This window comes from Podarcis muralis, chromosome 10 (genome assembly GCF_964188315.1).
Source record: "Podarcis muralis chromosome 10, rPodMur119.hap1.1, whole genome shotgun sequence".
In the NCBI taxonomy this organism is placed as follows: Eukaryota; Metazoa; Chordata; class Lepidosauria; order Squamata; family Lacertidae; genus Podarcis; species Podarcis muralis.
Genome location: NC_135664.1, coordinates 53,154,207 through 53,645,123, shown reverse-complemented (window position 1 = coordinate 53,645,123; position 490,917 = coordinate 53,154,207). Strand labels below are relative to the sequence as shown.

Below are 490,917 nucleotides of genomic sequence, written 5' to 3'. Positions count from 1 at the left end.
CTTAATTCGTTCCGGAGGTCCGTTCTTAACCTGAAACTGTTCTTAACCTGAAGCACCACTTTAGCTAATGGGGCCTCCCGCTGCCGCTGCGCCACCGGAGCACGATTTCTATTCTCATCCTGAAGCAAAGTTCTTAACCCGAGGTACTATTTCTGGGTTAGCGGAGTCTGTAACCTGAAGCGTATGTAACCTGAGGTACCACTGTAATGCCAAGCCTGGCTTGGCTACAGTGGTGGGCCCAATTCCAAATCCTTAAATGGCTCAGGACCGCAATACCTCAAGGAATGCCTCTCCCCATACGAATTGACTCAGACCCTGCAATCGTTATCTGAGGCCTTTCTTTGTGTGCCTCCTCCACGAGAGGCCCAGAGGAAACACAACAACGGCCTTCTCTGCGGTGGCTCCCCTCTTGCGGAATGCTCTTCCCAAGGAAGCTCGCCAGGTGCCTTCATTACATATCTTTAGGTGCCAGTCGAAAACATTCCTCTTCTCCCAGGCCTTTGGCTAATTAAGCAATCAATGGCCTTTAAAGCTGTGTTTTTGTTTTGCGTTATTATGGTATGTATTTTTATATTGTAAGCCTCCCTGTGATCTTTGAATGAAGGGTGGTGTAGAAATTTAATAAATAATAATGATAGGGTTTTTTGGAAGAAGGGAAACAAATCACAAGCCCAAGTTCAGATCTGATGCTAAGCTTAGCTATGGTTAGCACAGCAGCAGCAGGACCAGGGGAGGAGCAAACCAGCTGCAATTTTCTAAGTGCATCAACACACTTGGTCATCTGCATTAATTCATGGTTTGAATTAGCATTGCATGTGAACTGCAGGCAGCTCCATTACTGGAACTCAAGGACTGTCTCCAGGATTTGGAGAATATATTCCATGTGCTTAGTTGAGACAAGGGCAAATCAAGGGCTTGTACAGGCAGTAATTTTTTTATGGTCACTGCAAATTGCTTCCTCCTTAGTACTACCGTGGCATTAGCCATCTTCTTGCAATAATAATGTGATGACTGGACAAAGGTAACAGACAAGGGTAATAGCTGTGCTGTGGAGGAAGAAGCCAGTTTGCTCCATTAAAAAAAAGAAAAAAGTTCCCCAAAAGGAATATGTATGCTGTAGTTCAAGAGCAGGAGAGCACTCATATTTCATAGAACAGTTGATTGATTTTTTAGGAAAAAATCTTGAGATGATGAAACATAGCTGTAGTAGTGAGAAGCTTTGTCCTTTTTCACCCAGGGATATATGATTCTACTGAAATGAGAATTAGTAAATCATAAGCTAATAGTGAGAATAGTAAGAAAGAGAAAGCAAAAACCTTACAATTGCAATGTACTTTCTGCCTTCATGCCCTTGATAGTATTGAGCAGAACCAATTTAAAGCAACCAACAGGCCTCCAATGTTTTGGTCTTCCTGTGGCACCTTGAATTTAAAAGATGGTCCCTCGTTGTTGTGGTTTCAAAGCCTATCCTTGGAACAAATCAAAATGTTAGGGTTACGTAGAGTGCACTAAGTAATTTAAGGGCACCTTCAGACATTCTTTTTAAGTGCATAAGAAGAGCCCTGCTGGATGAGGCCAATGGCCCCTCTAGTCCAGCATCTTGTTCTCACAATGGCCAACCAGATGTCCATGGGAAGCTCACAAGTGGGACCTGGACACAAGTACTCTCCCTTCCTGTGGTTTCCAGCAGGTAGCATTCAAACAGTGGGGGGCAGAGTGTTGTGCATTCACGATATGCGCTCATTATGGTATCAGGGTGGTTCTGTGTCATCCCTGCAAATGTTTTGGGACGGTGACGCAGCTTTCGTTTCCGTGTCCCGTAACTTCTTGCTGAAATCCTGTAGCTTTTTATATGTCCCAGATGTCCCAGTTTTATCGTTTTGTCTCACTTCCGTTGCGTTATAGTACAAAAAAAGTATTTCAGATGAAAATAATATAACAACACTGGGTAAGGCTTGCAGAATACCTAATAAAGTAGAACGGTGTGTGGTTTAAATCCACTCCCAATACACCGCTGTTGCTGTAGTGAGGTGTTGCAGAATACACCTAAAAAAATACTCTAGTCTAGAGGAGCCCTAAATGTATAAGTGAATGTCTGCCTCTCCTGTCTTAGGTCTGTCTATCTCCCCCTCTACCCAGCCATCAAACTGGAACAGTAAACAGCTTTCTGTGTTACAGAGTCATAGACATTTCCCCACCAGCCCGCAAATCCACCCTAAATAAACTTAAAAATACTGTTCAACTTTCTACAGTAGAATCCCACACAAGCAGCGAGTGATTATGCTGTGTGCTCTCTAGAGAAAAACCCTTTGGGTTTTTCCCCTTTCGTGCTCACGACACTAAAAGAAATAATAAGCACCCTTCATCAGTCTGATGGGCTCTATTTATATACCAAGTCAGGAAGGAGGGGAGAGGTTGGAGAGCCCCCCCCCCCCAATTTAGGATTTTGACTTTTTAATTAGATTTCCTCTCTCACAATCACCCAGCTGTCTGGGTTTGAGCCACAGATAAGTGGAGCTAGAGCTGATAGCAAGAGCAGCAGAATTGGGCGGGGGGGGGGGGGGGAGAGGGAGCAAAATGAAGTAATTATTATTAGAAGAAGAGTACAATGCATTCATATGTTTATATACATATGTACAATTTTCTCAAATTAGGAGGGTTGGATTAAAGCCCATGTTGGATTAAAGGTGACTAATGCTAAACTATATTTTTTATACTCATGTTTGACCCTTTTCTTGTATACAGAAATGGGAAGGGTCATGGCTCAGTGGTAGAGCATATGCTTTGCATGCAGAATGTCCCACTAGCATCTTCTGGTAGGACTAGGAAAGACCTCTGCCTATGGCTTAGCTCTGTGTAGTGCACAGCAGCAGGGCAAGGGGAGGAGTGACGTGATTTCTGATCCATGAATTCACATTGCTTGCTTATTCACCAGTTGCCCATGCCATCCAAAACGAGCCATCTCTGAAACCCCGGAGAGCCACTGCCAATCACTGTAGGCAGTACTGAGCTAGATGGGCCAATGATCTGACTCGATATAAGGCAGCTTCCAATGTTCCTAAGGCCAAGGCACAGTCAAGGCCAGACATTCTCAGGGCCTGAGGCACTTCCTAAGTCATGGTGAAGGCTAGCCAAGTTATTCTGCACGTGATGCAGAAATCCCGCAAGCACCTCCTTCCACGCCTAGGAGTAAAGATACAACAATAAGCCAAATTAGTCACAATTTGCCACCCTTTTATGACACCCTAAATCAGCTGTCTGAGGCACTCACTCCACTCAACAGTGTTTAATTCAATTTATTTACCTATTTGAAATATTTCTAACCTGCCCTAGATCTCAAGGTGGGGTGCATATTTCATTTAAAACAGCATGCTGACACACACACACATATTATATTATTATTATTTTATTTTACTGAATTTCTATACCACCCATCATCTGATGATCACAGAGCAGTTTGCAATATAAAAACACAAAAATGCATAACATAATAACAACAAACAAAAACAATAACCTCCTCACACAGTTATTATTTATTAAATTTCACACAGTAAACAAAAAAAATCAAAAATTGTGTCACACCCAAATGCCACAGGAAACCAGATTTTAACCTGGTGCCAAAACAAGGCCACAGGTGGCACCAGGTGATTCTCAGAGGAGAGTACATTCCATAGCCATAACAGGTAACCCTGGTGTTCTGCTGGGCTAATGGGAGAGGAAGCACAAGCACTGTTTCTGTGGGCTGCATCCAATGTTCTCTGGCTACTAATGCAAAGGCAAGTTTTAAAGTTGCATAACAGAGAAATCCAACGTAACAGCTGTGCTAGCAGAAACTTGCTGCTGAATATATCGTACTGTTGGGCGTGCAACAAAATTTCTAGCAACCTGCTTATGCATTCTCTTTATGCAACAACACTCTGCTAGCACAAAATATGTGTAACACTTAAGCCACCAAGTGACTTTAACTTAATTCTGCATTAGATCCAACGCAAAAGAAAAGGGAAGATGCAGATATTCCCTGTACATCTTTCTACACTTCAGAGTCTGTGGGATATATACACATCTTTTCCCTTTAGATAGAACTCAGAAGTGTAAAGAAATACTACTCCTCTGGTTCAGCCTCTGGAGAACATGCAAAGAGATTTGTCTTTTCCTGCTCCACACACCCTACACCTGTAATCTACCGTGAGATTTCGCAACTCTGTTCCTTTTGCTTTCTAAATGCTATATCCAGGATCAGAGGCACCTCTGAATATGTGTTGCTGTGGAACATGAGTGAGAGCTCTGCTGCCCTCCTTCTGGGTTTCCCATGGGTTGGCCATTGTGGAAAACAGGTTACTGGATTTTATAGGCCTTCAGTGAGTGGCAGCAAGACTCTTACTTACGTTCCTAAGCTGCAAGTTAGTTAGACTTTCTCCATAACTACATATGCAGGGTGTTGCCATCTGTTCATTACTTTACGAGTCTGTCCAGCAAAATCATGTGCTGGCTGATAAAACAGTGTTAGGATCTCACACAAGACAGCAAACCTTAGAACTCGACTGATAAAAAGAGTTTGTTTGTTTCACGTGTATCCTGCCTGTCTCCAATCATGGAATACAAAGAGGTTATCAAAGGTCTTGAAGGTCACCAGTTTTCTCTTGGGAATCAGCCATTCTGGGAAGGTCCCTGAACCATGATGAAATTGTGAGAAAACACACATGGTTTCTGCCAAAATATTTTGACCCCAGAATAAATCTATTGATGGCTGAAATCTCTCGCCTGCTTTTTCACTTTTTCATTTTTGCAAGCTCTGAAAAGATGCCATTGTCAGCTTTTCCTCCCCTGGTATCTGGGATTATGAAATTTTAATTATTATGTTTTCATTCTATCCAAAAGTGCTTTCTTGTGACCAGCAGGATTAAAGGCCAGAAGACAGGTTTGCTCTAGGAGGGTAAACAAAATCAGGATAATGTTTCCTGCATAGCTCTTTTTCAGACACCTCTTTTCTTCTCCTAGGGTGGTAAATGTTTCCATGGTTCTGATGTAGTTACAGTGTAATTAGAGCTAACCAGCTGCCTGTGAAATAACCAAGTGTGTTTATCTATGCAATCGGAAACAAGGCATTGTAACGGGTAAATCATAAACAGATGGGCATGCTGCCCTGTGGGGTTTGAAAAGGGGAGAGGATGACGTGGGAGGGGGAAACTCTTGCAGGATGGGCACAAATCATGGATCTTACGATCTCCCTTGGAGTCAAATCCCAGTGTGATGTTTTGCACCATGGATGTCTGAAACTGTTCTGCATGAATGGTCATCCATACAGCTTAACTACAAATAACCTCCTAAACCACGATGGGCAGAATGTGGCAACAATCCTCATGAAAGGATGTGAAAACAGATTCATACAGGAAAGGGGACGCGCACAGTTTAGCTTCCTAGAAGGGAGAGTTTTGACAATTTACTTGCCTTCTATCAAACCTTTTTGGAAGAAAGTTTTATTGAAGTTAAAAGCCCAATTCGGATGGGCACTTAAGGAAACCTTCCCCAACCTGTGACCCTCCAAATATTTTGGATGACACCTTCCACCAGCCCATCAAGCAATGTCAATGTTCAGAGATGATGCGAGTTGTAGTCTAAATTGTAGAATGCTGATCTAAATCACAGTGAAGCCTTGAACTTGGTCTGATGCTCTTTCCCTTTCCCTCTCTTTCTCTTTGGTACATGAGATAAGAATACCGACAGATTCTGTTTCCACTTTAGAACAAACCACAGTTTCAGGTTACACCAAATTTAGGGAACTTTGGTTTGTCCTAACCAAAGCCATGGTTTCAGTTCCTGTTCATTTTGAGTAACATCAGGTTAAACAAATCACAGTTCTTCAAATTCGGATGTACTCCAAAAATAGGGGTTCTTCTAAGTGTAAGCAGAAGTTTTCACAGTCCTCCTGTGTAGAAATGGTGATGGAGATGGGAAAGGCCATGGATCAATGCACTTCATTCCCAATCATGCCAATGAATACATGCATTCAGGAGTAGCTTCTTCATCTTGCATGCCTAAAGCATGGTTCCTGGAACTATCTAGGCTGAACTGAAGTCAGCAGTTTCAAATTCACAACCTAACTTCCAGCCTTTCGTGGACTAAAGCTTAAATCATACAACCCGAGGGAATCCCGTTCTTACAAACTCAGGGTCTGAAGTCAATCTCCAATGTTTTAAGCACTTGATGTAGGCAATTCTGCTTTTCGCCTTGTGTAAGACAGAGATAATGTGTACTTTATAGTTCCTAACGACATGAGCATGGAGAAGACTATTAATTATATTCATCTCTATCAAATGCTTCTAAGCACCTCAGACAAAAGGTGCTATACAAAAGTGAAGTGGCATTATAAAATGCTGTAAAACTATAAGTTGCCACAGAAATGCTTGATACAGAATTATGAAAATGAAGTTTCCCCTTGTCAATGTAAATAATAATTATTCTCTGTGGTGGAGAGTTCTTGATTTTATTTCTGTTATTATGATTACTTGCCTTAATTCCCAGGAAATCTAATCTGGATGTATCGACATACTTGCCCAATAGAAGAGAAAAATTGCTATGCTTGCTGTAGAAAACTATTTACAAATACCTATGGGAGGGCCCCACAGCCCAGCCTTGGAAGGAATGCATACTTTGCATGTGTTGGGTCCTAGGCCCAAGCCTGGGCTGCTTTTCTCTGTTACAGTCCCATTTTATGATCCTTCCTATGGTGAACCTAATGATGAAGCTGCTACGGTGTCAAAGCTCAGAAAAAACCTTTTGAGGTTATTGTTGAAATACACATTTTCCTGTAGTCTGTAAATATAGTTTGGCACTCAGAATGTGACTTCCATATGTTTTCACTGCCACACTACATTTCCCTTCAAAAGTAACAAAAGGTTTTCAAAATTCAGCACATGCCAGTGGTGAGATCCAGTTATGAAACATGACAGCTTGGTGTCAGGCTGAGAAGCACAAACTCCAGTTCCTTCAATTGCATTCTGTACTCATCAGCATTCGGTACTCATGGCTGTGTGGAACAGCGAGTCCCCCAGTGGCAGGGGTGTCTCTGTGCCCCACATCTCACTACTGAAGCTGATGGTGGAAGCCTGGGCTCATGAGAATTATCACAGTGCCTCAGGTCCAGAATGGAATCAGATGTCCTGATCTGGCCATAACGACAAATGGGCAGTCAGGGCCTGGGGATGGCCCAAACTATGTCTAAATGAAGAAGATCCCTGCTGGATTAGGCCAAAGACCCACCTATTCCAGCATCCTGTTCTCACATTGAGAACCCTCCCAGCAGGACCTGGTTGCAACAGCACTCTCCCCTCTTGTGGTTGCCAGCAGCTGGAATTCAGAAACATTTCCTACCTACATCTATGGAGACAAAGCATAGTTGTTGTGGCCGGCAGCCACTGACAGCCTTTTCCTCCATGAATTTCGTCCAGTCCTCTTTTATAGCCATCCTTTACAAATTCTCCTGTGGGAGGTCGGTGTGGCTTAGCAGGTGGAAACAACTACCTACTTAGGTCCCCTTCCCTCTCCTGTTGCCCCTTCAAAGCCAGACTTCCAAGCAAGGGTGCACATTCCCACATTGTGCAGGTGTGATGGGCACTTTCTCTCCCTTCTGCCTCCAGTATCACATACAAAGGCTTGCAGATGAGAAAACACACACACACACACACACACACACACACACACACAGAGCAAAAAAACCAACAACACTTGAAAGGGAACCCTGTTCAGAATTCACATGACAGTCTCTGTTGTGTGTGTGGAGGGAAGGGGGAGAGATGAAAATTCACACCAGTGCTGATGCCTTTTAATATAAACATAAACTTGAGGAAATGAACATTTGATTAAACTAAACACATGGGCCTTTTATATCCACAGACCTTAATTTAAAGCGTTGTCACCTCCACGCTGCCAATGCCAGCTGGAGGAGAAATGATTTAAATTTATCGTCTGACTTCTAAGTGATTCCACAAAAGTCTGCTGAGAGGGCGACAGGGGAGGGGGTGGCTAGGATAGTGAGGTGGGTGGGTTGAATATTCCTTATTTCAATACATCTGCAGTAACTACGAGAGAATGCTCATATATGGCAGGAACGTTCCAAGTCTCAACTTAAACTACAATGCAAAAACGGTGTGCTACTGAGCTGTTTGGGTGCTTTTGGGATGTATCTTCTTTTAAAAAATAAAAGTATTTACTTCATTAGGTTTCTGGGCTGCTTGCAGTTCTAGTTTTATTGTTGTCCTTTCCCTTCTTTCCGAGACTGTTTGCCATTCAGAATTTTCTGCCACCCAAGTTTACATTTTGTACATGCCAATCAAAGGTAAAGAGATTTTTTCCCTTTAAAACTGTACCTCCTTGAGTATATGGAGAGAATGGAAATGACTTTTTGGTGCGAGTGTGTGCTTTTAAAGAAGAAAAATGAAACCTTGTAAGGTAATATTTAGGAGTGTAGGATCCAGAATTGCAGCTTCCCTTGTACGAAAGGCAATGCTGGAAATGTCAAATCATTTTCACATACTTTCTGCTGGGATAGGGTGGCTAAATATGTCAGGTCATCCCAACCTGGTGCTGTTGAGATGTTTTGAACTACAACTCCCATCAACCCCGACCATTGACCAAGCTGCTTGTGTTGATGGGAATTGTATTAACTTGGGCCCATGATATCTTTGCAGATGACCTCCCATGGCACAAACCAAGTCGATCTTTACAATCCTCTGGGCATGGGACAAGAAGTGATTCTTCTAAGCTAAAAAAAAAGAGAGTGACTCAAACTCATTTTCATAGTTGGGAGTACTTGCAGAGTGAAGTGCACCCCAACACAGAGGGATGTGCTTCACTCCCCAGTGAATTGACAGACTTAGGTTTGTCATGGCTAACTTGTTCCATTCATTTTAATTAACATTAATTTATGTGGGGCAATCATGGAAAGTATTTCACGAGCCATATAATTGACAAGTTACAATTTGTTTTCATGAATTTCAAGGGTGTAAATCCAAAGCCAACATAGATGTGGGGAATTTCCTTCTAGACGAGGGTAGGGCAGACTCCAGGCTTGTCTGGTTCACTTTGCTTTGTACCAGAATGCCAAGATCTACCAACCAGCCAGGTACAATAGTTAGAATTAATGTACAGAGTGCAGCTAGCCCATGAGTTTGTTTTCAGACCTCAACCGATCACACAGCCATTCCTTTTCCGGTTAGCTTTCTTCATTTCAGCAGGCTACCTTAGATAGGAAAAGTTGATTTGTTATTGAGACTGTCTGGAGTCAGAAACTCTTGCAGACCTTCTGCAGATGACCCAAACACCACATTTTACCTTTTGCCCACTCCTCTTCCAGACAGTTAAGTGTCTCTTTTTTCCACGGATCTCAGCTGAATCCTCTACATCCAGTGGCGTAGCGTGGGTTGTCAGCACCCGGGGCAAGGCAAGTAATTTGCGCCCCCTAACCCATGGATTTGCGCCCCCTAACCTGTGGATTTGCCCTAACCCCAGATGTTGCGCCCGGTGCGGCCGGCCCCCCCTGCACCCCCCACGCTACGCCACTGTCTACATCAGACCATTGGTTTATAAATAAAAAGGTATGGCAAGTAAAACAAGGAATTCAGTTGGTTTTGCTAGGTGTTTAAACATTTCATTCATTGAGCAACAGTGAAATGGTGGAAATACACAAAACTAGTTTTAGAGAGGGGGAGAATTCTCTGAAAGTGGTATTAGTGGAGGAGCAATAGGACAAAAGCCAGTATTAAGTAAATGTCATGTTTCCTTCCTTCCTTCTCCCTCCCCTCCCTTTTACAGAGTCCTTCCTTCTTGCAAACTGTAGGATTTTAGATTCTTTATTCTCAGGTTTAGGGATGATTTACATATCCATGCATGCTTCTTGTGATTGCAATACTTCAGAATGCTGTTGGAGCAGTGAGTCCTTTTATGTCTCCTTGGGGAACCCTCCATTCATAAAGGGAAAAAAGTAGTACATCAAGGAGAACATTAGGCCCATCTGCAGTACTGTATCACCTTAAACAGCCATGGTTCCCCCCGCACCAAAGAATCATGGGAACTGTAGTGTACAAGGGTTTCTGTTAGGAGAGCCTTATTTCCCTCACAGAGCCACAGTGCTGAATGTGGTTTAATAAACAATTCCTCTTCCCAAATAACTCCAGAGTTCCCTGCGTGAAGGGATTGGGAATTGTAGTTCTGCGAAAGGAATAGGGATTCTTCTGACAACTCTCAGCACCCTTAACAAACTGCCGTTCCCAGGATGCTTTAGGGGAAGCCATGACCAATTAAAGTGTTGTGAAACTGCTTTAAACTGGAGGGGGCCTTAAACTGGAAACCGCTTTCCCGCACACACTATATTTTCTTTAAGTACAGTGGTACCTCGGGTTAAGAACTTAATTCGTTCTGGAGGTCCGTTCTTAACCTGAGGTACCACTTTAGCTAATGGGGCCTCCCACTGCCGCCGCCATGCGATTTCTGTTCTCCTCCTGAAACAAAGTTCTTAACATGAGGTACTATTTCTGGGTTAGCGGAGGCTGTAATCTGAAGCGTCTGTAGCCCAAGGTACCACTGTAATGAGCTTTAGAAATGGGAGAGAATTCAAATGTTCAAAAAGACACCTGTGCTCTGAAGTGGTAGAGTCTCAGGGGGACCGAAGTGTGTGCTTTTTATGAATACGTACATGTTTTTATAACATAGGAACATAGAAACCTGCCTTATATTGAATCAGCTCCTTGGTCCAACTAGCAGGGTTCCCAACAGGACTGTTGTAGCCTTGCTGGAGATTCTGTGCATTGAATCAGGAACATTGGCATGCAAAGCATGGTCTCTACCATTGAGCTGCAGCCCTTCCCCTTCACAATCGGCCATCATATTCCTTCCCCACGATTCTCACAGCTTCCATACTTCTAAAAGTCCAACCTTTGCATTTTAGGTGGACTTTTAAAATTCATTATTACCGTCTCTCTGCACTCTCTTTAAACACAAGACCTGGTTAAGGGCAAAGCCCTGCTGCAAAATACTGTATGTGTGAGAATTCTGCTCGGTCTGTAACCCCTTGCATCTATCAATAAGGTTATTGCAAAAGTTTGCAGTGAAGCACCTCTAATGTTGCCTAACATTATCAGGTTTCCTTGACCTCCGTTGGCCTGAGTATGAAATAGAGATGGATCTAGTTTTGTTGGTAGATTATCCTGCTCCTAGAAGCTGGCAAAGGTCAGCTGTCCAGGCTGCATTCTTTGATCTCTCAGTAGACTTTGATCCATGTGATCAAGAAATATTGCTGGCATTTTTGCTGACCCTGGCTGCAGTCAACAGGAATGCATTTCAGGGAGGAGGACAATGAGGTCAATGTTGATCCTAAATATTCTTTTACAGTGCTGGATTCACACACACACTTGCTATCACACTTGATTTGCAAATTTGTGATAAAAGTCATTATCTTGGACTGTGTTAGGCAAGACCCAGGCGCAAATCCACTCTCTGTTGGGAAGCTCAAGCAGTGACTCTCAGCCTCATGGGGATTTGGATGGGCTGGGAGGGAATTGTGTACTGAGCAGTGGGGATTAAAAATGCAATTACAAAAAACGAGGAAGCAGAAAGTATACAGATAATTTGTGCATTGTCCCTCTATGCTTTTCCTGCATGTCACGTGGATGTGTCATTTATGGCTCTCCCTGTCAAAGTGAAGACAAGTGTATTTACCATTGTGGTGGCAGCACAGTACATAGAGGCCTAGGTGGAAAACACATGTGCAATCTTGATTCATGCCTTGCTTCCTTTCAACATGTGAAGCAGATTGGAATGGGCCCTCATTTTTCCACAAGTTCAGTTCTCCACATCAATTTGGAGAAGTGTGAATTTTGAAGGATGGCTGTGTTTCAGTTTTCAGAATCATTTCAAGAAGTGGAGATTGATAGATTTGTCCTTAAATGTGAACTCCACTGAATTCCTCCCCCATTCCCAGGTCCATATTCAGCAATCATGGCTGGATGGAGTCGAAAGGATAAAGTCCCCCAGGGGTGTGTCTTCACCCTTATCCATTCCTGCTCTTGATGGTGAAAAAAGCCACATAAGTCACTCTTTGCTTTGCTGCCTCATTCCTCTCTCTTAGCACTAGGACTGCGTCTCCTTTGTACTTTTAATAATGTGTGAGACGAGATCAATAAAGTATGCAACAAAGCCAAATTCACAACTGAAGGAACAACAGACCATCTTGGATCCCATGATTAAGCCCATATGGGCTCCCTCAAATCTTCATAGAACGTTTGGCTTATCTGAGCATAAGGTGTCTTGTAGCAGTTTATCCTACGTGAATTTTTAGGAGAGCCTGCTAGAATTCCAAGTGCTCTCTGCTTGATTCGTCAAGGTCTTGCGTATAGTTTTGCTGCCCTCGCCTGGTAAGACAGAGCTGTAATTTGTGCTGTTGAAGCAATTTCCCTAGAGGAGGAGGAAAGGGAAATTACTCATATGCCTCTGGGCCTTTCCCAGCGGCAAAAGTGGGCAGGAATAAGTCAGGATGAAATACTAGAAAAAATGTGGAGTTCTGGGGGGGGGGGGGCGGCAAATATGCCACCCACATTCTGCAATATTTTTTTTTTAGCATGAGTGTATTCATCATGGGAGTTCGGACTACGGAATGCATAAAATATAGGAATGTAGGAAGCTGCCTTTGACAGACCAATTGGCTCACTACTGCCTACACTGACTGGCAGCAAAGCTCCAGGGTTATGAGCAGTGGTCTTTCCAGCCCTGCTGGAAGATGCCAGGGACTGAACCTGAGACCTTCTTCTTTTTTTTACAGAAGTATGTGTAATGTCTCTCATGTTTTTTCCATGTAACATTTTTACAAATCAGTTTGTAAAAGCGGGTGGCGCTGTGGGTAAAAGCCTCAGCGCCTAGGGCTTACCGATTGAAAGGTCGGCGGTTCGAATCCCCGTGGCGGGGTGCGCTCCCGCTGCTTGGTCCCAGCGCCTGCCAACCTAGCAGTTCGAAAGCACCCCCGGGTGCAAGTAGATAAATAGGGACCGCTTTATAGCGGGAAGGTAAACGGCGTTTCCGTGTGCTGCGCTGGCTCGCCAGATGCAGCTTTGTCACGCTGGCCACGTGACCCGGAAGTGTCTCTGGACAGCGCTGGCCCCCGGCCTCTAGAGTGAGATGGGCGCACAACCCTGGAGTCTGTCAAGACTGGCCCGTATGGGCAGGGGTACCTTTACCTTTACTTTACTTCATTTGTTGAGACATTAGTGGGGGGAAAGGGGTGGAGGTGGGGGAAGATGGGTGGGGTCGGGTGGCGATGTTTCTATTTTGCTTAATGTATGTAGGGTTTCGTGTCAGCGTTGCTCATGCCAGTTCTCTGTTGTTCATTTGTGTTTCTTTGGTGGTGAGAGAGATTGGGGTTGGCCTATGGTGTGGTAAGACGCTCCCCTTTATCACATACACAGCCCAACAAGACAATGACAATAACCCACCAACAGCATACAAATCAATATGGCTATCCTGATCCAAAACACCCACCCACCCCACGAGAACCTGAGAGCTTCTACATGCAAAGCAGATGCTCTGGGCCTTCCCCTATGTGGGTGGGGTGAGCAGTAAAGTCTAGCTGGCTCGGAGATTGTCTTCTTCTGCATCTCTATGATGGTCCTTTATGGAGGTTCTTACCACCTTAAGGGGTCCCATCAGAGAAAGTAAGGTGGAGATAAATATCTTAATAAAACATAGTAAAAAATAATTACCCTCACCCCCACCTTTTACAGGGTCTTCCTGACTACGAAAACATACATGAACTCCCCTACTTGGACATGGTGATTGCAGAGACTCTGCGCATGTATCCACCAGCATTCAGGTTAGTAGAAATCCCTCTTCCAGAATCTGTTGTGCATGCTTTCTCATGCCAGGACTGGGTATTCAGAATCTGGCAGCGGCTGGATTGCTGCTGCTGCGCTTTATTTGATTTCAGTCCTGCCATTTGATCCAGAAGGATTGCCAAAGCAAGATTGTATAACATAATACAATATAAAAACACTGGGGCTGTTTTAGCCCCTTCCAAAGGCTTAGTGTTGCTCTGGGATTGGCTGAACAGGTGCCGCTGCAGAGAGGAGAAGGGACGAGATGTCTGGTGCGTAATTCCTTCAAAACAAGTGCTTTTTGAGCCCTGCAGGGCTGAGATACTGTGACTGCATAGCCTGTGCCGAGGCCAACGTTTATTTATTTTCTTTTTCTTAAAAATGTCTACCCTACCTTTTTACCAGCCAGGTTGCCTACGCTGCCGACATTTGATTTTGAAACAATGCAAAGATGAACTTTCAAAACAGACTGAAACAAAACAACCTAAAAATATTCACAGTTCAAACGGCAGCAACTAAAAATAGAAAGAGGCAGGTTCATCTTATCTGATATTAAAAGCTTGAGAAAGAGAGGGCAGCTGTAACCTGGTGCCTAAAGGATAACAAACACCAGTGTCAGATGAATGTGGTTGGGAAGAGACCACAGAGGTGGCCTGGTCCTTGGCGAGGAAGGGGAAGCAAAGGTAGCGGGACCTGGAACAAGGCCTCCTCTGAGGATCTTGGCATATGGGACATGGCAATACTTAAAGATGCGCTTGCCCCCAAGCCGTTTAGAGAGATTTTAAAGCAGAAATACAACTAAGCCAAAAGGGCACCCAAATTCTGCTGACATATTTATAGGTGCAAAACTGGGAGGCAGGGTTTTCAGGGGTATGGTGGGCAGAATGAGAGGAGGATCTCACATTAAAAAAAAAAGCCTTGCTGGATCAGGCCAGTGGTCCTTCCTAGTCTAGCATTCTGTTCTCACAGTGGCCAGCCAGATACCTGTGGGAAGCCCACAAGCAGGACTTGAGCTCAACGGTTACTCTCCCATCCTGCACTTTCCAGCAGCTGGTATTCAGAAGGATACTGCCAGGGAGAGCTGCTGTGGGTGCCATTTCACCCACCCCACTGGAATTGACAAGGGGGTGTTCCTCCCACTTGCTTCTGCTCTAAACACACACACACACACACACACACACACACACACACACACACACACACACACTTCAAGGGGAAATATATTTTTGTTTCCCAACTACTCTTTGAAGTGTGCTAGAAAACAAACTGGAAGCCAATGGCAGTCCTTTTTAGTGTCAAAATATGCTCCCTGCAAGCAGGTTGCCAAACTAAGTGACCTGGGCAGCCACTTTATCTAAGCAGCCTGCTCTCTCTCCACTTGGGAGTTTCCTTTCAGTGACCCTAGCCATGCTTCCCTCACTCAAAGCAACCCACCCTTGAAAGGTTTACATGCAGAAGCTTCTCCAAGTACGTCTTCCCTGTGCATTTGTCTTTGCATTCTTGAAACGTGCCACCTTTGCTCTTGTAGGTTTACCCGGGAAGCAGCAAAAGACTGCTTAGTTTTGAAGCAACGTATACCTGCTGGTGCTATAATGGAATTTGCTGTTGGACACCTCCATTACAATCCAAAGATCTGGCCGGAACCTGAGAAGTTTATTCCTGAGAGGTATGTGGTCTGTTGAACATTCTCCCTTTGATGAGACCCAGTAAAATCAAACCCGGTTTCTTACACAGCCGATAATGGAAGGGCATTGATTTGTGAAAGAGAGACAGAAATAGCTCACTTGGTGGGCCTTGATTTCTCCATTACTTCTTCTGTAGGACCAAGGATTACGGTGCCCTCTTACTTTTGCAGGCTTTGGCCAGGTTCACGTGAGCAGTTATTTTAACCATAGTTTCTTATAGACCAGGCCCAGGTGTCAAATGCTGCCCTGCAGACCTCTCTCTGGCCCTCGAGATTCTCCCCAGGCCAGATCCCCACCAGCCTTACTTCACACCCTTCTTGAGACTTGTGTCCTTGAATTCTGATCTGGACCCTTGCTGGCTTGGAGGGAGGATTGACAGGGGTGTTTATAGTAGAACTTTACGTTCATTGATACACCCAGCTTAGCTTCTGGCTCTGCCCACCCCTGGCCTAATGCACTTTTACTCCCACCAAGATCTAGCCTACAGGTCGCTGTTGGGACACAGTCACCCAGACAGCGGTGTCTGTAATGTAGCCAGCTGGGATAGCTCAATTGGTAGAGCACAAAGACTGTTAATTTCTTTTCTTTTTCTTTTTTTAATAATATTTACTACTTTTACAACAATTTAAACACTTACAAAAAAAACACAAAGAAAAAACAGTACATTACAATACAAAAACACTACATAACACTAAAACATTAAACTAACAAGACAAAACAAAAACAATTTAAAAACACATTAAAAAAAGAATTTTTTTCCAATATCTTATCTTTCTTTCACTTATTTCCACGGCCTCCTCACACCTCCCTTTTTGTATTCCACTTCTATTAATTATTTCAGCAATTCCTTTCCATCTTCCCCTGTTTTCTATCCTATAATTATCTTAACACATTTTAACCTTATTTTCCCTTTAATACTCTATTAATCTATTTATACTTAATTCCTTATAACATTTCTACTAAAGCCATATAACTTCATTCCAACATTCTTCTAATTTCTTCTGTTAATTTCAAGGTGATGGGTTCCAGACCAACGCTGGGCCAAATATTCATGCATTGTAGGAGATTGGACCCTCATGTTCCCTTTCCAACTCTACAGTTCTGTGAGTGCTGCTCTGCACTTTGCCATTAGGTGCAGGATGGAAATGCTGGTGCAAATACTTTTTTTCACAGTACTACTTTCACCCTCATTGGCTGCTGTACGGGGGTCCTGAATCAACCATCTCCTGTGCTAGCCTAATGCTGTACATATTCCCATAATACCTTTGGCCACCACACAATAATTTCTCTTGGTACGCATCCCTCTAGGTGAGAGATAGGGAATGTCTGAGGCCCTCCACATGTTGTTGGGCTCCAACTTCCCCCAGCCCAGCATGGCCAACGGTTAGGGATGATGAGAGCTGTCATCCCACATCTGGAGGAGCAAAGCTGTTCCTTTCCCCTGCTGTAGACCTCTCGCTTTCTGTTGAAACTGGCAGGAGTGACAACATGGTGTCCTTTCCCCCATTAGGTACAATTACCATTGCCTCAACCTGCTAAAACTGGGAAGATGCATGCATGAAACGGGCGTGGCTAGCTACTTAAGACTTTGGGAACAGGCCCCCAATTTTGCACATGCTAATTTATATGTAGAGATGCAAATTTAAGCTGTTGGGGTGGCTTGCACTGTTGGTGGGCTGGTCCTGCTGTCCCACCCTTAATCTGTTGGCAAGAGGAGCTGCTTATGTGTTTATTAAAAATGAAGAACAAACAAACAGGCAGATTAATGTGGCTGGGGTCTCACTGGCATTCCATTTTGCTTACAAGAAGATCGGGCACACTACAAAGTGAAAAAATACAGTTTTAAGTTTTTTGGTTTATTTTAATCAATTGGTTTTCTTGCCTCACAGGTTTACAGCAGAGGCCAAGCTGCAGCGTCCCCCACTTTCTTACCTCCCCTTTGGGGCTGGCCCTCGTGGATGCATTGGCACCCAGCTGGCTTTGATGGAAATAAAGGTGGCATTTCTGAGAATCTTGCAGAAGTTTGAGTTCAAAGCCTGCTCCAAGACAGAGGTTTGTAGCGATTCCCGGAACTATGTCTCTCTGCTCAGCGGAATATTATAGAGGGGAACTGTGTGTGGGAATTGGAGTTGTTTTTACAAAGGAGAAGTCTTTGTTTGCCTGTCTTCAGCACAGTTGTGCGGATCTCTAACCAATCTTTCAAAAGCAGATTTGGCACCCCCGTATATGGTCCTAAGTAGAGTACTGCAGGATTGGACCAAAGATCTACCCAGAAGAGCATCCAGTTCCCCAGAGTACCCAACCAGACATCAATGGCAATCCAATGCGAAGCCCACAAATAGGAAATGAGCACATATTCACTGCATCTACCGTATTTTTCGTCCCATAGGACGCTCCGTCCCATAGGACGCAACCTAGTTTTTTTGGGGGGGAGATAAAGGAAATTTTTTTCCCTTTATTTCCCCCCCCAAAAGCAGGTCGGGGAAACCGAACCAGGTCGAGGAACAGCGGGATGGCGGCGCTGCGCCTCCCTGCTGTCCCCCATGCTTGTGGGGCTGGCCGATGTCTGTCCGGCGGGCGGGGCGCTCTGCTTCAGGGTGCCCTGCCCGCCAGGCTGCTATCCGCAGCATGGGGAGCCCTGCGTGGAACTCCCGCAGGGCTGCCTAGGCTGTGGATGTGTTCCCGAAGCCTGGAGAGCTCTCCAAGCTTCAGCGAAAGCCTGCATTCGCCCCATAGGACACACCCAGATTTCCCCTTCATTTTTGGAGGGGAAAAAGTGCGTCCTATAGGGCGAAAAATACGGTATATTCCACCTTTCCTCTAAAGAGGTCAAGGTAAAGGATTCTCCCCGCTGAATCCTCACAACAACCCCATGAGTTAGGTAAGGCTGAGAGTGATTAGTCAAGGCCACCCAACGAGCTTCATAGCTGAATGGGGGATTTGAACCTTGGTATCCCAGCCCAGTGCTCTAACCCCCTACTGTAACCTTCATACTTTCTACACTCATGGAACTTATTTCAGCATTGACACTTGGGAATGAGGAACCTCTGCAAAGCTACCATTTGCATATAGCTGGAGATATATGACTTATAGGGTGTGCCCATCAGTTCAGCAGGAAGCTGGCCAGGTCTAGCGTAAGGTTACCAGACATCCCCGTTTCCTGGGGACAGTCCCTGGATTTACAAATCCCCTGACAAAATGCATTAAAGTTTAAAAGTGTCTCCAGATTCATTGAAAAAAATCTGGTAACCTTAGTCTAGCTTCTGCTGCCATCTCCACACATTAACTGAGACTAGACTCTCAAACACACCCAACACAAACCCAGCAGAAGAATGAAACAAAGGAAGATTGGTTCTGCCCAGTGCTACCCCCTTCCTCCCCCCAAAATAGGTGCCAGTAACTCACCATGAAGTTGAAATATATAAAAAAATTGTCCATTAGCACCTTAGAGACCAACTAAGTTTGTTCTTGGTATAAGCTTTTGTGTGCATACACACTTCTTCAGAAGATTATACCAAGAACAAACTTAGTTGGTCTCTAAGGTGCTAATGGACATTTTTTTTAATTTTTTAATATATTTTGACTGCGTCAGACCAACATGGCTACCTACCTGAATCTCACCATGAAGTTGTTACAGTGCCACACCTCTCAACAAGAAGAAGTACCCCTTGGTGGGGGGGAAGCACTGGTTCTGCCATTTCTGGTCTTCTGATTGGGAAAACCCTGAGATGGTTTCAAGGAACTCAAGCTTCTTCTGCAGCAGCTTCATGACTACAATTCTAGCCCCTTCAAAGCTCACACAAGTATTTTGCTGGAAGGGAAGGGTGGGAACCTTGCATCCCTTGACAACTACATTCATCTAAGGCAGGTATAAGGAACGTTTAGCCCTCCAGATGCTGCAAAGCTACAGCTTACATCAGCCCCAACAAACATGACCCATGTCTGGGGTGGTGAGAGGTGTAGCTCAGCAACATCACACCTGTTCTAAGGAGACCTGCCTGGCATTTAGTGAGCAGTGGGCTTAGGGGAAGTTTACCTCTTGTTTTTTGTGTTCTGTTTCTGCACCCAATCCAGATTCCTTTGAAGGTGAAATCTCACATGACACTCGGACCACAAAATGGAGTCTACATCAAGGTGGTTCCTCGATAGAGCAAAACGGCCAGCAATCTCGATGTGCCTTCTAAGGAGATGCCAGCTTGCTGTGTGATGTATGACTGCTGCAAACTATGTGCTGGAAGAGCCTTCCCCTTTTACCTTCCTTGAAAATAACAGGTGCCTATTGGATTCTGCCATATCTTAGCTGGGCCAGAAAAGATTTGTAAGACAGCCTTGTATTTAAGAACTCACTGAAAATCCATAGCCAACCAGGAATTCCATGTGGGCAAGTGAACTGAAGGAGAGGGTGATTTGCCCTCCTTACACCAGCCCATTTGGTAAAAAGGCACTGTAAAAAACTAGGCTGCTAAGAGGCTGGTATCCTCCATTTCTGTGTTGGGTGCAGAGCAGGCTAACTTTATCAAAATTGCAAGGGGGGCTGCCTTAAGAACTAATGGCAAAGTTCAGAATACAGGTAGGCTAATGAGCTAGCACTCCCTTCCAACCTCTGCCACAGAAAGCCAGTCCATACATGCAACAAAACAGAAGAAGCAGTGCAAGAGATCTGCAATTCTTGCTCCACTTCTGCTGCAACATGGATGTGGATGCTTGAGATCCACTTAGCTTCCGTGATGACTTGTGCCCATTCTTCGAGTGTAAATAACTATTGATTTGTGCTGGCATGTTGATCAGGCAACTTCTCCTAATGGTTGTCTACAAGCAACAGCAAAATCACTTTGTCCTCAGCTGGTTAGAAATTGGTGATGGCAATGCGCAGGTTTGATCCCCGTAAGGAACAGCTATATATTCCTGCACTGCAGGGGTTTGGACTAGGCGATCCTCAGGGTCCCTTCCAACTCTACAATTCCATTACATAATTAGCAGTTTATGATCTTTAAAAAGGAAAACTTACTTACATTTCCTTAGAAGAGAATTTCTATGACAATTACAAGAAATCTTAGGAGGCCAAATTGCCCTATCCAGACCAATTCCTGCAATTCTACAGGGAAAACTCAGGACAAAATGGAAGCTCAGAAAGCAACATAACATACGATGCAGAAGGTGAACTTCTGCGGAAAGGGCCTTCGGATGTAATCATAACCCCACTTACTAGGAGCAAGTGCCATTGAATTCAATAATGTTGGGGAAATATCGCAGTCAAAACCCAATACTTTGGGTGCTGCCTGGAACAGCCAACAGAATCCAGACATCAATTACCAGTAAAACAGGGGGGGGGGGGAATTTAGGTGTTAAATGGCCAGTACCACCTCAACCAACAAGTACTCTGGAGTGGTACACCAAATATGAAAACAGCACAAACATTTATACACTTACAAGCAGAAGGGCAGTTATGACCATATCTGACACTTGCTTCTACTGGTTTAATCATGAGGCACAACGTTATCTTTCTCTCCTGCCTTTGTACTTAACAGTTATAGCAATAGTTCCTGTATACATGTTGTTCTGTTCTCTCATGGTTTTCTTGCAAGCACAATCTTCAGAATCCAACCAAGCCCTTCTCTCACACATTTCAGTTTTCATTGTCTAATCACAGAATCAGAGTTGGAAGGGACCGCAAGGGTCATCCAGTCCAACCGCAAAACATGGGGCTAGGAGTCTCATGCTCTACCAACTGAACTATGCCCAAAATCAATAATTTCTCCAACAATAGGATGTGTGCATCTGAGTAGACATGGGTAGCCATAGCAAGAACAGAGGACATTTTCCAACTAGAACTGTTTTACCTCTAGGTGTCAAAATAAGAGAATAATTTTACCCCTGAAGATTATGTTTTCCTTTGGAGCACACCAGCGAGGCCAAGGGCACAGGACCTCCACACATGCTGCCCAGGTTGTGCCCCAGGGAAGTCACTTTAGTGCTGCTAACACAGTTGTTTGACTTCACCCTTGGAGACACACTCCATTGCCTCGTGAGACAGACGGGTGCCAACAATCAGGCAGATCGCACGTTACTGACAATTTTCATTTTTGAGATGTACTCTGAAAAACTTTTGGTTTTCCAAAACAGGCCAGAGTTTGAACTTGGTTGTGTGCATGTAAATAAATAAATAAGCAGAACTGGCACCCAACATATATGCTACACTGATAGTATTTTATATACTTTGGCCTCAAATTTAAGTGCTATCCTGGAGCTAACCAGACCAAGGAACAAGGTGGAGCAATTTGTTCTGTTTATCCAAGTAAATCCTTTGTGCAGCCATCCTATGTGAGTGTCTGCAGCACAGGTATGCAATTGATTATAGCTATTTTGAGAAAATAGTTACAAATCCACATTGGCCTTAGTAGCAGAAAATCTACAGCAGGCATGCCCAAAGTCCGTTTCGGGGGCCTAATCCGGCCCCACCAGTCGGTTTAATCCGGCCCCGTGGCAGTTTATTTCCTGGGGTAAAATCCTAAGAAAAGGTTAACAACTTTGGTTAGCCCTTCGGTCGGCCCTCACGGCCCTTCACTTCATCAAATCTGGCCCTCTTTGAAAAAAGTTTGGACACCACTGATCTACAGCTTCTTACTGTCTTCTATAATAGGAGAGGAATGGTTTGGTAGGTTTAGTTTCCCTAGGGGTGAAAAGGTTACTTTACAAATGAGTAGCAACTGCAAAACTGCAGTCATTTTATGCCACAAGAAAAGCCGCAAAGTAACATTTCCCCCTCCTTTTTGAAAGCAGAAAATTTATGTTCTGTTATCTTGAGAGATATCAAGTAAATTGGGCTACTGTTGAAAAATACTTAAGGGGGCAAGTTGTATTACAATGCATTCCTGTCTGCACAAAAATAAGGCCTAGTCGTTTCAGTGGCCTTCGACCAGAGAATACAGGAGCTTAAATGGGGTATTTTAAAACCAAGCCATCGAAAGTACAGTTTTATGAGGATATCCTCCAGTTCCCAAAGTCAATCTTGACAAATGCAGTTTAACTGTCTAATCTTACCAAACAATGGAGGCATTTTGTGAATGTTAACTGGCTGCAGAAATAGTCTATGATTTAGAGCACATTCATTAACCTTTTCAGTTAATGGGCTGTCCCACGAATTGTGCTGGAAAACGTACAAAGCTCCCTTACACAAAGTCAGACCAGAGGTCCAAGTATTATAAGATTATGTGTGTACTCTGGCTAGCAGCAACTCTCCACTGTTCCAGGCAGGAGCCTGTCACAGCTGAGATGCCAGGGACTCAGCCTGGGACTCTGTGGATGCCAAGAATGCACTACATCACGAAGCTATGGCTCTTCCACAGTAGAAGGCAACTTTTAAAAACTGAAAATATTGAGAGTGGTTAACCAGTTACAACTGCAACCCTCCCAACACTTTCACTCAGAAGTGGCACCTGCATCAATCAACTTGAGCTTACCTTCCAAGTAAATCAAGATTTTGTTCAGTTCCTAGTGAAAAGCAAAAGAAATCAACAAATAAGTCTCTGAAATACATATTCACAGTGCTTGCAGTACACTACAGGAGTGACATAACAGAAGTGGACTTTTGCTTGTGGAACAGGAAATTCCTCTCTCCACCTTCCATTGTGCTGTGGGGCATTTACCCTGGGGGTGGGCATTTAGGCTTGCAGGCCAGGAAGGGGAACTGCTTTTGCCCAATCCATTCTGCTGCCAGACAGGCACGACTGTATATTATTCTAGGATTACATTCTCCAATGCCAGTTACTGAACTGACATATGCTGGTAATGGTAGCGCCTTCTTCCTAAAAACCTAAATTCACAAGAATAGTGTAGTTATGTTGAGGTATAGGGGGCACTCATGAACAACACAACTGGAGCTTTACACAACGCCAGATGTATAACTTAAAAAGCAGGGCACAATTTTCCTTATGAGTGCTGGAACTAGAATGTGCCCCTCATTAAAGAATCTCAGGGCCAAAATGAACATGACTTGTGCAGCCGTATTTGCTTAACCTTTTAAAATTATTATTAGCAATACAGCGGTGTGCGCGCCTCAACTATTAACAATGAAACAGGTACATAAGTGAGGGGAGCAGAGACCTCTCAAAAATAAACTCCACTATTCCACTGCTTCACACATTTTTCTCCCAAGGCTGTCTCACTTCTGGGATCAGAGCCAACTATGAAGGATGGGTGTGGGGAGGTAATTCTGTTAACCAAGTGCAGGGAGACAAAACAGGTGAAGCTTGCATAATCTGCATACCCCCTTTTTGATATCTGCATCAGGCATCTCCTCCTAGCCCTCTTCTGATGCCTGAACTAGACAGACATATATGATTAAAGATCTACAGCTCAGCTCCCACTTACTCAGCCACAAGGTAGTTGGCAATGAGAAAGTCAACACATCACATTAATTTGTCCATTGGATAATTACAGCATGCGCAGTAAGCACTATAGACATGGCAAATGGCAACACAATTTCTGAAAGATCAAAGTGTCATCAAGTTTCAGGGTGGCAGAACTCTACTATGAAACTTTCACATTAAGATCTCAGGGAGGAGGAGGAGGGGGGCAAAATATAGATGTTTTTGGAATGTGTGTTGTTTTGGCTGAAGTCTGCTCCATACAAGATGCTTTTCACATGGATTTGTGGCTAATTGCCAGAAAGAAAAGCAGAAAACCTGTTGCTGTGACAGAGTGATTATTTTAGTTGCTATGATTATTACAATGAAGCACCTTCAAGGAATTCTTTTGTCTCTGCTTTAAACTGCACATTTAATAATAATTGGGGAAAGGAACTGTGCTTCTTCATGATGACTCTAACAATACTTTTCTGAGTAAACAAGCATTTAAACTGCTATTATTGATTACTAAATGTGAAGCATTTGTATATTTGCTTTTACTGTCTAATTGACAATTTTTTTACATTTACAAAATAAAGGTATTTTGAAAGAGTTCGTATATACACTTATCGTTTTTCCTGTGTTTCTTTATGGTGCTATTTTATCCTTTGGCAGAAGTAGCCCATCTTCATCACAACTCTCCCCAAACTCACATGGTTATCTTTTTATTGTAGCCCTACAGAGCACCTCTGACCGATGGCAGTACTTTCTCCTACTGGAAACATCTTCCGTGGCCCCAATCCAACTCTAGCAGCATAAAGCTATATGTAATTAGTTGCACCAGAATGAACATCCAAGTGAAAACAATGAAGTATGAATGGGTCACCTTTACATTAGGATGTCCAACTACTGTACTCCCAACACCCACTAATCCAGAGACATCAATATGCCAAAAGCAGCTTCTGTATATGGCTCTCTGGCTTGGAGCATGTATATCATTCTCCCTTTCTAGGCAAGCCCCTAGTTTCTCTTTCCAGTCCCCCAAAATAACATCTTTTCAAGAAAAGTTATTTACTGGATTGCCCATAAACTAATGGCTTCCATACTTTATCCTGGTTAATGCCAACCAACCACCACTCTTTTCTACTCCTCTTTCTTCAAATATTATTTTCTTTCTTCTTCTTCTTCTTCTTCTTCTTCTTCTTCTTCTTCTTCTTCTTCTTCTTTTTTAAATGATATTTATTAAAGGTTTAATAGTTACAGAAAAAAGAAACAATAAAAAGTTCACAATACATCAAAAATAAAAACAAAAAAACAATACAGCAAAACGATAAGAAAAGCAAAAACATTTAAAAACAATCCAATATCTCCATATCTCTACCTTTCATTTACTTGTATCATCGACCTCCTCACACCTCCCTTTTTTGTATTCTTGTTCAATTAGCTATTTCAGCAAATCCTTTCCATCTTTCTTAATTTTTGTTCTATAATTTATCTTAACACAATCTAACCTTAAATTTCCACTTTGACCCATTAACCATCTATTTTTACTTAATTCTTTATAACATTTCTGCTAAAGCCATATAACTTCATTCCAGCATCCTTCTAACATTCATAAATATTATTTTCTCTCTACAGCCCTATTTGCAACAATGTAATTCGCATCCTGTACGCAGCATATCGATTGATGCCAAATGAACATTAAGTGGTGGTGTCCTGCTGTTGGGTAACTTACGGAACACAGAAACAGAGATCTTAAAAAGCAAAAACAGCACCACAAACTCAGGAGCCTTTCTAATTCCGGTCCTTTTAATTCACTTAAAAAGACAGACGCATTCCAAGAAAAGGATCAACCCAAATGATACCAGACAGTATCCACTCGAAGCTCACAATATTGAAATGTTTTACAGCTATAGCTAGAGAGGATGTCAACTAGAGTTTCAACAGAGTCTTGAGGAACTCAACGCAAGACCAGCAAAACACATTCACTGCTTAAAAACTGAGCCATTTAAAAAACCAATCCCAGTATTAATCAGTTATTCAACCAATTAGGCCCCTCAATGGGCTTAAGTTGAATGATGCATCCAACCAACTATATCCACCAAGTTGTACCAGCTAAACTTCAAGAGTGGGTTGGCAAAGGGCAGGATTTCAGAGAACAGCCAAGAGTTTGTAGTGATCTCCCGATTGTTCCTTAGCTTCCGCATGCCCAAACTATTGCAGCCAGATTAAAGCCACCTTTGTTGATATAGCACATGTATATATGCGATGGCGAGTTTCCGAAACTTTTCCAACACTGATTTCCCCAGGTTGCTTATGATGAAGGCTGTCATGCAGATAAACTAAGGGGTACTGTTTCAGGAAAGGGAAATCCTAGCGAGTACATTTTGTTATAGCATGGAGTTGGAAGGGTTATCTAGTCCAAAGCCCTGCAATACAGGAATCTCAGCTAACGGTACCCATGACAGATGGCCATCCAACCTCTGCTTAAAAGCCTCCACGGAAGGAGAAACTACAACGTCCCAAGGGAGAACTGGAATCAACACTGCTAAAATAAAAGGGCAGAAAAGTCATAGGAGAGTAAGCTGGGGCATTTGGCTTGCTGGTGGAAAACAGCAGTCGTTGCCTAGAGTCATAAAGTACTACTGACCCAAGCCACACAAAATATTCCACTGTTGGGAATGAAAATAAATGACACTCACAAGTGGCACTGATGATATCAAGCTTCAAGGTGCATACTGCAGGGAGCAGGGCAGGTAGAAATGGAGGCAGGGATCTCTGGATTGTGTAGCAAGTCATTACGCAACCATTTCAAGAGGTTTCACATAAGACCTGTTGCACTTCACTAACATAGGTAAAGGGACCCCTGACGGTTAGGTCCCGTCGCGGGCGACTCTGGGGTTGCGGCGCTCATCTTGCTGAGGGAGCCGGCGTTTGCCCGCAGACAGTTTTTCCAGGTCATGTGGCCAGCATGACTAAGCTGCTTCTGGCGAAACCAGAGCAGCGCATGGAAACGGCGTTTACCTTCCCACCGGAGTAGTACCTATTTAAGCACTTGCACTGGCGTGCTTTTGAACTGCTAGGTTGGCAGGAGCTGGGACAGAGCAACAGGAGCTCACCCTGTCGCGGGGATTTGAACCGCCAACCTGCTGATCGGCAAGCTCAAGAGGCTCAGTGGTTTAACCCACAGCGCCACCCGCGTCCCTCTCACTAACATAGTCTTAGTCAATTAAAGCTTGTATGATTAATCAATCAAATCTTTTGCTCACAAATAAAAAAATAGCCATGGTGAAGGAAGAATTGCTTTGAGACTATCTCAAAGAAGTTATTCCCTCCTGTGAAAGAGAAATTAGGTCTTTTCTAATGGAGTGCTTACCACCCACAGATGTGTCAGGAACTTACATTAAAACAATTATGGTTTGGTGTTTGTTTGTTTTTTTTAAAAAAGGCTGCCCAAATTAACCAGGAAAGCTTTTAAAATATCTGTATCTCAATAAGTAAAACACCACAGTCCTAATATAAAATGTCTGCTGAAAGCAGCCCACAAGCAACGTTATACGCTCCAAAGTAAAGCTCCTCCTAATTTCTGTATTCTATGAGGTATTCAGGATAGATCTGGTGCTTCTCAAAAATGACAAAGATGGATGGATTCTGGGTGCTATTCACACAACTATCATAGAAGACTGAGTTCTGGCTGTCTTTGGCAGGAGGGCGGAGGTAGGAAGGCACACCATTCGTAAACTCCCCAACCAACACTCTGGCCAGAAACATGGTCTTGACAGAAGAATTGCTTTTGGTGTAGTTATCAGAATATGAAGCATCTCTTGCAAAGTAACTTCCTGTAAAGGGGAGAGGGAGTGGAAAGAGACAAAAAAGAAGCAGCGCAGAGTAAGGCTACTGACTATTAGTTCAAGGCGGTACAGCAGATGTAACATTAGCAAATCATCCAATAGAAGCTTTACTGTAAGGCCAAAAAGTAGAATGTTCTTCAAGTTTTCTCACATCAGCTGCCCATCTAGGCTGCTCACTGTCCTGCCTCTAAGGCTGCAATCTAAAGCATACTTCCTTATAAGCCTCACCCTTCTTTGCAAACCACCCTTAAATTATAAACAATCCACTTTTCCTTCTTAGTTTTAACAGAATGAAGTTACCTTTGCCATAGGCTGTGCCATGGACGCCGCAGATCCTCCAGTCAAAGTTCTGCTGGCAGATAGCATCAATGTGGTCATTTTTGGTCCCGTGAAATAACTGTCTTTCATCCACATCCTTTCCCCCATTTGCCTTCTTCATTTGTTCTTTCTGCCTACAAAGAAGCAAATATTTCAAAGTTCCCTAATGCAGAAACACCCAGGATCTGACAAGAGAGAGCACTGCTTTAGCATAAGCTTCATCCACCCAGGGCTCAACTTCCAAAATGCACCATGGCCTAGTTCAAAGCTTCTGATGGGAAGTTCTGTGCAAAATCGACCACCTGCAAAATCGACAAACCTGCAGTATCTCAGAGACCTCCGAGGGGGCTGGTTGGATATGTGTATGTTCTCCCCAAGGGGGAAACAAAAAGGAGGGAGGATAGATGGGGAAATGGCAAGGAAAAAAGACTTGGAACTGCCCCCATCCCTGCCCTCCTCAACACCATGGTCCTGGATCTATCTCAAGCTTAGACGCTTGCAATAAATTTAGGCATGGCTGTCCTATCATCTTCTTACTTGGCCCAAACACCAAAATATCCCTGCACTGCAAGAGGTTGGACTAGGTGGTCTCATGGTCCCTTCCAACTCCACAGTTCTCTGATTCTATGAACACTGCCTGAGTATTTAAACACTGAGGAACACAAGAGGACTTCAATCCAGCACTCAAGAATGTTTTCGGACCTCTGCTACGCAGCAGTAAATCTGGGCTTTGGAAAAGTAAAGAGGAGCAATGAATTTGCACTTACCACCGATATACTTCCCACAGAGCCAAATTCTGGATTCTTTTGATACTCATAATCAATGCTTTTGGCATCGTGCGCTGAAAATTAACCTGGACATTTCTGTACTCCTTGGAAGATGGGAGAAGGGTGATCAGCTGCAGGGCAAAAGGTACAAAGATGCTTCATGAAAACGGCAGCAAGAGTAACCCATGCAGCAAAGGTAATTCCAAATGTGCATAAAGAAGATTTGGAGTAGCAGGCCAGAGGTGCAGGGCCCCTCAATAGTGATGGCGGGGGGAGAAGGAGAGATAGGTTTTTGACCAGACATTTAAAAGACAGTATCTTGGGTCATCCTCATCTCTGGGGCAAAGTATAAGACTACTGATGCTGAATCGTTCTTAAAATATGACCTATTTTGTTATTCTTTAATCTTTATCTGTTGGTTCAGGAGTATAGAAGGTATCAGGCTTGAGAGATGTGCTCCTTGTAAACACAGTTGTTCAGCAACAGGATGTTACTAGATATGGAACACAGATATAAGCCCTGCTATCACACAGTAGGTTTTTAGCTACCTTTCTGAATGGCAAGGCACAGAGTTCTCATCTACACTCACCCTAATTCTTTGGTGCAGTGGCTTCCTGAATGGGAGAAGTCAGGGAACACTTATCAAGTCAGGGAACCCTTCAAAGACAGTATTTAATGCTGTATCCTCACACACCCCTTGCATCTTCACAAACCATTTGGCTAATGCATCTTGCCTTTCTCCTGACTTTTGGGAGACTGGCAAAACATTTATATTCTTTGAAGGGGTACATAACTGCTAACATTGCTCCCCAATGTTCCATTTTACTGGTTTTGTTCTTGAATTTTATTGGATAGGTTAGATATCACTTTATGGAAGCCATGAGGGATGAAAAGGAAAGCTACGAAGGAGGGAAATAGATAATAATGCACATCTCTCATCCTATCAACTTGCCAAAACACAAATTATGGTTCTGCAATAATCAGACTAAACTAATCTGAAAAGATGTGAGTAAAAGCGAATAGTTCTGGAGCGCAGAATCTGCCAAGGAGAGTGCTAAAGCTGCCCTTTCCCTTTGGCAGAAGCTAATCATCATCTTGCACATCTTGACATAATGTCAGTAGGGAAGATGTCATATTGTGTATTGAGGCATTACAGGGGCAGCCTGACCCCACACACTTCAGAGTATCCTACCTTATATCCAAGTTCTGGCAAGGCTGACTGGTCCCAGTGAGCTGGAATGTGCGTGTTGTCTCCTGTTGACTGCTTGGCCCCACTTTGCGATGGGAATAGATCAAGCAATTAAGAATTAATGCTTACATATAATATTAAGCTGCTGGGGGAACACACACCTGCTGAATATGTGGCTAAGTGAACACATTCAAGTTTTGAATATTGCCTTAAAACCAAGTGTTAAGACACCAATTAAATTAAGGAGGAATTAAAGTTCCTGTTCAGCAAAACACCCGTGCCAGAATCATAACCTCTCCGTCTAATCAGGTGGTTAAAACCCTGATCAGCAACTCGCGTTTCCTAGGAAGTTGGTTTGAAAAGCAAGTGATGAGAGCTGGGCCAGCCCTAAAGGCACATTCCTGCCGTGGATACGAAGTTCTCCACACCTCTTTTCCTTCCAGAATCCTTTATTTATTTATGTTTATATCCCACCTTTCCTCAAAGGAGCTCAATGTAGCTTACAGAGTTCCCCTCCTCATTTATGCTCACAGCAACCCTGTGAATTAGGGTAGGATGAGAGTGAGTGACTGGCCCCAGGTCACTCAGTGAGCATCGTTGCTGTGTAGGGATTTGAACCCTGGTCTCGCAGATCCTAGCCCGACACTACACTGGCTCACTTTAGAGGACAGGCTCTCCCAGGAGCCTCCAGTTGCAGACCTCTCGCTTAAAATAAAGGTCCACAACAGGAAGGGGGAAAAACCCTAGAAGACAAAATACTGAGATTGGTTGGTACTCTCAACTATTGCAAAACGCTCTTTAGGTGTTTTAGGATTTCCTTTATTCAAAGGGTCTGTCCCTGTGCACTTTGTTCTCTATTGTTGAACTCAAAACTATGGAACAGCCACAGTGGCCAGGCCTTATTACAGGTTGTGGCAACAATGGGAAAGGCAGACAGCAAGGATTAGATGCTTCCTTCTTTCCTGAAATCCTCACTGATGTCCTTTGTAGTGCATAATCTCTATACAGTACAGACTTTGGTCACCAACCTTTTCTTCTTCTTCTCTACTTCCTTTACAGACACAAACTTTGGTCGCCTTCGAACACTTCGTTCTGTCAGGTAACGCAGGTTTTTCTGTTTCATGGCTGGGGAGGAGGGGGAAGCCACAGAAATATTTAACAGTGCTTACATACAGAAGAACATTTATTCCATTTAAAAAGATATTCTGCTGCCAAAGTCATTTATACTCCCTCTTAAAAGAGATCTGAACACCACTGGTTCCGATTTATAACTTAAAACTGAGAAGAGCCAGAAAACCTCAAGAGAACATTCCTTCCTTCAAAATCTTTTAGAATATAATCTGCAGGAAACTTCATCGCTGGCTTCTGAAGCAGAGGTGAAACCAATTCATATGGGGCAAAATGGAAAAAAGGCCTATTTGGCTTCTGAAGCAGAGATTATCTACTCCTGATTTAGAAGATAGATCTCCATGCATGGTCCATTCTATACCAGTATCACAGAAGCCATCTAAGCACCCAGAAAAGACCACCGCCTTCTCATAAACAGAACAAAAAACCCTCTGCTCAACAGGAGGAATTATTCTATCTTGGCTTAACAAAATATGAATTACTCTTCTGGCTATGCATGCAGCCCCTTCTCTCTTCTTTGAAATGAACCAAGGAACAACTGACTATAGTCCAAACCAGGAAACGATGGTTACCAACTTCAGAACAAGCAAGGATATCAAGACATGGCTTAGAAGAAGTCCACCTGATTTTGTTTGCTCACCTAAGTAAAGGGCTGCATGCAGAGACACAAGGCTCATTCATACCTTGGTTTATTAGGTGGAAATTTGTTCATCTGAATGTGGCCATTGTGTGACCTTAGTTCAATGGTAGAGCATATGCTTTGCATGCAGAAGGTTCCAGCAGCTACAGTAAAAAAAAGATACTAGATAGCATGGCTAGGAAGGACCTCTGCTATGGAGAGCTTTTTAAGTATACATTACCAGGCTAGAGGGATCAATGGTCTAGCTCAGTATATGGCAGCACCATGCAAGGGCCAGATCCTTATGACCTCCCATGGGCCAGATCCTTATGACCTCCCATGGGCCAAATATGACAAGAGGCCACACACCTGTCCCTGTCCATCACCTGATGTCACAATGACATCATGCAATGTTTCATGGGATTTGGGACTCACGAAGAGCCCTGTGCAGGGCTGATCAGCAGACTTTGAAGTCACCACCTATCAACTAATGGGTGGTAATTTCAAGCCGGTTTTCTTCATGGGTAGAGCTTCCCCCAGCAGCAGGGAAGAGAATTCTGTCGACATCAGGGTTTAAAGAAAGGGTTTGGAATGCACTTCAAAGCCTTCCAAAGAACTAGACATCTGCATGGATATGATGCATGACGTGGATCCAGCTGTGTCTCTACCTGCTGCACAACTGACATCACATTTGACAGGTGTGTAGGAGTGCAAATATCCAGTGTGGGGTCAGGTGGGATTACTATGAGGAATTATTAAATATGCATCAAGCCATTGTGTCCACGATGAATGCGCTGTGTTGACTGGGTTTAATTCATTGACAATAATTTCTGATCAAATCCCACAACCCTGTGCATCTCTGGACATTTTCTCTACTGCCCATTTCTCTTTCTTGACAAGTCACGTATGCAGCCCAGTTGCTTCGCCAGGCAGGCATCCTGGGCCATAAAGATAGTGGGCAGGTTTCTTTGATGTAGCTTTTCTGTTATGTTAATCTTAGGGCCAGGAAACAGATCTCACGTGATCGCTGTCTTCCTGACCATCCTTATCATGTATATTGCTTGTTTATCACCTCTGGGGTTGCCAAATGCACTCCTTTGTAGTTCTGTGTTGTTTACCTCAAAAGTATGCGTGCTTAATTAGTTTTGGTAGTTTAACTTTGTCCCCACGTGGGGTTTGTTGAAATGCTCAGAAGAAATCTGATTGGTTCTTACGAACACTCTGTAAAAAGTTCTTTTGTGAATAAAACGACCTGGGCCAGGGGGTGGACAGAGACTATTATACGCACCATTCCCAGAGTCTTGCTGATTCAAGCCTCTGTGTGTATTCTTATTAATCAGAGTTCAATCCTTCCTTTACTTTGAGAACGCCTCACAGGTGGGCAAAACTGGGACCCATGCCAAGCCAAATCTGGCCCACAAAGTGTTCCTTGCCCCTGTTCCAGCAGACTGTATTTAAGCACACCTCAGTTGATTCAATGAGACTTACCTTTGAAATCAAGCTCATATTTGTGTTTTCCAGCTGAAAACGCGAGTGTTGGAGACGCTTCAGACTGATAGGCTTTTTCCAAGTCAAAGCAGGACACTGTGGCGGCAGAGTGATCAACGTCCTAGCAGCAGGGAAGAAATCACACCCCCTTTTAAAAATAGATAGCCAAGAACTTTCTTTGAGGAAACCTTACAATCTACAGGGGTCTAAAGCGTGAGATATACTGGACTGTACACAAAAATATTCGCCCTTTATAAGCAAGCATACATGGGATGGATTTGCAACAACTGCTCAGAACGTTAGAGAGTCAAGGAATGACTAGAAAGCAAGACAGTGTTTCTCCATTAAGTGGAATAGATTTTCAAAGTTCGGCAGAATCAGGTAGTCGAAAGGCACAAACTCCACTGAGAAACTAAAAAGATCTTCAATTAGCACCACAAAGACTGCAAAGGCAGCACCAGGTGAGCCTCCTTGAGGAAAACCTTCTGTAACAGTGGCAACACCAGCAAGAAGGCTCTTGGTTATTTTTGTTTTTTGTTTAGTACCGTTCCTGCTTTATTTGTTGCACTTTTTTCAAAAAAATTGCTTCCTATTTTGTTTTGGGAACAGCAATACTGAAGGACTGGGCAGAAATGTTCCAAATAAATAAATCTGACCCACAGCTGTGGTTTTAAACAGAGTTCTGATCTACTTCAAGGAAGACTATGCAGAAAAATGTTCCAGCAGCTTGTGAAGCAAGACAATTGCTGAGAGAGGGATGCCAACTAGATTTCAAGCTCGTCTATCTGCACCAGTTTACAATGCTCAAAAAGGGTCACCACAATATGACTTGCTTCAGCGCAGCATGATCCCATGTTACTTACTTCCTTTCCATATTCATTCCACACCCCATATTCATCCTTCCAGTACCAGATCCAATCAGTTGTGAGAATATAGTGAGGCGCCATGGTCACAGAAGATGCAGTGGAGAGCCGTCTAATTTTGGCAGTGCCACAAGTCATACTGGAGAAAACAATGTCTGCAGCGCTGTTGTAGACAATTCTGTGAACAATTGGGTTTTGAGCGGGGGTTTAGAGTGCACTTGAAAGATTTACAAAGAACTAAATATTCTTTACTACTAATAATGTCGAGATCTGCTACTTTCTGCAAGCCAGCATGGTTTTTTTTTTATTCCACCCTTAACCAAGAGTAATTCCATTGTTAAAAGCATTTAAAGCAGTGACGCTGTACTGCAAATTCTCCCTTTTTCATGAAGAAGTTTCCAGGAGGCTGGTGTGCTTCTCCCCCAAACTCCCTGAAGCTTAGATTGTTTTTCACAGATGCACTACCCCAGTTGGCTACTGCTGCAGCACTATTGCTTTTTTTCCCTCCCCAGACTAGCTTTCTTCCTAACAATAGTGACTAGTCAATTTTGACTAGCTCCATGAAGTTCTGTAATGATGTTGCCGTGAAAATCCTGGGAACTGTAGTTTGTTAAGGGTGCTGGGAATTGTAGCTCTGTGCAGGTGAATATACAGTTCCTAGGATTCTTCGGGGGAAGGCATGTGCTTCAGATGTGTGTCGAACGTGTTTTAAATGTACGGTGTGGATCTGCCCTCACTTTCAGTGGGATATTATTCATGGTTAAAGTCAGATCATATCCCAAGTCTTAAAAATGCATGCAGGTGCCACAACTGCAAATCCCATTCTGCCATCTTGAGACCTAGAACCCTCCCTTTCAACATCAAGATGAAAAAAACAAAAACTTCCATGAATCTAAGATGACTTCTAAGACTGCACAAATATGCCTTTAAAAGAGCCCAAACACACACACAATGCATTTTGGTTCTTTTCCCCACATGAAGCCTAAGCCGATTTCAAATGTTTCCCCACCAGCTTAAATCAAGGCTCTGTGCACTACAAAAGCAGTTAAGCCATTAAAAAGACAAAATACAACATTCAAGTAGTAATCCACCAGCAGAGTTAATTACTAAAGAAAATATAAACAAACAGCAAAGAGACCTGTACCACTAAAATTCAGAGCCAAACAAGAACGTATTATTAATGTATCTATACCTGTCAATAACTGGGTCACAGTAGGCCTGTTCAATTTTCTCCATATCCTTCAGATCTTTCCACTGGGTCCCATTAAGTATTTGCCATCTGTATGGCAAATGGAAGTGATCTCGAATACACTTATCTAGACAAATAAAACCAAGTTGTGTTAGAACCCTTGGGCATCTACCCATGGGCTTTACAGAAGAAACACTGAGGGGCTGGTGCTAAATATACAGGATGTGAAGCGAACGACAAATGCTTGCAGGGAGAAAGCTGGGAGAAGACGTTCAGAATTTTCCATTTAACCAGTTGTCTCCATCCAGTTGAGGAGAGGGAAGCCTGGAAATCCATGGCTCACTTAGGATTGATTTATCTACATTCATACTAAACATGCAAATACAACCAAGACATTTATCATTTGAAGTTACTACGTTCATATGGTGTACTCAAGCACTCAAGGTGGTCTGCAGTTTAAAATAATGGATTGCAAACCAAGAGACATGACACAAAAGGAAAAAAGGAACCGCAAGGGAAGAGGAAGGTAAGCACCTATCATCTGGACCTTGTTCATGGCATGGAATGTAGGACAGCACACCTGAAACTGGCCTACAGGTTATATTATGCACAGGTAAAAGCATTTGGATTTTAGGACTACTAGGAACATGCCATCTCCAGATGGACCAAGGGGGAGGGGAGGACAGGTTTCTACTCCCCCATTGCTACACATGAGCCAGATCAGGCTGAAGATATTGTCTAAACCAGTTACATAACAACTGCGTGGAATGGCTGGAGCAGTTCTGGGAGAGGGCTTGGCTGACTCACCTTCCAAAGCAGCCAGGTGTAATGGTTGCTGATGGCATGATAGTCCAGATGTAGCCCTGCCAGTATAAAGATATTAATACTTCCCTGTCTCTATTAGAATTGATTCTACTGCTGCCTGCTGAGAATTCAGCCTGCCTACTTTGCAGTGAGTCATATGGGCAGCTTAGTCACCTTGAAGTTAATCTAACAGCCAGCCATTTACAATATGGTGCTGAAGTGCAGAAACTTAATGCTACTGTAGGAGTAACAGAAGAGCAGCACATTTTTATTTAAAGTTGGTTTGACAGAGGGAAATTTTTTTGAAACTTTTGTTTTTAAACAAATACAGTAAAAATGTAAGAACCATTAAACATCCAGCAGTATATTTAATGGCCTCTAAGCCAGTGTTTCCCAACTTGGGTCTCCAGCTGTTTTTTTGGACTACAGTTCCCAGCATCCCTAGCTAGCAGGACCAGTTGCAAGGATGATGGGAATTGTAGTCCAAAAACACAGCTGGAGACCCAAGTTTGGGAAATGCTGCTCTAGACATAAACATACACATTCAACATTCAAATATTTTACTTAATGTAACCTCTCTACTGAGAATATTGAGCAGTTGGTATAACAAGGTCTTATTCTGGGCCATTAACATGGGGGGGGGGTTTAAGCCCCAAAAGTAAACTGATAAGTTTAGTAAACACTTAATAAATCAACACGGTAGAAAACAGAATAGCAAGGATGCTTAAATATTTGCAAATAATACCTTCCCATCGCAAATGGATGGGAGACCTCTTCTACCAAGCAGATCAGATCTTTGTCTCCCGCCACTCTGTGGGTCAACAATGACAAGTGAGTGGGGCCACCCATACGTCAATCATCTGACATCATGGGGTAACACACTGGCAAAGCAGAATCTAGCAATACAGTACTCTCTGATGAAGGGTTTCATTCATCTTGCTCTCTGCCAGAGCCTGCAAACCAGCACCCAGCAGGACTGAGACTTGCCTTCCCAGCCAGTATCTGATGTCACACATTGGCATCAGATGATTTAAACGCTGGCATGATTGGAGAAATGGCCTCATGGGCCAAACTGGACTCCCCTGGTGGGCCAGAGATTCCCCACCCCTGGCATAAGGGGAATTATTATTGCATATAGTCCATGTCGGGCCATTTAAGAGACGCCACTCAATTCATATGCTCAAGCACAGAATAAAGGGGTCTTCTTCAAAGTGCATCTGTTGCAGGCAGGGCCAAGGAAAAGAGAGAGGCTAGCAAACTAGCTGACATTATTTTTCAAGTGGCTCAAGGCTAAATAAATAATAAAGTTTAAATAATAATTTCTTAGGGAATGATGCCAACAGGTCATTTTTGCAAAGTTTGAAAGTGCATAAAAACAAGGGAGGATGGACAGTGATACATACGCACACATGCAAAAGAAAAGCTTGATAGAATCCAACACAGGTTTTATTTCACTTACCTTGAAAGCTACAACTTTTCCTAATGTGGTATAAGCATATAAAATCTGAATCTTCGCTGCTGTTTGTGGTTGATGCTACCTGACCGCTGCTCAATTTTCTTTCTGAGAAAGCAGGAAAACACAGACTCTAGCTCAGTGTTTCGCAACCTGCGGATTGCACCCGGTAATTGGACTGCAAAGCCCGTGCAAGTGGGTTGCAGGCTTTATAAGTAAACCCAAAATTATTGCATGTAATCTTCAACTGGTATGATGAATACTTCTTCCAACATTTTGTTCTGTTAGCATATTCTTAGCATCATGACTTATCTTTAGGCGCCAGGTGAAAACATTTATGGTTTAACCTTTGATTGATGAACATTGCATGGCTTTTTAAATGTGTTTGTGGGAAGGGGGTTATTGGTTTGTTTTTATTTTATTATGTATTTTGGGTTCTCTTTTTGTATTTTTATGTTGTGACCCACCCTGAGATTTTCAGATGAAGAGAGGTATATAAATTTAGCAAATAAACGTCTTGACTGTTCTGGGTTCCTGAGTACTTCGAGATCTGAAAACCCAGTTAAAAGCTGTCTTCCTCAAGTCAGTGCTTGAATAATAGTCATGTCTACTAGACATTTTAAATGTGGCAGTTGTTCATATTGTGCACAAGCATTACAACTTAAACAATGCATTCAATTCTGTAGATGGCAGGTTTGTATTGAAAAGTTCCACTGTTGGCCAATTAGTTCATATTATACATCTTATTATGTCCTTGTTCTTTAACGTATATAGGACAAACCAGAAGAGACTAGAATGTTTGCTTTGTGAGCATCAAAGCAAAATCTCTGCACACATCATGGAAGCCCAATTAATTAATGCAAGCCTACTCCTAAGGAGTTAAAAATATATTTTTTGTTACAGAACAAATACACGGGTCTTTGTACAAAGTGAAAGATCCCCATGTAACATTAAGTAAATGTGAGGCATACTGGGTTTCTACGTTTGAGCTCTGTAAATCCTAATGGACTCAACAGTAAGTCTGACCAATCTGCATTCTTGTAACATCTGTTTCCAATTACTAATAATTAGTCACAGGAGGTAGCAGGTTCACAGCTATTACAAATTATGTTTCATGAAAGTAGTGGTTATGCTGTTTTAGCCCTGGGAAGAGTGGGAGAATGTAATGGGTGAAATTTCCTATTTGCGTCCTTTATAAGGGTATTTGTTGCATATTTTGAAAAAGTATATGATATATAACATTAGGTCATGTTCACAATGAAGAACTCATGATGAAAGCAGCTGCTCTGGTTAATGAGCTTTTATCAGTCAGAGGTGCATTTAAAGAAACTGGTTACAGCCCACAAAGAAGTTTTGTTGTTAAAACTCTTCCCAAGGACTCTAGATTACTTTGATGTGAAAAAGGCCAATTAGCTGAAACAGACCAGTGTTCTGTCTCCAACTATTATGCCATATTTATTTTACTCATTTTATTGTTTATTCTTCCTGTACAACTCAGCTTCCTATGTTCACAATTCCAAACTGCTGGCCAACTTAATAATTGGTCACATGGCCCCACTATTTTATCTGAAAGGTTCTCTTCTCCTTTCTTAGAAGGCAAGCCAAGATAGCTCTTAAAACTCGCAGTGCAGGAGCTACAGACCCTGCCTCCCCATCTCCTTCACTGGGCAAAAGATTATCAATATATTCACAGTATTGCTATATTGATCTGGCTGGGGAAACCCTGTCAGATGGGCAGGGTATAAATAATACAATTATAATTATTAACCTTCTGTTCCTGACGTTCACAGTGAGTAGCAGCTACTGTACTAGCAATATTGGGGATTTCTATAGTGTTATAAAAGAGAATGAAGCACTCTACCTCTGCTAGTTGATGCTGTTGAGCTATTTTTGATGTCATATGCATTCCTGTAGATCAAGGGAATTTTGGTGATCGTGGCGTGGCTCATTCCTCGCTTCTCCAGCTTCTCGTAACACTCCGAGTTAGCAATGTCATGTGAGCGTTTGCAGGTACTCCCAAACCTGCACTCTCCTTGGAGGTAGTACTGACAAATGTGGAGTTTGACACAGATCTTCTTAAAGGTGCAAGATCCATAGGGTCCGCCCCCTTTGTTATAGTATGGACATATCTAACAACAAAAAGGAGGAGAAGAAGAAATCAAGACACATAAATTCATTTAAAGCAAATAGACCAGAGTAAGATGTAAACACAGGACTAGCAATGCCCAAATGTTTTCAAGGATCAAGAGCAACGCGAATGTGGCCCTGTAACAAAACTGCTGCAGTGTGGAGTGACTTTGTTCAGAGCTCTGGCACTCCCTTCTATTCATATCTGTTTTCTGTCTTGTCACAGCACTCACTGAACATGCTCAGTCCTTATTGGCCTGCTTTGGAGTGTCTCCTCCCTTTCCTGTCTCTTCATTCTATACTTCCTCCCACTTGGCTGTCAGTCTCCACATCCCAACTTAGTCAGCCAACATTCCATGCCAATGAGTTATAATGGGCTGTCTGCCCCCTGCCCAAAGGTTCTTTGCATAACTGGAAACCTTGGGGATAACCTCAAGTCTGCTCATAACTTTTTCTTGTGCATGGGTGGTGCTGTTTTGGCTTCATGTGCTCAGGCGTTAGAAGCTATGATTTAGTATTAGGAATGATTAATTCTCAAAATCTGAGGAGGAAAGCTTTTGAGCAGTAAGTAACTTGGCTTTCTTGGACTCCTTTCTGTGTCTAGAATTAGCAGTCCTGGGGGCTGCCATGTGTGTCATTACCAACCTATCATACTGGCCCAGTATGTTAAGAATTACAAATCTAGTTGCCAACATGGTGACTTTTCAGTTGTGGCCTTCAGTTGTGTCAGTATTACTCCATCATACACATGCGCCCAGTGTTCCAAAATTCCCCCAGGCGCCACGTGGAGATCTCTGGACGCCAGGTTGGCAATGGACATCTCCATCTGGCTGGCCTTTCCAGCTTTCTTATGCAGGTAAGCAGATGAGAAATTGCATTTATTTCCCACTTTTTTCTCCAAGGAGCACATGGTTCACCCCTCTCTTCAGTTAATTCCTACAATAACCCTGTGAGGTAGATTAAGAGGCTGTGACTGGCCCCAAGTCACCCAGTGAACCTCATGACTGAGTGGGGATTTGAACCCTGATCTCCCAGGTCCTAGTCCGACACTAACCCAGGGGTAGAAAAACTAAGGCCTGTGGGCCGGATGTGGCCCAATCGCCTTCTCAATCTGGCCCGCGGATGGTCCGGGAATCAGCGTATTTTTACATGAGTAGAATGTGTCCTTTTATTTAAAATGCATCTCTGGGTAATTTGTGGGGCATAGGAATTTGTTCATTTCCCCCAAAAAATATAGTCCAGCCCACCACATGGACCGAGGGACGGTAGACCGGCCCGCAGCTAAAAAAGGTTGCTGACCCTTCCTCTAACCCAGTGTTTCCCAACCTTGGGCCTCCAGCTGTTTTTGGACTGCAACTCCCATCATCCCTAGCTAGCAAGACCAGTGGTCAGGGATGATGGGAATTGTAGTTCAAAAACAGCTGGAGGCCCAAGGTTGGGAAACACTGCTCTAACCACTACACCACACTGGCTTCCTAGGGCACATCTGCTATGGGGCAGCTCTATAAATTAAGTAGGTATATAGATATGGTGAAGGCAAAATGTCACTTAGAGAAGGATCTGAAATATCTTCATTGAAGCTTGATTTTTTTTATTCTGGATTGTTTTATTTGATGTTTTAATGTGTTGCATACTGCTTTGATAATAAATAACGAATTTCATGGTAAAAAAGGGTGCCTAGACATTCCATTGCAACGATCATAACCTAGGTTTAAGCTGCCATTTGGCAATTAGCTTATATATCTGTTTCTAACACTGCCTACGCCCTAAGAGGAAGCAAGCTGCAGAGTTTTATCCCTTGCTGCCAGGCAAAATTAGATAACTTTCATTACTAACTCACTTGAATAAACAGTAATATTCAAACACAACAGATGTTCTGTAACAGAATACTTGTTACTAGAAATGTGAAGTCTTGGAAAGGGTGGATTAAATTTTTCTCCAACCCAGGTTTTTTTTTTGGGGGGGGGGGGGGATGGAGGCTTCACATCTCTATTACCAAGGCTTTTTTTCCCAGCCAGAACTCAGTTGTGACACCTCTCAGGTGGGCACCATTGCCATTCTAAGAGAACAGGGGAGGGGTTCATGGTGAGTTCCACCACCACTTTTCCTAGAAAAATAGCACTGTATTACTAAAATGAAACAAGGGCCCTCTGGCTTAACCCCCAAGATGATTTTTCCTCTACTTTTGAGCAAATGTGAAGCAGAGATGACACGCCACAGGTGCCAATCTTTGCCTTCCATTCCAACTTACTTATTTTATTTCCCCCTCAGAACAATGACAACACACCTGAAAACACTACAGTTTGCACCAAAATCTACATCCACAGTACATAAAATCATTAAAACACATGGAAGTAATTGGATTACAAGAGCAGCACATTTTAGCCAGCACCCTGTCTTGGACTAAACAGCCAGTGAGATTTCAAGGAAGTTCACAAGGCAAGATGGCAACTGACACCAGCTCCAGGTACACCCTGCGTCCAATCATGGCCATTTCATTCCCAGCTATTGCTGCTAAGAAGTAAGCACTTGTAGACCCATTTCCTCCAAATATTCATGGCAAAGCCATTTATAGCATCATGTGGCAATTAATACATCTTATATAGAGTCTGACCATTGGTCCTTCTCACGAAGTACTGCCTAGCAACTCTCCAGGATTTCAGATAGGAAACATTCCCAGACCTACCTGAAGCTGCTGGGGATCAAACATGGGACCTTCTGTATAAAATGCTGGTGCTCTACCACTGAGCGACAGCTGTTCCCCAACCATTGTTTCATTATCAAACACACAACACGTCCAATGACTCTTAACTACTTCTCATTATGAGAAATCCAGCTACACCGAGGCCCTTGAGCCATAAACTTTTTTATTTATTATTTATTTTCCACTCATAATTTCAATATGGTTTTTCAAGGCAACCCAGCAATTGCCTTTACTACTGGTGCTTGAACTCAAGGTATTATAATCTTAAATCTGCCTTAATTTTTCATCTTCTTGTACATTTCCTTGACTTGCTGTTGGGCAGAAATGTATAGAAATAAAATAAACAAACTGCTTAAAAATGAACAAAAGAGAACCAGCCATAATAGCAGAGATCAACTAAATTCAATTTAAGGCCACTGAATGCCCTAATGAAAAATGTTTTCAACTAGCATAGAAAGAGCCTGCTGGATCAAGCTTGTGGCCCATCTAAGCCAGTATCCTGTTCTCACAGTGGTCAACCGGATGCCACTGAAGTGCCAAACAGGTGCAAGGAAGCAACTGTGAAGACCTCTCCACTGTATTCCACCACTCTGAAGTGGAGAACATCTCCAGCACATCAGAAATATCCTAAGCTGCAGAACTAACTTAAGTAACAACAAACCTTGTAAACAGCCAATTGCCTATACTGACAATCAGGCAGTGAAGATTTACCAAACATGCTCCTTCCATTTGGAACCAAAAATAACCAACAAAGAGGCATGCATTTGCACTAGTAATTTCTGAAGGACTTACAGTGGTACCTCAGGTTACAAACGCTTCAGGTTACAGACTCCACTCACCCAGAAATAGTACCTCAGGTTAAGAACTTTGCTTCAGGATGAGAACAGAAACCGTGCTCCGGTGGTGCAGCAGCAGCGGGAGGCCCCATTAGCTAAAGTGGTGTTTCAGGTTAAGAACAGTTTCTGGAAAGAATTAAGTACTTAACCTGAGGTACCACTGTACTTGCAAGGCTGTAGTAACACACAACTGACATATCCTTTTCAAGAATGTGGGGGATGCATACACATACAAATCATTAAAGAGGGATTTCATCGCATTCTTGCAATGCTTTAGGCAGGGCATATTGTAACCTTTTCCTTATCTCTCTAAGCCAAGCAAAAAGCACATTCCTTTCACCAGGAAAGAAACACATTGAACTCAAATCACAACATGCTGGTTAAGTTTTGCTCACACAGTATAATGGCTATCTCAAGTTTACAATAGCTGTAGAACACCGCAGCTACATGGTCTAATCACTTTCATTTAAAATAAATTAACGGAAGTACAAGCTGGAGTTCTCTAATCAAGTTCCTGAAAGGTCCAAAGGTCCAGATATCTGGTATGCTCACTGGTTGTTTAGAGATTCATTAAAAGTATCATCATTCACGAGTGAAAGTCCTCACCTCAGGTAAGAGTGAAGAATCATTCTGAAGCAGAAGCTGACACAATTCATCATCCTTTAAGCTTTCGAGCCCATGCTCTTTTAGGACAGGGAGGTTATGGGGTGAATGAAAGTCATGGATGAACTTGCATGGCTTCCTGTAAATTTCGAAAACATTAAACATGCTTGTAATTGCATTCTGCTTTTACCATCAAAGATGAACTAAAGCTGCATGTTGTTCATAGCCAAAGGTAATCATGCAGCCCAATTCTGTGCAAATTTACTTGGAATAAATATCAATGTGTTTATTGGGGCTTACTCCCAGGTAAGTACATATAGGACTACAGTTTCAGCAATCTTTGTCCAACAGCATTTTGGATTATATATATATATATATATATATATATATATATATATATATATATATATGGTAAAGGTACCCCTGCCTAAATTAGGTAAAGGGCCAGTCTTGACAGACTCTAGGGTTGTGCGCCCATCTCACTCAAGAGGCCGGGAGCCAGCGCTGTCCGCAGACACTTCCGGGTCACGTGGCCAGCGTGACAAGCTGCATCTGGCGAGCCAGCGCAGCACACGGAACGCCGTTTACCTTCCCGCTGGTAAGCGGTCCCTATTTATCTACTTGCATCCGAAGGTGCTTTCGAACTGCTAGGTTGGCAGGCGCTGGGACCGAGCAACGGGAGCGCACCCCGCCGCGGGGATTCGAACCGCCGACCTTTCGATCGGCAAGTCCTAGGCGCTGAGGCTTTAACCCACAGCGCCACCCGCGTCCCATATATATATATATATATACACAGCTTAATTGCTGAAACCTCTAAATGGGTTTCCACAGAACATAAAAAATACATCAAAATTATAAAAGTCGTAAGTTAAAAACAGGTTGAAGGTAAAACTATGGGTTCTGTTTTTTAAAGCCCAATTTATCAAGTTTCATCATCTTGAATTACCCTAAATTCGAGAGATGCCTGAAAAAGGAGAAGTGCATGATTAGGACAGGACAAATGAATGGAGAAAGCAAGCAGTGTCACATGAGTTCAAGCAAAATGAAGTGGACTGTCTCACAAAGGCTTATAAAATTTTAAAAGGTTATTTTTTAAAGACATTGTAAGGCTGTTGTTTTTGCTGCAACAGACTAACATGGAAAATGAGTTCACATTATGTTTTAAGATCTCCTGAGCAAGGAGGTAGAAACATAGCGAAAAAGAAAGATAGATGGTGGTAGTTTTAGCAGCCACAAACAACTCATGAACTCCAAAGTTGCAATTTCCTTTACAGCACTATGTATTAGTACTTGTATACAGCTTAGGTCCAAACTATCTGAAGGACTGCATTCCCTTATAGGAACCTGCTAGGGTTTTGAGGTTTTCCCCCTACGTTTTCAGTAGTTCTCATTTTTATCTATCAGTTGCCTTGAGTCCCGTCTAGAGAAAAAGACATTAATAATAGTATGCAAACATGATGTACTGTAAAACTAATGGCAGCAATAATCACAAACTGTCCTTTGACTGGTCGTTTAAGTCTTTGGGAACTGGGCATAACAAAAGCAAGCTAAATACTTCATTTAAAAATTAAATTAAAATGACAAAGACACCTTACCAAAGACCACCAAATTTAATTTTTATAGTGAAAAACCTGAATGATTTGCATACAGGACATGTACTGGTGTTCCATAGTAAAAAGTATGGTGTTCCATAGTAAAAAGTAAAAGTCGGCAAATGTGTCCTCTTTTTGGCTCTTCAAAATTATGCAACCCTCTACAGAAGATAAACTCAACTTATTTCCATTGCACATACTAACAGAATGCAAAAAAGGCAACGTTTAAAACCGTACGTACTTCCTTAAACGTCCACATAAACTACTGTATAGATTAGGACTTCGAACAATGGTAGCAAGAGAGGCTCCGCCCCACACTTAAAAGTCGGGGAAGATGGACGGAGGAGTCTCGCCCCCCACAGCTCAAACATGCTCTCTTGAACAACAACTCGGAGCTGCCCGCCCCGCCCCAATCCGGCTCCTGGGCTCGGGATCTACAAACCGGTTCAGCTTCTCCCGTCCACGCACCGCAATTCTTTTGCTACTCTTACGGTCCCGACCCTGGGCGCAAAAGTTTACCCGGAAGCAAGTCCAAACAGAGCTCATTCAATAGCAACCCTAGTTTTTGCGGGAGTGGGGTCGCTGTCCCGCTTGCACGACCCCCTTCCTGGATAGTAACCCTCCGCTCCCCACCCACGGCAATCCTAGACGACGCTCCCTATGGAGTAAAAAACCCCACCCCATTAACTCGAGGGGTGCGTCTTGCTTCCGAACAAACACGCCGGCGATGAAGCATTTGGGGTTTTGTTTTGTTTAAAATACTTTTATTAAGTACAAATTAGAAAACATACATATTTACAACAAAAGAAAATACAAAAGAAAAAGAAAATACATATAACCAAGGGGAAAAGTTAGAGAATACTTTGTCTCTTTTCATATTTAGTTATTTATACCTCTATAAAATGCTATTCACAATAAAGGAGTGAAATGAAAGATATCAGAAAAAAAGAAAAAATAAAGGTGAAAATTTTTAAAAGTAGATAAGTATTCACTATACATAGCCGTTTCCCATAGCCGATGAAGCATTGGGGGGGGGGGGTTTGAAGGGGGTCTCCGCCGGCCTTACCTGCCGTCCAGGTTACGGCACCCGCCGCCCACGAAGTAGCGGCAGACGTGCAGCTGCCGGCAGTCGCCCTGGCACTTCCCGCTGCCGTGCTCCGGGCACAGCCGCGCCCCGGTGGTGGCCACCACGACCTGGGCATCTCCGTCTTCTTCTCCTCCTCCTTCGGCCGCCGAGGGGGCCTCCTCCCGGGTCACCACCGTGAACTTGCGCGCGTCCTGGAACAGCGGGCCCAGGAGCTCCGCGCTCACGCCGAGGGCCACGCGCCGGCACAGCTCGTCCTGGCGCAGGCAGCCCCCCGACGTGCACAGCTCCCGCAAGGCCAGGGCGGCCAGCCTCTGCGAAGTGTAGCGGTCCATGCTGGCTGGGGGTCAGCTTTTGCAGAAGGCCGGCGCCCCGCCGAAGCTGCTCCTCCTCCTCCTCCGCTACTACTAGGAGGAGACCCGCCCGATTCCCGCCTTCGCTAGGAGACGACGACCACCGTCCCTTTCCCCACCTCTCCACTTCCGCCCCTGCCTCCCGTGATCTCTCTCCGGCCTGAGGGAGAAACGAAACCGAAAGCCAAGAGTTGCTAGGGCGACGGAGCGAAGGAAGAGGCGAGGCTTGCTTATGCATCTAGCTCGGTGTTGTGTACACGGACTGGCAGCCGCTGGCCAGGGTTTCAAGCAAGAGGCGCGCTCATACAGGATTGAACCCGGGACATTTTGCTCTCATGTGTGCTCTGTGTAGAATCATAGGACTGAAAAGTTGGAAGGAGTCCCCAAGGTTCAGCTGGTTCAAACCCCTGCAATTTAGGAATCATCCATGACAGATGGCCATTAAACCTCTGCTTAAAACCTCCAGTGAAAGAAAGGCCACCACTTCTCGTGGGAGTCTGTTCCACTGGCGAATAGCTCTTACTGTTAGAAAGTTTTTCCTGATGATTTTCCTGCTGCTGAGCAGTACAGAATTAATTGGGGATTATCCCATTGGATTCATGTGGACTTTGTTTTATTCATTTACTAGATCAAGGCAGCACACAGCTTCCATTTTATCCTCAAAACAACCATGTGAAGTAGGTTAGGCTGATAGGGACTAGCTCAGGTGAGCTTGGTAGCTGAATGGAGATTTGAATCAGTCTCCCTGGTCCTTGTCTAGCACTCAAACCACTACACCATAGTGGCTTACTTCTGAGTAGACATGCACAGAGCTGCACTCCAATGGTCACCATTAATAACTTCTTTTTTCCCTGAGTTTTTTTGTGCTCAGGCAAATGTGTACTTTTTTGGAAAATGCCAGGGCTTGCAGTCTTGTGCTCCTTTATTTAGAACTCCTTGAAACTCACTTCTGAATAAGTCTGTATTGCACCACATTGAACGCTTTTACACAAGTGAGTTGAACAATTAAGGAGTAAATCTACAATCAACACAGAACACAAATTCACAATGACACAAATTCATCAATTACATCTAGCAGCCCCAAGCAGAAGTTATAAGACCAATGGCCAGCCACTTAGGTTTTGACACTTGCTTCATGAGACCAAAACATGAGGGAGATGCATGGAAAACATTTCAGCAGCAGAAACCTACTTTTAATGGATTGTTAAGAAATACTTTTAAAGAACTGATTCCTTCTCACAACTTACACTTGAAGTCAGACATTAGTGCGAGCAAAGATCCTATGCACCAGATAGAATGCTTAAACATTTGGCTTAGAATAACACAGCATTTGATAAGAATATTGGTACCGCTTCGACGGGAAGGTAAACGGCATTTCCGTACGCTGCTCTGGTTCGCCAGAAGCGGCTTAGTCATGCTGGCCACATGACCCGGAAGCTGTCTGCGAACAAACCCAGGCTCCCTCGGCCTGTAGAGCGAGATGAGCGCCACAACTCCAGAGTTGTCCGCCACTGGACCTAACGGTCAGGGGTACCTTTACCTTTTTATAATTACGATTACAGAAAAGGCCAAAGGATCATTATCCTTCCAACAAAAGCTATCCAGTGGAGGTCTGCTGCAAATACTCCATTTTAGCATGATTGGGCCCCATTTTCTGCTCCCTGCCCTAATTTTTGGCTATTGAAAACATCTGGCTAACATTTTGTTAGTGTGGGTTTCTGGTGTTGTCATCTCCCAGGCTGAGTGCCCTCAGAAAAGTTACCGTATTTTTCGCTCTGTAAGACGCACCAGACCACAAGACGCACCTAGTTTTTGGAGGAGGAAAACAAGAAAAAAAAATATTCTGAATCTCAGAAGCCAGAACAGCAAGAGGGATCGCTGCGCAGTGAAAGCAGCAATCCCTCTTGCTGTTCTGGCTTCTGGGATAGCTGTGCAGCCTGCATTCGCTCCATAAGACGCACACACATTTCCCCTTACTTTTTAGGAGGGGAAAAGTGAGTCTTATAGAGCAAAAAATACAGTAAATGAATAACAAAAAGATGCAGCTTCAAAAAGGGGTTTATTGTGGGATCAGTATTTTTTGCCGCATTCACATGATATCATATCCTAGGCATCAAAATGTGAACACATATCGCCCCCCTCCCAATTTAATCCAGGTTTACGCTTTTTAGGGGAAACTTGATAAATTAAAACTGTTGCCAATGAAGCAAGAAGTATTTCTGTCACTGTGTTGATTGACTTTCAAGCCACAAACTCTCTAGAATGACCCTTTGCGATATCAGAATGACCCATCTGTAATATTAACCCCTTTCTAGAAGCACCCTTCATTTCTAGGGAATTTATCAGTAAATGCAAAGCACCTATACAACACATAGACTGTCATTTCATACCCCACAATTACCAAAGTATTGATGTCCTGAGCCACTTAAGGCTTTATTGATTAAAACTGGAACTCGGAATTGGGCGCAGAAATGAATTGGTAGCCAATGCAGTTGTGCCAGGATTGGTGTAATGCTTTCAGATCATCTTGCCCCAGTCTGACGCAGCTGCATTTTCCAAACTGTCTTCAAAAGCAGCCCCACATACAAAGCATTGCAGTAATGATGATGTACTTCAGCTCCCAAACTTTCCCTCTGAGCAGGGAATCAAGCAGATTCACCAGCGTCAGAATAGCAAGTTTTAGTCAGATGACTGAGAATCAAATAGTGTGGAGACACACTCAAAGAAATTCAGGTGAGACAGGGAGTGGGTTCTTCAATATATGCTTATGTCACATGAGTGAAATATATGACATTTGTGTGTACCACACACAAAATCAGATGCAGTGCTACAAAAAGGCCACATTGTGGAGCTAGTGTCTTTCCTTCGTACATCACAGCAACTTGAGAAATTGATGGATGGAATGTTTGCTGCTTACAAAAGCAATGGTTGTGTCTTCTTGCTTCTGGTTCCCAGGCATTCACTGAAAAAGATACACAGAGAAAATATAGCAACTGTGTTCTCAAACAAGGTTTTGTTTGGATTAGCTTCTTCTTTTAAAACCAGCATTGTGAATACTGCTTTCCTGTCATGCAAAGTTCCCTCACCCATTAAGCTTTAACACAGCCCAGCAACTGATGGGGTCAACTAATACTATTTATTTACTTACTTTTATACACATTGTGAAATCCAAAGCAGCACACATTCCCAGATGGTCTCCCATTCAGGTAGTGAGAAAACCCAGATCTGCTTAGCTGCTACAGCTAAGTGATATCCAGGGACCATTAGCTAATAGGCAGTTGTTCACAGGCATATGGAATATGTTGTTTAGTCGTGTCCGACTCTTCATGACCCCATGGACCAGAGCACGCCAGACACTCCTGTCTTCATATGGAATATACCTTGAGGCATATCCAGCTATTATTATCAATTGTCTCCAACCTTTTCATACCTGAGCCTTTGGCCAAAACATGTAGTTGGCGACCCACTTCTTAATGTTTTCATTTTATTTATGTATTAAATCTGTACACTGCTCTTCATGAGAGCCAGTGTGGTATAGTGGTTAAGAGCGGTAGACTCGTAATCTGGTGAACCGGGTTTGCGTCTCCGCTCCTCCACATGCAGCTGCTGGGTGACCTTGGGCTCGTCACACTTCTCTGAAGTCTCTCAGCCCCACTCACCTCACAGAGTGTTTGTTGTGGGGGAGGAAGGGAAAGGAGATTGTTAGCCGCTTTGAGACTCCTTCGGGTAGTGATAAAGCGTGATATCAAATCCAAACACCTCTTCTTCTTCTTCTTCATCATCATCATCATCAGATTCCAGGGCAGTTCACAACAGAAAAATACAAAATGAGAATACAACTGCTCTCTACTGTTTTTTTAATTTTTCAAGCAGACTTGGACCACACAGCCCTACAGACAGAAGGCTCCTTCAAACAAAGAACTGTTCTGTAAAGTAGGACACATTACCACCCTAAAGGGCCTTTTCAGTGGTGGCTCCTTGACTGTGGAATGTTCTCCCAGGGATGCTTGCCTTAATGTCATTTTAGCTCCAGCTATAGTCTTTTTATTAATTCTTGTAGGCTTTCAAATCCTCTGGATGTTGCCTTTATGCTGCTTTGTGTTTTTAAAATTCATTTGACTGCTTTTATTCTGCTTTTTTAAAAATCTTGGGGCATTTGAATGTTCTTGGTTTGATTCATTTTATGGTGATTTAAACCCTGAGATGCTAACAATGTATAAACAAAACAAATGCTTTTGTGAGCTAGCTCTGTGTTGCAGGTAAATAAGCATAGTAAAGCTACTTTTAAAAATGATAATAATGGTGGGACACATGACCAGAGTGAGACTAACAACCAGTGCTTTTTTCTGGGGAGACGCAGGGGTACACATACCCCTAAACATTTTGTGAATCTTTGTCCTTTTGTCCATTTACTGTATTCCCCCCCCCCCCAATTTGAACTATAAAATGGTGGGGGTTTTTTTGAGTCAAAATGAGAGTACTCCTAAACATTTTTTTGAAGAAAAAAAAGCACCTCTAATAACGGAACCTAAATTCCGTTAATTTCAGTAGATTCCATTAATTTCAGTAGAAATTATAAAGGTATGAAATTACACCTGAAGTTTACAATCCTATGCACAACGGGTTTCTGAGTAAACATGCATTCTGTAAGGCTGCTTTGTCCTCTTGGTGTAACAAATGTATATCAGGACTGGGGAGCCTGTGACCTTCCAGGTGTTTTGGGACCTCAATTCCTATCAGCTCCAGCCAGCTGCCAGAGAAGATGGGTGCTGTGGTCCTCAACAACATCTGGAAGGCCACCTTTGATGTGCATTTTAGGGGAATATGCCCCGCTCATGACTTCCTTGTGGATTTATGTGCATTTTAGATGAGCATCCTCTTTGCTTGGAGCAAAATATAATATTAAATGTGGCACTTCAACCAAGTGCAAAACAGGTGGGACATTTTTTAAAAAATTGATGGATGATTAATCCAGATATGCTTGGCTAGGTGTATTTTTGGGGTGGCGGTGGATAGGAAATGAACAAAAGAAATGATGCTCTCAGCATCTTTGAAGAAAAGTAAAGCATTTTTAAAATAAAAAAAATGGTATGTTCAGATCTGTTCCTCGTTGTTGCGGTTTTCAATTGTTCCCTTCTCAATGGGACTTCCCAACAGAGGGCACTGCCTTGGGTTATATGGTGCCACGGAAGCATTTGCCAGAGAAGTACTGCTGAGTAGGAATTATCCTTGAAAAAGGCTACCTTGTGGCATTGGGGAGATGTACCTATATGATGTGTGTGCATGAACATGCATTGTGTGTGCTGCAGACATCCCGTCCATGTGCTGATGCAGCCCCTCCAAGTTCCTTCTGGAACTTGACACTTGCACTAATATAATAAAATGGGAGAGTGTGGTCAATGTGAAACTAGGACCAGCTCTACCATTAGGTAGAATGAGGTGAATGCCTCAGGCAGCAAATTCTGGGGGCACCCAATATATAAACTATCAAATAACGTATGCTCCCTGTTTAGGTCACAAGAAATAGAATAATTAGAAGGCAACATTACATTACAGGAACAAAACAAATAAACGGCTGCATAAAACTTTTTTAACCAGCAGAGAAAATTGGGGGGGGGGGGGAGAGAGTTTAGCACCAGAACTATACAATCAGTTATATATTATACAAGAGTCCAGACACAAAATGCCCCACCTCCCTCAATGGCTACCAAATACAGTGGTACCTCGGGTTACATACGCTTCAGGTTACAGACGCTTCAGGTTACAGACTCCGCTAACCCAGAAATAGTACCTCGGGTTAAGAACTTTGCTTCAGGATGAGAACAGAAATTGTGCTCTGGCGGTGCGGTAGCAGCAGGAGACCCCATTAGGTAAAGTGGTGCTTCAGGTTAAGAACAGTTTCAGGTTAAGAACGGACCTCCGGAACGAATTAAGTACGTAACCAGAGGTACCACTGTAGTCATATCAGTAGGCCTTCTGTTTCTTCAGCCATTGCAAGGCTTTCAAAACACTGTCCATAATCCGGCCAAAGATGAGCCATTTTAATCTCCATTGATTTCCAAAGACAGCTTAAACATGAGTTTCATTGGGTGTAGAATTCAACAAGAATTAAAAGCACTTCATTTGGTCTTAAGCATGCTTCTTACACTAGACAGAACCAGCTTGTTAAGTTCGGTTGAACAACTTACAAAGGAGAATGGCAGATTGATAGGAAATTTACTGCTCAGTCAGCTTTGGTTCCAAATCCCATGCCGAGTCATCATGCCTCACATTTTCAAAACTCCTTCCGTTTAACTATTTTTGGTGCTTGAAGTATGTGGCTCACACAGGCCTAGACTTTGAGGGTGGGAAACAGGAAAAAGCATTCTCTATCTCTTTTGCCTATTAGGGTTTCCACAATAAAACAGGACCTTCTCTTATTCCCCCTCCCTTCTCTCTGTTCTCTTCCCCCCAACACCCCTTTTAGTTATAGATTTCTCATTTCTGATGTTCAGCTGTTCGGTACATGGCTAAGTGCTCAAGTTCACATGCTCAAATAAAGACGTGTGCTTCTCAGAACAGCTTGCTCAACTGCTCTGAGAAGCGCCTTTGACCCTGTTCCTGCCTGGGCCGCCTGGCACCACCGCTCTTCCATGCTCTCTTGCCGGCCGTTCATCATACTGGAGTTGCCATTGCCGCAAACTACAGAGCATGACAACAGTCTTACATTTATATGTATATAGGAAGATATGTGTTTGTGTGTACATATAGACACACACACATATCTGCAAGCATACACAGGGATACAGAAAAAATGACAAGGGATACATTCTCTCTTCTACATTATTTTAATTTTATTTCATTGCCCACTCTTTACCTTAAGGTCCCAGGGCATTGCAGGGAATTGGACTAGATGACCCTCCAAGTCCCTTCCAGTTCTACAACTCCATGAATTTAAAACACATTAAAAAAGTTTAAAAGAAATTGAAGTCACAAGAAATATATATATCTCAAGTGTCCAAGGCTTAAAGAGGTGCACCTTCAAGCATTCACAGAAAACTGTATAGTGAAGGTGCCAGATGAAGCTGTGTGTGGAGGGAATTCCGCAGCTGGGGAGCTGCCACAGATAATGCTTTCTCCTGGGCCAGTACCACCCAGAACTTCTCAGGTTGGTGGAACTACCAACTGTTAAAGCTGTCCTCTTTCGCATTTAGCCCTCTAATTCAAAAGCTCTCTCTCGCTTTGCAGTTGGTTGGTTGGTTGGTTGGTTGGTTGGTTGGTTGTAAGCAAGGGGGCAGGAATAGGGGGTTGGTTGAGGGCAGACAGAGCTTGGCGGGGCAATGCCCCAGTTGTCCTAATGAACCAGCCTCTACTGCCTAAATCCTCTTCCATTTCAGAGCCAGTGTGGTGTAGTGGTTAAGAGCGGTAGATTCGTAATCTGGGGAACTGGGTTCGCGTCTCCACTCCTCCACATGCATCTGCTGGGTGACCTTTGGCTAGTCACACTTCTCTGAAGTCTCTCAGCCCCACTCACCTCACAGAGTGTTTGTTGTGGGGGAGGAAGGGAAAGGAGAATGTTAGCCGCTTTGAGACTCCTTCGGGTAGTGATAAAGCGGGATATCAAATCCAAACTCTTCTTCTCTTCAAAGCATTGATTCCATTTCTTTCCAACAGAATAGCTAACCTCGGGTCCACCTTCATGCTTGCCCTAGCATTAAGAAACTTCCTTCTTCTTTCTGCCTTTCCCCTTTGTTCATGAAAAGGTGGCAAAAACGCTTTTTTTAAAGCTAAGGCTGAAGTGTGCCGCATCTTTTGTTTTAAAGAGAAATCCCCAATTACAGAACTTCCCCAAAATGGGTTATTTAAACGCAGCCCCTATGTGGAGTTAATTTTCTCCTATGTTGCCTATAAGGCAGTTCCTGGGCACTTCGAGTCAGCGCCGTTTCCTAGGTAAGTGTTTCCAGAATAAGTGCTGAAAGATTTTAGCTCTTTTATCGCCTACTGTCACTTGGCTCCCATTCAAAAGTACTGCTGTTGAGTGAGGACATCCAAGGGTGGGAAGGGTGCGATGTGTGTGGCAAGCAGCCAGAATGTGGTTGGGTGGGCCAAGATAACTTGGGGATAGCTCAGCTGGTAGAGCATGAAACTCTTAAGCTCAGGGTTGTGAGTTCAAGCCTCACGTTGGGCAAAAGATTCCTGCATTGCAGGGGGTTGTACAAAATGATCCTTGTGGTCTCTTCCAACTCTACAATTCTATGATTCTATTATTCTAAGTGGCGGCTATGAGCAGCAGCACCTCTGCTGTTATTATTTTCTTAATGCCAAGAAAGGGGTCCCATGGCAGCAAGGATGGGTGGAAGTTGGGCATATGCTCCAGTGCACCCTACAGGGCTGTGTGGACACCAGCAGCTGCCCACATATAACGGATGCCCAGGATGATGAACGGCAACTCAAGACCCTCCAAGTGTCCCTATTTTCTTGGGACGTCCCTCATTTAGAGAAGCTGTCCTGATTTCTGATTTGATCCCAGAATGTCCCACTTTTCCTTAAAGGTAAAGGAACCCCTGACCATTAGGTCCAGTCGTGACTGACTCTGGCTCATCTCGCTTTACTGGCCGAGGGAGCCGGCGTACAGCTTCCGGGTCATGTGGCCAGCATGACTAAGCCGCTTCTGAACCAGAGCAGCGCACAGAAACGCCATTTACCTTCCCACGTCCCTCCACTTTTCCTTAGGATATCCCTATTTTCATTGGAGAAATGTTGGAGGGTATGGAGTTATCCAACCCCCAAGCTATCTGAAGGCAATCCTGTATAAGGAATAGGTTTTTTTGTTAATGTTTAATGTTTTATTATGTTTTTATATATGTTGGAAGCCTCCCAGAGTGGCTGGGGCAACCCAGTAAGATGTGTGGGGTATAAATAGCAAAATTATCATTATGGAATGGGACGTCCCTATTTTCATCAGATTAATATTGAAGGGTATGCAACTCTTCTTCTGAACCACCAGCTCTCTGAAAAAGTAATGCCTTTCTAAAGCCAGTGACTTCAGCTGATTGCAATGTGACCAGGTGTGAAGTGGGACAGGGGCTCCTGTGCCCTAAAGGTTTGCTTTTAAGCAACAATCACCTTTAACAACAGCTTGATCTGCGGATATTAGCTACAAGCCTTACAAAGCTTCACTTGCTCATTCCTGTTCATAAAATCACTAATAAAGGCACAGGAGGAGGCTGGCACATTTCTTTTACCTTTTTGATTGACAGTCAGCGAGAAAAGAATTTTGACAAATGATCAGCTTGTTGTCCAGCAAGAAGAACAACAGTTTTTGGCAAATTCACCACCCCATGCACTGAGCAGAAGCCAAGGCTTCCTTTGTATCTAGTCCAGGGCTGTCTCTGTGACACAGCTGGATGTGTCACAACCTGTTTTTAAATACCCCAGTGTTTTCATTTTTTTACTGTGCGTGGCAAATTGCAGAGTCACAATAATTGTGGCTAGTGAAATCTAAATTCACCAGTAATTTTAAACTTCCTTCCTTCCTTTCTTTTTGTCTTTCCATTGTCTTTTGGGTGTGATTATGTACACTCCAGTAAAACATCATTATTTGTTTTATTTTAAAAAATGTATATTCCTCCCATCAGTAGAGATGAGCAAATATGTGAATTTTGGTTTCTCTCAGTTTCTTATTTTTCCACTCTTAAATTCAGTTCGCCACATTTCTACAACAGCTTTTTTAAAAAACCAATTAAGTCTTCATGAAAATTTGTAAGCTTTTTTGTGTGTATTTCTCCTTGTAAACACATTTGTATATGCATTTTTGCCTAATATTTACATTTTTGCAAAATAGTTTTCTCTAATATAATTCAGGAAATCCATAAAGCATTTACATAGTTCACTGATATCATACTTGCAATGAAGTAGGATTAGTTTTTCAATAAAGAATAAAACTCTCATTTTGAGTTTATATCACTTTAACAGTCATGGTTCCCCCCCAAAGAATCCTGGGAACTGTAGCATGTTAAGAGTACTGGAAATTGTTAGGAGACACTTAGCACTCTCACAGAACTACAATTCCCAGAGCTTTCTGGGAAGAGGAACTAAAAAGCAGTTTAAGTCTGTGCCGTAAATAAATGGGGAAAAGTGCATAAGTAAATAAACTAAATTGGTAATAGGGGTGGAATCTGCCATCAATTATGGAAGAGAAATTATACCTCAATGTCATTTTGAATTTTGAACAGTAACTCCAGCTCTAAATAAAGCTGTTTTGCTTTCACACAGGCTTGAAGATCTGATACTTGCTTTTTAAAAAAAGAAATGGTAAGTTTGCAAGCCATTGGTTCCTTTCTTTGAGAAAAGCTTTCCAATTTTTCCAAGGAATTCTTTATGAAGTCACTTTAATTGCTGTCAATGCTTAGTCATTCTTCAGCTGGAGATCTGCCAGATGCAGAACAGTGTACGCTTACGAAAATTACCGAAATGTGGTGAAGATATAAACTTTGTCCGCCACTCTGTAGTTTAATAGGCTGTCGGCTGGCTTCATGATTTTTCTCGCATTGTGATTTTTGCCAGCGCCTGCTCTTGTGATTCATTGCCTCCTGAAGGAGGCAGGGGAAAGATGAGCTGGCAGAGTTAACGGGGGCTGCAGGAATCAAGAGAAGTATTGGCTGGCTTCATGGTTTCACCCACATTGTGAGTTTTGCATAACACACATAGACTCATCATGATTCGCGATATATTACCAGGTCAAAAATTATGAAAGCATTGTCACGATATGGACTTCAACCCGGTTTTGTATGACATATCAATATACCGCCCAGCCCTAATCAAATCTTCTCTCGGAAACTCATCACAGTGAATGCAACGGTTGCATGTCTCTAGATAGCTGTGCCTGGTGAACTGCAAATTATCCTGCCAATTTCTCTCCTAATTTGGGCAGCAGCCTTTTAGTCATTCTGTAAAATGCCTCTCCCCCCCCACCCCAATTTCAGAGCAAGTCTGGCAACTCCCAAATAGATATTTTGGAAATATATATATATAATGAAGTGGTGTATACAAAACTGCATCTTGCACATTTTCAGTTATATGTTTGTCACAGAGCTTTACAGACCAAGACTTGCTGGGACAAGCCCTTGAAGATGCCTTGGAGGTGTTGCAGAAACATTCCTATGGCGACTGTAATTATGCGCCAGGTAAAAAAGCAATACTAGTTATATTCCAGCTTTGTTTTGTTTTATTTGTTACATCTTTATCCTGCTGTTCTTCTCAAATGAGCCCAGAGTCCCAGGTTCTGATTATGTGTAAGTTCCAATTATTTCCGAATGTCAGAATATACATGAAAAAGATGCACTGTCTGTTTCCCCACCTGTCCCCCAAATCTGATGTGTTCAGCATAAAAAAATTACGGTAAATTACATTATGGACAAAGAATCCAGCAAACAATTGCAGGAGTATAATGTGTTTTAAATCTAATTATTTGTAGTTTCATTTCCACACACATCCTGGCTGTTCCTTGAAAGACCTCAGGATGGCATACTTATTCCTTCCCATTTTAATCTGCACAACAGCTCTGTGAGATTTGTTTGGCTGGGGGATTATGGTTGGTGCAGCACCATCTTCTATTCAGCTTTGTGGCTGAGTGAAAATCTGAACCTAGGCCTTCCTAGTCCAATACAGTAAGGCATACCCATCAACTGCCCTGGAAAAACTGTGACATCCCATTTCCCCCCATGAGAGTATGGTGGCCATTTTGGGTGCCTCGCTCTTGCGTGATTTTGGGCCAAGATCTTAACCCAGGAAAAAAAAAAGATCAGGCACTTTACACCCCAAAAATGTTATTTCTGGGTCCATGATCTTGCATGGGTCATGCAACTTGTATGGGGTATTGGACTTGGAAAATGGTGTCCTGGATTTGGGCTGCGTTGTGTAAAATGAGACACATCTCAGAGTGAGCTCTCCAGTAGAGTAGAGTTTTGGACAGCCCTATTCAGGCATTATCCTCCATGTGGAGATTATTTTCTTTTATACTCTTAGTTTTAAACTGTTTGTGTTCTCTGCTTAGCATTTTATTGCTTTTAGTTGCAATTTAGCATTTAACTGTAAGCCTCCCAGCATATTGCTATTGGACAGCAAATAAATATTGTAAATGAATAAATGAATGCCCTGGAGCTTATTCTTTACCTCTTATTACACTTATTTACACTTACACTTATTTACACATCTTTTTTTACCTCTCGCTGACATATTCTGTTTATTTTCCCCAAGAAGACTTTAAAAACTGTCTGACTTACCATCACCATTCTCTCCAAGCAAATCCAAGTTACCTATCAGATAAACCAATATATAGCTGGAGTGAAGCACCGACTTTACTAGTAAGTAAAACTCAGTATTTAAGTGCAGGGGGGTGGCGGAGAAATGAAAAATGCATTCTATTCTATTGCATTCTTGACATCAGAGCTGGGAAGCCTGTTTCAGCCCAAGGGCCATATATTCCTTCTGGGGGCCACATGCTTATAGCGAGTGGGGCCAGAGGTAACAAGCAATGCCTATGCCCCACCTTTGTTCAGTAGGCTATATTCTGGTCACACAAAATCAGAAGTTTCTACATGTACACAACCCACATCTCTCTATCCAGGCAAGCAAGAGGCATCGTCAGAGTTCAAGGATGCTTTCCAGTTGAGCAAAAGCAGGAGGAGAGTGCAGAACAGGACCACTGATGTGTGGTGTTATGTATTGAAGTTCTCACCCTGGCCACCAGGGGGTATTGTGTATATAGTTTTCACTCAGGTCCACGTCAGTTAATTTAGGCAGGAAACCCTGGGCTGTTGTTGTTACAGTGTTGACAGCTGGCTGCCTATAGAAGCAGGCTGGCTGAGCTGTGTTCAGTTCAGTTCAGTTCCAGCTTACTTATAAAGAACTACAGTGGTACCTCGGGTTAAGTGCTTAATTTGTTCCGCAGGTCCGTTCTTAACCTGAAACTGTTCTTAACCTGAAGCACCACTTTAGCTAATGGGGCCTCCTGCTGCCGCCGCGCCGCCGGAGCACGATTTCTGTTCTCATCCTGAAGCAAAGTTCTTAACCTGAGGCACCATTTCTGGGTTAGCAGAGTCTGTAACCTGAAGCGTATGTAACCCAAGGTACCACTGTACTTGGAGAAATCTCTGTGTCATCTGCTTTGTCAACCCACTACTTAATAGGTGGGACCCAGGGAGGATGTGTGGCTTTGAGAGAGTCTCAAGTCTCATCCCTGACTAGTTTCCCCTGCCCTGCTCCTACCACCTTCACTTTAGCATAAAACTCTGAGGTGGAGAAGTCTTTGCATGTAGACCTCTACGTGTGTAGACTTCCCTAGAGCCTGGGGCCCTGCATGATCAGGGTTTCAGAGCTTTCGGAAAGCTGCATGCATAGAAGTCTATGTGTGAAGTCCTCCTCACCTCAGAGTCACAGCATGGGCATAGCCAGGATTCTTGTTAGGGGGGCAGACCTTTTGCTGGGGTGGGGGGTAGAACCTCAGTTTGCTATGTATTTTTATTGATTTAGGGGGGGTAGCTGCCCTTCCCTGCCCCCCCTCAGCTACTCCCATGACAGATAGCCACTGTGGGATTAGCCAAAGCCCTTCATCATCAGAGGCAAGGTCAAAAGCATAGCTTCACAGACCTTTGCTCTTTCACTTGAAGAAAGCTTGGGTCACTGTGGAATTCTAGAGAGCAGATAAATAACTTCACTCCGTTTCATGTCTCCTCACACTATTATTGTCCATTTCTTTCAGAATACAGAGGCAGATTTTTATCTGGGTGCAGCTGAGTACCATACTCTGCAGACTGTTCCAGAAAATCCAGAGATGTATGTCATACCTTTGCAGCAAAAAGGCAGGAAAGGTTTGTGAACATTCTGGCAATTACACGTGTGCATTCTGGATCAGGGTTCATCAACTTTTGGAGCGAGTGGCCACATCTGGCATTTGGACTAAACACCATGGGCACCGGGGGATGCAGGTGGCGCTGTGGGTAAAACCTCAGCGCCTAGGACTTGCCGATCGTATGGTCGGCGGTTCAAATCCCTGCGGCGGGGTGCGCTCCCGTTGCTCGGTCCCAGCGCCTGCCAACCTAGCAGTTTGAAAGCACCCTTGGGTGCAAGTAGATAAATAGGGACCGCTTACTAGCGGGAAGGTAAACGGCGTTTTCGTGTGCGGCTCTGGCTCGCCAGAGTAGCTTCGTCACGCTGGCCACGTGACCCGGAAGTGTCTGCGGACAGCGCTGGCTCCCGGCCTCTAGAGTGAGATGGGCGCACAACCCCGGAGTCTGGCAAGACTGGCCCGTACGGGCAGGGGTACCTTTACCTTTTTACCTTGGGCACCAGTCACAAAATGGCAGCTGTGGGAGCATGACATAACACAAAATGGCTGCCATGGGGATGTGGCATAACATAAAATGGTTGCTGAAGAGGCATGGCATTATGTCTGCCACATCTAAATGGGTATCTAAAATAGCAGAAAGAGAGCTTCCCAAAATTATATGGGCATGCCCCATCAATTTTATGGGCGGTGGAAGGCACTTATATCAGCTACCGCTGTGCTCACTCACACAGATAAGCTATTTTCACCTCTCCTCTGTTCAGAATGGAAAGGAAAGGTAGGTGTCAAATCCTGATATCCAATGAGATCTGGGGTCAGGGGTATTTTACAATTTGGCCATCGTGAGGAGAATTTAGACCACTCAATGGACCACTGTGAACAAGTCGTTCTGCACTTCGCTGACAAAATCACTTGGATCCATTCTGACTTGGATGCTATAGTTGATACAGATCTGGTGGATGTAACTGGCCTCTGCTTGTCCAGTGTTAATGGATACTTTTCAATTTGTACAGCCCAAGAATGCTAGATCCTTGTCCTTCCTGGCTCATCAAAAGGGCCAGTGGGGGACGGGCTAAGTGGATGACGGGAGCGGTCAGTGCCTTCTTCCAGCAAGGCATGGTTCTAGCATGCCTGAAGGAGGCAGTTATAAGACCTCTATTGAAAAAGCCTCCCTTGAATCCCACCATGTTGGATCAGCCAGTCTCCAATATCCCATTTTGGGGCAAGGTATTGGACCTGTTTAATTATTATTATTTTTTTAAACTTCCTGATAGGCAGGAAGAAGCTACGCCTGTTTGAATATCTTCACGAATCTCTCCATAATCCAGACCTGGCAAACTGCATCCAGTGGTTAGATAAGCCCAATGGCGTCTTCCAGTTTGTTTCCAAACACAAGGAGAAATTGGCAGAACTGTGGGGGGAACGCAAGGGAAACCGGAAGATCATGACCTACCAGAAAATGGCCAGAGCTCTGAGGAATTACGGAAGAACAGGAGAAATAATCAAAATCCGAAGGAAACTGACCTATCAGTTTGGTGCCATAGCTTTGCAAAGGCTTTCTCTGGCTTGCTTTCCTGGGAAAGAGGGAGATTTTGATCTCTATCATCAAGGTGATCAAAAGTGCCACTATGCAGACAGCTGGCTTTCTTATCATTATTACATGTATAACAAGGATCATGAACTACAGCAGCTTTATAGCAATACAAATCCATTCTGTTATGAGTCTTAAAGAAACTTTGAAGGACAGCAACTCTTCTCCAGCGTATATTCCCCCAGCCCCTTGAGATATCACATTATGCATCTGCACGTTTTTTCTTTTCTTTTTTATGCTCCCTAAACTATTAACTCACTAGAAACCTGAAAACATATGCAAGCTTTCAGATTCACGTAAACCATTCTTCAGTCTTAGCTGGGATGGTCGTAGGAGATGTTTAAGGCTATACTCCACATGTGCCTGAGAGTAAGTCCCACAGAAACTTGGCAAGGCTTGCCAAGACATATATACACAGACATATACACAATTGTTCTGCAAAGCTCCTAAAAGAAGGAGAAAGGGGAGATCAATAACACAGGGAACAGACTATTGTAAGAACATCTAAATTATAACAGTATTGATTTAGAGGATCTATTTATTTCAACAGATCTTTCCTCCAATTAACTGCACCCTCTTAAGCATGTTTACTCAGAAGTAAAGTCCACTGAACTGTATCCCCAGTAAGTGTGTACAGGTCTGTTGCCTTAATGGTAGAGTTTAATGGTATATTATAATCACAAACCCAAATATTAAGATCTCTGAGCATCCTAGTGCATATAACACATCAAGAATTACTGTGGCTTGTGTGTCTACAATGGTTTATGCATTTAATTTGCTTCTTACTGTATGTATCTCATTAAATATCACTTTATCTAACAGGCATTATTATATGGGAGCTTTTTGTTATTAATATTCAGCAACAGCCAGCATGTACTAAAATCCTCATAGGCACAAGTGGGTCATTAACTATTACAGTTCAAAAATCTTCAGAAATGTTGCTTGCATGGAAGTAATAATAATTAGCCCCTCCAAATAATTATGGTTTATTTTATACATATTCACATCTCAAGCCTTCAATACAGAAACGTCCTAAAATACTCTCCTGTCCCCCTTTTGCACTTGAAATAAATAGATCCAAGGGCAGGCCTTTGATCCTTGCTGCAAATCCTTCCTCCCCTACTGAAATCCCTTTGCCCTGCTCCTGCAGAAACCTAAGACAGCGCCTCTGATCTAAAGGCTTGTTTAAATATTTTAGTGGTAGTCTAAACTCAGTCATCACAAGTTATGATCATTTAGAGGGACTTGAGGCTAGCAAATGATGATTGGCACCAAATTAGAAAGAGGATTTGCAAGTAAAGTAATATCACACTGTATATGGGTGAAATTACTGTGTGTTGCTATCAGATGACTCCCACAGTAACTTGTGAGAGATGTAGCAACCAGATTCATAGCATAATACAGTCTGTCTCAAGAGGTTTAGGTTTTTTAAAGTCTCTAGTATTATGCCACATGAGAAGCTAGCAAGCACAGTAATTAGAAAACAGGCAGCTGAACTCACACCAAACTTTCCTCAAGTTTGTTCTTAGTGTACCCATGAAACCCATTTAAAGACGTATCTAACTTCCCATATCAGCGATCACTGAATTTAAACATAAGCAAGCATTATGAAAGATTTCCCCACTCCACACTAAATCAACTGAAATCTATAATAGGTATCCTATACCTCTGCTTTGATTGCAGTACTGCAACAAAAGTTTTCACACATAAGGTGTAAATCAACTGTGCACTTCTTTTGTGCAATTTACACCATTAAGCTGCTCAATGTACATTTCCCATTTATTTATTGTATGATTATTCCACCCTTGCTCAAAGGTTCTTACGTGGTTCTTCTTTTTCTGTTGCCCTCACTACAACCTTGTAGAGTAGATTAGCATGCACAACGCTGATTGGCCCAAGGTTACCCACTGAGCTTCATGGCTGTGTCGGCATTTGAACCTGGGTGCTTCTTGGACTTGCTGATGGGAAGGTTGGCAGTTCGAATCCCCTTGACAGAGTGAGCTCCCATTGCTCTGTCCCAGCTCCTGCCAACCTAGCAGTTCAAAAGCATACCAGTGCAAACAAATAGGTACTGTACTGCTGTGGCAGGAAGGTAAACAGCGTTTCCATGCGCTCTGGTTTCCGTCACGGTGTTCTGTTGCGCCAGAAGCGGTTTAGTTATGCTGGCCACATGACCCAGAAAGTTGTCTGTGGACAAACGCCAGCTCCCTCGGCCTGAAAGCAAGGTGAGCGCAGCAACACCATAGTTGCCTTTGACTGGACTTAACTGTCCAGGTGCATGGGTAGGCACACTAAGGCCTGGGGGCTGGATCTGGCCCAATAGCCTTCTAAATCTGGCCCGCAGACGGTCCGGGAATCAGCTTGTTTTACATGAGTAGAATGTGTCCTTTTATATAAAATGCATCTCTGGGTTATTTGTGGGGCATAGGAATTCTTTCTCCCCCTCAAAAAAAATATAGTCCAGCCCCCCACAAGCTCGGAGGGACAGTGGACCAGCCCGCTGCTGAAAAGGTTTGCTGACCCCCTGGTCCAGGGGTCCTTTACCCCCCTTTTTTAAAACCCCCTGGGCCAAGCCCAACCCTCTAACCAACACGAGAGCAGACAAGCCCTTGTTTACATTGCAAAACTAGCAAGTCAGAAAAATAGCACTTTAAACTCTCCGTATAACCACTCCCACCTCCTTAAACAGTCATTTACAGCAACTAAGAGGAGTTTTGGGCATAAGAGGTCAGTGACAGGAGCATGCAGCTGGTGGTGCTTCTTTGTAACATGCAAAGGGGGAACCTTGCTTCAGGAAGGATCTGCATCCATATCTGAACCTTGCACATATCCTCATAGGAGTTTCCCTTTTGACGATGGAAAGAAATGCTGCCGGATAGAAGTCTGGGGAGGAGGGAAGAGGCATAGCTCTGTGATAGAGCACCACCTTCCCTGCAGAAGGCCTCAGGTTCAATCCTGGAATCTCCTGGTAGGGCTGGGAATAACCCCTACATGAACCCTTAAGAGTATAGACCAAGTATTGTACACACAATACTTTCAACACACATTCGAGTCACATTTCCCCTCTCATTTCTGGACCCTGTAGATTGTAAGTAAGAAGGCTGGTGGGCTTTGAAGAATTGGGTTGGTGGGAGAGTGACTCATTTGCCTTAATGGACATCACAGGCCATTGCAAGAAGATGGTGCTGGCCTAGATGAGCCTTTGGCCTGATCCAGTGGGGCTTTTCTTATGTTTCTTCTTAGGCAAGAAGAGGGATATCAGCCTTGTCAGCAGGAGCCCTTGTGCCGGACAGGTATGCTTTGATAGGAACAGGTTGTGTGTATGCTGGAATAGCAATGATCATAGAATCATAGAATTACAGAGTTGGAAGGGACTCTGAGGATTATCTAGTTTAACCTCCTGCAATTCTGGAATCTCAACACGTGGTCCTCCATCCAGTTTGAAACCATGCTGGACCCTGCTTAGCTTTGCAAATGTGCTAGGCATTTTATTGAAAAGAGACTGGATGGTGATGGTCGCTACAGTGCAGTTCCTACCATGGATGTGAGGATACTACTTGTGTGGCTTTTGCTCCAGCATCTGGACCTTTAGGGCTGATGGTATATAACCAGCTATGCCGACACAGTAGGTTGAGTGAACAAGACCTTATATTACTGCTTTAATGTTGTCAGATGCCACATGGTGGTGCTATATGTCAACGTTGTTTTTAAGCTAAACTGGTTTCATTCGGCTCTATAAGGACCAACCAAACTAGACTTGAAAACATGCGGGATTTTGCAAAACGCAGATTGCAACAGTTCGGAGGCAACTGATAATTAACAGGGCCAGAGTATGCATGGACCACTTCCTCCTGTGCATCAATCCTGAAGAAATTCCTTCTGAAGCTGGTATTTGCTTTGGAAGGTAATACCCAATTGGTGGAAATGGGGGAGTTCCTAGCAATGCAACTACCCCCTTCGAAGAGAGAATTTCCTCAAGACAGTAGCAGGGAGAAGGAATGCCTGCCCTGATCTCCTTAATTATCACTTTCTGCTAGCTGATGTATTTGCATTTACAAAAAAAAAAAAAAAAAAGAGACACATTAAATGCAAGGCCCCCTTTAACATCTGGTTTGGCCCTAAATCTTGCTTGCTTGTCCTCCTTATCTTTCAGCATTATTTCAACTACGGTACATCCACACAGGGCTGTCAGCTTTTGAACCAGACCCCTCTGCAGCTTTTAACAGCAGTTTTACCTTCAGCAATTAACAGGTGGTAACATTTTTTAAGGAACAAAGAATCTTGTGGCACCTTAAAGAGTAACACATTTATTATGACTTACCTAGGTGCCGTGCACTCATTATATTAAATGTTTAATATTGAAATGCCATCCTTTCATGGATATTTTTAAAGCACTAGTTGCTGGATTCTGCATACCTCTTAAAAGAACTGATGAAGGTGAGGCCACACACCCTCCCTGCCCCACCAGTTGGCATCCCATTATCCAGCTAGCTCATTCATTCCTGTATAGGTCCAAAGTCCACATTCTAAAAGGAAGACACTCCAATTTCATAGACTCATAAAGTTGAACTGGCTCACACAGGATTTGTAAAGTCTTTGGTCCTCCAGATGTTGCTGCACTACAACTCCCATCAGCCCGAGCATGGGTGGCCAATGGTCAGAGTTGGTGGGAATTGTAGTTCAGCAACATATGGAGGACTTAACCCACACCTGAGCTACTGCAACTGTATAATGGGAGGACTTCAGACAGTTGAACAGATCCTGTACTTAGAGATATACCTTTGGCTGGAGATGGGTAATGGTTCACAGGCTGCACATTGACACTGTGCATTTGAAGCACTATTTAAAGCGCATGGCTCCCCTAAAAGAATCATGGCAACCACAGTTAACCCCTCACAAAACTACAATTTCTAGCATCTTTAACAAAACTGAAGCTCCTGGGATTCTTTGGGGGAAGCCACGTGTTTTAAATGTATGGTGTAGATGTGACTGAATCATCAGTCACATGGCAACCTCCTTTGAGTTGTTAGCTCCTAATTTTCATTGGGACTTTAGCATGCAGGGACAGGAGGTTTAGATTTTCTTTTCCCGAATGGATTCCTACTGAAATTTTCCATACACAATGCAGTTAAGACTTTAAGGGGGAAAGCTCCCATTGGCACCAATGGGAGCTTTTTACTAAGAGCAACTACAGCATATGCTGGATGTGGTGCTTTTCATTTAAATTACAACAGGAGAGGGATGAATAAGACCTCCCTTCATGTGCTATGGTCTTAATAACATCCACCCACACACCTATGCATTTTTTTTTTAATCCACACTATTAACCCAACATATAGGCTGACTCTGAAGGAAGAAGAGGAAAGATGCCCATTTTCACTATGAACAACATGGGGCCAATATTTCTCATGAGAGGAAAGAGCTATCTTATTAAGAATGTGTGCATGGAACAACTTCTGTTAATACTGTGGATTAGAAGATGAACCTCAGTGCGACTGGACTGTATTAGCGAGATGCCATCGGCACGCAGACAGAGTGTAAATTGGTGGGTGGAAAAACAGATCCCTTTGGACATTCCAAAGTCACATAATACAAGCCAAGGGCCGAAGACCAATGGAGAAGTAAGAGAAAAAGCAGCTGGCCACAAGTCCCAGAAGAATTGCTGGGAGGAAAAGAATCCCTGGAAACCAGGATAATTGTTACTGTATTAATCATCAACCCCTCCGTGGTGAGTGTGGATCAATAGGTAGCAAAAATGGAACCATACACACACACACACACACACACACACACACACACGGGCATTGGCAGACATGGGAGAATCCCACAATTTGCAGAAGTGGAACAAATCTTTAGAGGGGGGAAACTGAAGTGGGAGAAGACATAATTCATAATCCCTATGAGGACTAGGGATGTAAGAAGGTGCTGTTTTCCACTGTGCTGTGTATTCCTCACATACAACACCGTTTCTGTCCTGCTGCAGTTCATCTTCCACCAAAGACTACACTATTTGTCTTGCTGTCTGCTGTGGTGAAACTATGTAATTTGTGTAACTAATTACCTTGTCATGATGTTGTTCCACCCTGTTCATTTCAATGCAAAGGAAACACCACACTAATGGGGGGGGGGTTTGTAATCAGTTATGTAATGTGTGCAGACTGAAAGCAGCAATAATTTCAGTTCCCTTTCCCACTTTTGTTGGAATTCTGTGGCTTCCCTAATGAGGGCTGAGCATGTTGAATGGCCACAGGATACTGATGAGGGCAGGCAGAATAAAGGGGGAATGAATTGGAGTGGCTCGAAACCTGAACAGAAACACACTGCATTGCAACAATTTGTTGCAGGTTCCCTTGAATATTCTTTTCAAAGGAGTTACAAGGTCTTCATAGCATAAATCGCTGAACTGTGGGTCACAATTTAATGGACTATCCTGGAAAATCAACCTAGCATTCCAATAATCCAAACTATATATGTTTCTTCACCATCCATTAACAATCTTGAAACTATGAGACTTCCAATATCCCTAAAGTTAGCTACCATATAATTGTTATATATTGTGAGGATTTGATATTTGACTTCAAGTCCTTAATTCCGCTTCAATAATATACTACTAATTATTATCATTAAGAAAATGTATTTCAGTTCATTTTGTTACCTATTAAATCCTGGGATTGTCGCTTTGAATGATTAGGCTTTATCCCAGCTTAGGTCTGGCTCGTATGATGATACAAAACTTATGAGTAGGGATGCTGAGGGCTGCCACATACCTACTGTCTGTCCATTGGGCCCTCCAGATATTGTTGGGACCCCAAAACGTCTCACTGCTTCGGGATTGGAGTGCACTGAGAAAAGTTACTAAATACATTCTAGAATATTCCCTCTACCAGTGGTGGTAGGGTTGGTGGCAGGGAGACTAGCAGTCGATGGAGACAGAACCAATGACAGGCAAAGACACCCCTTGACTGGCTGTAAGGAAGAGATATATAGGTCACCATAATCAGTTCAACACATTATCACTGTATGATGCATGAATGTAGCTGATTTCCATTATTCCTGTTGGGATGTTGGAAATGTGAATATTGGCTGAACTTACACAGTAAGAGAATGCCTATAGGGCTGATTTACCTCAGTGGCTTGCAAATGATCCACAGAGGCACACAGAGTCCCATGGGTACTAGTACCTTGTAGGTATGAATGCTACTGCCATATCTGGAATGTATTGTATGAACAAGTATTTAGTTCAGGAGGAATAAAAACAAATAATCTCCACTAGTTCCATGCATTCATTATTGCACAGTGGTTTCTTTTCAGAGATTTTGCTCTATACATTGAAGTTTGCTCAGTTTCTGAGGTGTTTTCTTCAAACCCTGAACAGTAATTCACCTCATGGCTGTCCTGAAGACTGGTGAGAAAAGCAACACCTAATTAATCAGTGGCAGATGCTGTTATTACGGGAAGTCGGCAAACACCCAACAGTTAAGGTAAACTGTAGTGTAACATTAAGCTTAGCTGACAAATTTCCAAGTCTTCTGATGGTAGGAGCTGAGGAGTGAAGCTACATCAGAGGTAATGTGAAACACTTCTATATGCCTATGACAGAAGGGAATGCTGCTTGATTCAGAACTGGAATGAGATGCATTCTAGAATATTCCCACTCTCCTCTCCCACTCACAAAACTTCCAGTCCAGCCAGAAACAAATCATGATTGCTTTGGCTCTGGTGGCAATGGCATCAAAAAAGCTGTTGTTGTTCTCCACCATCGTTGTCTGCCGAATGTCACGTTGGAGCTTTTCCGAGTGGTCAGTGGTCTTTTAAAATACGACACAGTAGGAAATAGCATTTGTATCTGTCACAATTTGGACTCCATATTTAATTCCAATCAGTGGAGGTGTCAGTGGCATTGTCTGGTTTTTGTTTGTTGGATGATTTTCAGTTCTTAGGACCTGAGAATGTGGAAAAGGTGTTTGTAGAAGCCCAACCATCCACATGTATACTTGGACCCTTCCCCTCCCCCCAGCTCATTGCATCTAGCAAGGAAAGGATAGCTTGGTTGGTCCAGGAGTGGGGAATACCTCATTAAAAGATGCTATGGTCCTATGCTCCTTAAAGGAGGTGGTAATGTGATCACTCCAGAAAAAAACTTCATTGGATCCAGAAGATCTTAACAAATATAGGCTGGGAAAGGTACACAATACTTCTGCTACTGCACTGAAAGAGGCTGATACTGGATCCTGGTTCTACTTAAGTGTTGACATTTATCTTTAAAGCCTTTCACAGTTTGAGCTCTTGAAGCATTGCCCCTTCTCACATGTGCCTTCCTATCTATGTCTTGAAGCCATTCTCCGAGTGCCCCTTTGAGCAGCAGGTGACCAGATGTGAAGAGGCCTTTTCAGCAATGGCCTCATGGCTGTGAAATGCAGTCCCTTCACTGGGCACCTACATTGATGGATTTCTGGCACAAGGAAATATCTTTTCTATTTACCCAGGCCTTTAAATGTATGCAGTAGTTTACCACGAATTTCCCTTTGTGAAGTTGTATTCTTTTGCTTAGTGTTTTTAACTTACTTAATCTGTGGTGACCCTCTGTTCTGTTTTTTTTAAAGTGGTCTTTCTGATGCTATAGTTGTGTTTTTGCTTGCTGTATTTTATTGTATCTTTATTGTAATTGTGTTTAACTCATTCTTATCTTTGTAAGCCTATCCAGAAAACCTCAATTATAGGCTGATCTATAAATAGTAGCTTATGCATGAATGCAAAAATAAATACACAAGTCATACTGGCCTTTCAGCTTCTCGTCCACAGAGAGAAATCCTGCCTGTTTAGTTTTCCCTGTAATTAGGGTCTGGGGTAAAATACAAGAAGAGGCCTGATGGCTCAAGCTAAAAGCCCAGTCTCTAGACCAGTCTCCCTTTCTCAGTGGCCAGTGACATGCCTCTCAGAAGGCCATAAGTACAACAGCACTCTTCCCACTTGCAATGCCCAGAAACACACCACCTTTGACCTTGTAGGGTGAACATAGCCATCACTGCTAGCAGCCACTGATAGCCTTATCCTCCATGGATTTGTCTAATCCTTTATAAAAAGTTCTCTCTAGCTACGAGCCAAATAACTGTGGCCTGCCTGGGACAATGCTGTGTGACAGAAACATTTACCATACTTATTAGCCACGTGTTGTGGCTGTATTTGGGACAATGCTGTAGCAGCAGGAGGATATTGCCATTATTTGCATCACCACTGTTAATTCTGCATTACAGGAGCACGCTGCAAAGTTAAAATATAAAGCCACCGCTTGTGTTGCAACAAGCTCTTGCCCTCCACTGCTGGATCATGCTTGGTGTTAGCAGCACTCCCGGCTCTCCTCCTCACCCTCATCTGAGGGTTACATACTTCCCTAATGGAGGCAGCTCGTCCCGTCCCAAGTATCTGGTGCCAACATAGCTACAATTCCGGATGAGCTCCGTCTCTCTGGGACACCTGCTGCCAGAGCTCAAAGTGATGACGTCAACGGCTTATTGGTGGGAGCTCAAGCTCTAAAACCCATGTAGCTCTGCTTGGGGAAGAACTATGATTTGGTATTAGAAGGAGGGAATCTCTCCAACTTTGGAATAAGATTGCTCAGATTTTGCAATTTGAAGGTCACAATGGATGTGGCGTGTATAATTAGAGAAGGGTGATCATTAAGATGATGTTTGTATATTCAGCATATATTGAGGTGGCACTGGAAGACAAAATATCCAATTGATTTGCCAGTTAAAACTTTTAGCCTCCTGGGGTGGTAATGCAAATGAGGGCATAGATGCAATGCATTAGAAAAAGGGATCTTGTGTGAACCTTATGAACAAGGTTTGAGAATGCATTGATTTATAGATCTATTAGAAATAAATTGATATCTCCTTGGTAGAAAATATGGCCAATTATCTGTTAGACAGAGGAATAACATTTCCCCTGATAATAAAGGATATGACCAGGGATGTACTCATAATGCCTCTGTAGCAAACATTGTCACATCAGCAGAGCTTGTTTACCAACCTGGCACCCTCCAGATGTTTTTAGACTACAACTACAACTCCCTGCTGTACTGGCTGGGGTTGATCGGAATTGTAGTCTAAAATATCTCCAGGGCACCAGGTTAGGGAAAGCTTGTTTAGAGCCACTTCATATAGTCAGGTTAAAAAAACAAAAAACTACTGTGAATACAACATCTTCTAAATATAGAGCTAAAAATTTAAACCTCCAGTCTAGTAGTGTGTATTTGGGACTATGCATGTATAGACTTTTTTAAAAAGCTGAAATATCACTAACCAGCTGTTTGAGAGTGAAGGGAAGGGAGAGGGACTGAAACCCAAATAGCTGATCACCCAGATTTTAGCCAGTGTGGTGTAGTGGTTAGAGTCTCAGACTAGGACATGGGAGACCAGAGTTCAAATTTCCACACAGTTATGAAGCTGGGCCAACCACTCCCTCTCAGCCTAACTTTTGGGGATTAAATGGGGAGGGGGAAAACCATGTATACCACCTTGAGCTCCTTGGAGAAAAAGGTGGGATATAAATTCAGTCAATCAATCAATCAATCAGTCAGTCAGTCGATCGATCAATCGATAGATAGGCCAGGGATATGCATGTGACTGTCGACTTATATGAGTGCATGGTCACTAGATGGATCGTGCATGGGCATATGTATGCTGTAGCTGCACTCATAAAAAGGGAATTACTTAAAAGAAAACTAAGGGTGCAGTTGTCACTCCACCTACCTGGGAGTGAAACCCATATGGAACTCAATGGGACTTTCTTCTGAATAGCCCTGTATAGGATTGCTCTGTTAAATAACTTTCCACAATTCATCAAACCTGAGTGAAATTTCTTTAGGGCAGTACATCATGAATGAGTATTTTTAAATGGGCTGTAAATCAAGCTATAAGAACCAAGCTCTTTGAGCAGTGGAACGTGAGACCAGCAATACTTTCTGAAGGCAAAGCTGCCCCCCATTTGTCCAGCCACTTGTGGACCCACATGAGTGATGATAACTTAGGAAAGTTCCTCACATTTCAAAACTCACACAGTGACTATCATGTTCTTCCTCTCGCTATCCTAGCCCCCACCCTTTCTCTCATACTGTGTACATGTGTTTGGAAACTTCAGCAAATGCTGACAGTGAAGGCTTGTTTTTTGTTTTAAAAAAATCACAATGCAAAACATAGGCCATATCCACACCATACATTTAAAGCATTATCATAACACTTTAACAGTTGTGGCTTCTCCCAAAGAATCCTGGGAACTATGTTAAGGATGCTGAGAGTTGTGAGAAGACCCCAATTCCCCTCACAGAACTAAAATTCCCAGAGTTCCCTGGGAAGAGGGATTGATTTTTTGACCACTTTTGAGAATTATTATTTCTGTGAGGGGAATAGGGGGTCTCTGAGTGGCAGGAGCCTCTCAAAGCTTTCTCTTTCCCTGCTGTACTACCTTGGATACATTTATCAGGATAGGGTACTGAGAATTAGGAGACCTCAGTTTCCAGAACTACAATTCCCAGAATCCCCTGAGAAGATGGATTGATTGTTAAACCACTCAGGGGCCTCCTAACAATTCTCAGCATGCTGTAGTTCACACAGGGGTGGACTTTGCTGATCTTTCTTTATATGGTGCCCTGTGCAAGGCCTGGATGGGCTGAGTCACTTCAGAGACAGGGGGTTATTCATCGAGAAGGCTGCTTAGTGAATCAATACACCTGCATGCAGATCCAGCATCTCCAGGCAATCAATTTATTTAAATGCCCTTAACAGTCTTGCTCTCTGTAAGCTCTTTTCATCTTACGCTATCATTGATATTAGAATCCTTTAAATATATTCACTAGGCTAGGTTAGATGCAGGCTTGGCCCCTTTTGGGGCTTCTTTTTCAACTATCCCCCCTAGCAGTCTCTTCAATAGCAATTTGATCTGCACTAATTTGACCAGGTTGAGCTCCATGTTGTGAAAAACGTTACCTGCTAATTTCTCCATTCTCTGTTAAAAGAAGAGCGCAACTTGGAAGAGTGCTGATAGCTGCACGTCCTGCTTATTGTCTTCCCAGAAGCATTTGGTTGGCTACAGTGGGCATAGGATGCTGGATTAGATGGACCTTTGGTCTGATCCATCAGAGCTCTACTCATGTTCCAAAGGACAGGAATAGGCTGGTCTCACTGTTGCCCACCCCACCCCCCTTCAGTGTAATTACATAAAACAGAAACAATTTGTGCAATTGCTTGCCTAGTCAAATAATCAAAGAGTCCTGCACTGTATGTTCCAGCTCTCCGTGTTCAATTTATGCTTGCGTTTTTCCCCAGTTGCTTATTTGGGGGTGTTAAAGAGACTATGGACTGAATCCATGGATATATATTGCCTCTGAACTGAAAATTCCATATAGCCATATTGTGTATTTAAAAAGAGGAGTTGTGTTAAGATTTTTGCTGAGGACACCAGAGCCTATATTCTTCAAATATACAGTAATCTGCTCTTTCTGTTCTTCCTTAGACAGGTATTTGCCACAATGTCACCTTCACCACCCTGCGCTAGCAATTATTTTAGCTGTTCCTTCTCCATAGCCAAGAGTATGTTTGTGCGTGTCAAGTGCAATGCTTTTATGATCCAAACTGCCCACATGCTGGAGAAGGAACACAACCACCCACAAGATGTCAGATTACATATTGGCTGGGTCTCCTTAAAACATTGTGCACGAAAGCCCTTTGAAGCTTTTTTGTTGTTAATCTGCCAGCTATATTCCCATCAAGGGATAGACTGATGGCTCTAAGGTTGATCTACCTGAGCATCACTTTGTAATCTAGCCTAATACTCTTTGTCTTTGTTCTGGTCAGTTCTGAGCAGAAAGATATGATTGGAACATCTCATATGGTGTGGCTTATTTGGCATAACAGGAGGGGAGATCTCAGTTTCATAGAAACAAAGAATCTTAGAGTTAGAAGGGACTCTGAGGGTCAACCATTCAAATCCCCTGCAATGCAGGAATCTCAACTAAAGCATCCCTGGCAAATGGCCATTGAATCTCTGCTTAAAAACCTCCAATGAAGGAGAGTCCACCTCATCCTAAGGAAGTCCATTCCACTGTCAAACAGCTCTTACCATCAGAAAGGTCTTCCTTATGTTTCGTGAGAATCTCTTTTCTTGTACAGTAACTTAAATCCATTGGTTCGAGTCCTAACCTCCGGAGCAGGAGAAAACAAGCTAGCTCCATCATATGCCATCATTAAACTGCTTTGAGATAGGCTTTTTGTTCAATGATAAGAAAGGCTTTTTGATGTTGCCACATAAATATTTCCAGAAAGCTTCTGAAACATTGTACTCCTGAACACTATTCAGGATCAGCCCTACTATTAGGTAAAGTGGAGAAGCTGCCTCAGGCAGAACATACTGCCCCTGCCCTCCTGAGTAAAGAGTGGCAGGAAAGTGTTCAAGGAAAAAGTTGTATGTGCCACATGGCCTGACTTCTTTCTCCTAAGCTAGCCTGATGACCTCAGATGTGATGGAGAATGCTGCCCCCATCATCAGTGAGATTTAATTGCCAGTCTGTTTGGCTTCTATACATGGAAAGGGTTGGTGGTGCTCCATCTTTTCCCTCACTCCAGGCAACAAAATGTGTTAGGCTGCCCCCATGCCTATTCCAACCCTCTTTCTATTATTCTCTTCTAATATCCAGCTCAAAAAATAATCTATATGCCAGGGAGAATTCACCAATTTTCCATTCCATCTTTCCATTTCTAACAGTTCCTACAAATCAGGCAAGTTACCTAAATGAAGAGAATGGTATATTTCTTTTCATAATGACAGGTTGTTTTCCCCCCAGTTTAAAGGCTTCAGATTACTGTCTGTTGAAGACTTCATTTTGATTCTTCTCACTTTCCTTGTTACAAAATTCCACCTTCACCTACCAAAGAAAAATACTGACTTTGTTCAGTAGCTAGCTCCAAAACCATGACATAGTGATTATATTGGCTAGTGGACAGCAGAAAACGTCACTAAAGGTTTTTTCCCCATGAAAAAATGGGGGAGGAGGGCACATGGTAGAATCATGTCCCCTTCCCTTCCTTGTAGCAACTAGGACTAAGGAAATACATCATCTACCATGGTGTCACTGTGCTCCTCATTGTCCCACCCTCAGAAGCTAACAGCACATGATATGTGAGGTGCAGGCAGGATGATGCCCAGTGCGATGACACAATGGCATGCACTGCATTTACCTAGAATTTAGAAGGGGCCGGGGGAGCGATGCCATGGCTGCTTACACACCATATATTTAAAGCTCATTTACAGCACATCAGCTCAAAAAAACAATCCTGAGAACTGTAGTTTGTTAAGGGTGCTGTGAAATGTAGCTTTGCAAGGAGCAAACTACAACTCTCAGTTTTCTTTGGGGTAAATGTGCTTTAAATGTATGAAGTGTATGCAGCCACGGAATTGTGACAGCTCCATATCTGTTGTAATATCCCTATGTTGTAAAGTCAGTGATTAGGTGAAACTTTGTTATTTGTCTCTCCCCCTCCCCCACCCCATCCACCCCCTGGTTCACATAGCTTTTTTCCATGAAACATATAGTTGTTCTGCCTTGTACTTCTTACAGTGAACAAGATCGTTCTGCTTAAGGTTTGCTGACAGATTGGCAGGAGCCTATAAATCTGAGCCAATGTTTGAAGCCTACGGACCAGCGTCTAAGGTTTCTGTGACCGGGCCAGGAGACCCTGGCAGCAGTTAAGTGTCAGGGCCCTTGAGAGACCTTTTTGGAGTTGGCAGTAGAGAAGCATACATGTTTCCTTTCCCTGGCCCTAAGACAATCTTGTCTGTCCAATAAAGTGCTGGGCATAGATTGTATGCTTAGAGCATGGTGTATAGACCCAGGTCAGCTCAAGGCTGCATACACACTATAATATGTCACAATGAGGTGATTGGCAGGTGGTTGCCCACTTACTTGTCAGATTTAGCCTGCCAGGGGTGGGGGAGATAAAAGTTGTCTCCCTTTAGCCAGAAAATATTTCTTATCCCTCCTGCACTAGACCTTTTAAGTATATGCTTCCTCCCTCAAACAATTCTGGGCACTTTTGTTTACCCCTCAGAGTTTTACATTCCCAGACACCCTTAATAAACTACACTGCCCAGAACTCTTTGCTGAGGGAAAATAAGCTTCAAATGGACTTTAAAGTTGTATAGTGTGTTCACAGTCTTTTCCCTTGTCAACAAATATTCCCTCAATAATGCACAAAGCATGAAAGACTGTCAGCTGTTCCTGCTCAGTTCCTGTTTGCAATGGTTCAGTCTCTGATATTGAACACACCCTTAAACATGCCCACATTTCCTTGGGTGCCAGGATTAGACCCTATCTTCTGTTCTGAACAGGAGAGAGGGACACAGAGTGTCTCTCTGTGAGTGAGCACAGTAGTAGCTGAGTAATTTAACTTTTTCTCCTTGATGGGGGATGCCTGCACCATCTGTGCTCCTCACTCTCTTTTTGCTGTTTGGATGTGGCAGCCATTTTGTGTTTTGCCACGCCAGCCATGACAGCCATTTCATACCCTCCAATATTTCTCCGATGAAAATAGGGACATCCTAAGGAAAAGTGGGACGTTCTGGGATCAAAACAGAAACCGGAACGGCTTCTCTAAGTTAGGAACATCTCTGGAAAATAGGGACACTTGAGGGGTCTGCCATTTTGTGCTACTGTATGTCACATTACCCACTGCAGTCCTTTTGTGACTGGGGCCAGTGGCAGTTTATCAAAATACTAAATGTGCCCCCTAAATGTGTTAAAAGAGTCAGTGTTTTATTATACTCTCAAAATGCTTTCCTTATTTTTGAGCTCTTCAGGTGGAAAGCCCAAACCAACTGAAATTTACTTTTACTTAATTCTGTATGACAAAACACATCTTAGAATCCATTGTCCATAATCACTGAGAAAATGGAGAAAGTCACTTTTTTTGTCCTTTATCAGAAGACTGCCACTCTCTTTCATGAAAAAGGCTTGAATAGTTAACTGAGTAATTGCTTGTTGGCCAGAAATTCAGTGGGTATGTAGCATGAGGAGAACAGTTGGAATGAATTGACCAGGACCTTTTCTTAGTAGTTCCACCCACTTTGGTGTCAGACTTATTTATTTCAAAGCTGAGGTAAACCTCTGGGGAGGAGAACAGCAGTAACTGCCATTTTGTCCTCTCTAGAAAGCCCAGTTCTGAGGTGTTTTTGAGTTTGGGAAATTCAGAATGGCTGCCACTCTTTACAGAATATGTGGATCATGCCAGGAGCAACTAATTTTCTTCCAAAGATGTAAAGCTAAATACCACTGAAGAAAAAAGCATTGACTGAAGCAGACTTGTTAAAAAATACTGTGTCATGGACCACTGTTCCCTGCAACCCTGTTTTAAACCTAAACTATTAGGAAAGCATTTGTTTGGATTTTTTTTTTTTAAAAAAAATAAGACAGTCTTGTAAAAAAAAAACCCAACTTAAAAAAACCATAAAAAACTAAGATGCATTGTTTGAAAGTAGAAGTAAAGGTTTGAGAACTCTCCCAGACAAGTTTATTGGGGGGGGGGGGCAGAGGAGAAGCAAACGAGAGATTAAAACTGCAGCCTTATGCGTGTCAATTTCTTACAGATGCAAAACGGGTATTAAGTGGCACCTGTAACACTGCCAGTTACTGCAATCAAAACAGTTAAGAAAGCAGATATGGGGTAAGGCAAACTGATCCCAAGTTGAACTCAGGTGTTATATGCTGACAAGGTTTCACCTCCAACAAAATTTTGTGGAAGTTAACTCCGCTGTTTGAATATGCACTGTGTGCCTCACTTGCTTTTGTCAACTCTGAATTGCCCACAAATCTGACTTATTGGAGTGAGAAAATTTTCTCTTCCTCTACTCTCGCCATAGCATGAATAATACTGTGTACCAGTTACACAGTCATCTTCATGCAGAGTTTGTTTCATCTTAAGGACCTGGTTCTGGTTTTTGTGTGTGTGTTTTTACACAGTTCTACTATGTACAGTATCCCAAACATTGTTGGTGCTGCTGCTAATTAAATGTTAAATAGTAGCAGTAACGAAATAGAAACTCCATTTGAGAGACCCAGTTCTGTGACACATGTCAAACAGGAAACCTCTGAGGCCTATCAGATAACAAGTTATGGGAATCCTATGCTAACTATGGCTTCCTCTACTCCTGCGGGATCTTCTGAAAGGTTTGCTATTACATGCAGGACCTTGACAATCCCAGCAGCAGTATTTTAAGCTATTTTAGGCATAGCCATTCGCACAATAGTTTTGTATGGAGGAATTGTGACTATTTCCCACTGGGATATGGTTTGATAGTGGATATTTGTTGTTATTGGCCTTTATTGGCATAAGTTTAAACAATAAAATCATACCAAGCCATCCAAATGCATTAATAATCCAAACACATACAATATATAAAAGACTAGATAGCCACCACTGAGTAAATCAGGCAACTTTAGATTTAGCTTCAGAAATCTGGGCTAAATACCCTGAAACAATCTTGGTAGTTTCATACTCCACTTGGTAGTGGAGTATCACCCTGCAACAAATACTGGATTACAGACTCTTTGTAAATCAATATTTTAAGTTGTGAGGGAGTCACTAGGAGATCTCTGTGAAGGGTGTTGAGAAGAGCGCAATCCAAAATTATGTGATAATAATATATAATAATAATTTATTATTTATACCCCGCCCATCTGGCTGGGCTTCCCCAGCCACTCTGGGCTGCTTTCAACAAAATATTAAAATACAGTAATGCATCAAACATTAAAAGCTTCCCTAAATAGGGCTGCCTCCAGATGTCTTCTAAAAGTCTGGTAGTTGTTGTTCTCTTTGACATCTGGTGGGAGGACGTTCCACAGGGCAGGTGCCACTACCGAGAAGGCCCTCTGCCTGGTTCCCTGCAACTTGGCTTCTCGCAGTGAGGGAACCGCCAGAAGGCCCTCAGCACTGGACCTCAGTGTCCGGGTAGAACTATGGGGGTGAAGATGTATCTGGTGTTGTATCTGGTGTTTTCTTACTACAGGAGCAGAATCTGTTCTGGAAGGTGTGTTTTTTTAAAAAAAAACACCTTCCGAACAAAACAGATGAGGGAAATGCATTTAGACGAGCTAGCATAAAAGCTCTGTGATATGATAGGGTATCTAAATTGTAAAAGTCATTAGGCATTATTCCATGGTGGGTCTGTGATGCTAAGTAAGCAGATGAACTTACAAAAGGCTGGGAGGGGTAGAGTTTTTGGATTTCATGGTCTAGCAGTCTCTGCTTGATGAGAGAGAATATATGTGATTCATCGGATAGAATCCCTATTTGCCTGAGTTTGAGGATAAAATCAGAAACCCATATAAAATTATTTGAAAGTCATAATCCAGTCCCTATATTCTAAGAGATCCTGACCTAACTCTGCCCACATAGCCAGACAGGAGACACATTTTGGGGCTCCTAGAATTTTTGGCTTTGAATTTGAAATGCAATCAATCCTGTAAATAAGTGTTCCCATTGAACAGCGTCCATTATTATTGCTTAATTTTGCTATTCAGCGCTGTAAAAGAAAATCTACAGGATGGACTGCGAGCAGATGCTATATAACCAATGCATTAATGGAAGCTATAGTGAAATTCATAGGAGTCAAACAGAGAAGGGCTTCTGTGGTGACCATAAGATTTGAGTAGGTTCATATGGGGTGGTTATTCAATTCCAATCCCCATCATGACCAACAGTTAAGAATGATGGGAGTTGTAGCCCAACAACATCTGGAGGGTGAAGGTTCACCACCCCTTGCTTAGGTCATGTATTCTACACCTACTGCCCCTCACTACTCTTGGAATTGCCCTTTGCTCAGTTTAACCTTTCTGAAAGATTTTATAAGGAATCTTACATTTGTCAGAACTTAGCACTTTTCTTTACTGAATCATCCTAAAGCACATAATTAAGGAGGCAGCAGGCAGGAATCTTCCAAGTTCCCTTAGTATACTGCATTTTGCAGGCATCCACTTAAAAGTACCTCTAGGGAAAATGGTGAGCCCACCTTTATTTAGGTACAGTCCAACGAGAGGTTGCTATTTTGGGGGATGCAGTCACTTGGGATTCTTAGACAGTGAGTTAGTTTCGCTCTGTATCTTGTGACCCTGAAGCTGGAGTGAGGAGTTTGCTGTCACAATTTCCTTAAAATCAGCAGGAAGGGGAACAGCTGGTTTCCTTTTAGTACTCTTTTTTGTGACACAACATAGACGCCACCTGAGCATGTCACAAAGTTTGTGCATGTATGTGTGTGCGCGTAGGAATATACTCTGCTGAAAACCTTAACCGGTAATGTGCAGCAGGTGAACACAATCTCCATCCCCTCTCTGTTGTGTACAACAACATGCAAAACGCAACCTGAAAGACAGCAGGGGCAGGGGGTGGAATGCCCTTGCTGCATTTTAAGCTGCAAATTAGTTCATAGCCTAAATGTTTTGCCTGTTGTTTAAGAGGAGTTCTGAGCCTTGCCAATTTTTATTCTATGCAATGGATGTTTTGTGTTGCCTTATAACAGTCGTTTAAATTTCTAAAAGTGCCCCTGGGGCCAAAAAAAAACTGGGGACCCCTACATTGAGATAGCACAATCAAGAATCAAAGGTTAACAGGCTGCAAGTCTATAGTGCCACATCCTATGTGACTGACTGACTACACAACTCATTTATATGCTGTGTTAATGTATCCCGAGCATATTCAAAGCTGCTAATTAAGTCATTTATTTATTTAAAATCTTTTATACCCTGGCCTAAACTTCCATGGCACCCAATAGTTAACCGATCACGCCAATTAAAACAACTCGAATTAAAAATTAGAATCCTCTGAAATTCTGTAGGCTGGGTTTGAGGTGATTCTAGAGCCAAGCGTATTAAGTTAGGTGCAAAAAATGGGTGTGAACTACCTTGTTTTTAATTGAGTCTCAGAGAAAACCCATACTTTTAGGGGAAAACCCCAACCACAATTCCTGTTGGTTGGTCTACACCCATTGCTAAGCTATAGCTGATTAATGCATTGCACCAACTACTTATACCAAATAAGTATAAGCCCACTACAGTTCATATATCAAACGCTGACAACAGCCTGTATTGCTGCAGAGTAACCAGAGATGATGTAGCTGTCATGGAATCATATATCTTTGGTCAAACATAGGGAGACATATTAATTTACAACTTAAAGCTTGGGGTCGGGACAGTCCATACCCTCCATACATCTCAGCCAAGCACACTCTGCTCCTTTGGCACACTTTTTGTGGGTGCTGAGATTAGAATTCTGCCATGTTCTCACATCTGCTATGGCAATATTGACTATTAGTATATTTTAGCAGCTGGCATGTGATGCAAATCAGCTTCTCACATATCTGCCACACATTAGTTATGTGCTCTGAGTTGGCGGTACTTTGGGCAGCACATTCGGCACTCATCTGCTAACTTGCAGAATGCTGATTTAAAGGTTTTTGGTTCCTCTTACATAAATGAGACTGAGAAGTCAGACCACTGGTCCATCTAGCTTAGTACTGTCCACACTGACGAACAGTGACTGTCCAGAGTTTCAGCAGAATAATTTCCCAGTCCTACCTGGGGGTGCCATGGAATAAACCTGAGACCTTCTGCATTTGAAGCAGATGCTCTATCACTGAACTACAGCCCTTCACAGGATTTTCCCTGTTAGTATGGTTTTCATTATTTGTACCCAGGCATATACAATACAAAATGCACATCCTTATGCACATTATTATTCTGATTTCTCATTCTGGTAACAAAGTCATTGGGGAGGAATTGGAAAAGCAAATATTTAATAGAATTTTCTGGCCACAAACCCTATTCTTTCACTCAATCTGTGATTTCTTTTGTTAGCATCCTAGGAGTATGGTGGGGGGCATGTGCTTTTGGCCAAGAATATCACTGCAGAGTTCAACATAAATAGAGAGATGTTTTTAAAAGCCTATCAGTTTTCCACAATGTCAGGCAAAGCACTTAGCTAAGTTATGTGTGCCAATATCATCTTTCCCATGGCTGGCTTGGCATTAAACATTAGGAATAAAGGATAATTTTAGCAAATGTCACATAATTTAGAGGAACATCCCTTGACCCACGAGCCCAGGATTGTGCTATTCTATCACTCTCTAACTTGGCAGGATCTACAATGAGGTTTTCAGAAGAGGTGGGCAGTAATTGTGTACTGATGCCCAAAGTTTTAAGAAATCAGGACAGAGTAAGTTTTTTGATTTAGACTGAAAGAACAAACATGATAGTCCTAGCTTGGGGGTGGGGGGTCTTGGTTTTCTTTAGTAAAAGATCCACTGATTTCATCAGGGCCACAATCCACTGAGAAGTTCTCTCATTCATTTCAACTGGATCTTGAGCAGCAGAACTTCATAGGAAACTGCTTTATACTGAGTCAGACCATTAGGTCATCCAGCACAATGTTGTCTACATTGACTGGCAGTGACTCTCCGGGACTTCAGACAGGAGTCTCTACCAGCCCTATCTGGAAATGCCAGGAATTGAACCTGCGACCTTCTGCATGTAAGGCAGATGCTCTTCCTACTGAGCTATGGTCCTTCCCAATGAATTAAGCTCTGGATCCACCAAGTACATGTGTGACTTTCCAGAAAACAGGGCATGTATCAAATAGATGTAAAATTTCTATACTTTCCTGTTGTTTCTCAGTGACTCATTCTCATTCTATTTCTAACAACACTGAGTTCATGATTAAAGGGACAGATTATGCTTCTTAAAAAAATGAGTTTTGTTATGTGATTGAAATTGTTTTACTATATTTATTGCTATGCAATGTAACTATAAACACACACACACACACAGTTATGTTGCATTGCAATAAATATATTAAAACAATTTCGTTCACAATACAAAAGACATGAAAAAGCATAATCTTTCTAATAGTAAGCACAGCACCACAATTCTGACAGAAATGGAACCCAAATGACCCCCCCCCCCCGGAAAGCAAGTGGGAAGTATCAGCATACTTAGGGAAATCCCAAGATTTAGAGAAGTATAAGAAATCTAAAAACAGCAACACCAAAAGGGGCACCTCCCACCTCAAAATTGCCCAAAAAGTGCTTGGTGGTCACCAAGAGATACTTAATGTTGATGCCAATTCGAAAAGAAAATATTCCTGCATGTGACACTGGCCCTTGAGATATTCCAATAAAGTATTCCTTACCATCCTGCTGCCAGAGAACTCTATGTTTGGTAGTGATGTATGAGTGGATATTTTCTGTAGTGCCACCCTAATTCTGGGATACCCTCACTCACCCTAATTCTGGGATACCCTCTCTCACAGAAATTCATTTGATATCCACACTAGTGGCATTCAGACGCCAGGTAGAAATCTAACCATTTATTCTGGTTTTCAGCCTGTTATTTTATATTTTTGGTATGTGTTTTTTAAACTGTGTTTTCTCTTTAATAATAAATAATAATAATAAATTTTATTTATATCCCGCCCTCCCTAGCCGAAGCCGAGCTCAGGGCGGCTAACAACAATAAAACAGTACAAAAGTACAGCATAAACAACACTCTAAAATCATTCATTATAAAATTAATTAATTCAAGCCACTGGCAACCATTGGGCCAGAGCTCCGCGAAGATTGCCGAGGGAGGGAGTCAGGCTGTGCCCTGGCCAAAGGCCTGGTGGAACAGCTCTGTCTTGCAGGCCCTGCAGAAAGATGTCAAGTCCCGCAGGGCCCTGGTCTCTTGTGACAGAGCGTTCCACCAGATCGGAGCCACAGCCGAAAAAGCCCTGGCTCTAGTTGAGGCCAGCCTAACTTCTCTGTGGCCTGGGACCTTCAAGATGTTTTTATTTGAAGACCGTAAGTTTCTCTGTGGGGCATACCAGGAGAGGCGGTCCAGTAGGTACGAGGGTCCTAGGCCGTATAGGGCTTTAAAGGTTAAAACCAGCACCTTAAACCTGATCCTGTACTCCACCGGGAGCCAGTGCAGCTGGTATAGCACCGGTTGAATGTGATCTCGCAGCGAAGACCTCGTAAGGAGTCTCGCTGCATTTAAACTGAGATATCGTGTTTTTTTAAATTAATTTTATTATGGCCCATCCAGCGATCCAAGTATATAGGGTGGGCTACAAATAGCCTCTATCTATCTATCTATCTATCTATCTATCTATCTATCATCTATCTATCATCTATCTATCTATCTATCTATCTATCTATCTATCTATCTATCTATTGACATACAGGCTTTCCCAGGGCAGATATATCCATACCAAATTGCCAAGTCCTGCCCTGATGGCACCGCTGGTAATATGTTCTTAATTAAATGACTTCCTGATCCATTGCAAGGGATGGTGATGGCCCAAGGAAGATGGAGACCAGTAGAGCCTGGATTTTGGAATGGGCAGGAAGCTTAGGCAAGACAAGGTCAGGACCTTGGATAAGGACCAAGGTGCTGGTTCAGGACCATGGTTAGCAGTTCTGCAGCTGATAAGTAGTCAGGATGAAAGCCCTGCCTCCCAAATACTGTACTGCTCCTGGCCAGTTGCTCCTGGCTGGTGCCTTTTTTGTAGCTGTTGGCTTCTTTCAGATTTCAGGGAATGAAATACAGGCTCGAGTGATAGCAGAACAACATTGGTAAAACTGAATCCCTCTCTCCTTCTGGGAAACTTTTGTAAGATCACTGTTTCTTAGGATTCCTGGTCCTGTGCCATAACAACTGGGAACAGGGAACTTCTTCACCCTCTTTTTTGAGTTCATGTGCCAGATGTTCAGGAATACAACTCCAGATCAGCTGGTTAAGATATACCAATTGGAAAGCGCTACCAAAAACTTTGTGCAGTTGCCTGCAGATGGCACCCAGTCTCCCCTGTTTATCCAGCTGATACTCTTAAAATAATACTGCTGCAGCAACTCCAAATGGATTGTTGAGCTTATCATAACAAACCAATGACCACACCATGCACAAATGCCACCCAGCCTCATTTGGGCTTATCGTTGGCTTGTATTGTTATGGTTCCAGACTGCTAATACCCTTAAGCCTCAGGCTCTAACTTGAGCAGGATGGGTTTATTTTGGGAAGAAGAATCTTTCCCATAGATGAGTGCCTATAATTCCAACAAAAGTCCTTTTTAAAAAAGCAGATATACTGTACTGAATTGTTTAGTCTAAAATTAAAAGAGTGTCACTCCCATGACTTACAAAAGAAGACATTGTAAAATCACTTGTCAGCAGTGAGAAAGATTGCAGCATCACCCAGAGATAGGATGGCCAGGGTAAAAAAGAGAGAGAGAGAGAACAGGGCTCCTGTATCTTTAATAATTGTGTTGAAGAGAGAATGTCCTGCATGACAAGCTATGCCAGCTGAAATTCCCTCTTCTACACAACTCTTAAAGGTGCAGCATCTCTGAACTCATTTCATCTGGTCACCCTACTGTCAACAAAATTCCGGCTGCGTATGTCATTCTGCTATGCCCGTAGAATTGCTGCCCTAGATGCATGGACCAATTAACTGTTCTCTTGCCCCTATGAAGTAGAATGTTACCCCACTTCTTTTCAGGCAAACCTATAACTATCGAAGGCAGACCTAGTTAAGTTTGGTATAACCATCCCACTTTCCTTTCCCTCCTGTTTTCATTATTCCCGTGGTGACCATGAGAAGGGCCATAGCTCAGTGGAAGGGCACCCTTTTTTCCTGCTGAAGGTTCAGTCCTTGACATTTCCAGGTAAGATTGGAAAAGACCTGTGTCAGCTCCAGCCTGCTAGGACTGTTAGGATTTGTAGTCAAAAATATTGGAAATGCACCAGGTCAATGAAAGCTGAGCTAAAAACAGTAACTTAAAAAAAACTGCATCCAAATAAATCTCATCAAGAGAAGTGTTTTTTAAAAACTGGGTTCTTGTATAAACTGTCAAGGAATTTTGTCAGCTCTTTCCAACTTGAACAGCTCTATCTTCCCTGCATGGTCAAAACATTGCCACATTTAAAGTTACAGGGGTGACCAGATATCTCTCATTCCTGCTCAATGCTCTGCCACTCCTTCTAGCTAAACCAGCTGTCAGCCCCTGTGGCGAGTGCTCCCATGTGCAAAGATCCACTGTGAGAAATGAAATCCTAGGACTGTTACAAGACACTCCTTCCTGACATGTGCTACTTGTATAGTAAGTTCACTGTTTGGGTGGCTGTCAGGCAGGAAGTATAACCATTGAATGGTGTTTATCTGCCAAACATATGCCATCCATTAAGTGAGATGATGTCAAGCTTATTTGTACTGAAAGAAAACAAAGATCAAGGTTGTAGTTTTTCCCATCCATAACATTTTGTATCCTTAGTATGTCTTATTTCTATGGTTGCAAATAGGGATGGAATTTTCCAAAAGGCTCACTTTGCGTGGATTCCCCCCCCCCCTAATGTCCATCTTGCTCCTTGATCTCAGTTAGAAATCATTTATTTTTTACAGGTTTCACCAAAAATAGAAATAATTATTACTTGCACCATTATATTCATCATTATGCACATTATAATATGTACAATGTTATATTTTACCAGGTCTGTGAATGTTTAAGAAAAAATTATTGCTGCTGTTGTTCTTATTGCTGTAATATTACATACATGTTACATGTGTATACACTCCAATATTCCTAAAGCAACCAGCACATAAATTGATACAACAATACATGTAACTGTATAAAAATACTCATGTCTTAATACTTGCAAAATCATGCTGCAAAAATACAGTTCCACACGAGGCCTGACTTTTATAATATACATTTTCACATAATTTTGTATATGATTAGGTGGGCTTTAAAAATAATATGATATGACAAATATACAAGCACCTCAAGCATAAGCAGATACTCGATGCAGGAGGTTGTCCAGCGCAGGCAAAGGTTGATTGGGTTGCAAGCCCTAAATTCCATGTATAAATCCATTTAAAAGGGATTCCTCCTCCATCCCTAGTTGTAAACATTGGCTTAGATCTGAAAGGGCTGTTGCACAAGTGGAAAGCACTTCCATCCACACATAGTAAGGACACTGAATTTTGCTAGTACCTCCTTTGCCTTCACAGAATATGCTCTTGAGGACTGGGGGGCACAGCAAGGAGTGTTGTCCCCAGCACCTGCGATTGTCATGGATTGGATGGGTGCAGAGGAGTGGTAGGAGTCCTCAAGGAAGCCCCCAAGGGAACAAAGCTCAGAGTCTTTCAGGATTGCAAGCCAGAAAATTAATGAAAAAGAACTAGGTTTATTTATTTATTTTAATTTTGTGGTTTTTAACTCTCTTCGAGGTGTTATTAATTCTCTTCGAGGTGTGCATCCGGTACAATCCTATGTATATTTGCTCTGTGATAAGTCACACAGCAGTGGGGCTTACTCCCAAGTAAATGGGCAGAAGATTGCAATGTTTGTACCCCCCCACACCCTTTTTGTAAGAACATATCCAAAGGCTAAAGGCTAAAGTACTGTGGTTTCAAAAGAAAGCTACGCAGGCCAGCATACTAATTGGGGTGGATGAAGTGCGGCTTAGAGTTTGCTATAAATTTAGCAACCAACCTAACAGGATTGGGCCATAAGTAACTTAGCCCACAGCTTAGTTAGCAGCCATTTTGTAATAAAAGCATGCTCAATAGCTGAAAAGAACTGTGCAGAGTTTCAAAAGAATATCCATAGAGGCCAGAAATATCAAAAGATTAATTGGGGCAGAGTCCATATCTGGTAGCTTAGGAAAGCCAATGTTCGGTCAATGAGGTGCCAGAGAAGGGATCTTATGATGGGATAGAAGACCCTAAAGGGGATAAAGAAGGATTGCTTATGAACCTGGTCTCTTTATATTACAAGGGTAAAATGCAAGGTCACATGCTAAATTAGGGAAGGAAGCATATCAAGTTGGATACTTTTGATCCACAGAATGTCTAGCATGTTGCATGGATTTGCCTGCACATAAAAACCAGAGACTTGGGGAATTAAAGCATGTTAATTACACTTACTAATTGTGGGTGAAGGCAGGCATTGTGTGTGATAATAATAATAATTTATTATTTATATCCCGCCCATCTGGCTGGGTTTCCCTAGCCACTCTGGGTAGCTTTCAACAGAATAAAACTTCAGACATTAAAAATTTCCCTAAACAGGGCTGCCTTCAGATGTCTTCTTAAAGTCGGATAGTTGTTTATTTCTTTGACATCTGATGGGAGGGCATTCCACAGGGAGGGTGCCACTACTGAGAAGGCCCTCTGCCTGGTTCCCTGTAACCTCACGTCTTGCAGTGAGGGAACTGCCAGAAGGCCCTCAGCACTGGACCTCATTGTCCAGGCTGAACGATGGGGGTGAAGACGCTCCTTCAGGTATACTGGGCCGAGGCCGTTTAGGGCTTTAAAGGTCAGTGTGACTGGAAATGGCTTGAGCACGCATTTTATTTCCTCAAAAGACACATCTTAGAATGGATGCTTAAATTGCTTCCACCACACTTAAAATATTAGCCCACTTCGCACATGCATTGAGCCACTGTGGTGTAGTGGTTAGTGTCAGACTAGGACCTGGGAGACCAGAATTCAGTTCCCTACTCAGCCATGAAGCTCACTGGGTGTGCTTTGGCCAGTCACTGCCTCTCAGCCTAATCTACCTGACAGGATTGTTTTGGGGATTAAATGAGGAGAGGGAGAACCATGTGAGCCACCTTGAGCTCCTGGAGAAAAAGGTGGGGTGTAAATGCAATTAGTAATAACAATAGCACATAGAATGAGGCTGTGGGGGCCCTACCTCTGGCTCTTTTCCAAGGCCACAGGGAGCCACTGGTTTTGCCTGACACCCACATGTTCAGTATAGATGTCTGCAAGGAAAAGCCGATACACAAAGACCTACACAATTGTCATTCCAGAGCAGAGGGAAGTCTCCTTGGGTGAAGGTCAATACACATAGGCTTTCCATTGCAGACGTCTATTCCTAATGCATGGATGTCATGGGGCCAGTTGAACCACACAACCTCAGGGACAGAGATGCACCCTAACAACTCTGTTCTCTGTGTAATTCCACTTCACTGGATTCGTGTGAAAGGGAATATAATGCCTGCCTTTGTGCTCTGGAAAGTAGGCTAGCATTATTATTGAAGCTGAGTTATGGGCCCTGTCTGCACTACATGTTTAAAGTAATATTACAACACTTCAAATAGTCTTGATTTCACCCAAAGAATCATGGGAACTGTAGTTAAGGGTGCTGAGAGCTCTAGGGAGACCCCTAGTTCCCTCACAAAGCTACAGTCCCCAGACTTTGCAGGGAAGAGGGATTGACTGTTAAACCCCTCTATAGATTGTAGCTTTTCGAGAAGAGGGGTCTACAGTTTTCAGGATTTTTTGGGGAAAGCCATGACTATTTAAATTGGCATATTACTGTTTTAAACGTATGGTGCAGAGGGAGACACAGCGAATTCTCTAAGGATTCCAAACAAATTCAGACTCAGCTGTGATTTGAACCAGGGCTCTTCAGTTCATCATTCATGCTCCTATACCAGCTGATATTCAAGTGAGCTGCAATGGGAAAAACCCCAAAAGGATTGGTTCAGTCATTAGGCAGAGTAGGCAGCTGCCCCTCAGGCAGCTGAAATAAGGGTGCCAGCAAATTAAGCTTTTATTATTGTTTGTTTTTACTTCTAGGGATGGAGAGAGGTACTTGTGGCATTTTCTGACTTAGGTGCCAAAATAACTTGGCTGGTTTTGGGCACTGTGGATCTTGACTTCAAAGGGTGGGGTGGGGACATCATTTTGCTGCTGTCTCAGGCATAAAAATGTATTGGGCTGACCCTGATCCAGTTTATAAGCATAATCTGCTTGCAGACATGCATATCAATCAAGGAGCTGCTGTGTTTTTCTGCTTCAGCCTGGCTTCTCTCTGCCCCCAGTCAAGCACAACAGCAAAATGGATAGACATTCCTGCTGGCCAATGAACTGAATGATGATTGGCCATTTGTCCTGCCCCTTCCCCAGGCACCAGGGAGGCTATTGGCCTTTTGCAGGGGCAGGGGGAATTGAACACTGTATGCACATGCATTTGATTAAATGTGCATTCATGCCCCACCCATTTATGAAGAAGAATCAGTTTTCAATATGTTGAAAAATTGCTTAGGGGAGTAAGGGAGAAGTTCCCAAGCAATTTATGCCCACCAGTCTTCAAACAATCTGTGCTGTGCCCTCAGTAGGGAAGAAAAACATCCTTTGGAACAAGAAGCACTGACTGTGTTTCCACCATGGGCCCACTCTAGAGCAGGGATGGGGAATCTGTAGCCCTCCAGATTTGCTGAAACCTAACTCCCATTAGTGCCAGCCAGCAGGGCCAAGGGTCAAGGATAATATAGACCAACAGCACCTGGAGTGCCACAGGTCCCCCATCTGAATCCATAGTATTTCTTCACACCATGCATATGTCACTTATAGAATTTATTGCTATCGCATGTAGGGATAGCCACAGGCTTGGAAGGCTTGAAAAAACAAACTGGGCAAATTCACAGGGAAGTCACTGGTCATTAACTTAGGGTGCTTAAGACTGATGGTAGTATATGTCCAATTGCAAGATGCTGGGGATAAATATAAGAGATGTTTAGAATCATCAGAGTTTGCTTTCACTGAATCCACCAAGGCAACAGTGTTCTATGTCAGCCTGTACCATAAACATGAGCCAACACAGTATAGAGTGTTGGTGGAAATCAGGCCTAATTAGCCATGACAGGCCTCTCTGTTTGGCATGCAAGGCTGATTTGGCCAAACACTGACAATCAGGATTGTTGGAGCTAGCAAAGCACTATGCAAAAATGGACCACCTGACATCACTGGGATGGATGCCAGGTGATTGCCAGGTGGGCAGTCCCATCCACCTGTTAAACTGGGCCCAGTGGGGAGATAAGGATCTGGCCCACTGGCCAAATCCAGTTCCCCAGTCCTGGTATACAAATACGGTCCTCTCAGTGGTGGCACCTATACTATGGAATTCCTTTCTGAGACATAGCCAGCAGGCACCATCTATTTAGTATTTTAAGGATGTTTTATAAACTCATCTGGTTTGTTGGATAGCCAGCTGCTAGGGTTTTTGTTAGTGTCTGGGTTTTTGTTTTTTCTGATTGGGCTTATTTAAAAATGACAGCTGTATTGGAATTTAAATTGTCGGTTATTGACGTAGTGGTATATTTGCTACTATACGAGCCTCATTGAGAAGGTGGTGTCTGGAAAGGCAGCTTAGAAGTATTTGAAATAAACAGATGCTCCAGTCTCTCCAACTATTAGCTCTGAAGAGCACCCTTCCATTAGCATCAGTGGGAACTTGGGAGCTTCTTCAACACGGATAGCAGCCACCACAAGGTGTGGGCTTTTGGTCAGACTGTGGCAGGGAAGGAAAGTGTTAACCTCTTCCCCAGGTGTTGATGAAAATGCTGCCCACTAAGCAGAGCATTAACTTTTTTTATGTAACCAAGCAGGTTTAGCCCACAGCCTGTCAGGGGCTAATGGGAGTTGTAGTCCAAAAACATCTGGAGGGCACCAAGTTGGTGAGTTTTGCAGTGAAGCAGGAAGGCTAGCAAAGCTCATGTTTTATTGCAAAGGTGACATAAACAAAGCTATGTGAGTGAGCTTAGCATTACTGAGGGACTGTTATTAGAAATTATCCGGATGCTATCTGCATTCCTACCCTTTTGCTTCCTGGGACAGCAGGGATAAGGAGTGCTGCACAAACACGATATCCCTTTCCAGAGGACAAAAGAGAAGTTTCTCAGCAGTGACCTTTACACTCGGGCATGAGAATCCTCCCAGTGATACATACAGTGATACATTCTGAAGTGCAGGAGCTCCTTGTGGCACAGTCCACATAGCCACTACCCTGAGGAGGGTCCAAAAATGCAGACAGCGGAGTTGATCCATCATACACATATGTACACACACACAGCAAATAGCAGTGTTGTTGTTTTTTAAAAAAAACGCTCAGTCCATTAGGATCAGTATGACTGCAACACTATGCATAGTTTCCTGGGAGTAAGCTTCATTGAACTTGGTAGTGCTTACTTTTGACTGCATGTGTTCAGCTTATAAAACACACTGAACTTTAACTAAAGGTACTGAGCCAGCTGAATGGAAATTTTAGCTCTGAATTAGAAATCCAATCAATTGTGTAAAGAAATGTTCCCATTTAAACCACTAGCATAAATAAAAGTATCTCTCTTCTCTGCTTGATTATTTCCCTCATTTGCTTTACGACGTTAACGTTACCAGATTTTTTTCAATGAATCCGGGGACACTTTTCAACTTCAATGGATTTTGTATGGGGACTGATTTGTAAATCCAGGGACTGTCCCCAGGAAACAGGGACGTCTGGCAACCTTACTTTAGGTCCTCTGTCCTAGTCTACCACAAACAATAGTGAAACTTGAAAGCTTCATTCACATTCACTTACCAAAATACAACCATAGAATTGTAGAGTTGGAAGGGATCCTGTGGGTCATCTAGTCCAACCCCCTGCAATGCAGGAATCTTTTGCAGAACATGGGGCTCGAACTCACAGTTCTGAGGTTAAGAGTCATATGTTCTACTGATTGAGCCATCCCAGATAAGTAGTTGTTGTTGTTTAGTCGTTTAGTCGTGTCCGACTCTTCGTGACCCATGGACCAGAGCACGCCAGGCACTCCTGTCTTCCACTGCCTCCCGCAGTTTGGTCAAACGCATGCTGGTAGCTTCGAGAACACTGTGCAACCATCTCGTCCTCGGTCATCCCCTTCTCCTTGTGCCCTCCATCTTTCCTAACATCAGGGTCTTTTCCAGGGAGTCTTCTCTTCTCATGAGGTGGCCAAAGTATTGGAGCCTCAGCTTCAGGATCTGTCCTTCCAGTGAGCACTCAGGGCTGATTTCCTTCAGAATGGAGAGGTTTGATCTTCTTGCAGTCCATGGGACTCTCAAGAGTCTCCTCCAGCACCATAATTCAAAAGCATCAAGCAGATAAGTAGTAGAGTGTGTCAATTACCCTGCTGCTCTAATGGATGGCCTCATCTCTCTTGCTCTAAAAAGTCCCAGATCTGCACCCCCTTGTGTTTTCAATCCTCTCTACACCATTAAATATTTCTGGAAAGAAAGGATTCCAGCTTTTAATATCTGTCAATCTGGACATTACAGTATATTCACCATGGGGATTGGAATCTCCACTATGTGTTCTCTTGCAATTTGTGTCAGTACTGTTTGTTGGGTAGGTGGGTGGGCTTTACCGGGAAAAATGTATTACCTGATGGCACTGATTTACTCAGTTAATTGATGATACATGCAGAGGTGGGATGGGAAAGACACTTTGATTATAGCAATTTCTGTGAAAGACATTACATCCAGGCCACCTCTACAGCCATTATGATGCAACTTATTATGGGTCTCTATATGCATTGAAGATTGTGTCTATAGGACACACTATTTTTCCTGCTTTACTTATGCTGAGCAGTTTTTGAAGCACTATCCCATTATCCAATGTCACTTCCTGACAATCTGTTCATTAAACATTCATCCCAATTTGTTTGTAGAGAGATCTGACAACATTGGCTATTTAATGAGCATTCATCCTGATTTGTTTATGGAGATATTAGGCAACATTGCTGCAAACAATTGTTATCCCACCTTTCCAGTGCATTTTCTCATCACTTTCCTTACTGCAAAAAGTCCAGTGTTTGGGGGAAGCAGGTTTGTTTCATCAGAGCTTTAAATCAGTTTTAATTGTGCAGCCTGAGTTTTCTGGTATGTGATTGAATCCCTCCCAGAAATAGTGGCAGTCTGGAAGTTCACCAAAACATGCAAATCATGTTTGATCAACAGCATAGCGAGAGAGAGAGAAATCCAACCAAGGTAATGCAGGCAACATGTGGCAATATTGTCTTCAGATCTCTGAAAAACTCTCTTCTGTTTACAACCTATGATTGTCACTCATCCAGGAAAGAAAACTCCCCAATAGCATTGAAAGTACAGTGTGGTACCCAACTACGTTTTACTTAGAGTAGACCCATAGAAATTAATGGAAATACATTAGGTGAATTCTGAGTAAAACATAGAATTTAATGTGAATTTGCGCAGAATAAAACTGACAGACCCCCTACCATTAGGTAAAGTGAGGTAGCAGATTTTGAATAGCACTTGGTTTTAGATATTGTAAAGGGGCATCAGTTTTTTAGTGATTTAATATATTAGAGTTGTCTTAGAGAGGGAGAGTTTTTTGTGGAATTTTCTGCCCTGGGTGCTGAGTTACTTGACTAGGAGGGCAGCAAAATATACTGGGCCTCCTTTGATGATTAGCCTATTTCTTACATAGAGTTTGGACATGATCTTTTTACTTAAACATGCACCTCTCTCTGTTCCATAACACACTATTTCCATGATCTATTAATCTCACAACAACCCTGTGGTAAAGAATAATATCATGACCATTCCACAGCAATGAAATAGAAATGGAAGATTGTCAGATAGTTTATAACCACTGACAAGTCTGTTAACATTCTACATCTAATTTTAGCTATTGATCAGCACAGCTAGCTGGGGTTGATGGCAGTTGATGGAAGTTGTTGTCCAAAACATATTGTTGCATGTCATCCAAATCTCTGGCTGCTGCTGCAAAATTCCTGGGGTTCCATGCACTTACCCAGGGTTTGGTTTTCTTGGAATGAAGGACAGCAGAGACTGTGGTGTCTTTATGATATATGGTTTATTTACACTTTATGATATATGGTTTATTACAACCTGAGCCTACAATGGAGGAGTTCACAGCATTAACGCCCCAAGAGGCTTTTGCTTTTCCTATAGCCACAGCCTTGGATTTCAGCAGAAATCAGGCATGGTTCTGTCTCCCAGCTGCCCAGCCTGCAGCCTGCCAGTTTATAGCTTCTAGCTTGCACACACAACTCTCAACTCTGGCCTTTGTCTTTCTAACAACCAGTGAGTTGAGGGAGGGGGTCCCACTCATTTGCCATGTGGCACAGAACAACTTTCTTTGTTACCTTAATGGCACATACTTAGAAGGCCATCACTGGCTATTCCAGGATTTGACTCCATGCTGGATCCAGGAATTAGTAGAGGGCTTAGGCACTTACAGGAGCGAGCCAGCAGTAAATCACACTGTGCAAGTTGGAGTTAACTCTTTATTAGCAAGAACACGATCTGCACAGGAATGTCAGGCCTAATGAGCACAGCAGCTCATTTCTGGTTGGTCTTGTTCTCATGAAGCAGTTGCTGAGAATGAAGATTCCCACCTCCCCACAATTGCCCAATTCCCCTCCTTTCCAGAGTTTTCCCCAAGCAATCTGAAGCCTTCCCAGTTTGGCCCAGGAGGCCATTTTGAGCTCATCACACTCACTTCTCATTCAGCTGACATCACCTGACATCAGGCACTGGATAGACCTGGTCACTGTTGAATGCAGTGAATTCCTTTATTCCGAATAGGATTCCTCACAAGAAAAGGGAAAAGTTGACAGCTATGTCAAATACCCACACAGTTGCTCACAATTTGATCTGCCCCACTGTCTTAAAGTAGTTCCTCTCCCCACCATTAGTTGGTGGTCACATGGCCCTTCTGGTATCATACACCCTCCTATCCACTAGAGGGTGCACACACTCTGTTGCTGTACTTAGTGTCCTACAAATGAAGGACACTCACATTTTTTGTTCCCACACCAGTAGTGGCTCTGAATGCAGCTCTTTACCTTCTCCCTGACACAAAATGTATTGATGTGACTGCATTCCCACTGACTCCAACTGAAGGAGAAACTAAACATCACTCATTACAATGCCCTTCACGTGTATAATATATAGTTGTGGTCTGTCATATTCTATGCTCTGACAATAACAACAACAACAATTTTATTATTTATACCTCACCCATCTGGCTGAATTGCCATAGCCACTCTTGACAAGGATGGATATTTCACATACCTTGATTTAGCCTACAAATTGCTAAAAACTGCCAAGCAGTATTATGTGATCAAGATCAGGTTAGCTGTTTCAGTTATCAACCATGGGAAAAAGACACACAGGTGCAGTATGTCATTTAGAACATATATTATGAACATATAATCTGCATATCTGAAAGCCCTTTGATTGTCTGGCAATCTATTTTACTTCACAGATTGGGGTGTGTGCGCACAAGAGAGAGAGAATCTGATGCTTCTGAATTTAGAAAGTTATAGCCATTCTCCTCAGCCCCATGAAATGCAGCAGAGATTCCTTCCTAAAGCCAAGAGGGCAGCGGCTGTGAACAACAGATGTAAGCAGAGCTCCCATAACTGTCAGTTTTCGGAGGGTATGCATTGAGAGGAGAGGAGGTGCTATTTTGATTGATATTTCGCTGCTGTATATAAAGCCGAGGAATTATTCTCCCCCTCTGCTTGTCACACTGGCCTGCATGCTCTCCACTGGACTTGTGGCTCCTTGCTGTTGCATCTGACACATAATTGGGAATAAAGAGGAACAAAAACAATGCCGGAACCCACCAAAAAAGCCGGTAAGTGTCATCGTATCTCCCTTACGTGTTTTAACAAAAAGCAAAACATGTGTTTTGAAACCAGCTTGTGACTGAGCAGAGAGATCAGAGAAGGCAAAAGAAGCTGTTATCCTTTCTTGATTCACCAAATTTGAGATCCATGAATAGAGTCCACTATCACTGAAAACAGTTGAACAACTTAGTGATGAAGGTTAGAAAGCTCAGCTGAACTGGAACATTTTAGTTATGGTTGTGCAGTGCTAGATTATTGTTATTGTTGTTGGTACAATTTACTTTTCTGAAAGCTCCTTTTTAATTACCATGTGTCTGAATGTTTATAGGGGTAGTTCTTTGTGTTTTCAAAAAGTGCATAAAGCTTTACTATTGCAAATGAATCTCATTTGTATGTTAACAGGAAGAGTAGGTTTATAATTCAGTTTTACAATTTGCCTTGGATATTTGGGTATTTCTGATAATAGCATCCTCTTTACCTTATTCACTTTGTATCAAATTATGAGATTATTTTTCTGGCTGGCAAAACAGAGATGCTGTCATTATGAATCCAAACTTTGGAGGACTACTGCCCTTCCCAAGCAAAGATTTCACAAAGTTGTAACATATTTAGAATCCAGCGCTGCATAATGGGAATATTACCGAGACAGAAATATTTCCTTTAAATAGTCCACTTTTTAAAAAAAGTATTGGGAAGAAGGTTCCTCAGCTTTAAAAGGTGCAGTTTACCAGTAACTCAAGTATTCACTTATTATATTAATAGCACAATCCTTAAACTGTCTACTCAGAAGTAAACCCCACTGAGTTCAATGGGACTTACTTCCAGGTAAGTGTGTACTGTATAAGATTGCAACTTAAGATCACATGCACACCATACATTTAAAGTACACGGCTTTCCCTGGGAACTGTATTTTGTCAAGGATTCTGGGAATCACAGCTTTGTAAACTACAGTTCCTTAGATTCTATGGGGGAAGCTACATGCATTTAATGTGCTGTAAATGTATAGTGTAGAAGCCTAAGTATGCCTTCCTATATTAATGCTTCTTTTCCTACACATATAATCAATCGTGTGCATGAATGCTTAAGTTACAGTTCGATCCTGTTCATGCTTACTTGGAAGTTAGTCCTATTGCATTCAATGGAGCCTACTCAGTGGGCATAGGATGCTAGATTTCATCTTTTTCCTCTAAGCGAAATCTGCCCAGTTCCCTCGCCCTCTTGTATAGTCTACTCCCTATAACATCTCGGTTGCAATCTTCATAAGGTCACTATATGCAATACAGTGGTACCTCGGGTTACATACGCTTCAGGTTACATACGCTTCAGGTTACAGACTCCGCTAACCCAGAAATATTACCTCGGGTTAAGAACTTTGCTTCAGAATGAGAACAGAAATCGTGCTCTGGCGGCGCGGTGGCAGCAGGAGGCCCCATTAGCTAAAGTGGTGCTTCAGGTTAAGAACAGTTTCAGGTTAAGAACGGACCTCCGGAACGAATTAAGTACTTAACCCGAGGTACCACTGTATAGCTTTTCCTATATGGATTTTCGGGGGGGGGGGGGACATATATGCTATGTATATACACTGTAACCTAGGGAAATTCACAAAGAAAAAAACCAAACTTGTAAAATCCCTCCTTATTACCCAGTAACTTTTCTGCATGGAGGTGATATTAACAAAACTTTCCCCCTTCATTCCTTTGGAATGTTGAAAAAGGATACTAGTATGCTAAGGAGCTAACAGCAATTTTCTCTGTGTGCTATGTTTGCTTCATGCTCAGAGCATAACTCACTTCCATATTTAGGATCAAGGATATATCCTCAGGGCATATTGGATGGTGGCTCTGTGGGGTTTTCACCTTGTCTGTTAGCGTGTGGTATGGATGTCTTGAGTGTTTTACAAGGTAAATCAATTACTGGTTCAACCTTTGCCTTTGACATGGTGGATTTTGCTTGTCCCTTCTCATATTTTCTGGATAATGTGAACAAACTTACTTTACAGTATTATGGATATATTGCTTATAGAAGCCTTTGCATGGCACAGAGGATTGGATCAGCTAATTTTCAGAATAAGTACAGGCCTAGAATCTACCATGCTTTTCTTGATAGCAGTGTTACCACTTCAGTAAGAACTGTCAGCTTTGGGTCGCTGTTGTCTCAAAATGTTTCCAACAATTTTTTGGGGAAATGGATTGAAAGTACCTTTTTATCATATGTATTACTTACATGGCCAGAGATATACTGCAAAAGCGTGGAGCCAGTGTGGTGTAGTGGTTAGAGTCTCCGACTAGGACCTGAGAGATCAGGGTTCAAATTATTATTATTATTATTATTATTATTATTATTATTATTATTATTATTATTTTCAATACATCCAAAAATCACAGGATAGTTTACAATATAAAAACACAAAAATACAAAACATAACAAACAAAACAAAACAATAACCCTCCTCATACAGTTTAAAAGGCCATAGATTGTTTACCATAATTATTCCAAGTTCTGGGAGAAGAGGAATGTTTTTGTGTGGTGCCTAAAGATATGTAATGAAGGTGCCAGGTGGGTGTTCCTGGGGAGAGAAGTCTACAAGTGGGAAGTCACCACAGAAAAGGCCTGTTCTTGTGTTGATGCCCTCCGGACATCTCATGGAGGAGGCACACAAAGAAGAGCCTTAGATGACGATCACAGGGTCCTGGTTGTTGCAGGAAAGGTGGTCTTTGAGGTATTGTGGCTCTGAGCTTTTAAAGGCTTTATACAGGCATAGGCAAACTGCGGCCCTCCAGATGTTTGGAAGTACAATTCCCATCATCCCTGACCACTGGTCCTATTAGCTAGGGATGATGGGAATTGTAGTCCCAAACATCTGGAGGGCCACAGTTTGCCTATGCCTGGCTTTATATGTCAAAACCAGCACTCTGAATTGAGCCCAGAAACTAACTGGCAGCCGGCACAGTTGGGCCAGGACTGGTGCTACATGTTCAAGTGGTCTTGTCCCAGTGAACAACCTGGCCCCTGAATTCTGCACCAGCTGAAGTTTCTGAACTTCTTCAAAGGCAATTCCATGTATAACACATTGCAGTAATCTTACCTAGAGGTTACCAGAGCATAGACAACAGAGGTTAGGCTATCCTTGTCCACACAGGGGCACACTTGAGCCACCAGTCGAAGCTGATGGAAGGCATGTCACTAAGGCCACCTGAGCTTCAAGGGACAGCAATGGATCCACGAGTACCCCCAAGCTCAGCCCTCCAGATGTTTTGAGACTACAATTCCCATCATCTCTGACCACTGGTCCTGCTAGCTAGGGATCATGGGAGTTGTAGGCCAAAAACATCTGGAGGGCTGAGATTGAAGAAGCCTGGTGTAACCAGTGGCGGAGCTTCATGCTCTGGCACCGGGGGGTGTGGCGTGCTGCCCGCAGGGGCATGGCATGCGTCCTGGGGGTGGGGTGCACTGCCTGCGGGGGCATGGCACCCAGCACAAGCGGGGGGGGGGGCTGTGAGCTCCCCCCGCACTCCTATTCTTCCACCAGTGGTTATAACTCCATCAAGAGCAGGCAATCTCCAATCCATCCAGTCTGGGGAACCACCCACAAACAGTGCCTCAGTCTTATCTGGATTGAGCTTCAAATGGATTGGCTCTCATCCAGTCCATTACCAAAGCAAGACAACGGTCCAGCACATCCACTGCCACACCTGCAGATGTAAGGAGAGGTAGACCTGTGTGTCATCAGCATATTGCTATCCCCAGTTGGCTATTAAGCTCACTTGGTGACCTTGGACCAGTCACTCACTCTCAGCCTAACCTACCTTATGGTGTTGTTGTGGGGTTTAAATGAGGAGGTGAACCATATAGCTACTTTGAGCTCCTTAGAGGGAGGAGTGGGATAGAAATGCAATGAATAAATAAAAAATAAAAATTGCATTATTTTCTTCCCTTTCTTTTGTTTTAGTTTTATACTCAGTTCTGGCTAAGTATTTCCTTGAGGTTTTCTAAGACTGTTTAGACTAGGGCTGGGCAGCCTGTGGTCCTTCAGATGTTGCTGAGTCCAGCAAGTGTAGCCAATGTTCAGGTTCTGCACCCCTGATTCATACAGAATTCCAATCTTCTGCACCAAGTAAAGCATTTACAGCTGATAATACCATACCCTTCACATTAATTTACAAGGTTTAGAGCTTATTAGCGTTCCTTAGTTGCGTGGATTAGGAGTTTCAAAATGAGGATGTATTTTTGATGCAGTCAGAAGCAGTACAAAAGAAATATATATTAAAGGGATTTTAAAATACTTTTTAAGAACAATACTTATTTGTGCAATAGGAGCATCCCAAATCTGCTAACTGACTTTAAATTTCTGAATTGAAGCCTATGTTCAAACTTTGGTGACATTTTAGGGTAATCCACCTACAATGACTTAAGAAAACTTGGTACTGTACTTCCAAAATTCTGAAACTTTGAGGTTAAACCTCCTTAAGGGACAGAACCTCACTCTAGTGTATGACAAGCTCATCTGCAGCTCATGAGAAATGTTCATTCAGCTTTCAGGTTTAGTTTTAACAGATAGTTCTTTTGTTTTCATTAAATCACTACTTAACTTCAAGACAGGATGTCCTAATTGGCAGACTTTGGGGAGACATAGTAGTATCGATATTGGGAAGAAAGTTGTTCAGGATGATCATTTAGGCCTTTGCAACTTGACGGTGTCATAGAAACATTGCAGAGTTTGTGAGGAACTAGCAAGTTGCTTCTTTGCTGTTGAATATTGTTCATTTGTGTGTATGTGATTTGATGGAGAATTTGTTCCAAACGATATGGCTGCTGGGCTATTTAGTTATTAAGTTTTCTGTTCTTGGGAGAGAGAGAAGAGGTTAAGGAGCTTTCTGTAGGATATAAGGGTTTTAGCACCTCAAGTGGGATCCTGCACCTTACAGGACTGAGCCCTAGGCAACTAGTGTTGACAAGGCTGCAAGGATCAGTTTGCATCCTGGCACTGCTGCTTAGCGCTGGAGGACAATAACGTATGAAGTATCCTACCCAAAATAGCTGTACCAAATGTGCACACGAATGTGAGAGAACCTAAACCTGCACCCAAACTACTGCCAGCCTGCCTTGTAAAGTATCCTATTTGCCGTACAGACAGCTGACATATATCTTAACATCAATTCTGTTAGAGACGGTATAACACTAGAGATAGTACTGACTTTTATTTATTAGTTTAAAACATTACTCTTCATTGCAAACCAATCTCAGAGCAAGTTGTGATTAAAACTGAAGCATAGAAGACAGTGATTGGGGATCTAAGGTCAGGGGGCTAAATGTTGCCTTCCAGGCCTCTCTGTTTGGCCCCTGTAATTCTCCCCAGGTCATGTACACGTAAACCTTGAGTGCTTTTGTTTGTGTCCTTGAACTGTGATAATGTCTTTTGCTTGCCTGGAAGGATGATGGAGGGATGTGTGCTTGTGTGTGCATAGAAACCTCTGGCATTTGCATGGTTGAAATGTAACCCACTCTACAAAGAAAAGATTCACACCCATTGCTCTGCTTACTTTTGTATCAGTCCCCTGCCCACCATTACTGGTATGGTGGTCATTTTTCGTGGATAACCACTGAAAGGTGGCCCTTGAGCTAAACAGGCATGTTCCCACTCCAATCTGCCATATTTAAAACCAATGTTTTATTTTTTTAAAAAAAGAGGCAGGAAAAAACAAGCAAGCAACAATTAATCACCAAACACGAAGCAACAATAACCAATGACCTCAACACTAATATCTCATAAACTTGAGTTTTGAGCTGGCACAAAACATTCATAACAGTTGGGTCCAACCAAATCTCAAAGGAGAGGTTTGCTTATCTCCACTAAGAAGGCCTTCAACCTCATTGCCATATAGAAAGCTTTGTCCGGCTGAGACATGACCAGGAGAGCCACCACAAAGATTTCAACAGCTGGACAAGTCTATGTGGGAGTAGGTGTTCTTTTTAATATCCAGCACCTTGAACCTGACTTGGTAAAATGTTATTTTATAAAAATCTATTTTGCAGCATGTAGGCAAAGATATATTTTGGCTGACTTGTGGGTTGTTTAACTTGCCGAGTTGATTAAAGCTGTGTGTGAAGTTGATTGCAGAAGAGAATGTTACCTCAGTAAGGCAGGAAGGCTTATGTTCCTATGATGTTTTAATGCTTCCCCATTAAAATATCATCAGAACATAAGCCTTTCTGCTTTATGAGAGCCTCACCAATGGGTCCATCTAGCTCAGATAAATCTATGATTGGATCAAAATGTTTCTGTTTCTGGCTTTCGGACACCCCACCCAAAATATCTCTTTTATCTTCTGAGTGTTCAGTTGCCATTGTTGAGAGATTATTATTAGGCTTCTTAATCATAACCTTTATAAGTGTCATAAAAGCCCTTCCCAGTTAAAAAAGAGATCATGTCATTTGAGGTTGTTAGGGTCCCAAGATGGCTACTTACTGTATTTTTTGCTCTATAAGACGCACTTTTTCCCTCCTAAAAAGTAAGGGGAAATGTGTGTGTGTCTTATGGAGTGAATGCAAGCTGCGCAGCTATCCCAGAAGCCAGAACAGCAAGAGGGGTCACTGCTTTCGCTGCGCAGCAATCCCTGTTGCTGTTCTGGCTTCTGGGATTCAGAATATTTTTTTCTTGTTTTCCTTCTCCAAAAACTAGGTGCGTCTTGTGGTCTGTTGCGTCTTATAGAGCGAAAAATACGGTAATTTTGCATTAGAGCACAGGCATTAACTTTTTCCAGGGTGAATGTTATATTCCTGGGAGGAGGAATGGTCAGGCTACACAGTGAGGTCAGCAGGCAGGGCCAAGCAAAAGGGAAGGGATACCCCTTCTCTTTCTCTTCCCTTTGTTCTCTCTCACCTTTATGCATCATCCATCTATTTTATTTCTCTCCCCCCCCCACACACATATATACAAGCACCCACTGGCCCATGAACCCCAGCACCAAATGGAAATTGCTAAATGCACAAAAAGTATACACTTCCTACAAAAGAAGAAAGTGGCACAATGCCCCAGAAATTTCTCCTACATAGCTTTGGATGCAGTTGATTTCAGATTTGAACCCTGGTGGCGCTAGCTTTAAAAAAAAAAAAAAAAAGAGCAGGAAGCAGGTCATAGAAGAAGACACTTCTCTGCTGCTGATCAGAGTACATAATAATAGGCTAGACAAAAACAGTTTGACCTGGAATAGGGCCTCTTTTTGTGTTCCATTGAAATGAGATTTATGAGTACACCAGCCTATTTCCAGTCTAGTTTATCTTTTGTCAAAGTGGGCCTCATACCACACAACCATGTCTATGCAGATCATAGATCTTTGGTGTTGGCTGTCTAGTTTTAACATGAAAAAAGAAGAAATAGCCCTAAAGAAAAGGTTAAAAGTACTATAGAGTTTCCCAGATAGTACTGCTTTCAGCTCTCCAGATAACGATACTACTGTTCATATCTTTACCCCCACTGAACAGTGTTGTGTTGTTGTTTTGAAAAGAATCTGTGTTAAATTCTTTTTGGCAATTTGCCTCCATAGTAGATCCAATTGCAGACAGAGGGCCTGCATTCTGCCACAACACATAGGCAGTCTCTGCCACATTCAAATATTATTTTCATTTCCACCACCTCCCACACTTCCTTCCGTGATATCAGGTTAATGCTGACCTTCAACCTCCCACTCTTTGCTTCTCATGTGTTCTCCTTTTTCTGCTTGGAAATGAATCCCAGTGAACAATAGCCACCTTAAGTTAACATCTTGCCTATTTTTACAAATTTAGTGAGCAAGCAAGATGTTGTCATTTATTCCACTATTCAGAGCTATGTCACACACTTCTAATGGTTTGTAAGCAAAATGGAACACTTCCTATTTTTCTTTCATATCATTGTCATCATTTGGTTTCAAAAGTATTTTCCTGTGTGTGGTGTGGGGGTATGGGGGTGTATGCCTGCCACTTGACAAACACAACTGGAAGGCTCAGCTGGGCATGCAGAGCATGGCTGTTTAGTCTGAGGTGTGAAGTCATAATCCTTTATCCATTTCCCCCCAGGGTAGGGTTGTACCTCAGTGGTAGAACAACTGTCTTGCATGCATGCAATCCCTGACATCTCTAGGTAGGGCTGGGAAAGCCCCATCTGAAACCTTAGAGAGCTGCTGTCAGTGAGTGTAGACCAATGTTTCCCAAACTTGGGTCTCCATCTTTTCTGGACTACAACTCCCATCATTCCTAGCTAGCAGGACAAGTGATCAGGAATGATGGAAATTGTAGTTGGAAACAGCTAGAGACCCAAGTTTGGGAAACACTGGTTTAGACAATACTCAGCTAGATAGGACGCGGGTGGCACTATGGGTTAAACCACGGAGCCTAGGACTTGCCGATCAAAAGGTTGGTGGTTCGAATCCCCGCAACGGGGTGAGCTCCCGTTGCTCGGTCCCTGCTCCTGCCAACCTAGCAGTTTGAAAGCACATCAAAGTGCAAGTATATAAATAGGTACTGCTCCTGCGGAAAGGTAAATGGCGTTTCCGTGCACTGTTCTGGTTCGCCAGTAGCGGCTTAGTCATGCTGCTGCTACTTTTCTTTTTTTAAGTTGATAGTCATTTTCTCTTCCTTTTACTGTAGAAGGAAAACCAAGTATTAACATTTGAATGGACTGCAGATGCACCCAGAAATGAAGCCCGAGAAAGAAAGCAATGTCCTTTTGGAGTGAAATTATTCCTACTTTTAGGCAAGGCTGGCCCTTCCACCAGGCAGGGGGAAGTGGCTTCCTCAAGCAGCAGGTGCAGGTGTGTTTAGAGAGTGGTAGTGACATGTTGGAGAACAGAATTGTGTGCCAGACAGCCTGCTTTGTGCTCCTTAAGTTAGCCTGCTGTGTTTGAGGACCTTGTGCCATCACGAGTGTTAGAATAAGATTCAACTGCCTGTCTGGTGAGCTTCTGTGCATGGACAGCAGGGGTGGAGGGAGAAGCTCCATCTTGTCCTTTGCCTTAGGCACCAAAACGTCTTGGGCTGCCTCTGTTTTAGGCTGAGATTGCCTTTCACAAAAAGCAGTGTGGAGGATACATCATAGTGCAATGCACTTGAGTTCAACTCTTAGCATAGTAAGGGAGGGCAGCAACAAATGCAAACCACCTTGGTATTAGTAAAAGAATTTAATGATTCACGCTGGTTTAGTAAAAAGCTATTTTACAGTAAGAAGTAAATCCAGAAATCAAAACTGAACGCTTTGAGAGGTTCTTGAAAATGTTTGTTTATATTGTCCTTTTTTTACTGGAAGAAACGTGCATAATTCAATTGACAGTATATTTGAAGTGGATAAGGAAGTTCCTGTACTGAGTTTTTGGCTTTACGAAGCCCATTAAAATCCCATCCGAAACAAAAAAAGAAAAAAAGAAAAGAAAAAACGAACATCTGACAGATACGGTAGCTTCATTTTCAGAACACTAGAGGGTGCTCTTTATGAACAGGACGGCTCACAAAAGCTGCTTTTATGCTTCCTTTTGATGCAGCTGTTGGGCAGATAACTAGTCAATTAATTCCCTTCACCTTCATAATCCCTAAATATAATGCTTAAACAAGGTCTTGTGGGTGTGCTTTAAAAAATATACTGCACCACGTCTCTCTTCTTCAGTGGTAGGGTATCTGCTTTGTGTGCCGTAGGTCCCCGGTTCAATTCTCATCTTCTCCAGGGTTGAGAGAGAACCCTGCCTGAAATGGTTGAGAGCTGCTGCTAGTCAGCATAGACAAAAATGACCTAGATGGACCAATGGTCTGACTGAGTACAGGCAACTCCCCATTTGTGCACATTCAATATGTGACCAAAAAAGTGACCAAAAAACATCACAGAGCGGGGCGGGGGCAGGCAGGGTGTTTACAGGCTTTTTCAATGGTGTTTCAAATATACAGGATTTCACTGAAACGTATGGTGCCTCAGAATGTAACCGCCACATAAATGGGAGGTTGCTTGTATAAGGCTTCATCCCATGATCCTATGTACCCCTTAAGGAATGCATTCACAGATAGGGGTTGCTGTTAGATCTAGCTTTGCTTATGAACACTTACTTGGAATCAGTACCACAGAGCACTTTTGGCAAGTTGGTATACCAGCTACAGCATTTCCTGGATAACCATAATCCTGCCACAGTTTTTCTGTCTTAACATCAACACTGTCCTGTGTTATATACAGAGCTGCTTGTGAAAAGCATACAGGAACCTCAACTGGTTCAGAGCCCAGCAATCATGTTATTATTAACCAGGGTCCAACGTGATGAACATATCACATTTATATTAAGATGTTTTCATGGCTTCCAGGTTGTTCTTGCAATCAGGGCACAATTTAGAGCACTGCTATGATGTGCTCTAAATGCCCTAAGGAATCTGAAGCAAGGAAAAGATAAAGCAAGGAAAGATAATTAGATCAAAGTCAGTAACCTTGATATTTGTAAGATAGGTCCACCAACTTCCTGACAGTCTCCCTAGTTTGGGACTTCCACACACCTGCCATTCCAAAGCAAGCCTCCAATAAATCTTCCTGCTGGTTATAGTCTTCTGTTTTTTTGTTTTTTTTTAAGTATACCTAGGTTACCATTATACTGAGTCCTGACTCTTTCTAATAAGGAAAAGTTTGTAATAACAAAACAGCTTCTGCAGCCTGCAGAATATCCTGGGCCAAGAACTCAAGCAGTGAAGGAAAAAGCAAGCAGTGAGTTTTTCACTTTTGTGTCAACTGCTGGCCAATAGTACTGTGACATGAATTATATAGCAGCAGTACATAGAAATAACGATATCATAAAACTACATGCAGGGTACACATGTACCAGGCCCCAAGCCAAGAGGGTGCCAGGCTTCCTGATTTTTTTTTAAAAGAAGTAAACTAACTGACATCTATAAAAAAAGTTAGGAGACAAAACGTGGAGGCAATGTTCTCAGGCAGATATAGAGAAACTCCTGTTGCTAAGGGTACTTAATCATTTAATCAATGTTGCAAAGCACTGGAGGAAGGAATGCTGACCACCCTCACCTGGGACATGGGAGCGGGGGCCTCCCTGAGCAGCTAAAAAACCCAAGCAAAGCTCATTGTTGCTGGTAGCCTGAAGCAGCACTTAGGAGAAAAGACCACCTGTCTACTGGGGTATGTTTATTAGTTGAAGTACTTTACTCTTTGTCCACGTATTTCATTATTTTGCCAAGTGTGTTGCCTTTACAGTAAAAACCACAATTGACCATCTTGGGTATGTTGAAATACATGAAGCTTCCTTCATATTGATATTACATTGTTCCCTCTTCCCTAGTTTTCCATGTTCCCCTCCCAGCCATTACTGGTCTGCTTGTCACTTTTACATTATTAATTAATATAATTACATAAAAATATATATAATGAATCTGCAAATTCAGCCATAAAAATAATCAAACACCTTAAATACTGTAGCATTAAAATTCCTACAGGCTGTACTTTAACACGAGGATAATTTTTTGGTTCATTAGGGTTGGCAAAATGTTTTTTGTGAAATGGCACATGTTCAGAGTATTTGCCGCTTGTTGTATATTTGTATTTTGCTTTTCTTCCCAGGAGCTCAAGATGGCATACATTTGTCCTCCCCTCTCACCTTTTAGCTTCACAATAGCCCTGTGAAGTAGGCTAGGATGAGAGTTAGTAGTTCAGATACCAAACTTATGAAACTGCACACATTTAAGAGTATTGGCGTAATTTATCAGGTTTGGTGAATTTTGTTTTGCTTTCGTATTTTGCTGTAAATAACAGGATTGTGAGATATTGTTCAAGCAAGGGGGTTGCTTTTCTGACTTTGTGCATTTTAATTTGTCTATACATTATCTGTTTTTCTTTACATGATCTTGCGTTTCTTCTCAGGAGTTCAAGGTTGCGTACATTATCCATCCTCACATTTTTATCTTTGCAACCTGTGAGGTTGGCTAGCCTAAGTTGATATGTGTGCTTAAGCAGCAGTTCTTGCCACTAGATTGCTGGGACCAGGGACTCAAGAGGAAGAGCTGGAGGTGGCTCCCCCTCCCTCCACATGAGGTGCTCACTTTGCCTTGTGGTATGGCAGGCCCTGGCAACAGCACAACCAAACTTAGCCCTGCTCTCCTTCTCAATAAAGTTCAAGTGCTTGAGAAATGAATGAGTGAATAGCGCTTTAGCGGTTCAGCAGTTGAGTAGAATGCCACCTGCCCATTTCCCCTTAAATCTCAAAATGAAGAAAATGCTAAAGACGTCTTACATGATTTAATGATGGGAGCCAGTGTGGTGTAGTGGTTAAGAGCGGTAGTCTCGTAATCTGGTGAACCGGGTTCGTGTCGCCGCTCCTCCACATGCAGCTCCTGGGTGACCTTGGGCTCATCACACTTCTCTGAAGTCTCTCAGCCCCACTCACCTCACAGAGCGTTTGTTGTGAGGGAGGAAGGGAAAGGAGAATGTTAGCCGCTTTGAGACTCCTTCGGGTAGTGATAAAGAGGGATATCAAATCCAAACTCTTCTTAAAATTCTAGAAGTCGCCCGGAATATTCCGCAGGAAGCCAGCTTTTTTTGCAGTGTGGCTACATGCCTGATAAAATTTGTGGCTGTTTTCATGTTGTGACAACCTCTTTTACAAAAAGTAGTAACTAGAAGTGAGCACCATGCCCTCATTCAGAACTCACCAGTTCCTGGTTATCTGTGAGGTTATCATTTCCTTCCACATCTTGCATGCATTGGTTCCCTTTGAGTACAGAATTGGAGAAAACAACTCTGCTTTACAGTATTCATGGTTGCTCTGTTTAAACAAGGGCTGGCCACCAGTAACCTCCTTTTGCAAGCATTGCTTAGAAAACCCATTCACTATACAGGCATAATAAGAAAGGGCATGTTTATAAGACAGATAAATAGATATGTCAGTCATTTTCTTTCCCCCCAAGAGTCCTGGGAAATGAAGTCCTGTGAGGTGAGGAACGATTTCTAACAGGCCACTACAGTTTGCAGCATGGTGTAGTGGTTAAGAGCGGTGGTCTCGTAATCTGGGGAACCAGGTTCGATTCCCCGCTCCTCCACAAGCAGCTGCTGGGTGACCTTGGGTCAGTCACACTTCTCTGAAGTCTCTCAGCCTCACTCACCTCAGAGTGTTTGTTGTGGGGGAGGAAGGAAAAGCAGATTGTTAGCTGCTTTGAGACTCCTTAAGGGGAGTGAAAGGCAGGTTATCAAGTCCAAACTCCTCCCTCTCCTCCTCCTCCTCTTCTTCCTTTAGGAGAAGCAATGGTAGTTAAAATGTCACAGACCTGATATAGGCTTGTAGTGTGGCTACAGCGTCAATTATATGCTGATATTCTTCAGGTATACAGAAGTGGTGCAAAAGCAGCAGTGGAGAGGCCTTCAGCCATGTAAAAAGTCATTCAGAATCACTGTGGAGATCACAGCTCACTGTCAGACTTATTTTTTCTTGCACTAGATGGTGCCTGAATTTTTTCTTTAATACATAACCATTATATTGCTGCATGGCACCCCAATGTGATATTCCAGGGGTTCCAGGTGCGCAGGAGTTCCAGATGGGAATAAGGCGCAGCAGAGACTGTGGTGTCTTTATGATACATGTTTTGTTTACACATATATGCAACCTGAGTGTATGATAGAGGGGTTCACAGTATAATCCCCCAAGAAGGTCTTGTTTCTCTGATAGTCGCAACCTCTGGCAAAGGTAGAGTTTGAACTAGAGTTTTAGAGTGGACTGTGATGTGACCTAGGGGGAGAAAGGTTGCAAGTTGAAAAAGGCTGAGGCAGAGCATGATGTTTGCTTTCAGTTTGAATCCAAAGTAGCAAAACCACAAAACCCTCTAGGGGTGATTATGCTGTGAACCCCTCCATCGTAGGTTCAGGTTGTAAATAAACTATATATGATAAAGACACCACAGTCTCCACTGTGCCTCATTCCCAAAAGGAGACTCTGGGTAAACCCCCTGGAGCCCTGGAAATCTTGCACTACTCAGAGACGAAGGTGGCATGCAACAATATCTATTTATTAAAATTAGTCTTTTCACCTCTCACTTCCGAGTAGAACTGTATAGGATTGCAATGTGCGAGAGGTTGTTATTAACTTCAGTGCAAACTGGAAAACATATAAAACATATCATTAACTTTAGTGGGGCTTTCTCCCTGGTAAGTGGCTCTAAAATTGCAGTCACGTTGACTTTTGCAGTTTCTGCATTGACAAGTGAATGAATCTGATTTTTCTTAATGAGTCCTGGTTGTTGGGAGAATCAGTCATGCACTGGACCCTTTCAAATGAACCTGTTCTTTTGGCAAATTCACGTGACTAATAGTGCATGCCTAGTCAGAAATACGTCCTGTTGAACTCAGTGGGGCTTACTCTCAAATAAGTGGGGTTAGGATTGTAGCCTAAGATGGGAAATTTAGGCTGCAGTTCTGTGCCTGTTGACCTGGAAGTATAACTGAGTGCAGTGGACATCTCAACACAGATGGGATTGGGTTATGAGTAGTGTCATTTTTCTAGAAAAAGAGGTGCTGGAACTCACCATGAACATTTCCTTTGTTCTCTTAAAATGCCAATGGTGTCCACCTGAGAGGTGCCAGCTGGGGGAGGGGGGAAACCCTGCTTATGAAAATGTATACTGAATGGATCTTTGCAAAGATGGTAGAGTGTTAGCAAGCTTCACCCAACATCCAGCCTGAAATCCGCACATCTAACCTGAAAGTATTTTTCCCTACCTTAGTCGTGTAATTCTATTTAATTGTAAAGGCATGGCAACCGCAAAAATCAATTGAAATGAAGTAGTAAGCTATTTCATATTTTGAACAGATAGGGATATATAATTAACAGCTTGCTAATATTTCTAATAGAAATTCAAGCAGATGAGTTGTGGCTTACTGCATACATATAAATCAACACATAATGAATTCTGGGAACAAGGCCCCTTGGGTAACCTGGCCCTTTGGGTAAATCTGGATCCATAATCCGCTCCTTGGCAGCGCTAAGACATGAAAGCATTTCTGTGTATACATCTATGTAACAGCTGTGCTTTCACTGTCTCAGTTTGATGATACTCCTGCTAGTCTTAATGCAGCAATGGGTAAATTTCCAGCCTTGTTGCAGAGATGGTTGTCTTCAGCACAGTTGTCTTTGAAGCTTCATAACATGAGGGATACAGATTTAGGTTGCAAACATATACCTGGTAGTAGGTTGCATTATTACCAGCACTACTTCCTTCAAAGGAAAAATACGTAGGAGCACACTGCAAATATACTTTTCTCAGATATTGCCTGGGGGAGCTACCACTGCAAAGGTTACAAAAGGCTAGTTAACACAAACGGCAAAACAGGAGAGAAATAGCTGAAGGAAAGCTGCATTATATTCTATGTCCTTGCGTGCATGGCTCCCATATCTGAAAAAGAAATGTTCTTTTCCTTATTGCCCTTTGGCAGGTGCTAGGAGGTAGGCTTTCCTTCTGCAGCACAAGGACCCCTACAATTCTTCTTATATATTTATAATTGTTTTAGTCATTTTCTATTTTTACACTGAAGAACCTTTCCTGGCTTGATCTGTATTGACATTTCACCAACCTTGGCAGCTGATGAGGTTCATCATGATTCAATGAGGAAAACTTCTCTCCCGTGGTGATGGAATGCTTTGTCAGGCATTCAGCTCAAAGATTTGAGCCATAGTATAGTTCCTCACAACACCTAGCCAGGGAGCCTTATAAGGCAATTGGATGGCAGAGAATGGCATCTGGGAACTCCATAGAGCATGCTGGATCAGGAAAGAACAGAGCAGCCGCCACAGTTTGATGTCCACTTGTCTTTTTATTATTGGCAGAAAAGTCCATCTTGAGAGATTTATTAGCCTTGGAGACTGTGGGCTGTTAGGTGTTTTCTTACTGGACTTCCTCAGAAGTGAAGCTGATAGCCAAGGATGTCTTGTTGTTGGTAGATCAAGGGCAACTTGAAAGAGGGAATTTGTTGGAGATCTGTTCCTGCCTTCTTAAATTTGGCAGGTGGGGTGGATACTGGCAGCATGTCTTTTGCCTCATGTTCCAACCATCCCCTTATACCAAGGAGCAGCCCCTATTTTCTGGTGTCTCTTCCTAGTAAAATGACCACTGTTTTGTTTTTGCCTTTGTTGGATGAATAGTTAACTTTTCTTAGTATGAGATGTTACTGTTGTCGATTTTCAGGTTTCAGAGGTGTCACTGCATGCATATCCATGCCAGGGATGAGGGATAAATTCAGCTGAATATATCAAATTTCTGAAACAAGATGAGAGCCGAAAACAGCCACCCTTCAAAATCGGCTCTAATCTGAAATGTCCCGTGCAGTTTTCCAGCCAAACAATGTTTACAAAAATGCATATATTAAGGGAAAGTGTGGATAAAAATGAATATATTGGTAAAAATAACATACAAAAATGCATTGTATCCGGTGATATAACTTTCAAAAATGGGTACATTAATCAAAACTGCATACAAAAATGTGTTTATCAGGAGATATTCACATAAAATGCTGGTGACTTTTCACAGGGATTTTTAAAAAGAAAATTCGCAAATGTGTATAAACAAATTTAAGATTGGAAAAATGAGAAGCTGAGAGAACTGAAATACACAAACCCTTCCATCCCTAAGGAACACTTCAGCACTATGTAATGCCCACAAATGGTGTCCTTTGTCAGAGTGAAGAATTGGGCGACCAGGGTCTGGAGAACCCAGGAATGCTGCTGCCACTTTCTGCAGTGACTAATACTGTTCAGCAGTAATAAAAGTTTAGCAGCAAATGGTTATACTTTAAACCTTTCAAACAGTTTTTGCTGCTGTGGCAAAGCAGCATCAGTATTTTTCTGTAGCAACTACTGATAGCTGCTCCACACTGCAGGCACACTCTGGCTTTCTCCAGACGCAGCAGTAGACAGACCTGCACCCAATCTGTGACTCCCAGCCACTGGTATTCAGAAGCATACTTCCACTGACAGTAAAGCTTGAACATGGTCAGCAGGGTTAGTAATTACCAACAGCCTTATCTTCCATGAATTTGTCCAGTCCTTTTTTAAAGCTTCCCAAGTTGATGGCTATCACTATTAAAAGAGTATTCCTATTTTTGTTTGAGAAGTGTTGAAGGATACGCAACTCTGTTCTGAAGGAGGTGTGTCTGACTAGCTTCCCTCAATTTTTTAAAAAATAAATGCCTTTATTTTTAGACTGCCATTGCTGAAGATGCTTTTTTGGGGACTGGATGCGTGGGTTGTGCCTCTTTTATTTTTCCTTTCGGTTCTAAGGCTTTTAATATTGTTAGAGGTTTGTTTGTTTTCTATTTTTTATTGTTGGGTTATATTGTATTTTCCCTGCAACTTTGGCTGAAAAGCAGGTAAATTAACCTCGGTGTTAAAAGAGTTCTGCAGAATCAAACTTTTTTATAGAGGAAAAGCTGTCACACATACCAGTGCTGGCATGAACCATTAGTATCTTTGGGCAGCTGTTGGGACCCAGCACCCTGTTGACCCTTGACCTCCTTCTCTTTCTGCTTGTTTCTTTCCTCATTGACTCAGGTGAGCAAGCAGGTGTAGCAGCAATGGGCATTAGCCACTTGGCTGCTTGCTTGATTTGATAGTGCTTGGTCTGATATGTTCTTATTTTCACTTTTATTGTGGTGAGTCTCCTTGATAAAAGAATGCAGGTAGCAACCAATAAGTCCAGGAGCCCTGCTTTGATCCATGTGCCAGGGCCCTCGGCAGAGCATTTTGCTCTGAGCCCCCTCAAGCCTGATTCCAGCTTGGAGCAGCAGCATAAAATAATTAAATATAAATCATAATTGGAAAATTGGATCTCTTTATTCTTTCCCAATCACTACTACCAAGTTTGCTGTTGGAAAATCTAGCCATTTAAACCACACATGTGCTATTCACAGCTGATGGTGAAGTCTATAGATTTTGTCATTTAAACTGAGGTATTTTGTGAAACCAAGATTTAAAATGAATGATTTGCCCTAGGGATGGCCATTTTACTTGTTCTCCTCGACTAGGGCAATTAATGTCTAATGACTGACCCACTTGGACTCTTGCAGTGGACAAAATGGGGTATAGCCACATTTTAGTGACAGTGCATTGTTTACATTACATTGTTAAATGACCATTTTAAAAGGATCACACCATCCCTAAAGATAATTCCATAGCCATTACCTAGTGAAAGTCAAAAAATGCAGGCTTCTACACCCTCAGATACAGTACACACACTAAAGAACAGCAGCACATATAATGCCTAATTTATTAGGATTGGCAATTCCATGCCTAGGTTCTTGGGAGTAGGTTCCATTGAGCAGAGAGGTGCTTGCTTCTGATAGCATAGGTTCAACTTAAAACATGCTGAGAAAGAACTTCAGCCAATTGAAATGCAACTTTTAGCTTTGTATTAGAAATGCAATTTTATCTTACGAAGCAGTGTTACCCTTTAATTTGTAGTATGAAGTAGGAACTCCTTCAAAGAAAAGGAAAGAATTGTCCAGCCTAAGATTGATAATTTTTCACATTCCTCTGTGCTAATTTGTTGAAATAACTTTCAAAGCCTCATTATCACCTTGCCAGAGCAAGGAGGGTCCATCAGTTAACCCGGCATTTCAGAAAATGATGTCATCACTCCTGCTCTGGGGGGGAAAGTATTCGACCTGTTCTCCCTCCACTCCATCCTGGAAAAGGCTATCGAAGTGCTGGAGAAGGTGCATAAAAGGGCAGCCTAAATTATCCAGGGATAGAGCTCCTTTCTTACAATAAAATGACAGTATATGACAGGATTATAAAGTTATGCATAGTCTGGCAAAAAAAAGTGGATGGGATAAACTACTCCAGTGAAACTGGCAGTAGACTGAAGACACACACATTCTTTACTTTTCCGCACAGCATAAACTTAATTTATGGAATTCACTGCCCCAAAATGTTATGGCCCTGCCAAGCTGACTTGAAAAGGGGATTGGACAAACTTGCTGATCAGTGACTACATTTGCATGATAACTAAACAGAACATCCATGTTCAGGGCAATATACCGGTACCTCTGAATAACTGTTGGGGAGAAGGCAGAGGCAACAACAGAGGAGGTCTGCTGCCTTCATGCCATGCATCTAGTTGGCCACAGTTGGAAACAAAGTTTTCTTCAACGTAGACCCATTGATATTAAGGAATATGACTAAGTTAGGGTCATTAATTTCAATGGGTCTCCTTTGAATAAAACTTGGTTAAATATCACCCAGGGTGTTGTCTACATAGGCCTTTTGTTTGATCCCACAGGATTTTACTGTGTTCTTAAATTATTTCACACATTGTACTCAATTCCCCTCCAACCCATAGTGTTTCTTCTTCATAAAGCACACACACAGAGGGAGAGGGAGAGGGAGAGGGAGAGGGAGAGTCAAGATGTACCAAGAATGCATTTTACACTTAAGCCTGCCGCCAGAGGAGAAGGCTTACCAGGATTCTTACTGGAACAGAGAACCAACATCACTAGCATGCTTGAGAATATATTTAGTCTGTAGAGCCTCACTGTGAGTGGCCAAAACTGAAATGTTATTTCTATTATTTGCTCAAGGGGTTCACTGGTTTTATAATATCTTTGGTCACATGGAAGAAGCTGGTGTGGATTGATTTTCAGTGTGTAAAGTTTAAGGGTACCTTTACGTGCAGCTCTGCTCAAACCACTCAACATTGCAAGCTAATTGGATAAATATGGAAAACCACTTCAAATAGGCTTTTTGCCTGGGGGAACATGAGTTTGTCTGAACAGGGCACACAGAAGCTTCAGCAGCCCTATAAACCTGCTTGATCTAAAGCTGTAGAGCAAATAGTAGCTCTTTTTAAAAAGTGTTTATTGAATTTTCAAGACAACAACATAAAGACAAGACAAACAGTAAAGAAATGAAGAACACCAACTATGTGAAGTGTATTATTGCAGTTGGAATAAAATAAGCAGAAAGTTCAGTACACTTTTGCAGCAATTGTAATAAAATAGATTCTGCAAAGGGGCATTTTGGAAGTAAGAGTCATGTATCAGTCAGGGAGCCTCACCACATAGAGACATGTGCAAGCTGGCCAATGTGTATGGTGGTCCTGGGCTGCCCAGACGACAAGACCCCCCTCTCAGCCTCATTGATGTGTTCCAAAGGAAAGCAGAGCAATACATTTGACACTAGCTTGGCTGCAGGCATTGCTGGAAGGTGGCATACGTGACCTTGTCTTAGGGATTCCACTCCAGATTTCTGTAGGACTTACTCCTTAGCCTTTTCTTCCCCCGGAGATGTCGTGCAAGGCAGTGGGTATGGATTTTTCCTCCTGAAGCCTTTCTCACATGAGAATAGGTGCAAGGCAGTGAAGGCTTAGGATCAGAGTTTTCCTTCTCCTAGATAGGCTAGCACCTCAGGTTGACGAGCCCCCTCTGCTCCTCATTTCCCTCTAGAACATGTGCAGAAACTCCCTTCTTGACCATTGGACCCCCTATTAGTCTTGTCCACTCAATGTGCTGGAGCCAGTTTTCACATGCAGGGGAAGTCCCTAACTCACTGAGAGACAGACCCATCAACTTGCCCTCACCAAGTTTAGCTGATCAGGCAAAGCTGTTTCCCAGGGTGTGGCTGCTGTCACATGCTGACAGCTTCTAGGAGACACAAGTGAGAATTGAGTGCAGGGTGGGGACCAAAGGTGGGCAAACTACCCCAGAAGGAGCACATGTCCCCCACCAGAGGTATTATCCCTCCCCTAACATCCCATACACCCAAAGTAGAACCATTGAAATAATTGGACATGATTATTTGAGTTAGTTAATTTCCTTTCCAACTTAACAAATGTTCTTATGTATGTTGATGAAATATTATTTGCAAAAATGTTATTTGTAAAATAATGATAATGCAAGGAAATAGCAAATCAATTTGGTATTTGTTGCAGGAAAATAAAAGCAATGTGAACCAACTATTTGGTGAGACAGTTCGCTGCTTTCATCTGTACAACAATGAAACAATTTGAATAAAACCTAATAAATTAGTGGGTTATACACAAGACCACAATAAACATCTACAAATCCATAATGGGAAGGCTTTCATGTATAGCATGAAATTCAGAATTTGTCTAGCTCTTCAAGCTGTATTCCGTACTGTACTAGAACATATGTATCTATTCGTATACATTTATGTTTCTAAAAGTGCATCCTCTATCCTTTTCAGATGAAACAGAAGCAGAGACTGCACCACCTCCAGGTTAGTCATTAGAATTTGTGGTTTTGGTTGATATAGATATGTGTTGTATAGGCGTCATACAATACACAGAGAGGTGACTGTTTATTGGATTAATAACTTCACTTCTACAAGATTAACAGTGCAGTCCTTTGCGTGTCTTCTCACAAGTAAGTCCCACTGAGATCAAGGGGCTTATTCCCAGGTAACTGAGAGCTTAAACTTGTTTTAGGGTGCCATTTACAATGATAATTTACTGTGAGGATGCTAGGAATCCTATATATGTCTACTCAGCGGCAAGTCCCATTGAGTTCATTGGGGCTTATTCCCAGATAATTGGGTATAGGATTGCAGGATTAATTCCCTTGGCTCCCCTGCTCCCCCACCCCACCCCAAGCCCTGGAAATTGTGGGTATTCTGAGGATGCTAGTTCTTTTCTAAGATTTATTTATTTATTTTGACAGAAATTGCACATAGATGTATTTAGGGAGATTTGGGAGCAAGGAATTGATCCAGTGAATGGAAATAAGAAAAAGAGAAATATTTTGCCTCTTCGCTTTGTTATATATGAAGGGGAAGGAAAGGGAGAGGAAGAAGGCCTCATGTTAGAAAAGAAGGCCTAAAGAAAGTGCATTATTTCATATTTTAGCCCATGTGGTAGCTGATGAATATGGAATCTAGTACAAACAACAAGCAAACATAGATTTGGGGTAAATACTTATTAATAATTGAAAATTCACCAGATTTCAAATATTTGAGCATTTCTGCTCCAACCCTACATTTTTGTTTTAATATTAAAAATAAACCTTGTGCAACTAATCCTAACTGCTGTTGGCTTATCCCTGCAATGCATGCATAACATTTCAAGGCACATTTCACATAGTAAACCATGTGATCTGTGGCATTGGAAATCCTTACAGATCTTTTGAATTAAATAACAAAACTGTGAAAGAATGGAGTTGGGAGTCCTTCTCTTTTCTCCCTGGAAAGAAACATTTGTAACACTAATAGTTACAAATGTGGCAGATTGCATAAGTGGTCACTGCATTCCAGTGGTTTTGATTTAACAAAGAACTTTGAACCTGGAACCTGCTCCACCAATAGTTCTGGGGCAAGCCCAGTTGATGCTTATCAGTTGATGTTTGGGAGGATATCCTTTGACCCAGTAGCCCCGGCAGATTCAGCAGAAGCCTTGAAGCTTGCACAGCTCTTCTAAAGATGCTAACTATGTCCCATTTGGTATTTGGGAAGGTGTAGAGAGAGTCTGTTGATCCTCCTGCCCTTGGGATATCTTTCTGGATATTTTGAGCTTCCTGTGTACACGCATATGCACACACATGCAAAAACGTGAGCACACAAATGGTGTTAAGCCCAGATTGTGGCTGCCACATCTAGAAGCTTGCTGTGTTAAAAGTATACAGTATGTGACCACATATGCAGAGGGGGAAGGGGGTAGAAAGAAAATTTGCTACTGCTCTTCTAAAACTTGATTATTATAATTCTGGATTCATTCCCGTGTACATACACTAAATAGGGGAAATGTTGGTGCAGGATAGTTCGGAGTTACTTTCAGGTTGCAATCCTATGCATGTTTTCTGAATGAGCCCCACTGAACAAATATACATAAGATTGCACTGCTACTCCAGGTTCATAGGTCATAGATTTGTAGAATTGGAAGGGACTATGAGGGGGTCATCTAGTCCAACCCCATGGAATACAGGAATATTTTGCCCAACGTGGGGTTCGAACCCACAATCCTGAGAGTCTTATGCTCTACTGAGCTATCCAGATTGTTTGCATATATGTAAAATGAGTGGGACCTCAGCAAAAAAATAATAATGTTACGCTCTTGAGGGCTTCTGTTCAGGGTTTCAGCCAGGCATGCCCTTTTTCAAGATACTGCATTCCACCACCCCTTCCCCATTCCAGTATCAATTAGCATTCTGTGGTCACTGAGCATGCTCAGTTCTCATTGGGCCATCATGGGGTCCCACCCACTCCTGGCAGAATTTTTGTTTATTGCTGTAAACCTTGCCCACCCTCACCTCTAAAGCCAAGTGTTATCTACTTTGAATGGCAACAGCTCTACTGGCTGTCAGACAGAGGCTGCCTATCCATCACCTGTTCAGATTCCTTTTCCATGACCTGAATCTGAGACTTTCTGTATCTAAAGCATGTGTCCTCCCACTGAGATATGGTCCCTTTCCTAACCAACAAGCATTGACATGCTAATAGGATCCAGTTAATTTCCATTTATATTAATGGTCTAACACTTTCAGCCTCTGGCAATTAATTCCCCGGGGCGTAGTGGCTGCTGTGCTTGTACAACATCTAAACATGTTGTGCCAGCATTGCAGGCGGGTACGCCAGCACAAATGTTGATGATCTGGGTGTTTTCTCTCAAAAAGATGTTGCTTCTACTTCCTACACAGAACAAAATAAACCTGAGGAAGATGGAAATGCACCTAACCAAGGTGAGTGCAGTTGTTCTCCAAAAGCTAGAAGGAGGCAACATATCAGTAGATGCTACAGCAGTATAGGTCATATGTATGTTTTCTCTTCTTTCTTCCAGTTCCCCATACAGTTTTGAATTTTATTTCATTTCATTGGTATGATTTCATATGGCTTCCTGGATTCCCCCACCGCCAATGCTTTTCCCCCTTCATTTCCCCATTTACTTGCTTCAGCTGGTATGCCCATTCAACCCATCCTTGGAGAGGGTAGGCCTAACCACAGCCATTTATGATTTAGTGCAGGGGATAGGATGTATTAACAATGTGCAGGTGTAGTTGGACTCCAACTCCCATCAGTCTCAGCCAGCATGGCCAATGGGCAGGGATAACAGAAGCTAGAGTCTGGTGCCATTCAGAGGACACCATGTTGGCCTAACCTCTGCTTTAGTAACTTTGACACAGGAATATTGCCTGCCCTTGAAAAGTGTCCAGTAACTTTTATTGATGTGCAATGCTGCTGCCAAGCTGTAGAGAAGAGCAGCAAAAACGTGTCACTCCAGCTCTTGCTACCTCTTTGTTTCCTGGTTCAGTTTATTACTTCATTTATTGCAAAAAGTAGATAAATAGGTACTGCTCCAGTGGGAAGATAAATGGCATTTCCGTGCGCTGCTCTGGTTTCGCCAGAAGCGGCTAAGTCATGCTGGCCACATGACCCAGAAAAACTGTCTGCGGACAAACGCCAGCTCCCTCGGCCTGTAAAGCGAGATGAGCTCCGCAACCCCAGAGTCGTCTGCGACTGGACTTAACTGTCAGGGGTCCTTTACCTTTACCTTTTATTGCATTTATGGTCTGCTTTTCCTCCAAAGAGTTCAAGGTAGCATGCATGTTTCTACCACTAATTCTGCATGTCAGGTGGAATCCTTAAGACTTTCTGTCCTACAGTCTTCCATGATGCCCTGCAAACAAACCACGCCGTGCCCCCCCCCCCAGCCTTCCACAACTCTTAGGGGAGCCTTGTCCAACCTGGTGAGCACATGCTGACTAGGATCGATGGGAGTTGCAGTCCAAAATATTGGGATGTTACCAAGTTGGGCAAGGCTGCCTTGGGGTATGCCCTGGGTAACTATTTGTTTCCAAGTAATGATGGGGATGCAAGCTTCAGCGCAATCCATACTACATAGTTCTAAATTTTGTGTTTTGAAGCAAGGTATTAATTTGCATTTATGGAATGCTAGATCTCTGTCATCTATCTAATATCTATTTTATTTACAGAATAATTGAATGTACAGCAGCCTCACCAAACTCACTATGTTATCCTCCAGTGACTCCGTTCTACATTTCTGTTTGTCCAGCATTGTCATGTGTGTCTACGTAACTACCAACGTACTCTCACATATTACATTCCACAATGTGCTTTCATTCATCTTCATTTTTGTGCTGAAGACATAGCTACCAGAACTGCGCTCATTTCCTGAAATAACAACATAAAATTAATGTGCTCATTTCTTTCTTTAGGTTCCATCCAGGTATCCACCCATCTAATAAATTACCTGCATGTTCCATTTTCATCTGTCTAGGTTCTGTGATCTACTCAAACATCTGATTGTTTCCCCTGTGGTTTTGATTGAAGTTTCCATCAAAACTCTGTATAAAATCTCAGCTGTCTTTTATAGACATACGTAGGCGTCTATATTTAAAGCTAATGAGCAACCGTAGCAGATCTGGCAAGTGGACATAGATAAAATTTCATTAGTACTACTGGAGCCTCCCCATCAGCAACTTGCAAATATGAAAAAGCACACTCTCCTGCTACATTGATGACATACTGCAGGGATGGGGACCCTTTGGCTCCCCAGATGTCACTAAACTGCAACTCTCATCTACCCCAGCAACCATGACCAATGGCCAGAGATGATGGGAACTAGAGGTACCCCATGCCTGACATACTGTTAAAAAACCATTTGATGTATAGTAAAGAGGAAGGTAGACCATTCCATAGACTTCTGGGGAAGTGTTGTTTTCTCATTGATTCTGCTGAATTTGTTTGTTTGTTTGTTAAATTGCTCATTAGCCCTCTAATGCTGCTCACCTCCCATCATGACACTGGAGATACTAATATTTTTATCCAATATTGTCTAATTCCCCCTTTCAAGTCATCATTTTGGTGGCCATCACTACATCTTCTGCTAGCAGAGTGCTGCCATTTTAACTGTGCAAAGAAGTAGTTCATTTTGTCATTCCCAAATCTCCTACCATTCAGCTTCAATGGATGACCCTGGGTTTTTCTCCTTACCTACATTCTTCCTACCATGCATAATTTTGTATATTATGTTTCCCCATGCTCATTTTTTTCCATACTATTTTTTTTTTATAGTGAAGCCTTTCCTCCCACCCCTTGATCATTTTGGTTGCCATGTTGTTATGATAATGCAGATGTGATTGTATTGGCATCCACGATTGTATTGGCATCCACTCATGTAAGGGAGTAAGGGAATAAGAGCATATTTTTTGCAAGCAAGGATGCTGTTGAAATGGGCCAATAGTGAATCTGAGCCATTCTACCAGGTCACCTCCATGAAAACGACGATCAAGTGGACTGTAGGCCCCTCCAGCCATCTTAGACCATCATTGCAATGCCACCTCCCTAATTTTTCAGAAGTGTCCTTGGCAAGCTCCAGCATTCAGGATGAACAGGAAATAACATATAGACCACATTGCAGTACTGCTGGCCATATATTGTAACTACTTAAAGTCTTAAAGTCTAAGTATGATGCTTTGCATCTGCTGAGTATTAGCAAATTCCCATCATGAAGCAAACATCAGTCAAGGTAGATCTCTTAGGTGGATCTGGACTGATGAGGGATAAGATGGGCTTTTCTAGATGAGAGGTCAACTTCAGTTGTGATAATACTGCATGTGTAGAACTACACTTGTACTTTTAGATAGAAGCTCCCTTTATAGGTGGGCTGACAGACAGTGGCATAGCTTCATGCTCCAGCACTGGGGGGTGGAGAGCAGGAGGGGGCAGGGCTGGCACACATCCCGGGGGCGGGACACCCAGCACAGGCGGGGGTGGAAGCCATGATGGCACCCCGGGGATTGCGCTGCCAGGGGCGGTGCGCTCCCCCCGCACTCCTCTTCCTCCGCCAGTGCTGACAGAGTGGGAATAGATTGGAAAAGGTGGTTAAAGTTAGGTCAACTTTCTTCAATCAAGTGAAACTGTTGCTTTAGTGAATCACCTGATCTACCCAACTGGTATACGTCTTTTTGTGGTAAAGAAATCTGTTTGCACCAGAATGCCTTCCTCTTGTTTAGCTCTTTTCACAAGTTCCATTATTAAATATATTTATATTCCATTAAAATTTTACTTGCAGAAGAAAAGGAGAGTGAAATAATGATCGTAATTCTACCATCAGGTCTGATATTCTTTGGGTATTTGTTATCTTTTGAACAGATGATGTTGCTAACATAGATTAGATCATCACTTTCTCATTTTTAAACTGATCGCTCTTGAATCATTCTTCCATTTTGATTAAACAACCACTTCATCCAGTTCTAGCAACTAAAGAATTAGGAAAGATGGATTGCTACAGGTTTTTTCTCCATCCCATCTGTCAAAGTAGTTCTGCTGTCGTATGTTACCTTGATATCCATAGAGGTTCACAACACATTTTAATGTCCTGGGGGTATACAGACTGGTTGGTATTAACTTTTTTCTGCTTAGAAAATATAAATGGCACTGACTGGTGAATCTGCAGTTGTCACCTTACACACCAACCAGCTGCTTTTTGTTCTTCCAGTTTCTCACATCATTCAACAATATAATAACAAATTAGACCACTCTTTTGTGTGATGATCATCTTCCACTTGGATAACAAGCATGACATCACATATATTGTGCTGACTGAACTGAGCAGATTACGTATTTCCTTCATGTTTACATTGACCACAACAAGAACACTATTGTGAAGAAGACAGATGAGTGTGAATTTATGTGACTTTGATTAACTGCCAGTCTTGGAGCCAGTTGTTGCATTCTGATCAGTTAGCACAATATTCATATTGTTCACTCATTTATCATAAGGCTATCATTTATCATGATCATAACTCTGAAGATTAGCATCTTCAGGCCATCTTGCAGCTCATGGAATTTGCAGGTGTTCCAAACCTAAATGTACCCAACAGAAATAATTGTTATTGTTATTATACATCATTTTCCTGAGATCAAACAATTCCTTCTGTGTACCTTTAGTGTGAGTCAGTGCTTTGACTTCTTTTGTAAGGGTCAACAGGCTAATAGTTGGCCTCAAAAGCAATGTCTCAGTACTGTTGAAAACATTTTTTTAAAATGCAGTTTGCTCATCTTAGTGGTTCATGGGCAGTGTATGTTTAACTCTTTCCCTGTTCCATTTTCCCAGCTGCTGTTTGCCCTATTGTGGTGGGAAATATGGTGGTGTTTTCCCATGTGGGACAAAAGTCGCTGAGGAGGAAGTTTTGATTGTGAACAGAGCATGGAAAGAAGGTTAATATAACTTTCTCCACTGCTGCTGCTAGCAAATTGACAGCTGCCTGTATAGCTACATTTCATTATAAAATAAAAGTCAGGAAGGTAATAACAGATTTACAGTGTAATGTGTAGTTTAGCCTAAGAAAATCACAATAATTTTGAAGCCAAAATCAAGTCTGATTCCTGCCTTTTTAAAACTTGTGTTAATGGGCTGCTTGAAAATGCACTTGCTCCATATATAGAACTGCCCTCATTTCAAAAGCATTTACTCATATGAGTAACATAATCTTCAAATTTTTGATTAGAAGCATACCCTGATTCAGGGACACCATGCATACTTCCATGTTTGCAGGATCGGGACTAATCACATAAGTAAGAGCTTGACTACTCATGTGATTGAAAATGTGACATCCTGGCTCCAAGTAAATAAACAGAAGTCAAGTCACTGATTATTATGGAGCCAGAATTCACCTTTTCTGGATGATTTCACTTGAAAATGCTTTTCTTACATGGGTAAGTGGATATAATGTTCTGAAATTTTGAATTATTCTGTTCTTCATACTGTGTGCCTTTTCTTAAAATGGCTTGATTCTTCTCATCAGGAACTTCTTTAAATCATTTAAGTGTAACTTATGGATAGCAAATTTCCATAATTATATTAAGATCACTTTAAAAACAAAAAGACAGAGTGTCAGACAGACATCCTAAAATGTGATGGAAGTGGTTTTCACGCAATGTATTTGAAAGTCTACTTCAACCATGTGGGAAATGTCTTCGTCACTCGTATTTGTTCTGTGGCCTTCCACGGAGGTAAAACATAAGTTATTCCAGTAATATTTATTTACAATATAAATATTGCCAGTGACCTTTTAGCCTTTTTCCTTTCATTTGCCCATCTTAAACTTTAAGTTGTTATATAATTGTAATAGTGGAGTATTGGGGGATGTGTATTTTGTCATGGAATTAGGATGACCTAACATGCATATTTATTGGTTATAGCTCAAGATATTAACATCTTAAATCTAGACCACTGCTAATTATCACATCAGAGTATATATGTGCTCTTCTGCTCTCTAGATTACAGGAAATATGTGAATTCTAAACAGAATTCTTATTGCTTTATTATTTGCAATAACAAATAGGTGGACTCTTAGGCCCTGTTAACTTAGGATGGGAAAGAGCTAGATACGTGCTTAAGTCTTCCACTGAAAGGAATGGGACCTAAGAGTCTTGATTTTGACCAAGTCCTTATTGATCATGTAAGTGATATAGTTTTTATCTAGGCAGTTTGTTGGAATTTGAAAGAAGAAAAGGTAATGGTTGAGTCTCATTAATTTGGAGCCATCTTCTGCCAAGTGATGGAGTCTTTTTTTCCTAATTATAGTGGGTTTTTTGTGTGTATATATATATATTTATATAAAAAATCCTTTATGTACACATTTTACTTGCAGACGGGAACGTCAGTGAAATGACATCCTCTTCAGAAGGTCAGATCTATGGTTGACCTTGATTTTCATTGTGGCTTTTTTGTACTCCATTCCCCCCCTCAATATTTCTAACATACACAACCACTCTGAAAACTCTCATTCATACCCATGTTTTAATAATAGATCACACATTACATCCCATTTTTTTTGTTCTTGCGTGAAGCATTGAAGTTGACCATTCCAGCTGCTCGATCCCATAAAGCTTTCTCCATCAGTTTGCAGTTTTCATTACCATTGTTTCCAGCTATCATGGTTTCCCTTCCTTCTCTTGCAGGTTCCTCATTATCATTCATATGTACTAAAAAAAAAAAGGATAACTTTCATTCTTCCTTTTCCTTGCTTGCTTTGTTTTACTTGTTATGTATTTCTTTTTACAGATGAAGATGACACTTCAACTGCAGGTTAGGCGGTCTATTCCATTTCACAGTGTTTGTCTGCTATGATGAGGAGAACTAACGAGAACTGGTTCTTCTGTTGTCAGCCAGACATGAGCCCATCTAACCAGGGGGTTGAAGGCCTGTTACTATTTCTGCAATAGGATCCCTGCATTGTCCCCATCTCCAATGTCCTAGAGTCACCCAATAAGCGTGTAAAGGGAGTTTCTTAGCCACTATATGCTCCAAAGCTAAGCATTTAGGAACACTGAAAGCACAAGGTGCTTTTGTTTCTGGCGAATGGTGTGCAAGTTCTGTTGCATACAATGGAACTTCAAGGGAAACACAACTTGTCACTCTGAAAGAAGATAGTGGATTTATATCCAGTCTTTCTATCTTGCTGGAACTCACAGTCCCCAAATTGTCCCCTAGGGCTGCATCCAGCTGGAGTAGACCAACTGAAATGAGCAAACCTAACTTAGGCATGTCCATTAATTTCAGTAGGTCTACTCTCTGCATATGACTAACATTGGGCAGTGCCCCTAGGAAGAGCTCTGCTGGATCAGGCCATTGTTCCATCTTGCCTGGTATCCTACTTTACATAGTGGCCAGCTAGATGCTGCTGAGTATATGGCTTCAGAATATGAAGTTTCCATCTACACATCATGGCTATTAGCCACAGATAGACCTATGTGCCCTGATAATGCCCTTTTATTTATCTTATCCAGGCATCAATCTCACCCTGATGTGCTTAGCTGCAGCAATGTTGCTGGATCTTATGTCTTCTTACTAGCCCCTAGGAAGTTTCCCACTCTCCTTCCACTGGTTAGACAACCCCATTAGTTCTACACCCCCCCCCCTTGCAGCATATGACAATAGCTCCCAATCCTACACAGCCAGTATAGTAATCAAGGTATAGTTTTTGATTTGACATCATCCGGTTTACTCTTACCTTTCAGGTGGGACTAATCGGTCAGGAGAGAGAAAGGACTCAGGTGAGATTTTCTAAAACAGAAAGGAAAGGAGGAAGAACAAAGACCCCCAAACATTCCAATTTTCTCCTAATGCAATAACTATTAATGAACTATTTATTGTAGCTTACTTTTCGACAGATGCGGTTGCCGACTTTTGTACCCTTCATGCTAACCTTTGGTTTTTGTTTTATATTTGTTTCAGATCTAGAAAAAAGATCCTGCTTCAAAGCTTCATGAGGTTCCAGTGCACAAGCAGAACTCCATGTGAGCAAGGACTTCTCCATGCACTTCACTGGAGTGAAAAGAGATGCGTCTGCTCACATGGAGCTCTGGAGCACAAAAGTCAGCCTGGTGTCTTCCTGGCGCCCACCAGATGTTTTGGACTACAACTCCAATTATCCCTGGACATTTGCCATGTTGTCTGGGGCTGATGGGAATTGTAATCCAAAACAAAACCACTGAGGGCAGCAGGTTACATGAGGCTAACATAGATCATTCCAGAAAATAAATCTGGAAGACCTAGGCACAGACCTCTCCTTCTTCTTTTTCTTTTTTTTTAACAGATTGCAACTAATTTTTACAGTGGGGATGTAAAAAAACCAACACAACAACCCAAGACTCATGTTAAACATTTGACCCTTGGGCACATATGTCTTACATACCTTGTTTGACAAAGCATGCTGTTCCTTAGAAACTAGAACAATGTTGATATTTTCATGGAATTTACTTTGCATGGAAGTTATTTTTATGTGAAATTGTGTTATTTCCACACACAACCAGAATCAAACTGGGAATGATGGAATTATAGAATCATAGGGTTGAAGAAGACCCCAATGCCGTAATGTTTAAGGCATGCCTCTGTACAGATACTGTTTCTCCACAGATGAGCTTACACAGTCTTTATTGGTTACTGCAGGATTAAGATCTTAATTACCAACACTTGCAAGAAAAACTATTCAGCTGTTCCCCAATTAACACTGACATTAAGCTTTTACAGTCTGTTTTAATATATCATCTATACAGTATATATCTATTAATATACAACTATTTCTGTATTTATTTGCTGTGAAAGCAATGACACAGACCAGCACAATATTATAATTTTCCATCACCACAGACAGGGCATTTCCATTCAGAAAGTTGTGTTCAATAAGAATTTTCTATCCTTTTGCTTCCAATAACATCATGTCAGGCTGAAAAAATGTGACGGAGAACGTAAGTACCCTTTGAAGTAGTTGTAGTTTAAAGGAAGGGCATGTTAGAGCTAAAATAAAGAAATCAGATTGCAAGGTTTATTGCAATAAGTTAATTTCTCACCTCTTTCTCCATATTAGTATGGTCTATGGGAGATGGCCCTCAGGAAGAAGGAGATAAGCAAGACAATTCACAGAAATCCCTTTTATTTGTTGAAAAACCAAAGGGTGGAACAATTAGTGTCGGTAAGTGCTGTAACAATTTTTTAAAATATATATGTATATATTAATTTGTCTATTACACATACATGGGATTCTGAATAGGGCTATACCTACTTAGCTTCAGCAAATGCTGTAGTTTCTGGTATTCTCAAATGATCAATTAGTCCTCCATTGCCCCTCTTCCCAAAAATATTTAAGACTGAAATCTTATGCATATTTGCCTGGAATAAGCCTCACTAAACAAAGTGGTGCTTGCTTCTGAGTAAACATGCACAGGATTCAGCTATACACTTATGCTTTATGAAGCTCAAAAGACTTTAACATATTGAGATTACACTTTCAAATTTCATATGGAAATAAATTTTAATGGCTGATTAATCCAGGAGCACATATGAAGCAGCAGAGCCCTTTCTAGAAGTTAAAATTCAATCATCTAGCTCAGAGGTCAGCAACCTTTTTCAGCTGTGGGCTGGTCCACCGTCCCTCAGACAGTGGGCTGGACTATATTTTGGGTGGAGAAATGAATGAATTCCTATGCCCCCCCAAAATAAAAGGACACATTCTACTCATGTAAAAACACGCTGATACCCGGACCATCTGCAGGCCGGATTGAGAAGGCGATTGGGCCGCCTCCAGCCCCTGGCCCTTAGGTTGCCTACCCCTGATCTAGCTATTTAGAGGAAAACAGGAACAATCGGGGGGGGGGACTGGATTCAGGCTCTCCTCCTTTTTCTGGACAGCCAATTGCTGGAATGTTAGTTTTTAAATAGGGGAATCTATGTGCACAGCCTCACATATGTGCACAGCCTTCTGTGGGTTCAGCAGGAAAACCATACACACAGCATCTTTTAAAAGACAACTGAAGGCAGCCCTGTTTAGGGAAACTTTTAATGTCTGACGCTGTATTGTTTTAAATATTCGGTTGGAAGCCGCTCAGAGTGGCTGGGGAAACCCAGCCAGATGGGCGGGGTATAAATAAAATTATTATTATGATTATCTAGTTGCAACATATGGGTTACATGCCTGTTTCTAGAGACCCTGCTGAGACCAAGAGAAAAAATGCTTGCTCAACTAATTATGGGTTTATGTAGTTTTGGAATGTATGGGATTTTGGTCACTGATAGCTCAAATATAACAGATGCTCTTACAACTAAGGGGTTCTTTGATGGCACCTGATGTATGTATATTTTTTGAAACTGTATATAGTTTGTGTTAAGTTGTGGGCGAACATATCAGACGACACAGCGATTCTTCAAACAGCTCTTCTTTATTCTGAGGCCAGAACTGAACTGAGCTGAAGGGCTCAGTCAGCCTGCTTATATAGAGCTCCAGTACCTTGTTACTGTAACAACTTTCTAAAACTATCCAATCACTGAACGTCACTTTCGATCCTTCATTTGCATAACTATCTACAGTATCCCCCTGCTGGCCCAGGGTGAGAACTTCAGTACATAACAGTTTGCATATGGGGGAGAAGTTAAATTTTGTTTGCATTTAAAGGCAAACCTACCCAATCACACTTCCTAAACAGTACACAAATTACCATCCTCCAAAATTAATCTTTCTCCAAATTTTATAATGCAGTTTTTCACCCATGTGACATGTACAAAACCACACGTATTTTTACAAAAAAATGTGTGTACTAGGCAAAATGTCTATACTAGGAGAAACAAAAAAAATTCCTTCCAGTAGCACCTTAAAGACCAACTAAGTTAGTTCTTGGTATGAGCTTTCGTGTGCATGCACACTTCTTCAGATACACAGGTGCTTTAAGGTGCTAATGGAAGGAATTTTGTTTTGTTTTGACTATGGCAGACCAACACGGCTACCTATCTGTAACTATACTAGGAGAAGTTTACACTAAAATTCTAATAAATCTTCATGAGGATTTAAAAAGTTCCACAAACATATTACTACTCTATCATATGAGTAGTAATGTTTCTAATGTGACTAATGTTTTCTTTTGTTTTCCCAAGGACAAAATATTACATTTATAGCAAAAGTTGAAGCCCAGGATCTTCTCCGAAAGCCAACTGTTAAGTGGTTCAAAGGGAAATGGATGGACCTGGCAAGCAAAGTAGGGAAGCACCTTCAGCTAAAGGAGACATTTGAGCGCCAAACCAAGGTATGGAGGGATGGCAGGACTCAATTTTACCTGTTTCTAAAATCCAGACTTGGTAGTAAGGACATAAGCTCAGGGGGTGAAGCCCTGACTGAACTGGACATTTCGTGAGAGCGGTAACATTAAAACAGGTTATCTCCAGAAGTAGCTCAGTGTGTGCTTATCAAGATGGACAAGGTCGTGGAGAGGTTGGCACAGTGCAAACACACCAGCAGAACCAATCTGGTGCTCCTACCAGTGCATTTGCACCAGAAGTAAATCTGGCATTTGAGCAGAATCTCATGTACCCATTTATCAGGGTTTGACCCAGACATGCCAGTTCAAGGACTCTGACTGGTTCAATGGGACTTGTGCCCTCTTCTCCCCTTATGTGCTCCCCATGCCTTTCCCTGCTGTAGGGAGTCAGGAGAACCCCCTAGAACAGCAGTAGAGGAGAGATCATTCCACCTGGCAAGCAGAAATGTTTGTGATGATGGAACAATTGTGTTAGCCCACAACTGGATTCCACCTAGGGCTTGTATTTTCTCCTACTATGAAATTTGGTGGTTGAACAGTTTGGTGTCTAGCAGGCCCTTCACGTGGTGGGGGCTGAGGGACTTCAGACTTCCATTTTTCAAGGAGCGGGCTTGGCTCCCCCAAAATCCTGTGGCCCTGCTCCAATTCTTCCTCCCCGCCAATGTCTTGCAAGGATTGTTTGATATTGAATAAAAATTAAAGGTAATAAAAATTCAGCCTCTGACATCATTAACAGTGCAGTCTCAAATCCTATTGAAAAAAGGCTTAATTCTGAATAGTCATGTGCAGAATTGCCTTGTAAATATACAAAGAAGCAGGAACACCCCAATTCAAGCCCCTGATTCCTTTTCAGCGTGGCTAAGGGTCCTTCCCTAAATAGAAATACTTGAGGAATTTGACCTCTGTGGATTCTTGTATGAAATTATCGAAACCATCAGAATATAAGACGAGCTTGCTGAATCTGACCAATAGCCTGCCTAGTCCAGCATCCTGTTCTTTGAGTGGTCAACCAGGTGCCTGTGGGAAACCCAAAAGCAAGACCCCAGCACAGAAGCATTCTGCCCTCCTGTGGTTTGCAGCAACAATCCATCCTTCTCGGACTAATGTGTAGATTCAAACTTAGGTTACCACTGTTTTTCCATTTCTGCAAATACTGAAGCACAGTTCTCAACAGCTTAAGCGTATCAATATTTGCATTTGAATATATATATTGAAAGAAAATACACATTTAAATAGGTTTTTGATATTTGTATTCCAATAGGATTTTTTTTAATTAGAATTTTTGTTGTGGGTTTATTGCTGTGACAAAAATTACAACAGACGACTCAACAGCTTTAAAAACCACAGAGCAGAATTTGGGAGCAGAATAGAATTATGGCTAAAAGTTGTGCAAAAGTAAAGACAGTAGTAACATCCGCTCATCTTTAATCCTAGTAAATTAATGTAGTATATAATATTTGTAGATACATGTGTATGAATGTGTTTTCAGCTACTGAGAATTTCCCTGAATTTAATTTAACAATTGCACTGTATGTTTGGATTTCAGATGTACACATTTGAGATGCAAATCATTAAAGCTAAGGAAAACTATGCAGGAAATTATAGGTGTGAAGTAACGTATAAGGATAAGGTTGATAGTTGCTCTTTTGATCTGGAAGTCCATGGTAAGGATCCCTTTTATGTTTTCTTTCTTTAACACAAAATATCTAACAGAATTTCAGGTCATGTTTATCTGAACTCCTCATGCCTATATCTAAGCCTGCTTCAGAGGCCCACTGAAAGGTGTCTATAGGTTTCAGGCTCCTTTTTCTTATTTTTATCTCAACGTCAGCTCATTTAGAGTTGTGCTAATTATTTTGATGCAAACATGAGCAGTTAGTGATATAATCTTGGGACTGTCTTGGAAGAAAGACTTGTGGAGGCTGAAATGTGTCAGTGAGAAGAGAGTTCTGCTGATGTGCTCTGGGCTCTATCCATTATGGGCTTCTCTTGGACTTCGCGTAATTGAGATGAGCCTGGGTTTATGTCTACCTAGAAATGAGAGCATCTGGAGGACATTAAGTTGAGGCATGCTAGGACAAAAATTGAGGTGAAGATATATTCTGCTGTTTCTGTTCACTAGGGAGTCCTGGGATGTGTAGCTTTGAGAAGGAAGGGGTTCAAAGGACCACTGATAGAGAATCTCACCATAAGAATATGAACCCTGCTGAATTTGATCAAAGCCCACTGGGTTCTATCCCACACTGCAGCAAGGGACTTCAATGAGTGCAACAGAACTTCATGTTTCTCTCCTGTCTCCTCCATGCACCCTCAAAACTGGGGAACCTGCCAGAGCAGATTTGGGGGGGAGTGGAATAGAGGAAGTCTCATTGTACCAACAGGACCCAATTGGTGCATCATTGGATACCATCCACTGTTTCCCACAGTGGCCTGATGCCTCTAGGAAGTCCACAAGGCAGTAGCCACCCCCACCCCAGAGGTTGCTGCTGTATACAGTACTGCCTATGAATATAGAGGTTTCATATAGCCATTATGGCTAATACCGCCCCGCCCCCCCGGAAATACTTATCCTCTGTGAATTTATGTAATCTCTGCTTTAAAGCAACTTGGCACTTTCACAGAGCTCCAGCAGGCTACAAATGACTCAGAAGATGCTTTGAGTCAGTGAAATCACATTAAGTTCTCGAAGCAATTATTTGAGAAGCTTGCTGAAGCTTGCAGTTTATATTTGGAATAAAATTTATATGGCAGTGATGACAGCTCAAGACTCTACAAATTTGTCCATGACGTAGGTCAAAGAAAGGACTCCCCTTCACCTCACCTCAGGCTTAGCAAGGAATTTGCCTGCTACAAACCCATCATGAGGCTCAGAGAGAGAGAGAAAGAGAGAATACTAAGTTCCTGGAATATCACTGTCCCACACTCAGTTGGAAAGCAATTTTATAAATCTTTGCAGAGAAGAGAATGAAATGCAATGCTGGCAGATCTTATGGTACCACAGTGTGCATATGGGGTGTGTGTATTTGGTTACAGGCAGGAAGGGCTTTCATCATGAGGTATAATGATCCTTTTTTTTGCAGGATGAGTATATAGAGCCACAAAAGTCCTAAACACTATTCAACTCTGTCCTGTTCACTTTGACAGAGGAGGAGTTGACAAAACTGTGCACAGTTGCACAGTTTATTCATGTGAACAGGCCAAGAACATGGACAGCTCTTTCTAATGGGTTTGAAACATGCGGAGAGCAAAGCTGGATAGACTTCACTTATTGTCTATTCTAGACTGTTCCTACAACTAACGGCTCAATCTGTTTTTTCAAAGATCCACAATAACTGTCGGCCACTGCCACTCAAAGTTAGATTAACTATAGATTGTGGTCTGTTTAATCCCCATGTGTATATTCAATGTATAGATATGTGGATATGAGCACAGGACTCATAAAATCTCCCCTGACCACAAAAGCAGCAGTGCCTACACAGACATGGCCATGTGAGTGGGGCATTGGTCAATATTAAGTTATGCCCTCCTGCATGTAAGATCTATACACACAGTTGAAGTATCTGCTGTAGATGAACATTTGTTTACAAATGGAAAAAGCTTGCATAGTGAAGTATAATGACCTTCCTTTTTGCAGGATGGACATTTAGTACCATAGAACCACCAAAGTAAAGGGAGGTCTAAAATTATTGAAATTTTTTGGCAGAGGTTTAGAGAGACTCAGACAATGATGGGGTGATAGCCACTCCCCCTGGTTTCATAGAACTGTAGAGTTGGAAGGGACCATGAGGGTAATCTAGTCCAACTTCCTGCAACGCAAGAATATTTTGCCCAACAACCCTGAGATTAAGGGGCTCATGCTCTACCCACTGAGCTGTTTATCAATTACTCAGTTTGGGGGTGCTGCTGTAAAACGCAGTTTGCACTGCAGAATAACTGCAAAACCTTGGCACCAGTTTGCAGGGGATTCCAAATTTCAGGGTTCATAGTTAATCAATTTATTCCAGAATGACTTGGCCCCAGATAGGTCAGCTGTCGGAACCTGGGAAACAGCAGCATCAGCATCACAGTGGATTCCATATCTCCATCTGGTGGGATTTTAAAGCTGTGGTGATGACTTTCACCCTCTGAGAAGCTTTTGAAGGACTAGGCTTCTAAGTCTGGGAAATAAGCAGCCATTGTAATTGTAAGCGCAAGGCTTAATATATGTCAAGCACCTTTACATTTGCAGATGTGTGCAGTCTCATTGATCCCATGGGATTGGCATTAACATTTCCTTTATTTGTGTACTAAGACAAAAACAAAGCCTATCCAAGTGCAAAGGACCTTCTCTGTCCCTCAAAATATTACTGTTGGGTCCTAAAGCCTGGTCACCTGGCCCTGTGGCTTCAGCTGCCAGACACATCTAGGCAAGCTTTCCAAATATCCCAGCCTTGCAGCAATCTGGCAGCTAACCCAATAGATGTTCATCCTAGGAAAACAAGCCTACCAAATTACCAAGGTCAGAGTGCTCATTAATCAGACAGGGAGGCAGGACACAATTAATGGAATGTCCAGCAGCTGACTGCCAATTAACCAGACAAGCCTCAAAGTCTGTGTGCATTCAGTAGCTTGTAGGCAAGGAGCCAGCCTGTCTGCGTGCATAAACTTTCTATAGAAGTGAATTGTTTTATCTGATTACATGTCTAATTTACACTGGGTGAAATTCAACTCCATGTTATTGACCATATTCAGATCTCTTACTGAGTTGAATCAGAAGTTGTATTTTCATTGGGGATGAAGGAAATTTTAAGTGATGCCCAGAGCTTAACGCTTAGAAGTTATTTACTTGGTTTTTCTGATCATGCCATGCTATTGTTTCTTCCTTGTTCCACTGCTATTTTTAGCTTTAATAAAAAGAAGCTCCTTCCAGGTGAAATCAAATTACGGTACATCCAGTGTTCATTTGGGATTTCCTCTTGTGTATTCCTTTGCTCTAAAGCATCAAGTTCTGGTTAATTGTTTTAACAAGTAGAAGGCAAGTTGTCGACTTACTTCTATAAAAAGTGGCATGAGAGCCTTCTTCACCTTTGTTGATTGCAGTGAGACTTACTACAATGGCTTCATTGTGGTTCACACCTGTTGCTCAGGTAGTAGATAGAGGCACCATCAAAAGAAGGTCTCAGGGTTGTACTGGTTTAAAGAATCCAATTGTAGTACATTATCACCACCCTAAAATCCACACATGTATGCGTTAAAGAAGGCTAACGAGATCAGAACTAGAAATGCTATATTAAATACCAGAGTAAAGGATCTTTATTTGGAAGTTTTAAGAAATATGTAGAAAATGAAATATATACATAAAATCATACCTCCCTACATTAAAACAGAACATCTAAAAGACTTGTTGAGATTGTATTTTATAAACCAAACATTTAACACTGTGGTGATAATATCTGTGGGTAGATATTAGGATTGCTCCTCTTCCAGTACAGTATAAAAGTTCTTTAAATTAATCCACAAAATGGAACATAGTTTTGTTCTTGCCTTAGTTGTATCCATTCAATACCCTTCATAAATTACAGAAACCACTTTTCTCATTTTCTTTTTTTTATATATAGAAACTTCATCTGCACCATCAATCGATATCCGGTCTGCATTCAAAAGAAGGTAACTTCAAGTAGTTATCTTGGAAAGTTATTCAATTATAGGTGGTGAAAGCAGCACATGCCCTGAAATACCTCTGGAAATCAAGCTGGTTGGAAAAACACAGCCAGAATGAGCCGAAATAACAAGCCTTTAGAAATGGCACACTAAATTGAAAGCAGAGTATATGTCATAAAGGAGAATGTCTGTGCTTTTGAGATACTCTCTCCTGCCCACTGCCGAAAAGTTAAAATGGCTACTCCACTTTCTGTAACCTATAATTGGTTTACACATTATTGTTGTTATGTGGAGGTTGTTCTTACTTGCTCCATGTTTCCACAAGGGAAACTGTTCATATATGATAACAAAGCAGAAGTTTTCACCATTCCACTACAGATGTGCACAAAAAAAGCATGCATCTTATCACTTGCAGCCCACAGATGTCTCACCATGAGATAACAGCTTCCACAATGTAAAACACTCACCATGTAGTAGTCATAATATGTATGTTACCATGAGCGGTGAAATTCTGTGAATGTTGACAATGCCAGAAAAAAATGGATGAATATCTGAAAACTCAGATAAGACCAGTGAATGTTTATAATCAATGAAATGCTCTTGTTTATTATTTATACTGTGCCTTATGGATTGACATAGGCTAAATGGACAGGACCCTCCTCTAAAGTACCTTACATTAGAAACAACAGAGGGAAGGAAGGAGACAGAATGGTTGAAAGGGAAGAATGTGGAAAATCTTTAGTTTTCTTTATTGTTTATGTCCTACTTTTCTAATAAAAATAATAACCAAGGTGGGTTGCCATTTCAAAAAGAAATCAAAGCCATAAAGTAAAACAAAATCACAATATGAAATTGCACTACGAACAAGACTCAACAGTAATTAAAACAGAGACAGTGGCCTGGTCCCCCATGTAACACTAAACTAGGGCTTGCTATACCTGTTCCCACATTCCACCTCCTAACCAGGAGGAAATGGGAAGGTTTCACTTCCATTTTCAACTAGCAATATTTATACCTAAACCCAGACAAACTGTGGTTAGTGTTAACTATAATTTAGGGAGACAAGCCAACTTCAACCCAGGATTTATAATGCCGACTCCTTATATTAAACCATAAGCAATTAATCCTGTCCACAGTTTGGACAAAGCAAACTGATTTGCTGTAATTTGAATACGAAAGTGAAAGCTTCTGATTTTGCAGCAGGAGAGGAGAGGGGGAGTGCACAGGCCTAGATCAGCTAGGCTTGTTCCTGTAGTACTGCTCTGTGGTTTGGTGTTTATGTCCAAACACAGCCAGCCGTTCCTCTGGTGCGTTTGCCTTGGGGCAAACTCACTGTGGCCCTCCCCACCCCAGTATGCTGCAGTGACTCAGCCAGATAGACGTCAGGTGCAAAGCAATCATAAAACATCAGTAGAGACATCATAAAATAGTAGGTCATTCCTTATTATATTATTTTATTTATATTTTAAAGTCTTTTTCCATTTGCTGAAAGATAAGAAGACCAGGAGCCTGGCAAATTACAGACAAGATCTAAGCATATGTCACTCTAAATGTATTGATGCCCTAGTTATTTTAAAAGTTTCTGGTTAAATATTATTTCTCCTATATGTTAATGCTTTCCACTGTACTAATAAATCAATATTACGGCATCAGACCCTAGGTAATTGCAGAAAGCCAGTTGAGCACCTGAACTTCTTGGGGGTCAGTATCGACCACTATCCACCCTGTTCAGATAACATCCATCCTCCCCCTCTCAAATTGGGTTCTGTTCCAGGATATCCCAAATCCTGATTTCAGAATAAATGAGACAAATCAAGTAACTTAACTCATTTGCTCTCCTTCCAAGATTAATTTTAGAGAATTTGGTGCTTGTTTTGTTTTAGCAAAGGAATGGGAATGGAGGGAAGGAACAGAATAGAGATGGGGGTTAGACAGGCAATAGTGTTCAGGGTAAAGAAAAGTATAGCTATGGGACAGGAAAAGAGTATTGTGCAGGCCACTGTTGCCCCATTCCCTGACTGAAAACCCTTCCCAGCTCTTGTTTTCTTTCTTCATTAGTCAGTGGCCCTGTTCCTACATAATGCTAAGCCATGGTTTGTTCAATGAGTGATGCATCCTCTCACCGATGGGCAAGCCAGTCATAGCTTGTTTCACCAAAGCTTGGTTTGTTTTCCGGCTGCTCTAGATTTGTGCCTTTGTAGTTTTGAAGAGCATCTGGGATGGAGTGGTCAAACAAACTATGGTTAAGCAGGCTGTCATATTCAGACACAATGTCAAACTAAGGTTAAAACAAGCAATTGTTTGTAAGCCAACAACAAACCATGTCTTCACATTGTGGTTTGTTGTCATCTCAACTAGGGTGCTGAGCTGGGTTCGAACAAACTACACCTTGGCTGAACAAAGAACCATGATGTAGAACCATGTTCAAGCCAGGCTACTACCTACATTTTCCCACTTATTATGCTACCAGACAAAAATGAGGCTAGGAATCTTCTACTTAACCTGCTCTCCTCTCCCCAAAGATTAGATTATCAGGATGCCAATGCCCAGGGAACTCTTAAGTCTCTGCAAAGTATATTAACTCCTGTCTATAAGTATTGAAATTATATTGTTATTGCTCAACATTCTAGAAAGAAATCCACATTTTTAAACCCACCCCATCTCATCTTTAACATCATACAACACACTGTGTGCACTCAATGGATAGGTTCTCCAAATTTCCCCCTTGCTGACAAGTTTAAATGAAACTTTACTACTGGATATTTTTACATGGTTGTGCATTGTTCTATGCAGCATAAACAACAATGCACATCTTTGTTTTACATATGCAACTGAGTTCAGCACAAGCCCTTTGTTTTGTTTCAGTAGGCACTTGGTAGAAGTAAAAAAACAAAGCTCTTTGTGCCGACTCTGTTTGAAACACATTTGTGTTACAGGAACACAAATTTAGGCAAATTTGCAGATTTACAAGAATTTGCCTGAACAAGTGTCACAAGTGCAATGCAAACCTTTGTGTTCATTTTTCACAAGTGCTTGTTAATGGGAGTTGTAAATCCTGTGAAAAAGAATACAAGTTTGTGTTGATGTAATCTTCTTACTTGCGTGTCTCTATATTGATTGCGTTCGTAGGGCATCTAGAGTGTATGCAATGTGTGTTGTCCAACTCTCTGGGTATTAAACAAAGGTTTGATTTTGATTTTTTTTATTAATAACAGCGGTGAAGGACAAGAGGATGCAGGAGAACTTGACTTTAGTGGTCTCCTGAAACGTAGGTGAGAACCAAGCAATGAAGTGAGAAGGTGTGGATTGGAAATGGGTTAGGCTTGCACAACAGAAAGCGTCAGGTGTAATCCCGCCCCCCAAATGTTACCATCCTTTCCTTTTGATTGATGTTTATAAACTTTTAATTCTTAAGGTAAATTTTTTGCTGAGAGCTAAGCCAACTCTGTTAGCACGTTGACAAGATACCACAAAAGTCTTAGGATATTGTACACTTTCTAAGGCTGCTGCCCCGTATTGTGACTTAATGACATAGGAGTGTCTCAGAGAAGCATTCCTGTGTCACTAAATTATAACATGGGATGAGGTCATACTGGCAGGTGTCAGTACTGTATATTGGTGTTTGTTTTGTGCCTGCATGTTTTCCCCACCCATCCTATCTAGGGATGAGAAATTCAGACAATTGATCTTTGGCTACACCCATCCCCCACAGAAAGAAAGAAAGAGAGAGAGAAAGAGAAAGAAAAGAAAACCATAACAAAACTGAACTCTGGAACACTTGTTTTCAAAGCATGCAGACCACAGATGTACTGCAGCTTTTTTGGCTCTTGAATTCACCCTCCTTCTGCTAAGGAATGATGTGAAATGATTTACTGAGCTCCGATAATGCATGCATTCATTATGTGCCTGAAAAACACATATGCTGTGGGCTCTTAAAATGGGAAGTCTAGTAGGGCTAGGAAGCAACTTGCTGGGTGGAATCTGATAGTGTATTATAAAACTGGAAACATTTCAGAGGGCACATGGAAGCATTTTTTGAAATTCAAAATAATCCAAGAAGCTGTTAGCTGCGCTTTAAATCCCCAGATATGAATAACAATATGAGCAAGTGTTCAGACATTTGCTTGTCCTTTATATGTGGTTTCAGTTTTCAGTACCCTGTTCTAGTCATGAGGCTTCAAGGACAATTCTGCCCATTTTAGGTTACTAGACTGAGGCCCTGTTCAGACCTATCAAGCGGAGCTATATTTGTGTTGCAAGAAGCAGGCACACATAACCCTCCCAAAAACAGCACAACACGCACGATCCAGGCACTCCACATAGGACCAAGTTTTGCAGATGCATGAAATTTGCCCTACCACCTTTTTGAGACAGCTTCTTGGTAAAAGTTTCTATATTTATATTTTTATCCACCTTTCCCTTAAGGAACTGAGAACGGCACACATGACCCTCCCCACTCCCCACTACATCCTCACAACAGCCCTGTTGGATAGGTTAGGATGAGAGTGACTGTTCCAAGGTCACCCAATAAACTTCGTGGCTGAGGAGGGATTTGAACCTGGATCTCCACAGTCTTTGTCCAACACTCCCAACCACTATGCCATACTAAGCTTATACATAGGTGACAGGGACGTCATGCTTCTTGCTGGGTCACCAGGGCTTAGGAGGTCACCCTATTGTCACTTTATCAGAATTACTAAAATTGTCATATTCTTCTATTTTCAAAGAGCCCTAGTGTGAATTCACTAGGCAATCTAGGGTCCTGCTATAGCCAAGGTGGCCTGGGAGAAATCTCACGTGGCTCTGGCAGTTTCTCTAGGGAAAAGGGTATGCTTGATGAAATAACTATCAAGCTTATTGAGTGGGGGGGGGGAATCAAATCGTCACAAGATTGGACCAGAATAACTTTGTTCATTGAGCAAGAGCAGGGAAAAAGCAGGCAGCTTTTTTTAGATGGATAAAATTCACCAAATAGTCCATTAATATATCATTTATATAGGGTGGAATCAAAATTAATTTTGAAATGATTTAACCAATTATTTAACTGCAAAGGATGCTGGAAGGTTATTTCTTACATTTATTTCTCATGTTTCTTCCATGGAACTCAAGGAATCATAGAGTGAGTTCCCAGGTCTATCATGCATGCATCACTGACTAGGGTCAAGGCTCTCCTTTCCAGTAGCTGCCTTTGCAGTGAAGATCGGGCTCAGCCATGCCTGTATTTAGTTTAAGAAAAAACAAGATATATAGTTGCACACTGTGTTTAGATGCAATTTTACTTTGGCTTCAGGAAGATGGGTTTTCAAAACATGAACTGACCATGTTTCAAAAGTTGATCCAAGTAAATGCTTAGATGTTATTTGAACAACAACAACAAAACTTTTTAAAAATCTATTTCATGCTTGCCAGATCTCTATTTTCTCTTCCCTAACTAGGATCCTCAGTTTGACATGCACTCATTGTAATATTTATATTAATACTAGTAGATATATCTATATCTACATATGGAAATGCATTGGCTTGGTTTGATTTTCCATTGATGTTTCCTACTAATATACAGCTTGTGTGTGGAAAAGTTTTAGTGAATTTGGGAATTATCAGTATTATTGCTACATTAATTTTGTTGTGTTATATATGGATATATATGTGTGTGTATGCATATAGATGTATAGAAATGTAACTCTTGAGTGGATAATGGGCAAATCAGATTTTCAGTACAAACTGATTACTTTATTTCATTGCTAAGAAATATTGTTTCATTTCATTGCTTAGAATCATGTTTATTAGAATAGGTTTTCTTATCTAGCTGTACATACAGCATAGTTAAGTTACACCTAACTGCTTTAAGAAAACGTAACTGTGGGAAGGATGAGTCCCACTAGTGAAAGCCACTAGTGCAACATGGCTTTCCCCTTTCTCATCTCCCATGCACCACCACCCAAAAAATTGGCTTTCAGGAGAACTCCCAGAAGAGCTTGTGGAAGGAAGGGGAATAAGGATCATTCTGTCTGGCAAGGTAAAAAGCTTAGACTGATGGAACAATTCCCATAGTGCTACTTAAACTTCTCCTTATTTATTTGCTTCTTATCATGCTAAACTTTATTTCACTGGCTGTACTGAAGGCACTTAATTTTTCATCAGTAAACCCTTTCGGAAAAATCTGAATGCTCATATTATACATGCTGACTCTGCAGATTTTAGGTGGAAATACACTGGAATATATAAACTGCTTAAGCCTCTTGAATGACATTGACTTCAGCTCAAATCAATTTACATGGAAGGATGTCAGATTTACATTGCAGCTTATGTTAGCATCTAGCAGCCAAATAGTTAGAACACATGACTGCATTCCTGAAGGCTGAGAGTTTGTCTTACATCTAATGACCAGGTGCAATGCATCTAAACTGTCAATGGTACGCTAATCCATTGAATTGCAGTGACAGCTGGACTTGGGCCTGTCATTCCCTCAAACAATAAGTTTCAGAAAGTGGCTTGATTTAACTGCTTGGATGTAAATGAACTTTCATTTCTGCATAAACAAAGTGAAATTCCAAGAAAGAAGAAAACTGAAGTATTTAACTGACCTTTAAAAAAGTATATATTTAACAATACATTCACTAAGATGGGACAAACAATGGGATAGATAGGAGAAAAGAGGCAAAAAAAGATCCATATTGATGAAAGGTGGCATTGCGGCCTGTTTCTGCAGGTTCTGTAAGTCGTGCCTTGTATCTGTTAAGCTGTGTTTTTATATTTTTATTGGATGTTCTTAATTGGTTTGAATGTAAGTCACTTAGGGTCACTCTTTGAGAAAAGTGACTAACAACAACATGTCTCATGCCCATTATCCACTCAGCCATTTCATCCTCAGGACAAAGTTTGTTTGCTCAAGGATTTGTTCTTCAGTTGAACAAGGTAAATGAAGAGGGTGGATGAGTATTTCTTATAATGGGTTGAAAATCAGGACGCACCAATCCTCATTCTCAACAACTGCCTAATGAATGTTAAAGGGGAACATTCTCATCTTGGTTCCTGTTGATGCATGTGCAACTGAGAGGAGTTGCCACAGTTAGGATGGCCAGCCTATTAAAATGAGAATTCATCCCCTTAATGCATGTCAGCTTTTGGATATGTTTGCATTTTTACATGACCTTTGGAAAGGTAGAATCTCATTGACACAGCAGTATTTTGCAGTAAGTAGCCGACCTTTGTAAACTGTAAGCATGAAAAAAGTGAAATAAGAGGCCATATCATAAAGCTACACCCGTAATATGTTAACAGACATATTGCAGTACATTTCAGTACATCATAGAATCATAGAATCATAGAATCATAGAGTTGGAAGAGACCAACTCTTACAGACACTTAAAATAATATTGTTAATGCCATAAAATCCATTCGCAACAGCTGATTCATATCAGTACATTATATGAACATTTTGCTAGGATCTACAAAAAATGGCCAAGGATCTTTATAAAATGTTACTATAAGGCAAAGTACTCCTTCTCACCGCAATAATTTAGTGGTTCCATTTCTTTAAATGAAAAAGACACTGCCTACATCATCATCATCATAATTTTATTATCGTTAATGTTTACTGCTACAGAATTAAAATCATTCTAATTAAGACACAGGCTCAATATATTCCATGTGGTAGTCTCACCATAAGGTTATCATTCATTTTCACATGTCTATGTCTACTCTCCTTGTAGAGTTCCCAATTGCTATTGCAAAAATTATTTTTTATGGGGGGGGGGGGGGAGACCAGTTACTGTTTAAGGAAAAAAACATTGGTGCCTCTGCAACTTGTTGCCCTAAGCTACCAGATAATTTTTACAAATTTACTTTTTGAGACAAGGGTATGTTCACACATCATGGCAAACCATGGTTAATAGTTCCAGTGAACATGCAGATCACTCTCAATTTGCTCCTCTCCACAAGTGGGAGCAACAAGTCACAATCCATAGATTAATGTTACATATGAACTGGGGATCATGAACTGAAGGTAATGTTTGTGCTTGGATTACCACTCTCCCTGGTTTGGATTTAACACTAACTCGGGGACCCTATTTCCTGTTTTCACTCGCTAGTGGGGAGGAGAAAAGCTGGAGCAATCAGCCTGTTCACAGTAAGCTGCTACCCTGACATGCCAATATTTCTTAATATCAGACAAACTATAATAGTAAAATTCTCAAAATGCCTCCTGTGTTTATGGCCTGACCCAATAGGCTACTTCCTGTTAATCCCGGGCCTTTAAAAAATTATATTTTTCAAAATACATCTCACAGTTTTCTTTCCATCAGTTGAAGCCCACACATGGAAAAACAATAGATTGGTGCAGAAGTCCAGTTTCTTTCAGGTGAAATCTCACAGGTTTGAATTCAAAAGTCTAACTCAAGATCTGTAAAATGTTACCCTCTGAAGACAGGGGTAAGTATACATCCCGCTACTTCTCTCCCCTTCTTGGATAAGGACGTTTGATTGCACAAGCAACCTTGTTAGCTCAGGCACGCCCTTAAGCCTTTGACTTAAATGACTAGTCTTATCTAAAACAACAACAACAACAACGTATCCCACTGGGAGTTGAATTCACATGTGTCCTCTTCATGACGCCAACTTCTGGCACATCTTTTCTTTTTTCTCTCCTTTCCTCCCCCATCTCTTATTCTGATCAGGGAAGTTAAGCAGCAGGAGCCTGAGGAGCCTGATGTAGATGTGTGGGAGATCCTGAAGAGTGCAAGCCCCAATGACTATGAGAAAATTGCCTTTCAGTATGGAATCACTGACCTGAGGGGCATGCTGAAACGTCTGAAGCGCACCCGCAGGGAAGAAAAGAAAAGTGCAGGTAGGGGAAGCAAGGAAAAGCTGTTTCACATCTGCCAGGGAATACAAGTGACACTTTTCCTCCTGAAAGATTCTCACAGACAGGAATTAGTCTTGCAGTCCTCATAACAAGGTCTCTAATTCTTTCCTAAAGAGAGCCATTCCCTTTTTAACAATTGAGCCATGTGAAGAATTCACACACACACAGGCTTTGCATTGGCTGGGTCCATGGAGGGCCCAACCATTTAATGAGCAGACCAGAAAGGAGAACCTCTGGTTCACTCTGATCTGATGGCACACCTCCCCATTCCCCTGTGCTGCTTTCTGATTGGCCGTGAGTGTAGATTGGCTAGTGCCGCCATGGTACAAGCTGATCCCAACTGGCCAAATGATGCTTTCAGTCCTACTTCTCCCTGCTCTTCACCCTATCGTGGGCACAAAGGGAGCTCCATGACAGCAAGGAACCAGGCGTTTCAAAGGAATTTGCTATATTTTTAACAGTTGAGGCATATGAAGAGTTTTGCCAAGTATGGCTTAATTCTCACTGGAGAAATCAGGCTTGTTAAATTATTTTCCTGTTGCCTGTTATGGTAACTAGGCTTCATGACCTGCAAAGCTACAGTACAGTTTTGGGGGGTCAGACAACTCAGAATTTGTGTTTATTTTAACTCCAGGATTTGAGAACAGATAACACATTTTAAAAACAGCAATATACCATTTGAAACACCTTAAGCAGAATGGCTGATTATTCCATATTTTTCAGGGCTCATCCTAATGGGTATCTCCATTAATTCACTGATGTCCATATGACAATCTCTTCCAAATCACTGCCTTCCCACACTTTCTCTGACCTCAGTCTGGATTGTCTCATGCCAGGGATGCTCCAAAATGGAGTGTGAGGAAATCTGGATTGAGGGAGATGAAAGTGTGGGAAGTCTGTGATATGAAGGAGAATGTCGTCTGGACAATGGAGGTATGGGAATCTTACAATCCACATTGAACAACAGTATGAAGGCGCCTTTAGACATTGTAAAGTTTCATGACAGAGTATGGGATTCCACATATTTTCTGTCTGTGTGTCTCCACTTCAACATTTTTATCACCCAACAGCTTTTGCTAAGATTCTGGATCCTGCATATCAAGTGGATAAAGGAGGTAGAGTAAGATTTTCAGTGGAGCTGGCTGACCCAACGGTGGAACTCAAGTGGTATAGAAATGGGCAAGAAATACGTCCAAGTGGAAAGTAAGTATTCCCATAAACCCAGCTTTAAACAACGTTTCATATTCAGTTCTTGTATCCTTAATTAAGAGAATTGGGTGTTTTATTGCAGGTGTATTCTGCAGTATGTTGTTGACGTATACTGTCGTGTATAAATTGCAAACTTGTATATCCATGTCTGTTATATATTGACAAGCAGAGCCTGTGGGAGGGTGGTGTGGCAGGAGGATGAGATGCTTCTGAGGACTGGATGTGTCCAGGAACTCTCTCCTCCTCTGCCATTGCCAGCCACTCTGAACAATGAGCCTCCTAGGACAGAAAGGAAGAAAAGTCGTGAGGAGGAGTTTGGGTCACTAGAGTAGAGTCTGTGTTCATAATCGTTGCCTGCTTCCCTAAGGTCTGTACGTTCTCTCAAGAAGCCAGATCGTCTGAAGATACTACTTTGCGTTTTTCGGGCCACCAAGCAGCTGTTAGATGCTAATGAGCTTTGGTCATTACTGACCTGAAACCAATGTGAACCCGTGACCTCAAGGTGAAAGGCTCCATATCCCATTACCTATCCCTTGAGCCATCTGGCCTACCAGTAATGTTGGCTCCTTTGCCCCAGCTATTATTGTACTTTCTGAAAAAATGATAAGAGTGCTGGAATGAAACCTGGGCTCCTGTTACAGGTTATTTCCATCTTCACTGATCTAGGGTTTCAGAGACTGCTCTGTTTGGGCCTCTTTAACTTTGTGTTTGCAATAATCCTTCCCCAGCTTCCTAGAAATAACTTATTCTGATAGTTTTAGGGCCACATACATTAACATACAGGTGTTAAAATGCAAAAGGAATAAGCCGTGGGGTGGAGGGACGACAACTGATAACTATTAATAATTGAAATAGGTCTCGAGGAAAATCTCTCTTCTGAAACTTTGTGCTTTCGGGTGTGTGTGTCAATTCCCTGTTGACACTGGGGGGGGGGGGCTTTCCTCAAATCTGTAGCAGGAAAGGAAATGGTTAAAATCCACACCACCAGTAGCAGCAATGGCTACAACCCTACCATAAGCGAAGGCTATTTGCTAAAAACACACACACACACACACAAAAACACGACCTCTATGCCTCCCAATAACATTTTTTTTTCTGGGTGGCTTACAGATAAAAAACCATTAAAAATGCAATAATGATCATAGAACAATAAAAGCGGCATGCAAATTTCATGATAAAAAATCAATTTTAAAAATTCCATGGCAGAAAGTATAAACAGGTAAGAGAAATACATGGCACCTTTTTAAGACATTCTGTTGCATAGGTTCTTCCTCCACACTACCCTTCTATTAGATCAACAGAACCCTGTACAATTCCTAGAAACCTGGCCATAATTCCACGTTTGCTATTTTGCCATTTTCCAACAGATACATATTTGAGCACAAAGGTAATGAGAGAATCTTATTTGTCAACAACTGCATGCTCACAGATGACGCCCGCTATCATGTGACTGCTGGTGATGAGAAATGCTCTACAGAACTCTTCGTAAGAGGTAAGCAAGATTACAAAATTTCTGCCAGTTTCTCTGCTAATATGAAATAGCACAGTTTTGTGGTTTATTAGTTCTGCATGGGGATGACAATTCAAATAGATGAAATGAGCCACCTGCACTTGCTATGGCTTAGCTACAGTCATGGGTGCCCAGCTACACCCTGGAGCATGTGAGGAAGGAAGACCAAGGCCAAATGGAGTTTCCCCATCTCATTTGCTCTTCCATTCCCATGACCTTTCCACTGCCACCAGGTGGAAGTCTTTGTTTTCCCCAGGTTGCCATCACCAAACAGCTTAAGCTAACTTTGGTCTCTAGTAGGCAGTGTGGGGTTTGGCTCTGAAAGGTCAGGTGTATAAAACTGCAGATAAAGAGACCATATGGCTTAAAAAAATTATTGGTGGGGGGTTAACATCTGAATAGTTTACACACATAACAATCCCAAAAAAGCTAAAGGGTGATGAAGTTAAAACAGGATAGACATATCCAGTTCGTCTTATTTAAATGAATTCTTACTTGCTAAAATTCTGTTAGGCAAAATTATTTCCGTAAGAGTTCTTCCCTCTTCTCTCGATGTCTCATAGAGGATCACTTTTTCAAATTATTATTATAAGAGGTTGTAGAATCAGGGAGCTGAAAAATAAATAAATGCTACAGACAAATAAGCGCTTGTAGTCTGAAAGAAAGAAAGAAAATGGGGACGGGGGGAAGAGAAGGGAACTTTTTCCCTTCACTGTTTTGATGTACTGCTGCAATATAATAGGTCAGCTGATAGTGACTGCACAATGCTATGTGGGGGTTTTATGTTTTCCAATCTAAGTCCATCAGTTTTACACCACTCTTATGTTCTTCTTTGCTCATGCAATGGATCATAAGACTTAGGGCTCCTAGAATGCTCCAGCTCCAGCTGGTGTAAGATGTGGAAACTTGAACTTGCTGATTCAAAGGAGGTTGCAATGTACAAAACCATCTGATGTTATGATTTTAAAACAGAGTGTTCTTTGTTCCTCTCCCCTCAGAGCCCCCAGTGATTGTGACCAAAGGCTTAGAAGATACCAAAGCTTATATTGGTGACAAAATAGAATTATCAGTTGAAGTGTCTGAAGATGATGCAAATGTGAAATGGTAAGCCACCTACATCCTTCTTTAATTAATATTTTTCGTGGCAGGGGGGGGGGAGGGCAATCCTGCTGAGATTAGTTGTGGTTAATGTAACAAGTTAGTCATACCCAATTTAAGTTCCATTGCTTTTAACTGGGCATGGTCATAATGGATTTTAGCTAGATTGGACTTTTGTTAGCCTGAAATGAAGTGCCTGTCAGTATAAGGGTGTATTGTACAATTTATCCTGTTGCATTTTTGCCTAGGTGGCTGCAAACATACCTTTAAATCAGACTTCCCCAATGTGGTGCCCCCCAGTTGTACTGGCTGGGGCTCATGGGAGTTGTAGTCCAGAGTATGTGGATGGCACCATGTTGGGGAAGGTTGGCTGCTTTAAGAAGCAATTCAGGGGTAGCCAGTGTGGCGCCCTTCAGATGTTGGGCCTTCAACCCCCAACATCCCCAACTATTGGCCATGATGATGGGGGCCAATGAGAGCTGATCCAACAACATCCAGTGGGCTCATTAGCTACCCCTGCAGTAGTTAGAGGTAATTCACTAGAGCCACATATGAATATTTCATAAGGTTGTGAATTTTTCACAGAGGAACAGCAGCCAATGAGGGGAGATGTCAGCTGCCATGGAATTTACTAATTTTAGGTGTTCCAAAGGGCAGACATGGCAGTTTAGCCGCTTTGGATCATGTGCAAATGTCAACATGTGCACATGGAGTTTTGTACAAGCAAAGGTTTATGCAAGGAGCATCCCCTGGCACTGAAAAAATAAGGTTTTCCTTGTTCAGATCAGCTTCAATTTCAATGAAGATTGTGTCCAGGTACACCTAAACCCTAAGATAAATGGATTTGGACAAATCATATTGCTGAATTAAGTTGGGCAAAATATAACAGAAAAGCTTTCCAAATGCCAGTTATGCCATTTGCATCAACAACATGGTAAGAGGACGAAAGTGTAGGTGTTCATGATTGCTCCATATCTTTGCTGAGTGACCGCGGCCATATCCATCAACTTTTTGATTGCCGCTAATGGCTTGTTCAGCTTGATCAGATTTAAAAATGGCGCGGAGCTGCCCCTTGATGATAAATCTCTATTTAAAAAAATGAAGATTGAAGATAAAAAAACTCACCTTGATCATTGAGGAACAAAGTTGCAACTATGTTCAATTTACTGTTAATCCAGAGCTTGTAGGACAGAGATGTCTTTGATAATAAACTAGCACCAGTGTAATGAGACAACCCTTTCACATGATGATTATCACATGAAAAGCTATTCATTGGGGGGAGGGATTCTGCCACAGAGATAAACATTATTTGTGGTCAATGAAAAGCTAATTGCAATAAAAAAATAAAAACTGAACATCTCATAAATGTAAAAATAAAATCTCTCTCTCTCTCTCTCTCTGTGTGTGTGTGTGTGTGTGTGTGTGTGTGAGAGAGAGAGAGAGAGAGAGAGAGAGAGAGAGAGAGAGAGAGAGAATATATGAATATTGTGAAAGCGGCAACTTATATTTTAAATGGGGAACCTCTTTATGGAAATATTTGCTTTTGTCTTAACAGCCCTACCATTAGGTAGAGGCAGGTGGGTGCCTCAGGCAGCAGGCGCTGAGTTGGTGGGTAGAGTGGGGACAGGGAACAGTAGCAGCAGAAGCAAGGTGCTGGAGGACAGAGTTCTATGTTGCACATGGTCTGCTCTGTGTCCCCTGAGTGAGCCTCCTGCTCTCAGGTGTGCTGTTCTGTTTCCATTATTGAAGTAAGATGCCACTGCCAGTCCGATGGGCTTCTGGCAAGTGGAACGGCACAGGTAGGGGTGTGCCTTGTCCTTTGTCTCAGAAGAATGTCTTTCAAATCTACCTGAAAGTTTTTCCGGGGCGTATTTCCAAGCAGGAAAGATTGTGAGTTCTTATCAGCAGACAGTCACCTTTTTGTTTTGGTTGTTGTCCCTGAACAGGTTCAAAAATGGTGTAGAGCTGCCTCTTGATAGTAAATCTCGATACAAAGTGAAGGTTGAGGGTAAAAAACACACTCTAATCATCGAGGAAGGAACCAAAGCCGACAATGCAACTTATTCAGTGATGACAACGGGAGGACAATCATCTTGTAAACTAAAAGTTGACTGTAAGTGTGGGGGGTGGGGTATGGTGTTCTAGTTGTGCTAGAAATCGTATATGTGATGCCTTCTGAAGCCTCCGAGTTCTACTCAGCACACACATGCGGGACAAGCAAGTGAAAGTGTCTCCTTTTAAGCAACTACTGGGGAACATGAACATTGTACTAATTTTTTTATTCTACTCTCTAAGCCATTTATTTGCATGCTTATACCTTTTATGCTGTTAACTGAGAATTCAGTTATGGACAGCACTGCTAATAGGCTCTGCTTCTAACTAGACAATAAATTAATTGCATAAATGCAGTCAATTTACATATTTGAATGAATGAATGAACTTTATTACGGTCACAGACCAGGATAAAAAACAAACAAAAAAACCCACATATAAATAAAATAGCAGTGAGGATTTTTTTTTTAAACCGATAATTGTTAGAGCAAATAAGAACAAAGAAACAAGCATAGGATAAAACATCTGAATAAAATACAAGATTACATATTTGTTCTGTACATAGCAGACTTGGGAAAGATTGAGCAGCCTCAGGAGGACTGTGGAGCTGGGGAGAAGTTCAACTCTTTCTCTCCCTGCCATGAACCTAACAAAAATTGCTTATCTGAATCGGCTATTTGTGGCTGCTACTTACAAAACAAAAACATGCATGTTCATTGTATTCAGGCAATTCATGTCTTGCTTGACCTTAATACAAAACTTGGTAGGTTCTTAGATGCACATTGGAGCTCACAGTGTGAATGTACACAGCAGCTTCCTGTGGTCCAGATATGCTCCAGTTCAGCACCGCTGACATAAACAGATCAGGATGAACTGCTGCAATAATTTTTCTCATTTCTCTGTTTCAAAGTGAGGCCACTTAAGATACTACATCCGTTGGAAGACCAGACTGTGAGGCTTGGCAAAGAGCTCTCCCTGAAATGTGAGATCTCTGAGAACGTAGAAGGGAAGTGGTACAAAAATGGGCAGCTTCTCCAACCCAGTGACCGCATTAAGATATATCACAAAGGAAGGTAGGCATGCAAAACAGTAATCCTTGAAGATCAGGGTTAAAAAATGCCTGGAGCCATTCCTTTACTACAGGTAGGTAGGGTTGCCATATGTCCGGCAGGTATTCAGCCCTCGTAAGCAGCATGAGGGGCGGGATTGCTGAAATGTCTGGGGAAACTACAAAAAAGCTCAACAACAAGGATAAAGGTTGTTGATTTCAAATGACAGCCACCTTGGGACATTCTGGTTATGAAAAACAAGAAAGACCCATATATTTATAACCAAAAAAAGGGGCAAACTAGATGAGTAAAGGAAGACTCATAATTAACATTTGCGTTTTAAATTAATAACTAGGTTGGGGGGGGGAGCAGTCAGATCAGTGCTGCTACATGAGTGCTTCTTCTATTCTCAGGAGAGTAGATGAGCACCCAGCTGCTAAAGTAGTAAAAATGGTATTGGTATCATAATTTGAAAATCAAAGGGCAGAAATCATTTATAGCTGCACACACAGGAGGAGGAGCCCATAAATTTTAGTGGCATCCATCAGTTCTTCCTCTTACAAACTTGATGGTATGAAATGTCTGTAAAAATGTAGGTGTAAACTCATCTTTGCATTCAGAAATATGAAACAATTTGGGTCTAATTCATAAGACATTAGAATTGTATTGTCATATAATGCAGTGTATAGTATATGGTCTCATACTTTAAGTTCTTGCATATTTTTTCCCTTTAAATTTTCCGTCTTGATTTTCCACAGAATCCATCGGCTAATTGTTGATAAATCACTCATTGAGGATGATGGAGAGTACATGTTTGTTCCAGATGCCTATAATGTCAACATCCCCTGCAAAGTGCATATTATAGGTAACTTTTGAGTTCCTGTTTGTTCCTTTTTTAAAGTGTTTCATGTTCAGAGGCAGGCCTGCGTGGATCATAGGGATAATGTACTGTTGGCCTTAAAGCAGAGATTGGATCAGCTAGATGATTTGCTAGTGGTTGCTTTTGTTTCCTGCATTTGAACATTTGTGTCATACTGGGAAATTGGTAGAGCTGGAAGCTATGCCTGCAGTTCACTGGGGCTTGCATAGTGAGATACATTCGAGGGTCAACCATGTGTATCTGTTGTAGCAAGAACAGCAAAGAGTCTTGTGGTGCCTTGTTGACTAACAACAAAGATATCACACACACACACACACACACAAAGAGAGAGAACACGTTTGTTTTTTCACAGTAAAATTGATAGTTTTAAAGATCCCACTGGATTCCTTGTTCTTTCTGCAATGCTGCTACTCATCTGGAACACAAGGGGACAGAAGAGAGAGCAGAACATTTATTGTAAAAGGTATATGGAGGGCTATATTTAGATCCTGCATTGAAAAGAAGGTTGGACTAAGTTAAGGATGTGACTCTGCAGATGCTGTTGGCTGACTGCTTTTTAAAACCACAGCACAGCCTATAGTTGCTTTTGTTCAAGGTCAGGTGAAAGGTCCGCCACAAGCCAATATTGCAGTTGAACAAACTTCTGAACAGTGGGATGACTTGCAGGATGTTTTCTCATCTTTTTCAATGTGTTTTGGCTTTGACCTGCTACTCTCATATCTCCCTTAGAACCTGGGGTTTCCTCCTGGTTCTGGTGGGTTCCAACAATCTGTGGAATAGGAAGCTGGTATAATGTCCAGGTTTGGAGCTAATGCTGCATCATTGCCTGGTTTGGCCATTAGTCTGGAGTAGGGCCATAACTGGGGGGTGGCGAGGTGGACCACAGGGGCGCAGGCAATGGGGTATGTGTGTGAAAAAAATATGTCCAAAAATATAAATATTTATTATTGCCTCATAAGAAAGTTTTTAATAGAGGGTGAATTGAATGGGGGTTGGGGGTTGGAGGAGAGGCGAAAAGAAGAGCTAACTTGTCCGTGGCTAGGAGGCGCAATCTGGATGGTTCTGCCAGGTGTGCAAGTACACCTAGCTACAGCTCTGGTCTGGAGAGCATCACTGCTTCCCTGACTGGTGAGATGTTCTGTGACATCCTTTGGTTTTAGGTTGGCTTTGTTTGGACCATCTTTTCTAAGAACAGGTGTGGGGAACCTTTGGCCCTTCAGGTGTTGCTGAACTACAACTCCCATCATTCCTGTCCAGTGGCCACGCTGGCTGGGTTGGTGCTGTAGTTCAACAACATCTCAAGGGCAAAAGGCTGCCCATACCTGCTAAGAGGGAGATATCTTCTTCAGTATTGCAGAGGACAGTCTTATGAAGATAAGTATGCCATAAGACACATATGGTGAAGGTATACTGAAGCTGGGGAAAACCTGTAATATTCCTGATTATAACATATGAAAGAACCAAAAATGTGTAACATTTCTGAATGCACCAGATGAGGGAGCCAATTGTTGTATGGATGGCTAGCTAACAATGTTTGGGACAGCATATAGGACGGGATGATTTGTCAATTCCAGGATTCAAGCATAAAAAAAATGGTCAAGTTTAGAAAGTTTTCATCTGCTGCTTTCTGTACTGTTAGGCTTTGTACATAATGAAATGTTCTTCTCCTTGTGCAAATTCCTCAGTGTCTCAATTTTGCAGATCCTCCTAAAATCCACCTTGACGGGCTTGGTGATGGCAATACAGTGACAGTTGTAGCAGGAACCAAGTTACGTCTTGAAATTCCTGTCTCTGGAGAGCCTGCTCCGAAGATTATGTGGAGCAGAGGAGACAAGGTACAACTATAACATAGACATATATCTGCAATCTGATGTCAAGTATTTAAAAATTATCAGTTTTGTTGTGTTTTATAATAAAATATGGGTAGCAGAGTAACCTGTATCAACAGTGGCATAACTTTGAGCTAAATTTTGGGTGGTTAATGATTGCTCCTAGCCTATAGCACACAGGAAGCATATTATACTGAATCAGATCATTGGTCTCTCTTGCTCTGTAATGTCAAGACTGACTGGCAGTAGCTTGCTAGACAGGCGACATTCCCAACCCTACTGTCAGATGTTGGGAACTGAATCTGGGACCTTTTTGATAAAAAGCAGAAGACGCATGCCCAGAACCTTCTGAAGCAGAAGAGTGAGCCATCCTTGACTAAACATCCTGTCCTTAAAACAGGAGGATGCCTAACCTATGAAAAGCTCCATAATTGCTGTGGTTATTTTCACAATAAAATGTAAAAGCCAGTTATCATTTTGTATGAAATAGTGCAAGGGGGAGAAGAGGGTAAGGAATAAGCAATGGATTCAAGCGAAAGTGCGAGTACCATTTAATCAATAGTCATCCTACCATCTCATCATTCCTCCTAGTGATGTGCTGGGTGACTCAGCTCACAATAGGTTTCGAAGATGAAGGGATTTATGTCCCTCATATCTTATGCTGGAGGGAGTCTGTCTTGTCCCTACTGCAGTTACACAAATGTGTGTCAACTAGTGGTATGTTCTGTGTGGTGCTGCTTGTGATAGGAACACAGGAAGCTGCCTTTTGCATGCTTGGACTGTTTATCCATTCAGCCCAGTATGTTTTACTCTGACAGCAGTTGCTGCCCAAAGGTGCTCTGTTACACTGTTACCTGAGATTCATTCAACTGGAGATGCTAGGGATTGAACTCAGGAACTTATGCATTCAAGTCATGTGGTCTACTGCTGCGCTGCAGTTCACTCCTGCCCATTGCATCTCAGTCTAACTACTTAATAACTAGGCAGATTTGTAGGGACTGCCCACAATGTATTTCACCTGTACAGAAGGGAGAGAGAGGGTGTGTGTCAAAGAAAGAGAGGAAGTGTGGCAAGAGAGTTGGGTGGAGAGTTAATAACGTTCTAAAAACATCCTGTGTAGATGCTCATTTCACTGCACATATTATAGCTTGCTATGTGGTGGCTGATTCATTCTCAGTTGCACTCCACCCCAGCACCTCCTACATGCTTTTGTAAGGGACTATGCTCTATAATGCTGCTTCTAGTGGTAGTATCAAAAGAAGTTGTGGTACCAGTTTGGACATTACTACAGAGTGTGTGACCCACTGACATGCTCCATATTAAACATTTGTTTTCTCCTGTTGGCAGGACTGGCCCATGAGGCAAGGTGAGGCAACAGCCACAGGTGGAAGGATCTACAGGGGCAACAGATCTAACCTTCAATGAATGCATTGTCCACTGCTGCTGCTGCTGCGGTAGCAGTGACAGCTGTGATGTGCTCCTTGGAGGTCGGATCTCTCACCTCCTCGGCAGCCCCCCCCGCCCCCCCACCACATCTGCAGTGGCCTCTTGGCAAACAGGAGGCACTGCTGTTCTCCTCCCACCCATGTCCCCATGTAGATCTTCACTCACTTCATGATGGCAGGGAGGCACTATTTTGTAGTTTGCCTCAGGTGCCTAAATGTTTTTGGCCAGCCCTGTCTGTTGAGCACTTTGTCATCTCTTATTCAAATTACTGTTAGATTTTTGTATATATCTTGTGGCTAGCTTTGCAGATTTCTATTTTGATATCATGCTTTGATTCTTATTTCCAATCTCCTAGTGGTTTTCAGTCCCATGGTGTAAACTCTCTCTCCTCCTCCCCTCCCCTGCATAATTGATAGTGGCTCATGGATCCTGCAGCCAGAATACGGGCAGATAATTACCCAGACAGCAGTTGTTTGGTGATTGATTCAGCTGAGAGAGATGACTCAGGTGTCTACAGAATAATGCTAAAGAATGAGGCAGGAGAAGACACAGCCCACATCAACATCAAAGTGGTTGGTAAGTCTTTCCAGTTCAATACTTAGTTTTGCGTTGTTATTTATAATTTCTGTGGGTCTTTTCAATATACAAAGTACTTCATAGGGCTGTAGCCAAGTAACTTTTACTCAGAGCAGACCCATTGAAATTAATGGATCTAAATTAATCCTGTCTATTAATAGATTTACTCTTGAGTAGAAATGGAATACAACCCATAGTTTTTAGCCTCACTGATTTTATGGGTTTCCCGCCCCTGCTTTTTTATTTTTTAATATGATTGCATTTGATTTTTGCTTGTTTTCTTGAAAAAGTAATAGCTTTTAAACTATGCTGTTCAATGTTCAGTAAAAGTGTTTGAGTGGTATACAAAACTAAATTTTAAATGAGCTGAGGTAAGAGATAATGGTCTGGTTTGCTTGTCACATTAAAGCATAGTTTCAATGTGCTTGTACACATTGCTCAAAAGTTCCTGCAGTGCTCCTCTCCTACTGTGTCACTGACAAAACAACCCAGACTATGTCTTGATATGTCGCCCAAATCTTACCTCATGGTTTTTTCTCTTCAAACAAACCATGAGTGGTAACCAAGGTTTGTTTTTCACTTACTGGTTCTGTTCTGCGAAGGTTTGGATGATTTGACAAGTCAGACTCCAGGTAGGATTCAACTAATAAGCCCCGAACAAGGGCTTCTGTTTGAGGAACTGGGCTTTTTCCACTCTCCTCCCCCTGCATGTCTCCTCCTCAAAATTGACTCTGGGAAGGTTGGGAGAACCCCTGGAACAACATGCGGGGGGAAGAGAGGGGGATAATTTTGCCTGGTAAGCTGAAATGCTTGCCCTGACAGAATTATCACTTCTAAGACTTGTTTTGTCTGTGGTGCAGCAGCATGAGTGGAAGAACACTGAGGGGGTGTTTGTGCAGCATGGTTTAATATGATGTACAAACTGGACTAATTATTGTTTCAAAGACTGCCAATGAACTTCTTTGTAGTCGAGTGCTGATTTACACCTCGGTCTTGTCTAGAATTTTTTTTTTTTTTTTTTTTGCAGTTTGTTTATTAAAGGTCTACTTTTTGCTCCAATTTTGCTCCAGTTTTAGTGATAAGCAATAAACAGTTCACTGTACAGCAATATCAGCATGTTTAGTAGGGGAGGCTATCCAAGGAAATAAAAATATTTTTGCTTGCAACAGATATTCCTGACCCTCCTGCGGCACCCAATGTGGTTGAAGTAGGAGAAGATTGGTGCATTATGAACTGGGACCCTCCAGCATATGATGGTGGGTCGCCTATCTTAGGTAAGTAGATCTAGCATCTGCACAGCTATTTTGATATTTCCTAGCTTTTTACTGTCAAATTTAATGGGAACCTCTGAGTTGGTGCCCACATGGTGGGCATCTAGCTGCTGTCTCTTAAAATAGAATTTTCTGAGAACCAACAAAGGAGATTTTCATCTTGTGTATATGACTTCATAGATACCATTTTATATACAGGCAAAAAACTTGCACAGCCTTCTCTCTGTGTGTCTGGAAACATGTAGAAAAACAGCATGTGACATAACAGTAATTGCCTCCAACTTTCCCACCCTAGTTTCACTTTATTGACTATCACTTTTGAAGGAAGAGAAACTTGGAGTATTATAAACATTGCATCACACATTCAGGGAAACCTTTTCAGTCTGGTAGGCTAGATCAATATTTGTCTCCACCCCCCTGGGCCACCTTTGACAGGTGGGCAGGACAAGCCACCTGTCAATCTTATGACAGGTGGGTTGTCCTGCCCCCATGACAAAGTCGCTTGCATAGCGCTTTCCAAATACCTGACAGCCATCTGGTTTTTGGGTGCTTTGGAACCACAGCCCAAGAGACTTTACTAGCTTCACAGCAAGCCTTTGCCAGCAGTGATCCAACTGCCAATAGGTGACTGGGAGCCATCATTTAATATTCTCACATTGCCCCCAAGGTTGCAATGCTCTGTGGCATTCTGGGAAATTAAAATGGTGGTTCCAAGTCCCAGGTGCCTGGCAATGATTGAAAAACTTTGGGGGGTGGGGAGATTAAGGGGTAGTGCTCAAGAGCAGGTGTGAGTAGTGAGCCTGAGGATATACTACATATTGTCACCAAGATTTGAGAGGAGGAATTGATATGGAGAGGCAACTTTCAGCAACAGTCATATGTTTCTTGTTTTATTTAATACTGCCCACACTTGATTCAAAATCAGTTATTACCTGTTTCTAGGAAACATGTATAAAGCAGCCTTGAAATGTTTGAATAGTGTAAATATAGATAGCTTTAGGCCATGTAATATGCTTTGTCGACAGTTTGCACAAGAAATCAAACTGGTGTTTCAGCTACATGGCATTCCATGGATAAGCAGAAACATTTTAACTGGTGGTTTTTGCTTTCTCTAGGAAATGTGGGGTGGGGACCTATTCAGATACCACTGTGCTGCCCAGGTCAAACAAATACTTTCTGTGATGTTCACTTTTGTTCATTTTAGAAGTTCTGGGCCATTAGCCAATGATATTACATTTATGCTTATATTAATCAGCTATTATTAATCAGCTAACGTCCTTATAGATCAAGATGATTGGACCTGGCTGCATAAAATGATACCATGTTTATTAATAAGTGTAAACCACAAATAACTTTTTTTTCAAACTTGCTTACAAGTGGCACCTATCTCCCTCCAAACTAAGCAAAATTTAATTAATATGAATTTCTGGATGCATAAAAAAGCAGATTTTATACATGTATTTTTGTACTTTATACATGCATTTTGAGCAAAAATAAAGCAATTCTGGAAGGTAGTAATGGACACCATACAGGAAATTACAGTATATAACATAACAAGGAACCCCAAGACTACCTTCCAATATGAGCAAAAGCAATAGTCTTGTGCAGCAATAGTCTTTCCAATATGGAAATTACAGTATATAACATAACAGGAAATTACAGTAAATTACATAACAGGAAAGTACAGGAAATTACAGTATATAACATAACAAGGAACTCCAAGACTACTTTCCAATATGAGCAAAAGCAATAGTCTTGCGCAGATCAAAAAGCTTGTAACAAGGTGTATACAATATACACCTTGTTACAAGCTTTTTGATCTGCGCAAGACTATCTATTGGCCAGATTTGGAAAAATAATAAAACTCAATAGGATGATGGTTAAACAACAAAAAAGAGATGTTGCATTATTAACTAAATTAACTATATACACACACCATACCAAATGTACCAAGAAGGTACATTTATAGAAAGATGAGCCTTCTTTATAAATTTTTGGAATGAAAAAAATAACAATAATATTCTTCCTGATAGTTCCATCTCTTTAACTAATGAAATAATAGAATGTATACATTTGTAAGAGTCTATATTTTTCTTTTATGTAATCATGTAAAAATAGTAATTGTAATTCTGCTTATATTTGTTTAGGTTACTACATTGAGAGGAAAAAGAAGCAAAGTTCCAGGTGGATGAGGCTGAACTTTGACCTTATTAAAGAAACAACTTTTGAGCCCAAAAAGATGATTGAAGGAGTTGCCTATGAAGTCCGGGTGTTTGCTGTCAATGCCATAGGCACTTCGAAACCAAGCGAGCCCTCAAAGCCTTTTGTGCCTTTGGGTGGGTAGATAATATACAATGTAAAATAATCAGACTATCAGAATACCAAAGATATGTCTAAGTCAGTTCCTCCATTTTCTTTTAAATGTTGCAGCAACTTTTAATTAATGCGATCCACAAAACTGCACACAATCCCAAGGGGAAGAAAGTGTGCAAATAAAATGAAAAGTGTGGGAACAGGACAAAAGAGGAAGAGATCAAAACAAAATGTTAAAGGACTTCAACAGATAGACATTGATGCAAACATGCAGCAAAGGTTGTATTGCAAACTCAGACACTCTCTTTCATTGCTTCCAGCTGTCACGAGTCCACCCACCTGCCTGGCAGTTGATTCCGTAACAGATACTACAGTTACCATGAAATGGCGGCCACCAGACCAAATTGGAGCTGCAGGTTTAGATGGCTATATTATAGAGTATTGCTTTGAAGGAAGTAAGTGACAACTGAATTTTTCTTCAGTTAGGTGAGAGATGTCTTACTTTTTATAATAGAGAGCTGCTTTCACTCACATTGAGGTGACTATATTGTAAGTGGGGGTTCTCCAAGTCAAGTATGTGGTTCTATCCTATCCGGCTTCTAAATGGTTGGTACAACTGTTGCTAAAAATAATATTGGTCTTGCCTTGTTAACTAGCATTCCAGACCAGCAGCTCAAAATTCTGAAACCTTGTAAAATATGTATTACACTGATATGGAAATGCCATGTCCACTTTCAGCAGCAATGCTAGGTGCTACTTTAGAAACAAAATTAAGGACAAAGGAAAAGCAAGAATTAATTCAGAGATATGACTGCCCCTCCCTTATTCCCATTGTCATTTCTTACTTGGTCAGGTCAACACAGCTCTTAGATTGGCCTTTCTAAATTTTGGTGTGTCAGAATATTTCCCTAAACTTTGATTTTGTGTGCTGATAGGCAAGCTGAGCTGGTGATTGAGCCATCACACCTGCTTTGCCACACTTGAATAAGGGTTAATTATTTCAACCCATATCTGGCTGCATGCGAATTGGGGCATTTATCATGTTGAAGCCAGCCCTATTATATGATGAAGATTTTCAGTGTCAATCAGATCTCTAAAACTGCAGTTGTTCCTGTGTACATGGTGTGTCACTCTCTAGAGCCTTGATATAAGTTAAAAAGGCAACTGATCTGAAGTGGAGAACAGTGGATGTGGATGTGACCTAGAACAGGTAAGGAAATGGGACACTATGTGAAGTCCAGAACTTCCACAGTTCATTTGGGAAAGCATTCCCCCACCCCAGTTTGCAGTGTCTGGATAATAGCTATTCTGTGAAATGTTCAAGAATAGGAGGATATTCTTGCCCTAAATTTAATTGTAGCTGTGTTACTGGTATAGGCAGCCTATACAACTTTTACAGTACAGGAAGACCAGCCCGGAAGCTTGGGAAGTATCTGTTTCTAGAGGAAGTGAATGGAGCACTGTGTGGCAGGCAGAGGAGTGGCAGACAACAGTTGGGAGGAAAGTGGACGGTCTCCAGTTTCTGCTTTGCCCTCCATCACTCAACCTAACAGAAATAGCAAAGAACAGGCAGCCTTCACGCCTCTGAGATTAAAGGTTCAAGTGAGTGGCTTCACGCCGTAAGCTATGGCTAGCTATCATTTGCCTTGGCAGAAGCTTGCCACTATTTCCCTGATGAACAAAGCCCTTAAAGAGTATTAAGATGTTTTAATAGATTCTACTCTTCGACTATGAGCCAAACGACACATGGCATTAATCACATGATTTGCCCTTGAGTGCAGGATTTTTCTTCCTTTCATGTATAGCCAGTGCCCTCTTTCCTGCCTCCGGTCTGGATCTGGACCCTGGTGTGGGACTCTTTACTCCCTGATGCAGTCCTGATTTAGATTACCCCTGCCCCCTGTGGGGAACCCATTCCTGATAGGAGTGCCAAACGGTTCAAATGGCTAAAGCTTCTTTATTACCCCTCCCATATCAGGGTCCTAATCTGGATTTTGGTCCCTACACTTTAAAAAATCCTGCACACAAGGACAAACCGTGTGATTAACATCATGTGTTATTTGACCCTATAGCAGAAGTTTAGACCTATTATTATTATTATTATTATTATTATTATTATTATTATTATTATTAACTTCATTTACAGATGAATAGCTATGCAGAGTGTTTAAACCAACAGGGACTTAAACCCCTTCCCACATTGCCAAATATCTTCAATGTGGGAAATTTAAGAAAACTGGAAAATAAATAGATTTTCTTTTCTTTTTAAATGGACAAATTAAAGAAAATTTTAATAGGTCTGGTAGAGCCTTCCAGAAACAAGAAAGCTGCAGCATAATTTACAGGTTGGGGTAGGGAACCCCCAGGAAAAAGCAACCACAGGTGATGTAGAAAACTGATTTATTATTGAAGTTTACACAGTGCATTAGAGCCCAGTCTCTTTGCAATATCCTTGATAAAGAGCAATGTGTCTGAACTGCATGGGGAAAATACAAGAATAAGTTAGCTTTCTGTGACACCTATGGAAGTTTCATACCATACTTCATCTCCCTGGGAAAGTGGATTTGCCAAATATTCAGCTCAGCTCCATGCTGACTGGAGTTGATGGGAGTTTTAGTCCCAAAAAACTGGAGTAAAGAATCAAGAATATATGAATTAGCCAACAGTCCCAAATTCTTTGTAACTAGGGAGGATGTGATATGCATAGTAAATCATAAATCTAGCCATCATAGGTAGAAATGTCTTTCAAGGGACACTTCAGGGATCAGCAGAACAAAATTCCTTGTGTACTTGTTGAACAGAGCAAAACTTTTACTTTTTTCTTTCAGATAGGCTTAAAAGCATTAAGAAGATCCCTCAAAATGACAGCCACGTCTGCCATTTTGGTGTTACCCACCTCACATAAAATACAGTAGTGATGTATTTTACAGACAATACTGTGTGCATGATGTGTATTCTACTTATGCTTTGCATTTCTAGATATACACCTAGATATTTATGTGTGTGTATGTATATATATAGTTAATGCCACTCATGTGTATATTGTAACACTTTGGAACAAAACTTTTTGGAAAATACAAAAAATACTTGGTGTTTTCTCTTGCTCTTGCTATATCTCTTGCTCTGCCTTGTTTCCTTTCATTTTTTCTTCAGTACCTGAATATCTCTGTTCTTCATCTTTTTTCCAGTACCTTTCCTTCAACTAATTTTTCTACAACGTTTAATATTTCACCTGGATCTCCAGGTATACTTTCTTTGACTGTCAATCTTTCAGCTGTCACTTTTTTCAGTTCTGTCCTTCTCTTCTTCTTACTTATTCTATCAATTATTCTCTTTTCCTTCTCTCTTTTACTCTCTCTCTCTCTTGTCTATTGCCCTTGAATGGAATTTTATTAGGGCTGCTTTAATGCACAGACAATTTCTATGATAATAGTGCAGAGTGACCTTGGAAAAGTGAGAAACATTGTGGCTTCTTTAAAGTTAATAAAGTTGATTCTCAGCTTTCAGTGGAACCAATATTACATTACACATACACATATAAGTTTAAAGGATCAAACATTGCTCATGGACTTAGTGACAGGATCAGATATTATGCTCCTCTTAACTCATTCAGTACACAAGCTGGTCTCCAACCATAATAATAAATTATTATAACTCATTCAGTCATTCATCTATGCTATCAAGAATTGAATACAAAGGCACTAGGAACTGAAAATAAAGGAATAAGCACCTAGATGATTAGAGGCTCCCAACTCTTTTATTCTCTCAGAATAACAGTCATTGTAAATGCAAAATGGGTAAGGGAAAATCCCCACAGACATATTTCTGTAAGTTTGCAAATGACACTGAAGTTTTCATTGGCTAAAATAAAATGTTGCAAAAAAAAAAAAAAGAGATGCCCTTACCTGTTTTGTATTTCCTTTTCTCCGGAATCAACATAACAAAAACATAACCAGCTGAATATGGTGGCACACAATAACCTAAATTTGATCCAACAAGTCTGTTGTCTCAAATCAGCAAGCCCTGAAACAACGTTAGGTGCCTTCTCAACCTCAAGGTGAACAACCCCAAGTGAAGCTTGTCTTCCAACACCTTTATTTCCCCCAGGTTTTGTCCTGAATGTGGACACATGTATTCACATGAAACTCATGATCAGGGTCTTAATGGAAACACCAGCAACACAAAAATAAAACCTGTTGAGATCACTGCAGCAGTGCTGTCATCACATCAGCAGACCCTACAACACAATTACTCTCCAGGTCCAGTTTTCTGCTTCCTGCCTGTTTTATTGTCCAATATCAAGACAGGTTATAAAACCTGAAAACTTTTGTCATTAGGCCCGCCTTGCAAGGCACACCAATCCTTAAATAGATCCAGTGAACCATACATGGTATGCACAATGGGGTTCTGAGCCAGAAAAGCAAAGTAACAACTGTGAATGAAAACTCTTTGACAGGCGATACTTAGAGAGACTGAGTTCAGTCAACTGCAACTATACATCATGCCAGCAGACTTCCAGATCACCTTATACCACCATATACCTCTGCACACCACTGTTCTATTTCTTTTTAGCTTTCTCTTTCTTATTCTGGCCTACACTTTAATCTTCTCTTCCTGCTAAATCTTCTCTTTTACTCAATGGATTTCTCCTGCCTATCTCCTCTTCTTTCAAACCTCATCTTTCTCTCTGGATGCTCAGATATACCAGTCTCAAAGGCTCTTCTGCCTATGACTGTAAAGTACCAAATGTGCTTTCCAAATTATTTAGGTTCTCAGGAGTCCACTACAGAGGGCAAGGGAGACAGTGGTGGTGGTACAGAGCAAAATAATAGTGAGGAGACAGACGGGGGCTTGATCAAGACTGAAGAGAAGACACCAAAACCCTGTGAGTTTTCAACGGCATCATCCTCCCCCCTTTCCCCCCTGATTGTGCTGTTTCCCCTTGATCTGTGGTTGGAGCCTCAGTGTGCTGGAAGCAAAGGGGCCAGGGGGGAAATAGGCAAACAATGGTTTGCCATGTGTAGAAGAAGCAAGCTCTGTTTCATTATCTAGCCAATTCCTTGATAATCCCAAAGCTCCTCTTCAAGGTGCAGTACATATCTCTGTATAGTTACTAACAGGGATTACTAACAACTGACTCATATCTTGCCTGTGTGAAAGTGGGTGTCTCTGAATTAACTTTAATGGTGGACTCTCATAAGGTATATCGGCAGAACTGTATGAAGGTGAATTTCTGGAGGCAACTTATGACCTGGAAGGTAAAGTATGCAACAAAGATATTTAAACATTCTTACTGAAATTGATTCCCCTCCCCCAACAGCATAATAGTGATGTTTTTGAGGGAACGCTATCTGCTACACACTCCTTCAAAAATACAAAAATACTGCAGTGACTTGGGGGGGAAAGTTCATGGAATCTCGATTATTATACTATATAGAGTGCTCTTTTGGTTAAACAAAAGGTGCCAGAACTTATATCTTGATAAAAGTGCTGTAAGTACCTGCACAAAATGGCCATCATGGGCCGGGGGGGGGGGGGGGGAGAGGTCATGGTACATGGTGCTATCACAAAAAAGCACAGACTATACTGTATGTGACTCGGTTCTTTTGCTTATCCTCATAATAGCCCTGTGCAATAGATCATTATTATTATTTCGCAAATGAGAAACCGAAGCTAGGAAAGGGTGGCTTGCTTATGGCTGAAGTAGGAAATGAACCCAGGTAGTATATGCCCAAATCCATTGATCCACCTACGGAAACACATACTGTCTCCACTCACATAATACTGAAGAACCAGTTTTTAAAAATATATATAATATGGTTAGTTACTTCTGCAAAGTGTGAATGATGCATTGTTCTTTCTGTATGAAAGCCTATTCAATAACTGACTGCAAAAGACAGTTACTGGTGTGTGAAGCTATTTGTGAATTCTGTATTTGTTAGAGAAAAGTAATAGCTAACTTCTTTCTCTCTAAAGTCATGAGTATCAGTTAAGCTGTTATATATTTAAAGGCCACTGTCCCAGTCCAGATGTGTAGAGCTCTAATACATACATGGCGCTCTCACATACAAAGACTTTCCCCATTCATTGCAATTTCAGGGACCGTTCCATGCATATATCCCTATTTAAATAAAACAATTACAAAATTGTCCAGTAGCACCTTAGAGACCAACTAAGTTTGTTCTGGGTATAAGCTTTCGTGTGCATGCACACTTCTTCTGATACACTGAAACAGAAGAAGTGTGCATGCAAACAAAAGCTTATACCTAGAACAAACTTAGTTGGTCTCTAAGGTGCTTGCAGGACAATTTTTTTAAATATTTTAATTTATTACGACTGCATCAGACCAACAAAGCTACCTACCTAAATCTATATCCCTATTTGTTTGCTTAGTCAAGTCCTTGACATGGAAGTGAATGGGGAGGCATGTGCTTGATTGGAGCTTCATGTGTGCATTGAATAATTCACAGAGTTCTGAATCTGGTTTCATATGTATTCATAAATACATACAGTATTTAGACTGGGAATAGGTTGATGGCCCCCATCTTCATGAAATTGGCTGCAGATAAATCCCATTATAACTTAGAAGTACTGTAGGGGATTTATCTCTAACCACTGTTGAAAGTTGCCTGGTGGTCTAGTTGTTTTCTATGCAATGCGGCTGAGATCTTCCAAAGTTGTGTGCTGGTAAGAGTCCCATTCATTTACCAGTACCTTTTGTGAGCATAGCCTGCTAGTACTCAGTTATATATCTTTTAATCATCAGAGTGTTCTTGAAAGTTACTACTCCTGAGACAACTCACTCTGCAGTTCACTCACTGTTTGCAAATAAACATGGCAAGCCTACCCACCTCTGATCCTGGTGTCACTCCACTAATGATATTTCATATGTAACTGTAGTGGACTTAAAGAGAAAAAGGCCAAGTCATGTTTATATGACCAGCAAGAGAAAAATAACTTCATGTTATTGTCATACCACTTATACAGCTGGGTTGTGGATGTTGGCAGTGGAAGTTAATAGCAAATATTGTATACTACTGGTACTAAATGAACTGTATGGGTTATAGAAGCTAGTGATATTCCTTCAATGCTAGTGATATGGAATCATGGGGGGGGGGGGCAGAACTGATGGCAGCAATGCTTCTGAATATCACTTTCTGGAAACCACAGGGAGGGAGTGTGCTATTGTATTCGAATCCTGCTTTCAGGTTTCCCTCAGGCACCTGGTTGCCACTGTGAGAACAGGATGCTGGACTAGATGGGTCATTGGTTTGATCCAGCAGGCTCGTCTTATGTCCTTATCCTTCATACTCTGTGCCCAAAAGAATTAAACTAAAATTCAAGTGTGTGCTCTGCTGTGTAAATGACTAGCTTATGCAACATCAGTGAATAAATCGTTTCTGCTAACATGCTATCTTCTGAATTTGCAATGTGTGCTTTCAGGAGCTTGGGTTTTTTTTTTATTTCAGAGATTTGGGTGGCTGACATTTGCCTGCTGGGTATTCCGTGTGCACACGGGAGCAACCACATAGTTCTGAATGAAGTTTCATACACACATGCGAATGCATATTTATGGTCTGTGTGGGATTGCTTCACCATCCCAGAATTACAGTTTACCTGGAGTTTTTCAGAGCATTTCAGAACTCTTAATATTGTTTAAAGGGAAATGTTGTGGCAGCAATAGGAAAACATGGATCACTTAGTGGACAGCAGAGATGTATGTGTAAACATGACTGAGGGCAATATGGGTTGGACAAAAAAGCATTCATGGTACATAGAACCAGTACGGCTGCATGTGTGGATAATGATTCTGTGTCTGCATAATACCTGCACATTAATTATTTTTGCAACAATAAAACTAGAAAACTTTATTTAAAAGAGATAGGAAATTATTTAGACTGAAACTGTGTTCTGGATATCAACTTCCATGTGAAATTCTGTTACTGCAACTAATAATTATCACGTTGCTTGCATGTTAACATTCCTTTAAGGAGGCAGTACAATAATATATTGATTGCCTGCCCTTCGGGATTATAATTTTAATTATAAATGTATTAGTCGATTTTTAAAATGGAGGAAAGTGTTAAATAACATTTATTTCTTACAGTCTTCATATGCTTTCTTAAATTAGAAACTGGTGGTTTGTCTGCAAAATACTTCCAGGAAGTGAAATATATTTAGTTTGCTACACTTTTTTTTTTTTAAGCAATTAGTGATTCACAAGCACATTTCATATATGTAATTATCAATTTCTGTTCTTCCTTCCTTTTACTTTTTATCCTACTTCAGCGGAAGAATGGATTGTGGCCAATCCAGAACTCACAGACAAAACTAAATTCACCATCACTGGCCTGCCAACTGGAGCAAAAATCTTTGTTCGAGTAAAAGCTGTGAATGCTGCTGGTCCCAGTGAGCCTCGGATGCATCCACAGCCAATTTTAGTCAAGGAAGTGATAGGTGAGATGGGCTGCTTACTTATGTCTAGGGGTGGAGGGAGCTGTCCATGTTGGTTCCCTCAGTTTCTCATTTTTACAATCTGAAATTCAGTTCTCCGCATTTCTGCAGCAATCCGTGATTTTTTTTTTTTAAGTCCTAATGAAAATGTGAATATTTTGAATACTCCCTGTGAATTAGGAAAAATTTTGTATGCAGTTTTGACTAATGTACATATTTTTGCAGGCCATTTCCTTTAATATAATGCTATTTTGTATGTTGTTTTCACTAATATATGCATTGTATGCACATTTCCCCCTAACATGTGCATTTTTGTAAACATTGGTTGGAGAACTGCATCACAAAATCTGGAGAAGTGTGAATTTCGAATGATGGTTGCGTTTGAGTTCTCATACTGTTTTGAAAGTGTGTGTTAATTAGGTCCCCAGCCCACCCCGATTTAGCATTTCCAAATGTTGTCTTTGAGAAAACTTTAGAAAACAGTTAGGCCCAATTCACATGTCACAATCTTGACTTAACCTCATGTCTTATTGAACCAAGAATGAGTATTGGACCTGCATGGTCATCACACCCTCATGCTTGCTGCTTTGTGGTCCAGCTTTAGCACTTAGATGCATGTATGCATACATCATTTTATTTGTGTGCAACCTTTCCTTAGTTAAACCATGCTCAAGGGGGTCTTCAACGTGAAGAATTACAAAATCCTAAGCAATACCCCACCCCAAGAGTCTGTTCAGCAGCCTCAACTTTTGTAGCTGGAGTCAGTCAGGGCCCCACCCTCCCAGGCCTGGCAAAAAGGGCCTGCAAATCAGGGAGCAGGTCTTCCAGGACTCACAGCCAAAATGGTTGTTTAAACCACAGTTTCCCATTACGTCTACCCTGTCCTTTTACCAAGAAAGAGTCCAAAAGGCACGATGGAGCAAAGAAGCAAGTCCTGTGGTTGTAGCACTGCCGATAGCCCAAAGTAATCAACTTCCTTTAACAAAGCAAGAGTACTGGCTCTGGTTTTGCAGGCTCCATATCCAGCACTTCAGCTCATCTCGGTTTAATCTCAGTTTATGAAGCCAGGATCAGATCCAGTTAATCAAAGACATTTTTAAACAAGTTCACTTCCCTTCCTTCTTTTTCAAATTAAGAACCCCCGAAGATTCGTCTGCCAAGACACTTAAAGCAAACATACGTTCGAAGGGTTGGAGAAGCTGTGAATCTTGTTATTCCCTTCCAGGTAAGAAACAAATAAATATAATTCTTTATGTGAATGTTGCATGACACAGGCAGCCGCCCATTTACGCAGGGGTTACATTCCAAGGCATTGTGCACATCGGTGATATCACATATAATTAAAACCCATTGAAACAGCCTTCAAACACCCCACTCTGCCCCCATTCTGCCCTTTTAGTCACGTTTCAGTGACGTCTTTATGACATTTCTGGATCACTTCTGGGTTTGACGTGATGCATGTATACACGGTCACATACATATTGAACGCGTATAAACGGAGGGCTGCCTGTATTGTCAAAACAGCAGCGTGTGCTACTGGATTTTCTGCCTGTGTTCAATAATATGCAGGTCCTATCACTGGAGGTTGTTTTTTTTTTATAAAAAAAGTTCATATTAGTTTCCAGTAGTCCCAGAACTACTCAGGACTATCAAGAAGTTACTAGAATAAACAGGTATTTCAGCCTCTCATTGAATACTTGTAGGACCAGAAGAGGAAATTATGGTATCTGTTCAGATGTACTAGCTGGTAATGTCAAAAACGTTAAAGAGTATATGCTAAACGCCCAAAACTATACTAATACTGTGCTTATCATAATAGTACATATATGTGCATTGTCAGGCCTATTTCAGGATGTTCATTAATGTTTAAAGCCCTAAAGACTTAGGCCCCAAATATCTGAAAGACTGTCTCCAACCCTTTCAACCTTCTCAGGTGTTAAGATCTGCAAAAGGGGCTCTCTTGCTAGTCCCTGTCACCCCCAGAAATGTGGAGAATGGTGGCCTGAGAGTTCTCTGTGGTAGCCCCCAAATTGTAGACCTCCCTCCCCACAGAGGTGAATCTAGCATATTCATTGTACAGCTTTCATCATTTACTGAAGATGCACTTATTTACCCTGGCATTTGACAGTTAAAGTATTTTGCTTTGTCGGACCCACATTTTTAAAAAAAATACCATATATTGTTCTGCTTCATTTTGAACTGTTTGAACTAATTGTAGCAGTTTAATCTGTTGCATATTATATTGGAGTAACCCACCCTGGGACCTTACACAAAGGGCAGGTAAGATATCATACAAATAAACAAAATATCAGAAATGCAGCTTTCTCTTACTGTCATTTAAGTCACAGGGAGTTATTTTGAAGCCTCTGCCTTGAAAATAACTTGACAAAAGAACTGCAATATATCTCAATGTGTTCAGAATGAACCTGCAGTTATAGTTCAATAAGCAGCTCCTTGACTTAAACATGCAGTTCTCTGTTTAACATTATTTAAAGATCACTGTAAAATGATCATATAAAATTTGGTCTGTGGACATGTTTGTTTGTTTTCCCCCCACAGGGAAGACCAAGACCTAAGGTCTCTTGGAAGAAAAATGGAGCTCATGTAGATAAGAACCAAATTAACATCCGCAACAGTGAAAATGACACAATCATCTTCATCCGAAAGGCAGAGAGGATCCACTCTGGGAAATACGACATGAAAGTCAAAGTAGACAATCTGGTGGATAGAGCCACAATAGAGATTCAAATAGTTGGTACGTGTAAAAATTTGGAAGCGATAAGAATATAGGCTGTTAACTGGGATGTACTAGCAATCCTTTGGCATGTTTTGGGCATTCCTAAAACGACTGCAAGAAGCTAGGAGTTAGTACCCACTCTCTTGTATGTTCCTCTGTGGTGTCTGGAACTGCCTGCTACAAGAGACAGCATATTGAGATAGATACATCATAAGTTTTAAAAATATAGTTGAATCCTTTATTACTCTGTGCATTAAAATTGCAGGGGGCTGGACTAGATGACCCTTGTGGTCCTTTCCAACTTTACAATTCTATGGTTCTATAAATTTCAGAATATGACACACTTCTTTCTGATATCGCTTTAATCCTCTACTTCAGAACAAGAGTGTATATTGGATAAATGGAAGGGGAAAGTTCAGGAAGTCAAACTGGACATACATTCCAGCTATTTAACTTTGCCGAATGATTACATTTTATATTTATCAATAAAAAGCAAAGGGAACTGTGTTGTTACATTAAAGCTCCAAATCCTTAATAGATTAATCCTTTCGTTAGAGCAAACCAAAATGTCACAAGAATGATCATGCTTTCGAGCTCTCTAGCATTGTTCTTCAGGATAGAAGTTTAAGAAGGCAGGGGTAAATGGGACAGGGAAAGAGCTGGTTTGATGTTGTAATCACGTCTGAATTTGGTCACAGTCTTAAGAGGGAATGAATTGCAAACTCAGTTGGATTAGGTTCTATCCAAATATAAAATCCAAGAGTTACCCAGATCTCTCTCCAGCTTTAAGCGAAACACACAGATTCCTTTGTTAGAGGGAACAGAGGTAAAGAGAAAGAAACGTGGCAGACTTTTTATGAGCAAAGCTAGAAATTAAATTTAGGGATTGTACTAGTTGTTGTTATTGTTTTTAAGTCAATACAGTAGAAGCCAACTAGGATAATCTAGTGGCTCCAGGGAGCAATGTAACTGTTAATCTTCCTGCTGTGATTGCACCTGACCTAGTTTCTGTGTGAGTCTGGAAGGTTTTCCTTATTATCACAATGAAAAATAGTTTCTCACAAATATGCCTTTGAGAAAGTTAGATGGTTTGAGGATACACATGCTGATGTTTCTGAAATCTGCTCTTTTTCAAAAAATATTTAGAGAATGTCAGCCATTCATTCTTTGCTTAAGTATCTTAACTCTTATATTTGAAGTTTTTAAATGCGATACTGACATTTAAGTTGATACAAGTAAAACCTGCAAGAAAATGATACAGTTTATCCTCATCTTCTAATCAGAGTGTTCAGTGTTTTAGCAAGCTAATCATGATATTCTCCAGAATGCTCCATTATTACTTACACACCTTTGATACTTAACGTTCAGTGGCTACTGGTCATGCTCACTCTTCACAGAGCTATTATTATTATTATTAGCCCTTGAGTTGTTTTTAAATACATTTTGTACCTATACAAGCCTCAGGTTTCCCCAAGCATGATACATCCCTCTAGTTTCTCAATTTCTCCCTATACTCATCACCTAAGTGTGCAATTGGGGGAGTAATGGGACATATATTATTATCAAATTAGTGTGGTTGATATTTCCAGGTGATCAGAACCTATGCTGCAGAGGTAACCTCTTGAAACCCCAAACCACACAATTTGGGTAGATATTGTGCTACCTCTTCCCTCAGTGCTGGCATCATCCACCTGACGCACATGATCATTAGAATACAGATGTTACCACTGGAGTGAGGGACCAGCCTGGCAGTTATATGAATCAGTCTGTAGTTCCATTTGATTCAGTAAAACTAGAAACTCAGTTTCTGCAAGTGAATAACAGCCAGTCCTATGGAAATTTGCACAGAAGTTAAGGCCCACTGAGTTCAATCATGCTTTCTGGAGAGAGGATCTATTTTCCCTAGGCTCACTGTAAGCCCTGCAAAGACAGCAGCAGGAACACCAGAGAGCTGGAAATAAGTGTTAATGTCACCCACCCCAGCATCTCTCTTGGCTTCTCCGCTACTGAGAGGCAAGTAAGAAGCTGCATTTTATCTGATCACACAATAATCCCCACAACTACAAGCCAGTTCTGCCTGGAAGCAGGCTTCCTGCAGGGGAATTAGCCTATGGTGTCTGGGCTCACAGTAGGTCCCTAAAGGCAATAGGAATGTAATGTCTCCCCTCTCTGTTGGTCACCCCACTACCAAGTGAGACAAGTTAATTATTTTGTTCTGTATTATTATAATATGTAAGTCACTTGGGGGATCATTTGATGAGGAGACAGGAAATACATCTTTTAAATTAGAGTTGGGGACAATCTGGCCTGTGGCCACTTTTGGCCTCCCGGAGGTCCAGTTTGGCCCACGAGGTCATTTTCCCCCAAACCATGTGCACCCAACCATCAGCCAACATAATTCATGACATCATCTAATGGGTGCTAGTGTGAGGTTAAATTCTGTGTTGGCCGAGCAACTCTTGTTTCCAGCAGTGAACAGCAGTGTGAAACCAAACTGAAGATTTAGCCACTGCTCATCAGTTTGTGGTTAACTCATGGCTTGTTTAACACTTAGGCAAATTGAGCATATTGTTGCTGTAGAAAAGTGTGAAATATTGATGGTGCTACTTTATTGCCACAGATCGTCCAGGCCCACCACAAATTGTAAAAATTGCAGATGTCTGGGGAGAGAATGTTGCTTTGGAATGGCAGCCGCCCAAGGATGATGGCAATGCAAACATAACTGGGTACACAATTCAAAAAGCTGACAAAAAAAGCATGGTAAGTAGACTTTTTGACCCAGCAAATCTTAGGATGAGACTTTTATGTGCAAGGTTGTTTGGAAAGGTTGCTACTTCTTGTGGATGTTGTGTGCTTTTGTGATACAAGATACAAGCTGCCTTTTCAGCTGCTGCTGCTGCTGCTACAAAGGACTTTACAACAAATTTGACCAGCACCTGTGATATTTGTGGCCAGGAAAATCCCTTACTTCATAAGACCATTGGATATTTTTCTCTGCTGCCTATTAACTTCAAAATCAGCAGTGCTGTTAATTAATTTTGCACTCTGGACCTGTTGGTAATGTTTAGATGGTTTCCCCCCAATGTGCTCTCTTCAATTGACTTGAGGAGTAAATCAGTTAATACATCTTTTTACTAAATAAGTAAATGAAACAAAGCCCAGTCCTCTCCTGCCCTGGTCCCAGTTGCTGTGACTGTTGTGAACTTTATACTGTTTGCATTGCTGTTACTTCTCTGCCAAGCTGAACAAGAGTCTTTTGAAGTGTGCTTTGCACGCTGTACTCAATAAAGTATTCTTGAATGGATTTAATCTTCCATTAACAGCATTGCTGCTTTAAAGTGGATAACTATTCTAAGCCAGCTATATAATATACTCACCCAGGCATAAACCACCCCAGACCCTGCAGTCATCATGTCACAACCTTCTCTGTGTGCCCCCTATGAGGGAGGTGCAGAGAGTGGCAACACAAGAATGTGCCTTTTTAATGGTGACCCCCCTGGGTGTCATGGATTGGCTGCATGCAAAGCAATGGTGGGAGGCACTAGCTGGGAAACCCCCAAGGGAACCTCCAAAGTAAGAAGGCTCAGAGCCCGGGCATTGGTGGTGGGATGACGGTGAGTGGTCATAGGGAGCAAACTGGGAGCAGGAGTTGTCAGAAGCTGAAGAGATAACAGGGTTTTGTGAGCAGGAAAGGCTGTGGCAGGGAGCAGTTCAGAATCAGAGGCAGAAGCTTCTCCCCCCCTAGTTTCCCAGAATCCAAAGAGGTATGAAGAGGGTGGAGCAAAGACAGGCAAGACGAAGGAGCCTCAGACTGCAGATTGAATTAGGTCTGCACATGTGAATATGTCTATACAGTGGTACCTCAGGTTACAGACACTTCAGGTTACAGATTCTGCTAACCCAGAAATAGTACCTCGGGTTAAGAACTTTGCTTCAGGATGATAACAGAAATTGCACGGTGGCAGCAAGAGGCCCCATTAGCTAAAGTGATACCTCAGGTTAAGAACAGTTCCAGGTTAAGAACGGACCTGCAGAACGAATTAAGTTCTTAACCCAAGGTACCACTGTATATAGATATATAATACATAGGCTGTGCTTCTAAGCTTTTCGTTTTATTTTGGTTTGTATACAGTGGTACTTAGGGTTAAGTACTTAATTGATTCCGGAGGTCTGCTCTTAACCTGAAACTGTTCTTAACCTGAAGCACCACTTTAGCTGATGGGGCCTCCTGCTGCTGCCGCCCCGCCGGAGCACGATTTCTGTTCTCATCCTGAAGCAAAGTTCTTAACCCGAGGTACTATTTCTGGGTTAGCGGAGTCTGTAACCTGAAGCGTATGTAACCTGAAGCGTATGTAACCCGAGGTACCACTGTACTTAGTTTTAATGTTTGAAACACTTTTGGGGGTCAGTTCTCAGCGGGGGCAGGGGGACCTACTAACAAATACAATAAATAATGATTTGGAAGAGGTCTGTGAGTGGCCATGCTGATTCTGAGGTTTACTGCTGAACTGCTTTGTTGAATTTATGCAATGCAATGTTTTGACTATGTTTAAATGAATTTTTCCCTGGTTTCATCATGTGTGTTCACTGTTCTGGGATCACAGGGTTTAAAGGGCAATCTATAAGTGTAAATAAGAAAAAGCAAGCAAACTAAGTAATGTGGACACAACTCCTTGCAATGGGAAGGGTTTTGCATCCCCCCCCCCCCAGTCTCTGCCTTTCTTATCTGTGGTGCACTTTAGCAATCAACAAACAAAGTGAACTTTGCCTTGTTCCCCGCCCCTAAGTTCAGAAAACTCAAATTTCAGCATATTGCTTTTCCTAGAATGATCATCTGGACTACTAAAGGGAATGTGCCAATTACTAGAATTCACTTTCTATTCATATTTTACTGCAAAGCATATGTAAGTCAGTAAGTAAAGGATTTCTTACTTCACATTTCATGAAGTACAGCTTCATCAAAATAGTACAGCTATTCAAAAAGCTTATCATTTGCCATAATTGGGTACTTTGGAAAACCTATGAAATGGTGTATGGTATATGGTACAGTGGTACCTCGGGTTAAGAACTTAATTTGTTCCAGAGGTCCGTTCTTAAGCTGAAAATGTTCTTAACCTGAAGCACCACTTTAGCTAATGAGGCCTCCTGCTGCTGCTGCGCGGCCAGAGCAAGATTTCTGTTCTCATCCTGAAGTTCTTAACCCAAGGTACTATTTCTGGGTTAGCGGAGTCTGTAACCTGAAGGGTAGGTAACCTGAAGCGTATGTAACCTGAGGTACCACTGTATATGGTTGCTGTTTTTGTTACATAAGCAGCTGCTACTTATAGAACTAAATGGCTATTTTTACTTCTGTTTCACCTATTTTGAGCTTGGGCTTTTTGATGAACTTTCTTACTTCCTTTAACATTTGATCTCTTTGTTGTCTTCTCAGGGGAGCCATTTATGAAATGTCACTTTGCTTAGTAATGGACGCAAGTCCTATGCATGCTTCCCTTGGAAGTAAGTCTCACTGAACTCAGTGGGCCTTACTTATGACTTGATAATCACGGGATTGAGTTGTTCATAGCAATTTAACCTGGCCTTGTATCTTGCAGGAATGGTTCACCGTCATTGAACACTACCACCGGACCAGCGCTACCATTACTGAACTTATCATTGGGAATGAGTATTTCTTCCGGATCTTTGCTGAAAATATGTGTGGCCTCAGTGAGGATGCAACAAGGACAACGGAGAGCGCTGTGATTGCCAAGGATGGTTAGCTAGATTAACTCTGAAACTATGACACTGAAATAGAATACAACACAGAGCACAGAGCACTCATTTCTTGGAGTTGAGGCATAATTTATTTGTCTTTGAGAGAGGAAAAGCCACTTGTTTGTTCAAGTTACTTGGATGATAAATTCACATAAGATGTAGAACTCACTCACCAGAATCACTGAGAATTTTATTTTTACCTTCAATATAATGCTGAAACAACATTTCAGCTGGCCTGAATGTATAGTGGTCTGATTTTGCCGTTCTGCACAGTGCACAACCAAGTGCTCATAGTGTGGATTTACTGTATTTTTCGCCCCATAGGACGCACCGGCCCATAGGACGCACCTAGTTTTTTGGGGGGGAAATAAAGGGGGAAAAATTTTATTTCCCCCCCAGGTGCGCTGTGCTAAACCCGAAGCTTGGAGCGTGCAGAGCTCAGCCGCCCCAAGCTTCTGGGTGCCAGCAAGGTCTCCGCTAGCCCTGGGAGAGCCGCGCGGCTCTCCCAGGGCTAGCGGAGCACTGCGCTAATCCCGAAGCTTGGGGCGTGCGGAGCTCAGCGCGTCCCAAGCTTCTGGGTGCCGGCAAGGTCTCCGCTAGCCGTGGGAGAGCCCCGCGACTTCGCGCGGCTCTCCCAGGGCTAGCGGACCGCTACGCTAGTCCCGAAGCTTGGGGCGTGCGGAGCTCAGCGCACCCCAAGCTTCTGGGTGCAGGCAAGGTCTCCGCTAGCCCTGGGAGAGCTGGGTCTCCCACGGCTAGCGGATAGCTTCCTGAAGCCTGGAGAGCGAGAGGGGTCGGTGTGCACCGACCCCCCTCGCTCTCCAGGCTTCAGCGAAAGCCTGCATTCGCCCCATAGGACGCACACACATTTCCCCTTCATTTTTGGAGTGGAAAAAGTGTGTCTTATAGGGCGAGAAATACGGTACTCATTCAGTTCATTGCAGGAATGCTGTCGAGTTTGTGCTGAGAGCCAGTTCACATAATTGGCTCACAGCAATCACATTCCATTCAGGCAGATGTATGTATTTGTTTGTTTATTTAAGTATTTAATAACCTCACTTTCCTAAATGTATATCAAGGTGGTATACAGCATACGAAGTTATAATAAAATCAGCAGAAGCATCCATATAAACATCATTAGAACATCAATAAGTCCCAGTTATTTAAAAAGAGAAAAACATATTGCAAAGGCCTGTCTAAACAATGCAATATTCAGAATACTTCTAAAGTGCATTTGTGTGTGTCTGTGTTTGTGTACAGACAGACAGACAGACAGACAGACAGACAGACAGACACACACACACACACACACACACACACACCCCAACCTAGTTTTGAGGAAAGAGGAAGATGGTCAGAAAAGGCGAATGCGTCCTGTCACTGCATATTATGCCAAAGCCGTATTGCTCCTAAAGCCCATAAACTACTTACTATCCTATTTTGAGAACATAAGGAAGACTTAACCTGTGTCTGCTTTACAAGGGAGATTTGGCCAGCTCTTGCTTTATTGCAGAACTGCCACATCCCACTTCTTTCCATGAAAGGTATTCTGCTTTGAGCAAAATGAGGATTCTGAATGGCTATGCTATCAGGCATAGCAAGCAACGGAAATAATAAGAGTACACTCCAGGCCTCCTGATTAGCTTGTGGGCTTTCCATAAGCATCTGTCTGGTTGGCCACTGTGGAATACAATGCTAGATTAGATACACCATTGGTCTGATCTAGCAATCCATACTTTTCACTCAGTCTTGGAGCTCAACCTCAGGTTGTGGCACCAGGATGGTGAAAGCTGTAGTAATTAATGAGCTGCTAAGGTGCCACCTCTTCCACACACTTGCTCTTTAGTTCAACTTCAGCACCTGTGGACAGGGAAGAAGGAAAACATGGAGTCAGTGTAGAAATGAAAAAAATAATAATTGAGGGATTCTAATAGTATAAAGGATAGACTATCATAGTTGGTTGTGGTAAGCAGAGTGAAGGTTCCGAACAGGGTTGTTAAGATGTAAATAGTATTTCGTGACAATGATTCTCCAAAATCCAGTATTCCTCTAAAGCAGCCTGTGTTAATTCTCTTTTGATTTAGTGTTGATGTGTGTCACATGCTAGGCCTGCTCTTATAATTCTACATACCTGTTAAAAGGAACAGTATCAGTCACACAGTATGGCTAAAACAATACAAAATACTATTTTTTCTAGCAGTTCCTGAACTTTTGTTTTGCAGGGAAAGTCTACAAAAACCCAGTTTATGAGGACTTCAATTTCAACGAACCACCAATGTTTACCCAGCCTTTAGTTAATACATATGCTGTGTCTGGTTACAATGCAACTTTGAACTGCAGCGTCAGAGGAAATCCCAAGGTAAGCTATCATGCTGAATGACATAAAAGTCTGTACATCAACACAGACATTTCCAGATGGGACAGTGCTTCAATCTGTTCACAAAGCAGGCTGGAACTTAGCAGGCAATGGAAAGATTATATAATAAAGTAGGCTTCACCAACTTAGTGCTCACCTGGCTGGGTCTGATGGGAATTGTAGTCCAAAACATCTGGAGGACAACAGGTTGGCAAAGGCTGTAGCAAAGACTGGATTCCTAAGATCCCCCCTCTTCCACACTCCTGCTGTTTAGCAAAATGGATAAGTAATCCCAAGACCAAAAACAACCTACTTTGCTTCTTCATTTCTACTGTGTAGCTACTGCGGTACTTATTCGTTCATTAATTTTATTTATACCCCGCCTTTGTCCCAGTGAACGACCCATGGCTGCTCACAGCATAGATCAAAATAGATACAGCTAAAAATGCACAATAAATATAAATATTGAAAAACAATTAGTAACCCAATTAAAACGGTACAGTACCAATACACAAGCCAAACACCCAATCTCAGCAGACCCTGCCACAACAGCCAGTTAATGGCCAAGGCCTTTCTGCGCAAAAAAAGTCTTTGCCTGCCACTGAAATCAAAGCAAAGAGGGGAGCATCCCAGCATCCCATGGAAGGGACTTCCACAACCTGGGAGCAGCCACCGAGAAGGCCCTCTCATACTACTTAATTCTTTCCTAACTACAAACTTGAGCTTACTTACGGTTGCCAAATTTTTACTCCTTCTGAAGCTTTCCTGGCAGCTTGAGACTCAGAAATTAAGCAGATGTCTCATTTCCCTGTTACTTTAGAGAAATTGGGAGAGCATGGTGAGCAAAATATTGGGAACTTCAAATACACCTTCTTTTTCTATAGACATGATCACCTTAATGGACACCATTTTCTTTAAATTGGATAATAATCTGGATAATAAGTCTATTGGGAATGTTGGTTTTGAGAGGTAAAGGAACCTGCCTTGGACTTTCCTCAGAATCTTCACACCTAACTATAGAATTTAGGAAATAACAGTAAAAACAATCCAAACAGGTGTCCCACTCCACAAACCCAACTAACTAATATAAAACCTAACCTAACGGATATAAAACCACAAAAGGAAATGTAACTTGTGCTTTGTTTTGAACTACTCCGTGTTGCTGTTTTTTAACTACAGCCCAAGATAACATGGATGAAAAACAAAATAGTTATCATGAATGACCCCCGGTACAGAATGTTTGGTAACCAGGGAGTTTGCACCTTGGAGATCCGCAAGCCGAGCCCCTTTGATGGTGGCACATACACTTGCAAGGCTGTCAACAGTCTGGGTGAGGCAGAAGTTGAATGCAAATTGGAAGTTAAAGGTAAGGTTGTCTCAATGAACCCAAAATTGTTTTTGAGGGGAGAGAAATATAGATCAGGTCATGAGGCCTACTTTCTTAATGTTTGTGATCATAGCAGAGAGCTACATTTTGCTATTTGTTGTTGTTTAGTTTGGATGAGTGAAATTAAAAAGTGAAATGGTGATAGACTATTATGAGGAAGCAGTTGATTTATTGACCATTTATTTATTTACTTGTGTCATTTGTAGTCCACCCCATAACTGAAAGGTCTCTGGGTGGCCTACATTAAATAAGTAAACAACAACAATTGAAGTAGAAAAGAAGTTGTAAAACCACTTAAAGCACACACACACACAAAGAAAACAATACCAAGATGTTGGTGAAATATTTTTGAATGTCAATAATACATCTCAAGAACGTTATAGGGAGGATACAAGGATGATATGTGATTGGATCTCCATATGTTTCTCTTTAAATTTATTTAATGTTTTATTGGTATATTGCATTTCTGTTTGTTCTGGACTTTGATTAACTGTTTGTGTAATTTATTGGTTATCTTGCCCAGCTCAAAACAGGACAGAGGTCCCACAAAATGTCCGTGCTTATATAGGATTGAGCATTAGGGTAGTCCTATTTCTTGACTCTTTTTTTACTCTGTTGTCCACATAGAAGCAATGACATCATCCCAGGCAGAGCTCACTGTTCACCATGAGAAACAATTAGCTATAGAAAAGCCATTTCGTTTATTTTCAAGCGTAAAAGGTCAGGTTGGACTAATCTTTCATTATAAAGCATAAGCTTTCCAGTTATAAATCCCACACTGCTGCAGAAACTCAATCTGTAATTACATTACTCACAATCCAGGATAAAAATGCCACTGTTTTTTTGTTTTTTTTTAAGCCACAACGATTTCTATGCCACCAGTGACTCATACATTGTGGTAAAAATGGCTCTAAAATGTTCATATTCACAGCTTTTCCATCCATGAGTCCTTCCATGTATAACAGTTTTTTACTACATCCCAAGCCATAAAATTCTGTTTTAACTTCCAGAGATGGAAAAGCTAAACATCTTCACACTGAAAGCATGCATTTCATTTTGCTTCACAGCTGGAAAAGAAATCCCTTTTATTGCGAATATCCCATCCCAGACTTGTGTTTATTTCCCTTTCCCTACTCCCTACCCACAAAATTTGGTACCTTATACTGTTTTATTAACTCAAGTCAAACACCCCTTACTTAACCAGCTGATTGATAATCCATCCTTAGAACAGTTCAGCAGACTTCCTTCCTGCTAAACTGGTTGAGCTTGCAGCTCATACTTTCCTCATAACCAAGTCACAAGGTCAACAATGTTTACATCCATTTAGTTACTTATCCTAAGAACATTTAGGTGTTTCAAGCAGTACACTGATGCTGGAAACAAAGGCTTTTGTACAAGGTAGTCTTCTCCCCATACAGGCTGCCCCATTCATTTCAGTGGGGGTTGGATATATGCATAGCCATTAATTTGCATTTCAGTTGAGTGGATAGTTGGATCTGCTGCACTCTCCAGCTGAAATGAATTGTGCTGGTCCCTGTTAAGAAGGGTTCGGTTCTAGCATTAGGCTCTAGCTGCTCTTTTTAGTTGTGTGCATAGAGATTAGCAATTGCAAGAATGTAACCAAGTATTGCAGGCACTGAAGCAGAACTTGTAATTTATTTGCTGGACTTCTATAGTATTGTAAGAAGATTCCAGTTTTGTATTTGTTTCCACTTTGCTTCAAACTTTTTGGAGAAGCATTTTTACTCCACTGATGGGCAGCTTCATTTGAACTCCCGTTTGTCCCACACAGCGTGCAGCCGATTTGGGAAGGATCAGTTTTAGTTTGGGTAAATGGCATTAGGGAACCCTTCCTTCCCCAATGCCATAGTCCCAGTCTGAATCACCTCCCAGGTTGCTATGAACGTGTCCAAGGACAGCATTCCTTTTGGATTTCCCATGTCATATCTAGTTTGGTACTCAGAACTAAAAAGTTCAGTTCATATCCACTGAAGCCAATAATTGTAATTGATTTTCAGACCCACGTAATTGACTTCAGTGGGTCTGAAAATAATGAGCTGCAACAAAACTAAAATCCATCATCATCCATCATCCTTAAAAAGGACAACTACTCATTACCGTTTTGGTGTGTTTTTTTTAAAAAATTACTTGCCCCCAATTCTGAAAGAACTGCTAAGTCACCACCTCTTCTGCTGCTCAGGATATCTTTTTTATGATTCCGAAAGGACACGTTATTTATTGTTGAAGCTTGTCTGCACCAGCTGCAATTCAAGATTATTTGCAAACTACTATACAGCTACCATAGGCGTAGCATAAGAAGCATTCCTGCTTAATGCTTCCTCTGTCCAGTGGTCTCCCCTGAATTGGCACTGATGTTCCCACTGCTCCCATCTGAAGCGCAGAAGGGAGCAAGCTGCTGGGAGCTAGGTCTTAATGATGCATGTCTGATGAGGTTAAATTCTATGAAAAAAGACTAGTGCAGACAAGTCTTTAATTGTTGTTTTTTTAAAAAAAAATCATGATATGTGTCCAGGTTTTTGTTTCCTTTGTCAATTAAAAACTACTGAAAAATTACAACTGGTGTTTACCAATTGAAAATAAAACAAGCTTGACACTGTTAAACATTTATGCAAAATAATTTCAAATGAGAATAAATATTGGTACAAATATTCTAATTCTGCAGTGATATATCATGGCGTAATTACCCCAGGAGAACCAATCTTCTCGGCGGGGCAGAAACAGGTTTCTGAAATCATATTCCCCCTGGGCATTACCTTCCATTCCATTCCTTTCTTCCTATATAAAATGTGTTTGCATGAAAAGTGTGCATTTCATCTTTGCTCTTAGATTATATAGTTGTTCATGGCATACTGGTTATGGCATGAGCAAAAAAAGGCGAAATTCATCAAGACTCTAGGTACTAACATCCAGATTATGAAGACCTTAGGTGAGAACTTCTGTTTCATCTGTACTCATGTCTTAAAGTAACTTTTTTTGCTTATGTATCAGCAGCTAGCATACATAAAAGAAGTGTGTTTATGCAGTTAATTTTAACATTCAGATAGCCTGGAAGAGCTACCTATAATCCTATAATTATTTTAATGAGCAGAAAAACTATCAAATGACTATACACAATTAGTTTCAAAACTAAGGCTGCAATCCTATGCACACTTACCTGGAAATTAAGTCCACTGAGCACAGTGGAACTTGCTTCTGAGAAAATATGCATAGGATTGTTGTGTTAATCATATATAGCAAATAGCAACCTGTATACTAACCATTCTACCTAGTTTGGATATTTCTTTTAAAGGCTATTCCCTTCTTACCATTCCCCAAACACATGTAAAATAAATACTGTTTCTTAAGAGATATATGCATTACTTACAAAGGTATAAACTAGGATATGCAGTGCAATCCTATGCATGTTTGCTCGGAAGTAAATCCTACTTTGTTCACTGGGACTTACTCCCAGGTAAGTGTGTATAAGATTGCATCATAAATTGTGCAACGTTTTATGTACACAAAACTTGATAATTTTGCCTGTTAAGAGTTTCAACCTATGCTTATACATACATATATATATCAATAGTTCAATACTACATGTGTGGTTTTTTCCTGTACTGATAAACATCCTGGATATATATATGTCTGTGATCTAGTTTAGTTTTATATGACCTTGTTTAGTTTTAGTGTCACAATCTGATTGGCTCCATTGTGTCTTCTATATTAGCTGCCAATCATTTATGTTTGTGCACAATTAATAAACCTTCACGTATTAATAGTTAATGTTGAAGTAGTGCTAGATCCCTGCCTATTTTGACACTCCATTTGCTTTCCTCTCTTTCTCTTACATCTTTTACATGACTAAGGATTAAAACATCATCTTATCATAGTTGCGAACATAATTTCACTCAACAAGTTCTGTACTTTTGTGTTTAGCAAGTTAAGTGCTTACAACTTCTCTCTCTCTCTCTCCCTTAGTTACACAGTAAGGATTTTTGAATGTATAGTGTCATCTAAGGTAAGCTTTCATATGGTCCCTGCATATGAAGCTTATGTCTGTTGTTACGTCATACAAAGCCTTCCACCGTATGGCATAATTTTCATTATGTCATTTAATGAAAATGGGGTTGTAGAATCAATATTGTAATAGACTGACTTTTATATCACTGTGCTCTTAACAACTTTCGCTGGATCTGTCCAATAAATGCTTGTGATAGCAACTCCCTGCAGTGACGCAATCACTTACTAACAGCATATGCAGATATAAAAACTTCAGCAGGACGCAACAAAGCCTGAGCCATGTTAACAGCTTACTTTACATAAAAAGCAAGCCATGTATCCAAGCACTCTAGCACCTAAAGCTAGTTATTGGCCTCAAGGTTCAACAGCCTAAAGAAATGACGCTATTTATACCAAACCTAATTTTACTTGAAAAAAATTACACTACAGTGACTTTAAAGAATGCTTTAAAAGCATGCCAGTTTTTTTTTAAAAAAATTGTGTGTCTTGTCTTCTCTATTCACTGAAGATTAGGAAAGCATAGCCTATTTTTAAAAACAAACAAACAAACAAACAAACCCTAAAACCTTCAGTGGCATGCCTTAATTACTTTGAGTCAAGGCAATCCAAATAATGCCGTTTCAGCTGGATATGGGAGATTGCACAGAAATGCAACTTGCAATTTCATTTGGTTGAATGTGGAAAAAGCTTCCTCCCTAAGGGTCAGTGGTAAAACATGACTCTGTAGAGCTGAAACTTACTGGAAGCAATTGGTAAGTTCATCTTCGGAAAGTCCTGGTGCTTTAGGTTTATGGCATGAATCTGAAATGCATCAGAAGGTAAGTTTTTGGTTATTAGAGGCCATGCTAACTCCTCGCATACTGCCAGAACTGGTGGCAATTCTAGGACACTTATAGCAGGGGTTCTCAGGTCCCGCCCCCTTAATGAGCCTCAGGACACTAAGCAGTGATGGGCAAACTTGGCCCTCTAACTGGTCCTGTTAGTTAGGGATGATGGGATTTGTAGTCCCAAAACAGCTGGAGGGCCAAGTTTGGCCATCACTGCGCTAAGGGAACCACTATTGAGTGTTTGTACTTCAACTAGGGTAATGAAGCGGCTGAACACACAAAACTCTTTTGCTTCATGAATCCACAGCATACCTTACCCTCAGATTACCCAGAAGACACCCTGGGTAATCAAAAAGGTACACAAAAGAAGATTGGCCACAACATTGCTAATTAACTCAATGGAAAGGACATGTGGTCTATTGCGTTGTAATGCACCGATGGGTTGTTGACCTGTTTTTACTGGAGTGGTGGGTTTCCTGGTTCCTGTTGCTCCATCTCACACCAGAGCCTATAAAATGGGTGGATAGCATCACTCCGGTTAGGTGGGGCTAACACTGGAATTAATCACATCATTATCCCTTCCCACATGTTTTCCTGCATGCAGACATTGCTGCAGTAACATGTTAAGGAACCATGTGGAAGCTCCAACTGTGCTACCTCACAAACAGGTCCTATTTTCTCTTGGTCTAATGACAAATCATTGGAAGAATCTTCTGCACAAAGGCTCCTTAGCTACAGTAGCCCTTTCTAAGAAGGCAATGTTCACATTTTGACTAGCACTAAGGATGGGCAAAGATATTATTCTCTAAGCAAGTTTGTATAATTTGTAACTGTGAGCACAAAAGTGATCTGCATTCAGCTTCCTAATTTCTTTGTGGTCCCACATTTAGCACCACCAAAAAAAACCCAAAGAATGGTTTAAGTGTTCAGTTGGAACATTCCTAAAACCTTGAAAAAGCATCAAAGGAAATGTTATTACTGTTACTAGGTGTAATAATTGATATTAGCACACCAGTACCACCAAATACTGTTTTCTGAAAAATAAGATCTGCTGGCTTTAATGTCACTTATAAGCAAGTGTGGTTTGGGGAAACTGCTTTACATTTTGTAACTTATTTCTCCTCCACACAACTTGGTACTGCCCCCATTTTCCCCATGCCACTGCAAAACCGCTGAAGTGGTTTGAGTCAGGCTGCAGTAAATACAGTAGGTGTTGGGTTGAGAGTTGTGCAACAATCACCTATCTCACCATAAGCACCCATTTGCTCAGCTCTCAGGGCTGAACAAAATGTTACCTTACACTTGGCTGATTCATGTTTCATGGTGTGGCATAATTGAAAGGAAGTAATGGATAAGACATGACAGCATTCAGCACTTCATTAGATGACAAACGACAGGTGACGCAATGATGTCATGTCACACATCTATTTCAACTGCTGGAAGATGCAAGGCAGAGACACGGAAGACGCCACACATTTAATGTCTAACCATAATGCTACCAATAGGTTATCTATTTATTTAATAAATATGCCCCACACTTCAAGGACCCCAGGGTGGGTTACAACAAGAACTGAGAGGAGAAGGAATTGCCACTGGGAATCTGCTTTTGCATCCCTCTGGGAATCATAATGTGTGCTCTAGTCTGGTACAAGGACTTCCCACATGGATCAGTTGCATCAGATTGAATCTTCTTGCCACCATTTACCGGTACATGTGACTTGCCATCACGTTCTCTTGGGAGAGGGAGTGGAGACTTGCAGCACGATGGCACCAGCTTACCTGACGAGGACTTGCAGACTTTACAGCGGGGCCAACAATGGCTTGTCAATAGCAAGCCCATTGTTGGCAGCATTCCCATGGCAAACGTGATGTCTGCTCTGGTTCTGATTTGGTTCTAAGTCTCCATTGACTGTACATGGAACCAATGAGTCCTTGATAGCCCTCTTCCCAAGGGATCCATTTCAGCCTACATGAAGAAAAAAAATAATGCTGCAGTCAGAGATACATCAAGGCTGCAAATCCTAAATTTGTTTACCTGGAAGCAGATTCAGCTTATTGCACTCCACCCAACCACCACCCACTGTCAATGCCTGTAGGATATCAGGACACTTATAGCTGGAATTCAGTTTTTGCAAACACCTGTTCACTTGATTGCTTTAACTGTTGTCTTCCTCCTTGTCCGTAGGTGGGGTCTCATTCTTCAGACTACTATTGCAAGGGGTGCCCCCACATATCATTGACTCCTATATGAAAGCATGCAACCCTGAGGAAAAGTAAAGAGCCTGGCCACAGTGTTTCTCCGCCACTGCACTGGAAACTGGCAGCCAGCACTGCAGCAGTTTAACTCCTACCATGGCACTCCCACAGCATGGCCCACTGCAGTGCCCCTCCCCTCTTGCTGCTGTTGGAAAGAAAATTCATGCATGGATTGTTTTTTTCAAGTTGAAATGTTGAAGTTGAAGCTTACCCACATGTTTCTATGATCCACATCATTGTGTTTGTTTTATTCTCTCTCTCTCTCTAATGCTGAAAAGCAAAGAAATGGGGAAAAAAGCTATGCCAATACGCATGGGAGCTAATATTTGAGTTTGTACTTTATATGGCTAGATAGATTTTATTTTTTGTGAGAAGCAGGTACTGCTAGACCCAGTGGCAGTGCAGTCAGGCCTTGAAACACATACCTCTTTTGATAAATAATGGATCTAACACTTTCCTAGGCTGCTAAAAATGGACTGTTTGGCACATGTGATTTGCAGCATTTAAAAGTTATTTCAGCGGAATGTATCTTCAGTTAGAAGGGTTTCTGTTCAGCTCACTCCTTTGTGAATCTCTTGGCTACTAAAAGTTTCATGTAATGTACAATAAAGCTGACGTGTTTAAGAGCTAGCTCAGTATCTGTGATGTTTGTGTTTGCTACAAACTGTTCTACCATTACTGTTCTGCCTTTTGTTACTTGAACTGCATTGACAGATACCAGATTATAAATGGGGATGCCAAGAATCAACTTGCATTCAGAGTTTTTGCACGTGGTTGCACAATAACACTGTGTGCAGATTACAGCACAGGCACCAACAGTTAGTTGTGAAATAAAATAGTTGCTTGCACTATGATAAGTTTTACTCAGAAGTCCCACTGAGTTCATTGGGACTAACCAGTGTGTTTAGGGAACGAAACAAAAGGTTTTTATTTTGTTTTTTTTAAAAAAAAAAATTTTTATTGATTTTCCATAGATAAAAAGAAACAAAACAAAAACATAAACAAACACAAAATCGACTTCCCCGTACCACCCCTTTTCTGCATCCTTGTTTCAAGATTTTTCAGCAACCCTTTCGTCATGAACTTATTTTATGTTTCATAAATTTAACTTCCTTAAGTTATTAAAACAGCTGTAGTTCTTTATCTCTTATTTCCCTGATCTTCTAGTTTTCATCCAAATTATAACAATTTTTAAGGTAAACTTTAAATTTGCTCCAGTCATCATCCACCGCCTCCTTTCCCCGGTCTCGAATTCTGCCAGTCATCTCTGCCAGTCCCATGTAGTCGATCACCTTCGTCTGCCATTCTTCCAGCGTGGGTAGTTCTTGTGTCTTCCAATACTTTGCTAGAAGGATTCTTGCTGCTGTTGTGGCATACATAAAAAATGTCTTATCCTTCTTTGGCACCATTTGGCCCACCATACCCAAGAGAAAGGCTTCTGGTTTCTTAATAAAGGTTCTCTTCAGAACTTTCTTAATTTCATTGTAGATCATTTCCCAGAAGGCCTTAATCTTTGGGCAGGTCCACCAAAGGTGATAGAAGGTTCCCTCCATTTCATTACATTTCCAGCATTTATTATTGGGCAAATGATAAATCCTCGCTAACTTAGCAGGAGTCATGTACCACCTGTAGATCATTTTCATAATGTTTTCTCTTAAGGCATTACATGCCGTGAATTTAACACCAGTGGTCCATAACTGCTCCCAATCTGCGAGTTCAATGTCATGTCCAATATCTTGTGCCCATTTAATCATACTTGATTTCACCATTTTGTCTTGAGTATTCCACTTCAACAGCAAGTTATACATTCTTGACAAATTTTTAGTATTGGGTTCTAACAATTCTGTTTCTAGTTTTGACCTCTCCACTTGGAAGCCTTTCTTTCTGTCCTGTTTAAATACTTCATTTATCTGTTGATAATGTAACCAATCTCTCACCTTAAACTTCAGTTTCTCAAAACTTTGCAGTTTTACTTTTTCACCATCCTGTTCTATAATTTCAAAATATTTAGGCCAGTTTGAACCCATGTTCAGTTTTTTCACCTCTTTAGCTTCCATTGGTGACAACCATCTGGGGGTTTTACTTTCAAGCAAGTCTTTATACCGTATCCAAACATTATACAATGCTTTCCTGACCATATGGTTCTTAAAGCTTTTATGCGATTTTACCTTGTCATACCATATATATGCATGCCAACCAAATCTATTATCAAATCCTTCAAGATCCAAAATGTCTGTATTCTCGAGGAGCAGCATATATATGGTATGGTATATATATGGTATGTCTTAAATTTTATTCTTGGCTTTTTGCCCTGCCAAACAAATTTAGATATGTCTTTCTGCCACCTCTTGAAACAGTCCATCTTGTCTATTATTTGTAGTGTCTGAAACAGAAATAGCATTCTAGGCAATACATTCATTTTGATAACAGCAATTCTGCCTAACAAGGAAAGTTTCAGCCTTGACCATATGTCTAGATCTTTCTTAACTTGTCCAACATTTATCATAGTTGTCTTTAAATAAATTCACATTTTTCGATGTCAAATTCACCCCCAGGTACTTCACTTTTTTTGCTATCCCCAAACCTGTTTCATTCTGAAATCTCTCTTTTTCCTCATTTGTTAGATTTTTCTCCAACACTTTAGTTTTTTGTTTGTTCAATTTAAATCCTGCAACTTGACCAAATATCTCGATCAGTTCTAAAACTCTTTTTGTACTAGTGTTTGGCTGCTGTAAAGTCAAAACTAGGTCATCTGCAAATGCCCTTAATTTATACTCTTTCACTCCGACCTGAATTCCTTTAACCAACTGGTCCTTTCTAATCATGTTTAACAAAACCTCCAGAACCGATATAAAAAGTAGAGGGGAGATAGGGCATCCCTGTCGTGTTCCTTTCTCTATAGCTATCTCTTTCGTTACCACATTGTTCACAATTAATTTTGCTTTCTGCTCAGAGTATATCGCACCTATACCATTTTCAAAACCTTGGCCTACCCCCATCCCTTGGAGATTCTTTTTCATAAAGCTCCAACAAATGTTATCAAAGGCTTTCTCCGCGTCCACAAAAATCAAAACCACTTTTCTATTAATGTCCGTTTCCAACAGTTCCACAATGTCTATTATATTCCTCACATTGTCCGACATGTGTCTTCCCGGAAGAAAGCCAGCTTGGTCCTTATGAATCTCACCTATCAGCACTTTCTTAAGTCTTTTTGCTAAAATGTCTGCAAATATTTTGTAATCCACATTTAATAATGAAATCGGGCGGTAGTTCTTAACCTGGTTCTTTTCAGTCTCAGTTTTTGGTATAAGTGAGATAAAAGCCTCTTTCCACGATTCAGGTGCCTTTTTCCCCTCCAGTATTTCGTTGCATACTTCTTTCAATGGTTGCACTAGACATTCTTTCAAAGCCTTGTAATATCTGGCCGTCAAGCCATCTGGTCCTGGAGATTTTCCCAATTGTGTTTTTTGAATGGCATCTATTTCTTGTTCTGTTATTTTCTCATTCAGTGTCAACTTACTTTGTTCTGAAATTTTGGGTAGTCCATAATTTTTAAGAAATTCGTCTATTTCTTGTTCCTTCATAGGCCCTTGTGTATATAATTTCCTGAAAAAACTTTGGAAGCAATTACTTATCTCATTTGGCTTATAAATATTCTTTCCATCTACCTCCAAACAGGTAACTGTATTCAATTTTTGCATTTTTTTCAATTGCCATGCAAGGAGCTTCCCACATTTGTCTGCTGACTCAAATGTCCTTTGTCTCATTTGCTTAATTTTCCATTCTATCTCTTGATTTGTCAATTCCATATATTGCATCTGGTAATACTTTATTTCTCTCAGAATTTCATGAGACTTTGGTTTAGACCTCAGTTTCTTTTCTCCTTCCTTCATTTTTTCCAGAATTCTTTCTTTCCTTTCATTTTGCTTCTTCCTCTTGATTGAATTCTGTTGTATCAGGAAGCCTCGCATCACGGCTTTGCTCGCGTCCCAAATTGTTCTTTTTTCAACTTTTGTTCTTAAATTTATCTCAAAGTAATCTTTCAATGTCTTTAGGGCCTTTTTACAAATTTGTTCATCTCTAAATAGGGAGTCATTCATTCTCCATCTGAAGGATCCAGTTGTTGTCAGTTTCATTTCCATCTTTACTGCGTTATGGTCGGAGCAGGTTTTGGGGCAGATTTCTACTTTCTTTATCTTTGTAGCCATCACACTAGATACCAAAATTTGATCGATTCTTGTCCATGTCATCTTTGATTCAGAGAAAAAAGTTCCCTCTCTCTCGAGAGGGTTCCTAGTTCTCCAAATGTCTATCAAGTCCATATTTTCCGTCATCTCAAAAAAGGTCTTTGGTAATCTTCCTTCTTTAGAGATTACTTGTCTTTGTGCCTTATCCATATTAGTGGAGACCACTCCATTCATGTCCCCCATCATTATTACTTTGCAGTCGAGGTAATCCAGTAAAGTCTCATGCAGCTTCTTAAAAAATTCTGCCTTCCCATCATTTGGTGCATATATTCCAATTATCAAATATTTTTCTCCCTGGATCTGTACTTCAATTGGCAATTGAAGGTTTTTATTTTGTATTGTATTATAACTTTATATTTGGCCTTTACAAAACAGTGCACTGCTCCAAAGCACCACAGACCTTCATGACAGTGAAACCAAAGCCATCCATTAAATCTTGGCTTGTTAACTGAAATTTTACAGAGACTCCTGTAATAGATCATGAACTTGTCATACGTGTCTTCAGTAGACCTCATTTCCATCAATTAGGTCTGAATTTGGGAAATCCTGGCATGCCCAAATGCTAGTTCACAGCTTTGTCTCCGGATAATGCTCCCCAGTGTCCTCAGATATGCATTTCTATGGCAAATGTTGCATGACTCAGAATCTACAGAGATCCTTCAAAACTCCAGAATCACCACCTGAAACGCATTTGTGTGCACAGCCAACATGGTTCACAGAAAATATTCCCTGCATCAATGTGCCCAAGTAAACCTTTAAAATATGTTGTAGAAATTTTCTTTCAGTACAGTTAGTTCATTCCAATGCAAGCCAAGTATAGACTCCATAGATTTATAACTTGATCCACATGCATTCTTCAAGATGTTGTGATGATCAATTGCTTAGAAGGTTATAATGGGGATTAGGCCATTTCACAATCTGGAAAATAGGTCTCTCTGTGACTAATAGCTATGGCTATATGAAAGTTCAATTTTAAGATGCATTATGTACATATCCATGTTTTTATACTGTAAACCACTGTCAACTTGGATTAAGGATGGCATATTAAACAAATGTCCTGCAATGCAATTTACATCAACTTCCACTGCACTCCATAAAATTTCCTCCAAAAGGAATAGGCCTGGCACCCAATGACACATAGCTATACATAAGTAAATCCTATTGTAGGACGTGGGTGGCGCTGTGGGTTAAACCACAGAGCCTAGGGCTTGCCGATTGGAAGGTCAGCGGTTTGAATCCCCGTGACAGGGTGAACTCCCATTGCTCGGTCCCTGCTCCTGCCCACCTAGCAGTACGAAAGCACGTCAAAGTGCAAGTAGATAAATAGGTACCGCTCCAGTGGGAAGGTAAACGACGTTTCCATGCGCTGCTCTGGTTCGCCAGAAGCGGCTTAGTCATGCTGGCCACATGACCCGGAAGCTGTACGCCGGCTCCCTCGGCCAATAAAGCGAGATGAGCGCCGCAACCCCAGAGTCATCCGCAACTGGACGTAATGGTCAGGGGTCCCTTTAAAACCCTATTGTGCCCAATGGATCTTACTCCCAGGGTGGGTAGTGTGCTGTGAGAAAACATGTGTGGCCCCTCCATATGTTGTGGGTCTCCATCTCCCATCAACGGCCAGGAATTAATACTCTACGCCGGTTATTCCGTCTTATCTGGGAATAAGTCCCAATAGGACAAAGGCTGCACTTCTATACCGGTTTCCCTCCGAGCAAGCCCCACTGAACTCCATGGACTTCTGCCTCAGCAACCTTTGGTTGATTAAAGAGGCAACCACCACGCACAGATTGGCGCCACAAGGTAGCACAAGACGCCTTGGGGTGGGCGGAGGTGTTTTTCTGCAACAGGCTTCCCCTTCCAAGTTCGCCTCCGCTTCCTTTGCTGTAGGGAGCGAGGCGCGCGGGGGAAGCGCGAGCCCTGGAGCGGCGGCGTCACGTGCGTAAAGGTAGCTCTCAGGTCGCGGCCGCCTCACAAGCCAGCGGGTTAAATAAATAGCCGGGCTCAGGGCAGGTGTTTCCTTCTTGGCTTGCGAAAGGGCTGCACGAGGCGGCCTCAGCTTGGCTGCCTGCGACTTCCTGCCCGCCTCCAGCCAGAGCAGGGGCGAAAACAGTCCTTCCCTCTCTCTCTCTCTCTTTCGGTTCCCGCCCCGGCGAGGGGAGGCGGCCCGGCTGCTCCTCCTGCCCCGTCGCCGCTGGGAGTCCCAGAGCAGGGCGGCGTCGGCTGGGGAGCCGCCATGGCGCTGCTGCTGCTGCCGGAGCCTCTGAGCGTGGCGCAGCTGCGGCGCCTGGAGCAGCACCGCTACAACGCGTCCGGGCGCTCGCTGCTGGAGCCGCCGCTGCAGCGCTATTGGACCTGGCTGGTGGAGCGCACGCCGGCCTGGCTGGCTCCCAACGCCATCACCCTGGGCGGCCTCGTCCTCAACTTGCTCCCCACGCTGGCGCTCATCGCCTACTGCCCCAGCGCCCACCAAGAGGTAGGAGCAGCTCGCCGCGCGCCCTCGCCAGGTCCTCGCCTCCTCGGCTGCCCCCTCAGCGGCGGCCGCGGCGGAGGCAACGTCCCTCCCCCACCACCGGTGGGGAGACGAAGCCCGAGGAGGGATGGGGCGGGCCTGGCCTGGCTGGGGAGCCGGGAGGGGCTGGACTTGGGGAGAGACGAAGCAGCCTGCAGCAGCGGCTGCCAATGGAAAACAAAACGAGCAGTCTTCGGGACGTTGAGCTGTGAGGAAACGCAGCGCGGCTGGCGGAAGAGGAGGAAGCAGCCTGCCGCGTCGATAGGACTGGCGCCTGGTTGTGTGTTGGGCTCTTCCGCGAAGCCCATTTCAGGACTAGGTGGGAAGGGGGCTTGTGTCGTCCAGGCATGTGTATGGCGCACAACTACTTCTGCCTGTCTGCAAGGGCCACGACATTCGACTTCCCGTCCTTATCTTGCAACGCAAAATAAAGTGGTACCTCGGGTTAAGTACTTAATTCGTTCCAGAGGTCCGTTCTTAACCTGAAACTGTTCTTAGCCTGAAGCACCACTTTAACTAATGGGGCCTCCTGCTGCCGCCGCGCCGCCAGAGCACGATTTCTGTTCTCATCCTGAAGCAAAGTTCTTAACCCGAGGTACTATTTCTGGGTTAGCGGAGTGTGTAACCTGAAGTGTATGTAACCTGAAGCGTATGTAACCTGAGGTACCACTGTAAAGTGGAATTCGAAGTGGTTCGAGAGAGGCTTCGCCTTCCACGATGTTAGGCATACAGACGGCAGCAAAGATCTGGCGAAAGAGGGTTGGTGATGCACAAGCCTGCAGAATCTGTTTACAGGAGGCCAAAGTGGGATGTGCTCAGCAGCAGGGTGCTCCTCTTTCAAGAAGGGCTTTCCTTTCCAAAAGAAAGGAAAAGAACCTTTTGGCTGTGGCCAGACACTTAGGGCTTTCCCCCAAGTAAGTTAGTTTGCAGGGGATCCGTGTCAGAGAGGCCTACAGCTGAGGTCGGGTTACAGGATTGTGGGATGCCTTTTTTACAAAAAGACCACCCAGAGATAGATGTGGAGCAGGATCCTATCTGATGACAAATGAATTTAGGTTTAGTGTAGGCTTCACCAACCTAGTGCTCTTCTGATGTTCTGGACCTTGACAGGTGGGGGTTATAGTCCAAAACATGTTGGGGAAAGTTTACAGCTTTTGTGTGTGATGAGTTGTAGGTATGAGATCAATGCAGGTGCTTGCTTGTTAGGTGGAAGCCAGACCTCTTTCCTCAAGGTAGTCCTTGTGCTGGAGACCTTACATCTGGAGCCATGTGTCAATGACTTCTGTAAATTCTCCCATCTGTCTCTGAGCACAATAACCATTTCATGGAATTCATTCAGGTGGCAGGAGTCATTATCCCAACTGTTAATTGGGGGTGAGCCTAGCATTAGCAATTATCAGGAGAATAGCTTTTTCCTTTTTCCTAATGACACCACTTGTTTGGTGCTGCAGTCTCTGCAGGTGGCAGCAGCACCAACAGTGCTGGGATTTTGCATCTTCCACAGTGCCCTAGACCAAGCATCGTTCTGGGGTGTTTGGGGGTGGGGAATGGAAATGTCAGTAGCCACCCAAAATAGTGGAAGGTATTCTGAGGAAGTTCTGTACAGAAGCCAACTTTTCCTAGGGAGATGGGTGGAGAAAAGAAAAATGCTATAAACTTTCTAGAGAATCCAGCTCAACTCCAGCTTCACTCCTCCATCACCCCCCTGCAATTGCTCAGATAATGTGATTTGTGTACTTGAGTTGTAGAGAGTGAGCCCTTGTGCCAAAAGCTAATGTGCCTGTTTCCTGGGCGTCACGGGGATTCTTCATGCCTATCATACTGCATGGAATGTCACTGTGCAAGTATCTTGAGTACCTGCTGAAGAGTGTGCCACACTGATGAAAGTAGACTCTCAATTTGCAAAAGTTCCCACAATGTGTCTCTGGCTCTCTGTTAATGTCACTGATGGGGTGGAGGAGAATGTTTACTGAAACTACACTTCTGATGCCCCTTCCTACTGATATTTGCCAGTGAGTTCCTGTAACATCACAAGTGCCAAATGACACAACTCCTCCTCACCTCATGTCTGTACTATTTTGTGAGTTTTTAATTTGTATTTCCTGATCTATTGATTTAAAAGTAATCTTTCTGGATATGCTGTTGGAGTGCTTATCCAACAGTTAGTTTCTCCTGTTCTCTTGCTCCCCATCCCCCAACTTTCTGGGACGCCCCCCCCAAGCTTCTTGCTGGAAGCTGATTCCCCTATTGTGCAAAAAAGAAATAAAAAGCTGCAAACAGCAGCAAACTTGTTTTCCTTGCTGAGAAACTCTAATCCCAACACTCAGCTGATGGTGGGTAAGGAATTGCACTGCTAATGGCGCAATCAAAGCCTTTGTGCATATAGTACGAACAATATTGTGGCTGAAATGAGAAGGGTCTTATGGCACCAATAAAGACTAGCAGACTTATTGTGGTATAACCTTTCAGCGTGGTTGCTAGTCTTCAAGGCACCATAAGACTTTTGGGTCTGTTGCAGCATAAACAACCACAGCCACCCCCTGGAAGAGAAGGCTGCAACCTTGATAATCAGTTGGCATTGCTTCTGTGTAAAAAGATAAAATGGTTGTGTCTTCCATTTCTAGTTGAAGTCAAATGTAGATAGGAGAACCTTCTTTACATTAAAAGCAGTTCAACAATTGTCCCTGTTCCCTGGTGGGCTCCTCCTTACTGGAGATATTTCCTGTACCAAGCTAGGGGGGGGTTGGACTAGCTGGATATGGTTCTGTGAGAAGAGTGGGAGAAAAATGAATTGGGAATGTTATTATTTGTGAATAGAGAAGGCAAGTTCAGTTTCTGTCTTTAGGAGGATTAGCTAGTGCTCAGTTGGCTGAAGTGCTCTGAGGACTAGACAGCCTGTCAGTAAACATTAGCATCATGATATTCTTCTTGGTCTAGTCTGCTCTAGTCTACACAGGATTAAAAACATGCAGAAACACCCCTTGAGGCCAGAATTAGCTTGGAACAGTCACATTCAGTGGGTGACAAATGGATATAATCGCCTAAACATTTTACTTCCTCAACAAATGGGAACTAGGGAAGAGACAGATAAAGATTCAACCAATGTTTTTAAAAGAACCTGCTATTTGTGCAGCTTCTGTTGTTGTTTACACCAAGCTTTAACAATGCTCAGAATTATACACAGTCCTGAGTTTAGAAGAGGTCACCAAACAGAAGTGTTCGACAAAAGTGTTACAGAAATTGGCAGCTTGTTTTTCCTTCCTCTCCCTTAAGTCACTACACCGTCAGGAAATTTATGTACCACAACACCAACCAGATACAGGACTAGAGTGTTGAAAAAGCCAATCAAATGTTGAGCTGTTGATAAAAATACTACCTTCCCACCAAAATGTGAATACATTCCCTGGTGCAACAATAAAACTGCTAGCACATTTACAAAGCTAAACAGGGTCCTGTATGGTTTTAAATCACATGGGGAGCCATGTGTTGAGATTCCTGAAGGGGATTGTATTAGATGACCCTGGGGTTCCTTCAAATTCTATGATTCCTCCCTCAAAGCAGCTGAAGTTAAGCATGTTAAGGCAGTAATCCTACAGGTAGTGTGGGATGAGAGCCTAATTATGTCTACTGTGAAGTAAACCATACTTCAGAGACTTATTGGGACTTACTAAATTCTGGGTAGGGTTACAGCTTTTAGTTGGGACCATGTCCCAAGAACTTGAGGCCTGCTGCATGTTCTGTTGCTTTCAATATGAGAGAACTGGGCATGTGCTTAATTAAAAGTGTACACTTTTATATGGATTGTGTCTTTAAGGTTTTAGTTCATGCTGCTAGTGCAGCCTTCGCCAACCTTCTGCATTCCAGATTTTTGGATTGCAGTTCTCTTCAGTGCCAGCCAACTGTAGCCCGAAACATTGGGGAAATGCCAAGCTAGCAAACGCTGTGCTGGGAATTCTCCCAACAGTTTCACTTTGTACTTTTAATTTTGCATCACTTTCGCTTTCTCCTGCATTAATCATGTTTTGCAACTTGCAAGCAGTATCGGGGAGTGAAATTTGCCGTTGTGAGTTTCGAGTCTTTACCGTTGGGGTTAGCTAAGGCTGAACTTGTTTGTGCCTTGTTTGTGCTGCTTTGGCTACTTCTGTAATTTGTAAGCATAGCAAAGCAGGGCAACCCTGGCCTCTTTCCCCTGTTGCTTGCATTTTGCTCTTTTCCTGGTTTCAGCACTATCATTTCTATCTTACCCACTCCCTCCCCCAAATTTCTGGAGCTTGCAGAAAGTCCATTCTTTCCTTCTATCTCACATGTTCCCCATGCATTGCACACCTCCAAACTTGTTTCTGTATGTGTTTCTTTGATTTGTTAGAACTAACAAGAAAATGGGAATCTTGGAGGCCAATAGGCATCCATGCTGAGACTGTAACAGTGGAAATTATTGCAACAGAATCAGTACTTGAGAACATTCTGCTAATATGCCCTTCCACTTGTGCTAGCTGCCAGATGGCAGAACGAGACCTCCATCTCAGAAGAGGTAGCACTTCTTAGTAGCATGTGGGTGTGCCCATGCAGCAGCTTCCATGTTTGCGAAAGGTGTGTGCTGTTGGAGGTGTAGCCTGATCAGAGGACTAAGAATCTTAGGCTAAGAGAAGCTGTAACAGTTATTTGTCTTTAGCTGTGAGCTTGTTTTAACCAGTGGTCCTGAACTGGAGACAAGCAACTTGGTACAGTAGTACCTCGGGTTACATACGCTTCAGGTTACAGACTCCGCTAGTCCAGAAATAGTACCTCGTGCTTCGGCGGCGTGGCGGCAGCAGGAGGCCCCATTCGCTAAAGTGGAGCTTCAGGTTAAGAACAGTTTCAGGTTAAGAACGGACCTCCGGAACGAATTAAGTACTTAACCCGAGGTACCACTGTATTTTTTATCTGCAACCTGCCCTATTTGTTCTGCTTCTGTCCTTAATATTATTTTACTGGTGTTTCTCATATGCAAGGCAGGAAAAAGAGCACACAAACTCCCGGGTTTGAGTGTACACATCTTGTTGGTAGCTGGACTTTGAATACTCCAGGTATTGTTTCAGTGGTATCACAGGTGCATTATATGGAGAAAGTCCCAGGTTCATTCTCTGGATAGGGGTGGGAAAGGCTCCTTGGAGAGCTGCTGCTGGCCAGTGTTGTCAGTATTGAACTAGGTGGACCGATGGCCTGATTCGGTATATGGCAACTTCTTGTGTTTCTAAAATGTTTCCAAACATGGTGGCTTACATTCCCACTGGGTTTTGCTTTGAAGCATTTGCAAGCCCATTTCCCCTGTAGGTCCAGTTACTTTAGGATGAAAGTTGAGAGAGAGACATTAGTGGATTGCAATAGGATGGCTATATATAGAAAGCCTTTTTTGCTGCTGGAAGGGCGTGCAAGGTAACTGATAGCTTAGAAAGGGGAGGGGGTGAAATGTGAGAAACGGCATTCTCCCTAAATGCAGAATGAAACTTGCTTTCTAGAAAATCTAGCAACTTTAAATTTTGCCCCCATTGTTCGTAATTGCCAACTCTTCTGGGGGTAATTATACTTAATTATAATGTGTGGTTTCATTACTTACTAAGAATATGCCTAAGATGAGCATGTAATGAATCAGTCACTGGTTGTGACCTTTGGGGTCACACCTCTTTAATTACAGCAGAGATGTGATCTAAGTATTAAAGGCTTCCCACTCTGTCTCTAGTTCTGTCTGCCATTCATCAGGGCACACTGCCTATTGTTGTAGTTCAGGCTTCCCATCCTCCATTCCACATTTGGGTAAGTGTTATGCTTTAATCAATAGGAGAGGATAGAAATAGCCCCATCCCATTTTTTAAAAATAGGATTTCTGCATCCCATGTGTCGAAGATGCCAGTACATCTTTGTAAAGTTGCTAGGTTTGTCTGCTGCAGTAGTTCCACAAGATAATTGTGTTTCGCGTGCGTATTCACACCTGTCTTTTCTGAGACTTGCAGTTTTGTATCCAGCTCTATAGCTGAACCTTGAATAGCAGAGCAGCCTTCCCCAGTCTGGTTTCCTCTTTCAGTTCCCATCAGCCTCAGCCACGATGGACAGTAGTTGGGGATGATGGGAGATGTAGTCCCAAAACATCTGCAGGGCACCAGCTTAGAGTGTAAGAATGTTCTTTTGGAAATGACTCCGATTAAGGAGGTTTTTTGTTTCATTTTATGTAAAAAAATAAATAAATTGTGAGGGTAGTATTCAGTTGTGGGTTTGCCTTTGTGGCAAGCTCTGTCACATGCTGTTACTGAGAGCTGGGGGACCCTTTGGAAAAGAATGGGGTTTAGTAGATAATGGGGATCAATTAAAACCAGGAGCCCCAATTTGCACTTCTGCTAAGCCAAGGCCACCGTGGGATAGAGCTCTGAGTGAAAAACAAAGGGTGATTTCTAAATGTACGCTCTGGATTAAAGTTTATAAAACAGACAAATGTTTCTTAATCAAGACGGGTAAGTCAATAGGGTTCAGCAGGCCAAGTACACATTATGTACTCTGCTGGATGGTTCAGTTGTGCAATAAATGACATTTCAAAGGCAGCCTTCCAGGTCTGCTTGACCCATGTGTTGTGCAAAGTCCAGTAGGGTAGGAAAGTGTGGGTGGGTTGGGCAACCTTCGAAGAAATTATATTGTGTGGACTTTTTAAATGGAACTGTACAATGTGTGACAAACAGATAAGGAAAGTAATAGACTCCTACACAACTGTTAATATGCTCCATATGTTGCAGCAGTTGCCTAATAGCATGGAATCCTCCTGTGTGTTCGTTTCAGGCTCCTCCCTGGGTGTTCCTCTCATGTGCATTAGGACTATTTGCTTACCAGTCCCTGGATGCTATTGATGGGAAGCAAGCCAGAAGAACCAACAGCAGCTCTCCTTTGGGAGAACTCTTTGACCATGGCTGTGACTCTATTTCTACAGGTAATTAATTATTGTTCTTTTTAAAAAACTTTTTTTGTGTTAAGACTCACAGGACTGACAGGCAGAATATGACAATAGATAGTTTGCATATATTGCTGCATATCAGAATGATTTCAAGAATGTGTATTTCTTGGGTTTAAATAATGATGCTTTTGGTGTGCGGGTGGCGCTGTGGTCTAAACCACAGAGCCTAGGGCTTGCCAATCGGAAGGTCGGCGGTTCGAATCTCCGCGACGTGGTGAGCTCCCGTTGCTATGTCCCTGCTCCTGCCAACCTAGCAGTTCGAAAGCATGTCAAAGTGCAAGTAGATAAATAGGTACCACTCTGGCAGGAAGGTAAATGGCGTTTCTGTGCACTGCTCTGGTTCACCAGAAGTGCCTTAGTCATGCTGGCCACATGACCCGGAAGCTGTACGCCGGCTCCCTTGGCCAGTATAGTGAGATGAGCGCCGCAACCCCAGAATCGGCCATGACTGGACCTAATGGTCAGGGGTCCCTTTACCTTTACTTCTATACAACTTAGCTTCAAAGAAGCTCCACATCCAGTAAAACTATATATTCTTGAATAGATAGGTGGTGCAATGGGTCAGTGTGTCTTGCAGTTAACCAGAAGGTTGGTGATTTGAACCCATCCAGGGACGGCTGTGGGCAGGATTCCTGCACTGCAGGGGGTTGGACTAGATGACCCTCGGCAGTCCTTTCCAACTCTTCCAATTCTATGATTTTAAGAGCTAATAGTGTAGTTTCTTCCAAGTGTCCTGTTTCGCATTTTTCTTACAACCATGTCTCAAGAAATACAGCACAGACCATAAAAATAGGGAATTTAAAAAAACAACAACCGCGATTTGCATGTTATGGCTCCATACAAGAGATTTTGTGTCAGGAGTGTGATGTTGACCTAGACCACAATAGCTAACCTGTGGTCTTCCAGATGTTGGATGGGAGTTTCCATCATCCCTTACTATTGGCCATGCTGGCAGGGATGGTGGGAGCTGGAGTCAAACAGTACATGGAGTGCCACGGGTTAAGGATGCCACCCCCTGACTTCCTCTACCTGATGGGCAATCTATGAAGCAAGAACCTTGCAAATATCTCTGGGCCTATGCTTATTTCACCACAAGTATGGCTTGCATCTCCACCCATTTTACTGCACCACCACAAACTGTGTTACATGCAAATGCTCAAAACTATTTATTCTTCAAATAACTGTGATAACTAATGGAAGCTAATTGGACTTTTCAGTTTTCATTGGTATTGGAGCCTGCTTAGCAGTTCGGCTAGGAACAAACCCAGACTGGCTGTTCTTCTGTTGCTTTATTGGAATGTTCCTGTTTTATTGTGCTCACTGGCAAACCTATGTTTGTGGCATGCTAAAGTTTGGCAAGTAAGTGGCTATTTGGATAATCTGCTCTGTGACTGACATTGAAATACATTTGCCCCGATGTTTCAACTGGGGTGGTAGAATTTAACCTAGATCCAACAGGATTTCCCGCCCCCCGCAGCTCTCATCATTGCGTATTTCTTTTTGCAGGGTAGGGGAATCCACCAGCTTGTGATTTAGTATATTAATTAGCTCTTCCATAAGGGGTTTCCTTGTACATTTAAAATTCTGAAAAGGGTAAACCTATTGCATGACAGAGAAATTCAGATACAGTAGTTTGGTGAAAAAAATGCTGCTTAGTTACTTTCTGTTGTATTGACTAGCAAAGCATACACTTTGTATATTGAAATTTAATTACCAAAACCTTTTGATAAAAACTCCCAGAAATTTGAATTTTATATCCAGCAAATAATTGAATCACCTGAAGTTGTTAACATTTGTCTTGGGCACACAACCGCTTTGATGAATCTTAATATTTAGTGAGCTATTACCTATCAAGTAGTCATTGGTGTGGATCAACTTTATTTCTCTTTTATTACAGAGTCGATGTAACTGAAGTACAGATAGCCGTAATTATACTCTTTTTGATATCTGCATTTGGTGGAACAACAGTGTGGGACACTAAGGTAACTGTATACAACTATCAGGCTTGAAAGTTTGTAAATTACACAGTCCTGTATGCTTCCTGTTTAGCAGCTTCCTCTAATCCTTTGTATTTCTCCCATGCCACATTTTGTTAAACGTTGATTTTATTTTGCTTAAAAAAAATAAGCCCTGGCTCGATTATATGTTTACCTAGGATGCCTTTTCCCAATGTAGTTCCAGTGCTTGGTCATCTTACTGTCGTGATGTGCTGTCCTATGCATGAGTTTAGAACTACAGAGGAAAAAGACCCCATCTGCCATATGTGATATTTGTGTTAAATCACTCAGATCATTTAAATGCATAAATGCTCTGCACAGAGAGTTGAATTTCATATTATTCTCAGTACTGTACTCCCTTCTATAAAAGTTGACCCAACTGGCAAAATTCTGTCACATAACACTTTTGTGATTGTGGGCTGAGTCGCAGTAAGCCTGAGGTCGCTGGGGTAGAGGCGTAGGAAGCAATAAACAACAGCCTTTTGGGATCTAAATGGCCACAGCTTTACAGATGTAAGAAGACTTTGGCTTAGGCATTGGGTATGTATCCTGGATCAGCCAGCCCAGTTGATGCACATCAGATATAGGCAACCCCTCCAGGCTGCCAGTCAGGGAGTTCTGTGGCCCATTAGCCCCCGTCTGGGCATAGGGACTTCCCCTTGGGACCCCTTTACCAGGGTACCCTACTACTTTTATCAGGAGGAGATTAAACTAAGGATCCAACCTTTTTTTTTTTGCCAGCAATCTGTGACAGTTGCTGGGAGGTAATTGAAACCCCTAGACTGGTCCAGTTGGCCTGCAGGAAAATTCCTCCCAGGGGCCAAATATGGAGACCAAGAGACTCCTCAGCAAGCTGACACACACACACACACCCCCACACACCACCTTCAGGCAGGGCCAAATTTATCCAGGGTGGGAGGGTGGGATGTTCAGTGCTGACTGCACTGCTGGAAGGTGGTTCAGTCAGCTTTCATGATTTGGAGACAGACCTGACTCCACCCCGTAGTATGGCCTCCGACTGGCCAATTTAAATTAGAAAGAGGTAGGGGAGTCCTGTCACTTCCTGTAGCTTACTGGGGTTGATGACACTGGCCGGCCACATGAGAGGCTTTTGTCTGCCACCCAGCTTGGCCATGGTGACACCAGGCCGCAACTGCTGCTGCTGCTGTCAAGAACGGCAAGGTTCTGCTGAATTTGTCATAAGGCAGCAGAATGCATGTTCTGTACTTTAGCAAAACATCAGAGCAAATTTATATTGCCTCTGCTTTCAAGAATGCATTGTTTATGCCTGTATTGTAGAACACAGAATTGCAGACAACCAGCTTGAGACAATCCGAATGCATTCAGTAGCATCTGAAGAAACATAACCCCTGTAACGACGTACATTGGGGTTGGTTTTCTGTTGCCTTGATCCATGTAGTTAAGCTTAATGTGGCCACAATTCTTTAGCTGCTTGGAAATCCAAGAAATTGGATGAATAGTAAAGCTAGGTGTGAATTGCATGGTAAGAGATTGTTGAAAATCGGCACTGGGGACCACACTGCAAGCTTTTAAACAGCTACAGCAGAGCTCCCAGCTGTCTTGAGTCCACTCTTGGAAGCGAATCAATATTCTGGCATGTCGCTATAATATATCTACTAAAACTTACTTTATTTTGAAATGCATGCTCTCTTCTCAAATGACTGTAAGCAGTCAAAATGTGGAATTCTTTTAAAAAACAACTCTACATTGTGAAAGTCCATTCATTATTCTGTTTTACATAAACTGTTGAATTGATTGTGAGAAGTCACAATAACATATCCTTAGTGTAACCTGGTGGGTTACAGGAAATTCATTTTTTTTTTACTCTTCTTTTTAATCCTTTGCTGCGTCTTGGAAGTTTCCTTGAAACTACAATTGAATAAGAAAGGTAAATACTCATTCTAAAGGTCTATTAGCTGGAGAGTATTGGTAATGCAATTTCATAGCAAGATATAACAAAACAGGCAGATGGTGTTTTGCATTTCCTGTGGTGCTGCTGCTGTTTTGATCAGTGAACTGGGAAGAACTATCCATTTTTCAGAAATATAAAAGCTAGAAAGCTGATACATGTTGTTTATAGATGTTAGTAGCAACATGCCTGTCTGAATTTAAAACAATTATGTAACCTTTGGGTTCCTAGCAAAATTAAACTCTGCTCTACATTTTATTTTGCTACCATGACTATGCTCTTCATTTGATTTCTTTTTTAAAAATGAAGAAAATGGATAGTTCAAAAAATTGCTAAAATGTTTCAATTATGGCAGAAAGACATTAATCTATCTTAAAATCTTCTACATTTTCCCCGCAAGCTTCCTGTGCTGGATCTAAGACTGAAGATGATTCCTGTTGCTGGAATAGTGGGTGGAGCAATATTTTCCAGTTACAATTATTTCAGAGTAATATTTGGAGGAGGCGTGGGGAAGAATGGCTCTACAATAGCAGTAAGTGTTCTTTAACAAACAAACAAAAAAACCTAAATGTTTGATACACAAAGTTGCCTTTACCTTACTGTGATGTTTTATATAAACAGGTTTGCTGTGTGCCTAATTTAGCAAGTTTTATTCTGTATCTAGGATTAAACATCCATTGTAATAATATAAATATTACTATCTACTATTTGGGAATTTAAACAAGTTGTTGACTGGGGTTAGGCGTTCAGAACACACCATTCCCCTCTTGTTCAGTTTGAACTGGCTACTTGTTTGTTTCTGGAACAAACCCAGGCCTTTTGACTCCTGAGAAACATGTCTTTAGGACTCACCCTATACTTTTGATTGCAGATTATTTTAAACTTATGTTAATGTTGTATATTTACACTGTTGTAACCTGCTCTGGGATGTAAAGGGCAGGTGAGAATCTAAGTAGATGTGGTAAAGGTAAAGGGACCCCTGACAGTTAACAGACCGAGGGAGCAGGCAGTTTTTCCTGGTGATGTGGCCAGCATGACTAAGCCACTTCTGGCGCACGGAAACACTGTTTACCTTCCTGCCGGAGTGGTACCTATTTATCTACTTAAACTGTATGCTTTCGAACTGCTAGGTCAGCAGGAGCTGGAACCAAACAATGGGAGCTCACCCCATTGCAGGGCCTCAAACCGCCAACCTTCTGATCGGCAAGTCCAAGCGGCTCAGTGGTTTAAACCACAGCGCCACCCGCGTACCTAGTAGATGTAGTAGTAGCCCTAAATTGCTTGAGACATAAGTACATTCAGGACCACGTCCTTATGTATGTCCTTCCCACCTGCTGCTTTCATCATCTGAAGTTTTCCTCCAGGGCATCTACTCTGTGGAATGTCCTGCTGAAGGAGGTTCATCAGTCTCTCACACTTTATTGCTAGCTGTTTGGCAAAAACATGGCTGTTCAGGCAGCTTTAGTTAATTTTCCTTAGATTTTGTTATTTTGGTGTGATTGGCTCCATGAATGTTTCATTGTTGTACGTTGGTTTCTGATGTATGTTTGGGCTTTTTACATTGGATTTTTGTTGATAGTGTGAGCTGACTTGAATTCATGGTGTGTGTGGCACATGAGAGTGGGATACAAGTTATAAAATTGATATAATTTAATTATTTCTGCCTTTCAGGGAACAAGTGTTCTGTCACCAGGCCTTCATATAGGGTTGATTATTACTTTGGCAATAATGATCTATAAAAAATCTACAACGCAACTATTTGAAAAGCATCCTTGCCTCTATGTCTTAACATTTGGATTTGTGAGTGCCAAAATCACACAAAAGTTGGTGGTAAGGAGTTTCTAACATTGTTTTGTGCATTTGTTAAGATGCTGTATTGATGCAATAATGCATGTGAAGCATTGTGAATGTTTTACTGCTAAGCTGATATCTATTAATAAAAAATGAAAATGAGCACCATACAGCTTATTCAGTGTAAAGAGCACAGAAATGACAAAATGGTTTCTTAGTTTTAAAGTGATTCAACATTTGTTGCAAGGTCAGGTAATCATTACACAGTATTTCTTTGCTGATGCCATTTTCAATATAGGCAATTGCTGACATGGAGCTTCAGCTCTGACCTTAAGGCTGCTGTCCTGTACTAATAAGGAGACTCATTGGACAGAGATTAACTTCAATATAAACATGGACAGAATTGTGCTGCAAGTTCTTTTGCAAAACGTATTGGATGATAGCCAACATCACATAGATGAAAATTTGCTTGTGCAGCAGGATGTCCCCTTGCTCTCCCATCCCGTGGCCTCTAAATCTACTGTGGCGGGTACCCCCAATCCTCTGGAGCATATTTGAGGGCATGTGGAAGGAAAAGGTCCATTCCATTCATACAAGTATGTTTCAATTAATGACAGACACCAATGAAGATTACTAGTTACCCATTACAGCTAATATTCTGCCCTGAGCATTCCTTATGTCTAAGCCTTTATAGTTCTCTTAAATGTTTGTAATTAAGAAACCACATGTCTGGAAACAAAACATATCCTTAATCATTATGCTGCTTATAAATTTCTTTGAATCCTTGAATATTCAGATGGGTTCAGGTACTGACTTAAGAGATGAACAATTTGTATTGTGTTAAAATAGGATCTAAACATCTTAGTTTAGTAACTAAATCTAATCTTTGTTCATAGATTGCACACATGACCAAAAGTGAAATCTTCCTACAAGATACTGCATTTATTGGGCCTGGCCTCTTGTTTCTAGACCAGTACTTCAACAGTTTTATCGATGAATATATCATTCTGTGGATAGCACTGGTAAGCAGTTTTCTATATGCTTCACTAAATTATGGAAAGTGTTTTCTCCTTTCTGGGTGTTTGAGTCAGACTCTCCAGCCTTGTATTCCAAACAGATTAAGGTAGCAATCCAGCTGAGAGGTATACCTGCTTTTAGTTGTGTTGGACAGTGTTCTGGTGGTAAAGGAGAAGTTGAGATCAAGTTTCAATTGGGAAGTCCCTCATTCAAATCTTACTTCTGCCATGAGCCCACTAGGTGACCTTAGAAAAGTCTTTTGTCTCAGCTCCCTCTTTGCAATGAGATTCCAATTGCTTATCTTACAGCGTGTTTGTAAGAATTGCAAAAAAAAAAAGTCATAATTTTTTTAAAACCTAAAGAGCTGGTTACCAATTTATTGCATGCACAAATCTACTCCTTGCACATTTGTGGGTTTTGTTGGAATGAAATTGACTATTAAATTCAGACTGCTAAAGAAAGTTGCATCATAGGGAAGAAACAAAACTACATGTTTTATTGATTAGATATGATTGCCGGACTACAAACCAGATATCCCCTGTATTTCTTAATTCAGTATTAAATTAGGAAGAAAGGCAGCAATGACTTTTTTGACCTATTTTCTTCTCCTTTTGTCCACTCTCCTTTGGCCCACCCTATCCAGGCCAAGAATCCTGGCTGTGTATTATAGTAGGGATGATGATGATGATGATGATAAGTCGGTGAATGCACTGGGGTGAATGGCTTCATCTTCAGAAGTTAATTTAAATTTAATTTAAATTTCTGTATTTCGGTGTGAATGCATGTAAACTCTGAACTGCAGATCTAACTAGAACATTTTAACAATTGTAGAATTAAGGTGTATGCTTCTGTTATAACTTTATCTGTGTGCCTTGAAGAGCGAGAGGGAATTTAAGCACAGAATAATTCATTTGTGCAACACATGTTTTGATCTTAAGCTCTGAACTTTTTTCTCCCTCTTTAGTTCACATCCTTGATTGATTTACTGAGATACTCCACTGGGTTATGCAAACAGATTGCAGCTCACCTTCACATACACGTCTTCAAAATCTCAACTCATCAAGCTCCTGAACAGGTTCAAAACCATAATGAGTGACTTATAGCTGAAAGCGAAGAGGAGGAGTTGGTTGGGGGTGGGGAAAGTGTTGAATGGTGGAAAATACCCTTTTCAGCAATGCAGTTGTGCAAATTTTCAAAGAGAACTTAAGTGCATGAGAGGTTAAATGAAATTAATTATATAATACCAAGTTCCTACAGGCTCTGTTGGGACTTACTGTAATTGTTACTTTGAAATCATAGGAGTAGAGGGTCTAAGGAAGTTTTTGCTACAAAGTAGCAAATTATTGTTTAGAAACTTGTTTTGCTCTTGGCAGACAGAAATGCTTGAAAACCTAATGTACTTGGCAGCTAACTGAACTCGTAAGAAACAGCCAAATATGGATTTCTTAGAAGGTAGTGTGATGTTGGTTCATTATATAGGGACAGTAATTGTGTAAAATACTGCAAAAGTTACCCATTCTACATTTCACTGCTTTTGGAGAAAACTAGAGTCTTAGTTGAATATTTTTTTATATATATTTAAGGGCTAAAACTACTGAGTTGTCATCTTGTATCAAAGTCTTAGGAGTGTGTTTTTCATATTAACTATGTTTAAGAGTTTCTGATACTGGTTAAAGGAAAAAAAATAAGGAATTTAACCATAAATTAGTTGTCAAGGTTAAAATTATGGCATAATTTATCTTGCAGTAGTGTTTAAATTCTTAAGCGTTTAAATTATTTGCATGAGCAGGGAGAATCATAATTACACTTACTTCTTTCGCTTACAGTATAAATATTTGTGAATTGCTATTAAGAATTTGGCCTGTGGGCAGGATTCAACATTGTTATTGAGCGCAGAATGAGGTTTGCTTGCATACCAGGACATCCTCACTGCCCTCATTGCACTGTAAATCTGCTCTGGAGGCTTGCATGGGGGTGCGGAGAAGCTGGAGGAAAGTCCTGTTGTGTGATTGGACCTCGTTCCCCATGCACATACCCCACTGAGCGCTATGTTGAATTCCACCCTGTATTTTTAAAGAAATGAGTGAGCGAAGGATGTTAAGCTGGATAAAACAGTCTGCTAAGACCAAAACACATACAGCACACATTTCCTCCAACAATTTCTTTCTTTACAAAATGCAGTTTGAGCAGGAATGAGGAAAGGGCTTTTTAACACCTCGTGCCCTTTGGCAGTGTTATTGATTAAATTTTCTCTCCCCAACCCAAAATAAATTCCTCTCATGGGTACAAAAACCTCTTTAATACACCAGAATGTGAAGTCATTTAAAAATGTAGTAGAATAAGTTCTTCGACATTTCAGGCAACAAATAAATTTGCATTTTCGTTTAGTAAAATTTATCAGTGATGTCTAGGTATTATATAGCTGTGCTGTTTTTATATGGGATTTAATCATCCTGTCTAGAAACTGTTTTGTTTAGGAAGCAGTTTGTACAGTGATGGTCTCTGGAGGATTACTGTGTGTCTTTCATCACTTTCTTCTAGATGTCGTATGCTTTAGCGAGACCAGAAAAATAGAACCATAACTCCCATTCAAGTCTTTTTGTGTAGCTAAGAGGAAAGAAATATGCCAACCTCAGCTGTGGACAAATGTGTAGTTTCATATATTTTCACTTAATGCAAAGCCTTCTCAGAAAGTTTTAAACACCTAAGTGACAGGAGTGGATAGATCTAGTGACTGAGCTGATCTCTTTCTACTGGCAACAGATTTGAGTTTGAATTCAGTTATAAATATATGTATTTCAGAAGAACGTAAAACAATCTGAACCCCAACTTAGCTTTGATGCTCTGTAACAATAAAACCAGTTGTAGGTACTATCATCAGACAAGCTGGGTTGACTATTTCCAAGAAATTCAGGGTTGTCTTTTTCTTGGTGTTTAGAGCTAGTTCATACAACACAGTTCCTTTATCCAAGCAATCCCAAGTGATTCTTGGCTATGTGTTTAACAACAATGGGGGGTGGGGGAATCCTGGCAACTTTATCCCGAAAGAAGTCTACCAGTAAACTGGGAAGGAAAGTTTATGGGGCTACCTCTCCCCATGTGCCTTCTTCCCCATTGCAGCTCTGTTCCTCTCAGTGCATCATCTGCAAAGAATGTGATTTACATGTGCTTCCTCCCCCCAGCAAAATTCAGAAGCAGTTTGGGCATTTGTAACGGCTGCATATGGGCCACAGGATGCCCACATGTGCCTTAGAAGCTCACTGTAAGAAAGTTGTCCAGTCTTCTCCATTAAAAAGGAAAGTACTGAACAGTTAGCTAGAAAGAAAACTGTTACTCTCCTGGGTCAGTTTTAAACAAGTGATGATGATCTCTTTAACAGCAAAACAACTAATCATGTTATTTTCTAGCTGAAAAGATCTAAACAGTAAATACCCACAAATGACAAGACTTCAGAATTTGATAGCCTGCTTAAAAAACTGAGGGATCTTCAGCATGTCACCAAATTCAAAATTAAATGCTGACTAATGGGCACTAAAGAATCTCCATGAAGTAGCATTAGGATAATTAATGGTGGCAAACCTTGGCATTTAAATAAAACCATGCATTTATCCAAAAACTAGGTGAATGGTTTGCTGCCATTATTATAGCATGTAGTAATTGTTCTGGATTCCTTTAAAGTGATGTCAGAGTTTAAGACCAAATAAATTATTGCTAAATTTCAAACAGTAAAAACTGTGATTCTAAGTTGCTGTAATGAAAATTTTGTTTCATTTGTAATGCTTGAATTACCAGTGTGTTTTTACAGTATGAAAATATGATTATGCTTTTATTTTTCTTAAAAAAAACAAAGCTCAATGACGGGAGTTTTTGCTGTTTGGGAGGGGAAAGAAACATTTCATTTAGAGTTTTTGGAGATAGGTACTTGCTTGATATACTTTTAAATTTTGCTTTTAATTAGGTTTCCTGAACTGTAGAGTGTAAGCCTCTATCTTTGTTTAGTTATTTAGAATTTACTGATAATATTAGGGGCTGGTAGACTATCTTCCCTCAAAAAAGAAGAACATTCTATTTACGGTGAGACCATGAAACTGGAAAATTACTAAGAGTGCCTTATAATAAAGGAAATCCCAAACTAGCAACATGTATATTTTATTTTATAATCATAAGGAAGTTCTTATGCATCTCCTTCAACTTTCAGATTAAGACATATTACTCTGGTTGGTATATAAGAATGAAATGTTTCTTTGGTAGCAACCTGAAACATTTTATATAGTTCTGCTGCAAGTACACAATTTTTAATAAGGCCTTGAATCCCATAGTACATGCAATTTGTTATTATCAGAGTGTTTGGTACAAAAACAGTCTGTCAGACAGTTAAATAACATTAAGTAGCTTGAACTTTCAAAAAGGTACCTTAACCCTGGGATCTAGATTCTGAATTTAAGAGGCGAAAAAATATTGATGCAAATTAAAAACCATTAGGAATACTTTGAGAGACACAGGAAAAAAATAAAATTAGCATATCCTGTTGCTAAGCAGCAATGAGCTGTCGGTTTCTTTGATATCAGAGCTGAATGTAAGGTATTCAAATATAGCAATTTTTAATATGGCGTTTAAAATACTGGCTCTTCCTCCCCATATGGCTAATGTATATAATTGTATCATGTTACTTAGGTACAAGTTGTTTCTCCACTGAGCCATCAGAATAACATGGACTGAAGAGATTTGCGAACAGTTGCCATCTCTTGCTGTTGCTGTTAAGAGAGAAAAAAATGCTGATCAAATGTAACATTTTGTATCATAGTGTTCTGACTTGCTGAATATAAATGGTAAATGTTTAATTTTTCTATTTAAATGTTGTTTTAAAATGTCACTGAAATTTTCCATAAATCAGTATTAACACTTACAGTGTCCATCATGATCTTCTTTTGCAACATAGCCATCTCTTTCCGAAGCTCATTTTGTGCACCTACTAAAAGACTTTCATGAGTCTTCTCCATGTCTTCCATACTCTAAAATCAGATAGCAGCTTCATGAAAATCTGTTACTTGTTTACACCCAGAAATTTTGTTACATTTTAGAAGTCAAGGAATGGCCATGAATTACCAGAGTGCCTAGCAATGGCAACGATAGTAGCCTAAACCAGTGTTTCCCAACCTGGTGCCTCCAGCTGTTTTTGAACTACAACTCCCATCATCCCTGACTAGCAAGACCAGTGGCAAGGGATGATGGGAATTGTAGTCCAAAAACAGCTGGAGGCACAAGGTTGGGAAACACTGGCCTAAACACATCAAAATTTTGAGAAGTAATTATGCTAACTGGTAAGAATTCATCTGGAATAGTGTTCTATTCTTTGCAATGCTTATCCAAACAATATATTGTTCAACTGCCCTACAGGAATTGCCAGCAAGATGACAAAGGAGTCTACAAAGCAGTGATATTACTAACACATGTGCATGTACAAACGTAAATGTAAAGGCTTGACAAGGTTAGCATTACAGTGGTACCTCGGGTTACAGACGCTTTGGGTTACAAACTCTGCTAACCAGGAAGTGGTTGCTCCAGGTTAAGAACTTTGCCCCAGGATAAGAACGGAAATTGCGTGCCAGCGGTGCAGCAGGCCCCCATTAGCAAAAGCATGCCTCAGGTTAAGAACGGACCTCTGGGACGAATTAAGTTCTTAACCCGAGGTACCACTGTATATGTGTGTTTTGTCCAACTATGAAAATAAGATGTAGCCATGCTGTCTCTCATCACAGAGGAGATCAACAGTACTGCTGGGGCAATATTCAGTTGATGCTCATGCTACTCTTCATGCAAAGCATATTAGGTGTCAAATAATCAAGTGGAAACAGAGCAGAATGGATGCAACATGAAGTTAAAGTTTAAGTAGTAGTTGCAATTATTTTTAAACATAAATGTATAGCTAGTATGCCACTGCAGATCTTGCCATATTAGCAGCAGGGACAGCACAGGATTTCTGTTTGTATCCAGCAGTTCTATGAGCAGAAAGGAGCTCATGCAACAGGTTTTCTTTTTCTTCCCTTCCTTCTGTACCCTCCAAAAACCCTCTAAGAAAGCTGGTGAAATTTCAGGCAAATCCTCCTGGCCCATCACAGGCCTGTATGAGACAGACCCCACTGTGCAGAAGGGCATCTAGACCCTCTGGAAAGAGGTTTGGGGAGATGTAGGTAGAAGGAGGGGAAGAGAAAACCAGTGGTGGAAGCTGCCTTCTCACACAACCTTTGTTTTAATATACTGTAAACTAAAATAACAATGCACTTTTAATAACAGACTTGATCAAATGGTGGTTGTTTTTTAATATACCTTCAAAAATTGCTCATACAGCTGCTTAATTGTTTTCAGTCTTTGATTCTGAACTATTCTTGCTTGTTGGAAAGTTTTTTGTTGTTGCCGAAACAGGTTCTAGGGAAGGAAAAAGAGGCTATAATAAATGTAGGAATAAATATTCATATAATAAAGCTAAATCACACTGTTACTAATTGTAAACTGTAAGCATAGCCAAATGCAGTGGAAGCTGGTATGCTAGGACAAATGGGGCACTGCCTCACCAACTTCAGTTTGCCCCATCTGCCTTGCCTACATCCAGTCCATGGGTAACACTGCCAGTGACTGCTGCTGCTGCACCCTGGCCTGTGTAGGATTCAGAAAGGAAAAGGTTAGGGACAAAACTAGAATTAGTTTGCTCTAGGTCCACCTACTGTTGGTTTCCTTTATTTCCACTCAACTACTCCCAGTAGGTACCAGCCATCAGTTATTACCCTAAGTGTATGTGTGTATATATATTCTTAAATTAATTTCTAAGCCTTTGCTGTAAATTCATATAGGGTTTTCAGGGGCATGCAAGTCAGTGAATGAACAAAAAAAGAAAGAAATTCTAAGAAAATGGTGTATAGTTTTTACATGTCAAATTGTTTCCAATGGCAAGGTTTTTTCTTTCACTTGCTATTTATTTAAATTTATATGCTGCCATAAAGAATGGGCAACTTATAGTAGTAACTGAATGCTTCCACTGAACGTATTGTTGTTGCTTACCACTGCAAGCTTATCCAGTGTATATTTATTTAATGAACAAATTGATCACAGTGCAGAAACACTGGCTCTACTAACTATGGCGTAACATTATCTTTTGACCTAATATCTGAGATGCTATTACTGATCAGCACTTGGACTCTGCTCATTTACTTAGATCTCCTTCACCCTACGTGAGCATATTGTTTTCCTAAAGCTAGGAACCCTGAACATTACCTGTCTGTTTTGTGAATGGTAACACTCCACACTGCAGTATAAGGAGAATGAAATATCAGCCTTAGGCACTTACATTTATCATTCAAAAAGTTAAGAAAAACAAACCGTTAATTTTTCTTCCTGTTCCTCAGATTTCTTTATATCAGCATCCCACTGTTGAAATACATGCAGGAACTGCTGAGAATATTCGTGTTGGACCTTCTGCCTAAAATATATATTTTGCAAGCTGAAATAATGCATTTTTGAATGTTAACATGAAATACCATTGATTTATAAACTGTAAAGGCATCGGTGAAAGATGAAGAACCTAAAACATTCAGTTAGTCACACAAACTTTAAAAAAGGAAGAGTTGGTAGATTTGAGAGAACACAGCTAAGGTGAAAGGTGGCCATCTAATTTGGAAAAAAACACACCATAGAACATTGAAGAGTATTGTTCTAAAGAAGGTTTACAATGCAATCGTATGCATGTTTACTTCAAGTAAGCCCAATTATGTTCAGTGAGGTGAACTTCCAAATAAATAGTGTAAGAGGGTCAGGGGTCCCTTTACCTTTAAGAATGTAACTTAAATGTTATTTTAAAGAATTTGCTTTCTAAAATGACATATTCTGATTAGGAACCAACTCCTTTACTATAGTAAATTACCAGGAAATCATATCCAGACAGACAATCAAAACTCAGACACTAAGTCCAGGATGGAAATCCTTTTTTGGTCTAGTGTCACATTTCCAGGGGAGGGGTACAACTTGTTGGGGGGGCCACATGTTGCTCGTGGGCAGGAACAGAGCCAATAGTGAGCAGGGCCACCCTCTCTCTGGCACCCCCATTTCTCTCTTCCCCTGTTTAACATGCTGCTAAGAGAGGGAAAGATAGATTGCTCTTCCCAAGTCTGATCTGATCGCTTGCATATATTATTGCTTTCATCCATTTTGGCTTTTCTGCCTGTTGGCTCTCCCTACCTACATGGAATCAGACTGAGGGCCACAGGTTGAATCTCTGCCACAAATGTGCAATGTATGTTCGTGTTAATTATAACCCCCACCTTTGCTCTTGTTGTGTTTTCCAAACGTGTTCTATTTTCTGGTTGCTTGTTTTGAGAGAAGCTTTCGTGTACATCTCTAATCTTTTCCTTTTAGCTAGAAGAGCTTTGTTAATGTCCGCTGCAGAAAGACAAAGAATCATTAGGCATTGTATCTTAAAACATATGTAAAGGTTTATAAGATTTGCAAAGAAAGGCTAGAATGTCTCACACACTACACCAGGAGGGCTGTTGCAGCGTTAGGCTACAGTAGTGGCTACAGTAATTAATGCATGAATTCAGGGACCTCTTCTCAAACTGATTTTGAATCTAGTATAAGCTGTATTAAAATTACAGTGTTTATATGGCAGCTTTTATAGTGTGCTGATCTATCAGTAAAGTATTTTGCCATCAACAATAAGGTCACTTTTAACACCCCACAATAAACACAGAAACTAAGCGGAAGCTGACTGGCACAATCCAGTCTGCCCAAAGATTTGGATACTTCTTACGTGAAGCCCCTTTCAAGCAAGCCCATAACCAAGCAATCCAGGCAGGTGCTTTTGTAAAACATGATACCTTTTGAGGCTAAAACTTTAGAGAGAACTCTAATAAGAGACAGTAGAATATCAAAGGAGCAAAATACAGCATTGGTTAAGCAGTTGCCTTTCTTCACTGTTAAGTACAGTATTACTCATGCTCCATGATTTGCAGACATATTCCAAAACTTCATGAAGTTCAAGATGGCTTTGAGAAAGCTTGTGGCCCATGCTCAAATTGGATATGCTGTAGCCATGCTGTGTCCTTAACAGGACTGAAACCTCATTAGAGAAAGTTTAGTTGATCAGTTATATGCACTTTAGTCAATAGATTGATTAAATCTGCATATGGGCAAAAACACAGCTGAAGGAAGAAACACATTTGTTTTTAGATTATGTGCATGTGTTGTAGCTGCCATCATTTCAGAAGAAATAAGCATGCCAAAGGGAGATTATGTTTTAAGCTGTTTCTTGCCATACAGTAGCTTTTATAAGCACTTGTATTAAAATATACTTTTTTATTTTTAAAAACTGCTCCTCAGTTAATTGGGATACTTTTTAAGTCAGTTGATTAGATCAAAGAAGCATTGCAGTCCTTGTCCTTGAGCAGGCATTGGGACAAACTAAGAAGTCTTTTTTCATCATCCTTTGTTAACTACCACCCTTCATTACAGAAAGTGGAGAAGAGCTAGGTTCTTGCTATGGAGGCGACTGATATGGACACAGACAAGAAGGAATCTTGCCAGTAATGTCTAACAGATTAATGAAGGCCATGTTCCATCACATTTTGCGCTCGCCAGTCTATTTTAGTAGAATTTGCTTCACATGAGAGTGAAACCCAGAGCAAAGACATAGAAATTTCTAAGTAATTTTTTTCTGAGCAGGCATGGATAACCTGCAACCTAATCTTGAAGTTTGCATTGGCACATCTGCTTTGGCAAAGTTATTGCAACTCTGATGTAATCAATTGATCAATCTATTTAAGTACTACAGATGACAAAACTGCACTCCTGCCATCATACTACAGGAAATAATGTTTGGAATGTAAATTGTTAATTTGTTCATATGACTAAAAAGAGAAAATTTATTTTAAAAACTGGTTTATATCCAACTAAGTTGTTTCCAGGTTAGAGCCATTAAAATTAAAGCTAGCCATATCCATTTATTTCACTGGTCTACTCTGAGCAGAACTTACTTGGAAACAATCCTGTATTTTTAAACAAAAGGGCAGGACCCTTCTCCCATATAACTATTTTATTAACTGACAGGATGTAAGTATTTTCTAAAACATACCTCCGAATCTTTCCAGCATATTCTGTACTTCTCCCCTATAAAAATATTCATATTTTTAAAATGACTTTTTTGCATTAAAAGAACTAGTTTATATTTTTCAGATATTATTTGTAAGTGGTAGCAAGCTGCAACAGAGACCAACAATAATTAACACTACTAAAAGCCTTGTGACAAAGGGAGGGGGGGAAATCAGCACTGTGAAGGGGTGTAATCTTTGGGGCATCTATGGGGGGGAATGTAAACCACAACAGGATGGAGACACTCAATTAAATTATATTGCCAAGATTTTGCCCATCAAGAAATATATAATCAACAAAGGGCATAACCTTCTGTTTATGACTCAGTAGTTTAAAACATCTTATGTTGAAAGCTGTCATTTGTAATTATAAGCTTAATGAGTCTGCTGAAAATTCTGTCAGAGATGCTAACGTTCCTAGGATTCTTGGAAACCATGGCAGTTGAAACATATTTAAGGCTGCAATCCTAAACACATTTACTGTGGAATAATTCTCATAGAATTCAGTGCACCCAACTTCTGAGTAAATATGTTTAGAATTATGCTGTAAAATTGGTTTACATTTATAACATGGTTTACATGGGCTTCTATTGCATTATGAGTTGATCTATTGGGGATTTGATGGTGGTTTGGATGTAACTTGATGTGTGAAGAACAGTGCAATCCTTTCCACGTCTACTCAGAAATCCCACAATGTTCATTAGAACTTGCTCCCTAGTAGTCTTTGTTAACTTCAGAACTCCCTTGCCTCTCTATTCTGTAATAATTTTTGAGAAGAGGGCAACTGAATTATCCTTAATTAATTAAAGTGGGCTAGATTCAAAGGTTCTCTTCCTCCAATGGAAGAGGTTTCCTCCAACAGGGTAACCACCTTATATCAGAGTAAGCTACTTACCGTACTTTTGGAAGAAGAGAAGCTTTGGATCCACACCAGTATCTAACCACTTCAGATGTTGTAGGCCTACAATTCCCATTATCCCTGACTATTTGCCATGCTGGCTGAGGCTGGTGGGACCTGGTCCAACAACATCTAAAGGGCCACAGGTTATCCAGCTCTGATCTACAGCCAACAAATTTTTAGTTACGTTCCTATGTAAAGGTGCTGTGTTTTAACAACGTAAAAGTAATATATACTTCTGGCTACAATAATCGTAACGAAGAGGCACTGGAAACGTAACTGATACTTTATAACTGTAAAAAATAATTTAACATTACATGGCAAAAAATAAATATTAAACTATTTACCCAACTTCATCTTCAACTACAGGACGAGGAGTCAGTGAAGGTCTTTTCTTACCATGTTTATCAATTATTGGAGTTTCATCTTTATGGGAGGGAAACAGAAGGTGCAGTTTACCAATAACTTCTATCACATTAAAAAGTTTTAAATCCCATATACCACTTTTAAATGAAAATTCTTCAAAAAGCAATTTACAAGTTACAAAAAAATATTATTTAAAACCATATAAAACACCACAAAAATCTCAAAACAATATGTGAGAACTAAAAATCAAGAGGACCATCACTACCCCAGCATAATATAAAATTATCAAAATTAGGTGAAAATAGTAGTTTTGCACTCAGCTCAACTTAACTGATAAAGGCCACAGTAAAAAATAGCCTGTTTAAAACCTGGAAGGGATGGGCTCTGTGTGATGTCCCATGAAATCACCTTCCACACCTGGGGGCCATGAGCAAGAATACCCTTGTCTGCCTGCCTGCCAATCTTATTTCCAATATAAATAGGCACCTAATTAGAGCTTCAGAGGCAGATCTTAAGGTACAAGCAAGTTGCTATGGATCCAAGCAGATCTCAGGCTTTGTTTTTTTTACTAGTATTCAAAGATCCACCAACCAGAACTTGGTGTAAAGACATATATTGAAAAGGGAGACAGCAATGCTTCTGAATACCAGTTGCTGGAAATCACAGGAGGGGAGAGTGCTCCTGAGCTCAAGTGCTGCTTGCAGGTTACCCACAGGCATCTAGGTTGGCCACCGAGAGAATACAGTGCTGGACTAAATGGGCCATTGACCTGATCTGGCAGGCTATTCTTATGTTCTTCTGCATTCAGGAATTTGTTTTGAGTACCAGAAATTAACCAAATTCATGGTCCTTCCCCACAAAGAATACCCCCCTTGTTAACCGCTGCCTAAAGCACATCAAGTGCAAGTAGATAAATAGGCGGGAAGGTAAACAGCGTTTCCGTGCACTGCTCTAGTTTGCCAGAAGCGGCTTAGTCATGCTGGCCACATGACCCAGACGCTGTCTGTGGACAAACGGCGGCTCCCTGGTCCATGACTGGACCTAACAGTCAGGGGTACCTTTACCTTTTTACATACACTTTCTTCATTTCAACAGTATATTGGAGTGGGGGGGGGAGAGTTCTCAGTTTTTTGTTCGTTTATTTTATTATTACATTTATATCTAGCTTTTCTCCAATGACCTCAAATCGTTTTCCCAATTACCATTTTAACTTTACAGCAACTCTGTTAGGCTGAAAGACGGTGACCCTCCCAAGTGAGGTTGGTAGCTGAACCCTTGTCTCCGAGGTCCTAATCCAATATGCTAACCATTAAACAATTGGGAATCAGAAGTTCTTATCAATCATCGAGATCTGCCAGTAGATTCTGATCTACCTTTTTCCCATTCTAGTTTTAGGCAAGCCTGCCTAAGCCATTCAGAGTTTTTTAAGTTCAACACCAGCACTTTAAATTGGCCCTAGGATTGTACTGGAAATCAGAGCAACTGGTACAAAAGTGTAATATGCTCTGAATGCTTGGCTCCAACAAAGAGCTGAGAAGCTACATTATGTTCCATTCTCTATGACTGCTGAGAATGCCAGACTATCTCCTCCCAATCCCTCAAGTGGAATCCACTTTCAAGAAAGAACTTCACCTGCTGAATGAAGCAGCAGGTTTGAATCCTTCTCTGCCAATTGCATGGTCACCTAATGAGGAGTAAACTTCTTCCATTTCACAAAGAAATTTGCTGTTGCGAAGACAGCCTTAGGCAAATGCCAAAAGTCAGGTTATTCAGCAGTCCTATTTGATAGAATTTGGGGGGTGGGGGTGTGCCCCCCCTTATACTATTGTGAGAAAAAGGATGACTTAGCCTATTTGTATTAGGAGTGCAACAAAACAAAATGCGTGTAACATTTTGTACTGATTACTACACCTTCTCTAACATCCTCTTCAGAGCCACTCAGATGTTTTTTTGTATGTTCTTCAAAGTCGTAGGCATGAACAATTGGATCTTCCTGTGCCAATTTAGCAGTTTTTGCTGCAGATTTTCTTCCTGATGGTGCCATAATCAGAGTAACTGCCATAAAACATATTTTTTTGTTTTAATTCACCACATAAAACATAGTATGAATTTAATATAGGGAAAATAAGATACCAAGATACTATTTTATCTTTTATCTGCTATTGAGAAGTCAATACATGTCTGCAGAATATTTTTACAAAGCTTTCACACATTTTGAAGTTAAACCTCATTTGACTACGTAAGCTACAGTGAATAATTATTGTAAAATATCTCCAAGAACAATTTTTGAATGAGCTATTAACGTTTAAATAATTCTGCTAGACCAGTTGTGCTACATGAAGTTCTTTGGCTCCCAATTTGTTTCCAGGCCCAATTCAAATAACTTGTTTTTACATTTAAATCACATATCTTGTAGAATCAGCATATCTAAGTGGTCATCTCCTCTTACATGAAGATGACTGCATATTTCAATCTTTACAGCATGGGTCTGATCCAGTACCCCCAAACAAATTATTCTGAACCTCAACCAAGCTCCCACTAGTTTTGGCAGAGGCAGGAGAAAGGAAACTAAAGCAGACAGTGCTGGGGTGATGGGGACGTAAATCTTCTCCCTGATCATTTGATGAATGCAGATGTGACCCCCTCCCCCTCAGTTGACCTGCACAGAGTAGCTGGGAAGGGGAGACAGCTTGCTCATTGTCTCCCTGTATGTGTGAGCATGTGAAAGTGCAAGATGGCCACACATATTGCTGACATGCATCCCCCAGGGGGTTGGCCAAGGGCAAATGTGGCCCTTGAGCCTGAAAATGTCAGCCCCCCCCCCCCGGCTCTATAGGGAGCCTTTCTCCGTGTTTCAACATCATTTGAGGTGCAACTGCTGGTACACACTGTTAGATCTATTATGTATTTGTTAAGTTCTAAGATTTTGTGCATGGTTTCTAACCAATTATTACTTGTACCAAGTTCAAGGTGTGGTTGGGCTACTGGAGAAAGAAAACCCCAGTCAAAGATAAACAATTAGGGATTCAATAATCTAAGAATACTACTGTTTTTGACAGCATACTGTTCGTCTCCCTTTCCTCCTCTCCCATTTTGGAGCACCTTGTTCTAGCTCCCGATAGTACAATCCACTTTGTACAATGACGCTTACCACACCCGGGTGTGTTTTAGAATTGCAGCCTCAAAGGCTGCTTCACTCAGCCACAAGAGCACAACCAACAACCTCCTCCCGCTTTTCTTCACTTACCAAACTTTTCTGCTCCACCTTCCCTTCAAGCCCAAGGCTTATTATTTATTCAAAGTACATGCATGGCACATAGGGTTCTCCTCCCATTCTAACCCCCCCCCCCAGTCACAACAGCCCTGCAACCCCCCCCCCCAACCAACCTCACTGCAATCAAGCAAAGGCAACCAACCTTCAGGGTTATTGTTTTTATTTTGATTATATATTCTGTGGTTTTATATTTTGATTTTGTTCTGTGAACCGCCCTGAGACCTCCGGGTACAGGGCAGTATATAAATCAACCAACCAACCAATCAAATGAATGAATGAATGAATGAATGAATAAAACCATGCCCCAGGCTCCCCAATCTCTCTCACCAACAAACCAATAAATGGATAGGTGGAGAATCTGTCCACGTGATGCTGACACAAAAACCCCCCACTATACAAAAGGAGGAAATCTACCCCTCAAACTCACAATGCCTATGATAGCCACGTTTCACACAAAATGTAACTGACCCTGAACTGAAAACAGAGACGTTATACATACACCTTTGTCATCCACGGATAAAGACAAACCAACCAAACAGTCCTATTATTAATGTTACCCAGGGGTCTCAGGGCGGTTCACAGAATAAAATCAATATATAAAACCACAAAATACTTAATAAAAATAAAAACTGCAACCCAATACCCCCCCCCCCACACACAAATAAACATTTTAAACGGGCATAGGATGTCATTAAGATCAACCAAAGGCCTGGTTAAAAAGGAACGTTTTTTGCCTGGCGCCTAAAGGTGTATAATGAAGGTGCCAGGCGAACTTCCCTGGGGAGAGACCTATGAGGTGGGGCGGGGGGGGGTGTGACTCAACCCCCCCACCCCCCCGTCAGTTTCATGGTTGGGGGCGGTAATTCGAACCGCGGCCTCTCCTCACCCCCAGCCTGGCGCTCTAACCACCAAACCAGCCGCGTGACTTGATCGCCTTCCCTCAAGGCCGCCCCGTTTCCCGCCTAAATTACCTCAGGTTCCCACCTTTTGGTTCTGCCGTTGTCTTTCCCCACCCGGGTCCCCTTTAGCCCAACCTCAAGATGTTCCCCTTCCGCCAATTTCTCTCTTACAACCACCCAGCAGCATTTCCTACTTTCCCAAACCGCCGCTCCCCCCCCCCCCCATTCTTTCTCCTCCCTCCCTCCCTGAAAGAGGGGAAGGTGAGGCGGCGGCGAGAAACACGACAGGACCGGGACGGGCCCAAAGAAAGTTCTATGCAGTTAATAAACATCGCGTCTTATGGAACCTGCGCCAGACCTAAAGAAAAGGCAGCCGCCGCCTTCGCTCCCTGCCTCGCGTCTGCACGCGCGAAAGCAAAAAAACCCCAAGCGGATTAAACTTCAGGCGGCGGGAAAGGGGTTGGGGGGTATCACAGTACACGCTTTCAAACAAAACATGCCACATTTCCCTAGCAATAGTAATAATAATAAACCACCACAGAAGCAGAAACGTTCTAACCCCGCTAGGCCGGTTTTCTGTTTGCAGGGAAGTTTTATATGAAGCCGGGGAAACTTCCAAAAGATCCCGCCGCCCCCCGTGCAGTCTGAAGTGGTGCAGTCCTTTCTTTCTCTTCCAGCGGATCGGCTGCACCTGTCGCCTCAGGAAGCTGTATCCGACTTTTTTTTTTTTAAAAAAGAAGAAGAATCTATGGTAGCACACCGTCTGAGGCAAAATAAATAAATATTTTTTAAAGGTTGCACTCGATTTTCCCCCTCTGAACAAAATACCACAAGTCCGTCTCTCACTTCTCCCTATTGGTAACGATTAGTTAAATTACGACTTCCTGCCATTTCATGACCCACACACAATTACCTGCCTCAGGTAGCAGCCGCCTCACTCAGCCTAATGGGAGGAGCAGTCCTGGCATGCGCATTTCTCACTTAAATTATCTCAGAGTGAAACTCGCAATTTTATTTTTAGGAGAGTCTCTATTCTCTTTCCCTTTTTCCAATCCCATGGTCAGCCCACTAGAAACATTTGTAGTATAAAAAACATGGGTGTCGCAGCTGCCCCCCATCAAGAAAATAAAGAAAAATACTTAACTGACCAATTGCATCACAGAAAACTCGGTTCTGCCCTCCTAACAGAAAGCCTCCCCCCCCCCCAATAAATTCTGGCTACGCCCATATATAAAAAATTAAGGGTTTTCAGCAGTAAGCTACCAGAGATACTGATTGGAAATGAAGCAGTGTGACTACCCCACAACAGTTGCAGGTGCAAACAGTATTGAAAAGGCGAAATGCGACTGTGCCAAAAGTATCGTGAGCACCAATCAACATGAATGTGAAATGAAAAAGACATCTGAAGGGACTCAAATGTTCTGGCTTATTCTTTGTTCCACTTTTGTTGTGAGTTAGTCCATTCAGATATCAATGAGGTGGTAGCATTGGGGCGGGCGGAGGGGGGGACTAAAGCAAAAGAAACCCAGCAATGCACTTTTATCGTGCCAAAAACATGTGCATAATACTGGAGAGGCCCCGAGATGAGTGCAGGGTGGGGACCAACATACTGTCCAGGCTTGCACCTTTGGTGCTGCCAATGCAGCAGTTTGACTTCACCCCCAGAGGTGCACAACATTGTCTTTCGAGAAAGTTGGGTGCCAACAACAAAAGGAGCCGCCTTGTAGCACTACAGACTGCCATTTTTTTATGATTAAGAAAAAAAACAACCCTCACTGCAAGTAAAAATACTATTCAATCAGGAGAAAGCTTCCAGCAGTCTGCTTCTTATAAACCCCCATCTGCACAATGGTACAATCCATCCTACTACTTAACTCTCATTGGGTAAACGATGATCCTTTTCACACTTTTTCTCCAATTCTTTACCAAACATGTGGACTGGATTGCACCTGCTAATCCTGTTCCCAACCTCTGTGCATTCTGAGCATAAATACTCTTTCACATCTTCTGCTCAATGTGCAAGTCAGGATCTGTCGGTAGAATCCTGTGCTCCTTCCAAATCGTCAATGCGTACACTCAGGAAAGGTGTGAAAGGGATTCACACTGCAAGTACAATTGCTTGAGCCAACCCAAAGTGAAAAGTGGGAGAAAATGGGCAGAAAATGGGACAGACCACCATAAATTCATTGGAAGATTGCTCCAGTTTATATAATAAAATTGTACTTTCCATACCTGTACTCTCCTCTAGCCTTGCTACTTTCCCATTCCTGGTCCCCCACTGATGCTGTCCTCAAACTTTTTCTTCTTCTTTTAAAGCAGTCAGGTGTGCATCTGTGTGTAACATTTAGTTTAGCTCTCTATGTACAGTTGAACTTGTACCCAGACTAGAATTTAATTACTTGCCAACCCAAAATATTGGACCAATGAGCTGCTTGACAGAGTAACTGTATTTACCAAAGTCAAGTTTGATTTCGGTTTGGACACAAGCTAGTTAGCATTAATCACGGTCTTCCTAATTTGGAGGTCACTACACAGCATAGTAGACACAAACCAGGGTGCGGGTGGACAATGTTGTCCACAGTAGAACTCCAGTGGACACATAACAACATAGTTCAGTGTTGTGAGTAGAGCCACAATGCAATTGCTGATTTAAAGTTTATTGTGAAATGAAGCTTTGCTTTTTAAGACAGGCAAAACAAGTAGCATTTTAAAGAAGCTGAACTAGATTTATTTCTTTAAAAATTAGGTGTATGCACTTGATAAAGAATAAGGTGCCTTTTTGATTTAAAAATACTTAACCACTTTTCAGAGCATTAAATACTTGATCATTTTTCTTGACACACACAATATAACATTTTTAAATCAAAAACATCTGTTAAAAGAAAGCATATATTTTACAGCACATGTACACTGAAAATTCCCCATCTTCATGATAAAATAATTACTGAGGTGATTATAATCCTGAAAAGTTGTTAATATCATGATTAAAGACATTTCTTTTAAAATAATCTGTTTGGGACAAAAATTCCTTTTCTTTTCCTGGTCTGAGATTTGTTTTGACATAATAGGGCAGATCACTAGACTATTTGTATGTCTGAATTTTTGAAAATGAATGCTTGATATGAAAAAATGGCTGAGTGTCATGCTCTTAGTTATACCGTTAAAACAATACAAAGTATTGAAAACTTATATGGAGAGGCACTTTTGCTGCTAAATATACACTGCTTGTACACATAATGCAGCCAAGCCCCTTTTGTTTATAGCACTAATTTTTTTAATTAGACGTACAATTCTTACTAGTGTTTCTAGAAACTGAATGGAGTAGATTGAGCTGCAGTTTACATTTTGATCAATAAAGGCATTATACAAAGAAAAGAATCAAATGTATTTAAATACCATTTTTTCATAGTCTAGCAGCAGAACAATATAGCAAATAGGACTTCATCATTCTAATCCTTCATTCTATAGATGAATCCGCCTTATATTTAAACTAGATATACTTTACAAAATGAAGAGGGTACCTTAATGGGGGGGGGGGACAGACACAAAGGCTACTATCCTGTTCCTTTGCACATGAATAAATGGATGCACAGCTGCTCAAAAGATCTACGTTAGGACTATCCTCACATCAAGCTGCTGCTATTCCAATCAGGGATTTGTGTTAACAGGGATACCTGGACTTTCCTAGAAACCCCCAGAAGCTCATTCTCTCTTAGGCTTTCCGTGTGGAGCTCTCGTCCTGCTCTTTCAAAGTAGCCTATTGGTCAGGAGCCTGAGGAACAACAAACATGGTAAGCCCTATGTTCAATGGACTGGCTACCATGGGGAATATATAACAAACCAAGGCCTGAGAAATTGTGTAGGTGGCAGTTACAATGGAGTGTTGTGGGAGTCAGTTCATATCCTGCCCTCCATGTACTCAAGAGGCAAGTTTACAGCTGTGCTTTACTGTTCAAAACATAGAGGGAAAGGTTAACTGACTGAACGGTCAATGGCACACCAAATGCCTTGGGATGCAAGCTCAAGGACACATCTAACAGAAGATTCTATATCCAACATTATTATTTAGTTGGCAAAGGCTACTGCAACAAATGCAGCTATGTTTCTTTCAGTAACCCTTTTTATAAAAAAGGATAATGCACTCTGGAAATTATGTTTGTGAATTGCAACCGTCTGAGAGCTGGCAACACAACCCTTCCTCACACTGTCTGTAAGAGCACATTCCTAAAACATCCCCTCTTATGCTGATAGCTGGGCAATGGTTAGGATGGTGAATATTTGCCTCTCTGCCAAGCCTGCACTGGTCCCAGCTTCAGCCAAGTACATGGAAAGCTACTACCAGCAGCTTCCCTGCACTGGCAGTAGCAAGTGCTAATGTCACAAAATAGGGTTGGGCACTGGTGGCTTTGGGTCTTCTGGATCCAGAACCTCACCGATCCTCCTAGGGGCCCAATTCTCTGGCTGTTCAGTAGCATAGGTGTCATACACAGAGCCACAAAAGCTGTAATGGATGGTGACACTTCTGTTCATGCCCGGCACACAACTATCAAGACACTTCTGAGACGAAACATTGTACATGCTCATCACATGTTGAGGTAGACTGATTTACAACAGAAGTCTTCTAGACCTTCATCCTTTCAGGGCAAACTTCTTTTTGAATCCTTCTCCTTGGAAAGAACTTTCGTTTGAAGGCTATTAACTGAAAAAATAAAGAACATGTTTGTGCGCAAATGAATACTTGGCAAAATCAAAACAATCACATGGTTCTTTTCCGTTCCCCTCCTTCTCAGGATGCCTCTGCCTGGCACAGCTATTTCCATGGTGGACTATTTCACCTCTGGAGATCAGAACAGACTTCACAACATAATGTATCTTGTGGGGGCAAACTGGGGAGCATATGTTTACACATAAATGACTCAGTAACATGCATGTTCAAGAGTGGCTCCTGTATACATTTCCTCACTTGATCCAGGAGTTTATGTGCATCTCACACCAATTTGCTGGCAACAGCACTTATCTGGAGAAGGGGAAGATTTGAGGAACAGAAGACTGGATTCAGTCCTCCTTATACACCCCTCCATAATAGATATTTGGTATTATTGAGAATGTGATGTGTATCTTTATTCCTGGACCCAGCTTTTTAGATTAACTCCCACACCTGTTTATGCACACTGTTCCTTAAATGCCCCCCCTATGCAAAGAAGATCTGATCTTAGTTGAACTGAAGCAGCAGAAACTGACTCCAGCTACACAGATGTAAGGAACGCCAACCGGACTAACATCTACTGAATGCTTTTGTTCTCATGAATGTAGTCTCAGTGTCTCTCACTGAATCAGAGTTGGATGGAGTGTTTTAAGCCACCCAGTCAACTCTCTGCTCTCTCTCCACTGCTACCTTTTCCACCATTGCTGCTCCACAACCTTTGCTGAACTCATTTTATGTGACATGCAGCGGCCGGTGCAAACAGGCTAAAACAGTAACCCTGGCTTAATATATTTTACAAAACCCTTTACTGGGACTTTTCGTGATATGGTTTAGCAAGAGTGATATCCTAAGAAAGTTTAATATTTGCATAAAATTATATCTTTTACCTGCTCAGCAAAAAACGAGGTGACAGTGAACACAATCAATGTCACTAACACACAATGCGTCCAGAACTTCAGCTTGTCTCTGTAGGCCCTCCTAAACACAGCATTTTTAAAAGAACAAAATAGTATTAAATATCTATATATTCCTAGAAACATAACATTTATTTTAAAATATTAATATGCCACTTTTCCAGGAAAAGCCTATTCAAAGCATTTTAGAAGCAACAAAAACTACAAGAATAAAAAAAATCAATTATTACCAAAACCAAGAATAAATCAGACTCAAAAAGTTAGAAACAAATTCAGAAGTCCAGTAGCATAATAAAAATCCAGCTTTCTCTGGTGACCAGAACAAAACACTGCTCAGGGAAGGTAAATGAAAACAAGAGTATAAGGCCTGACTGAAAGCCTGAAATGTAGCTGCTTGCCACAACTCTCCTGTGACAGAGTTCCAAAAGTGTGGAGCCACCACAGAAAAGACCACCTCTTTTTCTCTTATGGTTCTCTATTTCATAGACCTTGGAGGTAGCCTCCAACTGAGATATCAGTGTGTGGACAGGATAATATAAGTGCAGGAGGTCCATCAGATAGCTCAGGCCTAAACCATTTAAGGTTTTTAAGGTTTAGACCAGCACTTTAAATTGAGACTCACTGGGAGCCAGGAACACACTGATATAATGTAGGTGTTGTTAAAGCAGATTGCCAAACACTGATCAGGAATCTGGTGGCCACATTTTGAACCAGCTGAACAGTATCCTGAAGATCGCATCCCCAGTATGCTCATATGAAACACTTACCATTCTTGAAGCTCCTGGGTGTGAAGAAAACGATTCCGATACTCTCTGGGCAGCTCAAATTGGGATGGTATGGGAAACATTGATTCATAGAAATCCCTAAGCACTGCCTTTACTGTCTGAGCATCCTTATGATTGTGATCAATGTTGTCGTTGAGGCAAACAAATTTTCTGAGAGGAAAAAAATAATCAAGAAAACCAACGTTCTTATTGGTTGGGACAAGTAGTAAGCTGTTATCTGCAAACGACACACTCCCATATCTCAATTTGTTTTCTAAAAAACCTTCAGTAGCCTGGGTCTCTCTTGCATACCAAATAAGAAAGTTTCAGAGTATTTATTGTACATAATAATGGATCATAAAATAGCAGCAGTTTTGTGTAGAAATATATGATTCCTACAAAAGCAATCCTTCTATATAGTTTCAAGATCAATTCAAGGTGTTTGAGGGCCTAATATTTTAAGAAAAATTGTTTCATTGTATTAGGTTTCTAGGGATTCTTAGGCATCACGTTAAAAGTAGTTAATAGATTACCAAAGCAGAGTCGATAATGCCTACTTTGCTTCTTCCCACTCTTGCTGGGAGAAACAAACCATAGTCTCTAGCTTTAGCTTTAGCATTATGTCCAAACCACTGACTGTTGTTTGCTTCCTTCAAGCAAACCACAATTAATAAACATTTTACCTCAAATCTGAATGAGAATTGCATACCTGGGATTTTTTCGTATGTCATCCAGCTGTCCGACTACATGAGAAACATTGGTGCGGATCATTTTGAAGGCAACTTCCTCCTCTCCCATGATTTCAAACCTTAGCATTATATAGGAAAACATAACAGTAAATGCGCACAAAGGATTTACAACAACGGTGTCACTTGTGTTAAAAGGAATTTTTATTGTATAAATGGGTAGCCCCGTGCCCATATTGGTTTTTACCATTTTTCTATATTTACTCATACAAGAAAACAGAGCCTGATGACTACAGCACTTCTGTAAAAACGTATGTTCCGCATTTAAAAAAAACCAACACTATTCATTCTCATTTATGGTTTGGGGATGATGCTTTCTAATGTGAGTACAGCGGTACCTCGGGTTAAGTACTTAATTCGTTCTGGAGGTCTGTTCTTAACCTGAAACTGTTCTTAACCTGAAGCACCACTTTAGCTAATGGGGCCTCCCGCTGCTGCGCCACCGGAGCACAATTTCTGTTCTCATCCTGAAGCAAAGTTCTTAACCTGAAGCACTATTTCTGTGTTAGCGGAGTCTGTAACCTGAAGCGTATGTAACCTGAGGTACCACTGTAGTCCTTTCTATACACCACCCCTAGTGTCCATCTGGGATCCATACTGGCATGGAGGGCATTACAAGATGGGGAGGTCTGTGTCCCCGCCCAGCCCCAGACCAAGGAGGCAGAGGCACAGACTTACAAATGCCCCCAGAATGCCTTGGAGCACTGCACATGTGCAGAAGGGGAAGAGAAGACAAAATAGGAGAGCAGTAAGGGGATACATCCTTGCATAGGCAGTGCACCACGGCTCAGAAGGATTGTTCCCTTTGTGCAGGGACACAAGCCTAAAAGTGCCCCAAAGGGATCACAATCATACCTGAAGACACAGCATAAAGCGTATTAGAAAATGATGTAACTTGTGTCTGCCTAGCTGCTGAAGTCAGCCAAAACACGTTGAGAAACCACTTATTAAAATTTAATTGCACTTCATTGGCCTTGCCTCAAGCACGTTTTCCTATTACAGGTGCAACCTCCCTCCCATTTCCTGTTAACTCTATTAAGCATGCAATTCCCTCTTCTCTTGGGCTTACTGCATGACTCAACCCAACAGGTATCTCTGTAAGAGATGCCACCAGGTGTGTACAGTGGCCTGCTTGAGGATAATTCAGCATGACTTTCAAGATCAACCATGGATAAATAATCATTTATAATTAATCACATTTTAAACAGAAAGCACTTTTACTTCTATCACGTCATGCTGCACTTACCAAGGAGCCTTTAAATAAACACATACAATTCATTCTATAGGTCAGGAGTAGGGAACCTCTGGCTCTGCAGACAAGGCTGGACTACAATTCCCATCATCCCTATTGGCCATTGCTGGCTGATGCTTATGGGAGCTGGAGTCCAACAATATCTGGAGGGTCACGGGTTCTCCACCCTTAGGTGTTTCTATATGTCTGTCACAACTGAAGTAAAATAATACTGGATACCTGTATTTGTTTTTGTCCTTATACGTTTTATGAATTCTGTCAGTCACAAGCTTGCAGTTGGTTAGCAGATTTTTTGTCACTGGCGGCTGAAAACGGGGCAAACAATCAATTAATTGGTTGGTTATTTATGCATATTGTTTTTCTGTATTTTAAATGGAATCATGATGTAGCGAACTCCCAGCTAGTTGTCTGCTTTCCTTATTAAAAATATTGTCTTTTTTTGCTGCTGATCAGCAAAGGTTCTTGGGATTAATACTGATGATATGGAAAACAAATAACTTTTTGTATTTCGTAAGTAACAAGACATTTAATCCAGTATTCTGCAGGGAGGCAGAAAAATGCTACGGTGCAAGCCAATCAATGTCAACCAGGAAACTACTCCAAGTGAGATCTGAACAGCTGGTATATATTAGTCTTATGATTTCTAATCCAGTCACAAGCAATTCTGAGAAACAACTCTCCTATTCTCAAGGGAAGCCTTTTAAAGGTTTAGCCTTGTTCTTGGAAATCCAACAACTGAAACATTTCAAAAATAACTTCAGTCATGATGTTAGAAACAAAAGATATTAATTATGATGCTATATTTAGTAGATATTTATTTAAGGAAATAAAATGGCAGATTGTTAGAAGTGTTTATCAAGGGCATTAAGACACAGTAAAAGGAGGGATACAGAAAAAACATAACAAAATTGAGCTTATTTAATAAGAAGGGTTCTTACTTTATCGTAACCAAGCTGTTATGTAGTTAAAATAAATTTCATGCTTAGTTTGTCCCTCCCTTCCCATCCACTCCTCTGTTGCATCTCTCATGTCAACTTTTATACTGTGAACTCCTTGGGGCAGGGACCTGCCCTCCTGTGTCTTGTAAGCCGCTATGCAGGAACAGCAACAAAAACAATAATCATGATGGAAAATTCTGAGCAAATTAGGCTGCAGTCCTATGCAGACTCACCCAGGGGCTGTAGCAGACGGTGTGCTGGGGCTGCACCGCTCACCTGACGTCTTTCTGGCTGGGTCACTGCTGCATATAGTGACTAAGAGGAGGAAGTGGCAGCAGCAAGGTGGAGCCAATCCTGCTGGCATATTTGCATCACACCAACCTCACTGCGGCCTTACCCTTCCTGTTGGATGGCCAGAGGTCAGGTGAGTAGTACAGTGCCACCACAATACCATCTGCTACTGCCTGAGCACAATGGGGCTTATTTTTGAGTAGACATGCATAGGACTGTACTGTTAGCCTCCTAAAGGATGCAATGCTAAATGGAGGGGGTGGGTTACTGAGAGGAAATATGATAGCCATCTTCAAATATCTTAAGGGCTGTCACATGGAGGAGGGAGCATGCTTGTTTTCTCCTGCTCTGGAGGGCTAGGACTCGAACCAATGGCTTCAAGTTGCAAGAAAGGAGGTTCCTACTTAAACATCAGGAAGGACTTTTTGATGGTTCAGAGCTATTCCAATAGTGGAATGGTCTCCCTTGGAAGGTGGTGGACTCTCCTTCCTTGCAGGTTTTTAAACAGAGGTTGGATGGCCATCTGTCATGGATGCTTTAGCTGAGATTCCTGCACTGCAGGGGGTTGGACTAAATGATCCTCAGGGTCCCTTTCAACTCCAATATTCTATGATTCTATGAATTCCAACCATAAGCGTTTAGAACAACTAAACGCATGTCAAAATATATCCTCACAGTAATTAATTTCACAGTTGCCATGGCCAGTTTCCATCAGCCATCAATTTTTTGGGCAAACAGACATCTTTTTAAATTTCCCCTGAAAGTCAATGATGAGGGAGGTGGACGGACATCACGAGGAAGGGCGTTCTATAAATGGGGAACCACCACTGAGAAAGCCCTGTCATGGATCAAGGCTAACTGGGCAGCAACCAGAGGCAGCACCACCAACAAGGCCTTCTCTTCTGATCGCAGGACGTGTGATGATTGATACTGGGAGAGGTGATCCTTTAGGTACTTGGCTCCCAAATAATTTCTCCAGCTGGTTTAGTGTTTCTTTTGTCCTTGAATTACAGCTGTTCTGTGTTATAGGACATGGTGTTTTTGAAATTTAGAGGGCATTCAGCAGCAGCTCTTGGTACTCTATTGAGGAGGGAGGGAAGTTTGCTCTTAAATCACAAACAAAATCAATGGACAAGTTCAAGCTGTGTGCATGTCTGAAGTAGGGAGATTTGCTCACAAAAGAAATTAACGGGGAGCAAGACATCTCAGATTACTGAATGCAGGGATTTAAACATCGGCCTTTGACCATCTGAAATTATACCACGTATTTTGAAAGCTGTTTTTTGAAATGCCAGTCTGCACCAATTGGAGAGGGAGATGAAAGTATGTTTGCAACAGTTCCTTACCAGATTGGGGTCATAATATGCCTCCTGAGTTGGTGGTATGTTGTGAATCCGAGTGATATTGAATGGAAGGGATTTAGAACAATTTATTAGCATTTGCTCCAGACCTGTCAAATCCTAGCAAGGGGGAAAAAAGAAAAGAAGGTTATGCATTTTCTTTCTCTGCATGGATGAGCTTTACTGCACACTTACACACAACCACGACTTTTGCTTATGAAAGTCTATTTCAATACGTCAGTGAGCCTGGGCTCTTTTTCAGACTGCAGGTGGGAGCTCATACATTCCCTCAAACAATGATTTTAAAAGTCACTCGCACAGGAATGAGATATCTGGGAGAAGGCTAGGGTACAAACTTTCTCCCCAACATCTAGGTGGTTTTAAAAGAGGATTAGACAAGTTCATGGAGGATACAGCTATCTATAGCTACTTGTCATGATGACGATATACCACCTTGAGGATTAGAGGCACAACACCAGGGAATACCAGCTGCTAAAGAGCAAGTGAGAGCAGGTAAGCCCTGTTTGTGGGCTTACCATAAGCACCTCTGTGCAGAACTGAACTAGATAGGCATTTGGGCTGATCCAGCAGGGCTCTTATGTTCCTATTTCACCAGAGGGAGGGCAGAGAGAAGAGATTATAATTTTCTCCTGCTCCAGAGGCTAGTACTCAAAGTTCCAAGAAAGGAGATTCCAACTTAAACATCAGGAAGGACTTTTTGATGGTTCAGAGCTGTTCCAACAGTGGAACAGTCTCCCTCGGAAGGTGGTGGACTCTCCTTCCTTACAGGTTTTTAAACAGAGGTTGGATAGACATCTGTCATGGATGCTTTAGTTGAGATTCCTGTATTGCAGGGGGTTGAACTAGATGACCCTCAGGCCCCTGCCAACTCTGCAATTCTAAATATTTGGATGTTATAAGCAGCTTTGACCATGAAAAGTGGCACACAAATTCACAATTTTTATGATCCGCAGCTGGTTGGTACGCCAACTAGAAATATTCTGCAATGCAACAATTTGTTGCCACTCCAACCTGTATTTTCTAAAAGATTTAAGTGTAATTCATCAGAACAGGAGCAAGACAGGAAGTTTGCTTCCAAGTTTGGTGAGCTTCCCTATCTTCACCAATGCATCAAAATGTCCCTGTAATCATGTTCCAGTAATAAGAACACTACACTTTCCCTTTATATTCTAATGCATTTCCTTAATTTAATCAATTGCTTTTTGACAAAATCTGAATAAGTAGTATTTAACCAGATACAAACACAGAAGTGTTAAGATGCCACTGAACAAACAACATCTGTAACATCTACTTTTCATTAACTTTCCCTCCTCTGTACAGAATTTCATTGGGGTATTTAAAAAAAAAATTACCTGCAAGCTTAGAGGGAGTTCATGAATTCTTGTGGCCAATGTACGAATCTCCCGGTCAGATAAAATCCCAGACCGATCTGTATCAACTTCATCAAAAACCTGGGAAATGTTCAGTGGCTGAACTGCACTCATGAGATAGTAGAAATATGAAAAGGCAAACTGCATATCTTCGGAGTGCCGCACTTTGTGGAAGGAGGTCTTGTCAAATTCCGCAGGAAACCTGTCCAGAAACATCGAAAATCATCTAAATCGGCTTTACAGAAAACCTGAATAACCTGTCCATATAAGTCAGCCACAAAAAGCTCTCCCAAGGTTCCTCACCCCATAAGCCTCCTAAAAACATTAATTAGGGACTAGGACTACCAAGAGGCATCCCCCAGCAGATCTGGGGATCTGGGTGTTATCCAGTTAGTATGGGAGGAGACACTCTTTCAGATAGGCCAATGTCATTTAGAGCTTTAAATGTCACCATAAGCAGCTTCAATTGGACCTGGAAGACAACTGCCAACCTATAGAATTCTTTCAGAAGAGGTGTTGCAAGTGGACAACCAGCAGCACCCACTAACACCCTGGTCGCTGCATTTCCCGCCAGTTGCAACCTCTGGACTGTTTTCAAGGCCAGCTGCATGCAAAACACATCGTAAGTCCAATCTGGAAGTTATTGCAGCTGTAGCCATCCTTCCCTGTCTAGGGAAGACCATAGCTGGCAAGTAAGTTGGAGCTGCAAAGAGGCTTCTAGTGACAAAGATGGCTTCAGAAGCATCCCCAGGTGAGAAACCTTATCCTTTCAACACAGAAGATAAGCCAACAAAGGCAAGAAAGGGTGTGTGTGTGGGTGGGTGTGTGGGTGTGTGTAACCCCTGCATGCAATGATAAGGCAAAAACAAGACAAAAAATTTGTCTCAAAACAATGGCAGATGAGGTAAACCTATTTCAGGGCTGCACCACTGGAGACAAGAGGATGGGGAGCTCATAGGATGGAAATATCCACAATATAACCTCCCCCTCCTTCAATATTTTCTATACAGAAGACAGGAAGAAGGCTGGGCCTAGAACCTGAATCTAAGTTTTCCGTGTCCAGTGATTGTGATTGTGTGTGTGTGTGTGTGTGTGTGTGTGTTGCTAGTATGGAGGAGTGTTTCACTGTGGGAGCCCTCACCTACAATCTCAAGTGCTGCAGCCCAGAAACAGGTTAGCCTCTTCACTTACTACTTGTGAGAAGAAGTAGCTCATATTTCTCCCTTATTTCACTTGATAAAACCTATTTAGACAGATCCAACTTGGAATACCCATATTTCAAATGCAAGGGTTACGATTTTCCTCTATGTCAGACTTACAGATCCTGCAATTCTTGCATGACTTTCCTGTCAATCATGTGAGGCATATGAGCAGGGACTTTGCGAGACGTGAATCCGAATTTGCTGTTTAAAAGCTTGTTTACGTATCTGAGAGAATCGGCAAATGTGTCTTTCAGCTGCCTTCCAACCACTTTACTATCTGTGAAATAAGCCATCTCCCTCCTTAACGCTTCTTCTTCCTGGAAAACAAGAATGCAAATCGTGCGTGCATTAGTCGCAAACATGCCACTATTAAAACAATACAATTAAAACATCTAAAAGCAATCTCCTACTCTCAAAACTAAAATATCAGGGTGACCAGAGGTCTTACAGGTCCTACAGCCATCAAATACCTGGGTAAAGAGGAATGTTTCCCCACCTAGAAGTTAATAATGAGGGAGACTAACGCATCCTCAATAGGGAGGGCATTCCACCAACAAGCAACTACCACCAAGAAGACCCTGTCACCACCAACCAGGCAATCTGCAGTGGCACCACTACCAACAAGACCCTCCTGCCTGATTGTGTGGTCCAAGAGGTCGTTCATCATATGGGGAATTTTAAGTGTGACGTGTAACACACTCTACATGGGGCTGCCTTTGAAAAGTGCTGGCAAGCTTCAACTGGCTCAAACAGCTGCAACCAGATTGTTGACTGGGGCTGGTTATAGGGAGCATACATTTCCCTTGCAAGAAGAGCTCCACCGGCTACCAGTCCATTTCCGGGCACAATTCAAAGCGCTGGTTATGGCCTTTAATTCCCTATATGATTTAGGTCTAAGCTTACTGAAAGACCGTATCTCCCCCATATACACCTGCCTGTGTTCAGAGATTTTCGGGGGAGGCCTTTCTCTAGGTCCTGCCAACCTCACAGAAATGCTTGGTGGGGATATGAGAGGGCCTTCTTGCTGGCTGCTCCCAGCTCCCTCCCTAGAGAAGTCGGACTGCCCCCCCCCCCTTGTTGTCGTCCTGCTGGCAGGGGAAGGCCTTCTTGTTCCAACAGGGTTTTGGGAACTGACTACTTTTTAATCAAAGGGTCCACTGGCATGCTGTTTTTATTGAAACTACCTGTATGTTTTTAACAGTGCTTTTATATTTATATACAGTTTTAATTCTATAACTGTTTGGTTTTTTAGGCAGCGTATAATAAATAATAAAAGTAATAGTAATAATAATAATAATAATAATAATAATAATAATAATAATAACAGTACCAGCTGTGTAAAAGTGGTTTTAAAAGCATTCCTTGATCAAATCATTAGTTCTTCAAAGATACTGAAGGCCTAACATTATACCTAGATAGAATGCAAACAACTTTCAAAGTGAGAGCCCTCACACTTCAAGACATTATTCCTTCAGGCATTTGACTAAACCATTATTTTTTAAGAAGGCTTTCAGCTTTCAGTTTGATGTGTATTTAATGCTGTTCCCTTATAAGGTTTTCTTACAGCAGTACAGTACTGGTTGTCGTGTGTGTGTGTGTGTGTGTGTGTGTGTGTGTGAGAGAGAGAGAGAGAGAGAGAGAGAGAGAGAGAGAGAGAGAGAGAGTACACTGTTGATGTGGTTAAGATGCTCACATTGCCAGTTTCCTTGTCTCCAACTGGTCGACAGAAAGCAAGATATAAGCTTCTTCAATAGAGAAGAAAGTAAGTCACAAACACCAAATAGCATATGAAATCAATAGGAATATTGACTTCATTCACTCTATCTGCAGTGGGAGGGGTTGGTAGGGAGTTGAGGCTCAGAAAGCATAACTTGTCCAAAAGATCACCAAATGAGTTTATGGCAAAGCAAGTTTCAGTTGACTTCTGCATACTCAGCTCATTTCTTGAGCCACTGTGCTATGCCAGCATTTTAAATAAACATTTCTATTTTATTTTAATCCTCCTTGCTTGACACTATCCTGCCCATTTGATATACTCACATCAAGAAGGTCTTGGAAGTATTTCTGTTTCTCCCACGGCAAAAAGCCTCGGTAATTTCCAGTGTAATGCTGCAATTTCCTTCGTGGTAAGCCTTGACTTTCGGCTACGTCCTCCATGGCACCCGCCTCTTCCTTTTTTCTCCCTGCAGTTTTTCCTTCCCTCATTTCTTTTGTCTTCTGAGCTTCTTTCTGTACAAGGACATTTAGGATTTTCTCTGGAGATTCAAGTCGCTCACCCGTATTCTGGGTTAAAGGTACAGATTTAGATTTTACCACAGAGCCGTGTCTTAGCGGGAAATGGCTGTTCACCTTCATAGCCACAGGAGTAGTATTTACTTGTTTGAACTCCAGTGGAAAAGTATCATGCATTCTTCTTTCTACAGCTCTTCTGCCATCCCTGGCATCTTGGTCAGGTTTCTGCCAAATCGTGTGATTCTTCCCATTTTCCAAGCCGTCAACTACTTCCTTTCCCCTTATCTTCTGGGAATTGTTTAATGCAGCCCTCGTTGTTGCTGGTACCATCCCTAAGGATTTCAGGAGAGCCGCCTTAGACAGATTGTACCCTTTCTGTGTGATGTCACCAATAGCTAGCTGCACATCTAGGTTCTGTAGGGCCAGCCTCACATCTTCCGGAAGGGCAGAAATGTTAAGCAGTTGAATTACTATGTCCCCGTCCAGATTCTCTGTTGTGCCATTTGGGTGGCTTCTGATTCTTGGGAAACGTTCTTCTTCGGGGATATCCTCAAATATCATTTCAGCTTCTGGCACCAAAGTTGCAGCTTTTGCATCACCTTCAGGTTTCTGGGTAGACGTTGTGTTTACTTTCGGCTCTTCTCTTGTATCAACTTCCAGGGTGATCTGCATCTTGAACTCTTCATCCTCTTTACCTTGAAATGTAAGGTTGAAGTGGATCACAGTTGCATTCATTCCGCTGTGCATGATCAGGTGGATGGTCTTCCATTTGTTAGCGATGGAAGCATGGCGGATTACTGGGTTATCACTATAGGCGCCATCAAGCCCTTTCTTAGCTATTCCAGCAAAACTGAAAAAGGGCAAATATTCGCCTTTTGGAATGACATAGTGAGTCTGGTTCTTTTGAAGAGTCACTTTGTACAGCTCATCAAAGTGATCTGGAAAAACATAAATGTGTTTACTTATATGGCTTATTTGCACATTGCTTTTAAAGAAAATTTATCCCTAAAGTGGTTTACAAGTCACATATCAAACACACAATAAAAATACAATTTAAAACTACATAAAACATTACAATCTCTGGAGAATTATTTGTATCATCTTCATTTTCATGCTGCTCTTCTTCCACAATGCTTGCAGTTATTTATTTATTTATTATTATTATTATTATTATTATTATTATTATTATTATTATTATTATTATTAAAATAATTGTTATTGATTTTTTAACATTAAGAACAACAAACATCACTTTTCCAAAATAAAGAGTTGTAAAACACCAGAATTGGAATTTCCATAATGCTAACGTACACAGTACTGTAACTGATTTGGTGACAAGCCAATATAACACAGAAAATCATAGAAGAATACAACAAACTAACCAAACTACAAATAATATATACTAAATAATGATACACATAAGAAAATGAAACAAAAGCAAAATATAGTGCAACATCTTAAAATAAATAATGGTTTGAGATGGATTGAAGGAATAGAAAGAATTAAACCTTAATTCAAAATATTCATAAAGGTACAGCTCCACCTAGTCTGTGCAAATAGATAAATGGCATAAATGAACAAATAAATATATTTTTAAAAATAAAGTCTAAGTGTGTCTTTCAAGCATGAGGTCTGCCTTCAATAACTCTTTACAGCCAAGGCAGAGCTAAACATTTAAGTAGGAAGGAAAGATTCAGAGGAGCTAGTCCATACATATTAATATTGGGCATCTCTTTCCCCCTTCTTTCTCTCTTACACTGGACTAACTTGGACGTGATGTTATGAGTTCATCACTGGATGGACATTGGATGGACTCTCTCTCTCTCTTTCCCCCCTCCCTCTCAAATGTAGTCAAAGTACAGTTAAATCTAGCAACTCCCTTCCATCAATCTAGACCGAATGACCGCACCAGACATACATTAAACAGTATGGAAGAGCCAAAAGGCTGCAGGGACTCCATTTGTTTTAACATACCTTGTCCACAGTCACCAGCATCAAATCCACAAGAAAGGACGTTGCATGCCTGGTCGCAGAATTTATCAGCCAGCCATGAATTAGCACAGCCTTGGTTGCAGTAAGAAACTCCACTTATTCCTGCCCCAAACTGCCAGGGAGCGACATTCCCAACACCGACACCAGCTCCACCACCTGCACCATAACGGTTACCGATACTACTACCTATAAAAGAAAAAGGGAAACACAGTGTAGAAAACTGCTCACTGCTGCTTTTAAAAAAGCCTCAAGTGTACAAGTTAAGAGTTGGTTAAGCATTTCTGAAAACAGACCCCAGCATGGTTCTTAACTCATGATCCACTTCTGTATGCTTTAAACTAAAGGATACTTTATACAGGAAACCAATACATCCCTAAGGTTATCAATTTTGCAAGCATGAGGGAGGGGAGGTCTGCATCTCTTATGTCCACTGTCTGGAAATCAGGGAAGCTCAAGCCTAGCCAACAAATTATCCTAAAAAAACCCAGTACAGATAAAAAAGACAAAATCTGGAGCAAAATTATTTGGCTAACCACCACTGAATCTCTGTTGTCAAAATACAACAATCTGCCCTAAGGTTAGGAATGCTACACCCCAAGTAAAAAAGCATCAGCTACCTGACTTGCAAAAAAAAGAACATTTTTCATATGGTGGCATACTCTTTTTTCCTGCATGGATTACTCTCTCCAGGGAAAGTGTGATTATATCCAGTGCCCCCTTTTCCTTTACACAGAAGACACCCAGAGTCAATGCTGCTCACTATTGAGATTTAGTGCTGAGACAAGAGTGCACTGTGAAAGCAAATGGGCTTTTTCAAATGTGAGCTTACATCTAGAGCTACCCAAGAGTCTGCAAGAATACACTCCGAAGAGATCATCTCTTCACATTTGCAAAATAATATATCACAGTTTCCGGACTTCTGAAATGAAAAAGGCCAGGTTTCAGTACTTATGCCTTCCTTACCAATGCAGTCACCACCATCCCAATCACAAGCTGAATTGTTACAGGCTTTATCACAGTAGCCATCTTTGATCCACGAACCAGGGCATCCTTCAGCACAGTTTGGAACAGGCCAAGTCAAGTAAACCTGATAATGGAGACAAAACCACTTTATTCTCACAGCTCCTAGGAACGTATTTAAATTCACTTCTACACAGCAAACTGATCTGCAATTCCTATGTTTGTACTCTAAAGGTGAATGGGAAATTTCTTGGGGACCAAAACACTGACCTCTACTTGATTTGAAGTTATCTGACATTCAGCCTCAATTGTTGCCCAACAGTACCAGTAATTAGATGAATGAATACAGCTAGTTTAAAGCTAAACTAACATGCTTTACTTTTATCTGACTATCTGCCTTTCCAAGGATGTCAACCTGCTATATTTTTACAAAAAAATTATAATATTGATTCTCCACCCTCTTCTTTCTATTTTCAGAATGTTTTCAATCTATACAATATCCCTTCTTTGGAGATATAAACTCTCCAGCTTTTCTCTCTTTTTAGCCATACTGCTCGAGTGAGTGAAGGCATACAAAAGGGAAAGGGACATTAAATCACATTATTTGATGTGTCGCTATTTTTGCATGGCGACACGTCCTTTTCAATAGCACTCAGACGAGTAGATAGATACTTATTAAGAGTGAGAGCCAACGTAACATTAGCACCAGAAATTAGAGAGTTGATGTTGTTGTGCTAGCGTTAGTGAAAACAGTAATGTACAACTGTCACAAATTATAATAATAGCAGGAGCTGCACAGTGTGTTTCCCAAGGGCAAGACACTCATTTGTTGCACTACACTAAGAGCAAGAGTCTTGGTAGGCGACGGATGAGGAAGCTTTCTGGCTCATGGGGGGCAGATCTTTGGACCAACTTTCAAAGGTAGCTGGGGCAGTCAATCACCTGGTGTCATTGTGATGTCAGATGATTGACAAGCAGGCTGCCTTGCCCACCTGTCAAAGCTTGCACTGAAACGGCTGCTAGAATGGAACTATTCCCCCTTTGCTTGAGCAGCAGTTTCAATGCAAACAACTTCATGCTCCTGGAGCAAAATGAACTCCCTTGGTCGCCAGCTGATGAGCGGTTGCTCCAATAACAAAAGTTCAGCTGTCAGGTGTGGGGCAGGTGTGTGAAGTTTTGAGAGCAACAGCCTCACAGGGCAAACCTGCTGGGTCAAATTTGGCCAACGAGCAAGAGTTTCCGCACCCCTGTGCTGGTGGAATGGTTGTTGTGTGAGCGAGCTCCCACAAATGGGTATCACCGCCCAAGTCTTGACGCACAAGAGGAAGCAGATACTTTCCAGGATGTGGCCAAGAAGCATCAAACTGATCCTGAGGGAAACTTCTCACAATGCATTCTGAATTCTGGCTCCAGCACCCAAGTACAAAGCACATGCATTCTGCATCACTTGTAAAGGGTGCATAAACCATGTATTATTCACAGGGTCACCCTTCAAAATACTTGCCAGCAGCAATACAGAAATACTTGGCACCCCAGTTGCAAATAAATGGATATTTTCAACTAGGGAAACAGAATCTAAGTAACGAATAGTAAATAATTCTTACATAGTTAATCATTTTTAGATATTTTTGTGTTTTTGCACTAAGAGCTTTGTGATTTAATATATCCAGTAGAGATTACTCATTGCACCTTTACCCCCATCTCCGCAATCCAAAATGTTGCTTTAGATATTCTGGTTTTTAGAGGTCAGTTACCACTGGAAAACCAAACTGATTGCATTTGCACCATCAAAACTTGGTTTAATAAACAACAACATGCATGAGCTCCATCATACGAAACACACCGGGAAGTCAAAATGAACCACACCTGCCAATACACACAAACCAGGTAATATAGTTAATGGTTTCTAAACAAGCCAGACTTGTAAACCCCTCATAAATGTAATGGGAAGCTATGATTAACTGGCTTCCCGCTTTGTTTTTCTGCTCACACAGAAAAAGCAGCAAAAGGGCTGCTTGCAAGTGCACATGACTTGTGCATATTCTGGCTTATTAACCTCACCATTCATAAGTTTTGTTCTCATATTAGTCACTGTCAAGCTTGGTGAAAGCAAAATCAAACTAGGCATCTCCTAAATGACGAAAGTGTTAGGATTTCTATGCATCCGTGCTGCTCCAGTAGTAGCACCATGTTTTGTGTATATCATGCGAGTGTCTGAGAGAGCGTGAGAAAGGAAGTCTCAGTACTGTTGGAAGTTGGTTTCACTTCTGAATGTGTTGCTGTTTCTGTACTGGTGCTCAAAGAGCACAGACGTGCTGATGAAGTCTTTGTATATAGACTGTAAATAAAGTAGTTTTAGAGCTACTGATTGAGTCTTTCTTCTGCAATGATATGCCAGAGTGTGCTCTTCTCAGGAGAGAGGGGTCGCTTATCACTGGTCTCTCTGGACTGAGAGATTTACAGCCAGGGAGGACCATCAGAGAGACGCCCCAGAGACTTGGGAAGTTGGCGGCCTTCCCAGGTGTGTTTCCAACAGAAAGGTATCTGATCTCTCAAATTGAATATATATATATATATTTGTGATGGCTTACCTTTTGACCCTTGGAGTGACTAAAGAAATCATCAGGCCACACATCCTTTCCAAACATCACATCATCATTTAAATAAATGAACTTCTGGGACAGACCTGAAATGCGATGAATGTGGCTTTCAATGGCAGGAGAACTAAAAGTGGGTAGGTGACTCAAATTCTGAAATATCTCCTAGAATAATAAAAGGAAATATTATTGGGGGGTGGGAATCTTATGAGAGGTTTCAAAACGCTTTCCAAATGTCATTTGGATGCAACATTTTAAGTCAGTGTTTCACATGTACAGTGCAATTGCAGCGAATAAAACTTCACACAAATATGCCTGTATATCACACACTCCTTACTGATGCAATTTAGGGCAAGAGTTCCCAGATAACAGAGTCAGACACTTTTTACCTGATGAGTTACTATAGATATCCGGGGGTTATCCAAATTAAGCCAGGAAGGAATCTGCCCATTGGTGGCTATGAAGATGTGTCGTACCCAGGGAGCATGCCTCTCTATTGACCGCAGTGAATACCGCAGCTCTTCATTGTCTTCAAAACGGCTGGCTGAAACATCTTCATCCTGTTTAGACTATTAAAAGACGGTGACACACAACCATACCGACAGAATGAGAGCGACATTTGCGTCTAAAAGCTGCCATTATTCATTTTAAAACACCAAAGACGGATTCACGTGGTGCTTTGCCTAAAGAGAGATAATTTCAGGGTGGAGGGGACATGTGTACAGGCTTGTCAGCTAATGGGTTTTGAAGTATAAAACCGGAAATTAATTTATGTCAAGCCAGGAAAAGAGCTGGCAGGCTTCGGGCAAAACTTATCAGAGATAACTACATGCGCCCCTTTCACAGCTAAATACATGAAGGGTTGAGGAAATTAAAAGGTTGTGTGTGTGTGGGGGGGGGGTGTCCTCCACCATTTTCCATTCAGGCTCTCACATCTACAGTAAGTTTTAAGATATCAGCAGTAAAGGATTTAAAGTGTCACATCTTGTTAGCTATCTTTCATTGCTGCTACTGCCATCATTAAGGTCTGTGTAACTCTATTTGACAACAATTCCATGTTGCTTCCCTCAGCTAGCATAGGCCAGAAGCCTGCAAAAGAAGGCCAGCAGTAACTAGTGTGGGATGACAGGAGTTGTGGTCTGACATGATCTGGAGGGCATCACATTGACTCCTCCTGTGTGGAATACAGCTTTCAAATTGCTGCCAATTCTCTATGTCGCACTATAAAGTGTTTTCATCATCATCCGTTACCTAAATCTCATGAAGCTTTGCCATAATAGCATGCCCATACACCAGAGAACGACTCCTACCTGGCTGATGGCACTGAGATCCCATAATAAATAAGCAGGATTAAGCGTCAGTTCTTTCCCTTCTATAGTCATGTTCTTCTTAGCTTGGTTGATCAGCTCTTGGAAATCCTTAGGGTTATTCAGTTGCAAGAGAGCTACGCCAGCTTCCGAATAAAGCTGCAACTACAAAGGAGAAACCAATATTCTAATTCTGGCACGTACCCACAAATGAAATGTGCTGGGTGTGTGGGTTTTTTGTGGGTTTTTTTGCATGACTCACTGACAGCACAATATTCTTGCCGTAGGTTAGAAGAGGTAGGTGGGAGAGCAGAAAATTCAATACAAAACTGTAATCCAAGTGAAACATAAAAAGCTTTCATTCATAAAAGGTATCATTCATAAGGGAACTGCACCTGGGAATCAAAAGGGAACATTTCTCAAAGAAAGACTAACAATTGAACATTATACAGTATAGCGATCTGAGTTTCTCCATGTGCTGATCCTTTTATAAATTTGTAATATCCATGCACAACAGAGAGGTATTCCCATGCTCAGTGGGACCTCAAGGTTTGTGGAAGTGCAAAAATCTTTACAGGGCAGCGAGAACCCTGTGGACTGAGCATGCTCGGTAGACACATAATGTCAACGTAAGGAACAGAAGGCTAGGGTGGTGGTGCAATGGAGGAACCTGAGGAGGATCACTCCATGATGGCTTCCAGTCTGTTTCTGGGCCCAATTTAAATTGCTGGTTTAAATTTAAAGCCATCGTCTTCCATACGTACCTACCTGAATCTTAAGATGTTCTTTGGAGGCCCCAATCCAAGTGCCCCCACCGAATAAAGCGAAGTGGGTCACCACCAGGGAGAGGGCCTTTTTGGTGGAGGCACCCTAGTTATGGAACGGCCTTCACAGAGAAGGTCACCTGGCGCCATCCTTGTCTTCTTTCCAGCACTAGGTCACCTAAGCCTTTTAAATAACCAATGTAGTCCCATTATTGTTTTCATACTGATATACTGTAAATGGCTCCGATAACCTTGTTATGAGGCCATAAACAAATAAGCCTTTTCGTTGCAGAATCATGTGTGCATCATCCAGATGGTTCCACATCATTATGGACCCAGATTATTATCACCACATCTGTATCCTGCCTCTTCTTCAAGAAGCCCTGGGTAGTTTATGCAAGCTATCCCATGCTAATCCTCAAATTTATCCCATAAGGAAGGTTAGGCTAAGAGAGAGACTCTCATAAATCCATAAGTTTCATGATTTAACCCAGGTCTTCTCAGTCTAATGTTTGATCCATTTTTCCACTCTAGCTCGCTTCAGCATATGGCAGCTTCTACCTTTCTCGGGAAAAGACAGTACCTGTTCCCCCATAACACACTAAAAGTTAGGTAGATAAAACAGATGAAAACCAACAAGAGTTAGTTTCAACACTCATCCTTTAAATTTTGGCTAGAAAGAGAAATTGTATTCAGACGTAACTTCTATCATCCAAACAATAATAACAACTCCTATGCTATAGTAAACCCTGGCGCACGTGGCTTCATAAATTCCTGATTTGCTTAAACTGTAGTTTGCTATTACATCCAAATCATGACAGTTGAAGTTAAGACTCCAAATCAGGATTGCAAGTCACAGTTTGATGCTGGTTTGTGGTTTGGAAGCCTTGCTCAAACCACTGTTTGCTGGTCCAGATAAAATGATAAACTATGGTTTGATCAAAGCAGGAAATGGTCAAGTAAGCCAAGCGCAAGAAGAGAAGAAAGTAAGGGGTAGGGAAAAGTGCATAAGCACAGGTTTTGTTTTGCAACTGAACCCCAGTAATTGTGTCTGAATGCAGCTAGAGTCCTAGAAATTATTTGCACTACAATCCTTGGACAGTGAATCTAGGACTTCTTGTTTTTTAAAATAAATAAATAAAAAATAAACCAACTTCAAGATCCTGTAACATCCAGTCTCCTTAAACTGAAAATACCATTTGCAACGAATTTCATTTTTAAGATACTATACCATATCCTGAAATGAAGCTGCCTATCAGTTGTTTGTTTATCTATGTGTTCGCCAATACACATTTCTGAAATGGCTTAAAGGAACTAGAAATCTGAGATTCAAAAAGGCTCCAGAACTAATCCATTTGTGGTTCTTCTCCGAATCCTCAGCCAAGATTTCCAATCCACCGCTAAGGTCATTTATTACTGGGGAACTGTTTGATCTGCTTGCTATTTTTAACACTTGCCACCAGTTAAGTCTAGATATCAGCTTTCATAATGGGCTAGATCAGGGGGGGGCAAAAGGTTGGTGCACTAGGCACAACGTCAAGCAGCAAATGTGGCTCACAAAGGGCAACGGGCTGCTTTTCTTATTCAAAGAAAGCAATCTTCAGGTGTATTTACGGAGGCAAGTGGTCAACAGGAAAAAAGTAAAAAAGGTACACTGGTCGCAAGGTGAGATCTGAAAGCTTAGCCATGTGTAGGCGTGTTAAAGGCAGCATTGCAACTTGCTCCTCACTTCAGGAAAGTAATGTTAACCCCAGTCAAACTCCTAAGTGGCTAACCTGGGCGCCATGTGAAAAAAACACTTACACTCTACCAGAGAGCAGCCGGATTGCACAGCCTCTCGGCAGAGCATTGACCGGCTGGACTGCACTGAGGTGGATGTAAATGGGGTTCAGATTCCCTCTGTCAGTCTTAATGGGCTATAAGTAGAAGCCCTTTAAAGCTGCAGTATGCAGAAGCAGAGCCATGGCCAAAGGTATACCTATAGTGTGAGCCAAGGAGAGAATCGAGCCACAGCAGCACTGAGGAGGAAAGTGAGCAACTGCTCACTATATAGGTAAAGGTAAAGGGACCCCTGACCATTAGGTCCAGTCGTGACCGATTCTGGGGTTGTGGTGCTCATCTCACTTTATTGGCTGAGGGAGCCGGTGTACAGCTGGTCATGTGGCCAGCCGGTGTACAGCTGGTCATGTGGCCAGCATAACTAAGCCGCTTCTGGCGAACCAGAGCAGCGCACGGAAACGCCGTTTACCTTCCTGCTGGAGTGGTACCTATTTATCTACTTGCACTTTGACGTGCTTTCGAACTGCTAGGTTGGCAGGAGCATGGACCGAAGAACGGGAGCTCACCCCGTCCCAGGGATTCAAACCGCTGACCTTCTGATCGGCAAGTCCTAAGCTCTGTGGTTTAACCCACAGTGTCCCCAGCTCACTATATAAGTATTGGCAAAATTTGTGTTAACAGCAGCTCATACGACCAGAATTGAACCAATGTTAGAAAGCAAAAGATACATGCAGCCTCTGGGATTTAAAGGGTAATTGCATAGAAGAATATTCATTTATATACTTTGCTTTTTTGCTCATATGCACCCATTTTGTGTGTGTGCCAAAATACATCACTATTAGAGGCTGTGAAACTCCATTGGGCAGCAGTGGCCGGGGGGGGGGGGTGCGCAACCAACCCTAGTGCATTTTTAATATTTGAAATATATTCATGCAATAAATTAATTTTTGCCCAGCTTAAATGCAATCTTCCCCTTCCCCTGTCCATCCGACTTTCCCATAAAACTGCAGCTCCTTATGAGGAAAACAATTCTCTATTTGGAAAGGTTGCAGCATTTGGAACTTTTCAGCTTAGATAAAAGGCAAGAGATGAGTTGACGGAAGTTTATAAAATCACACATGGCATAAGGAAAGTGGATAGAGGCCCTCAGGCTGGGAAAAAGTTCCACACCCCACATTTAATGCTTTATAGCAGTATATTGCAAGATTTTTTTTTTTTTACAAATGCTATTCAACTGCATTTATATTACATTTACATAAATGAACCCCAACCCCAATCATTTCTTTTTCTTTTTTAAACTGACCTTTCCTCTTTCCTTTCAGACATTTGTCCCCTTTACCCATCCCATTCTCACAGCAAACATAGGCCCAGCTGTCACGCTTGTGACATTTTAAGGCCGTTGATGGTTTGAATTCATGCGCCACCCGATAGCTCTAAATCTGACTCATGAGGTCTGTCATGGGGAAAATCCGATAAATCTCAGCCCTTCCAGAGCATCATCATCTGGACAAACTGATGAAAGGGTGGCCTCGCTAGTTGTTGAGACGGAGGTAGAGTTATGGATACCAGCAAGCGCTCTCCAAAAATAATGCTGTGGAAATGCTACAGATTGCAAAGCTGCCATCAAGCAGCCTCGCATTTATTTAGGAGAACAACAATGTCATGCTGTCCCCTCCACTGTGCATCATCGAAAATATATTTATGCCATGTTTCGCAGAAGTTTCCACTGCACACAGGAAGGCTGTATTAAGGACGCAGGATCTCCCCGTCTCTTATCCTCTTCATCCTCATCGCTATGGAAGAATGCATAAAGTTACCCTGAATAAAACAAAGCTCGATCCTTTCCTGGGTTTTCTCAGTGGTTCCAACAAACAAAATGTCCGTATTGATAAAAGCATATTGCCCAAATGATTCCCAAATTAAGTAAATGACTACAGTTTAACAAGGAGAGCTACCGGGACGACATAACACCGGTTCTGAGAGATCTGCATTGGCTCCCAGTAAGTTTCCGAGCACAATTCAAAGTGTTGGTGCTGACCTTTAAAGCCCTAAACGGCCTCGGTCCTGTATACCTGAAGGAGCGTCTCCACCCCCATCGTTCAGCCCGGACACTGAGATCCAGCGCCGAGGGCCTTCTGGCGGTTCCCTCATTGCGAGAAGTGAGGCTACAGGGAACCAGGCAGAGGGCCTTCTCGGTACTGGCGCCTGCCCTGTGGAACACCCTCCCAGCAGATGTCAAAGCATTAAACAACTATTTTACTTTTAAAAGACAACTGGAAGCAGCCCTCTTTAGGGAAGTTTTTAATGTCTGATGCTGTACTGTTCTTAATATTCAGTTGGAAGCCGCCCAGAGTGGCTGGGGAAATAATAATAATAAATAATAATAAATAATAATAAATAATAATAAATAATAATAAATAATAATAAATAATAATAAATAATAATAAATAATAATAAATAATAATAAATAATATTTATTATTATTATTATTATTATTATTATTATTATTATTATTATTATTATTACCACCACCAAGTGGTGAAAAACTGATTATCGAATTATGAATGGTGCAGGTGGAGAAAAAGTCTTTTTTCTTCTTCTTTTCTGCTAATACTAAGATGTTTATTCAACAAGGCAGAAAGCTCATAGCTGACAAAAGGAAGTCATTCACATAATGGCCATGTTCAGACATTACAATAAATCACGGACTACTGTGAAGAGAATCAATTTAGTCTCTCCCTGGAATAATCACTAGTAAGTGTTCAGAAGTTTTCACTTCCACTTTTGGTTAACAGCAGTTTTGTTCAAAATATGACATGCTCCAGTTAATTTTAGCAATGGTTTGTTTAGAACACAAATGCAAGAGAGAAACAAATTCTCACAACCACCTGAGTCTATTCATGCCAAATGAGTTATGGAAATCTAAAAATTTGTCTTTTCATAGACCGGGTGAGTAAGCAAGCTTCTTGGCTCCAGGGTAGGGGTGGAGCAATCTGTGACTTTCCACATGTTGCTAGACTACAATGCCCATCATCCTCACCACTGGCAATGCTGGGTGGGGCTGATGGGCACTGGAGTCCAACAAACTCTAGAGAGCTACAGGTTCCCCACCCCAGTGAAAGGTATTACTGAATCAAACTGTGCTACTCACTCATCCCTTTACTACCCTTTAGTTTAGAACAAGCAAACTTCAAACCACAGTTTATGAAGCTGGATCAATTCAACATAAGTAGTAAGGAAATTTTGTCCATGGTATAATTATTTTCCACCTAGTCGTTTTAATAGGTTGGCACCCTAGTTGCAAAATCTAACAATTCCAAAACACAGAGGCGCTTTCACTTACTGCCTTTGGCTGTACTTGAGGGTATATACTTGAGGGTCAGTTTCAAAAAATTCCACCGGAAAAACGCTTATGTGGCAGTATTGAGTCAGTGGCTCATATGCTTCTGGCTTGCACTCTTTATAAAGATCTGTGGAGTGAGGTTATTACCACTCTATACTACCCCATACCAGGTTGTTCAATCATTGCTACTGTGTCCATTCTTTCAGCTGATCAAGATAAACAGGTGACAGCAAAAACTGCAAAAATTTTAGCAGGGGCAATTAGAATAAGATCCATTTATTTATTGATGTAAACCTCCAGAATGTATTTTGTATAGTTAAGTTTTCACCTCTATCTTCAGTGCATTGTATTTTATTGTATTGCTATGGCTAGTGGCTGACGCAAATAAAGATTCTTAATTTTTTATTTTAAACCACAATTCATTGGGTTCAGAGAAAACATCAAGCTGTGGTTAATAATTAGACGTCACTTTTGGCCCTGCACAACTTTGGAAGGATTGCCAGAATAGAATGTGGCCCTTGGGATGAAAAGGTTTTCCCGCCCCTGATATAGACTGCAGTTAAAATCCAGAATATAGCCTCCAGTTTCTAACACAGCCTGTACAACATACTACAATATTATAAGCATGATTAATCCTTAAAGTTGTCTATAAATAACATTATTGCCACAGGCTTCAGCTCTAGCACTTTCAGGAAGAGGTATCAGAAGTTACTAGAATCAAGTTTAAATATAGTCGTGGAACAAAGTGTATTACTTGGCATCAACCTATTGTCATATATTTAGTCTGTGAGCACCTTGCAGCCAAAATTCAGCCACCAGAATCAAATATTGAAGGAACTGTGGTGTTTTAAAAAAAATGAGTATCATAGAAAGTCCCACATGCAGCTCCCCAAATTTGTAGAATGCAAAAATTGCAAGACAGATATGAAAGATTTGAGTAACAGCTACAATGGGAATGTTTGGACAAACACTGGGTTTCAAACTTTATAACAAAAAAAGAGAAATGAATCACTCCATCATTCTTGTGTATGGTAGGTAAATAGGTACATCAGCACTGAAATACTGGTTAAACAGCACTGAACTCTCTGGCTCAAGAAGGGCATAAGCTTGGAATATTTATTTTTAGGTCACCTTTGCAAAACCTTGGACCAAACATTCATAAAGATTTGAAAAGAGGAGGGTGACACCTAGTGGCCAACTGCCGATTTCTACGCAGTGTTGCAATTTCGGACTATGGCATTAAATGAAACAAATTATTTGTTTCAACGGTACCAACTTTTTCTTCCAACTTCCAATGCCTTGGATTGGAACTGGATTGGATTTCTTTTCTTACAGAATTTCATTGTTCTTCTCAATGCAAAATTTAAATTGATTGCAAGACATTCATTCCATCAATCCGTACCATTAAAGACTTCTTTAAATCAGGCAGAAGACCAGCTTGAGGCAAGGATCAGAAGGTACAACAATATAACGGCTAAATAGGCACTCAAATAATCAGACTTGTATCCAGTTTTGAGAGCAGAAACACAACATTACAGTGGACGCTCGGGTTGCGAACCCGTACCCGTGGGTTGCGATTTGGCGCTTCTGCACATGTGCAAAGAGTGATTTGCGCAACCGCCGAAACCCAGAAGTAACCCGTTCGAGTACTTCTGGGTTTTGCCGGTCCGCAACCCAAAAAAACACAACCTGAAGCGTCTGTAACCTGAGGTATGACTGTACTTGGGGTTTAACTACTGCACTAGGGAACAATTTAATAGAAGAGCTTCCTTGTAGTAAGGGTTTAACAAAGGCATCTGAGCAAGGATAATGGCTGAGATCCAAAGAACTACACACTAACGTCTGGGTGCCTAAGGGCAATTTGGGGCTGAGTTCCTCAAACATCAGCCTATCAGGCTGCATACCACTTTTGAAACCAAAAGATGCTTGTAAGATGGCTCTGCTGTTCAAAGAGTGAGGAGGGTGGGGAAGACCAAAATCCCACTGGGATTGCCCAAGCTCTTTAAGTCATTAACTCACAAAAAATGATGGGAGTAGCTGCACAGATCCTATATAAAAGTTATATGCGATGTGCAAGCATATGGTTCTATACATAGAGCACATAGGGCATGCATGCAACTTTGAATTCAGTCCAACCAGTTGTGTGTTGACCAAACTGTTAGGCAGAATTTTTTGCAAATTCAGTTTAGAATAATGCAGCAAACTGTTTTGCAAAGCACGTCAAGGATATTTATTGGGCTAATGCAAAATTGGGCATATGCAGGTACGTAATTTACATTTCCAGTGGCTTGTAATTCAGGGTGCCAGAGCTCATAGAATTGTGGAGCTGGGTAAGGTCTTGTAGGACACTTGGGAATGTACACACCATACATTTAAAGCGACCACCCAAAGGATCATGGGAACTGAAGTGTGTTATGGGTGCTGGGAAACGCAGTTCTGTGAGAGGTAAGCTACAGTTCCCAGGATTTGGAGCGGGGATGGTGCTTTCAATGTATGGGGCATATGCAGAACTAGACCAGGGGTCGGCAACCTAAGGCCCATGGGGCACAAGCAGCCTACGGGGGTCGTTTAATTGGCCCTCGAGCCGCCCGCTCGGCAAGTCCCTGCACGCTGCGCTAAACAGGAACAGCACGGTGCAGGGACTCGCTTCCATGGCGCCAGAAATCGCGCCTGTGCAGATGCAGGAAATCGCAGGCATGCGCACGATCCAGCCCACAGAGGGATCTCCGCTGGAGTGAACCGGCCCAGACGAGGTAAACCTTGCCGACCCCTAAACTAGACCAGCCTCCTGGAATTCCTGCCTCAAGCAGGCCATCTCCAACAGAATTTTTAGTCTGCAGCCAAAGTTTTCAAATCAGGATTTGGCATCTTTTGAATAACCTATGAGACTACTACAATGGTAAATGAATAACAGCAAGGAGAAAATCATTTTGATTTGCGTGCAAGGAAAAAATGATTTTTAGCAGAAGGTTTACTCCATTATTCACAATCATCTGCTAGATTTTGCTCTTATCCTAGTTGACACTTACCTGCTTTATCTTGGAAGCAAGGTTGTCGGGCAGTTTTGCTCTTAGTTGATTTGTCTCTTTGAATGTAAGTGGAAATCCTTTGAGGAAAACTAAGTCTTGCATTATTACTAAACCAGGAACTTCTTTGTCTGTAGTCTGCAAGTAAGGGAATTTATTATTTACTTAATTCTCTTTTTAAAGGACTAACACTTTCCCCCCCATTGTGCTCCCCAGGGGAGAAGTCACGCTTTTAGCATGAGAATTTTCCTTACAAGCTATTACAGCAGTTATGGAAATATTACAGAAAAACAAAGAATTTTTAGAAACAGGACCTTGCATCCAAGCAAGGATCCAAACTTTCTAGTATATATAAAGGTAAAGGTACCCCTGACCATTAGGTCCAGTCACATACGACTCTGGGGTTGTGCGCTCATGTTGCTCTATAGGCCAAGGGAGCTGGCGTTTGTCTGAAGACAGCTTCTGGGTCATGTGGCCAGCATGACTAAGCCACTTCTGGCGAACCAGAACAGCGCACGGAAACACTGTCTACCTTCCCGCCAGAGCAGTACCTATTTATCTACTTGCACTTGTCGTGCTTTCGAATTGCTAGGTTGGCAGGAGCTGGGACCGAGCAACGGGAGCTCACCTCGTCGCAGGGATTCAAACAACCGACCTTCTGATCAGCAAGCCCTAGGCTCTGTGGTTTAGACCACAGCGCCACCCGCGTCCCTTTCTAGTATATATACCAACATCATTTTAAAGGAACATACCAAATAGCCTCTCCACACTGCTTGCTTGCTGCTTTCCTTTAACATCTGAGAATGGGCATCTTCGGCTGGAATGTTCAATAATTCAAATCACAGGTCAAAACTTTTACAGAATTTTTGCAGCAATACACTGCATAATTTGTAAATAAAAACTCTTTTAAGATCTCACATATACTTGCTATGGGACACTTTGAAGTTTTCTTTACAATCCAGTGCTATCTAAATTTTATGAAATAAATATTTTTTAACAACAACACTGCAGAATGGGGATAACTTGCCCCCGAATCATCAGAGTTGGTTATTTAATTTCAAAGCCAAATGCAATATTTGCTAGCCAATGGAAGAAACAAACCACAATGCCACAGTCCCACAATGAGGGGTTTTCTCTCCATCAGCTATTGCCAACAGAATAAGAAGTAAGAAAATACGTTTTATCTGGAGGGTGGGACCTTTAACAAAATGTTGCAGTATGAAGGATTCCAGCAGCTCCATTTAATGTCCCTCCCTCCCTTTCCCAACACTCTCTCCCCAAAGTAAGTCCTCACTGGGCTATTTTGTGTGGATTAGCTACGGGGCTAAGTTCAAGGTGCTGGTACAAAGTGTCAGCTTCGCCCTTGAGCCAGTGCCACCGACTGGGCTCAACCACTTCAGCCCCGACTGTGCCAGGCGAGCTGGGGTAGCACTTCCAGAGACCACCTTCTGCACAGGAACAGGTCTAAGTGCTGTGGACTCACAACTCAGAGCTGTGAGCACCGAACTCACTTCCAGAAGACAGCCGTGCACAGCAGAGTATAGCAGAGGATAAATCACTTGGACGACAGCGCTGAAGAATATCTTCTTTTATTCACTACAGCTACTGTACTATACAAACTATATACAAATGGAGACGCTGGAATGCACTGAGTGTCACAGCTGCTTTCTGCAGCGACCTTATCTACACAGAGATAACACTCAGTTTCCCCTTTGAAGTGAGGCTGGAGTGGAATAAGTACTGGAGCACAATCCGCCCCCTCCTCTCTGGAAAATCAGCAGATTCTTGCAATGGGAGGGGTGAAATCTCCTCACAAAGTCCTATGCTACTTGTGACCAGGATACCTAAAAGACTGTCTCGACCCTTATATAGTCATCTGATTACTGTGCTCCGCAGACAATAACCTCCTACAGATACCATATTGTCAGGCAATCTGTTCCATATGACCTAGGAATTTGGCCTTTAATGTGGCAGCACCTATGCTTTGGAGCTCAATCTCACATATTATCTTTTGGGTGCCTATTGAAGACCTTTCATTTCCAACAAGCCTTTTAAGTAGAGATTTGTTTTATCCCAGTGCCTCTGTTGGACACGGAATTGCTTTTAATGTTAAAATTGCTCTGGGGTGTTTTACGGGAAGCGCTTCATAAACAAAATAAAAATAAATACAACTACCATCTCCTTGTGTACAGACAAAAGAAGATGCCCCCGTGTCTCTGTGAGCAGCGTGTCTCAAGGGACTAGAAAGGGAGTCTGAACAACAGGCTACGCAACACCTCACCTCATCATGAAAGCAAAATGCAGAGCACTGAGAGAACAATTACAACATGGTCCACATTTTGCCCAAGGCAGAACCTCTCTGCTGCTGTTGTTGAAAAATTAAGAAACTAACAAATTATTCTCCAAATAAAGTAAGTGGTAATGTCATGTTATTTTTATTAAGGAGGCACCACCAACACCGATATTTTTGCATATAAACTGGGGGACACCAAATCACTACGTGTACATATTTCTCTACATATACTTAGATCAAGTTTCTGGAACATTTAAGGGGGGGGGCCTTATTTTTAGGACACATTCTCCTCTGCTTACTAAGTTTATCTACTGACATCCTTTAATCATTGCAACAACAGGAGGAGGAGGAGAAGGAAATCCCCTAGAGAAGAGTCGTCTGAAACAGTAGTAATCCTATGGTAAACTAAAACCATATGTTGCCAATTAGTGGGAGAAGACTTAAAATAGATCCTTACCTTCTTTAGAACTGTCAAAAACAACTACAGTAACGTTGGTGGAAGGGTTCTTTGGCTTGGCAACCAGGAATATATTGTTGGCAGATCTCAGCAGGGGATAGGCAGAGGGCAGGTCCTTAAGAGTGATGTTGCTCCGCAAAGCTGGATCCAAGACGAGCATTGGCACTTTTATGCAGTGTGTCAGTAAACACTCCAGTTGCTTCTCACTAGGATCAAGACAGCAAAAGTCAGGCATACTCTCAGGTTCAAAGCTGCACGTGGCTATTTAGCTTTGACTAGCTTTTGATAAAGAAGCACACACACACACACACACCACAATGGCGTTGCCTGCTGTCTGTTTATTCATATTTTGCAGAAATATATCCCAGGTCAAATCTATACTTAAAGTAATCATTTCTTTAAATATTTGTCATGCGTCACAGAATACTACAGGGGTTCCCTGTGGTCCATGAGCTTCATTCAGGCTGTCCATGACGTTTCTGCAGATAGGAGATAGCAGGTCCTGCATATTAAATATTCATATTGATTTTTTAAACTGTCTTTTATTGGTATGACAATTTTATTTCCACCATACAGCACCCAGCACAGGGCACTGAAATTACCACAACAGGCAAAAAAAGTTATTAAGTGGTCTGCCAAGACCCTCAGCCATTTTCAAGTTGTCCGGGGTGGGAGGACTACTGCTGTATTGCATACAGCCTTTCTAGGTTGCCCAGCCTGATAAAATACAGAACCCAGAAATAAATGAGGTAGAAAGGAGTCTATGTTCTGTACCATGAGAGCAATTTGGCAGCTGCTAGTTGGGTTTACATGGGCCTTGTTGCTCACCCCATTAAGCTTTCTCTTACAGTTAGAGGTAACAATGAAACATGTCTTCACATTTTGAGGTTGTGTCCGTATGGTGGACATTACCCATATTGCTTTAGGAGTGTGTGGATCATTGGGAATAACTACAAAAGCCTGATTTTTGCGTGACCTGACAGGGAATGAGGCAGAAGGCCTTCTTGGTAGTTGTGCCCGCCCTGTGGAACACCCTCCTGTCAGATGTCAAAGAGATAAACCATTATATGACTTTCTGTCAACATTTAAAGACAGCACTGTTTCGGGAAACGTTTAATGCTTGAAGTTTTGTTGTATTCCTTTATATTTTGTTGAAAGCCACCCAGAGTGGCTGGGGCAACCCAGTCAGATGGGTGGGGTATAAGAAATAAAACAAAACAACAACAATAATTTTAAAATGAATTATTTACTTTAGAACATGAGGAAAAGTGTACCAGTTTTGTCCTACCCCTTGATCATGGCTATTTTAAATGTAACTTCACTCACTTTAAATTACAGTGTCAGTTAAGGTTCACACCGTAACTAATATATTGATAGTTGAAAGCCTTTTAAACAAAAAACATGAAACACCTATATTATTTCTTACCTTTTCTTAGTTGGTTCAGTTGTATTCTTTCCAAGAATTTCCCTAAAATACAAGTAAACGCATAACTATTAAATCCCCCCTGAATTAACATATACACCCAAAATGCACACAGGTTCTAGTTACTCTCATCACCCTGTAGACAGTAACAGAATCTCAATAACGTGAGTTTTTGCACACAAAACCCAGAAGTAGCAGAATATGTCACAGCATCAAACCTCTCCCATTCATACCACCTATTAGGACACAGAAGCAATTCAAGCACAGGTGCTTCAGTTAAAGAACTGAGAGCCGTGTCCGATAAATCTACAGGATGAATGGCCAATTTAATTACATCCCCACAAATGAAGGCTGCTGAAACACACTTCAATATGGCAGCTTCCCACAGAGAGCATAAGGCATGCAAGCAGCTAACCTCAAGGATTAATTGGACTGTGGCAGGGCATAAATGTTTACGTTGGCTATTGTTGCAGAGACTCTCAATCGAAGTGGACAATCCATGAAGCAAATTGATTACAAACTTTGTGATCCTTGCAAAGAGCCACAAACGCATTGAAGAGTTTTCCAGCAGCATTCACATGACACCATAACATTGCCTTCCAGATGCTTCCAGATGTTCACAGCGTCCTTGGTCATTCTATGAATCCAAATGTTGCTATAGCCTCTATATAGTTCACTGCTTGGAGCACTCTGAACTAAGGCAAGAATCAGGGACCCTCCTCTTTAGTGAGAACAAGAAGACTTTCACAGTCGCACTGAAGCCAAGTGGTCAGGGCCAGCTGAACATACAAAACATTGTTTTCATGTTACCTGCTTGCAAGAATTATTGGTACCCGAGAAAGCAAAATATCATGCCCCTGATACAATACTCTCTGAAAAGAGAGTCTTATACGTGGGAGATGTACATGCTGCAGATATGAATCAACTTGCTAATCTCCCACATGCGAGTCCTTTTTCAAATATTACACCAGAAGCACAAAACAGGTAACATGCAAAATTCTCTAACATGAAGTATCTAGATGTTTCCTTCCAATTGACACTGGATGGGCAAGAATAGAAACAGGTAAGAACAAGGATAGACCAACGGCAAAAGCCAATCTTCTGAATTTATTCACCTGCAAAAGCCTATGGCATCTTAGGGAGGTTCACTTCCTTCTGGCAAAACCTTGGGCTGTATCCAACCAAGTCCTACTCACAGTAAACCCATTAAAATTGATGGGCCTAAGTTAGCAAGTCTCTACAGCTGCAGCACATGCTGTAACCTTCCAACAGTTTGACTTCACCCCCAAAGGCGTGCTCCTCTATGGTCTCCCAAGGCAGATGGATGGCAACCAAGTTAGTCGTGTTTATTAGTTTCAATGGATCTACTCTGAGTAGGACTAAAACTGGACACAACCCAATTGTTTTAGTTTTCTTACCTCCAGCCAGGGCAGCTCAGCATACTGTGCAGGCAGAGAAATGTTCTTACCTCATCATTCTCTGTTCTTCCTCCATCTGTTTCCTCACTTGCTGCAGTTCCCTGATCAGCTCAACATCTGTGCCATTCACCCAGGTGTACACCACATCAATAGGCATTGGCAAGCAAAGCCTATAAGAGAAATCCCGTGAAGAGAGAGAAACCAGCTCAACCTGTCCAGGCTTAAATTGAAAAGCAATTCACAGCAGCACAGATTACGTTCGCCTGCAACCAGTCAGTTGAAACTCAGGAGTTTCAAATGATAAACTTGTTCCATTATTTCTGGCATAATCAAAACATTCAGTTAAGCTTTGTTTCTTCATCAGTTTCTCATTTTTAATCAATGTGCTTCTGCATCACCACACATTAAAAATACACTTACTCTGGTTTACACATTAAAAATATTAAAAATAATGTTTACACATTAAAAATACACTTACTAACCTAGACAGCATCTTAAAAAGCAGAGACATCACCTTGCCGACAAAGGTCCGTATAGTAAAAGCTATGGTTTTCCCAGTAGTGATGTATGGAAGTGAGAGCTGGACCACAAAGAAGGCTGATCGCCTGAGAATTGATGCTTTTGAATTATGGTGCTGTAGGAGACTCTTGAGAGTCCCTTGGACTGCAAGAAGATCAAACCTCTCCATTCTTAAGGAAATCAGCCCTGAGTGCTCACTGGAAGGACAGATCCTGAAGCTGAGGCTCCAATACTATGGCCACCTCATGAGAAGAGAAGACTCCCTGGAAAAGACCCTGATGTTGGGAAAGATTGAGGGCACAAGGAGAAGGGGACAATAGAGGCCGAGAACACTGTTCTCGAAGCTACAAACATGAGTTTGACCAAACTGCGGCAGTGGAAGATAGGAATGCCTGGCGTGCTCTGGTCCATGGGGTCACAAAGAGTCGGACACGACTAAACGACAACAAAAGAAAGATTCTTAAAACTTGTAACTTTTTATGTTCTTTCCTTCCAATGACCCTTCATGCAGTATTTCTCAAACACTTATTTTTGAGTTTGGCTCCCCATTCTTAAATGTATAGTGCTTTTAGAGCAGGAGATACATAAATAAAACCTACATCTACCATACTAACCCCCCCCCCAAAAACCCCACACCTCTCATAGCAGATTGTGCAGAGCTCCTTGCACAGGGTCGTATGTGCATGCAACCCATTGCTGTGTGCAAAGATCCATGGAAGAGGCCACTCATGTCCCACATTAATCATAAACAAGATTGGGATTATAATGTGGCAAGTGGGGAAGAAGGTCACCTCAACAAATCCAGCATGGATCTGTTAGGCTCCTCTGCTGCAAGGCATTTAATCTATGGCTGGTGTGGAGAGGAAGGTCCCATCTGTTTCAGGAAGCCAAAAAGTTTGTTTCCCTCTTCTAGGTGTTCCATGGTCTTCCCCAGGGTTTGACAACCACAGTCTTAATTCCAAAACTCAGCCCTTGATTCAGGAGTTCAGATCCTAATTTATAACTCTGGAAAACTCTTACGAAAAGTAGGAGGGGGGAATCACATTTTCTGCTCACACATCCTGCCCAAGTTCAAAACCAGTATGGATTTTCAAACTTAATGTAACATTTTCCACCTATGGCTTCTGTCGAAACTGTTCTAAAAATACTTATGCAGAGGAAAACAATGTGTCACAACCAGCCATTCATGATTTATTCCAGCTATGTCATTGTTTGTGTTAAATTGGCCAAAGATACAGCCTCGCTGTCTGTTTTTCCTGTCTTTGCCACAGCCAGACCCCCTGCACACCCTGTTCTAACACACATAGTACCAGTTCACATGCAGTCCCCCCTGGTGCCTATGATCAGCAAATGTCCAGGAAGGGAATTAGGGAGGCCTCATTCCTCCGCCCACAGATATACAAAGGAAAGAATGTCAAGAGTAGCCCTACCCGTTCAAAACAAAGGTCTATCGAGCCCAGCATTCTGTTCCCACAACAGCCAATCAAGGAAGCCCACAAGCACAACAGATCACTTCTGCTTACGATCCCCAATATTCCAAGGAACACCAGAGCAAGCCTATATGGCCATCATGACGAGTGACCACTGATAGCCTTATCTTCCATGAGTTTGTCAAATCCCCTTCTAAAGTCACCCAGGTTGGTGGCAATCGCGACCACTGCAGCGAGTTCCATTGTTTAACTACTTTGCAGTGCGAGAAAGTGCTTCCTTTCATCTACATGTTTTGTACAAACCACAGCATGCTGCTGCCCCTGGACCCCTTTACAATCTGTCCATCATTTGTTTGGAGCAAAAAGAGTACACAAATGGCATTCACTGGCCCCTGAATGTATGCAGGTACATCTCTGTTCACACTAAATAATCTACAAAGCAAGGAAAGGGGGCTATGAGGGCAATGAGGGGCATTCTGTGGGGCCTCCCAAATTCCCCATGTCCTAAATCAGGCTTCCTCAATCCCGGCCCTCCAGATGTTTTTGGCCTACAACTCCCATCATCCCTAACTAGCAGGACCAGTGGTCGGGATGATGGGAATTGTAGTCTCAAAGCATCTGGAGGGCCGAGGTTGAGGAAGCCTGTCCTAAATTATCTGAGATCCAGTTTACCACATTGGATTACATGTACTTTGTTTTCCTGTTTACCAATAAATAATGTGTGAGAGTTCAGTAGATATTTAATAAATATACTTCATAGGAGTAAAGGTAAAGGTAAAGGTACCCCTGCCCGTACGGGCCAGTCTTGACAGACTCTAGGGTTGTGCGCCCATCTCACTCAAGAGGCCGGGGGCCAGCGCTGTCCGGAGACACTTCCGGGTCACGTGGCCAGCGTGACATCGCTGCTCTGGCGAGCCAGAGCCGCACACGGAAACGCCATTTACCTTCCCGCCAATAAGCGGTCCCTATTTATCTACTTGCACCCGGGAGTGCTTTCGAACTGCTAGGTTGGCAGGCGCTGGGACCGAACAACGGGAGCACACCCCGCCGCGGGGATTCGAACCGCCGACCTTTCGATCGGCAAGCCCTAGGCGCTGAGGCTTTTACCCACAGCGCCACCCGCTACTACTTCATAGGAGTAGTTGCCTTTAAAAAAAAGTTAATTATGATGCCAAAAGTTGTAAAAGTTAATTCTAGCTTCAAAACTGCTTGGTTTAACTGGCTTTATATCCATTCGTTTGCATCTACTTTTGCAGTCTTAGAAAAGGAAAATTCTCCATCTCCTATCATTGCATGAGGATTCCTTTCAAGACCTGCTAATTAGATGGAGAATATATGCACTCAGAACCCTGCATGAATTGGCTTACAGGTGAATCTTTTCCTTGCAAGCTTGCTGTTGAACCATTATTAAAGTCCTGTAACACGCGTGCAATGGTTCTGCAACACCTTATTTTATCTTACAAAAACACAGTCTACTGGAATATTCTTAATACCCTGCTACACCCCAAATTAGCCGTGCCTCTTAATGATAAATAATAGATTTTGTTCAGTAGCTGGAACATGACCCACACAGCTGTATAAATGGAAGGTTTGCTTTGGCCAAATAACAACAGTTTTTTCGAGAGCTGATCCAGATGGACAAGTGTCTCAAGTTAAATCGGGCATCCCTAGGGTGTTTAATTTTAGTTAAGGAAAATTAAAACATTTATTGTGTCTGCCCAATCCTTGAAATGCTGGCAAGCCATCCTAGACCACCAATTATCCTAAAACAATTTATTTTTAATCATCTGGCTCATGCAAAGAGACTGGCAGACACTTAGGACACAAAGGAAGGCATGAGACAGAAACAAATGGAAATTCCTTTCAGTCTGGTGGCGGCAGCAGATTTAAATACTGTTTCTGATCAGGAGGCGGTGCTGACAGATATGGAACAAAAGACGGCTCTTGAAGGGCTCCATTATTTCCTCTTCCAGAAGGTTAGGAGAAGAGCACATAGCTCTTCAGGAAAGAGCCATAGCTTAGTGGGACAGAACCTGCTTTGCCTTCAAAAGGTCCCAGGTATAAACCCCAGCATCTCTAGGTAGGGCTGGGAGACACAGTTGCTCTAAACCAGGAATGGCCCCCAGCGGTTTCTAATCATGCCCTATCAGTCATTTAACCCATGAGGGCCACTACCCTGAACCCGCATCCACCTGTCAATCTGTGGACATCACTTGTGATGTCAGCTGAGGGGTAGGAGGGTTCAATTCAGTGCTGTTCCCAGCAGGATTCAACCTCAGTTTGATAGCTGACAATTGGGAAGTTAAATTCTGCTCAGTTTGGATGTGAGTACCTGTTCCCCCCAGGAAACAGGAGTAGACAGTCAAAGGAAGCATGAGAAAAACCTGTACACCTGTGATATGAAAATCCAAACATAAACTGCGAACAACCCTTGGGTGGAGATTATGGTTTATAATAAAAGATCTGTTTCATAGCAAATTCTGAGTTATCAATGTCAATGATGGGGCAAGATTAGTGTCAGTTTTATTTCTATACAGCCTTTCCCTATTTTATGTTTACTGTGCTGCTTTGTCAGTCTGATGTATTTGCACAGAAAACCTTATTCCATCCTCTCTTGGCTACAGAATGGACCAGGACAATCTCAGATTAAAGGAGGCATGTGAGCCCTTCTCCAAGTCTCCCCTGTTCACTTGGGCCAGCACTGCTTTCACCCAAGCATAAGTGTTATTTCAATGAGCTGTGAATGCTCCCAAATTGTCAGTGTTTTGAAATCTAGGCTGCTGAAAGCCCCTGTGTTTCAAAAGGCATCTACACTCTCCATCAATGCATCTCCCAAGGGGCCAGGCAAGATAACCAAGGCTGCAAACCTAGCCACATGTAAATTCCACTTAAACCCACACTGAACAAAAAGCCTATATGGCACAAAAAATGCATCTCTGGGTTATTTGTGGGGCATAGGAATTCGTTCATTATTTTTTTCAAAATATAGTCCGCCCCCCCCCCCACAAGGTCTGAGGGACAGTGGACTGGCCCACAGCTGAAATAGGTTGCTGAACCCTGATCTAGTTGGTCACTGTGTGACTCTTATGATGTTCTAAAAAACAAACCAGGAAACCAGTCTCTGCAGCTGCCACTTGTCTAAAGTACTGGAAGAGGTGAAAGAGAGGTACAGGTTGTTCTCCCAGTTCTCAACTCTTCCTCCATTTCTCAGCCATAACAAATATTCCCAATATTAAACATATAATGAAGATGCTAATACCCGAAGGTGATGTTACGTTCTACACTGTATTTTTCAGATATATAAAGATACTGTCATGTACAGGTCACGCAACCAGGAAGAGATAGGTCACTGCAGCCAACTGAAATATTAAGACTGATAACATCAGCCACATCCTCATTTGGCTGCGGTTTACAAAGGGGAAAAAAACCTATTCATTGTTCTTCAACAATGAAAATAAATACTTTACTTGGTAGACAGGAGGTATACTAGGAGGTAGACAGGAGGTATACTATACTGTGAGTGCAAGGTATATCTGGGGATTTAAAATGTCTAACAGTGATTATATTTTCTGTGGAGAAGAATTACCACAAATAATAATAATAATAATAATAATAATATCTTTATTGTCATGTTTCGTAGCAACATGACCTCAAAGACTACACCCTGCTTTCAATGAAGATTACCTTTCTAGACAATTTTCCTGCTTTGTTGAAGTTTAGGGAGCCGATGCAATCGCCCCCAAATTTATTTTGACTAATTACTTCAGAAAGAAAAAGAAGCTTGAGGATCACAATATTATAAATGCTAAAAACTAATTTAAAAATTCACAGTTACTTACATACTGTGGTTCTTGGGGGGTGTATTAATGGTTGTTTGGAGTTGAAGTCAGAAGACAGAAACAAGTGAGTAATCTTTATGATTCAAACTCAAACCCGGCATGACTATGACTTCAACACAATCAAAACCAAATTAGTGAGCTATAACACATTTTACTGTTCCCATTTACATTCTTCTATTCCAATAGATTTCCAACAAAGTAGTTAAATAATAAGGGGGGGGGGAGTTGCAAAAATACAGTAGGAGAGGTATGGCCATATGGATGAAAGAGAAAAAGCAGGTGGAAAGTGGAGCTGCAGAAGAGAGAAATTGTTTTAGAAATTAGGTTAGGAAGGTGAAAAGGGAAGAAGAAAAGTTTGGATTTGATATCCCACTTTATCACTACCTGAAAGAGTCTCAAAGAAGCTAACATTCTCCTTTCCCTTCTTCCCCCACAACAAACACTCTGTGAGGTGAGTGGGGCTGAGAGACTTCAAAAGAAGTGTGACTAGCCCAAGGTCACCCAGCAGCTGCATGTGGAGGAGCGGAGACGCGAACCCGGCTCACCAGATTACGAGTCTACTGCTCTTAACCACTACACCACACTGACTCTCCGGGAGCTTTGTAGTTGCACAGAGTGTGTTGAGGAAGGTCTAGAGCAGGGCCATGCATGGCCCGAGGGCTGCATGTGGCCCTCAATGCCTTCTTGGGTGGCCCTCAGCTACATTTGACGCCCCCCCATCTCAGCGCTCGGCTTTGGGAAGGTGGTGTGAAGGCTCTCCTGACACGATCCTACAGTCATCCAGCCTCCTTCCGAAAACCTAGTTGTAGTGCTTTCTCAGCTTTGGAAAGGAAGAGGGACGATTCTAGGCCCCTTCCAGAGCCTCGCACCTCCTTCCCAAAGTCTGGCACCTCAGTTATCCGGCTTTGGTAAGGCATTAGAAGGGCTCTCTCACTGCTTCTCTGCAGGACACAGTAGCATGCAGCCTGCAGGTTCTATGCTTAAGTACTTTTGCAGCCACCCTGGTCTAGGGGGTTATCGGGGGGGTTGGCAAGAGAAGCAAATAGGAGGGCTGAGCCCCCCCCAATAATACAATATGATATTGAAAATCAGATGTAGCATATACACAACTGACTACAAAGAGGTAATGGTGTATAAAAGATAAAGGTAAAGGTACCCCTGCCCTTTCGGGCCAGTCTTGACAGACTCTAGGGTTGTGCACCCATCTCACTCAAGAGGCCGGGGGCCAGCGCTGTCCGGAGACACTTCCGGGTCACGTGGCCAGCGTGACATCGCTGCTCTGGCGAGCCAGAGCTGCACACGGAAACGCCGTTTACCTTCCCGCCAGTAAGCGGTCCCTATTTATCTACTTGCACCTGGTGGTGCTTTCGAACTGCTAGGTTGGCAGGCGCTGGGACCGAACAACGGGAGCGCACCCCGCCGCGGGGATTCGAACCGCCGACCTTTCGATCGGCAAGCCCTAGGCGCTGAGGCTTTTACCCACAGCGCCACCCGCATCCCTGTAATGGTGTATCCATTTTATCAAATACTTTGCTATCAGGTAGCCTGAACCTTTAATTGTTGAGATGAGGGCATTGCAATCAGACCAGCTGCAACACTCCCTCTTTTAAAAGTGGTCCCTCGTTTATCCTTGGCTCTTAGGGACAACATACTATTCTCTAGATAGGATGACTCATAGATCCTCTGCACCCCACGCCACCTCCAAAAACTGTGGAGAACTCAGGGGAAAGTCTCACACAATGTGCTGAGCTTAAAAACAAGCAAAAGTTTCCGCCTGCTCCAAAGCTTCAGTGGAACACAAGAATCCTCTGGCACTTGCAGAAGACTTGGGGTGCAGGGACTCCCCTGAAGCATTAGGAAGGAGCAGCGTGAGTCTCTTGCACTGCTTCCATCTGCTTGAGGCTCACAGAAGATTTGAGGAAATGTGTGTGTAAGTGATGCCGCATCACGCCAAAGAGTCTGAGTTGAGGAGCAAGCCCAAACAGACAAGATGCAATTCTCAGGTGGATTTAACAATCAGTCTCTCTTCTTCACTGGGAACTTTGGAAATTGTAGTTCTGTGGGGGGGAATACACAGTGTCCTAACAACTTTCAATACCTTTCACAAACTACTGTTCCCAAGATTCTTTAGGGAAAGCCATGACTGTTCAAGATGGTATAATACAGTTTTAAATGTACAGTGCAGAAGGGACAATAGATACAAAGACTGCACACTTATATACAGGTTCAACGGAAAAGATGAACAGAATATCAAAGTGGCAGCCAAGCATTTGGAAAAGTTTTATCGCCGTTTTCTGCAACCACACTTTTTCTTCTGCATTCTCCTCCACATCATCAGAAATCTGATTCATATATAGACTGTAGGAAGGAAGGACAGAAACATAGCAACACGCAGGCAAAGTTGTGGGCGCTTTCCCCCACCATCGAAAACTGTTTCAGCAATGACAGCTTGAAGGTGGGGAAAGAACGGGTTGTGCAAAGGTTAAACTGTGCTACTGTTCACCAATGCTTTCACAAACACAAGGAAGGGCGGGGGGGGGGGGACTGCCATTCTGGATCCAAGACTTACCTGTTCTGAAATGATTTCCCAGCAACGTTGTCTCTATAAGAGTCAAACAAAACATGATACTGGTCCCGACTCCACTCTAGAACAACCTACAAAAGAAGGAGTATCTTATATCATACCCTAAAATGGTGATGCATTGGGTTGACATTTAAAATCAGTGGCACTGATCTTCAGGTGGTAGTAAAGGGCAATCCCAGGCTGTCATTATTTTACAGCAGTGAATCGATCATATACCAGAACTTTAGGTTTGCACATTTAAAGAAGATTAAAGCATCCTTCCACCTCACTGCTGTTTGGAAAGTGACAAGAAAATGCATTTTAAAGTGTGAGAAGAAAGAATTGCTAACGGGATGCAAACAAATCAGAATGAATGTGCAATAAACAGGTCATCTGGAGAGACCAATGTAGAAAGAAGAGCAGGACCACTTACACTTTAGCAAGGAATAAGTCAATGTTTGAGTTCCCTCCTACTGAAAAGATTTCTTCCAAGGCTACAATCCTAACCCCACTCACTGGGAGTAAGCCCCACTGAATTCAACAGGACTTCCATCTCAGTAGACATGTTTAGGATTACACTGTAAGAAGAGCAAAGCTTAATCTGGTTTTTCCTGAAATTCTCCATTTTACTGACATAGACATGCAAACCTCAAGAGCCGTTCCAGACCATCCAAGCTATGTTGAAATTGTTTTTAGATGACTAAATTCTTTTTTTACATCCAGAAATTTACAAAATCTGCACAACTTGTCAGACTCAAGGACTCAATGTTCACATCTTATCTCACTTTCCCTCCCCTCCCCTGTCAGCAAGATAAATCAGATGCCTCAATCCCACAAACTATTTCAACATGAAGACTTTATGTTGAGAACTAGGAAACAAAAGTTTGTTGCTGTGTTCTTAGCTTGTTTAAGCTAAGAACATATGTTATTAAGCACATTGTTCCCCACTGAGGCCCAACACTGGAAATAGACAATGAGATAAAACTGACAAAGAACAGAGCAGGGACACATCAGATCACAAGATCTGCATGAACACAGGCATCAGAAACTGTCAAGATACGGAGTAGTTCCTTTGCAAGTATCACATGTATATTTTGGTGGAGTGGCTAGCACTATCTCGGGCCTATCTATTAACCACAGTCTCTGCTGACAGCAAGTTTTAGTTGCCACCACTCACCAAGAAAAGGGACAAGTACACACACATATTTAATGCTGGATTGTTTTTAACACTCGATTGGAAGCCGCCCAGAGTGGCTGGGGAAACTCAGCCAGATGGGCAGGGTATAAATAATAAATTATTATTATTATTATACATTTTGCTTGTTCTTCCTCCAGCTGCAGTCGCCCTTCATCATTCTCCTTGTCATTCTCCACCTCTTTGCTCCACTCCCAACCGCCCACACAGCAAAGCTGCCTGGGTAACATCATAAAGTACTGGGAATGAACCCTACGAGTGCCTTGGCCAACCTGGTGCCCTCCAGATGTTTCGAACTACAATTCCCATCTGCTCCAGTCAGCACAACTATGCCTGCTGGGAGGGGTGATGGAAGTTGTAGCCCAAAACTTCTGGAGGAATAGAATATGGCGGAAGAAGAACACTGGGAGACTATAGGAAACTGTGCAGTAGGTAATATGGGCTATGAATAAAGAAAGGAAGTATAACAAATGCAAGGAGAAATCCAGAGAAAGGCAGGAGGAATGTAGGGGGGTGGGTGCAATATAAATGAGAAAAAATGGCAATTAAAGAGTGGCGAGGGAAACGATGTGCGTATAGAACAACGGGTGGGAGCTTCAGGAAGATGAGAAGGGCGCAGCACGTGCTGTAAATAAAGTTTCTGCTAAAATCTACGAGTCTTTAGGAGTCACATACCTACCAGGCCGAAATCCAACAGGCTGCGATCTTCCCGACACAAGGAGATGCAATGAAGGAGAAAATAATTGTGCCTGTAACGCAGCTGCTTAAATGCAGAGGAAAGGAAAGATGGCGGGGGGCGGGGGGACTGGAGCGGAGACGGGAAGAGGGAAAACCGGGACTGTCTGTCACATGCAAGGTGGGAAGGAGGGAGGGAACCCTTAGCAGGATTTTAAGGGAAGTGCAGTCGGGAGAAGGATCCTGGAAGCGCGGCTGAGGGAGGGGATACTTAGGAGCGCTGCAAACAAAACAACCCCCCTCCGGAGCGGGCCCCGCAGGTCTCCACTCACCTCTCCGAACTGCAGGGCAGAGACTATCATGAGGACGATGCCTCCGAGGCAAAGGCAAGGCCCATACCTGTGGGAGAGGCAGGTATAGGTCTGTCTCTGCAGGAGCTTCAGCAGCATGACCCGACGGCCAACATCACCCTACAAGCCCGCCGCCGCCGCCGCTGCCGCCGCTGCCCAACTTCCTCTCCTGCGGCCGGCGGCCAATCCGAGCAGCAGCAGCAGCAGCCGTCGCCCAACCCCGCTGCCGGGTGCATCCCAAAGGCCGCCGCTTCCGGGATCGGGCTCGACGGCGCCATCTACGGAGCCACGGCGCCACCTTCGGGCCTGCAGCTGCTGCAGCGGGCGGGCGCAGCCGCCGCCGCCGCCGCCTCCTCCTCCTGCTTTTGCTGCGCGTTGCTCCGAGCAGCAGCGTGGAGAGTCTCCTTTTCTGCCCGGGGAAAAAGTCATGTGCTCGTCGGCCTTTTTTGCACGGTCTCGTGACCGCTGGCTAAAGAAAGGCCTTCTTCCTCGCAGTCTTTAAATTAAACAAATCAGTCTAAACCGCAAACGCCGCGTGCAGGCCTGCCCAGCCAAATGCAAGCGTTTTGAAAACAAGAAAAGGTTAAAAGGGAGGGGAGAGCAGACACGGGTCTGTCCGTTCTCTCCACACACCCGTGTCCCTTGTTTCTGCCTCGTAGCGCTGCTAGGGTTCTTGGGGCACCGAAGGAAGCTGGAAAGTGGGACGATTCAGTACAGGCAAAAAATGGGGAGGAAACACGTATTCACACGGCGCGTGGTCGAACGGGAATCTGCTTCCACAGGGTGAGGCAATGGCCACCAACTTGGATGGCTGTCAAAAATTACACAGATATATGTAGGAAAGGGCTGGCTGGGGCAACCCAGCGAGATGGGCGGGGTATAAATAATAAAATTATTATTACTGCTACTACTTCTAAACACGGTGGCTGTGTTCTCCTTCCCCTTAGAATACCACTTGCTGGAAACCACAGCAGCGGAGAGTAGTCAGGTACTGTTTGGGGGTTTCCTATAGGCATCTGGTTGGCCACTGTGAGAACAGGATGCTAGACTTGTGGGCTATTTGATCCAGCAAGCTCTGCTTATGTTCTTATGAGCTTTTCAGAGTCAGGTCTAGAATGACGGTTCACATTTTTGAGGCAGCAACAGGCGCTTGATTTTTCTTCCTCAGCCTGCCAATATTAAGCTTGCAAGCTGAATGCACAGTCTTCTTAGTGCTTTAATAATAATATTTTAAAAAAATCTCACCCACCTGAAGATTCAAGTCCTCCACCTCCAGGCAAACCTGGAGACTTAAGGTCAGACGGGGAGAACCCTGTGCATGTTCAGTGGATATGGAATCCTGACTGACTGTTTGCAAGTGAAAAGAAAACAAAGGGGTTGGTCTGGACTAGAGTAGTTGGAACTCTGAAAAGAAGCACTCCAAAAGGCAACATTTTGTTTCAGAACCTCATAAGGGTGTAAAAGGTACAGGTAAAGGACCCTTGGATGGTTAAGTTCAGTCAAAGGCGACTATGGGGTTGTGGTGCTCATCTCGCTTTCAGGCCACGGGAGTCAGCGTCTGTCCACAGACAGCTTTCCTGGTCATGTGGCCAGCATGACTAAACCGTTTCCAGTGCAATGGAACATTATGACAGAAACCAGAGTGCATGGAAACACTGTTTTACCTTCCTGTCACAGTGGTACCTATTTACCTAGTTTTGTGCTTTTGAACTGCTAGGTTGGCAGAAGCTGGGACAGAGCAACGGGAGCTCACTCCGTCACAGGGATTCGAACTGCCCACCTTCAAGCTGATAAGTCCAAGAGGCTCAGTGGTTTAGACCACGGCGCCACCCGCATTCCTTATCATTTATGAAAAGGAAGATTTCCTTTCTGTAACCACAAGGCTGTTGCCACTAGGTGGTGCCTAAAACTTTATGTATTATTATGTTGGGGGTATTGTTTTTCGACTGTTTTCATGGTAGAACTGGGTATCTCAGCAAAAGGAAGAATACTTAAGTGTTTGCTGAGATTATGGGAACACAAATATAAAGAGATCCCTGTCCAGGAATAGTATAGCTGGTGAATCAGCCAATGCTATAAGGCACTCTCTGTCACGAAGGCCACTTTGTCCTCTAGTGACAATGTTGGATCCAGGAGGTAACCTCCCAACTATGTAGCTGCTACTTCCTGGAGACTGCAAACCCTATCTACCATGCCGCCTTCTTGTCATGATTCAGCCTCAGTTTGTTGGCTCTCCCCAGCCCATTACTGCACCTAAGTGCTACTCTAATGCTTAGCTGTTCAAACACACACAGGGTCTATCCCATGCAAAAAAGGAAAAGAAGAGTCCATTTTCAGTTGCCAAAATCACAATAATCTTCTTAGCTATTTCCTTTGCACACCTCCACTGGCCCTACATACTGTACTAGCACTATTTCACGGTATTAAACTTTTCTCCTGGTTTTAAAAAGAGGAAACTATATTTGAAATTTCAGTTACTTTCACGCTACTGATAGAGACCACAAACTTTTATTAATTAAGATTAAAAAATTACTAGAAGGATAAAAAAGGATTGTTCTTAGGAAATAAGATGTCAAGGAAATAAATAAATAGATGTCAACTATCTGATTTTTAGAAGACTTCTGAAGGCAGCTCTCTTTAGGGAAGTTTTTTATGTTTGATGTTTTGTCGCATTATTATTATTATTATTATTATTATTCTGTTGGGAGCCATCCAGAGTGTCTGGGAATACTCACCCAGATGGGTGGGGAATAAATAATAAATTATTGTTGTTGTTATAATAATAAAATAAAGGTATGAAAATCCTCCAAGCCATTTGTCTGTTTCTGTCCCATGGTTGAGACTCAACCTGGTCTGAATGTTGAAGAAATTCACTGGCTAATTATAACCTGAAGTTACCTTTGATTTGCATTTCAATCCATAAACATTCAGAACATTAGAAGAAGACAATTGTTTATATTCTATGGTAGTCATAGGTTAATGGCAACAACTTTCCTTTAATTAATTTGTGACATGCTCCAGGTTGTTTTTTCAGAGAGTGGAGACTATTGAGCCAGGCAATATAATTACATAATCCCCAGATCAACTACCCGCAGGGTTTTTATTTAAATGAAGCAGTCCATTTCCTTCATATCAGTCAGTTCTGGAAATCAGATATGCACTACTGTATATGCACACTTGCATTCTTCCATGAAAGACAACACAACTCATTCAAAGTGTATTGTGGATTATGGGCAATAACTACTTGCTTTTCCTCCTCCTGATTTGTTTGAAGTCCATTATATGCACATATCATTTTAATACTGATTTCTTTATCTGTATACTGTACCACTCTCTGTGTTTAGGTTTTATGGCAAAACTCTTTAGCTCCACTCTTTTATTCCTTGCAGACCAAACTGCAGAAAGAGAAGAGCTATATTTTCCAGCTAATGCTGACATATGAATCTTTGCCCATAGTGGTCCGTAAGACCACTTGACCCTGTAAAACAAGATACAGAAAGAGGGAGAATTACTAGCCTTTGCTCTGTGTGCAACTGGTTTTTCCTTCAATTTCAGTTGGATTGTGAATAGGAACCTCGTCAGCCAAAAAGCCCCATTTATCATTACTACTTCCTTAAACAAAGTGCAAAGTCCTGATGTAGCTAACAACCACCATAGATACTGAAATATCAGAGTATTGTTTATAGTACAACTGAGTAATAATGTTTGACCAATGCTCATGTTGAAGACAGGTTGAAAGAGATAAAACATATGAAGTGGAATCTTCATATGTTACTTTAATGAGTTAGACATGCAAACAAACAGACTGCCGTGATGTATAAAAGGCAAAGAACATCAGGGAGTACATTGATCTAATCCAGGCATAGGCAAACTCCGGCCCTCCAGATGTTTGGGACTACAATTCCCATCATCCTTAGCTAATGACCAATGGTCAGGGATGATGGGAATTGTAGTCCCAAACATCTGGAGGGCCAGAGTTTGCCTATGCCTGATCTAATCTTCTGTCTAATCAATCTGCTTTTCTTTCTAATTTTATTCCTATATAAATCATAACTTTGTACTGCACTGAGTAATTATATGTGGTCCCTGATGGACTCCCCAATTTTTAATGCAGCTGCACAATTTTAAAGCACATTTTTAGGATTGTGAGCCTGTGGATAGGGACCTGGAAAATAGGGACTCTTGTCTTGGAGAGTCTGAGTACACAAGCATGTGGGATTTATGACTCTCCTGAAGTTGTGAGATTACTTTTACCCTCTTCTAGCCTGGCCAGGGCTGATGGGAGTCGGAGTGGGCTATCTTAACATCTTTGCAATGACTGTCACTACCAAGAATGAATTTTTTTTGTAAACTCTGACAGATGCAATGCAATATTTTGTACCATTGTGTAAAATGCTGGGGGTTTTTTGGTGGCCACTAGCTGTATTTTACTCTTATGTCAATGCTTGCTGAAAAATGTAATTTAAAAAGAAGATAACCATTCATTAGGCCACACAGAAGGGTGTTGAGAAATAGTGGGACTTTCTCGCATGCTTTCTCGCATGATTGTGACTCATGATTTAGAGCCCCTCTCATGCGTTAGCTAAATGGGAATTCTCCCCCTGACCCTCTTTTCGTAAAAGAGAGCCAAAAAGAAGAAGCGGTGGTCCCATGGCTAACTGAAGAGTAGAAACGAAAGTGAAAGGCCCGCTTGCTTCCCTGGTGAAAGGATGTTTTTTTTCCTCAGGCTCATCCCCGGGTGATGAACTCGAGAGGCAGGAAACCGCGTGCTTTTTTAAAAAAACAGAATTGAATTGCACAATATCCCAGAAACATGTCAGCAGTGGGGGGAGGGAATTCCTCCCTCCAGTTTGCTGAGGTTGTCGAGAGGCGAGCTCCGAAAAGTTCCGTTTTATGGCTGCGCGAGGAAGCGTTTTCGCCGCGCTGCGTTGCGCAAGGATGCCCGCTCAGAACTTTGCGCGCCTATGAACTTCAGCAATCGTCTCTCGCTGCCCGGGCAAACCACGACCCGGACTTTTGCAAGGCGGGAAACCGAGTTCATCTGAATAGCTTCCCCAGTTGAAAAAGCAAAACCAAAAACTTTTTGTGTGAGGACGCTTTATGTATGGCGCTGGGAGGAGGAGGATTCTGTGGGGGTTGTAGAACGGAACTGTGATGGATGCGAGCGGAATTCGCTTTTTCCTGGAAAAGGACAGCATTGGGTTTGTGAGGGGAATTCGGCTCGCTTCGGTTTCTTAGAGGTTGGACTTGCGCTCTCTGAAGGCAGAGAGAGAGAGAGACTTCCTGCTCTCTGCGCGAGATAACTTTCTGCAGGTGTGTGGGAGGAAGCGAGAGAGACCTCGGTGGCCTCTCCTTTTTCTCTCTCTTTCCAAAAGGGCGTCGGACTGAGCTGCGAAGAGAAGCAACTCGGAGGAGGCGGCTGCTGCAGAAGAAAGCGAGGGACTGGTCGTGTCTGCACGTGTCCTGGTTCTCTTCCACGAAGCTCGCGCGAGGAGGGAGAAGAGGTGTGTGTGTGTGCGCGCGCGCGCGCGCGCGCGGCGCCTCTGGCCTCCCAATTAAAAGTTTTGTGACTTCAGGCGCTTTGTGACTTCACTCGCCTGCCAGGCTGCTCTCCGCTTCCGCGAGCCGGCGCGGCCTCTCTTGCCTCCATGCCTGGCGGCGGGGAGAGGCAGCCGCTGATCCCTAGGGGGCGCCGCTGGCGGTGGCAGCAGCAGCAGCACAGGATGCCCTGCTGCACGCAAGGAGCGGCCTTCGTTCCGACGCTGCTGGTCGTCTGGTCTTCGGCCTCCTTCATCATCTCCTACGTGATCGCTGTCCTCGAAGGCCACGTGGAGCCGCTGTTTCCGTACATCAGGTGAGAGCCCCTGCTGGGGGGAGCAGGAGGAGGGCGCCCTCTGTGGGAGAACCAGGTGGCACCCCCGTGTAGAGGGGTTGCTGGGTACACACGTGCAGTGGGAAGCCAGTGCATCCGATTGCAGGCATGCCAGATCAAGTGGGGGAGGTTTTCTTGACCCCTGGGTGCAGTGGCGTAGCGTGGGGGATGCAGGGGGGGCCGGCCGCACCGGGCGCAACATCTGGGGTTAGGGCAAATCCACAGGTTAGGGGGCGCAAATCCACGGGTTAGGGGGCGCAAATTACTTGCCTTGCCCCGGGTGCTGACAACCCACGCTACGCCACTGCCTGGGTGGGTAAAGGTAAAGGGACCACTGACCATTAGGTCCAGTCGTGGCCAACTCTGGGGTTGCGGCGCTCATCTCGCTTTATTGGCCGAGGGAGCCTGCGTACAGCTTCCGGGTCATGTGGCCAGCATGACTAACCCACTTCTGGCGAACCAGAGCAGCGCACGGAAACGTTGTTTACCTTCCCTCTGGAGCGGTACCTATTTATCTACTTGCACTTTGACGTGCTTTCGAACTGCTAGGTTGGTAGGAGCAGGGACCAAGCAACGGGAGCTCACCCCATCGCGGGGATTTGAACCGCCGACCTTCTGATTGGCAAGTCCTAGGCTCTGTGGTTTAACCCACAGCGCCACCTGCGTCCCTTATGTCTAAATGCTGCCTGTATGGAGAGTTGGGGCAACTCCCTGCATATAGAAAGGTAGCTTTAAGAGAAGGTAGGTGCTTCTCCCTGACATTCTCGCTTTCTGTAAGCAGGGAGTTTTAGTTCATGCAGGGAGTGTTTTGACCTGCAACTTTCCACATGCACCTTTAAGTGGCCCAGGCTATTGGGGACGACGACAACCAATGGCTTCCAGTTACAAGAGCAGAGATTCTGACTAAACATTAGGAGGAATTTTTGGTGGCAAGAGCTGTCAGAGAGTGGAATGGACCCCCTCAGAAGATGGTTGACTCAACTTCAGTGGAGGAGTCGGACCTTGAGGTCCCAACTCTACCATTCTATGATTCTATTTCAGTCTGCTGGATCTATAAACTGGCCCAGAGGGAAGGGGAGTCTGGTGGTAATGTTCTGAGATGATTGGAGTGGACTGTACCACTTCATACAAGAGGGATCATACTGGCAAGTAGACAAGCGGTGTGGTATGGGGAAATGGCTGGGTTAAAGTACTTTATGTGCTAATTTTGACTTGGAGGTTTTCGTTTGATCTTTAAACATAGTGAAGCATTCAAAAGTGTTGTCTCCTTACGGCAGTCTCAAACAGGCATAGGCAAACTTGGCCCTCCAGATGTTTTGGGACTACAACTCCCATCATCCCTGACCACTGGTCCTGCTAGCTAGGGATGATGGGAGTTGTAGGCCCAAAAACATCAGGAGGGCCGAGTTTGCCTATGCCTGTTGCATCCCACATTCTGCTGCATGTGTAGCCTGGCCTGTGAGGTCTTCAGTTCCAAAGTTTAAGGATGTGGTTTTAAGCGCTCACCAATTTGATTAAGGGAGCTTACTGGTATGTAAGCTGCACTGATTTCCATGGGATTTATAGTCTCCAGAAAGTGGGTTTAGGATCGCAACTTTAATGGAATGCTGATTGTCATAAAACAATCCCATGGACAAAACCGAATGAATGCTCAAGACTTAAACCTTGTGCAAGCAAATGAGGCTGAACGCTCAATAAACAGGTTGCCTCGAGGAGCCCATAACTAACAGCAAGTTGTGACAGGACAGTAACAGTTTACTCAAGGCCTAAGACCTACTGAGTAGATGTGCATATTGTTGTAGCTCATGTGTTTAACTGATCCTATGTGTCTTTCCTCAGAAATAAATACCACTGATTTTAGTAGGGCTTACTCCCAAGTAAGGGTGCACAAGTCTTCAACTTTTATTACCCAATCCTTAACCCTGTTTGTTTCTATAAGAAATAGCATCAGGTAAAGTATACTTAGGATAGCGTATTGCAGCTTGAGGTAGAGGTAGCGGTGTAATCCTAACAATATTTACTCAGAAGTAGTAGGACTTACTTCTAGGTAAGTGGGTCAGGATTGCAACCCAAGTCCCACTGAATTTGTTGGGACTTGAACTTGTGGTGGGGAAAACAGCACTTGACTTTGTGATATTGTCCCATCTATGTGGGTTCTGTGCATGGCAGCTGCAAGATTTGCAGAAACACAAAACTGAAGCTTTCCCAGCCTTTCCTCTGTTACCAGTGCAGCAAGCACTTGACTTTCTTCCTGGCTTGCAGCTATGAAAGCCACAGACTTTTTGTCAAGGAAAATAGCAACCTTGCTTATTGTTAGATGACCCTCGGGGGCGTCTCTTCCAACACTACAATTCTATGATTCTAAGAGGGTGTATTCATACACACTTAAGCTTAAGGGAAATGTTTTGTATTCCTATGGCGCAGCGGTTGCCATTCTGCTGCTAAGGAAACTGACCCTGCCGTAAAGTTGGTCTCCAGTGGAAGAAAGAAACTTGGATAGTTTCCCTGAGCATCATTGGTTACTGTACTACTTAACAGCATCTAGTGAGATGACACACAAACAGAGAGAGAGAGTCAGACATGTAATCATATGCAGATACGGGATTTCCTTTGTGCAATTTATATTTAGTAGAAAGTTTTTGGTTTCTGTGGTATGGCCCCTTGGCAACATGACTAATTCCAGGACGCATATTTTCAAATATAAGGTTATTGCCTATTTTTTCCTATAATTTTTCAATTAAATTGTACACACTTTCTTTTTTTCTCATGACCGTGCTGGTTATGGAAACCCGGGAGTATCTTTCATTGTCTTTATGGCTGATATAATGCAGAACCAATCAGTATGTAAGCACATGAAAGTGCAAAAAAAATTAAAAATAAAATCCTTCCTTGTTCTGCTGTGTCTCTCATGCTAGGCCTGAGAGAGTAGAATACACATGCTTTGAGTTGATCTTAAAACTTTAAAAGATGAGGGTAGAATGGAAAGTGCAGCTTCTGGGTGCTGCATGAACTGAATGATCAATGTGTTGGCTCATCATGACCCTACAATCTGAGACAAATAAATGAACAAAAGCAAAGCTGACCATAACTTTTCTTTGTAGTGCTTTACCTTTGTTTAACCTTAATTTCAAGCCTTTTTAAAAAAAAAAAAAAAAAAAAACCTGCCTCAGAGTTAAGCTTTTCAGAACAGCTATTTTTGTTTGGTTGTGTCTCCCCTTAACACAGTGGAAACTGACTTCTGACCAAAACTTTTGTTATATTGCTTTTTAAAAAGGTAAAGGGTAAAGGGACCCCTGACTATTAGGTCCAGTCGTGGCTGACTCTGGGGTTGTGGCGCTCATCTCGCTTTATTGGCTGAGGGAACCGGCGTACAGCTTCCGGGTCATGTGGACAGCATGACTAAGCCGCTTCTGGCGAACCAGAGCAGCGCAGGGAAACGCTGTTTACCTTCCCGCCGGAGTGGTACCTATTTATCTACTTGCACTTTGACGTGCTTTCGAACTGCTAGGTTGGCAGGAACTGGGACCGAGCAACGGGGGCTCACCCCGTGGCGGGGATTCGAACCACGGACCTTCTGATTGGCAAGTCCTAGGCTCTGTGGTTTAACCAGAGGTGGGAGAGGAGGAAAGAGGGACAGAGGCCAGTGTTGCCTGTGGCACCCCTGACCATCATTCAAGCCACCCCAGGGTGCCACAGCACACTGGTGGAAAACCACGGGCCTAAAATAATAGAACCAGAGTGTCTTATTACTGGTTACCCGGACGCAGTTTTTCTAAGTTAAATGTTTATGTTTCTGCTTCCTCACTGTTTTGTCATTGAGGCACAATTCACAGCATAGTTAAAATGTAGTCACATTATAGATGTTATTTAATGACAATCTTTTAAACGCTGCAATTCATGCATAAACCCAATTTTTAAAGGTTTAAATAAAAATGAATGGCATTCAATGCAATTTTAATTACTTGTGATGCTCTTAAACCATTAAGTGTTCCAAGAAGAAATTCAAATTGCACATTGGTCACGTGCAAATTCCATTCTCATCTTACCTAATGCTCTTCAAAGACTTTGAAGTGATTGCAGTTCAGTTTACTATTTAGGTAGTATAGGCCAGTCTCTAATTGAAGAAGTACTTCAGATTTGTCCCAAGTGAGTCACTTGGGACATGAGTTTTCTGCTGTCTACCAAGTTACTTAGAGCTAATTTACAATTAATTTGTGACTCTCAACACTTCTTTAAAAATCCTGCGGATTAAAATAAAAGTAAGGGTGTTTCTAAAAGATGAATAAATAAAGTACTGTATGGGGAACCCAGCTGATGGTTGGCACCGACAGGGAGTTTGTATCTGCAAAGTTTACTTTCAGTTTCAAAGAACCCCATGCTTAGCACTGCAGAGAAACCAGGAATCCTAGTTTTAGTGAGTTAAACAAACCAACTTTGTTTGAAGTTGGCTTGCTTAGCAATCAATCAGATAAAGTAAACTGCAGAATGCTATAGAAAGATTGTGCAGTAAGACCAGCACACACATTCAGGCTGATTCCTATTTGCATATCTCTTGCTAAATTTAAAATCACACATTCATAAGGATGCAGCATGCTTGTTTTCCAGGTTCAGATATTTGCTTCAAGGACTATGGACCAAATATGGAATTTGCAGTAATGAATCAGGAAATGTAAATGAAGTCCCAGCACGACTGGGAGTTCAGGCACTGTCAGTTTGGACACCACCACCAATTATGTGTTTGGTGGAGTGGAAGACAGTTCATTCCTCTCTCACACAGTCTTACACCATTCACAGTTGATAAGTGTCTCAGCACTGATGGAATTATCAATCTGTTGGGCTGTTAGCTATGCTGATTGTTAAGTTGTGGGCGAACATCTTCAGTATATAACACTGATGATAATAGTATATCAGCAGCCCACTCATTTGAATGGCTGTATTCCTATCTCTAGATTATAACCTGATAAAATCGATTGGTTTTTGGTGTGTGTTTTTTTAAAGGATCTACACTGGCAAGAACAGATTTTGAAACAAAGGGGAAATGAGTCACTATCCCTGCCTGCAGAAATTCAAATAAAAAGGGACTTGCTTATTAATACAAATGCACCTCAGAGATACTGGGAGTATTCTACTTTAATTAATGTGCACCAGAGCAGCTTTTCATGGAACAAAATTGAACTTGCTTCCAAAATATATGTGTATAGAATCAGGCTGCACGTTTGCAAACCTGAGCATACAGATCTGGTGGTAAATCTGAAACTGAAGTCAATGGAACTTTCTTCTAAATAAATGTGGTTATGTTCAAGGTGTTACTCACTTACTTATTTTTAGACATGTTTCATTGACTTCAGTGTAATGTTGGTTAATGTTTCTCTGACTTGATTAGCAAAGCTGTTTTTCTTTTTTCTTCTTCTAAAGGAGTATGGATATTACATGGTATTTAATAAACCTTACCAGTAAAAATGCAGCAAAAGTGACTGTCATTATTATTTCAGTTAGATTTAAATGTGTTCCTTGTATATTACAACTGCATGTTTTTGTTTTTTTAGTGACACAGGAGCAAAACCTCCAGAAAGTGGTATTTTTGGATTTATGATTAACATTTCAGCATTCCTAGGTATGTATGTATGTGTCTATTGTTACATTTTTAATTTAAAATTTCTAGTCTGTCTCATCCTAAGACTTGACTGGGTAAAAATGATTACCTGTAAAATGGGCACATATTTTCAGATAGGAAAAACCACAAAAAATGCAGCATTCTCTCTGCTCTGGATTTATGTGGCATTGGCCGCTAGAAGTCAGCCCAAACCCAGTAGTCTTAAAGTGAATTTTATCATCAATGTTAGCTATATAAATTTTAATCCAGGGTAGTTTCTGAATTCTGGCATTCAGAGATATTAGGAAGGGAAGTAGGCTTTCTGTGACAAATTTCCAAGAAATGCCTATGTTGGAGAGGGGATGGAGAAAGGTTAAGACCAAGCACTATCCCTTTCTGAAGTACCGTTTTGCAAAAGTCAGAGTTTAGAACTGTGAATTGCATGGATCCTGCACGAGTCAGACTTTGGTCCTTTGAGTTCTAGTAATTTGTTTAGGTTTTTTAAGTAGCTGTATTGTTTCATCCTGCATTGTGATTTGTTTTGATCTTTTTGTTAGTTACCTTGGTTTTCTTTGGAAATACAGTGGTACCTCGGGTTAAGTACTTAATTCGTTCCGGAGGTCCGTTCTTAACCTGAAACTGTTCTTAACCTGAAGCACCACTTTAGCTAATGGGGCCTCCTGCTGCCGCCGCGCCGCCGCCGCATGATTTCTGTTCTCATCCTGAAGCAAAGTTCTTATCCTGAAGCACTATTTCTGGGTTAGCGGAGTCTGTAACCTGAAGTGTATGTAACCTGAAGCGTATGTAACCCGAGGTACCACTGTAATGGAATATACATCTTTTAATAAATCGGTATCTTACATTTTTCCACAGGGTGGGTTAGCAACTGTTTTTGCAAATGGAAGAAATTAAAGGGGTGCATCCCTGGGGCCGAGGAGCAAGCTTAGCTGCGAGCCCAGGTTGTCCCAATCATTTGATCATCAAATCTGCATAACTTCTGCCCGTCACCTGTGTTCCCCGCCCAAGGTTCTGCTCTTGGTTGTTCCAGAATGGGACAGAATGTTGGGAACTAAAATGAATGAAAAGCATTATTTGAGGCCTCCATCTTTTGCTCACTGTGTTGCGCAGAAGAGCTTTATAGCATATAAATTATCTGAATAGGATGGAGAATCTTCTCTTGTGTTGTTGGGATCAGATCAAAGTGGGTTGAATGATTTTCTTTTAGTCCCAATTTCTTAATAACTTGCATTTTTGTCTTTTTTCCAAAAAAAGGTGCAGTTACGATGTATGCAAGATACCTAATTGTCAAGGAGCAAAATGAAGTGACACGTTTCGTTTCCCCCTGTTTCAATTTACTATCACTCTTTGTTGGATGGATAGGTTGTGTTGGAATGGGCATTGTTGCAAGCTTTCAGGTAGGCCCAAATAAAATTTATCTTTCTGTCTGTCTTTCCTCAATTGATATGTTGCTTCTCCTTCATCTGGCCTACAAGTAGTTAAGAATACCATATATATATCCCATTCTAAAGCCTGTCCTTAAAAAAACAAAAACAAAACCTATGGGCAAATCAGCAACCAAGAATTAGAACTAATACTGCATGGAGCAATGCAATGACTCTCTCATCCAGAGGTCAAAGTCCTCCTAAAGGCTGTTTCTTGGTTTACTGAATGACAGGCACGTGGTGGCCATTGAAGGAGTGCGGGGCAGATAATTCCAGGTGTCTGTCACTATTACAGATAGTCAACAACCACAAAAAAATGTGGTTCTCCCAACAATGTTCCTTTGGAAGATCTAATGGCATCAAATGATGGTATGGAAATAAACGAGAGAAGGCATTTTAGAAACAATTTATTATATACCTGGCAGCTATTTAACACACATGTTGATGGCTTGAGCCCTCTTCCAGCCCACTGCTATGTCCAGATACCTGTTCAGAGTAGCTAGCTGCTAAACAAAGACAAAATTCCATTGCTTGATTGTTTTGTTTAAATCTGTGTTGCTAGTTTCATGCCTTCCCATGGTTATTAATGCACTGCTGTGCGGAATTAGCAAGTGGACAAGTCAAATTGTCCTTAACCCTTCACATTGTGACATTTCCTTCTATATATTTAGAAGCTGTGCCCCGTGCCTTAGGTTTTGCAAGAATTTGTAGCATAAGATATGAGAAGAGTGAATGAGGTAATTAACTTCATGTGCAGATGCCAAAGTCAAGCAAGGTTAAGCAGATTGTTCAAGGCCAACTAGCAAATAACAAGAACCAAAATCTCACCCTTCGATTCTGAAGCCAGGATCTTGATCACAGAACTGTGGATATTCTGCAGAAAATAATTATTGGTTGCATAAAATAAGCATGACAGAAAACAAGGTCACATTGCTTTTCTATGTGGTGGTTCTCCCCTATCATTTAATTGTTTGGTTGAAAAAGAAGTGCAAGCATATCAAAAAGGGAGAGAACAAAGAATAACATGTGTAAACCATAAAGCATCACAGCTCTTCTGTGCAGTTTTGACTGTCCTGGAACCATATGGAAAATTCTGAGAACAGGAATGCACAATGCATCAAAGTTTCTTTTCAGTCTCATCTGCGGAGATATTGACAAATCCAGTCTGTCTTCTTGTGTTTACCCTCTGCGTATTTGCTGCAGTATCAGTCTCCTTTTTGTGTTTATTAGCGAAATTGCAATTGCAATAGTAGATAATACTTTTCCAATTGTCTTTTCAGGAGCTAGCAGTTCCTGCTGTCCATGATGGAGGTGCTCTTTTAGCTTTCATGTCTGGCGCTCTGTACATTGTGCTTCAGACTGTAATCTCTTACAAGTCGCATCCACAATGGAGCAGTTTGTGTGCATGTCACACAAGGCTGTTCTTCTGTGTAATGACTTGGGTAGCTATCATTCCCAGTATCCTTTTCAGTATGTCACTCTGCCTGTTTAAATAATCTACCTTAACAACAACAACCCATTCCTATTGCATTCAGTTATTTGAAATGCCTTCACTGAAAGTAACATTCTGCTATTCTCTAGATCTTCTATTATTGAGGCTTAGCAGACTACTAGGAATGGGACGATTTGACGATTACAGCCATAAAATTTAAGTAACGTTGAGAGTTGGAGTTAGGGTCTTGTTTACGTGATCATTGGTTCTGAGGTACCGCGCCACTTCCCCTCTCAGCACCGCGCCACTTCCCCTCTCCGCTCCGGAGCCCTTAACCGGACTCCTTCACCAATTGGGGGGGGGCACAAAAGTCCCACGGTCACAGGCTTCACCCGCCTGTGATTTTTGAAGGGTCCCCGCTGCGCCGTAGCGGTACAGACCCGATTTCCGCAGAGCCGGTCCCCTCCAAGTCAGAGGGAATCCGCCATTGCCGATGGCGCCACCCCGGAAGTTTCTGAGGTATTGGCCCTTTGAATTTATTTCCTTCTCGTGATTTGGTTATATGACCCAAGGGTTTGTGCAAGCTTGGTTGCACTCAAAAGCATGGCTGACGATAAAACCAAGGAAAAGAATCCCTGGATGATCAAGGGCTGTTTGCTTGTGTTGGTTATTATTCAGGGATGGATGAAGTTATGCAGTCACAGCAAGTAGAGAGCAGAGGTACCAACCATGAGAGTAAAATAACAAGACTACTGAGAATCGCCAAGGTCATCAGGCCATAGATTCCAAGTGGTTTTGCCTTTGCCCTGCCGCTTTCCCTTGGGAACCCCGCTCTTTAGCAATAAATCAGAACCAGTAGCAATCCGTGGGAAACCCAGCTGACGTTTGCTCCAATTCAGCAGTAAAGAGCAAGTTTTCCCCAGGGAAGAGGAAGTGTGGATAAGTCCTTATTCCAAAACAGTTCTGAGGACAGAATTGCATGTGTGGCTACTCTGAGATTTGATGGTAATAAAAGTTCCTGAAGTGACTGTGATTTGCCAACCTACAGTTCATATCATTTTGGAAAACTTTTAAACATTAAAAAAAATATATCAATCAATCAAAGGTCCTATCATTGAAATAAAAAGTCTGTGACCAGAGGGGAAAAAAAAACATTTAGGCATTTAAAATCTAAACCGGATGCTAACTTCATCTGCTTTCCTGTTTGGTGAACTTTGTTACATGACCGTGCACCAAATATTTGTGGCTGTATAAATTCTAAAATGAGACGTGTGTCATACTTCTTGCAATTGTCTGTGGAAGTTTGTGTATGTTTGTGTGCTGGCTCCCGCTGACTGTTCCATTCCTCTGTGTGAATAATTACGTATTGCTGCATTACAAGCCAAAAATAGCATTACATTTTAAATCGGTTGTTTCCCTTTAACACCTCCTCCAGTGATTGCGTGTGCTTCACTAGTTTCCATAACAAAGATTGAGTGGAATCCAGGTGAAAAGGTAAATTCGTACTAAGTAAAAATATATAATCGTTTTTCCATTTTGTTTGGTTGTTCAATACTTTCAAATTAAGACAGGCAAAAGTAGACAACAAAGGACTTAACTTTGATAAGTTTGAAGCTGCACAGACTAAGCTAAGTTGTGCAAGGCTAAGAACCATTTTGCATTTACATAGATAGCCATGGTTATAAAAGCTGCCATATTGTTTCGGGATATTTAATATAATGCAAAAGAATGTACGTACCTTTTAACATCTAAGCGTGTTTAACGTTGGTGATAGGTAAATTGAGAACAAGATGAGCTTTCTTTCTAAGTTAGCACTGAGAATGCATAGGTGTGCCAACATCAGGATACAGAGGGGAAGACACATATTCTCCCCGCAAAAAAAAGGGCATTGCAGGGCATACACTGTTACTTACCTCTGCCCCATTTTATTCACTCATTCCACTGGGTGGCCAGAGCTGTCAGAATCTCCTTTTGTATCATCAAGCGCAGCAAGCAAAAAGCAGACTTTTCGCCTTTGTGTTTGGGGAAGCAGTAATGCTCCTCTCCTTGCTGCGAGCAGGCTCCTTACACTTGGGGTCAGAATGAGCGAAGCAAATAATAATAATAATAATAATAATAATAATAATAATAATAATAAATTATTTATACCCTGGCCATCTGGCTGGGTTTCCCCAGCCACTCTGGGTGGCTCCCAACAAAATATTGAAACAGAATAAAACATCAAACATTTAAAACTTCCCCAAACAGGGCTGCCTACAGATGTCTTCCAAAAGTCAGATAGTTGCTTATTTCCTTGACATCTGGTGGGAGAGCATTCCACATGGCGTCACCACCGAGAAGGCCCTCTGCCGGGTTCCCTGTAACCTCACTTCTCGCAGTGAGGGAACCACCCGAAGGCCCTTGGAGCTGGACCTCAGTGTCTGGGCTGAACGATGGGGGTGGAGACGCTCCACCTTCCTGGTACAACATAGTGTTCATTTAAGGTTTAATGGTTCCTATAGCTGCTGCAGCCCTATTTCAGTTTGGGAATGAAATGGTTCAGTGACAACATCTGCGTAGGAATCAGGGGGTAAGAAGCTACACATTTGGGTTTTGGAGGCTGTGCACGGGGTTTGAAGTGGTATAAATGAAGGAGTTTGCATAATCAGCCCTATCCTACCTTTAGGCGGATACGTACTAAATTTAGGAGATGTGCACTAAATTCAGACGCCTTCAGCTGCAAATGTGTCTCTTGCTTCGGTCTCTACAGCCACAGTAGGCACTACAACCTTCCAACAGCTTGACCTCACCCCCAAAGCTTCAATCCTCCACTGTCTCCCAAGGCAGACAGATGCCAGCATCATTTACCGTATTTTTCGCTCTATAACACGCACCCGACCATAACACGCACGTAGTTTTTAGAGGAGGAAAATCCGTAGGCATGCCACCCATAGGCATTCCCTCCATAACACGCACAGACATTTCCCCTTACTTTCTAGGAGGAAAAAAGTGAGTGTTATGGTGCAAAAAATACGGTATTTAATTGTGATTGTGCTTGCCAAAAATTTCTGCTTATGCACCCATATATATGCACTTACCTGCTGAGGATAACACTTATTTGCTGCATTTATAGGCAGCCTTTTTGCTGAGGCATCCAGAGGGGAGGTTTACAATTTTAAAATACCAAAAGAAAAAAAATAAAAGAAAATTGGCTGCAGTGAGGGGAACAGTCTTGACTAGAGTGGACCAGATGATTCATTTGTCTGCCTCCCTCACTGTCTTCATGCATCTAAAGAAACAGGCTTTAGTCCATTAAAACGTCTGCCTTAATATATTTGTTAATCTTTAAGGAGCAACAAGGCACTCTGTTTTTGCTGCAGCAACAGACTAACCTCGCTGGAAATTCCTAATTTCTGCAAGTATTTCTGTGGGTATGATATACCACAAGAGGGAGCACGTGCCTTATGAATCTCATAAAATTAAAATAAAAAGGTTGGGGTGGGGAGAATGCACCTTGCTACAGAGTGTAAATGGGTGAAAATAATCCCTAATGATTCTTTTTAACAATATGTTTGTATCCTGAGGCATGAGAGGCTTTATTTATTTGAATATTTGTAAGCAGCCAGGTCAAAAAAATATCAAGGCGGAATGCAGTAAAATAATTAAGAACATCATAAAACTTCAAAATCTTAAAATGGCAAAATACTGAACAAGTGACCAATAGGCTATCTTGAAAATCTAGATTATTATTATTTTTAAACAGCTTTTCTTACAAGACGGTAAAAAAGTCTTAAAAGCAATACCCATCAAAGAGAGAAAACTGTAATAAAATAATTCAAAATTTCGGAATGATTAACAAGGAAATGTGAACCTCAGTGTCTCCAATGTAATTGTTCTAAGGAGTTTAATTTTTTTATATAAAAAAATAAATAAATACAAAATGTATTTCTCCAAAATAAAAATAGGCATTTTCTTTGTGTTCCTGGTGTATACATTAATTGGTATCTGCCTGTCTGACTTGCCTTCTGTTTGCCATGTTTGGTGTTTAGAATTACTTTTTATTTCTCCTTTCCATTAGGATTACGTGTTTCATTTTGTGAGTGCAATCTGCGAATGGGTAGTAGCCTTCAGTTTTGTTTTCTTCTTCTTAACTTTCATCGGAGATTTTCAGGTGGGTATGGCAGAACAAAAGGTTTCATGTACAGAGCAAAAGGGCTTCAGAGTCTGAGGGCCAAACTGTACATTGCCATAAGCATATTGCTTTAAACGTCATTTCTGTTCTTAAGAAAAAGCAGCCATGCTCCAGAATGCACACTAAATCTGGATCAAGGGACCATGCCAGTAGGCTGCCAAAAATCCATCTGCTGCAGCTGCTCTTGTTGTTCTTGTTGTTCATAGATGCCCTTCAACAAAGGTTATTAGTGATAAAATGCAAAATAGAACAGAGCAATAAATTCACAATAATGATCATCAGCAGAATACATTGTCACAGAACAAACAGCACAATAACCTTGTTAACCCTCCTATTTTGAACAGAGCAGCTGTGTTTTCAGTGACAAAAATATGTCAACAAGGGGGATGAGCATAGCTCTAGTGGAAGGGAATTCCACAGCCTGAACCAAAAGGCCCTCTTATCATTTCTGCATGGCCCCTATTTGTCCCTGAAAGTGGTGGTTTCAGCATATGGTACCCTTAGGCAAAAAGAGCGGCAGTGGGGATAATTTTGGCCATTAATTCTGAACTGGAAAAAACTGCAGTTTCAGACACATTCGAGTTTCTGAAAAACTACTGCCCGTACCCAGCCTTTAGTTGCCAATTTTGGCAGTAGACAGGTGCATTTTTTTTTTAAAAAAAAAATCTGTTCACCATAGATACACATATGCATGACTTTGGGTTGTAGCCAGTCTGTTTTGGGATGAGGTCAATTTTATTAGCTTTGCCTGAATTTAAATTATATTTAAGATTGGGGCCCCAGCTCTCTTCAAATACTAGATGAAATGAATCCTTTTCTACTAATGCCAAATATTTTGTCATTTTTCTGCCTACATGCCTGTCTACTGTATAACACATGTGCAGCCAGTACTTTGTAGTGACTGGTTATTCTCCTTTTCTTTTTGTTCCAGGGAGTTACAATACGGATATCAACAGAGCTACATGGAAACCTATGACCACTTTTTATAGTTTGAATCATAGAAACTGGGGTCGAGGGCATTAAAGAAATTGTTGGGGAGACTCCAGAACGGTAAAATCTGGTGTGACGCAAACCTGGTGGATCAACGCTGCAAGTTTGCCTAATCATAGCCAAGGGAGAGACTATTTTTACTTTTACTAATATCCCCATGTGCCTCGGTTCCCCTTTTAACCTGTGTTCTAAATCCTTTTTGTATTTTTAAATACTTCTTTCCAGTTTCATTTTTACAAATGGGAATGTCTGAAAAACGTTAACTTCTGGAAAAAAAGGAGAGGAAGAGACGTCCCTCCTCGACAACTGTTGCCTTCTTTCTATTTGTTGGAAGTCACGATGGCCTCAAAAGTAAAACTCAGGCTGCAGTCTGGTGAACTCGGTCCCACTGGTGAACTTGGTGGGGCTTTCTTTCAACTGACTGTGCTTAAGATTGTGTTTTAAAATGCCTAGTATTCATTGTGGATAGTAATGTCTGCTTTTATGTATTAGGAAATAAACTGGCCCTGATCTAAAGAGAGGTTGTTGTGGTTCAGGTCCTTTTTGAACATTAAGGGGCTTCAGCAAGGCTTGCTCAAGGCTTCTCGCTGCTTCAGATAAAAGAATAAGATGTTCTGGCTACAGAAACTAACCAGGTTGGCAGTTGAATATTACTTCAGCACTAGCTGCCTCTATTGCACCTGAGGGCACTAAGCTAGTTTAGCGGGTGCAGGAAAACCTTTATGGCAGAGGCAACTCTGTCCTTGCCTCACCACCACTGCCTGCCCCTCAACATCTGCCGCCTGAGACATCTTCCTCATGTCCTCAGGCTAGCCATGGCCTTCAGTTAGTCATGGCTAACTGGGCCTTTTGGGCTACATGTCCTATTGAAATCAAACAGGGGTGGCTACATTTTTTTTTGAGCCAAGGGCTACGTTGAGTGCTGGCCGGTCCTCCAGGAGTCGCATGTCGTTGAAAACAGCTCCATGCAAACCAGGAAGTGACCTCTCCAGACAATGGAAGGACCCTTCTTATCTATAGCTGTGATCTCCTGGGTGACGCTATTAGACAGTTGAATGTGCATGCATACTCTGTTCATTTCCCTACCCCCCCTCCATGTGGCCCCGGGCCCTGGCAACCCACGCTACGCCACTGATTTATGCTATACACATTTACTTGGAAATAACATCCCATTGAACTCAGCAGGAGTTAGAAAAGCTAACTAGCTCTGGACTGGGGTCAAAGTCTATCTTTTCCATTAGTGATACTAAAAACACTTCCAGGAGATGTGTGCATATGTGCCATAAGAAGTAACTTTATAAATTAACTAAATGCACATATAGGCTTTTCTTTACTCGACAGGAGAATCATTTTGTTGTTGTTGTTTTAAAAAATATATATTTCTCTGTTACAGTGGTGCCCCGCAAGACGAAATTAATTCGTTCCGCAAGTTTTGCTGTCTAGCGAATTTTTCGTCTTGCGAATTATTATTTAGACAAAGGAAACAAAGTCGCGAGACGTTTTCGTCTTGCGAAGCAAGCCCATAGGGAAATTCGTCTTGCGAGGCAACTCGCAAACGGAAAAACCTTTCGTCTAGCGAGTTTTTTGTCTTGCGAGGCATTCGTCTTGCGAGGTACCACTGTATTTTGGAAAAGGAAGGACAAAATTAATATCTGTGGTGAAAATCTGAGATGTGAAAAAATATGTAGGTGAACATAAATGCTGAACAAAATTAACAGGGGACTGCTTGTACAAATCAGATTGCTAAGGGTTTTTTGTATGTCTAGAATAATGTATGTATAATACTTTCTTGACTGCACAGTAGATGGCACTAAAGGACCATATTGGTAGTGTGTATTGCCCCCAAATCCTTAAATAATAATTGATCTACTTCCCTGGGAAGAAGTAAATGTGTGGGCAGCTTGAAGTCTGATCAGATAGTCACCATAAGACAAATTAATTGCTTTTTCCTATGCTTGTAGAAAAAAGCAGCTGCTAATCAGAATGTATTTATACTAATTTTCATTATAGGCTACTTTTGGATCAAACCCCGAGGTGACTTCCAATATAATAATTAACAAAAAGACCTATTGAACCAGCACAGAATTAATTCAGATGGCTTTCAAATAAAACTATTATCACATTGCCCTAAAATCTCTCTCTAGTGTTGCAGGCAATATTTATTTAACAATAGAAGTAGCTATCTGTTACCTGGCTGGTGTATGAATGACCAAGCTAGTCTGCCAAGTGTCTTGACAATAATTTTACTCTTAATTGTCAGGCATGGCTGATGGGGTGTTGACTGGTCACATAAACTGTGCCATAGTTACCTCAGCAAACATTAATATGGAACCACATTGACTAAGCAGCTTGTGGAGGGAAGTTTATGGAACTCTTTACAATCTCCTATGGATTTTATTGCTCTGAAATACGTTGTTGTTCTGTGCAAGCCTAAAGGCACAAAGAAAAGCAAACCTTCAATATGGTGCTATGAAAGAAAACCCTATTGAAATGCCCAATGTGCTTTAGCTAAAGACAACCTTCAGTTCTGTCACTGTTCTTCTGGGAAACCAACATCTTCCCAGAGAGATTTCAGTATTTTATAAGGATTATGTCATTGATAAAGTTTCAATTTTAGCACTACTTGAGCCTCTTTTCATTGCTTCATTGAGGTTTCGGCACTATCTCATCTTTTATGCCTTCCTCCTTGTGCTGCTGCTGTTGTTGGCATCCATCTTTCTTGAGAGACGAGGGAAGAGTGCGCCATTGGGGATAAAGTAAACCATTGGAGAGTTACAGTGCCTGCTGTGGCTGTAGAGATCGATATGGGAGACACATGTTTTATTGCAGCTGGGGCAGATGGAGGTGTCCAGATACACCGTGGCATTTCTTCTCTCTGTGCTCCTCCCAGTTTCTCAGGAAACTGCTGTGGATACATGACCTGGCTGTCTCCAGGCACTGCGGCTGTATGCAAGAGATTTCCACACAGCATAGTTAATGCTGCCAGCCTTCATGTAATGTTTGCAGACATCTTTAGAACACAGAGTTGGTCTGCCAATGGGCCTGGTGCCTGAAGCCAGACTTGAGAGACCACACCTTTGTTTCAGACTCTGTCCTGCTATGTGATGCCCCAAATCTTCCTGACACGGTACATATGGAAGGCATTGAGGCTTTGCTCCTGGCGGTTGTAAGTTGCCCATGACTTCCATAAAGCAGCGTGCTCAGCACGCAAGCCTGGTACTCCTTCATCTTGGACCATCTCCTTTTGGAGAGGTGAGCCATTGCCATGGCTGCCTTACCAATATGCTTGCCCAAGGAAAGGTTCCTCAGTGCTGATGTGTGGAGTGCTGGTGATGTCCTGACCCACTATGTTGGTCTTCATCAGGCTGAACTCCATGCAGGCTTGGGCAAAACAGTTGGTGAGTCTCTGTAGAGCTTCCTTGGAGTGCGCTGTCAAGGCTGCATCATCTGCAAACGATATATCCTCCTGCAAGCTTGACCTATTTACCCTGCCTCTAGATCAGTAGTCTCCAACCTTTTTAGACCCTGTACCCACATGCATTTGGAGATCCATTTCTTAATATTTTACCATATATTTGCATGGCGGAAAAGCTTCTGTTGTTCCCCACCTCGGGTCATTCCATGACTCACTAGCGGCTCCCACAGCCAGTGTGGTGTAGTGGTTAAGAGCGGTAGACTCGTAATCTGGTGAACCGGGTTCGCTTCCCCGCTCCTCCACATGCAGCTGCTGAGTGACCTTGGGCTAGTCACACTTCTCTGAAGTCTCTCAGCCTCACTCACCTCATAGAGTGTTTTGTTGTGGGGGAGGAAGGGAAAGGAGAATGTTAGCCGCTTTGAGACCCCTTAGGGTATAAAGCGGGATATCAAATCCAAACTCTTCTTCATCTTCTCCCAACCCACCTGCTGAAGACCAGAGCTCTAGATTATCAGTTTTAAATAACTTGTGCTAGTATTCAGCCTTGAGTGCCCAGTTCGTTTCACTGCATTTATTCCTGCCCTTTATTTCCTGTCGCTTCCAAACCAAAAAGAGGCTTTGACGTTCCATTCAATGGCAGGTATCCTACTGTATCACCACTGGGGCCTTGGGTAAGAAACTAAATACAAAGCTTAAAGAATAATTTAAAAAAGCTATTGACACTTTATTCAATGGGCCACCAGGATCTGTATGCCTGTTGACAGCCTCCAGATAGTTCCAATAGGTTGAAGCATGACTTCTTCCCCCTTACATAAGCCATGTTGACTGTTTTTCACCATGGCATCATTATTCCTTCAACAGTGAAAAATTGTTCAACCAGAATGTCAGGAGAAAAATTGCTGAGGTTTATGTTCTTTATTTATGGAGACAGAACCTAATCGGTGTCTGCGGAGTCCCAGTGCCAGAAACAAAAGTCCTGCCTTGGATTGTTCACCTCGGCAAAAAAAGAATGGGGCAGTTGTCTTGAGCCAAGCAGTAGTCATCTCTTTTATGCCATGTGTGCGCACATATAATGTGGAAACTGTTGACTAGATTCCTATTGCTCTCGAAGGATATTTTTGCATGGCAGGAAATTGGGCTTTGGTAAGCCCAGTTGGAGCTGCACCAGCTGATTCTACAGAATAAGCTTAACCAACTGCTCACCAGTGGGTTGTTCTCTTGCCACAGAGGTTGTGTATGCAGATCAAGGGGGTGTTGTTGTTTTGGTGTTGGTGTTGGTAGAATGGACTGTGCCACTTCAGACCAAGCTAGGGGAGATGGCATTTTGAATATTCCTTTGTGTGGAAAAAAAACCCTCACAAAGCTCACCGCAAGAAGAAAATTGACACAGGATGTGAACTAGAACCTTTCTGCTAGTTTTTTACTTGCAGGATTTTTAAATATATAGAGAGGTGGGGGGACATTTAAAAATAGCATCCCCTACTTCCACTCTGAAGTGGTATGCTCCGTGTTAGCACCTCCTATTCTGCTGCATATGAAATCCACAGAGCATGAAATACAATTACACATACAGTATGCGCCTTTGGCTCTTACCCTAAAGAGTATATGCCCAACTGAACACAATGGAGCCTATATTTGAATGGTCCTGCATGGGATTGGGCTGCGTGTTTCAGCTGGGCATGAGACTAACACTGTAATCTTATACCTCTATGCAGAAGTAAACTGCTTTGAATAAGGTTTGAGCTTATTCCCAAAAATGTATATAGGATTTCAGCCTTGGGGGTCAAGCGAAAGGCTGAAAGGAAAAGGCAGGCTTTAAAAATGGCCTACAATCTTTCATAAAAATTGAGCAAGTTATCAGGATTTTAATATGACAATAAGCGGGGAATTTTGTGAATTGTGTGCGTGCGCCTGTTTCAACAGAAAGTCCAGCAGTATCTACACATAATGCTTGCTTGCTTGAAACTTTGCAGAATGTGGCAAGTTAAGTTGGCTGCGTGTATGGCCTTTGCTCTTTATGACTGTTGTTGCATGAACACAGCCCTATGCCACTAAGGCTGTGTCCGCATTACTGAATTAAAACAGCTGGGTCATTATTTTTCTCATTTGGATCAATGCTGGTTTGCAGGGAAATGCATCAAAACCCAGCGTTTCCTAATAAATGACAGCATATATGTGGATAGTAGCTAATGCGTGTGTTCACCCCTTCCTAAGCCAGCGGTGGAAGCACACTGAATGCAGATTAAATGGAATGTATACACAGCCTGAGTCTGCTCAGCTAATCCTGGGAGCATTGACTCAGAAAGGAACAGCCTTCCTTCCTTTCCATCCAACTGTACTGACTGAAAAATTAGTTTTCTTGCTTCAGTACAGGGTATAATAATGGGGGTGGGACACAGGTGGCGCTGTGGTCTAAACCACTGAGCCTCTTGGGCTTGCTGATCAGGTCGGCGGTTCAAATCCCCGCGATGGAGTGAGCTCCCATTGCTCTGTCCCAGCTCCTGCCAACCTAGCAGTTCAAAAGCACCCCAGTGCAAGTAGATAAATAGGTGTGGCGGGAAAGTGGTCAGCATTTCTGTGAGCTCTGGCTTCTGTCATTGTGTTCCATTGCGCCAGAAGCAGTTTAGTCATGCTGGCCACATGACCCGGAAATCTGTCTTTGGACAAACGCCGGCTCCCTCAGCCTGAAGCGAGATGAGTGCCACACCCCATAGTTGCCTTTGACTGGACTTAACCATTCAGGGGTCCTTTATAATAATGGGCTGGGACAAGCCAGGGCCCACAACCCAGTTCCCTTGTTGGCCAGGTGGGACTCGATAGCTCTGGAAGGAGGTGTGTGATTCCTCAGCTGGAGTAGGCTCAGAACAGTTAAGGGCCACACGCCTCAAAAAGCCCAGATACGGCAATCAGCATGCAAAGTACGGAAGGAAAAGAGAGCTGAGCTGCTGTGTCTGCTCAACTGTCCATATTGATGGGCCTTGGCTTGGACGCCCCATAGAGATGGGTCTGTGCTTCGAGTTTGATTCCGGACTGTATCCTGACTGCTGGCCTTGAAACTTGGCTACCCGGATTGACCGTGAACTACATTTCCTGATCTTGGGAATTTGCTTGGGTGGATTGGCCTCCAGATTTGCCGCCTGTAGGCCAGGGGTGCAGGACAACCCCCCAACATAATTTAGTACTGTGTTCCATGTGTCACTTCCCAAAGCAGCGGCACTGAAGTTCCTACCTGGTAATGTTGTCTTCCACGACATTTAATCTGAGATTTTGTAGGGACTAGCCACTTGATGAGGCCCTGAACTGGAAGATGCCTGTCAGGTGAAAAGTGACATCTCACTCGTTTGGCAATTTATTTCCTTGAAGGGGGAAAACACTGGGAATTGTAGCTCTGTGAGGAATGAAGGGTTCAGGAGGGTGCTTTGAATATACATTGTGTATGCAGACACACACACACGCACACACACACACACACACACACACACACACACACACACACACAGTCTTTCTCTACCTCTGTGCTCCAACTGGCCCTTCCTTAAGCAGCTTCTCTCAGTCTTTCACTCTCTCCCTCTCTTTAAAAGGCTGTTGGGAATTATGTTACATGAATTTGCGTGCAGTGTTTAGTTAGGCCCCAAGATCCAAAACCACAGCCCTGGTGAATGTAGTCAGCCACACTTATCACCTGGCTACACTATCCCTTACATAGAACTCCTAATATCTGTTGCTTTGTTCAGGACACTGATCACCATGGGCCTAATAAAATCCCCTGCTAATGCAAATGCAATAAAGCAAAAGCATTTAAAAAGCCCAAACTTGGCCCTTGTGGCAGCACTCTGGCAAACCTCTTCTTGGGGCTTTTGCAAAGCCAAGAACGCGAAAGAGGTGAAAGGAGGACAAGGTGTAATACTCTGGAGTGGCCCTCAGATTTGTTGTGGGTTTTGTTGTTGTTGTTCAGGGAGAGGGAGTTGGTTCTTCCTCTTCCCCTGAAGGCAAAAAAAGGGGGGATTGGCAAAAGTGTTTGTACATCAGGCTTGAGAATGACTCCACTGATTAGAAGAGAGATATGGGTTCGCTTGGGTTTCTGACCTGAATTTGAATTTTCTGCAAGAATACATTTCTCTTCCTAACATTGTTTTAAAGAGCCTTGCTGACCAGTGGGGGTAGGCTTGTGAAGCAGCTGGACACATAAGGTAAAAAGCCTGTCTCCAACAAACAAGTGCAAGTTCTCTTGAGAATAGGCAAGCTTTCCTTTGACATTTCTTTGCTTCGGTTCTGGGGCACATAGTTGGCAGTGTGTCTTGCTTTCTGCTTTTGTCCACTGTCGTCATTCTGTGTTACATAATATTCAGCTCACAGAGATTGTCCTGGCAAAGCAAACAAATAGAGCATGCTAGCATTAGCGTGTGGTTTCAGCTCTCTTGCTCCAAAGCCATCTTTCTCCGTGACCGTCAACAAATGTGCTTGCTTCCATTTTGCGGTCGTCTTAATCTTGGTGTTGGTGACAGATTTAAAGCCATGCAGGTATTTTTCATTCCAGGGCACTCTCAAACCTGACCCTCTGCTAGTAAACAGCTGGGCTCCTGCCTAAATCTAACATCATTGGTTAGTTTAACTGTGACTAAATCAAATTGCTTATGACAATTGTAGAATGTACCATGCTTTTTTCTATAAAAAAGGATTGCTGCCAGTCTTTCAAAAGACACAATTGATTTTTCCAGTTGGTTTTCAGCAAGCTGATTTGTTACGAATTCGGGGTGTTAAGCTGGGTACCAGACCCCTCTAATCCCTGGATCATAAAACTGGAGGGGACCTTGTACTCCACGTGGTCAAGGTGTAGGAACTCTGGGCCTTCCAGATATTGCTGAACCGCAGCTCCCACTGTCTCTGCCCATTGGCTGGGCTTGCTGGGCTTACAGTTCAGCAGCATCTCATGGACCAAAGGTTCCCCATACCTGATGTACACCAATGCAGAAAATCCAGACCTAGAGCATACCCAACAGATGGCTGTCCAGCCTCTGTCTGAAGACCTGCAGCAAGAAACAGCCCACCTTCACCTTCTAGGTCAGGGTTTCCCAAACTTGGGTCTCCAGCTGTTTTTGGACTACACGTTTGGAGAAACCCTGCTGGCAACTGTTTCTGTGGTTGAACTGCTCTTAGTTAGTTAGTTAGTTAGTTAGTTAGTTAGTTAGTTAGTTATTACCTTTATGGACCACTTTTATATTCCAAGGAGCTGAAGGTGGTGTACATGGTTCCTCTCCTTGGCATTTCATCCTCTCAATGACCCTGTCTGGTAGGTTAGGCTAAGAGATGGTGACTGGCCCAAGGTCACCCAGTGAGAGTCATGACTGAGTGGGGATTTTAAGCCTGATCTCCCAGGCCACAACACTCTAACCACACTGGTTCTGTTCTTGTTTCTCCAAATGCTCAAGAAAAATCTAACTTGTTAGATCTCATCCTGTGCCTAGCAATCTGTGCCTAGCACATGGCGTAGTTGTTACAAATGTTAACTATCAGAATGTCTTGTACCTACCACATCGACCTTAAAAAAGGAAGAATTCTTTCCCCCGGGGCTAAATGCCCTGAAGTCTTCCATGAGTACTTAAATGTAGCTGGGAATTGGCAGAATTTGGAGAATCCCTTCTGTTAAACTGACCATCTGCATGGAGTATATTCCAAAACAAGGTCATGGGAAGGCAAATTATGGTGTGAGAAATTGTTGGGAGTTGCGTTTAAAAATGCTCAAAGAACAAGCTTGGTCTTTAAAATCAAAATGAGCAACCCTGCTATTACATCAAATCTGATACTTTGCTTTTTAAAACACATCTATCATCCCCACCACCATCATTACTAAGACAAGTCGATGCTATTACTTAATAAATTGGAAGATACAATACATTTTAGTATTTTTGTGAGATTGTAACTTTGGTTCCCAGTACCAAAATGAGTTCCATTTATGCACTGGCAGGTATTTCTAAAACATTCCTAAAATCAGTGGCTGGCAGACGAGAAGGGTCTGAAAAGACAGCTTGTAGCTTCAAAGGCTCTTCCCATTTAATGGATTCCTTATGAGCAGAATTCCCATTCCTGTCTTTAGTAATGAATCTAGAATCAGAGACTCATAGAATTGTAGAGTTCGGAAAGGACCCCAAAAGTCATCTAGTCCAACCCCCTGCAATGCCAGAATCTCAACGCAGGATCCCTCATCCAATTGGAAACCATACCAGACCCTTAGCTTTGCAAATGTACTAGCAGTTCTATTGCTGCACCCTAGGGGACAAGTATGGTTTTAATTTGGTATAAACAGCTGTTGCTGTGGTGGTTGCAGCAAATCCTATAAAACTCTCGAGTGTCTGTTGACAGTGGTGCATGCAAGCTTTATAATATAGTGCATCTTTTAAATATAATTTGCTCCTTCCAAAGGTGGGACTTAGATGCCCTTCCATTCTAAGAAAGAGTTCTCTGTAAACCTAAAGCTTCTACTCCTATATATAGCTGAAGCCCAGGAGCACGCAGCCAGGCAATATATAGATAGTTGTGTATCCTACTTTACAGAGGACAAGCCTCTGTCTGAAGGGCTGTCTGGTCCAAGCTAGGTTTCAAAATAAAGAACCCTAAGAAGGGAGAACTGAGGCCTTGAAGTTGCCCATTGACTTGCTACCTGCTGCCACTTCTGTGGTTGAAGTTCTGGTAGGCTCCAAAAGAATGTGGGTCCTTGGCAAAACCTTGATTCATCCTCAGACCTGGGAGAAATTTGGATATATATTTTAAAATGTACATATCCTCCTCCCTTGTTCTCTTAGAGTGGCAATGGCACCCACCTGAGAGGTGCCAGAACTGAGTCCTGACGAATTCCAGCTGGGGAAAAAAGTCCTGGTTCTAGTGCATCATGTTCTGTAGGTGTTCCAGTCCAGATCTTACACAAAGCTCTGGAGACCTTGTCCTGAGGGAGCTGAGGAATTAGATTTCTGGTGGGCTTTTCTCATGCCTAATGTTTTTAGTTTTACAGTGGTACCTCCGGTTAAGTACTTAATTCATTCCGGAGGTCTGTTCTTAACCTGAAACTGTTCTTAACCTGAAGACCACTTTAGCTAATGGGGCCTCCTGCTGCTGCCGCGCCGCCGGAGCACGATTTCTGTTCTCATCCTGAAGCAAAGTTCTTAACCCGAGGTAATATTTCTGGGTTAGCGGAGTCTGGAACCTGAAGCGTATGTAACCTGAGGTACCACTGTATTCTTAATCAAGTGAAGGGAGCCTTTGGCCCACTAGATGTTGATAAACTACAAGTCCCAGCAAGCATGGTCAATGGCCAGGGATGATGGGCGTTGTAGTTCAGCAACATCCATCGGGCCAAACGTCCCCCCCCCCCCCGCTTGCTCTAAATAAATTAAGTGTTTTGCTCACCAGCCTTCCCACGAACAGTACATCTTACAATAACTGTGAAACAATGGGCAATTTCATTCATATTTTAAGATTGCAGGCAGGCGATCAAAATATGGAAAATAAATATTAATCCCCCCATCTTGAATGTAAACTATTTCCCATAAAACTGCACATAAAAAGATAGTAACCTATCTCCAGACCCATATTGGGGCTAAAGTTGCCAGTTCCAGTTGGGATGAGCTGTTAAAGTTCTCATAAATTTCAATTAAGGGCATAAAATATATCCTGTCTTTGTGAGGCCAAACATTGCAGCTTTACACAAATATTCCAATCTAGCTCTAAAAGCAATCCATGGTATTTTGAGGAAAATATGCCTAACATTTTTCTTTTTAAATTTTCGTATAAATCTATCCCACTTCATTCCAGCAGTTTTGGGAAATACTTTTTCTTCAGTAGCTAGCAAAGCTGATAAAAAAATAAAAAATAAAAGTTCCTGTCAGAGTTGCTTCAAGATCCTAGCTCACAGAGGATCACGCTAGCCAACGGTCATTAAGTAAAAGTCTTTATTGAGTTACAGTTTCCATTCTCAAGCTGCTGCGTGCAACTCTACGTCTAGTAGCTAGATCGGCGAAGCTCCGTCTGAATCTCCGCCCCTTGTACACCAACTTAATATCCTAGCCCTGCTCCACCTTTTCCGCCTGACTGTTCTTCTCTGGGTCCCTCTGCCCCCCTGGGTCTCTTCCTTCCGGGATTCTTCTGACGCTGACCCCCCGGACCCTCCTGTCTCCTTGCGCCGGGCTTTAGGACCCGGCTCCCTTTCCGGGCTGCCTACTGCGCCGCCTTCCTGTGCATTTGAACTTGGCGCGCGCGCCCAACCTTCCACCTTCCGTCTAACCGTCTCTTCGCTCCCAGATGGAGGTGTGGCCACCCCTGACTCGTGCCCTCCCTCCTGTTGTGAGCTGCCAGCGCTTGCCCCCTGGCTCCCTTCCTCTTCCCTGTTCTCTGGCGGTGACGCTGGTCCCGATCTCCAACTGCTCTCCTCTGAGTCCCCTCTGGCTCTATCTTCCTGGGGTGCCCCCCTAAACTCCCCCCTTGCCTTGGCCACTGGTGCTCCTTTCTGTGAATCCTCCGATTCACTGGAAAGACTCGGAGATCTCGGGTCGTCGTCATCACTCATCTTTTCTTCTGCCTCCTCCCCTTCGCTCTCTGTTTCCTCCCTTGCCCTTGCCTCTGCTCCTGAACCCCTGACAGTTCCCTTCCAATTTCTTATTGAATGATTCAGAGGTTCCAGCAGAACGATGCTAAAAAGTGTCAGCTTTGAGCAAAGCAATCTCAGCAGCCTGATGGCTTCCCAACATCATTATAACTCACAAACGTCTTCACCTTAACAAAAAGAAGGGATAAAAAACTACAGTCATACCTCGGGTTAAATGCGCTTCGGGTTGAGCGCGTTCAAGTTGCGCTCCACGGCAACCTGGAAGTAACAGAGTGCGTTACTTCCGGGTTCTGCCGCTTGCGCATGCGCAGACGCTCAAGATGACTTCAAGCGCATGCACAGAAGTAGCGAAAAGTGAACACGCGCGTGCGCAGACCTGCCATCACTAGTTACGGTTACTTCTAGATGTGAACGGGGGGGGGGGGGGAGATGGGAAGGAGTTGGTTCCAGAACTAGCTAGAAGTACTTTTACTAATATTCAGTGTATACATTAATATAAATATTCTTGGCATATACATCTACATCGAACATTGTGATATAAGTGCTTAATTTTGATTTAATTCAAACAAACATTACAGCAAACCATGGTTTGCACTAAACTGCCAAACTGCTTTATATTGTTAAAACGGTGCAACGTCTTCCTCACTTGATGAGAGATGTATAATCTGCATCTTCCTGAAATAGGTCAAACTGTATCAAACGATATTATTTGTTAAAATACTGGAATCACTCAGGTTGTTTTATTATGTTTTAGTTGTGTTTATAAATAATAGCTACAGGCTTTTCTTTTTTGCATGAACAGTAACACTTAACAAAAAACATTGGAGGGAATGAAACTTACATTGCATCATTAATCCACATACAATGAAGCCACCTTTTCCTTTAAAGTTTGAGAATTTCTGAAATCAACCACCAATGTTCTCCAGCTGAAAACTGAAATAAACAATACCTGACTGTATTTCTAACTAATTAGTGCAGAAAAATAGGGACGCGGGTGGCGCTGTGGGTAAAACCTCAGCACCTAGGACTTGCCGATCGCATGGCCGGCGGTTCGAATCCCCGCGGCGGGGTGCGCTCCCGTCGTTTGGTCCCAGCGCCTGCCAACCTAGCAGTTCGAAAGCACCTCTGGGTGCAAGTAGATAAATAGGGACCGCTTACCAGCGGGAAGGTAAACGGCGTTCCGTGTGACGCGCTGGCTCGCCAGATGCAGCTTGTCACGCTGGCCATGAGACCCGGAAGTGTCTGCGGACGGCGCTGGCTCCCGGCCTATAGAGTGAGATGAGCGCACAACCCTAGAGTCTGGCAAGACTGGCCCGTACGGGCAGGGGTACCTTTACCTTTACCTTAGTGCAGAAAAATAGTATTTCTAGACTCCACTGCACGGTTTCAAATGCTGCCTGCCTGCAGGTGTAAGAAATCTCTCTGCTGCTAAGCAATGTTGTTTTCTCGGACTCTTATCTCCCTTGACTTCTGGGGAAGGATAGTTTCAAATATTCTTGCAGTGCACTTTAGTGACAATACAAATTAATAAGGCTGCATCAAAACATGCAATTTTATCTACACGTTGCACAAAGAATCAAACATTTGCTTACAAAACATAATTTTAATTATAGATGCGTGTTTTTCAAATATACAGAATCCACTTCTGAGTATAACACATATTGTATACTACGTGTTATTAGGCAGCATGGTAAATAGTATTTGATTGATTATTTATGGCTGACAAAGCAGACACTGTTAATACTAGTTGCATTTTGCTGAAGACCAGGTTAATAAAGACCTAGACAAAGGTTACATCTTAGATTTGTTGCTTGAAACAAAATGTCTTGATCTACTCTGAAATATTTTCGGAAAAAACAAATGTCCCGGAATGTCTTGTTCCAATCAGAAGAATTGCATGAGATTCTGCTTCACGCCTGCAGCCAGAACTCTCCTAACCAAGAGGCGTGTGCATCCCCAGCCTTTCTTGGCTCATACTCAGATCTGATGTTGATGTATAAATGGCTATCCTGGCATTTGCTGAAAGCACAACGGCGCTAGCACATGTGCAGCAAATTCAGAATGGCAGTATGAGAAAACACTGGTGGGCTGGGAGAAAAGTTGAAGGACAAAAGCTGAGGGCCACTTTACACCTCTCTACGCCACACTGGGAAGTCACGGACAACTGCAGATCCCTGCTATGCATATATGGGGTGGAAGGGCATTAGCGTTCTTTTTTGAGTATTAAGAAATGCTCTAAATTCATAAAGTGAAGTGGTCCTTAACATCACTAGTGAAATTCACCAGGCAGCGATGCAAGCCAATCTTGCACAAAAAAAGACCTCTGAAAGTTTATGCAGTCTTGTAATTTTGCAGCATTGCTTTTTGATCTTAAAAGGCTGTTTTTCATTTAAGACAGGGCTGCCCCTTCTTTTTAATCAAATATAAGGCAACTCATGCTTTGAAATAAATGGTAGGTCTCAGTTTCTGTGAGTGTTGCTTTCCTGAATAAGCTTTTGAAAACAAGATACCTTGTTAGTTGTGTCTATCTTTCAAAATTGTAAGCCATGGAAGTCTTTGCTATTGCATTAAAAAACCTTATCAGAAAATAACTTTCTTACCCATCAGAATTTAAAGCTCTACTCTCCTAAATAACCTGGACCTTTATTTCTTGAGTGCACTATAATAATTACGAGTGACATTCTAAACAAGATATAACCCACAGAAGTCGCTTGCTGACTATGATGGCAGTGATACAATACGCAAAATTTTGCGACTGAGCTACCTTAAGATTTGCACGTGCCTAATACAGGATCTCCACTGGAGAAAACTTGGGCGGGGTGTAGCAGCAATGGCGTGTGATTTGTGTGAGATGCTTGTGGAAAGAGCCACCGTCTTCCAACCTCAGTCTTTCTGTCACTGCCCTTCGTACCCAGAGGTCTTAGACCACTGGGACAAATAGAATATTTGTGCTTATCCCAATGCAGCAAGCAATTGGTGCTTTCAATTCTCATTCGATACTGGAGGATTAAAAAGAAAAGCCGTGTAGGAAACAGCATTAGCAGCATTCTCAATATAGATAGTTACCAGGAAGGGAGGGGTAGTGGAATCCAGTCATAAAGAGGTAATCTAAAAGGCTATCAGTATTGTCCAAAGAAACACCTTGGCTTCATCAGAAATGCAAAGCTGTTCTCGGGTGCCTTAGTCACAAATAAGCAGAAAAGCCAGTGGAGAGAGCAAGAATGAGCACGCTAGCTCTGCCCTCCCCTGTCCTGATCCCCCTCCAGGAATGAGGGGCACCCACCTCCTTGCAGTGTAGGAAGTAGGAAGATCAGGGTTCTATGTGGCACAGGGAAGGTACACAAATCCACAAATGCAGGAGGCTCCCCGCTAGAGTTGGTCATCCGCAGAACTTGTGGAGGGTGAAAGTGACAGAGCTAATACACCTGTTCCCACCTGCCGTGCTTGCATGGTCTACTTACTCTCCCACCTGCCCCAAGTTTACCCTGAGCTTCCTTGGAACAATAGATCAGGGCCATCATGTCATAAGTAACAGCACATCTTGTCAGTCCCTTCAGGACAGACTGGGCCTTCATTCAAAACTCTGAGGAAGACGATGCAAAGACCCCAGTGCAAAGCAGCAATTCCTTTAAAGACGAATACTTTCTATGGCTCAAGCTATCAGGAAATCTTTCAGATTTAAGTTTTGTACACAAGCACTTGCGAAGAGGAAAAATGCACCTGGATCAGCGCTGTCAGTCACTAAATGAGGATTCACTGTCAGAACTGTCTTCTGCATTTGCCTCCCCTCCCCAGGTAGGCACTGCAGCATCTGGTGTCCTGCAAGGGAAAGATAAGAAGCCACAACTTAGGGGGTTGGACTAGATGACCCTCGGTGGGTCCGTCCCAACTCTATAATTCTATGATCATGTGCAGCGTTAGAAGACATGTTAAGTGTCAATGCTGCAGCTACTTTCAGAAGCGCAGTTGTGTTGCTATGCAGCAGCAAAATGTGCTTCGTAACCTTACAGACCTCAGAGGTTTACTCTGGGCTTTCATAGGCAATGCCTACATCATTACCTATATGAAGTCGACTGACAAGTTCCTAGGCAGGCAGGTGGTGTTTGTACTGCAGCAGACTAGTTTCCCATAGGAAGGGGGCATAATTTCAGAGATCTCTCTTTGGATGCAAAATCCAGAAAACCTTGGAAGTGAGGTAGGGATGTCCCATTCAAATCTCGTTTAGCTCACTGAGGTAGCTTTCAGCTGCTGTTCTGTTGCAGTGGCGTGATAATATTGGCCGACTTTATAGGGTTGCTCTAAAGATGACTGATGCAAAGCTCTTTGAACACTCCAAAAGCACAGCATAAAGGCCAAGTACTGTTGCTGTAGTTATTAGTACATCGTGCAGAACAACATTTCTCAGCCTGTAGGGGTACCTGCACATGCAATGGTAATAGACCTATCAATTGTAAAGGTCTAAGACACTCTCTCAAGGACAGGTCCTAGCCCTACTGGTGTTCGTGAAAGGGATACAGAGTCCTGTTAGAGCTTGCCGTGGCCCCTGTAACTACTGATGTGGGGAGACAGGGAGAAGTGTGGGCAGCTTAGGGGCTGGTCAGGATATGTATTTAGAAGTCGGAATTCTAGATTGTGGGTATGTTCTAAGATGGGGTTATACCGTTTCATTATGTCTGAGAACATTGATTTAGGAATCCAGAACATATGCACCAGAGAATCTTTCCTGGGTTATGAAAATCAATAGGTATGCCTCATCCTTCGCTTTTATTATAGGCAGCACAGTTAAATTTTGGGATCAGGCTACCTTGTAGCTCTTCTGTTGACAAGGAACTGAAGCTTCTGTTGGGTTTCAATCCCAAATAAGCGAGCCAGTTATTTTTCTCTCTCTGTTGATAGTAAAACAAATCTCTAAAATTTTATCTATTCTCCTTTAAAATGCTGGCAATAAAGAGGTGGACCTGCAGGTATAGGCTGTTCCATCACCAACAATGGAAAAAACTCAGCCATGCTTAACTACTGTCTAGAAAAAAGTAAGATAATATTCTCAAGCCATTAAAAGTGTTCAGTGGGGGAGGTAATCTTGCTGCTTCGGGGGTGGGGATAGCCTTAACTAAAACCTGATTGGGAAAGAATTAAGGTGGAATTCAGAAGATTGTTCCGCCAGAAAAGCAGAAATGTTTGCACTGATGGAACAATCTCCTGTGCAGGATGTTTTGGGTGTACTAGCTTTTCCAGCCTTGCAAGTTTATTTCATATTAGATTTTTTTCTGAAGCTTCCAAATGACCAAGATACACATTTCTATCCCCCACTGCAAGCGCCAGCTCTCTCATGTCTCTCCACACATAATATGCAAGTAGTTGTCACTTACTCAAGAAGATCTGGGTTCAATCCTTCAGAAATCATTTTGTTTCTTATTGCCATTACAGGAACACCCTGTGGAGGGGGAAAAGAACGATAAACGTCTAGAAAAGCACTGTATAAGGGAGTCCCATCAAAATCGCAGCGTTTTAATGAATAAAGAGCAAACACAAAAATGTTAAGGGAAAAAGCTCTGATCTGAGAAACCGATTTTGTTGACAGCAGGAAGGGGATCGAAGGCCACATTTCCTATGGCTGCCTCTATAGAAAGTTTGGGAGCAGAAGTTGTTGAAAAACCGAATTACATTTCTGAATAACTTTGGTTTACTTCAGAGGCTGTAGCTAGCATACCATTTTCTTTCATTTTCAAACACCTAGAGATGTTCGCTGCTGTGGAATATCTCTTACGTGTCTGCAATGTCCATGTGAGTTTCTCCCTCCTCCAAAAAGGACACTGTCAAGCTGAAAAAGGTACAGAAAAGGGCAACCAAAACAATCAAGGGGCTGGAGGAGCTCCCCTACGAGGCAAGATCTTGGGCTTTTTTGTTTAGAAAAATTGGGGGGGAGGAGTTAAAGGTGAACCAAATTATGCATGGTGCAGATCAAGTGGATGGAGAACTTAGTCATTCAATGAAACTGAATGGTGGGAGATTCAGGATGAACAAAAGGAAGTATTTCTTTTCACTACACAAAGTTAAACAATGGAATCCCTTCCACAAGATGCAGTGATGGCGATCACCTTGGATGACTTTTAATGGGGATTAGACAAATCACATTGGGACTGATCACAATGGCTATATCGCCTCCAAGGTTGGAAGCTGCATGCCTCTGAATGCCAGTTCCATGAATGGAAGCATGCTACGGGTCTTGTGCTTCCATTCCCACTGCAGGAGTACAAGGCTGAATGAGACAGGCATTCTGTCTGATACAGCAGGGCTCTTTCTTGAATTCTCCATTGCCCCACAAAAAGATGCAAGAGATGGTCAGCAATGCACTCCAGGCACGAAATAAATTATGCTCAAACACCAGTCCAAGTAAAAATGGCTGGAGTTAGGAAAGGTGATCATGGCAGTGGAGTCAAAGAAATCAAGATGTGGATTCTACCTAGGTCATAAGTACAGGTATTAGGCTACCAAACTTTTGTGGCTGGGGTAACCCAAAGAGGGGTATAAATGGATGGGTTGTTGTTGTTATTATTATTATTATTGTTTTTTCTGTTTAAACACCTCCAGACTGACTTCCCACCTGCTGGGCCAGCAGTTAATTCCATCCATCAACGGATCTGCTATTTTTATTTTTGTGAAATCTCAGAAAAATAGCTTCATTCATCTTGCAATTTGTAACTATGCTACTCTCCTGCAGCACTTTCTCGATAAAACAGGAAGCTTCTCAGCAGACTTCTCCAAATCTGGCATCACAAGATCAACATTTAAATGTGGGCTAGCACAAAGGTAAGTTTTAGACAACTATGCATATGAAAATGACCTTTCAATGCAAGCTCTCCCACTACTTGTGGTCCATTTCCCCAAGTCTCAAACATCTTCCCTTCATATTTTCTTGTAGGATCGTAGAGAACAGTTTGTGAAAGTCCAAACTCTCTGCTAGGGGTGTTCTAACAGAATTGGCTCCTGTGTTCCTGCCACTGAGGCTCAAAGAGAACTTGTTGCTTTGCCATCATTGATGCAAAAGGTCAAAAACGAAAAAAAGAGAGTCCAATTTCTGAGTTCCAAGGTCTACTGGAGGTCTGAAAAGGACGTGAGAGACCTCAAACTCTAAGTGAACAGTAGTGCGTGGTTGGTTTTGGCATTGAACAAATGTACTTTGGCCAAGGTAAGGAGAAAGGAGCCATGGCGGGTGTTTCAGAGAAGCGTGTCTGTACTAGCGCCACACATGAAAGTGGAGAGAGTGGTTAGGGCTGGCAGAGCAATAGTGATGCTAATTCGGTGATTAATATTTTCCTGTGTGCATCTGTATTTGGGGCTTCCCCCCACCTTTATATAAACTGGCTATCTCCAATAAAAACAATTAAACTCAGCAGTTTAATAGTGGGGATCTACAGAACTGTAATTACCAGGAGTCACACAGATCTTTTATAACTGGGACTTACCATATGCCATATGGAAAATGTAACCCAAAGTATGGAAGCTAGATTTTTTTTTTTGAGGGGGGCGGGACGTGTTAAGGATTCTGTTATCCAGAACGTTTTGTATCTTACAATGGGAACAATTATTATAAATATGAAAAAAGGCCAATGGAAGAAATAGCAAACAACTGTTAGCCAGGAAACAGAATAGCATGTAAGAACTGCAGCTGAAAAAGCTATGCAAGATTGTAGTAGAGGGGAACCATCTTACATAAAGCTCTCTGTTTCAGAGGTCTCCATCAAACTGCATGCTGGATAGATCATACTACAGTTTATGTCACCTTGCAAGTGTCATAGGAACATAAGAAGCTTCCTTATATTGAGCCAAACCATTTGTGTATATAGCCTGGTATTGTCTGCACTGACTGGTAGCAGCTCCCTATGGTTTCATGCAGGGGATGTTCCCATTCCTTCCTAGAGATATCAGGAATTGAACCTGTGACCTTCTGCATGCAAAGCAACTGAGCTACACCCCTCCCCCAATATCTTCTTCCCATTTCAGAGCTTTTAATAATTGCTGGACTGGCGTGGGAGGCGGGGGAGAGAAGAATTGAAAGTTTATCACCTAAGATTCAACCCCAGAAAGTGTCATGGGAAATATGAAGTAAGAAATTGAGAAGATGAGACCCACACCTACATACCTATGCTTTGATGCAGTAGAGGTTTTTTACTTGCCAAAAACTGTATCTAACATACATACGGCACTAAAATGATTTATAATCAAATAAAAAACACAAGCTGTATTACATAACTAATGCGAGAGGAATTTAAGATCATATCCTGGAGGCCTATAAACAGTCAGCTTAGGGTTTTATGAAACAGGTGGAGTAGTTGTCCCAAATGGAAGATCATTTACTTCCAGACCCACCTTTAACTTGAGAATCAATGTTCCCTCGCAATTTAAGAGAAAGCTTATCTGTCTTAAGGGTCAGAACTGGCTTGCTTACTGCTACAATTTTTATTCTCTTTGTTTTCTGATGTTTCCACCAAACATTTGAACCCGTTACACCCACTGAAGCAATTTGCTTCTCATGGATTTTTGCCATCACTGATATTGCTTCAATCTTTATAGCTGGGTTGTCCCAATTCCTAGGCTACCAGGTCAGGATATATTCATCTCCACAGTGGCTTACCTGCTGCTCCTAACTTGCATACAAGAAGCCTAAACATAAGCTCTACGGGGGTGGCAGAAGCTGCCCTTAAATCTCACAGCTATGTTATAAGGCTACATTCCAACACAGAATCAGGTGCATTGGCTTAACTATGCTTTACCAACTTGGATTGGGGCCACAAAGTTCTGCTGGTCCATGTTTGTTAGACTTTTTTGCCACTTTCCCACAAATAAATTTCTGTTCAAGGCAGCCCACAATAAGCTTGCTCCTCTACAACCTCTTGACAGTGCTGTCTACATGGAGGATACATAGATGTCACTGGTGTGACTGTCATGAGAACTAGAATCATCAGCTTTGAACAGAATACTGTTTCAAACATTACAAAAAAAGCAGGAAGAGCTGAACTGTGAGTAACTCACACCACTGGTTTTCCCAACCCTCCTGTAGCTTCAGAAGATGAAACTAAGAAAGCTCACTTGGAAGACATTTGGATCTCACAAAGGAAGGGAGGAGCCTTAGCTCAATGTCAGAACTCCCAAGTTGGGATGTGGAATGTCCCAGGTCCAGTCCCTTGTATCACAAACAAACAACCAGGCAGCAGATGAAGTGAAAAGCCTGAGCCAGCTGAAGTAGATAATACTGGGCCAGAAAATAATGTAAGAGCCCTGCAGGATCACACCAAAGGTCCAGCTAGTCCAGCATCCTGTTCTTGCAGTGGCCAACCAGAAGCTTATGAGAAGCCTAGAAGCAGAGACGAAGCACAGCAGAACGCGTCCACTTTCTGATTCCCAGCAACCTTTAACAATATAAATAGCAGACAGCCATCATGGGTAGTAGCCAACAATCACTTTATCCTCCGGGCATTTGTCTAATCCACTTTAAAAACTATTCCAAGTTGGTGGCCATCACTACATCCCATGAGAGCAAATTATACTGCGTAACTCTGTTCTGTCTGAAGACATCCTTTCTTTTGTCTGTCCTGAATCTTCCAACATTCAGCTTCTCACTGGATGGCCGTGGATTCTAGTATTATGAGAGGGAGAAACACTAACCTCTGCCCACTTTTCTTACTTCATGCAGGTAACCTAAGCTCATATAAAGCACTTCTTATATGTTCCTAAAGAAGAAATACAAACCATGTACATGCCTGCTTTCCTCACTTTTTTGTGGCTCCAAAATTCATGTGTAGCTTTACAGTGGTACCTCGGGTTAAGCACTTAATTCGTTCTGGAGGTCTGTTCTTAACCTGAAACTGTTCTTAACCTGAGACACCACTTTAGCTAATGGGGCCTGCTGCTGCTGCTGCGCCGCCGGAGCACGATTTCTGTTCTCATCCTGAAGCAAAGTTCTTAACCCAAGGTAATATTTCTGGGTTAGCGGAGTCTGTAACCTGAAGCATATGTAACCTGGAGTGTATGTAACCCGAGGTACCACTGTACTTGGGTAAAGCTGTGCTTCCTGATGCATCTGTAACATATACATAAAACTACTGTGCTCCTCAACAGCCCAACATCTCATTCATATGCTGTACCTAAGAGGAGGGGGCATATATAGAAGAAGCCTTGCTACAGAAGAAGGGTAGATTTCAAATAATGTGGTTAAGATTCTAAAAGGGTGTGTGTGTGAGGGGGGGCAGAAAGTTGTCTTCCCCACCCAACCCCAGCACAAATCCCATCACCAAAAAAAGGACATTAGAGCGAACCATCAGCCAAACACTCTCCTTTCAGCCACCACATCAGTCTTTCCAAGTGCACTGGTAATTATCTAGCCACACAACGCCAGTTTGCCACTCCCAATTCACAGGAAAATGTTCAGGCCAGCAAAAGAGGTCTGGTGGAATATCCTAACAACTATACTGAATCTGAACGCTTTGTATTGAAGCCTGACTCAACAGCAACCGTTGGGCACAAGCAAGGAAATCAAGCCATTAGTTCCATTTTAATTTCAGGAAGGCTGCACAGCATGGTCCAAAGATGGAGGTGGGGGGGGGGGCAAGTTTGCCAATAGCTGGTTAAAATAAGACCAATTGCATGGTGCCATGGCTAAGAAGCATCTCTTAGGAAAATGTGTGAAGAGTTATTTCCATGTTATGCTCCAGCTAAGGAAAATATGGGCATGTGCCTCTCCCTTGTCCCACTAAACACCTTTGTGGAATAAGAATACTGAATGGCTTTGGACTCTCACGGAGAATCATTCGCTCCTGCTTTCGTTAATCCATAGAAATTCGGAATACCTTTGTCTCTTATTTCTAGAAACAAAATGTGAATGGCATAGTCTTGCCTTTTCACATAATTTTTATTAAGAACAGAAGAAGAGCCTACTGAAGCAGGTCTGTGGGCCACCTAGCCCTGCATCCTGTCCTCACAGCGGCCAACAAATGCTTCTTTGAAGCCCACAAGCAAGACACAAGCACAATAGCAGTCTGCTCGCCTGCAATTTTCTGGGCACATAATTTTCTTTTCTATTACTACTGTTTAATTCAGAGTAAAGTGACTTCTGTTCCTATTCCTTTCATCAACAGGAGGTTAGGAAATGCTAATGAGACAATTGGCTTGGAGGCTCAATCAGAATGGAAAGAAGCCAGGGCCTGCTTACAAAGAGCTCATTTGCAAGCATGTTCTAGATGCAAAGGTCCATCACATGTTGAGCAATTTAACTGGTTTGGCTGGACATCAGTGGAAACAAACTAAAAGGAACAAAACTGATCCTTGAGTGGCTTTTCACACATATTGTTCCCATCAAGCCTGGCGCAGAGCCATCAAACACGGAAACTGCTGCAGAGGTCTCTAAACACATTAAATGGGGAAGTTCAGAGATGGAAAGCCATTAGTTATAGATGATTTGAATTGTCATCACACTGAAAGAGCAAACGCACATTCAGATCACAATAAAGAGACATTAATAAATACAACAAATGATTGTAAGTAGGGTCTACATCAGGCGAGAAATAGAGTTCTGAACTGACTGACAACAGCCACCACCACCAGTTCCAACAGAATCACATACCCTTTCAGAAGAGGGAGTTTATCAAAAGTTAGAGGATTAGTTAAAAAGAAGTTAGAGTGGACAGCCAGAAGGGCTAACTTCGAAGGCTGCTTGATACAGAATACACACAAATTTGGTGTCTGATGAAGCCTGATGAACAACTGTCTTACCACTTGAACCATTTTGAGATATCTTGCATAGCGGGGATCCTTTGCTACTGTGATGATATTTTCTGTGGCTCCTTCTGTCTTCTGTTGCGCCATCTCATGACCGGTGCTCTGCTATAAAGAGAAAACATTATGTGCCAATCTTTAAACATGTGCAGACATTGACTCAGTTCACATATCATGGTAAACCATGGTTAAGTTTAGCACAAGCACACAGACTGGGACTGTTTTGCTCCTCCTCTCTAGCGCATGGATGAAACAAACCACAATCCCTGGCTATGAATTATGTCCAAACCACAGATCCAACAAACCACAATCAGTAAGCCAAGAACAAACCCTGACTACAGATTGTGGTCTGCGGGAAGCAAATGAAATCACATGTGAACAAAGTCATTGCTTGCTTTAGAAAGGCTAACTAGAAGCAGGGGGAAACCAAGTCAGGAAGAGCTCAATCTTTTACCTCCAGCTGAGGAGATACATTTGTTGACGGTGGATCTACTGAGACTTGTGGGACAGGGCCATTCGTAACGCTGTTGACACTGGTGCTGGATACTTCAAACTTGATGTCTTCTAGCCCAGGTATAGAAGACAACTGAAGATAGGAACACCAAGAACAGTAGACAACATTTTAATATTGAGAATATAAAACTTGTAACTGTTTAGTCAGCATCTCCAGGGCATGCTATTTTTCACCAAGGCCTCAACATCCACTAAGAGGCAATACCTTAATTAAGACAAACCAACATGTCACAAAATTCTGGCCAGCAGGAGGGTGAAGTGTTTATCACTCGGGCCCTGCTTGCACCCAACAACTTCACCTCCTCTTTGCCTTATCACAGATATCCGTTTGCCATCTGTTTCCATTTACATTCAAACATTCTGAAAAAAATATACTCAGTTCTGCCTGAAGACGAATGTAGCTCAGATAAAAACTGGACTTTAGGAATTATACAGGCAAGTCCCTTAATTTGTGCTCAAGACTACAACGAGCAAGAAGAGAGATATCATGCACAAACCTTTGCATCCAAGATATTCAGTGTAGTTTCAATCTGCTGAATACGGAGGGAAAGTGCTGACAATTTCTGGGAAAGATGGAAGTGAAATATATTACTCCATACTTTTACTCACTGGCAATGCTCTCCTCTGCCCTCCCTGCTCAGGAATACTTAGCATTCCACTCCCTCCCCCAAAATACTTACTGCCTCACTCTTTCGAAGGATAATATGTGGCACATTATACATGATCCTGCAAGCCTTGTCACACAGGTGGTCTAAAATACCTCAAGATCAACCTCTGATTATAACATTAGGCTGTATACCAGAATTGGTACATATACAACAGTGAAGCCTGGTAAATAGTTGCTAGTTCTCAAAAACATTTAACAGCCCATCTGCCCCAAAATAGCTGATTGTTACCTGTGGCCTAAAAAAGACAACTTTTTTAAAAAATTCTGTCATTGGCTGCCTGGAAACAATTTTTACTTTGCACAGACAATTAATAAAGTATCTATGAATAAGCCTGCCATATAGGCTTTATTTCAAATGATTACGTAATAGTATTGTGTAAAATGAATCTTAAATGCTTGAATAGGAACAAGATAAAACTGGGCACCCTGAAGAGTCAGTCATGTGTTAAGGGCTGCACAATAGGGTACAGAACTGGTTAGTTTTAAAAGTGAACTAACCTAATTCACACCTCTAGAACAAATACGTGTGTGGTGGGATGATGAGCTGCTTGTGCGTAAAATGCAAGTCCCTCAGAGTTTGATCAGGTTTTCAAACCTCTGCCTGTGACGGAGCCCCTCCGGCATGGCTGCGTCAATCGCTAGTAGAATCCGAAAGTGGTTGCTTTCGGAAACGTTTCCAACATAAAAGCTCTTTCACGGAAACACGTCTTCTGGACTCTCTGCGTGACAGTTTCCGGCGAGGCGTGGGTGTCCCTATAGGAGGTCCTGAGACCTCTCCACTGTTTTCGCTGGAAACGTCTCTGAGCCACCCCTCCGACTCACTTTCCCTGGAAGTTCCTGCTCGCCCCCTACTGGTTCCCTCTTCAGCTGCTCCGTCTCTTTCAACCTGAGGGAGCCTTTGCACCTCCTGTCCTTCCGATGGCAGTTCCCTGACATCCACCTCCCCTCCAGGGCCCCCTTCACCCCCTCCCGTCTCCTCCCCTCCGGGCTGGGAGGAAGTAAAACCCCTGAAAGAACCTTCCTCATCGTCCGAAGTTTCGAACACTTCCCTCCACCTGCTACTGTCCCTCGTCTCTCGATACTCCTCGTCTTCGGAGTCTATTCCCTCTTCCAACTCCGACTCCGTGAATCCTTCCATTTCCTGTTCCTCGTCGGTGGTGCCGAAGTACTCCCTCCTAAACCTTTCTACCGGCTGTGGTTTCCTAGGGAATCTTTGGTGGAACGTTTCTGTTAAAACCTCGTCATTGACCTCCCCTGCAGTCACCCAGGTGTTTTCTGACTCCGGTTCCCCTTCCCACGCCACCAAATACTCTACCTGATTTCCCTTCCACCTGGAATCGAGGATTTCCGCTACATGGTTGCTGCGTTCCCTCTCTTCCAAGGCTGGTCCCCTGACGTGCTCCCCTTCACGTCCCCCCCTGTATGGTGACAGTAACGACCTGTGGAACACTGGGTGCAATTTCATGTGGTTGGGTAACCGGAGTTTGAAAGCCACCGGGTTGACCTGCTGAATGACCTCAAAGGGTCCCAATCTTCTGGGCCTCAATTTCTTACAACCCCCTTTGAACGGCAACCCTTGGGTTGACAGCCACACTTGATCCCCCACCCTTATGGTTTCACCTTCCCTTCTGTTCTTGTCTGCCTGCTTCTTATATTGTGCCTTGGCCCTTTCTAAGTTGAGCTGGAGCTGATGATGGATCGCTTCCATCTCTTCTACAAAATGTTCAGCCGCTGGAACGCTCCATCTCTCCCCTCCCTCCCCTGGAAATGCCCTGGGGTGACACCCGTAATTAGCCAAAAAGGGGCTCATCCCTGTGGACACATTCTCCGCATTATTGTAGGCAAATTCTGCCAGCGCCAACTTTTCGACCCAATCGTTCTCTCTGTCATTGACATAACACCTCAGATATTGTTGAAGAATGCCATTTGCTCTTTCCGCCTGCCCGTTGGTTTCAGGGTGCCGGGCCGTTGAAAAATTGACTTCCACGTGCAGCAAGCTCATGAGCTTCCTCCAGAACCTGGAAGTAAATTGTTTGCCGCGGTCCGAGATCACCCTCAAGGGAGCCCCGTGCAACCTAAAGATGTGTTCTACAAACAACTTCGCTGTTTCTTCCGCTGTGACTGCATGTGAGCATGCTACAAAGTGGCACATCTTTGTTAACAGGTCTACTACTACCATGATGGCTGTTTTCCCCTTGGACTTCGGCAGATCCGTCATAAAATCTATTGATACCGCTTCCCAAGGCCGTTCTGGTGTGGGTAATGGTTCTAATAACCCTGCCGGCGCCCGTCTTTCCCCTTTGGCTCGCTGACATTGGTCACACCCTCTTACATACTCCCTTACATCTTCCCTCACCTTGGGCCACCAGAATTCCCTGGTAACCAACCACATGGTCTTGTGTTGCCCAAAATGTCCCGCCGTGGGGCTATCGTGCAACTGCTTGAGTACTCTCCCCCTCAATTCACCTTCGGGTATATACAGTGCCCCTTTGTAATACAATGCCCCATTTCTTTCCTCAAAACCTTCGGGGCTCTCGCCCTCCCCCCTGAGTCCTCTGAGCTTATCCTGGGCATATTCATCATTTTCCGTTTCCTCTACCAGTTCTCGTTGCCCCACCAGCGCCGCCCCACACACCCAGCGGTCCTCAGGGATGACATGTCTCTCTTCAATCGCCCCCTCCCCCTCCCAATACTCTGGTTTGCGTGAGAGAGCGTCCGCCCTGACGTTTTCTGGACCTGGCACATAACAAATTTCAAAGTTGAATTTAGAGAATTCCTGTGCCCATCTCACTTGTCGTTGGTTGAGCACTCGAGCTGTTCTCCAATACTCTAAATTCTTGTGGTCGGTGCACACTTGCACCTTGTGTTGCGCCCCAATTAATAAATGTCTCCACCTCCGGAACGCTTCGTGAATGGCAAGTAGTTCCCTGTCATACACCGTGTAGTTCCTCTCGGATTTATTCAGCTTCCGCGAGAAGAAGGCACACGGTCTCCACTCTGACATACTCCTCCCCGGTTGAAGAAGTACCGCCCCTACCGCCCGGTCGGACGCATCGGTTTCCACTCTCATGGGTTTTCGTAAATCCACATGCAGAAGTTGTTCTTCCGAGGCGAAAGCCCTTTTCAGTTCTTCAAATGCTCGCTCCGCCTCCGCCGTCCAAACAAATTTCTTCTTGCTGCTGAGGCAGTCGGTGATGGGCGCCGTCAAGTGGGCAAAGTTCTTGATGAACTTCCGATAAAAGTTCCCAAACCCCAAGAATCTTTGCACATCCTTCTTGGTCTTCGGTGTCTTCCATTCCAGTACCGCTTGGACCTTGCCTGGATCCATGGCCAATCCCTTGTCTGACAAGCGGTACCCCAGGAATTCCACCTCCTTGGTATGAAACTGGCACTTCTCCAGTTTCACCCACAGCTGGTTGGCTTGCAGCCTGCCCAACACTTCTCGAACGTCCCTCACATGCTGCTCCTCATCCTCCGAATACACCAACACGTCGTCTAAAAAGGCCACACAGTTCTTGTAGAGCAAAGGCCCCAGAACGTGGTTAATAAACGCTTGAAAGCACGCGGAGCCTCCTTGTAGACCGAAGGGCATAACGAGGTATTCAAAGGCTCCCAAAGGGGTGAACATGGTGGTCTTCCATTCATCTCCCTTCCTTATGCGTATCAGATTGTACGCCCCCCGCAGGTCCAGCTTTGTAAAAATCTTTCCCTTCCTTACCCTGGTCAAAATGTCATCAATTCGGGGCATAGGGAAAGCCAGGGGTTCCGACACTGCATTCAAGGCCCTGAAGTCACACACAAGTCTCGGCTTATCTGTGTTTTTTTTGTCCACAAAAAACACTGGGCTGCCCCCCACCGCTCGGGACTCTCTGATGAAACCTCGCTTCAGGTTTTTGTCAATGAACTCCCTCAGCTCCTGCATCTCCCTGTCGGACATGGCGTACAGCTTGCCCACTGGGAGTTGGGCCCCAGGGAGTAGGTTGATTTGACAGTCAAAGGGTCTATGCGGCGGCAGTTTGTCTGCTTCCCTTTCGCTGAATACGTTGCTCAGATCTGCGTATTGCGGGGGCACCTTCCCTCTGCCCATTACTTCCATCCCGGCTAGGGTGACTCTGTCTCCGCCCTGAACCTTCCCCTGCTTGCAGTGTTCTAGGCAATGCGCTGACCCAAAGGAGACCACCCTCTGATGCCAGCCCACTAGCGGATCGTGTAGCGCCAGCCAGCTCATCCCCAAGATGATGGGAGCTCCTCCCAAGGTGGCCACATTAAACGCTATCCGTTCGGTGTGCCTTGCCACCCTCATTATCATCGGGACAGTCTGTTGGCTAACTTCTCCTCCCAACAGCTCTCTGCCATCAATCGTGGTCACCTGCAAGGGATTACTTAAAGGGATGGTCTGTATCTGGTGCTCAGCTGCAAACTCCTTACTCATAAAATTACAGGAGCTGCCTGAATCCAAAAGCGCCTTGACCTGTAGGGGGTGTCCATTTGGCAGCTCTAGTGACACTTCTATCACTAAAGCAGGTCTGGGTGGTTCTGGCGTGGGCACTTTCACTGCTCTTTGGCCTGGCTGCTGTGCCCCGACGGTGGCAGCCAGGCGTTGGCTTTTACTTGCTCCTTGTTTTCCTCCTCCCTTTCCCCCACAGCTCCTGCCATCCCTTGCCATTCCTTTCTTTGTGGGCAGACTCTGGCAAAGTGCCCTGGCTGTTGGCAGAGATAACATTTCTTGGCGCTCTTTCCCTCCTTCTTCCGCCCTTCACTGGGATTTGAAACTGCGCGCGCCCGCGCTGTTCCAACTTCCATCGGCTCTGCCGGCGGGAAAGGTGGCTCTGGAATGTCCGGAATGCGCAGTTCCCTCCAACGTTCTCCTTTCCCTTCCCGCCTTTCCAAAGCTCTCGCTTCCTGGCGCGCTCCTATGGCCAGCGCGGATTTGGTCAGCTGGTCCATAGACTCCGCCCTTGGCCCCCGGGAAAGTTCATCTTTAACGGCCGAAGAAAGCCCCTCTTCAAAAAGCATTTGGATGGGTTCCGCCGATAGGTCCCACCCCAATTTATGAATCAGCATAGTAAACTCAGTCCAGTACTCACGGACAGATCGGCTCCCCTGTTTGCAAGCCATTAACTGCCTTCGTACCACCCCCTGCTCAATGTCACTGGAAAACATCAGGTCCATGGCACGAAAAAACTTCCTCGTGTCCTTTAGTATCTCATTATTCACTGCCATCAGGGGTCGAACCCAATCCTTCGCCCCCCCTTCGAGATGGCCAATTACAAAAGCCACTCGCGATTCCTCGTCGGGGAAGTCATCATACTGCAGGTTGAGAGCGTATTGCATCTCAGTTCTAAAGGCATGATAGTTTCTGGGATCTCCCCCGAATTTCTGCACCAATCCTGGCACCTTTCTGGCTATCGAGGTGGTTTTCTCCTTTCCCTTTTCTGCATCCTGAGCCCTCCTCTCCTCAAGCCTCGCCGTTTGCATGGCCAGCTGGATCTCCAACGCCCTGTACCTTTCTTCCAGGCTTGGACCTCCTCCAGCTGCTCCTGCTCCTCCGGTTCCGGCTGGGTCGCTCATGATGCCGCTGCTTGCACAAGCTGGCTTTCAGTGACTTTCGGATTGCTGTGGTGGGATGATGAGCTGCTTGTGCGTAAAATGCAAGTCCCTCAGAGTTTGATCAGGTTTTCAAACCTCTGCCTGTGACGGAGCCCCTCCGGCATGGCTGCGTCAATCGCTAGTAGAATCCGAAAGTGGTTGCTTTCGGAAACGTTTCCAACATAAAAGCTCTTTCACGGAAACACGTCTTCTGGACTCTCTGCGTGACAGTTTCCGGCGAGGCGTGGGTGTCCCTATAGGAGGTCCTGAGACCTCTCCACTGTTTTCGCTGGAAACGTCTCTGAGCCACCCCTCCGACTCACTTTCCCTGGAAGTTCCTGCTCGCCCCCTACTGGTTCCCTCTTCAGCTGCTCCGTCTCTTTCAACCTGAGGGAGCCTTTGCACCTCCTGTCCTTCCGATGGCAGTTCCCTGACAACGTGGATCACAACACAATTATCCTTTGGATTTTGCAGTTCTCAAAATTTTGCAGTAAAGTTCTCACCACAAAAGGTATCAAAATATTTAAACAAATACGCATTTTATGGTAAAGTAGGATCAGAAATGTGTATATTGAGATTGTGAGAGGAATTAGATGTCGCATTGATTTAAAACTGCTTAGTGGTGTACTTGTGCCAGAAGAATGGCTCAACCAAGAGAAAGTACAGGAAACGGCCGTGATTCTCTTTGCTGATTGTGCAACAGATTGCTGCTGTAGTACCAATATTTCCTGTTGAACAAACTGCTGCACAACAAGCTCCCGCTAGCACAATTGTTGCACTGTACTTGGTATTGCCCACCCTTTATTTTCATTGCTACACTAGCGCAATAGCCCTTGCACTGGTGGTCAGAGAATGCTGAATCCTGGCATATAGAAGAATTTTTGTACAGATTTTTTTTATAAAAAATTGCAGATTAATTAGAAAATGGACCGGACTATAAATGAACACGTGAATTTTACTCAGACCGGATATAGATTGTTGTGTGTATCCCTACTGATTTCAAAGGTTTGGGGATGAAAGGCTATGTGAAAGTTGTAAACAGAACAATTACTCCTTTAAATAAACCTGCCTACTGGGAGGGGGAAATGCTACAAACCTCCCCATATAGTTTTTGCAAAAGGGTAGAATAAGAGTGAAACAATTTAATAAACAAAAGTTACTGCTCATCTTTAGATGGGGAATGCTATACAGTGGTACCTCGGGTTACATACACTTCAGGTTACATACGCTTCAAGTTACAGACTCAGCTAACCCAGAAATATTACTGTCAGGGAACTGCCATCGGAAGGACAGGAGGTGGAAGGGCTCCCTGAGGTTGAGACAGACTTAGCAGCTGAAGAGGGAACCAGCAGGGGGAGAGGAGGAGCTCCAGGGGAAAGTGAGTTGGAGGGATGGCTCAGAGACACTTCCAGCGAAAACAGTGGGGAGGTTTCAAGACCTCCTATAGGGACACCCACTCCTCGCCGGAAACTGTCGCGCCGAGAGTCCAGAAGACGTGTTTCCGTTAAGGAGCTTTTATGCTGGAAGAGATTCCGTAAGCGACCACTTTCGGATTCTGCTAGCGACTGACGGAGCCATGCTGGAGGGGCTCCGTCGTAGGCAGGTTTGCGGACTTGACCAAACTCTGAGGGACTTGCATTCTACGCACAAGCAGCTCATCATCCCATCACAATTACCTCGGGTTAAGAACTTTGCTTCAAGATGAGAACAGAAATTGTGCAGTGGCAGCGCAGCAGCAGGAGACCCCATTAGCTAAAGTGGTGCTTCAGGTTAAGAACAGTTTCAGGTTAAGAACAGACCTCTGGAATGAATTAAGTATGTAACCAGAGGTACCACTGTATTACAATCCCATGACATGCCACAATCAAAATAGCCTAACCCACCTCCTCCACAACAAAACAAGTGAAACCTGAGCAATTAGTATTACAAACCCATCTTCCAACTAAAGCATTCATACCTACTCGTAAATAGTAATCCAATTTGGAAGTGGTGGAATAAATCTGATAAAAGGTCAGGTGAACTGACACAAAGCTCCAAAAGCTATGCAAGACTTATTTTAAAACGCAAGCTGATTTGCAAAAAAGCCCAAACTTTAAGAACTGATATGGCGGCTTGAACTAATTGCTGCCATATGCAACCAGCCTGTGTTGTACCCTTGGCTAGTGTGTTGGCTGGCAGATCTGTAGCATTTTTCTCCCTGCCTCCTGGCACGTTAGTAACTTTTTGCTGGGCTCTTAGAGCCAAAATCTTTAACACCCTGAGAAATATGCCAACCAGCCAACATAATAGAGACAAAGAAGCACAGATGTTGATGAGCTTGGGGTTTTGTTTTTCCTTTTTGGTCTCCATCTCTTTCTTTATAGATGCCTCTTTGTTCTTTGGAATGGATGTCATTTTTAAAAAATGACCACACACAAGCATTTAGGGCTGTCAAGACATTGGGATAAAAAAGAAAGAAAAAGAACTAGCCATCTGGTTTTTAGCTGTTCAAAGTCAATTTATCTGAAGTCATTTATATATCAGAAAACCTTATGATGGTGCCTTTTAAGATGAAGTTGAAGGAAGGTGATAGGACTTAAAATTTAAATGTAGCAATGCAAGTAAGTCTGCAAAGCCTATTGGCACCAATCAATACTGATTGCTTGCAAAGGCCAGTCTGGAAATATTTTGTCAAAATACAAATAAATAATGGTGCATGAAGGAGGGCTTGCATATTGAAAGGACTTCTGCAGGGTGCAGTATGTACAGAGACAGATGGTGCCCCTTCCCTGTTTCCCCATCAGTGATGACAAGACCACATAGTCCAAGGGCAGGTTTACCTTCAAACCCAACAATGTCATCAATGACATTGCTTCACTTTACCCAACATGGGTGAATAGCAAACACTCACTTATGGAAGATAAAGCAATGGGAAAGGCTAAACCTGGCTGGGGGCCCTAGATACCCCCTGGGACCCCAATTACTGACAATGAATTTTGCTGCTATCTGCAAAGCCCCACCACAAGTTCCATTTCTTGTTGATGTGCATTGAGTAGGATGGAACACTGGAAGCTGATTTCTATACAACAGGATTCTTATGGCATTTATCAGTGTACGGAACACTTTCCTATTCTTCTCTTATCATCACAATTGCCCTAGTAGGTGGATAGATCCAGGGACCCTAGGATCTAAAGTAACCTTCCCCAAGAGGGTACCCTCCAGATGTTGTTGGATTCAAACTCCTATTGGCCCCAGACAACATGACCACCGGTAAGGGATGAAAGGAGTTGTAGTCCAAAACATCTGGAGGGCACCAAGCTGTGACAAAGTGGATCTGAAGAATCACCTCTACCTCCGAATCTGTCTGACCTTTGAACATACGAAGAGCCTGCTGGAGAAGATTAAGGGCCTGTGCAGTCCAGGATCTTTTTCTCGCAGTGGCAAGCCAAATGGATATGGGAAGCTTGCAAGCAGCACATGAGCACAACTGAGCACTTTCCCCACTTGGGATTCCCAGCAACTGGCCTTCAGAGGCATAGTCTCCAATGGTGGAGGTTCTACATAGCCATCGTGGTTTGTTCATGTGGAGGCCCAGCCATACGAAGAATGCCAGATAGCCACAAGGGGTAAGTCTTTTCTAGAGTGGTGCCTGGGCAATGCAATGCCCTGAAAAGGGAAATCCACCTTGTCTGAGCCTTTCTCCAGAGGTTCCTTTTTTAATTATTTAATTATTTATCTGATTGTTGGTGTTTTTATGATATTTATTTATTTATTTGAAGTACATAATCTGCACTTTTGGGAAATATATCAAGGTAGCTTACAGCATATACAATACAATAAAATCAATCCATAAATATCTATAGAACATGAATAATTATGTACTGTTTTAAATTTTATTACATTATGAACTGTCTGGGATACTTTGTATTAAACAAACAAAAAACAAGCATACACACACACAAAAACCACAACAACCCAGAATGATTTAGAGATTTAAGACCTACCGGTGGGCTTCGCAGCAGAACAAGGAGACTATAGCTGTGTGGCAGATAACATGTCATGGCATCTCTGCTTAGAAGAAGCAGGTAGCAGGCGATGGGAAAGATTGCCAATCCAAGTGGAAAATACTGGGCTCGAAGGCTCGTCTGACCTGAGTCAGCTTCCTATGCTCCTTATTTGAATGTGGGCCTCTGATAGCCATGCTTGGTGCTATCTACTGCACCATGTCAGACCCTAAAAAGCTAAAGGACCCCATGTACTTTCCAGCCAGTGTCTCTTTCCTCCTTGAAGAGGAAGTGTTACTGAACTTTCAAAGCACCATCTCTTTAGGAAAGTTAGCAGTAATGAACCCTGTATTTTAACCATGTTTTACAAAATTCGTCAGAGGGAATGGGCTTGTACACCACACAGCAGACTATTAGCCAACAATGCAAATCCTGTCTGCAACATGCACCCACCCCCTTCCCCAAGGTAGTACAGTGTATACTTACTTACCTCTTCACAAACAGTGGAAAATCGGTTAAGGAACTGAACTGTGTGAACCACAAACTGGTTTAGAAATGCCACTGTTCTCTTCTGCTGGATGGCAGGAACCTGCATTGTACAAAGCACAAATCCAACAATAGCAAGGCTCATTCTGTACACCCAAAACCTATATGATGATAAAACTGAGCAAAGTTGCTCCCAACACCACTATCCAGTGTTTGAATACACATATCTGCTGCACTTTTGCTATGGATATGCTGAAATCCAATTTATTATTTTCAGATCAATGCTTCAAGTTATGCAAGTCACATAAAAGTGTAATCCTGTGCTCTATCATGCTTGCAGTTCTTCCCAGTTTTGGAACATATGCAAACTGGATGGGCATATGGTTTTCCATCTGAGTCACAGATTCAAATATGTAAACGTGGTAGTTCTATAACAGGGATGGAAAACCTCCAGATGTTGTTGAGACTTCAGTTCCCATCAGCCTCACCAACCATAACCAGCTGTCAGGGATGATGGGAACACGAGTCCAATAACACATGGAGGGCCACAGGCTCCTTAACACTCATCTACAAGAATGGGACAGACCACAAATGTAAAACAGAACAGATTAAGGTTGCACTGCTAACTCTGAGCCAATACCATCAAATTCAGTGGGACTTACTTTTGAGTAAGTATGAATATGCAAACGCTGCAAGTCTCGCATTCTGAAAAAGGTAGTGGATGGATTTTGGAAGTATATTAAACAGTTTCTCCGGTAAACTTATTTTTATAGTCATTTGTGAGGGCCTGGGCTAGCCTAAAAACACTTCCATCATCATCATTATCCTACTGCAAATCCACAACAGCCACCAAGTCATGGCTTTATCTATCAATCAACCAATAAAATTTTTACAACAGGCATTTATGATGAAATATTTCAGTGACAGCTCATGGAGTTATGTTAAATTAGATGCTTCAGGAGTTATCTATGAAAGTCAGAAAGGAATTTATCTTTCCAGTAAGTGTGGCATTTCTTTTTTTTTAAGTATCATGCATCTTCCAGTATGGTGTCTGGCATGGAAAAATGTCATCCTAGGGACTACTGGATCCTGCATACATGATCAAAGTGCAATGTGTTGCCACAGCAGAAATCTCACAGTGGATTTTCTTATGGAGTGTTGCAGAGTTCCCCCCATTTTACCTGCAGCACCTGCTTGCTACTGTCATTGGATTATATTTCACTAAGTTTACTCCCTTGTGATTTTGAAGCTTCCTGCTTTCAAGGAACCACTGGCTTGTCATCTGCCAAGGAAGTGCTACCGGGGTGTCTGCTGTAGTAGAATGCAAGACTAGGGGAATACAACAGGTTCATATAGAGCACTGGCAGATCTGACAAACTGTCTGCCAGGGAACTTTATCTGCCATTATTGGTTTCATGTAGTATCTGAGGCAAGGGTTTATTACATTTTAGCATGCAGAATAGCATGCAACCACCACCACCACCCATTTCATCCTCAGAACAACACTGTGATGACGTTTAGATTGAGAGAGAGTGACTGGATCACCCAAGGAACTTAATGGCTGGTGGGGATTTTAAGCTGGGTCTCCTTGGTCCTGGTCCAACAACACACTTTGGATTTTCCAGAACACAGCTTGGAAGTAAATGATTTATGGAATCAAACTTGCATTACATTAGGGTTGGATGAATTGCAAGCACACATTGAGAAATTCAGCTCATGCTGCTCCTGCAACCTTCCAGACCCATTAATTTGTTTTGCCTTATTTTCCAAATCAGTACTGCAGTGTAGCTATTTAAGTTTCCCCAGGGGAATTGGGACTGAGCATGTCCCAATATGCTACATGGGTTATCAAGCCTGCTACCAATTGCACTCAAGAGTGAATCAGAGCCAGAAGGGGGGGGGGAAACAACCTCCAAAATTGACTACAGTGCAGAAAGGCCTGGTCAAATGAGTTAAAAATGAATAAAGGGACATGGTTTAAAAAGGCAATCTTATGGATGAAGGAAAGTAGGGAATGGAAGAGCAAACAACCAATTCAGAGGGATGCTTGATGATCAAGGACTAAAAAATGCTCTTTGTTCAAGATGTTTTGGAAACCTTCAAGACTTGGCTACTCAGGGTGGGTCAGATGACCAGTGGTTGCTACTACCTGTTAACAAACTGGCATATAAGGGCACAGAATATATGTCTGCTATGCAAGCCTCTTGTAACTTCCACGAAGGAGGCCCAGAGTGGATTGTTTTTTCACTCAACTGGTTCCCAGAGGAGACGAATGGCAGAGGAAGCTAAGCCACTTTTGACTCCCGTGAGGACACCCTCCGCCCCCCCAGTTCCTCGCAACCGCACTCTTCTCTAACCCTCAGCCTCCATAGACTTGTGCTTCCTTAGAGGTTGCCCTACCCGCGCTCCCACCTCCCCATCCGCATAGTTTCTGCATCTTTAATAAAAACACGACACCACAGGCGATGGAGCGCAGCTTTTCCTGGCGAACTTCTGCCTGCCAGAGGTCCAGGAGGAGCCCTACAAGGGCAAAAGCAACAGCCCCGATTCACAGAGCTTCTCTTTTTAAGAGATGACGGGGTGAGGGGGGGGGGGAGAATCCTACAGAGGGAAGTTGCCTCCTTCGCTCCCTGGGGACCTGGCGCCGGCCTCAGGGAGCAACGCCAGCAACCTGACGCCGCCTGTACCTTGGTCAGGTCGATGCCGGAGCCTACGAGGGGCAGCCCGTCCTCATCCATCCTCAAGCGGCCACTGGCAGGCGCCAAGAGGGACCTCACTGGGGAGAGAAGCAGACTCTCAGGCAGGGAACCCCTCGCGACCCCTCGCACCGGAAGCGATTCCCGACCTGCCCTCCTCGACCCCGCCCTTCGCCTGCGGAGTGGCAATACGGGAAGGCAGGAGAGGCCGCGTTGCATCATGGGGCTTGTAGTTCTCCCCACAGGAAGACCTAATGGTGAGCTCTGGCAAACCGAACCTCGTCCAGAAAATGGGGCGCGGACTGTTTTCACTCCGTTTTCATTACTTAGTCAGATTTATAACACTGAATGATCTATTAATGCAAATTTTGCGCGCTCTCTCTCTCTGTTGTTGTTTTTTTCTGTCCCCCCCCCCCCCCCGGAGCAGGGGGTGGGGAATCGTACTCATTTCGAAAAGGAGGTAGATATGGGTGGGGGGATCTATCATGTTTTTATTGGTATTTTGTCTCAATGTTGGTACATTGCTCTGATATTTTGTATGAGAGGCGTCAACAACAAAACTCAGTGCAACCCCATAGGAATGAAATGTCCCAGGTTGCATGGATGTAGTCAGGATTTTTGTTAGGGGGAACAGGCCCTCAGTTTACTATGTATTTTTTATTGATTTAGGGAGTGGGGAGATGCCTCTCCCTGCCCCCCCTTGCTACGCCCATGGTTCCAAGTTGGAGGAAATAGTTGTCCTCCTGAGCACACTTTGTATAATAATAATAATAATAATAATAATAATAATAATAATAATAATAATAATAAATAATTTTATTTATATCCCGCCCTCCCCAGCCGAAGCCGGGCTCAGGGCGGCTAACAACACTAAAACAGTACAACATTATAAATACATTCTAAAAATTAATTAAAATACAAATTGATGGCAACCATAGACTAAAGCTTTGTAGAGATTGCCAAAGGAGGGAGTCAGGCTGTGCCCTGACCAAAGGCCTGGTGGAACAGCTCCGTCTTACAGGCCCTGCGAAAAGATGTCAAGTCCTGCAGGGCCCTTGTCTCTTGCGACAGGGCATTCCACCAGGTTGGAGCCGCAGCCGAAAAAGCTCTGGCTCTAGTTGTACAATCGAAATATATATATAATAAATAAAAAAACATTGTCCAGTAGCACCTCAGAGACCAACTAAGTTTGTTCTTGGTATAAGCTTTCGTGTGCATGCACACTTCTTCAGATATCTTCTTAAACTTAGTAGCATGTAAACTTGTTTAGGATTAGGATGCCTATGGTCATTTGGAACCTATGGACAATATTCAAAACCACACAATGAACCGTTTAAAATTAGTCATGTGCAGCACTTTTTTCTTTTTTAAGTTGGCTAACAAGAATTTTGAAAAACGTCTTTTTTTTTTCTTTTTTACTGCAAAACACAAGGATAATACCTAACAGCTCGTGCACCTGCTTTGCAACATGTGGGAAGCCAGCCTCTTGACCTACAAATAATACAGAGAGAGATAGTCAACTGGGAATTCCTACTATACAGTGGTACCTCTGGTTACGTACTTAATTCATTCTGGAGGTCCGCTCTTAACCTGAAACTGTTCTTAACCTGAAGCACCACTTTAGCTAATGGGGCCTCCCGCTGCTGCCGTGCCGCCGCCGTGCGATTTCTGTTCTCATCCTGAAGCAAATTTCTTAACCCGAGGTACTATTTCTGGGTTAGTGGAGTCTGTAACCTGAAGCGTATGTAACCCGAGGTACCTCTGTACTAACCACCAAGATTCAAATATCCCTGAACAGGAGCTGAGACCAAATGTGCTAAATTCAATAGGAACCGTACTCAGCTACTTTTATTTATACATTTAATGATGATGATGATGATGATGATAATAATAATAATAATAATAGTAAAAGGTAAAGGACCCCTGGACAGTTAAGTCCAGTCAAAGGCGACCTAGGGGTTGTGGCGCTCATCTCGCTTTCAGGCCAAGGGAGCCGGCGTTCGTCCACAGTTTTCCGGGTTGTGGCCAATATGACTAAATCACTACTGGTGCACGGAGGACCGTGATTAGTGCCAGAGCGCACGGAAACGCCGTTTACCTTCCCACCACAGCGATACCTATTTATCTACTTGCATTGGCATGCTTTCGAACTGCTAGGTTGGCTGGAAATAATAATAATAATAATAATAATAATAATACTTATACCCCAGCCACTTTGGACGGCTTCCAACAGGATATTAAAAACACAATAAAAGATCAAACATTAAAAACTTCCCTAAACAGCGCTGCCTTCAGATGTCTTCTAAAAGTCAGATAGTTGTTTATTTCCTCGACATCTGGTGGGAGGGCATTCCGCAGGGCTAAAAAATGCTCAGATAGGTGGTGTATCCAGACTATTTTGTGGAAAGGATTCAAGCATGTATTGGAACTTTATAGGTTTGGACCATTATTATGCTTTATGTAGATTTATCCAATTAGAGTGGATTAAAGTGGTCTGTTGGCCTAGTACAGGTGTGGGTGATCTTAGGCCCTCGATAGGTTGTTGAACAACTCCTGACAGCCCCAGCGAGCATGGCCAATTGCCTGATGTTCAGCAACATCAGGAGGGCCAAAGGTTCCCCATACCTGCCCTAGTGCAACATAGAATCATAGAGTTGGAAGTGACCCTGAGGGTCATCTAGCTCAATCCCCTGCTATGCAGGAATCCTGCCTATAGCTGTCCCTGGGTGGGCTTGAACCACCAACCTTCTAGTTAATACAGTGGTACCTCGGGATCCGTTCCGGAGCTCTGTTCGCATCCTGAAGCGAACGCAACCTGCGTCTGCATATGCACAGGCCGTGTTTCGCTGCTTCTGCGCATGTGTGTGACGTCATTTTGACCATCTGCGCATGCACGCGCGGCAAAACCTAGAAGGAACGTGCTCCATTACTTCTGGGTCGCCGTGGAGCGCAACCTGAAAATACTTAACTTGAAGCACATTTATCCCGAGGTATGACTGTACTGGAAAATCTATAAAGGCACAGGAGGGGGGGGGGAAATGGTAGCAACTAAAGAACTCGAGGCCAGTGAAATTATTATTTTTCCCACCAAAGGGTGGCAGTTCAGTTGCAGAACAACTTTAAAAAGAAAGCAAGTTAAAGATGAACATTAGTATGTGTGAGGAAAGGAGGGAGTCAGCCTTCCATGGAGTTTAGCCAAATGGAAATGCAAAGCCCACGTCTGCAGAAAGATCACAAGCTGTGTCTCCATCCCAAGTGAAAACAATTAAAAAGTATCAGGAAGACTTGATTGAGTTTGTGGCATAAAAGGATAATTGCATTATTGATAATAATACTCTGTGGCCCCAGTTCCCTCAGATTAAACAAAACGCCCTTTCCTCTACAACAGCTCACTTTAATTATCAGTAATCAAAATAACCAGGCAAACAACCAAAGCTCTGACTTACATTTATATGAGCACATGACATTCATATAAACCACTGTAACAATTCCCAGTGTGCTCTCTTAATAATCAGCATAGAAGTCAAAACAACTCTACAACCAAGCAGCAAGTTACACAGAACAAAAAAGCTGATCCAAGGCAATTTCCAGACAGGGTGTCACCTGATCCTCCATGAGGCAACAATTGTGTATACTAAAGTAGTTCAGTGAACAGCTGAAAAAGTCAGAAAGTAGCCCCCCCCCCCCAATTTCCCATGAAGTTCTCCAAGTTTGTGTATTCAAAAAACATTCTGACCAAACTGCTTTTGAGGATCAGCATTGTCATCAGACAATATTATTTATAAATTCTTGAATAAAATTATACACACCATTTAATGTAAGTGAACAAGAAAATATATCTGGGATAAAAGTTGTTAAAAAGGGACTGATATTGCAGTCCTATACAGTACTAATTTAGCTGGGTGTAAGATCCTCCTAGCAATACAGGACATATGCCTGAGCAAACATGTATAGAATTGCTCTTTATTATGGTAGTTACTTATGGATCCTGGTTTTGTTAATTCTGTTTCTGTGGTCATAAGCCCCATTGATCTGGGTGAGCCTGACTTCAAATTAGGATTTAAGACTGTCCGCTTTTCCAGTCCTTCGGGATAGCTAGACTGCTCATGATTTGCACAAATATTGTATGATCTGGTTTTTCAACTCCTATCATTGCTGTCTGTGATGGTCACCAACTTGCACGGCTTTAAAAGAGGATCAGGTTTCAGGCAGGCAGTATGCTTCTCAAGACTAGTTGCTTGAAACTGTAAGAGGGGAGAACACTCTGGTCCTCAGGCCCTCATCAGTCTTCTCATCTAGTTGGCTGTTGTGAGAACAGGATGCTGGTCTAGGTGGGCCTCTGGCCTGATCCAGTAGAGTTCTTATGTAATCTAATTCAGAGATCATACAAAGAAAGCCAGAAAAGCAGCCTCCTTGCTTTAACTGCAAAGTTTCATAGTCCTGATATTTACAGCAACACCCCCCCCCAACACACACACACACACACACACACACACACACACACACACACACAAATGAACAAAGTTTTCCAATGGAAAGCACCGCCCAATAAATATTTTGAAAACCTTCTTCTTAACACAAGGTGCTGCATTGCATGATGCCATCTTAAAAGTGTTCTCCCTTCACCTCCCCAGGAGGCTGAAGTCCACAAGGTTAGGGCTCAGCACAAAATACATGACCCAAATGCATTATTTCAGGCTGCCTCAGGATCAGACTACTGTATTGCCAGTTTCTCTACCACCACATTGAGGATATGGTTTAAGAGGATTCCTAGGCATTTGAGAGAAACTGAGGACCCTTGCTGTTTATGTATATATAATTTCACTACTGCATTATTCTAAGGAAAGCCCTGGCATGCTTCTCCTAATGTTATTCATATGTACTTAATTTTTTATATTAAAATAAACACTTACCTGGATAGCTCAGTTGGTTAGAGCATGGTTGCAAGTTCAAACCCCTTATGGCACAGCTGCATATGCCTACATTGCAGGAGATTGGACTAGATGCTCCTCAGGGTCTCTTCCAATTCTGATTCTATAATCTCATTTTGCAATGAAACCATGTACTGTACGAGAAATGTTTCTGTACTGCACATTATGTAACATTTTTTCATTTTTGTGTGCGATAGAGGTATATAGATAAATAGATCTTCCAAGACTGATCCATACAGGAATGCTCAGTCTCATACTTTTAAGAAGATGAGTGGCTTCTATTTGTGTGTTTTAACATTGTTCACCAAGCTTCAGTGGAAGAGGTTGTGAGATAATACCAGCCTTTGTTTGACTAAGGATACAGGGAATACAAGCCAACAACAGATGGTAACCCGGTGGCAGGGTGTTGAAGAGAATGCCAGTTAGTGGGCAACAGGAACATTAACTTCTGTACAAAGACATACTCACAGTCTATGTTTTAGTTACACAGTATTTTTTTGTAGTTGATTTATATTTGTGGCAGCAAGTCAAACAAGCAATAGAATCAGAATTGTAATGTGTAACAGAATGGTCATGACACACTGACATATGCCTCTTCTGCTTAGAAAAGGGCAATTTTAACTTAATTGAAAACACACAATGAAGATCATTTAGTCAAAATGTCTGTTTGCTTTGGTCTGCAGCCATGTCAGTTGAGTTTGTAAGAAACCTTTCCCTCCTTTTTCACTCAAATGAAAATGAAACATTGCTTGACTTTTGACTTATGTGATCTACATAAAAGCAAAGTGCTCCAGTAAATTCTCTGGTAAATTCAAATGAATAGGAAATAACACACAGTTCTTAATTTCAAAAAAACACATGGGTAGATTTAACTATTGGGAGATCTTGGACTTGTTTTGTAAAAGCTAATCGTCTGTCTGGACCTAGGACAATATTTTTTGCTACCAAAGACACAAAGTGTCCCACTACACTGTTTCACATATTTTGGGGATCCCACAATGAGTTCAGTCTTTGTATTTGAGCTTGCAGCTATGTTTTTCAAGAGGCAAATCATAGATTTGTAGAAGATTATGTTGAGGATCATCTAGTCCAACCCCCAGCAATCTCAACATGTGGTCCTCCAGTTTGAAGCCATACTGGACCCTGCTTAGCTTTGCCAATGTGCTAGCAGTTTTACTGCTGCACCATTGCAAAGGGATACATAAACATGTCATGAGCCCTCATTCTTCCCATCATTAGCCTCATACAAATTCTTTCCCCTCCCCCCATAAAGAAAGGCAGCTCTTTTAAAAATGGAAGCCCCACCAATGATCCATGTGGGGAATCTAGTATTTAGGAACAAAATAGCTTGGAAAATGCCATTCCAAGGTTAACAAAATCTAGTTTAATTTTTAATCACCACATTGATGTAGCTAACACATTTTTATTGTGGACATGCAACTCTGTGCTAAGCAAAATAGGAGGCTCCCTCTTTTTCTAGAATGGAAACAGAGCTATGCCCCTCTGCCCTTCTGTCAGTCCCCTCTGTGGTAATCTGCCCTCCCATCTCCTCGGATGCTTTTCAATTAGTAATAAGAGGCATCCCCATCACAATCCTGGCTAGTGGTTTGTTCTAATGGCTATCAATTCTCAGATCTCCCCCTTTAACTATTCAAGAGAAGTTACTAGTTCTTTGGCAAAAGTCCTTTGTTTTGTCACAAGCTTCCATCCATGCAGCTTTTTCTCTTTCAAAAATTGACTTTATTTTTTTTTTCCTTCCATGATTGAAATCTAGGTTCTATTGTCTCATTAAACAATTCTAAGATTACCTTTGAACTTCATTTAAAATATTAGCAATTTGTTCCCCCTCCCTTACGTGTGAAGTAGACTGGTTTACCCACTGGTAGACAGATGTGATTAGATGGGGGGTGGCAGGCACATCACACCCTTCATCCAGCATACCTAAGGCACCTAGAGGCAAATCAGTTGATGAACAGGTTTGACCATTTTTAGCTAGTCTTTACATACAATTTTACTTATTTATCACAACTGTATTCTACACCCAAGGAGCAAGAGGGTTATTCTATTTGCTCTCTTCCACTTCCCACAATTACTTAAGCCAGACTGAGAAAAACTTACCTGCCCATTGAGTGCATGTCTGAGCACGGATTTGAACCAGGACCTTTCCAGTTCAAACACAGCACCCTATCTAGTACACTGATCTGGCTCTCTAGCGAGAATATAAATATCTGAATTATAACCATACTATGTGTCAAGTACCTTAATATAGGCATGTGCATCTGGAATGTTTCTCATGTGCATCCTACTGAATAAATGAGAACTGAACAAGAAAATGTTTCCCTGTATTTCTACAAGATTTGCACGGAGGGTTCTAGGTATACCATCCCCACCAAGACCAAATGCATAACTTTAATTTTCATATTTTAGCTAGCCTGTCTTCAAGGTGAAGAAACAATACATCTTGCTCAAGAGAGACAATAATATTTTATTATAAACTCCCCTCCCCAACAAAACCCCCCTGCTTTGATGGAGCTGGTTGCATCTGTAGCCTTGAAAAAGAAAAAGTACAGCAAAGATTTTTCGTTCCTTGTATGCAGTCATTTGGTATATCTCTATCATTTGGCAAGTAAACAGCGATATAAAATATGTTTAATTTAAGGAATATTTTCTCGTTAAAATCCCAGATTTTATATAAATGGTTACATTTCTGTCATCCAGAAAAAAAGTTTATGATCTCCACCCACTGCACATAATGGAAGTGTTCTATGCCACGTTAAGCCAGATCCTACAGGTGCAGAACCGATAAGAATGGGCTGGAAAGAGAGAGGGAGAGAGAGAGAGGGAGATTAGATATCTTACATCTAGAGCACAACAAGACATAAATTTTTAAATCATTTCTAAAGAACTCTTCAGCTGCAATGCTATGACCCGGCAATCACCTCCTGCATTTGCCTTCCAAATTGTTTTCATATATCTCAGGGGAACTTGCTTGTAAACTTGCAGCAAGAAGCCAGAAGACAATGACTTAAAGAAATGGTTATAAGAGTGCCAAAAGCCACTGGAAATGTCTCCAGCCCCAAGCCCTTTTAAATAACTTGGGAGTCCCCCCCTCCCCCAATATCTTGCTACAAGTCTGGCACTGCATCTATAGAACCTGCAATCTGAAGCAAATGCTTCAGTCTGGTCCTGTTACTACCCCTTCACAAAAGTCTGTTGTGCCAGCTCAAGTGTAGATGGAAATATTTCAAATTTCTTACCCAAGAACTACCAAGATCCACTCACTCTCCAAATTTATAGTCTGTGTTAGGGTGTATATTAGATTTGGGAGACTCTCAGGTTAAAGCAGGCTGCTTTGGACAGAAGCTGGGCTTGTCCAGGTGCAGGGTGGCTCTCTGAAGCATCCTGAACCAATAATGTAATAATGTGCAAACCCTAATAAACCATGGATTAAAAAATTAAACCAAAGGAGTGGCTTGCCTGGGCACACCCTTTGTTGTCTTTTCAGTACTGGATGCAGCGTTTTTTTCATACCCCCAGGTTTTAAAAGTTTTGCTTTTCAATCTGGAATCTGCTCCTTTTACCTGCTGGTCTTTTAGTGCCGTTCATGGGTGAATATGATGTAAACTATTCAATTTAAATAATATACATTTAAAAATAATAAAGTAAGAACCTATACTACCTGCCTTAAATTCAGTTAAACTTGGCACACATTTTGCTTTTCACAAGCTATCATCTCATTGATTTCAGTAACTGGTTCAAAATTTGCCTGCTTGAAGTCCTGCAAACAGGACATTGGAACTGCCTCTATGCATGCTCAGCCATGTGTATGTAACATATGATGTGCAATACACATATGTGTACATGAGTCCCTTCATCCTTGCACTCCTTTCTGAGACAGAAAGTCGGGGGCTTGAGTGCAAATATTCAGGCAATTAAAAAAGTTTTTTCCAGTATATTAATGGACATTCTTCTCTAAAGTTCAGTTTTATAGTCAGTTTAACTTGTACAGACAACAGAAATTAGATGAAGCCTCAGGAGTGGAGGTATCATTTCAAAAAGAGTCAATCACAGTGTCACAAAACTTCTAATTGGCTATTACACCGTGAAGCCAATGGAATCCAGATTTCGTTCTGATGTGCCTGCTTCTTGAACAGCAGGCCTCCATGCAATCTGGCAAATTGTTTTTGAAAATGAGGCAATTTAAAAAACAAACAAAAACAGTTTGCAATATGGCAGGTGGGTTTGCTGTTTAAAAGGAGAAAGTAAAAAAATCCCTTGGGCATGCCTAAACCCTTGATCACATCTAAAGTAGCTCATTGGATCACAGCCTATGAGCTTTTCATCCTTTTTATTCTGGACACTATAGCTGCAGACAGTGTTCCTCAAGATGTTCTGATAAGGTTGTTTCAAAGTACACTGAGTCCACTTATATTCATTTTGAGACACAAGACGAAAGAACAAAAACCTCCACACTGGACTGTGTCTTATCTGCCTTGCAATCGTGCTAAGTTCTTAGATAAGAGCCCATTTTATATTTTTGTTATGAGGGGGGAGGTAAGAATGCTATTCTGCATGTTATATTTGCATGAACTTTACCTGAGGATGTCCCAAATGATGGACTAGAAGCTGGCTGGTCATTTTGCCTGGATATCCAGTTGTAGCAAACAAGTTTTCATTGACTCGGGACCACCTATATACAGAAGCCCAAACCACAAATGTTCTTAAAAGAAATATTAAAATAGAGTATACTAAATACACAGGTTGTAATACAGTCAAAGTTAGCACCCTTGAATCTAATAGATTTCAATGAGAGTAAAGCACTTGAGACTCAAGAGAATGTTTAAATTTGACTGGGTGATTCCCAGTAAGAGAGAATGTGTATATATGTATTTACACATGTATACGCAAACATCTTTTTTTCTGCATTTTTAAGTATAAACGTTACCTACAACCAATCATGCAGGCAGCAAATACTTTATATGTATTACTGTCTCACAAAGATATATACGGAAAAAAGCAATAGTATATTGCTTGTTTAAAAATAATTTTCTCCCCCTCCCCACCTCGTTTTTACTTGGTTGCTATAAGCTACTTCTCAATTAAGGTTACTATTATCTATTACCTCAAAGACTCTTCTCCCTCCCCCAAAAAAATGTTTAAATGATTATTTAGAAGGTTTAGATTATTTAGAAGGCAAGGCTTTTGTTAAAAATATTTTTAAGGTGTGTCGCAGTTCTCCCTCTACTTACTCGTTCTCATGTTACAGTCTTATTCTTCAAGAGACTAATAGACCAGGGCAAATATTAACAATTTATTCATGGTATACTTACAAAAAGAGAAGCTGCATAGTATTTCTGAAAAGTAAATACTACATGTAGGACAAAAACAAACACCGCTAACAAAAAATTCATAGAGTAGAGCCCACTTCAGCAGATGCAGTTTAGGACAAAATACCTGAATAATCTAGCTCTATCTGCATGGACAGGTCTCTTTTCCAAAGGATAACTGTAAAAGAAAACAGAACAATTTCTAAGTGATACTCACACTTCAGTTTATAGGACAGTTATAAAAACCCCAGAAAAGGAATTGATCATTCATCTTTGACATAGTTACCCCCTATGTTTATATGAATGTAAAAGTTTAAGAACAGGTTGCACAAACAGAAAAAAGAGCAAAGCTTTTGATAAAAATACCTAGATCGAGTAATGTCCCAGATAAACCAGTCATTTCCAGCAACAGCTCCAACTTTAAAAGTATTTTTTAAACACCAGTTTGCTGACATCAGTGGTGTTTGATCAGTTGTGAGAGACAAAATAGCTTGGTGGGTGATGAGATCATAGAATCGTATTGTTCCATTTTTCTCTGCAACCATTAACTAAAAGAAAAGTAAAATGAGGTTACAATAACTTTTGAACAGCAAACTTTAAATTTTTACTTCCCAAACCTAAATAAACCTGAATCCCTGTAATAAATATTACAATATCAGATAAGGGATTTATATTTTACAAACCCCATCTTGTTCACACTGCCCTTTTAGGGACTCAATTTCCAAAGTGTAAAACTTCAGTAAATGACTGACCCACCTTTTCCCAAAACAAGAGGCCACATCTTTGGCTTGCTCCATGCCTTGGTACTATCCAGATATCTCTGAAGTGTAGGATGAAGACCTGCTCCCTCTCCCCAGTCTTGAACTTGGGGACGGATAGGCCAAGTTGATCTCTAATTTTGTCCTGTGCTTTCAGGCAATCCAATTTCCCCCAAAGTCTGGAATAAGCCCCTCCACAGTGTATGCTAGACCACTTTGGGGGAAGATCAGTGATGACCACAAATAACGTCTCTATACAAAGATCATCTACACTTCACGAACCCCTGCCCTACTTTAAATATATTATTTTGAAGAACTCATGGGTGGTTTAACTATCTGGAGAGCTTGGACTTCTTTTGTAGGATCAGGTACCAGGACAACTCAGTTCATTCTGTTGTGCCATGACCATAGTTGTCAACTTTTCCCTTTTCTTGCGAGGAATCCTATTTGGAATAAGGGAATTTCCCTTAAAAAAAGGGAAACGTTGACAGCCATGGCTATGAACACAGCCCTCAGCCTGCTGCAGTGCTTAAAAGATGCTGATTCATAAGTCTGTGAATACTTTCATGTTGCTGAGGGATAGGAATGAGTTATCTCATGTTGGCTTTGGAGATGGCATTTTAGATTGTTCAAAAAACGATCAAATTCAGACAAGCTTCAGTTTTGTGACCTATGACTAACTACCGGTAAATCAAAGGTGCTTCACCAAGGAAAAATTGCCTGTAGCATACTGACCTTGAATGCATCTTCAGGATGCCAGCCCACACTCACTCCAGGAGAACGTAGAACAAAGTCAGTGGTCAAGTTTCCTTCCAGGTCCCAGACCCTAAAAAACCAAAGAACAGTCGAGTTCTGAAAAAAGGTTTCATACCATGCCCAGTTTAGAACAACCACCTCGTTAAAGTTGTTACAACAGGGAAGAACTGCTGTTTTTGACCTTAAATTCAGTTGGCAGAAGACAGAATATGCTAGCCAATTAACATTTAAATTAGATAGATGGAGAAAACATATATGGAGAGGTGGTGGGTATCCTATAGGAGAGGTTTTAGGGGAAAACTACACAGTAGATATTTATTATTTCTAAAAGACAGAAATCATGCCACCTATTTGTAACTCTTTTGTTGCCCTCAGGAGGAAGTTCAAAGGGGTTCACATCAGACATGAACAAATACAGCATCAAGACAACCAAATGTGAAAACAATCCAGCAATAAAAAAATGCTACAATAAATCTATAAATGAACTTTACAGTAAAGTACATTGCTATATAACAAAGGGATAATAATAAAATACAACCCATACTTTAGCCAAAAAGATTAATTTATATCCGCAATTTCAAGATGTAGGAGAGAAAAGATAATCTTTTAGAAGAGAATATTCCAAACCAACACACCAAATACTCTAGTTAATAAAGGCTATGGAGCTGAGGGAGGGGTAGCAGGAGATTTTGTAGTCCTTTTCCTTTTTGAGCATTTTCCTTTGTAAGATTTCTGTTAAAACTTGGAGGTGGCTTCAGTAACACTTTGCAAAGTGGCCTGCTGTATATGTCAAGGGCAGTCTTTGAGTAACTCTATAATGTACCCATTTCCTTCCTATTTCTTCTGCAGTGTTATAAAGAGCTTATGATTTACCCTCTTTGTTTCACTTCCCCAAATGGGGGCAGGGTGTGTGTGCTCCCCAATGTAAAACAGAAGACACTGTAGGCAGATGCCTTCCCATTTATCTACCTCGCATTTGCAGGCTCTTCAATTCACAGATTTATGCAACAGGAAGCTGTTCAAAGAAGGCTGTCTTCTGCAAACTGGTGGCCTCCAAAATTTTTGGGCTACAACTCCCATCAGTCGTAGCAAGCACAGCCATGCTCCTGATTGGGGAAGGCTGCTGTGGGGTGTCTGCAAAGTATGCCTTAACTATAACCATTTTTTAAAAAATATGGTAACTTGGATTACAGGAAAAATAGGACTATGACCAATTGGATAATCCTCCCACATTCAATATGTAAAAATGATATCAAATATAGATTTTCACTTGACTTAATTGCGTAATTTTACTATGGTGTTAAGTATTCTTGTTCATAAATATTTAAGTGAAAATGTTCAATTTAACTTTCCGTTAAAAGATACCAAATAGCAAAATATTTTATAAGTTAAGTTTTGCTTAGAGATCTTTTGAGTTCATTTCTCACCAGGGCTGTGAAAAGTTTATATTAGCATCGGAACACACTCTTTAGTAAAATGTCTAGTCAAGTCTAGACAAAATAGATGTGAAATAAAATAAATACAATTAATTAACAGTGCGAGCCTTTCTGTGCCAAACCTCAACAGATCAAATATTTGTTTTCCCTGCAAAAATCCCAGGGCCTCCAAATTTGGAAAGATCAGCATCCTTATTTTTAAAAACTCCACATTTTGTGAAAACAAAGAATATCTACTTGATTAGGTAATTTACAGACAAAGCCCTTTCTTCTGCTGCCAAAGGTTTTACCTTGTAGGTCTTTCCAAGTCAAATCAACACTTTCTGGATGTGTTTACTATGCAGGGAAGAGGAGCATAGTACAATTCAAGATGGTGAATCATTTTGGCCAGGGAACATCATGTCCCTTTCCCAAAGGCAAAAGAGTTGAGGTGCAGGCAGCAATATTTTTCTGATTTATGCTTTACTGTCAGGCCTGTATCTGCTTTATGTTTCGTGGATGTATAAAGATCATGTTCAGTAACAGAACATCCTCCGACAGCAAAATACACCCAACAACCTTTACCACCTCCCCAACTACAATATAGTCCTACTGGAGCCCCTTCAGATACTACACATTTTGTAGATGACCAGAACTCTATGCCAGAAAAAAAGAAAAGCACATATAAACCTAATAGATGCACGTGCAATCACATGAAAGCTGACACAGTATGAGCTGAAGAACTGGGAAGTTCCACATTGAACCACAGTTCCACTATGAAGTCCTTGGTAGTCGGTCTCAGAAAGATCAATAATAATAATAATAATAATAAATTTTATTTATATCCCGCCCTCCCCAGCCGAAGCCGGGCTCAGGGCGGCTAACAACAGTCAAATAGTCAAACAGTCAAATTCTAAAAACATTCTAAAAACATTTCATTATAAAAATTAATTAAAATCAAATTGTTGGCAACCGATTAGGCAAAATTCTGTGCAGGTTGCCAGAGGAGGGAGTCAGGCTGCGCCCTGACCAAAGGCCTGGTGGAACAACTCTGTCTTGCAGGCCCTGCGGAAAGATGTCAGGTCCCGCAGGGCCCTAGTCTCTTGTGACAGAGCATTCCACCAGATTGGAGCCGCCGCCGAGAAGGCCCTGGCTCTAGTTGAGGCCAGCCTAACCTCTCTGAGGCCTGGGACCTTGAGGATGTTGTTATTTGCAGACCGTAGGTTTCTCTGTGGGGCATACCAGGAGAGGCGGTCCCGTAGGTACGAGGGTCCTAGGCCGTATAGTGCTTTAAAGGTTAAAACCAGCACCTTAAACCTGATCCTGTACTCCACCGGGAGCCAGTGCAGCTGGTATAGTACCGGATGAATGTGATCTCGCAGCGAAGACCCCATAAGGAGTCTCGCCGCGGCATTCTGCACCCGCTGGAGTTTCTGGGTCAGTTTCAAGGGCAGCCCCACGTAGAGCGAGTTACAATAATCCAGTCTGGAGGTGACCGTCGCATGGATCACAGTGGCTAGATCAGGGCGAGAGAGATAAGGGGCTAACTGCTTAGCTTGGCGGAGATGAAAAAATGCCGCCTTTGTTATAGCTGTAATCTGCGCCTCCATAGAGAGGGAGGTATCGAAGATTACACCCAAACTCTTAACGGACGGTGCTGGCACTAATTGCACCCGCGCAAGAGATGGGAGTTGCCCCCTCGATCCCATATCGTCCCGCCCCAGCCAGAGGACCTCTGTCTTCGAAGGATTTAACTTCAACCGGCTCCCACGTAACCATCCAGCCACAGCTTCCAGACATCTGGTCAGTGTGTCTGGGGCCGAGTCAGGATGGCCATCCATCAACAGATAGAGTTGGGTGTCATCAGCATACTGATGGCAACCCAGCCCAAAACTCCGGACAAGCTGGGCGAGGGGGCGCATAAAGATGTTAAAAAGCATTGGGGAGAGAATCGCACCCTGAGGCACTCCACACACCAAGGAGTGACGCGATGACAATTCCCCCCCAAGCGCCACCCTCTGTCCCCGACCAGAGAGAAACGAGCGCAGCCATTGAAGGACTGTGCCCTGGATCCCTACGTCGGCAAGGCGGTGGTCCAGAAGTTCGTGATCGACCATGTCAAAGGCTGCTGACAGATCAAGAAGAATCAGCAGCCCCGACCCGCCTCGATCCAGCTGCCTGCGGAGATCATCTGTTAGGGCGACCAGAGCCGTCTCGGTCCCATGCCCAGCGCGGAAGCCGGACTGGAATGGATCCAGAGCAGATGTTTCATCCAGAAACCTACCGAGCTGTTCAGCAACCGCTCTCTCAATCACCTTACCCAGGAATGGAAGATTCGAGACCGGGCGGTAATTGGATAGATCTAAGGGATCTAATGCTGTTTTCTTTAAGAGCGGACGCACCACTGCCTCCTTCAGTTCCCCTGGGAATATCCCGGTGCCAAGGGACAAATTGATGATATCCCCCAGGGGGGCCCGCACCTCGTCTGGACACGCTCTAATTAGCCATGACGGGCACGGGTCAAGAGGACAGGTGGTGGGCTTTCCAGCTTGGAGGAATCTGTCCACATCAGCTGGAGATATCCAGTCAAAGTGGTCCAATACTGGACCCGAGGACAGTCGAGGGGCCTCCAGTTCCTTTATTGTATCCAAATTGGCAGGGAGGTCATGGCGGAGCAACAGGACTTTCTCCGCAAAAAAGCTCGCAAATGCCTCACAGCTGTGTGTCAGATTGTTATTTAAACTTGGCTGTCCTTCGAGGGACGTTAAAGACCGAATTATACTAAATAATTGCGCCGGGCGAGAGCTAGCGGATGCAATGGAGGCCGAGAAGTAAGCCTTCTTAGCGGCCTTCACTGCCATCTCATAGGTTTTCATAAAAACCCTATAAGATGTTCTTGAGGCTCCGTCACGGGCACCCCGCCATACTCGCTCTAGCCGTCTGAGGTCCCGCTTCATTTTCCGAAGCTCCTTGGTAAACCAGGGAGCCCGGTTTCTGCGGGGTCGCAGAGGGCGCTTAGGTGCGATCTCATCGATGGCTGCCAGGAGCTGGGTATTCCAGCCCTCAACAAGCTCAATCAATGAGTCGCCAGGGGGAGCAAGGTCCCGCAAGGCTTGACGGAATCTATCAGGGTCCATCAGCCTCTGCGGGCGAACCCAAATCGGCTCGCCACCTAAGCAGGGTGGGGGTGGAAAGTCAATCCTGGCTTTCAGAGCGTAGTGATCAGACCATGGCACCTTCATCGAAGGAGACATGATCACATCTATACCGGCGCCAAAGATCAAATCCAGCGTGTGGCCTGCTTGATGTGTGGGGCCCGAAACAAACTGGGAGAGCCCTAGTGTCGCCATGGAAGACACCAGGTCCAGAGCCTGTGAGGAGGGAGTTGCATCAGCATGGAAGTTGAAGTCTCCCAATACCAATAGGTTAGGGAACTCCAAGGCCCAGCCGGCCACCGCCTCCAGCAGGCCTGACAGGGTGGCTGCTGGTGCGCTAGGTGGCCGGTACACCAGCCAGACAGCCAAGCTCTCCTCGGAGCCCCACACTAGGCCAACACATTCAATGCCGGGGATCGATGGCGATGGTAGAGCCCTAAAAGGACAATCTTCCCGGATTAATACTGCCACCCCTCCCCCCCGGCCCACAGTCCGTGACTGGTGGAGGACGGAGAAACCCGGGGGCGCCATCTCTCGTAAGGTAACAGTTACCCCTTCGCGCACCCAGGTCTCCGTCACACAAGCCAGGTCGACCCCCAGCGAGATAAAGAAATCTCGCAGGGTGGCGGTTTTGTTGCCTATAGACCTGGCATTGCACAACACCAGTGAAGGAGGTGAGTAATCCTTGCTCACCCTACCCTCGTCTCTCGGGATGGGGCGCAGATTGGAAGGGGTACGAGCATATCCGTATCTCGATCCCCTTCGCCTATAACATCTGCCCCCACCGCCATACCTCCCTCGCCCCACTACGGTCGCAATCCCAAGCCTCATACTAACCTCCATCTACAAGGTAGAAAACAAAACAAAACAAAACAAAACAACCAAAAACAACTACGCCCAAACAAAACCAATCCCCACCCCACTCAGTGTCCGACCCCAAAACAAAACAAAACAAAACGGAACAAAACAAAAATACACAGATAAAAACCACCATTCACGGTGGCACAACAAAGCAAACAATAAAAGCACCTCTAAAACACCCCAAAATACATCTAAGCATCTTTAACATTTGCTGCTGCCGCACCAGTGTCCCTAAAGCAATCATAGAGGTGGGCCTGGGCCCCGCCCCCTAGGCCAGATGGAATTAGCCTGAGGAGGGAGAGGCCTTCTCCAACACTCACAACACTCCAAATCAACCCAAAGGAAGAGGGGAACTCCAAAGGGGATGCAAAGCACTGCCAGGCTGGGAGAGGGATGGACCAGAAGTTGGAGCCACCTGACCATGTGTTCAGGCTTACAACTGGGCCTTCCATGTGGTGATGAGGGCAGCAAAAAGATCCTACTCTGTTGCCTCCACTGCATTCTTGAGGAGCCCTCTGGTGGAGCTGTTCCACGTGGTCCAGAGGCTGGTTGCTCCTGACCAGGGGGGCAGACCTCTGGAACCCATGGGAACTCACTGTAACGGGATGGCTAAACACTTTGAGGATAAAGTTGTTTGGCTCCACTGTGGTTTAGATGCTGCTACTGATACAGTAGCAGACCCTGATGTTGGGAAATATTGAGGGCACAAGGAGAAGGCGACGACAGAAGACGAGATGGTTGGACAGTGTTCTTGAAGCTGCGAACATGAGTTTGACCAAACTGAGGGAGGCTGTGGAAGACAGGAGTGCCTGGTGTGCTTTGTTCCATGGGTTCACGAAGAGTCGGAAACGACTAAACAACTACTGAGACAGTATAAACCGAGGCATCCAATGCAACATCGAGCCTGATGTTGTGGGACCATTTCCGGTTGATGAGGCCTGAGGATGTGGACAAGATAGTGCCAGTGATGCGCCCGACCACCTGCTCATTAGATAATTGTCCACTCTGGCTTATTAGGTATGGTAACTGCATCATTGTGTGATGGAGTGGTGCCCACTGCATCCACTACTCAAAAAGCCCAACCAGTACCCAACACTCCTTTCTTGGCAAATGTGGTGGAGAGGGTGGTTGCACAGCAACTGAGGTATTCCTAGGAGAGACGAATTAACCATCGGAAGCCACTGGGTGCAGTCATTAGGAGTTTTGGAGTGAGGTGTCACCAGTATGCCGATGACATGTAGTTCTACTTCTCCATAACATCTGAATCAAGAGAGCCTGTGAAAGCTCTGGACCAATGTCTGCATGCACTGGTGGACTGGATGAGGGACAATAAATATGTTTGACTCCTGGGAAGACAAAGGCTTTTCGGATGGGTGGTTCCCATGTTCCGGAAACTAGCAAGTTACCTGTTATGGATGGGGCTGCCCTTCCTTTGAAGGAGCAAATGTGTAGTTTGGAGGTGTCCTCTGTGGCTATGAATGCCTTTCACCAGCTTTGTCTGGTTTGTCAACTACTACGGTTCCTGGACAGGGATAACCTGTCCACTGTAGTCCATGCATTGGTAACCTCAAGGCTAAATTACTGTAATGTGCTCTATGTGGGTCTGCCTAGGGTCTGGTTTGAAAGCTCCAGCTGGTACAGAATGCTGCAGCCAGATTGCTGATGGGAGCATTTGGTCAAGAACATGTGACACCATTGTTAAAACAGCTGTGCTGGCTGCCCATCTGCTACCGAGCCAACTTGAAGGTTCATCTATTGATTTACAAAGCCCTGAAGAACTTGGATCCAGGATACCTCAGGGATCGCCTGAACCCTTATACTCCAGCTCAATCACTAAGATCATGTGCAGGAGCATTTTTGGTTGTTCCCTGAGTTGGTGAGGCTAATTTGACAACAATGAGAAATTGAGCCTTTAGTATCATTGGCCTGGTCCTGTGGAACACCCTGCCAATAGATATTCAGTGGGCACCTTCTGTGCCAGCTTTTAAACCCTTGCTAAAAAAAAATTCTATTCCACCAGGTCTATGCAGGCAATTAAGAGTACACCCCACAATGGACTATTGAGGTTTGTTTCTTTTTGCTCTTGTGTTTAACTTTATATGATCGTCTGGTTTTATGTGTTTATATTGTTGCCAACAGCTGTGATACATTTTTATGATACAACAGTATATAAATATTTTATAAATAAACTAAAAATAAATCTTTCATATGTAGATTTTCTGTCATGTATTCAAGCAGCACTTAATTTTGAATAAATTAGGATAGTTCAAAGTTGAGATATGGCATGTTTGTTAATAATGAAACATCCTGCCATTTCCTCCATTTTAACTGCACAAAAAACAGGTAAAATTCAGATCAGGAGCAAATAGGATTGCAATGTTAGTTGCTACAACAAACTGACTGCAGATGCTAAACAATAAAAATGACAATTTGCTCTCCTTTGTTTCCCCCTCTACAGTCCACCTAAGTACAGAGCTCTTGATGGAAGGCAGGCTGATAAGAGGCAGGCAACATTGAAAACAATTGTTCAATCACTGAAAGGCCGCAGAATCCATAGGGAAAAGAAAAAACAAATTATTAAGAAAAATCAAAGCAGCAATAAAAAAAATACTGGGCAGAGGTTTGTACCAAAGGAAGCATAAAACTATGCAAATAGAACGTTTAGGTTCAGGCATTTAGTCAACATTTTCATGCACATCCAAGTTTTAGTTTTGGAGAATTTTTATAAACTGGAATATACTTTCTTAATAGTGTTTAGTTCAGATTTCCAGGCAACCACAAATTATGACGACAATCCCTCCTTCCTCCCTTCTTGTTAAATCAAAAGAAGTCATAATTCATATTATATGGACCATCCTTAACAGATGTTTCTTTGCAGGCATTTTGACTGCGTTTGGGAGATGGCTTGATTCAGAGGCACATGTAATGCATATTTGGAAAGCTCTCTTTGAAAACTGCTAAATTATTACTAACCTGGGAAGAAAGCTTAAGTACAGATTTTAGAATGTCAGGCCTTCCTATGCTTAATATTACCTATCTATGGAAGTAATTCCCAGTGATTTCAAGAGGCTCCTTTTCTAAGTAAATACATTTGGAATTGCCCTATCATATTTTATATTGGCCTGGAGCCAAAGCACCACCACATAAAGGGCTACTTTCAACACTAGCCCTACTCAGAATAGCCCCAATTGAAATAAATGGGCATGGCTAACTACTCAGAGTATAACTTTGTTGAATACAACCCGATGTGTTCTCCACAAACATGTTGCCCCCCCGCCCGATTACAGCAGCTGCCCTCTGAACAGCATCCCCTTGAAAAATGGGAGGGGGGGTCCTCTAAAATATCATCCCAAGAGCTGCTAGAGAAAAATGTCCATGTACATGCACAGATGAGCCTCTCTTGATCCCAGGCTCTGTTTCACAGAAGTACTGTTCTGGCCTGGAGAGTACCTTAGGCAGGGCACAGTCAAGAAAGATGAGTTGTATCACCTGCTAGATGCACTGATTGCTGTTTCCTTTACTGTAAATCTCTGCTATCCTCCCTTATCACTTTGGATACCAAAGAGAACTCCTGTTTACTTCCCCACCCATTTCTCTTTCTCTCATCCCCTTTCTCTGTTGCTGAAGAGGTACCATCTCCTCCACCGTACTCAACTCCAGCGCCACAGAAATAAGGAAAGGTACTACCCCCCCCACCACTTCACAGGCCAGTCTATCATATGCCCAAACCATTACACTCTCTCCCCTTCACCTATCAAATCCCTGTTTCTTGGGAAACCTCCTCTTCCTTCCCTTGCTGTGCTTTGGGTGTCTCACCCCAGAATTTCATATTCTCTGTTACTCGCTGCCCATAGCCACCCACTGCAAAAACAGAACTTATACTCTCAGCCATTGCCCCAAAGTCTCTCACTTGCTTTCTTCCTAAAACCTTTCCCAAAGCCTCACAAAATCACAGTTCAAAATTCCTTCTTCACCTCTTCTCTTTCTAGAGCAAGTTGTTCTAGTCATCATTCATCTCATCTCTCCCTTCAGACAAGCCTCTCTTCCCTTTGCTCCAGGCAACATCTTTCCCATCCTGTTTCTCCGATCAATTTTACTACATCCTAGCTTTTCTATATTGGGACGTGGGTGGCGCTGTGGGTAAAAGCCTCAGCGCCTAGGGCTTGCCAATCGAAAGGTCGGCGGTTCGAATCCCCGCGGCGGCGTGCGCTCCCGTTGCTCGGTCCCAGCGCCTGCCAACCTAGCAGTTCGAAAGCACCTCCGGGTGCAAGTAGATAAATAGGGACTGCTTACTAGCGGGAAGGTAAACGGCGTTTCCGTGTGCAGCTCTGGCTCGCCAGAGCAGCGATGTCACGCTGGCCACGTGACCCGGAAGTGTCTCCAGACAGCGCTGGCCCCCGGCCTCTTGAGTGAGATGGGCGCACAACCCTAGAGTCTGTCAAGACTGGCCCGTACGGGCAGGGGTACCTTTACCTTTTTAGCTTTTCTATGTATTTTCATGCATACTTTTAAAAGCGATGCCTTTTAAAGCATTTTAATTACTTAGAACTATTGTAGCAATTTTAAACTCCTTTAAATGTAGCCTGTTGCTAGAGTGCTATTCACAGAGTCTGTTTAATATCATGAATGAATATGCTAATTCCATTTTTGCTACAATAAACTATCTTTTCTTTATCTTGGCTGTCCTTGGGAATGCAAAATTCTGGAGTGCATTCAGGTCTCCATATCAAAAGGAACCTTATAAAGGGATGTCAGAGTTGCATGGGAGAACTGCAAGTTTGCATTTAAACTGCAAACTTCACAACGCAAGGCACTGACTATTCAAGTGCTGAAGAAGTAACTGGCAATTCTCTCACCAACTTGTTTATAGGCTGGTTGCCTGTGGCAAGTAAGACTTGGCCTCCACATGGCCAGACAGGGAAGCTTTTAAAAGTAGGGGTATTTTTTTCAGCTTGTCAGCCCACAAAATAGCTATTATATCTGTTCTCCATGGCAACTAAGGTTAAATCAACACACACAAAAACTTACATAAAAAAACCCAAACCACAGTGTTGATTAAGTGCTAGGGGTACAAAAGGTCTTCTCCCTAGTCCTTAGCTGCCTGCTGCTCTTTAAAAGGTCTGAAACAGAAATAAACCCCTTGGAAGTGTCTTATTTAGCAACTAGGGCCAGGTAGTGCCAGATGTTTTCTGACCCGGAGACAGAGATTCTCCTCACAAAGGTAGCTGGACAGCCTGCAGCTCCTCCCACTGGCAGTGGCCACTAAGGATGGAAAAAAACCCACTCCATAGACCAAGCTTTCCCAATCTAGTGCCATCCAGATACTGTTGGATTATAACTCCCATTATCCCTGACCATTGGCTAACTGGGACTTTAAAGTTGCAGTCCAAGAATACCTGGAAAGTATCAGGTTGGGGAGAGCTGGCTTAGACATTATAATGACTGCTCTAACATAGCTAATTTTTGCACAGGTGGGCAAGTAAAACTTTTTTTGGGATAGTAATTTTTTTGTACTTCTTTGCAAGGCTGCTATATTGTTTTAACTTACATACAGAAAGCGTCTAAAGAAAAGTGAAGAACCAATATGTAATCTTTGGGAGGCGAGTGAAATGCCTCATGTGGAAAAATTGCTGAAAGTACTTTTATCCTTATTGCAAGCGTGATTATCCTTACAACCTGAACTTGATTCTCTACAGTGACCTTAAAATTTCTATGATCTCTTTTTCTTTTCTTTTTTTAAAGACAATGATTTCATTTCTAAAGAATTTACAGTCTAGCGATAGGCCTTTCCTGGGCACAGTAATCAAAAATGACAAGCAGGAAATACTTGGCATTTGTTACGAAGTGTTTCACAGCAGAACAATTATGCAAAGTGAGCATGTATTATGATTAATGCTAACAACTAAGTTATAAGGGATCAGGTAATACTTTTGTCTCAGAAACTTACTCTGCTTCTGAGATGCCTAGATACTGTAGCAAGTCACAAACTTGCATATTGTCCGGTTCTTTGTAATGATTAAGTGCTAAATGGGGGAGGGGGGAATGGATCACACCTGTAGGACACATTTGAATACAACAAAAAGTGGGCAGAAACCCTAGAATCCAAGGATCAGCAAATATTCTCCTTATGTCACAATCTTTAATCCAAGTCCAAATATTCCCTAGTAAAGCATTACAGTACATAACAGCTAAATTGGTGAATATTGTAAGTTCATGACTTTAGAGAGAGAGAGAAAGATTTATTTACAATTGGAAAACAAAGCGTTTTTATATTCCGGGTGATTTTTCTACCACAGGTAAAAGTTAAATAATTACTTTTCTATTAAAAACATACAACTAAAATGTTAAATGCTCTATTTGCAAACAAAACTAGCATTCCAATCAACACTAGGGAAGTTAACATTCCAATCAAGACTAGGGCAGTATCTTGGCCTCTTAACATCACACTGCCAAAACAGCTGGTACACTCCATGTGTTTATATAGCCTGAGCATATTTTAGGATAAGGCAAGCTACATTTCTTAAGCTCTCAAGCTATTTTGAAAAATAATTTAGCCTGGTCTTACTGCTGAAGTACTGCAAAATGAGGGGTAAAGGGGGGGTGGAGGAAGGGAAGACCGCTGAGAATAAAAGACAAAAAAACACTGCACAACTACTGCCAAAGGGCTGAAACGGTTTTTGAATGTGCAGGATGACTCCCAGAACAACATGTTTTGGCAGAGGCTGTGATGAGAGGAGCAAAGGGGGAAAGCGGCCTAGAATACCCTTGGGTATAGCTCTTCTTTCAGTTCTTACAGCATGTATCCATCCTAACTGTCCAAATAACAAATAGGCCAGCAAAGAAAAATGGGGAGTGGCAAAAAAATAAAATAAAATAAAACCCTGAACAAAAAGCAGCAGTCATGCAGGAACGTACTAGAACTACAACATTTTCCTACCACATGGAAATTATGACTTGGAGGAAAGTGCTACAACGAGTGATGGGGAATGTATTCATGCTCAGCAACTACTAGACAGCAGTACTAACCAAATACATTGCTTCAGTCTGTGTAGAGCAGGCCCTCATTGAGGGAGAGAGTTTGCAGTCTACGTAATTGTTGTTAACTTCACTATACTTAAAAATCTAGTTTCATTCTACATCATGAGTGAAAATCAATTGTGGCCACTTGCCTGTAGAACACACTTCCACTAGTGAACGGGGTTTTCCCTCCCTCTTTACACAGTCTCTGCAGTTCCAAATTGGGGGCACTCTGGAGCAGATTTGGGGAGAGGGACGAGAAGGTAAGTCCCATTGCGTAAGCAGAAGCTTGCTCGTACAATGTTGGACATCATACTATGAGTTAAAGTAAAAGGCGTGTGTGTGTGTGTGTGTGTGTGTGTGTGTATAGAAAACAAATGCTGGATGGACACAAGAACAAGTGAGTAGTAAATTATTTGATTCATAAAACTGTATAAACTTCCAAGTCCCCCTCCTCCATATGCTTGCTATATGAACATTCACTTATTTGCACTTAAAGACTTCTGTCCAAACTTTGCTATATGCTCTGCAGGTTCACTTATTCCAGCAGACAGCTTCCTTACTTCCTTGGTCGTCCCCCCCGGTTGTCAGCAGCCATTTCAGGAAGAAATCATGGAGAGAGGGGGAAAGACAGTGGAGAAATTCCGCCTGAGAAATTTCTATGAGAAATGTTTCCAAAGGAAATAATGGCAATTGCGGATTTTTTATGCAAACACTCACCTAATGAATGATTTCCAGGGAATGCATTGCATCAGTAAAGCAGGACCTGCATGTATTCTATGAATTATTATTTTTAAAAATTCATAAAAAGGCTTGTAATCTTGCAATTACAAGCTTTTCCTTTCCATATTTAGCAAAGTGAGCCAGTATTTTTTTTAAGTAATTTGCAGGGAAGTACAAACACACAGTATTTTTTAAAGCAGTACACAGGGAATAAAATAAGTTTAGTCAGTTTTTATATGCAATCTTCTGAAAAACTGCACTGCATGAAATATCAACCCTTTTAGAAATTACGTAATTCATACTTAGAGAATTGCTTCAGTGACCAATTTTCTAGTTTTAATTAAAAATATGTAGAGAGAGTTAAATTCACGTGTTTAGAGGAATACATACCTGCAAGTGTGGTCATCACTCACACTTGCAATTTCCTGACCTTCTTTAGGTGAAAATACCACATCATTAATGTAATCTGAATGGCCCTCCAAAGTCTGTTGATAGAAAGCAGAAATATTTTTTTGTTATAAATTAAACAAAGGAAGTTAAAGAACAACTGGTACAAGCAAGCAAATGTAAAGTGAAGATCTTAATTATTATCTGTCAGGGCAGGATACAGGGGACAAAAGAAATGGCTTGTGTTGGACCCAAGCAATTTAGAGCATTGCAGCATAAAACAACTATCTTTAATTGTATGTGGATAACAATAAGGCTCTCTCTGTTTTAGGAGATAGCTAGTTCAAAACATGACAGCCTAATAGCCACTAACTGCAGCCTCGTGAAATGAGCATATCAATGGAACCTAACACCATACCTGCACAAAACCTCACCTAGCAACCCCAGACACTTTGGAGCAAAGCAGCCCTTTATAGGATGCCACAGAGAAGGGCATGACAGGACGATGACCACTGTCCCATTATGGTCCCAAGGATAAAGGGGGAAGGCAGATCAATTCTTGCAACACCAAGGAGAGCTTTTAGTGAGCAATTTGCTCCAACTAGCGTTGGAGCTGAGGTTTTTGAGTCTGCCTCCAATCCACCCTCCTGGGCTCTGTCCCCTTTATGGAGAACTCAAATGCCAACCCTCTAGCCTTCATAGAGGCACTTATCTTGTGTCCCATAGCCTCCCATTTGCTGACGTCCCTGCACAGTTGCCTTGGTGAGAGAGTGTGGGAGAACACTGTTCTTCAGGTTCAGGGAAAGGTGCCCATGAGGGTTCTTGCTCTGGTTCTATGAGTGGCCAGAATGCTCCCGGACAATTTGCTCACAAAAAGCATTGCAGACCCCATAGCTGTATAATTAGTACTTCATAATCAACAAGGCTGCAGAAAAAATAATTGAGAACAAGAAGGGTGTAACTGACCCTGCTGATTTCTAAGCAAAGATTGACCTTGTGGCCATGGATGACAAATTCATACTATCTAAAAGCTGTATTGATGGGGTCTGAATACTAATGAAATCCAGTTGTTTCTAGGAAGGAAAGTTGGGAATAGGGAAATAGCTAGTTAGAGAAGTATTCATCCAGATATAATCTTTCAAATAAGGGCCAAATAGTCATATTTTTACAGCCAATTGGCACTTTATTCCTCCATTACCACTACCAGCAGACAAAGGTTCCAGCTTCTCCAAGCTGGCTTTCAACATGAGCATGTTCAAACAACTTGCAGATGATCACCCATACAAGCTGCAACTGTAGCTTCTCCATTGGTGGGAGTAATCCAGTGATCCAGAAACAGAGAAAGAGAAGAACCAGGACAAGACTGAACACCTACTACCTTGGTGTTTTTAAACTAACTGGGACATATTTGGCTGCATATTAGCCATTTTGTCTACAAAGTGGGAAGCAAAGTTTTAATATTGAGCATAAGATGACACGGTCATTTTCTTTAACCATACACCTAAAATAGTTCTACTGGACAACAATGTAAATGAGGACGCTTCAGAACTACAGAACTGGCATTCAAAACCAGCATAATGTTATAATTTGTAGTGTTTTCGGAATAATCATTATACATTTTTGTATTTAGTCTTGCAAGACTCAGCATGTTACCAATTCAAACAATTACATGTTTAATCAATTGACATTCAAACTACTGTTTATTTTACTACACAAGGACCTATGGAAATCTATTTCTTGTCTGATCAAGCCGTAATAAGCATTGCTCACATCAATTATATGGTAAAAACAAACAGTTTAGATACATGATTAACATCATTCATCAAAGAAGCTCCACTGACATTAGTTATAAATCAGAGTGTTAATATATAAAGTCTAGCACCAGTACAGACTTTCTGGCAGCTTGAACTATCACCTCAATCTGGGAGTGTTAATAAACCGTCGTAATCACAATAGTGTAAGTTGTAGTTTTAAAACTATCACAACTATGACTGGTAGAATCTCAACATTATTTGGATATGTATGGGAGGTTGTTTTGAAGAAGGATAAATATTATTCAATAGAGTGATAATCATGGATTAAAGTGATATTTAATTATAAAATAGTAGCTGCTTCAATAGGAATATTTATCAGACACAAGATTTTAATTTCTTCTTGTAAAACAGTTCCCTGCCTATTATTTCCATAAATTATGCAGGCACCACTCTACATATTATTTCTGGTATTCTTATTCCTTAGCATGCCATATATTGCTCTACCTTCATGTTCCTATTTGCATCTATTTTAGACTGAACAATTACTAGGCAATTAAAAAACATTTCTCCATTTTATTAAAATTTTGCCTTAAGTAGTATACATTGGTTTTGTTCTGCAAGAACACACTTATTTTAAAAGTGTTAAAATAAATGATTTAAGGTTTACAAAATTTATATAACTTCATAACTACCACTCCAACAATATTTACTTTTAAAAAGTTGGCATGTTAAATAAAGAACACAAAATAGCATTTATCATTATAATTTGTTTCTCCTCACCTTATATCCATTATTTTCTTGGAGATCTGAGGTGAATAACCTTAATTTCTTATCAGCAGCTGCAGTACAAAATCTAAGGTAATTAGACAAGCAATACATTTAGTCATTCCATACAAGTGAAATATAGTTGGCAATGTTATCAAAGATGGATTTCTCGAAGTAAATTTGCATTATTCATTATAAAATGAAAAATAATTAAGCTGCCATATTTCTCTGAACATACACATTAGATCACAGCCAGGCAGGAATCACTTGCAATTAAAGAAAATAATACCGCTCCTGATTTTGTAGGTTAGTATGTTAGGAACAACTTATATGTATTGATGTGTGGAGCTAATCAATAGCATTTATGTAACTTGTAGCTGATAACCAAACACTTACAAAAATTAAGAAGATAGCAGGAACAAAGCCCATGAAGGGATCTGAGTCAATGTCTATTATGCTAGTAGTGCTAGTCAAATAATTAAATATCATTCAACACTTTCAATTACTCAAGTTTCTTCAGCTTAATATTGTAACTTAATCAGATTTAACATAAAATAGTACAGGCAAAAACTGAAAAGACAAAAACTGCTATGACACCTTACCAAAGTCTGAGTTGCCTCAGAGGAAATAAGCAAACGACAATTTACCCTGGCGACCAGGGCTCTCAGACCCAGCTGCACAATGCAGCACCACATGGAACGCATGAACAGTTTTCTTCTGCCTTGGATAGCTACAGGAGAAAGTGCCGTTCACATAGCAGACGTGGCTCTGTATTTCTGGGTTGGCTGCGCACACAGCATAGCATAAGGGGACCAATTGCTTCTGTCCCTCTGTACTGGCAAATTATTGCATGTGACGAATTAGGCTGCTTACAAAAACTTGTTAAAACTTGGTTTAACAAAAGGTACTTTGGCAGAGTTCCCCCACTCCACACCAGTCTTGTTGCTACAGATTAATGCTAATACTTATCTGGACAGATTTCTTTAAGACTTTCAGAGAATGGGCACTGTTTCACAAAAGACACTCCAGTACTGCTTGTATGACAGATCACCACATTGTTTCGTTCCCTGTTCCTGCACACATTTTGTTAGTCAAGTGCAGAGTTTATTTTATATATACAGTAGCATTCATTTTTAAACACAGAGGTTTATCCATCACATTCATAACTGACTTTCCAGGATCAGTTGTCTACGGCTGCAGTTCTACACACACTTACCTTGGAGTAAGCTCCATATAACTCAATGAGACTTGCTTCTGAGTACAGTCGTACCTTGGAAGTTGAACAGAATCTGTTCAGGAAGTCTGTCCGATTTCCAAAACATTCGGAAACCAAAGCACGCCTCCTGATTGGTGCAGGAAGCTCCTGCAGCCAATTGGAAACCACGGAAAACTGGACGTTGGACGTTCGGCTTCCAAAAGTAATTCACAAACTGGAGCAGTCACTTCTGGGTTTGCGGCATTCGGGAGCCAAAACTTTCAAGAACTAAGCTGTTCGAAAACCAAGGTACGACTGTAGACGTGTTATTAGCACAATAAAAAATGAGCAAGAAAGTTTACATTTTAGCTGGATACATTACCGTATTTGGGGAGATAAAGCATCAAGTCTAGTTTCTGGACTCCATGCAATGACATCAACTCTAATCCCATGATGAAAAACTCTTAGCGTTTTATACTGAATTCCTTCCACTTCTGTATCCTCATCCTACAGATACATGCAATGCACTTGTGAGCAAGTAATAAAACATCTCAAATATTTTGTGATATGATAGACTTGACAAACAACATGGCTCCTGAATTATTAATTTGGGGCCCGACTACATGGTACTGTAGATTCTTTGTGCACTTCCTCTCATGAGAAAGATCATGCATTTCTATATAATTACCTGGGGGTAACGTATATCAGACACATAGGGACACACCTCTGAGAAGACATGTATAGCAATACCATTCTATCCCCATGTAAAAGGTAAAGGTACCCCTGCCCGTACGGGCCAGTCTTGCCAGACTCTAGGGTTGTGCGCTCATCTCACTCTATAGGCCAGGAGCCAGCGCTGTCCGCAGACACTTCTGGGTCACGTGGCCAGCGTGACAAGCTGCATCTGGCGAGCCAGCGCAGCACACGGAACGCCGTTTACCTTCCCGCTGGTAAGCGGTCCCTATTTATCTACTTGCACCCGGAGGTGCTTTCGAACTGCTAGGTTGGCAGGCGCTGGGACCGAACGACAGGAGTGCACCCGTTCTATCCCCATGTATGGAATCCTAAAGAAGCCATTCTGGTTCTCCCAGCTCCCTCAGGTTTCTCCCATCAGTATTCCAAACTAGTGAGTGCTATCTATGGAATGTTTTATGAAGGGCTTTCCCCCAGAAAGAAATCAATGCTAATCAAATATAAACTGCATTGCAAATATATATTGTTAAATAAACAACCAAACAAGCAAATAAATAAATGCTTCTTTAAAAAAAAACATTTTTTTTAAAAAACTGTGCCTTTTAAATGTGATATGCCACCTTAGGTATCTTTGGCAATAAAGACAAAAAGATGACAACCAATGGTTACAAAATTATTGTGCACACTTATACATAGAACTTATTTTCTTCCCCAGTGCATCATTCACATTTTCAGCTTCTCAAAACTAATAGCCATATTTGTTTTCAAGTTACAATGCCTTCTTAATAAGCTTCAGATCTATGAAGCATACTAACCTGGAACCTGCAGGTCCCAATAACCACATAATTATTGCCACCATATGCAATGAGTGATTCTGCAGTGCCACTCTCAAATGGGTTGAATTCCACCACATGGACGTAATCTTCACACTCTACAGTATAGGATGCACTTCGGGAATTCTCCTGCTTCATCTTCAGTAAATGGATTCAAGTCAACAGTAGGCTCTTCAGTTGGAGAAGGAACTGAATTGTAAACGCACACATGAATACAATTGGACTGTCAGTTATCTGCTTTTACTCAGAGCTAAGTTCCACTGTGCCAATAACACTTTTGCTCAAGTAAGCAATTGCAGTTTGAGGCTTCAACCTAACAAAAAATGCTTGGGAGTTGCATTGAAATCAATGGAAGATAGATACACATACAGGAATATAATGCAATATAATTCAGAAGTAGTAGACTGGACAATGAGTAAAGTTTTGAACTTTGTCTTTGCACAAGTGAAAAAAACCCAGCATAGCAAAGAGTGCACTTGGCTTAAACCTTTCCTTTTTGATATACTAGCTTTGGTTTTTAAAACATACACGAGGTCTTGTGCACATAGCAGCATTTAAAAAATGTCATCCTTCACCTGAGGTCTAAAAAGTCCACCTCATTCTGCTATTTTTAGTTAAGGCACTTTTACTCCACCCGTCAAACATGCTCCTTGGGCAGCCTACAAACTTTCAGAATTGAATTAAATAAAGCATACAAATAGTTCAACAGACAACATGAAATAGTAAGCAGAGTGTAATAATACATTCTTGCTGCAATATCTTTTTAAAAATAAAGCGCTTAATGTTATTTACTGTAGGTACTATGCTATATATATATTCATTCCTCATCTGAAGGAATATATTTATTATATATCTATTACAGTTTAATAGAATGGATATAGAAAGAGAAAGAGAGTTACAGGAAAACAAGTGACTGTGTAGACTAGGCTTCCCTTCTGAATACATATCTTACTGTGCTGCAAAGGAAATAGAACAGCACCATAATAGGAAAATATTTCTTTTAGATCACTATGTTTAGATACATATGTAGTTTTGTACCATCAAGTTATATATAAATGATGCTGTTCCTCAGGCATTTGAAGATCTTATCTTTTCCCCTACAGGTTTTACTTTGAAGGAATATTCATAGAAATAGATGGTCCTAATGTTTAAGCACCCTTTAGAATCAAGGCATAAAGCACAGTGGTGGTGGTCTAAAGGTATATGAACTGTAGATAAGCTGGGTGGGATCTGATCAGTAACTAGATGGGCTACTGAAAACCACATGTACACCACCTTGAGTTCCATGATGGGGAAAAAAGGCAGGATATAAATATAAGAAAATGAAACAATTCTACCATGGGCTTTGCAAATAATCAAAACATTTCTCTCATTTCCATTTGGAAAGACCTATGATACTTTTTAAATTTTTAACGCCAGTGCTTATTGAAACTAAACATTCTTTCACAACAGGTTACTGTTCATTATTTGAAGTGGGTCTTTTTTGCATGTAGTTTTTCCTGCTGCTGTTACTTCACAACAACTCTTCTCCTGTCCCTCAAAAATAATTGTGCAGGTTTGACTGCCAATTTTGAGAGAATTAGAAGCAGCCTGTACAACAGCCTCTCCCAGCCCCAAACTGGCGCTTTCTAGTTGCGGCTGGAACCATCGTTTCCTAGCCATACTGACTGGGGCTGATGGGCTTTGTAGCCCAAAGCAACTGAAGGGCACCAGGCTGGGGAAGGCTGCTGTACAATATCCAGAGTGAGGTGGCAGAAAAATCAAGGCTGGCTGCAATATTTGAAAGTTGCTTATCAAGTGGTTCTTCCTAAGTGTGCATAAGCATTCCATGCCAGCAACCTTTGATATAAAATAGAAAGGAGAGCCTATTAGTTCATATCAAATACAAAACGGCTTCCAGTGTTACCGCTGCTGTACTGTATCTTGAGCAACGCGTAGTTCCCATCTAGCACTTCCTAGGAGTACAACACACAGCGCAGGAAGAAACGTGCTACATATTTTCCTAGACGCTTCAACCGGCCCTAATAACAATGTTTCTATCTGGATGAGGTATTCCTCGCACAGCGCAGCGTTGAGCTTCAATGTTAAAAAGTTAAATCTACCCTCTCCCCTGCCCTGAAGACTGAGGCCATGAAACCTCCGCAGATCTCCACCCTCCCACCCCTCAGAGACTGGAAACAGCCGTTAGACCGCAAGACCCCCCCCCCCCGCCCCACGTGCCCTGATCCAGCATAATATTCATAAGATCTCCCGCCATTAAAAAAAAACCCAATTCCAAACTTCCGCACCTCATTCTCTGAGCGGCACGCTCCCGCGAAGAATTTGTCAGAACTCAGCACTTCCGGTATCTGCCCGCAACCGCGACAAACCTCTTCCGGGTCACGGAGCGCCGCGCTTGCTGATTGGCTGGTGCCGACGAGTTTGAAATTAAACCGCCGCGAACAGCCGGTTGGCGGAGCGTGCTGAGGGTTGCTTAGCAACCCACCGGGCTTTTGAGTCCCAGCTTCTGCTTAGAAAGGTGGCGGTTCTGTCTCGCGACCACCGCAGGGTGAGTAGGGAGGTGGCCGTAGCTCTGTCGGACGAGCAGAGGCAGAGCGGTGGGGCAGGGAGGACGTTAATAACGGCGCTGCTAGAAGTTAGGGTTGCCAGCTGACCGGGGGAAACTAACAACGCCCTGGTCTCTTCTTGCTCCTAACAATAGTACTGTACATCTCATGCTGGATGGGAATGTGTAGCAGGATTTTAATCCCGCTTGTAAAGTAACAAAAAATATGGACAGTTTAGATGGATTAAAAAAAAAGGACAACGAACTGATAAGCAATTGTAAACATTGTTATTAGGACCCATGGAGGGGATGGGGGGAGGGGTCCTGAGATTCAGAGTAATATCTTTATATGGTTTTTCAGTTGCTTTTGTTATATGTTTATATCTTCTTAAAGTCAAATAAAAATTATTTACAAAAAAGGGAATGTGCTACGCTGGCAATAAAGGCATGGCTGCGGTGATTGGGGACATGGGGAGGATTAGGCATATAATCTATTACCGTACGTTGAATTGTGTGAAGAAGGCTTTCTCGAACTCTTAGTAGGTGCTTGGTTAGACATTTTCTCCTCCCACCTCGCTTTTAAAAGTTTTTGAATTTTGTCTTTGTGCTCATTCTTTCACAAGGATCCAAACGGTACATCTCCCACCCACCCCGCCAGCACAGGGAAAAAGTGATACATCGCTGGTTTTACCAGAGCTTTATGTGTTAAACATTGCACGGTTGAATTTGTTTCAGGTTACTTTGAACCAGCCTTTCAATCATCGTGATTTTCTGAAGTGAGTGACAGTTACAATTAAACAATTAAACAGGGATGAGATAAAATCACAGTTGGTGTAAAAGAGAGAGTGAATAAATGATGATTGCCATTAGGCTTTAAACATCTACGGTACTTACAAGTGCAGGATCCCCAGTCTGTCACAATGTGTTGAGGAGTTGCTCCCAAAGCTTCGGAGCCATCACAGTGACTTCTTGCTTAATAGACACAATAAGTGCCTAAAGGTTCTCATTCATAGGTCTTAAAGGAAGGAACGTATGGAGGGAGTTATATAGGCCCAAACTTTTAAAAGTATGTGCTAGCACCTTCAAATTTAGTCTGGGAACACATTGGCAACCAGTGGTGCTTTTGAACTGCAGGTGTTATATGCTCTCTCTTACAAGCACCAGGCATTAAACTGGTTGCTGCATTTTGGTTTAATTAGATTTTTTAAACAGTCTTCTGTACAGCATTATATTAGTCTTGATCCATGGTCACACCCAGGACCCACACTTACATGTGAGGGCCCACTTCTTAGTTTCTTACCATATATGTGACCAGTTGAAGAGAAACGGTCTAGATGAGAGATTATGAGGGCATGCATCAGTGTTCAGGTGTCTCTTTTTCAGGAATGGGCATAGTTGCCAAATTAGCAGAACCTGAAAAAAGACTCTGCCAGTAGAAGGGGGAAATGCCAGCCTCTTTCAGGGGCTCCCCACCCCCCGGCAAAAGTACTAGAGCAAGATAGATAGTAGCCTAAATGTGTCTCCAAGATGCCTCATTCCTACAAATGCAGAGGATGAAGAGAAAGGCAATAGAAATTTTCCTCATGAGTATCACCTTATAGTTTTGCTGCTACTTTATCATCATTATTTAAATGTCCATACTGTCATTCATCCAAATATCACAAGGTGGTGTACAACAGGAATAACGCAAAATACAAATATTTGGTTTAGAACTGATTGCTGCTTTAGAGTAAAATAGTTCCAGAATTTGGACCTCACTAGCTTTAGTGCTCACTATGGTATCAGATGAAATGACATTCTAGGGTGCTCCAGTAGTAGTTCAGGCTTTTACTTTAAGATAGCTTTAGGGAATCTTTTTGGCTGCATGGGCCAGATCCTTATCAGGATTGGCCTCACAGACCACTGAGTTGGTTGCATGCCAATTCTATGTAAAGAACTGGCTAATGTAGCCAAACTGAGTAGAATTTAACTCCCAGCTCATTTGCTGAGAAGAGATTAAATCCTCCTGTGTGCACCAGTTCGCTATGGAGAACTGGTACACAAAGCCAATGTAGAATTGGCCCCCAGGTTATTTTTATTCACCTTCAAATGACATAGGATTTTTCTGTCATACTGTCACTTTGGTAACTCATCTTACCATAATCTTTCATATTTCCCTGTTGTTTCCAGGTCACATTTATTCTTGAGCCATGTTCTGTCCTTATTGAATGTCATTTAGATGTGTTTGCTTCTCATTCCCCCAGTCATGTAGAATATTATGTTTATCCTGTTCTTTTAAAGGTTCACCCCTTCAGTGTAGTTCAAAATTAAACTAAGCAGTGTTAGAAATTAGCCAGATGCCAGGCACATTTTGCTACTGGCATGGGTCCAATTGCTACCATGAGATCTCTGGATGCCAAGTTGGCAACTGACATCTCCATCTGGCTGGTCTCTCCAGCTTTCTTAAGCAGAACAACTTATTTCTTGCATTTATATTATACCTTTTCCTCCAAGGAGTACATGGTTCACCCTACTCCTCAATTATTCCCTGCAATGACCCTGTGAGGTAGGTTGAGGGACTGTGACTGGCCCAAAGTCGCCCAGTGAGCTTCATGACTGAGTGGGGAGTTGAACCTTGATCTCCCAAGTCCTGGTCCAACACTTTAACCACTAAACCACACTTCTGAGTACTTCTGCTATAGAGCAGCTATATAAATAAAGTAGGTAAATAAGTATGGAGAAAGCACTTAGAGAAGGGTCTGAAAGATTCTCATTGAAGCTTGAATTAGTTTTATTCTGGATTGTTTTATTTAGCATTTTAATGTGTTGCAACTGCTTTGGGATTTTTTCTTTAAAATATAAAGTGGTATAGAAATGTAGATAATAATAATTATATATATATCTCCTTGCACAAAAAGACGCCTAGACATTCAGTTTTGGCAACCTCAACCTAGGTTTAAGCTGCCGTTTGGTGATTAGCTTATACATCTGAGTTTCTAACACTAAAACTAAGTAAAATTAGTATTATTTTACTTTCTAATTTTAGGATCATGGCTTCCCTTCAGCAAAGGATCTTGAATATTATTCAGTGTTTTCGAAAAGAATGGCGCTTATTTTCAGAATCTGAAAGGACTACTGTGTGTGGTGTAGATTGCATGCTGATGGCTTTGTACCTATCGGTTGCTGAGGTCAATAAAAAGGTTAGTGAACAAAGTTAGGGAAATTTTCTGTCTTGAATACTTCATTCACAAGGTGCCCAGATAAAGCTGAAGGATGCCTTTACTGCTTCTGATGCTTGAGAAGGGAGGAGGTCTTGCTAGCCTCTTCAAAATGCTGCTTATATTTTTCATTGGGCTGTTCAGATGCAGTGGGAAAATGTGGCTTTTTTGCTATATGTATGAGTTCCATTGAACACTCTTCTTTCTTCCCCATGCCATTGACTGGAAACCATTCATCCTCACTGGAGAAAGTTAAGAGGTAACACTGTTACGGGAATAAACCTACTTCTGGTCCTTTTTTTCCTCCAATGGATGAGGAATAAGGTCCCTGGCTTCTGTTTCTTTGTCATACTCAAGCGTAACAGAATGTTGGGGAAGTGTTAGATGCTAAATGTTTTGGCTGTTAACATAACATATGTTTTAATTTTCTTTACTTTGGAATGGAATCAGTTTAGCATATCCATGTGTGTGTCTTTAAATATATGCCTAACTACTTAAATGACTTCGGATCTTAATGAGGACTACATTTCTAATAAAGTTGGAAGTACATATAATTCAAGTTACAATTACTGCAAGGTTAGCATTTGTGTAACTTGGTTACAGTGGAACCAATTTTTTCTTCTTTGTCCAAGTGCAAGCAGCTGAAGGATGAAGTACCTCAGCAGACTTTTCCAGGAAAGCTCACTTTCTTCTGCTGAGACTGACCATGGAAATTTTCAGCTCAAAAGGATTTTACATCATAAAATTATAAGCAGATGAAAAAGTGGGGAGGGTTAGTGAGGAACTTGTTTTTCAGCTGCATCTGTAACATTATGCTTATAGTTATATATACACTTTTCTGACATATGATATATTTTTGTTTAACAAAGATCTTTAGTGAAAAGTTGGAACCTTTATTGGCCTCTGCTGATCTGGTGGTTTGCAAGGGCAAACAAACATTGTTATCAAACCAGACCAAAAATAAGCATTATTTCTGTCCGATGAATTAACATAACTTTTAAAAGAGACAGAGTGCATTCCAAACCCCTCTGCTGGTGTGGGGGCTCTGCAGGGAGCACCCCAATGTGCTTGCCCAAATGGTTAGTATATGGAAGCTGCTTTCAGAAACAACTGCAATTCTGTGGGGTTGGGCCAGCACAGGATCCACTGGATCCTGGGCCTGCCCTGCTGCTAATCATGTGATTGGAGGGTACCCAGTAGGGGCCTCTGTTGCACCTCTCTGGCAGCTGGTTCAGCAGAGGCTTTATATTTGCATTTTATTATAATTTTATTTTAGTTAGCAAACTTACAAATCACCAGCCTCATATTACTAACATGCTTAGTCTAGTTAATGCACAAAGGGGTTAAACTGTCCTGCCAGGTTTAGCTCACTTTGGGGGAGGGAGTTAATCAAGCCACTTCAATCTACCTGATGAATGCAGTGTGTGAAGAGGCTAAGTTGGTTGCTCCAGCTTAGCCGCATGTCTCTAACAATCCTCTCTTGAATTCCTGTACCAATAATTTTGAAACTTTCACCACTATGCAACTAAGCCAAGTTTTACTGAAATATATAGATCAAGGGTGGTAGAAAAATTTAATAAATACTAATAATAATACTGTCTGTGCAACCTTTTCTGAATGCTGTATGGAAAAGCACATGAAACTGACCTTTGGAGAGTTTGTAAGTAAACCATTTTTAACTTACCAAATTTCTATGTTAGGGAAAGAAGGAAGCTTTGGAACTCACAAGGGCATCTTTTATAGCTCTAACAGCCTATATTTCCATGCTTTAGTATGCTGCATATTTAGTGATTTTAAATCTCTGGTGGGGTTCTTTCACCAAAGAGTACTTGCCCCAAACTTGGCACCCAGGAATTCTCATTTTATATCTATTTTTTCATTGCACTAACATATAGGTAGCATGGTTTCTTTGTAATTCCTCCATAGTAACGTGATGCAACATACTTCCATTTTCGGTGTAATTATTTAAAAATATATATTTAATAATTTCTGTAAAGAAATTTTGTTAGAAATTTGGAATTTAGAACTAAAAAGCTCTGTAGTAATATGTTCAGAAAGTGCATGATTATTCCAAAAAACATTTGGAAGAACTGCAGGGCTTTAAGATTGGTAAAAGTTTGATTTTTTTCACTTTACCCCTGTGAAATATAATATTCCTGTTGTCTATCAGAGAATTAAAGTGTTGAACTTTGTGAACTTCCTTTATAAATTAGCCAGCTGGCATTTATTCCTAGCAAAACATTTTCTGAGTCCTACCACAAACTCTCACAATCCTTTCTATGAATAATATGCTGTCACGGTGGGCACCTGATCATGAAAACTGATATCTGGACAGCATTTTTATTTGGATTTAAAATGTTTTTACAATACCAGTATAAACACAGTTAAGCTCTGCAAATTCTTCATCTTGTGAGAAAAGATTTTGACTGAATTATTCTGAAGCTTAACTAGTAGTTACACTTCAAAGAACTGGTTTCAAAACAGTATTTTTTTAAAAAGAGCTGCAACCACCAGACTTTTGTCCTCACTTCTTGGGCCCCCACCAGCTGCTATGATGGCAACTACCAGGCAGCCAAACTATCCCAGCAAAACACTAATGCATTCTAGTTCTCAGCATACTTTCATTCCAGGAGAAGTCTAGAATGCCATAGATATAGACCAGAAAGTGAACAGAGTACCTTTGTTCCATGTCGATCTACCTCAATACAGGCATAGCTACAGGAAGGTGGGATTTAGCCTTGGCTAAAGTTCAACATGGCAGCAGCAGCATTGCCACAACCCACCTGGTGTGGCCTCCTGACCCAATGGTTAAGCCACCTATGGTTTAAATAAGCCAACTTCAGAAACAACAATCTGAGTTTGGTTGATTTGAAAATAACTATAGTTAATTTAGCAACAATTTGTCAGTCACAGCAAAACCACAGTTAAGCAAAGGAAAGTAAAAAACTTATGAACTTTTCTAAATGGTTGCATGATGGAAGTCTCACAGTGGCTCATTTCTTCTCATGCAGATACTGTAATACTAAACCATAGTATAGCACAGTGGGTCTCAAACTTTTTTCTCTGGACTACACTTTCAGAATAAAAATTTGCTTGTACTGCATTGAATATTTTATTGATAAGAAATACATTGGAAAACAATAAGAAAGAAATCCTATCAGTACTTGATTTATAAAATAGAACACAACTACTTTATAATATGATCAGGGGGCATCCAGAAAGTATAAAACAATGCAGCTAAATAAGAACATGAATCATTCCCAAAATATGATAGACGAGCCTCTTACATATGTACCATAAATATGTATATAAACTCACACCTCTCATTTAATGCGAGCTTGCTTTTGTCAGGTAATCTCATTTATATTATGTCTAATTTGAAGCAGACAAACTATCATCTCTTCATCAAGGCCTTTTTCTCTTTTGCAATCTTTCATATTTGTCAGAGTTGAAAATCCCTGTTCACAACAGTACGTTGTGGAGAACTGTAGAAGAATAGCCAATGCTATTTTCAAGCACTCTGTTCAAACAGCAATTCTGGATCACAGCTAGGATTGTCCTCAGTATCGCTTGGTGCTCTTCCTCTCATTTTGAAAAGATATCTATCCATAGTCTGCAAATAATAATAATAAAATGATACTATACTACACTGAATGATTGTCCTCAAATCTTCCTGCTGCCCTTGCCATCCTCTCCTGACATACTAGTATGGCATGCCACACCCTTTGAGAAACACTGGCATAGCATGACATGTGAACATGGTGAGTGGACTGGACACAGATGACATTTACTTCCTATTTAAATCAGTGTAGTACAGTGGTACCTCGGGTTACATACGCTTCAGGTTACATACGCTTCAAGTTACAGACTCAGCTAACCCAAAAATAGTGCTTCAGGTTAAGAACTTTGCTTCAGGATGAGAACAGAAATCGTGCTCCGGCGGCGCAGCAACAGCAGGAGGCCCCATTAGCTAAAGTGGTGCTTCAGGTTAAGAACAGTTTCAGGTTAAGTACGGACTTCCGGAATGAATTATGCACTTAACCTGAGGTACCACTGTATAGGTAGACTAGCTGGTCCAAATCATTTCAATTGGATGCAAGTTCAGCTTTAGTCTGAAGCCAATCCACTCCACCAATCATTTGTGCAGGGAATGGTTTGATGGCATATGATGCTGCCACCATGGGGAAGGTATGCTGGCCTTTTAAATGTATTTAGATTGTCTTAGTCATTCTTAAGGGACGCGGGTGGCGCTGTGGGTAAAAGCCTCAGCGCCTAGGGCTTGCCGATCGAAAGGTCGGCAGTTCGAATCCCCGCGGCGGGGTGCGCTCCCGTTGTTCGGTCCCAGCGCCTGCCAACCTAGCAGTTCGAAAGCACCCTCGGGCGCAAGTAGATAAATAGGGACCGCTTACTAGCGGGAAGGTAAACGGCGTTTCCGTGTGCGGCTCTGGCTCGCCAGAGCAGCAATGTCACGCTGGCCACGTGACCCGGAAGTGTCTCCGGACAGCGCTGGCCCCCGGCCTCTTGAGTGAGATGGGCGCACAACCCTAGAGTGTCAAGACTGGCCCGTACGGGCAGGGGTACCTTTACCTTTTTAGTCATTCTTAAGTGTTTTTAAATACGTTTTTATTTTATTATATGTACAGTTTTATTACTGTGTTGTTTGCTACCATGAGCTCCTTTGAGGGGAAGGGCAGAATATAAATTTAATAAATAAAATAAATATGTAAGGGTCAGTGTCTGTGGGAGACCAGGCTCTAGAAACTTTTTTAGATATGTATTTATTGATTACATTTGTTACACACACACCCTTTTCTCCAAGGAGCTAAAGGCATACATGGTTCTTCCTCTCATTTAATATCCACAACAACCTGGTGATGTAGGTGAGTCTGAGGGGCAGTGACTGGCCCAAGGTCTCATAGTGAGTTTCATAGTTGAGTGAGGATTTGAGCCCTGGTCCCCCATGTCCTAGTCCTGCACCACACTAGCCTGATATTCCAGGAAGTAAGGCATTGCTATAAATATGAAAAATGTAAGGGAAACTGAGGAAAGGAAGAGTGAGGAAAACAGAAAAGGCTATAAGTGGCCATAGGAAGATGAGTCTAAAGTAATGTCTCATGGCTCTAAGTCACATGATGATTTTGATATGTAGCTTTAAACCTTAGAAACAGTGACCAGTCCACATAGATATATTATCTTGATGTTTTCTCCTATATAATGTCTCATTAGAATCCAACCATGACACAACAATGCATTTTTAAAAGGCTTGGGGAGGAAATTGATATGGGTATTTTCCCTAAAGTCTTTCATAAAAATAGTTAAATGCTCTATGTGATTAGTTTTTGCTTTTCAGCAAAATATAACTTTGTAAGACTGGTTTGTATTTTATTAGCCTGCAATTCCTGTTCCAAATAAGTACCGTAAGCAGATTTCCCCCTCTTGTATTAACTTACAGAACCGCGGAGATTTTGAAGCATCTCTTAGTGAACTGCTATTAACTTGGAATTACCTGGTACCTGACAAACTGGGCATACTGCAGAAAAATATGGAAGCTCCTGAAAACTATGCTGACATCACAAGTGCATATGCCAGCTTTTTAAAACGCTGCAATATGATGGATCTAATAGATGTCTATCAAAAATGTAGGGCACTAGCACTGGAAAGTGAATCTGTTTCCTGTGTAAGTATTTTATTTATTTAATTAATTAAAACAGCCACTTTACTCATAGCCTATGACAAGTAAGCTGGACTTTAAGGCGACCAAGCAGGGAAACGAACACCTCAAATTTGCTTTATCTCAGCCTGTCGCTGTGCCACAAAAATGGCTAACAAAGTAAATGTGGATTGGTAAGCATTATTTGTGGGCTAGTAACTTTTGTGGGCTTATTTAAAAGAATGGAATAAAATGTTGCCAAGAAAGTGATGTAGATGAAGCTAAATTAGCTACACAGTAATCCTGCAATCCATGCCAAAGCCACATATTAGCCATATAAGCTACTTCAGTTTTTGTGCTAAACTTGGTAAGGATAAAAGCTATGTGGTTATGAAATAAGATAATCCCCTCTTAATGTGTCTGGCACAACTCTATGGAAAGGATGCTCTTTCATGTCAGAGTAACTCAGAATTAAATTCCAGGGATGCAGTCACTTTAATCGGAAACATTATGAAGACAAACTGCTATGGTACTTTAAATTATGAGCATGTGATGAGGAAAGAGCTGCCTGTTGAAATCCTGCTTTAGAAGTTTTGATTTTTGATTTTTTTTGGTAATTTTGATTCTTGAATATTTTTTATCATTTTATTTCCCTATCATCAAATGCCTGCAAATTTCTGATTCATGTAATCACCTTAAAAAAAGAAACAGTACCAGAAACTTGTATCTAAAGGAATTAAAGCCCATTCCAGCCTTATATATGTCCATGTCCATGTACTCTGTTACTGGGATATAAAGAAACTTCTCTAGTTATGAGATTTCTTTGTACAATCGTACCTTGGATCCCAAACGCCCTAGAACTCATATGTTTTGGCGCCGCAAACCCAGAAGTGATTGTTTGAGTTTGCGAACGTTCTTTTGGAACCTGAACATCCGATGGGGATTCTGTGGCTTCTGACTGGCTGCAAGAGCTTCCTGCAGCCAATCAGAAGCCGCGATTTGGTTTTCAATATCCAACAAGTATTCTGGAATCAATTTTTAGGTCCCTCCCCATCAAGCCTCTGTTTTACAAATGTGATCGTGGCATTTTATATCCTTTAAATTATAATAAGAGCCCTGCTGAATCAGTTCAAATGTTTATTCCCGTATCCTGTTCTCACAGTGGTTAACCAGATACCTATTGAAAACCCACAAGCAAGATGTGAGTGCAATAGCATTCTTACTTAGGATTCCTGGCAACTTGTATACGGGGGCACACTGCTTCTAAGAGTGGAGGGAGAACATTGGCTAGTAACCATGGTAGCTCTATTCTCTATGCATTTGTCTAAACCACCCAGGTTGGTAGCCATTGCTGCATCATGTCGGAGCCAATCCTCTAGTTCAGGCATCCCCAACCTTCGTCCCTCCAGATGTTTTGGACTACAATTCCCATCATCCCTGACCACTGGTCCTGTTAGCTAGGGATCATGGGAGTTGTAGGCTGGAGGGCTGCAGGTTGGGGGTGCTTACTCTAGTTAATGCACTGTGTAAAGAAATAATTCCTATCCACTTTCTCCACAACATGAATAATCTTTGATACTTCTGTCGTATATAAGATTATGGATGGTGTGGAGAATGTGAACAGAGAGAAAAGGAGCACTCTGAGAGATTCTGGCACTAATGGTTAATCCTGCATTCTCAACAAAGACCAGTTTAAAGCTAACCAGTAAAGTTTTCTTTTTGAGCACCCATATTCCTCAACCACTTTTCTGCTTTGGGATTTTTGCTTTCTATTTGTGTAGCAAACTTTGTTCTGGGTACTCAAGAATCAAAACAGCCTCCACAACCTGTTCCTTGAAAAGAATGGTAGGAGAGTGTCTAGTTACAGTTCTGAAATATCTTATTGCTTCCCAAAGGCACAACTGTTAGAATTTATTGCCGGAACAGCAGATTTAGCCATTGAGAATCATTCATTTCTTCCTACCCCCTCAACACCAACCAGCAGAGTGAACCAGGATCATGAAGAGGTAAAATGTATGAGTATTGTCCTATATCCCAACTATCATAGTGTTTATTATAACACGTATTTGCTTATGTACAGAAATCACACTTGGACTCTAATACAGTATTGAAATTTAGCTGCATCTCTGCTTTCTTTGAAAGAAGAAAACTAGTATTCTATTTTGTGGAAAGACATTTCAGAACATGTAGATAAGCATGGTAAAAGATTCCAAGATTCAGAATCCCATCATAATCTCTATCCATGTTTTCTTACCTGTACACCCCTGCTGCCTTTCAGTTACTCAAACCTTGCTCTGGAGATAGAATGTTTGACACAGTAAAATTTACTTGGAGTCATTAATGAGATTGGAATGATGAACAATCCTATGATGAAATAGCGTCTATTGCCAGGGTGGTCAGTATGGAAAGTCTAGATCTCAGGCTGGAAAGAACAAAAGTAATTTAAAATTTTGTCCAGTGTACTTTTATATATTAATTATAATCCATATTTGTTTCTTTAATTGCTTACCTGATTTTTCAAAATGGAGATTAGTGAATTGAAAGCTAGTGTAGTATTTTTGCTTTCCTACATATGAGTTTCCTAATATTTTGCTAAATTGTGTTTTCATGAAGCAGCCCTGTTTAGGGAAGCTTTTAATGTTTGATGTATCACGGTATTTTAATATTTTGTTGGAAACCGCCCATTATTATTATTATTGAATAAACTAACAGGATTCTCTTTTATGTAGCTACCATTGATGGTGAAGAAAATTTTGTATGCATATTTAAGTATATTGGTTAACTCCAAGAATGATCTGGCGTTTGCTTACATTTTAAACGTTCCTGACAGAGGACTTGGAAGGGAAGCTTTTACTGACCTAAAACATGCTGCACAGCAGAGACAAATGTCCATATTCTTGGTACGTATGACAAATCAAAGCATTTTTTTGTATTTGAAGGCATTGAGATGCAATAGGATGATTTTAGGTTTTTTTTTTAAGCAAACTATATAGGAGCTGGATTGGGATTGTTCATGTAACAGCCAGAAGTCATCCATTTGTACTGCGTTATCCATGCTGGTTGTACAAATCCTCCAGTCTGCCGTTTTAGACAAGTGAATATAGGCATAGTTTCTGTGAGGATTGTTGCAGTCAGGTATGCTGTGTCAGTACACCAAATACTGAAAAAGTTGACTGAAATCATTCTAATATACTAGCTTCTCAGGACAGCTCATCTGTATCAGTATAGTTTTGGTGGAGCCAGAGGGGAACAAATCAAAACTGAAGGGCTTCAGAACACTAAAGTTGCTTTATGAAGCAGTAGTTGTGAAAAAAGTGTTTCCTAAATTCCCTGTCAAATGGGCATTACTCAAAGATCTTTGCCTATTACCAGTGACTGAGCCATAGGAAATCACTCAGGCCAGAGCACTGTACCATGTATTCATAATTTGGGTTTTAAATGTTAATTCCTTTCAAAACATGACTTTGGAACAGGTTTGATGTAGCATAGTCAAGTTTTTGGGGTGTTGTAATTGAATAAGTATGGAAACATGTGAAAGATTAATCAGTTCAATTCCTAAAGTTGTATTATTTGGTGTTTTATGAATTATGGACTTGGACTATGTTCATCAGCCACTCTTTTATGGTTACCAAAGAAAGAAAACTTCTTTGTATAAAAACATGGTTTTCTTTTGGCAGCTTTGTTCTAAATAAGAAGAATGATGAAATACTTTCCACTGAGTAGTCAAGATCCTATGAAGCACACAAAATCTGCAGTGTATCAATGAGCACTGGCAGAATTATTATACAAGGTTGGGGGTTCTCTAAAAATCTAACCCCAACTTTTTTTTTAATTATACAATATGTAGATAGGAAGAACACACTTGTAGACCCACCAGATTCTGCTGCACTGGTTAACTGGGTTTGTGTATGTTTTTGCCAAAGGATTACTTTATGATGTGCTTGAGGGTCAATGAATATCCCAAGTCCTGTTGAGGCAGACTCATGTGCCTTCCATACAGGCCACCTCTGAGTTGGCAGCTATGGGGTCCGAATTTTGACCCAGAAGTCACATGGTGCTAGTACCTGCTTTGATAGACACAATTTTAATTGAATTCTGCACAAAACATTTAAATGTAAGGTGGCTAATGGGAAGATCAAATTTGTCTTACTATGCAGGCACAATCCTTCTGGCTTGAAACAGTAGAATGGGTTGAATAATTAATATACTTAAGTTTTCCAAAGATTTGTAGTTTTGCTTCACAACGGCACACAATTATCATATTTGGAACAGATTTGTTTTTGTTTTACAATCGCATAGAAAGCCATTATGTTTACTTTAATTTTAAGGAATAATTTGGACTTTTCTTTGATGCCATGAATCATCCTGATATTTGTGGGAATATTTGTGGTTTACGTGTGGTGTATTGGTTTTCTATGTTTGCATTACTATTTTACTTAGCTAAATTATATGTCTTGTTAGATGGCGACGTCTTTTATCAGAACCATAGAACTTGGAGGAAAAGGTTATGCCCCTTCCCCAGCTGATCCTTTAAGAACCCATATGAAGGGACTTTCACACTTGGTTCACTTCATTGATAAACTGGAAGAAATTATTGGTGAAGTCCAGGATCCGAGGTAATAATTTTCCTATGTATGTGTACATGCAGCACTGTTTAAAATGTATATTCCTTCATTAAAACAAAGCCAGCAACTATTACAAATGCACTCATTCTTAGCTATTTTAGATAGAGGGTTTTCAAAACTTGTAAGCCTATCAATATGAAGATTGAATCTATTCAGCCTTTCCTTAATAACAACTGCAGTAAAGCAGACAGGGCAAGAGAGGTTATTTGAAAAAAAATATTGAAAATAGTTTGACTTGGAGTAAGCCCCATCAAATGCACTGGAAATTACTTCTGAGTAGACACAGAAATCCTATACATTTCTATTCACATCACACTATATGTTGTTTGCACATCACACTATATGTTGTTTAGCACAGAGGCAACTGGATCAATGTAGCAGGCCAGAACCTTATATTTCCCTCTTCCCCAACCCCTGCTGGCCAAACTTGAGCTGTGCTGGGCCACTCACCTGTCAATCACCTGATGTCACAATGACATTGGATGATGTAGCATGTTGGAGTACTAGTGATCAGCTGATGGTTGTACTTCAGAAGCTGGGTATATAGTGCTTCTGAAGCCCTGCTGACTAGCCCTTTTGGCTCTCCCATCTTGTTACTTGCATATACCTGCCATGATGTCATGGGACTGGCAGGTGGCTGTGACTGACAAGTAGGTGGATTCCTGACAGCCTAATTAGGCCTCTGGGCCAGAGGTTCCTCACTCCTAGTTTTTCATGACATTCATAAATGGGAAAAAGCCAGAAGTTTACACACTATATTCCTCTTTCCTCCTTCAATGTGGCTGGGTGGGGGAGTTCAGAAGCTTTTGCTTTTGCTTTAAGTTTGCCACAGTTTGTTGTGTTATCTGGACAAACGAACTGTGGTTAAAACTATGGTTAATTTTAAAAGAAGCCAACTTCAAACTGGTTTCTGAAGCTGTTGGATAAAGTTTATTATAACTCTGGGTCCAGATAGCATAGCAAGATGAGCTTAACTAAAAGTGGAGGTTAAAACTTCCAAATTCCAGAGGGGAGGAGCACATGAAACTGGGACTTGTTTGGACTAATTCTAGCTCATAAACATTGCACTGTGCTTTATTGCGATATGTGAATCTTTCTTGCTTCTGTTCCATTTTTTTCTTTCTCTAGTTTTTCTTGATTTAAGCTTGCTTTCTTGTGTTACCAAAGAATATCAGTAGTAGTAACAGAGGCTAGTGCTGTTACTGCAAACTTGCCTAGTACTACATCCTGTGCACAACCACAGAAGTGACATCTGTGTTCAAAGAACTTTGTAGTTCACAGTATCTGGGCAAATCTGGGTGGGTGAAGAACGAATGGGATTGACAAGGAGAAATGCGGGGGGAGAAGCAGTCAGTTTAGGCAAAAGTTCAGGAAATAATTAAAGAAGAGTTCATTGAAGGATGAGAACCTAATACATGAACTTGATAACTGTGAGCTGTATAACAGGAGGTCAACTTTGCAGACAGAGCAAGGATCTGCAAGGGAGAGAGAAGGGAGGTGCTGGTGGGATTCAAGTGAAAATGAGTTTATAAATTAAGGATAGGAAACCTGTGACCCTCCAAACATTGTACAACTCCAGCTCCCTTAATTTCTGACCTTCCCTGCTATAGTTACAAAGCTTCTGAGAGAGCCAGTGTGGGAAGAGAGGTGACATGATAATGGAGGGTTCCTTAGGAAAATATAGTTCAGTATCACATGGCCAGAAAAAATTCCTGTATCCAAGAGCAGTTTGTGGGCTGAGGATATATAACTCTTTGAACAGCTACATGGGATGTCCTTTAGTTAGTCATGCTTTTTTAGCAGAGAGAAGACAAACAGCCCAGCTACATGTTAAACCATTAACTGGGCAAATATTTCTGGCATCCTTAAATAATGGAAGATGCTTCTAACCTGAGATAGCTATAAATCTGCATGCCCATCACATCATACCAGTCATTACATGAGAAGTTCAAGTATAAAAACCATTGACCCCTTGATGAGGTGCACATAGGGGAACAGTACCTAGTGAGGATGGAGTTTACCAGAGTGGTCACTGTATTCTTTTAAAAAAAAAAAAAAAAAAGCTTGATTGGCCAGCTGAAGAATTTTCCAAAGTCTTTGACCCTGGAGTAAAAAGAGGTTTGTGAAAACTATGAGGGATGATACAAGGCTTTGAATATGGCGAGGGGAAATTCCAGAGAGTTGGCGTCAAAATACCTGAGCTAGCATTTCAAACACCTATTCTATAAAAATGTGCATTCTAAAATAAGTAATTGGTAAAATAACATAAGTTCTCATGCTGATTGATGCCCACAATCTATCATGAGCTGTCTTTCTATTGTATAACAACATAACGTAATATAATACATTATATTTGTTATAAATTGCAATGTGTATTTTCTGTAACTGCCATGACAGGAAAAAATAAAAATGCCTCTGTAATAGGATTTTGATATATGCTTTCCTGTTCCTGGAATAGATGTTGGGGAAGCTGTTTTATGTCTTATCAGGTTTTTGAATGCTGTCCATATTCTTGACCGTCTGTATTGCTTTCTCCGTCACATAGTTCCCAGAAAGAGTGCATACTATAAAATCATATTGAGTAGTAGTATTCTTTTTATGCCGCCGGCAACTTGTTTACTATAGAATCAGACTTGTGAGTATCCAAGGCCAGAGCATGCAGGGACATCCTGACCACCACTTTAGTAGTGGAGGAACATGGCTTCATGATAAATCAACTGAAGAGCTTTCTCATCACAGCTGAGAGGATCCAACACCTGCGAGTGAGGAGGGGGGTGACACAATCCAGCTCAAAATATTTGTGTCCCAGGAGCAAGAAGACAACCTTCTGGACAAAACAAGGAAGTTCATAACCTGAATCCAGCTCCATCTAATGGGCATGGTGCACCTACAAGGCTTTTCCCCATCCTGGACCCAGTTTTGAGAAAGATAGGCCACCTGGTACCCATGCCACCTCTCTGTCATTACTCTGACGGTTTCTCCTCCTATCCAAACTTTTACAGAAGGTCAGAACACACTGAGACAGGGTCCAACTAGTGAATTGCCACTGGCTCCAGAGTCTGTGGTTCTTGGACCTGATGGGCTGTTAAGAACTCTGGCATATCCCAATGCAACTGGATTTTCTAACCCATAAGCCCCCATCTTGGCAGCAGCTCTGTGTTTAGACCATGAGTGGCTTTAGACGAAGGGTTTTCCCAATAAAGTGGCCTGGAAAATCCTAGCTTCCAGATGTTTGTCCACCAATCTAATCTATGAAATGGCCAGGAAAGCTTTCCATTGCTGGTGGAAATGCCTTTTTTTCCAGGCCACAGCTTCAGGAGTCCGAGAGATCCTTGAGCTTGTGCAAGCTTGTCTTGATTTGAGAGCACTTGGTGGCCCTGGACTGGATGTTACTGGATCGGGGGAAGGTCCCATAGCCACACCAAGCAGCACTTACGTGGTTCTGCTCTCCTGTTGCGACCCTCTGCTCCTGTTGCCACCCCCCTGCATTTATTCATAGATTCCCTACATGGGACATGTACCTAGTACTTGGGACACCCATCAACCAGTTTTTTGAGCCTATTCAGCAGCTCTGCATACCTGAACTTCAATGGAGGACATCTGCAGGGCACTCACATGGGCTCACCCCTCTACATTCACCAGGCACTACAAACTAGATAAATATGTTTTGGCAGAAGCAGCCTTTGGGAGGAGGATCCTACAACAAGTGCTGTGATTACTAATTCTCCTTCCACCCAGTCCATGAGGGTACTGCATTTGTAAATCCCTTTCCTGTATAATCCACTGATGAAGAATGAAAAGTTGGATTTACTGTAAAGCAGAGATTTTTTTTCTGGTTAGCAGACAATAGTGCATACAGCTTTGCCTTTTGAGTCAAATCAATGTGGTGGGATACAAGGGTCTATGTACATCACATTTGTGCAGTTCCCTCTGGTCAGCCAGGCAAGGATTCTAAATACACCCCTTCTCCATATTTTTCTAGCTATTTCCTTATACTATTCTGTTAAGGTTTTGTTCCCTGGTGTAGTTGTGTTTTTTTTTTTTTTTTTTTTTTTTGTCTACAGCCACAATGCTATCATCAAGGCCAAGTGAGAGGATAGGAGGGTGGTTCTTTCCTCTTCTAGCTCACCACTGCAAACGTTTTTAGAATGTTTCTTACCCTGCCTTCTGAAGATGAGCCAACCCCTTACTGTATGCTCCACTTTCTGCTGACCAGAAGTGTAACTTTCCAGTTGTTAATATTGCAGGTCAGAGGTGGGACAGAAATCAGTTTAAATTAATTTAATGTGGTACAGGTAATGTAGCAGGAAGTGAAGTAGACCAAATCTTAAACTGCTTGGCTTTTTTTGTACAGCTTAAAATCATTCATGCAAATGTATCAGGAACAAATTGAATACTTTGGGCAACTTAATAAAATTAGCCTGAGGTACAACCTCTTGCATAGTTATTTAGGAGCAAATCCTGTTTAATTCAGTGAGATTTACTTTTGAGTAAACAAGGGTAGAATCGGATTGGAAGACTAATCTGTTTATACTGTACCTTAATGCAAAATGAAGAAAACCATGGCATAATGTCTTTAATTCCCAAACACAGTAGATCAGTACTTTGTCTTGGCCTTCTCATATGAAAAATGAATGAAGTTTTCCTTTCAATGCTCCAGCTAGAGTTGTGTATATCTGATGGGGAATGGGAACATTTTTCCTGGAAATGAAAAATGTGGAAAGAAAAATGAGCATTGGGATATTAGCTGTTGGAGCAGCAATATTAGGTAGAAACAAACACATTGATCTTAGTTTTCCTGAATGTTGTGCTGCCAGAACAAGAATAATAGCTAAATGGCCCTCTTTGTAGAACTATCCAATCAGACTAGGTGTGATCCTCATACACAATTGCCAGACATTTAATGGGAGATTGGTTTGTAAGCATCTTAATCAAAAGACTGTTGTAGGTTGCCTGGCCTGGAAAGAGTCTTTTCTATACCTATGATGAACAGAAGTTTTAATTATGATGGTCCCTTATTGGAAGGTAGGTAGCAGTGCTTGCAGTGCTTTTTTCTGGGGGGATGCAGGGGTACACATACCCCTAAACATTTTGTGAATATAAGTTTGGCCTCATTAAGGGACGGTATTTCAATATGAGCAGGAAAATGAGAGTAGTGCTAAACATTTTTTTTAAGAAAAAAAAGCACTGAGTGTTTGTGTATGGGAAAAACTCTGGATTAAGGTACCATGGGTTTTACTACTCAGATTTTACACTTAAGAGCTCTTTGATCAGAAATTATGCAGGTAAAAATCCATACTAGATAGAGACATAGTAGTGGCTTACTAAGAGGTCATATTTGGGACAAAATGCTTGGCTACTGGAGTTTCTTGAAAAGGAGGGTTTTCCTGACTCTCTAATTGAGCTAACAGAGCAGAAGCTTCATTTCTTACTAAGCTAGCTAAAGACCTGTCAAGTTTGAATGGTGGGGGGTCAGAGAAGGATGGAAAGTTTACATTCTTTACTCCTACCTATATACCAACAAACACCCAACGATCATGTAAGAATTGCCGTGGGGTAGTGATTAAAGCTGCTCACTGTACTTAGAATAAGTTCAATTCCTAATCACTAGAATCACTATTTGCATGGTCCTCACTAAATTTCTGTTTTCTTGATTACACACTAGTATGCATCATGGAATGTTCAGAACTGACTTGTATAAAGTATGCACTGTATTAAAAATATAGAAATCTTGTCTTTCCCTCTGCTGCTGGAAGCATACGTCAGACACTTATTAAAAATATGTTTGTAAATGACCTGTTTGTGCTAGCTATTTAATTATTGCTATACAGTACTCAAAATACTTTTGCTGGCTTATGAGCTTATAAAAGTTTGGGAAATGGAAATGTTCTATAACAACAGGCAGATTTCACTTCTTTTCAAACTTTAATCCACTTGTGGCTAATGAGCAGAATTAGATAATGTGAGTGAACAAATGATAGCCTGATGGCATAGCAAGTTTTAATTATTTCCTTTTCTATTTACAATTGTAAACTAGAGAGAAGTCTACTGTCCCTGCTCCTTGACTCTTGTAATCTCCCAATTCTTAAAAGTGAAAGATTGCATTAAAGGGCAAGATCTTATTGCATGATGCTGTGCAACTGAATAGATCAAAGCTGTTGGCTGAACAGTTTTGATTAACTGTGAAGACGCTCTGTTTTCAGAACTATTAAGTATATTAAAATAGCGCCAAGATGAATATGGAGATGACCCTAGGTCTGTTTTTAGACTTGCAGGGGGGAAAATTCTATCAACAATCAAGATGCATTTGATAAAAGGAAGAAACAGCGGGGATGCCTTCTGTCAAGCAGCAGAGGAAGTTGTACAAGATTTGGATTTGAGGATTAAAAATATTATCAACTTTCAGCATGAGTCTATGACAGCTAGCACCACTGGAATTAGTCCAGCCCGGGTAAGGGGCCTCCTTTTGTTCTTCTAAATTGTTTGATATAAAAGAAAGGACATTTTTCTTAATGATTTGAATGTAGAAACTAGCTCAGTAATACATATTTAATACAATAATAGGTAATATATGTAATACAATGTAAGAACTATCTATGCAATCTAGGTTTCCTATAATATGGGTTTAACTAGTTGAAATAAAGAATTTGCTTTGCACTGAGGGATTAGTGTGTGTGTGAGTGTGTGTGTGTGTGTGTGTGTGTGTGTGTACACATACTCTTAATTGGCAAATAAGGTACTTCTAAAGAATTATGAAAGAAAAGAGTTTTTCTAATACTTTATTACTGATAACATCAGAGTGAAATATTCTAGATTTTGTCTAGTGTCTCAAGACATTGCTACCAACAACAACAATTTTACCCAAACATTATAAACTTCTACCTTTTTAGATTTTGGAAAAAAAAATATGATTTTCCTTTCATTCTTAGTAATGGTTGACATTGTGATTACCCTTACCATTATGTTACTAATGTTTATATGCTGGGTTTTTCCTTGGCTGGATTGGCTATTAACTCTGGGAGGTCTTTTTGCTAAGCTTTCCCTTGCTTCAATCCCTTGGCATTATCTTTCTGCATGAACACCTTCAGTGGTGCACCTTGTTGGTTCTTGCTGTCTTAAGTTGGGGCACAGCATGTTCTAAGATAAGTAGATGTACTATGTGATACAACCTCCACCCACGTATCTGATAATCCCAACCTGCAACTAGTCACTTTTAATCCAATGATACACATGCACAAACATTTATGTTCAGGTTTTAAGCTTTATCAGAGAGGTTTTATATCCTAAATTGTACGACCTAAAACTACTTTGATCAGGTGAGTCAATTGATGCAAACCCCTCCTGTAAAGCTAATAATAGTCAATATTTAATTTCAGCCCAAGCTACATGCTATAAACCATGGCACTGCTTATTGTGGCAAAGATACTGTGAAGGCCTTATTAGCACTTTTGGATGAAGCAGCTACTGACCCTCCTCCCAAAAACAAAGCCCAAATGTTGTTTGGTGATGAATTCGGATTCCCTTGTACCTTTTTGTTGTTCAGGTAAGTGCTAGGTGCTGAAAACTGGCAAAGCCTCACAGAAGAGGTGAGAGCAAGAATACTTTTTCCCATGAAGCTGATGACTTGGGGCCACCTCATCTGCAGTTATCTCCTATACAAAGACTGTGTAAAGAACAACAAGCATACTGTAACTTGGGAAGTGTGGAATGTGTGTTTCAAAGAAGACAGTGGCTCAGGAAGTTGATGCATTCAACTGTCCTTGGCTGGAATGATTCTTGGGTGGAAAAGGATGACAATATTGTGTCAATAAAATATTAGTCATGGAATTCTGTATAACAAAAATAATGTCATCAACGAGGGGAAAACAATTGCAAAGTAAAAAATGGAGTGAAACGCTTGAGAAGAAGCATACCAAGATTTAAGTACTGTTAAAGATAATTTCTAACTGAGCTAGTTTTTTGTTGCTTGGAGTTAGATAACTGAGAAGCCTTATTGCTACCCATATTTCCTTAATGAAAAATTCAGTTTCAGCAGAATGTTTAGTAAACTTATGACTTTACCCAAAATGGTCATTACAGCTACAGTGATAAAATAAAAACAAGAGAAAAAGGGTAAAAAACTAAAAGTATGTACAATGATAAATAAATAAGTTCTCCCCCCCCCCCCATATTAGCTTTTCCAATCAAGCTGTCATCAATAGGTACAGAGCTCCTTTGTATGTCTGCAGATTTCTGAACTAAAAAAGCATTTGCTTCATGGCGGGAACCTATTTACACAAGCATTTTTTTGTGTACATATGAATTGGCTCCCTTCTTTAAAATGAATTAAACACCCACACAGCCAAAGGTCTCTGCAGATCAAAATACATGTTGCATCTCTCCAGTCAGAGCAGCTGCAGTAGGTTTTGTTTTGGGACTGGGTTTGCTTTTTGGTCATAGGCTAAAAAGTCATTTATTTTGGAATTTTAAAAAATAGACGCCAAATCTATATATGCATGTAATGAAAATTCACCGTAATATGTTCTCATATATTGGGCTGGTCACTATTGCTTACAGTCATTGTTATATTAATTTAGATCTCCAGCACAATCTAGTGGATCTTCTCCAAAAGTTTTGAGACAGAGAATTCGGACAGCAGTTGGTGGGAAAAAAATTAAGGTATGTTAACTTGCCTTGAGGAGAACTATTATTAATCTGATTGATTACATATCTATATTGTCTGGTGTCTGAGGCCTGATTTGCAATTTCAGGTGAAATGATGCTTTTATTTCACTCTTCTTCCTCCCCACCATCCCTTAAAAAACAACAAAACTGCCATGAACAAGCACTGGGGTAAACACTGTCTACCCTCATGCACCAGCTCCTACACTTCCTTTCCTAAGCATGACAATAAACCCAGACTGGGGAACTCTCACAAGCCAGGGATGAAGCACTGAAGTTACTGCATGGGGTGGAGATTAGGAAGATGTGTTTGGCTGAGCTGCTCCCCCCAACCTGGCTTTAGCATACTGAAAGTTTTCTAAAGATGGAAAAAGCTGTAAAACAGAGCGTTTTGGTCTGTCCTCTGTGAACTGATCACTTCTGCTTATTTGTCTGTAGAAAGTACCTTAACAGCAGGGGTGGATCTGGACATTCTTCAGTCTCCAGAAGCTATTGCTGTAAATGATTAGTTTGCCTCCTGCAGTGGAATAAGCATACTTAGAGTCCTTTGAAGAAAAATATGTATCAAGGTTTTTTTAAAGTTAATTTGGATTTAAACTGTTTTAAGCAAAGCTTAACGGCTTAGATCTAATCCTGTGGACCTTTATATCAGTAAAGCACCAATTGTAATGGTACTCTGTATTTCATTCTAATCTCACAACCTCTAGTATTGTGATAATGCAATGTGATAGCTTGGAACTACAGTTACATATATTAAACATCACCAAATATAGTATCATACAATGCTGTTACGCTACACTGAAATGGGCAGAACAAGAGAAGACTTCAGATGATATTCATATTGGCCCGAATATAAGCCGCATCCGAATATAAGCTGCACCTTTAAAATTAAAGGGGGAAAAAGAAATGACAATACCTGAGGAGGAGCGGGGGCTGAGGGGAGCCAAGGAGGCAGCGCCTTCACTCCTGAGGCAGTGGGCAGCAGCGCTTCCGGAGGGTCAACACCTCCATGGGCCCCCAATGGGATGGGCGGAGAGAGGCAGCGGCTGGTGGGACTCATATGCCCCTTGGTGGGCTATAGCCAGGAAGCACCTCAGGCTAGCGCCAGTCCCAGCACACTGGCTGCATCTCCTGTTCCTCCTCCTAGGAGACCTTCTCACTCTCTTGTCTGTGCTCCTCTCTTCCTTCCTCCTCCTCGCCGCCTTCTGGCTCCCTCTCAGGGACACCCTCACCGCGCCACCATCTTGGGAGCTGGCCCAGTTGAAACCAGGCAACATCTGGGGACAAGCCCATTCCAAGCCAATTTTTGTAAGGTTGCGAATATAAGCCGCACTTTAACTTTTCATGGTCAGAATTTTGGGGCGGGGGGGGATGCGGCTTATATTTGGGCCAATACGATATATAATGTAAAATATAGTTATCTAAATTTCTGGAAGTATTTTCACATCAGATTTCCATATTGGAAACCATGTTCATAGCGACCACCTGCATTTCATAATTTCACTTCTTTCAATTTAGCTGAAGCAACCTCTAATTAGGTCTCAGTTTTCTTGCACCTACAAAGATGACCAAATGACTGAGGCAAAGGGTCAGCATTTCCAGGCAATCCAGGCCCCAACATGTGAACATCCAGCACTGAAAGAAAAGGCTGTTCCAGACTCTAAAGATGAATCAACTGCAGGTAAACGAATCAGCAATAAAACTTCTCAAGAACTCTTTGCTTTCCCTTTCCCCTTTCCAGTGACTATATAGTTGCATCTTTCTGATAAGCCAGGTGGATTTGTATGTTGCCAAATTCAAATTAACCATTATAATCACATCTAAAATTGTTTTGTATAAGAAAATCAGAGTTCTATAGAATCACACCAAAGACTCATCTAGCTCATCTGTTTCCAACATTGGCCTTTCAGGGGCGCCTGGGAAGTCCACGAACAGGGTATGAAGGCAGTCATGCCTGCTGCTGCTTTCTGTCTCCAGGTTCTGATATCCAGCAGCTGGTTCTGGGCAGGGGGGTAGGAAGGGGGGGTGCAGTCCGCCCTGGGTGTCATCCTTGAGGGGGATGACAAAATGGCCTGCAGCGCACCCGAGCCACCGCATCTCTCCTGGGAGTGATGCGGTGGCTCGGGGCCCCGCGCTGCCCGAAATGGCAGTGTAGAGCTTGTGTCCAAGTGGACTCTGTGGGCAGCTTGCTGTGCCGCCCCCCTGGGTGGGTCGCCGCGGCACCCCCGTGCATGGATTGCCCCACCCCCGTGGGCGGCTCAGCCTGCCCCTGCCGCTCCGGGTGCCGGAGCAGCCAGCTACGCCCCTGGTTCTGGTATCTGCAACTAGTATCCAGATTCTATTTAGCCAGCATGGAACTTATTGTTGGACTTGTTTTATTATGTACATTTTGTTCTTTTAATCATGCGCTTCCTGTATACCTTATTCTCAGTCTCACCTACTTTACAGAGTTGATGTGGGAATAGACTATGCCTGTCCAATATGGCATGGAATTTGCCCTTTTCTTTTGCACCACACAACCGGAGTTCTCATCAAGTTTTCCACAATGACCCCACAATCTCTTTCCTGGTTCATCATTATCAGTTCAGACCCCAGCAGTATATATGCATATGTGAAGTGTATATGTGAAGATAGGATGTTTTGTCCCAAGGTGCATAACTATATGTGTAAAAGTGAACACATAATTCAAATATCATTTGCCATTTTATTACCCATTTACACAGTTCACAGATACGCCTTTTCAATCTCTTCACCAGTGCACTTGGAGTTTTACTGTTCTTGATAATTTGGTGTCTTCCACAAACATGGCCACTTCACTGATCATTCCTAATACGATCATTTATGAATTAGTTGAATAGTACTGATCTCAGTGCAGATCCACAGGAGACGCCACTGCTTGCTTTCTCCTGTAATTATTTAATACAAAACCCCTTTATAGAAATGTTGGCCATTCAGGCCTTCAGAGCACTGGTGTTGAAAACAGCATTGCTTTTGAGTGTTGTTTTTTTGTTGCCTTTGGGCTGTATTTCTTCTATGCTTGCTTCTACAAGCAAGTAATTGGAATATCACAAGGGCCATATAATGCAGTCATGGATACAGTTTGCAGCAAGTCCTGTTGCTGCAACAGCTAGAATAAGTGCAATGTGATCTTATAAATTGCTGCTACTATACCTGTGGTCACCAGATGCGCCTTTTATCTTTGTCCACCCAGGTGCATAACTCAGTACACGGATTTCTGATGTGTAAAAGTACCTTGTGTGAATTGTCCTCTGTCAAAAGTGATGCTCTAAATATTCTTGAAAAGTTATTTAAACTTCACATTATAACCTGTGTATCGCCATGGTAAATAGATGAAGATAAAGGTGTTTAAACTGTTGATTTAATTCTTTTACATCAACAAATAGTTGTATTTTGCTGTGTATATTTTACTTTTTAAAGATGAACTTTCCTCCCGTTTTCAGGCCTCTGTGTGCCCATTTCCTATAGCAATTGCTGAATTTTTTTTCTAAATCATTGCTACAATCCTATATCATGTTTGGCTTGTAGTGGATTAACTCTGCTAATTTGGGTTGGGCTAATTATTTTTATAAGAAAGTAATCTGTAAAAATAATGATGTGGATTTAAGTGACTAGCACGTCAGAAAAAAATTACTCAAATAATATTATCTTGCTTTTTTTTCTTATAAAAATGTTGTGTTCTCTTAACCAGCAGAATGCCTACATTCACAACTTGAAAGTGCTGCACTTGGAACTAGTTCTGGAAATGTTCATCAGAATGGAAGTAAAAGTAAAGAAATAGGAAAACTAAGTTGCCAGCCAAGAAACAAGAGCTCAAAGAGGAAGCAGGTGGACAGGACTAGTGAAAATGTCATATGCAGTAATGAAAACGAATCACTTCAACACATACACAGTAAGAGACCAAAAACTGCAGTGAAATGCCAGAATAGTTTGGACAGCAAAATAAAGAGGGCTGGAAAATGCAACAAGATTATAGCCAAAAATAAACTGATTGTTGGTCAAGCAAAGCTAACTCATTTCTTTAGATTATAAATGCTCTTACTGTGATTGTTATGCAAACAATTATTGACTCGTTTTGAGGTTTGAAAGAAAAAATGCATACGCTACAGTAACATATTCCATGTGATTATAAATATTGATATGTATTCAGTATTTGGACAAATGGATCAACAAGCTTTGCGGAATTCCCAGTTTTAATAATGCACTGTAATCTTTTACATTTGTATACTGTAATCATGTGGTATTCTGATGTACAAATATTTAGGATCAATACAAACACAAAACAATACTTAAACCACAACTACTTCTTTGCTGAATTGTCAAGAACATGGTTTCGTCTCTTCCAAATGATGTACTTCAGCAGTTGTTAGACTTGCCAACAAGGTCGGTAGACTCTTCCCAGCATGCATCTGAGCACTGCATAAAACATCCAATAAATATTGATATTTTTGTGTAGATAAATAGTTAACAGACATAACATTTATTTATTGGGTTTAAGAACATCTTCATCTTACATACTTTCTTACACACTTTCACTAAGCTAATAATCTTAAAATCAATTTATTTAATAATTTTTTTAAAGGAAATGACTCCAGTCCAAGTGTTTGTCTCAGTAGTTGATACCTTAATATGCTGCAATAATCCAGCTGTTTTACTTGCTTGAAATAACCTGAAAGTCATACTTACTGTCAAAATCTCTTCTTCCAATAGGTAATTTAGCTGAGTTCTCATCATCTTCAGTCTCTCTCCTTTGTTGTACAGATTGAATGTTCTGAACTTCAGCATCAGATGGAAAAGTCATAGGTCCCTCCAGTGCAAAATAAGGAAGTTGCTTAATATCTAGGTTCATGGGTTGGCCATGACTTATGGCATGGTGTTTAGGATTTATATTCTGTATTTAAAAAAAAAAAGTAATGTTAGATGTTAAAGAAAAAAAATATATTAATGGCCAGAATGCAAAGTGTAGTGATCTCAGTCGATCTGATGAGCCATTTCCAGAACATGAAGTGGATTGCAGCTCCTTAAAGAAAGCCTCTTTGGAGGATGCCATTTTTTTCAAGTGGGTGAGCAGTTTATAATTTTTTAAAAAATAAATGAATAAAGAGAATGAGGTTGAGAAGAAAGCTGGATGCTGGAGTTTTAAATAGCATAAAGCAGATATGTTGGGACCGCCCAGTGATACAGAAATTTTGCAAGTTAATATTAAGGAAAATTGAGGTTACAACTCAAGTAGAGATTTAAGCAGATTGTATTGTAATTTTACTAGGTTCTGTAAACGTAATTGAAGTCAGATAACTTAGTCTTTGTTGGTAATGCTAAAGTTCTCATTGCTCAGAACTGAATAAAGGAAGAAGCCTCAGCAATACAGAATTGAGAAATTGATGGAAAATGATTAAATTGGCAAAGTTAAATACAGTACTGGGTCACAAGCAGAGAAAAGCCCAGAAGAATACTTCCAGTGAATTATTTTGATTTTTTAAAAAAATCTATTCAAAGCAATCTAGTTAATCTAATTGGATTAAACTAATAGAGTTGTAACTGATTAAGGATTGATTATATTTATCAGTTTTTAACTATTCAGGAATTCTTAAGAGTTTGTAAGGCGAATGATTATATTGTTTCATATAATTTATAATAATGTATTAAAAAACCATATTAGCTCAAAAGATGAAACTCACAGAGAACTTGGGGGCTCCATCTTCCTCTTCATCCAGAAAACTGTTGTCCTCCATTTTATAATGCTCAAGAGAAGATGCGGGCCGTGCCTTTTCAGCTTTGCCTCCATTCTGTATTACTTTTCCAAGCGTGAATGTACTGAGCAGCATATCATCTTCTGCTTTTCGCATAGACTTTGAGACAGAAAGAAAGAAACCTTGAGAGAAGAGAGAGAAAATTAGTATTAATGCATAGGATGAGATACACATTCTCTGGTGCTTTAACATTTGCATGGAAGAGAATCAAATTCAAATGTTATTTGAACGAGACTACTTTGAAAATAGTGTTGGTCACAGACAAAACTGTCATTATATAGCCTAGCGAGTGAATAGCAACCACTTCAGTGGCTTATGTGTTCTTCAGATGGCCACTAGTTAAGAGGGTGACCTTTTGTATACTATTAGATTTCTTTTCTTTTACACCATAGGTGATGAATTTATTTAGTAATATAATATTGAAATACTTTGGATTATCATATATCAAACATCACAGGACACTATACCACTTCTTCCTTTTTCTAAATAGAAACCATTATTTAAAAGAACTAATTTGCACATATGTGGAAGAAATGTGTGTGTTGCGGGGGAGAGTACTTTTCCTTGAGAATGGAGAGAGTGGAATCTCAATAAGGGAAGTCTAAAGTAATGAACATTTTTGTTTATGAAAAGACAGCTAAACATGGATATGGTCATTAGATATTTTTGTGAGAAGATCAGCAATTGCACATTTGAATTTTTTGAGAATGCTTTATTTTATCAGGCCTCACCACCTCACCACTAGGTACTGATTCTCTCCTACAAATGCCCTCGCCCCCCTCCACTTATGTGAGGTAATGGGTAGTTTGCCTATGAGTGCCTAAAGAGAATTCTGATCACACATGCCTTCGTTCTGGCCACAGTTTGTGTACTGTAGGACCCGTCCAACCAAAAGGATCTACAGCAGCACCATTGGAGAATGCCAAGTGACTGCCATTTATGAGCCTGACTATCAGTTCAATCACATAATAGGGGAAGGCAAAGGGACAGCTAGGCCCAATGACTGATGGTAACAGTGGTTCAACAGTCAAGTAGACTACTTTGGAAGGTGGTAGACTCTTCTTCATTGGAAGTTTTTCAACAGAGGTTGGACGGCCATCTCTCAGGGATTCTTTAGCTATGATTGCTGTGTTGCAGGGGCTTGGACTAACTCTACAATTCTACGATTCTCTGACTAGGACTTGACTGAAAGGGCTGAAGAGGTGGTGGAGGAAGATGAGCACACTAGAAGCCAGCAGGAGTAGATTAAGAAAATGGAAACATCAGGCAGAAGGCAGCAGCTATAATGGATTTTTTGTGTTACTTATATTAATACCCCACCTTTCCTCCAAGGAGCTCAATCAAGTTGGTGTACATAATTCCCTTTGCCATTTTTATCCTTGCCACAGCCCTGTGACATAGAGGTTGAAAGACAGACTGGCCAAGGTTAGCCAGTGAGCTACATGGCCAAGCTGGGTTTTGTACCTGGGTCTCCCCAGTCCTGTTCAGACAAGTTTAGTTTTGATGGCTTTTATCACAAGCCAGGTGGCCACTGCCTGATCACCAGAGCTATGGGTGAGGTTAGTCAAACAGCCTAGTTCAATGAAACAACAGGGCTTTCAGTTAACACATCTCCGTCTGCCTCAGCAGCTCCACTTAACAGTATAATGAACTACAGAAGCTCATGGTTGTAGTTCAAGACCTGCTTTATGCTGACATTTTATTTGGCCTCGGGAAAACTACTTACAGTATATATATATGGCCAAAATAGCTGAATTTAAAACTGTCATTATGCAGGGAAAAGAAAATGGGGGAAAATGTCCTGTAACATGAAAAAAAATACCAAGAAATGGGGCCAAAAATGAGTTTTATAACAACATAGTGCAGGAAAAAATTTCTAAACTAATAGTATTTGCAGATGCAGGGCTGTTCGTAAATGGCTGTGCTGCCAAGCACAGTGAAAGGTATGTGGTAAGAAGGGGGAGACGATGAAATATTGTTCTAATACTGTAAAGTTGGAAAGACAGATTTCATTGTATTCAGATTTCTAATATATATTCCCACAAGGTCAAATAGGTAATAATTGCTGTGTGTGTGTGTGATGGGCTCAGAACTATTATTTACTTGTGAACTTGGATATTTTTGCAAATAAAAAAGCAGCGCTCAGTCACCAAAATTACTAGAGGCCTTTAGCCACCAACTGGCTTTTGTGGCAGGGTTTCTTAATGGTGGATATTTTCTTCTCTTATTGCATTCTTAAAGGTTTTAAGTTGTTTTAACTCAGTATTGTTTTTTAATATGCTAACTTGTTTAATTGTTTTTGATATTTATAACTAACTGGTACTTAAAAAAAACTGTATCTGTTTTCAAGGTATGTTGTGAATCACCTTGGGTTCTACACTAGGAAGAAGGTGATATATAAAACAAATAAGGTTAAAAAAATTCAGCACCAGCCAGTAAACATGTTTCTAATGATGATATCTACAGATCTGAGTCTTTGAACCTGGATCTGCCACAATCACCAAAATGGGTGGAGACTCTCTACCCCAGAGCAATGCTGCACTGAGAGCATTACAAAAAAATTAAATGGTGGGTAGCAGCATGGCACAGACTGCAGCACTGCCATCAGCAGGTAAGGTCACCAGAGAAGGAGAGTGTCCACCTGGAGGGCATTTTGTCTGGGCTCATTTCAAAATGGGAGCTGGTTTTGCTTAGCAGACTTCCTTAATGTAAAAGTGATTGAAACAAGCTGAAATCTGATGTCCTGCTTACCATGTGCTTCATTCTTCTACCACATGATGACTTGGTTTCCTATACTCATGCAAATATGCATTCATTTTCCCTTGTGACATATTTGAAAGTGTGGGAAACAATAGGGACTTTACCAAGTGGTAAGACTTTCTGCCATTTTTCTTGTGTTTGGATGCTTGTCTGGATATGTGGTTAGAGATGTTGAGTGGGAAAGCTACTGTTTGCTCCTTATCATAGTTTTCAGATTGCATAATACAGTACCAAATATGTTTATCTTTGAAAGATTTCACCACTTGCAATTTTTGCGGTATTTTTGTTTTGCTTAAATATACATGTGTGTGTGTTGAGATTTTTTTGTTTTAATTGAGAAACTACTAGGTTTGCTCCACAATGAAGAGTGGGTTAAAATATTTCTTTTTAAAAAAAAAAAATTCCCTCATTTTTTTTGTTGACAGACCATCAAGGCTGTTAACAAATATTATAGAAACAATTTCAATACAGCATAAAAAGATCGCTCAAACTGTAGCAGAAGCAATAAATTAGCAAAGAGATATTCATATATTGTAGAAAGCCCTAATAAAACTTGTATTTATATAGTACTGTATTTACTGGTATATGCTGGCTGAAAGCAGAAAGAAGGGGAATCTGGCAAGTCTTCTGGAGCAGAAAAGTCCAAAGCTTGGGTGATACCACCACTAAGAAGGAACTGTTCTTTGCACAACCAGCCTCATCTCAGACAGCAGTTGAAAAGCAGGCAAGCCTTCCCCTGAGGACTGAAGCATTTATATAGGTAAATGCATATACAGTAAGACGAGGCTGGCATTTAGCTATCTACATCCCAACCTATTTAGGAATACAATGGTGATAACTTTGAAGTGGGCCTGGAAACAATTTGCAAACTAATGAAGTTTGGATGATATTGTTATATGAGCAAACAATTAAGTTCCTGCCAGCAGCCTAGATGCTGTATTTTTGTACCAACTTTCCTGAACCCTTTTCAAAGCTATTATGCATCAAGAATCTTTTTTATTGTGGGAATGTTGTGGGCAACAGGAGAGGATATATTGATTAATATTATCCTTCCTAACTTGTGCTAGTAAGTTTTTTTATACAGCAGAATGCATTCCCCCTTTTACACAGCAGTAAGCTGGTTGCAGACTTGTGTGAGTCTCTTTAGATAATAAGCAATTCAGTCTGGCTTGCCCAGATCGAGATATGTTCTGTTATTCCTGGCAAGACCCCTTTGATCCCTCCTAAGAGAATAAAGACACAATAGTCTTATTCATGAGTAACAAAAAGACGTTTTACTCACGAACTGCAGAGCACAGCGTGATCCCTGAAGGCAGACTTTATGCTTAAAGTTACAAATATGTACAAACAGGTTTACCCCATATGGGATATAACCTAGGGACTGCTGGCTAACAGCCAGCAGTGCAGTCCAGTTGAATCAGGAAGCAGGCAGGACAAAAAAAGAAAGGAAGGGAGGTGTGGCTATGTGACTTGGCCTTTTACTAGGTCTGGAAAGGTCACACCCACCTACTAGTCACATGCAAAAGGAAGGATGCTCCAGCCAGGTGTAACAGAAAGTTCAGCTGGCTGGACCAGCATTCCCCATGCATGTTCACTCTCTAGGCAAACAGGAAATGATGTACTTGACTGCTCCAGAGGATTACAACCCACATTTACATAAAATTCTATTCGTACATATATAAAAAGTTTATGGGATTAAATGAAAACATTTATGAATCTATAATATGGACCTTTTTCCAAAACTGGAGGCCTGTTCTCTCTCAAGTATGACAAATATCTTGAAGATATTTTTATTCAGTATGGAGCATCTCTTGTTAGCAGTAATACCTGAATATAATATTTGCAGAATAACTGTGTTTGGCAGAATGTAACAGATTTGTCAGATTTCAAATGTTTTGACTTTGAATGTCAGACAGAATGATGAAATTAAATATTAGAATTCAACAACAAAACAATTTAAAGAAATGTTAGCCTGCTAAGGCAATGAGTCATATTAAGTCAAGCTAGAAACCTATTCATGTAGTCCGTCTGAAGATAGTTTCCAGATTGTTAATGACACAGAACTATGTCACTGTAAAAATGGTTGCCTCCAGTGGCATATTTGAATATACCAACTGCAATTAGAATGTATTATTTTTCAAATAAGGCTTGAGGTTTATTCAAGGTGAGCAGTGATCTTTCTTTCAAATTATGAACTAAATACACACACACAGCTAACCCAAATGGGTGGAGTTTTCTTTTACGATCCATAAATTACTGTCATGATGTCTCTTGCCATTCAAAGACAGTCTTCAAAACCCTGCCTGCACTTTCTAAACTGATTATAGCTGGGGTATGTGTATATATGTATCTATATCTATATGTTATATAAACTATAGAGATATACACCAACTATAGCATCTATCTATCATCATCTATCATCTATTCTAATTGCTGCCATCAGAAGAAAATCTATATGCAGGATACAGAGTTTTGTATATACCCTGCAGGATACAGAGGTGAGTTGTGATTTTAAAACTTTTTAGCAGGTTTTCTACCTATATTTTTCCTAATGCTTTTTGGAAGTGTTTCCCCTTTGGCTACTTAGATTAGAAGAAATATGTTTGGTTTAATATTGACAGTAACTACTTAAAGCTTAGACTGGGTACTTTATTGTTTCTCTCCATCTCCCCAGACCTTTACTACTTTGGGCCAAAAGTACTTTTAATAATTGCCAATATTTCATAACAGACTTGTCTAGGCACTTGAGTGAATGGAAGCACACAAACTTCATCTTTCAAGAAATCAGGAATTATATACAGTATATGCATTAACTACCTAATGAATAGGTCTACAGATGTACGGTCTAACATGAACATTGCGTGGATTCTATGTGATCCACAAAATTCAGAGAAGTGAAGATTTTGAAGGATAGCTAAGTTTTGGTTTGCACACTGTTTTGGAAAGTGCTTGTTAGGTTTGCATTAAAATCCAAACAACCAAATCCCTGCCCCCAAAACTCCTAGTTAAGCCTACCCAAAACATGGAAGTTACATTTGTGTGTGTGTGTGTGTGTGTGTGTGTGTGTGTGTGTGTGTGTGTTACTCATATTAAGAACCCTGCTGACTCATATTAAACATCCAGGATCCTGCTTCCCACAGTGCCTAACTAGATGAAACCAGGGTATGAGGGCAATAACCTTCCCTTTTTGTGACACGCTGCCTCTGAATATGGAAGCTAATATAACCTAGACTGCAATATTCCTGTTTGTCCTGTGGTTTCTAGGCACGGGTCTGAAGTTTTGGTTTTTTTTTGTCCTGCTGCCTTCTCCGGGAAAACCTGCTATGTATCACTGAATCAGAACAAACATCAATCCACAGAAAACCTGACTGATGTTTGTTTCGATTCAGTGGTAAACAGCAGGCTATCCCAGACAAAGCAGTGGGATGAAAGAAAAACCTCTCAGACTCATGCCTAGAGATCACGGGACAACCGGAACTGTGGAAGAGCCCCAATAAACCAGGTTTGCAGTACACTATACTTATTTTTCCACTCCAGAACTGTGGTTCACTAAGTTGATTAAAAAGGCCTAAATGATTTAACTTTAATTAGGTCAGGAGCCTCTCACATAACTGAAAGGGCTATTTTTTTTTTGCTGTGACTATGTTTTGCTTGTTTGTATGTTTGACCTGATAGTTTTGAAAGTGAGAGACAACTGATGATGACAAGGTGTCAGAGCAGTGCTATAAATGAGACCTTGAGGATTATTTACAGTTTGTTAAGACGGCTGATTTCTGCAGCAAGGTATCTAAATGTCAGCCTACCTCCCCTTTTTAAACGCTTTCATTTCTATAGAAAAAAATGGCTTTCCAACCTATATATGTTAGTTAGAATATTTGCAGAAATCCTTTGCATAGTGTTTACATACATTGAGATGACTTTAAACTCTGAACTTAATGGTCATACAGCCCCATCCCCTTAGTTATGCATTACTTCATTTACCTAAAAATTTGGCAAGCCAGCCCTGCTGCATTTGTGGGTCCAAGTTTGGTGCATCCATGGGGTGGAGCTCAGTAACTTTTGGCAGATCCAAGGGCAGAGCCTAGTTCAGAATCAGACCATCCCCTTAGCCTTCATTCAATCTTGGGGGTGGGTGGGTTGGGTTGGTGGGAATCACAGTAATAATTTTGGGGGTGCATTTCATACCTCAATGAGATTTTCAGTGTATTTTGGTGGGTGGGTGTTAGAATGTATAAAAAGGTAACGGTAAAGGACTCCTGACAGTTAAGTCCAGTTGCAGACAACTCTGGGGTTGCATTGCTCATCTTGCTTTACAGGCCAAGGGAGCCGGCATTTGTCTGCAGACAGTTTTTCTGGGTCATGTGACCAGCATAACTAAGCTGCTTCTGGCGCAACGGAACACCGAAATCAGAGCAGCGCACGGAAACGCCATTTACCTTCCCACCAGAGCTGTACCTATTTATCTACTTGCACTTTTTTTGGCATGCTTTCGAACTGCTAGGTTGGCAGGAGCTGGGACCAAGCAATGGGAGCTCACCTTGTCGCGGGGATTCAAACTGCTGACCTTCTGATTGGCAAGCCTAAGAGCCTTAGTGGTTTAGACCACAGCGCCACCCTCGTCCCTCATTTCCCTCGACCGTCAGGTGATGGGTTGGCATGGTTGGCGTCGCCGCCCCCCAGTGCCGGCCCCTTGGCCGGGACCCCGCAGGCAGGCAGGCGGGCGAGCGAGAGCGGAGCTGCCCCAGCTCCCCACACGGGGACAGGCCAAGGAGGCCCGTAACTTAGAATGTATACCCCATGTAATATTTGTTTCTGTGACATCAAATTAAGTGTGCTTGACAGTACCTGAACACTCAGAGCCAGGAAACACTTATTCAGAAAAGGTAAAATCTGTCTGTGTAGTTATTGTTCCCCTATGCCAGTTGCATACTGAGTAAACAACACAATTTCTGAATCTTTAATAAGCTATGGTTTTATTTTTAATTACAAACAACCAAAACTATTTTTTAAAGTAAAAATATTATGAAAGTATTGTAAACTGTCAATAAAAATCTGTTTCTACTGAAAGTTAACAAACTTTTGGGAGGATGTATTTCTAACTTCATTAAGAAACAAGAAAACAGTCCTTAGTTAGACAGCAGTCCCCCAAACAACATTATATGGTTTGTGCCGACCTAATGATACACTCTTGACCTTTCCCTGGCCACTTGTCTATTGAAAACTAGGGGCTGCTTTACTATCCCATTCCGTAAGCATTGGCTGGGTTAATAAACACACCCGAGTGGCAAAATTCATTGCATTTCTGGGTCATTTTATGCTAGAGGTGTTTTTTTGTTGTTTCTAGAAACTGGTAGGTGGTAACTGGCTGAAATTTAGGGAATGTTGTATGGGTGACAGTTTGTGACAATGTCCTGTAAAGACTACCCTGTAGGTCTAGTTATGTGTAAATTGCACAATGAAAAGTGCTCTAGGGGTAAGTTTCTAGAACCCCATAACTGGATGAAAGTTTTAAAAAAGCTAACAGGAAAATGTTATTCTCCTTACTTTTCTGGCAACTTGCAAAATCTATTCCCTACCCCTTGAGGTTTTTTAGATTGTTTGGCAGCCATTACATTTCTGATACTTACAAAAAGAAACTTCTAAGTAGCACCTGGATATCCCATGAAAGCAAAAGTTTGTTTATTCAACTTATCAAAAGCAAGTTAAAAGTCCATGATGTTTAATGTTCACCTTAATAAGGTTCATTATCTCATCCCCAGTCTTATTTCTTCCCTTTTCTGATTAAAGGAAGAGGATGAATTTTATAAGACATTTCAGTAAAATATTCTTTTCCCTCTAGAAGTATAGTAATTAGGTTGGGGGTTAAAGAGAGGTAGTCTGGTAATGTTAATCTGGCTGCTTGTCAAGACTTGTGTATCAGCCAGAAAAAGACCTGGCAGGAATATTTCATTTTTGTACCAAAAACTCTAAGACTACAGTTGATTTTTTGCAGATGATTTGAAACTGTGTTGTCCATTGAAAACAGCAAAGGGCAGCTGGGAGTAGGTGAATAGTCCAGCTTTCAAACATAATTTATTTGAAAAACCCACATTGCAACAATACTGAGAGAGTTTATGTGCACTGAAGACAGAGTTGTCTTTAATATCATAAAATCCAGGACAGTTTTGAGGTGCTACGTATACAATTGGCTAGCGCCAAAAGGGTTAGATTTTGATTTACCAATAGAGAATTGTTTCTTCCATGTCTTAATCACCTTCTACCTGTATCATCACACTCAAGACACTGTGACTGGCCTGCCTTGCAGAGGTGACTATGCAGATCTTTGGAAGGTACAGTAACTAGTTCCTAAGACTGTTGCGCCTTCCAGCATTTTTCAGCAGTTTCATGCATGCCAGTGATACTACTGAGTTCAAATAGTGTTGTTGCAATTTTGCAGCACTTGGATTCAGTAAGATGCACTCTGTTTTCAGGCAGTAAGCTGTTGTTGTTACACAGAACCATAGAATTCAAAAGTCAGAAAGGACCCTGCTAGTCCAAACCCCTGCAACGCAGGAATCTCAACTAAAGCATCCCTGATAGATGACCATTCAACCTCTGCTTAAAAGCCTCCATTGCCTTCCAAGGGAGTCTGTTCCACTGTTGAACAGCTCTTAACCATCAGAAAGTTCTTCTAATGCCTAGTAGGAACCTCCTTTCTTGTAACTTGAAGACATTGGTTCAGGTCCAACATCTTCGGAGCTAGAGAAAACAAGCTTGCTCTATGTGACAGCCTTTTGAAGATGGCTTTCATAACTCCTCTCAGTCCCCTCTTTCCCTGGCTAAACACACCCAGCTCTCTCATAAGGCGTGGTTTCCAAACCTGGGCCATCTTGATCGCCCTCCTTTGCACATGCTCCAGCTTGCCAACAATCAAGCTAGATGCAAAAGACCTCAGTCCATTTTATTTTGCACTGTATTTTCCTGGCCATTTTTAAACAGTCAAACAAAGTTAAAGGCTAACGCATGCCAGATGATTTCTGCCATTTTCACAACTCAGGGCCATATTTGCTACTGATCCAGGTTACATACACTTCAGGTTACACACTCCGCTAACCCAGAAATAGTGCTTCAGGTTAAGAACTTTGCTTCAGGATGAGAACAGAAATCGTGCTCTGGCGGCGCAGCGGCAGTGGGAGGCCCCATTAGCTAAAGTGGTGCTTCAGGTTAAGAACAGTTTCAGGTTAAGAACGGACCTCCGGAACGAATTAAGTACTTAACCTGAGGTACCGCTCTGGTGTTCTCTGTCAGTAGTTTCCTAGCAGCAATGAATTCATAATAAAAATGACAATTTCAAACCATCTCCCCCGAGAGGCCTCAAAAAGAGACCATAATGTACTGTTTTTGTGAATCTAATCTACAATATACAAGACGCATTATAAGTGCAAACTGCTAATGACTTTTTGAAGAGCTATATCAGCTTTGAAAACAAAATTTCAGTACATCATTCGCATAGTCTGTCCAGGACTGAAGTGGTTTCCAGAAGTTCCATAAACATCCTCAGACAAGCATCCAAATGACAAGGAGCCAAAATGTTTCCTGTCTGGAGTTAGTGTTGTGGTGAAGAGATCCAATGTAATAATCAGTGAACAGAAATGTTATGGCAAGCTTTAAAATAACCTTTTTAAACCTAAATTTCAAACTTTTGCACAATTGCATTAAAAATAATTTGAGAAACATTTTCATTTTTATTGATAGTAAAGTATATAGGTGTGCAAAACACAATGATGAAATTTAGGTTTTCCTTAGTGTAGATGTAACTGTCCTCAATCTTCTAGCCATAGTTAAGAAATTATGCATCCTGCTGAACCAGACCAAAGGGCTTTTTAGTCCAAAATCCATTCTTCTGCAATGGGCAGCCAGATGTCTTGCCTATAAGTAAGACATGGGTACAATAGTCCTTTCCTGCTTGCTTTGCCCAGCACGAAGTAATTCTCAGATGTATGCTGTACTTTCCTGGCGGTGGTGTAGCCATTATGACTAGTAGTCATTTGTAGAATCCTAGAATTGTAGAGTTGGAAGGAACCACAAGGGTCATCTAGTCCAGCCCCCCACAATGCAAGGAATCTTTTGCCCAATGTGGGGCTCAAACTCACGACCTTGAGATTAAGAGTCTCCTGCTCTACCCACTGAGCTATTCCAGCCTACACGCCATTATTTTAATCCTCTTTTAAAGTTGTCTCAGTTGGTGGCCATCACCAGATCACATGGAAGCAAATCATGTAAGTTGAATTAAGCGCTGCATGAAGAAGTCCTCTTTTTCTGCCCTGAATCTCCCCAGGTTCTAATCTTGTAAGAGGAGAAAAGTGTGTGTCTATCCTACATTCTCCAGACCAAACCATTCTTTTTATTTTGTATTTGACTTATTAAACTTATATATCACTTTGTACTAAAAGCAAAAGTCTTATAGCCATTTACAGTAACTTAATTTTAGCATGCAGTTTTAGCATGTGATATTATTATTATTTATAACTGTTTTTTAAATTTAAATTTTAATTTTTTTAAAAAAATCAGTAAATGTTTTTAAATTTACTGATTTTAGTTTTTATTTTAAAGCATTTATGTAACCTGTTTCAATGTTTGCTTTTATTGGTACTTTTAAATGACTATTTTAGATTGTTTAATAGGTTTTTATTACTATTTTATTTATTTAACAAAAATTATATACTGCTTATTCACACAAAGACAATGTAGAGTGTCAGTACAGTAACCGTGATAAAAACACAACCAAACCCTTGACTGAATAATTGTAAGAACAATATTTTTAAAGCTAGTTTAGGAGCTAATAATGCTGCAGCTTTATATCTCTGCTTAGCTTAAAATACTGTTTGCAAACCCAAAGGAAGAAACACAGACTATATACTTTAACTTGTGGTTTATGGGTTGTTGTTTTTAAGTGCCCTTATGGTGACCCTGTTTAGGGTAGACATTGGGGATATCTTATTAAAATTTTGCTAGTGCTAGTAAAAGTACATTTTTTTTTCTTATATTGACCTTCCAATCAACAGGGGCAGTGGATTGGGGAGGGGAGGAACAACCCAAATACATCTTGGTATTTGAAACAGTAATTTGCAACTCAAAAAGCCCCATATCCATTTAATCTTAGAAGTCAGCTTGGTCCAGTATAAACAGCTGAACAAGTTTCGGCCCCTCTTCATCAGATGCTTTTGTATACTGCACAGGCTTCAATTCATCATTTTCAATGTGTATTCATGAGAAAAAAACATCTGTATCATCTTCACCTGCAGAAAAAATAGCTGCTCAAATAGCTGTCAAATTAGGCTGTCATTGACCGAAATTGCAGCCAGATTCAAAGCAGAGAAATACAGCAGGTGGGGAAGAACGATAATAACAAGAAGATGGCTGCTCACTTTTGAAGTGTTGGAGGTACTACCTGGGCATGCCATTGAGGTGAGAGAACCTGTTTTCATTGGTGCATTCAAATATTCCCCTCCCCCAACTGCCATCCTTTCAGAGAAACCTTCCCCTGAGATGTGCTGGGATTGACAAGCCCCCCCCCCCCCCCCAACAGGCAGCTTCTGACCAAGATTGCTCATTGGTGAGGAAAAAGCATGCTTCCTAAGGTTTATGGCTGCCATTGTTTTTTTTTGTTTGTTTGTTTTTTGTTTGTTTTTTTTGCATTTTGAAATTTTATTAATTTCATTATTTATACATTCTGTCCATGTTTCAACACTTCTCATACATTTTGGACTTCCTTCAGCGTCATTGACATTCCTTCGTATTTATATCTTTCAATCACATTCCATCTTTTCGTATTGCCATTCGTTCCTCCCTTTGTGTACTGTTTCCATTAAACAATTGTTAGTTCTTTACAGTGCCTCTTTAAATTCCACTAGCGTTGTATTTAATAGACATTTGTTCTCCAGATAACCCACAAATTTCCCCCAGTCTTCAATAAATTTTTGATCCTTAGCGTATCTTATTTTCCCTGTTAATTTGTCCAGCTCGGCGTATTCTAACAATTTTGCCCTCCACTCTGCGACCGTTGGGATTTCTTCCTGCTTCCACCTTTGGGCTACCACAATTCTAGCGGCCGTTACCGCATACTGGAAGAGTTTACAGTCTTTTCTCCTGATGTCCTTTCCAACAATATCTAATAAAAAGGCTTCTGGCTTTTTTACAAAGGTATAACTTAACATCTTTTTCATTTCATTGTAAATTTCGTCCCAGAAGCTTTTAACTTTCTTACACTCCCACCATTGATGATAAAAAGTCCCTTCCTTTAGTTTACATTTCCAGCACTTGTTGTCTACCTTATACATCTTAGCTAATTTTACAGGTGTCAGATACCACCTGTATAGCATCTTCATCACATTTTCCTTAAGTAACATACAAGCCGTAAATTTTATATTCACTTTCCATAACTTTTCCCAGTCCTCCAATTGCACATTATAACCGAAATCCCTTGCCCATTGTACCATCACTGACTTCACTTCCTCATCCTTCAAGTTCCACTCCAGCAGTATCTTATACATTTTTGAGAGGTTTTTATATTCATTGTTTATTATCTCTTTTTGAAATGTCGATTCTTTTTCCTGATAGCCCCTTTCCTTCACCTCTTTTTTAAACATCTCATTTATCCGGAAATAGTGCAACCAGTCATATGTAAATATTTTAACCTGATCGTATGGTTTTACTTTCCATTTCCCTCCTTCATTGGTGACCATTTCCCCATACTTCCCCCACTTTTCTCTCATATTGACTTTCTTTACACTTATTATCTCCAGCGGAGACAACCAGTGTGGGGTTTTTGGCTCTAATATGTTTTTATATCTGTCCCAGACCTCTATTAGTGGACCCTTAAAGATGTGACTGCAAAATCCTTTATGCACTCTCTTTTTATCCCTCCAAAGGTACACATGCCACCCGAATTTGTTATTGAACCCTTCCAGGTCCAATAACTCTTTGTTCTCCAGCTTTACCCATGGCTGCCATTGTTACATACAGTGCTTTTTTTTCTTAAAAAAATGTTTAGGGGTACTCTCATTTTGACTCAAGAAAATCACAATTTTGTAGTTCAAATTGGGGGAAATAAATACAGTAAATGGACAAAAGTGCAAAGATTCACAAAATGTTTAGGGGTATGTGTACCCCTGCATCCCCCCAGAAAAAAGCACTGGTTACAGACATGACAATGGAAGGTTCTGGAAGTGTGACCTCATTGCTCTGGGAAGTGGTGCTTCTGTGTGTGAAGGGGGAGATGAGGAAAGAGGTGAATAGGTGGGAGAGGGAAAGGCTAAAACTGAGTGAGGGTAGGAAGTAGGGGGTCATACTGAGCTAAAAACAGGAAAATAAAAAGAAGAAAGGCAGATTTGGGTCAAATAAAGATGTGGAGGGGGGAAGGAATAGCATGGAGATGTAAAGAATGGCAAAGTGGGGAATAAGAGAGTGATAAGCAGGGCCACTGACAGACTTTAATGGCCCTTTAGGCTGATACTGTCCATGGTCCCCTGTCTGATGTCAACCTGGGTCACATCTTCTACATCATCCATTTCAAGCAGATGGATTCCCCAAAGAATCCTGAGAATGGAAGATTACCCCTCACAGAGCTACAATTCCCAGCACCCTTAACAAACTGTAGTTCCAAAGATTATTTGAGGGAAGCCATGTGCTTTAAACATATGGCATAGATATCACCCTGCCCACCCACCCACCTGCTGCTGCTGCTTCCGCATCAGAGTCTCCTGCTGTCAGGTCAGTTACCTCAGCCCTCTTCTCCCTGCAAACATATTACCTGGTGGCGGCAACTCTTATTATGGGAACTGAGCCAGTCCTCAGCTCTGTGCTACAGTGGTTGGCCACCATGTTAAATTCCCCAACGTCTGATGTTGGTCGCTGCAATTTGGGGAATCTAATGTGGTGGGTGCCTATATCCGAACGGAGTCTTCTTATGGCTCCCCTAATAAATGCCAACAAGTAGCACACGCATGGGGTGAGAGGAGATTCTGCACTGTAGAACTGATAGCAAGTGGGTGGGGATCCTGGTGGCAAGGTCAGAGTGGTTGGCAGTGGGCCGTTCTGGGCCCCCAGACCTTCAGGAAGCACCTGACTATGCAAACCCCTAATGCTGACCCAGGTGATGAGGGGCAAGAATTGTGCAGGAAGGGAAAATATGCCTAGAGTAGAAGGGATAGAAATGCTGACACAGAAACTGAGTGGAAAAGCAATGGAGATTTACCAAAGTGTGAGCTGAAGGAAGTTTAAGGAATGAAAGAAGTTGAGGACAAAAAGAAAAATGAGCAAATTAGAGAGGAAGGAAATTTTGAAAACTTAGTGTACATCGGGGATTGCTGTCTGGCTCTTTTCTCTCGAGGAATTAAAAACAAACAAATCACAATCTGAAACCATTATTGAAGCTCTGCTGTTTTCATTATGTCCAGAGAGAGTGAGAGGGAATGGGTCAGGGAGTGTGTAAAAGCAGAAAATCATAAAGAATATCTATCAATCTATGTATCTGAATGCAAGAGAAGGCAGATGTCCAACCTTACAAGCAAAGCAGCAGGACGCATAGGGCAAGGAGAAAGCTGTTTACTGTCTTCTTCAGCAATGCAAACCAGACATGGAGGGAAAACCATGTGCATGCTAAATACGTGTCTCCCCCCATTTATTTTTAAAAGAGTTAAAAGCAATGAGGTCTCAAACTTACGCAGAAAAGAGGTCCCTAGCTTTGAGCAGTTTTCTTCTTGCCTGCTACCCTTCCCTGGGTTTGTCCCCCTCCCCATGGGCTATTTTTAACGGAAATAATAAACCTCCACACCCCTGCTTTATATATTAATGTGAAAAATATGTGTTTGACATATACCCATTTTTTAGGCACCAGTGACTTACCAGGTATATTGTATTTAGGCGCAGTAAGAATGCATTCAGACATGGAGAATATTGTGTTAGTTTTCCTGGTTATAATGCTAGTGCTTCTGTCTCATTTTTCAATGTTCCTTTCAGATGGCGCACCAACCAGGCACACCAACTCCAGGGGTTGGAGCATCTTTGGCCCCCTCAGTATTTGTGGGCAGGGGCCCCAGGAAGGTGCACTGGTGTGCTCCCTGGAATGTACCAAAGGAATGTACCAAAGCACCTCAGGTGGCCCTGCTGGGGCGGCCTCAGCCTTGTGGCAGCGACAACATAAACAGGTAATGCATTGGACGGTGGTTGGGTGGGGGATGGCAGGCCAAGTTGGGGGGGGGGCAATGTTGAGCACAAGACGGCGCCTTTGTATGGAACTGTGCCTTCTTGACTAATATATTGGCATGTTGAGCTAAATTTTATTCACAGCAGTGGGCATGGTACGACACCACAACAAATGTCATTGGTCAATATTGCTGCTCCCCCACACTTTCTGCACATGGATGTTTTTGTTCCCCCACAATTCCCCCATGGAAATTGCAGGAAAGAAGTGTATGCCAATATACTGCCCCAAATCTCGTCATTTGACTCCTATGAGTTTCTGGGTTACGGTGGCTGCAAAGGTTTTCTTTTTCTTTTTCTGGAATCAGATAACATGGAAATGAGTGCTAAACACATGCTAGAATCCATTAGTTTTCTGGAAGTGGCTTTTATAACACGCGAAAGCTGAAATATAATGCCAAAATTAACAGGAAGATGTCAAGAAATGGAATAAATTGCTGTATGAATGTAGTTTGTATTAACTACATATTGTTCCCTTGAACACAATCGTGACCTCTTGCATGGACACACTTTTGCAGAGGTTCACTGCACACACAATGTGCAGATGTTGGGGGCTGAGGCGGGTGGGGCACACAATGTTGTTGATATAGGCCAGCAGGCACAGTCTTTTTCTGCCTCCATATATCAGTCCTAGACTGCTGAGGCCCAATCACATATGATGCTAAACGGGTCATTAGGAAGCATCTTAAGATTTTAATAATAATAATAATAATAATAATAATAATAATAATAACAGGTGCCAGCAACCTATGATTTTTATCAAGTCCACAGCACTTGGGAGAGGTTTAATATTTCCCTCCCCAGTTGCAATCTGGACAAATATCCAGGTATGGGGAGAGGGCAGGACAGACAGCAACTTTGCATGCATTTCCTGCCCAGTTTGGCTGCAAAACTGCTCTGCCTGGGAGTTTTCCTTGGTCTGGAGAGTGGTCATGAAGTGCAGTGACTGAGTCGTGTGCTGCCTTCATCCTGTAAACCAGGGGTCAGCAACCTTTTTCTGCTGTGGGCCAGTCCACCGTCCCTCAGACCATGTGGTGAGCCGGACTATATTTTGAAAAAAATAATGAACGAATTCCTATGCCCCACAAATAACCCAGAGATGCATTTTAAATAAAAGGACACATTCTATTCATGTAAAAACATGCTGATTCCCGGACCGTCCATGGGCCTGAATGAGAAGGCGATTGGGCTGCATCTGGCCCATGGGCCTTAGGTTGCCTACCCCTGCCATAAACTGAGTATTGATCAGGTGAAGGTGGAAAACCTGGATGGATGGTCCAGAGCAGTAGCTAGCATGAAGACCTACAAGGAGACATGCACATGAATTGTGATTTTTCAGGAGACCAATGAGCAGGGGAGTCAACAAGCTGATCGTGACTCAGCTTCTTTGTGAGCACAGCACACACACTATTATTATTTATTATTATTACCTTGGATAGGACTGAGATTTTATCACTGTGGTTCCTGTACTAGGCTTCCCTGGTGATGCAATGAGGAAGAATATCCCAAGCTAATCCTCTAGGCCTGGCTTTGAAACCAGTAACACCTGGCATTGAGATATAAATTTTCAAAGCATGCTAGAATCCAATCCAATTTCATTTTGCTTAATTATAATTTCCTAATGCCATGGGAGGAAGCTTGTCCCGGATGCTTAAGAACATCAGTGCTTGTGGCCATGCCATGATTATGCTGACGACAACTGTGTAAACCTCCCTAGTTAACCTGGAAGTGGCCCAAATTGGCTGTAGTCACAGAAAATAATATATAGTCTCAGAGCTGTGTGAGAACAGCTCCCCAGAGCTTATAGCCAGGTCAGTTTGACTTGGGCTACAGACCAGACTGCTAAAAGCATACTTATTACAGCGACAAAGTCTTATAAACCCCACCCAAATGACAGAAATGGAGGGGTGGCGGGAAGCAAGGTTGCTAAAAATAATCCTACATTTTATAGAAATCTCCTCTTACAGACTGAATAGTTACTGTTTAACGTTTATTCTGTATATCCAGTATGCAGGCTGTAAGAAGCTGTAAGAAGCTAAAACAGTGCCACCGATGCTAAACAGTAGGCTTTTGGGAATACCAAAGTTTGGCAAAAGTAAATTTTTGCCCCCCTGAGCCTAATGAGACCTGAGCATGCTTGATGACCCTGGATTGTTGACTGACTTGGGGCCAGGTAGTGGTGGCGAAATGGAGCACTGTATAGGAGGGCATGGCTGGCTGACTGGCTGGCTGGAACAGAAGCACTCAGCTCTGCAGCATCTTGTTGTAGATCCCACTTGGGTACACCAACAGCAGTCCTAATATTCCGGATGCTAGTCTTTGTATCTAAAATGGCACCGCCCACACAGATGACAGAGGTTGTTGGGATGGGGGCAACAGACAGTGCCCCAGCTGGCTCCAGCCACTGGCTGGCAGCCGAGCGATCACCGGTCTCCTTTGGAACAGCATGTCAGCGAAATGAGCCTCCGAAACGTTAAGAGAACTGTGCATGCTCTATCAGCAGAGTGAATAAATCTTCTCACAACGGAAGAGGCAGACAGAGCCATGTGTAAGCATATGTACAGCATTTTTTCCAGCATAGTTCAGGAACAAAGGAAAACATGTCTGCTTCCCTTCGTCTCCAGCAAAACAGCAATACAAAAGCAATATACAAAACAGAAGTTCCCAGCAGACTGTGCTGGAAATGTAAACAGGCATGTGACACACAATAGTCATGCCTGTCCCTTTTAAGGTGGAACGGAACTATATCCTAACAGAGGTGTCACCAGGCTCAGAGGAACCCCAAGCTTTTCAGAAGTGTACAAAATCTTAAGGAAAAAACCCCTAAGGGGAGACCTCTCCAATAGCCTAATGAAGATTGAACATGCTCAGTGACCTCTGCTGATGCTGACAGTGGGATGGGGATAAAATAGAAAACTGGGGGTGGGGGCAGGGTAACAAACCCTGAACACTCCATATGGCATCATTTTGCTGCCCGTCTCACTTGCTTCTTCTGCCAGGAGATTGAGGCATGATGTCACCTACCCCAATACAGAAAGTCTATTGTTCTTCCATAGCCGTCTGCCTTTATGATTATAGTCAGTAGATCAGGCACCATGCTAAGATATTAGCACTGTAACTGTCATGCTGGAAGGGAACAACAGGAAGAGTAACGCACTTGGGCCTCCTTCCGAATAGAAAGGCTCCCTAGTCCAAAAAGCTTTTGACTTCCACATAGGCTGCAAACGCTATCATTACAATCAGTACCAATTGTTTCTGGCTCATTCTGCATCTGTGGAATGACAGCTGGTTGTTTCCCCCGCTCTACAAATCAGCATCAAAGTCATTCCGAGGACAGCTTGGCTTGAAACTTCTGCCCATGGAATTCAGCTTTCCTGCAAAATGAGAATGTCAGGAGAGAATTTCTTTGAACTGAATTCAAGTTAGACACCAATGCATTTCTAAGACTCAAGGTGCTGGGGCAACAAGACTGCAGCTCCTGCAGAGGGTGATCAAGGCTGCTTAAGTGCTGGACCTTCTCACCCCTGAAACTGGCCCCTTAATCTAGTTTTGTTGGGTGGGGGTAGCAGCTGCCACACATTGTCAGAGGACTGCTCTTTGTGATTGTACAGAAGCTTCAGTTTGACACACAATGGCTGTCTGAATGATGGAAGGATGGCTTTATGGTTGCTTATGCATGGGTTTTAATTTCTTTAGGTTGTGATCTATGCGTACCCAGGAATAAGATCCACTGAAGTCAGTGGAGCCTACTTCTGAGCAGGCGTGCATAAGATAAGGTTTACCAGACGTCCCCGTTTCTCGGAGGCAGTCCCAGGATTTACAAATCAGTCCCCTAACAAAATCCTATCATTCCTGCTGAGGTTGAAAAGTGTCCCCGCATTCATTAAAAAAAATCTGGTAACCTTAGCATAAGATTGCTCTGATCATTACTGGGTTGTGACTAATGATAGCTTTGTACTAGTGGAAAGTGTGCCTCTTTGTGCAAGGTGTGGCAACCTGTTTCTGTTGAGCCAAAAGCTGGTCGTGAGGATAGGGGACTTTCAAAAACAGTGTAGGATGTGAAGGGCTTCTGTGGGTAGGAGGAATGAAAATCACTGTTCCGTGAGTGGAAAACTCTTTTCACTAAATCAGAGAGCCATGTTTCCTTGTGAACAACCTTCTGGGGCCACATGCTAGGCTGGGAAAAGGAATGAATGTGGTTCTTCTCTCTATTACACTACATTCCAGTCACACAAAACTTAAAAGATTTACACACAGACACATCCCTATCTGTGTACACACTTCTTCATCCAGGCAATCAAGACATATTCCAGGCACAAAGCGCTTCATTGCCATGGTCCAGGGAGAGTCTGAGGGCCCCATGGAGAGGTTTGGAGGGCCACATCTAGGCCCTGGGACTGAGGTTTTCTATCCTTGCAGTAACGCCAAGGCACTGTAGAATGTAACCTCCTGGTTTTAGGATTTAGGTAGAACAGCTCTAAGTATTTATCCATGCTTCCTCCCTCAAATAATTGGCTGAGATAAAAATGATGAAGTGGGATACAGATAACCTAGCTTTAGAATATGAAGAAATGTGTTTACAAAACTGCAGCTCCCTGGGCCAAAGTTGATGTGATGTTAAATGTATTATTGCATTAAAAATGTAAATAGCCATGCATGTGTGTATGGGGGGGGGGGGGAGAGACATAGGATCGTGAGTGCAATGCAGAGTGGGAAGAGATGTAAGTATTTTGACAGACAAAGAAATTTTGTGGAGATGAATTTTTCAGTTGTTTTAAGCTAGAAGTTGGCACCTAGTCCCAAACTGTTGGTACTGAAGAGAATGCAATCTCTTTTTTTAAAAAGTTGATAGAATGGATTGTGGAAACTATCTCTTTATTAGCTGCAGTTGGCAAAATTCTTGCAAGGATTTTAGGAAACCACCTCCCAACTATATCCAAGGCCACCCTTCCTGAATCCCAAAATGGTTTTCAACCTTCTAGGAGGGATAGTGGATATGATTTTCACCGCTCGACATCTTCAAGAAAAATGCAGAGAGCAAAACCAATCCCTGTATATGGCGTTTATTGACCTGACTAAGGCCTTCAGCACTATAAATCGTAATGCTCTGTGGACTGTCCTTCTGAAAATCAGCTGCCTGGATAAATTTGTGAACATTCTTCGGCTCCTCCATGATAATGTGGCAGAAACAATTGTGGATAACAATGGCTGTCAAAGTGAACCATTCACAGTGGGATCAGGTGTTAAACAGGGATGTATCATCGCTCCAACTCTAATATTTTCATTGCCATGATCCTACACATTGTCAATGTAAACTGGGGTAGAAATCATATATTGAACAGATGGAAAGCTCTTTAACTTGAGTAGACTGAAAGCAAAGAGTAAGGTTACCATAACTTACGTCATAGAGTTTCAATATGCTGATGACAACGTAGTGTGTGCTCACTTAGAGGATGACCTCCAAACCATCCTAAATATCTTCGCAGAAGCTTACGAAAAGCTTGGCCTATCTCTCAACATCCCAAAAACCAAAGTGCAGTATCAACAAGCACAAAACAACCCCTTTGCAGTGCCACAAATCCAACTTAATGGTGTAACGCTGTAACGTTGGAAAATGTCAATCATTTTTCCTATCTGGGCAGTTGTCTTTCCACAAGGTGCCGAAATCCAGCATCGCCTGAGCTCTGTGAATGCAGCTTTCTCTTGATGGAAGTGCAGAGTGTTTAAGGGCTGGGACATTCACAGGGAAACAAAAATGCTTGTTTCCAAAGCTATTGAACTACCAACCTTACTGTACACTTGTGAAACATGGACCACTTATAAACACCATCTCCAACTCCTTGAAAGATTCCATCAACGGTGTCTCTGAAAATTTTTACATATCACTTGGGAAGACAGGTGAACTAATGTCAGTATACTGGAAGAAGCAAAGATCACCAGTGTTGAAGCAATGATTCTTCAACATCAACTTCGTTGGACTGGTCATGTTGAGCGGATGCCTGATTATTGTCTTCCAAAGCAACTACTCTATTCTGAACTTAAAAATGGAAAGTGTAATGCTGGTGGTCAACAAAAGAGGTTTAAAGACTCTTTCAAGGCAAATCTTTAACAATGTAATATAAACACCAACAATTGAGAAACATTGGCCTGCAATCGCTCCAGTTGGAAAACAGCCTTTACCAAAGGTGTCATGGACTTTGAAGACACTCAAACTCAGGACGAAAGGGAGAAATGGGTTAAAAGGAAGACGTGTTTGGCAAACCCTCACCATGATCAACTCCTGCCCAGAAACCTATGTCCCCACTGTGGAAGGACATGTGGATCTAGAATTGGCCTCCAAAGTCATCTGTGGACACACCATTAAGACTGTGCTCATGGAAGACAATCTTACTCAGCTACAAGTGGTTGCCAAAGAAGAAGACCAATGGTGGGTAACCGTTTTTGGCCTGAGGGCCTCTTTCAACCTTGGTGAATCCTCCAGTGGCCACATTCTGGCACTGAGTGTGGCCACTCCAATAAGAATGGAAAGATCTGTCAATATCAGTTCACTCAGTTTCTCATTTTCCCAATCTTAAATTCCACATTTGTGCAGCAGTTTGCAGTTTTAAAGAGAAGAAAAGAAAAACACTGTACTGTATTGTTAGTGAATTTCCCCCCCTAATAAACACATTTGGGAAGCAGTTTTGACTAATGTGCGCCTTTTTGCAAGCAGTTTCTCTTAATATACTGCATGTTATTTTCACTAATATATTCATTTTTATGCACACGTTCCCCTAACATATGTATTTTTTGTTAACATTGGTCATGTTTTTGTTTCGCTTTAAAGGAGGGGTGAATAATCTTTTTTTTTTTTTTTTTGCCTCTGAAGGTTGCATTCCCTTGGGAGTAATATGTCAGATTCTGCATACCATCAGTTAGCAGGGCTGGAGCCACTCCATACCCTTTCTTACACAGCACTGATTTATTTGCACAGGCATACAAGGATGCGCTCCATTCATTCTCACTCACACAGCCTCCAGCCTCCATTCATCTATCATCCATTCATCCCACACTCTTTCTCTCTCTTTCTAAAGGGGGGGGGGCAGGAGAAAGAAAGAGTGTGGGTGGTGATAACTTAAGAGAGGGAGCACTGATTATCTTAATTTAAGATCACCAGCCAACACTCTTTCTGTGCTTTCTCTCACATGTGCAGAGCCTGAGTCTAAAGCAATTGCTTTATAGCCAAAGAAGTCAGAGCTATCCTAGACCAAGAAAGATGCTTAGCACAGTTATGTTTATTAACCATTATTCTTTATTAGACCTCACAGAGGTGTCAACTATACATACAAATACATTAGAAAGATACCCTCTTACAGTAATGTTTCACATTTTGGACTGGATCTCAAGAGGGAGCAAACAGTTCAGTACATTCTACCAACCTAAGGTTGCCATAGTCTTTATTTTATTATACAGTGTGACCAAGCCCTTTTTTATTTTTTTACTGCATCAGTGGATATTTAGAAAAACAAACAATGAAAACCAGACAACTAGCTCTTGAGATCTTTTGGACCTATCATGATAACTGCATATAAAGAGCTTTTTAAGAAGCATGAATACACTATTGGTTTATGGATCAATGTTTACCGGGTTAGAAAGTTTGCACAGAGTGGGGGACATGGCTAAATGGTTCCAAGGTACCTGTGAAATAGTAAGATCAGTTTTTTCTTTTCGCAAGCACTAAAACCTTCATTACTTGGCATTCCTGTGTATCTGTGGAAAGCTTACCAGTGCTAAATGGGGAGAATAATGGGGTGAGTTCTACTGTTGAAGTAGTTGTTTGAGTGGGGTGGGGGGTTCTGCAACACACTGATGTTACATACACAGTATGAAATATTATTTACTTGTCATTAGGTCATGACAGTTTGCATTTTGAATGAGCACAGGGAAAATAAAAACTGTACAAATCCAAATATTTACAGCCCAATCTACAAAGCATTGTGCTGGTGCATTGCCCATCTATCTCAGTACGACATATGCCGCCAAAGTGTTTCAAGGATTATGGACTTTTTTTGGTTTGTGGGAGGAGCTGACAGGGTGAGCAAACGGTGTCTCTCATTATGGTTTTTGCTTATATGCTTGCCGTCAATAGCCTTCAGTAGTGAATTTATATGAATTCAAGTGCCCACATACAACCATGCTTGTATAATCTAAACCCTGAAGTTGCACATAGCTTTTCTTAAGATGTAAGTGGGCCAGTTCATGTTCTGATGTTGACCATACTCTTAATTTAAGGTAAGTGGGCCAGCTCATATTTTTGTTTGGAAGAATGGCATTGTGGAAAACAAATGAATATTAATCTCAACATTTAGCACTTGGGCAGCTAAGTAACTAAAAATACATATAAGCTAGATGGCTAATTATGACATTCTAGCTTTGCAGAGGGTCACTTATCCAGGTATCAGTCAGTCCTTGATCCTGTTGTCTTATAGATTAGATTATGCTGGACACGTACGGAAAAATATCGGCTGGAGGCATACTGGAAATTTGCATTTAGTTTTGTTGTTAGCTGTGCCTCTAGGGATGTACGGTACTTATAACAAGCATGTGGTACTTCAAAGTCTCCCAGAACTATGTGAAACACTTCACCACATTCTGATTGTTTTTTTAAAGCAGCATATGTCCTTTCCCACTAAGGAATCTTGTTTTTGGCTCGCAAAACCTATTCAGAAAAAAACATGCTGTAACACACCAGCTGGTTGCTTCAGTTGCTTCGTTACTCTCCTTGGGTCACAATTGATTTCCATCACTGGAATTGGTTAGAAATGCATCAGAGTCACTCTGTCATACCTCAAAGTAAAAGTTGTTCTCATTTACTGTATAGTGTAAGGAAGCTTGCCCTTGTGTAAGTTTGATGCAGGCAAGTTCCTTGCTTAAGGCTCCAGTCCTCAATGGGGCTTGTGCCGGCGGAGCGCTTTGGGGATTGGGCTGCAAGTGGAAATAAACCTAAATTACAAAACAGTTTTGGTAGACTGCTTACAACAGGCATTTAAGCTAATGGATCGATTACAAGAAAGTAGCAACAACAATTAAGGCGTGCAAAATCATGTACATGCATGGAGCCTCCCCCCTCCCCAGCACACAACCTTGGCTAGCAAAGACATGTTCAAAGTGCTCTATCCCCGTAAATTTTATTCTGCAATAGCAAAGTGCTGTTCATAAATTAAGGGCAATGGAGTACTGCATTTTCTCCTTTGCAAGTAAAAAAGGAAAGGTCTCATTAGGCAGGATTTGGACATAGGCTGCGGCCTACAGGCCAATGATATAGGACCACCATAGCCATTTTGGGCACATGAAGTTCTGCAAGCTTTCTTTGCCACTGCTGATGTTGGGAGCATCCAACTAAACACCTGTGTTAGGTTACATCTTGGCCATCAGCAGCTCCATTCCTTTCCATGAATTGAGGAAATGTTCTGCATATGTAGTATGGATTCCCACTGATGTGCACAGATTATTTGCAGCCATGAAGGAGAATAGGGGCCACTTCTGCACATGTGAGGCTCCAGGTTGTGTGAGTCCAGTACCTTCAGTGAAATATGTATGAATGTACTCAAAACTGGGCATCCATCTCTATCTACAGTCATCGTGCTATGTGTATTGCCACATTAAGCATTGAAATAATTCATCAGTGCCATTGAGTACCAATAACAATCCCTATTGATGTAAGTGAGGCAGGGCAATTCAACCAACACTAAAGTTTTCTGGTTTAATGCTGTTGTAGCTTAGTTTGAGGAATTATGTAATTTAAAAAGAGAGAGAGATAAAGCAAATAATAAATTAAAAAATGAATGAAAAACATATTTTCAGACATGGGTACCATATGGTTATACTTCTTAAGGGTCCAGGATTGGCTGTGGCTCCTTGTCATGTACCCTAGTCATATACCCTTTAGAAAACCTAAGTCTGCTTCTTTTAATGTGGGAAAATGCTACTTTATATTGAAAGTCAACACTTTCAAGTGCCATTATTTTCCTCCCATAATGAAAGTAGGATGATTCCTCATGCCAAGCATATGTTGCCAAATTCCTCATGCAAGTTGTACATAACCTATAGCCTTACTTTTAAGGTTACTTAGCCACAAAATCACCCCATTTAGTGACCATTATAAAATGAACAGGCTTTCTTAGCAAAGCAAGACATTATTCAGGAGAAAAAAAGAAAGAAAAAGAAAAGAAATTTAATGATTTTCAGCAAGAAGTGCATCAACCAACATTTCACACATTAATTCAGTCAGTCTTTCTTCAGTGTCCCCCCCACCCTTTTATAATGTTTTTGATTAGGCATCAGATAGTCTGCATCCTTGGACTTAAGTTTATTGGTGGCCAATTATCAGTAGATCTATTTGGTATCTACTCCATTGGTAACTGTGAAATTTAAACACAGAGGTAGGGTGTCAACCCCAATATTATGTGCAGTTGTAGCAGCAAATAAGCAAGTTAGAAGTAGACCTGTGAAACATCTGGGCCCGTGTTATTATCTGGTATTAGGATCTAAACTGGGAAATCATGGCAACGCTATAGAGCAGTGAGCAATACTATGCCAGAAAAGAAAGACCACAAGAATAAACAGTGGGTTGGATCCTGGCAAAGTCATGCTATGGTCCTGTTTTAAAAGTTAATCATGACAAATATTCCACATTGATTTCAACGGGATCTAATTATGACTGCACACCGAATTGACAGGGAGACATTTTGAAAAAGGTTGCTGTATGCAAATCATGGTGGCCACTTGCACAATTTCCCAAAGTCAATTGCATGGGTAACCAGATGTATGAACAGGAGGTAGAGGTAGAGGTGCAACTGTGGTCTAACGGGGCTGCAACTAACAAGCAGCACAAGGTAATTTTTCCTTATTGTCTGAAACAGGATGTCCCTGCAGCCAAGGGCCCTTTCCAAATAGTCCAGGTTTGTTGTTGTTGTTGTAATAAGCATAGGATTAACAGTAGTCCCATTCTCCATTATGACCTCATTTTCTGTGTAATTGGAGTGGGGTTGCCTAGCAAAAACATATTGAAAGAGCCATGTATTCCACTGCTGGAGAGCAGGAGTGCACAGCTGGTGTGCGTGAGACAAAGTAAACCTATAGAGAGAGAGAGTTTTCAAAAATGGTACCAGTGAGCAGAGAAGGAACGTGCATGGCTAGGTGTTGTGATGTCACAGTGACCATTCAATAGATGGCTGTGGTAGTAGCACAGCAAAGTTATCCAAGAAGTGCTAGTGAATGAAACACGTGTTTTTGAAGTGTTGGTTATGTCTGGTTTGCAAATATAAGGCTGTGCTGATACATTTCAGTGAAAACAGCTACAGCATAAGATTTCTGAAAATAAATAATGCAAGTGAGAAGCAGAAAGTTGTGGTTATGTTGCAGGTTATTGAAAAGTGGAATTTTTTTTTTTTCAAAACATGCACCCTTCATGCAATCAGTATGGAGCTAGATACAGATGCTAGTATATCTCTAAGGTAGCATGATAGAGCTATCAATGTCCAAGGGCACATATGTTAATTTCTCCTGTCCATATTGTAGTTGTGTATGTGCCATGTAATAAATGGCAAGAGAGACGGCATAGCTCAGTGGTTCAGAAGGTGCCAGGTTCAATCCCTAGCATCTCCAGGTAAAAAGATACGGTAGCGAGGAGAAAATAGCTCCCTCTTTGAGACCCCGCAGAGCTTCTGCCGGTCAGACAAAACAATACTGGGCTAGTTGGACCAAGAGTATGATTTGGTATAATACAACTTCATAAGTATGTTTTAAATTTCAAGTTTCACACACCCCTTCAAATATTGTCTTGGAGGGAATTAAGGAGAGACTCCAATAGCCTTCTTTAGAATTTGCAGAAATGAGTTTGCAAAACAGAAGCCACTTGGGAAGGTGGCAAAATCTAATTGTGCTTTAAACATTTGGATGACTAGAGACTGTAGTGACCTGGCCAGCAACTCACTTTCTTGGAGAGCTACTTTGATGAGGGATGGTTGGCCAGCTCAGCATCTCTGGGCTAGGTTTAGCCCAAGTGTCTCCAGTGGCAACGTGGGACAGAGAAAGTAAAGATGTGCCCTATGGACAGTGTTTGTTGAATTATTCTGCCTTCAAGCATGTGAAAAACTATTGGCCCTGATCCAGCAGTTGTGACTAAATCACATTAAAGCAACAGGTCTTCAGCTAGTTTATGAGACTAACTTGTCACAATTAACTTGAAGTCAGCTGGAACCACTATCTGTACCTAGCCTCAATCTTTCAAGGGAAATGAAAATATTGTCTAGTTGTGTCTTTGTTAGAGTGGTATCTCTATATTGTATTATATGCAGTCAAGTTTCAGATATTCTTATGACCTCCTTCATGTAAAAGTCAAACAGAAAAAAAATTGTACACAAGATACTGTGTTTGAGCAATGATAGTCCTTGTAGAATACTGTAATATTATGATAAGCAAAAATGTCTATTGCAGGATTAAAATGAATATAGGTTTGCATTTAGGATTTGTTTCGCCTTCAAGACAGGAATTTGATTGACACGATTTACCAAATGGTGCTTCTTTATAGTTAATGGCTTGTGAGGAAGGTCACCAATGAAGATTTGTGACTTGTTAAATAGAGCAAAAAATCCTAATCCCCCTTTTAAAAATAATCATCAAATGCACAGGCATTTAAACTAGAGAAGCCATTTGAAACCAGAACAACGGAAAGTCTCTTTGAATAAACTATAAAATATACGGCATACTTGTTTGAACTGCAATGATATTTTTAAAAGAGGAATCAGTGGTATATATTGTGTCTTTAATAAATTACTACAATTCATTTCCAGGCTAAAAGTAGTTTTGAAACACATTAAATAGACTGAATATACTTTCATCAGAACAATTTCCCCCCTATCTAAATGCAAAGAATCTCCAATCAGATTTAACTTTCATTTTAAAAGAACCATAAAGGTCTCAATTTTGCACATTTTGATGTTTGTGAAAACCATATAAAGTTTTTCTTTTTTTAAAAAAAATCACACATACAGACTCAATGCATGCACACAATTTCAGTTTCACAGAATGCTAGCCATATATTTTCAACTCTTTCTCAAATGCTACCGAATATGTCACTTCTCCCCACCCCCATTAGAAATGGATGTTTTTTTTCTTTTCACTTCAAGGCATTTTTAAAAAAAATATAGCTGTGATTTGTACCTAAACCTATTTCTCTATAAATATACGTTTTATGTTTGTGGGCCTACCCTTGAGTTATTTGTTATAGATAAAATAAACTCAATACAGTGGTACCTCGGGTTACATACGCTTCAGGTTACATACGCTTCAGGTTACAGCCTCCGCTAACCCAGAAATAGTGCTTCAGGTTAAGAACTTTGCTTCGGGATGAGAACAGAAATCGTGCTCCGGCAGCGCAGCAGCAACAGGAGGCCCCCATTAGCTAAAGTGGTGCTTCAGGTTAAGAACAGTTTCAGGTTAAGTACGAACCTCTGCAACGAATTAAGTACTTAACCCGAGGTACCACTGTACACTTTTGTCTCAACCAAGCTAAGGAGATCCATATATGTAAGTAGGCTTCTATGCATGGATCACTGGCAAGAAAGAAGTACTGTTTTGGGGGGTCAGGTGTGGGGGACCTTGAATGGGGTAGCTGTGCCCCTGAAGCACCAGGTGTGCAACCTGGGAGTCATTTTGGACTCACAGCTATCCATGGAGGTGCAGGTCAATTCTGTGTCCAAGGCAGCTGTCTCCCAGCTCCATCTGGTACGGAGGTTGAGATACTACCTGCCTGTGAACTGTCTTGCCAGAGTGGTACATGCTCTGGTTATCTCCTGCTTGGACTACTGCAATGCATTCTATGTGTGGGCTACCTCTGAAGGTGACTCGGAAACTACAATTAATCCAGAATGCGGCAGCTATACTGGTGACTGAGAGTGGCTGCGGAGACATATGGTCTTGAAATACCCACATTGGCTCTCAGTACATTTCCGAGCACAATTCAAAGTTTTGGTGCTGACCTTTAAAGCCCTAAACAGCCTCAGCCCAGTATACCTGAACGAGCATCTGCACCTCCATCGTTCAGCCTGGACACTGAGGTCCAGTGCCAAGGGACTTCTGGTGGTTCCCTCACTGCGAGAAGTGAGGTTACAGGGAACCAGGCAAGGGGCCTTCTCAGTAGTGGCGCCCACCCTGTTAACGCCCTCCAATCAAGGAAATAAACAACTATCTGACTTTTAGAAGACATCTGAAGGTAGCCCTGTTTAGGGAAGTATTTAATGTCTGATGTTTTACAATTTTTTATGTAGTGTAAGCCGCCCAGAGAGGCTGGGGAAACCCAGCCACATGGACGAGGGTATAAATAAAATTATTATTATTATTATTATTATTATTATTATTATTATTATTATTAGGTGGTTCAGGAACCATGGATAGAAAAAGTATATATATTTTTAACGGCACTCTGTGTTTTAGGACTTCATTCATGCATGCAGAAGGCGCGAGTAAGGCTCAAGTGTGTCTTTCTTGTTGTGTGAAAACACTCCAGGGATTATCACCCTTTGAATGATAATTTGGACTTCTGGTCTTAACAAAGGCCAGGATGAAAGGTTTTTGTAATTTGGTGTAATTAGAATGGATTATATCCATATGGTGACTTTGCCTTAGTGGAAAGTACCATATTGTATTCTGCTCCAGAGGGACTCTGGAGGAGGTGGTGGACTTAAGTGGGTAAGGGGATTTGAAGAAAATCAAGTGAAAGGTGATTTCCACCAAGGCAATGTAACCACTGCATACAAACAGTCCCAATGTTACCCCTGTGCAAGAATGCATGATGCTTTTAATGAGTGGAGGACTGTGCCACAGTGGCGTAGCGTGGGTTGTCAGCACCCGGGGCAAGGCAAGTAATTTGCGCACCCTAACCCGTGGATTTGCGCCCCCTAACCTGTGGATTTGCCCTAACCCCAGATGTTGCGCCCGGTGCGGCCGGCCCCCCCTGCACCCCCCACGCTACGCCACTGCTGTGCCATGACCCAAAGTTCCACGCAGGCATCCTGTCACAAGCACAGTATTGTCCCCTTCATTAAACAGAATGGGAGCTTATAGGGTGCCCTGGAATACTCACAGGCACACTGGAGCTTCTGAGTGCGGCTTACGGATTTAATCCATTAAGCACTGTTGTATTGCAACATCCATTCATCCCAATGGGGTTAGAGCAGTATCCCTGTATATCCCACCAAAACAAATGGAAATTAAGCTGCAGCAGTACTTAGTAAGCCCTACACTTCTGTTCTGATAATGTGACACCTAACATTAGTATTAATTTTGGCAATTTTATTTTTCTCTCATTTTTTAAAAAAATGTAAGTACTGTCCCAAATCACCCTCTTTTTAAAATGACAAAAAGTTGAAAAATTATGGCTAGGCAAGTTTCTATTTTAAAAAGCAAAATCTATATATCTGTCAATTTATTTTTTAAAAAATATGCATATACTTTCTTTTATAGTTTTTTTTTTTTAAGTCAAGTACTTTCTTAAACAAAACAATAGCACCACTTTGGCATTGCTGACCAAATCAGTAAAAGGTAAAGCAAAATTGCTACAGGTCCCCCCTGCCCCCCCCCCCAATCCTTCATTTGTATATCTCTTGCTTGTAAAAATGGAGTATACTTGAATACAGCAGAAGACTTCATATGTATATACATTCATAGGTTCCAGCCTCCATCCAAAGATATGTAAAAATTACTGCTAGGTACGAATAAAATTGATATCCTTTCAGAGGGCCAACACAAGACTGTTGCAACATCTGAGCCTGTTTTGCATTAAATCTGAGCTTATGCAGCATGATCCTATGCAGAAAGTAAACCTCTCTATGTCCCATTGAACTGAATGCCTTTGTTGATATGGGCAGGTCAGGATTACAATGCAATCCCAGCCCTATTGAGTTGAATGAGACATTCTCCCAGGAAGGGGTGCATAGAAAGCAAGCGAGGCTTATTTGCACACAGTTGCCATACTTATTGCATGCAAGTGTTTTTAGGACAGCCTAAAATTACATGATGTTATTTTATTTATTGGCTTGTTTCCTCACTGTAGTCCTTACTAAAACATTACTGAGTCAAATGATTTGTGGGTTGCTTGCTTCTCACCTTGGCTCCAGTTAGAGTTCCTATTCATGTCACAGTTTAAATAAAGTCTTACGGAGCACTAAGGTAGGCATTGCAATCTTTTTTGGGGGGGGAGTTGAAGGGTAGTACCACCTGGGACTCAAGTTACATAATCAGCAGAATCACATGGTGAGGTTCTTGCTGGACAGTATCATTTTGGAAATACTCTGGGCACGGAATACCCTGCAAATGAAAAAGTAGCGTGTCAGGGAGAAAATGAGGTTAAAATCATTTTTCCTTATTGCTATTTTTCTGTATATAGGCAGTTTTATATACAGGCAAGCATTTCAGACCTGCAATCTCCCATCTGCAGTCCTAAGTGGTACAGTACAGCAAGAGTCTTCTGGTTGCATTGCTCAGGTCTACTTGATGATGTCCCAGATATTTAGTTTACAGTGATAAGAAAGTAGTGTTATAAACCAGAGCCTAGAAGAACTTAGGGAAATCACCAAGGACCTGGCACACTAGGGAAGCACCAGTTGGGTACACGTGTTGCCAAGCCATAATTTGTATCTTTTCAATGTCACTCAGAGCTAATTCCCAAATTGCCACTAGCCAAGAACAAGATGCCAGTTTCTTTGGAGTGGCATCATGCATTGGTTTGTATGTTGCCACTCAGTTAGATAAACAGAGTCAGACAAAAATCTCATCAGTATGGGATAGCAATGTTATTACTTGATATTGGTAGTTAATTTTTTTTAATTATTTGGAAGCCTTTTTTAAAATTATGCATGTGTTTCCTACAAATTCCTTCCCTTTCACCTTGGGCTTAGTTCTCACGCAACTCCACTGTTATTTTGCTTTTACCTCTTACTGTTTTTGCCAGACCCTTCCATAAAACAAGCTACAAAATAGCACCATTGTACTATGAAACAGTTTTACATAATGTTGATTATATGTGTGTTATTGATATGCTAAATTTTTTACATACTGCACTATATGGAGGAAAAGACGTTTTATTTATGGTGTGGCAAAATAACTCATCACCTGAAAAAATCACCAAGGATTTAAGATAGCCTTTTGTGTGCTCTTAACTGATTCTAAACAACAAAAAACAACACCCCAATTGTCCATGTTGTATCTCTTTGTATCTTCATGTGTTGTGGTGGTGAGCCTTTGTCTTAAAATCTGTTACCCTGATCCAGCAATTTGTTGCAAACAAGGGTTTCTCATGCACATGTGGAGCTCGAGTGTATGCAGTCGGTCCCATTCACTTCAGTGACTGAGAGTGTAATGTGTGTAGCCACTTTATCCATCAAAGTAAATGGTGCTTCCATTCTACACAGGAACTCTGTGTGCATATTGAACCATGTAAGGATCCCTAACTGGGGTGAATGCATGCAACTCACATGTTGTCAGAATGCTACTGGTGTAATTGACGTGTTACTGTCGCTGCTACTGGGAATGCCAAACTGTGCAAATATAAAAGGGGCAAACAAACAATGGTATCAGACACTGCAAGACAGAGTCTGTTGCTTGTATGGAAGTGCAAATATTAAAGACAAAACAAAAAAACATAACCCACTTAGACAAAGCTGGTGAATGACTCCAACAGCAGGGTTCATAAGTTAATTTAGTGCAATTGGATCCACCAAAGGCCTGTACATCTGGTGGCTTTTGAGGGGCACAGGATTCATTGTGTCTCTCTGTGTATGTGTCTATATATGTATGTGTGTGTGTGTAGGACATTTATAGCAGGTGAACAATTAGAACAGCGATCTGCCAGTCTCAGAAACATTTTAGCACTGAGTTGATTTCTATTGGAATGTTTACTTGCATTGTTCATTGGGAGAATGCCCATTAGTGGAAATTTCATCAAGCTTATTGAACTTTAGTGTTTTGTCCAATGTTTGACAATTTATTTACAGCAAAGTATCCTGCAGATGGCACATTCATTCTTCACTTTTATGGATGATATTTTCTTACATTCTGTAGTTCCTGTTTCCTGTGTTTCCTCTACTCGTGTTCTTCAAATGCACTTCCTGAAAATGAAAGAAAATATTTACTTATAGAGACCTTTCAGCACACTTTACAATTTATTTATTTTTTAAAAAAATGTTATTCACCCTCACAAACTATATTATATTTAGAAACCTCTCTCTGAACACGAGAGATGATGGTGTGTTAACCTCTAGAAATAACATCCCTTTTCTTTGCACCAGTGCTTTGATTATCACTGGAGTGGCTGCAGTGACAGTGCAGTGTACAAATGCTACTTTTGTCTGAGTGACAAACTTTTGTGACTAACTTGAACAGCTGAGATCATTTAAAATCAATGGAGGCATCTGGTTTGTGTTTGAATATCCTCCCAGCCTTAATGAGACTTTTCCATGCAGCCAATGATATCAATGGAACAAAATCACTCTGAGAGCTTGGTCTCATTCCCATAGGATGATTTGTCTCAGTTTGATCACTCTAAGTTTTCTTGACAGGCTGTGGTCTGTTCTTGCAGGAGGCAAACTGGTTTATGGTCCACATCTGGCTCCTGATCAGCCTGCGAAAGATGGTTTAAATAAGCCAATGCATTTATCTGACTGATTTGGAATTCTAGGCCACCTTGTTCCTAAGACTTGGCAAAGGCTAGAATATTAAAAAACCACCATTAAACTTTTGTTTAATATTAACTTTTTTACGTAAGACCCACAGATTTCACTTGGATAATTGTGCATTGGATTGTAGTTTTTAAAAAAGAAAGAATTTATAAGAGGGGTGTTTTATAAATGTTTTTAAAACATTTAAAAAAATGTTTTTTAAAATCAGTAAGAGTAATTAAAATTAAGAATTGACACTGGGCAGGTGTTTTCTCTGTATTTTTTTTCCAGTGCTCATCTAAAACTTTTCTGCACAGGCAAGCCTAGTCAGACATGTAAAGCTGTTGTGTGTTTTCAACTATAATCTTAGCTTAGAACGTATACATTTACCTGTTGATTTTATTCATTTCACTTTTTATATGCTCATTTTTAACACTGATAATTACTGACAGTTCTATGGCATGTCTTATATTCTTTGTGAACTGCTTGGAAGTTTTATTTACAGTTACGCTTTATACAAATTTTCTTAAATGAAAACAAATGATCAGAAATCCACCTTAAAATGCCTGCTGAAATAGGAAAGTCTTTGACAAGCACCTGACATTAAGCGGGGTGGGGGACACAGACCATCTAATCTCAATTGGCAGTGAGTTCCACAGGAGTGTTGTTGCTGTTGATGATAATTAATAATAACCATCTTCTCTGAAAGGCAGCTTGTTCACCACTATTGATCTTCCTTTGTCATACATAGCTACAAGGAACTGCTGGGTATGCTCTGGGGCACTCTATGAATATACACAGGTCTATAAAGGGATGCAGGTGGCGCTGTGGTCTAAACCACAGAGCCTAGGGCTTGCTGATCAGAAGGTTGGCAGTTCGAATCCCCGTGACGCGGGGGAGCTCCCGTTGCTCGGTCCCTGCTCCTGCCAACCTAGCAGTTTGAAAGTACATCAAAGTGCAAGTAGATAAATAGGTACCGCTCCGGCGGGAAGGTAAACAGCATTTCTGTGCACTGCTCTGGTTAAGCCAGAAGCGGCTTAGTCATGCTGGCCACATGACCCAGAAGCTGTATGCCGGTTCCCTCGGCCAATAAAGCGAGATGAGCGCTGCAACCCCAGAGTTGGTCATGACTGGACCTAATGGTCAGGGGTCCCTTTACCTTTACGACAGGGCCTAACTGGTATTCTCATGACACTGTTTAAATTCCATATGTGTTCTGCAATAGTATTCAGAAAGCAAGTGTCAAGGCCCCAACAAGCTAGCAGGACCTGCTGCTAATGATTTTGTATGTCCCCAGCCTTAAAGTGTTCTGACTCATTCTGGGCCAAGCATTGTTTAGGCCCCTGACAAGTTATACTCACACGTATCTCTGCTGTAAAACTGAGTTATTTCACATGGCCTGCTCATGCTGAGGCCTTCTGAGCCTTGAGGCAGACAAGCTGCATTAAGTGAAATCTCATCTATATAACAATAAAAAGGTGAAGGAGGCCTATCCCCCTTTGTACTTGACCATCTTTTTCAAAATAAAAGAATTAACAAACAAAAGTTAACAAAAAGCTATGGCTGCGCTGCTGCTGTGAAAATAATCCCTAAAACAATGCCCAACAATCTTCAATAATATTATAAATGGATTTTGTTATCTGTGTGAGTTCCCAGGAGCATGAATGCATGAAGAACTAATGGTGCATGAACATCCTTCTGCATCAGTGCTGGAAATCCTCAAATGCAACATATTGAGAGGTTACAGTTGATCATATTCTGCCTACCTTTTGTGCTTTAGGCATATCAGTGTGGCGCTGAGCACGTACAGACCTTGCCGATTTAGGTGGTTTGACAGGAGCGCAGTACATCTCCAGCTGTCTCAGGTCACAGCTCTGGAAGCAACATTCATCCACTATTCCTCGGGTGGGAGGTGGACGCCTATTGCCCCCATACCCTGCAGGTTTACCTAAGTATAACAAAAACCAGTCATTGTTAGAGAAGATGGCATACCCTCCAACATTTCTCCAATGAAAATAGGGACGTCCCATTCCATAATGATAATTTTACTATTTATACCCCACACATCTTACTGGGTCGCCCCTGCCATTCTGGGCAGCTTCCAACATATATAAAAACATCACAAAACATTAAACACTTAAAAAAACTTCCCTATACAGGATTGCCTTCAGACGGCTCGGGGGTTGGATAACTCCATACCATCCAACATTTCTCTGATGAAAATAGGGACAATCCTAAGGAAAAGTGGGACATTCCAGGATCAAATCACAAACCGGGACGGCTTCGCTAAATCAGGGACATCCCTGGAAAATAGGGCACTGGGAGGGTCTGAGATGGCCAAAGCCTCAACACACTAACATTAGAGTATTATTAGCTCAGTGGGCCCACAAGAGCAACTGCTATAATATTTTTTACTGGATTCAGTAGCTAAAAAATATTGGCTGAACTCCAAAACTTTGCTGGAGTTCAGTAGGCACATGGCTGTTCAAGGCATGTCTGCAAACAGGGCTATATATTGGAATAGTTATGTGTCCTACTTTACAGTTCTCTGTTTGAAGGGTTGTCCAGGTCCAGGTTTTTTAAAGCTAAAAAACCTTAAAGGGAGCAGCAGTGGTCTTGAAGTTGTCAGTCAAAAGTTAAGACCTGGACAGCAGACTAAAAAGGGCACACAGGTCACCTGGGCACAGTCTTGTTCACCACTATGGTGAGAGATGTTGTATTTCTATTTAAGTTGTAGTCATTATTTCTAAATTTGCATCTATGCATATAAATTAGCATGTTTGTTTTTATGCAAATTTCTGCCTCTTTAGCCTTCTTATTTGATACCACGGTTCGTAATTTTTGGTGTTGTGTCAGTGGCCGCCTTAACGCATATAGATTTTATACACACGAATGCTTGAGTTTCACTCATTCAGGAATCATTTTTTCCACTGTGTTATAATCATAATAAAATAATTGTAATAATAAAGCAAGCAGTGCAAAAGAAAGAAAGAAAGAAAGAAAGAAAGAACCTTGGAACATGGTTAATGAAAGAAAAACAACTACAAAGTAACTCCACTAAAAGCAATGTAAAATTAATTCTATTGATACCTAGGTTCATTAGGTTTCCCCTCCTGAATATCCTATTTACCTGGAGTGTTCTGGGGTGACCGCACTGCCATTATGCGATGGCACCATGACCAGTTTTGGCCCAATCGCTGCATGAGCTCCAGGCTTGTGTGACAATCTGCCTCCCCGTCCCCATACATCCAGCCCCTGCCAATGTATATGGCAAGGCTGTGGAATCTTAAAAAAGGGAGTGCAGGGGCCTTAAAGGTGCACATCCACAATTTATGCAAATCATTGTCCTCTTTTTTGGCAATCAGTAACTGACCACCCTATGCTTTTCTAACTGACTGGTGGTCAGTGTGCTCTGGAAGCCCCATGAGCAAATGGTCTGAAGGATCAGGAGTACCATGCAAGCTAATCTGATACCCGTGTCTGCAGGTGTTCTTCAGGCTTTGGTGATAAATTACAACACAAAGAGCACATCTCAGTATATTACATCATTAGCCTGTGCCCTAGATTAAGTTGTCATAGATAGGAGCAGTGTGCTTTTTTAAAAAACCTTGCTCAAATCACATCTTGAAAAGACTTTGGCTGCAAACCTATGCACACTTACTTGGGAGAATGCCCCATTGAACACAATATGAACCACTTCCAAGTAAACGTGCAGAGAATTGTGCTGTTAGTGACATTTTGCACTCTTTTTTGTCCAAGTAATTACTAATGAAAAGCCCATGGGACTTGTAATAGCCAGCAGGGCTCTCTACTTAGAGCTAGCCATTGCCACACCACCACTCTCCAGTGCCAGCTTGCAAAAATAAATGAATAAATAATTCCGATAGTTTGCCTTCAGAAGCCACAGAAAACACATTACCTTGAATTGATCATTCCATTTAATTAGCTGTATTTCTAAAGAAATTAGGGACGCGGGTGGCCCTGTAGGTAAAAGCCTCAGCGCCTAGGGCTTGCCGATCGAAAGGTCGGTGGTTCGAATCCCCGCGGCGGGGTGCGCTCCCGCTGCTCGGTCCCAGCGCCTGCCAACCTAGCAGTTCGAAAGCACCCCCAGGTGCAAGTAGATAAATAGGGACCGCTTACTAGCGGGAAGGTAAACGGCATTTCCGTGTGTGCTGCGCTGGCTCGCCAGAGCAGTGATGTCACGCTGGCCACGTGACCCGGAAGTGTCTCCGGACAGCGCTGGCCCCCGGCCTCTTGAGTGAGATGGGCGCACAACCCCAGAGTCTGGCAAGACTGGCCCATACGGGCAGGGGTACCTTTACCTTTTTATTTCTAAAGAACATAACTAACATAGTGGCAGAGGAAAACACGCCATTTTCAGGGAGCAGGATAGATACAGCCACCAAACAGCTAACACTGCTGGATCCCTGTTCTGCGGTATACCGTATGTTTCCGTGTATAAGGCGACATTATTTCCTTAGAAATAATAGGCAAAAATTGCGGGTCATCTTATACACGGATAGAAGAGGTGGGACGAGCAATTGGTGGCAGTACGCTGTGGAGCAATTGGTGTGGTGCCCCCCAAAAGCTCTATAACTCTGGGCAAACCCCCCCCCCCCATTTTTTTGTTGTGGTTGTTGTTATACCCGGAAAAATACGGTACTTAGGATAATGAGTAATCCAGCCTCGATTGCACTACTTAAAATGGAGAATCAGTATTCATCAAAGAAATTGCATTTACAGCTGAGTGGGCAGAAGAAGCCTGATAGTTGTCCATTCCCCACAACCAGTACGTGTGCTAGTACAAAGAGCAGAATTACAGAGGTCCTGGGACATTGCGTTTCCAGCATCCATGCTAACTGTTGCTGCAACAAACGACTGCTTGGCCATTGCCTTCGTGTGTCATACAGCATGCTGACTAGCCAGTGTTTTGAGAAAGTTTGCAACATGCTGTATTGACTTTTGTACCTCCTAGCCATTTCCTTCTGCAGACTATGTTTCCTGCTGTTCAGATTTATAGATCAAATTCAAGGCATTAACAGCAGAAATGGAAACTCCTGCATTGCATCTCTGATGGAGCATTAGTAAACCAAGATGTTCAGAATCTTTGCAGACACGTGCTTCGTAGTTTTACTCAGAAGCAAACCCCACAGAGTACCCATAGGCAATTATTAGTAAGCGTGATTCAGCTGCCTTTGAAACAATATAGCCATTTTGCTCAAATGGTTTGCTGGAGCATACCAGTTGAATTTAAGAGAATTGTCAGAGTGCCTGAAATAATGTCTTTTTGTGTGACAGTTCTGACCGTGGTTCCTTCTAAACCATCTCTTCTGAGACAGGGCCGGCCCAAGATATGTTGCTGGTTAAGGTAAAGGACAGGATACTCCCACATTCTAGCAAGAGGCAGAGTTCTCCACTGCAGCTGAGGGCAACAGGCTAGTTTTGCAGGTGTAAGCTAGGGCCCTGTGGCTCTCATAGCTCTGTTCCTGTTGCTTCCTGCCCTTCAGCATCCACCACCTGAGGTGGGCGATTCACTCTATCTAATAGTAGGGGCAGCTGGGATCAGCTACACTCTGGGGTTTCCAGTTGCGAACTCTGGAATAGAGTTCAACCAAGCAGAACTGGAAGTTGCTGCCGCTCAGCTGATCCAGTCCCACTTGGATCACCTAGGATCTTCCCTTGCAGCCACAGTATAAAATAAAAAATGGGCCATTATAAAATAAAAAATGGTGTTGTCAGGTGCCTTCCAAAGTAACTGGCTGGGGGCGGAAGAGTTCAGGATTCAGCCCAGCAGGCAGCATAGTTCCTTCTTTCCTGGGACATAGATTGTAGTGCAGTGGTACCTCGGGTTAAGAGCTTAATTTGTTCCAGAGGTCCGTTCTTAACCTGAAACTGTTCTTAACCTGAGGTTCCATTTTAGCCAATGGGGGCCTCCTGCTGCCGCTGCACCACCGTCGCGCAATTTCTGTTCTCATCCTGAAGCAAAGTTCTTAACCCGAGGTACTATTTCTGGGTTAGCGGAGTCTGTAACCTGAAGCGTCTGTAACCCGAGGTCCACTGTATCCTGGAAAGAGGAACGCTTTGCCCAGCAACATTTTGTTCCAAGCTCTGCTTGTCTACTTTATATTCTTGCTTTGAACAAAAATTCCCTACTTGTCATGTCACCAATGAAGATGCAAACTCTTGATGAAGCACTTCAGTCTCATTTAATTTTTTTTAAAAAGCCTACTCTGGATTTTACCTCCTGGGGGCTTTGTTTTAAACTTGCATTTAAATTTTAGCAATAACAGTTGTAAAACAAGTGTGTTTGCAACAGTTTCTCTTTGCCAAATGTAGCATATGTTTACATGTTGAATGAACTTATTTGCATTAAACACTGATTTTTTTAAAGAAAACTTACTGTGAAACATTTTGTTCTCATAAATCCTAAGAGAGTTATCACAAGAGAGCATGTATGCTGAGTTTGCAAGGAGAATATAAAGTATCTATCAGCATGCTAAGGCTGCAGATCTCTACCCCACAGACCTGGGAGTAAGCCCCACTGAACTCTGTAGAAATGTATAGGCTTGCACTGTCAAACACTCTTTTGGGCCAAGCTTTCAGAAGTCACCTGACTGGATTCCCTTATTGCTGCCTTTTCTGCTAAGGGCTCTGTTTTGGTTTACTACTGCAGTTGTACCTTAGTTGTCGAACCAAGGCGTGGCTTCCAATTGGCTGCAGGAGCTACCTGCACGCAACCGGAAGCCGCAGAAGCCACATTGGATGTTCGGGTTCCAAAGAACATTCGCAAACCAGAACACTCACTTCTGGGTTTGCGGAGTTCGGGAGCCAAAACGTTCAAGTAGCAAGGCGTTCAGGATCCAAGGTACAACTGTATTGGTTTTAGTGGTGGCTGATGCTCACTGGGATTGGAAGGGTGGAAGGCAGGGAGACCAACAGTAAATGAAGTCAGAGAGCCAATGGTAACTGAAGCCAGAGCCGATGACAGCAGAACAAACTCGTTCTAGTTTTATCCCCATCCTCTTCCTTGCTGAATACTGCAAGGACCCTGAGCAGTGCCACGGCTGGAGTAGATGTAATAAGAAGGCAGGCAGGTGAGGGCTGGGTGAAGGCAGAATGAGGTTGGTGAGTTCCCAATTGGTGGTCCACGGACCCCAGGGATTGCTTGTAGCCCACCCAGGGGATCCGAGGCACCATTCACATAGAAACTACCATAGAGGTATAAACATTTTCAAAAGTAGGGGATCCATGACTTGGCTTTTGAAAAACAGGGGGTCTGCAATCCTCCCTGCCTCCTTTGGTTAGTTGTCAATTTGTTTTCTTAACACTGCTGCATTGTATTCTCAGTTGCAGCTGTACCTGCTGCTTATTCATACACCACAATTTTGACCTTTGTGGTGGTAGTTTTTAGTTGCCTCTTATTTAGCAGCTTTGGCTCCCCCCACCTCCAGAAAGAAATGCAGGATACACATTTTAAAGTGGTTTACAGCACAATCCTATACACTACTCAGAGGTAAGTCCCATTAAATTTGGTGGGACTTACTCCCAAATAAGTGAGTACTGAATTGCAGCCTTGATTAGTTAATTCTCTTTCAGAATGCCAGGGGATATCAAGCTTCATCACCAAGTCCTCTACTAAGAACAATTAACAATGTGAATGAAACCATCTATGGCCCATGTGTTTCCTGTTTCCCTGCATTTCTAGGAGGACATGGAATCAAGCTCCAGGTAGAGGCAAGCATAATTCTCAATAATTGTTCATTGGTGGTCCTCTGGGACCACCACACCCCCATGGCTGGCCCATCCTAACCCAGGGTCCTCCAGAGGCTTTGAACCACAACTCCCTTCCACCCAGGCAGCAGACTCAACAGTCAGGGTTGATGGGAGTTGTTGTCCAATAACATATGGAGCTCACCAAGTTGGAGATGGCTGTTCTTGGTGATTTGCAGAAACTTGATGCTTCCTGACAGTGAAGTGTGGGAGCTTTGCCTGGGAAGCAGGGCGTAAATCTCATGAATGAATATAGGGGGCTCTTCTAATATTTGTTTGAGGTTGGTGCCCATCTTGGAACACGTGGATGACCCTGGTCTTTCACAGAAAGCCTTGCCAACATCTTTGCACGCATTACGGAAGAATAGGTTATAAAATCAACAGTTTGTGTTAATTTTTAATTTGGTTGCTAGACATGTCTCACAATCAAACAGGGCAATAGACTTTCCTCTTCGAGGAATCTGCTTCCAGTAGCAGTTTTTTTCCCCTTTCCCAAATTGCTTAATCTTTGTTTTATTTTTTTTATCTCTCATTCTCCCAATCTTGCTGTAAACTCTGTACTTTGGAAAGTGTTTACTCTCACACATAGTTGCACTGCACTATGCCCTCTTTCTAAGGCTGCTGCCGTTGGGAAGCTATTAAGTCTACATAGCGCATGATATGGCCTCTATCCTCAACACAGTAGTTTCTGGAGCCAGCTGTGCTGGTGTGAAAAGCAGAACCTATAGGCAGTATTGATCTGGGATCTGAGGCGGAAATTTTTATAGTGTTCAGGATTCTTTCGAGATAAAGGCCAACAAGAGAGTGGGAGCTGATATGATGTATTGCTTTAGACCAATATAATGCTCTAGAGGGCAAGTGTGTTGCCAGCTCGTCAGAGTTTACAAGCCTAGGTCAGATTCCATGGCTGGAAAGCTGAAGGCTGCCAGAAAACAAATATGATACTTTGGCAAGAAAAATGCTGTGTTGGACACAAAAAGGGAATTGCCAGATTTATTAAGGACTGTGATAACATAATTAGAAGCTGATGAAGCCAGTTGTCGTGTTTTTGGTTCAGAAATGAACAGTAAAGCCAAATATTTTATGGCATTTGTTGTATTCTTCCTTTTTTGCTTCCTGTCACTCTATCACACCTCTACTCAGTCTGCCTCCTGACAAATCCGCTCCACCTCCCAGTGGGGAGGAGTTGCAGTGGACCACGTGGCCACCCACTCCCCTCTGGGGGCAGGGGATGAAGTCTCGCGTCCCCCGGAGGTTCCCAGCCATGTCATTCACCTGCCAGGCAGGGTCTTATTCATCAGTGAGGGGGTGGTCTCAGGGTCTCGACACGCAACTGGAGCCTTTTGTGAGCACTCACCCAAAGTACCATTGGGCTCTGATGCATACAACTGAGTTATTTTAAATCATCCAAAAGCCAAATCAGGACAGCAAGGACACAGAGGCTGTATACACCTCTACTTTGGAGTAGGTACAGACTGATCTATTTCTGGTCTGTGTCACCTTTGCATCTTGCCACTTTTAGTATATTTGTCTTGTTTTAATGGATTTTTATTGTATATTTGTATGTTGCCCCTGTAAATCACACTCTGGCAGTGTGAAGTGATATGCAAATTGAATTGAATTGCTAACTACTAAGTCTGTTCTGTCCTGGTTTGGCTTTCATTTGAGAATTGTATTTCTTATGGATATTTTTTTTAAGCTGAGTACTTTAGTATATTTCAATGTACTAATTCACAAATCTCAAGTATATTTCAATGTACTAATTTACAAATCTCAAGTATATTTCAATGTACTAATTCACAAATCTCAAGGATAATTGCATTCTGATTCACACATTATTCTGGGATACGGAGATCGGACCAGCTGCTATCAGAATTCACAGAAAACGAATTCCTCAAGCATCCCGTTGAATTCAGTAAGAATTCTGCATAGGATTGAACTGTTGGGCATTCTTGATATCTTCCTCTCATCAGTCTTGGAATTCCCTTCCCCTGGAGATGCATCAAAGTTCAACATCAGCAGAAATCAGCATACAATGCTTTTATTCAACAAGTTTTGTTCAACCCTTCAGTGGGCTATGAATCCACATTAAAAAGGTAAGGGTATCCCTGCCCGTACGGGCCAGTCATGTCCGATTCCAGGGTTGTGCGCCCATCTCACTTAAGAGGCCGGGGGCCAGCGCTGTCCGGAGACACTTCCGGGTCATGTGGCCAGCTTGATGAAGCTGCTCTGGCGAGCCGGCACCAGCGCAGCACACGGAAACGCTGTTTACCTTCCCAATATAAAGCGGTACCTATTTATCTACTTGCACTTTTACGTGCTTTCGAACTGCTAGGTGGGCAGGAGCTGGGACCGAAAGACGGGAGCTCACCCCGCCGCGGGGATTCGAATGAATGAATCCACATTAGCAGTAAATAAATTTACTTCCCATCTCAACAATAACACTGAAGCCTTTGTTGAAGCTAGTGCCTGAATATTTTTTCAATGCATCTTAATCACCATCCTGTATAAAGACCTGCATTTTAAAATATCAAAGGCTGATATTTTCCCAGTATCTAAATTCTATGCCAAATGTTGTTGTTGTTTAGTCATTTAGTTGTGTCTGACTCTTTGTGACCCCATGGACCAGAGAACGCCAGGCACTCAGTTTGCTTTTTGTATGAGGCAATCCAGAGAAAATCAATTGCGTAATTTAATCCGTCTTGTGCATTCGTTATGATTCATGCTCATAAGACAGTCACATGCGAACCTTCATTCAATACTGTTTGCACCTCAATAGGTTTTGGGTACACATGCTGTAACTTCCTACTGAAATCCTGTAACTTTTTACATTACAAAAGTTCTGGTTATTGTTTTTTGGTCCTGATTTTGCGGTGCTATACACCAATGGTAGCAGTGCAAAAACATCAGGCTATCAACTCTCAAGATTGAGATACTCACTGGGTAGTATTTCAGGGCAACCCACACTGATTTCTCTACTGGTGGAAACATCTTAGAACTCTCCCACACACCCCCTCTATATATGTATGAGAGAGAGAAATCCAAAAGGGAATCATATCCAAACTGCAGCATTAGGCACATCAGGGGTTTGGGTATGCTCAGTTGAATTTTGATATTTTTTAGAAAGTTCTTTCTGTTTCCAAAGTGATTTACCATGTGGCATAGTGGGATGTTGTTAGAAGAACCCAGTCCCCAAGTCCCACCGAGTGCATGGAACTAGTGGTGCAAGGCATTGAATCCTGGCCACAGTATTCCCATACATTCTCTAATAAGTTAATAAGCTTTTAATTGGAAAAGAAAAGGAATTTCCCCCCTTCTTCCTCCACCTCTTACAGGGAAAAACTCTTGAGACTTTTCCACATTCATATTTGTTGGTCTTTCAGTTGTTAGTCTTTTTAATGTTCAATAAATTCAGTTTTCCCTTACAGTTAGGCTTCTAAAGTAATCATAGTAATTCCTTTCTTGCACTATTTCCAGTCCAAGTTTTCTGAGAGTTTGACATGAATCCTAAGAACATTTAAAGATGTTTCTCAGCAGTACTTTATTATTTTTTAATTGGCAACTGTTCTTTCCTTTGTTTCATTGGATTCAAACTCTGGATTAAACAAACATCATAAATTATAGAAAAGCTGGATCACGCTGAAGCTAGATCTAGAAAAGAATAATGTTTCCACGCAAAATTTTCTTTGCCTGGTCAAAACATCCCTATATTTATTTGAAAGTGCAAAACCTTTGTTTTAGAATTTACCTACATAGTGAATGTACTTTGTGTACCCCACTGGGGTGGGGGTGAAGTCTGATTGTGTGATGTTTTCCCCAAAGTTTTTCAGTCTTCGAGGTGAGGGATTGTGACTCAGGGGTAGATCATCTGCATTGCATGCAGAAGGTCTCAAGTTCAATCCTTGGCATCCCCAGGAACGCCTTTAATTGAAATCCTAAAGTGCACTGCCACTCAGTGTAGATGGCAAGACGGACCAATGGTCTGACTCGGGTTGCATACACATAACATTTTACTCAATGGAGACTCAGTTTTCTTATTTGGTTCTACATAGTCTACATGCAATCTAGACATACAGTGGTACCTTGGGTTACATATGCTTCAGGTTACAGTCTCCGCTAACCCAGAAATAGTATCTCAGGTTAAGAACTTTGCTTCAGGATGAGAACAGAAATCGTGCTCCGGCGGCGCGGCGGCAGCAGGAGGCCCCATTAGCTAAAGTGGTGCTTCAGGTTAAGAACAGTTTCAGGTTAAGAACGGACTTCAGGAATGAATTAAGTACTTAACCCGAGGTACCACTGTATTGCATATTTTTTTGCTCTGAGGAAGTGCTTCGTGGGAAGTTGGATTCATGCCAAAAATAAAAGCTCATTGCAGTGTGTCCATTTCGAAACAGATGTAGGTGATCCCAGCAGTGGGGTGGCTGCATCTACACCCACCCAATGACATTGTAGGTAGATTAATATGTAAGGAGCCTCAATATAAGGCTGCAGCTCCTTATAATTTCTAACTCTGAAAGATTTGCATAGCAGTGACTCAGTAAGGATTGACTTGCACTGTGGTTTCCATGACGAATGGAATAGATCATCCACCTTACTGTACTGCCTGTAAGTTGTTGTTATATTTCAACTACATTGTGTAGGTCTGCACAGAGACATAGCCATGTCCCTATTGGTTAAAAACCAATTTGTAAAGTGGATAGGTGAACAATGCCTTGTTCCATCCCCATTTTACTCCTGGTATACCCTATGTCACTACTGTGCATTATGTATATCAGGAGTGGGGAATCTGTGGCCCTCCAGGTGTTGTTGGGCTACATTCATTTTTATGATTGTGAGTTGTGTTTTAATGCTGTAACTCACTGTGGGACCTTAGGGTGGAGGGCAGGTAATACATAGTTAGTGATAATAATACATACATACAAACGAACACCCATCGCCTGTGACCATCAGCTGGCTGAGGATGATGGGAGCTGTTGCCCAACCACCTCTGGAGGTTCATAGGTTCTCCATCCCTGATGTACATGTATGATCATGTAACATTATTGTTTGCTAACTGTAATATATCAGCATGGAAATGCCCTTTAATGGCTTGCAATATTGCTACAAGCTGTGACAGTGTGCGGAGGGAGCAGTTATCGCTCCCCAGTCTAGTAACTGATTTGATCAGTATGGATCCATGGCTCAGAAAGCTGAGAGGTGTGAAAGATGGGGAGATGCCGTCTAGTTAAGCGTTGCCCATCCCATGGGTAGTTAACCTGTGGTCCATCAGATGTTGTTGGACTCCCATCAATCCCAGCTCCCATCTTCCTGAGACATTGGCCATGTAGACTGTGCCATGTGGGCTGCTGGAAGTCCAACAAGCCATTGAGGGTCATAGGCTTTCCACCTCTGGTTTATGGTGATAACAGCTCTACAAGATTCCAAAAAGAGGTCCTTCACCATCCTACCTGGAGATGCTTGGGAATTGAACCTGGGACCTTTTGCATGCAAGACCTGTGCTCTACCACTGAGCTATGGCCCTTCTCATAACTGAGGAAGACCACTTCTCAAATGTTACAGAGTGCATGTTGTTCAAACACTTGAGGTTCTAATAAAAAGCAAAGTAGATTTAACAAGTCTGAAGTCTGTCTACCCTGTCTACCCAGCCTAAGCTCCTGAAAGGAAAAATGAGGCTAAAAAATAATAAATGCAGTAATAACACTGTTCAAGACATTTGGTCCACAATAGAATAGACAGTATTTGAATCCTACTATGTATTATATGAAAAAGAGTCTTCACCTCCTTTCCCTTCAAAGGGAAAGGAGTAAGTGGAAAGCAAGTAAGTGGAAAGCGACTGCTGTAAAGTATTGCAGAATGAAGAAAGGGAATAAAGTTCATACATGTATAATGATGGGGTTATTGTGTAATCAGTCTTGGCACCTTCCTGGCTGTGCCCACATTATTCTGTCACAGCTTTTCACTGCACTGTTTAGAGAAGAGGTCACTAGCCGTGTTGTTCTTGACTGTTTGGAGTCATATTTTTTTTTGCCCAGTAGCCCTGTCATCCTTAAAGTGGAAGGATTTGATCTGTGGAAGTGTGGAGCACCTGCCATTCCTGTGAGATAAGACAGTTTGGGGTTTCAATGGCATCCCTCAAATACAAGCACACAAAGGGTTTTTGGGGACAGTTGAATAGAAATGCACGACTTCCTTAACTGTCAGCCTTCACCCGCCCAAATGTCTGGGGCTGATGGGAGTTGTTGCTGGGGACTGAGAGAGGAGGACCAGGATGCTGGGGTGTGGAGCTTGTATGCATACCTCTGTCCCCCATCCCCAGTTTTAGCTCACACATGTTCAGATGAACACCTGAACACATATTTTATCTTTTGGGCATCTCTCAGGATGATACCATGACAGATCACAGTCAGGACGACTTCCCGTCATACGTTTTGTGATGCTAATACAGATTGAGGGGGTGAGCTACACGTTATTCTAACAGCACCTTTGGAAGAAATAACAAGTGGTGGGGATTTTCAGTGGGTAAAACTGAGTACAGGAAAGAGTTAAGCCAACCTCTCTGTGACCCCAGTCCTGATTGGTGCCCTGTGTACCTGCTTTTTCTGAAAGATGAAACTGGCCAGTGACTTTCCAGGATTTCAGTCAGGAGTCTTTCTCAACTCTACCTGGAAAAGCTGGTGACTGAACCTTGAACGTATTGCATCTGTGTTTAAAGCATGACACACAGCAAGACTCTGAAGCTTTAGCTAAGTCAGAAACAAAGGAGAGGCCTCCTGAGAATAAGTAGATGTAACACTCATTATAAATTATAACTTCTAATGAAGGCACGATCCAAATCCAGGAGGGCTCTGATGTGCTCTTAGAACTTCTGCATGGAGGGGCTGTCCTGATAATTATGCCCTGGAATACTCCACTCATTTAACTGTGAACCACCCTGGCATCCATGGAACATTCCCAGGTTCATGGAAGAGAATGAGAAAAAGATCAGGGGTGGAGAACCTGTGGCACCGCAGAAGTTGGTGAACTCCAACTTCCATTGGCTCAAGCCAGTGTGACCCATTGGTAAGGGATGATGAGAGATGTAGTCCAACAATATCTGGAGGGTTACATGTTCCCCACTTTCAGAGGTGTACCTAGGCTCCCCTGTGCTCTTGGCAAGAAGACATATCGGCCCCTCCAAAGCTGGGACAGACTATGGACCAAAAATGGAAAAAAACTTTGCTTTTTGTCGCCTTTCGTGCTCCTCCAGTGACTTCCTCCATGGTCATAAGGGTCTGCTCCACTCTGCCCCTCCTCCTCCTCTTCCATCTGCCTGCCTGCCTGACTGCCTCTCTCCACTTGCTGCCTTCCTTTCTGCCTCCTCCCTCCCTCCCTCCCTTCTTTCTTCCTCCTGCAACTCTTGCCTGCTCTCTCATCTTTCTTCCCTGAGCACTCTGCTCACATTTCTAACAGTGCCGCCAGCCAACTGGGGAGGGGGCACTGGGGGGCTGCTGTGTTGGCCCAAACCAGCGACCAGATTCCTCTGCCAAGTTGCCCAGAGGAACCTGCATGCTTCATCGGGCTGCCCAGAGCAGTGTAGGAGCACCCTGGGGAGCATGCAGATGGGCCGACGAGCGGGCTACTAGCCACTCTAAGCCAGAGGCACAATTTGTGTGCCTCCCTGGGCCTGCGCCCTTGGTGGGGGCCAACCAAATGTCCTTGCCCATCCTTGACATAGATTAATACACATAAACCTGGAAAGCTCCACAAACACACTAGAGCTGCTAGACTAGAGAAGTTTGATGCTACCCAGACAAAATAAAACTCTATCCAGTTTGCACCTCGTGCCTTGACCTGAGTTTCCCACTGGTACCCCTAGAAGCTGAAAGGGAGCCTTGCACTCAGATGACAGCCCTATGAGCCATAGGGCACATGCCTGATTCAGTATTGTGGCTAATGCATCTATAATTCTTGAATAAGTAAACAAATATTTTCCCGCATTTCCCAGCTTGCAAGTAGATGTAGAGAGATGAGCACTTTTGCCAAAACAAAGGAAAGGTTTTAAGCATTTGCCATCACTGCTATTCCCCCCTCCCATGCCAACTGTCTGAGCCTACTTTCTGCTGCACGTCACTGGATCTCTTCACAATTATTAATAACTTTCTGGAAATGGAGCTGTTGGCTGCTGCATTCTGTGTAATGTTGTTTATCCCTCTAGCAGTCAGACAGCAGGCCATTAAAAATAAATTGCAATCTTTGGAAGGCTTTCCCACCACCTTTTCATCTTTTTAAGAATTTCCAGCAATTAAAGGTTGACTAAAGAATGCTGATAAGGAGCAAACAAAATGTTGTGGTTGGCATGCAATCAGGAAGAGTAGTGCAATCTGGAATCCCATCTGCACCTTGAATATGCAGGTGTAACAAACCACAATACAGCTTATTAGGATATATTTAATTACAACAAATAAATAATGTGACACTAGGAACCATCACATTCCTACTTAGCACTGACGGTGTAAACCTGTGCACATTTGCTTGGAAGTAATTCCCCATGCAATTTAGTGGAGCTTCTCGTTAGCAAGTGTGATTAGGATTGCAGTCTCGGATCTGTGCCTCTTTCTCTCCATTCCTCCCCCCACCCTTTTCCGTCAACTTTATACTGCAGAAAGTTGCAAAGCCGACATCTGGTTCTGGAGGAAATCAGCACTGGAGACTTGTTAAATATTCAAAAATGCTTGGAAAGTGTTGCAGTACAGTAGGAAGACAAGACACTTAACCATGCTGAAAACCAGAGACATTGCCGCTTATACAATCCGTAACTTGTTCCATCTGTGCACCGTGCAGTGTTCCAAGTCAATCCTAATTAAGCATATGTATGAGCCGAGAGGTGTATTCATCAGAAACACTCTCAGTTCCTCAATAATGTGGCAATGAGCAGGAGATTATCCTTGCCTTCTTTCCAAGGTGACGTCACTACATTAGGTCTTTTGTGCTGATAATCGGGACTTAGGAAAGGTTTTATGTTCTTAGCGCCAGCATTTTAAAATCTACTCATACTGATTTTAATGTAATAAGGGTCAGCAGAGCTTTAAAAATTAATATTTATCTTGAAAGATCAGAATTCAAATCTTTCTCTCTCCCCACTTTGGGGAGTGTGTGTGTGTGTGAGGGGGAAAGGAGTGAGAGGGGTGATTTAAGGATAAGCAAGCTTTGGGCTTCAGTGTTCCTTTGTCACATCTGGCAAAGATCTAGAATATCATCCAAACTGATTTGCTGTAAAAAGAACACAGCATTTCAGGCATACAAACCTATTGCTAACATTTTAGTGTTGAAGCTGGCAATAATTATAGAAGTCATTTAATAGAGTAGACATTCTTAATTTATGAGTTCAGGTTGTAAGCTTCCATCTCAGACATTGTACTGGCTGAAGATTTAGTAGCAGTGATATGGCACTTTCATTCTAAGATAGGAGAAGCAACTGAGGTCGCAACATCATGTTAAGATCTATTTGGAGCACATCCCATATTTTTTCTGAAGAATCCCTCATGTGCTTTCTAGTCCCCACAGTCCCTTCCTTAGTTACCACCACTAGCAAACACCTCTATACAATACTTTTGAACTATTCTGTTCATCACGTGCTTAGTCACTTAAGGCCTGTTCCTCAGCCAAACTCTCAGGAACACCTGGCATCATTGGGCCACTCAGATTTGGCTGAGGTAATGAGCTGTGCCTTTATTCAGAAAGCACTGTAATTTGGAAGTCAGAAATTTAATTTTATAACAGGAGTGAAAAATGTCTCTGTGTATCTTGCCGCTTGCAACTCCCCCTAGAAAATTGTCTCCAAGCTTTGAGTTGGACCCCAAAAACATTATTTTGGGAGCTCTCTCAAATCACTTGTATGGTAATTAGGGATGGATGAATCTTTCAGTTTTTGTTTCTAATTTTTCCAGATTTATGTTCAGTTCTCCACATTTGTACATCCCTTTGTTATATATATATATATATATATATATATATATATATGCAGGTTTTGGTGTCCTCGGGTATCTTCCCGTGTAAAAGTTGGGGTGTCTAGGCGACGTTTCGACGAGGTCTCACTCGTCATCTTCAGGCTGGTGCTTTCGGCTTCTTGTTACTGGAACAGAGCAGGATCTCAGTGTTTGAGTTCCTATAAATACTGTTGAGGAGGTGTGGCCTCCTATGTTCTGGGCAGAGAGGAAGTTCCCAGGCTAGTGTGCCTTTTCTTCTTTTGTTCCTTAATTGCTTGAGGGATATCTTGAGTGATTTCTTGAGTGATATCCTGAGTACCACTTAGGTGGGTCATTAGGTGTGAAGTTCCCACACCTAATGACCCACCTAAGTGGTACTCAGGATATCACTCAAGAAATCACTCAAGATATCCCTCAAGCAATTAAGGAACAAAAGAAGAAAAGGCACACTAGCCTGGGAACTTCCTCTCTGCCCAGAACATAGGAGGCCACACCTCCTCAACAGTATTTATAGGAACTCAAACACTGAGATCCTGCTCTGTTCCAGTAACAAGAAGCCGAAAGCACCAGCCTGAAGATGACGAGTGAGACCTCGTCGAAACGTCGCCTAGACACCCCAACTTTTACACGGGAAGATACCCGAGGACACCAAAACCTGCATTCCTGTACCCGTGAAAATCTACGAAAGCATATATATATATATATATATATATATATATATATATATATATATGTATATGTGTGTGTGTGTGTGTGTGTGTGTGTGTGTGTGTAGTTAGGTAGAGTTAGAGTTATATATAAATAAAATTTCGTAAGGATTTTAGTGTGAATTTTTCCTAATGTATATGCTTGTGTGCAATTGTGCCTAACATACACTTTTTTGCAAAGCAATATTCTTCTATCTAACACATTTTTGTATGTTATTTTCACTAATACATGTGCTTTTATGCACAGGTTATCCTAATATGTGCAGTTTTGTACTCATTACTTGGCTAGAGAGCTGCTTTGCAAAATTCAGAGAAATGCAGATTTTGAAGGATGGATGTGCTTCTGTTTGTGTATTGTTTTCAGAACGTGTGAATTGATTTCTCCTCCATCCCTAGTGGTTATAGAGAACCCAACTTATGGGGATTTTCTAAAACATGTTGCAAGGAAAGTGAGGTTGAATAGGATGTACATGCAGCCATTGTGTCATACACTATGGGAGGAAGTGACTATGGGAGGAGAGGGACATATTCCTACTCCTTCACCATGGGAGAGATTGGGCAGTCAGGTTATGTATGAAGTGTATCTAAGTAATAAAGTAAGTGGCAGAGATGAGCAGAATACAAAACACATGCCTATTGCTGAAATACTATGCTATCATAAGTACAATATACAGTGGTCTATTTGATTATACAGTGGTACCTCGGGTTACATACACTTCAGGTTACATATGCTTCAGGTTACAGACTCCGCTAACCCAGAAATAGTGCTTCAGGGTAAGAACTTTGCTTCAGGATGAGAACAGAAATTGGACTCCGGCAGCACGGTGGCAGCAGGAGGCCTCATTAGCTAAAGCGGTGCTTCAGGTTAAGAACAGTTTCAGGTTAAGAACAGTCCTTCGAACAGACCCTAACCCTAACCCTAACTCTGCCTGCTATACTGATGCACCTGCAAGAAATGAAATTATTCCTTATGAGCAAAAAATTATTCCTTTGAGCAAAAAAAGTCTGCTTGCCACAAATATAACAGGATGATTTCTGAGATTCTCCAGAAGACTCTCCAGAATGGCATGGGAAGCAGAAGGAGGAATTGGAGAAAAATCTCCTCCCCTTGCAGGAGCATCAGCCTCCACTGGATTGCCAGCTCTTCTGCAAACAGATGGAACACTTTTTGTGGAAGCTCTATTGCCCCTGACTATGTTCTTCAGATTGCCTCTTTCCTTTGAATAAAGAGGAAGTAACTCTGCACACAAGTGAGTTCATACTTCGGAAAACTACCTTGAACTATATATAACATGTTGGTGAGATTTTAAAATTACGGAATGTGTTTGCAAAACTGGCATCGCTGTGCTCATGGGTTACACAAGAGTCTGATGTCAGCCTCCTCGACTGGAGTCATACTATTGAGCAACTTAGATGGGAGAGTTCACATGCAAGAGTCTTTCCAACAGTTCTAGGAATTTTATATCTTTAAAAGCATTCAATATATTTCTTTTCATGCTCAAGCATGGCCCTTCCAAACCTGCATTGTTGTTTTCCAGAAATTTCAGTGAACTGGGGTCACTGAGTAGATTTCTCACTGTTTACATGGAAGCTGGGCAATAATCTGCTCCCTCAGTAGATTCTATTACAGAAGTCTAAGGTGAGCTGGTATAATAAGTTTCATATAAGATATTCCTTACACATAGTGCTGGCCTGGACAGCACACCAATGGATAATTTTTTTCTGGCAAAGCTGTCATTTGACACTGTTTCATCTGCTGACATTGTACACATATGATGCAGGAAAGCCATGATCAAAAATGTAATTTCAGTGGGAATGTTAGTAGTTATTTTCATGATTTAGTATTATGTGACTCCAACTCTCTACCCACACATTTTTTCTTCCTAATTGCCTCTTGTGTACTGGAATTGTGTTTCAGTTTTCAAACCACTGACACACTGGCTTAAGGGTCTATGCTTAGACCATGGATCCAGTAAGGAATATAATTTTACATCTTTTTAATCCCTCAGGACAAATTGAAAGGATACATTTTACAGTTGGGAGAAATTCTAAAAATGATTCTTGCGTCTGAATATCATTTAAAACAAAAGGTGCATAACTTGCTTTCCCACAAACTGCTTTATTTTCTTTTTTGCAGAGTTAAATCTAAAACCCCTGAATATCAGTTGCTTGGGAACAACAGTGGGAGAGTCAGGGGGCAATTTCACAGTCTTCCTAGAGGCATCTGTTGGCCTCTGTGAGGAACAGGATATTGCACTAGGTAAGCCTTTGGTCTGATCCAGTTGGGCTTGTCTTATGTTTCTATGTTCTTATGCTCTTAGTATATGCTCTTAAGATAAGCAAGTTACATTACTGAGACAATTCCAGGGGTGCACTCTGGACGTGGCAAAAGTCAAAAGGGCAGGTAGCAACACATGGCACACCCTTCTTTGGCAGCATCTCTAAGTGTCCACCTCTCCTGGTATACCCCACGGAGGACCTTACGGTCCACAAATGACAACACTTTGGAGGTCCCAAGTCGCAAGGTGGTTAGATTGGTCTCAACTAGGGCCAGGGCCTTTTCAGTACTGGCCCCGACTTGGTGGAACACTCTGTCACAAGAGACTAGGGCCCCGCATGACTTGACATATTTCCGCAGGGCCTGCAAGACAGAGCTGTTCTGCCTGACCTTTGGTTTGGACTCTTATGTTTCCCTCCCCTTATGGTTTTGAACTATGGGCTACTATTAAAATGAGGCTGCTTTTTAAATCGTATTTTAACCCATATTTTAAATTGCCCCCCATTATGTTTTTATTGTGATTTTACTGGTGTTAACTGCCCTTAGTCCAGCTCTGGCCAGGGAGGGCGGGGTATAAATAAAATTTTATTATTATTATCATTATTATGATGATGATGATGTTCTCCATGCATACGAGCCTGAAAATCACTTATCAGAGTGATCTTGTGCTTGCAAAACGGTATGTCTGCATTTAACTTTGCTCTCTGGCACTAAAATAGCACTTGTTGCTGGCATCAGCCAAACAAATTATACCTATTCTTGCTTCTCCAAGTCACGAGGACAAAAGACAATTTACCACAGTGGCAGAGCTCCTCACCTAGTATTTTTAATGTTCAGTGAAGAAGATATGAATCACCTTATAAAACACGCATTCTTCATTCTACTTCTGCTTCATTGACTATGCAAAAGCCTTTGACTGTGTTGACCACAGCAAACTATGGCAAGTTCTTAAAGAAATGGGAGTGCCTGATCACCTCATCTGTCTCCTGAGAAATCTCTATGTGGGACAAGAAGCTACAGTTAGAACTGGATATGGAACAACTGATTGGTTCAAAATTGGGAAAGGAGTACGACAAGGCTGTATTTTGTCTCCCTGCTTATTTAATTTATATGCAGAATACATCATGCGAAAGGCTGGGCTGGATGAATCCCTAGCTGGAATTAAGATTGCCGGAAGAAATATCAACAACCTCAGATATGCAGATGACACAACCTTGATGGCAGAAAGTGAGGAGGAATTAAAGAACCTTTTAATGAGGGTGAAAGAGGAGAGCGCAAAATATGGTCTGAAGCTCAACATCAAAAAAACGAAGATCATGGCCACTGGTCCCATCACCTCCTGGCAAATAGAAGGGGAAGAAATGGAGGCAGTGAGAGATTTTACTTTCTTGGGCTCCATGATCACTGCAGATGGTAACAGCAGTCATGAAATTAAAAGACGCCTGCTTCTTGGGAGAAGGGCAATGACAAACCTAGACAGCATCTTGAGAAGTAGAGATGTCACCTTGCCAACAAAGGTCCGTATAGTTAAAGCCATGGTCTTCCCAGTAGTGATGTATGGAAGTGAGAGCTGGACCATAAAGAAGGCTGATCGCCGAAGAATTGATGCTTTTGAATTATGGTGCTGGAGAAGACTCTTGAGAGTCCCATGGACTGCAAGAAGATCAAACGCATCCATTCTTAAGGAAATCAGACCTGAGTGCTCACTGGAAGGACAGATCGTGAAGCTGAGGCTCCAGTACTTTGGCCACCTCATGAGAAGAGAAGACTCCCTGGAGAAGACACTGATGCTGGGAAAGATGGAGGGCACAAGGAGAAGGGGGCGACAGAGGACGAGATGGTTGGATAGTGTTTTCGAGGTTACCAGCATGGGTTTGACCAAACTGCGGGAGGTAGTGGAGGACAGGGGTGCCTGGCGTGTTCTGGTCCATGGGGTCACGAAGAGTCGGACACGACTAAACGACTAAACAACAACAAAAATAAAACACGCATTATGCCAGAAGACTTGCATTAAGTGTACTTGAATGGGTTTTGATTGTTCTTACAGTTTCCTGTTGTTTGTGTACTTTGAATCCCAATTTGTGGGCTTTTTTTTTTTTTAAAAAAAGAGGAATATCTAAATTTCTAGGAAAAGCCAGCACTTGGAACCCTGAGTAACCTTTGTTAATTTTTAAAATGCAAATGCAGACTATATGTCCCTTCAGTTTCAGCCATCATTATTTTTAACTCATGCCATGAAGTATTAGTTTTCATTGAATGCCTCTCATATTCTTATCAGAAGATTCATTTTAAGTGTATTAGGATGTTCTGTGTGACAGGAAGTCAAATCTTTAGGTCAGCCCTTACACTCTCTCTCTCTCTCTCTCTCTCTCTCTCTCTCTCTCTCTTTTAAAGTGACTGGTGTATCTTGAAGTTCAAGTAGGACAATTGCTGATGATTCAGTAGCTAGCAGTAAACCTATCTGCTTTAAACACCTAGCCTGGATAATACTGAGGAGCAGTCAATTTTTGAAAAGCCAAGGGTGCATGCAGTGAAGTAATCAAAAGGGTGTAATACATATTTGGATTCTGGGTCTCAAAAAGTGTTGAAAGATCTGGGGGAACGTCAATTTCTGGTGGCAGAAAAACAGAAATGTCAACTAACTTGACAATAATCTAATAATCTACAATTGTCTTCAAAAATCTGACCAGCTGAGAGAACAGCCAGTTCTAGACAAATCATAAAGCAACCCTAAGCTATGCTAGCTCATTTGAGGTTCCCTCATACCTCGGCTCCCGACGCCTTGGGAGTTGAATGTTCCGGCTCCAGAACGATCAAAACAGGAAGTGACTGTTCTGGTTTTCAAACATTCTTTAGGAAGCCGAACGTCCAACGGGGCTTCTGCGGCTTCCGATTGGCTGCAGAAGTCGCGCTTTGGAAGTCAAATGTTTTGGAAGTTGAACGGACTTCCGAAACGGATTCTGTTTGACTTCTGAATACGACTGTACTAATGTTTGGAGAATATACACTTCAACTAATGTTCCATCCAATGAAAGCTTTTATTGGACGCAGTGGCGTAGCGTGGGGGGTGCAGGGGGGGCCGGCCGCACCGGGCGCAACATCTGGGGTTAGGGCAAATCCACAGGTTAGGGGGCACAAATCCACGGGTTAGGGGGCGCAAATCCACGGGTTAGGGGGTGCAAATTACTTGCCTTGCCCCGGGTGCTGACAACCCACGCTACGCCACTGATTGGACGAGGCCAGTGGCATCATATTGGCTCAGTAGGGTGACACTCATAAGCTTTCAGTTTCCTTGGAAATTTTGTATAGAGCAGTCAAATGGGTTATCCTCCTTTTCAGCCCATTTTCTTTTCTCTTAACCATGGCATGCATGTCTGGCACAGATCCCTATTTGGTAGCTGTGTAGATAATGTACTGACTTTGTGTAGATCTTTTCTTGCCCTCATCATTAACATTGTCAGACCTTTTAGCTGTCCACTCTTTGTTCCTCTCCATCAGGAAGTTTCTGACTTTTAATATATGCTTGTATATAGGGATGGATCGAGAATCAACTTTGATCCTCTCAGTTTCCCATTTTTCTAATCTAAGATCTGGTTCTCCACATTTTTCTGCAGCAATTTGTGGGATGGGAAAGAAATCAAATCATGAAAATTTGTCAATATATTAGTGTGAATTTTTGCTAATAAATACCTTTTTGTATTCAGTGTTCACACACACACACACACACACACACGAAAGCAATTTCCCTAATATAGTGCATTTTTGTATGCTATATGCATTTTATGAATATTCTCCCCAACCTATGCATTTTTATTTTTTTTGGTTGGAGAACTGCACCACAAAATTCAGAGCAGTGCAAAGTTCAAATGATGGCTGTGTTTTGGTTCTCATATCGTTACAGAAAGTGTGAATTAAGTAGTTTTGCCTTTAAATGCAAACTAAATTGAATTTCTCCCCCATCGCTACCTGTATAGAATGAGTCATACAGTTTGACTGTGGCCTGCATAATATGAAGCTCAAGATAAGTTAAACATGTTTGTCAAATGTTTATTTACCTCTACAAGACTAACAGTATGGTATAGTATGATATATATATATCCTCTAATTTGCTAATCTCCTGTTGTTCAGTAACCCTGCCTCTCTAACGTCTTTGAGACATCTGTCCCGAGCAACTATACAGTGGTACCTTGGGTTAAGTACTTAATTCGTTCCAGAGGTCCGTTCTTAACCTAAAACTGTTCTTAACCTGAAGCAGCACTTTAGCAAATGGGGCTTCCCCCTGCTGCCGCACTGCCGCTGTGCGATTTCTGTTCTCATCCTGAAGCAAAGTTCTTAACCCGAGGTACTATTTCTGGGTTAGCGGAGTCTGTAACCTGAAGCGTATGTAACCTGAAGCATATGTAACCCGAGGTACCACTGCAGTTGCATTTTTGGGAATTACACCCCCTGTTTTTATTTAAACTGGGTGGCCTCTGCTTGTGTCATAATCTAAAAAAAAAGAATGATTTGAAATAAAAATCTGTTGTCTATTACTTGATTGCTAATAGTGCCATCAAATTGGATTTATTTTAAAATTTAAATCTGTTTTGACATCTTTAAGATTCATCTGTTTTGAATCATCGATGATCTTTGGGAAGACATGCATTTGAATCAAACACATAAAACTTCCTTGTTCATCAGGACTTTAGTAACAGGAGAAATGTACAGCCACTTTTGTGAAAGCAATAATCAGAGCTTTCGGAAATCAAAGAAAAGCCACACACCACACAGTAGAAGATGGCACTATAATTTTCACCAAAATATTATTTGAACAAGTTATTTACAATCGGGATTAGGCCTGGTTTTGGCACAGAAACTGCTTTGGTCACCCTGTATAATGACCTCTGTGAGGAGAGAAAATGTTTCCCTGTTAATTCTCCTCGACCTCTTAGCAGCTTTTGGTACCATGAACCATAGTATCCTTCTGGAGCTGCAATCTGAGTGGGTGGCACCGCTTTGCTGTGGTTCCAGTCCTACTTGGGTGGACTTTCCCCAGGGCTGTTGCTTGGGGAGTCTTTTCAGCCCCATGGAGCCTTCACAGGGTTCGATTTTATCCCCCATGCTGTTTAACATCTACATGAGTGGGGTTATCCAGAGGTTTGGAGTATATTGTCAGCAATATGCTGATGACACACAGCTCTACTTCTTTCTCCTGTACACCTGCATGGGAGGCAGTGGATGTTCTGGACTGTCATCTTACTTCAGTAATGGACTGGATGAGAGCCAACAAACTGAAGCTGTATCCGGATAAGACTGAGGCACTGTTAGTGGGCAGTTCCCTAGACCAGATGGCTGGGAAGTTGCCTGCTCTTGATGGGGTTAAACTCCCTCTGAAGGAGTGGGTACGTAGCTTGGGGGCACTCATTGATACTTTGCTGTCACTTGATGCTCAGGTGGCCTCAGTGGCGTGGAGTGCCTTCCATCAACTTCAGCTGGTGACCCAGCTGTGCCCTTATCTGGACAGGGAAAGCCTAACTACTGATGTCTATGCTCTGGTAACCTCTAAGTTAGATTACTGCAACATATTACAGTGGTGCCCCGCAAGACGAATGCCTCGCAAGACGAAAAGCTCGCTAGACAAAAGGGTTTTCCGTTTTTTGAGTCGTTCCGCAAGACGAATTTCCCTATGGGCTTGCTTCGCAAGACAAAAAAACCGCAAGACGAAGAGACTCGTGGAACAGATTAATTTCGTCTTGCAAGGCACCACTGTATATGTTCTGGACCACCCTGAGATCTACGGGTATAGAGCAGTATACAAATTTAATATAGAGTACTAAATAATAATACAACAGTAAAATAATGCCACAATGCATAGCTAAAGACTAAAAGAGCATTTATTTTGTACAGTTATGTATAAAAAACACAAAATTAGCAGGACCTGGCACAGGATATCCATCTATGATAGAATTGCTCCTAAACTCCCTTGCACCAGCGGTTTCCCTATGGGGAAAAATGCACCAGTGTTGTGAGCCCTCTGCAGTGATGGCTAACACTTGCGCAAACTATGACTGTGGGTGTCCTGCAGTAAAAGGATAAAAATTTAGCAGAGCTAAGTGCATTTGAAGGGGTGGAATGGGTGTTGTTCTCAACACAGGTGTTCATGTTTGCTTAGTAGTTGGTTCTATCCCTGATGGTGGTATAACATTATACCTGTAACAAAAGGTGGTGTAAGTTAAAAGTCTCTTGTGGAAAATGGAGTTTCTCAAGAGATAACTTAAGAGGCCTGCTGGATCAGACCAAAGACCTACCTAGTTCAGCTTCCTGTTCCCCATAGCTGCCAACTTGGTGCTGGATATAACATATAGATATCATGACTAGTATCTACTGATAGCTTTATCCTTTGTGATTTTTTCTAACCCCCCTTTTAAGCCATCTAAGTTGGTGGCCCACCATTGCATATTGTGGCATCAAATTCCTTAGTTCAGGGGTCTGCAACCTTTAAGACAAAAAGAGCCACTTGGACCCGTTTCCGAAGAAAACAACAACTGGGAGCCGCAAAACCATTGCGACATTTAAAACAAATATAACACTGCATATATTGTTTCTTACCTTAATGTCCGATCTGACAGCGGGCGGGAAGGTGACGCCGGGACGGTGCGTGACTAACACACGCACCGCCCCCATGCAACGTCACAGCCAGTACAGCGCCCGCCACAGTGGGGAGTGTCGGGGCGCACAATGCGCCTCCTCCCCTCGCTAGTATCCGCCCCAGAGCCGCGGCAAAGGTGTAAAAGAGCCACATGCGGCTCCGGAGCCGCGGGTTGCAGACCCCTGCCTTAGTTTACTATGCACTGTGAGAATGTCTTTTGTCTGTTCTCCACAGTCTCGCATTATGAGAGACAGAGAAAAATTATCTATCCAGTTTCTCCACACTGGGTATCTTTATCATGCCCTGCCCCCCCCCCCCCGCTGTCTTTTGTAACCTTTCCTCACAAAGGGTTTTTCCAGCCTTTCCCTCTATTTACTTCTTCTCTGACCCTACACCACAGTGGAGCATAGGATTACAATTAACTCAGTGGTACAATTATCACAGCACTTCATCATGGTATATAAGACCCAGCCAGGAACACAGATAATATATATCAATACATGTGGCATGAGGTTTCATTACTCTAACTGAAAATCTAGGGTACCAATGAGGACTTTAGTGATAAGATACTTTAGTGATAAGAGAACAAACTAGGTCCAAAATGGCCCCAATGAGATATGAATTGCAAAGGCATGTAAAGTAAAGGGACTGCGTACTTATTTACTGTCATTGCTGACACAAATCTCTCTCATTTTCTTCCTTTCTGTCATTTTTGAAGAACATAACTATTACAAAATGGGAAGATGGGCCATTTTGTACCGTTTCTGGCCCACACCACTGGTTTGGAAATTGCAACCACAGCAATTAGCACTTCCAGTTTCCAGTTCAGAGGAGGTCAGGCAGTGGGGTTATCCTTGGAGCAGTTGCATATTACCTCAAAGGAAAAAGTAAAACGGAAAGGCAGCAGTCTGAGAGACTTTGCACTCTTGACTTGGCTTAAGCTTCAGTGAAACAGTATCCTCAACCAGCTTTTTGTTTACTTCAGTCAGCTGTCTGTCTTCCACATAGTGATGAACGCACTTGCTTTCATTCAAGAAGAGCCCTGAATCCTATTCTCACAGTGGCCTGTTGGAAGCCTTCGAGCAGGACATGACCACAACAGGACTCTTTATGTAGGGCCTATTATTATGGATCATATCTACATTACTATCCTAAACCAGGTTTGAACAAGTTTAGGTTTCCCAAAGGAATCTTAAGAAACTGTAGTTGTGTGAAGGTGCTGTGGCCATTTTGTGTTGTAGATAGGTTGTTGTCCTGAAGATCATTGGGGTTGGGGGAAGAGCCATATAATATGACAATAAAATGACTTTTGGTCTATAAGATTGCCGCATAAGTGAATATAAAATATTTTCAGTACGCCATTAGACCAGGGAAGGGGACCATGCAGCCTCCAGATGTTGCCAGTCTCCCATTCTCCCTAATCTTTGGCCATGCTGGTAGAAACTATTGGGGTGCAGGGGTCCAACAACATATGGGGCCATTATGGGGTTTTCCACCTCTGCATTAGACAAAGACATCAATCATGACAAAACATGTTTCTGATGTTTTAAATTTCTTTTTTTAAAAATATCCTCCCTGAAAGGCAGCTTAGAAATAGGCATAAATAAGTAAATATCAATCCACTGATGAAAACTGAACTAAGAAAACATGTTTACAGGTGAATCCTGAGTAGTAGTAGTAATAATAATTAATAATAATATTAATAATAATTTTATTATTTATACCCTGCCTATCTTGCTGGGTTTCCCCAGCCACTCTGAGCTGCTTTCAAACTTTAAAAACTTCACGATATAGGTCTGCCTTCTGATGTTTTCTAAAACTTGTGTAGTTCTTTATCTCCTTGACATCTGATGGGAGGGTGTTCCACAGGGAGGTGACACTGCCGAGGAGACCCTTTGCCTGATTCCCTGTAACTTCACTTCTCGCAGTGAGAGAACCCAGTGGGTGTTGTAGGAAGATGCTTTAGGGCTAATTGGCAGACAAGCAACAGACAACAGACAAGCCTGAGGCTTCTTTCCCCTCATTTTTAAATGAGGTGAATAGACAGTGATTGCACCCTAGAACTGCCAAAAATTGTTGGGCTTACAGCCCTGAATCCACAAAAATGTTGAGCTCTATTTCTAGACACCCCCAAATACATTGGACTGGTCTGAGGAATTCTGCAAGAGGTTCTGTCATTCTGATTGCAAGAGACAGAAACCACTTTACTATGTTAACTCAGAAGGGAATCCCACTGATTTCCAAAGTGCGCTTAGGACTGACACTGTGCAGCCCCATGCTATGCATGTATACTCAGAAGAAAGCCTTTCTGAACACAGTGGGACCTACTCCAAGCATGTCACTGATGTAACACTAAAATGCAGAGTTTGAGATTCAGCTTAAGCAGTGGCAACATCACCCCTATCAAAAACAAGAGAATTTAATCTCTTGGTGTTTAAAGAACATACACACACTATCTAATTTAGAGAAAATGAAGCACTAGCCTAGAGATTTTTGAAAGGCTACATTTGGGCCATCAAATTTAAGTAGGGCTGAAGACCGAAAAAAACCACCCCAACAACCACTTGTTACTTTGTGATTCTACCCACTTATCCATTGCCTGCTCCTAAATTACACAAAGAGAAATTAGATACATTTTCAGTAGCTCATTCTCAAATCTTTTCCATGACTCAACATTACTCCTTTTGCCAAACTAAATACGTCTGAGAAAGGTTGGAAACTTTAATGGAAAGAAACATAAAACTTGAAATATGTAAAGGGGAGGAGGGAGGAATCAAGCTCTTCTATGAAGCCTGTTGAATCATAATTCAGCAATTTAAGGGATGCAGAAGTGAGATGTTATAACTCGATTTAAAGGGCTTTTGAGATAATAATTTTGACCATGCTAAATTGAAAATAAAATAGATGCAACATTTAGCTTTCCATTAACCTGCAGGGGCTGAAGCAGTGAACACAGTTGCCCAATCACATAGAAGAGAAGAAGAAGAGTTTGGATTTGCTATCCCGCTTTATCACTACCCGAAGGAGTCTCAAAGCGGCTAACATTCTCCTTTCCCTTCCTCGCCCACAACAAACACTCTGTGAGGTGAGTGGGGCTGAGAGACTTCAGAGAAGTGTGACTGGCCCAAGGTCACCCAGCAGCTGCATGTGGAGAAGTGAACCCAGTTCACCAGATTACGAGTCCACCGCTCTTAACCACTACACCACACTGGCTCTCATAAACAAACAAACAATAAAACAATAAAACATAAACCAACAAAAAAACAAACAATCCAAGGAAGCCTTTATGTGAAAAGAATAAATGTCAGGATAATGAATAACAGTAAACCTCATTGGCATGATGCACATGTGGGAAATTGTCCTCGAAATAATGCTTGAAGCCAGTCCAGCAGAGATGTGACAAAAGAGCTAAGGGGTGAGGGGAACATTGATGGCTCCTCAATTAGGGTGAAGTGAGCTAGCTTCTACAAAATAGCTTGCAGCTGAGGGTGGGGGGGGTGGGGGTCCCTGCTGAGTATGAGATGCTTGTGGGCCTGCTGAAAGCCAGAAAAGCAAGGGGAAGCTTACAGGGACATAATTAGGATGTAACAAAAGCCGTTGTGAATCAGACCAGCAGTATGGCTGGTTCAGCATCCTGATTCCTGGAGTGGCCAACCAAATGCCTCTGGGAAGGCCATAAGCAAGGCTGCCAGCAGCTGATATTTTGGTGCAAACGGTCTATGAACCTCAAGGCTACATATAGCCATTGTGACCAGTAACCACTAACAGCCTTATTTTTCATGTTATCTGTCCAATCCCATTTTGCAGCCTTCAGGATATTGTCCATCACCAAATCTTGTGGCAGTGAGTTTCATAAAACAATTGCTTGATGCATGAAGAAGTGTTTCCTTTTGTTTGTCCTGAATCTCCTGCATCATTGAATGAGCACAACATTCGCATTAACACGAAAGGGAGGAAAACATCTATCCACTTTCTCCTAACCATGCACTTCTGTCATGTCCCTCCATACTTGCCTTTATTCTAAACGAGAAAGCTCCAAAGGTTGTAACCTTCCCACATAGGGGAATTGGTCCATCCCCTTGATCATTTTGGCTGCCCTTTTTCCAAACCTTTTCCAACTCTACAATATCCTTTCTGAGGAGATATGAGGTAGCCAGAAATGAACACAGCATTCCAAGTGCACTTGCACCATAGATTTGTATAAAGGCATTATGATCCTGACAGTTTTATTTTCAATTTCTTTCCTAATGACCCCTAGCATAGAATTCACTTTTTTCACGGCTGGCGCACACTCGGTCAATGTCTGAACTGAGCTACCCAGCACGGCTATAGTTTCTTGTTCCTGGCAAGATACTGTCAGTTCAGACTTCATGAGTGTATATGTGAAATTAGGGCTTTGGGCCCAATGTGCATCACTTCACACTTGCTTACAGGGAAAGTGCCTCACCAAAGACTTCTGAGGAAGCTTAGCAATCATAGAAAAAGAGGTGAGATCCTTTGTGGTTCAGGGACTGGTTAAGTAACAGGAAGCACAGAGTGGGAATAACTGGATAATTCTCCTGACTGAAAAAAGTGGAGTCAACCAATGAATGCTATTGGGACCTGCGTTTTATAACTTGTGCAAAAACTATCTTAGGGCTGAGCAGTGATAGAGCCAAGTTTGCTAATGATACCAAATTGTTCAGGATGGTTAAAGCAAAATGAGATTGCAAGGAGCTGCAAAAAGATCTTTCCATACTGGGTGAATGGACAGTAAAATGGCAAATGCAATTGTCAAAGTATCATTGAAAGTCTACAGGACCACCTCTATCGATATGCTTGTTGACACTTTCAAAGAACTCTAATAGGTTAGTGTGACAGGACTTGACCTTGCAAGAAACCATGCTGGTTCTGCTTCAGTTACAATTCCAAGAGTGGCTTAACAACAAATTCCAATTCCCAGAGAGCCCCAGGGATTGTGTCTCTGTGAAGGGAATAGGGGTCTCCTCAGCACCCTTAACAAACTACAGTTCTCAGGATTCCTTGGAGGAAGTCATGATTGTTTAAGGTGATGATACTGATTTAGAAGTATAGTGCAGATGGGACCTTTGTTAGTTTACTTAAACTAAATGCAGAAAATTCTAAATCATACCACAAACACTTCATTCCTGTTCCTAAACCCTCACAGTCCAACTCTTTTAAGACGGTGAAGTACCAGCAGACACAGATGTGTTGTAAAGCCTGGTAGCCAGGCAGGCCATTTCACACACAAGATGGCAATAAAATCAGATTTCCTACCATGTGACTACTCAAAGAACCTTGGATAATCTCTCTAATGGGTGTCTCCAAACAAAACATATGTTTTCAAACATTCACAGTTCATGATATTACATCTCAGCATGTAATATAAAATTTATGTTAAAAATTATAAGGTGTGAAAAAGGCCCAGAGGCAGGACACAATCTACTGTACATTATATATTTCACAGTGCGTGAAGTCCATGTTAACCAGGCTCTGGATTGGAGTTGCTATGTAAGTTGCCTTATATGTTTCAACATGTTGAGCAAAAGGTTTTAATTAAGAGACTGTGTGGTCTTGGTTGACTGTATGATATGTCTGAATGACTCTTGCTACCCCTGGTCAAATATTGCAAAGCCATTAATAATATCAGGACAAATAGAGGAGATCATGTGCAAAGGTTTTGGCTGATTACATAATAGAATATGCCAGAAAGTAAAGCAAGTCAAGGCTGTCTTGGTATTTAAGGTCCTGTGAAAAAAGTGAACGGGGTTAGTCATGCCAGAACCAGGGCTGAGCTTGCCAAGTGCTTCTTTAAGTAACTTTTGCCAACATGACACTATCAATCAATCAAATGTTTATTACGGCTGACTGACCATTAAACAAAGCACAAAATATGAACCAGTACAAAAATCACAGCCTCAGTGGAACCCATTATTATTTAGGGCGACAAAACTAGGAGCTAACCATCACAGCAGGTCTAAGAAATACCACAGCATTCGGAGACATGGCCACCTGTTCAGTAACAGATTTATTGGATTCCTCAAGGAAGGCACTCAAAAGAGTCTCTAAGGCCGCCTCCTAATAAGGTGATACATTATGTGTTCTCTAACCCTTTGATAATGTCCACAGTAGGTGAACATGAGAGATTGTTTCAAGCTCCAAGTGGCTGCAAGGGCAGCACTGATCCGTGACACTAAATAAGGCATGGATGACACACTCAGCGCAACAAACGATGGTTAAGGAGTCTAATCTTAAGTAACTCAGTCCCTCTCTCATACCTTTTAACTATTTTCACCTGACATACAGTCTTTAAATCTTGTCGCTCAGCCGCTACCCCTCACAGAAAATTGCCATTATAATTTATATATTTCTGCCAGACTTCATGACATGCACACATGTAAATAACCCCAAGAACTTGTACTGAGGTCCCTCCTCCACCTATTACTCCACCTTACTTTCAGATTCAAAAAGTGACCACCAACACTGCCTCAAGAAGACTATTTAAACAAAATAAATGAGAAATGGTTGAGAAAAAGCAGCGATAAATGCAAGCCTACATGACCACAACATTGCCTCTTGCTGGTCTTTTTTGTTTTTCTTCTCTGCAAGGTTCAAATTCCTCCATATAATCTTTCTTCCTGGATACTACTGGAAAAGTGTAATGGTGGCTCTCATTACCGGAATTCTTGCTCAGTCAGGCTTTGGGACATGCTGACAAACTCAAGAGTCCTACTGATTCAGTATTCTTAAAGGGTCATCAGTTCCAGCATAAACAAGATCCACTTTTCTTTCTTTCCTGAAATTTTGTATGGTCAAAAGCAAAACAAACAAACAAACATACGCTGCATTGTTTCAAGCAGCATACATGTGGATAATTTTTAGATGAAGGTACCTATGAAAGCAACTGTAAGCATGAATATTTCCATGCACATCTGACCTCCGCAGATGATGATGGGCAGCAGGGGCAGCCCTCTGGCCATTCCCATTTGTTAGAGGGCAGAGCTGTGTATGCTACACAACATGCCATTGCCCCCTTAAACTAACCCATGGCCTAGGACAGTGGTATCTTTTCAAAGAGGAACACATTTGATGAAGTGAAGGGCCGTAAGGGCCGACCAAACGTGTTGACCTTTTTTTAGGGTTGAAGTTGTTTAGCTTTTTAAAGGATTGAAGTTGCTGAGGTTTCTTTAGGATTTTACCCCAGGAAATAAACTGCCATGGGGGCTGGATTAAACCAACCAGCAGCCCAGATTAGGGCCCCTGAGGCGGACTTTGGACAGGCCTGGCCTAGGGTATAGTGGAGGATGCCATCCCATTACAAATACTGAAGTAAGATTCAACTGACAAAAGCTTCTGTATATGAAATGGGGTGGTGAGCCCCATCTTGTCTTTTGCTTTAGGCAATAAAATATCTCATAGAAGACACAATGGATCCCTCTGTTCCTCAAATACTGATGCCTATTGCATCATGGGTATAGAGGAGACACCTTGATGCTGGGAACGGGGACGAACCCAATTAGGAGTTTCAAGGATGGTAAGTAAGGAAGTGTGTTAATCTGAGCAACATAAAACTGGTGTCATTATATTAGCTACTTTCAATGGATTTGAATAGAGAATCAAAATATCAAAGTTTGGAGGAGGTCAGTCATAATTATTAGGGATTTTTATGGTCTTGTTGACAAGAAAGCCAACAGTCAAATGACGTCATGGATGGATTCAGGCAGTGCCGAGTGCTGAATATCAGAGAAACCAAAATCTGCCCAGTTCTTTTATGAAATTCCTTTTTCTGTTCAAGGAAGCATGTGTTAGATCATTCTTCCTGCTCAGTGCCAAGTCTTTAACTCCAACTTGTGATTTTCATTTTTAAAGCCAGCAATGCCTCAGAAGATTTGCTTTAAGCACACAGATGACTTTTGTAACTGGAAAAATGCATTTCATTTTGTAAAAATGAAAACTTCTATGGTTGCTTTTAGATTTACGCTAGGTTTGTTGAATGAATGAATCAAGTATTCATTAATTTGCTTCTGACCCACTTTCCAAAGGACTATTGCCCCCTTTCTTACAAGTAACTACATACTATGTTGCTGGCTTTCCATCATTTCCCCAGATTGGTCAATAGGATTCATCATGGGTGGAACAAGAGATGTTATTTTATGGGGAAATGGTAACAAGACCTTGAAAAAACAAATTAATGATAAAAATGTGTTATTTCCTTTATAGATTTGTGAGAAAATTATTATCTTCCTCTAGAAATGGAATGGTAAGACGTCATCTTTAGAAAGTAATGTTTCTAACCTGGCAGGCACCTTTCTTAGTGGAATGAATTTTCCCTAGCTAAACTGCTACATCTGGGTGATCAGTGGGAGGGCAGAGGCTCTGGTCTGTGAATAACTTGACTGGGATCATCTCTCCCCACACCTCTTGACGAAGTTGGTATTTCCTGGTAAGGTGGAGGGAATGTTGAGCATAGACCTGGGCTCAAATTCGCTCTGAACCTTCAAGTTCACTGGTGGCCTTGAACCATTTCTCTGCCTAGTGTACCTCCCATGGTTGTTCTGAGGACAACATACTGTAAAAGCTGAGTATGTTGCTTGAGTTCTTGAGATAAGAGGCAGAACACAAAAGCGAAACACGTGAAGGCCCCTTCCTACAACTGGCTATTTTAAAAGAGTGCTATTTTGATCACATGCAAAATACTAGGAAAAGAGAATCAGCTATTATAATTTGTCGCAGTCAGGTGAAATCTACAGAGTTGCTTGCAAAGTTCTCCTGAGCCAGGCTCCGTTAAAAACCCGGAGTTTGTAAAAGCCAGCCTCAAATGCGAAGTGAGCTTTTAATTCTTGCTTCAATCCTTCTCCAGCTAGGATCAAAATCTGAGCTAGAGAAGAATTCCCAATTTCCCTTCCATACCAGCCCTTCACTGTCTCCCAAAGCCCTCCTTGTTTCTCATACATGACAATTCATAGCGGGAGAGAAAGGGTTGCTCCTTATTGCTCAGCCTCTTTGTCATGGCAAATGTCTGTAGGCTTCTGAAATTGTGCTATTGCTAAAACATCACATGAGAAGAAAAGAGGACAAATCTCCTTCCTCGTCCCACAATTGTGCCACTATTTACCTCACTGATCACCAAGGAAGAGAAAGCAAGGGTGTGTTTTAGAGTATGTGAAAGGCTGATGTGGAGTTCATTTTTTCAAGCTCATAAAATTGAGTTATCCCTGAGGGTTGGAGAGCTGTGTATGAGAGAAGATAATTTCTGAGTTAAATTCAATGACTATTTCAGAGTTAAATTTGAGGAGAGCAAGAGACAGCTTGCTATTCTGAACAGATTAGTTGAGCATTCCCTCTTATCCTACTTTGGATCCCAGGATCCACTTTATATACCAGCTTTATATTTAATTCCTTTTTTTTTTAACCCTGACTTGTTAATTATTTGCATGCTTGCTAGCCATGCACCCCTGCTGGGTCAAATCTAGTGCATCAGTTATAGATCTGTAGCATGATGATAAGAGAGGAAATAATAAAAAGCACAAACGTCAAAATCCTGTCTTGAATACCTGTGGTTCCTTCTGAAAAAGACATAAGATTTCAGGTAATTTTCCAGCTGTTTGGGCCCCAGGGGCCAACAGGCTCAGATACAAAGCTTTATACTGGTTGTCAGGCATCTTATTGTGAGCTTGGAAAGCCACAATTTCACCATGCCATGGAATTTGGGCGACCAAGCAGCTTGCTTTAGCAGCAAAATGGAATGCTGTTCAAAGAGAGAAGAGAGAGACAACTTGGAAACGTCTGATGCTGCTTGGCAACCAGTTTGAGATTGCTTTACTCAGTGAAATATGACTTGTCCTTTATCACCTAGCTGCTCATGGCCAAGTTTTCCTTCTGCATTTTACATCTTTCTTTGATTCACCCTGCCTGTTGTATCTTTGGATAATTTTCTCAACTCTCTCTCTCTCTCTCTCTCTCTCTCTCTCTCTCTCTCTCTCTCTCTGTGTGTGTGTGTGTGTGTGTAAGTAATATTCCTTGCTCTTTAGTTGTGTAGGTTTACATATAAATCAAGCCTTTCAGTGCCATAGAGGCTAAGAGGCTGAACCATGGAATAGGTAGTCTCTGCTTGAAGTCTTGCGTCTTACCAGGCGGCCTTAAACAAGCTGCTACTGTCTTAGCCATAGTCTCTAGTATGAGAATAATATGGGGACATAGGAAGCTGTCTTAGATCTGGCCTGACCATTATATCTAGCATTATATTGCCTACACCACAGGTAGCCAATGAGCCCTCTGGATGTATAGAACTACAACTCCAATCAGATTGGAATTCCGTTGGCCTCTAGATGTTGTGGGATGCTAACTGTCACCATCCTGCACCAGAATGGCCAATGGACAGGGTTGATGGTAGCTGGAATACAACAATAACTAGAGAGCCCCAGGCTCCTCATCCATGGTTAAAGATACTGTAAAGGTAAAGGGACCCCTGACCATTAGGTCCAGTCATGCCCGACTCTGGGGTTGCGGCGCTCATCTCGCTTTATTGGCTGAGGGAGCAGGCGTATAGCTTCCAGGTCATGTGGCCAGCATGACTAAGCCACTTCTGGTGAACCAGAACAGCACACGGAAACGCTGTTTACCTTCCTGCTGGAGCGGTACCTACTTATCTACTTGCACTTTGACGTGTTTTCGAACTGCTAGGTTGGCAGGAGCAGGGACCAAGCAACGGGAGCTCACCCCGTCGCGGGGATTCGAATTGCTAACATTCTGATCGGCAAGTCCTGGGCTCTGTGGTTTAACCCACAGCGCCACCCGCGTACCCCATCCATGGTTACAGCAAAGCAATTGGTTTGTTTTTTATTTAATATATTTATATGCTGCTTAATATTTTAAACCGTCCCTTAGCAGACAGAGTGCAACAGGTTTAACAATGAAACTGAGAAAATACAATTCCATGCAACTTCATATGAACCTACCTGGACCCTGAGATCAAAATCTGAGGTGGTTCTTCATGTGCCTCCTCCATGACAGAATCAGAGGGTGGCAACTCATAAGAATGGCATCAGAAGTGGTTTTATTAGATTAATTGCTGTATAGTGTGTCATCTGACACCTTAACTGTTGCTAATATTAACTATGGTTAGTTGAAACAAGACAGCTTCGTAAACTATGGTTTGGCTTATTTCAACTCACTAAAGTTAAGATTTACCACCGTTTGCCAGGATTCAGTCACTATGATAATTCATGATTAATCTAAAACAGAAGAGAAAGCTTTTGAACTCTTCCTTAAGGTCATACCACAGGAGGAAGCAGCAGGAGGAGGGGGAGCAAGCAAACCCAGGGGGAGGGTATGCGAATTCTCATAAACCCTATCTGAACCAGTCCAACGTCTCTGTACAAATCAGTGGCAAAACCTGGCAGGTATTAAATCTAAGCCATGCCTTAATTGTTAGGCCATATTTTCTATTGTAGCTTTAAACTTTCCAAAGTGCTTAAATGAAAATATAGTTAATATGTGAGACCGAGTTTTATCAACATTTTTACCTCACTGAAAAAGTGACCCCCATTTTCAGCAATCCTTGTCAGGGGGCACTAAAAATGGGTGGGGAGGGGAATGCCTGTGGGTTTTTAAAAAATGATTTTTTTTAAATTATTATTATTATTATTATTATTATTATTATTATTATTATTATTATACAAAAAACAACTCCATACATTAATGTTGCTTTTTTAAAAAAAGGAAACTTAATTCTTCCATTGTTTTAATTTCTTTCATTTACCTCATTGCTAAACTGTCCTTCATCCCACTGCAATCCCATGGGGGTTGAAACTCAGGTGTGTATGCACATCAATGAATGGCAATAGTTTCATTTCAAAACAATCTTTTGATGTGAATCAGCTCATCACAAATTTAATAGGGCTAAACTGTTCAGGAATCCCTGAATCTTTTCATGAAATTCCAATGGGGTAAGAAGGAGGAACTGATGGGCACTGGTGCCATTGTTGCAGTACTTGTCACTCCACACACACTGGGGACTGAACTCCTTCACCAGGGAGCCATACTTACTCATGTAGACTCAAAATGCAATCTAGAACTCTGGCCAGGGAGAATTCCCCTGCTCTTTGAAACACAGTCCTTTCAAGTAGAAGAAAAGAAATGGCTCAAAAGCAGCAGCAGTTCAGGGGAGCAATGGATGTGAGTGGAAAATATTGTTAAACAGTGGGAAGTGGGGTTTTTTTCTTTTCTTTTTTGCATTAAAAAAATACGGAGCACCATAAAATTTGCTGCAGTGCCACCTGAAATCTGATTGCAAGAGCCCTCTAAGAGAAGATCCATTTTTATTTCTAGCCCACCTTATCCCAAGACCTCTGGGTGGGTAATGATTTAGAAGCTATATATTAACAAAAGAAAGAAGCGTGTGCTGAAACCCTCACATCCTCAAGGGCTTAGTGCCATCTCATATTCTCAGTGTTATCAGAATGTGGTTCCTGCCAAGACCAGCTTTATCAGTAGAATGGGAGCAGATTGTCCAGTGTGCTTAATTAGTAGGTAGAATTCCGTCTCTCTTCGTTTTGACACCAGATACAATCATTTTCAGGATCTCTGCCTACCCTAGCAAAAAAATTATATTTGGGAGCTGAATTTTATGGTGTGTGGGGGGGGGGAGTGCAGATCAGTGATATTTCCATGGATGTTTTTATAAGTGGCGTGGGTCAGGAAATGGGGAGGAAAAGGCTACGATAAAGGAACCAGAAGAAAGAGTACCATATCCCATTTGCAATGTCAGGCACGCAGAGGGGAAAAGATAAAATTCCGCTTTCCTAAAGGTAGCCTTACTTGTACACTTGAAAAACCACAGTACTGGATTTTTCTCTCTCCAGTGGCTAGGATGTCTCTTTGTCAGCCAAATGATGGCCTTTCTCTAACCCTGAGCATGGACTGACTCAGATGGCAAAGTAAGGTCAACTGAATAAGCATTTCCTGAGCAGCTTGTTTTCCTTGGAGAACTTCCACCCAAGCAGTAACTACTGGACCTGACCTTACATGGAACATTAATTTTATAGCTGGCAGCCATAAGGTGATACACCCCCAACTGCAGGATTCCATCTAGTGGACAATGGACCTATGTCTACGTCACAACCTCTCCCCTCCCCAAAAAACCCAAACCCCTACCAACAAAATAAGCACTAATTAATGAGTACACTTGTTGGCATTGTTGGCAGAGAAGCTAAAGAACAAAATCAGCATGTAGAATGAACTGACATCTCGCCCCTAGAGATTGCCCCTCTGTGTCAGGGTTAAGGCTCATTGGTGGTATGGTGGGTAGAAGCTTGCACTGGCATTGCCCACAGCCCATGCAGCTAGAGATGCTCTGTGAAGAAACAGAGAACTTCAGTCTCCCGGACATTCAGTCCAGAAACTATTATGTCCATTGCAATGACTCAAAGTTCCCAAAGTTCTCAAAGTTGAACACTGGTAAAAAGATTGAATATCATGGCCGTCTATAGAGATAGAATGCGTATAGGTTTCATTCATATGTCAGTGGCTTGGTGCAGGGAAATCTGTGCCCTTCCCAATCTTCCTGGAATGCAACTCCCATCAAAGGAGGGAGAGAAATTTGATTGAGTTTGCATTTATAAGCAGGTCTATCAAATTTGCATGTGGCCCCGGAGGGTTGGGCTAGGATGAATGTGGCACTCAGGTGATTAATAATGAAATAAATTGTTAATATTTTAATCCCCAAAATGTGTGGAGTTTCAAAACAGGTGGTGTGGGGATGTACGGTATGTCTGAGTTATAATAGCATAGCAATCTCCAGTGCTTTTATTTTTCATCTAATATACGGTACACTTCAAAAGAGTACACAAGGGGAGTTGTAACTGTACAGTGCTACCTCTGGTTACGAACTTAATTTGTTCCAGAGGTCCATTCTTAATCTGAAACCGGTCTTATCCTGAGGCCCACTTTCGCTAATGGGGTCTCCTGCTGCACACACACCTCCGGCACACGATTTTCATTCTCATCCTGGGGCAAAGTTCGCAACCAGGAGCAGCTACTTCCGGGTTAGTGGAGTTCGTAACCCAAAGCGTTTGTAACCAGAAGCGTTCATAACCAGAGATACCACTGTACATCACACATAGGAATGAGGCTGCCATTGCTCTCTCTTTCTCTATTTGGGTACATTTACAGAAAGATTTCAGCACCCCAGGAGCACAAATCAAGTAACGTTTTTGTCTATTATCCCATAGCTAAGATTTCAAACCTTGTCACATTACTCATTTTGAGCCAGTAGTTCAACACTTAGTTTTGACTTACGTACTCATACTTAGCATACCAGTGATGTGAAATTGATTTAACTCGGCATCAGGAACACACCTTCTACCTTTTCAGTTATCACATTGATTCCTGTGGTGGCAACTGAGACAGATCTCAGAAGTGAGGCCAAACTGATTCCTGTGGTGGCAACTGAGACAGACCTCAGAAGTGAGGCCAAACATTATAAAGAACCCCCTAAAGTTAGACAAGAGTTTTCTATTTGGGTATTCTCCCTGAGAGTAAAATATCCATTGTTTGGGCTTCAGTTTTAACCTCCCCACAAAGAGTAATGCTTTTTTATTTCTAATGCAGTGGCGTGTGTGTGTGTGTGTGTGTGTCACAATCTTATCACAACCCACACCGTACATCTACAGCACTCTTATACAACTTTAACAGTCATGGCACCCTTCAAAGAAACCTGAAAAGTGCAGTTTGTGAAGTGTATCAACATCACAGAGCTATAAGTCCCAGAGTGCTTTAAATGCACGGCATGGATGTGACCCTTGTCCAACTCCCTGCTCAATGCCATATCCGCAATGCAGGATGCAACTACAATGCTTGTCCTGCCTCAGCTTAAATATTTCCAGCAAAGCAGAGCCCTTCACCTCCCAAGGCAGTCCACTGTTCCACTGTCAAATAACCCTTATCACTAGGAAGTCTCTTCTAATGTTTAATCCAAATCAGTTTCCTTGCCATTTCCACCAATGGGTTCAAGCCCAGCCCTCTGGAGCAACAGAGAGCAAATGAACAAAGAAATCGAGGAAAGCAGTGGAGACACAGGCTATATATGACTTTGCATATACACACTGCCTCCGGAATGGAAGCCTTGTGTGTGCTGCATTTACACTGTACCCTGACATATGTCGTAGCTTCCTAGCTGCTAAATATCACTACTCTGCAACTGATCAACTATTGATAACCAAGGGCAAATCCTTTTAATCAAAGACCGAAACTCTTATAGATATTAGCTGAATTCACCTTAAGGATCAGAGAGGAGAAGCCACTTAGCTACTCTAGTGCTCTTCTCCGGCCAAGCAATGGCCTTTATCCATGCAGTCACATGATCACCTAGCTTTCTAGAGGCCAATGCAGACATCTTCCTATCCCTGCTACCCAAACTTATTGAAGCCAAGGCAATAGCAAGGACTGATCAATGCAAAACACTCATCCCCTAGCAGTTGCTTTATGCAGTCATTTCCTGTCTTCCACACTTCCCACTTCAATAAACGTCAATTCATACAACCGCTCAGACCAGATGCTGTAGTAAAGCGAGTTCGGCAATGCAGCGTGGAACCCTCTTTGTCACTTGCTTAAAAGTGCTGTGCTGCACTTCTCAAGAGTTGCCAGATGCAACATGTTCTACTGGAGGTGGGGGTAGGGTGGGGGTGGGAATCCTAGCAAATACAACAGGAGGATGAGGGAAATAATTGTGTTGAAGGTTGCTGGGCAGTGCCAGATTTACGTATAAGCTAAACAAGCTATAGCTTAGGGCCCCACTCTCTTGGGGCCCCCCAAAAAATGTAAAGAAAAACACCGTATTAATTGTATTTCAGTTCAACAATTACTTTGATAAAATACATATTTTGTTATGTGCAAATGGCTTTAGGTCCATTAGGTCCATAAATTACCATATAGCTTATATTCAACACAAAAAAGCAACAATTTGTTGTTGACGAAGGACAGCTGGACATATAAAGGGCCCCATTACCTTCAGTAGCTCATCAAACCTAAATCCAGCCCTGTTGCTGGGAGTGGAGGGCAGAGGGAAGATGCTGAACTTAGACCAAATATTGTGCTTTGCTTGACCTTTGGATTTTGAAGAGCTCTGGGGTTCAGTAGAGTAAGCCACATTTTGTGCGTGGTTTGCTAGAACTATGCACACGCAAGCCTCAAATAACTGTATCCCCATGAAAAACGAAGGGAGAGGGGATTAGAACTGATTGTATGAGGGAAATGGTAGCAAATGTTCAAACTTACTGAAATAAAATCCTCTTTCTCCGCAGACAAATTGAAGAGCATCAACCAGCTCAGCACCACAAAGTGTCTCCGGGGCAGCAGCAGCAGAGGAGCTGGTTAATGTAAGCAAACACAGGCCAAAGTAGAAGAGATGAATGTAGGACACAGTGTGCATCTTCACCTGCCAAAGAAGTAAAAGAGAGAGAGAGACTGCATCAGAGTTTCCCAGTAAAATCCTGAAGCATGGCCTGTTTGGCCTGTTTTGGGAAATTTCCCATTCTGCTTCACCCACCAGGTCCACACTGTTCCTCTCCCACCTCCTATTTACTGTGAGAGTTGGTTGCCATGTACCATGTGTTAGGAGGACCCCTGGTGCTTTTGACAAAAGTGAACTTTAAAGCAAATTTGGCACAGGGAAAACTTAGAGATTTGATAAGAGCATTAGCATTAGAGAGCCAGTGTGGTGCAGCAGTTAGAGTGTCAGACCAGGACCTGGGAGACCAGGGTTCAAATCCCCACTTGACCATGAAGCTTACAGGGTGACCTTGGCCCAGTCACTGACACTCAGCCTGATCTACGTCACAGGGTTGTGGTGGGGATTACATGAGGAGAGGGGCAACCATGTACGCCACCTTGGAGAAAAAGTGGGATATAAACGCAACAAATTCATAAAATAAATTCATCAATGGGTCTCACACAGTCTGGAACATCACTAGATTTCTCCTGAAGTGACATTAAAAGTGAATTCAGAAGCATTTGGCCTCAGATGATAACATCTGGGGAATTTCAAGGGCCCAGAGTTTTGGTAGACTAGAGCACTGGTGGAGAACCTCTGACCTGGGGGTTGAACGTGGCCCTCAAGGCATCTCTATCTGGCCCTCAGGAGTGCCCCAAGGCCACATCCCATAGCCATCCTGCTCCATGATCTGAATGCTTTTGCCTGGGTAGAATGTATCCTTAGAAGGTCCCCTAGAAGGTTGCCTAGGAGGAAATGTGGCCCTTCGGCTGAAAAAGGTCCCTGCTGACCTGATAGTAGAGGAATTTCTATGTGTAGGGTGCATTTTTACCAAGTGCATATGTTGTTCCCATAATCACAGAGTACATGTCCAATAATTTCTGCTTGGTAGGCAATTTTTGCTGGGGTGATTCTTTCCCCAATGCAACAGCTACCGGATAGTTGGAACCCCCAGTCTACTGTGGCTGATAGTGAGAACCCACTACACACTTGGTGTCCTGGACCAATTTCTGTGTTGTTGGATACACAAGCCTGGTTCCATAGACAAGATAGCACACAGCAGGGGCTACAAGCTTCAGTAGATTAAAATCCTTCCTTACTTCCCATCACGTTAATTGATGGGGCTAAGAATAAGACTTAGGATCCATGCAGAGGGAATATCAAGATGCTGGTCTGATTAAAGAGATGCATTTTCTTTTCATCTTATACCACAGCAAGAAGCTGGTTCAGCTTTCAGGGCACCACCACCACTACAGGAGCAATGGAAAGAGACATTGCTGGTTTCTGGGGTGAGAACACCTGCATAACATGCTTGCAATTATGTTCTGTGCAGTCATGTTTTATGTTCTGGGTGAACCCTTAAAACATATTGTATGAGAATGCAGATGCTGGCAGGCCAAAGGTGTAACGAAGGTGGGAGAAGGACATGGACTTCCAGGCCTAATCTTTCCTTCAGTGGCCCATTTCTGACTAATAGCTGGGAATGGCTGAGGATTTATTGCATTCAGTCCATCACCACATTTCCTTATTGGCCAATCAGATGTCTCTGGGAAGCCCAGAGACAGGTTATAGGAACATAGAATATAGGAACATAGGAAACTGCCTTACACAGTCAGACCATTGGAGCATCTAGCTTAGTATTGTTTACACCAGTCTTCTCCAACCTTGGGTCCCCAGATGTTGATTCAGACTTGTTAGAGTTGCATCCAAGATAGCTCACATTATATTGAAACGGAGACTATGGCTGCATTCACATGGCGGTTCCATTTTCATGACTTTTCCCTAAGTGTTAAGTTCCTCATCATAGTTCAGATTTCACACAATGTAAAAGCCACTTCTGGGACTATAGTGTAATATAGTCCAAGTTCAATACTCTTTTCCTTATTATTTGCTTCCAGAAAAATAATAATCTGTTTATAACTAGTATGGAAATGAGTGCTAAACTTGCACTATATTCCACTATAGTTCTGGAAGTGGTTTTTACAGCATGCGAAAGCTCAAATGTAATGTGGACATTAACAGGGGAAAGTCATGAAAATGGAATAAACTGCAATGCGAATGCAGCGTAAATGTGACAATGTTAAGTTATACAAAAACCCTTGCTTTCCTTCACAATAAGGAAATATCTTCTAAGGTCCTAGGATAAGTAATGTTTGGGGCAATGAGTCTTCCTGCCTGCCTGATCAGTTTTTCAGCATTGTCCAGTTGTGTGGCTTGTATAGAATCAGAAAACCTAATTCTGCACCCACCAGGGTTTAACTTGAGCCAAACCTTGTTTACGGGTTCAGTCACAGAAGCTACTTTCAAATATAGGGCTCATCCCGGGAACATGTGAAGTCATTAAGCCCTTTCTGTCTCTGGGGCAGGAGAGGGGGTTGCGGTCTGGCCCCTCCCCCCCCTTCTACGCGGGGGCTGTAGTAGCCCCCGCGAGAGGTGAGGGAATCCCTGGGCATTAACAGGGAACCACTGAACATGTGTTGGGTGCATTTCGTTCTTCCCTGAGCAACTGCATTTTGCCCACACATATCTGGGATTGGTGGGGGAAAGGCACAGAGAGCCCAGGGCTTCCAGATAGAGGCCTGGACTCAAGCCTCCCTTGATTTGAAATGGACATTCTCCCACCATGTGTGAGACAACCAGGGGAGGGATCAAGCCAAGCCACATCCCATGCAGTCAAAGGTCATGCAGATCAATCCTCTGAGGGAAGTTGTAGGGTGGGGAGGGGTAGAAAAACACGGAAAACATCCAGAGTCCAAAGTCTCTAAAGGCTTTCCAGTCCCTTTGTTATGAAGACTGTTCCTGAAAGTGTAGGGAAAAGAGAGTTGCCAGATTCAACAGAAGACAAAGCTTCTCTAACCACTGTAACTCACAGAGTTGCCTCTGCCTCCCCCCCAAATGCTCTCTTTTGCATAACAGTTAAAAGCACAGGAGCCCTACCCTGAGTATCTTATTGATCCTGGCAGCTAATAGGTAAACCCAGGCAGTGTTACAGTTGTCAGTTTGCAGAGGGTTTAAATCAACAGATATAGTATGGTTCAACTGCAAAGGGCAAGGCCAAATGGATTGGGTGTGGTCCAGCTACCAAAGCAGCTCTAAACCCTTGTATAAATGCTGTTTAAATTAGGATTAGCAGCTGCTTTGTGTTACTGAAGCAGCACAAAGCAGCTGCAGTGAACTGATCTCTCCTGGACATCAGTGACAATTTAGTCACATTCTTCCCCAGAACGTTTGAAGGACCAGGCGGAAATGGCAAACACAAGCACCATCAAAGCACAAAAGCACTTCTTATGTTTTGTTAGATTCAGAAGCAATTGGGAATACCTAAACACCTGCTAGATAGGAATTCTGAAATACAGCTGGGACCGGTTCTAGTGAGCTGCTAATTACTTCTTCCAGGACACTCCATTCTGAATCTCCTTGGTTTTCTCCATTTCCCTGCAACAGATGCTCAACATTTTCTGGCTACTGAGAATGGAGAGGAGCTATGATAATCATCTTCAAATATCTAATGGGCTGTCACATGGAGGATGGGGCAAGCTTGTTTTCTCCTGGTCTGCAAGCTAGGACTCAAACCAGTGGATTCAAGTTGCAAGAAAGGATATTGCAACTAAACTTCAGGAAGAACTTTCTGACAGTAAGAGCTGTTTGACAGTGGAACAGACTCCCATGAGAGGTGGTTGTCATTCCTTCCTTGGAAGTTTTAAAGCAGAAGTTGGATGGCCACCTGTTATGTATGATCTAGTTGATATTCCTGCATTGCAGGGGGTTGGACTAGATGATTCTTGGGATCCCTTCCAAGTCACCAATTCTGTGATTCTCCACCCCCAACCCACTCACACTGATACCTCCATCTTGTTTCTCAGCTCTGTTTTGGCCACATTACCATCATGATCCTTTGTTATATTGAGTAATCCTTCATATATAAGACATTTCTCAACTCCCCCCCCCCCCCCAGGACTGTATCATACCCCAACATGACCAAAACCCCAGATCCAGAAGAGCCTATGCAAATAGGAAAAGGGGATATTCTCAATGGCTGGGTTCACCATGGTTGTAAAGCAGGTTTGGTCTCAGTAGTGTCCTTTTTCAGTTTGCCCCATATGGCTGCCATTCACTCTCATTGGAAAAGTACATGGCAACCTTATTCTGTAAGGCATGACTGGAGAACCTGTGGTCCTCCACCAAGCATGGCCAACAGACACTGCTAGCATAAGGGCAGAATCTACCCTTGGCAACACCTGGACTGGTCCTACCATTCAGGGAGCTCATGGTTAATACAGAGCGAGTGAGGATCCATTGCCCCTGCACAGGTCCTTGCTCTTTGCAAGCCAACACTCTATGCCCACCTATGACTGGTGGGTTAATTGCTAGTTTGTATTAAAACAGCTAGTATAGAAGCTGGAACCATCACTTTCATTCATCATAATGACATCGATACAATGAAAACATCCAACACAAAGACCAAAATGAGATACACCAAGGAGTGATTGGGAAATACCCCTTCTTCGCATTTGCAACATGAGTCCTCCCTCAGCTTTGTAACATTAAAAAATAAATTGGCAAAACAAAAGAAAAACCCTGAATGCATGAACACGACAGTAAAGCCCCTCTGTATTTCATTCTTAAAGCTCCGAAGAGGTTATGTTTTAATAATATCACTTCCTCTGTTCAATGATATCTTAAAAGCTGTTGCGTGCAGAGGTAAATCACCTGCTGACTTTGTGCTCTTGCTTCCAAGGATGCAGTTCAAAGAGCTCTTCCATCATGGTCTCAACGGAATGGCATTATGTATCTGTCTAAGAACACTGTGTGTTTAGCAGGGTGTTCTTAATTCACATCTGGCCTTGCCTCAAACATAAGCCTCATTCAGCAATGTTATATTTTTTAAAGACTTTTCAGGAGAGTTACGTTGTAAGTGAAATATCAGTTCTGGGACAAGATACAGGGTCTCCATGTTCCCCCCCTTCTTTAGTGCAAGCCAAGAATATGACACAATGCAATTGCCAAGAGTTTCAACACTCCCCCACCCTGACAAATTATAAAACAATCAATGACTTGGAGGAAAGGGATGGATTCATATGCTCCTAGGCCAAATGGACCTATGGACCTAGCTCTGAAAAACATAAAATTGTCCCTTAAAAGATTATTCAGGAATCTGACAGAAATAATGCTCTCTTTTGTACCTTTCCTGTTCTTTTTCATTTAGATGGGGATGGTGGGATTCATAAGAAAATACTTACGATGATCTAACAATTTGGCCGCTGGTCTTTTCAATAGGTCGGGGTGTGTCCAATTTATTGTATGTCCAAATTGAATGGGAAACAGAGGCCTTTAAAAGCACGCACTGCCATGTGGGTGGAGTTTTATCGAAGCATCTGATTACATTTGGACTCTGAGTCTGACTCAGGACAGTGCAAGGCAGGCTAAACACCCCTATAATGAATGACCAATTGTGTTTACAGCTGGGATTTTCACGAATCTCTCCTTCAGGAGAAGATCCAGTGTCTACTACATGTGGAGAGCGGCGGTCCAAAACAGTGGCACTTAAGGAAGCCAACAGATGGCTTGCTCCATGGCTTTTACACCTTCCTTGCCCTTCCGCAACTCCTCCCATTCAACAAGCTTTAAATCAAGCAGCACATATGAATGTTCCAGCGAAATTTGGGTGAGCGCTGATTCGTCTAAACGGATGACGCTTCCAATTGACTGAAAACATTTCTCAGAGACACAGCAGTGGCAGCAGGGATGCCACAGATTAAAATGCATTCATTTGTATGTTTCCGAACTTGTCTGGCTGCCCCAAGAACCAAGTATCAGCCTATGCTAAGTAAATACACACGCAAACTGCCCTACTTTCAAAGACAGCACCACAAATCATCAATCTGTTACTAGACACATCTTGTGATATAGAAATAACCTAACACAATGGATGCAATCAAAGTAATGCAGTGGAAGATTTAAACGAGAGGTCTATACGGATGGTTTTCCCAACCGACAATCACAAGTCACACAGCCTCTAGTTCCAGTGGAAAGGGATTAGCAAAATCAGTGCAGACAGCAGAATGTAAAGGAAAGTTGGGGGTAGACCCCCATGCTTCTAGCTCATATGAAAGGGTCTAGCAGAATCCAGAATGTTGGGGAAAGCACCTATACAATATACTGCTTATCTTTTTCTGAAGATGCCTTTTACCCTTCTTAGAACTTCTGGACTAAAACTGCAGTCCTTCTTAGACTCACTAGGGAGTAAGTCCCTTAGAGCTTAGTCAGATGTGGTTCTCACTTAGCATGTTTAGGTCATGCACACCAAACTGGCAGAAGCTGTCTTCACTTATAAATTGGGATAGCTCAGTTGATTTCAGTAGACCATGGCTAAATGACAGCAATTTGGAATCTGTAGTATATTGGAATACACACACACACACACACACACACACACACACACACAACCTCAGTACTTTAATTCCAACTCTTCAGTAAACTGAGCAAAGGATGCACATAGTTGTGGAGTTGTAACTCTGACTCTCCAATGGCTACTGAATTCAGCAAGATTTGCATTGCATTCTGTTTGCTTCTACTGTTACAAAATTCCCCCATCTTAAAATGAAATGGATAAATCCTACTTAGATAATTAAAAAAACAAAACTAAATTGGCACCTACTGCTTTAGAGACTGTGTCAGCTGTACAAAATCCTGCTACAAATGGAAAAACAAAACAAAAAAAAATTGTTCTTGAAGGATATAATCTTGCTGAGAATGGAAACTTGAGTGAAGGCCAGCTGAGAGAAACAGAGGTCAGTGCATCTACTGAAGCCAAAATTAACCTTAAAAGCTTTTTATGTTGTTAAGGAGCAATGACTAGTAATATGGTATAAAAATTCCATCTCCAACTTTGTCTGACAAAAGCTTCTTTGCAGAGTGCAAAATAAAGCTTGACATGAAGATATCTCTACTTTCCTTAATGCAGAATAACTTAATCTTATCATCAATCTGCATAGCCAGCAAAAGCTGTACATGGTTTCTGTTTTAGAAAAGGAAAAACAAACTTAATGTTGACTTAACAGGAAAGCATTAAAAAGAAGTAAGTGTACAACACTGTCAGAAAACAGCTGTACGTTCAATGTTAATTCTGTGCATATAGCAGTCTTACAGAAGTGAACCAGCTACCTGCTGTCAAATGACTATCACAATGTCAGCATTTGCACCTGCAGAGAAACTTTAAAATTTCTTGCTCCATGCTAGCAGCACTAGCTACAGAAAATGATGTTAGTAGAAATTTCAGATATGACAACCTAGCCAGGATTTTGCAAAAAAAGTTTCCCCAACACAAGCTGAATTCCTAAGTACCTGCAATAGCTTTACCTCCTCAGTTACCTAGCTGTGTTCAGAACAACCATCACATGCAGTCATTCTTCAGCTCTGCTAAAACTGTCTGTTCAGCAGTTTAGAAATAAAATTCCCAGTACAGAAATAATGACACTGAAAAAAAGTGCATATAACACTCTTCTAAGCAGAATCAGATTACACACAATATAATCATAATATTTCCTTTAAAAAGAAAAATCAAATAGGAAGAAAGATTTACCTTCAAGAAATCACAAAAGCAGCACTTAAATAATTGTGTTGAAAGACTGTTGATTTTTTCCATTGCTTCTTAAGTGCAAACTCTGGAAATGAATTGGTTAGCAGTAATAATGAGGTGGGGGAGGGAAAAAAAAGGGAAGAAAAGAAATCCAGAGAGAGGTGAGATGTTGAGAGCAATGTCACATTTCAATATTGAGGACTTTTATTCCATTGCGCAGGCTCTATCTGCACTGATTTTAGCAGTGACAGTGAGATTTAGCAAACAGAAGAGGGATTTAGAGAAAATCCTCACATTTATCTACATTACACAGACACTGTAGACAGGAAACAGCTGGGGGAACATTTGCCTTCTCTCTCTCTCCCTCTCCCTCTTCTGGCAGAGTTACTGAGTAAGGACTTTTTTGGGCATGGTGACAAATAACATCATACCTTTGCATTCTGAAACTGGAGCACTGGAGCATGTTCTCTCCCCCCCCCCTTAGAAGAATGTACATTAGCAAAGGGCAGGGGGAGGAGGAAAAACAGTTTAAGAAGTCAAAGAAACTGAAGCTGCAATGGGAAATGAAATGTATGAATGGTCACGTTTCAGCCGGCTTCACACACAGCCAGAGATCAGCTGTCATTTACCTTTCAGCTGTACGAAATGAGAAGCTGGATGCATCTACGCACACTTGAGCCCACCATCAAAACAAGCTCCTGCTAACATTAACTCTGAAATCACAAGTTTGCAGACTGATCTGTCATAGAATGCTTGATTGGAGGCTTTCTAACTTTTATTAAATCACATGAAATCACATTGCAATCTGCCCTACCTTACAGGCTAATGTGATTTCCTATCCTCTCTGACTATAGCAAAGAGCACTTCCATTTCTTTTAGTGGCTGCCTCGTGGGATTTTGTTTATTCTGTTTGTAAAAAAAAAAGAAAGTAATAGAGTGTTGAAGGGGTGCTTGGGAAAAGGGGTGCTTTGTTTACCAAATCATAAAATTTGGGTAAGTGTAAATTCTGAAGTGTTGTGAATTTGATAGATTCTGCTTAAAATGCAAACTGAATCAAATTTCTCTCCTAGGTAGATGATGGCAAAAAACTCTGGCTACGATTTTGCTGGAGGTGCTGCTGTCAAGGCGGGTGTCAGGAGCAAGCCAGTAATAACTCACAAGATGTCAGTGATGTTAACTCTTTATTCACGTAAACCAAATAGCTCATGCCTAGTGATCTCAACAACTCTTCCCAGTAGGTCTTGCCCCAATGAGGCAGTTGCGAGGAATGAATGGCTCCGCCTTCCCACTATTCTCTAAGCCCCCCCCCCCAGTCCTTCCCCAGCAACCTGAGGCTCCTCCTTCTTGTCTCTCTTTGCTCCACCCTTTTCATTCCTCTTTGTGTTCTGAGAGACCAGGTTTGGAGGGCAGTTGGAGGCAGCAGGAGGGGGAGACTCCCTGGCTTCTTCAGCTGTCTGCTTGATCTCTGCCTCTTAACCCCACTCCTCTCCAGCCACCACTTCTGCCTGATTCTGGACTGCCTTCTGCCCACTAAACCCTGTTGCCTCTACAGCTTCTGACACCTCCTCCCCCCAGTCAGCTCCTTCTTCTCCCTCTGAGCAGGCAGGGCTACTCTCAGTATCTGATGGCGCAGGAGTGGGTTTATCAGTGAGAGGCTCCGCCATGCTTGGAAAGGGAGGCAGGGACAGAGAAGGTGATGGAACACCCAGGGACGGATGAGACAAGAGAGCAGGTTGAATGATAAGTTGTAGAGTTGAAAGGGATTCTGAGGGTCTTCTAGTCCAACTCCTTGCTACAAAGGACTCTCCAACCTCCAATGAGGGAGAGTCCACCACCTTCTGAGGGAGCCTGTTCCACTGTTGAATAGCTCTTGAGGCAGCCCCCATCCAGGATCCACACTAGCCGATTCCCCCACTCCTCCGGGTCCTTGGCCAATTCTCCACCTGCATTGCCCCGACTTGGCCACCCCACGACACATTTAACAGGAGATGAATGCGTCATACATTTTTACTCCATTGCACTGCAGTCCTTCCCCAATGAGCTAGGCTGAAGGAAAGGGCATGCATTCAGCAAGGACTCTACACCTTGACTTGTTCTGTAGCCAGTTTACACATTTCCACAGAGGCAGCATTGGGCTTTGGCAAGATTATCCACTTTTTATCTTATCGTGGTCTGAAAGGATCTTGTGTGAGATTTGATAAGCAATTTATTGACTCATGTTTGAAGGTCTACACATTTCCTAGAAACCACTGTCAGTATGAAAGGCGGGGGGGGGGGGGAGGGAGAGAAAGATGACTCAGTAGAAGAGAGGCCAAGAAGTCCCTTGTCTGCTTCCCACAGATAAATCGTATTTCTCTTTCTGACTTACGCCAGGAATGCAACTTTCATCAGTTGAACAGATTCCTTAAAACTGTTGGAAATGCTATCTTTGGATTTTATAACTCATACGATATAGAGAGTGAAATGTAGGAACCAGCCTCACAGAGGCACCATGTTCTCAAGTTGATTGAGGGGGCCCAATGTGACGTCCTGACATTGCGCGTGTGACATTGCGAGGAGCCAGGGGGTGGAACCAAACACCCTCTGAACATGGAGGGGGCCCGGCCCTCTAAAAAAAAAAAAAAAAAAAATGGGGGAGGGGGAGACTGCCTCAGCCCCTAGGAGCCGCTGCCTATGCAGCCTCATAATGGGAATTAGACAAATAATAATTAGGGCTGCTTTGCAACAATCAATTCAGGTCTCCATGCACTGCCTTTCGGCTTGATCTACAATTTTCTCTGCAAATGATTTGGGGTGTTACGAAATCTTAATTCGGAGTGACTTAAATGGTGTTTTCTGTGACGTTCCATTGTGCATAACAGAACTTGAGCACCATTCACTTGAGGCTGAAGCACCTTGTATTTTTAGTGCTCCTAAATGCTTAGCTTTGGAGCAGGGGCACCAGCTCCAGCGGGACAAGCCCTTTTGCACCCCAAATATTTTTGGGGTGGGGGCCATGTTTCATTGGAGTCATGTCATGTGCTTTAAACATTCTTTAAATTTGGGATAAGGTATGCAACCTTTGTTGTTGTTTAGTCGTTTAGTCGTGTTCGACTCTTCGTGACCCCATGGACCAGAGCACGCCAGGCACCTCTGTCCTCCACTACCTCCCACAGTTTGGTCAGACTCATGTTTGTAGCTTCGAGAACATTGTCCAACCATCTCATCCTCTGTCGTCCCCTTCTCCTTGTGCCCTCCATCTTTCCCAACATCAGGGTCTTTTCCAGGGAGTCTTCTCTTCTCATGAGGTGGCCAAAGTATTGGAGCCTCAACTTCACGATCTGTCCTTCCAGTGAGCACTCAGGGCTGATTTCCTTAAGAATGGATACGTTTGATCTTCTTGCAGTCCATGGGACTCTCAAGAGTCTCCTCCAGCACCATAATTCAAAAGCATCAATTCTTCAGCGATCAGCCTTCTTTATGGTCCAGCTTTATGCAACCTTAGCGGGCTTTAAATGGGAATTATGGAGGGCACATCTACTAGTGACTATTTTTTATGTTATCTAACGGAGTCCTTCAAGTTCAGAAAGAGCATGTTTCCAGGTCCCAAGTGCTGCAGAAAAACAAGGAGGAGGTGCTCCTGTTTGCTTGTGGTTTTCCCAGAGGCATCTGCTGGGTTACTGCAGAGAATAGGATACATCTTTAGCCTCCGTGTCCAGTCCCTAAGTCTCTTATGCCTGCTCACATTCAGCCTCCTCCTACACTTCTCTCTTGGATCCCGTGTCTCTTTTTTAAATCCCCTGACTTCCTTGGAGATGTTATCTGAGTCAACAATTGGGAAATTAAATTATTGTGCTCATCATGTCCTGCTTGCCGGCTTCCAAAGGGCATCTGGTTGGCTGCCGTGGAAACAAAATGCTGAACTAGAAGGGTCATTGGCCTGATCCAGCATGGCTCTTGTTATGTGTTTGTTACCAACAATGTGCTCTCAGTGTAGGTGAGAACTCAGTGCCTTGCTGTTCAGAAGGAGGGGGCCTAAAACCTACTGAATGATGACAGTGCTGTATGTGACTTCTGAACAGCACCTAGGAACACACTGTTGCTGGAGCAATTCAGTCAAACTTGATATCTTTTATACTCCTCAATCTACACGTGCATACTTCCCCAAGTGCCCCAGAAAAAAAGGGACATCCCATTTTTTTCTCACACAAGATGGCAGCAGCCATTTTGAGTGCCGTGATCTCTTGCACTCTTCAGAAAAGCATCTGAGATCTCACCCTCAAAAAGTGTTTGGGGGGTGGGAGAGGGTGAGGCACAGGTCACGTGACTCGCCTGGGATCATGCCCCAGAAGATGCACATCCTGGTTTGGAACTTGAAAAAGATGAATGGTATGTAGGTGTTAATGGGATAAAGAATAATCAATAAAAAAGATGGTGGCCTGAATTCAACCAATCTGATGTGCTAGCGTTAGTTAGCGCAAAGGCTCTTGCTAGCACAACAGAAATTTGCCTCCTCTCCTTCCACCACATGCCCATGTGCCTTACCGACATCCACTCTGGAAGGTCAGAAGAACCCCCAGAGCAGCACATGGATGGAGGAGGAGGGGTTTGTTCCACCCAGAAAGCAGGAACGCTTGCACAGATGGGGTGATCAGAAGAGTTTGGCACTGAATTCCTCCCATTATATCTTAAGAATAGTTCAGCATCAGGACTGCTTTTATGGACTTCCTGTGTAGATGCTTATAGGAACCCCATACTCCTTTTCCAAAGAATATCTTTCTCCATCTCTATATGTGTGTGTGTGTGTGTGTGTTGCTGTGTACTTCTGCTTTGCTCTTTGCCTTCTACAGGTATAGATGTAGCCTTGTTTGCCTGTGTTACGATATGGGGAATGTGTGACGTAAGCCGTGTCAAAAATTATTAGAAAATTTGTGAGCCCTCTGGTGGCCACAGCACCCTTTTTTCTTATGCTTTAGATCAGGGTATCCCAAACTTGGGTCTCCAGCCATTTTGGGACTACAATTCCCATCATCCCTGACCGCTGGTCCTGCTAACTAGGGATGATGGGAGTTGTAGTCCAACAGCTGGAGACCGAAGTTTGGGAAACCCTACTTTAAATATTACAAGTGGGACCCACAATGAGACATGGCAAAGCATCCTCATCTCTTAAAAGGAGTGGTCCCTTTGGGGGTTCTAGCCAACCATTCCCTCCAAGAAGGGCATTCTGTTCACCACTTTTGTGTATATTTTCCAAGCAACACTCAACATTTCATTACTACTGAACATCATCATCACCATTATTTAAATTGTATTATTTATTATTGTTACTGTTGTTAATATATTCTGCATTTGTATTAGAAGAGTTTGGATTTGATATCCCACTTTATCACTACCCAAAGGAGTCTCAAAGCGGCTAACATTCTCCTTTCCCTTCCTCCCCCACAACAAACACTCTGTGAGGTGAGTGAGGCTGAGAGACTTCAGAGAAGTGTGACTAGCCCAAGGTCACCCAGCAGCTGCATGTGGAGGAGCAGGGAAGTGAACCCGGTTCACCAGATTACGAGTCCACTGCTCTTAACCACTACACCACGCTGGCTCTCTCATCTCACTTTCAGTATTAGTTATACTGAAAGTGGCTAATAATCTGGTTGAAAACTTTGCCATAAAACTTTGGTCTCCCTCCCCTCTCATGCTCTGAACATTTCCCTAGTCAGCTTGCTTTTGTTTCTCTGGGGGAAAAAAACATGGTTGGGCCACAGAACAACCTAGGAGTTGATCTCACTAACCTTGTTAAAGGTAACATCCAACTCAGAAATGTGAGAACCTTCCCCAAGTTACCTCATTTCTTGTAGTTTGGGGTACATGCAGAGCCTATACAAACCCGTATTATATACTAATAACAAACACATTGGCAAGTGCCAATCTTTATCCAGCCAACATGGTGCTATGCTATGCAAGCAGATCAGCAAGCTCAGGAGAACCCCAAGGTTTGCAGAAGTACAGAAAATCTTTAGAAGAGACTCCCCTCCCCAAATGGGCAAATAATGCGTGCTCATAGTGCATGGAATACTGACTGTCTGTTAAAGGAGAATTATGGATTGGAGCATCCTGGAAGGGTTGACTGGCTGGCTTGCAAGCTGAACAGGAGCAGCCCACACAGCAACCTTGTATTGCAGGCCTCCCATACCTTGTCTTTTTCACATTTCTCGGATTCGGTACTCGTACAAATAAATACTAGTATCTTCCATTATGAACTGTAGTAATAAGCTCTAGTTAGAATCCTGTATTTGAAGAAGAACAAGGTCTGCCTAGAAAAGCATTTTCTCTCGCTATAGCCCTCTGGTTCCCTGTGGCTTACAGCCCAATACTACAAAACCACTATAATTCAGCATAGTTTGGCAAGGCTGGCAGCCTTAGTGGTCTCCCATTGTCAAGCCATAACCTCTTACAGTAAATTTTTAGAAACTATGAAAATTGGCTAAAGCCGAAGGTAGAAACCACACACAGACCCAATCATCCCATTAAATAACAGATTTTTGATAAACCATAAAGTTAAATGGTCTATAGTAACTGGGGGCAAAATTGCATTTATTTATCCCTTGCTTAAATTTCACAACTTCTTCCAAAGGAAACTTGACATTCAAAGCCTAATCAACAGTAACTCTTTTATTAGATGTACTGAAGACAGACACATACCAACTTGATGCTACTGAAACACCAAGGTGACTAGAAGGCTGGGAAATGAGGCATGTAGGTGATCATGTTGGACTAAAGAGATCCAGATTTAAATTCCAGCTTTGCTGTATGGCCTTGAGCAAACCATGGTATTTAACTTACGTTGAAAATGTGCATAGCAAAGACCTAACTTACAGGTTTTGTCATGACAGAAGGACTGCAAAGTTCTTTGCACCCAAAATGCAGGTGATCGATTGTGGCATTGTATTTCAATCCACATATCAGGAGTGGCAATTGCAATAAACGCTGTTGTTTCAGGATTCAGTTTCTTCCACACTGATAGATCTAGCTCTGTCTGTCTTGCATCTGAATCATACGGACAGGGGATTGATGAAGCCAGTGGGCTGCTGATTCAGCTATTTGCATTGTTCTGAGTGATATATCTTCATGTCAGCTCCTATTTTCATGCATACCACTGGCCAGGTTCTATGTATTGCTTGAAATGCGTTAGCTTAGAACCCATAGGTGGAGTTGCCTTCATGGTATGGGGCTTCAACAGCTCGTCCTTCTCACTACTACCCTCTGAAAAGCCGCTCCTGAGGTTGGAGAACCTACCAGAGTGGCATTGGATGGGGCATGGGTGGGCTGCAGTGGGGGACCTGAAAAATCAGGAGTCATTCCCATTGCCCCTGGAAGTGCCTTGCATAAATGGAAGGACTCCACTGTTCTAAGCCATTGCATTTCTAGATATTCTTTCTTGTAATTAATCTACTTTGACACACAATTGCTAGCTGACCCTTGCACTCCTCAAACCCAAATGTCTGTACTCACCTTGACCCCATCTTTTTTCCAACCATCTCCCACTAATTAAAGAGACCCCTTTTATCCTTCTTCTTTCTACCCTCTGTGAGCTGTGGCTGTATCCTCTGAGTACAGATTGGTTTTGTTTTTATCCAGAATCGTGAAGGGAAGTGGACAATGTAGGCCAGAGGCAAGCTGGTTCAGATGTGAACATCTGCAGCTGCAGTGGCAAATAAAATACTCTCTTTTTCAATGCACAGCATTCTGACCGCCCCCCCATCTTAATTTATACTTTACTACTTGGTGATGTTTTCTTCTGTGCTCCTTATTCTCCTATCTCAGATTTACTACAACCCGAAAATGTTGCAGTGGCTGGCTGTTTGTAAAATAAACAGAAGAAACTGTGACATAGCACTGGGCCAGATGTTCCTGATAGCATGCTGCCAGCAGAAGAATTCTCATCCTTGAAGAAAGTTTTCTAAGTGGTCATGACACTCTTGGTCATGGTAGGTTTTTTGTTTTGTTTTGTTTGCTCCCACACACCCCCCCCCACTTTTTTTGGCAAAGCGCTCAGTGCCCTAAGACGACTTCTTCAGACTTGGCTCCAGAACTGCCTGACAGACCTCCATGCACAATAAAAGTCTTAATTAACATGCTGATTATCCATGTGAAGATTTAGGCTTGATATATTTTTTTCTAGCAGGCTAGCTTGAAAAGCTAGTTCTGTTGAGTTCAGTCTTACCGGCCCCAGTTGAATTAAAGTTAAGAGAAGGGCCAGGGCTTGAGCACAGAGATATGACTTTGCAGGCGCTACAACCCTGGTTCTAACTCTGACATCTCCAGCTGGGACTGGCAACATCTCCTTACCTGAAACCTTGGAGAGATGCTGCCAGTCAGTTTAAACAATGCTGAGGTTCAATGACCTGACTCAGAACAAAGGCAGCTGCCTATGTTTCTTTGTACAGTGGTACCTTGGTTTAAGAACAGCTTAGTTTATGAACAACTTGGATTAAGAATGCTGCAAACCCAGAAGTAGGTGTTTTGGTTTGTGAACTTTGCCTTGGAATAAGAACATGTTTCGCTTCCTGTTGAGTATGTTCCATTTTTAAACTGAGTCCCTTGCTGCTATGGGAAAGCACGCCTTGGTTTAAGAACACTTTGGTTTAAGAACGGACTTCTGGAATAGATTAAGTTCGTAAAACAAGGTACCACTGTATATAAGAAGCATTTCTCACTAGACAGCAGAGACCACTGGAAACTCTCTCTTTGTGCATCAGACCAGTGGCATAGTGTGGGGGGGGTGAGGGGGATTGTGGTCCCGGGTGCAGAATTCTGAGGGGGCACAACCCAGCGTGCCCACAACAGGCTCCCTCGCCAAGGTTGTGTGGCTGCCACTTTCTGGAGCCACGGGTAGGCAAGCCGGGCCCAGGCTAGGTCTTCAAGGCTGCGGCGGCACCACCTTCTTGTGGCTGGCGAAGAGAAGCCCATCCTGGGTGGAATTCCCACCAGCCAGTTTCTGGACATTTCCTGGCCCACATCAGTCCTTCCCCGGTGCCTCCCTCCCAGCATGTGTCATTGGGCAAAGCACGTGCCCCACAATGGAAACACAGAGAGGAAAGCTGCCTGCTCACCCAGAACCTTTTGGTGCCCACCCTTGTGCTGCACGACCAAAGAGAGGTGGGCAGAGAAGGGCTGCACTTGGTGCCTCAGCCTGTTCTCTACCGCCATCCTCCTAGACCTGCTGCATCTCCAACGCTTCTGGGATGCACCCAACCCATCAAGGAGCAGCAGCCACTGCGTCTGCTGGGAGTTCGCTAAACTGAGAGGGTGAATGCGGTGACTCTCCATTAGGAGGAGGTACAGCAGGGGTGCAGTGAAGACCACTTGTTGCCTCCCACGCAATGTCTGCAAGGAGGTTAGGAGGTGCAACCCTTGCCTTGCCCCGGGTGCTGCCAATGCGCATTATGCCACTGCATCTGGCACATGCCTTGTTCATGAAACAGCTGCTGCTGTTCCGCAGGAGGCTAAAATGGTGGCAGGCTATTGTGGCATCTGCAGTTGCAGAGACAAGTTGGGTTGCCTTAGCTCTGGATTTCCTCCACTGGACCAGATGGCCTAGAAGACCTATTCCAGGTCTGTGATTTGTTTCTCAGAAGAAGAAAGTTGGTTGAGCCACAGTTTAGGCTGCAGAGTTGCTTGGATGATAAGATTCTGTATTTGCAGATCAGACATGTGGGAAATTAGTGCATGGACAGCATGTGGACATCTGGCATCTTTGGGATGCTACCAGAGCCCTAACAGCTTCCAGGAGTCACCAACAGAGGAGAGGTCCTATCAGAGGACATTTTGCCCCCAGCACCATCTCCACCCTAGAATAATTTCTGTCCATAGGGATCAGATGGACACATATTAATTGAGTAGTGTAGTGTACTTTGAAGTAAATATTTCTCTATTTTTTAATGTCCTTTAAACTGTGAGTTTTATTACATCCAGAGGTGCATTGAGATACCCAGCTTGTCACAATGCAGCACCAGTGAAGAAAATACTGTGCATCACTACTGCTTCCCTCCACGTCAGCGGAATGATTGATGGCTGTTGAAATGGCCAGATAATGAACAGATGTACATAACATACAATATGAATATGCAAGAGGTGGAGGTCAGGGACGCTAGAAATATTACTCTTAATATTTTAGCAAAAAATAATAATAATATCCTGGCTCTCATTATAGCCTATATACCTTTGAGATGGCTTTGGTTTGCCAAGTAACAAAGATCTGGCCAGCTTCTCAAAGGTAGCTAATTGGTAAGGATTTGTGCCAAAGAATAACAATATTGTTTTGGTCAGGAATAACTGACACGTAGATATTTTAGAGTGTACAGGAGGATTGCCTTATTGATGCCATATGGCAGGACCGATTAATGGCCAACGTTGGGATAATGAGTATCACAGACGTGTGCATGGTGACTCTTTCCAACCGCAGCTCTTTAAGAGCTACATAAAAACGGAAGGGTTGCTAACATGCTACTTGGTAATCTACATTAGACCTCATCATGTTCAACTTTGGGAGCCAAGGCAGCATTAACATATTTTGCTTTTAAAATATATGGCCACTTTTTCTAGCCTGGTCCTATTAACGCCGATGACTCATCTTTGTCACAAAGACCTCAGAAAAGCATGGCAAGGAGGCAAATATGTACTTAAATAGTCCACAGTCCATGGGCATTTGTTGACCACAGGAAAATTGAAATTGTTCTGTGTGCATGTACTTACGGACAAACCGGTTTGGAATTAGTCACAACTGGATTTGCAAAAAGATATTGCAGTATGGACTGCTCCTGTTCATTATTCCAGTCTGCTAGCCATGCCTCCCTCCATAAGATGCCTTTTCACCCCCTCCCAAAATTCAGTCAACTTTCCATGGTCAATGAACAGTGGGACCAGTTTGGAGATCTCCCCCACCAATCTTTTTGTCCTTCAGGAAACCTTGGGGTTCTCCAATCTTCTTGATACCTTCCTCCGGTGGATAGTGCCATTTTTGCTACATAAGCAACAAAAGATGCATGGACATTGGAAATAAAGGGAATCATGTAATTTTTCCTAGAACAATCCTCTGAACAGTCTACAAATGTCCCATGGGATTTATTAATGGGGAAGTTTTAGTTTTTAATCTCTGTGTGTTCACATAAGTTTTCCCACCAATTTTAACTTCACAACACCACTGTGAGGTAGCTTAGGCAGAGAGGCAGCAACTGGAAGAAGTTCACCTCGTGAGCTTTACTGGGGATTTGAACCTGGATCTCCTCATTCCTGGACTAATACTTTAACCACTGTACCACACTGACTCTCCAATATACTAGTAAAAATGGTTGACGTTCAGAGAATAGCAAGAGAATAGGATGAGAAGTGATGAGAAAAGGCCTGGAGAAAAAAGATATTGGGGAATTGTCAGGGCTGTGTGGGAGATTCGTCAGAATAACAAAAAGACTGTTTCAGTGAATGAAAAATCTGTCAGGGAGACATAATGAGGGAAAGCAAGAACACTTGAACTCATACTTTGTAAAACTGAAAGAGATGAACTTGACAGAGGGACCATAAAGCCTTGAGGGTTTTGAACTATGGGTGGCTAAGGCTTCTTCTTCTTCTTCTTCTTCTTCTTCTTCTTCTTCTTCTTCTTCTTCTTCTTCTTCTTCTTCTTCTGTTTCTCTTTCTTTTTTAGACTTTTCCATAAAGCAGAAAACAAATTACTATGGGCCAGCTCTGCCATTAGGTTGAGTGAGATAAATGCCTCAGGTGGTGGGTGCTGTTTGTGTGGCATAATAATTGTGGTAGCCACAACAGACAGTTAACTGTCTGTTGGAAGACCAAGCTGTGTGGACCACATAGTCTGCTCTACATCCAGCCAACTAACCTGTTGCCCTCAGGTGTGACAGAGGACACTGTCTCATTCCCATTGAAGAAGTTAATATTCAGTTGCCAGTTCAGCTCCTGTATGTGGAATGGGGGGGGGGGGGGCAGGGCACCGTCTTGTCCTTCTTCTAGGTAGCAAAATGTCTTGAGTTACAGGCTGGCTGTGCCTATATCCATGAAACTTCAATGTGCCCCTCCCCCCGGATTCCTTGAGTAGTCAATAATAGCCTTTATCCTAACCAATAACGAAAATAAATCTAGTCAAAGTACAGCACCACAAATTTATGTTGAAAAGAAGAAAATTACCTTATCTGATGGCTCGTTGTAAAGATCAGGTGACCAAATCAATGAAATGTTTGCTGGCCTGGCTTGTAAAGTTAAAGGTAAAGGGACCCCTGACCATTAGGTCCAGTCGTGACCGACTCTGGGGTTGCGGCGCTCATCTCACTTTATTGGCCGAGGGAGCCGGTGTACAGCTTCCGGGTCATGTGACCAGCATGACTAAGCCACTTCTGGTGAACCAGAGCAGCACACGGAAACGCTGTTTACCTTCCCGCGAGAGCAGTACCTATTTATCTATTTGCACTTTGACGTGCTTTCGAACTGCTAGGTTGGCAGGAGCTGGGACTGAGCAACGGGAGCTCACCCCGTCGCGGGGATTCGAACCGCCAACCTTCTGATTGGCAAGCCCTAGGCTCTGTGGTTTAACCCACAGTGCCACCCACGTCCCTTGGCCTGCTTGTACTCACTCTAAAATTAGACCCTCCAAGTTTCCTTATTTTCCAGGGATGTCCCTGATTTAAAGAAGCCGTCCAGGTTTCTGATTTGATCCTGGAATGTCCCACTTTTCCTTAGGACGTCCCTATTTTCACTGGAGAATTGTTGAAGGGTGTTGAGTTATCTGACCTCCGAGCTGTCTGAAGGCAATCCTGTATAGGAAAGTTTTTTTAATGTTTAATGTTTTATTATGTTTTTATATATGTTTGAAACTGCCCAGAGTGGCTGGGGCAACCCAGTAAGATGTGTGGAGTATAAGTAGTAAAATTATCAATATGGAGTAGCATGTCCCTATTTTCATCAGAGAAATGTTGTAGGGTATGTAAAATGAAGGGCAATTT

The 490,917-nt window shown here is 42.0% G+C and overlaps 13 protein-coding genes across 42 annotated transcripts in view; 6 read left to right on the top strand and 7 right to left on the bottom strand.

The window, feature by feature from the left end:
- TBXAS1 (thromboxane A synthase 1) overlaps nt 1-25,076 on the top strand; it is a 223,611-nt gene extending 198,535 nt beyond the window's left edge. For both annotated transcript variants that reach the window (XM_028747108.2, XM_077935048.1), the window contains 4 exons: nt 13,767-13,855; nt 15,385-15,522; nt 17,431-17,593; nt 19,616-25,076. In XM_028747108.2, the coding sequence (XP_028602941.2) occupies nt 13,767-13,855; nt 15,385-15,522; nt 17,431-17,593; nt 19,616-19,690 (465 nt within the window). In that variant the 3' untranslated portion in view covers nt 19,691-25,076. The remainder of the gene's footprint in view (nt 1-13,766; nt 13,856-15,384; nt 15,523-17,430; nt 17,594-19,615) is intronic.
- Nucleotides 25,077-25,674: 598 nt separating this feature from the next.
- Nucleotides 25,675-47,000, bottom strand: LOC114605649 (protein mono-ADP-ribosyltransferase PARP12-like). The gene is made up of 12 exons (XM_028747107.2): nt 46,484-47,000; nt 43,829-43,964; nt 39,417-39,684; nt 37,562-37,663; nt 35,302-35,425; nt 34,110-34,287; nt 33,247-33,367; nt 31,040-31,136; nt 30,015-30,096; nt 28,823-28,953; nt 28,038-28,189; nt 25,675-27,725 (listed from the first exon to the last, which is right to left on the bottom strand). The coding sequence occupies exons 1-12, from the start codon at nt 46,834-46,836 to the stop codon at nt 27,466-27,468; spliced, it is 2,004 nt and encodes a 667-aa protein (XP_028602940.2). The 5' UTR covers nt 46,837-47,000; the 3' UTR covers nt 25,675-27,465.
- Nucleotides 47,001-54,731: 7,731 nt separating this feature from the next.
- On the top strand, nt 54,732-62,664 carry SPIC (Spi-C transcription factor). Its single transcript, XM_077935602.1, has 5 exons — nt 54,732-54,783; nt 57,909-58,019; nt 59,092-59,198; nt 60,596-60,704; nt 61,954-62,664. Exons 1-5 carry the CDS (start codon nt 54,732-54,734, stop codon nt 62,406-62,408), a joined length of 834 nt encoding a protein of 277 aa, XP_077791728.1. The 3' UTR covers nt 62,409-62,664.
- A 34,776-nt stretch (nt 62,665-97,440) lies between these two features.
- On the top strand, nt 97,441-190,473 carry MYBPC1 (myosin binding protein C1). Of its 10 annotated transcripts, XM_077935036.1 has the most exons (34): nt 97,444-97,774; nt 118,958-118,990; nt 121,399-121,440; nt 127,378-127,413; nt 127,791-127,814; nt 128,747-128,782; nt 130,096-130,200; nt 132,153-132,301; nt 133,860-133,977; nt 137,911-137,959; nt 141,169-141,225; nt 146,629-146,798; nt 147,887-148,019; nt 149,393-149,517; nt 150,534-150,639; nt 152,580-152,746; nt 153,596-153,758; nt 154,493-154,599; nt 156,316-156,449; nt 158,306-158,465; nt 159,635-159,739; nt 161,884-162,072; nt 162,370-162,504; nt 166,818-166,934; nt 170,339-170,506; nt 171,640-171,728; nt 173,063-173,258; nt 175,861-176,000; nt 178,835-178,994; nt 181,217-181,353; nt 182,530-182,716; nt 185,421-185,479; nt 186,719-186,758; nt 189,773-190,473. In XM_077935036.1, the coding sequence occupies exons 1-33, from the start codon at nt 97,750-97,752 to the stop codon at nt 186,737-186,739; spliced, it is 3,642 nt and encodes a 1,213-aa protein (XP_077791162.1). In that variant the 5' UTR covers nt 97,444-97,749; the 3' UTR covers nt 186,740-186,758; nt 189,773-190,473. The 10 variants fall into 10 exon arrangements, with proteins under 10 accessions (XP_077791168.1, XP_077791167.1, XP_077791162.1 ...); XM_077935042.1 differs by lacking the exon at nt 166,818-166,934 and having other exon boundaries at nt 97,441-97,774; XM_077935039.1 differs by lacking the exon at nt 185,421-185,479 and having other exon boundaries at nt 97,446-97,774; nt 189,773-189,879.
- A 5,850-nt stretch (nt 190,474-196,323) lies between these two features.
- Nucleotides 196,324-215,216, top strand: CHPT1 (choline phosphotransferase 1). Its single transcript, XM_028746540.2, has 9 exons — nt 196,324-196,563; nt 203,404-203,551; nt 204,793-204,934; nt 205,473-205,557; nt 207,903-208,034; nt 209,174-209,332; nt 210,190-210,315; nt 211,275-211,385; nt 214,985-215,216. The coding sequence occupies exons 1-9, from the start codon at nt 196,324-196,326 to the stop codon at nt 215,027-215,029; spliced, it is 1,188 nt and encodes a 395-aa protein (XP_028602373.1). The 3' UTR covers nt 215,030-215,216.
- Nucleotides 214,444-228,372, bottom strand: SYCP3 (synaptonemal complex protein 3). 8 transcript variants are annotated; one of them, XM_028746548.2, is made up of 9 exons: nt 228,116-228,372; nt 223,622-223,765; nt 221,692-221,770; nt 220,431-220,465; nt 218,623-218,740; nt 217,685-217,784; nt 216,638-216,736; nt 215,218-215,322; nt 214,444-215,064 (listed from the first exon to the last, which is right to left on the bottom strand). In XM_028746548.2, the coding sequence occupies exons 2-9, from the start codon at nt 223,752-223,754 to the stop codon at nt 215,011-215,013; spliced, it is 723 nt and encodes a 240-aa protein (XP_028602381.1). In that variant the 5' UTR covers nt 223,755-223,765; nt 228,116-228,372; the 3' UTR covers nt 214,444-215,010. The 8 variants fall into 8 exon arrangements, with proteins under 8 accessions (XP_028602381.1, XP_028602379.1, XP_028602378.1 ...); XM_028746546.2 differs by lacking the exon at nt 228,116-228,372 and adding an exon at nt 227,032-227,070; XM_028746545.2 differs by lacking the exon at nt 228,116-228,372 and adding an exon at nt 226,797-226,974.
- Nucleotides 228,373-228,524: 152 nt separating this feature from the next.
- On the bottom strand, nt 228,525-273,839 carry GNPTAB (N-acetylglucosamine-1-phosphate transferase subunits alpha and beta). 3 transcript variants are annotated; one of them, XM_028746537.2, is made up of 21 exons: nt 273,571-273,839; nt 271,375-271,460; nt 263,068-263,187; nt 261,603-261,644; nt 260,177-260,382; nt 258,179-258,243; nt 257,430-257,564; nt 248,518-248,679; nt 247,597-247,776; nt 247,202-247,372; nt 244,614-244,737; nt 243,633-243,836; nt 241,467-242,596; nt 239,544-239,743; nt 238,207-238,426; nt 236,840-236,953; nt 234,484-234,569; nt 232,976-233,074; nt 232,270-232,437; nt 231,476-231,566; nt 228,525-230,582 (listed from the first exon to the last, which is right to left on the bottom strand). In XM_028746537.2, exons 1-21 carry the CDS (start codon nt 273,685-273,687, stop codon nt 230,505-230,507), a joined length of 3,798 nt encoding a protein of 1,265 aa, XP_028602370.2. In that variant the 5' UTR covers nt 273,688-273,839; the 3' UTR covers nt 228,525-230,504. The 3 variants fall into 3 exon arrangements, with proteins under 3 accessions (XP_028602370.2, XP_028602372.2, XP_028602371.2); XM_028746539.2 differs by lacking the exon at nt 273,571-273,839 and adding an exon at nt 273,243-273,433; XM_028746538.2 differs by lacking the exon at nt 273,571-273,839 and adding an exon at nt 273,239-273,354.
- A 4,519-nt stretch (nt 273,840-278,358) lies between these two features.
- Nucleotides 278,359-293,608, top strand: DRAM1 (DNA damage regulated autophagy modulator 1). The gene is made up of 7 exons (XM_028746050.2): nt 278,359-279,442; nt 285,007-285,074; nt 286,326-286,468; nt 287,776-287,953; nt 289,363-289,421; nt 291,985-292,077; nt 293,030-293,608. Exons 1-7 carry the CDS (start codon nt 279,237-279,239, stop codon nt 293,072-293,074), a joined length of 792 nt encoding a protein of 263 aa, XP_028601883.1. The 5' UTR covers nt 278,359-279,236; the 3' UTR covers nt 293,075-293,608.
- Nucleotides 293,609-299,978: 6,370 nt separating this feature from the next.
- WASHC3 (WASH complex subunit 3) lies at nt 299,979-330,959 on the bottom strand. Of its 4 annotated transcripts, XM_028746053.2 has the most exons (8): nt 330,797-330,957; nt 328,114-328,212; nt 317,882-317,947; nt 317,326-317,457; nt 316,869-316,979; nt 310,469-310,533; nt 308,820-308,918; nt 299,979-300,867 (listed from the first exon to the last, which is right to left on the bottom strand). In XM_028746053.2, the coding sequence occupies exons 1-7, from the start codon at nt 330,845-330,847 to the stop codon at nt 308,834-308,836; spliced, it is 609 nt and encodes a 202-aa protein (XP_028601886.2). In that variant the 5' UTR covers nt 330,848-330,957; the 3' UTR covers nt 299,979-300,867; nt 308,820-308,833. The 4 variants fall into 4 exon arrangements, with proteins under 4 accessions (XP_028601886.2, XP_028601887.2, XP_028601884.2 ...); XM_028746054.2 differs by lacking the exon at nt 299,979-300,867 and having other exon boundaries at nt 305,805-308,918; nt 316,869-316,976; nt 330,797-330,959; XM_028746051.2 differs by lacking the exon at nt 299,979-300,867 and having other exon boundaries at nt 305,805-308,918.
- Nucleotides 330,960-338,201: 7,242 nt separating this feature from the next.
- Nucleotides 338,202-363,777, bottom strand: NUP37 (nucleoporin 37). The gene is made up of 10 exons (XM_028746048.2): nt 363,664-363,777; nt 361,358-361,564; nt 360,232-360,356; nt 358,670-358,742; nt 356,139-356,233; nt 342,557-342,647; nt 341,430-341,611; nt 341,191-341,241; nt 340,333-340,426; nt 338,202-338,549 (listed from the first exon to the last, which is right to left on the bottom strand). Exons 2-10 carry the CDS (start codon nt 361,511-361,513, stop codon nt 338,436-338,438), a joined length of 981 nt encoding a protein of 326 aa, XP_028601881.2. The 5' UTR covers nt 361,514-361,564; nt 363,664-363,777; the 3' UTR covers nt 338,202-338,435.
- A 12-nt stretch (nt 363,778-363,789) lies between these two features.
- On the top strand, nt 363,790-390,371 carry PARPBP (PARP1 binding protein). 6 transcript variants are annotated; one of them, XM_028746043.2, is made up of 12 exons: nt 363,790-363,923; nt 364,544-364,696; nt 366,946-367,099; nt 372,570-372,794; nt 374,663-374,773; nt 375,497-375,667; nt 377,229-377,383; nt 383,660-383,843; nt 384,769-384,935; nt 385,969-386,050; nt 387,572-387,734; nt 389,763-390,371. In XM_028746043.2, the coding sequence occupies exons 3-12, from the start codon at nt 366,950-366,952 to the stop codon at nt 390,101-390,103; spliced, it is 1,749 nt and encodes a 582-aa protein (XP_028601876.2). In that variant the 5' UTR covers nt 363,790-363,923; nt 364,544-364,696; nt 366,946-366,949; the 3' UTR covers nt 390,104-390,371. The 6 variants fall into 6 exon arrangements, 5 of the variants coding, with proteins under 5 accessions (XP_028601876.2, XP_028601877.2, XP_077791159.1 ...); XM_028746044.2 differs by lacking the exon at nt 364,544-364,696; XM_028746045.2 differs by lacking the exon at nt 363,790-363,923 and having other exon boundaries at nt 363,960-364,696; nt 389,766-390,371.
- A 26-nt stretch (nt 390,372-390,397) lies between these two features.
- PMCH (pro-melanin concentrating hormone) lies at nt 390,398-396,116 on the bottom strand. 2 transcript variants are annotated; one of them, XM_028746059.2, is made up of 4 exons: nt 395,864-396,116; nt 391,750-391,943; nt 390,758-390,962; nt 390,398-390,487 (listed from the first exon to the last, which is right to left on the bottom strand). In XM_028746059.2, the coding sequence occupies exons 2-4, from the start codon at nt 391,915-391,917 to the stop codon at nt 390,438-390,440; spliced, it is 423 nt and encodes a 140-aa protein (XP_028601892.1). In that variant the 5' UTR covers nt 391,918-391,943; nt 395,864-396,116; the 3' UTR covers nt 390,398-390,437. The 2 variants fall into 2 exon arrangements, with proteins under 2 accessions (XP_028601892.1, XP_028601891.1); XM_028746058.2 differs by lacking the exon at nt 395,864-396,116 and having other exon boundaries at nt 391,750-392,052.
- Nucleotides 396,117-416,079: 19,963 nt separating this feature from the next.
- IGF1 (insulin like growth factor 1) lies at nt 416,080-478,288 on the bottom strand. Of its 2 annotated transcripts, none has more exons than XM_028747269.2 (5): nt 477,938-478,288; nt 470,142-470,301; nt 428,285-428,466; nt 425,914-425,969; nt 416,080-416,787 (listed from the first exon to the last, which is right to left on the bottom strand). In XM_028747269.2, exons 1-5 carry the CDS (start codon nt 477,998-478,000, stop codon nt 416,748-416,750), a joined length of 501 nt encoding a protein of 166 aa, XP_028603102.1. In that variant the 5' UTR covers nt 478,001-478,288; the 3' UTR covers nt 416,080-416,747. The 2 variants fall into 2 exon arrangements, with proteins under 2 accessions (XP_028603102.1, XP_077791172.1); XM_077935046.1 differs by lacking the exon at nt 477,938-478,288 and adding an exon at nt 475,596-475,696.
- Nucleotides 478,289-490,917: the final 12,629 nt, after the last annotated feature.

Excerpts from the sequence above, each read along its gene's own strand:
- DRAM1 (XM_028746050.2), top strand. The coding sequence starts at position 279,237 with ATGCCTGGCGGCGGGGAGAGGCAGCCGCTGATCCCTAGGGGGCGCCGC. Across the intron at positions 286,469-287,775 it reads GCATTGTTGCAAGCTTTCAG|GAGCTAGCAGTTCCTGCTGT; the intron begins GTAGGCCCAAAT and ends TTGTCTTTTCAG. Across the intron at positions 287,954-289,362 it reads TTGGGTAGCTATCATTCCCA|TGATTGCGTGTGCTTCACTA; the intron begins GTATCCTTTTCA and ends CACCTCCTCCAG.
- GNPTAB (XM_028746537.2), bottom strand. The coding sequence starts at position 273,687 with ATGCTGCTGAAGCTCCTGCAGAGACAGACCTATACCTGCCTCTCCCAC. Across the intron at positions 271,461-273,570 it reads CTGCCCTGCAGTTCGGAGAG|GTTGTTCTAGAGTGGAGTCG; the intron begins GTGAGTGGAGAC and ends CTTCTTTTGTAG. Across the intron at positions 248,680-257,429 it reads TTGCTTCCAAGATAAAGCAG|TTGCAGCTTTATTCGGAAGC; the intron begins GTAAGTGTCAAC and ends TCTCCTTTGTAG.
- CHPT1 (XM_028746540.2), top strand. The coding sequence starts at position 196,324 with ATGGCGCTGCTGCTGCTGCCGGAGCCTCTGAGCGTGGCGCAGCTGCGG. Across the intron at positions 209,333-210,189 it reads AAATCACACAAAAGTTGGTG|ATTGCACACATGACCAAAAG; the intron begins GTAAGGAGTTTC and ends CTTTGTTCATAG. Across the intron at positions 210,316-211,274 it reads TCATTCTGTGGATAGCACTG|TTCACATCCTTGATTGATTT; the intron begins GTAAGCAGTTTT and ends CTCCCTCTTTAG.
- PARPBP (XM_028746044.2), top strand. The coding sequence starts at position 366,950 with ATGGCTTCCCTTCAGCAAAGGATCTTGAATATTATTCAGTGTTTTCGA. Across the intron at positions 386,051-387,571 it reads TTGGTGGGAAAAAAATTAAG|CTGAAGCAACCTCTAATTAG; the intron begins GTATGTTAACTT and ends CTTTCAATTTAG. Across the intron at positions 387,735-389,762 it reads TAAAGATGAATCAACTGCAG|CAGAATGCCTACATTCACAA; the intron begins GTAAACGAATCA and ends TCTCTTAACCAG.
- IGF1 (XM_028747269.2), bottom strand. The coding sequence starts at position 478,000 with ATGGAAAAAATCAACAGTCTTTCAACACAATTATTTAAGTGCTGCTTT. Across the intron at positions 425,970-428,284 it reads ATATGCCTAAAGCACAAAAG|GAAGTGCATTTGAAGAACAC; the intron begins GTAGGCAGAATA and ends TTTCATTTTCAG. Across the intron at positions 416,788-425,913 it reads GGAAACAGGAACTACAGAAT|CCCAATCCCCAAAGCGCTCC; the intron begins GTAAGAAAATAT and ends TTCCACTTGCAG.
- SPIC (XM_077935602.1), top strand. The coding sequence starts at position 54,732 with ATGTTGCCTATAAGGCAGTTCCTGGGCACTTCGAGTCAGCGCCGTTTC. Across the intron at positions 54,784-57,908 it reads GAGTCAGCGCCGTTTCCTAG|TTATATGTTTGTCACAGAGC; the intron begins GTAAGTGTTTCC and ends GCACATTTTCAG. Across the intron at positions 59,199-60,595 it reads GTGAAGCACCGACTTTACTA|AATACAGAGGCAGATTTTTA; the intron begins GTAAGTAAAACT and ends CATTTCTTTCAG.
- WASHC3 (XM_028746053.2), bottom strand. The coding sequence starts at position 330,847 with ATGGATGAGGACGGGCTGCCCCTCGTAGGCTCCGGCATCGACCTGACC. Across the intron at positions 328,213-330,796 it reads CCGGCATCGACCTGACCAAG|GTTCCTGCCATCCAGCAGAA; the intron begins GTACAGGCGGCG and ends TGTACAATGCAG. Across the intron at positions 308,919-310,468 it reads TTGAACCCAGATCTTCTTGA|GACACCAGATGCTGCAGTGC; the intron begins GTAAGTGACAAC and ends TTTCCCTTGCAG.
- MYBPC1 (XM_077935035.1), top strand. The coding sequence starts at position 97,750 with ATGCCGGAACCCACCAAAAAAGCCG. Across the intron at positions 132,302-133,859 it reads CATTTGAGCGCCAAACCAAG|ATGTACACATTTGAGATGCA; the intron begins GTATGGAGGGAT and ends TTTGGATTTCAG. Across the intron at positions 148,020-149,392 it reads GAAATACGTCCAAGTGGAAA|ATACATATTTGAGCACAAAG; the intron begins GTAAGTATTCCC and ends ATTTTCCAACAG.
- LOC114605649 (XM_028747107.2), bottom strand. The coding sequence starts at position 46,836 with ATGGACCGCTACACTTCGCAGAGGCTGGCCGCCCTGGCCTTGCGGGAG. Across the intron at positions 39,685-43,828 it reads ATTCTTCACTCTTACCTGAG|ATATGTCCATACTATAACAA; the intron begins GTGAGGACTTTC and ends TTTTGTTGTTAG. Across the intron at positions 34,288-35,301 it reads TGTGACCCAGTTATTGACAG|AATTGTCTACAACAGCGCTG; the intron begins GTATAGATACAT and ends AATTGTTCACAG.
- PMCH (XM_028746058.2), bottom strand. The coding sequence starts at position 392,019 with ATGCAAATGTTAAAGCACCAGAGAATGTGTATCTCATCCTATGCATTA. Across the intron at positions 390,963-391,749 it reads ATGGAGCCCCCAAGTTCTCT|AATATAAATCCTAAACACCA; the intron begins GTGAGTTTCATC and ends TTTTAAATACAG. Across the intron at positions 390,488-390,757 it reads TGGAAGAAGAGATTTTGACA|TGCTCAGATGCATGCTGGGA; the intron begins GTAAGTATGACT and ends TGTTTTATGCAG.
- NUP37 (XM_028746048.2), bottom strand. The coding sequence starts at position 361,513 with ATGAAGCAGGAGAATTCCCGAAGTGCATCCTATACTGTAGAGTGTGAA. Across the intron at positions 360,357-361,357 it reads TTGGGACCTGCAGGTTCCAG|GATGAGGATACAGAAGTGGA; the intron begins GTTAGTATGCTT and ends ATGTATCTGTAG. Across the intron at positions 341,242-341,429 it reads TGGGACATTACTCGATCTAG|TTATCCTTTGGAAAAGAGAC; the intron begins GTATTTTTATCA and ends TTTCTTTTACAG.
- SYCP3 (XM_028746548.2), bottom strand. The coding sequence starts at position 223,754 with ATGGCACCATCAGGAAGAAAATCTGCAGCAAAAACTGCTAAATTGGCA. Across the intron at positions 218,741-220,430 it reads TATGCTGGAAAGATTCGGAG|CGGACATTAACAAAGCTCTT; the intron begins GTATGTTTTAGA and ends GTCTTTCTGCAG. Across the intron at positions 215,323-216,637 it reads TGTATGAGCAATTTTTGAAG|AGTATGGAAGACATGGAGAA; the intron begins GTATATTAAAAA and ends ATCTGATTTTAG.